The sequence below is a fragment of the Stegostoma tigrinum genome, chromosome X (genome assembly GCF_030684315.1).
Source record: "Stegostoma tigrinum isolate sSteTig4 chromosome X, sSteTig4.hap1, whole genome shotgun sequence".
Lineage (NCBI taxonomy): Eukaryota > Metazoa > Chordata > Chondrichthyes > Orectolobiformes > Stegostomatidae > Stegostoma > Stegostoma tigrinum.
Window position 1 is genome coordinate 9168003 of NC_081404.1, and position 482244 is coordinate 9650246.

At 42.5% G+C, this 482244-nt stretch overlaps 2 protein-coding genes across 9 annotated transcripts; one reads left to right on the forward strand and one right to left on the reverse strand.

The window, feature by feature from the left end:
• The first annotated feature begins 35176 nt into the window (after nucleotides 1-35176).
• LOC125448266 (electroneutral sodium bicarbonate exchanger 1-like) lies at nucleotides 35177-418433 on the forward strand. 8 transcript variants are annotated; one of them, XM_059643484.1, is made up of 27 exons: nucleotides 35177-35355; nucleotides 117279-117375; nucleotides 157102-157186; nucleotides 204917-205060; nucleotides 216083-216218; nucleotides 216803-216963; nucleotides 236642-236830; nucleotides 242092-242180; nucleotides 248064-248221; nucleotides 279609-279696; nucleotides 285789-285935; nucleotides 292768-292868; nucleotides 300638-300812; nucleotides 311826-311959; nucleotides 316288-316533; nucleotides 330801-330906; nucleotides 335469-335630; nucleotides 338798-338911; nucleotides 350084-350245; nucleotides 354098-354349; nucleotides 374247-374315; nucleotides 375053-375226; nucleotides 388403-388537; nucleotides 403416-403513; nucleotides 406427-406540; nucleotides 408202-408245; nucleotides 414957-418433. In XM_059643484.1, exons 4-26 carry the CDS (start codon nucleotides 204946-204948, stop codon nucleotides 408218-408220), a joined length of 3144 nt encoding a protein of 1047 aa, XP_059499467.1. In that variant the 5' UTR covers nucleotides 35177-35355; nucleotides 117279-117375; nucleotides 157102-157186; nucleotides 204917-204945; the 3' UTR covers nucleotides 408221-408245; nucleotides 414957-418433. The 8 variants fall into 8 exon arrangements, with proteins under 8 accessions (XP_059499467.1, XP_048379381.1, XP_048379383.1 ...); XM_048523424.2 differs by lacking the exon at nucleotides 117279-117375; XM_048523426.2 differs by lacking the exon at nucleotides 117279-117375 and having other exon boundaries at nucleotides 408205-408245.
• Nucleotides 418434-455389: 36956 nt separating this feature from the next.
• LOC132207534 (protein S100-B-like) lies at nucleotides 455390-476655 on the reverse strand. Its single transcript, XM_059643442.1, has 3 exons — nucleotides 476618-476655; nucleotides 466901-467050; nucleotides 455390-455884 (listed from the first exon to the last, which is right to left on the reverse strand). The coding sequence occupies exons 2-3, from the start codon at nucleotides 467030-467032 to the stop codon at nucleotides 455741-455743; spliced, it is 276 nt and encodes a 91-aa protein (XP_059499425.1). The 5' UTR covers nucleotides 467033-467050; nucleotides 476618-476655; the 3' UTR covers nucleotides 455390-455740.
• Nucleotides 476656-482244: the final 5589 nt, after the last annotated feature.

The following is a 482244-nucleotide window of genomic DNA, read 5'->3' on the forward strand; positions in this document are numbered from 1 at the left end:
TTCTAGATCGTAACCACTTATTGTTTTCAAAACTTTTCCTTATGTTGCCTTTGGTTCTTTTCCAATCGCATTAAGCATGTTTTTTCTTGTTAACAACCTTCCTGCCACTGGAAGCATAGATAAGGGAAAAAAAGCTACAAAATCTCTCCAATAATTTGAAATTTTATCTTAACCACCTCTGCACTAAGAAGAAAATCCACTCCGAACTGAGGTCTTTTATCCCTGTTAGCCTTTTATAAAGCTAATAATGCTGTATTCCTTTTTATTAGCTTTCCTGCCATCTTCAAAGACTTGTTACAACTACCTTGAAATCAAGCGTTTAATGTGACTATGTGACTCTTGTGACTTCCATTGCATGATATTGTGATATGTGCTCTCTCATAGTCATATAGTCAGTTTAACAGATTTTTATTTATTTGATGTCTAATTATTTGACTTGGTTCAGCATATAGAACTTTGCCTCCAACAGAATATCTTTCCTTGATGCACCAGGATTATTTTATCCCTCATAATATGAGGGCGGCACGGTGGCTCAGTGGTTAGCACTGCAGCCTCACAGCACCAGGGACCCGGGTTCAATTCCAGTCTCGGGTGACTGTCTGTGCGGAGCTTGCACGTTCTCCCCCTGTCTGTGTGGGTTTCCTCCGGGTGCTCCAGTTTCCTCCCACAGTCCAAAGATGTGCAGGCTAGGTGGATTGGCCATGCTAAATTGCCCGTAGTGTTCAGGGGTGTGTGGGTTATAGGGGGATGGGTCTGGGCGGGATGTTCCGATGGTCGGCGTGGACTTGCTGGGCTGAAGAACCTGTTTCTGCACTGTAGGGATTCTAATTCTAAATAATATAAGAAGCTAGGTACAGATGAGAAGGTACTGAAAGATCCAAAAGGCACTTATTACAGTTACTAGAGACAATTGTTCACTTCACAGTCAAAATAGTGCCTGGGCTAGTGTTAGGCTATTCAGTTATCACAGGGCAACATGCTTCCATGAACTTTTCATGCTTCAAGTGATCACAATTAAGATGGAGTCTAAGATCTTTATGCCATCAAGTTACATGCCATGAAACGGTAATGCTGTGAGATATAACATGCCCCTTTTGCTAAAGATAAAAAAATTATCCCAAACAGATATACATGGTTGTGCACAGACAGGTGTTGTCAATTGTATAATTATACAAGTGGTAAAATAGGGTTTAAAAAGCTATCATTTCAAACTTCAATCCAGCACTTTGGAGGTTTGATCATTTGTCCTGATCTGGTGATCAGTTCTTGGTTTTAAGACAGTCTGTATTCCCATTTTAGTCCCCAATTAAAAAAATAAAAAGATGCATTTTTTAAGCTATGTATTGTGAGGCAGTCTCTCATAGGCTGTGCCATGAAGTATCACTTGCTGAGTGTCTTTCAGAATATGCAGCAATAATATGTTGACACCAGCGCCCTTGTCAATTTTAGCTTTCAGAGTGTGTTATCCTGCCTTTTCGGGATAAATGATGTTAGTGGTGGATAAAACATCTAATTGTATTATGTTATCGACATGGTATATCAGGATATGAAAAGCTTGGTCATCTTCTGAAATTTGCCTTTCATTTGTCTCATTGATGTATTTGTGTTTGTGCATGATTTTTAGCACTTTCCTTGCCAGTGTTGTGGTGTTGTACCATCTTGTTAGTCACTTGTGTTTTGCTTTGGGATCTGGCTTGGCCTTTGAAACCAGATTTCTTGCATATCAACCCAATGTCCCTTGGTGTCACGTGCTTTATGGAGATCAAGAAAAACAGCTTTAAGTCGATGTAACAAACCACATTTGTTGCAGATTTTGTTCATTTAGTGTGCTCTGCTGACCATAACAATGGTGTTGGCTGCACTAATTATGATTACATGTGTAATTATTTTTAGCCTTACACTATGGCTTCATGCTTGTGTCCATCTTCACACAAAATATCAATGATATGGCTGTTTTTCTTTCCCAGAGGATGCTTCCTGAAGGCTTTAATTGGTGCAGAGGCAATGTCGAATTGAATGACCTTCTCTGACAGTTCTTTGGAGAGGACACTCATGCCCTCTGCTGCAGCTTCTTCTGACCAATTGGTCAATAGAGTCTCAGGATTGCTGTCTATGTGATATGAGTTAGAGTCTGTTAATCCTGAAGTTAATTCTTACCTTGAGCTGGTCTTTGAGAACTTTCCAGATCTTTCATACATCATGCTGATTGTTCACAGAAAGACCAGCTATGTCAATTCTGTGAAGCCGCACCTCACCAATGCCAGCAAAATTTTCAGATTTCTCTTCTCTGGCTAATTTATAGCTTGATCTGTAAAATGCATACTTTGTTTGAACAGTTGTAATTCAGAAAAGGTATAACTGAATGTCCAATTTATAAGTAAATATTTGCATTTCATTTCTTGCATTTACTTTCATTTCTTTTTGATTTTTTGTCAAGAGGTAGTGTTTGTTTATTTGCTTTATTAGTTTTATTTCTCCCATTTTAGTTTTTTTCCTTTAATGCCTCTATTTTCTGTGTTTTTATTGTTGCTTCTCCTTTATTGGCTTTGGCCCCTTTAAGGATGTTGGTTTGAGAACTGCAAGCTTGTAGTTTTTAAAGTTGCAGGCTACCCCTGTAGGCAGCTTTCGTGCCACCAAATGGAATGATGATATCATGCCAGCTTTTAATTTATTTTGGCACCATTCTGATGTTTATCAGAAATAAGTCAGCTCTGTCTTCTGGCTGGTCAATGTCCTATCTTCATATCTATACAGTGGACAGAGAAAGAAAATGGTAGAACCAATCAAGCTCTGTACAGAGGTAAGCCTTCTTAGCGTAGGAAACCCTTTTGAAGCATGTTTTTGTTTTGCTATATTTTCTTTTAGGAAAACCTCAAAGCTGTGCTATTAGAGCCCTTTAACCCCCTTTTTTTCAAAACCAAAACTGCAAGCTCCTGGGTTTATTTTTAATAGCGACTTGGAGATTGGTAGAATGTACATTGCCAACCTAGAGGTAACCTTCAGCATCACTTTTATTTGTAACTTCTGCACCTTTAGTTTTAAGTGAAACATGTTTAGCAGTTTCTTCTAGTTTGAAAAAGCTTAGATTTTAATCGGAAATAAATCAGCTCTGCCTTCTGGCTTGTCAACATCCTATCTGCATATCTATATGGCTATCTATAATCTTAGAAGGTGATGCTGGTGACTGTCTGAATTCTTTGGTGTCCAGGGCTGTTTTCCAGTTGTTCTTTAATAGGTTTTCCAATATATGCCACCAAGATCCTGGAGGCTTTGTTTCTCGCTAATCAAGCTGCTAACCATTATGTAGGGTTTGCCTCAAGCAGAGGTATCTTTCCCTGATGCAACAATGCTTATATTATCCCTTGTAACGTAAGAAACTAGAGATGATTAAAATGGTGTTGATAGACCCAACTTTAACCAAGCCTTTACCTCTAACTTTTAAAATGAGCCTTGCTTTAAATTACAAAGTCAAAATCTTTCCCATCCTGTAAGCCTTAAGTACAACTGTGTTGATTGCTTTGACAAGAAATGAAAGTTAGGGTATATTTCATATTAAAACTTCACTTGGTTCTTCCTCTACTTAATTTATTTTAGTAAGTATTAAAAAATGGTTTAGAATGACTGAAAATCTCATCGCTAAAACTAGAAGTTTAAAAAAAACATTCTCAGAATTGCTCTTTTCTGAACCTTGTGTGGTCAACAGCTTCTGGGAGAGACAAAATTTATTCCAACCTTCCCCTTCTTCCTTTCTATTCCAATACTCAAGGTTATAACATCTTACCATCTGTCACTTATACAAGAAGTGTTCTCACTGCATAGTTCAGTGTGCATTTTTGGGGGAACAAATACATTCTAGTTTAATTTTCACAGACTCAAATCCACACAGTACAGAAGGAAGGCTAGTCTGTTCATCATGTCTGCACTGGCACTCCACAGGAGTAATTTACCAAGTATCAGTCTTCCGTCTTCTCCCTATACCCCTGCACATTCTTCCTGTTCAAATAACAATCCAGTTTCATCTTGAAAGCTTCAATTGAACCTACCTCCACCACACACTCAAGAGTGCATTCCAGATCCTAATCACTTACTGCCTAAAAACATTTTTCCTCATGTTTCCATTAGTTTTTTTTAGTTAGCTACAAACAGAGTGCTCTTCTCTGTCTTTACACCAATGGGAATAAATTTTCCCCATCTAATCTGTCCAGAGCCCTCATGAATTTAAAATCAAATCTCATCTTAACCTTCTCTTCTCCAAGGAAAACAATCCAAATTTTAAACCACATGACCAAAATTTCTCATCCTTGGAATCATTCTCGTGAATGTCTGCTGGACTTCCCAAATTACCTGCAGAAATTCCTGCCATTGCTGCTCCACCATCCTCCCTGCTAGGCTTTCCTTCCAATCACCTTTGGCTAGCTCCTCCTTCATGTCTTTGTGGTTACCTTCCTCAATTGAAAAAATCTTATATCTGATTCCAGCTTCTCCCTCTCAGACTGCTGGGTGAATTCTATCATATTATAGTCACTTCACCTTAATCTCCGTAATCAAGTCTGCCTTATTACATGTCACCAAATCCAGAATTGCCTGTTCCCTAGTGGACTCTACCATAAGCTACTCTGAAAAACCATCTTGTAGACATTCTATAAACCTCATGTCTTGGGGTCTGCTACCAACCTGATTTACGCAGTCCACCTGCATATTGAAAACGCAGTGCTCCATTTGAGGCCAAACAGGTATTTAGTGCAGATCTGACATAACTATTTGTCTTTATACTCTCTACCTTTATTTATAATGCCGAGGCTATTATATTCTTTGTTAACTGCTCCCCTAACCTATCCCACCACCTTCAATGATTTATGCACATTTACATCCAGGTCCCTCTGTTCTTCCTCTTCAGTTGTGACTTTCAATTTGATTTAATTGTGTGTTATAATCAGAAAAAAAATTATCTGGTCATTACTTCATTTGCTGTTTGTGGGTGTTTGCTGTGCACAAACCATTAAAACAGTGACTACATTTCAAAAGCACTTCATTGATTGTAAAGCACTTTGAAGCATCTGGTAATTATGAAAAGTGTTGTAAAAATGCAAGTTTTTTTTAAAATGCAGTGTACAATTGCTTATTATCAATAGAATCTCTAACGCCTTTAACTTTATCCATTCCTTTCATTATCTCTCTCCCAATCCTGAAGATGTTGGGCCAGATTTTTGTCAAATTTTTCAAGCAGAAGTAAATGCTTGTGAAGATTGGATAAAGTCTGTGGAATTGTAGACCTTCTAAATTATTTAAATACTAAGTCCTTTAAATAAAGAAAAATCAAACTGCCTGCGTCAGTGAGAGATAAAAAAATCTCAAACTGTGGAGTTATTTCAATCTCCATCCCTTTAAAAAAATTAAAAAGTAGGCTGTCTTTCTCAATGAGGAGTCAAATAAAATGGTCTAGCAGTTGCAATTTTTAAAATTCATTCACAGGGCATGAGCCTTGCTGGTTATGTCAGTATTTACTACTGCGAAACAATTGTGCTGCTTTGTCGTGGAGCATCCTTATGCTAAGGGCTATTATTATATCAATATTTGTACTTAACTGCTTTCAACAACCTATAATTATTTCATGTGGGGTCTGAAGTTTAAAGTGTAATTGATAACTCAAAACAGTTATTAAAATAAAATGAACTACCTTCGTGCGGTTATGAACGCAAATCTGTTTATTTTTATAAAGAATTAATTACATGAGGAAAATTAGGAATTTTCAATGGGCTTTCATGAATGGAAATGTCTTGTTATAGGAAGGGCTGCTGTAGAAATTTATAGAATCCCTGCAGTGCAGAAGGAGGCCATTCAGGACATCAGGTCTGCATTGACCCTCTTAAGAGTATCCCACCCAAACCCAGTCCCCATCCTATCCCCGTAAACCCTCATTTACCATGGCTCATCCATCTAGCCTACCCAGCTCTGGACATTATGGGCACTTTAGTGTGGCCAATCCACCTAACCTGCACATTTTTGGACTGTGGAAGGAAACTGGAGCATCCTGAGGAAACGCGCACAGACACGGGGAAAATGTGCAAATGCCACACGATTACCCAAAGCTGGAATCAAACCCAGGTCCTTGTAAGGCGGCTGTGCTAACCACTGAGCCACCATGCTGCCCATTTATATCTTTGGTTTACTTAATTACACCATGGCTCTTTAGGTCTACGTGTCATAACTGCAGGTTGATTTGGAGTGGAATGTGTGAAGACAAGGGCAACTACGGGGCTTGGGTTTTCATGAGTGGTCATTAAGTTGACAATGATCTGTGAGGGACTTGGGATGGCTGGAGTGTCACGAATTGGAATGAGTTGACGTTAAGTTGGCATAGGGCCTAAAAGAGGCCACAGAAGTGGCTAGAACCACGAGTTGGCATGAGCTGACATGTAGGCATGAGACATGGGTGAGGGTGTGAAGGGATGCGTGGGGTGAAGGTTACAGTGCCTAAAAATCTAAGAAAGTAACTTGGATGAAGTCCCAGAGAATAGAGGTGGGCCTTTTAAATAAAGTGCCCTGGCTGTCTGATTTGCTTCTGGGTGCAATGGACCTAACTTCATCCACACTTGTCACCTGAGTGAAAGTTGGGTCTGATGGGGCACTTTCTACTGAGATATGTGTAAGTCAAAAGATTTCCCGACTCATAGCACTTGCCTAAGCATGAAATCCACCCCGTTGACTCCCTTACTGGGATGGCGGTTCCATTTAACATATTCCTGGTATCTTCCCAAATATACATTACTGACGGAAGCGCAGAAAGGGTATGGTGTTTTGGACTATTCCTGACCTCTCTTTGTAGTGATTGTAATGAGGTCAGCCAGGTGAACCTCAGAGCATGAGTTACTTGACTGGGGATGATAATCTGGTCCAGTCAGGGAGCCCTGGCTGACAGATATAAACAGGAATGTCAGAGGTTCTGTTCACTCTGAGAACTGGCTCTGAGGGAGATGGATCAGCGTCAAGTACTCTCCACATGTAAATAAAGGGTGACTTGGTGATGGCTTCTGTGGAGTTATTTCACTCTTCACCTGCTATCTTGCTCAAGTGGAGTTCTCTGGAAAGTGATCTACGCTGAGAGTTATTTTTCTCCCCTTTTCCCTGTTCCAATTCAGTAAACAATTGGAAATTGAACTGAAAACTTCCTTTTCCTGACTCAAATTATATGTCTCGAGTCATGGCATGTGTTGATGTCCTTTTGTACTTTTTAAAGGAAAGAAAATTAATGGAATTGATACAGCCTGTTGTTACTTTGTCAGCATTTTACATATAATGACTAGAAATACTGGGGTTGCTCTCCTCAGAGCAGAAGTCATTGAGAACTTCACAAACATAGTGCGTTTTGATCAAGTAACCACAGAGAAGCTGTTTACTTTGGCATTGAACTAACAAGAGGGTCTAGTTAAAGAATCTGAGGCAACATTAATTTTTTTATGCAGCAAGTTAATATGATGCGGAATCTACTCTTCAAAAGGCAGAAAGAAGCAGATTCAAAAGCTTTTATTTCAGACAAATACACTTACGAGGGAGGATCGATTGACTGGATGGCTGGTTTGTGAGGGAGATTGATGCCAATAGTGTGAATTCTCAACCTCTCCGTCACCTGACGTGTTGGTGACCTTCAGGTTTAACTGCCATCAGTCCCCCACTTCTCTCTGTCTCTCTAATGAGAGAACAGCCAAACTTGAAGAGGGGATGAAATATGCACAGCTGTGGGGATAAAAGGTAGGGTAACAATGACTGATTCAGACCTCTGAGGAGCTGACAGAGGAACAGTGGGCTGAAAGGGCTCCCATTTCTTTCTATAATTCCGAAAAAAGCAACCTTTTAAAGTATGGTCATTATGGCCATGCACCTGAAGGTTTACATGCACAAATTTTTGAAGGTGGCAGGGCAGATTGAAAAAACAGTTAAAATGGCACATGGGATCGTGGGTTTTATAAGTAGAGATATAGAGTAATAAGGAAATTATATAAGACATTGGTTTGGTCTCACCTGGAGTATTGCATCCTGTTCTGAGCCCCACACTTTAGGATAAATGTGAAGGCTTCAAAGAGGGTGCGGAAAAGATTCACAACGGCTTCAGGGCTGAGAAATTACAGTTATGTGGATGGATTGAAGCTGGGGTTGTTCTCCTTGGAGAAGAGAATGTTGAGAGGGAAATTGATCAGGGCTTTCTAAATCATAAGGAAGTCCAGACAAAATAGGTAGGGAACAATTGTTCCTATTATTTGAGGGTTCAAGAACCAGAGAGCACAGATTTATGGTGACTAACTGGCAAAAGAAGCAAAGGTGATATGAAGAAATAATTTTATCAGTGGTTATAATCTGGAATGCATTGCCAGAGAGTGTGGTGGAGGCAACTTAATCTTGGGTTTCAAAAATGAATTAGATAAGCACCTTAAATAGAAAGAATTGCAGGGCTACAGAGTAAGAGTGGGGGAATGGCAGGCAACCAACAAAGACTCCATGGTGCTATAACTATTCAATAATTCTATGATCAACAATAACCCATAGATTAAGCACTATGATATTTGTTACACTGTCCTAGTGGCTAATTCCAACTGAAATATTGGACATGTGAAGACTGTGCTGCAGTTACTTATTAGTTACAGCAGGGGGCACTGGAATTCTACTAAAGGTCATGAATGCAGACTGAATTTTGCCACGATTGCAGCCCATAATTTTTAGTATTCTTTAACATTTACAAATAGATTTTAAAATTCACATTAATTGAGAGTCAAATCTGCAATCATGATAAAAACAAAATATTGTGGATGCTGGAAATGTGACTTAAAAACTAAAAATGCTGGGGACAGAGTTAACATTTCAAATCTTAAATGATTTCTTCAGAACTGGAGAGAGCTGGAAAATGGTAGTTTTTCTGCATTGACAGAGACGGAGGAACAAGTGGAACAGATTGTGAAGGTGCCTAGAGCAAAAGCCAAAGGCAGTGCTCATGGTAGTAAAGGAGAAATAGAGGGACAAATAAAGGTATGAAACACAGAAAATGGGTCCAGTCTGCTGAGAACAAAGTCAACAAGGCACGATCAAGGACAGGGTGGGGGATGTAAGAAAAATGGAGAACAGAGTTCATGGTCTGAAGATGCAGAACTCAATATTGAGTCCTTTAGGCTGTGAAGTATCTAAGTAGAAAATGAGGTGTTGTTCTTCCAGTTTGAGTTGAACTTCATTGAAACATTGCAGCAAGGGCAGGACAGAGAGGTTGACATGAGAGCAAGCAGCTGGAAGGCTGTGGTCATTCCTAAGGACAGAGAGGTCACCCAGTCTACGTTTGATTTTGCCAATGTAGAGGAGACAGTATTGTGAGCAATGAATATAGTAGTTTAGATTTTAAAAGTACACTAATAGGACTGTCCTGACAGGCCCATCATTCCAGTCTGTTCCTGCCCACCTGAACTTATTTCTTACTATCTTGACCCTATTTTTTCTCCCCTTGTTCAGTCTTTTCCCACTTACAATCATGATTCTTCCAATGCTTTATGTCAATTACATAATTTCCCATTTTTTGGTCTTAGCTGCCTCCTTCTCACTGTGGACATGTCCTTCTGCACGTCTATCCTCCATCAGGATGGTCTGAAGGCGCTCTACTTCTTCCTTGAAAAGAGGCCTGGAGAGCCCACATCCACCATGTCCCTTCTTCACCTGGCTGAACTTCTGCTTTAAATCAAAAACAAAATCAGAAATTGCTGGAAAAACTCAGCAGGTCTGGCAGCATCTGTGGAGAGAAATCAGCGCTAACATTTTGAGTCCAGTGACCCTTCTTCAGAATTTCTTGATTTCTAAGACCATTCAATGTAGAATTATTAGCTGTAGCAGCTTAGAGGATGTTCTCAGGAATAGACAAGCGACCTAATGCTACTTTGTTCAGTCCTTCCTGAAAATAGCTAATCCATCTGTCTTTTGTCTAATTTTTGATTCTTCCAAGTCTCTCTGTTCTTCCCAGAAGTTGCAGACACTTATTTGGGTACAGTTCAAATATCATTGGCAATGAGATAGTGAGTACCATTAGGTTATTCAATTCTGGGGACTTCATACTTGAGCCTGATGCCATCCTCAATCAACTCACATGCTTTAATGCCGTGGTCTTATTGAATAGTGGGGCAGGTTTGAGGGGCCAGATAGCCTACGCCTATTTCTTATGTTCATTATATTATCCTAGAGGCTTTGTAGAAGATTCTTGTAGCTAAATGCAATTTAAATTCCATACCAAATTGTCTTTTTATATATTTCAGAGGAAATTAATTGCACTATCTCTTTGCTTTAGATCTGGGTTCACACTGGGCTGTTGTTTTACACCTGCCAATGGTCTTGCACTGTATGCCTTTTGTACCAGTCACTGATTCGATTTTTAAGTTGTGCTCCTCTTGTGCATGCTGTGCCTGTGAAACTGCTTCTTACAATTATGAAAATATTAAGATTATGGAACTCATAAACAATCCAAACAGCTAATCCTGATAGTTCAAGGAGTGGCTTGATTTGAAACAAAAATATCCACTTCTCATGTAATTTCCGTATAAGTGCACCTTCAATTCGAGTCCTCCCTGTTTCATTCTACTGTATGTTGCCTTTAAGTGAGGCAGTGGTAGATATGATAGTGAATGTAATGCAGTCCCTGCATATCATTACTTGGAAAACTATTAGACCTGGGTAAGTGGCGCTATACCACACAAGGAATGGCTATGTACCACACAAGGGATGGCTCTATACCACAGAAGGTGTGGCACTCTGCCACACAAGAAACAGCTCTGTACCACATAAGGGGAGGCTCTATACCACACAAGGAATGGCTATGTACCACACAAGGGACGGCACTTTACCACATGGCTCTATACCACACAAGAGTGTTTGATGTGTTTATAGAAACTTGTCTTTTCAAATTTGAAGTGTTCAAGGTGATTCAGTTCAGTAATGGGCTTCTGACATCTATCATAGAAGTTTGATTATAAAGGCTAATGTTTTAAATTTGCAAGTTCTGAATATTTAAATAGAAGTAATTGGCGTAACAGAACAGGTTTAATATTTAAGCTCTGCTGGTGTTGAGGCAGTTTAATTAATCTATGTTGCTGTGTTCTGTTCAAAGACCTGAAGTAGACAAAACAGTGTTCTCAGTGCTGTGAATAAGTGGTGCTGTTCTCCATCTGCTGGAGGGAAATTAAGAAATAATTTCAGTGGTGCCCTTCACATGCCCTTATTCTCATGCCATAAGCTATATCACCAGTAACAAGTGCTCTACTAGATGACACAAAGCTTCTAGCTCTCCTTTTTTGGTGTCAGAAATTTCTAAAAGGTGAACATTTCACTGTTGTCACTTCAACTGCAAATTGCAGTAATTTTGAAAGAAAGTCTTGTACTATTATAGTGTAATTTTGGATTTCAAAAGAATATAACAGAAATGATTTATGTTCATTCATGCCTAATTTGGGTGATCGTATTTACTGTTTCCAATCAACATCAACAGGTCAGAATTTGAAGCTCAATGTAGTCTGGTTAGATTTGTGGGTGATGCCAGGCTGAGTGCTAGATTGTTGAATCTGATTGTTTTTTTGCAGTCAATGAAAAACAACCCAACTAAGGCAAGCAGCAAGCAAGGATGCAAATAGAATGTAAAACTAAGTGTCCTAAACAGGAGAGGTGTCACATTATGCTCGGGTCATAGGCCTGTGCCAGGAGTACCATAAAGTCTGCATTTCTGTCACTGACCCAGTGCTATTGCTTGTGGAGAGGTATAGTGCCTTCGGGTGTGATGTGGCATAGCACCATTCTTTGTGGTCTGGTGTATGCCATTAATTATATGTTAAAGAGCCATTCCTTGTTCTACGGAATCTTGCCTTCTATTGTGTGGTACTGTGCAATTCCTTGTGTGGTATACAGCCATTTCTTATGTGGTATAGAGCTGTTCCTTGTGTGGTATAGAGCCATAGACAACAGACAATAGGTGCTGGAGTAGGCCATTCGGCCCTTCGAGCCAGCACCACCATTCATTATGATCATGGCTGATCATCCACAATCAGTATCCTGTTCCTGCCTTATCCCCATAACCCCTGATTCCACTATCTTTAAGAGCTCTATCCATCTCCTTCTTGAAAGTATCCAGAGAGTTGGCCTCCACTGCCTTCTGGGGCAGAGCATTCCATATATCCACCACTCTCGGGGTGAAGAAACTTTTCCTCAACTCTGTTCTAAATGACCTACCCCTTATTTTTAAACTGTGTCCTCTAAGCCATTGCTCGTCTGGTACAGATCTGGAAGAAAGGAGCAGTCAATGCTAAAGGTACTAACTGGATTCTAGCATATGCAGATATTTTTTGTCCCTTGACTGAGTAAGACTAATGATTGGTTGTCATACAATTGGCTCAGTGGTTAGCACTGCTGCCTCACAGTACCAGGGACCCAGGCTCAATTCCACCCTTGGGCAACCTACTATGTGGAGTTTGCACATTCTCCCCATGTCTGGTGGGTTTCCTCTGGGTGCTCCTGTTTCCTCCCACAGTCCAAAGATGTGCAGGGTTGGTGGATTGGCCATGCTAAATTGCCCGTAGTGTTCAAGGATGTGTAGGTTTGCGGGGGAGGGGGCGGGGTGTGGGGAGCTGGGTCTGGGTGGGATGGTCTGACAGTCGGTGTGGACTTGTTGGGCTGAAGGGCCTGTTTCCACGCTGTAGGGATTCTATGAATTTGTCTAAATTTACCCATTCCTTGTGTGGTATAGGGCCATCTCTCATGTGGCATTGTGTCATTCATTATGTTGTATAGAGCCATTCTTTGTATGTTGTAGAGCCATTCCTTGTGTGGTATAGAGCCATTTCCTGTGTGGTATAGTGCCACTGCTTGTGTGGTACAGACCACCCCTCCTTGTGTGGTCGACAACTATACCTTGTGTGATGTGGAGCCATTCATTGTGTGGTATAGAGTCGTTCCTTGTGTGGAATAGAGCCATTCCCTGTGTGGTATAGACCTGTCCGTTGTGTGGTATAGAGCGATTCCTTGTGTGGTATAGAGCCATTCCTTGTGTGGTATAGTGCCACCCCTTGTGTGGTATAGAGCTGTCCGTTGTGTTGTACAGAGTGATTCCTTGTGTTGGATGGTGCCATTCATTGTGTGGTATGAAGCTGTTTCTGGTGTGGTGTAATGCTGTTCCTTGTGTGGTACAGAGTCATTCCTTGTGTGGTATGGAGCTATCCCTTGTATGGTATAAAACCATCCCTTGTATGGCATAGAACTATTTCTCATATGCTATAGAGCCATTCTTTGTCTGGTATAGAGCCACTCCTTGTATGGTACAGTTCCAATGCTTGTGTGGCATAGGGTCGCGTCCTATGTGGCATAGTGCAATTCCTTGTGTGGTATAAAGCCATTCCATGCATGGTATAGAGCCGTCCCTTGTATGGTATAGAGCCATTCCTTGTGTCTTATAGTGCCATTTCTTGTGTGGGATAGAGCTATCCGTTGCGTGGTATAGAGCCATTTCTTGTAGTATAGTGCCATCCCTTGTTTGGTGCAGAGACATTCCTTGTGCGGTATAGAACTATCCCTTGTTTGGTTCTAGTGTTGTCCGTTGTGTAGTGTAGACCCATTCCTTGTGACGTCTTTGTGTGGTGTAATGCCATCCCTTGTATGGTATCGAGCCATTCCTTGTGTGTTACAGAGCCGTTTCTTGTGTAATATAGTGCCATTCATTGTGTGGTATGAAAAATTTTTTTGGTGTGGTGCAGTGCTGTTCCCTGTATGGTATAGAGCCATGTGATAATGCGAACTGCAGATGCTAGAGAATCCAAGATAATAAAGTGTGAAGCTGGATGAACACAGCAGGCCAAGCAGCATCTCAGGAGCACAAAAGCTGACGTTTCGGGCCTAGACCCTTCATCAGAGAGGGGTATGGGGTCAGGGTTCTGGAATAAATAGGGAGAGACGGGGAGGCGGACCGAAGATGGAGAGAAATGAAGATAGGTGGAGAGAGTATAGGTGGGGAGGTGGGGAGGGGATAGGTCAGTCCAGGGAAGACGGACAGGTCAAGGAGGTGGGATGAGGTTAGTAGGTAGGAAATGGAGGTGTGGCTTGGGGTGGGAGGAAGGGATGGGTGAGAGGAAGAACAGGTTAGGGAGGCAGAGACAGGTTGGGCTAGTTTTGGGATGCAGTGGGTGGAGGGGAAGAGCTGGGCTGGTTATGTGGTGCAGTGGGGGAAGGGGATGAACTGGGGTGGTTTTGGGATGCGGTAGGGGAAGGGGAGCTTTTGAAGCTGGTGAAGTCCACATTGATACCATTGGGCTGCAGGGTTCCCAAGCGGAATATGAGTTGCTGTTCCTGCAACCTTCGGATGGCATCATTGTGGCACAGCAGGAGGCCCATGATAGACTCTTTCAATTCCTCCCACTTCCTACAGACAAAGGGGGTGGCCATGGGCACCCGCATGGGCCCCAGCTATGCCTGCCTCTTTGTAGGTTACGTGGAACAGTCCCTCTTCCGCACCGACACAGGCCCCAAACCCCACCTCTTCCTCCGTTACATTGATGACTGTATCGGCGCCGCCTCTTGCTCCCTAGAGGAGCTCGAACAGTTCATCCACTTCACCAACACCTTCCACCCCAACCTTCAGTTCACCTGGGCCATCTCCAGCACATCCCACACCTTCCTGGACCTCTCAGTCTCCATCTCAGGCAACCAGCTTGTAACTGTCCATTTCAAGCCCACCGACTCCCACAGCTACCTAGAATACACCTCCTCCCACCCACCCTCCTGCAAAACTTCCATCCCCAATTCCCAATTCCTCTGCCTCCGCCGCATCTGCTCCCAGAATGAGGCATTCCACTCCAGCACATCCCAGATGTCCAAGTTCTTCAAGGACCGCAACTTTCCCCCCACAGTGGTCGAGAACGCCCTTGACCGCGTCTCCCACATTTCCCGCAACACATCCCTCACACCCCGCCCCCACCACAACCACCCAAAGAGGATCCCCCTCGTTCTCACACACCACCCCACCAACCTCCGGATACAACACATCATCCTCCGACACTTGCGCCATCTACAATCCGACCCCACCAGCCAAGACATTTTTCCATCCCCACCCTTGTCTGCTTTCTGGAGAGACCACTCTCTCCATGACTCCCTTGTTCGCTCCACACTGCCCTCCAACCCTACCACACCCGGCACCTTCCCTTGCAACCGCAGGAAATGCTATACTTGCCCCCAAACCTCCTCCCTCACCCCTATCCCAGGCTCCAAGATGACTTTCCACATTAAGCAGAGGTTCACCTGCGCATCTGCCGATGTGGTATACTGTATCCATTGTACCCGGTGTGGCTACCTCTACATTGGGGAAACCAAGCGGAGGCTTGGGGACCGCTTTGCAGAACACCTCTGCTTGGTTCACAATAAACAACTGCACCTCCCAGTCGCGAACCATTTCCACTCCCCCTCCCATTCTTTAGATGACATGTCCATCATGGGCCTCCTGCAGTGCCACAATGATGCCACCCAAAGGTTGCAGGAACAGCAACTCATATTCCGCTTGGGAACTCTGCAGCCCAATGGAATCAATGTGGACTTCACCAGCTTCAAAATCTCCCCTTCCCCCACCGCATCCCAAAACCAGCCCAGTTCGTCCCCTTCCCCCACTGCACCACACAACCAGCCCAGCTCTTCCCCTCCCCCCACTGCATCCCAAAACTAGTCCAGCCTGTCTCTGCCTCCCTAACCTGTTCTTCCTCTCACCCATCCCTTCCTCCCACCCCAAGCCACACCTCCATCTCCTACCTACTAACCTCATCCCACCTCCTTGACCTGTCTGTCTTCCCTGGACTGACCTACCCCCTCCCTACCTTCCCACCTATTCTCTCCTCTCCACCTACCTTCTTTTCTCTCCATCTTCGGTCCGCATCCCCTCTCTCCCTATTTATTCCAGAACCCTCGCCCCATCCCCCTCTCTGATGAAGGGTCTAGGCCTGAAACGTCAGCTTTTGTGCTCCTGAGATGCTGCTTGGCCTGTTGTGTTCATCCAGCTTCACACTTTGTTATCTTGGTATAGAGCGATTCCTTGTTTGGTATCGAACCATTCTTTGTATGTTATGGAGCCACTCCTTGTGTGGTACAATTCTATTGCTTGTGTGGTATCGGGTCATGTCTTATATGGCATAGTGCAATTGCTTGTGTGGTATAGAGCCATTCCTTGTGTGGAATAGAGCCATTCCTTGTATGGTATAGAGACATTCCTTGTGTGGTATACTGCTATTCCGTGTGTAGTATACTGCTATTCCTTGTGTGGTATACTGCTATTCCTTCTGTGGTATAGAGCCGTCCCTTGAATGGTATAGAACCAATCCTTGTCTGGTATTGAGCCATTCCTTGTATGTTATAGTGCCAGTCCTTGTGCGGTATAGAACCATTGCTTGTGTGGTATTGAGCCATTCCTTGTGTGTTATAGTGCCAAACCTTGTATGGTATAGAGACATTCCTTGTGTGGTATACTGCTATTCCTTCTGTCTCTAGCGATCCCTTGTATGGTATAGAGCCATTCCTTGTGTTGTATAGAGCTATCAGTTGTGTTGTATGGAGCGATTCCTTGTGTAGGATCGTGCCATTCCTTGTGTAGTGTAGAGCCATTCCTTGTGAAGTCTATGTGTGATGGAATGCCATCCATTGTATGGTATCGAACCATTCCTTGTGTGTTGTAGAGCCATTTCTTGTGTAATATAGTGCCATTCATTGTGTGGTATGGAGCCATTTCTGGTGTGGTGTAGCGACATTCCTCATGTGGTGTGGTGCCGTCACTAGTGTGATGTAGTGCTGTTCCTTGTGTGATATAGAGGCACTCCTGGCATGTTATGGAGCTGTCCCTTGTATGGTCTCGAGCCATTCCTTGTTTGGTATACAGCTGTCCATTGTATGGTATAGAGCCGCCCCTTTGTGGTAAAGTGCCATTCATTTCGTGGTATAGTGCCATTCCTTGTGTATAATGGAGCCACTCGTTGTTTGGTGTGGGGCCGTCTCTTATGTGGCATAGTGCCTTTCCTGGTCCCTTGTATGTTGTAGGGCCATTCCTTGTGTATTATAGAGCAATTTCTTGTGTGGCATGGTGCCACTCCTTGTGCAGTATAGTGCCGTCTCTAATGTGGCATAGTACCATTCTTGTTTGGTATAGAGCTATTCCTTGTGTGTTATATAGCCATTCCTTGCATGGTATCGAGCTATCCCTTGTGTGATACAGAGCCATTCCCTGTGTGATATTGTGCCATTCCTTGTGTGTTATCGAGTTATTCCTTCTGTGGTGTACAGCCGTTTCCTGTCTGGTAATATGCCACTGCTTGTGTAGTATAGACTCCCCTCTCCCTGCTTGTGTGGTAGAGAGTTATACCTTGTGTAACGTGGAGCCATTCTTGGTGTGATATAGGGCTGTTCCTTGTGTGATACAGTGCCATTCCTTTTGTGGCATACAGCCGTCCATTGTGTGGTATAGAGCCATTCCTTGTGTGGTATCATGCCATTCATTGAGTGGTATTGAGCCATTTCTTGTTTGGTACAGTGCCATTCATTGTGTGTTATGGAGTCGTCCCTTGTGTGGTTTCATGCCATTTCTAGTGTGGTAGAGAGCTATACCTTGTGTGGTGTGGAGCCATTCCTTGTGTGGTATCGTGTTGTTCCTTGTGTGGGATAGAGTGATTCATTGTGTGGAATAGTGCCACGCCTTGTGTTGTATAGAACCGTGCTTTTTGTGGAATAGTGTTGTTTCTTGTCTGGTACAGTATCACTCTTTGGTGTAGTGCCGTTCATTGTATGGTATTGCACCATCCTTGTGTGGTATAGAGCAGTTTCTTGTGGTGTACTGTGCCATTCCTTGTCTGGTATAGTGTTGCACCCACTGTGGTATAACTGTCATTCCTTGTGTGGTATAGAGCCATTCCTCATGCGGTATAGAGCCATTCCTCATGCGGTATAGAGCCATTTCTTGTGCGGTATAGAGCCATTCCTCATGCGGTATAGAGCCATTTCTTGTGCAGTATAGAGCCATTCCGCATGCGGTATAGAGCCATTCCTCATGCGGTATAGAGCCATTCCTTGTGTGGTATAGAGCCATTCCTCATGCGGTATAGAGTCATTCCTCATGCGGTACAGAGTCATTCCTTGTGTGGTATAGAGCCATTCCTTGTGTGGTATAGAGCCATTCCTCATGCGGTATAGAGCCATTCCTTGTGTGGTATAAGTCATTCCTCATGCAGTATAGAGTCATTCCTTGTGTGGTATAGAGCCATACCTTGTGCAGTATTGAGTCATTCCTTGTGTGGTATAGAGCCATTCCTCATGCGGTATAGAGCCATTTCTTGTGCGGTATAGAGCCATTCCTCATGCGGTATAGAGCCATTTCTTGTGCAGTATAGAGCCATTCCGCATGTGGTATAGAGCCATTCCTCATGCGGTATAGAGCCATTCCTTGTGTGGTATAGAGCCATTCCTCATGCGGTATAGAGTCATTCCTCTTGCGGTACAGAGTCATTCCTTGTGTGGTATAGAGCCATTCCTTGTGTGGTATAGAGCCATTCCTCATGCGGTATAGAGCCATTCCTCATGCGGTATAGAGTCAGTCCTCATGCGGTATAGAGTCATTCCTTGTGCGGTATAGAGCCATACCTTGTGCAGTATAGAGTCATTCCTTGTGTGGTATAGAGCCATTCCTTGTGCGGTATAGAGTCAGTCCTCATGCGGTATAGAGCCATTCCTTGTGTGGTATAGAGTCATTCCTTGTGCGGTATAGAGTCATTCCTCATGCGGTATAGAGCCATTCCTCATGCGGTATAGAGTCAGTCCTCATGCGGTATAGAGTCATTCCTTGTGCGGTATAGAGCCATACCTTGTGCAGTATAGAGTCATTCCTTGTGTGGTATAGAGCCATTCCTCATGCGGTATGGAGCCATTCTTTGTGCGGTATAGAGCCATTCCTTGTGCGGTACAGAGCCATTCCTTGTGTGGTATAGAGCCATTCCTTGTGTGGAATAGAGCCATTCCTTGTGCGGTATAGCGCCATTCCTTGTGTGGTATAGAGCCATTCCTTGTGCGGTATAGAGCCATTCCTTGTGCGGTATAGAGCCATTCTTTGTGCAGTATAGAGCCATTCCTCATGCGGTATGGAGCCATTCCTTGTGCGGCATAGAGCCATTCCTTGTGCGGTACAGAGCCATTCCTTGTGCGGTATAGAGCCATTCCTTGTGCGGTATAGAGCCATTCCTTGTGTGGTATAGAGTCATTCCTTGTGCGGTATAGAGCCATTCCTTGTGTGGTGTAGAACCATTCCTTGTGCGGTATAGAGCCATTTCTTGCGTGGTCTATAGCCACTCCTCATGTAGTATAGAGCTATCCCTTTTGTGGAATAGAGCCATTCTTTGTGTGGTATAGTGCTGTTCCTTGTGCGGTATAGGGCCATCCCTTGTCTGGCATAGAGCTACCCCTTGTGTGGTATAGAGCCATTCCTTGGGTGGTATAGAGACATTCCTTGTGGTAGCATGCAATTTCTTCTGCCTTGGTATGGTCCTATTAATTGAGCCATGTTTTATGTAATTTTGTTGACAAAATGTGTGCATAATATCTATGGTACCTTTTGATCTCCACCCTAACTGCCCTGAAACTGAGCGCTTGCCAGGTCATTTCAAAGACTGTTACACGTGAGTATCACTGTTATGGGCTTGGAGTTACCAGAGTAGCTAAGAAAAGCAGTTTTGTTCCCTAAAGGGCAGACATTCATTTGCTGGTGATTACACGGTTGCCATTAATTTTGTTTCTGGTGAATTAGAATTTCCCCAGTCAACATAATGGGATTACATGATGGGAGAACATTAGAGTCTGGGTTTCTAGATTACTAGTCCACTGACATTAACGCTATGCTAATGCCTGACCTGCGGTGTGGTGGCATTCCTGTGGTATATTGGTGCTCCTTGTGGTGTTTGTTGTAATAAGATATAGCAGACTTTACTTATGAGGATCTGAGCTATTTCTTGTGGTATGCTGCCCTTCCTATCCCTGTGGTGTAGTACTCTATCTTGAGTGACAGTACTTTTGGTATAGCGTGATTTCTTGTGGTATGGTACGGTGACATTCCTTGTGATATTGTACAGAGGCATTCCTTCTGAACCTCTTCACTTGTCTGGAGCCTAACTTAGGTGCAAATTATTGAGCCCTCCAATATTATCTACGATTACAACTAATATATTACAGCTTTGATGAGGGAATGCATCATCAATCGAACTCCATTGTTCCACCAACAGGAATAGTCAGCATGAATTTGTTGAGGGAAAGTCATGTTAAATAAATTTGATTGATCTTTTTGAGGAGGTAACCAGGATTATTGATGAGGGCAATGCATTTTATGTGGTGACTTCACCAAGGCTTTTGGTAAGGTCCAAGAAAGCCCATGGGATCCAAGGCAAACTGACACATTGTATCCAAAATTGGCTGAGAGGTAGGAAGTACAGGGTAATGGTTGAGGGATGTCTCTTTGACTGCAAATCTATTTCTGGTGAGATTCCATAGGGCTCAGGTGATGGGGCCTTTGTTGATTGTGGTGTATATTAATGATTTGGACATAAACGTTGGGGTTAAGATGGACAAATTCACAGATAGCATGTAAATTGATTGGGTGGCAAATAATAAGGAAATAGCTGCAATGAAGTGAGTGCACAAATCAGTTGGGCAGAGTGTTGGCAAATGGAATTCAACCCTGAGGTATCACATTTGGTGAGGGTTAATAAATCAAGGGATTACACGATGGATGGTAGGACCCTGGAGAGTACTAACGATCAGAGGGACCTTGGTGTGCATAGCCAGCAATCCCTGAAGGCAGCAGGGAAGATAGATAAGGTGGTTAAAAAGGCATGTGGGATACTTGCCTTTTGGAGATAGCCTAGACCCCAACTTTTATCTTACTTAAAGACAAGTGTAAAGACACTGTGTTTCAGATCTGATTTGATTGGTCTAATTATTAAGCTTTAAGCAAAATATGCATTATTCTTATACTGCTGTCAAAATACAAATGCAAAAGAAGAATTGGAATAACTTTAGCTCTGTCAGAATACTTAACAATAATACATTATTTATCCACCACTCATCAAGTGTTCCAATATTCCTGCATCCTTTAAACACACCCTTGGCAAGGCAAATTCAGCAAAACAGATTTCCATCACTTGTGATTTCCTCTAGTCTAGGAGAAGGAACACTAACAGAATGAATCTCGCAGCAGAGAGAGAACGCAAGCTTTTTGCATCAGTAGAGAGAGAGCTGTATCTAGCAGCTTCAACTCTGAAAATCCAAACTGCAACAACTGAAAGCAAAAATTAAAACTCTGGGTCTGTGTGAACCTGGCTGCACCCACCCATACTTCTTCTGTTTAATTTTAAAAAAACTAAAGCTATTTACTTTGCTTTCCATGGAGCCTGACAACTTTTCACCAGATTTACAACAACTCTCTTCAAGAGAAACAGGACAAAATAAATCCCTCTTAAAGGCACATATTGCCCCATCACACCTCCTAAAAAATTGTGGCTTCATTTTCAAAGACTAGTCTCATATTATTAGCATGACACACACACACACACACACACACACACACACACACACACACACACACACACACACACACGTTAAATTAATCTTAAGCATGCAAACATTCAATGCTACAGTCCATCTTAGCCGATTTCTTCCGCCACCAAAAACCTCTGCCTTCCTTCATCAAAGTCATGACAACACATTGTTAATTACGTTCTCTTGTCCTGCCATGTGTATAATTTTTAAATTGAATGGCTATAACAATAAACTTTAAGTAGCCTTATATTTTTATCCTTAATTTTTTCCAAAAACTTTAAGGTGTCATGATAAATGTATACAATTGTCTCAGATACATGACATACAACATAAAAGTTAAAATGTCGCAACACCAACACCAAACTCAAGATCTCTTTCTCACTGGTGGAATATTTCTTTTCATGAATATTCAACTTTTGGGAGAAATACCCAATAGGTCTTTCTATCCATTCATCATTTTCTTGTAAGAGTACAGCACTGACACCCACATCATTTGCATAGATAGACACCTTGAATGACTTTGTGTAATTAGGTATTGCTAACACTGGAGCAGTGGTTATCACAACTTTCAGGCTGTCAGATGCCTTCTGACACTCTTTCCTCCATGGAAATTTTCTGTACTTCTTCAACAGTTCAGTGAGTGGAACAACCACTCTGCTAAAAGTCAGTATGAAATTCTGATAAAAAACCACTTGATCCCAGGAATTGTAATACCTCCCTCTTCATTGATGGTATGGGAAACTCCCCAATAACCCCTGTTTTCACACCCGTGGGGCCATCTTTCCATGTGCAATGATAGGGCCTAGGACCATCACTCGGGCTTTTACAAACTCACTCTTAGTCAGATTTATCGCCTCCTGAAGTTGATCGAACAATTCCAATAGATGCTCCAAATGTTCCTTTCATGTGTGACTAGAAATCACCTGATCGTCCATGTGCACCACACAATTGGATAATCCCAAAATGACCATCTTGGTTTGTCTTTAAAATGTGATTGGTTCATTCTTCATGCCAAATGGCATGACTTTATATTGGTAAAGTCCATTCAGTGTCATGAATGCTTAAATTTCTTTCACTCTTAAGATAAAGGTACCCACCAGCATCCTCTGAGTAAGTCCAATTTAGAAATGTAAGTTGCTTATCCCATCTTCTCAATACAGTCTTCTAAATGTGGAATAGGATATGAATCAGATTTTTTAACTGCATTGACTTTGCGATAGTCCTCACATAACCATTGGGTGCCTTTTGGTTTTAGCATCACTAAAACCATTACTGTGGGTGAGCTTCATTCACTGCAACTCACTTCAATTATATTGTTTTTGAGCATGTTTTCAATCTCTTTTTAAACCTTTGTCAACTTCAGAGGGTTAAGCCTATACGGATATTGCTTAAATAGAGCAGCATTTCTTATATCAATATTGTACATAATCAGTTTACTGCTTCCCAACTTATTCCCACATATCTCTCCATGTGATTGTAATAACTCTTTCAGGTCATTTGATTTTCCTCTGGAAGGTAACTCAATAATTGATCCCAATTTTTGAGAACTCCCTTATTGTCCAATTTAACTGAGGAATATCAAATTCAGAATCATCTGGATTTGGTTCTTCACTCTGAGTTGTAACCAGTAAACACATTCTGCTTTTGCTTTCCTTCTCTATCAAAATACCATTTTAGCATATACACATGACACTCTGGTATTCTTATCAAATAATTCATTTCACTCAATTTCCTTTCAATTTGATAAGGCCCACTAAACCTTGCCTTTAAAGGTTCACCTACCACTGGTACTAATATTAACACTTTATTTCCACAAGAAAAATTGTAAGTTTTTGATCTCTTGCTTCCTGTTTTATCACATGCTATGCTACTTTTCAAATGCTGTCCAGTCAACTCACCTGCTCTATTTAATCTCTCCCTAAAATTTGACACATAGTCCAAATATGTAGTCGCTGAACTCTGACTCACCAATTTTTCCTCAATTTACATCAGTGGTCCTCGCACCTTATGTCTGAAAACTAATTCACTTGGACTGAATTTAGTTGATTCATTAAGTACATCCCAGATTGCAAAAAGTATGACTGGAATTCCTTTATCGTAATCCTCTTGGCTGTAGGCCCTCAACATGGTGTTCAAAGTTTGATGTCACTCTTCTAATGCTTTCTGCAATTCTAGATTGTACACAGTGGATTTGAATTGTTTTATTCCTAGGCTATCCGTAACTTCCTTGAATAATTTTGATGTAAAACTTGATCTGTCTATATTTCTGTGTGTAGTCTGTAATTTGAGTAAATCTTCTGCAATCCTTTTAGCCATGATACTGCATAATTAATGGCCTCTGGAAATCTAGTACACACATCCATTATCAATTAAGACTCATGTAAAAGGCTCCTCAAATTCTGGAATGGGTATTAAGGGTGCTGGTTTTATCATTGCCTGAGGTTTTGCTATTACTTACCATGTATGACATGTCCAACAAAATTCAACCACATCTGTATGCAGTCTAGGCCAATGAGCATGTTTTTGTATTTTGGTTTGAGTTTTCCTTACTCCCAAATGACCTCCTACTTGTAATTCATGCTCTACTCACAACACCTCCTTTCTCTAACCGTTGGTCATACAACTGGATGAACTTCTGCCCATTTCTCTTCTGCCTGAATGTGTGATGGTCTCCGTTTCCTCATCAAGACTTCATTTTTGAGACAGTAACATTCTGGGATACACTCAGATTCTTCTTCTATGTGTGCTTTTTCATACAATTGCTTTGGTTTTTAATCTTTCTGCTATAATTCGGCTAATTTCTCTGAACAAAAAAAGTCCACTTTTTGTGCTCCACCTATGCTTGCTTTTTTATTCTCAACCATTTGATCAAACATAGTCTGTGATAATTGAACTTCCCTCCCCGACTGCATCGCAAGGATCTAGGCCCGAAACGTCAGCTTTTGTGCTCTTCAAATGCTGCTTGGCCTGCTGTGTTCATCCAGCTCCGCACTTTGTTATCTCGGATTCTCCAGCATTTGCAGTTCCCATTATCTCTGACCCTAGCTCGTACCCACCTCCCTAATCTATCCTCCCAACTATCCACTCCTCCCACCTCAAGCTCCACCCCCATCTCCTACCTACTAGCCTCATCCCGCCCCCTTGACCTGTCCATCCTCCCTGGACTGAGCTATCCCCTCCCTAACTCCCCACCTATACTCACCTCTACTGTGTCCTACCCCACCTCCTTGACCTGTCTGTCTCCTCTCCACCTATCTTCTCCTCTATCCTTCTTCTATCTGCCTCCCCCCTCCTCCCTATTTATTTCAGAATTCCCATCCCCTCTCCTATTTCTGAACAAGGGTCTGGACCCAAAACATCAGCCTTCTTGCTCCTCTGATGCTGCTTGGCCTGCTGCGTTCATCTAGCTCTCTACTTTGTTATCTCAGATTCTCCAGCATCTGCAGTTCCTATTATCTCTGTTTCATTTCCTTTTCATATTGGCCAGGGAATTGAGTAGAACAGTCAGAATGTCATGTTGCAGCTTGAGAAGACTTTGGTTAGGCCACACATAGAGTATTGCATTGAATTCTGCTGCCCCACTACAGGATGAATGTGAAGCTTTGGAGAGGGTGCAGAAGAGGTTTACCAGGATGCTGCCTGGATTAGAGGGTATGAGCTATAAGGAGAGGCTAGAAAAACTCATGTTATTTTCTCTGGAGCAGTGGAGTCTGAGGGGAGCCTTGATAGAAGTCTATAAAATTGTGAGTTGCATAGCTAGGGTTGACGGTCAGAATCATTTTTCCAGAGTTGAAATGCCTGATAATAGTGGGCATGCCTTTAATGTAAGAGGGGAAGTTCGAAGGAGATATGAGGGGCATTTACACAAGGAGTAGTAGAAGTCTGGAATGCACTGCCAGGGGTGATGGTGAAGGCAGATACGACAGGAGCATTTAAGGAAATTTTATATAAAGACATGAATATGCAAAGAATTGGGGATATCGACCAATGGCAGATAGAAGGGATTAGTTTCATTTGGTATCATGTTCAGCACAACATCGTGAGGTGAAGGGTCCATTCCTGTTCTGTACAGTTCTATGTTCTATGGTCAATATTCATGCTGATTTTTTTGGAATTGAATTTTGGCCATTTTCAATTATTCTGATTATATTTCTGGCAACCGTAAGTGCTGAGCCATCGCTGCAATTACCTCCCTTTTCCTCAAAGGTAAAGGCAACTCCAGCCTGTCTGGCAATTCCAAAAGCATTGCTTTTCTCACCTGTTATAAACCACCTCAAGTGACTGCTTCCATACCTAGGAAATTCTTACCGTCTGAAAGAGCCATTATTACACAAGACACAGCATATGAAAACCAAGTGAATGCAACACCTGAAAGGAGAACACCAACACTCAGCACTCACTGCCTTTGAATAGTCCTAAACCCAAACTGGAATTAATGATTTTGATCTGGACAAGAGCCCCCAATTTGTTATGAACCGGACCAAGCCACCTCAAAACATATCAAGGAGATAGCCTAGACCCTAACTTTTATATTATTTAAAGGCAAGTGTTAGGAAGGATCTATGCCCAAAACGTCAGCTTTTGTGCTCATCCAGCTCCACATTTTGTTATCTCAGATTCTCCAGCATCTGCAGTTCCCATTATCTCGGACACTTGTTCCAGATCTGATTCGATTGGTCAAATTACTAGGCTTTAAGCAGAACACACATTATTCTTACACCACAGTCAAAATACAAACACAAAAGAACAATTAGTATAACTTTAACTCTATCAAAATATTTAACAAAGTAAAATATTATTTAACTGCTACTCATCAACTGATCCAATACTCCTGCATCCGATAAACACACCCTTGTTGAAGGCAAATTCAACAAAACAGATTTTCCTCACTTGCTATCTTCTTCCAATCCAAGAGAAGGAACACTGATAGAATGAATCTAGCAGCAGAGAGAGATTTTAAGCTTTTTTCAGCAGCAGAGAGAAAGAGCTGTATCTCTTGCCTTCAACGCCAAAACCCCAACTGCAGCAACTATAAATGGGGAGGAATGGCCTAGTGACATTATCACTGGACTGGTAATCCAGAGACTCAGATAATGTTCTGGGGACCTGGATTTGAATCTCACCATGGCAGATGGTGGAATTTGAATTCAATAAAATATCTGGAATTAGGAATCTAATGATGACAGTGAATCCATTGTTGATTGTCAGGGAAAAACCCATCTGTTAATTAATGCCCATTAGGGAAGAAATCTGCCACCCTTTCCTGGTCTGGTCTAGTCTGCATGTGACTTCAGACCCACAGCAATGTGTTTGACTCTTAACTGCCCTCTGGGGAATTAAGGATGGACAATAAATGCTTCCTAGCCAGCGACACCCTCATCCTGTGAATGAATAAAGGAAAAAAAGGGCAAAACTAAAACCCTGGATCTGTGTGTGCCCTACACCACCCAATCATGCTTCTTTTCTCAATTAAAAAAAACCAAAGCTATTTACTCTGATTTCCATGGAACAGGCACTTGGGAATGAGGTTTATAACACCTCTTATCAAGAGAAATAGGACAGAACAAATTCCTCTAACGGCACATTTCATCACAATAGAATACAACAGCAAGTATACTGCAGCTGTATAGAATGTTGGTTAGGCCACAACTGGAATACTGCTCCAAGATAATAAAATGTGAGGCTGGATGAACACAGCAGGCCCAGCAGCATCTCAGGAGCACAAAAGCTGATGTTTCGGGCCTAGACCCTTCATCAGAGAGCCCTCTCTGATGAAGGGTCTAGGCCCGAAACGTCAGCTTTTGTGCTCCTGAGATGCTGCTGGGCCTGCTGTGTTCATCCAGCCTCACATTTTATTATCTTGGATTCTCCAGCATCTGCAGTTCCCATTATCACTGGAATACTGTTCCAGTTCTGGTTACTACATTATAGGAAAGATGCCATTGCACTACAGAGGGGTCAGAAAATAAGACCACAAGAAAATATTCACCAGCATGCTGCCGAGGCTAGATGTTCTGAGCCGTGATAAATGTTTGGATTGAATCATACAATTGGTTAGACTTTGGATAGAATAATAGTAATAGAATCATAGAATTCATTGAATATCAGTATCCTGGTAAATATCCTCTGCACACTCAATAGTGCAATCACATCCTTCCTCTAATGTAGTAACCAGAACTGCATGCAGTGCTCCAGTTGTGTGACAACTGGGGTTATTTTCCATGGAGCAGTAAAGGCTGAGAGGAACCTGATGGAGGTGTATATGATTATGACAGGCATAGCTGTTGGGGTTAGGGAGTCACTTTTTCCATTAGTGGAGGGGTCAATAACCTGGAGCATAGATTTTAGGTAAGAGGTAGTAAGCCAAGAGGGGAGTTGAGGGCAATTTTTTCAACCAAAATGTGGTGGGAGTCTGAAATACACTGCCTGAATGGGTGCTTGAGTCAAAAACTCACAAAGCATTTGAGCAACATTTATACATTCACTTGCATTGCCTCCAGGGCTATGGAGTGAAAGCTGGAAAATGGCATTTTGAGTTAGATCTTTATTGACTGGTGTGGACATAATGGGCTAAATGGCCTCCTTCTGTGCTGTAGACTGAGTATATAGGTCAAAGTGAAAGCAAGCTAGATGCAAGTCTTTGGAAGGTAGTTACATTTCAGCTTTTCAGGATTTATCAGGTAGTGAGAAATACTGGTATTTGTAAACTTTACCAAGTTCTAAAAAACCTCTGCTGAGAGATGGAGAGAGACTTTCAGCTGTAGGGATTTCTTCCTTACAGCTGCCTAGTTCTGTGACAGCAATTTTCAGCAATTAAGGCCCATAAACCTTTTCCCTTATCCTCCTAAAAGCTTCACTTGTCTTTCCCCTTCAGTAGCATGACTTACTGTAAACGGCTCACGTTAAACTGTCAAATTAACTTCTAAGAAACCACACAATAAACGTTCTTCAATGCAGAAAGCTTCCAACATTTCTATACCTTGCAGATTTTCATATAACCCATAAGTATAACTATGTGTTCCCAACTCATGTTTAGTTTTGTTATTCTCCCTGATTCACCACTATTACACTTGGTCCATAATGTAAAGCCGAATTGCTGAGGAGACTTTAACTGGGAGAATTTGAATGCAGTTGGGCTATGTTTTAAATGTAATCTTTAGCAGAAATAATTCTAGAATATTTTTTGAGTATGTAAATGTGTAATATAAGTATTTTATGGCATGTGGTGGTGAGCTGGGAGACACAAATTAAGGATGGTAACATTTAGACAAGGAAATACAATAGTAAATCAGGCATTAGAACCTTGTCTGTTCAAGCGAATATAAGCAGATGTCACAAAATGTGACAAAAGCATGATACAGGAAAAAGAAGTGTGCTCAAGTGTGAGAATTTTAGTATTATAGGTAGTTTGCTAAATATTCATATCTTGCCATTTGTATTTTGGGCAAAGAGATTTTTAAATTATATAATTACATTTATTTCTTCTGGAAGGCTGTTAGCTTCATGAATTATTATTGCAGCACAACAGGAGACCACTCAGCCCAGTGAGTCCATGTGGGCCCTCTGTGGATCAATCCAGTCAGTCCTATTCTACTGTCTGTAGCCTTTCAAGTTTATTCCTCTCATGTGCTTGCCCAACTTCCTTTTGAGAATTGTTGGCAGACTTTTATTTTTGGGAAGGAAATGTGGGGAAGAAAAGCCAGAAGAATGTGCATGTTATTTTTGTAGCAAAATTTTGCATGAAAGGAATGAGACATGATTGGATCTCACTTTTACCATTGTCTGATCTTAAAAAAAAACTTTTAATAAAAATCATGTCCCTTTTGGATCTATTTAAAAATGTGTTTATTTTATCGATTAAATCTTGACATCATTTATATTCTCAAGTGAAATCTGTAGACTTCCACAAGACAAAAAACAGATGTTAATTTAATTTAATCTGGCTCAGCATTCAAAGTAATGAGCTTACCATTGAACTATTAAAATATATCTGATTACTCTGGTAATTTACTATATTTGCATGTCCAGCTGTTAGTTCTGGTTCAGAAATGAAAATGTTGACACCTCGTTCACCACTGTCTTGTCCTATTTGGAAATAGAATAAGAACTTCTGGGAGAATTGTGGCCTTAGAATCGTGTGCGGAATAATAGAGAGGTGAATAAAATGGAATACCTACTTCTCTGTGTCTCTGAGAATGCCGTTCTTCATAAGGTTACCAAATCTGGTTGGTCATATTCTTGGAGGTTTCAGCACATGACCTCCTGCTTCCAACTGTCCTGTCCACTTGAATAGCCAATTTCCCCAGCTGTAACATTTTTATGATTAGTAACAAAAATTTGCAAATTTAAACATTCCGCAGGATTTTTTTCCCCTGCTTGCATGCTCATATCACAACTGCATCCAGAAGTTTATTCTAACTGCTGGAGTCACCAGCACTATCCTGGAGGCTTGGCAACTTTAGTTGTCTTTAAAGATGATGGGAAGCCGAAGAGAGGTGGTCCTCAAATTCCTTTGTCTTCCAATTTTCTAAATTTCCACATGGAGGAGTCCTGTGCTTCTCAGTAGGCTCAACTGAGGTGTGCAGAACTGTAACAGGGATTTGCTTCCTGCTAAATGTTCATGATACTTAGCATTAAGGCTTTTCATATCTTCTGACAACATGAATGTTCACTGCAAAATGTAAACTGTACATGAGCTAAAAACTCTGCCAAAGAATGTATTAATTTGCATTATATCTATTTGTTGTTTTTTCCTGCATCTATCAAGATATTATAGGATAAAGACTGTTCATAAATATCTGTATATCTAAACAGGTCTTTTCAACAGTAATTGCAATATAACCCCTGTCAATTTATCTGATGTTTGAGAAGGTAGATCAGTGGAAATGTTATGTAACATCTATCAAATAAATGTAACAGAAGAGGTGGACTCCTGTTTCATTATTGGGATTGTCTGCCCCCTGCTGGTTGATTCTTTGAACAGCATAGGCCAGGGCCGCATTTGCAGCTGTCATCATTCTGCATTCTCCCAGCTGGAGTTGACATTTTGGCAGATGGAAAAGGCTTAAGCCAGATGATAGAGAGAAAGGTAAAAGTTCAAGGATAAAAGAAGCAATGAAGCATAATATAATCAAAACCTTTCAAAATTACTGTGTTTCCTTGGCTTGCTTTTATTTACCTAATGCTTGACCAGCTCTTTCCCATACACATCCACTTCCCAGGCATGTTCCAGGGAAGATATGATAGCAATTGAAAGGGTACAGTGGAGGTTCACTAGGGGTGAGGGATTACAGCTACTCAAAAAAATCGTAAGAGTTTAGGATTTTTTTTATTGGAGCTGAGAAGATTGGGTTGCACCTGCAGCGAGACTCAGTGATGAGTTGCAACGATCAATTCAGATAGAATAGGGCTGTTTTTCCAAGTAGCTCATCCTTTCACAAATCACCATTTCCACCAATATGGTATCTAATTGTTCTTCGGATATAATTTTTGCCACATTACCTTATCAGATATTCTCCAGATATTATTCTTTGCCTGAAGATCTTCCTAGCAACAGCCTTTACCAATTTGTGCACACCTCCCCTGTCCTGCAGTTAGAATAATGCCGAATTAAAGCTTGTTATGGTAGCCTAAAAGATAACTGTAGTCTTTCTTCCTTTCCGTGCTTGTCATTTGTCTTAGATTGTGAAAGCCTCCTAGACTTTCAACACAAACATTACATTTCTGTAATGTTCAAATTCCAAACCTCTGGAGTTGGGTTACGGTCTGCAGGAAAGATATATTCATAATTAAACATGTTATCTGTTCCAATATAATCAGCATATGTTAAAATACCTCTTTGCCATTTTAAGTTCTTACAAATGTAGGATTTACAATGCAGTGTATTATGATTTCTTAAAATTCTTGTATTTTTAATTTCTCCAAAGTATCTTGGAAATTATCTTTGTCACTTTGTAATTTTAGCAAAAAATTGCAAAATGGGTTGAAAAGTCAGGAACACCACTTTATTCTAGTGTCTACACTTTTGAGAAACTTAGTGAAGAATATAAACTCTTTTATTGTATGTCAATGAATATGAAGCAGAGACACATAGCTCAGCTTCTGTACGTGTTGAAGATAGCTATTGGAAGGGTAGCAGCAATGAAACTAATAAAACCTATATTTACATATTGCTTTATGCCTCTGAAATGGCTCACATTGCTTTACTGAATAAAAACATTTTTAAGTGACTACTGTCGGCAAACACAGCTGCCATTGTACACAAACATCACCCCCGAAACAGAATTGGATAAATGACCAGTTTAACTTGAGATGGTGTTGGTTGTAGGAGGGATGTTGACAAAGTCATCAGGACAACTCCCTGCCAGGCAGCATCTGGAGGAAAGGGGCAGCCAACATTTGGGATATTATCCTGAAGAAGGGAAATACCTGAAATGTTGACTGCTCCTTCCCTCCAGATGCTGCCTGGCTTGCTATGTTCTTCCAGCCTCCTGTTTGTTTCCAACATCTGCAGTTTCTTTGTTTCTAAAGGAGAACTTCCTGCATTAAGGTCGCTTAATGTGAAGATGTCAAAATGAAAACCTCTTTATCAGAATAGTCCAAACAAATTGCAAAATTCTGGCTATGATTGGAAGTTTCTGTCATCATTGGTTACCTTAAGTTGTTACCTCATTGGTACTATGTGGTTGCAAGGAACACATATTACGGGTTTTTTGAGGGTAAAGAAATAAAGAAAGCTAAAGTTTAAACATCTAAAGTGATCTGTTTTGTGCACATAAGGAATCAACTCTGTCAAAATAGTATCTCATGAGTGGATACATATAGCCACGGTATAATAGACTGGAAATGATTATAAAGCAGTGCACTCATTTGGGGATTGAGAATATGTTTTTAAAAACCTCTGAAGATCTTGATTACTATGTTCCGATAAGTTGTATACAGCAATGTCATTTCTACAAAAACAAAGGATGTTTCAGCACAGAAACAGGGCATTGAGCCCATTAATCCTGCTGTCCTATTGTCTTGTCATAACCTTTTATATTCCCATTTTAAGCAACTATTTAATTTACTTTTAATTAAGTTTGTTGACTTGACTTCAACAGAAGTTTCTAGCACAGAATTCCACATGCTAATCTTCCTCTGTGTAAAGATTTTTCTTTCAAACCTCTTTAACTCTTTTAGTGATGGCCTTCAATTTATGCCCTTTTTACTATCACACTAACCTGTGGAAACGATCAACCATTATTCATTTTACAATAGTCATGTACATTGAGGAATTTTGGGCATGTGTATGCTGAAGAACTGGATATTCTTTTCTAGCCTCAGGGCAAGTCTGATGGCTGATAGTGAGAGGTCTTCACATGATGTTTGAATAACAAAATGTACACTTTAAAGAATTAAGGACTGCTATGTGCTCAACAGTTTGAAACGAAAAGTCTATATGTAGTGCTATGTGTAATAGCCCATGTACAGCATCCCAATATTAGTGATGTCAACAATGCCAGTTAAGGAATGTTGGATCTGACATTATGCCATGCAATATTAGGGTATGAACGATTGTCTGAATTTCTGATCTAATTTATTTCTATCAAGTTAGTTTATTTGGTTTAAAGGAGACTTTGGTCAATTTATGTTTAAATCAGCTAAAACCTCTTAAGATAGGAAAGGAAGGAATTTTGTATTAATAATTTTAAATATTTATGTGCTAATATACTACATCGGCATTTCAGGCCTACTTTTCTTGTATAATGTGAAAACTAAACTAGATTTCGGAGCCAACTGGCCAAAGATACGGTGAGTGTTGTAACAGTTTGAAGAGTCATATTGGAAGTCAGCAAAATTATGTTCTGAAATCATTTGAGGCAAACAAAGCCAATCATTTCAACATGACTGATTGTAATGGGATGGTCTACATCTCACCAACCACTTGAGACAATAATGTAAAGTTGAAATTTATCTTTGGAAATAAACTAATGCAGGCCCAGGTAGCAAAATTCCTTACATGTTTCAGAATTGCTTACATGTTTCAACCTTCCCATCCTTCCAACTGCACATGATTTTTAAAATCCAAATTTAGTGCTGCTCAAGTGCTGATTTACATCTTGGCTCTTTCTTAATTTGCTATATGGAAAATGTAGCACTCTATTGTAGAATCAAGAGGTTTATTTAGTTTTAATGGACACTGTCTTCTGCCACAGCTTTCACTATTACATCTCCCTCCTCATTTCACAGAAAGTGTACTGTACTCGTATTAACATCCACTTTGGGCATACAGTGGGAGGTAATAGGTTGCTAAAGCATCTGATCTTCAGTGATGCAGTTAAAAGAAATAGATCATTCCTTCTCAGAGAACACTTCATGGCATACATGACAATGCTAAGACGATGATACAGTGTGCAAAGACTCAAAACCCCAAAGCAATGTGATGTTTACTTTATTTAGAGTTGAACATTTTCCTGAAGTTTAAGTGTAGTGAAGTGTTTTTTAAAATTTGATTTTGGGCCATTATGTTCCAATTTAATAAATATTTGACAAATTCTGTTTTTAGGGAAGAGGTATCGGTAGAATATTGTCTTGCATACAACTGATGTGGTGGTGAGGATCATACCATTATTAGTTTATATATTTATAAAGAGAACGAATTGTTAGACAGTCCAATCTACCTGCACTACATTCTACAATTGCATTTACTTGCATATTTCAGGAAGGAGAAATTCTGCATGGGCAGGAGGATTGCAAACCACAGGACACCAATATAACTTGAATGGCAAAAGAACTAAGGATGTGAGGATTTTTTGAATAACAGCTAGTGATTAGGATGTGAAATGAAAGTGTGATGAAGGTAGGTACAATTAAGGCCTTCAGAAGAGAATTGATAAACACCTACAATGTAAAATGAAATGGGATTATGGAAAAGACAGGGAAGTGAGATACTGAGTAGTTGTTGAAAAGACTTGGTGTGGACAGGATGGGTCGATTAGTCTCCTGTCAGTGATCTCTGTCTCTTTCTATGACATGATTCTGTTGAAAAAAAAATGCTTCAATCAGGTTGAAATGCCTGAAATATCTAGGGTATAAAACGATGAAACAAAACTAGAAGCTGCTGGAGTAACTCAGCAAGCCTGGCAGCATCTGTAGAAAGAGAAAGAGAATTAACGTTTCGAGTTCACTAACCCGAGGGAAGTTCTGAAGAAGGGTCACACTGGACTCAGAACGTTAACTCTGTTTCTCTCTCCGCAAATGCTGTCAGACCTGTTGAGTTTTCCCAGCACTTTCTGTCTTTGTTTAAGATTCCCAGCATCTACGGTTCTTTGTTTCACGAAATGATGACCTTGAAAATGAGATTAAATTTAGATTAGTTTATTAAAAAAAGACTGCAATTCGTTTTAAAAAAACACTTTGACCAAAGACGGATGGTCATTCAAATACACTTTGCTTTTCTTCATCACCCCTCCACTGTGCACACATTTAAGGATGAGCGTTGGTGATTGGCAGACTCCCCTAGCCGGTTAACCATTCAGGAAGATATAAGGCTGGTGCTGATGCTGCTCTCGCTGTGTCTGCAGCTTGTGGAGTGACGAGGGAAGGCACGCTGTGTAAGGGCTACACTGAGCACGCGCTCCGACACTCCCGGCCTCAATTGTCCATCTGACCGCTCGCGGCTTCAGTCAGCGGTGAAGATCGGCACCGTTTCTGTGAACAGCAGCCATGCCGGCTGGGAGCCAGGAATCTGAGTGTGCCCTCAGTTACCAGGTACCGTGCCTGACCTTTGGAGTCTCTGTCGTGCTTATGTTTCGTCATCTAACGTTAAATATTTTACTTAAAAATGTGCATATTCGGTAGGATGGTAGTTAATTAAATTTATTTCCGAAGTGTGGTGAACGCTGTTTAATATTTGATTGCTTCCGTTGGTTCTTATGTGCGTTATATGGAGTCATCGTGAAGGTAAAACTAATCCAGTCAATGCGGCAGTTACATTTTAATATTTCTGTCGTGTGTGTTGCGTGCATGTTCTGCGTTCCTGAGTGCCGGCGGCTGCCGTTCGGGCTACTCCGAATAGAAGGCACAGAACAGTAAATCGAGGGATAGGGAGATGAGGTGGACGATCACTAGAGCCTGCACAGTAACAGCTTAACCTTGAAGGCGGTGAGAATGAATCCTGGGCCAAGAACATGTCAGAGATGTCAGTTCGCCTGAAGAATTTTTATGGCTTCCAGTTTTGATTTTTGCTGCAATATGAATATTTTAATAAAATGTTATCACAGTGCCATCTAGTATCATAATTATGTTTCAAAATGCTCCAATTTTGTGACTTCCCCCTCGAAATTGCAATTTAATTAGATACCAAGCTTTTCCTATCCGTCTGCTTGTGGAAGTATACTACTTTTTTGTGTACATCTGACTGTATGTCCTAATATTTTGAGTGATGTAGGTCACTAAAATGCGCAATTTATTTGGACAGGAGAGCTTTGACCTTAGTATGACTGTGTGCATGCTCTAAAAGGTGCTGCATCGTCTGGGGTTTTTGATTTCATCCCATTGCTGACTGCTGTAAATGTCAACTGTCAACAACTGGAAAGGAAAGGTGATGCTGTTTTAAAGAGAAAGTGGCTTGCAAGCCCTTTTTCATGACTTGATGCATGACTCATTTCACGTTGGAATGTTGCAATGAAAAATTCTGTATAAAATGGTGCCTCTTTACTGCTAATGGGAGTGAGTCAATATGCAGTCAATGATGTGCAATTTACTCTGTTCCAGATCTCAATGAAACCTAGAACAAAACAGGATAATTTCTAATTGTCTTTTTGGTGCTTGTCACACTTAATCTCTGAAATTTCATGAAAAAAAAGCCTTCACATCTGATTCTTCAGGCTTCCTGGTCTGCACTGCAGACCAATCTGTTACTTGCATTGAGAGATAGCAAGAACTCCAGATGCTGGAGTCAGAGACAAGTGTGGAGCTGGAGGAACACAGCAGGCTGGACAGCGTCAGAGGAGCGGGAAAGTTGATGTTTTGGTTCGGAACCCTTCAGGGGGAAAAAAGGTCCTGACACAATGTCCACTTTCCTGCTTCTGTTATTTGCATTGGTGAGTATGTTGAAGTCTGACATGAAAGTAGAAATTCTTCCATCCCCCTCAATAGGTGTTTCAATTCACAAATTCAGATTTTTTTGTTGAAAACTGTAAACTTTGCCAGAATAAGATCTATGACGTGTCAGCAAAAACTGAAGAAAAAAATAGTCAGATGCAAAAACATCAAAATGTATGAATTCTACCAAAGTTTACCTTCTCCCACATTGTTTTATTCTTGGAACTCATCTTTCTGCTTTTTAACTGTGCTGCCAATATGTGACTGTGCAGCACACAATGACTAACTTGGTTTTCAGTTTTTAGTTAAGTTCAATTCTGATATCTATTTGAACTTTAGGATTTCTGCATTCATTATAGCAAAAGTTGTTCATCTCCTTGTCTAGCACTTGTTCTGATTTTATTGATCATTAGGTTGTTTTATAATTTTAAATGCACTATATGAATGCAAGATTTTGTGAATTGTTTCTGTAAAACTTGGGAGACATCATCTTTGGGACTTGTAGGTTCCAAGTTCTTCTGGTTAATTTGACTACATGATTTACAGATGCCACTTTCCCTATTTTTGCATTTGGGAACCTAAACAAGATTCATTTTAGGAGAAAATTACTGCAGGTGCTGGATTCTGAACTGAAAGCAAAATGCTGGAGATCAGAGGGCCAGGCAGTATCCATGGAGAGAAAACAAGCTAATGTTTGAAGTCTAGATTTTTCTTGCCAGAGCTGAAGTGAAGTGTGTAGGGGGCAGCATTTGTGCAGTAGTGTGAATGTGGGAGGTTGTGTGGGAGTGCTAGGGAGAAAGGGTGTTAGTTCAGATTAAGTGATCGGAATGTGAGAATGGCAGAACAATGGTGTCTAACTCCCAGTCTAGAAAGAACACAGTCCCACTTGGGGGAGGGGAAAGAGGGTGACAGAATGTGACAAACAAAGTGAAGGAATGGGTTCACAATTTGAAGGTGTTGAACTCCATATTGAGCCCAGAAAATTATAAACTGCCTACTTTGAGATGTTGCTCCTCCAGTTTGTGTGACTCACTGGAGCATTCCAGCATGCTGAGGACAGACAAGTGGGCATATGAGCTAGACACTATTAAAATGACCGGCTGCAGGAAGTTTGAGGTCATGCTTGCACATGGACTGGAGGTCCATGATGCAGTCACCCAGTCTGCATTTAGTTTCTACAATATGGTAAGCCACATTGGGTGCAGTAAATAAAGTAGACAAGGTTGGAGGTACAGTTGAAATGCTGCTTCATCTGGAAAGACTGTTTCCACCCTTGGATGATGGAGAATGATCTTTTGACTGCAGAGGCTGTTGGAGTGCAAATGAGAACAAGGGGTCCCGAGTGATGGGAAGGGGCAATGGTAAAAGCATGGGTGATACCTCTGTGGTGAGGGCCCTGCCAACCAGTGGGTGGGAAAACCATGGTAGTGCAAGAAGGAAGTTATGTTAGCAACACTGTTTTGGAAGGTGGTGTCATTGGAACAGATGTGATGTAGGTCAAGGATCTGGGAGAATGGGATGGAGTCCCTCCAGGAAGTGGGGTGTAAAGAGCTGTAGTGAAGGTAGCTATGGGAGTCAGTGGCTGTGTAGTGGATGGCAGTGGACAGTTTTGTCATCAAAATGGAGATGCAGTCAAGCAATGGAAGGGAAGTGTCGAATGGACAATGTCAAAGTTAGAGGGATGGAAATTGTTGGCAAAATGAACAAATTTTCAGGGTCCAGGCAGGACCACAAAGTGGCACTAAAACAGTCGATGTAATGAAGAGCTGAGAGGGGGCTGGTGTAGGACTGGAAAAAGGACTGTTCCACATACCACATAAAGAAGCAGACATAACTGGGACCTATGTGGGTGCCCCATGCCACTCCTTTCACTTGGCGGAAGTGAGATGAATTAAAGGAGACTTGTTCAGTGAGAGAACAAGTTCCTCCAAGCCGTGGAGTGGTGGTGGTTGGGGGTTGTTCAGCCCTCTGAGGAAGAAGCTGAGAGCTCTCTCCCATCCTGGTGGAGAATGGATGTAAAGAGACTGGACATCTGGTGAACAGGCCGTGAGGGCTTGGAAACTGGAAATTGTCAGTATGGAGGAGGGCATCGGGAATTGCAGATTCAGGTGGGCGGGGTCTGGACAAGTGGAGAGAAGGTGAAGTCAGGTTAGGAGGAAATAAACTTGGTGGGGCAGGAACAGGTGACGCAGTGGACCTAGCAGGGCAGTTTGGTTTGTGGATTTTGGGAAGTGGCTGTCTGGGGTTGAGAGACTGAGGTTGGAGGCAGTGGTGGGGGGGAACCTCCTGGAGGTATTGAGGTCATTAACAGTCTTGGCAACATTTTAGAATCTCTTCACTCTAACCATATGAATGACTATTTCTCTTTGGTCTTTAATGCATTTGTGAGTAATTTTATCCTGTTTCAGGAATATATTTTAAATCCCTTTAGCTTGTTATCTTTACAATGCCATCTCAAAAGAAAACAGCTAAGGAGAAGGCATTGGCAAAGTTAAATTTAGAAATTCTTAAAGTACAGTAAGATTAGCAGATGGCTGGAAACTAACTTTAAGGCAGTAAAGTGAAGAATTCAGGAAGTGCTCAATCTTGAGCAGTTAGAACAATCCCCTGAGATTAGATTACAGGCTTTAAATCTCCTTTCTCCCATCCCATTGAATTTGTGCCACCTCTTCTACACAGCCACCACCTAAAGGGGTGAGTTCATAATTGAGGTTCAGTCTCTGCTTTCGACATTTACTTAAACAACACTTTTTGCTATGTAAGCTCTGACAATGCAGGTTACTTTACAAAATTCAAGTCATTCAGTCTCTTAATGCTGAAATAGTTTTAAGCTCTTTAAGAACCAGTAGGAATCTCAACGATTCCAGGATTTTTGCCTCCTTATAGTCTAACTTTTTGATCCATTGACTTGTCTTTGTTTGCTGTCTGTCACCCCTGATATGTCTTCTAAGTTGTTCTTTGACTCTCCCTTGCTGGGCTGAAGTGTTCACCTGATCAAATATTTCTCACTGAGGGATTGGCATCAAAAATATATTCATTTTAGCTTAAACTTCAATTGTCCCAGCAATTGTAGCCTTTTTGGGGTGAGTTCCAGATTTCTAACTTCTCTTTCACCCTTAAGGCTGCTTGGAATATAATAGCACCACTCCAATGATTATTACAGTACATTCCTCTTGTAATCAATCAGGTCAGCACACTTTCTTACAAGAAAACAGGCATGCAACCTGCTCCTAAACTACTACTTAGTCATTATGAATGAGAAAGTACATCTAATAAAACCTAACAATAACTAGTGTAAATATTTACAAGGTCCTATTTTAAACTTTTGACTTTTTGATCTGTTAAATAGCTTCAAATATAGAATAATTGGTCATAAATTATGACCAAGTCCATGGATAGACTAAGACAGAATGTGGATTCTGATTAAAGTTCTCTGCATCAGAAGGTAGAACTAGCACTGTATATATTTGCTTCTAAATATGATTAAATCTAGCCAACTTAATGACATCCTACAATGCCTTGCTGCATAATCCTGAGGGTCCAGATCAATTTCCCATGGAAGGACAGTCAGCTGTGAATTATATAAGCATATGTGGCAACCATTTTGTTCACACACAATCTTTCAAATAGCTGTGAAATGTAATGTCTGGTTTATCTCTCCTTTTGGTAGTTGAGTGCAAAATGTTGACTAGGGAACTCCTAGTTCTTATTCATGTGATCTTTGTCTTTGTCTTTTAATTGCGTACACGTTGCTACACCAGTCTTTGAAAGTAATAATTTTAATTCTTAATACCCAGACAAAATAAAATCTCACATCTGCATTTTGGGGGCAAAAGTTTGTGTTCAGTCTGTTCTGTAAGTTGAACATGATTATTTGAATCTAGACTCTAGAAACCAGGTATTTCCTGCATGGACAGGAAGTGATAATGGGAACTGCAGATGCTGGAGAATCCAAGATAATAAAATGTGAGGCTGGATGAACACAGCAGGCCCAGCAGCATCTCAGGAGCACAAAAGCTGACGTTTTGGGCCTAGACCCTTCATCAGAGAGGGGGATGGGGTGAGGGTTCTGGAATAAATAGGGAGAGAGGGGGAGGCAGACCGAAGATGGAGAGAAAAGAAGATAGGTAGGGAGGGGATAGGTCAGTCTAAGGAAGATGGACAGGTCAAGGAGGTGGGATGAGGTTAGTAGGTAGGAGATGGAGGTGCGGATTGGGGTGGGAGGAAGGGATGGGTGAGAGGAAGAACAGGTTAGGGAGGCAGAGACAGGTTGGATTGGTTTTGGGATGCAGTGGGTGGAGGGGAAGAGCTGGGCTGGTTGTGTGGTGCAGTGGGGGGAGGAGACGAACTGGGCTGGCTTCGGGATGCGGTGGGGGAAGGGGAGATTTTGAAGCTGGTGAAGTCCACATAGATACCACTGGCCTGCAGGGTTCCCAAGCGGAATGAGTTGCTGTTCCTGCAACCTTTGGGTGGCATCATTGTGGCACTGCAGGAGGCCCATGATGGACATGTCATCTAAAGAATGGGAGGGGGAGTGGAAATGGTTCGCGACTGGGAGGTGCATTTGTTTATTGCAAACCGAGCGGAGGTGTTCTGCAAAGCGGTCCCCAAGCCTCCGCTTGGTTTCCCCAATGTAGAGGAAGCCACACTGGGTACAGTGGATGCAGTATACCACATTGGCAGATATGCAGGTGAACCTCTGCTTAATGTGGAAAGTCATCTTGGGGCCTGGGATAGGGGTGAGGGAGGAGGTGTGGGGGCAACTGTAGCATTTCCTGCGGTTGCAGGGGAAGGTGCCAGGTGTGGTGGGGTCAACCACCCAAAGAGGATCCCCCTCATTCTCTCACACCACCCCACCAACCTCTGGATACAACGCATCATCCTCCGACACTTCCACCATCTACAATCCGACCCCACTACCCAAGACATTTTTCCATCCCCACCCTGTCTGCTTTCCGGAGAGACCACTCTCTCTCCATGACTCCCTTGTTCGCTCCACGCTGCCCTCCAACCACACCACACCAGCACCTTCCCCTGCAACCACAGGAAATGCTACACTTGCCCCCACACCTCCTCCCTCACCCCTATCCCAGGCCACAAGATGACATTCCACATTAAGCAGAGGTTCACCTGCACATCTGCCAATGTGGTATACTGCGTCCACTGTACCCGGTGTGGCTTCCTCTACATTGGGGAAACCAAGCGGAGGCTTGGGGACCGCTTTGCAGAACACCTCCGCTCGGTTCGCAATAAACAACTGCACCTCCCAGTTGCAAACCATTTCCACTCCCTCCTCCCATTCTTTAGATGACATGTCCATCATGGGTCTCCTGCACTGCCACAATGATGCCACCGAAGGTTGCAGGAACAACAACTCATATTCCACTTGGGAACCCTGCAGCCCAATGGTATCAATGTGGACTTCACCAGCTTCAAAATCTCCCCTTCCCCCACTGCACCACACAACCAGCCCAGCTCTTCCCCTCCACCCACTGCATCCCAAAACCAGTCCAACCTGTATCTGCCTCCCTAACCTGTTCTTCCCCTCACCCATCCCTTCCTCCCACCCCAAGCCGCACCTCCATCTCCTACCTATTAACCTCATCCCAACTCCTTGACCTGTCTGTCTTCCCTGGACTGACCTATCCCCTCCCTACCTCCCCACCTATACTCTCTCCACCTATCATCATTTCTCTCCATCTTCGGTCCGCCTCCTCCCCTCTCCCTATTTATTCCAGAACCCTCACCCCATCCCCCTCTCTGAAGGGTCTCGGCCCGAAACATCAGCTTTCGTGCTCCTGAGATGCTGCTGGGCCTGCTGTGTTCATCCAGCCTCACATTTTATTATCTTGGACAGGAAGTGAATTTGCAGTGCGCTAACACCAATAGATATGCCTTGTGACAGGCAGGCACTAGCCAAAGGCTGCTTCTGAGCTGTATTCCATTTGAGGTGATTCATCGTGTGAGGCAGTGAACAAAGTACTCCAGATTTTTAAAAATAGTAATTACAGGATAATGTGTCACAGTTGAAGCAGACAGGCAATCAACATCTTTAAGTTCAAGTCAACGTCAAATGATTGGCCATCTGAATGCTTCTTCCTCATTTGGGTCAGATTAGATCCTAGTTTGTTGCTGTGAGGAAGTCTCATATTTTGCTTTTTCCTATTCAACGTGGGATATGAGTGGCTGGCTGGCCAGCATTTCTTGCCCATCCATAGTTGTCCTTTGAGAACGTAGCAGTGAGCTGCCTTCTTGAATTGCTGCAGTCCACCTGTTGTGGGTTGACCCATAATGCCATTAGGGAGGAAATTCCAGGATTTTGACTAAGTGACAGTGAAGGACCAGTGATTTATTTCCAAGTCAGGATGGTGAATGACATGGAGGGTACTTGAAGATAGTGTTTCCATATTCCTATTGTCTTTGTCCTTCCAGATAGAAGTGGTTTTGGGTTTGGAAGGTACTGAGGATCTTTGAATTTCTGCAGTGCATCTTGGTAGGCGGTACACACTGCTGCTACTGAGCGTCGGTGGTGGAGGGAGTGGATGCTTATGGATGTAGTGCCAACCAAGCGGGCTGCTTTAGCCTGGATGAGTGTTGGGGCTGCATTCATCCAGGCAAGTGTGGAGTATTTCATCATAATTTATTTCTCCTATAAACAAAAGTCTGTGTGGTCTCAAGAGACTTTGTTTTAGAAATTATATAAAACTGCACTACTGGTGAAATGGGCATCTTTTACCTCCCTGAAATAAATAGTAGGGAATTCTGTTTCATCCATCTACTCCCTATTAAATGTCCCCTCCTTGGTGCTTAATTCGACCAGAGAGGGAGGACCAACACTGAGCTCATAATGTTTGGCTCCCATATGCAATGAAATCCCAAATGTGTCTTGAATTCTATTTCTATGTAAAGGTACAGCTTTGAGTAATTTCTTAATTCAGAAGTTTTTAAAGATTGGTGCCTCAAATCAGAAAATAGAAACTTCTTTAAGATTCTCAAATTCCTGTGGTGAGATGACATTCAACTGTTGGAGCTTTCTGCCACATGTAATGGATAGTGGCTTAATTGAGTAGCACAGTGGCAGCCTCTTAATAGGCACCCCATGAAGATCACTGCAATGCAAACAATGGTTAGCAATGTTGTTACAAAGGAGGGAACATGAAGTCTGGCGTGTATTTAAAAGGCAGTAACATTGAGGGATTCAGATAATGCTGTAAGTACAAGAACAAAGCCTCAGCACACTAGTGATATTGCCTGACATGATGTTCTTTTCACACAGCATCCTATAATCTCAGATGCAGAATTGGGGACAATTTTTATTTAGCAAGATTCTGCATTTGTCTGTCTATAATTTACCAGAAAAGGTAAACACAAATGACCTCCACTTGAGTTGCTTCCACTAGACTAGACCTGGTTTTTTATCCTTTCTCTTCACTCCCACACTACCCTATTCAGTGTTGTGCTGTTTGAGAATTGAAAAACTTAAATAGTATTAAATAGAGATAACAAAGTGTGGAGCTGGATGAACACAGGCCAAGCAGCATCTTAGGAGCACAAAAGCTGATGTTTCGGGCCTAGACCCTTCATCAGAAAAGGGGAGGGGAGAGGGTTCTGAAATAATTAGGGAGAGAGGGGGAGGTGGACCGAAGATGGATAGAGGAGACAGACAAGCTAAAGGGGCAGGGATGGAGCCAGTAGAGTTGACTGTAGGTAGGGGATAGGTCAGTCTGGGGAGGATGGACAGGCCAAGAGGGTGGGATGAGGGTAGTAGGTAGGAAATGGGGGTGTGGCTTGAGGTGGAAGGAGGGGATAGGTGAGAGGAAGAACAGGTTAGGGAGGTGGGGACGAGCTGGGCTGGTTTTGGGATGCAGTGGGGGGAGGGGAGACTTTGAAGCTCTGTTTTCTGGAGGGACCACTCTCTCCGTGGCTCCCTTGTCCACTCTGCACTCTCCTCCAACCCCACCACACCCGGCACCTTCCCCTGCAACCACAGGAAATGCTACACTTGCCCCACACCACCTCCCTCACCCCTATCCCAGGCCCCAAGATGACATTCCATATCAAGCAGATGTTCACCTGCGCATATTGCTAATGTGGTACACTGCATCTGCTGTACCCAGTGTGGCTTCCTCTACATTGGGGAAACCAAGCGGAGGCTTGGGGACCGCTTTGCAGAACACCTATGCTCAGTTCGCAAGAAACAACTGCACCTCCCAGTCGCGAACTATTTCAACTCCCCCTCCCATTCCTCAATCAACATGTCCATCATGGGCCTCCTACAGTGCCACAATGATGCCACCCGAAGGTTGCAGGAACAGCAACCCCTATTCCGCTTGGGAACCCTGCAGCCCAATGGTATCAATGTGGATTCCACAAGCTTCAAACTCTCCCCCCACTGCATCCCAAAACCAGCCCAGCTCGTCCCTGCTTCCCTAACCTGTTCTTCCTCTCTCCTATTCCCCTCCTCCCACCCCAAGCTGCACCCCCATTTCCTACCTATTAACCTCATTCCTGCCCCCTTGACCTGTCTGTCCTCCCCAGACTGACCTATGCCCTCCCTACCTCCCCACCCATACACTCCTTTACTGGCTCCATCCCTGCCTCTAACTTGTCTGTATCTTGTCCACCTATTTTCTCCTCTATCCATCTTCGGTCCGCCTCCTCTCCCCTGCTCCCTATTTATTTCAAAACCCTCTCCCCCATCCCCCTCTCTGAACCATCTAGGCCCGAAACATCAGCTTTTGTTCTCCTGAGATGCTGCTTGGCCTGCTGTGTTCATCCAGCTTCACACTGTTACCTCAGATGCTCCAGCATCTGCAGTTCCCGTTATGTCTAGTATTAAATAGATTCAGTTTTTATGGTTTGAAAATCTCAAACAGCAATCCATTGCCATGCAGCATACTCTTCCATAATGGCACATTCCATCTGCCAAAACCATCTGTTCTTTGTTCTTTGGGGTGTGATCCCCTCCTAGTTCTTGACTAACCCACAATCTCCATTTTCTGTAAACTGTGTTCAGGTCAGATTCTAATGTTTGCTTTTTTAGAATGTAAAAACCTGAGGAACGCCAAAGTAGGCCTTTCAACCCTTGAGCCTGTTTTTGCCATTCTATTCAATCATGCTGAGCTGTAGTGTCACACCATCTCCCTGTCTTTGATACACTTAGAATAAAACTTTACTCATTTCAGTCTTAAAATTTGATTGAACCCTTGTATTCAAAGCCTTTAAGGGAGCATTTTAGATTTCCATGATCCTCCATACAAGCTTCCTACTTTCACTGCTTTGGCTTCATGCTTAAGATTGTGCCCCTTTTTTTTAGGCTATTGGTGGAGAGATTTTTCTCCACATTATCTGCATCTTTTCATCAAAAATGCCTGTTTTAGAACACTTATCAATCTTCTCTGCTCTGGATAGTGTAACACAAGTTTTATACCATTTGTTATTATGATCTAATACTTGAATTCTGGTATCATTCTGCTGAATCTGCACTGCACTGCCACCAAAGCAAATGTAGCTTTGATGGAGATTTAGTTCCCAAAACTGGGTGCAATGTTTGGAATGGAATCTGGCCATTGCTCATGATAACTAGGCTTAGCTGTGTTGGTTCAGTACACTTGAGATGTGATGTCCTCAAGCTCTGCTGGTGTCTATGAACCTCTGCTTCCCCCATTAGGGGAGAGGGAAAATATGCCTTGCAATTAAATGTCTTTGTACACTTAAACTGAATGTTAACTGCAACCTCTCCACAATTCTTAACTTTGATAAATAGCATCTCATGCCCATGAAGTGTTAAAGGGATAAGTTGCACCATGACACCTACTCCCATTGCTATGTAAAGAAAAGGGATGAATTTTTAGTTTTCAATACCGATCCAGTCACTTCTGCTGGCCTTTATGCAAGTTGAAGTAAAGCAACAATGACAATAGTACTAGCCTTTTAAATAGCAGGATGACAATTCAGCAGGCATATCAATTTAAGAAAGTGTGCTACCTAAGGGATAATGCCTTTTGACTGAGATCACATTGGTGATTCCTGGAGTAATTGGACCCCAGACTGAGTGCAGTTTTCCAGCCAAGCAGAAGAATTTCAGAATGAGGAATTCCTTTAAAACCTTTTTAAAGGAAAAATTAAGCAGAAATTAATGATTGTACACCATGAATCTGTTGACTGACATACAGTAAATTTTGCCATGGTCAATGTTTGAAAGTTGTGACATGCAGCTAAAGGCTTAATTATGCAAACTATGATCAAAGCCTCAGTGGCTTTTAAAGTTAATTGAAGCTTGAATATTGAATGTGTAGAACTGTTTGTGACAGAAATGCTGGGTCATCTTGTGCAGTGACATTTTTGACACCTGTGAATTTTAGCTAGCTTATTAAAATGAAACCACGCAGACATTTGTTTTCTCATGTTGGGAAGTTTTTCTCAATTTGGGAATTCCAATATGCTGCCACCTCTCTCCATTGTTTTTCCTCCCACTTCCTTTGTCAGTGTTCCTCCTAGTTCATCCTTTTAAGTTCCAAACCCAAGGTAATGAGGGTAATTCCTCTTGGGCAGTACACCTGGGCAATAGAAAGTTGGACATTTTGAAGTCAATTGAAAATAAAATCTGGTCAAGTGTAAAGCAGACTGCCCATCTGGTTTTTCCCTCTGTCAAATTTTCCAGCATTCCTGCCACAATCCAAGAAAATGAGTGGCAGGCAATCCAAAAAACAGAAGTTTGATTGTGTCCTTTAACATCCATATACATGTACTACCTTGCAAGATACCACTGAATAGCAATCTGGAACAGCTTTGCTGATTGAATTTTTTTTTCCTTCTCCTCCAACCAATCTTGATGCTTAGCACAAATGTAACACTGGGTTTCTTTCTCATTTTGACTTTATACTGCTGGATGACACATGCATCCACAAGTAGATATGAAAAGATCCCATGGCCCTCATTCAGAAAAGTACAGAATTCTTATTTTCTTGATCAATTGTTGTCCCTCAAACAATGTCCTTAAACTGCTTTTGGTTATGATTATATCGCTGTTCACAGAGCAGCATTATACATAAGTTGGCTGCTGCATTTCTACAACACTTCAAAAAGAAATTGTATTATGATCCCAGTCACATTGTACTAGGGACAAGTTTAGGTCTAGAACAAAACCTGTCAGTAAGCCATGTGTTTAATTTTTGCAGTTGGTTAGTTGTGGTGGTTAGTCATTGAAGGATATTTACATGAGTCTGCAGTTGTTAAATGTATGAGGCTTTTAATTATAAGAGGGAAAGAACAAGTGAGAAATATAGACAGTAGAAAGATTGTAACACTAACACAAACAGCAAAACCAAGTTTCATTTTTACCAAGATAACAATGTAGAGCTGGTTGAACACAGCAGGCCAAGCAGCATCTTAGGAGCTCCTCTGCTGCTTGGCCCGCTGTGTTCATCCAGCTCTAAACTTTGTTATCTCGGATTCTCCAGCATCTGCAGTTCCCATTATCTCTTCTTTACCAACATGATCTGTTAGAGACACTTGTCCAGACAAGTTATACGCCTGACTCTTGGGTTTATACTTAACTGACTCCAAGTTTGTTTCTTGTTGTGGTGATTTTTGACTCCTTTGAGTTTGGCATAAACCTTTCCCAATTCTGGCCTAAGATTTTTCAATTCAATGTCTATCTCAAATGCTTCTAGTTTGAATCCTCCAAACCACAAAAACATTGCTACTGCAGTGACTAGTTTCTGAACTGAACAAAATGTAGCTCACTTGTTTGGAGAGAAACTGTTCCCTTAAGGGAACATATTGTTCAGTTGAGTAATCGAAGCTAAACTAATGACTTTGTTTACATTGCCCATCATAACCCAATTTTCCATTAACACTACAGGGGTCTGCCAAGCACTTAACTACAGTCCAGTTTTCTTGGAACTGATGCACTTACGTCACTTGTAGTATGACTTCTCTTTGTTTTAAAAGAAAGTCAGACCTTCACAGCATTAACCCACATCCATCTCTTTGGTTTGAAACAAACCAAATTCTAAAAATGGAATACATTGCTTACCTTTCATCACAATAGGTTGTAAAACATTGTGGAGTAACTTCACATTGTGAAAAGCACTGCATAAATACAATAAATCCCCTTTTTAGGGGGAGAGTTTAGTCTGAAATACCCCCATACCCTGTGACACTGACCCTTGTTTTGGATCCACTGGCCAGGGGAGACATTGTCACTTATGATATCTTGACAAATGTTCCAACATTTGAGTGAAAGAAAAGATGAGGTTAATGTAGGAACATTGGACCAGCAATTCTGGGTTTAAAACCCTACTTCTAATCCTGATCAGATTTAAAAAGAACCTACTTACCTTTAGCCATCTTCTGTGTGCGAGATTCTTAAACACTGGTTTCCTGTTACAAATCTGTCCAGGAATCCTCAAATCCAGTAACGGATAAAATCTTCATAAACCATGCCCCTTTTTACAGCAGTGTGCTGTGTTCTAAAGCTTAAATGTCCAGCAACATAGCCAGACTCTCTCGACACTTGCTTTGAAAATAAAATTGGGTTATGGTGGCCGTTGGCTTGAGGGATTGCAGGAGTGCAGAGAAGAATGGAAGTGTTAAGGGTGCATGTGAATTTGGCAAGACCATAGATAACATTCCTCCAATTGTGGATGCCCCAATGTCTCGAAGCTGAGTTGCACAACTGTTGGAACTGAAATCAAACTTCTGACAAGAGTTGCCTAAATGTCTTAATTTTTTTAAAACCAGATTTGTAGTTTTGTGGATTTAGGGATGCAGTTTATAATCCATTTAAGGGGAAGAATGGTAAAACATATGGAAAAGCTTAATGCAATCAGTCAAGTGGTATTGTGAAAGGGAAATGTTTGATACATTTGCTAAAGCTCTTTGTGGATATAACGTGTATCTGTGATAATGGGAACTGCAGATGCTGGAGAATCCGAGATAACAAAGTGTGAAGCTGGATGAACACAGCAGGCCAAGAAGCATCTCAGGAGCACAAAAGCTGATGTTTCAGGCCTAGACCCTTCTCTCTGATGGGTCTAGGCCCGAAATGTCAGCTTTTGTGCTCCTGAGACGCTGCTTGGCCTGCTGTGTTCATCCAGCTTCACACTTTGTTATCTATTATTGAGGATATAACGACTAGATGTGATAAGAGGAAATCAGTAGATATTGTGCTTTTTGTAGTATTGTAGCAAATGCCTTTTGGAAAGAAAAATACACTAAGTAGGAGCTAACAGGACTGAGGGTAATGCATTGGCACAGATTGAGGATTGTTTAACATGCAGAAGAGTTAGGATTAATGAACCATTTCAGATTGGAATGACTTAATTAGTGGATTGCTGCTTATTTATTATCCATAGATGGCTTGAAGGGGCAGATTGTACGTATATACACTTGCTGACTACATGAAAATGGGTTGAAGGGAATATTGTGAGAACATCAGGAACTTGCAAGGGGATAAATAGGTTGGGTGGCAAAAACTTGACTTAAAATATAGGAAATTGAAGACTTTAGGAGAGAATCAAAAAGATGATGACTTAAAATGGGGAGATACTCCAGTGTAGCATGGGGGTCTCTCTCTTTTCTTGTATATGAAACAGAAAAGGTTGGTATGCAGTTGCAGCAAACAATTAAGAGGGCAAAGTGGACTAATTTAAAAATAAGTCTTGTCACAGAAATACAGGATGTTGTTGAGGCTGTACTTGGAGTACTGTGCGTACAGTATTATGCTCCACATTTAAGAGTAACTGACCTTAGGCAGTTCAAAAGCAATTCAGTAGGCTGGCTCTTGGGATGAAGGAGTTGACATCAAGAGCAGCTAATCGGGTCAGGCCAAATGGCTGCCTGCTCCTCCTATTTCTTAATCTTATGAGGGGCTCCTGTGGCAGTGGCAGTGACCCTACCTCTGAGCCAGGAGGCTTGCCACCTGCTCCAGAGGTGTATAATAACAGCTCTGAACAGATCTATTTTAGAAAATACCAAAGTCATTATTTGAGATGAGGTTGGGAATTGAACTTCAGCTATATGTTGCATCGTTTTTCTTCAAAAATTGCTTGTGCAATTGAGGCTTTTAATGCTCATTATTTTGAGTTTGCAGATATGCTCTTTTTTGGGAAAGAGATTTTCCAATAGGTTCAGAGCTTCAATAGTGATACTAAATAGAAACAGGACCTTTTCAAAAAAGCTCCCCATTGGAGAAAGTAGTGAACGGGATCTTTTGATCCATTTTGGTGAATGAAGAAAATACTTTTATTGACAATTTCCTAGCTCAGATCCATTGATCTTCTCTCTCCCCAGCTATCCCTGCACCTCCAGCATTCTTTTCCTTTAACTGTTGACTTTTTACATCCCAAATCTGTTTTAAAACTGCAGTGACGACATGGTTCATTTGAATACCTGTTTCTGTATGAGTCAGTAGCTTGTGGTAGTTCAAAACTCACTTCAAAGCTTAAGAACACGTCCAGTGCAAAGCTAAGTGTTTTATTGGCAGAGGTACTGTGTCCTGGATAAGACTTTGTACAGAGATCCTGTTGCCTGCTTAAATAAATAGGTTATTCTGCTTCTAGACATTGCTTTATTTTAGAAATATATGGGTATATTTCTAAAGTTAATTCTGTTATTTCCAGCTGAGTGAAGAAAAATTGCAGACAAGAGGTGGAGGAAAAAATAACTGATTTTCGTTCTGTGGTGTTTGCTGATGTGCAGATGCTAGATTTGTAAACAATTGAGGGATGTGGTTGCTAGTCTTTTCTGCTGGTTACTTGTTTCTCCTTGGTGGTTTTTTGTTGCTTTGTCAGCCACAATTCTTTTAGATAATAGGAGCTGCAGATGCTGGAGAGTCTGAGATAACAAGGTGTAGAGCTAGATGAACACAGCAGGCCATGCTGCATCTTAGGAGCTCCTCTGATGCTGCTTGGCCTGCTGTGTTCATCCAGCTCTACACTTTAGTTTCATCTTTACCAAGATAACAGATAATGGGAACTGCAGATGCTGGAGAATCCGAGATCCATCTTCAGTCTGCCTCCCCCTCGCTCCCTATTTATTTCAGAATACTCTCCCCATCCCCCTTTTCTGATGAAGGGTCTAGGCCTGAAACATCAGCTTTTGTGCTCCTGAGATGCTGCATGGCCTGCGTTCATCCAGCTCCACACTTTGTTATCTAAGATGAAACTAGACCCAGGTTTTTCTGAAGAATGGTCTAGGCCCAAATCATCAGCTTTCCTGCTTCTCTAATGCTGCTTGGCCTGCTGTTTTCTTCCAGCTCTACACCTTGTTATCTCAGCCACAATTCTCTTGCCCTTTTTTAAACATAAGTGGTGGGGGGTGTGATGGACTTTCATTAATTGTAAGACTTGGATGGTGATTACAGGCAAAATGTGAGTTAAGTGTCAACTAAAAATTTAGTATCTAAATTCTCCTGTTGCAAAGTACGAAGTATGTTGAGTGAATGTTACTGTGGTATGAATCATCACTTAATGATTTTGTTTTTAGTGCTCATGCCTTGCATTGATTCAATTAATTGGAATGAGGCTAGGGTTGTTCATTTTGGGCATGTAATGGAATGTCTTTGCAAAACAAACAATGAAAACTCCATGAGGTTAGATATGACTGAGATTAGAAATGGCATGACAGACATGATCTACATGTACATCACTGGGTAGAGTAACTTTTTGTATTCCTGTTTTATAATCATTTAGAAATTTAATTAGTGCACATGAAGCACTTTCTTGGAGCTGAAAGGGTATGGGGGATATGGTGGGGGAGGTTGGCAGAGTGGGAACTGGATACTAAGTTGGATGATCGTATTGAATAGTGGAGCAAGCTTGAAGGGTTGGATAGCCTACTCTTGCTCCCATTTTCTGTTTCACAATTTGCTTTGAACAAACTAAATTTAAGTGGCATTCATGTTACATTCAAAGTAAAAAGGTGCCTACATGTATTTCAATACAGCTTGTGGTAGAGGTCGGTGGGGGGGGAAACAAAACATCAATGAACTTGAGTGGCACGGGTTCATGTGTGTGGGTTATAGGGGGATGGGTCTGGGTGGGATTCTTCAACGGGTAGTGTGGACTTGTAGGGCCAAAGGGCCTGTTTCTGCACTGTAGGGAATCTAGTCTAAACTTGTATCAGATCAAAAATGTGCTGTAACTGGGTTGTTTATTCTTGAATAAGCTCTTTCCTGCAACTGCTGTTTGCACTTCTGTAAACATTTGAGGAAACCATTGTTGATTTCACGATAGTCTTATGGTATAAGACAAGAGTTTGATGCTGAAACAGTCAGGGAAGATTAGACTAATGTAGATGCCCTTAAGTCAATCTTCCAGGGTGATATTTCAGTTCACTGTCTCATTGTCTTCTCAGTTGTACTTTATTCTGAGTCACATTCCCTAGCAAATAGCTACTATCCTGCCTCACAGATACAGGCACTTGACAGACAACATCTTTTGATATTCAGTTAGCTGACTGCTCATTATAACTTTTTATACTTGACCTTAAATTACAAGTGTCGAACTATTTGCTGTCTCATTGAAGTGACTGGTATCTGATGCCTGTTTGGAAGTGATGATAACACAACATTGGCAATAATGCCTCACTGTCTTCTCCCTTGCTCATACAAAACTTTTAAATGTTAAATTTTTGGGGGTAAACATTGTTTAATTCTCTTGCCCATTTTTGTCTTCTACTTTTTGGATTTGTATTCTAGATAATTTTGCACTTAATGTAATCCAGCGTTCCTGTAGGTGAATTCCAAGCCCGTGATCTAGAATGCTTCTCTTGCTTAATATTTATCTAAACACTTGCAATATCCATTGATTTGAAAATGAATAACTACTTGCTACATTCATGGACTATTTGAATTTATCACATGCTATTGTGATTTTCATAAAGAGGACTACAAACTGGAAATAAATACTTGCGAAATCAACAGACTTTGAATCAAATAGTCAGTCATGTAGGATAGGTGAATGAACAGCACAGTTTAAGTGAGGATACATCCATTGAAAACAAAAGGCTACATCTAAACGTAACCTTTTAAAGAAAACCCTGTGTTACAGAATCCCATGACCAATCTGGTTCTAGCTGAAGTTATTCCACCTTACAGCTTGCAAAATCGCCTGAAGGAAAATCTAGTATATCAAGCTCCTGACTTTCTGTTGAAACTAATACTTTGTTACCATGGGAGTATGTGCAGTCGTTTTTCCTATAGAAATACACAAATTTTAAAGACTACTCAGCACAGAGAATCCTTCCCTTATAAGGGTTGTGAAAGAATGAGTCATCTAGGTGTTTTGTCAATTTTAGAAAAAACATTTGGCTAAGGTTCATGTGTGCTGTAACTGTTTAGGGAAGTGACTTTGTTACAAACTTGTATATTTTAGTGCAGCTTTCCAGAGGTTATGAAAGTGTTTTAAGTAAAAAATCAAACTTTGGGTGGCAACCTAATCATGGCATCTCAGTCTGGTACAAGTCACTTTGGCTTGGGAATGTTCTGGCCTTTCTTGCATGATCATGTATTTCTCTGCTCACAACAAAAACTTGAAGTTGTTGCATGAGCAGCTTGGTATCTTAAGGGCTGGCAGTTTCCTCCTCCCCTGGAACATTCTGGTGTTGGAGGTGTGAGTAGTATATTTTGAAAGACACCCAGACAGTCACACTGTCAGATGAGATTGCCTGCAAACCAGCACCAGATGAAATGTATACAGAAGTTTGTCAACCACCTCGTGCTGTCACTGCTACACTGGTTGCAGGACAGTGTGCTTGTTAATCACCTTAATGGGGAGGGCTCATGTCCTTACTTAGCTTTGCATGTTCATTATGTGCTCATACACCCTTTGGAATTACATTCATTTTTCTGTTTGCAGGACAAGAGGAATAGGAGGGAGCAGTACCAGAATGAGGGAAGCTGGCAATTTGAATTCTCTCCTCTTTTTGAAGAGGAGGCTGCAGAACTGGCAGGGGAGGACTATGATGCCTGTGCAGATGGGGACCTAGAAGACTCAGGAAGCCTCCAGTCTGCCACTGTCCAATGCATTGTGGAATATCATTTAGTTAAGGGAGTGTTCATTGCTAGAAGATTTTTACATCATCTCCACCCCAGGTCCTAGTGGACATCAGGAAAAAGAGGCAAGCCTGCTGCTTCCCCATCCCACTCCTGTAGCTCCAGCTCCACCATCTGAGAATGATGCCTCACTCATCAGAGGATGTGCTGGCTTGGGGTTCACTGACTGTACCTTCCACCAGCACAGACATTTGTCTTGGTGGGGCACCTTCCAGAATAGGCACAGGTGCATTCTGGTGAATTCATAATAACATGATCCACAGCTGGTGGAGGAAGCAATAGTTTAGGTTTCTGACAGGACTGCTAGAGACCAGGCTCCTGTTCAGCACCGAGATAACAAAGTGTGGAGCTGGATGAACACAGCAGGCCAAGCAGCATCTCAGGAGCACAAAAGCTAATGTTTCGGTCCTAGACCCTTCATCAAAGAGGCTCTCTGGGTCTAGGCCCGAAACGTTAGCTTTTGTGCCCCGAAGATGCTGCTTGGCCTGCTGTGTTCATCTGGCTCCACACTTTGTTATCTTGGATTCTCCAGCATCTGCAGTTCCCATTATCACTGATACAATTTTATTCCTGTTCAGCACTGTTTCAGTCATGTCCTTCCACTCAAACTCCCTTCTGCCAGTAACCTCCATCACCTCCAATGGATCAAGAGGGTACATTTTGCATCTCTGCAGGACACCCTTGATTTGTTGGAACTCACTAGCTCTTGAGACTTTAAATTGCCTGACAAAGTCCTCCATCAACAGTCAGCAGACTACCTTTACCTGAGCTATGGCTGTCACAGCTACAATAAAATGCATTGGTAGACAAGAGAATACAATTTTTGAAGGCATAGGAGTTCAAATAGTATGCTTGTGTAAATAGTCTTTCTTACAATGCACTTTAAATGTAACCTCTCAGACTCGGATATTTAAAACACAGAAGGAGGCCTTTCAGCTCATGGTGCTTATGCTGGTCAACAAAATTGTGATTCTGTTCTATTTCCAACCCTTGCTCCATAGCCCTGGAGACAATGGCAATACAAGTGACTATCCAATATTACTGAAACGTTTGAATAGTTTCTGACACTTCCAGAATTCCCCAAACCTCAGTGAAGAAAAAATCTCAACACTTCCTCTGCTGGCTGTCTATCTGTTACCTTAAATCCAAGGCCCCTGGTTATTGACCTCATCTAATGGAAGCAGTGCCTTCCCATCCACACTACCTTCCCTCAACAAATTCATGCTGACTATCCCAGATTAATCCATGCCTTTGTAGATATAGTCTGTCTTTAAGAATTTGTTTCCAAAAACTTAGAGGTTAGACTGACCTGTCACTTTGTCTGCTCACTCCCTTTTAATCATAATTGGACAATGTTCACAGTCCTCTGACACTGCACTTCAGTGACTAGAGTGGATTTGGAAATGACTGCAAAAGCCATTGATACCTTCTTTGCCACCCCCTACCTAGCCTGGGATACGTTTTCATCTAGACCTGCAGATTTCTCCTTATCCAGTTTGTTTCCTCTGCCTTCCAGATACTCACTCATTATTCCACTCATTGCTAATATGGCCATGTTATAATAAGACCCCAGGCAAGGTTCCAGATACAATACCTCAAATTGTTAAATTCCTGGGTGAGGAGAGAATTGATTTCTGTCATTCACCCAACCCCTTAGGTGGTTGCAATAAGGTTAAATTGAAAAGATGCCTTTTTCCCAGACAACACAAACTTGTGTTTTAAAAGGAACCAAATTAACAGTCTTTTTTACATGTGAGGAAAACTAATGCCAGCACTTGTGCATGTAGTGATTGTAATGAGGTCAGCCAGGTAGTCATTATTAGAATGAGCCTTCTGATGGGGGCTGTTAATCTGGTCTAATACAGGAGCCCTGGCTGACGAGTAGGAGTGTCAGAGGTTCTGTTCACTGAGTACCGGATTGGTGACAGACTTAGTAAATAAAGGATGATTTGGTGATGGGATACCAGCCTCTGGAGGTTTTTCCAGTAGTGATGAGAGAAAGCATGCATCTGAAGAAATTCACTTGCAACAGTCATCTTAAAGTTGAAGTAAGCATTTCTGGCATCATGTCGTTATTTCTGAAGCTTGACTTGTTCTTTCCACCTCCTGGGTCCAGTGGGCAAATGACATTGGGACAGATGAAACGTGTCAAGTAATTCTCCTGACAGCTTGTGGGCCCACAGCTTTTTAGTTTATTTGGACTTAGTATTTCCTCAGGCACCAGATACTAAAACTTTCCAAGAGGTGATGAATTTAGTTAAGGAATACTATGACCCTAAGCCTCATCTAATTCTGAGAAGCAATCCGGTTTACTTGGCAGTTTGAGAACCAGGGGAATCCTTTATTGGGATTTGTGACTATGTTGAGATAATTGGCAGGGCCATGGGACTTAAGGGTTAAACTAAAGATGCTGTAACCACATTTGGTATGTGGGATTAATGACACCTGTTGCAAAAATCCCTTTTGCTGAAGCCCAACTGGTCTTCAAACAGGCAGTACAACTAGCTTGCTTCTGCTTTGTCATTAGAAAATGCAGCAAGTAGAGCATGAGTTGCAGGGTATTCTTATTGGAAGTGGACACCCTTGCTAGGCCAACTGAAGGTGGAGAACACAGCCTCGAATAAAAGAAATAGCATATGAAGGCCATTGCATTGCCTCCCTCAGGACATATCCAAAACAGAGCCAAGCTTGGCCAAGCAGTTTAAATTTTCTTCAGGAGCTGGGCTGGCAAGCCTTTTTAGGTGCTGCTGTATGGACTTGAGACAGCAAACGAGTTTCACTGCTTTTATTCCCACACTGGAGTAAGAACCTGTAGGCCAATATCCAGGAGAATTCTCACACTGGATAGCCCACTACATCTAGCTTGGAACAGTTAAATTGTTTAGCAACGTCCAAATCAAAACCCATCAAAATTACCTGGTTAAATGGTCACCCAGTTCTAATAGAGGTTGATAGCAGAACCAGTCTTTACCAAAATTCATCAGAGATAATGGGAACTGCAGATGCTGGAGAATCCAGGATAACAAAGTGTGGAGCTGGATGAACACAGCAGGCCAAGCAGCATCTCAGGAGCACACAAGCTGACGTTTCGGGCCTAGACCCACAAAATTTACTCTGGTTTCTAACCGTTAAGTTTGTTCAAGACCTTGGCTAGCTTGGGAACCTATACTGGGGAACTTTTACAGATTAAGGGACTGGAACTGAAGTTTTACCCTTCTGGGAAGCAGCTAGTTCAGTTACCATAATAGTAAAAGGCTCAGGCCCAAACATGATGGGCAAAATTGATTGGAAAGATTCACCTACATTGGGTCAACACTTTTCAATTGGAAAATGGCTGCCTGAGTGAAGTCCTTGTTTGATACCTAGACATTTTCCCTGAAGGTCTAGGGACTATCAAAGGAACCAAGACCACCTTGCATGTTGACCAAGAAACTATTCTGATTCTGCAAGGCACACTTGCATACAAAATAAGAGGCTGGGCAGTGAAGGAATATCAAACCAGTCCAGTTTGTGAAATGGGCCGCACTGGTTATGCAAATTGTGAAACTCAAGGGGCAGGTTTGCCTTTGTGGGGATTTTAAGCAAATGATAAACCGCTTTTTACAGCTGAATGAATACCCAGTCCCTCACATAGTGGGTTGAACGCAAAACTGGTAGGGGGAGTTGTCCTTCATAAAGCTGGGCATGAGCAATGCATACCTACAATTACAGTTAGATGAGGATTCCTAGAAGTATGCTACAATTAATTCCCATTAGGGTTCCTACCAATGAGTCTGCCATTTGGGGTATCATCATCCTGTGCCATCTACCATCAGATGGAGAACATTTTACAGGTCTACCCCAGGTCACCACTCATCTGGATGATGTGTTAATAATAGGGAAGACCAATAAGGAACACCTGAGAAACTTGGATGTACTCGTTAGCTATTTCTCCCAGGTTGCCATGCACATTTTAAAGGGAAAAAATGCATGTTGCAGGCACTCCATGACCTGCTTGGCCTACAGAGTTGACCAGACTGGGTAACATTTCTTCAAAGATAAAGTGAAGGTGATCAAAGGTGCCCCAGCTCCTACACCTGTGCTAGAGTTCCTTCCTTGGATTGGTGAATTATGATGGAATGTTCATATGTAACGGCCTCTATTTTGGCACGCTTACATCTGTTTAGAAAGGGTTAGCCTTGGAAATGGTCTTGTAGCCAAGACAGCCTTTTAGGGAAGTGAACAAGTAACCATCCAAGGTGTTGGCCCACTATGATCCCAAGCAAGAGATGGTGCTGATATGCCATGTCTCCCTGTATGGTATTGGGGTAGTGTTGGCATAATAATGGCTCAGTGGAGAAGAACATTCAATAGTGTGTGCTTCCTGGACTTTCTCTGCAGAGTGCAAATATGCCTAGATAGAAAGAGAAGGTTTGGCAGTCATTTTCAGTGTGAGAAAGTGACACCAATACCGTTATGGATGTAAATTTATAATTGTAACAGACCACAAACCACTGCTAGGGCTACTTGGGACAAAGCTGTGCTGCCCCTATCTCTTACTGCCTGAAGTGGATGAATTTCTTCAGAGACACTCTGAACACAGGTGATGGGCAATGGTCCAGTACACAGTCTGTATCCAAGGTTGAGTTGGAGGAACCAGACCCAGTGCAAAAAATCTCCAGGAAAAGTACAAGAAATAAAGAATAGGCCTATGTTCCCGGACTTAGATGGGAAGGGTGTAGTGTTTGTAATGAGATCAGTCAATGAAATCCTCTCATCATTCCACACAATTAGATTGTCTCTCTGAAAAGGGAAATGCAAGCCATGTTTATGCAACCATCAGAAATCTAATTGACTGAGTCTTCTTGGGCTGTTAATCTGGTCCAGTCAGGGAGCCCTGGCTGAAAAACAGGAGTGTCAGAAGTTCTGAGATAACAAGGTGTAGAGCTGGATGAACACAGCAGGCCAAGCAGCATCAGGAGGAGCAGGAAAGCTGCCATTTCAGGCCTAGACCCTTCATCAGAAGGATCTAGGTCTGAAACATCAGCTTTCATGCTCCTCAGCATCTGCAGTTCCTATTATCTCTGTCAGAAGTTCTGCTCACTTGAGTGGCTGAGGAAGCCAGACTAGTGTCAAGTTCTATGCATGTTTAAATAAAGGATGACATGGTGACAAGGTACCAGCCTCTAGAGAGATTTCAACATGCAGATTAGAAATTTGGCAAGCCCAAAAGATAAGTTTTAAAAAGCTCTCTGAATTGTTCAAAGATCAGATAGTTGAGCATTGTGCCCATTAGAGTGGAAGTCTCTAGTAGTAATGTTAGTTCTAGTAAACAGTTCACCATCCTTAGTTTTGCAGATTGGTTGCAAGTCTCTTTTGGTGATTTTAACTCCAGCATTTAACATGAGATTTATTTTGCCATGTTTCCTCTTGGTTTGCTGTATGAGTGAGTACCTTCTGTTACTTGCAACATAGTTGACTACCTGACATTTAAAGTTGCCAAAGATTTTTTGAATTTTTGGTGTCTCGCCCAATTATACTCCCCACCTCTCTCCTTGCCTCCTATAGAACACAAATATGCTGTTCAAGGTGATGAAAGATCACAGACCCAGCAGAATATACCAGAGTATGCTCAATTTCTGATGGTTGTATAAACGTGGCTTGCATTTCCCTTTTCAGAGGTGATCTAATTGTGCTGAATGGTGAGTTGACTTCATTCTGTAAACAGGACTAATTATTGAATTTGTGAAGTCTGAACTGCACTGAGAATGAAGTTTGTCACAGTGAGGCTAAGCAAGATTTCCCACTGTATCTTGTCAAATTTGTCTCTCTATCTACCCAGCTCCAATGGAGTGTCTCCAGTCCAGTTCTGGCCCCATAGTGTCATGTGCTGTTCTTGGAAGAATTCTCCACTTAGTGGATATCATGGATTCACCAGGACTCTTGTGTCCATGCATCTTTTAAAAGCCGTTTGTATGCCTGGACAACTGTTCAGTCAGGAACTATCCTGTGCAACTGCTGATGTTTGCCCTGGACATGGCAGATGAGGAAGTTGGTATCTGCTTTTTTCCAGACAGGGTCCTAGAGGTCTTGTTACACAGGATTTACTGTGCCAGGAATCCTTGAGCAAAAGCTATCCCCTTTTTATCTTGATGTTTGCTGACAACCATGACAAGCTTCCTGGCTTTGTCACTGCAAGACAGCAGTAATTGTGCTCCTGGTATGAGGGTGTCAACTGCAATAAAGGAAGGCCTTGCAAGGAAAGGATGCTATGATGATCCAGGTAGGCTCTTTTCAGTGCTCAAAGCAAGCAAAGAGCCTAGTGATCCAGTCTGTGCTGGGGTACATGTCCCTGAACACATTGTAGCGTTGCAATGATGGTATCTGGCGCATCATACAAGTGCAGAAGCATACTGTAAGTGGATCAAAGTTGTGCAGTGAGGGTTCTTAGAGGCTGGCACATGTCAGATGTCTGTGCACACCGGTTAGGTCTGGCTAGTGACCATGCAATGTGCCTGCGTTTTTGTTGTTGCCCAGTGTCCAACATGTACGTTTGTTCAGACCAAGTGGTGAGCTGAATCCACTAGGTGCCCACTCTGGTTTCCTTTGTTTTCTTGATGAATGACTGTTCTGGTTTGTTTGAGTTTGGTGGATAGGAGGTTAATATTAATGAGGCAAGTTGGTCCCTAAAGGTATTTTCACAAGTATTAATTCCCCTTAATTCTCCCCTGTCAATCAAGAATTCCATCTTTTCATGTGGAAAGCATGATTTGCTTCTGACATTGAGACGGGCTTTTCTGCAATTGTCGCTCCATTCTGTCCTTCATCATACCACAGCCCATGTCACTCAGATGTCCTAGAAGTGTCTGCTGTTGGATGCTAGTCTTTCTGGTGGACTCCCAAACAAGGAGCATAAGCTGGTTTATTAATGGCCTTTATAGGGAAGAGATATCTACCATCCTTACCTGATCTGGTCTGTGTGACTCCAGATCCACAGCAATGGTGCTGATTCTTAACTGCCTTCTAAAATGGCCAAACAAGCCACTCAGTTGTATCAAACTGCTAAGTAAACACAAAAGGAATACACTTGGATGGACCACCCAGTATTGACCTAGGCACCAGAATTAACAACTGAACATCCAACCCCTTTGATCCTACAAAGTCCTACTTACATTTGAAGACTTGTGCCAAAATGGGAGTGCTGTCCTACAGAACAGTCAACCATAATCTGACAGTCATAATTGTTGAATGATACAGATAATATCCCTGATAATACCACCACTCAGGAAGAGGACAAACCCAACAGAGGTACTGGCACAGGTATATTTGCTGTGAGAGTCATTAACATTGATTCTGGACCCTATGATGTCTTGACCTCTGGTTAGAAATGGGCAAGGAACCCCACCCCTGATCTTTTTTACCACTCTTGACCTTCCCTTGGCTGAATCAGTTCTCTTCCATGTTTAACACCACTTGTAAGTACTAAAGGTGGCAAGGGCACAGAATATGCTCTGGGTGGGGAACTTCAATGTCATGATCAAGAATAGCTTGGTAAAACCTCTGCTGACTGAGCTGGTCAAGTGCTAAAAGACATAACTGTTAGTCTGGGTCTGTGGCAGGTGGTGCAGGAACCAACAAGAAGGAAAAACCTACTTGACCTTGTCATTTGCCAAAGACTGTCCTCCTGGAGATGAAGTAACCCCTTCTCATTAAGGGTACTGTCCATCTTGTATGACATTTTCTGCTGCTCAATCAGATCAGTTTTGAACATATGTAGCAACTCAAAACTGAGTACCCATGAGATGCTGTGGGCTATCAGCAACAGAAAAATTGTTTTGAATCATAATCTGTAACCACAGCTCAGCATATCCATCACTCTGCCATTATCGCCAAACCAAATTCAACCATGTTGTAGTGAAAAATGCAGGAGTGCATATCAGGAACAGCAGCAGGCATTTCTGACAAGCTAACAAAATGGTGAAGCTACAAAATAGAACTACTTGCATTCCAAACAACAGAAGCAGTATGTTATTCCAACAGATCAGATCTAAGATTTGCAGTCCAGCTATACCAGTTAAGAATGGTGGTGAACAATTAAACAACTTCCTGGAAGAAGTGGCTCCACTAATGTCCCCTTCCTCAATGACATGGAAAACTGGCACATCTGTGTGCAAAAGACCAGGTTGAAACATTTACAGTGATAATGGGAACTGCAGATGCTGGAGAATCCAAGATAATAAAATGAGGCTGGATGAACAGGTCTAGGCCCGAAACGTCAGCTTTTGTGCTCCTGAGATGCTGCTGGGCCTGCTGTGTTCATCCAGCCTCACATTTTATTATCGTGAAACATTTACAGCTATTTTCAACTAAGTGCAGAAGGGAAATTTTGAAGACTATGGCCCTGACATTGTAGCAGTGGTACAGGTGACTTGTGCTCCAGAACAATCAACCTGCTAGCCAATCGGTTCCAGTACAGCTTCAGAAGTCACATGTGCCTGACAGTGTGGCAAGTTTCCAGGTCTCACCCCTTAAGATTCTGTTCCAGACAATACAACCCTAATTATGGACATAGATATAAAATTTTGGCCAAGAGCCTGCTTCTTATCTTAAGCTGGAGAGCCTAAGTCCTTAATTGGATGGTGAGCCTTTTCTCCAGACCCATTGAGAGGATACCTGGGTGGGGGTGGAGGTAACACTAATTGACCTTTTCCCTCTGGTCAAGTTCAGGAGCTGAAATCTGTCCAATCTCTCCATCCTGGAGGGATTTGATATATCCTATAATTTTGAGTCAAACATGCACTCTCAAGGTCTCTTCAAAATGAACATTTATTAAAGTATATTATGTGGAAAGGCAAAGAATGCTTTATTTTCCAAAATCGTGGCTTTTATATATCAGCTTGCATATGCAATTAAAGATCAATCAAGGAATGTAGCAGTGGGAAATTTAACTACTGAAGCAGGGTCTCGACCCACAACGTCCGCTTTCCTGCTCCTCTGCTGCTTGGCCTGTGTTCATCCAGCTCTACACTTTGAGTTTCTCCAGCAACTTTGTTCCCGATTTATAGCATCTGCAGTTCTCTTGGTTTTTATGAGAAATTTAATACGTTTTCTTTATGGCTGAGTTTAAGAAATGTATGATGCCTTAAAAGCACTGTCAAATACTTTCCTGTAATCTGAATAATTACGCAAGCTGTTTCCTTGGTTTGGGGAGAAATAATTTTTTCAATGAAAAGGCAGAAAGCTCTTCTCTGACTTCTTTGGTGTACAAAGGAAGGAGGTTTGATTGTGTATCTGATCTTCTCAGTTGAGAATCAAGGAATTTTTCAGCTGCAGTAACATTAAATCAAAGGTGTAGATGCTGGAAGTCTGGGGGGAAAAAAGCGCAGGAGAAGCTCAGAAGGTGTGGCAGCATCTGTAGAAAGTGTGTACATGGAGTAAAATGACCCTTCAGGATTCAATGTTAACTCTATGATAGTAAATGAAGGGTATGCAGATTAGTTTTTGACCTTAGAGTAGGATAATAGGTCAGCAACACATAGTGGGCTGAAGGGCCTGTAATGTGTTTTTTTTCCCCTCAGCCGATGCTGCCAAATGTGCTGAGTGTCTCCAGTAATTTGTTTAATCTTTCAGCTCCTTGTCTGGGTTTGTATTGTTACATCTGGTGTTGATAGACAGCGTGCAGATGGAGTTAGCCTGTTGTCTGATTTTGTAATCAACCTGTCTGGTTATTTTTCACATTTATGTCTCCCTTTTCTAATGTAGTAAAAAGGTTATATTGAGGACTTAGTGTTACTTGTGTAGCAGTGTGCCAGAAACCCTGTGACATTCATCAAAATGATGACATGGGATTCTGTTTTGGGGGAGTGGGGACAGAAGCAGTACAAAGCCTTAATTGGTTCTGGGTGCAGAGGAATAAAATAAACCAAATCAGAATTTTTAGTCAAGGTTGAATTGAAAGTGGACAGACTAGACGTAGCTTGTTATCAGTTGCACTTGTTTTGTAACTGCACTAGTATGTATATAGAACTGAATATTACAAGGTGGCAGAGGTATGTTTTGCATGCATTATGACATTGGACATGGTTGGGTAAATGATACAGCATGGAAACCGACCTCTTTCGTCCAACTAAATCCCAAACTAAGCTGATCCTATCTGCTTGCACTTGCCCCATATCCCTCCAAACATATCTTATTCATGTACTTATCTAAATGCCTTTTAAACATTGTAACTGTATCTGCATCCACCACTTCCTCTGAAAGTTCATTTCATTTCGCATACAAAGCACTTTGTTTTTTTTCTTTAAAAATTGTCCCTGTCACTTTTAATCTTTCTCCTGCCCTCTGAAAAATATGCCCCCTAGTTTTCAAACCCCCCCACCCCCGGCCCCAGGGAAAAGACATCTGCCATTCACCTTATCTATACCTGTCATGGTTTTATAGATCTACAAGGTCATCACTCAACCTCCTATGCTCCAGTGGAAAAAATGTCCCAGCCTCTCCTTAAACTTAAACCCTCCATTCCCAGCAACATCCTGGTAAATCTCTTCTGAACCCTCTACAGCTTAATATCCTTCCTGTAACAGGGAGACCAGAACTGGAAACAGTACTTCAGAAGAGGCCTCACCAGCATCCTAGACAACATCAATGATGTCCCAATTTCCATTCTCCAAGGTCTGAGCAATGAAGGCAAGCGTGCTAAATGCTGCCTCAACCACCCTATCTGTGATGCAAACTTAAGAATTATGCACCTGAACCCCTAGGTTTTTCTGTTCTACAATTCTACTGATGGCCCTACTTATTGTACAAGTCCTGCCTTTGTTTGTTTTTACCAAAATGCAATACCTCACATTTATCCAAATTAAATTCCATCTGCCACTCTTCACCCCATTGACCTAATTGATCAAGATCTCTTTAATGTTAGACAACCATCTTCTTTGTCCACTATACTACTACCAATTTTGGTGCCATGTGCAAACTTGCTAACCATGCTTTCTATATTCTTATCCAAATCATTTATTTAAATGACAGCGAACCCAGCACCGATCCCTGTGGAACACCACTGGCCTCCATTCCAAAAAAACCCTCCTCACCACCCTGTATCTTCTACCATTAAGCCAATTATATACAATTGACAAGCTCACCCTGAATCCCATGCAATCTAACTTGACTAATTAGTATACTTTGCAGAACCTTGTCAAAAGCTTTATTCAAGTCCAAGTAGGCAATGTCTACTGCTGTGCCCTCATCACTAGTTAATGAGCTCATTACTCCGTCAGTAACGTTTATTCTTACATGGAATGTGGGTGCTGCTAGCAAGGCCAATATTCATACTTGCCCTCAAGCTGACTGGTTCTGCCTGCTACTTTAGAATACAGTTATGGATCAACGACATTGCTATGCACCTGGAGCCACAGGTAAATCCAACTAGGCAAAGATAGTGGATTTCCTTCCCTAAAAGTGTTCATGAGCCAGATCTTCTTTCTTTGACTGTCATCAATGGTTAAATGTTCACCGCTGACCAGGCTGTCTTAGTTATAGATTTTGAGTGAATTCTAATTTCACCATCTATTAGGGGATTCTAATTTCTTAAGGACTGCGGTCAGTCCGTACTGATACCGTCATAGATGGGTACATCTGTGACAGGCTGGTGATGACAAGGTCAAGTAGATTCTTCCCCACCCAACCTTTGGTTCCCTCAACCTGCTGTAGACACACCTAATAGCTACATCCTTTATACCTTGTGCCCTTACCACCCTTTTGTGCTTCCTGCAGGTGGTGTTCAACATAAGTAATACTGATTCATCAGTTGAGTGGATGGTAGATGGCCAGCAGCAAGAGGGTTCCTCCATGTTTGACCTATGCTATGGAGGTTTCATAGGCTCAATACACAATGCTGAGATTTCCCAGGGGAAATTCCCTCCTAACCAAATACTACTGTGCTGCCACATGTGCTGGGTCTGTCCCGTCAGTGGGACAGGACATGTCTAGTGATGGTGTCTGGGACATTTTCTGTAAAGTATGATGCTGAGTATGACTGTTGACTAATCTAAGAGCTCTCAACTTTTGCACTAGCCCCGGATGTTGGTGAAGAGGACTTTATAGGGTCAACCGTGTTGTATTTTCCAATGTACTCTTGCGCTTAAAATTGGTTAGCGAGTGAGTTAGACCATAGTTCTGTTCACAATCAGCAATATTTAATCTAGCCATCCTGGGTTCACATTTATGTAGCATGGTGCTTGGGGAAGCATTTACAGGAACCCAGTCCAGAAAGAAATTATCCCTTTAAGTCTGCTTCTGCAGTACGTCTATGATTTCTTCATGGCCTTGCATTTCGTGACATGATCATCTGTTGATCAAAGTATTTTTGTCTTTATCACATCCAAACTCTGCACCCCTTCTAGTCGGTACAAGAGCTTATATCTTTGCAAGATGAACCTCTGAAGTAATTGTCACTTAAATGAAATTTCAGTAAATTTCTTTTCATTGGATCAAAATCCAGGACCACCTTAACACTGTACCTACACCACTTGGACTGCAGAAGTTTCAGAGGTGGCTAGTCAGCACTTGCTGTAAAGCAATTTAGGAAGATGACATGATACATTTTCCATAACTTTCTGAAAGCCTTTTTACATAAAATATTAGAAAAAATCAATTGATGTATCTAGTTCTGTCTGAGGTGCTGGTTTTATTCTTGGACAATTAACTAGCAGCTAAAGAAATTGGGTTGGTTTTCAATGTTCCCTAAAAACTAAATTAATGCACTGTAAGGTGAGTCATGCAAGGTATCGGGCTCAATCCTTAGTCTGTACTTGGTCAGTCTATTGTGGCTGGGACAGCAATCAGGTGATAAAATTAATCTCTCTGCCCTTGGACAAGGCAAGAATCCTTCATACACACTGTTATGAATATGTGTATATTTGGTGAAGATCAGCTGTGATGCAATAAATTAACAGCAACCTTTCAAAGCACCCACTGTTAAGATCACATGAAAAATTGCCTCTTGAGTCAAGGTACTGGTGGCTGGTAGATATCATGATTGATGTATGGCAGATTTGTGGATGATTGCTCATCTACAATGTACTACTGAAAATGGATAGTTCATGCTGACCTATTCACTGTATTTCATTACTTTGCAACTCAGGGCACTAAATAGCCATGTTCATTTTGTATCTATTTTTGACCTATCTTGAAATCAAACTGTACCTTTTTTCTCCGCTTTATGAAATAGGTTATGATCGATTAGTCAACGGTTTTATAAACAAGCCCCTGTTTTGTAATTGTGGATCACTTTTTTTAGAGTTCTTATCAAACATAACATTTCATGTCATTTTGATAATATTAGAAATGATTTGGTCACCTGAAAGCTCAGAACTCTTTGTCTGCTAAAGGACAATGGTGTGTTCTGAATCTTGTCGTCATCTCTCTCTCGGTTTGCTCATGTCATGCAATCATTTTCCTTTCCCCTTGCACAAGACTTGTTCTTTCACCAAGAGCACTGTAGCATGAATTAGCTCATTTTAAGTAAATACATTGCATTGCAGACATGCTGTTTTGCAAGTACTTCCTGAGTCTCTAACTTTATATGACACTGGTGACCGCATTACAGTATTGCCTTTGTCTGTAGCTAAGTACTTCTGTTACAAAATAAGTCCTGTCATTCTCTGTGCAGTTGTTAGTATTCATTTGTCTAAAATATAAAGCACTGCTGCATTCTGCTTCCTGCAGCTGGATAGATTTTCAGTAGAAATCAAATGACAGAAGGATGTCTCAAGATTGCAGTTGATGACCTCAAAGCAGGCCTAGCCAGCAACGCCCACATCCCACAGTGATTTTAAAAACAATGAAACAATGTAGGGGCAATGCTTTAAAATCAAAAATCAGCTCAACAGCAATCCAAATTTATTTTTCAGATCAGTTTTTTAAGCACATGTACAGTAAGATTGGTGACAATCTTTTTAAATCAGAGCATATATCTCATCAGAAACACACATGTGCTTGTTTTTGTTTTAATATGATCCTCATCATAGTAACCCCTCACCTTTAGGAATAATTGCCATTACTGCTTTGTGCAAGTTTTCTTGAGTGTAAAAATGGTTGTTCAGAACACCCAAAACTGCGGATGTCCCCTTTTTAAAGTGATTAACTTTGGCTCCATTGTACCAGGTTTGAACCCCTAGCTTGGTAGGAATGTTTGACCTGAGGGATATGCCAGGTCATGGAGTTATAGATTGGGTGCTGGTGTAGAATTCTGCCTGATAGCCCACAGCATCTTGTGGGTTGCCTATTTTTGAGTTGCTAGGTCTGTTCAAAATCTGTGCTACTAAACATGGTGGTAATGTCATATAACCTGATGGATGGTATCTTCACTGTGTGAAGGTGATACTTCACCTCCACAAAGGCTGTGTAGTGGTTATTTCTACCATGCTGTCTTGACAGACTTGGTGAGGGCAATGTCAATTTTTTTTACTTGAGGGTTGGTACGATCACCACATGCCACAAGCCCAATTTAGCAGCAATGTCCCTTGAACCTTAGCCAGTTCAGTCAGCAGTGGTGCTACCAAACCACTCTTGGTAATGGGTATTTAAATCCTCCACAGAGAACATTCTGTGCCTTTGCCAAGCAGAGCTCAACATTGAGGATTGATGCACCAGGTCAATAAGACAGGGATGTGCAGTGTATGGTATTCTGCAGGAGGTTTCCCAGCCCATGGTTGACCTGAGTTACTCAAGACCTCATGAAGTCTCATGACATTGTTGAGGGCTGTCCTGGTGTATGCCATTGTTTCCTCCACTTATTGGTGGGGCAGGACATAATCCAGGGTGGTGATCATTGGCATCTCGGACATTGTCTGTAAGTTGTGATTCTCAGGCTGTGGCTTGACTGGTTTGTGTGCTTTCTATCTTTGGCAGATGTTATTTAGGAGGCTTTCTCAGGATTCTTGGGTTGATGTTTGGTCAGTTCACTTCATTTTTATTATTAGGCTTTGTAGCAGTTGGACGCAACTGGCTTATTAGACAGGTAAAAGTCAACTGTATTGTTATGGATCTGTAGACACATGTCAGTCCGTTTGGAAGGCAGATTTTCCTTCCCTGAAGGATGCTGATTAAACCAGATTGGTTTTTCAGACATGTAATAGTTTCTAGTGACTGGACAGAAAGTGGCTTGGTATCTGGAATTAGTTGGGAAACAGGAAGCCTGTGAGGAAGATCTCTGCTTTCTTCTGAATAGAAGCCTCGAGTTCAGTGTGCCTCTCCCCCTCTCCCCGAGAATGAATGAAGGCATTCGTTAATGTATTTCTTGAGCAGGCTGTGTCTGTTAAAACTCCAGAGACATGTGCATGATTAACGATTTGACCATATTCCCAAGCACGAGAGCAACGAATTTTGTTTTATCCTTTTTTGCTTTCATAATTATCTGTCATGTCCAGAAAGTGTCTTTTTGTTTTTAAATATGCACCTCTAAGGAGAAGATTTTTAAATTTCTTGAAGCCTGTGTGTTTTGGGGTATTTGGAAGGCCAAGGGAGGTAGGATGGTGCTCAAAATGAGGGAAAGGCTGCACAAATCCAGAGGTATAGTATGCCCATTGAGTTTTTATGATTTCTTGGAATGGACATTTTACAGGGAGGCAGCTGAACTTTAAAAATATCAGTAATTTTAAGGGAATTGTGTATTTCTGAAAAAGTCAGTTGCAAGTTATAAGGACTAACTTGAATACTGCATACCTTCCAACTCTGGGATGAGCCAAATAGACTGAAATGATCTGCTCAAGTTCCGTATAATAAACGAACAAATTGCTGGAGAAATTCAGCAGGTCTGGAAGCATCCATGGAGAAAAAGCAGAGTTGTTATTTGGAGTCTAGTGACCCTTCAGAACAATGTGTAATTATATGCTGCATGGTACCTTAACTTGAGGTTATTTCAAAAATTCTAATTGGCACACTTAGACTAAGGATATACCCTAAGGAATCCAGCTGTTTAAGAAAGTGGCTCACCACCACCTTTCCAGGGCAATTAGGAATCTGGATTTCCTTGAATGAATTTTAATGGTTTCTTCAAAAACAAAACAGGAAAGGGAAAAATAAGGGTGTGGTGATGGTTGCTAGGAGGAGTGGAGGGGGTGGGGGAATGTTCTATGATAGGATGGAGAGTAGGAGTTAAGTGGGGATGGGGTGGGATCAGTATCTCGAGTTTGGAGCTTTGCTCTGGTTTAGCTTCCGGATTTTCTGAGATTGTAAAAAGTGTGAATTAAATGAAATTTATTATTTTACCCCATCTGTTTCAAATCCACAAGTAAGTTTATCAACTTGGATGGATTTGTCGGTCTGGCTATTTTTTCTTTTATTGCACAAATGAAACTTCAATTTTATTGATCAAACTAAATCTCTAGCATTGCGTGCTTGTATTTCAGTAAAAAACCACCTTGTTAAAACTAAGGTATTTATCAAGTTACTGTCCATTGTGCATTCTTATGAAAGAGCTGAAAGCTGTCACTTTAATTTGGTTCTTAGGAGCACAAAAGCTGATGTTTCGGGCCTAGACCCTCCTTCAGAAATGGGGGCGGGGAAGGGGGTTCTGAAATAAATGGCGGGGGGTGGGGGGGGGGAGGAGTGTGAATAGAGAAGATAAGTGGAGAGAGGGGACAGACCGGTCAAAGAGGTGGGATGGAGCCAGTAAAGGGGAGTGCAGGTGGGGAGGTAGGGAGGGGTAGGTGTCCAGGGAGGATGGACAGGTCAAGGGGGCGGGATGAGATTAGTAAGTAGGAAATGGAGATGCAGCTTCAGGTGGGAGGAGGGGTTAGGGAGGCAGGGACGAGCTGGGCTGGTTTTGGGATGCAGTGGGGCGAGGGGAGATTTTGAAGCTGGTGAAATCCACATTGATACCATTGGGCTGCAGGGTTCCTAAGTGGAATGAATTGCTGTTCCTGCAACCTCCGGGTGGCACTGCAGGAGGCCCAGGATGGACATGTTGTCTAAGGAATGGGAGGGGGAGTGGAAATAGTTCGCGACTGGGAGGTGGAGTTGTTTATTGCAAACCGAGCATAGGTTTTCTGCAAAGCGGTACCCAAGCCTGTGTTTAGTTTCCCTGATATAGAGGAAGCCACACCGGGTACAATGGATGAAATATACCACATTAGCAGATGTGCAGGTGAACATCTGTTTGTGGAAAGTCTTCTTGGGGCCTGGGGCAGGGGTTGAGGGAAGAGGTGTGGGGGCAGATGTAGCACTTCCTGCAGTTGCAGGGGAAGGTGCTGGGTGTGGTGGGGATTGGGAGGGCAGTATGGAGTGGACAAGGGAGTCAGTAGTTCTCCCGGAAAGCAGACAAGGGTGGGGAGGGGAAAAATATCTTTGGTGTCGGGTTGCAGCTGTTGGAAGTATCTGGAGGATGATGCATTGGATCTGGAGGTTGGTGGGGTGATATGTGAGGACAAGGGGGATTCTAATTTGGTTGTTATCCCGGGGAGGGTGTGTGAGGGATGAGTTGCGGGAAATGCTGGAGACACAGTTGAGGGCGTTCTGGACGCAGTGGGGGGGGGGGGGGGGGGGGATGTTGCAGTCCTTGAAAAATGAGGACGTCTAAGATGTATGGGAGTGGAATGCCTCATCCTGGGACCACATGTGGTGGCACAGGTGAAGGAATTGGGAATAGGGGATGGCAATTTTGCAGGAAGGTGGGTGGGATGTGGTGTATTCTAGGTAGGTCCCAAGCAGAGGCTTGGGGACTGCTTTGCAGAACACCTATGCTCAGTTCACAAACAACTGCACCTCCCAGTCCCATTTCAACTTTCCCCTCCAATTCCTCAGACGACATGTCCATCCTGGGCCTCCTGCAGTGCCACAATGATGCCACCCGCAGGTTGCTAGAACAGCAACTCACATATTCTGCTTGGGAACCTTGCAGCCCAATGGTGTCAATGGATTTCACAAGCTTCAAAATTTCCTCGCCCCGCATCCCAAAACCAGCCCAGCTCGTCTCGCCTCCCTAACCTGTTCTTCCTCTCACCTATCCCCTCCTCCCACCTCAAGCCACACCCCCATCTCCTACCTACTAACCTCATCCTGCCCGTCCTCCCTGGACTGACCTATCCCCCTCCCTACCTCTCCACCTACACTCATCCTTTACTGGTTCCATCCCCACCTCTTTAATGTGTCTGTTTCCTCTCCGCCTATCTTCTCTATCCATCTTCGATCTGCCTCCCCCTCTCTCCCTATTTATTTCAGAACCCCCTTCCCCTCCCCATTTCTGAGAAGGGTCTAGGCCCGAAATGTCAGCCTTCCTGTTCCTCTGCTGCTGCTTGGCCTGCTGTGTTCATCCAGCTCTACACCTTGTTATATCGGATTCTCCAGCATTTGCAATTCCTATTAACTCTGACTTCAAATTGGTTCTTCTGTGTTTCACTCCTGAAGAGTACAAGATGAAAAGTTTTAACTTAGGGCATACTGCACCCAAGGAAATGGGAGTCTTTGCTCATCTGAACGAGTAGATGGAGTCATGGTTAATGAAAGATGGTGCCTCAATGCAGCATATGGCACAGCTGAATTGTCAGCTAAGTTTATGCACTCATAAATCTATGACTTTCTGACTTGTGATGAGTGTTCTGATCCTAGAATGCTAGCATGAAAAAGCCACAATGTAAACTTAATGTGCTGTACGTTGATTCTTGTTCAATTGTTGACCTGTTATTTGGGGAAGTACAAGTGCTGATATTTTGTAGGTACTGCATATTTCTATCCTGGTTTGTTTATCTAATCTATCTTGCTCCCAACCTCACCATCAAACCCGCAGACAAGGGTGGCGCAGTGGTAGTATGGCGCACTGACCTCTACATCGCCGAGGCCAGATGCCAACTCTCCGACACCACCTCCTACCGCCTCCTCGATCATGACCCCACACCCGAGCACCAAACCATCATCTCCAACACCATTCATGACCTCATCACCTCAGGGGACCTCCCACCCACAGCCTCCAACCTCAGTGTTCCCCAACCCCGCACGGCCCGTTTCTATCTCCTTCCCAAAATCCACAAACCTGCCTGCCCTGGTCGACCCATCGTCTCAGCCTGCTCCTGCCCCACCGAACTCATCTCCACCTATCTGGACTCCATTTTCTCCCCTTTGGTCCAGGAACTCCCCACCTATGTCCGTGACACCACCCACGCCCTCCACCTCCTCCAGGACTTCCAATTCCCTGGCCCCCAACACCTCATATTCACCATGGACGTCCAGTCCCTGTACACCTGCATTCCGCATGGAGATGGCCTCAAGGCCCTCCGCTTCTTCCTGTCCCGCAGGCCCGACCAGGCCCCCTCCACTGACACTCTCATCCGCCTAGCTGAACTCGTCCTCACACTCAACAACTTCTCTTTTGACTCCTCCCACTTCCTACAGACTAAGGGGGTGGCCATGGGCACCCGCATGGGCCCCAGCTATGCCTGCCTCTTTGTAGGTTACGTGGAACAGTCCCTCTTCCGCACCTACACAGGCCCCAAACCCCACCTCTTCCTCCGGTACATTGATGACTGTATCGGCGCCGCTTCTTGCTCCCCAGAGGAGCTCGAACAGTTCATCCACTTCACCAACACCTTCCACCCCAACCTTCAGTTCACCTGGGCCATCTCCAGCACATCCCTCACCTTCCTGGACCTCTCAGTCTCCATCTCAGGCAACCAGCTTGTAACTGATGTCCATTTCAAGCCCACCGACTCCCACAGCTACCTAGAATACACCTCCTCCCACCCACCCTCCTGCAAAAATTCCATCCCCTATTCCCAATTCCTCCGCCTCCGCCTCCGCCGCATCTGCTCCCACGATAAGACATTCCACTCCCGCACATCCCAGATGTCCAAGTTCTTTAAGGACCGCAACTTTCCCCCCACGGTGATCGAGAACGCCCTTGACCGCGTCTCCCGCATTTCCCGCGACACATCCCTCACACCCCGCCCCCGCCACAACCGCCCCAAGAGGATCCCCCTCGTTCTCACACACCACCCTACCAACCTCCGGATACAACGCATTATCCTCTGACACTTCCGCCATTTACAATCCGACCCCACCACCCAAGACATTTTTCCATCCCCTCCCCTGTCTGCTTTCCGGAGAGACCACTCTCTCCGTGACTCCCTTGTTCGCTCCACACTGCCCTCCAACCCCACCACACCCAGCACCTTCCCCTGCAACCACAGGAAATGCTACACTTGTCCCCACACCTCCTCCCTCACCCCCATCCCAGGCCCCAAGATGACATTCCACATTAAGCAGAGGTTCACCTGCACATCTGCCAATGTGGTATACTGCATCCACTGTACCCGGTGCGGCTTCCTCTACATTGGGGAAACCAAGCGGAGGCTTGGGGACCGCTTTGCAGAACACCTCCGCTCAGTTCGCAACAAACAACTGTACCTCCCAGTCGCAAACCATTTCCACTCCCCCTCCCATTCTCTTGATGACATGTCCATCATGGGCCTCCTGCACTGCCACAATGATGCCACCCGAAGGTTGCAGGAACAGCAACTCATATTCCGCCTGGGAACCCTGCAGCCATATGGTATCAATGTGGACTTCACCAGTTTCAAAATCTCCCCTTCCCCTACTGCATCCCTAAGCCAGCCCAGTTCATCCCCTCCCCCCACTGCACCACACAACCAGCCCAGCTCCTCCCCCCCACCCACTGCATCCCAAAACCAGTCCAACCTGTCTCTGCCTCCCTAACCGGTTCTTCCTCTCACCCATCCCTTCCTCCCACCCCAAGCCGCACCCCCAGCTACCTACTAACCTCATCCCACCTCCTTGACCTGTCCGTCTTCCCTGGACTGACCTATCCCCTCCCTACCTCCCCACCTACACCCTCTCCACCTATCTTCTTTACTCTCCATCTTCGGTCCGCCTCCCCCTCTCTCCCTATTTATTCCAGTTCCCTCCCCCCATCCCCCTCTCTGATGAAGGGTCTAGGCCCGAAACGTCAGCTTTTGTGCTCCTGAGATGCTGCTTGGCCTGCTGTGTTCATCCAGCCTCACATTTTGTTATCTTGGAATCTCCAGCATCTGCAGTTCCCATTATCTCTGTTTTAGTTCTCCTCTCTTTTCTTTAGATCATAAGACATAAGAGTAGAGCATTTTCCCCATCAAATCTGCTTCACTATTAAGTGAGAGCATTCCTGATGTAAATCCTCAAGTGTATATCCCTGCCTTATCCACAACACTCAATTTCCTTTATTGATTTTAAAAATCTGAGCCTTGAATATATTTTTAACAATCCTGTGGTAACAAATTCCACAGATTCACTCCCCATTGGAGAAGAAATGCCACTGAACCCTGTGGCACTCCATTTGTTCCAGGTTACCATCCTGCAAATGCTATTTAAGTAAGCCAATCCTCTATCCATGCTAATAAACTACCCTAGCACCATGTGCTATTATCTTAAGTTGCCTCCTCTGCAGTACCTTTTTCAATAACTTTTGAAAATATAAACAATACATCTACTGGTTCCCCCCTTATCTACTGTGCTTGTTACCTCGAAGAATTCTCATAAAATTCTAAGGCATGATTTTCTTCAACAGTGTTGACTCTACTTGATAGCATTTGGAAATACATAATACACTGCTTTACATCCTTTTGTAATAGACGCAAACATTTTCCCAATAAGTGTTAAGCTAACTGGCCTGTAATTACCTGTTTTGTTTTATTGCCTTCATTTTTTTGTTTCAGGCTATTTCCTGACTTTCCCATTATTATTTCCCCAGTCTCATTCTCTAAGGGGCCTGTCTTCACTTTGGCTTCTCTCCTTCCTTTTTATATGTTTAAAGAAGCTCTTGCTGCCTATCTTGACATCACTTGCTAGTTTGTCCACCAGTTTATTTTTCCCCCTAGTTTTTGTGTCACCATTTGGCTTTTGAATCTTTCCCAATCCTCTAGGTAACCCATTCTTCTTTACATTTTATTTTCTTTCAATTTGATTCTAGCTGTCAGTTTAAAACCTTCCTAGAATCCTTCTTGCTCACTGAAATTTTTCTTTGCTAGCCATGAATTATCATAAATGTCCACCATTGTTCCTCAGTTGTTTGTTTTCTGATATACTCCCTTCCCAATGCACTTCAGCCAGCTCCTTCTCATTCCTTTTTTTAATTCCCTTATCTAGGTTTAGCACAGTTGTTTCCAAACCAAGTTGCTCCTTCAAACTGTAAGCTAAATTCTGCTGTGTTCCCTAGGGGATCTTTTTACTCTGACATTGCCTATTAAACCTGCCACATTACACATCACCAGATCCAAAATAGCCAAGACCACAAGAGCACAGATCCAAAGAGCTAATGTTTTAGGCTATTGACCTTCCATCAGAACTTTGTGGGATGGTAACTTCACTGACAAGAATAGCATTTGCTTTGAGGAAGGTGGTGATAAGCTGTCTGAGTTGATGAGTCCATGTGGTGCAGGTGCACCCACACTGAAATTGAGAAGGGTCTCCAGGATTTTGATGCAGAGACATTGAAGGACCAGTGATCTAGTTCCAAGTCAGGATGATGTGCAGTTTGAAGGGGAAACCTGTGTATGTGGTGTTCCCAAGCATCTGTTGCCCTTTAAACATGATGGTTGAGGTCACAAGTTTGGAGGTTCGGCCAGAGATAGTTTGGCAAATTGTTGCAACGTGTAGATGGTACACATTGCAATCTCTGTGCTGTGGTTGAGGAAGCAAATGTTTGAGGTGTTGGGCAAGCAGGCCATTTTGCCCTGGATGGTGCCAAGCTCCTTGAGCATTGGAGTTGCACTCATCCAGGCAAGTGGGGAGTATTCCATCACACACCTGACTTTGCCTTGTAGATGGTGAACAGGCTTTGTGGGGCAGTCAGGAGATCAGTTACTCACTGCAGAGTTCCTGACCTTGTATTTATATGCTGGTCTTGTTCAGGTTTTATCTGGTCAAGGGTTCAAACAACCCAGGATGTTAGTGGGTGATTCAATGCTATTGAATATAAGGAGGTAGTTACTTCGATTCTCACTTGTGTGTCATTTGCCACTTGTCGGCCCAAACCTGTGCTCTCCAGGCCTTGATGCTCATGGGCATGGATTGCTTTAGTATGTGAGGAGTCCTGAATAATATCGATCACTGCAATCATCAGTGAACATCCCCCACCTCTGACATTTATAATGGAAGGAAGGTCACAGAATTGTTACGATGCAGAAGGAGGTCATTCAGCCCATAATACCTGCACCAGCTTGTTACCTCGTGCCAATCTTATGCCTTTTCCTCATCCATGCACACTACTTCTATCCAAATAATTATTCAGTACCCTCTTGAATGCCTCAATAGACCCTGCCTCCATCACATTTCCAGGCAGCACATTCTTTACCCTCAACTTGTCGTGTAAAAACATGTTTCTTTTCTCACATCACCCTTGTTGCTTTTGCACATCCTTGAAATCTATACACCTCATTCCAGCTTCATTTCAATGTCTTCTCCCTATCTACTGTATCTTGCCCATCAGGATTTTGGAAGCTGTGTCAAATCTCCTCTCCAAGGACAGAAGTCCCAACTTCTTCAATCTCTGCTCTTTGCATTGTTTCTCATTCCTGGGTCCATTTTTGTAAACCACTTATACAATCTCTCTCCAATATATTTAGTTTTTCTATAATATAGCATCTGCAACTAAACATAATTCCACAACTAAGGTCTAGCAAGTGAATTGTACAAATTCAACATCGTCTCCCTGCTATTGTACTTTATGCCTGTGTTCATAAAGCAGAGTGTTATGGTTTATTAACTGCTGTCTCCACCTGTCCTGCGAACTTTAATCTGTGCACATATATTCACAAGGTCTCTCTGCTCTTGCACCCCTTTAGAATTGTATCCCCTATTTTCTTTCAGTTTTCTTCTGACTGAAGTATAATACCTCTCTGCACTGAATTTGATTTGACACATTTGCCCTTTCCATCAACTTGTCAATGTCCTTTTGGAATCCCACATTATCTTGAGATGAAGGAGGGAGGGGGTTCAGGTTTTTGTGACATTGGGACCGGTTCTGTGGGAGGTGAGCCTATTACAAATTGGATGGTCCATACCTGGGCAGGACTGGAACCAATGTCCCAGGGGGTGCTTTTGTTAATGCTGTGGGAGAGGGTTTAAACTAATGTGGTAGGGGGATGGGAACCAAATGGGGAGGTTAGTGGACAGTAAGGAAGTAGTAACTAAAGCCTGTAAGGAGCTAGATAATGAAGTCAGTGTGGCTAACGGGGGTGGGGGGGAAATGCAGCGAACAGATGAACACAAAAAGGGTCGGGTGGTCTGAGGTGCATTTGTTTTAATACAAGAAGTTTAGTAGGTAAGGCAGATGAACTTAGGGCTTGGGTTAGTACTTGGGAGTATGATGTTATTGCTATTACTGAGACTTCCTTGAGGGAAGATCAAGATTGGCAACTAAAAATCCCAGGATATAGATGCTTCAGGCGGGATAGAGAGGGAGGTAAAAGGGGTGGAGGAGTTGCATTACTGGTCAATGATATCACAGCTGTGCTGAAGGAGGGCACTATGGAAGACTCAAGCAGTGAAGCAATATGGGCAGAGCTCAGAAATAGAAAGGATGCAGTAACAATGTTGGGACTGTACTACAGGCCTCCCAACAGTTAACATGAGATAGAGGTACAAATATGTAGACAGATTATGGAAAGATGTAGGAGCAACAGGGTGGTGGTGATGGGAGATTAATTTTCCAACATTGACTGGGATTTAGATGGAGCAGAATTTGAGGAGCATCCAAGAGGGTTTTATAGAGTAGTATGTAAATAGTCCAACTCAAGAAGGGGCCATACTGCACCTGGTGTTGGGGAATGAGCCTGGCCAGGTGGTTGAAGTTTCAGTAGGGGATTACTTAGGGAATTCTGATCACAATTCTGTAAGATTTACAATACACATGGACAGAGATGAGAATGGCCCTAAACGAAGAGTGCTAAATTGAGGGAAGGCCAACTACAGCAAAATTTGGCAGGATCTGGGGAAAGTGGATTGGGAGCAGCTTTTTGAGGGTAAATCCACATTTGTATGGGAGGCTTTGAGAGGTTGATTATAGTACAAGACAGACATGTCCCTGTGAAAATGAGGGATGGAAAGGGCAAGCCTAGTGGGGAAGACAGTAGACCAATAATGGCAGGAGTTTCTAGGTGTAATTGAGGACACAGTACAGAGGTTCATCCCAAAGAAAAAGATTATCGGGGGTGGGATTAGACAGCCATGGCTGACAAAGGAAGTCAGGAAATATATCAACGAAAAAGAGCCTATAAAGTGGCCAAGAGCACTGGGAAATCAGAAGATTAGGAAGGCTACAAAAACAGGATAACAAAGAGCAATAAGGATAGAGAGGATCAAATATGAAGGTAGGCTAGCTAGTAATATTAGAAATGATAGTAAAAGCTTCTTTCTATACATAAGAAACAAACGAGAGACAAAAGTAGATATTGGGCCGCTCCAAATTGATGCTGGAAGGCTAGTGATGGGAGATAAGGAAATAGCTGAAGAACTTAAGTACTTTGCGTCAGTCTTCACAGTGGAAGACATGAGTAGTATGCCAACAATTAGGGAGAGCCAGGGGGCAGAGTTGAGTACGGTAAGCATTACAAGAGAGTGCTAGAAAAGCTAAAAGGCCTAAAAATTGATAAATCTCCTGGCCCCGATGGGCTACATCCTAGAGTTCTGAGGGAGGTGGCTGAGGAAATAGCGGAGGCTTTGGTCATGATCTTTCTAAAGTCACGAGTCAGGGAAAGTTCCAGGTGATTGTAAAATTGCAGTTGTAACATCCTTGTTTAAGAAAGGATCAAGGCAAAAGATGGAAAATTATAGGCCGATTAGCCTAACCTCAGTAGTTGGTAAAATTCTAGAATCCCCTGTCAAGGATGAGATTCCTAAATTCCTGGAAGCGCGGGGTCAGATTAGAACAAGTCAGCATGGATTTAGCAAGGGGAGGTCGTGCCTGACAAACCTGTTAGAATTCTTTGAAGAGGTAACAAGTATGTTAGACCAGGGAAACCCAGTAGATGTTATCTATCTAGACTGCCAAAAGGCCTTTGAGAGAAAGTGCCTCATGGGAGGCTGCTGAGCAAGGTGATAGCCCATGGTGTTTGAGGTGAGCTACTGGCTTGGATTGAGGATTGGCTGTCTGACAGAAGGCAGAGTTGGGATAAAAGGCTCTTTATCGGAATGGCAACCGGTGACAAGAGGTGTCCCGCAGGGTTCAGTGTTGGGTCCGCAGCTGTTCACCTCATATTAATGATCTGGATGAAGGGAAGCTGCAGAAAGATTTACAGTTTAGGAGAGTGGCCCAGGAAATGGCTGATGAATTTCAATGTGAGGTTTTGCACTTTGGAAAAAATAATACAGGCATGGACTATTTTCTAAACGGTGAGAAAATTCGTAAAGCAGAAGTACAAAGGGATCTGGGAGTGTTGGTCCAGGATTCACTAAAGGCTAACTTGCAGGTAGAGTCCGTGATTAAGAAAGCAAATGTAATGCTGTCGTTTATCTCAAGAGGGTTGGAATATAAAAGCAGCGATGTGCTTCCGAGGCTTTATAAAGCTCTAGTTAGGCCCCATTTAGAATACTGTGTCCACTTTTGGGCCCCACACCTCAGGAAGGACATACTAGCCCTGGAGCGTGTCCAGCGGAGATTCTCACGGATGATCCCTGGAATGGTAGGTTTAACGTATGATGAACAGCTACAGATCCTGGGATTGTACTCGTTAGAGTTTAGAAGGTTGAGGGGAGATCTAATAGAAACCTGCAAGATAAGATAATGTATGGTTTAGAAGGGGTGGACGCTGGGAAGTTGTTTACGTTAAGTGGGGAGACTAGGACCCGTGGGCACAGCCTTAGAATTAGAGGGAGTAAATTTAAAACGGAAATGAGACAACATTTCTTCAGCCAGAGAGTAGTTGGCCTGTGGAATTCATTGCCAGAGTGTAGGTGAGACTGGGATGTTAGATGCCTTCAAGGCAGAGATCGACAAATTCTTGATCTCCAAAGGAGTCAAGGGCTATGGGGAGAGTGCAGGGAAGTGGTGTTGAAGTGCCCATCAGCCATGATTTAAATGGTGGAGTGGACTTGATGGGCCAAATGGCCTGCCTTCCACTTCTATGTCTAATGGTCTTATGGCCTAAGATTAGGCCACCATGATGACAGGTGAAATTGTGAGACTAGCAAAGAGGAAAAAGGAAGCATACGTAAGGTCTGGATGACTGAAAACAGACAAAGCTTCAGAAAAATATTGGGAAAGTAGGACCAATCTGAAACGAGGAATAAAGAGGGCTGAAAGGCATCATGAAATATCTTTAGCAACGGAAAATCCCAAAGCCTTTGTATTGTACATAAGGAATAAGAGGGTAACTAGAGAAAGGGTCGGCCCACTCAAGGACAAAGGAGGGAAGTTACGTGAGGAGTCAGAATGAGTGATTCTTAATGAGTACTTTTGTGTCGGTATTCACTGAGGAGAGGGACATGATAGATGTTTGATTACTCTACACTAGGTCAAATCAGCATAAGGAGGGTGGTAAGTATTGGGTATTCTGAGTCATTAAGGTGGATCTATCCCAGGTTACTGAAGGAAGCAAGAGAGGAAATAGCTGGGGTCTGGGTTGACACAGATTTCTGCAGCATCCTTGAGTACAGGTGAGGTCCTGGAGAACTGGAGAATTGCTAATGTTGTCCCCTTGTTTAAGAAGGGTAGCAAGGATAATCCAGGTAATTATCGACCGATGAGCCGGACATTAGTGGTGGGGAAGCTGCTGGAGAAGATTGAGGGATATGATCTATTTACATTTGGAAGAAAATAGGATTATTAGTGACAGGCTGCATGGTTTTGTGCAGGGAAGGCCATGTCTTACCAATTGGAGGAAGTGAAAAAGTTGATAGAGGGAAGGGCTGTGGATGTCATATACATGAACTCCACTAAGGCGTTTGATAAGGTTTCCCATGGTAGGCTGATGGAGAAAGTGAAGTTGCATGGGGTCCAGGGTGTACTAGCTAGATGGATAGAGAACTGTCTGGGCAACAGGAGACAGCTATTTCAGAGATAGGAGCTGCAGATGCTGGAGAATGAGATAAGGCGTAGAGCTGAATGAACACAGCAGGCCAAGCAGCATCAGAGGGCAGGAAAGCTTCAGTTCCTTCTATCCCGGGAGACAGATGTAGTTGAAGGGAGTTTCTCAAAATGGAGAATGGTGACCAGTGGTGTTCCACAGGGATCTGTGTTGGGACCACTGTTTGTGATATGTATAAATGATCTGGAGGAAGGTATAGATGGGCTGATAAGCAAGTTTGCAGATGACACGAAGAATGGAGTAGGGGACTGTTGGAAAATGCAGCAGAATATAGATAGATTGGAGAATTAGGCAGAGAAATGGCAGGTGGAGTTCACACCAGGCAAATGTGAGGTGATGCATTTTGGAAGATCCAATTCGAGAACAAACTATACAGTAGATGGAAAAGTCTTGGGGAAAATTGATGCACAGAGATCTGGGTGTTCAGGTCCATTGTACCCTGAAGGTGGCAATGCAGGTCAATAGTGGTCAAGAGGGCATACGGCATGCTTTCTTTCATCGGATAGAGTGTTGTGTACAAGAGATGGCAGGTCATGTTACAGTTGTATAGGACTTTGGCTCGACCACATTTGGAATACTGTGTACATTTCCAGTCACCACATTACCAAAAGCATATGGATGCTTTGGAGAGGTCGCAGAGGGGGTTCACCAGGATGTCGCCTGGTATGGAGGGTGCTAGCTATGAAGAGGTTGAGTAGATTAGGATTATTTTCATTAGAAAGACGGAGATTGAGGGGGGACCTGATTGAGGTCTACAAAATCATGAGGTATAGACAGGGTGGATAGCAAGAAGCTGTTTCCCAGAGTGGGGGACTCAATTACTAAGGGTCATGAGTTCAAAGTGAGAGGAGGAAAGATCAAGGGAGATGTGGAAAGCTCTTTACGCAGAGGGTGGTGTGTGCCTGGAATGTGTTGCAAGTGGAGGTGGTAGAGGTGGGCATGATAGCAGCACTTAAGATGTATGTAGATACATGAGTGGGCAGGGAGCAGAAGGATACAGATCCTTGGAAAATAGGCGACAGGTTGAGATAGAGGATCTGGATCAGCACAGGCTGTGCGCCAAAGGACCTGTTCCTGTGCTGTAAATTTTTTTGTTCTTTGTTCATTCTCATAGTACACTGTTCCTCCAGGTTTCATGTCCTTTGTGCCCTCTGCCCACCAATAATTAATAGATGTCAAAAAAGCAAGGTTCCTGATACTGACCCTTGGGAAACACTGCTACAAAGCTCCTTCCAGCCTAAAAAATTTCCATCAACCACTACGCTTTCTCCTGTTGCCCCTCCACTGCAGTGAACCGGCCTCTTCACTGCGTCTGCCCTATTTCCCTTTTCTGCTCTCATCCTTTCCTCCCCCACCAACCCAGAGCCATGATTGCGTTTTCCTTATACCCTACCAGCCTCTATATTCAACTGATGAATCTCTGCTGTTTCTACCACCTTCCCTCCATTTCCCCTTTTTCAGTGTTCCAAAGAGACCAAAGCATCTGTGATAAACTTGTCCACTCCTCAATCATATTCCTACCTTCTCACAGCACCTTTATCATATAATTGCAACACACATTTTATTTCCTCTTTCCTCACTGTGTCTTAGACTCCAGAAAGCTATCTCCATAAAGTTAGGTGGTCTTTGGCTTCCACATTTAGCACAGCCATGGGCCTAGATTCAGGGTCCTCCACCCCAATGCCTTCATCCCTGCTGCTAAACTAGTTCCACTGCTGCAACTGTGCATCACCATGCTTTTGCTGGAGCAAAGAGTCGCCACTCTCCAGTGCCATCTTGCCTCCGTCAACTCCACAGCCATGAGTTCATGCTGGGCCAACCTCGCCAATACAGCTGCTGCAGGGTTCTGCACTGGGATCAAACTTGTCGCCATCTCTGCTGTTAGGCATCTGGGCCTAGCCATGCACCTGGCGCCTTAGCTCAACCTGAGAGTCTAGGCTGGGTGATTAAGCCTGGGACCTGCTTGCTGGGATTCCTTGGGTTGGGGTGGATCTGCAATCTCTTTGTCTAGGCGTTGCTGTCGCTGCCCCTGGACACCACCACCTGTCATTTACTTGGCCTTGTTGCTCCTCAGGCCCACGCTGCCATCTTAGCCCACCATTCCACGCAGGGCCTGCTCTCGCTACTACCGCTGCAACCAAGACGAAAAGGTTTTATACAACAGACGGAAGTGGACGTGCCTGAGGCTAAGGGGACCGAACGCTGCCACTCCTCGCCCACAATCTTTGTGTGCTTTGAATTCATTATACAATATCTGCTGTTTATTTTACAGTTTGCTTTATATCGGAGAGACCAAATAAAATTGAAAGAACTGTGGATGTTGTAAATCAGGAACAAAACAAAGTTTCTGGAAAAGCTCAGCAGGTCTGGCAGCATCTGTGAAGGGAAAAAAACAGTTAATGTTTCAGGTCCAGTGACCCTTGGCCAAATAAATGTTGGGTAACTACTTTGTGGAACACATCTGTTTGGTCCAAAAGTGTGAACCCAAGCTCCTGTTTGCCAGTAATTTTAAATCTTCAGCTTGCCTGTTGACTTCTGAATGTTCTGTCTATTATGGCGCTCCACTAAGCTTGAACAGTACCTTCTCTTTTTGTTATGCACTCAGCAGCCTTCTGCGCAGAATAGTTTCAGTTTAGAACTTCTGTTCCCGTGTTGATTCCCTTTTCTTTGCAGGCTTTTGTTTCAGCTCTTTCTTTTTCTTCCTTACAGATGACAACTGTTTATCATTCTGCTATTCACATTTCCCCTCAATGCCACTTTATTTTGTTTGTTTATTTGTCCCATTGCTACTCTATTTGGGTTTACACCACTAATCCCTTTGTTTTTTTTTCTGTCCTCTAACCTATCTCCGACCTCCTAGATCTTCACCTTTGCACTGAAGCTTCTGTTGTTTAAAATCTATTCCATTTCTAACTTCTTCCAGTCTGATGAAAGCTCATTAATCTGAAACGTTTAAATGTAACTCTTAATTCTTTCTGGACAGCTGCTGCCTGACCTATAAAATATTCCCAGTTGTGTTTTATTAAACTTCAGGGCTGCATGTGGTACAATCATTATTGCATCATGATGAAAGTGATCACAGAATGAGAACATCTATAGCAATTGAGCACAGACACATTTCTGATTAACATTTTGTGGTTTTTGTATCTGTGTTTAATCTATTGTAAGCAGAATCTTTTGAATGGTATCATAAGTTAAAACAACACAACTGTGTACTCTGGCTGTTTCCTTCAATCTAGTTGTTGTGTTCTATGTGCCAATTTGTCCACTTATCTTCATTCAGCTTTAAGTAGCATGAAAGAGGAAAAACGAAATTACTTGCATCTTAAAGCGCTATTGAGAGCCTGTCAGTAACTGGAAGTCACGTCATTAACTGCTCCTCCGGTATTTGAGTGTCCTGAATAGCCTTCAGCCTTCACAACTCTTGAATGTGTGTTTTACAGTTCAAATGTGTACTGTGCAGGATGTTTTGTACGTACATTTCCGAAAGAGAGCTCAGAGCCAGGAGGAGACATAAGTTGTTGGCGGATAGGATCAGGGTAAACCCTAAGGCTTTCTATAGGTATTTAAGGAATAAAAGAATGACGAGAGTAAGATTAGGGCCAATCAAGGATAGTAGTGGGAGGTTGTGTGTGGAGTCAGAGGAGATAGGGGAAGCACTAAATGAATATTTTTTGACAGTATTCAGTCTAGAAAATGACAATGTTGTCGAGAAGAATACTGAGATACAGGCTACTAGACTAGGTGGGATTGAGGTGCACAAGGAAGAGGTATTGGAAATCCTTCAGAGGGTGAGGATAGATAAGTCCCCGGGGCCGGATGGGATTTATCCTCGGATCCTCTGGGAAACCAGGGAGGAGATTGCGGAACCTTTGGCATTGATCTTTAATTCGTCATTGTCTACAGGAATAGTGCCAGACGACTGGAGGATAGCAAATGTGGTTCCCCTGTTCAAGAAGGGGAGTAGAGACAACCCGGGTAATTATAGACCAGTGAGCCTTACCTCAGTTGTTGGTAAAGTGTTGGAAAAGGTTATAAGGGATAGGATTTATAGTCATCTGGAAAAGAATAAATTGATTAGGGATAGTCAGCACGGTTTTGTGAAGGGAAGGTCATGCCTCAAACCTCATTGAGTTCTTTGAGAAGGTGACCAAACAGGTAGATGAGTAAACCGGTTGGGGTGTATATGGATTTCAGCAAGGCGTTCAATAAGGTTCCCCACAATAGGCTATTGTACAAAATGCAGAGGAATGGGATTGTGGGAGATATAGCAGTTTGGATCGGAAATTGGCTTGCTGAAAGAAGAGAGGCTGGTAGTTGATGGGAAATGTTCATCCTGGAGACCAGTTACTAGTGGTGTACTGCAAGGGTCGGTGTTGGGTCCACTGCTGTTTGTCATTTTTATAAATGACCTGGATGAGGGCGTAGAAGGATGGGTTAATAAATTTGCAGATGATACTAAGGTCAGTGGAGATGTGGATAGTGACGAAGGATGCTATAGGTTGCAGAGAGACATAGATAAGCTGCAGAGCTGGGCTGAGAGGTGGCAAATGGAGTTTAATGTGGACAAGTGTGAGGTGATGCACTTTGGTAGGAGTAACCGGAAGGCAAAGTACAGGGCTAATGGTAAGATTCTTGGTAGTGTAGATGAGCAGAGAGATCTCCGTGTCTATGTACACAGATCCTTGAAAGTTGCCACCCAGGTTGACAGGGCTGTTAAGAAGGCATACAGTGTTTTAGCTTTTATTAAGAGGGATTGAGTTCAGGAACCAAGAGGTTATGGTGAAGCTGTACAAAACTCTGGTGCGGCCACACTTGGAGTATTGTGTACAGTTCTGGTCACTGCATTTATAAGAAGGATGTGGAAGCTTTGGAAAGGGTGCAAGGAGATTTACTAGGATGTTGCCTGGTATGGATGGAAGGTCTTACGAGGAAAGGCTGAGGGACTTGAGGCTGTTTTCATTAGAGAAGAAGGTTGAGAGGTGATTTAATTGAAACATATAAAATAATCAGAGGGTTAGATAGGGTGGATAAGGAGAGCCTTTTTCCTAGGATGGTGACGGCGAGCACAAGGGGGCATAGCTTTAAATTGATGGGTGCAAGATATAGGACAGATGTCAGAGGTAGTTTCTTTACTCAGAGGTAAGGGAATGGATCGCTTTGCCTGCAACGGTAGTAGATTCACCAACTTTAGGTACATTTAAGGCGTCATTGGATAAGCATATGGGCGTACATGGAATAGTGTAGGTTAGATGGGCTTGAGATCGGTATGACAGGTCGGCACAACATCGAGGGCCGAAGGGCCTGTACTGTGCTGTAATGTTCTGTTCTGTTCTATTTTGGTAATAGTGACATTTTAAGATCAGGATTTTAGTGTCAGTTGACTTTTATGAATCTTGAGTGTTTTTCGTACTTTCAATAGATGCCTGGGTTTCTTTAATTATGCAGCAGAATGTTGGAACATTACTGGATTTCAAAGAAAATCAATGCTAGTAATTGTGAAGTGTAATTAAATGTGTAACAACAGATTCCATTTGTACCTCACAGTATTCTTTTGAATAAATTTAGGAGCTAAAACTTGCTTGTATTTCAGTCAGTCATTGTTGCATGGGTTGTGGTGCTACTTTTGGTCGCTGTTTCTGTCAACTTCATTTTTGGGCTGCTTTGTTTCCTTCCTCCTCCACTGTTATATTCTGTTTGATAGTATGGTTCCACAGGAGATAATGGCCCTGAAGCCACCACCTCCAGAAGCCTTTTGATGGTAGGCTAGGAGAGGGAAAAAACCAAGGCTGACAGGCACCCAGCTTCTGTTCCCTAATTTAGTGTGAATCTCACCATGGGTCAGCTTAGTGAGCACCCCACCCTCCCCAAAAAAGATGTGAAAGCCAGGGGTACTTAAAGTCATGCCTAACTCCTTTAGCTGGTTCATGATTCGTCTGTCTCTCTTCCTGAATTAATTATTTACATTATTGATTTAAGTTTCTTTCTAAAGCTCATCTCCTCCTATTTACCATTTTGCCAAATCTTATTTTTCTGAAATTGGCTCCTCCCCTCCTGCTGAGGGAGAGAAGTTGAAATGTGACCTCTTTTTATGTGGGAGGGTTGGAGGAGCCTGGTCTAAGTTGATGCTTCATTGTAACACTGCAGGAGTGTTATGATCCCAAATGTTATTACTTAGCAAGTTCAATCAGAAACTGAAATCTGGCTCAATAGATCATTTTTTTCATTTTTAACGAGATGCTCTCACTGAGCTACAAGTGCACAATGCTGCAGATTTGGTCTTAACAATAAAACAGTTTATTCTGCAAAAGAAATGAAGATAAATAGAATGAACCAAACAATTTACATTTCACACCCACTTAAAGATTTCAAAACATTCCCATTAATCCCCAAACCACCTCTATGGTACTCACACCAGAAAGAATTCTCTCCTATTCACGTGTATAGGGCTTGATTCTTAGCTGTGCTTCATTATCCCTCTCTGACCCTCTTGTTGGAGCTTTCATGCAATTGAGCTCAGACTTCCTCAACTTAAATAACCCTTCGGGGTTTTAGCCAAACACACCTGGTCTGGGACTTTTAAATTGAACTCCTTACACTGTGTGGTAACATTTCTTTAACAGTCTTTGCCTCCATTTTTTTCAGGAGCAAATGTCTTGCACATCCAGTTTCAACCAAGACTTCTGCAAAATGTCCAACTGAAGCCCTTCTAAATTTGGGAGAAAACAGGTGTAATTTGTATAATTGCTCCTCATACCTGCACTTTAGAGGTTATCATTGTTGTAAATCCACATTGTATTATATCCTTCCTGAGGTATGGTGCCGAGATCATCTCTCAGTACTTCAAGTGGGGTTTAACCAGGGTTTTGTATAACTGCAGCATAATTTGTGCATCCTTGTACTCCAGTTCTCTAGATATCATAAAGGCCAGTATTCCATTAACTTCCTTGATCTTCTGCATCTGCTTGTGGCATTTTAACGATCTGTACCTGAATCCCCAAATCTTTTTGGTCTTCCACTGTATTTAACTTCATACCATTAAAGTACTCTGATCTATCCTTATTTTGGTCCAAAATGAATAACCTTAAACTTTTGAACTCCATCTGCCACAGTTTTGCCCATTCACCTTGAGTGTGAATATCACTTTATACTATCGTCAACAATGCTGTCTAACTTTGTCACCAGCGAATTTGGATATATGACTTTCTATACCATTATCCAAACTGTTAATAAATAATAGGAATAATTGAAGCCCTAACACAGATCTGTGTGGGATCCCATTAGTCCCATCCTGCCAGTTTTGAATACCTACCCATTCTTCCTTCCTTTGTCACCTGCCATTCAACCACATTTCCCAGCCATGTCAGTAATTTGTCCTCCAGCACATGGGCATCTACCTTAATTCACAGTCTCTAATGTGGGAATTTATCAAATGCTTTCTGAAAGTCCATAAACAACATTCATAGACATTCCCTTGTCTACCACTTTAGTCACTACTTCAAAAAATTCAATAGGCTCATCAGGTATGACCTACATGTCCTGAATCCATGCTGACTCACTCATTTGTGGAAATTTTCAAGATAGTCAGTTACTATGCCCTTGATTATAGACTTCAACAATTTCCCCACCACAGATGTAAACCTAATTGGTCTGTACTTCTGTAGTTTTCCTCTTTCAACCTTTTTAAAAAGGGGAGTGAGGTGCAATTTTCCAATCCAGAGGAATGACTCCAGTATCTAGGAAGCTCTGAAAGATTATAGTTAGGATGATTGTAATGTGCTTCCCAGTTTCCCTTAACGACATCGGATGGAGACAGTCAGGTCCTGGGGATTTGACAGTCTTCAAATCTCTCTATTGGAAGAGTAGGGCCATTTTCCCAGTTCTTGACCAACCTATTGCCCTCAGCCAGCACAACCAAAAATCGGTTATTAGGCATCCATTTGATGGAGCTTCCTGCAAATTGGGTGTAACTTTGGAAGGAAGTAATCTGAACCACACTGGGTCAACCCGGGGTTATGAAAGGTATTTTAGCAAGAGTAACTTTTAAAAATTGAAATATTGAAATCTTGCAAATGGCAAAACAGAATTAGGCTTAAAGATAACTCCCCATTGTCTGTACTGGGGCTGCACTCTCATTAGAGAAACGACTGGAGAGTTTAACCTGAGGGGCACCATTATCATTTCCCCTCAGCTCCAATGTTCCACCATCAGCATCAGCATGCTGATAGTAGCATTAACTTCTGGTTTCAGAAACTGCTGCTGCACAGTTCTCAGAGGCTCGCACAGCTGGTAAGAAAACTAGAGGTAATGCTGGTCACTATGCCACAAGCAAGAGTTGAGGCTGAGAAGGCGGGACCCTCTCAGTTGATACAGGAATTGAACCACTCTGCATCGCAAACCAGTAGTTTGACTAACTGAGCTTACCAACCCCCAGGCCAATGTTAGTTCTAATGGGCTTACATTTACATTATCTTTGCATGTAAAAAAAGTACGTGGTCTGGAGGGTGGGTCGGGAGTATGAACTAGCAAGGGGTAGAATGTGATGTCTACTTGTTGCTGTATTGTAATAGACATCTGATCCGTTAAAGAAATGTTAATAAAGCAAAGGCCACTATAATCCCCACATGAGATGTCAGTTTTATAAATAAATGTTGCCTTCTGCCCTTGGTAAGTTCATTACCACCTCTAGCCTGGGAGGAAGTTGATCATTCTCACTTACATAATTACAGATGCCATTTTGCAATTGGTGATGCTACCATATGCCTTGAATGAATTATGTGGATCATCAGAAAGCTTCATTGTAAATCAATCATATTTATGACTAGTGTAGATGTTGTTACCTCACATCAAGCAATACCTGTCTGACTAAATGCAAGACAGCTTTGTAAAACTCTTATCCTGCTCCAAACAGGTGAGAATAGCAAACTTTTTTTGTACAATTAATTAATCCAGAGATGCAAGTTTGAACAATACGTATTAGTTGAAGATGACCAAACATGACTTGGCATAGTTTCTCTAAAATTAGATGTTCACTGCAACTGTTCTGTGGAGCAGACCATTAAAATAATCAATAATTGGAAACCACTTGTAGTTCTTTGTGGTTGAGTAACTCCATTAAAGGAGATGGATATATGTACTGGAGGATGGGATATTTACACTTTATTGCAGTAGGTGTCAGTTGAGCAGTTTCTTGAAGGATGCTAAAGCACAATTTTCCTATTTGGAGCCAGCATTATGTCCAGCACAAGAAACAAGTACATTACATCTCTTAGCTTTCCAAAACTTGTTCACATTGGAGTTGGGAATTTGCTTCCAGGTGAGATCACTGATTTGAAACCTGCTTTCCATTGTTCATGTGCGTTTCTTTATTCTCATTTGCTTCAGATCTTGGTGCATTTTCTTAATTTCTCCAAATTACGTAAACTCCAGTTTTTGGTCACAAACCATGTCACTTTTTTCCCTCTTTCTAATGCTCTATGTCAACAATGACTACAAATCAAGAGTACTTGGCTGTAAAGCACTGAGATGTCTTCAGTGATGGAATGTGCAATTATAAATAGGTCCTCCTTTCATTACTGTTTCAAGTCTACTTGAAGATTCTACTTGCAAGTAGAAAGCTTACTGTCTTATCAGACAATACTTTTTTTGGATCACGGTGCATCCAAGCGGTTCTTTTTGTAGTTGAGAGAAGGCTTGACTATAGCATTTCGCTTAAATATGAACATTTATTGAGTAGTAATGTTCTCTTTTATGTAAAATGAATGAAAAAGAGAAATAATAAGCCTCACACCCTTCTGCCTATTGGGGACCCTATAATTGACAGTTGGTCTGGAGGCTGAGGTTGTCCCTGGCACAGTTTGCAACCCTGGTCTGAGGTGAAGTCTAGCAACTTGGAACGAAACTCTCATACAATATAACAGACAGCCAAGCACACAGACTACAAAAAACTCGTTGATTGTGCCAGTTTCAGGATGTTCAGGAATGTTCACAGGACTCATTCAAGGTCATGTAGCTTGTCAAATATCAAGTTTAGCCCTTCAGCTCATCCTATACAATTACTCTATTTTCCAACTATCTTTCCACATATTTAAATTGTTTTGAAATTCTCACTTTGGTCCTTTTAATGAAACAGGTTGAAATACTTTGGCAATAAACAATTTATCACAAAAATTTAATCCCTTTGGAGAGCTGGCTTTCCTGGGACCTTGATTTTAATTCAGCCTAATAGAAAATTTAGATGTCAGGGAAAATATGGTTATTAGCTTATCCTAGACATCTAGTAAGACGTCAGTGGAGTAGGGCCTCTGAGCCTGGGGCTAGTTTGCTCTGCCTGCTTTACTTCTGGTTTCTCTTTTTCTGTCCCTCCTTCTTTCCCCCCACTCTTATTTCACTTGCCTCTTGTTGAAAAGCTTGGTTGTGACAGCAACTTTGGTAGCAGTGAGTGAGCCTAGCACAGACTTGAATAAGCTCAGCGTGGACTCATGGCTGTGGTGTGAGAAACAAATTTGTGTTCCCAGCAGCTGCTGCATTGAAGAGGTGACTGTAGTACTGACTCATGGCTGCTGCGGTGAAAGTGAGTTTGGGTTCTTAGTGGCATCTGCATCCAGCACTGATTCATGGAGGCAACAGCTGAGGCGAGTTTTTGGGCCCAGTACGAGACCCAGTGGCATCAGCAGCTGCATTGTTGAGGTAGGCCCGAAGCAGACTCCTAGTGGTGGATTTGAGTTTGGGCCAGTAAGGTACCTGGTGGCATCCACATTGGTGAGGTCCCACAAGGGCTAATAGTGGTGAGGGCATCGGTGGAGGTGAGATAGCACTGAAGAGTAGCGATTTTCGTTCCAGCAGTGGCAGAGTGGCAAAGGGGACTCGTGCCTGACCAACAGGCCCCTAGCCCATCATGGAGCACAAGCAAGAAGGACTTGTAAAGTTGAACACTCGTTCTTTATTTTTCTGCCTTTTATAGTCTGTTTTTGGTTTATTTTTCTATATTTTAAGGTGCCAGAGAGTGACACTATACAACACTCTTCACTGTTGTGTAACAAGATAGACATGACAATAAACAAGTCCAATCAAATATTGGTTTTATTAGATTCCTAATCTTCTATCAATTAATGTTTCGTAGAATCATTGTCATTGAGCAGCAAAGTTATTCACTTAGACAAAGAGCTGAATAGTTTTAAAGATGTTTTAACAAACTACACAAGACAAAGTGGCTTTTAAGTTTGGCTGCTGGCAAATCAGCAGTCTTATTTAATTTAGGATTGATTTGTATATCTATCTGTCTTAGTTAAAACATTTACTGCTGTTCTAGCTCCAACTTCTGAAACAGGATGGATTATGAATAAAACTCGTGAATAATCATGGAAAGTTCATCCAATAATCTTTGGATGCTGTAAAACTGTGAAAATAATCAATTGCTGATGAAACATACTAGAAAACTAGCATTGTCTCAGAAGTGTGGTGGGGGGGGGAATTGAATTCAGTTAATTTTGCTGGTTAAATGGCATCTGTTCAAGATGGTCCAATTGAGCTATTTGGTATTCTTGGGCTATAAAACTGTGCCAGCTCAACTTGGGACCTCAATTTTTTTTTTCTGTGGTCTTAAAGCAGGATTTAACCATCAAAACTGTGTCTAGCACCAAACTTAAAACCTCTATCTTTTCAAAGCATCAACTTTCAGAACCATTACCCTGATTACAAGTTACAAAGGCAGAGGAAGCAATGGCCTAGTGGTATTATCATTGGACTGTTAATCCAGAGACTCAGGTAATGTCCTAGGGACCTGAGTTTGAATCCTGCCTTGGCAGATAGTGGAATGTGAAATCAATAAATATCTGGAATTAAGAGTCTAATAATGACCATGAATCCATTGCTGATTGTTGGGAGAAAAACCCTCTGGTTCACTAATGTCCTTTTTTAATGTGCTACCCTCACCTGGTCTAACCTAATGTATGACTCTGGACCCATGTTCTGTCAGGAATGACTCAGTTGAGGTTAAGGAACTCTTTGTAAAGCCTAGAAGACAGCAAAAGAGGAGCTTTCCTTTCTTCAAGGGGAATACAGAATCTTACTTTTTTAAAGATTCATTCATTGGACGAGATTGAGTATAACATGTTGTTTGGAATTGTCTGCTGGGGGATGTCAAAAGAAAGTGTTTGAAGGTTTCTACCAATGCAGTTGGAGATATATGCTGAAAGAAATCTTCACTGAAGAACTGAGCTTGAGTAAATTATTTTAGACATGACTTTGTTGTACCCTTTCAAAAAGCCAAAGTTGACATTTCAATATCAAGATTCTGAGGGGGCTTGACAGGGTAGATGTTGGGAAGGAGTCTCTATATGCACGGCAAAGTTACAGAATAAGAAGATACTCATTTAGAACTAAGATGTGAAGGTTTTTTTTTCCCCAGAGTGTATTGAATCCTCTGTCCCAGAGTTATCGAGCCTAGATCACTAAGTTTTAAGGAAGAGTAGTTTTGAAATATTAGGGAGTTGACAGCTATGCTGAGCTGGCGCAAAAGAGCTATGATGGACAGGTTAGCCATGGTCTTGTTGAATATCTGGGCAGGATTGAGGGGCCAAGTGGCTTTCTCCTGCTCCTATTTCTTGCGTTAAAATGTTAGTTAATCACTAATGCCCTTCTATCTGTACATTTAGGCAAATCCACTGCAAGCCCAAGATGCACTGGACTGGTTTAGTTTGGTTTTTGCATGTGCTCTCTTGATGTAAATTTGATTCATAATTCTGTTGAGATGCAATGGAGAAAAATCCCCTGAGCATAGTTTATCTTAAGTGCTGTTTGTAGCAGATTGAAAAAACACACATACAAAAAAGCAAAGAGTACTGGGAAACTAGTAGACTGGGAAATCTTTAAAGGCCAACAAAAAGCCTCAAAAAAAATTATAAGAAAAGTAAAGTTATGACAGTAAACTAGGTCAGAATATAAAAACAGGCAGCAAAAGTTTCTTTCAATATGTAAATTGTAAAAGAGAGGCAAAGATAAATTGATCCTTTAGAGGATGAGAAGGCCAACATAATAACTGGGAATGAGGAAATAGCTGAGACATTAAACAGTTATTTCATGTCGGTCTTCACAGTGGAAGACACAAATAACGTGCCGAAAACTAATAGCAAGAAGGTTATAGCAGGTGAGGACCTACAAGCTATCATTATCACTAAGGAGGCAGTGCTGGGCAAGCTAATGGGGCTAAAGGTAGACAAGCCTCCTGGCCCTGATGAAATGCATCCCAAGGTACTAAGAGGTGATGGAGGAAATAGCAAATGCATGAGTAATTATTTACCAAAATTCATTGGACTCTGGGGTGGTTCCTGCAGATTGGCGTCACATTGGCTGTTTTCCACTGTTTAAAAAAGGAAGTAGACAAAATTCAGGTAACTATAGGCCAGTTAGCTTAACTTCAGTAGTGGGGAAAATGCTTGAATCTATCATGAAGGAAGAAATAGCAAGACATCTGGATATAAATTGTCCCATTGGGAACACACAGCATGGGTTCATGAAGGGTAGGTCATGTTTAACTAATTTGGTGGAATTCTTTGTCCACCATGCAAGTAATGTCCTCAATGGGGAACCTGTAGATGTGGTGATCTGGATTTCCAGAAGGCATTTGACAAGGTGCCACACCAAAGGCTGCTACATAACATAAAGTTGCATAGTATTACAGGTAATGTATTGGCATGGATAGCAGATTAGTTGATCAATAGACAGCAAAGAGTAGGGGTAAATGGGTGTTTTTCTGGTTGGTGATCAGTGGCTAGTGGTGTGCCTCAGGGATCAGTGTTGGGACCGCAATTGTTTACAATTTACATAGATGATTTGGAATTGGGGACTAAGTGTGGTGTGTCAAAATTTGCAGATGACACTAAGGTGAGTGGTAGAGCAAAGTGTGCAGAAGACACAAAGTCTGCAGAGGGATATAGATAGTCTAAGTGAGTGGGCAAAGGTCTGGCAGATGGATTACAATGTTGATAAGTGTGAGGTCATCCATTTTGGTAGGAATAACAGCAAAATGGACTATGTTTTAAATGGTAAAATATTAAAAGTAGGATTGCAGATGCAGCAGGTAATTAAAAAGGCAAATGGAATTTTGTCAGCCATTGCTGGACGGATGGAGTTTAAAAACAGGGATACCATGCTGCAGCTGTACAGGGTCCTGGTGAGGCCACACCTGGAGTACTGCCGTTTTGGTCTCCTTACTTGAAGAGATATACTAGCACTGGAGGGGGTCCAGAGGAGATTCACTCAGTTGATTCCAGAGTTGAGAGGGTTGAATTATGAGGAGAGACTGAGTAGACTGGGATTATACTCATTGGAATTCAGAAGAATGAGGGAAGATCTTATAGAAACATAAGATTATGAATGGAATAGATAAGGTGGAGGCAGGGAGGTTGTTTCTGCTAGCAGGTGAAACTAGGACTAGAGGGCAGTGCCTCAAAATAAAGGGAAGCAGATGTAAGACTGAGGTCAGGAGGAACTTCTTCACCTAAAGGGTTGTGAATCTGTGGAATTCCCTGCCCAGTGAAGTGGCTGAAGCTACCTCGCTGAATGTTTAAGGCAAAGCTAGATAAATGTTTGAACAGTAAAGGAATTAAGGGTTATGGTGCATGGGTGGGTGACTGGAGCCGAGTCTCAAAGATCAGCCATGATCATATTAAATGGCGGGGCAGGCTTGAGGGGCTGAATGGCCTACTCCTGCTCCTAGTTCTTATGTTCTTATTCCACAAACCTAAATTCAGTGTGGGTTAGAGGGATATAAGTTTCCAAAGTAGAAAGGAGATGAAATGATCAAGTATACTGTATCCACTGTACCTGGTGTGGCTTCCTGTACATTGGGGAAACCAAGCAGAGGCTTGGGGGCCACTTTGCAGAATACCTTTGCTCAGTTTGCAACAAACAACTGCACCACCCAGTCGCGAACCATTTCAACTCCCCCTCCCATTCCTTAGATGACATGTCCATCCTGGGCCTCCTGCAGTGCCACAATGATGCCACCCAAAGGTTGCAGGAACAGCAACTCATATTCTGCTTGGGAACCCTGCAGCCCAATGATATCAATGTGGACTTCACAAGCTTCAAAATCTCCCCTCTCCCTACTGCATCCCAAAACCAGCCCAACTCGTCCCTGCCTCCCTAACCTGTTCTTCCTCTCACCTATCCCCTCCTCCCACCTCAAGCCGCACCTCCATTTCCTACCTACTAACTTCATCCCGCATCCTTGACCTGTCCGTCCTCCCTGGACTGACCTATCCCCTCCCCACCTATACTCTCCTCTCCACCTATCTTCTCTTCTATCCATCTTCAGTCCACCTCCCCCCCCCCCCCTCCCTATTTATTTCAGAACCCTGTCCCCATCCCCCTCTCTGAAGGGTCTAGGCCCGAAACGTCAGCTTTCCTGCTCCTAAGATGCTGCTTGGCCTGCTGTGTTCATCCAGCTTCACACTTTGTTATCTTGGATTCTCCAGCATCTGCAGGTCCCATTATCTCTGATTAAGTATCCAGGAAATGGACTGAAATGATGGGGAGCTGAATAACTGAAAATAGCCTTTTCCTGCACCTACTTTTATTACTGGCCAGCCTATTTATACATTTTGTAAAACTTGTTCTTTTTTTCCAAGGTCCAGAGATGTTGCAAATCACTTTGCATTGATAATTGATGCTTAGGGCTGAATCTTAACCAAAAAATCATGAGTGAGCTGTCTTGAGATTTTTGGAGGGATTCTTGTCACAAGACTCAGTGAGATTTCTTGCTGTATCTTACCAAACTCTCCTCAGTGTCCATTGCATCCTCTTCCATTGTCATTTTATCACATGCTGCTCCCAGAACAACTTTCCAGTCAGTGAATGTTTGGTGAGAGACCATCATCTCTTATATCCACACCATATTTGAAGGTCTGCTGTGTACCTGGGCAAGAGGTAGCAATCAACTTTTGCCACTCACCAGCAATGTAATGGCACAGCAGCCACGAAACCATCCTGCTCACAACATGTAGTTGGCATTGCTGATACTCGCTCACATGTACAACTCCAATCTCTCAATCCAGTTGCCATTTAATCACCAGGCCACACATTTTACCTCTCCTTAGATACATCCCACTTCTCTGCCCTCGCTGCGCAGTGGTCATCCACAATCTTGTCACTGCCCAGTATGTGGGCATTACACACAGGCAAGTATTTGGACAAGTCCAAAATGAGCTTTTATTGACAGCCAGCAAAGGAAACACAAATGAAATGAGTAGAGACTGCACTTCACAGCCACACTGCAAACCAAATGCTGGCAACTTGACCTTGGTAGTCCAGATGCTGCACCAGCTCTCATTGACTGGAGTTGAGTAGCAATCAGGCCCAGTCTGCCTTATAGCTTCTGATACTGCTGAGCTCTGTCCCCCACAGAGAGCTTTCTACAACTCAATGTCCTCATCCTTCACCTTCGACTGCTCCCATTCCTCCAGCTATTCAGCAGCTATCCCTTTGCCTCATTGCCTCCAATTTTGTTGAACACAGCATTGCAGGATATTTCAGCACAGTTTGTCTGGACTAAACAAAAAGGACCTCCTCAAACCGTTCTAAGCTGTGGTACTGCACCTTCACCAATCCTGTTGTCTGCTCCACCACAACCCTGGTCACATACTTATGCCTTCTGCACTCAAATGCCTTCCCATCCAGACCCAGCCCAACCATTCCACTTCCCATTGCCTTCATTAGAGCCCATTGTTGAATTTACTTGACATGTGATGCTGCAATGCTCCCCTTGTCCCACAGTGCCCTTGAAGGTTCCACAAGTGATAGGGCATTTTGCCCAGCTGTGTATCCCTTTAAGTTATTGCTGCTAACTGTTGTGTCACTGAGGTGACATTTGGGTTAGCTTACATCAGTGGCATGACACAACCCACCTTTGACCTCAACATTTGATGGATAAGCACATTCTCTACACATATATTGCATCTCTGAAGAAATGTTTGTAAACGAAATGTAGCTGCAGTTTGCAAACTCATGTTTTATGTGTCTGCCCCTTCAATTTCCTAAGATCCAGAAGATATGGATCCCATGCTTTCACCCATCAAAGTGATGCTGAGTTTATTCATTTTAGATATTATCCCAGCCATTTTCCATTTGTGGTTAGTACTCACTGAGTAGTAATTGATGGCAAAGAATGTAGTTCGTGGTAGACAGTGTCAGCACTGGGCCCCACCTGGTCACCAGGAAACCATGTCCCCTTTTAGCTCGCTCTAACCTGACAGCCCTTTTCTAACCATACCCCCAAAGTGGAGACACATTACGTTGAACTTTGCTTCCGACTTTCTTTCCGATCCTCTTTAAAACGTGAAATTATATCTTACTGATACCTGGCCTGGTCCTCTGTATTTCCCTCCTACAGATGCCATGGTAGTGGTCACTGCCAATAACTCCTCCATAAATTTCCATGCCCTCCATTGCTATTCCACGTATCCCCATACATGTGGAAGCCTCATTTTCCTCCGTGACTGTCCTCATTCCTACCTCCTTCCTTCTGGTACACTTCCCCCTCACCTCCAGTCATTGATTCACTGACCCAGCCTCAGTTCCTCTAGCCTTTTTTGGCAGTGACCCCACCCCAAATTCCTATTGACCCTGCTTGCATCCTCCTTTTACAATTGACGGACAGACCCCCAGGACCTCAGACCTTTGATTTTGAGCAGTCTGTAGACATGACTGTCAAAGAGACTGCTCAAAGTCAAGTTACCAGCATTTGGTTTGTATTGTGGGTGTGAAGTGCAGGCTCTACTCTGACTGCAATGTTTGCATCCCTTAACTGACGGTACAAGATTCCTGACTACTGCTGGCCCTATGGAACGGATTGTTGCCTAATTCTTAGACTGTAGTCAGACAGATTCCCTGACTGAGTGTCCCGAGTAGATGGCTGAATGTGGCCAAACCTCTCGACTGTGTGGAAACACTCTGTCCCCCTCAAGAACTAAACTCTGGACTAGCCTTCATCCTCTTTCTAATAACTGTTTAGTTCAATGTATGTTTTTGCAGTGTTTGCTGTGAAGACAGCTGGCACATACTGTTGGTGTTAAACTGGTGTGTCAATGTGGCGTTTAGCACAACATCATCTCCCCCCAAAACCAGGCCAGTTGTTACTGACAAACGGTCAGTCTGTCTGTGCTTAAAAAAAACCTCAATAACACAATACTGAGCACCAGCAGGGACATTGTGGGCATGCAGGTAGGCACTACATAAAGAGCAAATGAGCAACCTTGAGATGCAGCCTGGTCCTGCATAGCAACTGTCTCTGTTGCAGCCTTTCAATGTTAGTTGCTGGTGCACCATGCAATGCAAGTCTCCACTTCCTAAGCATCTTGCAAGTGATTTGGAGTGGTGCCATGCTGATTGTGAGAGGTTGGAAAATGTCAGATGCCAATATCAGTGGATGAGGGATGACTGTGTCCTATGGTGCTCATGGATTGTGTCCTGAGATGAATTTTACTGCTGAGCAAAATGGAAGCTTGTAGCCAATAGTGAGCTGAAGTCACTAGGTAACCACTCTGATTTCCATGTCAAGATTTCTCAATGTCTAGCTTGTTCAGAATCTTTGATAAGGTAATGGTGGAGTATTAATGAAATGAGTTGTGGTGTTTAATGATAAGTTATTTAACAATCCATCACCTATAACTGACAACACACTGCCTGATGAGAAATTCACCTCCCTGTTCAGCAAATGCATAAAAGATGCAACGATATGCTCCTAATATTGAGATATGCTTTCACAAACTTCTCATTTGAATTTTCCACAAATCTCACCAAAGCCTGTGTCACTCAGACCCCATAGATTCTGCTCATAGTGTGAGGGGTTTAAAATTTATGCAATTTGTATAACTTAAGGCCGAATGTTTATTATTTCTACCGGCTGGCATTCTCTCAAAAGCCTTGACTTCAAATTGGTTACACTTGAATGTTGCTATTAAGATCTGACTTGAGTTTCTATTCATTGTTGCTTTTTCATGATCATTAAATACATACAGTCAATATACCATGTTTGCTTACTCATCTCTCAACCCAGAGAAACTATTTATGATTCTAAATTCTTCTGGATCATCCAAGATCTTGAGCTCAGGCAAAATTGTGCCTTTGAGTTGCTTTACTGATAAACTGCTGGATTTTTAATTGATACTTTTTTCATGTTTACCACTTGAGATTCAAAATTGCATACTATTTCATGTGAATTCATGCTTAACTAATCATCTCATTTTAATTGACTTCACATTCAGAGGCAGTTATCGTGGAAAATGTTTCACTAAGTTAGAAGCTTCAGATTATGTATATGCAGAAAGAAAACCCAAACTCCAGGATTTGGGTTCCTGAATAATCAGAAAATAGGTATGACTGTAAAAGTGACATCTGCTTAAATGGACTTCATTTTTGTCATATTGTTCAAGGTATTATCTGAAGTTACTTGGAATGTGTTTAAAATTGTTTTTATGCTCAATGTGAAGAATGGGATGCGGCAAGTATTACTTAGACGTTTTATTGAAACTGAACTTCTACATATTGCCATTTTGCCTGGGGCCTCCCAGGTTTCCAAGAAATGATGAATATTATGTGGTGTGAAGGGAATGCAACACAGGATGCTCTAGGAAAGTATCACTTCCACATAGTCTGTAGGGGTCTTCCATTTAAGATACATAAGAGAAATTTCCTGAGGGGGGGTCTAGTCTGTGGAATCTCTCCCACAGAGAGCATATATAGACTATATTTAAAGCAGAGATAGACAGACAGTTGTTTGATCAGCAAGGGAGTAAAGGCTTGTGGGAGGAGCATAGAAAAGAAAAATTGAAACTGTGGTTAGATCAGCCCTAATCTTTATTGAATGGTGGAAACAGGTTTGAGGGGCCAAATGGCCTACCACTGCTCCTATTTGGTACGCTGTTAATCAGTCTAGGAAGTTTGTCTGCTCATTGAGGATCTTCTTTCCGGTATTGCAGATATTGTCTATTGAATGATCAAAAGTTCTTATTTTATGCTTGCAGCATCCCATTCTTCATTAATGGGCGTAAAAACAATTTTAAATTCCAAGTAACTTCAGATAAAACCTTTAAAAAGTGACAAAGAAGTCCATTTCAGCAAATGTCACTTTTAGAGTCATATCTATTTTCTTTCAGCACCTTTGTTTAATGGTGCAATCAAGGCTGTTAGAAATAAGGAATGTGGTTTGTGTATTTTGCTTGGTGGGCGATGCCTGATTTAGATGTTTGTGCCATTTTCGACTGGATTGAAGATGAGTTATAGAAGCCCACTTCTTCTTTTCAGTGGGATGAAATGCATGCCAAACTTCTCAAATGCTGTTTCACAGAATTGTTTGCCAATTTCAAGGTGATTTTTTTATTTGGAGAAAACAGATGAGCTTCCTTGGGTATGGTCAGGTGAGGTGCCAACTTTGCCTCTTTGGGATTTTGTCAGCTGAGTGACAAAACAAGTCTATATCAATTAAGAAAAGGGGAAAAACACACTTTCCCTCTGAAAAGCTCTTGTATTAAAACTATTGCAAGAGATCACATGAAAAATGTGTTAATTGTTGTACCACTTACCTGTTTCATATGATGCAATCTCTAGTTCCTCTGTCATTTGGAAATGAGAGGAAAGACAATTTAAAATGGGAAAGTCAAAGGTAGGAGTAGTGATGGAGACTGAAGAGCAGATTGCCATAGCCCAAGGCCTGGTGGGGATCTGTTAAACATGCCCAAGCGTTACCAAAGTTTGAGAAGGTCGTTGATGCTTTTTTATTTAATTTGAGAAAGTGGCTAAACAGATGAAATGGCTGGTGACCATATGGGTGTTGTCAGTCTAGACGAAGTTGGTAGGTAGGGCTAGTGAGGTATTTGCATCACTATCAGAAGTGGTATCTGGGAAGTATGAGGAGGTGAAAAATGCCACTTTAAGTGCATATGAGCTAGTGGTAAGAGAAGCAAGAGGAAAAACTTACTTAACCACCTCTCTCCAATTTATCTGTTGAGGATGTATCCATCTATCGTTAGGAGTGACCAGTCCATAGACCTTGTGGAGACTAAATCCTGTCTTCACAGTGGATATCATACATGTTGTGTGGAACTATCACCTGGTTGATATTTAACAGATGTACTAACTCAAACCTGGGCACATATGAACACTAGTCTAGTGAAAACGTAGCCGGGCATGTCAAGAGAAGCACCAGGCATATCTTAAAAGGCACACAGCCTTGTATGCTTGGGTGTTGCAAGTGCACATCCAAAATGTTGTGGGAGTTCCTGTCTCTACCACCTTCACAAGCAGACTGCTTCAGATTCTCACCACCCTCTGGTTGAAATATTTTTCTTCACATCCTCTCTAGCCCTTTGTCCCTCAACTTAAATCTATGACCCTGGTCATTGAAAAGTTCCTTCCTGTCTACCCTGTCGATGTGCCTCAATTTTGTACATCTCAATCATGCCATTCTGTTGCAAAGAAAACAACCCTAGTCTATCCAATCTCTCTTCATAATCAAAACACTCCAGCCCAGGAAAAGTCCTGGTCAATCTGCTCTGCACTGGAGAAGGTGTTGGCGCATTCCTCCGATAATGTTGACCCCAGAACTGCACACCGTATTCTAGCTGTGACCTAAGTGATGTTTTAAACAGCTCCAGCATCACCTCCCTGTTCATAAACTATCTGCCTTGGCTAATTAAAGCAAAGTTCCCATATGCTTCTTAATTAACACGGGACAAGATGGCAGGCCTTTGCAAGAAGAACCAAGAACATGTAGGATTACCTAGCTGAAGAAGGTTACAAAAGTCAGGAGGGGTTTGGCTACAGAGATTTTGAACTTGCTGTATTGAGGAATAGGCATGTTGGAAATTTGTAAAAAATGAGAATTATAGGCAGTTATTTGCTTTCATTCTTGATTTTGATTTGAGCTTTAGAAAAAGCAGATCACTTTACAGAAGCTGAGACCTTTAAATTCTGTAGCATTGAACTTCTTTCTGGATTTTTAACTTGTCGTCTTTCCTGGCATCTCTATTGTTTCTTCTGTAGAGGAGCATGATGACTAGTTTCTTGTAACTTCTCCCACATTTGTAGCCTGCTGTCCATTCGATATTTTAATCCCAGAATTTAGATGAGTGAGATGAAATGTTGTCGAATTGTTTGCAGTGATGTCCCAATCTGTGGCCTTTGGAGCTTCAAAGTTTTTAACTTTTGTTCTGTATTACTGGGTAGGCACAGGGTCTCACTAACTTTTCTACTTGCAAAGTGATCACGAAGAATGCATTGATACTGGTTTGTTTGGACAACAGTTTTATTTTTAAATGAAATCCACTGCTATTATTGAGAATTAATAATTAAATACATTTGGACAACTTGAAAAGCATCTTTTGACTCCCTGTAGGAGGAGGATCAGGGAAGAACAGTTTCTGTCACTGTGCACAATGAAATCAGAAGCTGAATTGTCTCCTTCTGTGTTTTATTATGCAATCAGATCTACGCTAAATCTTTAGAAGTTAGTCCCACTCCTCCGCTCTCTTCTCTTTATTCCCCTTTTTTTAAAAACCCTCCTTCTGGAAGGTGTCAAGTTTGCTGTTAAAGGCTGGTATTGAATCTATCTGCTATCACATCCATCCATTCAGCTCTATTTTTGTATTTCTGGGAGCCTTTGTTAAAAAAAGGTAACAAATGGTGGTTAGGACCAAGGCATCTCTACAAAACCCAACTTGTACAACATCCACAACTCCTTTCCTCAATCCACGAAAGACACAAACATCTTGCACACTGCATCAAGAAATCATGGGATTAAAAGTAAAACAGATCTAAAACAAGTATCCTGCCCTGAAAATAATCTGATTCACATGCAGAGGACACAATATAGAGCTTTGTTTTTGTTCCTGATTTGCTGCATCTGCCGTTCGTTTGGTTTTTATTGTGCATTACACAAAGTTGCTGGAAAAGCTCAGCAGGTCTGGCAGCATCTGTGGAGAAAACAGTTAATATTTTGGGTGCGGTGACCCTTCCTTAGAACTGTTCCTCCAGTCCTGAGGAAGGGTCACCGGACCTAAAACATTAACTGTTTTCTCGTCCACAGATGCTGCCAGGCCTGGGCTTTTCCAGCAACTTTATTTTTTGTTTGTGTAATGCACCTTGGCAAGATCGTTCAGTGTTTCAGTAAGTTAATCAGCCTGGCTTTTTTGTATTTGCAAATGCATTTGTACATGTACCAATGCTTTTATGGTAGTCTTGCCAAAGTTGGGTGCATCACATCCTGTTAATATCATGTAAATAATGAAATAATGCTTCAGATTGCAGCAATTTGGTGAAAACTAATTTAAAAGCTGCTCTAACAGTCATTTTCAACTATACACATTGTTCCTGTAGAGAGTAAATTATTCATTTACTGGATGTGGGTATTGCTGGTTTGGCCAGCATTTATTCTCCATCTCTAATTACCCTTGAAGATGGTGAGTTGCCTGTTGAACTACTGTAGTCTGCAGGGTAGGTACACTCAGTGCTGCTCCAAGGTTTTGGTGCAGCAAAGAACAGCGACGTTTCCAAGTCCGGATGGTCTGTGGCTTGGAGTGGAACTTGCAGATGGTGGAGTTGTCATATATCTGCTGTCCTTGTCCTTCTAGGTGCTACAATTGTCGGATTTGGAAGGGGCTGTCAAGGAGCCTTGGTGAGTAATTGCAGTGCATTGTGTAAATAGTACACACTACTACCTCCATGCATTTTTGGTGGTTGAGGTGCCAATCAAGTGGGCTGCTTTGTCTTGGACATTGTCAAGCTTCTTGAGTGTTGTTTGGAGCTGCACACATCTGCACAGTTGGGAGTATTCCATCACATTGCCTGTTTTATGCCTTGTAGATGATCGACCAGCTTTGGGGAGATGTGAGGTGAATTATTGTAAAATTCCTATTTTATGACCTATGTTTGTAACCACAGTATTTATATTGCTGGTCCAGTTCAATTTCTGGTTAATGCTATCCCCTAGGATATTGTTGGGGGAATTCAGCTTTTGTAATACCACTGACTGTTGGAGTGGTTGGATTTTGAACCAAAGCCCCCAGAACATTTAGCCCTAATCTCTGGATCACTGGTCTACTGACATTGCCACTGGTCCTCTGTCTCCCTGCAAATCAAATCTTTACTTGCTGGTAGTTCACCCCACCTCTGCTTCCCAAGCTAACTGAACATTTTCACTAAATTAATGCATCAGTTATTCTATGATGTATTGCTTAACTATTTAACTCATTTCTCTTACTATTTCGTACCTAAATTGTTTTTGTACCTAGATACCTTGGTACCTGAGATGGCAGTGTGTGGTGACATTGTACACTTTTTACTGAACTCCTGTTCTTCTGTACTTGAGTACACCTCACAATAAAATCAAACCTAAATCTAAAGTATATTGCCTTGGTATAAAGGAGTGTGCTGGGGAATGGGGAGCAGAAGAGATCTGGTGGATGAAAGGCTACAAAATAATTGTAGGAATTTGTGGTATGCAAATAAACTACCATGTTTCTTTGTAGTAGTGACCTCAATGAAAACAAAAATGGCTGGCTGCAAAATGGCTGAGATGTCCAATGAAGATAACAAGTGCTATATAAAAATGTCTTTCCTTCCTCCTCTTCCCCCCCCACCCTGTCCCCATTTACTGTGTTTTCAAAAGAGTTGATGATCATTTTGCAAGGAGCTTAGAGTGGGGTGGTGGGGGGGGGTGGACATGCATGTATAATGCTGGCTGAGGTTGTAAACCACTTGTGGTTTTATTCAATACATGTTCATAAGCAAAGGTCACAAAATGTACTTCTCTTTTTAGTAGCAGCATGCGCTTAAAAAAATACTTTTTTGGCAGTAAACCTGTTCTTCTTTTGAATGCCTTCATTATTATTACATGTAGACACTAATACTGCCTTACCCACCCCCCCACACCCACATACACATTCCTCATTATTAGTTAGTATAAGAAACTGTCTAAATTTAGATAAAATGATGCAGCAACACTTAGCAAATGATCATGTTTATGTTTGTCTCTACCTTAACCTCCTACTTGTCAACCCATTTCTCTTATTGCTGCATGTTCTCTATCCGTGTATGTTTTATTTTATCTCTACAACCAAAAATTAATCATTTTAAATAAACTTCTGTGGAATGGTGCATGTTACATGCAACTGACAGCTTAACCCTGATGTTGCAACCCACAATGGAAAACAAACTCAATGTTATGTGCTGAGTCTGTTGCTTTGTTTGTTTACTGACACTGGGTGCCTAAAGTGTTCTGTGCCTTCATGCTAATATCCCTCACATTGTTGCCAGATTAAAATGTTACTGTTGCACTAGTGAGATATTTTGTATTAAGACTGAGCATATCTGCTTGTCTGTGCCCTACAGGAAAGCCTACTGAATAGGGAAAATAATTTGTCTTCTATGGCTCCTCTTCCTGTTAGGTTGATCTGACATCCCTATGGAAGCATCTTGGGGTTGGGGTGGCGTCGGAGAAAAACTACAGCCTCCTCTTCTGTTTTGGAGCATAGGAGAGCAAACCTGTACTTTAAAAGGGACCCCAGGGACACAGGCCTGATTCAGAATGAAAACGGGCACTGAAGGAATCCCTACAGTGCAGAAAGAAGCCATTCAGCCCAAGTCTGCACAAACACTCAAAGCATCCAATCCAGACTCAGCCTCCATCCTATCCCTATATCTCTGCTTTATCATGGCTAATCTACCTAGCCTGTGTGAATAAGCAGACAGGGAGAATGTGCAAATTCCACAGTCACCCAAGGCTGAAATTGAACCTGCGTCCCTGGCGCAGAGGTACTAGTGCTAACCACTATGCTACTCGTTGGGGATGGGGAGAAAAGTTCATTAAACCTGCTCAACCCCTCAATCTTTTTAACATAGTATTATAGGCTGCTGTGTTTTAACTAATGAGGAAATCCATTTGAAGCAATTTAGATCATTGCATTGTGGTGGTAAATGACAGGAGGAAAGCTTTTTCATGAAGGATAGCTTTTCAGGAAAGTTTCAACTAATTTTCAGTCAGTTTGGCTATGGACATGGTTTCTACAGGGGAATGATGTGCTGATGTATCTTACTCAATGAAACTGAACCTGACAATTGATTTTAACCCATGGCATTTGAATCCTAAAAAGGTCATTGGTAACATTTGCCATTCTTAGAGTCAGACCCCTCTAGGTTGATTCCTTTTTCCAGTTTTTTGTCATGCATGACCTGTGACCAAGCGGCTGTGTTGTGGAATAGATGCTGGCCCGTCATGGGATTTGAGAGTAAACTGAATGTGACCATCTCCCTTACTTCCCACCCCTCTTTAGATCCCTTAGTCAGTACTTTCAAGCATGCTGACATCATCCTTCAATGATCACTTATTTTGACCTCTTACACAACAATAGGCTAAGCTGGAGAATGACTTCATTAGTTATAAAGCATTTTGGGATCTCTGGAGGCCATGTGAAGGATAATTATAAATGCAAGCTTTATTTTAATTTTTACCACTTGACTGTGAGATTCACCTCTTTATGGTGACAGAATGCTGTTTCTTAAAGGCACTGTGGTTTGAGTGAGATGTTAAGTCTGTTCAGGTGGACTCTGAAGATCTAATTTGAGTTTAGTGTTCCTACCTCTGAGCTGTGGAGGCTTGGGTTCAAGTTCCACCTGTAATAACAATGTCTCCGAATAAGCTGATTTTAAAAAAGCTAATTTGAAGGGGAACAGGGAATTTTTAAAGTCTGATCATTCTTCAATGATTAATTTTTGCAGTCAGTCATCTCCCAGTCCAGCAATATACCATATTTGCAATGTCTCATTGAAATATCTCATCACAACAATTCAGAATATATTCAACCCCTTGTTGGTAACATTGTTACGTCTTGAGTACATTGAAATCAAAGGCTTAAGAAATGGGTTAACATAGAACTAGCTAAAGAATTGTTTTGTGATTAGTAGAGCTAATGAGTTTAATATTAACTTGCAGAGTGCTTGGCTGTGAGAGCAGATGACTGTTAGATGCATGTAAATTGAGTGCATTATCCTACCTGCCAGATTCCACATTCAGATGCAGTGCATTTGATAGATGTGAGCTACAAACCCTCAAAGGGTTGCTAAATTCAATGTTATCAGCTCAACTGTAACAAAATTAAGAGATAACCAAGGTGTAGAGCTGGATGAACACAGCAGGCCAAGCAGGAAAGCTGACGTTTTGGGCCTAGACCCTCCTTCAGAAAATCTTTCTGAAGAAGAGTTGAGGCCCAAAACGTCAGCCTTCCTGCTCCTCTGATGCTGCTTGGCCAGCTGTGTTCATCCAGCTCTACACCGTGTTATCTCAGATTATCTAGTGGCAAAATTAACATGACTCTTGGAATTTTAAATTGATGCACAGGTTTTCCACACTTAGAATTTGCTGGTGTAAGCAAGGACAGAATACAACAGTAACTGAAGTGGCTAAAGACGTAACAGGGAAATGTGCCATTAGCTATTGACATCTCTCAGCTTTTCTTACCTGAAAGTTCACAGTATTTCTGCAGAGAGGTCAACTTCACAACTTGATTAGACATGGATCATAACACCAAAGGAATATTTTTATTAGATCAGCATCGGAGTCACTTCTGTGGTGCTATTTTTGGACTCTGAAAACCAACAAGAACACCAGCAAGTAACAGTAACATTCTGCATAAGAGGGTGAGCAGGGAGGAACAAACCGCAGAATCAGTATCTGGTGATGTTCAATCGGCAGCATGTTAGTTGTGATCAACACAACCAACACCCCGCACCTGCTCCCCCCCCCACCCACCACCCCAACCGTAGTATTCCATGTTCTCCATTGCATGATTGTCTTCTCCCCATCCCCTCATTATGTTGAATGTCTCCCCTTCACAATAATTGTTCCCTCCAATCCTCAAAATTAAACTCTTCCATTGCCTTACACAGTAGTAGCCAGTGATAACCCTTGCTTCTGGTGTGGACAAAGACAAGATTGCAGCAAGAATGAGTAAACTGATCAAAGCATTGTGGTATAGAGTGAAGACAGAATCCTGAAGGCTCAGTTCATTACCTGATACCAAGGTTTAGGTAATCGCTCCAACCCAGAAAAGACCTTTGGAATGGAAGGGAAAGGAACCAATTGTTGCGATCCATAAAGATAAGAATGACTAGGTAGGACTAGGAAAGAGTTTTGGGGTTAAAATTGAAAGCAGATCCACACATTTGATATTCTCTGGATTACAACCTGAGCTGCTTGCAAATTATTATAGGATAGATAAGATTAGAAGTAAATACATGGATCAGAGGTTGGTGTCTGAGAAATGGATTCTGATTTCTGGGGAATTGGCATTAGGGTTCGGGAAAGAGAACCATTGGGATGGATTTCATTTGAACTATGCTGGGGCTAGTGTCCTGCTGTGTTGAATATACACTCAAATCAGCCTGTTCAAAGCTGTTATTGTGTACCACTGGAGCAGGTGGGATTGAACCTGGGCCCCCTCATTTGGGTAATGACACTGCTGCACCACAAGAACCCTCCTTGGTCAATTATAAAACAAGGATTCTAAACTAATTTTTGGGGAAGAGAGGGTTCAACTGAAGGAAAATTGAAAAAAACAGAGGCAGAGGGCATTAAGAGGCAAATGATAATCCAGGTGTGTGGAAGTGGAATAATATTATCAGAGTGCAGCAGAAATTATAACTGGAATAAGTAGTAATCTTTTTAAAAAGACAAAGCTTAAGACTGTGTTTATCTGAATGTATGCAGTATTTCTATCAAGATGGATGAGTTGACAGCACAGAAATTTATGTTGGTTGGCGTTACGGAGTTGCCGTATGCTTGAAGACCTTTCAATCTGTGTTCCATCTTTAGATGGCTTGGTTTGTTTTATCTTCTGTTTATTACATAAACAGATGTTGCTTTGTTAAAGCCTGTAGCCTTGTATGTCCCTGTTTCAGTGAATGACCACCACATTAAATTTTTCAAGAGGTGGTCTATTAGGCCAGATTTTGGTTTGGGATTTAACTTGTTCAGTTGTAACATTAGCTGAAATCGTAAGGCTTTGAGGTCTCAAGAGGATGTCCTAGACGGCTGTTGAATGTAAGAGTTTCAGGAATATGTGTTAAGTAATAAGTGAAGAAATGTAGCAGGTTATTGAAGGGTTTTGGGAAAAGACATGAGCATTCACTTAGTGCTATCTTCTTCAGTTGATGCTTGCTGAAAGTAGCCATCTACAGCTGTGTCAACTGTGCAAAGAACTTAAAATGGAAATAGGGTGACCCTTTACTGAAGTTTGAGGATCTCATTATTAAAAGCAAAATACAGCAGATGCTGTAAATGCTGCCTTACTCAGTCACATGCTCCAATCACTGACTGTGGGCTAAATTTTGATGTAATTAATCTAAGGGGTGTGACTGTCTCTTGAGTCAGTGTCCACGGAATTTTCCCTCCCTGATGTGTCGCAGAGTTCGCAGCTCAGACTCCAGCTCATCAATTCTTAGCTGAAGTTTTGTGCAATCAATGCTGCTGCAGGTGTGGTCATTCTGCATTGAGCCAGCATCTGATTTGTTGAGGATCTAAACATTGTTAGTAAAAGCTTTCTTCCCAATATCTGTAATAGGACTGTTTTCAAATTATTCTTGTATAATTTGTTTTCCTTTTCTGTGCAATTTAAACTTTGTTCTTGTGTTAAAAGCACATTGACTGACTACCTTTTTGAGAAATGCATTTGCTGACTACCAAATGAATGATAATTCTTGTGGCTTTAAGTTGGCCTTAAGTTTTGTGAGTCCATCTTGAACCCACAAACTTGTGACACATTGGTGAGAGTTCTACCACTGAACTACAGCCAGTGCTTGTTAGATAACACAGGCAGTTAAGGGGATGATAAAGCTCAGGAATGCAACTTCTAAAGCAAACTAAATAAGACAAAGGGGGCATGGGTTTAAACTAACAAAGATAACTAGGAAATAAGCAAAACCTTCTACATACAGTGTGACTATATTCTTGAACTCTTGAGCAAAGGAGTGGAGGTGCGAATGCTGGAATAATTAGAGGAACAATTAGGTGCATAATGTACAGTTCAAATCTGGCCATCTGATACTCACTAATCTGTTATCCCCTTTCATGGTTTTCAGTATCTACTGTTTTTGTATTTTCTGTGCTATACTGTCAGCCCTACTTGTTGGGCTGTTACCACATTGCCTATTTATCAAAGCTTCCTGAACTCTTGAACAGCTGTTGTGGTGTGTCCCAATTCTGTCACAGCATACATTTTGCAATTGTAGGCTGTGTTGCTAGGGAAGCTACCTAGCACAATTATCCCAAGACAGTGTTTAATATATTCAGAGTTTTAAGTGTTGTCTTGTCTTGTTTCGGAAATGCAGTTTGCGCAGTTGATGTCAAGGTGCAACATGTATAGGCATGAAGTTTGCTTTGTAAAGTTCTGCATTCCTGAGATTGATATCCTTTGAAAATCTGAGGTTTTTTGAGATTGTTTAAGTGGGCTCCTAGCTCTTAGTGAGGAACATTACTGTAACTGGAGGGCCAAAGCAGCATTTAATGGGAATATTACAATCTGTCGCTTAGGTCAGAATAGTCTTGATGTCCAATTCTACCTGTTTAATAGAAAACAGCAGATAATCTGAGATGGAGGGTTTGCACATTGCTTTCCACATGCAATCTTCAACCAAAAGGCTAATGGTGCTGAACATGTATGAATGATGTGTGGCCTACGCTCACTAGTGCAGAACGAGAGTTTCTGCAATATTTAACTCCTTTTTTATTGTATCTCTCATGACATTTTTTTGCATCTGGAGGTGATAGGCTGTACTTTCACTTTGAGTAGCTTCTATGGATGCTTTGACAAAGCAGGTCTAAATGATCAACTGTAATTTTATTTATCCTTGAGCTGTTTTATTCCCAGGGGAAGAGCATCTGAATGAATTGAATTTAAATGATCTTGCGTGTAAACACAATACTGTCATTTGAGAGTTAGACAAATTCACATTTTCTTCAGGCATTTCCAAGAAAGTGCTTTCTTTTTAGGACCGTGTTGCAAATTTCAACATCTCTGCAGCAACTCACTTTTCAGCAGAGTATACATGTTGATATCTTAATTCATTTTACCCGATGGGATTCAATCTACTATTTCAAATAACCCCTTCATTTCATTGAAGTTTCTTGTTTTGTTGCCCAAATTGGTTATCTTTAACTGCTCAGTAGGTTGATACATTTAAGCAGAACAATGCAGATAACTTGGCATTATAGTATCATGTTTTTGGTTAGAAGTATGAAGCTTATCTTTTCATCTAAACATTAGTAAGTCTTGATTCTTTCCTAATGCCTAGCTGTTGCTTGGTGATATATTGCCATTTTGTATGGATCTCTGATCAGGCCTGTGGATTTGTATCATGCTTACATATGTCTGTGATTAAGATACCACAGGCCTGAAAGAGCATCAGTATAAAATATCCTGGCATAGAGTTTTCACTTTGTTCTAGTGGATATTTATCCATTATCTTACAGAATGTGATGCTGGCTAAGCCAGCATTTATTGCTCGGCCCTAATTGCCTTTTGAGAAGGTGGTATTCAGCTTCTTGAACCATTGCAGTCCTTGTCCATCCAAAAAGACTGACATTTTCAGCACAAGGAGTTTGTCTTTTGCACTAGTTTTAAGTTTTTTTTGCTTGAAGCTGGGTGCACCTCTTTGGTGATTCATTCAATGTAAGTTTCCATTTTTGCTGTTGTGAAGAGTCCAAGATTAGTCCCTTTTTGGGCACAATGGTATACTGAGCTATGCTTTAAAAGCTTTTGAACATAATTTTTTAAAATTAGAATAAGTAACTATGAACCAGCCCAATCAATGCTTCCACTAGGTTTTAAAAATCACTTTCTGTTAACTAAAATCCAGTTACTGCATTCCAATTTATAGTTGTAAATTAGGAGCTGAAAGGGAGAATAAATTGGTGAAATTGCAGCCACTATGCAAGTGGTACTGACCAAACTGATGGAGCTCCAGGCCGACAAGTCCCTGGGTCCTGATGGACTTGATCCAAGGGTCTGAAAGGAGGTAGCTAATTGAGTTGGTTGGATGCATTGGTGATTTTTCTAAAATTAGCTAGTTTGGAAAGGTTTCATTGGGTGGTAAAGTGGCAAACATAATCCCTCTCCTCAAGAAGGGAGAGAGGCAGAAAACCAGAAATTGCAGGTCAGTTAGCTTAAGGTGTGTCATTGGGTAGGTATTGGAATTGATTATTAAAGAAGTTTTTGCAGGGCACTTAAAGCTCCAAGATAAGCAGAGTGTCAGCCAGCTTCTGAGAGAGGGAAGTCACAGCTCTTTGCAGGGGTATGCTGTGTAAAAGTGTAAATGCACTGTACTTGGATGTCCAGAAGGCGTTTGACAAGATGCCATGTAAAAATGAAGGTCATTGCTTAAAGGAGGAGCTCATTGTGTAGAGGTTAACGTATTAGCCTAGATAGAAGTGTGGCTGGCTGGCAGTTAACAGAATATGTATAAATGAGTCTGGCTGTTTGGTAGGATATGACTAGTGGAATCTCACAGGGTTTTTATTTTTTCAGTCTATGGGTGTCACTGAGCCAGCATTCATTGCCCATCCCTAGTTGCCCTTGAAGGTGGTGATGAGTTGCCTCGAACCACTGCAGTCAATTTTGGTGTATGTACTGTGCTGTTTGGAAGGATTTCCAGGATTTTGTTAATGATGTAGAAGTATAACATTGCTTCAATGTCAAGATGGTGAGTGGCTTGGAGGGGAACCTGCAGTGCATCTTATAGGTAGATAGTACACTGCTGCTACTGGGTGTTGAAAGAGGGAAAGGATAGTTGTGGATGTGGAGCCAGTCAAACAGGCTGCTTTGTCCTTGGTGGTGTTGAGCTCCTCCAGGCAAGTGGGGAGTATACCATTACACAGGCTTTCTGGTATCGGTAGGTGTTACTTGCCACATGATTCTGAGCAACTGATCTGTTCTTGTGGCCAGAGTATTTATATGCTGAGTTTAGTTCAATTTCTGCACAATGGTAACCTTAATGTTATTAGGTGATTCAGCAGTAGAAATGCTATCGAATCCAAGGGTGATGGTTAATTACCTGTTAATTGAGATGATCATTAGTCTGGCACTTGTATGGCATGAATGTTACTTGCCTTTGTGAACTGAAGCCTGGAGGTTATCCAGGTCTTGCTGCATTTGAAGATGGATTGCTTCAGTATCTGGGTTGTAAAATGGTGCTGAAGATTTTGCAGTTATCCACACTTCTTTCTTTATGATGGAGAGAAGGTCATTGAAGCAACTGAAGATGGTTCAGCCAAGGACACTGCCCTGAGGCATGTCCTGGAGCTGAAATGACTGTCCTCCAACAGCCAAACTGTTTTCCTGTGTGCCAGGTATGATTCCAACCAGCAGAAAGTTTATCCCGATACCCATTGATTCCAGTTTTGCTAGGGTTCCTTGATGCCACACTTGATCAGATGTTGCCTTGATGTCAAGGGCTGGCACACTCTTCACCTCTGGAATTCAGCTATTTTGTCCATGTTTAAACCAAGGCTGTAATGAGGTCAGGAGCTGAGTGTCCCTAGCAGAACCCAAACTGGGCGTCACTGAGTAGATTTTGCTGAGTAACTTCTGCTTGATAGTGCTGTTGGTGACACCTTCCATCACTTTACTAATCATCAAGAGTAAAGTGGGATGATAATTGGCTAGGCTGGATTTGTCCTGCGTTTTGTGTACAAGTCACAGGCAGTTTTCCACATTGTCTGGTAGATGCCAGTGTTGTAACTGTACTGGAACAGCCTGGCTAAAGGTATGGCAAATTCTGGAGCACAAGTCTTTAGTGCTATTGCCAGAATGTTGTCAGGGCCCAAAGCCTTTGCAGTGTCCAATGTCTTCAGCCATTTCTTGATATCACTGAATCAAATTGGCTGAAGCCTGGCATCTATGATGCTAGGGACCTTTGGAGGAGGCAGAGATATATCATCCACTCAGCTCTTTTGACTAAAGATTGTTGCAAATGCTTCAGCCTTGTATTTTGGTATGTTTGGTTGGGCTGCCTCCATGAGGATGGTGATATTTGTGGAGCTGCCACCTCTAGTTGTTTAATTGTCCACCACCATTTTATGACTGGATGTGGCAGGACTGAAGAGCTTCACTCTGTTCTGTTGGTTTTAGAATTGCTTTTGTTTAGGTAGGCCTAGTTCTGCTCCTGGTATAACCTCCTGCTTGCATGTGTGCTGGGGTGCAAGCTTTTTACAATTGTGATTTACATACATTAATATCATTTTATTGCAGTGTTTGGATTTTAGACTAGTAGCATTTGGGCACATGCCTCTTTTATGGAGGCATTTAAAAAAAATTAGCTAGATTTCTGGAACCAAGATTTTAAACCAGTATGTGACTGCTTGTGTTAATGGAAGTTTAAACCATTGCTAAATGGAAACAAGAAGTTGAAGCTTTTCATTTTGCCCTCATCAGAACTAGGATGCAAAAGACTTTGATGTTATGGACCAGACCAAACCCTCTCCAAAATATATTCCGAAGATAGTCCAGCCCCTACCTTTTTCTTTCAAAGGTAAGTGTGAGGTGTTGCATTCCAGATGCAATTAGATTTGGTAAATTACTCGACATCAAACAAAATATGCTTTTTTAACTGTAGCATAAAAGTAGACCAAAAAACACAATTGGCTTAACTGTAACTCTATCAAAATACTTAACATATCATTATTTTGTTAACTACTACTAATTAACTGTTCCAACAAATGTGCTTTTGACAAAAGGCAAATACAGTAAAGATGTCTGTCAGGCAATTCTCCAGTCCAGGAGGAAAAAAACATCGAGACTAGTCTGAGTGAGAGTAGCAGAGAGGCACTGTAGCTTCGAAACCCAGCTTCAAGACCCCAGCAACAACTACTGAATAACAAACTAAAACTAAAACTCCTGGCTCTGGGGAAGTTTGCCCCATCCATTCTGTAGAGATAGCTAGAGAGATGGTGGAAGCATATGGTAATCTTTCAGGAATGACTGAAGTCAGGGAGGATCTCGTAGGACTGGAAAATTACTAATGTAACCCCCCCCCCGGGTGAAATTTCTGAATACTTGGAAGCATATAGTAAAATAGGGAAAAGTCAGCATTGTTTCATCCAGGGGAGGTCATCCCTGACAAATCTATTAGAATTCTTTTGAGGAGGTAACGAGCAGGGTAGACCAAGGGGAGTGAGTGGATGTTATCTAGCTGGACTTCCAGAAGGCCTTTGACAAGGTGCTGCACAAGAGTCTGCTGAGTAAGATAAGGGCCCTTATGCTGTTAGAGGCAAGGTGCTAGCATGGATAGAAGGCTGGCTGTCTGGCAGAAGGCAGAGTGTGGGCAAAGAAGTGGTGGATAGAATACGATGAGGGAAAGTGTGAGGATTTGCACTTCCTTTGGAAGAAAAGACATATACTGTTTTCTAAATGGGGAGAAAATTCAGAAATCTGAAGTACAAAGGGACTTGGGAGTCCCAGTCCAGGATTCTCTTAAGGTAAACTTATAGGTTGAGTTGGTAGTTGGGAAGGCAAATACAGTGGTCATTTATTTTGGGAGGACTAGAACATTAAAAGCAGGGATGTACTCCTGAAGCTTTATAAAGCTCCAGTCAGAGCACATTTAGAGTACTATGAGCAATTTTGGGCCCCATACCTCAAGAAGGATATACTGGCCCTGGCATGGGTCCAGAGGAGGTTCACAAGGATCACAGGAATGAAAGACTTAACATAAGAGGACTCTGGGATTTTGTACTCATTGGAATTTAGAAGGATGAAGGGGGATCTAATTGAAACCTAAAGAATACTGAACAGCCTGGACAGAGTGGACATTGGGAAAATATCTCCATTTGTAGGAGAGACTAGGACCCGAGGGCACAGCCTTATTTCAAAGGAGACCCTTTAGAACGGAGATAAGGAAAAACTACTTCAACCAGAAAGTGGTGAGTCTATGGAATTCACTGCCACAGAAGGCTGTGGAGACCAGGTTATTTCAGTCTTAAATATACTCAATATGCTCTTGTTTGTTGAAAGGATCAAGGGTTACAGGGAGAAAAGGAGAGAATGGGGTCGAGAAACTTATCAGCCATGATTGAATGGTGGAGTAGACTCACTGGGCCAAATGGCCTAATTTCTCTTCCTATGTCTTACGGTCATTCAGGCTGCTTCTATTATTCCAACTTTTAAAATAAACCCAAGGCCTCAAGCTGTTTAGTTCATGGACTTTCGTTAGACAGCTGTGTACCTCTGCCTTAGAACCTCTCTTCAAAAGAAAATAGGACAAAATAGGCTTCTCAAATCCATAGTATCATCACATCTTATCCCTTTTTAAAAAAAAATCAACATACAAAGACTGCTTCATTTTTAAAATCCCTAAGCCTTACAGCATGAGTGCATTACCATACATATGTTACATTGAGTGTAAGTATGCAAACATTCATGACTAGAGTCTATTACAGGTCACTTTTCTCCCCCTGTCACAAAACACCTCCATCTTTTTGCAGAGTTGTGACAATGTGTTAGTAATTATGGTTTTTTTGTCCTGCATGTATAATTTTCAATTTGAATGGCTGCACTAATAACCTCTATCTAAACAGTCTGGAATTTTTTATGAAAACCAAAACACTGTGTGGATGCTGTAAATCAGGAACAAAAACAAAGTTGCTGGAAACGCTCAGCAGGTCTGGCAGCATCTGTGAAGGAGGAAACAGTTAACATTTTTGGGTCTGGTTTCTGAGGAAGGGTCACTGGACCCGAAACGTTAACTGTTTTCTCCTTCATAGATGCTGCCAGACCTGCTGACCTCTTCCAGCAACTTTGTTTTCGTTGTTGTTGTGGAATTTTTATGATCAGTGTATATAATTGTCTCCAGCATATTGCTGGTGATTATAAATGTTGAAATGTTACAACGCCACATCAAACTCAAGGTTGTCTAAATTGTGGAATATTTCTGTTGATGATCATCCAGTTTTCTAGAAAAATATCCAATAAGTCTTTGTATCTTATGTTCTTGTAAGAATACAGCTCTGACACCCACACAACTTGCATTGGTGACTACCTTGAATGGCTTCGTGTAATTAGGTGTCGCTACCACTGGGGCAGTGGTTAACACAGGTTTCACCCTCTCAAATGCCTTCTGGCATTCCTCTGTCCTCTGAAATTTTCTGCATGTCTTCAAGTCAGTCAATGGAGCAACCACACTGCTAAAACTCACTATGAACTTCTGATAAAAATGCAGTCCCAGGAATCATAGGACTGCTGTATTTTTCAATGGTATAGAAACCTGCCGAATAATCTTTGTTTCCATATCCCATGAGGCCATTTGTCCACATTCAGTGACATGGCTAAGGGACATGACTCAGGCTTTTGTGAACTCACTCTTAGCCAGTTTGATCACCAAGCCTGCCTCCCAAAGTTGATTGAACAATTCTGATAGATGCTCCAAATGTTCCTTTCATGTATGACTAAAAATCATCAGTTTGTCGGTTATAACCACACAATTGGGTAATCTCAACATTTTACTTTATTGGTTAGTCTTTGAAATGCAGCTGGTGCATTTTTTCACATCAAATGACATGACTTTAATCTGGTATAGTCCATTCAGTGTCATGAAAACCAAAATTTCCTTCACTCTTTCAGATAAAGGCACCTACCAGTACCCTCTGAATAAGTCCAATTTGAAATATAAAAACAGTTAACATTTTGGGTCCAGTGACCCTTCCTCAGAACTCTCTCTCCCTTCACAGATGCTGCCAGACCTGCTGAGCTTTTCTAGCAACTTTGTTTTTGTTCCTGATTTACAGCATCTGCAGTTCTTTGGTTTTAATTGTAAATGCTACATGATTGCCACAATTATTTCTCCTTCCCTCCGACGTAGGCAGCTTGTTTGCCAATTCCAAAAGCTTTGTCTTGCTCACTTTCTGTAAAACTCCCAAAGTGATTTCTTCCACCACCAGGAATTTCTTAGTGGCCAAAAGAGCCATTATTACAGAAAGCACACCCTGTTTAAACCAACTGAATGCACTACCCAAAATAAAAGACACCAACACTTATCACTCACTGCTTTTTTGAGTCCAACAATCCTAAACCTAACTTGGAATTCGAGATTTTGATCCCAGTAAGAGCCCCTAGTTTGCTATGGATGAGACCAAACACCCTCAATATATTAAGATAGGGTCTAGACCCTAACATTTTCATCTTAATTGTAAGGTGTTGCATTCCAGATGCTACTCAAATTTAAACAAAACACGCTTGATTTTAACAGTGGTGTAAAAACACAGACTAAATGAAAAGAACAGAATTGTAAGTCTATTGAAATGCTTAACAAAATATTCAGTATATTACCTACTACTAATTAACTGTTCCAATATAAATCGCATCACAAACACCCTTAGCAAAAAGCAAAATTCGGTGAAATAGATTGTCTCTCAGGCAATTCGCCAGTCCAGGAGGAAACAAACATCAAGTGAAAAGTCTGAGTGAGTAGCAGAGAGATATACTGTATAGCTTCCAAACTTAGCTTCAAGACCCCAGCAACAGCAACTACTGAAAAACTAAAACTAAAACTCCTGGCTCGGATGTTCACCCCATTCAGGCTGCATCTATAGTTCCAACTTTACCAAGGAAAAACCAAGTCTCTCAAACTGTTTACTTTATGGGTTCTCAATCAACAGCTCTGTACCTCTGCCTTAAAGCCTCTTCAAAAGAAAACAACAGGACAAAATGTACCCCTTAAAGCATTGTCACGCTACAGAATGAGAATGATAGTCTCCATGACCCTTTTCTGACAAAGATTTAAAGTTTTAGCAAAGACCTATAGCTTGGGTTGTCGTTGAGGTTGTTGACTTGCTCACCGAGCTGGCTTGTTTTCAATCAGACGGTTTTGTTACCATCCTAGGTGACATCAGTGGAGCCTCCAATGAAGTGATGTTATTCTACTCTGCTTACAATTTATACTGTCTAGTTCATTATGGTGAGTAGTGTAATTTCTGGTTTTGATCTGTATGGGTTGTATATGAGGTCCAATTTTAAATGTTTGAACCATGCCTCTGGGAATTCCTGTACATGTCTGTTTGGCTTGGACTGCTATGGTTACATTGTCCTAGTTAAACTGATGGCCTTCATTGTTTGACTGTACTGATATTAAGGAAAGTTTGTGTTGTTTTTGCTGCTAGCTGATGTTCATGTATTCTGATGGCTAGTTTCATTCCTGTCTGTCCAATGTAATGTTTGTGGCAGTCATTGCATGGTATTTTGTAAACTACGTCGGTTCTGCATGTTGTGGGAATGAAGCCTTTAATCCTTGTGTTGTAGAGTGGCTGTAGACTTGTGTGCTGCCATGATTCCTAGCGATTTTAGGAGTCTTGTTGTGTCAGTTCTGATATGTTCTTGATGTAGGGCAGTGCAGCCAGTGTGTTAGGCATACTGTGTCGACAATAGACAACAAGAGGACATAGTATGCTCTAACATTACCCTGCATCAAGAACATATCAGAACTGACAACGAGACTCCTACTATCACTAGGAATCATGGTAGCACATAAACCTACTACAACATTATGACAAACATTCAGAAAAATTAAAGACCCCACTCCCACAACATGTAGAACCAACATGGTTTACATAATACTATGCAATGACTACCACAAACATTACATTGGACAAACAGGAAGGAAATTAGCCATCAGAATACATGGACATCAACTAGCAGCACAACGACACGATGAACTCTCCTTAATATCAGTACTCGGACAATGAAGGCCATCAGTTTAACTGGGACAAGGTAACCACAGTAGTCCAAGCCAAACATAGACATGCACAGGAATTCCTAGAGGCATGATTCTCAACTCATAATGCAATCAACAAACATAGTATTAGACCCTGTATACAACCCATACAGATCAAAACCAGAAGTGACATTACTCACCATAACGGACAGGACAGTATAAATTGTAAGCAGAGTAGAATAACATCACTTAATCGGAGGCTCCACTGATGATGTCACCTAGTTTGGTGATGAAACGTCTGAGTGAAAACAAGCCAGCTCGGCAAGCAAGTCGCAAACCTCACTGACAAAGGTACTGTGCATGTACGAATTTGTTTTGCCCACATAAACCAGGGTCTGGATTATTCAGAGAAAGCTTCTCCAGCATCTGCAGTTTCTACGGAGATAACAAGGTATAGAGCTGGATGAACACAGCAGGTCATGCAGCATCATAGGAGCAGGAAAGCTGACATTTCGGGCCTAGACCCCACTCCAGAAAAACTTTCCTGAAGAAGGGTCTAGGCCCGAAATGTCAGCTTTCCTGCTCCTATGATGCTGCTTGGCCTGCTGTGTTCATCTAGCTCTATACCTTGTTATCTCTGGATTATTTATGTAGCTTCTAGCATGTGCAAACGTGTTGGCCCACAAATTGGATCTGGTGAGGGCGGGGAAGAGTGGGTGGTGGTTCCAAAGCTAGGGCTGCTTTGGGGTGGTGGGGTGCTTTCGAGAACAGGGAAATGGAAAAGAGTTGGGGAAGAGTGGGTCTTGTGCAGGGGAAGTGAGGGAATAGGCTTGGTTTGAGAGACACTAGGAGCAGATCTCGAGTGGGACAAGTTTCAGGTGTCTGGAAGTTTTAAGCGGTCTGAGAAAATTGTATTTGGGTGTGTGTGAGGTACTTGTGGGATCAACAATCAGTGGTTAGACTATGTATTTGAAGAATCCAATGTTTCTTGAGTAATTATTTAGTTAAATTCATCAATTCCTCAATTCTGATTTAAATGGATACTTTGGAGGGTCCCATCCATAGAGGAATTGCTAGTTGTAAATTCAATTTCCTAGACAATTCCTCCAGAGTCTGCTCCAATGGGGCTTATGTTGGTTCCCCCTGCACTATTCCCACCTTTGCTGGAGTGAAAAATCTAGGCCTACACCCTAAATCTACTCCTGTGCAATATCTGGCATTCAATCAACCACCTTTCAGTGGATACAGGATGGAGGGAAATGTACAAAGAAACTTTTACTTTAATGTTAATGAAGTGAATCTGGAATTAGCCAGGAAGCTTACAAGTATTTGTCTGCCTCATCCTTTGTAACTAGTGGAGAGTCACAGAGATCCATTCTGAGTGCATATTATTTGCAATATATGTTAATACTTGGATGAGGTAAATGAACTGTAGCCAAATTTCTGTTTGACACAAACAGTTGAGATGCAAATGGTGTGGATGACCAAAGTCTATGGAGGATTATAGACAAGTTAAGCTAGTGAGCTAAAACTTAGCAGGTGGCATATAATGTGGGGAGATGTGAGGTTATGCAGTTTGGGGAAATAGAGGATTGAATATTTAAATGGAGAAAGATTGCAGAAAGCTTCAGAACAGAGACATCTGGGAGACCTTATCCATTAATTACGAAAAAGCATCTGAGTTCAAGTGGGTCTCAGGGAAGGCAAATGGAATGTTGGCCTTTATTCCAAAGCGAATGGACTATAAAGGAGGAAGGTTTTGCTAAAACTACACAAGGCATGAATTGGACCACAACTGGAATACAGTGAAGAATTTTAATCCCTTAGCTAAGGAAAGACTGGCATTGGAGGCTGTTCAGAGAATTCCATAGACACAAACGAGTTGCCAAAGTCTTACCAGACCATAGGGCTGCTCACTCATTAGAGAGAGATGCCAACTGGTGGTTTATCCTGAGGGTCATCACACCTTGGGCAAGGGGAGAGGTTGAGGAGAGTGTGGGGATTGAACCCATGTTATGGGAGGAAAAAATGGGGCAGCATGGTGGCTCAGTTACACCTGCTGCCTCTCAGCACCAGGGGCCTGGGTTTGATTCCACCCTCTGGCGACTGTCTGTCTGTGTGGAGTTTGTACATCGTCCCTGCATCCCGATGTGGATTTCCTCCAGGTGCTCAGGTTCTCTCTCAGCCTAACGATGTGCAGTTAGGTGGATTGGCCATGCTAAGTTGTCACTGTTCAGGGGGATGTGTAAGCTAAATGGATTAGGCATGGGAAATGCAAGGACACAGGATTTGGGTGGGATGCTTTTTGGAGGGCCAGTGTAGACTTGATGGTCTGAATGGCCTGCTTCCACACTGTAGAGCTTCTGTGATGAAAAGTTTTGAGAACAGTTTATAGCTCGGGTTGTGGATGAGGTTGTAGAGTTGCTAGCCAAACTGGTGTGCTTGATTGCAGATGTTTTGTCACCCTGCTAGGTAACACTGTCCGTGCATCTCTTCTGGTGAAGCATTGGTGTTCTCTCCCACTTGTTATTTATATGCCTCGGTTATACGGAGTTTTCAAAAGGAATAGATATCCAAAAAGCACAATCCTCCATTACCTCTGTGATAGACCACAACAAGAAGACACAATATGGCCAGACACTAGTCACCCTACTGTATATCAGATGACCAAGACTACTCAGAGCCCTAAGAATCAGGGTAACCCATAAACCAACAACCACCCTGTACAGCTACCTACAAATGTAAAGGATCTCGTACCCACAGCCAATAAAACTAATGTAATATACAAAATACCATGCAAGGACTGTGAAAAATATTACATAAGCCAAACTGGAAGAAAACTGATTATAAGGATACATGAATACCAACTAGCCACCAAGAGACTCAACCAATTCTCACTGGTCTCAATACACACGGACAGAGAAGGACACAGTTTGACTGGGACAATACACCCATAATAGCATGAACCAAACAGACGCGCCAGCGAATTCCTGGAGACCTGGCATCCCAACCGGACCGCCATCAACAGACACATTAAACTGAACCTGATATACAAACCACTGAAAAACAGAACTGGAAGTAATACCAACCACCCCAGCAAACCGAAGCATATAAATAACAAGCGGGACAGAACAGCAATGCTTCACTGGAGGCACACTGATGTTACAGAGTAGGGTGATGAACCATCTGCAACCAAATACGCAGGCTCAGATTCTACGATTCTAAGATTTATTTGGCTGATCCTGGGTATGGAGGGACTATTTTGAGGAAAGATTGAGTAGATTGGGTCCGTACTTAGTGGAATATAGAAGAAAGAGAGGTGACCTCATTGAAACATACAAGATTTTTTGGAGACTTGATAGAGGAGAAGCGGAGAAGTTTTTCCTCTCTGTGGGAGAGTTGAGGACCAGAGGGTATAATTTCAGAATAAGGGGTCACAAATTTAACACCAAGATGAGGAGGAATTTCTTCTGGGGGTAGTGAATCTGCAGAATCCTTTACCACAGAGGGCTGTTGAGGCTGGATCATTTTTATGTTAGAGGATGTGAAGACTGATTTTTATTTTAAACCAGTAAGGGGACCAAGGGTTGAGGGGAAAAGGCAAAGTGGAATTGAGGATTTTCGGACTAGACATAATCGCATAGAAGCAGAGCAGACTTGATGGACTGCATGTTCTATATCTGCTCCTATGTCTTCTGGTCTTAAGTCAGAAGTGTGGAATGCTATCCACTTGCCTGGATGAATGCAGCTCCAACAACATTCAAAAGACTTTACATCATCCAAGACAAAGCAACCTGATGGGCACCACATTCTCAACATTCTGTTCCTCCACTGCTGACTCTCAGTAGCAGCAGTGTCACCATCTATAAGATGCACTGCAGAAATTCAGCAAGGTTCTTTAAACAGCACCTTCCAAACCCATGATTGGCATAAGAAAAGCATGGGCAGCAGATATAAAGGAATTATATCGCCATTCCTTTGTTCCTAGTGAATACCCTGGAAATCACTCCTTAGTAGTCTTGAGTCTAACCTGCAGTACATGGATGGCAGCTGTTGAAGAAGGCAACTCGCCACCACCTTTTCAAGAAGCAATTAAGAAAATGCAATAAATGCTAGATCAACCAGTCATACCCATGAATAAACAAAGTAAATATGCCATGACATTCAGTTAGCTACCTAAACAATTGAAAACCCATTTTAGCACAAAATAGAAATCTATCTAGTCGGCAATAATGAAAAGAATGAAAGCGTTAACTATTTTCCAGCTGACTGGTACTATTAATTGGGAACTTTTGGATGTTCATTGGAAACATCTCCACTGTGGTTCTTGTCATCAATCTATCACAACATGGAGAAGATATTTCCTCCTGCCATTTAGAATGTGGTCCGAGGGCAGCTATTAGTTTAAAGTCCAAATGATCTGAAGCCTGGTTCACACTTCCTAACTGGATGTGGAAGACCAAGCTTTGCTGTTTTTTTTTGTTTTAAATGTTTCTGGCCATAAAGAAGAGATGGTTACCTCCTGGTAGTTTGCCAGAGTTGGATAGGTACAGAAGAATTTCACCAACTTGTGCATGGCCATGATGGTTAGAGAGGAGGGAGATAGGAAAATTGCTACTATAAGACATATTTTTAAAATGTCAAAGAAAATACAATTTTATTTTGGGTTTCAGATTATTTTAACCTTTTTTCTATTCTGATATGGTATTCTCAATCTGTATAAGTGAGCACTCAACAGTTTAATGTGGATGCTGCATTTATGTATGTGGGTGCAACATATTGTAATTTTCTTAGTAAGGACTGGTTGATTCACTAGCACAACAGATGACATTCCTTGGTTTGAGCCCTATGAAGATCAGTGAGCACATGGATTCTGGGCTGAGCAGATGTGACTCTGCTGCAGCTGCTAAGCTGATTAAAACATATAACTGGTGCATTAAGCTATGTTCTGAATAATGTTCCTCACTAATGGGTTGGTGAGATTTTTTAATGTATGTTATGCTGCACAATCAGGATCGCACTTGTGCAGTGCACAAGGATAGACTCCTTGGTAAGCTATAAATGGTTCACGTGCAGCAGTAATATGTTGTGCTTATGTGCATCTTATAATATTTATATGGATCGAATGGTGCATTGTGCATTGAGCAGGAAGCAAGGTATCTAAGCAGAAAGACTTCTGCTTTGCTATATTTTTAAAAATAAACCTTTTTTTTGTCATCACTTGGCACTGGATTCTACACAAGTAAACTTCAGTTTTGATGGATGTTGCACAGTTATGAAGAAGTCACAGCTAACTTTCATGTCCAGCATTGGTCATTACTGAAGGAGGTTGAAAGGCTTGGGACAGCAGTAGGGTTGTTCCCCCCCCCCCCCCCCCCCCCCAACACCTGCTCCCCCACCCCCCTCTCCCCCTCCCTAGGGATTATTTTATATTGCAATGTTGCATACAACTGGGGAGAAAAATCATAGTGGCATTAAAGTAGTGTTTTTACAAAAATCTATTTCACTCTTGAGATCTAGAAACGTCATCTCTGGGAAAACTGGCTGTTCGAAATTTTTTCAGTCAATTGGGTAATGAAGAGTCGGTTTGCTTTCTAATTGGCATAAAAAAAACTTGCCAAAATCCTGAAACTCCCTTCCTAAGAACTCTTAGGGTGTACCTACACAGTATAGACTGCAGTGGTTCATGAAGGGGGAATTAAGGTTGAACAATAAATCCTGGCTTACCCAGCAATGGTTCCATCTCATGAAAAAAGTAAGACGGTGCTGTTCCAGGAGGGTGAATATGGCAGATGATTCATGTCAACTAAGTGAAGATGGGATTGCAGGCTGAAAATCAGGAATAAGTCTTAACCAGAGTTGGGAACCCTAAGACAGCAGACGCTGCAAACCATGGGGTCCTGGATGTTTTATTTCTGATGGCCAACTTGTGAAGGAAGACTTTTATACTCTTTCTTTAGCAATAAATGCCAAAATTCTATTTGCTTTCCTTTGTTAGCGGCTGTACTTGCACACTATTCTTTGTGATTGTATTCTTGTGCATAACTGCTTTGCTTTGCTTTGAAGCATGTTTGAAATAAGTGCACCAAGGCCAGTATTCCATCACAAAGTTACCCTTTATTTACTTACGCACAATACACGAGGATGTGACCAGCCACCTTGGAATCAGTCCCCAAGACTGAGGAGATTCTAAATCTCGTGGTTATAGTCTTTTTTTCTGAGGAGATTCTAAATCTCGTGGTTATAGTCTTTTTTTCTGAGGAGATTCTAAATCTCGTGGTTGTAGTCTTTTTTTCCTGAGGAGATTCTCATCTGTTGGTTATATTTTATCATTTTTTTAAAAAATCTTTTCCTACCCTACTGTCATGCAGCAGTAGTGCTTATTTCCCCAGTGCCCATGTTTGTTGTGTAAGTGCAGGCCAATATGAAAACCACCAGTTACGTAGATAACTTTATTAATATTCTAATCTCCTGGTTATATTGGTCAGCCGGGGGACATGTACACGTGTGCACGCGGATGCACACATACACGCACGTACACACGTTTGCCCCCAGGTCCAGTGTCTCTGACACAGATGCGCGTACCTGACTGTAGGATGTCTCTTGCATTCGGATCATCTCAAGAGTTTCCTCCTCTTCGTCCAGCAAAAATGCTATTGGGGCTGCATCCATCTTGGTCTCTGATGTTTCCTTGATAGATGGAGGGGGAAGAACCTACGGTTTCTGACAGGCCAAGTATGTTTTGATCCACATGTTTGTTCAGGACTGTATCACCTACCAGACCTTTTGTAAGTCTTTGGACCTTACCTCAATGATAATGGGAACTGCAGATGCTGGAGAATCCAAGATAATAAAATGTGAGGCTGGATGAACACAGCAGGCCCAGCAGCATCTCAGGAGCACAAAAGCTGACGTTTCAGGCCTAGACCCTTCATCAGAGAGGGGAATGGGGTGAGGGTTCTGGAATAAATAGGGAGAGAGGGGGAGGCGGAAAGAAGATAGGTGGAGAGGAGAGTATAGGTAGGGAGGGGATAGGTCAGTCCAGGGAAGACTGACAGGTCAAGGAGGTGGGATGAGGTTAGTAGGTAAGAGATGGGGGTGCGGCTTGGGGTGGGAGGAAGGGATGGGTGAGGGGAAGAACAGGTTAGGGAGGCAGAGACAGGTTGGACTGGTTTTGGGATGCAGTGGGTGGAGGGGATGAACTGGGCTGGTTTTGGGATGCAGTAGGGGAAGGGGAGATTTTGATGCTGGTGAAGTCCACATTGATACCATTGGGCTGCAGGGTTCCCAAGCGGAATATGAGTTGCTGTTCCTGCAACCTTCGGGTGGCATCCTTGTGGCACTGCAGGAGGCACAGGATGGACATGTCGTCTAAAGAATGGGAGGGGGAGTGGAAATGGTTCGCGACTGGGAGGTGCAGTTGTTTGTTGTGAACTAAGCGGAGGTGTTCTGCAAAGCGATCCCCAAGCCTCCGCTTGGTTTCCCCAGTGTAGAGGAAGCCACACCGGGTACAGCGGATACAGTATACCACCTTGGTTTACCTCAAGTCCACTGCACACTGTACCCACACAGGGCCATTTCCATGGTTCCAACACCAAACTTCATCCCCAAACTAAATTGTCTCTTGCTTAGAGGAGGCATTTGGCTGTCACTGACGTTTCTGCTGCCGTATCACCCTCAACCCCCACCCTTGTCGCGTATACCACGTTGAACCTGGTGTGGAGCCTTCTCCCAATCAGCAACTCTGCTGGAGCTATCCCTGTTGTTGCACGAGGGGTGGTCCTGTAATCAAAAGGGAACTGAGAGAGTTTGGTATCGAGTGAGGCTGTAACCTGCTTCTTTAAGCCTGCCTTCAATGTTTGGATCTCTCTTTCACTAGAGCATTGGCTGATGGATAGTATGGAGCTGTTACGTGCTAAATGCCATTCAACTTCAGGAAATACTCAAATTCCTTGCTGGTAGATGATGTCTTATTGTCTGTGACCAATACCTACGCTGGCCCATGTATCACGAATGATGCCTGCAGCTTCTCCATTGTCATCCCTGAGCTTGCCGAAATGAGCTTTGTCCCTAGCCACTTTGAACAGGTATTCACAATGACAAAGAATGCAGAACCCACGAAAGGACTAGCACAGTCAACATGCAATTACATCCAGGGTTTACTTGGCCATTCCCTCAAATGTGAGGGCACTGCTGGTAGAAACTTTTCTTTGGCACTCCTGACACTGCCCCAAAGCAGCTGTGTTGACATTCAACCCCAGCCACCAGACATAGCTTCTTGATAAACATCTTGGAAACCCCCAGATGACCCTGGTGGAGCTCAGCCAGCATCTGGCAGTAACCTTTACTTGGGACAAATCACCCTTACTCCCCACAGTAATATGCTGAACTTTACGGTGATCTGGTCTCACCTGGTCCAGAAAGGTTTCAATTGTGGTCATGATGGCCCTTCATTTCCCCCACCACCACCAGCTGTTTTAGTTTTGCTAGGACTAGATCTTTTTGTGGCAACAGTCTAATATTGTCCGTGGTGATTGGAAGGGTATCCAGGAAGTTTAAAACCAAAACAGAATCTTCTAGGGGAGGCACTGCTGGTGGAGTATCTGCCAGTGGGATGCAGCTCAAGGCATGAGGCACTTGTTCTAACTAGTGCTTGCAGATGCTGGGAATAAGGGTTCCCAACGCTGAATTCGACCAGAAGCTATGACCAGCACCACCTTGTCTTCCTTCAGTAGGCCTAGCAGGGCTTTGTGATCTGTTACCATGACAAATTCCCATCTGTGAAAAGGTAATGGGTGGAACTTCTTCACACCAAAGATGACTGCCAAACCTTCCTAGATAATAAAATGTGAGGCTGGATGAACACAGCAGGCCAAGCAGCATCTCAGGAGCACAAAAGCTGACGTTTCGGGCCTAGACCCTTCATCAGAGAGGGGGATGGGGGGAGGGAACTGGAATAAATAGGGAGAGAGGGGGAGGCGGACCGAAGATGGAGAGTAAAGAAGATAGGTGGAGAGGGTGTAGGTAGGGAGGGGATAGGTCAGTCCAGGGAAGACGGACAGGTCAAGGAGGTGGGATGAGGTTAGTAGGTAGCTGGGGGTGCGGCTTGGGGTGGGAGGAAGGGATGGGTGAGAGGAAGAACCGGTTAGGGAGGCAGAGACAGGTTGGACTGGTTTTGGGATGCAGTGGGTGGGGGGGAAGATCTGGGCTGGTTGTGTGGTGCAGTGGGGGGAGGGGATGCACTGGGCTGGTTGAGGGATGCAGTAGGGGAAGGGGAGATTTTGAAACTGGTGAAGTCCACATTGATACCATATGGCTGCAGGGTTCCCAGGCGGAATATGAGTTGCTGTTCCTGCAACCTTCGGGTGGCATCATTGTGGCAGTGCAGGAGGCCCATGATGGACATGTCATCAAGAGAATGGGAGGGGGAGTGGAAATGGTTTGTGACTGGGAGGTGCAGTTGTTTGTTGCAAACCTTCCTTCTGTATCTGGGCATATTTGGGTTTGGCGTTAGCCAAAGTACAACAAGTATACACTAAATCAGGCATTCCTCTCCACTGGGCCACAGGTGAGCCGACACCACCCCGATACCATACGGGAGACATAGCATGTCAACACTACCTCTTGCTTTCGATCATAGTGGGTTAAAACCTTAGATGACGATAGCTACTTTTTCACTTCCTTAAAGTCTACTTCTTGGCTATGTGGCTATTTCCAAGGCTGACCCTCTTGCAATAGCAGGTGTAAGGGCACCAAGATGGAGTCCAGGTTATCTATGAATTTTCTGTAATAATTCACCAGCCCAAGGAAAGACGGAAGCTCTGGTACAGATGTGGAAGCCAGGGCTCCTTTGATCACAATCTTATCTTCCAATGGGTGTAACACAGTTTGGGTTGGCTGTAACCCACAGTAGGTCACTTGGGGTTCTTGGAACACACTTTTCTTTCTAAAAAGGTGTGCACCCACCCAGGAGAAATATCCAAGCACAATGTCCAACTTATCAGTGCCTTTTACTGGTCTTTTCTGTTATTAGCACAGTCAGAAAAATGGCAACCTGGGGCAGACCTTGTAAAGTGTTCTCCATGGTCCAATGGAAATGTGTGCAGACAGTCTTGTACATTGATATACACCCTTATGGGCATTAATTGAAGCATTCCTGGGATGACTCATTTAATCACAATTAGAGGTAGGTGTGGCTCATGTCCAGCCCCACTGCCAACTTTGTGTACAAGCCCTCTGTGCAAGGGATCAGGTATTTATCCAGCTGTGAGAAGCAGTTTACTGTTTGATTCAAATCCCCACAAAAGGTGAACTGAGTCATCAGGCTTCACAATCAGTACGACCCATGCTACCCATTCTGCAAACGTCACTGGTTTGATGATTCCTTCACTCTCCAGCTTCCTGATTGCCTTGCAGGCAGAAGTAGAGGTGGCAGATGGCACCAGGCAGACCTTGCAAAATCTCAGAATTGCTTCCTGGTCAACATGTAAAGTGCCTGCATACCTATGTGTAGGCAGATAAAGGACATTAATTTATACAAGTATAGAAATCAATGGGATGTTATCCTGATAACATCTCAATGAGACCCTGAATGTCCTGTCTATATCAGTCAGCCAGGGCTCCTTGATTAGCAGCCCCAGGTTAACAGCCCCAATCAAGGATTTCATTGGTCAATGAGATCCATCTGGCCCTCATTCCAATCACTACACTCTTCAATTTTTGTTCCCCACTAATAATTTCCCAGCCTCATCCTCACACGAACCAACAAATCATTTTCACTTCTCCTTTCCCATATTGTATACTTGCAGAAGCTATCGCTATTCATTTTGCACTAGTCTTCAATAATTTATCTTTGCTATTTTTGTGTTTTTTAGTAACACTTTGGGAAACTTCTAAAGGTCAACAACCTTCCAGCCTGTCACTCACCTTTTGAAATATGGTATGCCATAGTTTTTGTCTGTATAGTATCTTCTAACTTCCTTCATTAGTCATAGATATTTCCTCCTTCACAATCTTTTCTCCTTTCTGGAATATATTTTAGTTGGTCACACTTGAGTATCACCTTTTTGTTGCTGCTCATCAACTGTTCTACCTTCTTAGTTTCCTGCCGAGCCCACTCGAACCAGATCTGTCCTCATGCCCATGTAACTACCTTTTTGTTTAACTCCCAAATACTACTGTGAGACTGCAGTTTGTCACCCTCCAATTGAATCTGAAATTCTAGCATGCTATGATCACACTCTCCCCGAGAGGATCCTTTCCTATCAGACCATTATTTAATCCCCTCATAACACAATACCAAATCCAAAATAGCCTGCTGCTTGATTGGTTCCCCAACATTTTGCTCTAAGAAATCATTTCAAATCCATTCAATGACCTTTCCCTCAAGGCTATCCTTGCCAAGTTGATTGGGTATAGACTGGATTAGTGTTGAATGGAATAGGTTCCTTTTTGTTGCTAGGCTCTTTTGGGCTTCAGTGGAAAATGCTGCTTCCACTTAATTTCTACATTTCGGCAAGTATTTACTTTATAGAATTCTAGTTCATTTGGATGAATTTACTGTATGCTAGAAAAGAATGAGGTGTTTGTATCAATTTCAGGTCTGTATGATTTGGCTGACCTGAATCTGGATGATTGTAAAGACTGCTGTTGGATTGTAAAGACTGCTGTTGTAATCCCCTTGTTTTAAGAAAGGATCAAGGCAAAAAGTAGAAAATTCTAGGCCGATTAGCTTAACCTCAGTAGGTAAAATTCTAGAATCCATTGTCAAGGATGAGATTTCTAAATTCCTGGATGCGCGGGGTCAGATTGGAGCAAGTCAGCATGGATTTAGTAAGGGGAGGTCGTGCCTGACAAACCTGTTAGAATTCTTTGAAGAAGTAACAAGTATGTTAGACCGGGGAAACTCTGTGGATGTTATCTATCTAGACTTCCAAAAGGCCTTAGAGAAAGTGCCTCATGGGAGGCTGCTGAGTAAGGTGAGGGCCCATGGTGTTCAAGGTGAGCTACTGGCTTGGATTGAGGATTGGCTGTCTGACAGAAGGCAGAGAGTTGGGATAAAAGGCTCTTTTTTGGAATGGCAGGTGTCCTGCAAGGTTTAGTGTTGGGGCCGCAGCTGTTCACTTTATATATTAATGATCTGGATGAAGGGACTGGGGGCATTCTGGCGAAGTTTGCCGATGATATGAAGATAGGTGGACAGGCAGGTAGTACTGAGGAGGTGGGGAAGCTGCAGAAAGATTCAGACGGTTTAGGAGAGTGGTCCAGGAAATGGCTGAAATTCAATGTGAGTAAATGTGAGGTTTTGCACTTTGGGGGGAAAAAAGAATACATGCATGGACTATTTTCTAAACGGTGAGATAATTCATAAAGCCAAAGTACAAAGGGATCTGGAAGTGTTTGTCCAGGATTCTCTAAAGGCTAACTTGCAGGTCGAGTCCGTGATTAAGAAATTGAATGTAATGTTGTCGTTTATCTCGAGAGTTGGAATGTAAAAGCAGCGATGTGTGCTTCTGAGACTTTAAAGCTCTAGTTAGGCCCCATTTAGAATATTTGTCCAATTTTGGGCCCCTCACCTCAGGAAGGACATACTAGCCCTGGAGTGTGTTCAGCGGAGATTCTCACAGATGATCCCTGGAATGGTAGGTTTAACGTACGATGAATGGCTGAGGATCCTGGGATTGTACTCATTAGAGTTGAGGGTTGAGGGGAGATGTAATAGAAACATACAAGATAATGTATGGTTTAGAAAGGGTGGATGCTAGGAAGTTGTTTCCGTTAAGCGGGGAGACTAGGACCCGTGGGCACAGCCTTAGAATTAGAGGGGGTAAGTTTTTAAAACGGAAATGAGAAGTCATTTCTTCAGCCAGAGAGTGGTGGGCCTGTGGCTTTCATTGCCACGGAGTGCAGTGGAGCCTGGGACGTTAGATGCCTTCAAAGGAGAGATTGATAAATTCTTGATCTCACAAGGAATTAAGGGCTATGGGGAGAGTGCGGGTAAGTAGAGTTGAAATGCCCATCAGCCATGATCTAAATGGCGGAATGGACTTGATTGGCCGAATGGCCTGCCTTCCACTCCTATGTCTTATGGTCTTATGATCATCCTTACATCTCCACTTCTTGCTTCAAACAACCACCAAACCTTAGACTGTTGTTCACAGCAAACTACCCAACCTTCAGGGCAACATCAACCACAACACCATACAATCCTGCCATGGCAACCTCTGCAAGACATGTCAGATCATCGACATGGCCACTACCATCACACATGGGGACAGTATCCACCATGTACATTGCAGGTGCTTATGTAACTCAACCTATGTTGCCTATCTCATACACTGCAGGCAAGGATGCCCTGAGGTATGGTATATTGGTGAGATCATCCAGGCACTAGGATAATGGATGAATGGACACCGCACAACAATTGTCAGACTGGAATTTTCCCTCCCAGTAAGGGAACACTTCAGCGGTCAAGGACATTCAGCCTCCGATCTTCAGGTAAATGACCTCCAAGGCAGCTTTTGATATATGCAACAATGCAGAATTTCCAAATAGAAATAGATCGCCAAGTTCCATACCCGTGAGCAAAAACAGAAGTTGCTGGAAAAGCTCAGCAGGTCTGGAAGCATTTGTGAAGAAATAATCAGTTTATGTTTCGGGTCTGGTGACCCTTCTGCAGAACTAGTGGTGGCAAAGAAAATGAGGGTTGATATGCAGAAGATAGGGAGAGGAATGAATGCGGAGCAAATGATAGGATAAAGGAGAGAGCCCAAAGAAGAAAGTGGTTGGACAGACAGTGGTTGATAATTATCTGGCTAGGAGGGTAACTAGCTGTTCATGGGGACTGTTAGTGACTAACAGGTAGTGTGTAATCGCAGGCCACATGGTAGCATGGCCCGGTGTGTGGGGTCGGGGGCTAGGACATGGGACAGTTTAGGCCCTAGACTTATTGAACTCGATATTGAGTCCGGAGGGCTGCAGGGTCCCCAAGCGGAAAATGAGGTGTTGTTCTTCCAGCTTTTGCTGAGCTTGACCGGAACACTACAGCAAGCCAGAGACAGATTTTGGCCAGGGAACAGGGTGGTGTGTTAAAGTGGCTGGGAACAGGTAGCTCGGTCTTTTTTGTGAGCCAAATGTAGATGTTCTGCGAAGCAGTTGCCAAGTCACTTTCCCAATGTAGAGGGGACCAAATTGTGAGCAGTGAATGTAGTAGACTAGATTGTGGGAAGTGCAGGTGAAGGTATGTTTGGGCCCTTGGTTTCTGGGGAGGGAGGAGGTAAATGGGCAGGTGTTGCACCTTCGCTGGTTACAGGGGAAGGTGCCATAGAGCTGTGGGGAGATGTTGGGGGTGAATGAAGTGTGGACAAGGGTGTCCCAGAGGGAACGGGCCATGTGGAAGGCGGACAGGGGAGGGGAATATGCGTGTGATGGTGGCATCTCGCTGGAGGTGACAGAATTGCCATCTGATGATCTTCTGGATGTAGATGCTGGTGGGATGGTAAGTGAGGATAAGGAGCTGCTACGGGAGGGAAGAGAAGGGGTGAGGGTGGATGTATGGGAGATGGGTCAGACCTGGTTGAGGGCCCTGGTGACAATGGAGCTGGGGAATCCTCTGAGGAAGAAGGTGGACATTTTGGAGGCTCCTTTGTTGAAGTTGGCCTCATCTGAACACAGATGAAGTCTATGGATGGAGACGATGTTACCTGGCAGGGTGATGAAACGTTGGCAACCAAACACCAGCTCGGCGAGCACGTCTACAACCTCATCCACAACCTGACACACATCTTCTCAAACTTTTAAATTACAGCCTGTTTAGCTTTGTCTGTTATGTGTAAAGTATTAAAAGCTATTATTAAAGGCATTATCGGGCACTTGAATGAGTCCTGGTGATCGGACAGAGCCAACATGTTTTTGTCAAAAGGATATCATATTTAACCAATTTTTTTGGAGTTCTTTGAAGAAATAATGTGCTGTAGGTAAAGGGAAACCAGTGGATACATTGTGTTTAGATTTCCAGAAGGCATTTGATATGGTGCCACATCAAAGGTTATTGTGGAAAGTAAACGCTCATGGTGAGCGGACTAACATAAATAGGAAAATGTTTTTGTACAGAGGACATAAAGAGCCTCAAAGGTAGGTAATGTAGGAAAACTTGGCAGAAGGAGTGAAAAAAGAAGTGTACTATCAAATGGTGAGAGCTCAGATGTGGAGAGATCTGGATGTCGTACTGCATGACTTGCAGAAGGTTACGATGCAGATACAGCAAGTAATCAGGAAACATAATAAATTGATTTATTACAAGTGGAATTGAATACAGATCTAGGGAGGTTTTGCTTCACTTATACAATGCAACTGCATTTGGAGTAGTGTGTGCAGTAAGGGTCACTATACTTGTGTTAGTGCATTGGAACCAGTTCTGAGAAGGTTTGCTGAACTTAAGCCTGGAATTGCCACTTGCAATGGGACAGACATACCCAGGGATGGTGGTGGTTGTTTCTGGGACATAGTCATGCTCACGGAATTATACTTTGCAGACAATATCAGGATGTTGATTCACTAGTCTGTGAGACAGCTGTCTCCGTTTTGGCACTGGCACTGGATGTGAGCAAGGAGAACTTTGTAGAGCTGTTCTTGTTTGCTGTTGTTTCGAATATCTTAGTCAATAATGGATGGCATGTCTGATTTCCATCTGTAGACAAGTGAACCAGATGACTTTTTCATGACATCATCATTAGACATCTAATGCCAGATATTTGTTGAACTCAAATTCCACCATCTGCCATGGCAGGATTCAGATGTGGGTCCCCAGAACACCACTACCTGGATCTCTGGATTACTAGTTCAGTGACAATATCACAATACCATGTCTTGCCCTAGTAAGGGATACAGGAACTACAACATTTCCTCTAAGCTGTGCACCCAGAGCCACTCCTCCAGTCTGTGCATAGTGATTGGTGTGCTCACACTGTTTGCAGCATTGATTTTCAGTTTTGAAAGTCACTACCCCACACAGATCTCCAGACATCTGTGCAGGGGAAAAGAAAATTAGCAGGAACACTGGGAGCAACTCAGACCTTTTCTGCTAGAGAAGGATCTAAGTTTTTCTCCAGTGTGTGAAATGAAAACTAACGTACTAGTCAACAGTATAAGTGGAGAGTATATCCTACTTCCATTGTACAAAGTGCAACTAGAGTGTGACTTGTTAGCTGAACCAGTAATACCAGGAGTAGTTAAATTACCTGTGGATGGAGTGTACTTACTCCAGAGTAATGGTTTGCTTCACCTAAAATCATGAAGTCCTCATGAGGTGTGTAAAGATCACAGGTTGTGTCATTTTGTTTTTTTGGAGGGATTTCTCATGAGGCCTAGTGCATTTTCTTACCAAACTCACCTCATTAACTACCTACCCCAGCCCTATGGCATCCTTCTCTACTCTGCCAGCCTAAGTGCCACAGTTTTCTCTCTGATACCTGACACTCGTGCTCTCTGCTACTGTACCTACCTCCAACAAAGGCTAATGTTCTTCCACTCTCTCCAATGCCTGCAACATCTTTCTTCATTGACTGTCACCCACTCTAACACTAGCACTGCATGCCCTCAGTGCTGTCTAATCACTTGGTTGGGATATCACCCCAACCTATACCAAAAGTAACAGCTGTCATCCACTTTCATCTCCCTTTATATTTCCCCCACTATAATTCCAGGAGGAAAACCACTCCAAAAAGGGCAGAATGGGTCAAGACAGATGGTGGGCTGCCCAACATTCAGCTCTTCCTCCCTCAAGAGGAGATAGTCTGACTCTGACTACCCCAGGTGGCTGACCAGCTATTTCCAAGCCCCTGGACTGAATTGAGGGCTGCCCTTGACATACTGGTGTGAGAATCTCCCTGAGGACTGTTAAATGACCTTCCTTTGTGTCTGTGCTAAACAGCAAAACAAGCCCAAAATAGTATGAACCTGGAATCTCCAGCTGAGGGCAAAAAGCAAAATAGTAAGGCAGGGATGCTGTGAGTTTCCAGGTAGGCTGAGTGCATGTGCATACTGACAGTGAGCTAAGACCCTGGAGATGCAGCCTGGTCCAGCTCGTGATCTGGATGTGTGACCTGCAGAATAGTGTCCTTGCTGCAACATTACAATGATAGCTCTGGTTCAGCATTGAAGTGCAGAAACATCTTGTAAGTGGACTGGAGTTGTGCCATGAGGGTTTTTAAGAGGCTGGCGCATTGGATGCCAATGTCTGTGGATTTGCTGTGTATGTAGTTAGTGCCCAGGAAGCATACCCTGACATGTTGATGCCCAGTGTCCAACATGGAGGTACTTTGAAGCAAGCAGTGAGTTGCAATTTGCAACCTAGAATACACCACCTCCCACCCATCTTCCTGCAAAAACACCATCCCCTATTCCCAATTCCTTCGCCTCCATCGAATCTGCTCCCAGGATGAGGCATTCCACTCCCGCACATCCCAGATGTCCGCGTTCTTCAAGGTCCGCAACATCGCCCACGCAGTGGTCAAGAACGCCCTCGACCGTGTCTCCTGCATTTCCCGCAACTCATCCCTCACCCCGCCCCCGCAATAACCGCCCAAAGAGATTCCCCCTCGTCCTCACATACCACCCCAACAACATCTAGATACAACGCATCATCCTCCGACACTTCCGCCATCTACAATCCGACCCCACCACCCAAGACATTTTTCCTTCCCCACCTTTGTCTGCTGTCCGGAGAGACCACTCTCTCTCCGGGACTCCCTTATCTGCTCCATACTCCCCTCCAACCTTACCACACCTAGCACCATCCCCTGCAACCGCGGGAAGTGCTACACTTGCCACCACACCACCTCCCTCACCCTTATCCCAGGCCCCAAGATGACTTTCCCTATCAAGCAGATGTTCACCTGCACATCTGCCAATGTGGTATACTGTATCTGCTGTACCCGGTGTGGCTTCCTCTACACTGGGGAAACCAAGCGGAGGCTTGGGGATCGCTTTGCAGAACACCTCCGCTTGGTTCACAACAAACAACTGCACCTCCCAGTCGCAAACCATTTCCACTCCCCCTCCCATTCTTTAGATGACATGTCCATCCTGTGCCTCCTGCAGTGCCACAATGATGCCACCCGAAGGTTGCAGGAACAGCAACTCATATTCCGCTTAGGAACCCTGCAGCCCAATGGTATCAATGTGGACTTCACAAGCTTCAAAATCTCCCCTCTCCCTACTGCATCCCAAAATCAGCCCAGCTCATCCCTGCCTCCCTAACCTGTTCTTCCCCTCACCTATCCCCTCCTCCCACCTCAAGCCACACCTCCATTTCCCACCTACTAACCTCATCCCGCCTACTTGACCTGTCCGTCCTCCTCAGACTGACCTATTTCCTCCCTACCTCCCTGCCTATACTCTCCTCTCCACCTATCTTCTCCTCTATCCAACTTCGGTCTGCCTCCCCCTCTCTCCCTATTTATTTCAGTTCCCTCTCCCATCCCCATCTCTGAAGGGTCTAGGCCCGAAACATCAGCTTTTGTGCCCCTAAGATGCTGCTTGGCCTGCTGTGTTCATCCAGCTTCACACTTTGTTATCTTGCAATTTGCTATGTCCTTGCTCTGGTTTCCAAAAAAATTGGTTGTTTTGTCAAAGTCTAACATACTTTGGAGTTTGCTAAGATAGCTGAATATTAAATGAGTTGGGCTGTCACTAAGGCATTTATAAGCAATAATCCTGCTTAACTGGCTCCTCTTTACTGCAAGAAGCCAGCCTCATCACTTGTGAGGTGTATGAAAGATGCTTCAATCACCCTCACCAGACTTTTTGTCTGATTCTGCTGCAAATCTCACCATAGTCCCTGTTTTTCAGACTGTATAAGATTCTGCTCCTATACCCTTTCCGTTTTCTTTATTTTGGATTGTAGACCAAACATGGGAAAAGGACTAAACAAAATACTGTGGAAGAAGATGCTTCACTATTTGAACAAAGGCACTGGAACCCGTTCTAAGTTCTGTTTACGCTGAGATAACAAGGTGTAGAGCTGGATGAACACAGCAGGCCAAGCAACATGCTGCTGCTTGGCCTGCTGTGTTCATCCAGCTCTACACCTTGTTATCTCAGATTGTCTAGTATCTGCAGTTCCTGCTATCTCTGTTTACACTGTTGCTTTGCTCAAGCAGAGGCAGGATGCATGATACTCAACAACACCATGGGTATATTCAGAGCAAGCTTTGCCGAAAGACTTCTAATTGCTTTTTAGTTAGGAGCAGTTGTGGAGGCCAAGAGTCGTCAGCATGATGAAAACTCTGACCAGGACCTGGTCAAGTGGATGGAGTGTGTTTTGGCCCTGACCAAATCCGCTGAAAATGTAAGATAACAAAGTGTGGAGCTGAATGAACACAGCAGGCCAAGCAGCATCTCAGGAGCACAAAAGCTGACGTTTCGGGCCTAGATCCTTCATCTGGTCTAGGCCTGAAACGTCAGCTTTTGTGCTCCTAAGATGCTGCTTGGCCTGCTGTGTTCATCCAGCTCCACACTTTTATCTCGGATTCTGCAGCATCTGCAGTTTCCATTATCTCTGATTACCCCCGGAAATATATCAAGGAGATAGCCTAGACACTAACTTTTATTATTTTTATTTGAGCGGTGGGAGTGGTGAGAGCACTGGCCAGGAAGGTGAGGTTTTGCTTGTAAAAACTTACCTCGTGAGTCAGCAGCCTACTTAATTTGAGCTGCGGGAGTGGTGAGAGCACGAGCTGAGAAGTGAACTATTATATTCGGGTATTGGCTAAACCCGAAATATTACACATGCAGTATCTCCCACCGATCTACCTCCTCTAACCAAAAAAAAGACTGTGTGGAGGGTCAGTAAGGTAAGATTTTTAAAATTCTTCTGGCAATCTAGTGTTTAGAGAATTTTTTTTTCCTTTTTTGGGCGGGAAGCTGTCAGAGGGAGGAAAGTAATGAACCAAGTAGTGATGGCAGGTCAGGTGAAGTGTTGTAGCTGTATGATGTGGGAGCTGGCTGATCTCATTGTGAACTGCAATGACCACATTTGCAGCAAGTGTTGGTTGCTTGAGGAACTCCGGCTCAGAGTTGATGAGCTGGAATTGGAGCTTCAAGCACTGCGGCACATCTGGGAGGGGGAGAAGTACCCAGATGCTATGTTTCATGAGGCAGTCACACCTGGTAGATTAAGTACTTCAAATTTGGACAGTGGCCAGGGACAGCATCCACTGTACCCGGTGTGGCTCCCTCTACATTGGGGAAACCAAGCGGAGTCTTGGGGACCGCTTTGCGGAACACCTCCGCTCAGTTCGCAACAAACAACTGCACCTCCCAGTCGCAAACCATTTCCACTCCCCCTCCCATTCTTTAGATGACATGTCCATCATGGGCCTCCTGCAGTGCCACAATGATGCCACCCGAAGGTTGCAGGAACAGCAACTCATATTCCACCTGGGAACCCTGCAGCCTAATGGTATCAATGTGGACTTCACCAGTTTCAAAATCTCCCCTTCCCCCACCGCATCCCTAAACCAGCCCAGTTCGTCCCCCCCCCCTCCCCCCCCCCCACTGCACCACACAACCAGCCCAGCTCTTCCCCTCCACCCACTGCATCCCAAAACCAGTCCAACCTGTCTCTGCCTCCCTAACCTGTTCTTCCTCTCACCCATCCCTTCCTCCCACCCCAAGCCGCACCCCCATCTACCTACTAACCTCATCCCACCTCCTTGACCTGTCCGTCTTCCCTGGACTGACCTATCCCCTCCCTACCTATACCCTCTCCACCTATCTTCTTTTCTCTCCATCTTCGGTCCGCCTCCCCCTCTCTCCCTATTTATTCCAGAACCCTCACCCCATCCCCCTCTCTGAAGGGTCCAGGCCCGAAACGTCAGCTTTTGTGCTCCTGAGATGCTGCTTGGCCTGCTGTGTTCATCCAGCCTCACATTTTATTATCTTGGATTCTCCAGCATCTGCAGTTCCCACTATCTCTGACACAATTAAGACTGAGATAGGTTCTTGATTATCAAGGGTGGTATGGTGGCTCAGTGGTTAGCACTGCAGCCTCACAGCGCCAAGGACCCGGGTTCGATTCCAGCCTCAGGCAACTGTCTGTGCGGAGTTTGCACATTCTCCCTGTGTCTGTGTGGGTTTTTTTCCGGGTGCTCCGGTTTCCTCCCACAGTACAAAGATGTGCAGTTTAGGTGGATCAGTCATGCTAAATTGCCCGTAGTGTTCAGAGGTGTGTGGGTTATAGGGGGATGGGTCTGGGTGGGATGCTTCAAGGGGCAGTGTGGACTTGTTGGGCCGAAGGGCCTGTTTCCACACTGTAGGGAATCCTAATCTAATTGAGGGTTATGGGGAGAAAGCAGGAGAATGGGGTTGAGGAACTTATCAGCCACGATTGAATGGTGTATCAGACTTGATGGGCCAAATGGCCTAATTTTTGCTCCTGTGTCTTATGGTATTATGGTCTTATTTTATTTAAAGGCAAGTATAAGATCTGCATTCCAGATGTGATTCAATTCAATCGCTACTAGGCTTTAAGCAAACCACATTTTATTCTTACAGCACATTTAAAATATAAACAAAAAGAGAAACAGGAATTGGCATAACTTTCACTCTCTTGAAATACTTAATACAAAAAATTTAAACTACTAATCATCAACAGTTCCAATATAGCGGCATCCCATAAACATGACCTTAGCAAAGGCAAATTCAGCAAAACAGATTTTCATCATGTGCTACCTCACTTCTGGTCCAGGAGAAAGAAACACTGAATGACAATCCAGCAACAGAGAACTCAAACCTTTTGCTGCAACACAGAGCTGTATCAGCTTGAACAGCCAACTCCAAAACCCCAACTGAAAGCAAAACTAAAACTCCAGGCCTGTGAGCCTGACTCCACCCACTAATGTTGTTTCACTTAATGTAAAACACTCTGCTTGAAGCTGTTTATCCACTGCTTCTGAAGTACATATTCCAGCACAACTGTGACAACACCTGTCTGTAAGAGAAACAGCACAGAACAATTGCCTGTTAAGGGTATATTGCTGTTACAAGTATGTGAGCAATAGAGAAGTCAACGGTCTCTAGACTGCAAGAGCAGTTTTTTTGCACTGAGATGAAGTAACAAAACTCTGAAAAATAGATAGCTACACTCTCCTAGCTGTAAACTGTTGCGACTAACCAATGACTGAAAAACTGAGCAATTAAAGTATCTTCAGGAAAGCACTTCGATATGAAGATTGGAGATCAGAATGACTTGGAAGAAGCCAAGGGGATCCCTCATGAAATCCTGTAGACCAATCTACTGTTTCCCCACAATTTTTTCATTCTATCAATAACATCCATGTGTTTGTCTGCATGTGTGTAGAGGGGTTGAAGAAAGGGTTAGAGTTTCAGGTACTAAACTCTCTTTTAATCAAATTACTTAAAATTGTAACTTTTGTGACAATTCTGGGAGTAGTGGGGCTTGTATCTGTGCATGTTTCCAAGTGAGTCATGCCAAGAGATTGGGGATCATCTGGGATTATTTTGAAACTGACACAACAATGGATGTGTAATTAGTAAATGACTAAGGACTAAAGGAAATGATGGGTTCTGTGCTATGGCAATGAAACTGGTAGAGAATTCCTGCAGGTGGTAGAGTTATCCCAGATGAAGTTGAAAGAAATTTCAAAGCCAGGTTATCTGAAATGTAAATTTAAGTTTGCAGTGGAATTACCTGCTAAAGCTAGGAAAGCAGATATAATCGAAGGGCTAGCACAGCATTTAGGTTTTGTAAAAATACATGAGAAATCTTAGGGAGGCAGTTCCAGTAGTGAAACATTGGAATTGGTTCATATTGAGTTAGTCAGAGCATCTTGAGCATGAGGAAAAGTTAAAGTAACTCAAAATAAAAAAAGCACTGGAGATGGAATTCCAAAGAACAGAAAAAGGGCATTGGAAATAAAGGACAGAAATGGAATTGCAGAAGCTTGATCAATAGGTGTGAAAGAGACTGATTTTTAAAAAAAATAGGGTGGCTCAGTGGCTAGTGCTGCTGCCTGACACCGCCAGGGACCCGGGTCCAATTCCACCCTCAGGTAACTGTCTGTGTGGAGTTTGCACATTCTCCCTGTGTCTGTGTGGGTTTCCTCTGGGTGCTCTGGTTTCCTCCCACAGTCCAAAGATGTCCAGGCTAGGTGGCTTGGCCATGCTATATTGCCTGTCGTGTTCAGGTATGTGGAGCTTAGGTGGGTTATAGGGGGATGGGTGAATGTGGATTTGTTGGGCCGAAGGGCCTGTTTCCACACTCTGGATTCTATGATCTATAAGAGAGACTGAGAGAATGTGTTTGCTTAAAAAGATGCAGTTTTAGAAAAAGAACTCAAGCTGAGGAGGGCTCTAATGGGAGAATCTGAATCATGATCTAAGGTCACATAAGGAAATATTTAGCAAACATTTGAAAAAGTATGTGGAGGCATCCTGCATGTTCTTAGTGAAAATAGTGAGACAAATAATTTGATTGCATAGATATTGGACATTCTCTACGGAGAACTAAGTTAAGAGGTAAAGTACAGGAAATTTATGTTTCATTGCCAAAGAAGGTTTTGAGTGGTTAAGATGTTGTAACAAGTGATACATTGCATGCATAAGAATTACTTTCAGCAGCATATTAGCTAAGGTTTTGAAATTTAAGGATATATCATAGGCAAACCTACAATAAATTTAAACAGGTTAAGTAATTTTTATAGGTGGATATAGCATTTATACATTGAAACCACTTAAGTCCTTGGAGAGATCATTCTCTTAGAATTTAAAACCTGATTTATTTCTGTGGTAAGAACCAATGTTGAAGCTGAATGGGTAACAACTACTAGACAGCAGTAGTTGCTGATGATGATTTTATTCATTTGCATGTGGGATGTAACTGACTGGCAAGCATTTGTTGCCGTTGAGAAGGTGCTGGTGAGCTGCCTCCTTGACCCACTGCAATCCTTGTGCTGAAAGTTGACCCACAATGTCTTTAGGGAGGGAATTGCAGCATTTTGACCCAGCGACAGTGAAGAAACGGCAGTATGTTTCTAAGTCGGGATGGTGAGTGACTTGGAGGGAACTTGCAGATGGTGGTTTTCCGATGTATCTAGTGCCCTTGCCCTTCTAGAGGGAAATGGACATGGGTTGGAATTCAGCAGCCTCCAGTGTACCTTGTAGATGGTATACACTGCTACTCCTGGGTGTCAGTTTGTGGACGAATAGATGCTTGTGGCTGTGGTGCCAGTCAGGTGGGCTGCTTAGCCCTGGATGGTGCCAAGCTTCTTGAATGTCATTGGAGCTACATCCATCCAGGCAATTGATGAATATTCCATCACACTCCTGACTTGTGCCTTATAGATGGTGAATAGGCTTTGGGGTCAGGAGGTGAGATAACCTCTGACCTTGCTTTTGTACCCACTATTTTTGTGATGAGTCCAGTTGGGTTTTTGGCCACTGGTAACTCCAAGGATGATTTTAGTGGAGGATCCAGTGATGGTAACACCATTGAATTTCATGGGGGAGTGGCTTGTCTCTTATCGATGATAGTCATTGCTTGGTATTTGTGTGGTCTGAATGTAACTTGCCACTTGTCAACCCAAGCCTGGGTATTGACCAGATCTTGCTGCATTTGAATGTGGACTGCTTCATTATCTGAGGAATTGTGCATGGTGCTGATCATGGTGTAATCATCAGCAAAATCCCTACTACTGACCTTATGATGGAGGGAAGGTCATTGATGGAGCAGCTAAAGATAGTTGGGCCCTGAGGAACTTCTGCAAAAAATGCCCTGGAGCTGAGATGACTGACCTCCAATATGCCAGGTATGACTGCAACCAATGGAGAGTTTACCCCCAATACGCATTGATTCTGGTTTTGCTAGAGCTTCTTGATGCCACACCTGGTCGAATGCAGCCTTGATGTCAAGGGCAGTTGCACTCATCTCACATCTGGAATTCAGCTCTTTCGTCCATGTTTGAACCAAGGCTATATTGAGGTCAAGGTCTGAGTGGCCCTGGCAGAACCCAAACTAGGCATTTGTTTACTGCTGAGTAGGCACTGCTTGATAGTACTGATGACACCTTCCATTACCTTTTTTACTGATGATTGAGAGTAGACTGATGGGACGGTAATTGGCCAGGTTGGATTTGTCCTGCTTTTTATGTACAGGACATACCTGGGCAATTTTTGGGTAGATGATAATATTGTAGCTGTACTACAAGAGCTTGGCTAGGGGTGTCGCATGTTCTGGAGCACATCTTCTGTATTATTGCTGGAATGTTGTCAGGGCTTATAGCCTTTGCAATATCCAGTGCCTCCAACCATTTTTTGATATCATGTGGAGCAAATGGAATTGGGTGAAGACTGGTATGTGTGATGCTAAGGACCATTTGGAGGAAGCTAAAGTGCCTTTGAGAAGGTGGTGGTGAGTTGCTACTTTGGACTGCTGCGGTTCAACCTGTAGATTGACCCATAAAGTCGGCACAGAGGGAATTTCAGGACTTTGTCCCAGTGACACTGAAGGAACCATGATATGTTTCCAAGTCAGGATTGTGTGTGGCTTGGAGGTGAATTTGTAGGTGGTATATATCTGATGCCCTTGCCTTCTACATGTTAATTGTTGTGGGTTTGGATGGTGCTGTCGAAGGAGCCTTGAATTTCTGCAGTGCGTCTTGCAGAAGGTACACTGATTACTGAGTACCAGCGATGGAGGAAGTGGATGTTTGTGGATGTGATGCCAATCAAGTGGGCTGCTTTGTCCTGGATGGTGTTAAATTTCATGTGATGGAGCTGCAGCCATCCAGGCAAGTGGAGAGTATTCCATCACACTCCTGTCTTGTGCCTTGTAGATGGTGGATAGACTTTGGGAAGTCAGGAGGTGAGATACTCACTGCAGGATTCCCAAACCCCTGACCTGCTGTTGTGGCCAGTGTATTTATATGGTCAATCCACTTCAGTTCCTGGTCAATGGTAACCTACAATGTTGATAATGGATGATTCTGGTAATACCATTGAATGGCGATAGACAATGGTTAGATTCTCTCTCTCTTGCTGGAGACAGTCATTGCCTGGCATTTGTGTGGTGCGAGTGTTACTTGCTGCTTATCAGCCAATCCCATTATATTGTCCAGGCCTTGCTGCATTTGGACATGGACTGCTTCAGTATCAAGGAACTGAGAATAATGCTGGAATATTGTGCAATCATTAGCAAACCTGTCCATTTCTGATCTTTTCATGTGGAGTTAATTGATGAAGCAGCTAATTGGGCCTAGGATTATGAGCTGATTCATAAAACTAAGCCTTTTTGTTGCCTCACCTCCACTTACGAAAAGGGAAAGAAAGTAGGAAAGTGCAGATAAGGCAAGTAGCCAGGGTGAAGAATGTATAGCTGTGAATACCCCAAGACCACCTCACATCAGAAAGGAAAATGCTGAGGGTGGAAGTGAAAATTAAAGGCCAAGTATTTCTATTGTACCTAAAGTGGGATGCACTTGTTCAGAATGCTAGAAAGCCTGAGGAAGCCTATTGTGCTTTTGGGAGTTCGTTGGAATGTGTCCAGAAAAAACTCAAAAGGAAAATGCCATGGATTGAATTGTAGCTTAAACTACAACCAACAGCCTAGAGGTAAACAAGCTATGGAGGGTAATAAAATGAGGCTGGATGAACACAGCAGGCCCAGCAGCATCTCAGGAGCACAAAAGCTGACGTTTCGGGCCTAGACCCTTCATCAGAGAGGGGGATGGAGTGAGGGTTCTGGAATAAATAGGGAGAGAGGGGGAGGCGGACTGAAGATGGAGAGAAAAGAAGATAGGTGGGGAAGAGAGTATAGGTAGGGAGGGGATAGGTCAGTCCAGGGAAGATGTACAGGTCAAGGAGGTGGGATGAGGTTAGTAGGTAAGAGATGGAGGTGCGGCTTGGGGTGGGAGGAAGGGATGGGTGAGAGGAAGAACAGGTTAGGGAGGCAGAGACAGGTTGGACTGGCTTTGGGATGCAGTGGGTGGAGGGGAAGAGCTGGGCTGGTTGTGGGGGGAGGGGACGAACTGGCCTGGTTTTGGGATGCGGTGGGGGAAGGGGAGATTTTGAAGCTGGTGAAGTCCACATTGATACCATTGGGCTGCAGGGTTCCCAAGCGGAATGAGTTGCTGTTCCTGCAACCTTCGGGTGGCATCATTGTGGCACTGCAGGAGGCCGCTATGGAGGGTGTTTGTCTTGAGGGATGATAACCCCTTTTTCTTCAAATGCCGTTGCCAAGCCCATTACTATATTGAGGGATACAAGGCTACTCAAACTCTTTTTTTTGTTGAAGGATTTTGTTTCACCTCCCAGGGAGTTCACTGAAAGCCAAAGCATTAGTAATGGATTGAAGTGTGGTTTGTTGTCTGGATTAGTGGTGGTTGGGATGGTTAGGAAATTACCTATGGGTGAAGTTAACTTTACTCCTAGGTGATGATTTGGCTGGAGTGAAAGTTTTATAGCTTGGCCTATGATTGCAGAAATTTTAAATAAAGCTAAAAGTCTGAATCGGTGCAAGAAGAGGTTCTGAATATTTTTTCCCGTGTAGTGAGGACAGCAGTAGCTAAACAAAGTGCATCACTGGAGTTCAACATAGTACCACAAGTAGAGGTTAAGAGTGTCAGAATCTCCCCTTAAGAATTAGGACAAGCTGAAAGAAGTTTTTGGCATGCTTTTGATAATATAGGCTGTGAAAGTAGATCAAATTAAAGAAGTTAGCAGAGTCAGCTCACACTGAAATGGAGACTGAAAGAGTTCTGGCGTTCGAATGTATTAAATATTGAGCTCTATTGAGGAAGTGAAGCTATGCTCACAGACATAGCTGAAGAATGGGCGGTTGTTTTATCAGCTGATGGAAAACCCAGACATGGTAAGGAGATACGGTGAGCGACGCATGAAATTCGTATGGCAGGACATCCAGGAATATGGAAAACAATTGTTAAATTGGTATTTTACCTGGCTAAGACTTTGAGGATATTTTGCAATGCCAGGTAGTAGACAAGCCTCAACGTGTAACTAAATTAACATCTTTGATACCAATATCAGACTTCTAAGAACTATTCAGTCGAGTATTAGTGGATTTCATAGGATCATTACCAAAAATGAAAGAAGGTCACTAATATATCTAGATTAGATGAGATTCCCTACAGTGTGGAAACAGGCCCTTTTGGCCCAACAAGTCCACACCGCCCCTTGAAACATCCCACCCAGACCCATCCCCCTATGACCCAAGCACCCCTGAACACTACGGCCAATCCACCTAGCCTGCATATCTTTGGACTGTGGGAGGAAATCGGAGCACCCGGAGGAAACCCACGCAGCCTCACAACTGGATGTGGCAACCCCATTTCCAGAAGTTATCCCTTTAAAGACCATTACATCTAAGATAGCAGTGAAAAAGTTAACTTAGTTTTTTTGCTCATTCTGGCCTACTCATTGAAGTTCAGTCTGATCAAGGTTCTTGCTTTTGTCTAGTATTTTCCAGGGCATAAATGGAAATGTGTGTATAAAACAATTGAAGCATTTCATCTGCAAACGGTTTTTATTATTTGCTGTCAGAGATCCTCAGAATGACTCTTCAGAGTTTTTTTCCATTTGAATTAATGTATGGCCATGATATAACAGGTTCATTAAAATTGAAAATTAACAGTTTAAAAGTTTTTGAGACAATGACAAATCCTCAATGTTGGATTTCATGTCCTCATTTCTAGAAAGCTGCACAGAAGCATATAAGATAAAATGATTTTATTTATCATTGTCATATGTACTGCAGTACATTGAAAAGTATTGTCTTTTGTGCTAGCCAGACAAATCATACCTTACATAAGCACGTCAGGGTAATAGAACAGATTGTAGAATATAGTGTTACAGCTACAGAGAAGTCCCAGAGAAAGATTAGATTCCCTACAGTGTGGAAACAGGCCCTTTTGGCCCAACAAGTCCACACCGCCCCTTGGAGCATCCCACACAGACCCATCCCCCTGTAACCCTCACACCCCTGAACACTACGGGCAATTTAGCATGGCCAATCCACCTAGCCTGCACATCCTTTGGACTATGGGAGGAAACCGGAGCACCCGGAGGAAACCCACACAGACACAGGGAGAATGTACAAACTCAACACAGACAGTTACCCGAGGCTGGAATCGAACCAGGGTCCCTGGCGCTGTGAGGCTGCACTGCTAACCACTGAGCCACTATGCTGCCCTAAATCAGCTCTACAATATGAGAGATTATTATTTTGATAACAGTAGAGAAGAAGCTGTTCTCAAATCTGTTCGTACATGTTTTCAAACTTTTGTATCTTCTGCCTGATGAAATGCTATTTCAAAATGCATATCATCACAAGAAGTGTGACATCTAAAGTATTAGATGTACATTCATTGTACCTCATTCCCCATTTGTACAAAAGACTTTAAGTATTATCATCTCTTAAATCCTTATCTAATAATTTTACTTTTGGGACAAGGCATTCACCATCGCACCAACCTGACCAGCAATGTGCATAATCTTTACATTGAATAGTTGGATCAACAGACTCCATTTGAACAGTCTCACATTTCAGGTTTTAAACATTTCAATGCATACTAATGACTATATCAGTACAGCTATTTTGTTATCATGCCAGAAAGACTTCAAAGCATTGAAGAGCCAATAATCATCAAACAGCTTCCATTTCTACTGTAGAGTATTTCTGCTAATGTTGCTATAGTTTCTTGGAAAATTACTGTACTGGTGTCTCTACACCTGACCCATCATCTTGCAATACGACTGCACTCGAAGTCACCAGAATCAATTGCCTTTTAAAGGGTTTGAAAAAAAATAGGAGTGCCAACTCTGATTCATTTATTAGGACTGACTTCAGCTTCTCAAAGGCAGCTTGACATTCTGCCAATAATACAACTTTTGCTTGCTTTCATAACAAAGTTCTTAAGGTACAGATATGCTGAATTTACACACAACTTTCCAATAATGACATTTTTAATAAAGTGTGGCCATGATTTACTTTTTTGCTCTTGGAACGGGGAACATTCCCTCTCTGTGTTCTTGGCAAAACGTGTCCCTGTTCTACAATTTTTTTAATTCACTTGTAAGAGTCACTGGCTGGCCAGCATTTACTGCCATCCCTAATTGCCCTTGAAGATGGTGGTGAGCTGCCTTCTTGAACCGCTGCAGCACATGTGCTATAGGTAAACCCACAAAGTCATAGGACGAATTCCATTCCAGTGTTCGAGGTAAGTTACCCTTGCCTTAATGAATTCACTTTTGGTGAAATTCATTACTATGCCTGTTAACAGCAGTTGCAAAATTAGGTCTTCTAATTGCTTTACATGCTCTGAACATGTGCTATATTACAATGTTGTCTAAATAAACTACAGTTAGGTCTTTCAGTTACAACTTGATTCACAAGTGTTTGGAATGATGGGGTGTCGGGGTGGTGGTGGTGTTCAACACAAATGGCATGACTCGACATTTGTTACCCTAAATGGGTTATATCAAAGTGTTGGCAATGACACTTACATCGCCTCAATAGACCAATCTCAGAAAAAGAGGCACTGTCAACAGTATTGGTACTACCTTTTAATTGTGGAATTGAGTTCAAATCTGTTTTTGTGACTGCATTTCATTTTCTATAGAACCTATGTGATCCACCCAGTTTGGGAAACAATGCTACTAATGAATTCAAACTACTTTGGTTAGGTTTTATTAACTGTGTTTCAAATCTTTGCTTCTAAGCAAATATTAAGCAAAGGTATTAAGGGATATGGGCCAAAGGCAAGTATATGGAATTGAGCCACAGATCATCTATGATCTCATTGAATGGTGGAACAAACTGAAGGAGCTGAATGGTCTACTGCTATTCCTATGCTCTATCTGAGCTTGCTTTCCTGGGTGAAACCAATAGCAATTTTGTTTCATCAGTACTGACTCTCCCACATTCACCTCATGCCTAGCTAATGTGGTACTGGGCGTTTCTCTACGGGTGCATCCACGGTCTTACTAGATTTTCTCAAAGTTCTACCTCCAAATATGAGAACAAAGTATCAAACTGTCCCAGTATTTCTGTGTTGGCTTGTCGGATTGTTGGAAGTTAATTTTGAGAAGCGTCTGATTCTCCATTTACTTCACTCATCAACCTCACTGCTGTTACAGCTGACACACTTGTTGCTTCATATCCCTGTGATGACATTGTTCCAATGTGTTTGTGTCATAACCGATTCCACTTCTGACAATCAGAAGGAGCTATTAGATAAATCAGTGAAATGATGTTGCCTGCCCCAACGGTGTTGGGTGCACCTGTACCCAGTCACTGCCGCAAACATCAGATCAGACCACTATCGTACTGCTGCCAAAGAAATGCCTTAATGACCACTGCCTAGTGGCTCTGGTATCCATTGTTATGAAGTGCTTCAGGAGGTTAGAAATGGTACACATCAACTCCAGTCTCCCAGCTTGTCTTGACCCACTACAATTTGCCTACAGTCACAATCGATCCGCAGCAGGCGCCATCTCCCTGGCCCTACATTCTCCATTTGCTAATGCCACCACTGTAGTGGGTTGGATCTCCAAACAGCAATGAGACAGAGACAGACAGCTTAGTGACATGGTACAACGACAGTATCTCCCTCACTGTCAGCAAAATGAGGGAGCTGATCATTGACTTCAGGAAGTGGAGAAAATGACATGCCCCTGTCTGTATCAATGGTGCTGTGGTGGATGTGCTCAAGAGCTTCAAGATCCTAAGAGTAAATATCATCAACAATCTGTCCTGCTGTATCCACACTGACACTAAAGTCAAGAATGCACACCAATGCCTCTACTCCCTCAGAAGGCTAAAAAAATTCAACATGTCCGTGATCACTCTTGGCAATTTTTACAGGTGCACCAGAGAACGCATCCTATCCAGACGCATCACTGCTTGACATGACAACTGCTGTGCCCAAGACCACAAGAAATTAGAGTTGTGAACACAGCCCAATCCATCTCAAAAGCCAGCCTTCTTTCTATTGAATCTGAATCCTGCTGCCTCAGGAAAACAACCAACACAATCAGAGACCTCTCCCATCCTATTTGTACTGTCTTCCACCCTCTTCCATCAGGCAGAAGATACAAAAAGTTTGAGATGGGGAGGGGAGTGTCTTCCACCCTCTTCCATCAGGCAGAAGATACAAAAAGTTTGAGATGGGGAGGGGAGTGTCTTCCACCCTCTTCCATCAGGCAGAAGATACAAAAAGTTTGAGATGGGGAGGGGAGTGTCTTCCACCCTCTTCCATCAGGCAGAAGATACAAAAAGTTTGAGATGGGGAGGGGAGTGTCTTCCACCCTCTTCCATCAGGCAGAAGATACAAAAAGTTTGAGATGGGGAGGGGAGTGTCTTCCACCCTCTTCCATCAGGCAGAAGATACAAAAAGTTTGAGATGGGGAGGGGAGTGTCTTCCACCCTCTTCCATCAGGCAGAAGATACAAAAAGTTTGAGATGGGGAGGGGAGTGTCTTCCACCCTCTTCCATCAGGCAGAAGATACAAAAAGTTTGAAAACACATACCAACAGATTTCAGAACAGCCTCTTCCCGGCTGTTATCAGACTTGTGAATGGACCTCTTGCATACTAGAGTTGATCTTTTTCTGCATCTTGTCTGCAGCTGTAACACACTAGTCTGCATTCTGTTCTATTACCCTGATGTACTTATGTAAGGTGTGATTTATCTGGTTAGCATGCAAATCAATGCTTGTCACAGTATCTTGTGACAATAAAGTATCAAAAAATTGAAAAGTACCATTAAAGCCGTTTGAAACAAATTCTCCACATCTCCTGGGAGGACAGGCATACTAACATCATCTTTGAAGGAGCCAACAGCACCAGTATCAAGGCTGTGATTACCTAAAACCAAATTGGAATGCCTGAGATCAGACTGCCAAAACAAATCATCTTTACTCAGCTCAAAGAAGGGAATTGAACAAGAGGAAATCAAAAGAAGTGTTTCAAAGACTCACTACAGTGTGGAAACAGGTCACTTGGCCCAACAAGTCTGTACCACCTCTCTGAAGAGCATCCCACCTAGACTCGTGCCCTTACCCTGTATTTCCCATGGCTAATCCACATGTCCCTGGACACTATGGGAAACTTAGCATAGCCAATCTCCAGACAGTGGGAGGAAACAAGACTACCCAACAGAAACAGGGAGAATGTGCAAACTCCACACAGACGGTCACCGAAGGCTGGAATTGAACCCAGGTCCCTGGTACTGTGAGGCAGCAGTGCTAACCACTGAGCCATCATGACTCCTTGAAGGCTTCCCTCAAGAAATGCAAGATAGATGTCGATGTGTGGGAGACCTTCCTTCAGAAGAAACTGACTTGGAGGAACATCTTCTACGATGGGACACAATTATTTGAGAATACCAGTCAGCAAAGAATGGATAAGCAACTGGAAAAAGGAATGCCAGCAATCTTGAGGCCAACGACCAATTCTGACTCCTGGAAATACCTTGCCATTTGTTTCTGTAGGTGCGGATTTAGGATTGGGCTCATCAGCCACACAAGTACCCACAGAATCCGTGACCAGTGACACAGAATTTCTTAGGTGGACAATCTTAGCCATTAGTGAATGATTACTGACAATGACAATGACAACCATTAACAGAATGCCCCAGAAGGAACTCCACTCCCAGTTCTGTTCAGGTGCAGCCTACCTAAGGAAATTTAAGGCCCCCGTCATTGCAGCATCGTTCCACCCACACGTTTGTCTTATCCTGCTATTTCTGTATTCATTTGTGCATGGCTGTGGGTATACTCTGGCGATTTACTACTTTTTTTGAAGTTCTGTTTACTAATTTTCTTCCAAGGTCCCTAAATTCTGACTGCAGGTCCACACCTACCACTTCCTATCTGTTTTGTTAGTGCCAATGATCACGGTCTAGCGCACTCAATGGGTCAAAGGGCCATTTTCTGTGTTGTAGATCTTTCAACCTCTGGCTAATCACCATCCTTCAGAAGAATGCCCTACAGTTGCTAATCCAATGCAACATCTTGTCCACACTGTGGACCAATTTTTTTTTTTTTTGTTTTTAAAAAGCAGTCCTTAGGAGCAAGAATGTGATCAGCGATTCATGTACAAAAGGTTAGAGAGTGAATTGTTAAAGTCTAATGAATATTACAAAATGCAATGAAAGTGGAATTGTATAGAGTATTCTAAAATGTGCAATTTAAAACCAACTTCCATAACAGATTTGTTCCGAAAACCACAGTAAGTACATTGATATTTGTCAATTTTATACACACCTGCTGAACCAGATCTAATCACATGATCTGGAATATTGTGCAACTGACTTTCCTGATATCTAACAATTTTCTGGTCTCAATCTGCTTTTACTCAACAATGCCCAGCATTCATCCGAGCTTAACTGACAAAAGTGTTAAGGTGCACTTTGAGAGATTCAGACTGGAGGTTATGGTGGACTGTTGCATTAGTTAAGGAACATCAACATATGTTTAGCAGCAATATTGTGGTTTAATACTTTGTTTTCTATATCTCCAGCAGAGGCATGATGAGGAGGCTGTGGTAGATCAAGGTGGAACAAGTTCAATTCTCAACATTCACTATGAAAAAGAGGAGCTAGAAGGTAAGTGAGTGAATGTGATAGCTTACAAATTGGTGACACTCCTAACATCTTCAAAATGTTTTCTCATTCCCACACAACACCTGTCAATAAGCAGTGGACCATATGCTGTTGATCAGCGAGCATTCGTTTTCCACAGCACTTCATTATAAATTGTTACTGGAGAAATAATTTGGTGTACATAGTCAAAGAATCACGAAGGTGATTGACAAAAAAATGAGTTTTGATCATCCTTGGGTTCTGATAATTGCTATATAAATATTTAAGTTCTTTTGCCTACAACAGGGATAAATTTTTTTGGCAGAGTTTCAACTTCTTGATTACAAAATTCCATCCTTTGAAATGTTTTTCTGACCATTGCCTCCCCCTCTGTGTCGTCCTTCACTTCTCTTCATATGTACTGTACTTAATCCAGCAAGGTTCCTTTGTTAGTATGAATGTCATTCTGTATCACTTGAAATAAATAATTTATGCAGAAAATGCCAAGGTCATTTTGGTGATTTGATATAAATGAATTGGCCCATAGACTTTTCAGTAGTAGAAAGTAAACCAAGGAAAAATTAATATTTCTACCCACTTTTTAAGTCTAGTAATTTCCACTCATTTGAAGTAGCACACTGCTCCACCTCACTGGGATAGGAAGCTGGAAACTGAGCCCCATTCTTCCCGGAGTCATTACAAAACTTTAAAAAAGAAATACCCAAGTCCCCAATTTACCTGTCTGATTCGGGTTAACAGGAAACATGGACCAGGTTTCTGTACTTAACAAAACCAGTGTTAATTACAAATAAACAGATTCTAACCACAGATAAGCAGCTACGAACTGTTGAATTGTAACTCTTAGTTAAAACTCTAAGCCCCTTCTCAAACCTTTTCATACACATATGCAGACAGACCAAATATTGGTGCAATAGGTGGAAAGAAGAAAAAGTTCTGGGAAAACAGTTCAATAGCAGAAGGGTCTAGGCCTGAAATGTCAACTTTTGTGCTCCTGAGATGCTGCTGGGCCTGCTGTGTTCATCCAGCCTCACATTTATTATCTTGGATTCTCCAGCGTCTGCAGTTCCCATTATCACAGCACTAATGCACATCATTTGCTGAGATGATCTTTTTGTTTGCCAGGATCTTCTGTTCTTTTTGCTTCTTCACAGGAGGCACAGTTGGTATACCAACTTCAAAGTTTCTTAATTGCTGGTTAAAGAACCCAGCTTACAGCAACTAGTAAGAGAAAATAACTGGCTTTCTTCAGATGCCTGGAGGGAGAGACACGCCAAAGGTCTGGGAGCTTCTCACTGTATCAGTTACAACTGCAAGCACTTCAGCTATCTAGGAGCCAATCAGAGTTGTTATCAGGCTGATGACCTCTGACACCCACAAACAGTCACAATTCCTCAAACTAATTAGCAGTCTGTTGGGCTGTGAATCTCACTTTGTATACTGTGACATAAACTGTGGAGTTTGTATGTATAATTTTTAATGTTACTTGTTGTGAGTTTAGGTTTCTAACTTTTGAGTTAGTAACTGGCAGTCTAAAGTTGATGATTAATTTAAATATTTTATCACTAAGTGATTTTCTTTTAAAGGCAGCTTTTTGAAGAGTGACTTTAGAATTAATGGATTCTATACAGTACTAATGGACTTTAGGGATTATAGAATTATGCAGTATAGAAGCAGCCTTTCAGTCCATTGAGTCTGCACTATGCCAAATCGACACTAGTCCCACTTTGCAGTGCTTGTCCCGTAGCCTTGAATGTTATGACATTTGAAGTGCCCATTCAAACATATTTTAAAGGTTGGGGTTTCCAGTCTCTCTTTACCCTCCCAGGTGGTACATTCCAGACCTCTTCCACCCTCTGAGTGACAACATGTCCCTTCAAATCTCCTTGAAACCTCCTGCCTTCCATCTTAGAATTATGTCCCTTGTGCTTGCCCCTTCAACTGAGGGGAACAGCTGCTTTCTAATCCGTCCTGCCCATGTCCCTCATAGTCTTATACACCTCAATGAGGTATTCCCTCTCAAACTTCTCAGCTCCAAAGGAAACAACCTGATCTTACCCAGCCTCTCTTCATAGCTAAATTACTCCATTCCAGGCAACATCCTGGTGAATCTCCTCCGCACCCCTTCCAGTACAATCCTCCCGATAGTGCAGTAACGAGAACTGCACACAGTACGCCATCTGTGACCTAACCAAAAGTTTGGACAGCTCCAACATAACCTTTCTGCTGTTTATAAACTCTGCCACACTGATAAAGGCAATTGCCCTCTTTGCCACCTTAACCACACTATTAACCTGTCCTGCTGCCTTCAGCGACAAGCACCCCAAGATCCCTCTCCCTCTGAGCTTAGTAGTGCCTGCCATTCTTTCGAGTGCTGCAATGCCTTGTTACTACTTCCAAAGAGCACCACCTCTCAATTTTCAGGTTAAATTCCATCTGTGACTGATCTGCCCATCTGACTAACCCATCTGTATTCTCAAGTAACCTAAGATCACCACCTTCCTCACTGTGAACCACCCGGCCAAACTTCATGTCATCCGCAAACTTACTTATCCCCATCACATTTTCTTCTATATTGTTTGTATAAAATGAGTGATAAGGGACCCAGCACTGATCCCTGTGGTACACCATTGGACACCAACTTCCCGTCACTCAAAGTGATCACATCTCCTACCACTAACTCAATTTTGGATCCAACCTGCCAAGCTAGCCTGGATCCCAACCTTGTCAAAGGCTTTACTGAAATCCTTAAAATTCATCAACTGCACTACCCTCATCTACACGCCTGCTTACCACTTCTCAAAAGTCAATCAAATTTTTGAAGCATGATTTTCCTCTGACAAAGCCATGTTGATTATCCCTGAGCAATCCTTGCCTCTCTGGGTGGAGATTAATTTTCTCCTTCAGAATCCTCTCAAATATTTTCCCTACTGCTGATGTGAGCCCACTGGTCTGTAATTCCTTGGTTTATTTCTATGGCCCCTTTTTGAAAAGTGGAACTGCATTAGCTGTTCTCCTGCGATAGGGTTAGGGTTAGGGTTGGGGCACTTCCCTGAGGCCAGAGAGGAATTAAAGGTTTAGGTCAGAGCCCTTGTAATTTTCTCCCTCCTCTCCCACAGCAGCCCAGGATACAATTCATCCAAACCTGGGGTTTTGTCCACTTTTAAGCTGATCAAAACCTCCAATATCTCCTCGTGCCCTATGCCAACCTGCTGAAGAGCCTCTCGGTTCCTTTTCTGAAATTCTGTACCTCTACCCTCGTCCTGAGTGAGGACAGATAAGAAGTACTCATTTAACACCCCACCAATGTCCTCTGCCTCATATACAGGTTACCTTATTAGTCCCTTGGGGCCCTACTCATTGCCTGATTATCCCCTTCTCCTGAATATACTTGGAATTTCTTGGGATTCTGTCCAATTTTACCCATCAGTGTTTTTCCATGCTCCCCTCTTGGCACTTCCACTTGCTTTCTTATGTTCCCCCTGCACTTTATACACAGTGGACCTTCATTGGTTTGCTTTCTCTGTGTCTACTAAAAGTCTTTATTTTCTTTTTTCATCTAGTCTTGAATTGCCCTAAACATCCAGGGTTCTCTGGGCTTGTTGTTTCTACAGTTCACCCTAAAGGAACGTGTTGGGCCTGTGCTCTTGCCAGTTTTATTTTGAACTCCACTCCACCCCTCCCTCAACCACGTCTGTGATGGCAGCAACATTGCAGTTCTACATGTCAGTCCATGCCCTGAACGCACCTGTCTTGTCTATAATACTTCTAGCCTTCCAGTCTTGCCTTTCTCAGTTGAAACTTAACATGGTTGAAGTCTCTGTCTGCCTTGGTTATTGTCATAGTCATAGTGTCATACAGCACAGAAACAGACCCTCTGGTCCAACCAGTCCATGCTGACCACAACCCCAAACTAGACTAATCCCACCTGCCTGTGCTTGGCCCATATCCCTCCAAACACCACTACTTCATGTACTTATCTAAATGTCTGTTAAACTTTGCGACTGTCCCGCATCCATTACTTCCTTGGGAAGTTCATTCCACATGAACCACACTGTGTAAAAACATTGCCCTTTTTTAATCTTTTTTCCTTCATCTTAAAAGTTGCCCTGATCTTGAAATCCCCCGCCCTGCATAAGAGACCTGTCATTCACCTTATCTATACCCCTCATGATCTTAAGCCCAAAGGGTTACCCCTCAACCTCCTATACTCCAGTGGAAAAAGATACAGCCTCTCCTTATAACTCAAACCCTCCATTCCCAGCAACATCATGGTAAATCTCTTCTGAACCCTTCCCAGCTTAAAATATTATTCCTATCACAGGACAACCAGAACTGGACACAGTACTCCAAAAGAGGCCTCACCAACCTCCTGTACAATCTCAACATAATGTCCCACTCCTATATTCAAAGATCTGAGCAATGAAGGCAAGCATACAAAATGTCTTCTCAACCACTCTATCTATCTGGTTCCTTTACTAAAGTATGCTGTGTCCCTGTTTTATGAATACAGTGTTCCCTCTCCGTGCTGAACTAATTTAAATTCCTTACAATAGCTCTAGCACACCCATCCGCAATGTTGTTGATCCCATTAAGGTGCAGATCATCGCTCTTGTACAAACCCCGCCTTCACCAGAAACAGTCCAGTGATCCAGGAATGTAAAATCCTCTTTCTGCACCAACTCTTGAGCTAGGTGTTCATCTGTCATATTGTATTTCTGTACTTGCTGCCATGTGGCACCAGGAATAATCCAGAGACTATGATCTTTTAAGGCCACCCTCTTCAGTCTACAGCCTAGCTCCCTAAATTCTTGATGCAGTACCTCATCCCTCATTCTCCCTATATCATTGGTACCGATGTGCACCATGATCTCTGTCTTGTTACCCACCCCCTTCAGGATGTCCTGCAGATGCTCTGACATCCTTGACAACACACTATCCCAGAGTCACAATTGTGGCCATAGAAACAGCTGTCTGTGCCCTTAATTAATGAAGCCCCTATCACCATCATCCTGCTCCCCTCCTGTACAGTCAGGCTGTCTTGTGCCAGAAGCTTGGCTCTATCTACACTGCTTTGAGGAACCTGTGCCCTAATCAGTTTCCAGAATGAAAAACTGATTTTTGAGTGGTACTCCAGGGGGCTCCTGCATGACCTGCCTGCTTCTCTTTGCCTGCCTGGTGGTCACCTTTCGGTCCCCCAGTCCCTTCAGCTGCGGCATGACCACCTCTCTAAACATGCTATTCACATAGCTCTCAGCTTCACAGTTGTGCCAGTGTCTCCAGATGTCACTGAAGCTCCAAAACATGTAGCTTAAAATTCTGCAGTTGGGAAAATGTCCTGCAAACATTATCTAGGATGACAGTAGGGTCCATGATTTTCTACATATGATAGGTCACACATTCCACTTAATTTGACCTCATGTGGCATGATTTCCACTCGAACTTAGTCTTTCTTATAACTTTTCAAATCAAAGATATTCCCTTTTTACCTTAACTTTAGTCTTGTTCTCTTAGTCTCTGACTATTACTAATGCTTCCCAGTTAATTCCTTTAATCTCCCAGCTGTTCTGCCTTGGTCTATCCCTCCCCTACTTCACCTAATTCTCTCACTAGGCAACCTGCAAACTCCACTCTACAGGTTGGGCAGAAGTCTCTCTCTTTTTTTTAACATATCCTGTCTCAGCTGTTTCAGGAGTTGGTTTATGTATTGCTTATAGCCAAGTGAGCCAAATGGACCTCTAAAATATCAGTTTCCTGATTGGGGCTGTTAATTTGGTCGAATCAGGATGCTCTGAGATAGCAAGAACTGCAGATGCTGGAGTCAGAGACAACACAGTGTGGAGCTGGAGGAACACAGCAGGTCAGGCAGCATCAGGGGAGCAGGAAAGTTGACGTTTCAGGACCGGACCCCCCTCCAGAATCAGGATGCGCTATGTGATAGAGGGGTGCCAGACATTCTGGTACACTGAAAGCAGACTCTAAAGAGGCAGAACCAGAGACAAGGACTGTTCATGTGTAAACAAGGTGAGTTGGTGACAGGATACTGGCCACTCTGGAGTTATTTCAGTGGCGTTGAGCACAAAGCATGATCCCAAAGAAACTTGCTCGCAACCGTTGTCTTTGAGTTGGGGTAAGCATTTCTTACATCATGCCATTATAAAGCTTGACTCATTTGACCCTGCTGTTGAGGACTGGGCCCAGTTTGTGGAAAGAATGTTTGTTTTTCCAGGCAAATGACATTATGGCAGATGAAAAGCAACAAATAATTCTCCTGCCAACCTGTGAAGCTGCAGCTTTTCCTGTTATTAAGAGCTTAACTTTCCCCGACCATACTAAAACCTTCCCAGAATCAACAGACGTTGTTAAGGAATATGACAAATGCAAGCCTACTCTGATTCTGAGATGCTATTATTTTTTACTTGTCAATTTGAGAACCAGGGGAATCAGTATCTGGATTTTTTGATTAGGTTAAGATGACTCGCAGAAGCGTGTGACTTAGGTTTAACCCTTAAGGAGATGCTCAAAGACCTTTTGGTATGTGGAATTAATGGTGTTACTATGCAAAAAATGCCTACTAGCTGAAGCCCAACTGGACTTCAAACAGGCACTACAGCTGGTTTTATCATTGGAAAATGTGGCAGGTGGAGTATGAGTTGCAGGGTGCTCCGATTGGAAATGGACATCCTCACCGGTCTGACTGAGCTTGTGGACCACTTGAGTGAAGGCAATTACATAGCCTCATTCAGGACATATCCCGAACAGGGGGACTCTAAATCAACCCATAGCAAAACCCCAAAACAAAGCCAAGCCTCAGCCAAATGGTTAAAATTTTCTTCAGGATCCTGACTGGCAAGTCATTACAGTCGCTGCCAATATGCAGACTCAAGACAGTGAAAAGGTCCCTACTGTGGGGACCCGAGGTTCAAATCCTGCCATGGCAGATGGTGGAATTTGAATTCAACAAATATCTGGAATTAAGAATCTAACGATGACCACAAATCCATTGTTAATTGTTGGAAAAACCCATCTGGTTCACTAATGTCCTGTAGGGAAGGAAACTGTCATCCTTACCTGGTCTGGTGGACATGTGACTCCAGACCCACAGCAATGTGGTTGACTCTTAACAGCCCTCTGGGCAATTCGGGATGGGCAATAAATGCTGGCCTAGCTAGTGATGCCCTAATCCCGTAAATGAATTGAAAAAACTCATCAGACATCCAGGAGAGTTCATGCGCTGGAAAGTTCACCCACATCTGGTTTGGAGTAGTTAAATCGCTTGGCAACATCCAAATTGGAGCCAATCAAAGTAAGCGTCTGGTTAAATGGTCATCTAGTTCTAACGGAGATTGATACCTGCGCAGCCATATCAGTGATCAGTCTTTAACAAAATTCACTCTGGACTCCAACCCCTAAGTTTGCGCAAGACCTGGCTAGGCTAAGAACCTGTACTGGGGAACCTTTATAGATTAAGGGTACAACTTCGGTCTGGTCTTTTATGAGAAGCGGCTGGTTCAGGTACCAGAGATTGTAGTAAAATGTTCAGGCCCAGGTTTGATGGGCAAAATTGGTTGAGAAAGACTCACCTACGTTGGGTCAACATTTTTCAACTAGAAAATGGCTGCCTGAGAGTGACTTCATAATTATATACCCAGATGTCCTCCAGGAAGGTTGAGAGACTATCGGAAGAACCAAGGCCACCTTACATGTTGACCAGGAAGCAATTCCACGATTCTGTAAGGCCCACCCAGTGCCATTTGCCTTGTGTACAAAAGGAGAGACAGAAATCAGGGTGCTGACAAGCGAAGGAATCATCAAACCAGTCCAATGTATGGAATTGGCAGCACTGGATCTGGTTCCGATATGGACAGCATGTAACGCACGAGAACTTATCTCTTGCAGCAGGAGAGCCTCAATAGGATTTAAATATCATCATCTAGCAGCAAAGGTGTCAATGTGGCTACATCAGTCATGTCCATCGCTTATTCAAAGGACTCACCAATGCTTGACGGAGAGGACAATTCCATGGGTTTCAATAGCTCTTCTGACTGTTTTGAGGAGCCAGGCACGTTTTGTTCCCACGCTGTTTGCAAATTTGCTGCTCTCATATGGTTCACATCCTTGTTCAGGAGCATTGCACTGACCTGAACTTTATATGTCACTGATCCTGACCTCGTCTGACCATGCTGATGCCGTTTCAGTTTACACCAGCTTCACATTTTGACCTCGTAAAATATCCAAGCTGCAGCAGGCTCACCCACTCTCAGATTGTTTTGACTCTCCTCAGCCTTAAAAGAGACATAACTGTCTACCCTTGAGAATTAAACCCTACTAAGTATCGATGTCATCAAAGAACTAGCAGTAATTAGTATTATACTCTCAGGTAAGAGAGCAATTCTCAAACTGCTACAATGAACTCTGTAGGTTGCATTCTGTGTGTTTTTATTTTGTTCATTTTAGATGGTTTGCTTATTCGATTTTATCTTTATTTCTTTTGTTAATAAACATTGTTTTATCGTTAAAGCAAAATCGTCAGCATTGTGTGCTCATGTTTCAGCATCAGACCACTTTGTTAAACCCAAAACAAATAAAATATGATCTAGCAGACCAGATTTCTGTCTTTGATCTGACTTGTCCATTGGTATAATTAGCCGGAATCATAATATGCACTTATGCCTGGTCATCTTTTGCACCTCCACCACCACACCGCCCCCCCCCCCCCCCCCCCCCCCCCCCCCCCCCCCCCGCCAACCCCCCAAAACAGGCTGTAAAGCAACAGTATAAACACAACTTGAAATGAATTTCAGCAACTTGCTTTTTGAAAATACAGCAATTCCTTCCTCAGTCCTTTGTTGTGAAACAGTTACTTTCCCAATTCAGCCCACAGCAAAAGGTAAAATCAAAAATATGGCCTGTAGAATGAAGCATCTGCATTTGACAACAGATCATAAAAAGCACTACAAATTTCCAACTCTTAAAATTGCAATGACTTTACTGCTTTGTGCTACAATATGTAGATGATTCTTGTCACGAAATATATGTGGATATTTTTGTCTTCGCCTACTCTCATCCTTGTTAGAACTGTTAGTGTAATAGTTAATGATATCTCAAGTGCAGTCACAATATAATATGATGGTGTTAATGATATTCTTAAGACAGCCAATGTCCAATTGTTGATTCTATGCCTTAAACTATTGCTCACATCAAGCTAAAATGTACAAGGATTAAAATTTGTGACCGGAAACGTCAACTTTCCTACTCCTCTGATGCTGCCTGGCCTGCTGCGCTCCTCCAGTTCCACACTTATCTTTTAACTCAAGACTTCCACAATGTTTCCAAAATTTCTATAATTCTCAAATCTGGACTAAATTTTGTGGTTTTGGCTAAGTGTCAATTCATCAGGTCTTACAGAGGGTTTCATTCCACAGGGCTGAGTGAGATCCCTCACTGTAGAGTACCAAATTATCCATGTAATCCTCTCCTATGGAAACTCTGTCATCCAATTCTCTCCCCATTCCACTACTTGCTATTGTTGGAACAGTTTGCCACTGCCAGGATTTCTCGATTCACTGGCATCCCTGGTAGTGGTACCATCTTTAAAAGCCCATTATTTACCCAGACAAGCACTGTCAGTCTGGAGTTGCCTGGCATAGTTCCTGACATTTACGCTGGACATGACAGAAGGTGAATTTGGTGCCTTTCTTTGCAGACAGGCACCTGAAGCCCCTGCTGAACAGGGTGGCTCACAGGTGCAATGTCCTCTTCTACAGGACAGGCAAAAGAGGCCACCATTCCAGACTAAGCCAGCCTGGTCTGTGATTGCCACCTGGTTCAGTGCAGTCTCAACCATCTGGAGGAATGCTCAGCAGTGTAAGAAAGTGAATTATCTTATCATTTCCCTGCTACTTCACACTGACAGATGCTGCATCTCTCCCTGCATTGCTCCTCTTGGGGAGGTGATGGTCTAGTGGTATTATCACCAGACTATAAATCCAGAGTCCAGGTAATGATAGGGACCTAGGCTTGAATCTTACCATGGGAGAATTCCCATGGTTTCTTCATGCATTCACGAGATGAGGGCACCACTGGCTAGGCCAGCATTTATTGCCCATCCCGAATTGCCCAGAGGGCTGTTAAGAGTCAACCACATTGCTGTGGGTCTGGGGTCACATGTAGGCTAGACCAGGTAAGGATGGCAGTTCCTTCCTTAAAGGACATTAGTGACCCAGATGGGGTTTTTCCAAGAATTGACAATAAATTCACGATCATCATTGGACCCTTAATTCCAGATATTTATTAAATTCATTCCACCACCTGCCATGGCGGGATTTGAGCCTTGTGTTGCGAGAAGAATATCTGGGTCGCTGGTTAACAGTATAGTGATGATACCATGAAGTCATCACCTCCAGTCACTCTGCTGGTTAGGGTCATAACTGGCACATAGAGTGTGTGTGTGTGTGTGTGTGTGTGTGTGTCTGTCTGTCTACTGTACGGCTTGTACACCCATGACTCTGTAGAACACCATTTACGAGTTTGCTGATGGCACCACCATGGTAGGCTGGATATCAAACAACAATGAGTACAGGAAGGGGGTAGGGTGCTTGGTGTTGTGGTGCAGTGTAAACAATCTCTCTGGGCAATCAGGATGACATATTTTGGTTCTGCTTGGAAGCTTGTGTATCCATCTTCACCCAGTTAAATGAGGCGCCAGAAATTCAAAATGATCTTACTAACTATTGAGGGATGAGGATTTATAATACTGATTGAAGCAAATTTGAGGAATGGGGGATTTAATTGATACTAAACTAAATATTCATTTTTTAAATTGCTTAAACTAATGTAAATTTGGAAGACTTTAATCGTCAACGTGTTCAGAAGATGATCTGTTTTTGACAGCGGGCATTTATGGAATCAGGAAGTGAGAAGAGAACATTACAGCCATTAGGCCTAATTGATCCTTCTGTGACAGATGTATAACTAATACTGCTCACCTGAACTATTTAAACCCTACCTGCAGCATCTTGTTCCTGTCTAATTTGAACATATTGGACTGTGCTAAGCACTATCCATGTGCTTCTGTTAGAACCCTTGCTGATTTCTCTTTTTTTTTAGTTATGTTTGTTTTGGAACTGTAAGCTGAGAGCAGAGGACTTTCGAGAGTAGGGGACATATTTTTAAGTTGAGGCGACAGTTTTGAAGAAGATATGAGAGACAAATATCTTATACAGCGGGTGGTTTGCGTGCAGAATGAACTTCCTGATGAAGTGGATGTGGGTACAATTACAACATTGAAAAGACATTTGGATAGGTACATGAAGAGGAAAGGCTTGAATGGATATGGGCTGGGGGCAGACAGATGGGACTAGTTTAGTTTGGAATTATGGTTGGCATGGACTGGTTGGACCAACTGGTCTGTTTCTGTGCTGTATGATGATGATTCTGTGACTCTATGATCACGTTTGGACTGTGAGCAGCAGCTGTTTAAAAAAGAGAATGAATTGTTATTTACTTTTAAGAACAGGCCTGAAATTTAATTATAGGTTATGTCTTGTTTAAAAAAAATGCTGTATAGATGCTTCGACTCCAGGGGGCCTTATGCTCAAACAGATGGCAGATGTTGAATGTTAACTGTGACCTCAAATAGAGACAATCAAACTAAAAAGAGATCAGAGTTTGAATTGGTTTTTAACTGTATTTTTGGTCAGAAAAATTGTGCCTGCAAAATCTACAGCAGAGAATTTTGATTGCTCCTGGTTGTCTTCTCAGTATCAAATTGTTCAATTCTATTCTGGAGAATAAAATTTCAGTTATAAGAATTAAGTGAACATTTCTCAGCCTACTGGGAGAATACTGTCAAAGAAATCAAGCAAGATATGTTTCCTTCATGTTGCGGATTGTAGAGTCTGCTTAAGTCAACTGGCCAGTTACATTTCATTTATTTTTCCCTTTTGATTTATCCCTGAACTGTTTCAGTTTGTTTGACTTTGTGACAGAGTGGCATCTTGAGTCAGTGAAGTTTAGGTACACATTAATTAGATTACCTTGTAGTTTAATGTTGCTCTGCTAAAGCTACTATATAATTAATAAATTGTTAAATCTTTTGTTCACACTATAAACTTTTTTTCCCCTTTATTCATTCATGGGATGAGGGCATTGCTGGCTAGGCAGCATTTATTGCCTATCCCTAATTGCCAAGAGGACAGTTAAGAGTCAGCTACATTGCTGTGGGACTGGAGTCACGTGGGCCAGACCAGGTAAGGAGGGCAATTTCCTTTCCTAAAGGACATTAGTGAACCAGATGGGTTATTCCCCATAATTGACAATGGATTCATGGTCATCGTTCAACTCTTATTTCCAGATATTTAATGAATTCAAATTCTGCCATGGTGGATTTGAACCCAGGTCCCTCAAACATTATCTGGGTCTCTGGATTAATCGTCCAACGATAATACCACTAAGCCATCGCCTCACCTAAATTAGATGTGGTGTCTAGCATCAATTAATCACAAAGTCTGGTACTGGTTTTTGAAAAGGTCTGGTTAGGAACCATTGGGGTCAATTTTTAGGATTACTGAGTAATTTAGTTTTGCTGTTTTGCAACTACAAGGATGGGGAGGCTGATTTGATTTCATTGTCTCCATGTTGTAATACTTCACATAATACTAGATTTGAAATGAAAGACCTAGGAAAGCCATAATAATCCTTTTGTGATCATGATCAGTATGAATAAACATGAGTTTGAGAGGGGCTGATTTTGTTTTCTTTCATGAAAATTTACTTAAATTGTGAATGCATCTATCCAATGTTCTAATGATATTGGGCATTGTGTCTTTTGTTAGTCAGCAACTGTTTTGTATTAAAAGAACAAAACTAAATGAAATGCGTTTCCTTCATACTAGCCATTTGTAATTTGTGTTTAAACAACAGCAAGAAGACTTTGTGCAAAGGTAAAATAAAAGGTATTTATTCTATATTTATTCCCTGTTAAGTTAAATTTACACTAAGGGCAGCCTGCTGTAATGTATATTATGTATAAGGAGAATCACGAAAGAGCCATCTGAATTGGTATTGTCCTGTAGTTTGTTTTTCTCCCCCCCCCTCTCCCTATGGGGTACACCATTCCTCCATATCATAGTAAAGCTCAGAAAATGGATTTTAACCTGTTTTCTGTGTGCTGATGTCACTGTTTTTCATGAAATATCAAATGACATTCCCAGAAATTCAGCTAGTTATGAATAACGTACAATAGAGTTCTGTAGACTAAGTGGGTGTTGACTTCATTCCCATGTGTTAGCCTTGGCTACTGGAGGCACTCTGTCTTCTTCTTCAGTCAGAAGATTGCAGTTCAAGTCCACTGCAAAGACTCTGGTCAATGATAAACCCCAGGATATTGGTAGTGAGAGATTCAGTGATGGTAACACCCCTGAATATCAGGGATGGTGGTTAAGCTTGTCTCTTTAACATGGTCATTGCCTGGTGCTTGTGTGGTATGAATGCTACTTGCCACTTATGAGCCCAAGTTTGGATAAAGAACAAAGAAAATTACAGCACAGGAACAGGCCCTTGGGCCCTCCAAGCCTGCGCCTATCCAGATCCTCTATCTCAACCTGTCGTCTATTTTCCAAGGATCTGTATCCCTCTGCTCCCTGCCCATTCATGTATCTGTCTAGATACATCTTAAATGATGCTATCATGCCCGTCTCTACCACCTCTGCTGGCAACGTGTTCCAGGCACGCACCACCTTCTAAGTAAAGAACTTTCCACGCATATCTCCCTTAAACTTTTCCCCTCTCACCTTGAAATTGTGACCCCTAGTAATTGAGTCCCCCACTCTGGGGAGAAAGCTTCTTGCTATCCACCCTGTCTATACTCTATACCTATGCATATTGTCCAGGTTCAGCTGCATTTGGATATAGACTGCTTCAATGTGGTTGCATAGCCCAATAAGTAAGGTGTCTGACTTCAGTGTTTGTCAGGATACTAAAAGAAGGTTGCAGGCTCCAGTCCTGTGATAATCATTTAGGGCAGCACTGTGATTAGCACTGCAGCCGCATAGCACCAGGCACCCGATTAGATTCCACCTTCAAGTGACTGCCTGTGTGGAGTTTGCCCATTCTCCCCACATCTGTGTGGGTTTCTTTTTAGGTGTTCCGGTTTCCTCCCACAGTCAAAAAATGTGCAGGCTAATGGATTGACCATGCCACGGATGTGTACGGTAGGTGAATTAATGATGGAAAATGCAGAGAAAGGAAGGCGGTGAGAGTCTGGGTAGATCCTCTTTAGAGAGTCAGTGTAGACTTGATAGGCTGAATGGCCTCTATCTGCAATGTTGGGATTCTTTGAATGTTTGAGGAGTTGTGAATTGTGCTGAACATTATGCACTCATTGGTGCACGACCCCACTTCTGACCTTATGATGGAGCGAAGGTCATTGATAAAGCATTGATAATGAGGATGGTTGGGACACTAACCTGAGGAACTCCTGGAGAGATGTCTTGGAGTTGAGATGACTGACCTCCAACATCCACAACAACATCTTTTGTGCCAGGTATGACTCTAATCTGCAGAAGGTATCCCTGCTGAGGCCCAATGACTCAATTTTTGCTAAGGCTCTGTGATGCCACACTTGGGTTAGACATAGCCTTGATGTCAAGGGCAGTCAATCTCCATTCACCCTTGAAATTCAGCTCTTTTGTCTGAGGAGCCTTAGCAAAACAGGAGTCATTGGGACTTGGGGGTGGGGGAGAGATCCCTCAGCTGGTTGCAGTCATTTAAGGTTCATTGGTATGAAAGTGAGACTTCATCTCCACAAAGCCCATGTGCTAGTCACTCTTAGTGATACTGTTGTGGACAACTGCATCTGCAGTAGGCAGATTCATGTGTATGAGGTCAAATATGTTTTTCCCTCTTGTTGGTTCTCTTGCCACATGCCACAGATCCAGTCTGGCAGCAGTGACCTTTTGGAATTGATTCGTTCAATCAGTAGTGGTGCTTCCAAGCTACCCTTGGTGGTGGACATTAGAATTCCCACTGAGTACTTTCTGTGCCCTTGCCACTGTGCACCAACCCTCCTTCTGACCCCGGTTTTCCCTCCAAGTTTTATTCAGTGTGGTGGAGCACTGATTCACTAGTCGAGAGGAGGACAGTAGTTCTGCAAGAGTTTGGAATATACAGTTCCTATTGGACAAAGGAAAACAGTGTTTTACCTCAAGTACTTTTGTCCTTGCCGGAAATGCGCACACTATATCTGGAAGATGGGAGGAGAGATGGAGTTCCCCTGCCACATCACCTCAAATAGAACAAACAACAATGGAGATGGGGAGTCAAAGAGGAGGCAGTCATGCCCTGAAGAAATGGGGTGCACTTAGTAGAGTCATAGAGTAATACAGCATGGAAACAGGCCCTTTGGCCCAGACTGGTCCATGCTGACCATGGTGCCCACTCAGCTAGTTTCAATTGCCTACATGTGGCCCACATTCCTCTAAACTCTTCCCATCCATGTACCTATCCAAATGTTTTTTAAATGTTGCTTTTGTACCTGCCTCAACCACTTTCTCTGACAGCCCATTCCATATACACATCACTCTCTGTGTGAAGAAGTTGCACCTTCTTAAGTCTTTCCCCTCTCACCTTTAAACGTATGCCCTCTGTTTTTCAATTCCCCATCCCTGGGGGGGAGAAAAAGACTGTGTATACATCCTATCTATGCCCCTCATGATTTTATACACCTCAATAAGGTCACCCCTCATTCTCCTACATTCCAATGAATAAAGATCTATCCTGGCCAACCTCACCCTATAACTCAGACCTACTAGTCCTGACAACATCCTCGTAAATCTTCTTTGCACACTTTCCAGTTTAACCATGTCTTTCTATAATAGGATGACCAAGACTGTACACAATACCCCAAGCGTGGCCTTACTAACAACTTATACAACTGTAACATAAAGTCCCAACTCCCATACTCAGTGCCTTGACTGAAGAAGGCCAGCATGTTAAATGCCTTCTTCACTACACTGTCTACCTGTTACACTGCTTTCAACAAACTATGTACTTGTACTCCTTGGTCCCTCTGTTCCACAACACTCCTCAGGACCTTACCATTTACTGTATAAGTCCTACGTTGGTTTGACTTTCCAAAGTGCAACACCTCGCACTTGTGTATTGAACTGCATTTGTCAATCCTCAGCCCAGTTCCCCATCTGATCAAGATCCCTCTGTAATTTTTGATAACCTTCCTCTCTATCAACGATACCTCCTAATTTTGTATCATCTGCAAACTTACTAATCATGCCTTGTACATTCAAATTCAGATCACTTATGTAAATAAAAAATAACAAAGATCCCAGTACCCACCCCTGTGGCACTACTAGTCACATGCCTCCAGTCCTAGACCTAGCTATTACAACTGGCAAAGTGGATATTGAAGCATGGACAATGCACCCCACACAATAGCATGTCACACCTTGAGGAACATTGGGTGTTTTCAGTGGTTTCTACTCTTCTAGGCTAACTTTCATCATCTGCTGTGTCTCCCACTCGGCAAGATGTCCAACCCTTGGCACACTTTTTGTTTTTTCTTTTCTCACCCTCAATGGGTCAGAACAGCAAGGAGGAGATGATGAAGCACTGTAAACACCTTACAAGTGCAGTGATATCCAGCTCAGAAAATTTCATCTCATGTAGATGGGATGGTACAGGTTGATAATCACCTCAGAAGTGAACAGAAAGAGGTATCAGAGGTAGAGGGAAGCTGTTCTCAGTTCGCCTTGGAGGTGGGAGGACCAACAAAGCCCTGCTCAACTGGGATGAGCTCAGGGCCACAGAAATCACTGGAAGGGAGACTCTAGCTTGAGTAGCAGTAGGAGATGAGCCCCCCCGACCCTAATATCAGTTCCCCAAGGCAGTGTGGAGCCATGGATTGAGAATGGAGAAATTCATCCCACTCCACAATGGTTCAAAGATTTGAGCCAATGAACTCCTCCATAAAATGGCCAAGATCTTGGAGCACCATATGTGGACTCATTCAGCTGTGTGCAGGAACTGCATACGGATGTACACAGGATGCGTGATCTGCTGGGTCACATAGCAAAGGCTGAGAACATTTGAGTGTCCTACTCCTCATGAGGAGCCTTTATCCTCATCTTCCTAAGATGTAGGCACAGTTTGGGAGCTTGATAGAGGCTGATGCTACAGTGATGCATGTACAACAGTCTCTGAAGGTTCCCTCATTGTGTAAGTTGCAATTAAGGTGACCACCATGTGTATCTCAGCTACACACTGGGTGAACAGGCTGTCTCAACCTTCTGAGACCAGAAGACGAGCATAGTGCCAAGTGACTAAATGTGGAGCTATCTCATTGTGCAGTTGGAAAACATCTTTGTTCAACCTCTTCATCTCCACTTTCTCCTCCTCCTCTCTAATCTCCTGCACCAATTCTTCCCAAATGACATGGCTTCTTCTCTCCTCAGCCAAAGATACAGATGAATTTGTCTCCCAACTCAATATACCCTATTAGAAATTCAACAAGAGGAGTAGCTTATTCAGTGTATTTTGCCTGCTTCACCATTTTGTTAGCCATGACAAGTCATTTTAGTCTTAATTCCATTCCTGGAGCCATGTTTATACAGAATGCAATAAGCTCCTAAAATGACCAAGGTCCTTGCAGGAGGGTGTTGAAGGGCACCACCCAACTGCGCCAGGCACTGGAATTATATTTTCAGGAATTTGAAGGCATTCTCAATGGCTTTAATTGATTTTAATAGGGAGGTGGACATGAACACTGCCACCTTGCTTAACATAAGGAATGGCATCTCAAAACGTAACATGACGAAAATGCACACCAGTGACTTTGCTTCAAAAGTATTTCATCAGCTGTAAAGCATTTTGAGACCTCCTGAAGTTGTGAAAGGTGCTGAACAGTTGCAAATTGTTCATTCTTCCTTAGTTTCCGCTGCATTAGCGGATCTGAACTGCAGCAGTTGTAGGGGAGCTACAGTTGGATATGAGTTGAGGACAAGTTGAGGCTTGTGAATTGTGATTCATTGTTCAGGTTGTACATGGAGCATAATGACTGTGGAAAATGTAATAGAGGAAATCTAGAAGCCTGACCCCATTTGAGGAGAAGAAATTTCATCAGAGAAGGGAAATAAAAAAGCACACTTTGTCACCTCAGTAATTATGTTTACTTTTTGAGCCAATTCTGCATCATGTTTTCTTTTATTGGCTGCTGGAAGGTGCGGCACGGTTCCAAAGACACTCCTCTTGTAGGAACGTAAAGATACCTGGCTATAAGATCACAAACTATTCTTTGGGTGTGATCAATCCCACATTCCAGGCTTTAGTTGTCACCAGCTTTAATTTAAATTTAGCCTTGATGGCTGCCAACTATCAAGCTAACTGGACAATAATGTGTTATAACATTCTTGTTTCAGCAATTTCATGATTTGCTAAAATGTAGCATTTGCACTCTTGATGAAATCAGCGTTTTTATTAGTTGGTTGAGACATCATTTAAAAATGAAATAGTGCTGTTTCTTGACGTTAACTCTAAAATGTGGTTATTTGTAATGCTTAGATGTGTACCTTCTTTATGAACAGTTTTCAGGGCTTAGCTGGCAATTGAAAGCTCCACCTAGTTGCAATATGAAGAGTTCTTGGGAATGCTTCAGATTAGCGCTTGTGTGTGTGTGTGTTTTTCTGTGTCAAAGTTGGTTGATTTGCAGATGATGCTGGAGGATAGAAATTATTAAACATTGCATCATTTAATCAACAGGAAGGGACAAATCAATGAGTTCATTATTAGTGGTAGAAAAACTGCTGAAATTCCATTGAGCATAGAATGAGTGAGTAGTTGGAAAATTGGAATGCACTTAATTACCACTAAGCTAAAGATGCAGATGAGTTTGTTCCCCAACTCAACATACCCTATCAGAAATTCAACAATAGGAGTAGCTTTTTCGGTGTATTTTACATGCTTCGCCATTTTATTAGCCATAAGAAGTCATTTTAAACTTAATTCTGCTCCCATTCTTCATACTTCTGAAGTAACTGTCTCAATTTTAAATGCCGTAGATGTTGACTAGACGCAGTATACAGACGAGAGATAGGAGGAGAGCATAGAATTAATGTTTCCAAGCTGATGACAAGAGTTAGCTGTTTTTGAGTAGGTAGGAATGGAACCAACAGAGTATGTCCTATGGAGCTGGCAATGAAGAAGAAATGTTTTGAGGAGGGTGATGTAGTTGATCAGTCTTTTGAGAGGTCAAGGAGAGAGTATGCACCATTGTTACAGTCGCATAGATATATAGTTATGTGGGATGAAATTTGAGACTTTAATTAAGGCTGAAGGAGGTGAAAAACTGTGGTTTAGAGGTATTCAAAGAGGAAGCTGTAGTAATGGATGGTGTAGAGGTGGAAGATACTGTTTTGTTTCAAGGACCCTGGAGAAAAATGGTAGAATCACGGAATTGTTACGGTACAGAGCGAGGCTATTCAGCTCATTTTATCTGCAGTGACTCTCTGAGCATCATGAATTAGTGCCATTCTTCCACAGTTTCACTGTAACCCTGTCTATTCAAATGCTGCCTAGAATGCCTTGAATGAACCTGCCTCCGCCACACTTCCAGGCAATGTATCCAGATCTGAAGTTCTCACTATGTGAAAAATCTTTTCTTCCCACTGCATTTGTTTCTTTTGCAAATCACTTTTAAAGATGTGCCCTTTTGTTCTTGATCGTTTTACGAGCAGGAACAAGCTGCCTGCTTTGCACAAAACCCATGTAATTTTCGTATTGTTGAAAACTTCAATCTAGTCTTCTCTAAGCCTTCTCTCATTAAAGAAGAATCCCAACTTCTTAAATCTATCTTCAGAATTCAAGTTTCTCATCCCTGGAACCATTTCTGTAAACCTCTTCTGCACTTCCTTCTATACATTCCTGAACTGTGGCACCAAGAACTTTATATAATATGCCAGCTGACGTCCAACTAGTATCTTAGGGTTCAACAAATCCTCTCTGCGGTTGCACTCTATGCCTCTATTAATAAAGCCTAGGATACTGTTGCTTTATTAACCACCCTCTCCACCTGCCCTTCCACCTTTTGATGACTTATACACACATCATTACTGGGCTTATCCTTCCAACATTTTTTGAACAAGGGTGTAGTATTTGCAATTCTCTGTTCTGTCCTCTGGCACCTCCCGAGTCCAAGAAAGATCAAAAGATTATAGCCAATGTTAGCCGAATGGTAGTATTGCGAGATTATTGATCCAGAGACCCCCACCACCCCCAGGTAATGTTCTGAAATGGTGGAATTTGAAAACAATAAAAAATCTGTAATTAAGAGTCCAGCTGTTTGTCAATTGTCAGGAAAAAAAACCAGTTTCACTGGCGTCCTTTAGGGAAGGAAACCGCCATCCTTACCTGGTCTGGCCTACATGTGACTCCAGACCCACAGCAATGTGGTTGACTCTGAACTGCCCTCTGGGTTAATTAGGGATGGGCAATAAATGCTGCCGAGCCAGTGACACCTTCAAATTCCAATGAATAAAAGTATAAACCTCACTTTCTTCAAAACGTTGGATGCCACTTAACTGGTCCACGGTTCTTATCGGCTGTAATTCCCAAAAACGTTTCCGATACCACCACCTTCAAGTGACTGAGTTACCTCATCTGTCATCATGGCCTAGGTAACAACATCTTGTGTTTTTGGTAAAGACAGATACAAAATATTAATTTAATGCCTCCACTATGCACCTTGCCTCCACACATAAAACCCCATTTTGGTCCCCAATTCCCCCTCCACTCCTCTTCTTACCACCCTTTTACTATTGATGTGACTTTTCAAGACTTTGGGATTCCCTTTTATACTAGCTGACAGTCGTTTTTCATATTCCCCTTTTTGCATCTCTTATTTCCCTATTAATCTCCTTTCTGAACATGTTGCATTTAGTTTGGTTTTCTATTATATTTTCTACCTGACATCTGTCATAAGCACGCTTGTGGAGATCAGAGCCTAATCGTATTTGGGAGAAACACACGAGGTGGGAGGATGACAGTGTTGGTATTGGTAGGGAGATGAAAACATGGTTAATGCCAATGAACATGGACGTTAGGAAGAAAAAATAAAGGCAGGAATAACCAATTGGAGACTCACCAAGACCGACTGGACAGTATAAATTCCAAGTGGAGTAGAATAACATCACTTCATCGGAGGCTGCACTGATGATGTCACCATGCTAGGTGACATATGTCTGAACAAAAACAAGCCAGCTCAGCGAGCAAGTCAACAACCTAATTATTATAATTTTATGAAAACCACTGCAGAATGTTTTGATTTTGTTTATCATATTATGTGCACCCTTGCCTCAATCTTGCAGTATGATATAAGGCAGAGGACAGTAGCTGAATAAATTTTTTTCCTGCCATAAACAAAATTGATAAATTCTACTAATGTCAAACATTTTTGATGCTGCTTCCTAATTGCATATAATGATCCTCCTTTGATGGGTCTTTTTTTTTGTCAAGACACTGTCCTCTCCTCTCATCCTGGCAATATGGCAAGTGTGTGTTTGGCAAGTAACTTTTCAAGGTATGAGAGAAAGAGGGGAGGAGGTTATAGGAAAAGTGTAGTGGTATGAGTTTATGCACAATATGTTAGTTTTGCTCCATGTATTATAGACAAAACACGATTTATATGTTTTATGAGTAGTTGATGGCCACACACAAAATTGCCATTCTTCAATTATATAATGTTTTCATGCATTACAGACCAACCCACATGTAGATCAACACAGTACAATTAATATGGGACTACCACAGTTAAAATTGCTCCTTGAAGCTCTTCCAGGCATCTATTATGATCCATTGTGTGCACAGGTCCACTGTTCCCAAAAATGTATTGGGTACTGTTTGCCCATGACCAGCAATAAAAGTAATGTATCACAGATTGGAATGAGGCCTTACCTCTTCTCTCAAGCTTCATGGATGAGCATGTTTTTCACTATAACCAAATAATCTGGTTACCCAGCAGACAGTAAGCTGAAATATATTAACTTCAAATATTCTAGTGGAGACACTGTGGAATGCTCCACAAATGTCAGGAATTTCGGCAGGGGTCAGACATGCAATTTATAAAAACATTTAATTGATCAGCATGAAATGCTTTCTTTGCTGGTCCCTGTCAAAGTTCCTGACATTAGTGGAGCATTCCGCAGTGTCTCCGCCAGACATTGCTTTGATAGATCACTTCCCTTTCAAGACACTGCCCTGTAAAAATGATCCATCTCTGCCTCCTCTGCAAGTTCTCAGCATCACTACACCAGGCTTCACTTTACGCAATAACAAGAAACAGTTGGTAGAACTGCATACTGCAAAGGCAATGGGCTCTTGCAACATTCCGGCAAAAGTACGGAAGGCTTGTGGTCCAGAACTTGGCACTCCCTTAGCCAAGCTGTTCCAGTATAGCCACAACACTGGCATCTACTAACAATGTGGAAAATTGTCCAGGTATGTCCTGTATGCACAAAGCAGGAAAAATCCAACCTGGCCAATAACCACCCCATTGGTCTACTGTTGATTATCAGTACTGTGATGGAGTTGTCAGCAGTGCTAATAACCAACACTTGTTAGGAATAACCTGCTCACTGATGTTCAAGTGTGGATTCCACCAGGGCCGCTCAGCTCCTGACTTCTTCACAGCCTCAGTTCAAACATGGACAAAAGAGCTGAATTACAGAGGTGAGGAGAGAGTGACTGCCCTTGACATCAAGGTTGCATTTGACTGAGTGTGACATCAAGGAGCCCCAGCAAAACTAGAGTCAATGGGGCTCTGGAAACCCTATGCTGATTAGTCATTCATGGTGCAAAGGTTGTGGTTGCTGGAGATCAGTCACCCCAGCTCCAGGACATCTCTGTAAGAGCTCCTCAGGGTAGTGTCCTAGACTCAACCATCTCCAGCTGCTTCATCAATGACCTTCCATCCATCATAAGTTCAGATGTAGGGATTTTCACTGATGATTGCACAGTCATCAGCACCTTTTGCAACTCTTCAGATACTGAAGCAGTCAGTGTTCAAATGCCACAAGATCTGGTCAAATGCAGACTTGCCTTGACAAATGGCAAAAAAACATTTGTTATACAGTGTCAAGCAATGACCATCTTCAACAAAAGGGAATCTAGCTATCTACTCTTTGATTCTACCCTTTGATCCAGTGGCATGCTCATTACTGAATCCTGGGGATTACAGTTGACAAAAAGCTGAACTGGACTAGCCATATAAATACTGTGATTACAAGAGCAGGTCAGTGGCATGAATTCTTCAGTGAGTAACTCACCTCCTGACCTTTCAATGCCGTCGATCATGTCCAGGGCAAAAGTCAGGAGTGTGATAGAATACTTTCTACTTGGCTGGATGAGTGCAGCTCCAACAACACTAGAAACTTTCAACGATCCAGGAGAAAGCAGCCCACTTGATTGGCACTACATTCACTCCCTCCTCTACTGATGCTCAGTAGCAGCAGTACGTACCATCTGCAAGATGCATTGCAGAAATTCACCAAGGCTTCTTAAAATGCAACCTCCTGACCCGTGACTACCATCTAGAAAGACAAGGGTAACAAATACATGGGAACAGCATCAATTGTAAGTACCCCTCCAAGCCAGATACCATCTAGACTTGAAAATAAATCAACCTTTGCTTCAGTGTTGCTGGGTCAAAATCCTTGAACTTCCTTCCTAATGGCATCGTAGACATACTTACACCGAATGGACTGCAGCAATTCAAGAAGGCAGCTCACCACCACTCGAGATCAACTAGGGACAGAGCTGGCCGAGGTAGTGATGCCCACATCTCATGAGTAAAGAAAAAACGGAACAGAATCTTTTGTATATTAATATTCCAAGCATCCACCATTCTGATAATCCATCCAAGTTCTAAAAGCTATGTACAAGAAATTTCCCATTTTCTAGGTCCTCCTGTTCCATATGTGTAAGATGATATTCAAGATTAAAAGAATTTTGAGGGCTAGGGAATTGGCAACCAACAACTGCTGCTTTAAATTCTCTTTTTCTATTCACTCAGGACATGGGTGTTGCTGGCTGGTGTAACAGTGCTATCACTTTAAGAGGTTATTTTATCCTTTTCTTTTTTATTTTAAGGCACAGACGCAGAGCTGGCTAGTTATACCACTTGAGAAAACAGATGGGGAGGCCTTGAGATTTTCTTTAAAAAGCCTGAATGGGTGTGGCCAGATCTCTCAGGTTAGGATTTCTGGGTATTGGTGTTTCAGTAGTATCAATAGCTATTGGGATTTTAACAAAGTTAGAAGCTTCAGTGAATGTCTCCTGGCAGCTACTCTGTCTGAACTTTCTCTTGATTTTTTTCCCCCTCTCCTGGAAGGGAGAACTGCACGTGACAATCTGTGTCTGAATCTTCCTTTCTTTGCCGAGGGTTGTGTTTATGGGATGTTGCTATTTTGAAATGAACAGGTGATTAGTCATAGTTATTTTCATAGAATCCCTAGAGTGTGGAAACAGGTCATTCGGACCAAAAAGACCACACCAACCCTCAGAGCACCCACCCAAACCCATCCCTCTATAACCCACCTAATCTACACCTCCCTGAACACTACGTACAATTTAGCATGGCCAATCCACCCTAACCTGCACATCTTTGGACTGTGGGAGAAAACTGGAGCACCCGGAGGAAACCCGCACAGACATGGAGAATGTGCAGACTCCACACAGATGGTCACCGGAGGGTGGAATTGAACCTAGGTTCCTGGCGCTGTGAGGCAGCAGTGTTAACCACTGAGCCACCTTGTATTATTCTATTAAGTTTTCTAATAGAATTAAGTTATTCTAAATTTCTTTTTCTTTGGTTGTATTTTAACTAGTGTTTAAATAAATTGTGTTTTGTTTAATGTCAAGTAGTTTGACCAGTCACATTGCATCTGGAACAGGCACTTTACATTTGCCTTCAAAATAAGAAAAAAATATCATCTTAACAGCTTGAGGGGGTCTGGTCTTGTCTATAACACTGGCAAACATTTCTTGCTCATTCATCATTGCCCTTTAGAAGGTGGTGGTGAGCTACCTCCTTGAACTGCTGCAGTCCATTTGCTGTATGTTGACTCACAGTGCCCTTAGGGAGGGAATTCCCAGGATTTTGACCCAGCAACACTGAAGGAATAGCGATATATTTCCAAGTCAGGATGGTGAGTAGCTTGAAGGGAAACTTGCAGAGAATGGTGTTGCCATATATCTGCTGCCCTTGTCTTTCTAGGTGGAAGTGGTTGTGAGTTTGGAAGGTGCTGTCTGAGGATCTGTGTTAAATTTCTCAGTGCCTCTTGTAGATGGTACACTTGCTACTGAGTGTCAGTGGTGAAGGGAATAGATGAAAGAGTATAAATGCAAATAAGTTGTATAGTGAACCTTTATAAAATACTGGTTTGACCTCACTGGATTTTGGCACCTAATTTTGGGTACCAGCCTTTAGGAAAGAGGTAAGAACATTGGAGAGTGTTCATTGCTTTCAGTTCGGGCTTCCCTGCTCAAGGAAGAATGCTGTGAAACTTGGAAGGGTACAGGAAAGATTTGAGGATGTTTCCAGGGTTGGAGGGTTTGAGCTATAGGAAGAGACTGAATAGACTGGGGCAATTTTCCCCGGGGCATTGGAGGCTGAGGGGCTGACCTTATAAAACCATGAGGGGCATGGATAGGTGAATAGCCAACGTCTCTTCCCCATGGTAAGGAAGTCCAAGACTAGAGGGCATAGGTTTAAGGTGAGAGGGGAAAGATTTAAACGGACCTAAGGGGCAATTTTTTCACTCAGAGGGTGGTACGTATATGGAATGAGCTGCCCAAGGAAGTGGTGGAGCCTGCTGCAATTACAACATTTAAAAGGCATCTGGACAGGTACATGAATAGGAAGGGTTTAGAGGGAAATTGGCAAAACGCAGGGACTAATTAGGTTTGGGAAACCTGGTAAGCATGGACACGTTGGACAAAAACAAAGTTGCTGGAAAAGCTGAGCAGGTCTGGTAGCATCTATGAAGGAAAAAACAGAGTTAAAGTTTTGGGTCCGGTGACCTTTCCTTCGAACTATTGGACTGAAGATTCTGTTTCCATGCTGTATGACTCTAAGACTTTATGACTTCCCAGGGCCCTAATATTGTCTGTATAAGCCATGCTCTGGTTTGACCTACCAAAATGCAATACCTTGCACTTATCTAAATTAAACTTGATCTGCCATTCCTCAGCCCACTGGGTCAGTTGATCAAGATCTCACTGTATTCCCAGATGAACTTCTTCACTGTCCACTATACCAGATCTTGGTGTCACCTGCAAACTTACAAACTATACCTCCTAAATTCTCATCCAAATCATTTATATAAATGATGAATAACAGTAGACCCAGCACCAGTCCCTGTGGTACACCATTGGTCATAGGCCTCCAGAGGCCTATTGAAAAACAACCCTCTACCATCACACTGTCTTCTACCTTCAAACCCATTTTATATCTAACTGGCTAGCTCTTCTCTAGATCCATGAGATTTAACCTTACTCAATAACCCACCATGTGGTACTTTGTTAAAGACCTTGCTAAAGTCCATGTAGACAACATCTACCACATATTCTTCACCTACTTTCTTGGTCATCCCTTCGAAAAACTCAATCAAACTTGTGAGACACTATTTCCCTTGCACAAAGCAATGATGATGTACCTAAAAGAGTCCTTTCCCCTCCAAATGCCTGTTGGTCCAATCTCTCAGACTTGCATAAAACAATTTACCCATCACGGAAGTTATGCTCACAGGCATTTCCCTGCAGCCTTTCTTAAATAATGATGCAACATTAGCCACCCACGAATCTTATAATTAACCTCATTCAAACCCAATAAACCTTGCTGTTAAGGGTCACTTACCACTGGTAGTAACACTAACACATTATCTCCAGCAAAACTACGAATTTTTGATTTCTTGTAAGCTTCCTGATTCATCACATGCTGTGCTAATTTCAAATGATCTCTAGCCAACTCACCCACTCTATATAATCTTTCTCTAAACGTTGACACATCATTCAAAGATGTGGTCTTTGAATTCCAACTTCCTAATTTTTCCTTAATTAATTTCATTGGTTCTGTCACCTCATAGAACATAGAACAGTACAGCACAGAACAGGCCCTTCACCCACGATGTTGTGCCAACCATTGATCCTCATGTATGCACCCTCAAATTTCTGTGACCATATGCATGTCCAGCAGTCTCTCAAATGTCCCCAATGACCTTGCTTCTACAACTGCTGCTGGCAGCGCATTCCATGCTCTCTCAACTCTGTGTAAAGAACCCCCCTCTGACATCCCCTCTATACTTCCCTCCAACCAGCTTAAAACTATGACCCCTCGTGTTAGCCATTTCTGCCCTGGGAAATGGTCTCTGGCTATCAACTCTGTGAGTTTGCTCGCTGAGCTGGAAGGTTAGTTTTCAGACGTTTCGTCACCATTCTAGGTAACATCATCAGTGAGCCTCCGACGAAGCGCTGGTGTTATGTCCCGCTTTCTATTTATCTGGTTAGGTTTCCTTGGGTTGGTGATGCTCAGCGAGCAAACTCACATCCAGAATCTCAACCTGAGCTACAAATCTTCTCAAAACTCGCTATCAACTCTATCTATGCCGTTCTTTATCTTGTATACCTCAATTAGGTCCCCTCTCCTCCTCCTTTTCTCCAATGAAAAAAGTCCGAGCTCAGTCAATCTCTCTTCATAAGATAAGTCCAGGCAGCATCCTGGTAAACCTCCTCTGAACCCTCTCCAAAGCATCCACATCTTTCCTATAATAGGGCGACCAGAACTGGACGCTGTATTCCAAGTGCAGTCTAACCAAAGTTTTATAGAGCTGCAACAAGATCTCACGACTCTTAAACTCAATCCCCCTGCTAATAAAAGCCAAAACACCATATGCTTTCTTAACAACCCTGTCCACTTGGGTGGCCATTTTAAGGGATCTATGTAATTGCACACCAAGATCCCTCTGTTCCTCCACACTGCTAAGAATCCTATCCTTAATCCTGTACTCAGCTTTCAAATTCGACCTTCCAAAATGCATCACCTCGCATTTATCCAGGTTGAACTCCATCTGCCACCTCTCAGCCCATCTCTGAATCCTGTCAATGTCCCGCTGCAGCCTACAACAGCCCTGTAGACTGTCAACAACACCCCCAACCTTCGTGTCGTCTGCAAACTTGTTGACCCATCCTTCAATCCCCTCATCCAAGTCATTAATAAAAATTACAAACAGTAGAGGCCCAAGGACAGAGCCCTGTGGAACACCACTCACCACTGACTTCCAGGCAGAATATTTTCCTTCTACTACCACTCGCTGTCTTCAGTTGGCCATGTCTGAAAACTAATTCAAATGGTCTGAATTTAGTTGATTCATTGGGTTGATCCATAATTGCAAAAGATACAAATGGAATTCCTTTATCCCAATCTTCTGGATAGTCTTGACTATCAGCCCTCAACATGTCTGCTTGAAGTTTGATACCACCAATTTAATTCTCCTTGCAACTCTGGAGGGAACACTGTTTGATTTAAGTTGTTGTATTCCTAAGCTGTCCATAACTTCCTTGAATAATTTTTGTTATAATTTGATCCGACTGTATGTGCATTGCATATCTTGTGAAAAATCTGAAGTCAAAAGATATGCAATGCAGTCGGATCAAATTTTAGCCAAAATTATTCAAGGAAGTTATGGACAGCTGTGCTTGGGTTGGCTGTGCTAAATTGCCTGTAGTATCCAGGGATGTGCAGAACATGGTGTGTTAGCCATGGGAAATGCAGGATTACAGGGAATAGAGTAGAAGATGTGTTTGGGTGGGATGCTCTTTGGAGAGTCTGTGTAACCTTGATGGCCTGAATGGCCTGTTTCCACACTGTTTGGATTCTCAGCTCCTACTTTCTACCTTTGCCATTTTAAGTCAACTTTCCTGTTTCATTGCCAACTTCTGATTGTTCTTTTCCCCACTCTTCTGCTAAGGTGTTTTTTGTTTTTCTTTTTCCTTTGCTTTTAATCATAATGCAAACTGTTTCATTTGCTTTTTATATTCCAGCTGCTTCATTTGCAATTGAATTTTAGCAATTTCTGCTGATTCTGATTGCAATCCCGACAATTGTAAATGCAAAATTACTGCTGCAATCATCTCCCCTTTCCTCACGGACATAGGCAAGTCCAACTTCAATTTGTTTGCCAATTCTGAAAGCTTTGCCTTGCTCACTTTCTGTAAAACTCCTGACGTGGCTTCTTCCACTCCAACAAAACTCTTAGTGACTGAAAGAGCCATTATGACACAAGGCACACCTGTTTACCAACCAAATACAACATTCACCACTCCCTGTTTTTGAATCTAATAATTCTAAACAAACCTGGAATTTAATCCTGACAAGAGCCCCTACTTTTTCATGGGCCAGACCTAACCCCTTCAAATATATCAAGGACCCTAGATCTTTTATTTTTCTTGTTTAAAGGCAAGTGTAAGGTACTGTTCCAGATGGAATTCAATTTGTTACCCTACTTGACTTTAAGCAAAACACACTTTATTCTTACTCTACGGGTAAAGTACAAACAAGTGGAATAAGCATTGGTCTAACTTTAACTCCTTTGGAAAACCTAACAGAATAATAGATTATTTAACTGCTGAACAGTTACTGTTCCAATATACTGACATCCCATAAACACACTGTTGGCAAAAGCAAATTCAGTAAAACAGATTGCCTCACATGCCATCTGGCAGCAGGAAGAGAACCCCGGCTTTTATTTGTAAGAAAAGAGAAAGATGTAGCAGCTTCCACAACAGCATTCAAAATGCCAGCAACTGCTGAAAATTAAACTGAAATCCTTGTTCTGTGGGAGTCTGTCCCCACCCATTTGTGCTGCTGTTTTGTACCAACACTTAAAAGAAAAACCCAAGGCCTTACAAGCTGTTTACTTTATTGGCTTGGGACCGACTGCTCTGTACCTCTGTCTCAAACTCTCTTCTTAAAATAAACCATGATAAAATTCACCTTAAAGCCATAGTATCCTCGCAAGGTGCTTAGTTGCTTGACAGTTGAGTCACAGGTAGATGGGATGGTGGAGAAGGTGTTTGGCTTGCTTGCCTTCATTGATTAGTGCACTGAGTTAAGAAATTGGGACGTCATGTGGTGGCTGTACAGGCCATTGGTTAAGACACATTTAGAATACCACATTCAATTCTGGTCTCCCTGCTATGGGAAAAATGTTGTTAAACTTGAATAGATTCAGAAAAAAAATTACAAGAATGTTGCCAGGGTTGGAGGGTTTGAGCTATAGAGAGAGGCTGAATAGGCTCGGGTTATTTTCCCTGGAGCATCAGAAGCTGAGGGATGACCTTATGGAGGCTGATAAAATCATGAGGGACATGGATAGGGTAAATAGCCAAGGTCTTTATCCCAGGATAGGGGAGTCCAAAGCTAGAGGGCATAGGTTTAAGGTGAGATGGGAAAGATATTAAAGGGACCTGAGGGACAACCTTTTCATGGAAAGGATGGTACGTGAATGGAACGAGCTGCCAGAGGAGGTGATGGAGACCAGGTTCAATTATAACATGTAAAAGGAATCTGGATGTGTACATCATTAGGAAAGGATAGAAGGATATGGGCCAAACGCTGGCAAATGGGATTAGATCAGTTTAGGAAATCTGTTCAGATCACCTTGGGATATCCGTTCAGCATGGACAATTTGGACTGAAGGGTCTGTTTCCATACTGCATTACTCAATGACTTGCTGCCATGACGAAAAGACCTTTAATGCAATGACTAAACAGGATCTGGAATACATTGCTTGAGAGCCAATTGTGGCTTTCAAAAGAGAACTGAAATCTTAGCAGAAGGGAAAGTTGCAGGATTTAAGGGAGTGGAACATGTAGAGTTGTTCCCTGGTGGGCTGATGCAGACACGATGGATTGAATAACCTCCTGCGTTGTTACCATTCTGTGACTCTAGGGGGTACAATTTTCTTCTTCCTGTATGGAGAGAAGGGAAAATAATTGGGTGAGTCAGCTCAGATACTTGCCCCTTTCGTGCACCTCAGTAAGTAAACTACTGGGTGAGAAAGGATCAATAAATCTGGGGCCAATCAGGGCAAGGCTGGAGGCACAAGGGGGTTTTACTGAAAGCCAAGCCCCTACCCTTGCCTCTGAATCCTCAATCCCTATCCTCGCAAGATGTGAAAGAAAAATACTTACCTTCTCTCTGTTGGATCCCTAAAGGCTTTATCTTCAGTGATGATTTCTATAACCCAGAAGCTGCAAGACTCTGGCTACTGGCTCCTGCCATGGGACTTCAATACTAAGGCCTGTGATTCACCAAGACACTTGACACTCAGCTCTTAACTAGCAGAGAGGCAGTCGCTACTGAACACACTCCCCCGACACCCTATGCTGAGATTTTCCATTTTACAGCATATGTAACAGATGTATTGAAATGTGTCCAAAACTAGTTACACATAATGAACAATGTAGTAAGGTTTGTCTTGCTGTGGGGCTGGACTTGATTTGCAAGGTACTGTGGCCCTCGATTGCCTGGCTAACATGTGGGTGGCATGTCCTCAGCAATTTAAAACTGGAGACAGCATTAATTTGATTTGAGGTGAGACTTTCAGTGAGCAAGTCCCACTTTAAAGAGCTACCTGCCCATTGGATGGTTAGGCTAGCGGACCTCTGAGGGTGGGTGAGCCAGGTTTGAGTGGCTGGAAAGCAGTGGAGGCTGGGCCATTGAATATATTCAAGGTTGAGTTGAATAAGTGTTTTGGAATCCAGGGTGATGGGAGCAGGCAGGAAAGTGGAGTTCAGACTGCAACAAGATCACCATGATCTTAATAAATAGCAGAGCAGGCTTGAAAGGCTGCATGGTCTGATTCTCCTTAAGTCCTATATCCCAACAAAACTCACCGAAAGACTCCACTATGCCCAAAGGCAGGCAGATGCCCAAAGCCTTCACTGCCTACCCTTTGTAAAATTTGAGACCAATCAGATGCAGGCACTGAACAGGCCACGTGCTGCATGCTTTCAAAACTAATTGTGGGTTGCATAAAGTACAGCCCCAGACCCTGTGGCATTATAAATAGTCTTTCAAAACCTTGCAGTATAATGACTGTCAATCTACTGTCACACCATGCAACTCAGCCTGCTGTTTTCCTCACTGTGCTGTCAGTTTTCAATCACTGGTCAAATTTTCAGGATATTCTCCTTCACCATGTAAAAATAAATGGGTGACCATTCCTCTACAATTTTTGGAATATATTACAATCTTCAACTACTAATTGATTAACTTTTGTTTTCACAAATTGACAATATCTATCTCTCACAATTATGTTACATTCCGATTAATGTTCACTTCTGCGCCTGATACTAATGGATTCTCCTATGGCTTTTTTCTGAAGGGCCTAGGCCCGAAACGTCAGCTTTTGTGCTCCTGAGATGCTGCTTGGCCTGCTGTGTTCATCCAGCTCCACGCTTTGTTATCTCGGATTCTCCTATGGTGTTGCCTGCAGAAAGTCAGGATGAGGCAGATTTGTGGGTACAGTCTTGGGGATCTGGAATGTATGAATGTGCTTCTAGTGGTGCAACAGCAAGTTGGATATGCTTTATAATGTGGAAATTCCTATAATTCTCCATTTAGAAATGTGAAAGAATCATCATAAATGCCGATTAGTTGTAATATTACCTTTTAATATAATAAACTATTCTAACATGCCCAAATAAGGATTGCACAACGTGTCACAGATTTCATATTCTAGAAGCTGGGAATTCTCTTGTGCTTTCACGTAGCTCTCTGACTTTCATCTCTTTAGAGAACTAATGTACTTAGATGCAGTGAGGGTATTGTATTCCAGCTCTGGAGTTGTCATTGTTCATGAGAATCGAATCTATCTCTGCAGATCTTGTGATTGTAGGCCAGTTTCAAATTTGATAATAGCTGCTAATTTGTATTTCATATTAAATTTTTTTTTGAAGCACAAATGTGATGTAATGTTTTGTGAAGGTATTAAAGGATCATTGCAAGATACTGAAGTGTCTCCATTGTCCTGGGCATTTCAAGGACACGACATTTCTGCAAACAGTGATTCCTTTAAAAGTGCACAGTCTTCATTTTAAAATATATGTGCCAGTTGAAACAGTTCATATTTGTCTGCAAAAACATGTACATTCTAAATATGTAATTGTGCAGCTTGCAACTTGAAATTATTGGCGAAGGAATTATATGTTGCTCATGTAACTCCCTCCCCAAATGAAAAAATATTGGGCTGAATCTTTCCTCCTTTGGATAAGCCTGAGTTGTGTTGATTTTGAGGGTTTTTCGCCATAAGATCAAGTGAGTTTTCCTGCCTACCTTCTCAAATCCACGTTATTAATTGCCTACCTTGTCCTTACAGTGTCTCGCACATCCGATATTTGCCCCATCTTACCACACACCATTCCCACAACAATTTGCCACTCAGCACATATCTGCTGATTTGCCAGCATTACTGAGCCATGTCTAAAAGGATGCTGTGTACCTGGTTGAGTGCTGGATTCCAAAACTGCCATGCTTATTGATGGACAGAGTATAAACATGCTGGAGAGGTGGAAGAAGAGGGTCAACCTGTCTCTGATAAAAAGGCCCTTGGCATATCTGGCTCATCTAGTGACCCTGGGTCACCCCATCCAAAGCTCCAAGGCCAATGGGCTCAAGAGCTGAGCAGGTTCCTTCGACTCCAGAAGCTGAACCAGAGAGTACACAGCGATGCAGTGGGAGGGAGAGAAAGAAGAAAAGGTACTGAGAGTACTTTGGTGGTGCAAGTGTAAAAGCCTTGTCCAGCAGTCTGCTTATGCATAAATGTTCCTGATATTAACTTGCATGTGTCTATGAGTGTCCCAGTGTAGATGCTAAATGCATCTCCTTCCATCTGGCAGTACTATGTGGCTACAGACAAGTCTCGAGCAATAGGACCGTGTGTTGGGAGCTAAGTCACCATCTGGAAGTGGGAGAATATTGTACATACATGGCATTGGCCATAATGACACCTTTATCCCTCTCTGTTCAACATTCCTACTCCTTGCTCCCTCTGTGCACAAAGTTGTAACTGTTCAGGAGTCATCCATCAGTATCTGTGCCAGGGAGGTGTAACATACAGAGGATTAATGCTGTAGTTTGACAGGAGAATAGGTGGCTTGTGTTCCTGTATGCTATACATTGTATGGGCCTGGTCTTTCTCTTTAGACGTTCTACAATTGGTATTTGTGACAGCCTCCTTCCTCATAGGTTGAGTCACATTCCACACCTACTGAGTGTGTTCACAGTCATTAGTGTCCCCATTGTGCACTTTCAGTTTCCAACACAATGGAAGGTGGCAGTGAGTGCTCCTCTGTTAGTGAGCTCCAGCCTCAGGCTGAATATCCTGGTGAGCCCTCAAATATCCACATCCCTTTCTTAGCAGCCCATCCTGTTAACCCCACAGGCTTTGCACTTCCCTACGCTCCCAGCTACCAGCCTAATGTACCTACACTTGCCTACCTTTCCCACCAGCCATTGGCATATGAAGTGACTATTCCTGGTGTAGTCATTCACTACACTCCCCTACCTTAAATGTAGGATGCTTGTGCCTGTGAATGATGCCCCTTTTCTGCATTAAACCCTTCCCAGCCATGTGTTACCATATTCCCTCTTGGCCAATCCTGCTACCTTCTTGAGAGGTGAACTGCACTCTTGCTCAGAGCCTGCAGTCCCAAGCCACTGAGATTAATCTGCTGAGGCTCAGTCCTGCAGCAATGGCCACACTTTCCCACCCACTCACCCCATTCCCCTCCCCTTCCCACTAAATTTCTGTGGACGGACCTGATAAACAAGAGGCTGGAAGAATACAGCAATCCAGGCAGCATCCAGTGGAAAGGAGCAGTCAACATTTCAGGCATTACCCTTCTTCAGGACTGGATGTGGGGGTAGGGGAGCTGCTAATAAAGGGTGGGGGGGAGAAGTTGAGGTAGAATGGTGGTGATAGGTAGACACTGGTAGTAGGTATGACCTGGTTGGTCAATGGGAGAGATGTATCCAGTTGGTGGCTGGAAATGAGGGTCAGGAGGTGGGACTGGAAAGGGAGCCAGGCGATGGGTGGGAAGGCTATTTAAAATTGGGGAATTCAATGTTGAGACCTCTGGGCTGTAAGGTGCCCAGGTGGAAGATAAGGTATGTTCTTCTTCGAATTTGCTTTGAGTCACTATGACACTGGAGGAGCAGAGGATGGACATGTTGGAGGGGGAACATTCCAGCCCCACCTCCTCCCTTGCATTCCACCTTCTGACCCTCCCTTCCAGCCACCAACCAGATCCATCCCTCCCATTGACCAACCAGGTCGTACCTACTACCAGTGTCCACCGATCACCACCGTTCCACCTCCACCCATAAGACCATGAGACATAGGAGTGTAAGTAAGGCCGTTCGGCCCATCAAGCCCACTCCTCCGCCATTTAAATCATGGCTGATGGGCATTTCAACTCCACTTCCCTGCACTCTCCCCGTAGCCCTTGATTCCTTGTGAGATCAAGAATTTGTCGATCTCTGCCTTGAAGGCATCTAACATCCCGGTCTCCACTGCACTCTGTGGCAATGAATTCCACAGGCCAACCACTCTCTGGCTGAAGAAATGTCATCTAATTTCCGTTTTAAATTTACTCCCTCTAATTCTAAGGCTGTGCCCATGGGTCCTAGTCTCCCCGCCTAACGTAAACAGCTTCCCAGCGTCCACCCCTTCTAAGCCATATATTATCTTGTAAGTTTCTATTAGATCTCCCCTCAACCTTCTAAAGTCTAATGAGTACAATCCCAAGATCCTTAGCCATTCATCATACGTTAAACCTACCATTCCAGGGATCATCCATGTCAATCTCCGCTGGACATGCTCCAGGGCTAGTATGTCCTTCCTGAGGTGTGGGGCCCAAAATTGGACACAGTATTCTAAATGAGGCCTAACTAGAGCTTTATAAAGTCTCAGAAGCACATTGCTGCTTTTATATTCCAACCCTCTTGAGATAAACGACAACATTACATTCGTTTTCTTAATCACGGACTCTACCTGCAAGTTAACTTTTAGAGAATCCTGGACCAACACTCCCAGATCCCTTTGTACTTCTGCTTTATGAATTCTCTCACCGTTTAAAAAATAGTCCATGCCTGTATTCTTTTTTCCAAAGTGCAAGACCTCACATTTGCTCACATTGAATTTCATCAGCCATTTCCTTGACCACTCTCCTCAACTGTCTGAATCTTTCTGCAGCTTCCCCACCTTCTCAGTACTACCTGCCTGTCCACCTATCTTCGTATCATCGGCAAACTTTGCCGGAATGCCCCCAGTCCCTTCATCCAGATCATTAATATATAAGGTGAACAGCTGCGCCCCAACACTGAACCCTGCGGGACACCATTTGTCACCAGTTGCCATTCCGACAAAGAGCCTTTTATCCCAAATCTGCCTTCTGTCAGACAGCCAATCCTCAATCCAAGCCAGTAGCTCACCTCGAACACCATGGGCCCTCACTTTGCTCAGCAGCCTCCCATGAGGCACCCCTTCTTCCCCCCCCCCACCCACTTTATATGCAGCTTGAGGAAGGGTTATACCCAAAATGTTGACTAATCCTTTTCTCCAGATGCTGCCTGTGTTCTTCCAACCTCCTTTGTCTACCTTGGATTCCAGCATCTGCAGTTTTTATTTTGTCTCTAACCTGATACTGACCATGGCCCACTCCTCAAATGGCATGAGCAGACAACTCCAAGTAAGACTGGCCCAGATCCCTGACTGGTATCAGTGCGTCTACCTGATTACATTCGCTCTACCCTCTGGACATGGTGCAGTTGTAAGATTGACAAAAGCACATTGCCATATGGCAAGATGTGCACCCCCTGGACTGAAGACTGCTTAGCAGCAAGGCAAGCTGCCCATGCTAATGACATGTCAAGGCAAGGCAGCGATTCTGTGAGCGGGCAGGTAGGTGCTAAGGGAGCAAGTGAGCAGCCCTGGGTTACAGCCTGCTGCAGTCGTTGAGCTGGGTGCCTGTCTCTGTGTGCAGAGTGCCCTGCTGCAGCCTTTCAATGCTTGCTTTGAGTGTTGCACGATGCAAATCTGTGCTTCCAGAGCACATTGACAGTACATAGTGAAAGTGCCAGGATGATTGTGGTAGCTTGGCAGATTCCGAATGCCAACATCAATGAAGGAGATATGTGTGTACCTGGTGTCCATTGATTGTGCTTTGGGCTGTGGTTTGGTCAGAGGCAACGTGGAGGTTGTTGGAGTAAGTGGCAAGCTGAATCTGCCAGGTATCTATTCTGGTTTCCTTGCTGAAGCTGATCTTGTCATCACCTCACTATCCATTTGCACAAGCTTACAGTTGGGGGGGCTGGCTTGATATTTGTTAGCAACCAGATTGTTAGCCAATCACTCCCTCCCAAACTTGGTGTGTTGAGACTAGCTAACTATTAATTTGCAATCCAGTTTACATCAGCGAGCTCAGCACAGATCAGGAATTCCTCTGTTTGATACAGCTTTACTCACTGGGGGACGCAATCGTGCTTCTGCTGAGGAACAATTCATGCTTCATAGCAACAGATGAGCATGAATAATTGTTGACAGGCATATCTCTTCTACTATACCGAATCCAGTAAGATTTAGCATAATGTAATGTGTGTTTGTTAATAGTGTTAGAGACTGTTTTTGGAGTATTGCACGCAATTCTGGTCTCCCTCCCATAGGAAGGACTAGAAACCAGAAAAGGTACAGAAAAGATTTACAAGGATGTTGCCAGGGTTCGAGGGTTTGAGCTATAGGGAGAGGCTGAATAGGCTGGGGCTATTTTCCCTAGACCGTCAGAGGCTGAGGGATGAGTTTTGTAGAGGTTTATGAGATCATGAGCAGCATGGATAGAGTAAATAGACAAGGTCTTTTCCTTGGGGTGGGGGGAGTCCAAAACTAGAGGGGCATAGGTTTAAGGTGAGAGGAGAAAGATTTAAAAGGGACCTGAGCAGTCATTTTTTCACATGCAGAGGGTGGTGCGTGTATGGAATGAGCCTTCAGAGGAAGTGGTGGAGGCTGGTACAATTACAACATTTAAAAGGCATCTGGATGAGGATATGAATAGGGAGGGTTTAGCGTGACATGAGCCAAATGCTGGCAAATGGGACTAGATTAATTTAGGATATCTGGTCGGCATAGACGAGTTGGACTGAAAGGTCTGTTTCTGTTCTGCATAGCTCTATGACTCTATTAGCTTCTGGTAATAAGTGTGTGCTCTCAATTGGGAGAAGGAAAGGCTCTCTGCAGACTGATGGATTAATTCACATGGAACAATTCCCACTCCAGAGATATTAACTGTCATTCATCAGTGTTTGATGATCACTCGGTAGAAAGATACTGAAAATCCACCTGATTTATGGAGAAATTGTTATTAGGATCTAACTGTTTTAAGGGAATTGAGATATTTGCCAACTGCAGTCTTGTCTGCATTATTAAGCAATGCATCGAAATTATTGATTGTTGCTGTCCTAAATGAACATAATAACATGATAATTGTTTTTATTTCAGTTCAACAATTAATTGATATGGTACATCCAAATATGGTATTCCAAGTAAGTGAATGCTGTCAATTTTCTAATTTACTTGTTCATTAAAGCCAATTTGGATGAGATGTAAGCTACTGAATCTAAATGTTGAAAGGTCACCAAAAAATCTCACACCAAGTCCACATGAACTACGGGATGCTTTGAGGATCTAAAAGGTGTTACATAATACCAGATATTTCCTCTGTATTAATTTATGTCCTTTGTAATACATGTCAGGTTAGTTTAAACTGCCCATTAGTTTGGAGCAACATTCCTATACTGTTTATATCTTATACACCTTGATTGGTATCTATTTTTGAAAGCCTAAGTTGAAGACTTAACATTTAGTGATAGCTGATTTTCTGATTCCAAGCTGGGAATTAGTACTGTAAATTAATTTTGTTTCTAACAAACAAAATAAAAGCAAATGAGTAGTCCAGAATGTGGCCTGTGGAGTCTTTGTATATGGTTCACCAGACCTCATCCAAGACACTTGGAAGAACAAGGAAGTTGAATTAAAATTTGGTCTAGACCTGCAATTCTAACCACAAGCCACTTCTCTCCTGCATTTTCTGCTATTGAGTTCACTGTGATTGAAGGAGCAGCACACAATGAAGGTGCATGATTTCTGTTTAGTTTCTGCAGTGTCCAGTGGGTGTTAGTTAAATCAATAGCCTTACTTGGCCTCTGACTCCGCATAATTCCCTAATGATCAGAACTCTGGGCCTAGTCTCTCTCTGTCTCTAGTTTTGCTTCTCAAGTGAAAAAGTAAAAATGGCTTTATTTGTTAGCTCTGCTTCTTGCCACTTTATAGTGTTAATTAATTTTAATTACTTTTTGGATCATCAGTTTATTGTTTTTGCATTTTTAGGATTCATGTTTAATGTTGTGCTCATCTTTATCTTTCTGAAATCTGCTCATCAGCTTCTTGAGCAAGAAAAAAAACATTGAAATATGGCTCCACACATGCAAAGGTTGGACAATCCTGCTGTATAGACGGGCCTTTTAGGCATGAGCCAATGACAACAATAGAATGCAGCAGAGAGACACGAGTTACATGTATATCAGAACCAAAAGAACTGCAACTGCTGTAAATCGGCAACAAAAACAAAGTTGCTGGAAAAGCTCAGCAGGTCTGGCAGCATCTGTGGAGGAGAAAACAGAGTTAATGTTTCAGGTCCGGTGACCCTTCCTCAGAACTCAGAGCGTTCTGAGGAAAGGTCACTGGACCTGAAACGTTAATTCTGTTTTCTCTTCCACAGATGCTGTCAGACCTGCTGAGGTTTTCCAGCAACTTTGTTTTTGTTGCTGCATATATATCGTTGGCTATTGTAGGATCCTCACCGTGACTACTTCCATATTATATTCTTCAATCTGTCTCCTAAACTGTTTGGGTTTTTTGAACCAAGTAATATTTCAGTGGTTTGGATGAAAGGTTATTTACCTGAAACATTGGGCTATATTTTTTGGCCTTCAGATCACCAGAAACCAGATGTAAGATGAAAGATGCGCATTGGAATCTTGTCGAGGTCCTGACATATGGACCTACGTGGAAATTGCTTGGGAAGTGTAAGTTTCCATTTGGCATTACCTCTGCTCCCAGAAACCCTCTACAAATATCTCTGGATCAGAGTTGAAAACTTCAGAGAGTGCAGAAACTTAACCGAGACATTACCCAAGAGATATTGGATTAAACCTAGTCTTAACATCTGGGTAATGACAGAACTGCACCCCACCCTCCAACTGCACTCCTAACTAGACATAATTCAACTACCATCTGACTAGACCCAACTATACCATCTGTCTGACTACTGACCCCAACGACCTTCCTGACTGGACCTGAATGTTATACTCCCAAAGATAATTGAAATAATTTCACAGAGGCCAGTAGCCTGTTACCAAGTCACCCGTTATTTACACATGAAGAGTCCTTGATACTGATCCAACTTCCTCAGAGTGAGCAGAACCTCTAATACTCCTGTTTATATCTGTCAGCCAGGGCTCCCTAATTGGACCAGATTAACAGCCCCAATCAGGAAGCTCATATTCTATGAGGTCCATCTGGCTAATCTCTTTATAATCACTACATCTGTCCCACTCTGAGTCTGAAGACATAGGCTATTTCTTTATTTGTATCTCCTCCTGGGGCATTTCAACACCATGTCAGGTTCTTCCAACTCTGCCTCTGCCTCTGATATGGGCAGCATGTAATGCACAGCAGCTTGCCTCTTGTGGAGCAATTCAGAAGAAATCCTCTTCAGGCAGCAAGGGCATTGAGGCAGTGACATCTGCCGTATCCATCTCCGATTCCGAGGTGTCTTCCATTTTCTAATCAAATTGTTGAGCCAATCAAGGTGAATCTTTTTCAACCAATTCCACCCATCAGGCTTAGACCTGAGCCTTTTACTACAATCAGTGGGAACTGAACAAGCTGCTTCTCATACGAGACCAGAACCAAAGTTGTACCCTTAATCTGTAACAGTTCCCTGGTATAGGCTGTCAGTCTAGCTGAGGTCTTATGCAAACCTAAGGATTGGATGCCAAACCAAAATTTGGTTAAAGACTGGTTCTGCAATCACTAAAGCAGCCACACTGGTATCGACCTCCATCAGAACCAGGTGACCATTTAGCCTCATGTTTATTTTGATTCTGATTTGGATGTTGCTGAGCAATGTAACTGTTCCAAACCAGATATAGGTGGACTTTCCAGGGTGTTCACTCTCCTAGATACCGGCCCATGAGTTCTCTCGCTCAATTTATATCTAGTGGAACTTTCTTGCTGTCTCGAGTCTGCATACCAGCAGTAACTACAATGGCTTACCGGCCTGGATCCTGAAGAAAATTTTAACCGTCTGGCTGAGGCATGGCTTTGTTTTGGGGTTTTGCTGTAGGAGGACCTACAGTTCATGATATGTCCTGAGTGAGGCTATGCAATTGCCTACACTCAAGTGGTATTCCCTAAGCTCGGTCAGCCTTGCAAGCGTGTCCACTTCCATTGAAATACCCTGTAACACATAAGCTCCACTTGCTGCATTTTCCAATGATAAAGCCAGTTGTAGTGCCTGTTTGAAGTTCAGTTGGGCTTCAGCTGGTAGGTGCTTTTTCACAGTTACATCATTAATTTCATATACCAAATGGTGTCTCAGCATCTCATAAAGGATTAAACCAAAGTCACATGACTGCCAGTCGTCTTAACCTTGGCAAAAATACCAATATGGATACCTCTGGTTCTCGAACTGCCAAGTAAAACTGATCGAATTCTCAGAATTAGAGGTGGTTTGGGTCACAATATTCCATAACTAAATCTGTCAACTCTTGTAACGTTTTAGTATCTATTGCCTGAGGGAAAGTTAGGCTCTTAATAACTGAAAAAGCGGCGTGTCCACAAGCTGGCAGGAAAATTACTTTTTGCTTTTCATCTGGTTCAATGTCATTTGCCCAGAAAAAAATAACACATTCTTTCCATTTACTGGGCCTGTCTTCAACAACAGGGTAGAACAAGTCAAGCTTCCCAAATAATGGCATGATGCTAGAAATGCTTACACCAACTCGAAGATGACCATTGTGAATGACTCTCTTCAGGAGTGCGTTTTGCTCTCATCATCACTGAAATAACTCCACAGTATTCTGTTACCAAATTATGTTATTGTCCAGACCAAACTCCTTCAAAATATTAAGATAGCTGAAACCCTAACTTTTTCTTATTTTAAAGGAAAGTGCCAGATGTTGCGATCTGGGTGCAATTTGGTTGGTCAAACCTCTATTATTGAAGCAAAACACTGTCCATTCATACATTATAGTCAAAAGACTACAAAAGAAAGAAGAAATTGGAATAAACTCTGTTGGAAAACCTCATAGAATAATAGATTATTTAACAACGAAACAGTAACAGATGTTGCCTGGAATGGAGGGAAGGTCTTACGAGGAAAGGTTTAGAGCGCTAGGGCTTTTTTCTTCAGAACGACGATGGATGAGAGGTGACTTGATAGAGCTGTACAAAATGATCAGGGGTATAGATAGAGTAGACAGCCAGAGACTTTTTCCTAGGGCGGAGGTAGTTATTACGAGGGGGACATAGTTTTAAAGTGAATGGAGGTAGATGTAGGGGAGATGTCAGAGGTAGGCTCTTTACTCAGAGTGGTTGGGGCATAGAATGCATTGCTGGAGAGGGGAGTGGAGTCGGCCTTATTAGGGTCATTTAAGCGGCTATTAGATAGGCATTTGGATGATGGTATAAGGTAGGGATGGAGGTTAGATAGACCTTTTGGATTAGGGTAAAAGTTTGGCACAACATCGTGGGCCGAAGGGCCTATACTGTGCTGTGCTGTTCTATGTTCTATTTTCTAAAGATGCCTGAAAGCTGCCTCTAATGATGCCAGTTAAAAATGATTGGGTTTGCCTTTAACAGAAGGCATCATCCGAATTTTAACAGGACAGACCTTATTGAGAAGTACTAAATTTTTTGAAACTTCAGCTTTAATGAAAGTCTTCTGCCTTCATGCAATGCACTCAAGTAGTCTAAAAACATAGAGCTAATTGTAGCCCCTTACTAAGCTTGGGGATGATCAATTATTATTAGCGGAACTTTAGGATTCCTACCAAAAATTAACTGATCTCCCACCATCTTCAGCTTCATCAATGACTTTCCCTCCACCATCACCATCAGCATCAGAAGTTGAGATGTTTGCTATGGCTGCACAATATTTAGTATGATTCGCAATTACTTAGATATTGAAGTTAAGTTCATGCACAATTGCAACAAGATGTGGATAATATAAAGGCTGAGGCTTCCAGATGGCAGGTAACATCCACATCACAAAAATGCCAGGCAATGACCGTCTCTAGTAAGAGACAATCTAATCACTGCCTCTTGACATTGCTTTTCCTTCAATGGCTCATCACAGGAGTTTTATTACCTAACATGGTCTGAAGAAATGCCTGAGGCCTAATGGAATCTGAAAACAGGTGATGGATATATTAATTAAAGAATTAGATGAACACAGCAGGCCAAGCAGCATCATAGGAGCAGGAAGGCTGACGTTTTGGGCCTAGACCCTTCATCAGAAATTCTGATGAAGGGCCTAGGCCCGAAACGTCAGCTTTCCTGCTCCTGTGATGCTGCTTGACCTACTGTGTTCATCCAGCTCTACACCTTGTTATCTCGGATTCTCCAGCATCTGTAGTTCCTACTATCTCTTTAAAGAATTACTTGGGTTTCAATTGGTTGTATAGCATAAAGGAAAAATATTGAATATGGATTACCTCCACAACAATCCACTGGGAAAGAAAAGATTAGATTCAAAGATCTGAAGTGAGGTTGACTGCTTATATTAGAAAGGACTATGGAATTTAATTAGTTTAATAACAAGGATTCATTTTATTCCCATTTTGGTTGCATTAAGAAAGGCTTCTATGTCAAACTGCTCACAGGCACTACCCAGCTAAAATGTTGATGTGGCCAATACACTGACCCTGCAGCTAAGTACGTACATTGCTGGTCTTTATCAGCAGCTTGAGTGCCTAGTGACCTCAATGTTGATCTGAAATTCTTTACTGGACTGTAATGTCAATCCTTTAACTATATTATAACGATCCTACTTCTAACTTACTTTTTAGATAGTGTAAGTAATGCTACTACTTTTCCTTTTATTCCTCTTTGGTATCCAGGATTTGTCCCTAGATGCTTGTACCTAAGATGGCACCATTAGAGGCAGCCATTGTAAAATCTTTTCACTTTATTTGTGTACGTCTATACTGGAGCACACTTGGCAATAAAGGATATTCTTTTCTATACCACTCTGAGCTGCTCAGCAACATGATATTGTAGATAAAGCTAGCCTTATGAGGCTACAGGATTAGCACAATAATAAAACGCAGGTTCCAGAAGAAAGATTAGGGTAGGATCTGGGAGGTAGGGATGGTAGCTAAGACCAGGAGTAGCAGACACCCTGCCTCCTAGGAATCTGCAACAGACGTATTTTGCATAATGGAAACCTAAAACAGACCATGTTGGAATTCAAGTAATGCACTGCCTTGGTGTTTCGCAGTGTATATGTATCTGATGATTTCTTGGTTGGGCAGAGTCCTGCTTCAGAATCTTTCTGAGGTAGAGTTCTCCCAACATGTTGGCAAAATAAACAATTCTAACCTGTACCTGAGGTTTCTGAGATTATTTTGTACAATAATATACCTCGGCAAGAACGATGGGGAGCTAGTAAACAGCAGGGGTGAGTTTTTTTTATGGAGCATGATTAACTCAAATACAACTCTCACTAAGTGAGTGAACTTAAATTATGCTTAAATACTATTATCTTTTGGAATATAATATCATAGCAGTGAATGGTTGGGTCAAATTGTAAAGTTTTGGGGTATGATTACCCACTCTGTTTTCTGAAAGCCTTATGGTCATTTGAGGAATGAGGTTGCAGTGTGGACCTGGGTTAGTTCTTTTCTAAAGAGGAACCAAGGTATGAGCTTTGTGCTTTCATGACCACACAGAAGCAAAACAATTGTGAATGTGTAAGTACGTATCTTAATATTCCAGGGTTTATTGCAGCAGAACATCAGCAAGATCTGTCATTGTCCTGCATAGGTTCTGAGTTTCCACATAAAGTTCTTCAAATAGTTGTTATTGCACAAAATTATACTAATTTTTACTCCATTATGGAGACTGCTTAAAGAACATGGAAACAAAAGCAGCTTCATTTTGACTCAATTTTTTAATGTTTTGTAGTCGGCGTTTAGCCCTAAGATTTGATAGAAAGTCTGGTCTTGTGTAATGTTTGAAGAGTTTTCAGAGCCTCATGAAAATGGCAGAGAATTTTTGACTGGATAAATCACCAGGGTTTGTATGTTGAGTATGCAAAATAATTTCCTTCTCATAATTAGATTCTTAATCCAGTGGCAGGATGCAGTTGAGTTGTCAAATGTAACAAGAAATTTGGCATATTCTTAACTTGTTCCTATGATAATTATGATGAAGACAGTTTAGCCTATTTAATTCATCACTTCATAGAGATCTAATCTTCTTTTCCAGTTGCTTCTGAAAGTATTCCAAGGTTTATTGCATCCAACATTATCTGGAAGATTATTCCTGGCCTTGATCTCACCTTTCCTGATTTCAGCTCTAAAGTTGTCTTCTCTCAGTTTCCTTTTATAGTTTGTAAAGACTAAGTTTCTGAAGTGTTTTCTTTGTAACTCAGTTTATCCTAGTGTCAAGTATCTATCTCCAATGTTTGAGTGTTTACCCAATTTCTGGTTAAAATCAGCTGAATAGTTTGGATGTGAACACAGGAGGTATGGTTAGTAAAAACCAAAAGAACTGCGGATGCTGTAAATCAGGAACAAAAAGTTGCTGGAAAAGCTCAGCAGGTCTGGCAGCATCTGTGAAGGAAAAAAACAGTTAATGTTTAAGGTCCGGTGACCCTTCCTCAGAAGCTGCATTTTGGAAAGGTGAATCAGGGAAGGACTTATACACTTAATGGTCAGGTCCTGGGAAGTGTTGCTGAACGAAGAGTCTTTGGAGTGCAGGTTTATAGTTCCTTGAAAGTGGAGTCACAGGTAGGTAGGATAGTGAAGAAGGCATTTGGTATGCTTGCCTTTATTGGACAGTGCATTGAGTATAGTAGTTGGGAGGTCATTTTGCAGCTGTACAGGATAATGGTTAGGCCACTTTTGGAATACTACATTCAGTTCTGGTCTCCTTGCTAAGGAATTACGTTGTGAAACTTGAACAGGTTCAGGAAAGATTTACAAGGATGTTCCCAGGGTTGAACGGTTTGAGCTATAGGGAGAAACTGAATAGACTGGGGCTGTTTTTCCTGGAGCGTCGGAGGCTGAGGGGTGATCTTATGGAGGTAATGTACTATCCAAATCATGAGGGCATGGACAAGGTGAATAGCCAATGTCTCTTCCCCATGGTAGGGGAGTCCAAGACTAGAGCACAGAGGTTTGAAGTGAGAGGGAAAAGATTTAAAAGGGACTTGAGGGGCATCTTTTTCACAGAGGGCGGAGCATGTATGGAATGAGCAGCCAGAGGAAGTGGTGTAGGCTGATACAATTACAGCATTTAAAAGGCATCTGGATGGGCATATGAATAGGAAGGGTTTAGAGGGATATGGGCTGAATGCTGTCAAGTGGGACTAGATTAATATAGGATATCTGGCTGGCATGGACGAGATGAACCAAAAGGCCTGTTTCTGTGCTGTACATCTCGATGACTGTGACTCTAGATGTCATTTCTGGTCTAACTAGAGTGACTCAAATTTTGATTATTACTTCCTCTCACTTGTGTTCTGTTTTTCCTATATATTTCAACTTCTTATTGGTTTTGATTGCTGTTCTTCATTGGTTAAACATTGGTTAAATGCTGTTCTGCATTAGTTAAAACTTCTAAATTGCTTTCAGCATCACTGTTTCTGCAACATTTGCTCAACACATAATGTCTACTTTCCTCCTTTCAAGTATGTTTTTAATGAACCTGCCCTGTTGTGGCACATCTCTTTGGTAGGTGGCACTTGAACCCATTTTGGACATTTGGACATTTGGACCAGTGGTAGAGTCACTACCCCTGTGCTACATAAGCTCCCCACTTTTTTCAAGTGCTTGACTGCTGTTTCCCTATCATCCAATTGTTGATTGGTTCCTATACTTTGCATTTCTATGCTGAGTTCATTTTTGTCATCATGATTCTGGAAGGAGGACTACAGGAGATTTCCATTTTGATTTTTCATAATGATGATTGCTGTAAAACATCTAATGGATAGTGGAAACTAAAGTGTGGATAATAGTTGCACTTGTTAGTTGATAGTCATTCGTTGGCGCATGTTAGTGGATAGTCAAGCCTGAGCAACATGAGGACCAATGTTAAGAGAGATAGTCAAAAGCTGTGACACAGATTTTTAAAGAAATGGGGAGAGATATAGAAGGATGAAGTATGTGCGAAGAGAATTGAATTTTGCAATTTAGTGAGAATCTGTGGGTGGCACATCACAGCCTGCCAATACAGTTCAACTGCATCCTAATTCACGTTGTGATCATTGTATTTAGAATCGATCGTGCTTTTATGTATGATTTTTATATATTTCCCCTTGTGATTATAGGACACAGGACCTTGTATGTTGGTGTGCGTATGCCTCTGGGTAGACAAAGCCACCGACACCACAGGACTCATGGATCAAAGCACAAGAAGCGAGAGAAAGTGAAAGGTACCGGCCAGGAAGAAGGAAAGGACAATCTCACTTATGGTGAGATACATTTCAGCTTTTACTTTCACTGTAAAAGTTTGAGTTGAATACTCACTTTCTGACATCAAAATTTCATATCAATGAATATTGCACACAAATAGCAAAATGTATCGTAGATATGATCCTTTTCTGGATTACATGTGGAGAGAGATTTTATTTGGTGATTCATTGTAATTCTAGAAACACAAAATAATCCAATTGTTTTCTTCTGTTTCTACTTCAGTACAGTTAAACCCTGTTATTTGGAAATGTTGAAGTAGAAATTTGAACTGCAGGGTAACCAGTGATGAAGCCTGCAGGCTTCAGTGTCTGTTTTTCATACTGGTACACAGAAACACAGTATTTTACATAATTACTCTGACATACCAGCTCAAAATTGAGAATGCAGGCCCCTTTACAAAATGAGGCTGGGGAAAGAATGGGGAACCAGGAAATAGCAGACAGGTTGAATAAATACTTTTGCATCTGTCTTCACAGTAGAAAATATTAATAGCATCCCAAATTTACTCAATATGCAAGGGGTAAAATGATAGGAAATAAATATAATAACTATCACTAGAGAAAAGGTGCCAGGGAAATTAATGGTGCCAAAGATTGATAAATACCCTGGACCTGTTGGGTTGTACCCTTGGATATTAAGGGATATAGTGGATGCACTGGAAATAATCTTTCAGGTTTCCTGGAATTTGGAAAAGTCTCAGGAGATTGGAAAACAGTCAATGTAATACGCTTATTTAAAATGGGAAGGAGACATAAAAGCGGGTAACTATAGGTCAGTTAACTTAACATATGTTTTATGGGGATATGTTTGAGTCTGTTGTAAAGGACATAATACCACAGCATTTTGAAGTGCATAGTATGATCAAGCAGAGTCGGCATGGCTCAGTGAAGGGGAAAATCATGCCTGACAAATTTACTAGAATTCTTTGAGGCAGTGTCAAGCAGGATAGATTAAGGGGAAGCAGTGGATATAATACGTGTGGATTTTCAGAAGGCATTTGATAAGGTACCAGATATCAGGCTGCTTAACAAGAGCACATGGTGTTGAAGGTAGTGTATTAACAATGGAGAGATGATTTAGCTAACTAGTAGAGACAGAAACAAAAACAGAAATTGCTGAAAAAATGCAGCAGGTGTGGCAGCATCACTGGACCCAAAATGTTAACTCTGCTTTCTCCTCACTGATGCTACCAGACTTGCTGAGCTTTTCCAATAACTACTGTTTTTGTTTCTGATTTCCAGATCCACAGTTCTTTAGTTTTTCTGTTTATGAGAAGACAGAGTTGGGATAAGGGAAGCATTTTCAGACTGGTAACCTGTAACCAGCCTGTAACCTTAACGGTATACCACAAATCACTGCTGGGTCCACAATTATTTACAACATATATTAATGATTTGGATGACGAAAGTGAAAATGCTGCAGCCAAGTTCACGGATGACACAATAATAGGTGGGAAAGCAAGTGGTGAGAATGACAGAGTCTGCAGAGGGCTCTTGGCAGGTTAAGTGAATGACTAAACACTTGGCAGATGTAATGAAGTGAAGAGCTGAATATTACTTTAACAGAGGACTGTAGAAAGCCACAGAAGAGAGGGATTTGGGAGTCCTTATCCACAAATCTCAAAATTGCTCAGATCCAAGTTTAGCAGGTAATAACAGGCAAATAGAATGTTGACTTTTATTTCAAAGGGAATGGAGTGTAAAAGTAGGGAGGTATTGCTACAACTACACAAGACACCAGTCAAACCACAACTGGAATGCAGTGATAATGGGAACTGCAGATGCTGGAGAATCCAAGATAACAAAGTGTGAAGCTGGATGAACACAGCAGGCCAAGTAGCATCAGAGGAACACAAAAGCTGACGTTTTGGGCCTAGACCCTTCATCAGAGAGGGGGATGGGGAGAGGGTTCTGGAATAAATGGGGAGAGGGGGAGGCGGACCGAAGATGGATAGAGGAGAAGATAGGTGGAGAGGAGAGTATAGGTGAGGAGGTAGGGAGGGGATAGGCCAGTCCAGGGAAGACGGACAGGTCAAGGAGGCGGGGATGAGGTAGTAGGTAGGAAATGGAGGTGCGGCTTGGGGTGGGAGGAAGGGATGGGTGAGAGGAAGAACAGGTTAGGGAAGCGGAGACAGGCTGGGCTGGTTTTGGGATGCAGTGGGTGGAGGGGACGAGCTGGGCTGGAATGCAGTGAACTGTTTTGGGCCACTTAGCTAAGGAAAGATAGACTGTCATTGGAGGCAGTCCAGAGTAGGTACGCTAGGCTGATCCTGGGTATCGATGGACTGTCTTATGAGGAGATTCTGAGTTGATTGGGCTTCTACTTGTTGGAACATAGAAGAATAAGAGGTAACCTTATTGAAATATACATGATTATTTGGGGATTTCACAGGGTAGATGCAGAAAGTTTGTTTCACCTTGTGGGAGCCATAAGCCCTTGTTATGCTGGGAAGCTCTGGAGGAGGCTGAGATGGATCATTACTAGGCTCTTCTGGCTGAGGATTGTTACAAAAATTTCAGCCTTGACTTTTGCAAATTGCATATTAGCAGGATAATAAGAGATGCAGCAGTAATCTTTGGGGACTTGCTGCTTCACTGAGTGCTTAAAAAGGAAGCCAACATACTCTAAGCCAGACATTCCAACACCTTGTTGACAAAGAGCTAGAGGATATTTTATAAATGACAGTACGTTTTGAAGTACAATTAAATATCACTGCCTATTCTATAATGAACTAAAATATGTCTTGTTTATATAAGCTTTCAGGCTGGTAAATCAGAATGGAAGACATCCTTAAAACTGAAAGTACTTTGTTGTGAGTTAGCTAGAACATAGGGAATGGGCCAGGATAGTGGCCTACCGATAGCGATCAACAGTAGGGGCACTATTTCAATATTGGGAAATAGCCTTGCGTATGAAACTAGGGAATGAGAAAAGACCATTTGACCCATCAAGCCCATTCCCTCAAGTACCACACACATTTATGCTATCACAGCAGCTGCCCATCCTGATCCAGCAGTTCCTGAAAGATGGTTTGGATCAGTTGAAACTACCCTACTCTTCAAAACAAAGTAAACGCAATCTCCTCAAACGTCCTGACATGCCTGAATAGTATACACCTGAATATTTCTGTAGTTTAATCACCTCAGCCTAAATCAGTTCCTGGTCCTTCAATTCCTCTTCTTACCAGGGAAACATGATGTGGAGGTGCCAGTGTTGGACTGGGGTGGATAAAAATTATAGTCCAACACGTTTATTTGAAATCACAAGCTTTCAGAGCACAACAAAAATATAAGTTGCTGGAAAACTTAGCAAGTCTGGCAGCGTCTGTGAAGCAAAATCAGATTAACATTTTGAGCCCAATGACCCTTCCTCTGAACACGGACACAGTCACTGAGGAATGGGATATGGCTATGGAAACGGGTTTTGGCAAATACCTGGTTAAACACCAGGACTGACAATTGAATTAATGTCAGTGGACAAGAAAAAAGATTGGAACAGAAAGCCAGTCGGAGTGAGGAGCAGAACTTCAAGGTGGGCATGCCTAGAAGAGATGTGGCAGTGAGTTAAATATTAAATTAAAAACTGAAAGAACTGCTGATGCTGTAAATCAGGAACAAAAACAGAAATTGCTTAAATGGCTCAGCGGGTCAGGCAGTATCTGTGAAGAAAAATCTGAGTTAATTTTTCAGGTCCAGTTCTGAGGAAGGGTCACCAGATGCTGCCAGACCTGCTCAGTTTTTTCAGCAACTTCTGTTTTTGTTTCTGATTTACAGCATCAGCCATTCTTTCAGGTTTTATTTAGCTTTCAGAGCATGCTCCTTCATCAGGTGAAATCAGTTAAACAACTAACCTTGTTAAAGTAGCTTCATTAATTAATGCAGATTATCTTTGGCTGTCCAAAGATTCAACACTTAATCACTCTGAAGGAAACAAATTGTTTGCTACTATGCCCCATAGAAATTAATGTGAGGAGAAAAGGTTTTGCCCTGTTTTCTGGTCCTGACCCAAAAAATTAAGGATCCAGAAATTTGATTGCATCTGAAAATCTGTGTTCTCCATGGACACTTCCATGTGGTTGCAGAAATCATGCTGAATTGGTGCTTGCAGCTCATTATTTTGAACCACATGGCAGCCAGCACAACCAGTACTACTAATTGGAGACAGCTGGGGCAAGGGGGATAGTGGTGCAGGAAATTAGCTTCACTGAGACCTCTTAAAGACAGCCATTACTCTCACAGTAAGAAGCACACTGTGAAATACTTGTGAGAGAGAAACAGCTGCAGGAAGTCCAGCAAGGGCACGTAAGCTTTCTGATGCTGTACTAACATCTGACCAGAAGGAGTTGGATCTTGTTTACCACTAATTGGAGGGGTTGGTGGTAGAAAGTCTTTGAGGCAACATCTATCACCAGGAGATGACTGCCGTCTTGAAAGAAACTTAATAACCTCCAACAGGATTCCCTTGATAATATTCTTAAAGTTCACCTCAATAACAGCCTAGTCACACCTGTGCCAGACATAGTCTCTCTACTCAATTCACTCCTCCCCTGCTTCCCTTCAGTTTCCTACAATCACTGCACCGTGCTTCACTCTATTGCCCTCATCTCCCACTCATTGCTATTGTCACTATGATTATAACTATGTTTCACACCTCACACCACACATAAACTAATCAATTATGATAGGTACACACACAAAACACTTCATGATACCAATAACATATCCATTTCTTGCAGAAGAAAGTCATATGCAACTTGAAAGGAAGCTATAACTGGAGGAGACTGGGTCCATTAGCACATTCTGTCCCTGATGAAAGAAAATATGCTGGCCACTGTGGGTGGGTAGACAGCCATGGTAGAGAAGACATCATGCTTCCAAATTAACCTACATACTCTGCATGACATGCTGACAACTACTACTAGCAATCATTTCTCTCTCTGCTGTCCCTCAAACTAAGAACTAACCCCATTCCCTGTCTTCCATTTCAGGTGCTGGATGTGTGATTATCACTATTCTGTGTGACCTGATCTAACTTGCTCAAGACTGATACCATGCATACTTGACACTCACCATGATGCTGATAGCTGGTGCTGATAGCTTGATCAGCCACTGTTGAAAATCTTGTCCCTGTCACAGAAGCTCAGATGACTTTCATATGGGCCCTGGGCACTAGTATTGACCAGGCCTTTTAGAATATCATGTCATTCATATGCACTGTGTTCTCAAACAGAGTTGTAGGAATGCTGAGATGCGATCCCAGAAGAGTGGCTTAGATTCCTGAGAGAAGCACTTGCTGCCCTGTCTTAGGAATATACATGCCTACTCCTTTGCCAGCCACTTAAATTCTCCAGTGTAACACAACCACCTGGGTTAGACTGTCCGAACCCAGGCCGAAATTCTTCAGTTGAGCTCTTATGGCCCAGAGCTGCTGGCTTGCCCACCACCGCCATGTGAAGCATCCTAAATGGAAGTCCAAGAATATTTCACCTCTCTGGCTGTAATGTTATGTTTCACTCAGGAGCACTATAAGTTAACAAGTACATACAGTAGACAATAAGGGGTTGAATAAAGGTGATTATTATTTACTTATTTTGTGTATTTAGTGTGCACGTTCTACCCCACACTTTTAAATATGAACTCAGTTTTTAAAAATATTCATTCAGGGATGTGGGCTTTGCTGGCTGGACCAGCATTTCTTGACGTGAAGAGGGTGATAGCGAACCATTTACTTGAACCATGGCAATCCTTTTGATGTCAATGCACCTACTACGTTGTCAGGGAGGGAGTTCCAGGATTTTGACCCAGCAACACTGAAGGCACAGCGATAAATTTCCAAGCAAGGATGATGAATGGGCTGCTGAGGAACTTGAAAGTTAAGATATTTCCATGTATCTGTTGCCCTTGTCCTTTTACATGGTAGTGATTGTGGGTTTAGAAGGTGCTGTCCATGGAGACTTAGTGAATTTCTTCAATGCATCTGGTAGGTGGTACAAACTACTGTGACTGGGCATCAGTAGTGGAGAGAATGAATTTGGTGGATGTGTGATGTCAACCCAAGTGTGCTGCTTTGAGTTGAATGGTGTCAAGCTTCTTGAGTATTGTTAGAGATGTACTCATCCAGGCAAGTGGTGAGTATTCCATCACACTTCTGACTTGTGGACAGGCTTTGGGGAGTCGGGAGAGGAGTTACTTGCTGCAATATTCCTAGTCTCAGACTTGCTGTTGTAGCCACTGTATTTATATGGCTAGTCCAGTTAAGTTTCTGGAGAACGATAATCCCCATGATGTTGACAGTGAGGAATCCAGTGATGGTAATGCAATTAAATGTTCGGTATTAATGGTTAGATTCTCTCTTGTTTGAGTCAGTCATTGTCTGGCATTTGTATGGCATGATTATTTGTAACTTGTTCAGCCCAAGATTGGATATCATACAGGTCTTGCTGCATTTGGACTTCATATCTTCAGTATGTTTCAAGTATCTAATCTATCTGACTGCTTTGCTATCTGCATCCAAAGGATTGTAATCCACCATTTCCGTTACCTCTAGCAGGATGCAGAGGCTGGTGGGTGGGTGGTAGGTGGTGAGTGGTGGTGGACAATTAAACAACTCACTGGAGGAGGAGACTCCACAAATGTCCCCAACCTTAAGGGAAGAACCCAACGCATCAGTGGAAAAGATAAGACTGAGGAATTTGCAACAATATTCAGTTAGAAGTGCCAAGTGGATGACTCATCTCAACCTCTTCTGGAGGATCCCAACATCACAGATGCCAGTGTTCAGCCAATTTAATTCAGACACATATTCCCCTCCCCTCCCTTGTGAGCATTCCATAGGGACCATTCCCTCTGGGATCCACTGATCCACTCCTCCTTCACTCCCAACAACACCTCACTCCCCAGTGGCACCTACCCATGCAATTGCACAAGGTGTAACACCTGCCATTTACCTCCTCCCTCCTCACCAACCAAAGCCTCAGGACATACCTTCCAGATGAAGCAGTGATTTACCTGTACTTCATTCAATCTAGTCTATTGTATTTGCTGTTCACAGTGTGGTCTCCTCTACATTAGGGAGCTTTGCAGAGCATCTACATTCTGTCTGTGAAAATTACCCTGAGCTTTCAGTTGTCTGCTACTTCAACACACCAGTGTTCCCAGGCCAACATTTCTGTTGCAGGTTTGCTGCAGTGTTCCAATGAGCCTCAATGTGTGCTCCAAGAATAACATCTCATTTTCCACTTGGGCACCCTGCAGCCCCTAGTACTCAGCATCAAGTTCAATAACTTTAGAACCTGATTCCATTCTTCCACTTTTTTCTTAACCACCCCCATACCTGGTCCTATTATGACATGGGTTGCTTGTAGCACATTCATCCATTCTCACCTTCTCATCAGCCTATTATAACATTATATGGGTTGTTTTCAGTACAGAACTGAGGAATGGTCTCTGGACCTGAAATGGTAACTCTGTTTTCTCCTCCACAGATACTGCCAGACCTGCTGAGCTTTTCCAGCAACTTTGTTTTTGTTCCTGATTTACAGCATCCACAGTTCTTTCGGTTTTTATTTTGCTTTCAGTACAATTCACCCATTCTGTACTACTCTTAGCTCTTTTTATCACTTTTATTCAGCTTTTCTTCTGTACTGGGCTACTATCCGTAATCTATACCCCATTCAGAGCTCTATCTCCCTCTCTGTCTGTCTCTGTCTGTCTCTGTCTGTCTCTGTCTGTCTCTGTCTGTCTCTGTCTGTCTGTCTGTCTCTGTCTGTCTGTCTCTCTCTCTCTGTCTGTCTGTCTCTCTCCACCCTGTCTTTTTTGTCTCTCACTTTGGACTCCATCCCACATATCCGCTCACCTCTCCCCTTTCTCCACCCAACATTAAGTCCGCTTTCTTCCCATAAATGTTGCCAGACCTGCTGAGTTTCAATAGCTATTTCTGTTTTTGTTTCTGTCTGTCACTTGCTGCGTATGTTGTTTGGCATATAAGTGTTCCTGTGGTGTATCATCTTCAAATTAACCCTACATACTAGGAATGCCTAGTGCTGCTCCTAGCATGCTCTCCCACACTCTTCTTTGAACCAGGGTTGATCTCCTGGCTTGATGGTAATGGTTGAGTGGGGGACTATGAGGTTACAGATTGTGCTGGAGTACGATTCTGCTGCTGTTGATGGCCCACAGTGCTTTATGGATGCCCAGTCTTGAGTTGCTAGATCTGTGTGAAGTCTGTCGCATTTAGCACAGTGATAGTGCCACACAACACGATGGAGGTTATTCTCACTGTGAAGGTGGGATGTCGTCTCCACAAGGACTGTGCAGGGGTCAGTCTTCCAGATACTGTCATAGACAGATGCCTCTGTGGCAGGCAGATTGATGAAAATGGGATCCAGTATGTTTTGTCCTCTTGTTGTTCCTTCACCACCTGCTGCAGCTATGTGCTTTAGTATCAGGCAGCTTAATCAGTGGGTAAGTATGGAATCTTCTAGAATTGACTTTTATTTGAATAACGTACACTAAACAATTGTCAATACCCATATTCTGAGACCAAGTAATTTCCCAACCTGAATGTGTGCTTTTTTCAGAAACAAAGACAGTGTTTGTCTCAGACCCCAAGAGCAAATATTGGCACACAAAGACCTATGCTGTGGATTATGAACTAAGCCCAATATGATATTTGGAAATGTGACCTGGTAGGGTAGCCATGTTCATCTCTCTTTTAAACAGACTTTAAGTGCTGTCTGAAAGATATATAGAAGAACAACTGTAGAGACAGCAACAGCAGAAAGAGCAACAATATCTGTGCCTTTAGGATCGAGCTGGAGACTGCAACATTGACAGGCCTGTTCCTTATCAAGTACACCAGTGCATAAAACTGACTTTCTGATAATAAAGTTACAAGTAATTAAGTTTGTGACCTGCTCAAAGTCCATTTATTTGAGAGTAACTTGCAACAAATTTGGTATGACTTTATTTACCCTCAGGAGTGAAAACTCTTTCTTCACCAGGCCTGCAGTCTATCTTTGTTTTAACATGAGCTAATCACATGAATTATAAGCTAATCTTTTGTTTATAACTTGTAAAAGTACACTATTAATTATATTTTCCCCAGGTATGGATGTGTGAGTGTCTGAATGAGTACTTTACACTGTTGGGGTGAATGTGTAAATAAATAATCCTCTTTACTTAAACTCACAAAAAGCTGCCTGCTGCTGATTAAGTTGTCCATATGCTGGCTGAGAAGCACACAGATGATCTTTTTGCAAAGAAACCAGTAAATATCGGTGGTAAAGAAAGGGTCCAGGAGTTTGCGTAGTTCTTGCTCATCCCTGTCGGTAACACCATTATTCACAACAGCTGTTCTTGCTGCAGCTCAGCAGCAGAAGCACTACTTGAATGCACAGACTCTCTGCTTTAAAGTTTCTGACAGAAGTATGGCTGTCACATTAGGCTACTTGTGCCTGAAGTCCTGACCTCTAAATCAGGTCTTATGAGAATAGCCCATGAAGCTGAATAACCAACCTGTGACTGCCTGTTAGGCAGCATAGAAGACTGGATTGCATTATCAAGTCATGACTGCTCCTGGGACACCAGTCAGACCAGATCAGTGTGGTGCTAATGCTTGCAATACAGTTGGGATATTCAGGAAGTAGAATGGTTTTCTGTTCAGAAAGGTGTCAGAATGGTAATGAGGAGATTGCATGACTTTTTAGAGTCTGTGGCACTTTTCACCCTAAGGTAGCTTGCTTTATGAGCTCTCTCTTCTGCCTATTGGGACAGAGATGTAGGTGTTCTTCCTGATATAGAATTTCTCAGTAGCCTTCCTGATAAAACAATTAACAGAAATCCATGAAATGTTGCTGTCACTTGCCGCAGCCTGGAGGTTGCTCATTGTCAGAGGGGCAATGACCTTGACAACCACGGGAAATGCTGCCTGTGCCATGTTTGAGGTCTGACTTGTGGTTGCAGCAGGTGACGGGTTCTTTGACAGCCTCCTTTAGTGGAACAAAGGTACCTGACTCATTGCTTCTTCTAATAAATTAATGTCAGAAAAATGGTCCCTAAAAGCCCATTATGGATGTGCCCCTTCCTCCTCCTGCCTCTTCTTCACCTGTTCAATCCTGCTATCTCCTATCTTCCTGGCTGCTCTTTTTCATCTTCCAGCCCCAAAGGCAGATCTACCAGAACACCAATGGCGGTAAATGAAGGTTTCTTTGAAATAACCAAAAAGGAGCAGCAAAATCTTTCTGTAGGTCACAAATCCATTAAAGAAGTGAGAAAATAAGCTAAGAGTTCTTCTAAGTGTGAAGCAATAGTGGATGAGCCCTTTAAACATTGCTGCAAGATTTTGTTGTCTGTTCATGCCATGAATTGTTGTGTGAGTTTCTTACATTGTAAATCAGGTGCTGGCAAATCAATTTACTAAAGTGTTAGAGCTTTATTTTAATCAATGTTCTAAATACTTACCATACACATTACTTACAATCCTGAATTTCTATGATGGAGTCTTACACAATACGATAGGTGAAGCACTTCTGGTATCAAATGAACACGTGCCATATTGCTCATGATGACCTTCATCTATTCTCTGTGAACACTAAGCAAAGGGTAACAAAGTGTGTAGCTGGATGAACACAGCAGGCCAAGCAGTATCTCAGGAGCACAAAAGCTGACGTTTTGGGTCTAGACCCTTCATCAGAGAGGTAGTTATTTCCTCCCTTTAGGGAGAAAGGAATTCTTATTTCTGTGATTTGCCAACAATATAATGCCATAGTGAGAAATTAAGGAAGTCACTGCTGACCTTCGAAGGTGAATCCACAGCCCAGAAGTTTGTGGTACCTCTGCTGATGGAGGCTGGAGAGTTAAATAATTTCAATGGCGAGAAATAGAACTATGTTGACTGGATGCGCATAGTGTATCTGCGGGTATAACGTCTGTTTGTATATGTATGTGTGTGTGTATATGTACTTAAATAACAAAGTAAGGTCTGATCCCATTAGTTACCACCTCTTGTATGTCTGCTTTTAGACACCCCTTCCCAGCGAGTACAGTTCATTTTGGGAACTGAGGATGATGACGAGCATGTTCCACATGAGCTTTTCACCGAACTTGATGAAATCTGTGTACGTGGGGGTGAAGATGCCGAATGGAAGGAGACTGCCAGGTGTGTGAATTGTTTGCAAGTTTGTCAACATGAAGAAATACTAGAAATTGGCATAATGGGGCTTTAGGTGGGGTGTAAATTCCGGGAACAATCACTAACAAGTTTACCATACAGAAACTCCACTCAGCTGTCTCAAATCAGCTGACCAGAACAGCTTTCACAGATTTACTGTAGTTCATGATTTTGTACATTACCTCAAGTTATAAACTCTTATAACTCAATAGACTTGAAATCACTTCATTAATCTGCCAATGTAACTATGATTATGCAACGACCACATGGGGTATACTGTCCACGTCTGTTAATAGAATCAGTAACAATTAGAAGATCAAGCGCAGAAGAAAATCTGTCCCCAAAACAAAGATCAGTTACATATGTCGAGAAAGAACATGGGAATTATAACAAGGCAATAGTGATATCTTTGGGTTCAGTTGACTCTCATCTGTTCAAACTTCTTTTAGCCTCTCAGTCTGCAGTGTCCACCTAGTCTTCAGCACGAACTTTCTGGTGACTAACAGATTGGAAAAATGTTTCTGTGATAACTTAAAATAATAAGCTTATTTTTTAAATTAAATGTTTGGCAGGTGGCTGAAGTTTGAGGAAGATGTTGAGGATGGTGGAGACCGTTGGAGTAAACCATATGTTGCGACACTGTCTTTACATAGCCTTTTTGAGCTACGAAGTTGTATCATTAATGGTACTGTCTTATTGGACATGCGTGCAAACAGCATACAGGAGATTGCAGGTATGTCTAATGCATGCTTTATAATGCATACTACTGCCTTCAGTGAAAGCTATTTTCTTAAATTACTTTGCTATTTCGAACTACTCTTTAATAACGTAAATCATCAAATTGCATTTTGTCATGACTTTGTAACTTGCCCATCATCCTCAAACAAAAACAGAGTTGCCAGTTGCTCATGAAGATGCTTTCCTTTTAAGATGTCTAATTCACAGTTCTGAATCCTGAACAATATGTATGTCTGAGATAATGGGAACTGCAGATGCTGGAGATTCCAAGATAATAAAATGTGGGGCTGGATGAACACAGCAGGCCAAGCAGCATCTCAGGAGCACAAAAGCTGACGTTTCGGGCCTAGACCCTTCATCAGAGAGGGGGATGGGGGGAGGGAACTGGAATAAATAGGGAGAGAGGGGGAGGCGGACCGAAGATGGAGAGTAAAGAAGATAGGTGGAGAGGGTGTAGGTGGGGAGGTAGGGAGGGGATAGGTCAGTCCAGGGAAGACGGACAGGTCAAGGAGGTGGGATGAGGTTAGTAGGTAGCTGGGGGTGCGGCTTGGGGTGGGAGGAAGGGATGGGTGAGAGGAAGAACCGGTTAGGGAGGCAGAGACAGGTTGGACTGGTTTTGGGATGCAGTGGGTGGGGGGGAAGAGCTGGGCTGGTTGTGTGGTGCAGTCGGGGGAGGGGATGAACTGGGCTGGTTTAGGGATGCAGTGGGGGAAGGGGAGATTTTGAAACTGGTGAAGTCCACATTGATACCATATGGCTGCAGGGTTCCCAGGCGGAATATAAGTTGCTGTTCCTGCAACCTTCGGGTGGCATCAGCCCAGCTCTTCCCCCCCACCCACTGCATCCCAAAACCAGTCCAACCTGTCTCTGCCTCCCTAACCGGTTCTTCCTCTCACCCATCCCTTCCTCCCACCCCAAGCCGCACCCCCAGCTACCTACTAACCTCATCCCACCTCCTTGACCTGTCCGTCTTCCCTGGACTGACCTATCCCCTCCCTACCTCCCCACCTACACCCTCTCCACCTATCTTCTTTACTCTCCATCTTCGGTCCGCCTCCCCCTCTCTCCCTATTTATTCCAGTTCCCTCTCCCCATCCCCCTCTCTGATGAAGGGTCTAGGCCCGAAACGTCAGCTTTTGTGCTCCTGAGATGCTGCTTGGCCTGCTGTGTTCATCCAGCCTCACATTGTATTATCTTGGATTCTCCAGCATCTGCAGTTCCCATTATCTCTGACAGACAGTTAACTGTCGGGTTTTATTTAAGTTTTAAGAAGAAGGCCTTCAGAAGCTAGCTGCATCAATTTTTTTCTCCTCCCTTTCTCTGTAAAATTTTCTCTCCCCTTTCTCTTTAATTTTCTGTTGGAAGAGGAGAATAATTGTGTTTGGAGATGCTGAGAAAACAATTCTAAAACTCAGCCAGAAAGACCTTAGGTCCAGCTAATAAACCAGTGAACTACAGACTGATCATCACTGTGTAGATAATCATTGAAGAATTGAAACTAATCTCTCTAGTTTTGTGATTTGGACTAGCAATATGGAACTGTGCCCTCCTGACTCTTTTTTTATTCTCCTCCACTCATGATATTTGTGTCTGTTTTCTGTTTCTCTCCTGTGTTTGTGTGTGTGGGAATTTTAAAAGGTGTAAAGTTTAATATGCATAAATTAGAAATCCTGTTCTTTTACTGTTCTTGCTAAAAGTTAAGTGTTGTAATAAACAGTTTTTTTGTTATTGAACTAACCTCATGTGGTTAATATTTATCCTGGGTACAAGTAAGTCTTAGGTAAATCTTCACATTTGTGATGACTCTGGGAATAGTGGGGCTTGATTTTCAGCGCACCACTCCAGTGAGTCATGACAACTCTGACCTGTCAAATGTCTTATCACCTAATTTGTTGAGATGATACAGGCACAGTGCATTTATATGTTCTTACTGTCTGCAACAAACAAGGCCTAGTGTATCAATATATGTAACTTCCAATACAAACAAGTGCACCACACTGCCAGCCCAACTGGCGATTGTAATTGGTTTTCAGTGTAGCTTGTTGCACATTCAGAACAAATGACATAGATCAACAAGTAGCAATTAAATGACACCAAACTTAGTTTTAAAAATCTGGAAATCATAGAAAAAATGGAAGACTGAGGAATTCCAGAGTCTGAGAAAGGGGTAAGTTAAAGTAGCTAACTGATGAGTCTTGGCCTTGAAGAGAAAAAAGAACATTTAATTTTTCATGTAGTCATCTTTCAAATAAAATGTCTATTCATTGTGAATGAGAAAACAATTTAAGCGTGATATGACGCCTGAATTACAAAGCAGAAAATAACCAAAGAGAAAAATAGATTTAAACCAGTTAAAAATAAGAAAATTGATTGTATCAAATTGGATATTTACTAGCTCTCAGTGCTGTCCATGTCCCAACCATAAATTAGGCAAATCTCAAGTTTATCCTTATATAACGCAGAGGCGGTCAAACTAATTTCTACTTTCTAATCGGTTACATTTTTAAATATTTGTCTTTTTTGTGTTCTGTAATTAATTGGCTTTTTTGAAAAGTTTGTTACTGACTATTCATGTTTCATAAATTTTTTTTACCCCATATTTCAGTTTCCCTGCTTATATTCTGAATGGTCACCTTCCAGCAAAAATATTTATTTTCTTAGTTCTTTGGGTCCCTCCCTATAACAATTTATAGCTTCATGGTCTCCACTATTGAGACGAGGGCTTGGATCTTCCACTTTTTCTTATGAGTGTGTTGGCCGGTATAACAGTGGGTAGGATGCTCCCACATAAATGGGGAAGCCCACCAGATCTTGTTGGTTCACCTGGAGGCCTTTACGTCAGATGACTTCCTAGGTCTGCAACATCTCATTGCCTGATGACCAGTTTGAGTAATTGATGGTCTTCATGCCCAGAACTTAATGTTTGTGTCATGAAAAGGCAGAGGGATCATGAAATAAGAACCTGCCCAATTAGCCTCCCCTTCTGCCACTGCCTTTTGGGAGGGAAGATTCCACATTAGTTTTTAGTTCAAGATTTAGAAACGGAACCTAAATTCCACCAGCTGGTTGTTATATACTATAAGATAACTGTTTTTGAACAGTTAGCAACACTGAAAGTCCACACTTTTAGTGAGTTTTATTTCAGTTAACCACACTCTACAAAACTCCCCCTTCTGATTACTAGCTCCCCATATTTATACAACTAATTCAAACCCTTTTTTTAACTCTTTATTAATATGTCCATGACCTGTTCCTTCATTCTGTTAGGTCTTGAGCATTTCTTCAGACCATATTAGATAATAACATTGTTCTGATAAGATTTGAACCCATGTCCTCCAAGCATTAGCCTGGGCCTCTGGATTAACTAGTCGAGTGATGTTATCACGATACATCTGCCCCTCTGTCATCTGTCAAATGCAGCCATCATGCCAGTTCTTCAACTATCTCTGCTATGTGCAATATTTATTACGTTATCCATTAGCTAATTGTTTTAACAATTCTTCTTGGTTTACTCATCCAGAATTAACCATGATGCCACTATCTCCCTGTATCTTGGATTAAAATAGAACAAGGCAAATTGGGAGGAGTTTTGCAGTGAGGCTGTCTGAGGGTGAGAAGGTCCATGAAGGAAACATTTTTTTTCAAATTTTATGCAGTGACCTTGCTAGGAACCCAATACATTTGCTTGGCAGGCCAGTTCTTTAGGCATCCCACCCCACTGAAAAGCATGCTAAATGTGTGTCCTGAGCCCTTGATTTACATTTACAACAAAAACAGTTTATATTTATATAACATTTTTAATGTAATGAAATGCCCCAAGGTTCTTAACATGAGCAGGAGTAGAACATTTAGCCCCTTGGGCCTGCACTGTCATTCAGTAAGATCATGACTGATCTGATTATAACATCAAACCCATAGCCTACCCTATCCCTGATCACCTTTCACTGCCTTGCTTTTTAATAATTTATGGAATGTGGGCATAGCTGACTGTGTCAGCATTTATCAACCATTGTGGATGCCCTTAGGAAGGTGGTGGTGAAAGCCTTCTTCAACTGCTGCTATTCATGTGGTGTTGGTAGACCCACAGTGCTGTTAGAGGGGGTTCTAGGATTTTGATTCAATGGCGGCGAAGAAACAATGATGAATTTCCAAGTCTGGATGGCGAGTGGCTTGGAGGGTAGCTGGCAGTAGGTAATGTTCATATGTGTCTGCTGCCCTTATCCTTCTACATAGTAGTGGTCATGGGTTTGGAAGGTGCTGTCTAAGGAATTTCTTGGTGAGTTTCTGCAATGCATCTTTATAGGTAGTAAGCACTGCTGCTATTGAACTTAGTGGTGGAAAGTCCACCAATAGCTGGTTTGGAACAGTTAAATTGCTTAGCAACATTCGAATCAAAACAAACTTCTGGTTAAATTGTCATTCAGTTCTAATGGAGGCTGATACCAGTGCAGCTGTATCAGTGATTACGGAATCAATCTTTTTCAAAATTTGCTCTGGAATCCAACCCTTAGGTTTGTTTAAGACCTCAGTCAGCCTGAGAACCTATACTAGGGAACCTTTACTAATTAAGGGTATAACTTGGGTTTGGTCTGTTATGAGAAGCAGCCGTTTAAGTTACCACTGATTGTTGTAAAAGTCTCAGGCCCCAACTTGATGGGGCGAAATTGGTTAAGAAAGATTCACTGAGATTGGCTGAACATTTTTCACTCAGGCAGCCATTTTCTAATTGAAGTCCTAATTAAATATCTGGAAGTTTTTCAGAAAGGTCCAGGGACTATCAAAGAAGACAACACCACCTTGCATGCTGACCAGGAAGCAATCCCACGATGCTGCAAGGCCCACTCGGTGCCATTTGCCTTCCGGGCAAAAATGGAGGCAGAAATCAGGAGGCTGGGAAGCGAAGGAAACGTCAAACAATTACAGCTTTTGGAATGGGCAGCACCAGTTGCACTGATAATGAAACCTGATGGATCAGCTTGTCTTTGTGGGGATTTCAAACAAACAGTAAACTGCTTTTCACAGCTGGATAAATACCCAATCCCTTGCATTGAGGACATACACACAAAGCTGGCATGGGGCTGTCCTTCACAAAGCTGGACATGAGCCAAATGCAGTTAGATGGGGACTCCTAGAAATATGCTATAATCAAAACCCATGAGGGTTTGTACAAAAACGCAAGACTGCCATTTGGGGTATCATCAGCCTGTGCCATTTTCCAGCAGATGATAGAGAACATTTTATAAGGTCTACCCCAGGTCGCCATTTATCTAGATGATGTGCTAATAACTAAGAAGACCAATGAAGAGCATTTAGAGAACTTGGTCATAGGCCTTAGATGTTTCTCCAAGGTGGGGTACACCTTAGGATGGAAAAATGTGTGGTCTAGGCACTCCAAGTGATTATTACAGAAAGTTCATACATACCCTGGCCCCCTTACACCTACTATTGCAAAAGGGGGCAGCCTTGGAAATGGTTACATAGCCAAGACGTAGCCTTTAGGGAAGTGAAGAAGCAGCTATCATCATCTAAGTTTGTTTCCAAATACAACTTAAGTGAGATGTGATGTTCACATGCAATGCCTCCCATGTACTTTTTGGGTAGTGTTGGTTCACTAGTAGCTCAGCAGAAAGGAACGTCCGATAGTGTGTGATTCGTGGACTTTGGCTGATGCTGAATGAAGATATACCCAGATAGAGAAGGAAGGTCTTGCAGTCATCTTTGGTGTGAGAAAGTTCTACCAATATCTTTACAGATGTCAATTTGTAATAGGAATGAACCATAAACCCATGTTATGGCTGCTTGAAGAGGATGGGGTCATGCTGCCCATAGATTCAGGTCAGATTCAGTAGTGTGCTCTTATTCTGAATGCATACAATTACAAGTTGGAACATTGTCTAGGAGGTCCACTGGCAAACGTAGATGCCTTGAGCTGCCTACTGCTGGCAGAAATGACACCAGTGGTGCTGCCACTAGAAGTGTCTCTTCTGGTTTTTAACTTTCTGGTCACCCTTCCTGTCACAGCTGACAGTATCAGACTGTCGTCTCAAAAATATCTGATACTGGCAAAACTGAAACAGTTGGTGATGGAGGAAACAAAAGGACCATCACTACCACAGCTGAAACCTTTCTGGACCCGGCATGACCTGGCTACCGTAAAGGACAACATATTATTGAGGGGAGCAAAAGTAACTGTCTTTAGCAAAAGTAGCTGCCAGATACTGGCTAAACTCCACCAGGGTTATACGGGAGTTCCCCAAACAAAGAAGTTTGCAAGAAGTTATGTCTGGTGGCCAGGATTGGATGCTGAGAGGGTGCTACACATTGGTAGGGCAGTGCCCAGAATGCCAACATGGACAAAAATTACCACCAGGAGGTGTCCCACATTCATGGGAATAGCTGGGTAAACCCTGGACTCGGTTACACGTCGACTGTACTGATCCTTTCATGGCCTGTATGTTGTTATTGTGGATGCCCATTGAAAGTGGTTGGATTTGCAGAAAGTTATTTCATCAAACACAATTGAAAAGTTGTGAGCATCTTTTGCAATATACAGACTCCCAGAGATGTCACATAAGAATATAAATAAGAAATAGGAACAGGTGTAGGCCATCTGGCCCCTCAAGCCTGCTCTGCCAGTCAATAAGCTGATCTTTTCCTCAGCTCCAATTACCCGCACTCTCACCATAACCCTTAATTCCTTTACTGTTCAAAAATCTATCTATCTTTGCCTTAAAAACATTCAACAAGGCAGCCTCAGCTGCTTCGCAGGGCAGGGAATTGCACAGATTCACAATCCTTTTGGAGAAGAAGTTTCTCCTCAGCTCAGTCTTAAGCCTGCTTCCCCCTTATTTTAAGGCTATGCCCCCAGTTCTGGTTTTACCCAACAGTGGAAACAACCTTCCTGCTTCTATCTGATCAATCCCCTTCATAATTTGATATGTTTCTCTAAGATCCCCCCTCTCATTCTTATAAATTCCAATGAGCATAGTCCCTGGCTACTCAATCTCTCCTCATAAACCAACCCTGTCAACTCTGGAATCAACCTAATGAACCTTCTCTGCACCCCCTCCAGTACTAGTATATCCATTTTCAAGTAAGGAGACCAAAACTGTACACAGTACTCCAGGTGTGGCCTCACCAGCATCCTATACAGCTGCAGCATAACCTCCCTGTTTTTAAACTCCATCCCTCCAGCAATGAAGGACAATATTCCATTTACTTTCTTAATTACCTGCTATACCCGCAGATTGACATTTTGTGATTCAGGTCCCTCTGCACAGCAGCATGCTTCAAGTTTTCACCATTTAAATTACAGTCCATTTTGCTGTTAAACTGAGCTAAATGGGTGACCTCACATTTACTGACACTGTGTTCCAACTGTCTGACCCTTGCCACTCACTTAACCTATCTGTGTCCCTCTACAGACTTCCAGTATTCTCTGTGCATTTTTTCTATCACTCATCTTAATATTATCTGCCAAATTTGACACACAACATTTCGTCCCTATCTCCAAATCATCTGTGTAAGTTGTAAACAATTGCGATCCCAACACTGATCTCTGAGGCATCTCATTTAGCCACTGATTTCCAACCAGCAAAATGCCCATTTATCCCCACATTTTGCTTCGGCATTGTTCACAGACAATAGGCCATCATTTACCAGCAGGAATTTAAGTATTTCCTAAAGTTGAATGGCATTCAACATGTAAGAACAGTTCCATACCATTCATTGTCCAATGGTCTAGTGGAAGGAGCAGTCCAAGCTTTGAAGACAGGCTTAAAGAAACCGCCTACAGCTTCTGAGGAAGGGTCACTGGACCCGAAATGTTAACTCTGATTTTTTTCTTCACGGATGCTGCCAGTCCTGCTGAGCTTTTCCAGCAACTTCTGTTTTTGTTCATGTTTTCAGCCTATAGGTTTGCTTGATACCATAATGTCCAGGTTCCTGATTGATTATAAGACCACCCTTCAAATGACCAGAGTTGCTAATGGGGAGAAGACTCCACACCAGGTTAAATCTAATCTTCCCAGACCCCTGGGAAAGAGGGTGAAATGGCATTCGGAATGCCAATGCCAGACACAAGACTCCTCTAAGCTAGAAAGCAGTTTACTTCGTAGGACAAAGTTTTGTCATAATGGTGGACATGAGGCTAAGCCCCATGACAGAGTTCAGGTAGGAGAGGCAGACCATGTACAAGCTGCAACCTCACAAACAGGGCAGCAGCAAAATGTACCCAACCCCTCAAAATAGCCTGAAAGGCTGTCGGAATCCATGAGTTCTCCCTGTCTGCCCAGCATCAAAGAATCCTCTGAAAATCAGATGGACACAACAGATGTCACAGCTTCAATACCATTGCTGCCTGAGGAAGATGATGAATTTTAGCTGAGACATCTGAGCTCAGGAGGCGGGCTATGGTCCAGTGCATGCCACCAGTATCCAAGCAGTATTGGAGGAACTAGATCGGGTGTGAAAACACTCCAAGAGACAGGAAAAAGATTGGACCTACGCCCAGGTCTCTGAGGGCGAAGGATACAGTGATTGTAATGAGGTCAGCCAGGTGGACCTCATGGAATATGAATTCCCTGATGAGGGCTGTTAGCCTGTTCCAATCAGGGACCCCTGGCTGACAGATATAAACAGGAGTATCAGGGGTTCTGTTCACAGTAGGAGCCAGCTCTGTGCTAGGTGGGTCTTGCCAACGTGAAAGTAACTCGTTTATACTTACTCTCTTTTTCCTGTTAGTTATGCACTGCTGACATGTTACCAATTACAGCATGAGTTCTTATTTTGCATAGTAACGTTTGATGTGTCATGTACTATGCACGTGTAAATAAAGAATGACTTGCTGACAGGATACTGGCCTTCATTGAGTTATTTCAAAGTCCACCTGAGAGAAATTTGTTCTATCCATCTAGCTGAAATGAGAACTGTTTTGTTTTTAAACTGTGCCCCAGGTTCTAGTCTCTTCCATAAAATATTCTTTTTGTATCCATTCTGTGAAGGCCATTGAAGATTTTACATGTTTAAGAAAGGTTGCCCCTCGTTCTTCTAAACTCCAGTGGTTACAGGCCCAGTCTGTACAACCTTCCTTTATAAGGTAATTCCTGAGTGCAAGGTATCATTCAAGTGAACCTCATCTGAACTGTTCTGAACACATTTGTATTCTTCCTTAAATAAGGAGACCAAAAACTGTGCACAATATTCCAGATGTGGTCCCACCAATGCCATACAACTGTAACAAGACATTCATACCTTTTTATATTCCTTTCTCCTCACAACAAAAGCCAAATTCCATTTGCCACCTTAAACACTTGCTGTATTTGTATAGCATTTTTTTGTGGTTCACAAACAAGGATGTCTGGATCTCTCTCTACCTTGGATCTCTGCATTCTGTCTATTTAATGTGTTGCTTTTTTGATTTTCTTGCCAAAGTGGACAAGTTCCCATTTACCTATCTTGTACTCCATCTGGTAACTTCTTTTTTCACTCAATGTACGTGTATTCCTATACACACTTTTTATGTCTTCTTCACAGGTTACCTTCTGACATATCTTCGTGTCATCAGGATATTTAGCTACCATCCTTTTAGTCACTTCATCTAAGTTATTGAAGTATATTGTAAATAGTTGAGATCCCAGTACTGATCCCTGTGGCATTCTACTCATCACATCTTGCCAACCTGCAAGTAACTCGTTTATACTTACTCTCTTTTTCCTGTTAGTTATGCACTGCTGACATGTTACCAATTACAGCATGAGTTCTTATTTTGCATAGTAACGTTTGATGTGGCATGTTGTCAGATGTTTTCTGGAGATCTAAGTATACCATCCAAAGGCTCCATTTTCATCCACATTGTTTGTTATGGAGAAGTGCTCCACTATAACCTCCTTAATAGATTTTGGAATTTTCCCAATGACAGATAGTAAGTTAATTGTCCTACAGCTTCCCACTTTCTGTCTCCGTCTTTTCTTGAGCAGTGGAATCACATTTGCTATTTTCCAAATGTGACCCATATGGTTCACTAATGTCCTTGAGGGAAGTAAACCACCATCTTTACCTGGCCTGGACTACATATGACTCCAGACCCACAATAGTGTGGTTGACTCTTAACTGTCCTCTGGGTGATTAGGGATGAGCAATAAATGCTGCCTAGTCATCAACGCCATCATCCTGTGAATGAATTTTTAAAAATAAGATGGAGTATTTTCAGAATCTCAAGTACTTCAGAACATTAGAACGAATGCATCGACTGTCTGAGCAGCCACTTCTTTGAAAACGCTAGGATGTTATCCATCAGGATCTGGGAACTTGTTCGCTATTATTCCTAATAAACCTTTCTGCACCCATTCGCTGGTGATTTTAATTTTTTTAAATCTTTCCCTAACTTGACACTCTTCTTTCATAATTATCTCTGAAATATTATTTGTGCCCTCCATAATGAAGGTAGACACACAATATTTCTTCAATTCTTCCATCATTTTCCTTATTTTCTATTATTAATTCCCAAACACTCCCTCGAGGATCAATACACACTTTCCTCACTTTTTCCCTTTTCAAATATCAATAGAAACTCTTGCTCTCAGTTTTTATATGTTTAGTTAGCCTTCTCTCGTATTCTAATTTCTTACTCCTTATTAACCTTTTAGTCATTCTTTGCTGTTCTTTGTAGCCTGTCCAGTCTTCTGACCTGCTGGTTATCATTTTGGAATTATATGCTTTTTCTTTCAATTTGATGCAGTCTCTAATTTCCAAAATGGTACAACTTTCCCTTAGAACCTTTCTTACTCACCGAATTGTATCTTTTCTCTGTATTCTGAAAGATTTCCTTAAATGTCAGCCTCTAAACTTCTATTGACCTATTGTTGAGAAGTTTGACAGAGTACTTGTGGATTGAGAGGCAGGACATTAGAATTTAGTGTTCATAAAATGCTAGGGGAGAAAACATTACATGGTCCTTTTAAAAATGATGTCCTTTTTCTATGCTTAGAAATTAAAAAAATGTCTGTGAGCAACAGCGTGAAAGTTTGCAAGTACACAGAGCACCTAAATTGAAACATTTGTATCAAAAGGTCATGCAGTTAGTAGGCCAATCAGCAGTTTTACCAAGACAACAAGTTTTGAGTTTAGCCAATCAATTTTGACCAGGCACTTAGATGCCAAAAACCAATTAAATTTAAATCTGATGGCTTTGACAACATTGGATCAATCTTATTCTAAGAAAATGATATGTCATCAAGGGTATAAAAGAAGAGGCAGTTGGGACAAGACAGGAGAGCTAACTGCAAAGTGGCAGAGTTAACAGTCCTCAGCTCTCAAGAGAGAATCACTGGCTTTCACAGACTCCCCTAAAACTTAGGGAAAGTACCATCTGAAGAACAAAGTTACCCATAGCACAACTCATGAATATTCCTGACAGAAGAATCAATGGAGAAGGCACAGAGCATTCTGGAAGATGTAACCTGGCTGTAATTTTGAGACACAAATATTTTTTAATATATAAGTGGGACTTGTATTTATTGAAACAGCATACCGTTAGATTCTTGCTCTATTCGGGAATAGTTCATAGTTAGAAGGAATTTATTTGTTTGGTTAATAGTTTAGTTAATTTTTTCACTGTTAGAGTTAGGTAAATAAATGGTTACTTGTTGATTGTAAAGTGAGTGTCAGGGGTGTATTTATTTAATCACTAGAAGTTGCTGAAAGGCAGGTTACACCACTTTTCACACTCCTTTTACAGATTAAAGGGCAAGGCACTCCTTTAGGTGGTTCAGTTTTTAGTTCTCCGGGCAGGGGGGAATTGTCAACTTCTGCTTTATAACGCTATCCCTTAATTTAGTTTCCTTATTCGCTTGTGCCAGCTCTATATTTGCTCCCTCATAATTGCCCTTATTTAAGTTTAGCCTTAGATCCAATCTTCTCTCCATGAAACGGAATGTAATATTCAATCCTATTATGATCACTGTTACCTGGGGGTGCTTTCACTATGAAGTTATTATGTAATCCTGCCTGATTGCATATTCCCACATCTAGTATAAACTGCTTCAGAGATAATAGAAACTGTACATGCTGGAGAATCTGAGATAAACAAGGTGTAGAACTGGATGCACACAGCAGGCCAAGCCGCAGCCTTCCTGCTCCTCTGATGCTGCTTGGCCTGCTGTGTTCATCCAGCTCTACACCTTTTTATCTAGTATAAACTGCTGTCTGGATGGCTCTAGGACCTGGCTCCTTTGAAGATACTGTCCTAAAAATATTCCATGAATTCATTATTCAGCCAGCTTTCTCAATTTGAGTCATTCAATGTACTTGTAGATTAAAATGACCCATGATTGCTGACATACCTTTCTCAAAACTCCCATTGTGTCCTCATGTATACCCCATCCTACAGTGTGCTTACTGTTAGGAGGTCTATAAACTTCTTGCACAAGTGACTTCTTTCTTTTACTGTTTCTCATCTCTACGCATACTGATCCAATATTTTGATATTCAAAACTAAGTTCATCTCTATTATTCTAATGTCATCCTTAATTAACAAAGCTACCCCTCAACCTTTACTAGGCTACCTGTCCCTCCTAAATGTTATATACATTTGAAAATTCAAGTCTCTGACTTTGACATCTCCTGGCTAGGTTTCTGTAGTGGCTGTTCAGATCACATATTTATTTCTACTTATGCTGTCAGTTCTTTGAGCAGTTATGAATGACAATTGTGTTCAGTTACAGAGCCTTTAGTTCTGTTTGTTTTACTATTTTTGTAACTTCCAGCAATATCTGCTGGCGGACACTTATTTTTCATCACTCTGTCCCTTCCTGTTACACGATGATCATCATTTCCGTTATTGCTACCTTGCTGTCTTACCTTATCTTTTCTAGTTAATTTATCATGTCTTCTAAAACTTGATTTGTATGCATAATCATGGGTCAAAATCATCTGTTCTGAGGTATGTTTACCATTCCCCTATTCTATAACTAACAATAAAGAAAATTACAGCACAGGAACAGGCTCTTCGGCCCTCCAATCCTGTACCAGCATGCTGCCCATCACAACTAAAACCTCCTAACATTCTGGAAACTGTATCCCTCTAGTCCCATCCTATTCATGTACTTGTCAAGATGCCCTTTGGAATTCAGTATAGTATCTACTTCCACTACCTCACCCGGCAGCAAGTTCTGGGCACCCACCACCCTCTGTGTAAAAAAAATAAAACCTGCCTCTTAAATCACCTTTAAACCTCGTCCCGTAAACTTTAAACCTGCACCCGCTAGTAACTGACACTTCTGCCCTGGGAAAAAGCTTCTGGCTATCCACTTTGTCCATGCCTGTCACAATCTTGTAGACCTCTATCAGGTCACGCTTCAAACTCCGTCATTCCAGAGAGAACAACCCAAGTTTCTTCAATCTCTCCTCCATAGCTTAATACCCTCCATCCCAGGCAACATCCTGGTAAATCTTTTCCGTACTAGTAGTCCTGCAAGATTTATGATGGCACTGATGAAAAAAGAGCACAGGAAATCTTACAATAATCCACAGTTAAATAAAAATCTCCACTGGTTTAATGTAAAGTTCATGAGGATGGCTCCAGGGATGAAAGGTTTTCGTTGTGTGGATAGAACTGGAAAACTGAAGTTGTTCCCTTTAGAGAATCATGAAGGTCATGAGTATATTTGACAGAGGTGCAAAACTATTGGAAATCTATAAAGATTGGATGGGGAGGGGAAACAGTTCCCATTGGCAGATGAGGAGGTAGTGGTAATTTCTCAGCTGATGAATCTGCTTTCCTTCATAGTGAACACTGACTGGAGGATGTGCTGAGGGTGGCAAGGGCACAGGATGTACTCTGGGTGATGAGCCTCAATGTACATCATCAAGAGTGGCTTGGTAGCACCATGGCTGCCCATGCTGGTTGAGTGCTATAACATGATACCAGGCTGAGTCTGTAGAAGATAGTGAAGAAACCAACAAGAGGGAAACAGCTGCTTGAACTTGTACTTGCTGGTCTGTCTGTCCCAGATATGCCTGTCCATGACAGTATTGGTAGAAGTAACCACTGTGCATTCCTTGTGGAGACAAAGTCCCATCTTCACATTGAGGAACCCTCCATCATATTGTGTGGAACTACCAAGTGCCAAATCTACCAACTCAAGACTAGGCAATCATCAGCAGCAGCAGAATTGTATTCAACCACAGTCTGTAACCTCATGACCTGGTATGTGTCCCACTCTACCATGACCATCAAGCCAGGTGATTAACCCTCATCAATGGCAAATACAGGAGAGCACCAAGCATACCTAAAAACTAAGTGTCAATCTGATGAAGTCCCAATACCAGACTACTTGCGTGACAAACAGTGGATGCAGCGCTTATTAGATAGGGCTAAGTGATTTCACAAGCAACAGATCAGATCCAAGCTCTGCAGTCCTGTCACATTCAGTCATGAATGACAGTGGAAAATTAAACAAGTAAGAAAGGGTGGAAGCTTCATAAATATCTCAATACATAAGGATGGATGAGTGCAGCACATCAGTGCACAGAATAAGGCTGAAGTATTTGGATCCATCTACAGCCAGAAATGCAAAATGAATGATCTGTTTCATCCTCCTTCTGAGGTCTTCAGTGTCTCTGGTGTCAGTCTTGACCAATTTGATTCACTCCACATGATATCAAAAAATGGCTGAAAATGCAAATACTATCCAAACTATTACACTACGGCTATGATACTGGCATCTATCCCACAATGTGGAATATTGCCCAGGTATGTCCTGTCCACAAAAAGCTGGACAAATCCAATCTACCATCACCTTAGCCTACACTCAATCATCAGCAAAATCGGATATAACATTGTTGACTGTGCTATTAAGCAGAACTCAGAAAGGAATAACCTGATCACTGATGCTCAGTTTGTGTTCTGTCTGGGAACTGATAACAGCCCATGTTTGAATCAAGGCTGTAATCATCTAATAATATTGACTGAATGGATGCCTGGGACCTAATGGAACAAATGACAGATATATATATTGATTGGGTGTGGATTGGTTATATAAATATGGGGAGCATGTAACCTGTGGGGGGGGGGGGGGGGGTGTAGGGTAGGGGGAGTTCCATGGAGTATGGTTAACTGAAATAAATCTGTCACAAACTGTGGGATTAAGTACGGCTATCTTCTGCTATATATAGTGTTATCAAAGGAGCTCAATGCAATAGGTGAGAGGACAGTGTCAGTCCTTGAAATAACTTCCTCATTTGACCAATTGTGGTATTGGGGAGCTCCAGAAAGATGGGAATTAATGGAAATTGGGGGTGGGCAGGGGTGGATCGCTGCTAGTTGGATTCATACCTAGCACAAAGAAAGATTGCTGTGGTTGTTGGAGGTCAGAACGTCACAGTGGGAGTTTCTTAGAACAGTGTCCTTGGCTCAAACATCTTCAGTTGCTTAATCAATGAACTTCCCTCTATCATAAGGTCAGAAGTGGGGATATTCGCTAATGACTGCACAATGTTCAGCACCCTTTGTGACTTCTCAGACACTGAAGATGTCCTTCTCGAAACGGAGGCCTGGACAACATCCTGGCTTCGACTATAAGTGTAAAATAACATCGGTGCTACAAATGCCAGCCAGTAACTATCTCCAATAAGAGAGAAACTAACTGTGGCTCCATGACACTCAATGGTGTTATCATCACCGAATTCCCCACTATCAACATCTCAACTAATTAGTGTAGCTGCTTTCTGGAACAGAAAGGACTTGTAAGGTTTTGGAGTAGATTTGTAGCTCGGGTTGTGGGTGTTGTGGTTGTTTGGCTCGCTGAGCTGGTTCATTGTTCCGCCGACATTTCATTACCCTGCTGAGTAATATCATCAGTGCAGCCTCCCACCTGGTATTTAAACTCTGGGGTCTGTTGAGCTGGATTACCTCACTTCCGGTTTTCCTTCACACTGGAATGTATATGGGGTCTAGCTCTGTGTTTGTTGATGGCTTCCTTCGTGGAGAACCAGCCTTCTAGGAATTCCTGTGCTTGTCTCTGCTCTCAGAGACTCTGAGAATTCTCTGCTTTCTTGTGAACGAAAACCAGAAGTGAGATAATCCAGCTCAACTGACCCCAGAGTTTAAATAACAGGCAGGAAAACACAATGGCGCTTCATCGGAGGCTGCACTGATGATGTTACCCAGCAAAATAATGAAATGTTTGTGGAACAACAAACCAGCTCTGCGAGCTAACCAACCACAACCAGAAAGGGCTGTGTTGCAGCAGGAGATGATTGCTCAGAAACTACCGAAAGACTCCTGTCAAAATTACCACTTTACAGCAATTCATTAAACAACAACGAAAGCGCAAGTATCCATGATGTCACATTGGCAACATGCATGAAACGCCAATGAATTTCAAAATGTCAAGCAACTGAATGTGCCATGTAAAGGTTTGAAAAATGTTCTAGTGAAATCTAAAAGACAAGAGAAGATGAGATTCACTGTGGTACTAAAGGTTACTGTAATTTTCAAATATAAATCCATGCTGAAAATCAAGTTCCTTGCAGGAGGTTTTGTGCATCTCCAAGACAGTGAGGATGTCTTGTGGTGCAATGGATGGTATCCCTACCAGAAACTCCAGATTTGAATTCCACTTGGGATATGATGATCATGGAAGGTGCATTTACAACATGGCCAAACAAGTTGAGTATCAGGCTATAAATTCTTCTAATAAGCTTGATAACAGGCAATAAGAGGGGAAAGTTTCATTGTGAACCATCCTACAGAAAGCAATGGAAAACCACTTACTCATAAGCATGGACCAAACCAACGGAAGTCCATGGCCCATCTCTCAAATGAGGATGGGAAAAAAACCATGAGAGTGATTGAATGGGTGAGGATGGAGTTCAACTGTGGATCCAAAATGTGTAGAAAAGGCTTCCCAAAGGCCTGTGCAAAGAAACAAGCTCATTGGTGTTTGAAATGTTCATATCCCAAATAACTGATGAGATCAAGAATTACTTGCGAAGAAATAACACTTTCCTCTTATAACTGCAACTTGGCCGCGACTTCTACAATTCAAAAGTTGGTTGTGTGCTTCGCAAAATGGTTCAAGAATCATAAGACCAAAAGAACTACGGGTGCTGGAAATCAGAAATAAAAGCAAATTGATGGAAAAACTCAGCAGATTTGGCAGCATCTGTGGAGAGAAATCAGTTAATGTTTAGGTCCAATGATGTCTCTTCAGAACCAAAACAGAAATTGCTGGAAAAAATTAGCAAATCTAGCAGCATTTGTGGAGAGAAATCAGAATCTGTTCTGAAGAAGAGTTACTGGACCTGAACCATTAACTCTGATTTCTCTCCACTGATGCTGCCAGACCTGCTGAGATTTTCCAGCAATTTCTGCTTTTGATTCAAGAATCACATTTATGCCAAATGGAAAAGGTGGATGGTTAATGGAGAAATAAACCTTCTCAAAGAGTGTAAATATACGTGCTGTATGCTTGATGTTTTGTATGGTTTCATTGTCCAATTGTGTGATGCTGCTAATGTACAAAATGTCATCAGATCATTCGAAAAATTTGGAATATCCAAGTCAATGGATAAAGGATAGATGATTTGTTGTGAATGAATGATTCTGAAACCAAAAGTGCCAAATATAATCCAAAGTGGGATTTTTACAATGCTATCGCTAAAGTGACTCCATGAATCTGATTAATTACTTGTGTCAGATACCGAAGATGATGAATTTGATGCTCATAAATCATTTTGATTGGGATTCAAATTATCCTTGTAGAATTAATTCATTCAATAAAACTTGTCTTATTAACTGAATTTGAATTATTTCTGTGATGTTGTTTCTCACATTTGAAAATGCCTATTGGTTACACCAACACCTGTGGTTCATATTTTATTTCCTCTTTTTATTTTTCTGGAAAAGTTTTTTTTGAGGCTTTAAACATGAACATTTAAGGCTGGGATCTATGGTAATTCATGCTGCTTGACTGCTGTCTTTTCTCATTAGTGCCTTTTGAAAAGTAACAGCCAAAGTCAACATTTGTTGTCATGCTGTTGAAGTTAGTGTTGAATGCTAGGCAGAACTTTTGTGTAAGAAAACAAAAATTAAAGCAATAATAACACACACACAAACACACACACATGCACACACCCCCACACACGCATCCACATACACCCCTGCCTACACATGCACATGCACATGCACCCCCACACAACCTCCACCGGCCACACACACACACACACACACACACACTAGCAATTCACAAGTATTAGTTTTATTAGAGATAATGGGAACTGCAGATGCTGGAGAATCCAAGATAATAGTGTGGAGCTGGATGAACACAGCAGGCCAAGCAGCATCTTAGGAGCACAAAAGCTGACGTTTCGGGCCTAGACCCCCCTTCAGAAAAGGGGGAATGGGGAGACGATTCTGAAATTAATAGGGAGAGAGGGGGAGGCGGACCAAAGATGGATCGAGGAGAAGATGGGTGGGGAGGAGAATATGGGTGGGGAGGTAGGGAGGGGATAGGTCAGTCTGAGGAGGATGGACAGGTCAAGGGGGTGGGACGAGGTTAGTAGGTAGGAAATGGAGGTGCAACTTGAGGTGGGAGGAGGGGATAGGTGAGAGGAAGAACAGGTTAGGGAGGCGGAGATGAGCTGGGCTGGTTTTGGGATGCAGTGGGGGGGAGGGGAGAGTTTGAAGCTGGTGAAATCCACATTGATACCATTGGGCTGCAGGGTTCCCAAGCGGAATATGAGTTGCTGTTCCTGCAACCTACGGGTGGCATCATTATGGCACTGCAGGAGGTCCAGGATGGTCATGTCATCTAAGGAACGGGAGGGGGAGTTAAAATGTTCGCGACTGGGAGGTGCAGGTGTTTATTGTGAACTGAGCTTAGATGTTCTGCAATGCGGTCCCCAAGCCTCCACTTGGTTTCCCCAATGTAGAGGAAGCCACACCGGGTACAGCAGATGCAATGTACCACATTGGCAGATGTGCAGGTGAACATCTGCTTGATGTGGGAAGTCATCTTGGGGCCTGGGATGAGGATGAGGGAGGAGGTGTGGGGGCAGGTGTAGCACTTCCTGCGGTTGCAGGGGAAACTGCCGGGTGTGGTGGGGTTGGAGCGGAGTGTGGAGTGGAGAAGGGAGTCACGGAGGCAGTGGTCTCTCCAGAAGGCAGACAAGGGTGGAGTTGGAAAAAGGAACTTTCCTGTAGCAGGAAGTGCTACACCTGCCCCCACATCTCCTCCCTCACCCCCATCCCAGGCCCCAAGATGACTTTCCAAATTAAGCAGAGGTTCACCTGCACATCTGCTAATGTGGTAAACTGCATCCATTGTACCCAGTGTGGCCTCCTCTACATTGGGGAAAACAAGCGGAGGCTTGGGGAGTGTTTTGCAGAACACCTACCAATGCCAAATCTGGTATTTACAGTTTTATATATTGTGTATATAATGGTAATAATGCATTACAAATACAATACTATTTCACATTTTACCAACAACGAGTTAGAGATTTTTTTTGCCTGTCAACAGAATCAGAATCACTGTACAGTACAGAATCACTGATGTAAGGTTTAAAAGAACAGATAAAACTAAAGAATGATTTGAACAGCCATAACTGCTATGAAGGCTTTACTCCTGTGATAATGGTTCTTGTGATTTTCGTTCATTGCTGTGTTTTAGATATGATTCTTGATCATCAGGAATCATCCATGGAACTGGATGAAAACATACGTGTGAAAGTGCGTGAAGCTCTTCTGAAAAGACATCACCATCAGATTGAGAGAAAAAGGAACAATCTCATTCCAATTGTTAGGTCCTTTGCTGAGGTTGGGAAAAAACAATCTGAACCTCATTCCATGGACAAGGCAGGTAAGAACACAAACTCTGACTCAAAATCATAAACAAAAATACTCTCTTAGTATTTTGCTGTTACTTGGTTTGGAGACAACTGGACAATCATATTTTGAAATGGTATGGCTGAGTGCCATAACTTTGAGGTTGGGTATAGTGGTCAGATATCCTTTATCCACATGTCCAAAAACTAAAAAGACCTGAAAATGGAAGATCTTTTCGACAACAGACTTGAACAGATCTATACACATGCTGAGTTTGGATCCTTTGGAAAAAGTTTTCACTTGGCCCAATGGACCTAAAAGCAAGGAAAACATAGTGTGGAGCTGGATGAGCACAGCAGGCCAGGCAGCATCAAAGGAGCAGGAAAGTTGACGTTTTGGGTCAATGTTTCGGAAGAAGATGGGTCCTGACCCGAAACATCAACTTTCTCGCTCCTCTGATGCTGCCTGGCCTGCTGTGTTCCTCCAGCTCCACACTGTGTTATCTCTGAGTCCAGCATCCGCAGTTCTTATTATCTCTGAGGGACCTAAAAGCAAAGTTTTTTTTTCCCTAAAGGTCCCTAATGGACCATAGACATGCCACGTTCAGGCCCTTTGTAAAAAAATTTTGCTTTTATGTTCTTTCAGACCTCAGTGGTAAGTGTAGCAAAAAATGGAGACAAAAAGTAATTAGTGCAGAGATAATTTAAAAAACGTTTAGAAGTTACAACGGATACTGAAAACACTGGCATCCTGTAGCAAACACTTAGCTTGGCTGGGCCTCTGAATTATATCTGTGGTGAGATTAGTCTTGCTGATAATTAAGCTTGTGTCTGGAAGGGAAATGAGTGATTCAAAAAAGCATCCCTTATGCTGGGTATCTCTCCCCTCCTGGAGACCAGTTGACAACAGCATAACTTGAGACAGGCTCTCTAATATGACAGGTGAATACTTTTCAAAGTTGATTCTCTTTCAAGTAGGTAAGAAGCACAAATGTATAGGTGACAAGTGTAAATCACTTTCCTGCTTTTCCTCCAAAGCTGTATCACTAATTTTTGTCATTTTCATATTTTACCTGTCGTGTGAAGCTATGGCTCAACCTGGACTGCAAAATAAGGGCCTGGATCTTACGGTCCTAATAGCTGTGAACACTGAGATTTGCTGCTACTGAAGGCTACAACAGCACTACAGCATTCAGGAAGCCCACTTACATTTGAACCCCAAAGTTGCTGTGTGTCTGAATGAACTCTGGGAAACCCAGGCTAATGGGCTGCCAGAAACTGTCAGTGTGAAAACTTGATTGTCCTGTATTTATTCCCCAGCATTTGATTTGTTTGGGGCTGCTAGGAGTGTGAAATCTGGTAGCTCTTCTGTACCTTGGCTCCTGGCTCCTCATTGCTGCTTATGTTGGAGAAGAGCTGGGATACGTTGAGGGTGTGTTTACCAAAAGTCTGTAAATGGTCTGTTATTGAAACCTGTTATTGAGCTCAAACAGACCTCAAGGAGTGTTTTTTCGGGTCTTGATTTCAGAGGGGTATTGTTTCACTTGGGATGAAGACACCACTTAGTCTTCCCAGTCACGTCTCCAATGGATTCACTCTGTAGATAGGAGAGCAAGTTCCCGCCTCAGCCTACAACCTGGGCAGGGCAGAAGTTTTTCATGTGGTTATTGGCATTTGCCTCTGCTTTGCCACTGACTGCAAAATCCAGGCTTGCTTACTGTATGTATTGAATTTCACATCAAAGCCAGTGTTTTTCTTCCTGAAAGCAAATTGAATTGTTATCAAGATCAACTAAGTAACTTGATAAAATCATTTTTGTTAGTGCTCATTTTAAATACTGAATGTTAAGAACAGATGCTCAGGTGTCCTGATATCTGATTAAAAGTTGAAACTGAGCATGTTAGTACATTATATTACAAATTTCCCTGGAGCAAGTGAAGTATCAAATATAAAATAGCAGTTTACTTTGTTATGGTGTTAAAGTATTTAAAGATTGATTTTGATTAGGAAATGTTGCTTAGTTGATTTCTTCCGGTACTGATGCTGCCTTTGCCTGCTGAAACAGCACAGCTATCACTGCCCAGTTCTGGGGATGTAGGAGAAATGTTACAGAAGATACAGCTGGCAAGTCAGTGGCACAGTATATTAATTTAATGCACAATGCTAAAACAGAGCATGTAGGTTAATTTGCTCCATGATTCCTCAGCTGGTACTTGAATCTCAACATGCCGTATAAATGATTGGCATTTGAATCTGAGGAACAATTATTTGTGATGACAAGTAAATATGGTATGGTTTGGGAAACTTGCTTGGAGAGGTTTTAGAGAAGCTCCGGCAGAGCGTAAGTGTAAAAAACCTCATATACTTATAATAGTCCACATAATAAACTAACTTTTGAAAAAGATACTAGGGGCAAAATCTTACAAGGATCTAAAGCATATGGGCTATGGTGAGCTGAATGCTGGAATCCTTCTCAACGTCAAGATCCTCAATGTCCCGATTGTCCGTGTGTTGCTTGAGTGATGTGGTCAGATCATTGCCGGGAGACAGTTTCAAAATTGACACCATTGTTAATTGGTAAATGCCTCATCACTAGTTCAACTCACCATGTGTTATCATCTTACTGAACTTGCCAAACAAACTAGCCTTTGGCAAGAGATAGTAGGAAGTGCCGATGCTGGAGTCTGAGATAACAAGGTGTGGACCTGGATGAACAGGCCGCATCAGAGGAGCAGGAAAGTTGATGTTTCGGGTCTGGACCCTTCTTCAGAAATGGCGGAGGGGAAGGGGGCTCAAATAAATAGAGGAGTGGGTGGAGATATAAGCGAGTAAAGGTGAATGTGGATAGGAAGTTGGGATAGGGGTTGGTCAGTGAGGAGGAAGGGGCGGATAGGTGGGAGGGAAGATGGATAGATCAAGGAGGCGGGGATGAAGCTAGTAGAGGTAAGTGTATCTAGGAAGTGGGGCTGGGGGTTGGTCAGTGAGGTGGGAGGAGCGGATAGGTGGGAGCAAAGATGGACAGGTCAAGGAGGCGGGGATGAAGCGAGTAGAGATGAGTGTAGGTAGGAAATGGGTGTGGGGGTTGGTCAGTGAGGTGGGAGGAGCATGTAGGTAGGGGGCGAAAGGTGTTGAAGTGGATGAACTGTTCCGCCATCTGCAATCCGACCCCACCACCAAAGACATTTTTCCCTCCCCACCCTCATCTGCTTTCCAGAGGGATCACTCTCTGACTGCCTTGTCCGCTCCACACTCCCCTCCAGCCCCACCACACCCAGCACTTTTCCCTGCAACTGCAGGAAGTTCTACACCTGCCCCCACACCTCTTTCCTCACCCCCATCCCAGGCCCCAAGAAGACTTTCCATATCAAGCAGATGTTCACCTGCATATCTGCTAATGTGGTATACTGCATCCACTGTACCCGTTGTGGCTACCTCTACAATGGGGAAACCAAGCGGAGGCTTGGGGACCGCTTTGCAGAACACCTCTGCTTGGTTCACAATAAACAACTGCACCTCCCAGTCGCAAACCATTTCAACTCCCCCTCCCATTCCTCAGACGACATGTCCATCCTGGGCCTCCTGCAGCGCCACAATGATGCCACCCGGATGTTGCAGGAACGGCAACTCACATTCTGCTTGGGAACCCTGCAGCCCAATGGTATCAATGTGGATTTCACAAGCTTCAAAATCTCCCCTCCCCTCCACCGTATCCCAGAACCAGCCCAGCTTGTCCCGGCCTCCCTAATGTCCTTCTTTCCACCTATCCCCTCCTCCCTCCTCAAGCCCCACCCCATCTCCTACCTACTATCCTCATCCTGCCCGCTTGAACTGTCCGTCCTCCCTGGACTGATCTATCTCCTCCCTAACTCCCCACCTACACTCACCTTTACTGCCTCCACCCCCGCCTGTTTGACCTGTCTGTGTCCTCACCACATATCTTCTTCTCTATCCATCTCTTATCCCCCCGCCCCTCCCTATTTATTTTGGAAACCCCTTTCCCTCCCCCATTTCTGAAGAAAGGTCTAGGCCCAAAACGTCAGCTTTCCTGCTTCTCTGATACTGCTTGGCCTGCTGTGTTCATCCAGCTCTACCCCTTGTTATCTCAGATTCTCCAGCATCTGCGGTTCCTACTACCTCTCTACTTTCTATTTTTGATGTTTTGCCATGCTGCTTAACGCAGACACAAAGCCAGGAAGTTTGCCACAATTGACAGCAAGCCTAGGTCCACTCAGGTGGGAATACTTTTGCTTAGGGAATCCCAGCACAGTAAATCAAGCACAGCCTCCTATACCAGTCCAGCCCTATTCAGGACAGTCAGAGTTGGATCCTCTCTTCAAAAGAGGTGAGGAGCCAAATGACGGGCAACACACCACCAATTTTCACTCTTTATGTCTTATTGTGTCGTGCTTTGCTGATGGAATGAGAGAGAGGTCGGCATTACAGAGGATAAAATTGGGTAGCACAGCTGTTACTGTTGGTGCAAGCGGGAAGGCCTCCTGGACAAATGTGCACACAGTGTTGGTAGTGTCACAGTTTGGTGTGGGTGAGAGTAAGTGTGGAGAATGTTGTAGGCAATAGTGAGAATGGTTGAGCTTGGTGTGAGGTGGGTGCAGTAGCAGAGGTAGAATGAGTGTGAGGTATCGGAGTGAAAATGGTAGCACATACACTGACAGATTGGAGAAACACATTGACTTCTTTTCCACAATAATGGGCATTCCTTCAAATGCTGAGACTTTTAATTAGGCTGACATCCTCAGATCAGCTGGGATCGTCTGGTATCATGGCATCACTGGTGGTCCTGGGGAAGTGGGCATCTTGTGACTGCACGATCCCACTCAGCAGGAGCACCAGGATCATGCCCACAAAACAAGACATTACCTTTTCCCTTGTCTACCACATTCAGGGCGAACATCAGGAATTATGCAGGACAGTGCTTGTCTCGTGTACAAAGACCTTTTAAAGGTGACGTCGACATCAGGGATGCTTATCAATTCCAGGCTGTCTGATGAGTAGTGATTTGGTCTGGGAATGGTGCATGGTAAGGTGGGGAATAAATCAGACACGTTTTTTCCTGTGAGGGCTCAAACGGCAATTAACATGATGAGTTTGGTAAGATATGGTGAAGAAACTTGCTTGACCTCATGGCAAGAATCATTCTATCAAAAGAAAAGGAAAGGATTCTGCCATAAGTTTGAGTTGGGATTTTTGAAAAATAGAAATTCATTCCAATTCTATTTCTCTTGCCGTCCAAATATTCTTTTCTCTCCAAGTTGCTCATTTTTGTTGTCCTCCTCAGGTCAAATGCTGTCCCCACAATCTCTTCCGACTCATCTTGAAGCTAAAAATGGAGTCAACCAAGACAACGTAAATTTTGAGTCAGGCAAGGTAAAATGATCACTTTGGTTTATCATGTTATATGATGCCTGCAGTTCAGAAATATCCTTTTGTGCATTATCATCAAGCCACACAAAGATCTAACTCTAAAGTTATGATTTTTATTTCCTAAGTAAGTCCAATAGTATACCACAGAGCAGTTGAGTATGGGGTCCTTTGCAACTTTGTAATATTGGCTGGGCTGTTGGGAATAGTGTTGAATTTCCTAGAATTTTGAAAAAGCCTTGGAATTGGAAGGAAGCAAACATAACTTAGCTATTCAAGAAAGAAGAAAGTAAGCTGGAAAGTGTAGACCAGCTAGAATGTCATCAGAATTAGGGACACAGCTCGAATGTAACATGTAAGCGCTTTAACTTATAATTTTATTGACAGACTTGACTCTCATTTCACAGAATCACCGAAGCGATATGGCGCAGATGGGGACCATTTGGCATATCACATCTGCAGCAGCACTCCAAATGAGTATTATGACTTCATGCCATTCTCCTGCCTTTTCCAATACCTTTTCACATTGATTCTATTCAAATAATAATTTATTGCCCTCTTGAATGCCTCAGATGAACCTGCCTCCACCATACTACAGGCAGTGCTTTCCAAATCTGAACCACTCATCTGCACAAGTATTTTCTCCCATGTCACATTTGCTAATTTTGTAAATCACTTTAAATCTGTGCCTTCTCGTACCCAGTTGTTTTAAACAGAGACAGTTTCTCCCTGTCTACTCTATTCAGCCTTTGTGATTTTTAAAACTTCTATCAGACCTTATGTTATCCTTTTTCTTTCCAAGGAGAACAATCCCAACCTCTCCAATCCATCATCGTAACTGAAGTTCCTCATTCCTAGAACCTTGTAAACCACTCCTGCACATTCTGCAATGTGTTCACATTCTTTCTAAAGTGTGATAGTTAGAACTGCACACAAAGTGAAGTCTAATTCGTGCTTGCATAGTTTCAGGATAACCTCTTTGCTCTTATTCTGTATGAATAAATACCTTATTTTATTTACTGCTATATGTTTTCTCTGCCTATCCTGCCATCATCAATCATCTGTGCACGTTCACACCTAGATTCTTCTGCTTCTGCACCACCTTAAGAATAGTACCTCTCATTTTATATTGTCTGTCAATGTTCTCTGTACCAAAGTGCATCACTTCACACTTCTCTGCATTAAACTTCATCTGCTACCTATCTGCTCACTTTACCAACATGCCAATGTCCTTTTTGAAGCTCGGCACCTTGCTCCCCTCAGTTTACAATTCTTAAAAGTTTCATACCATCCACAAACTTAATTGCCTCCTGCGCGCCATGACTCTGATCATGACTATATATCAGGGAAAGCAAGGGTCCCAATGCTGACCCGTGGGGAATTCCACTCAAAAACTTTCTCCAGCACAAAATATATCCATTGACTACTGCTCTGTTTCTCACTAGTCAGCCAATTTTGTATCCACATTGCCATTGTCCTTTTTATCCCGTGACCTACACTTTCAACACATGACTGTTGTTGCACTGCATCAAATATCTTCTGAAATCAATGTATACCACTTCAACAGCATTTCCCTAATTGACCCTTTCTGTTACCTCTTCAAAAAATTCCAGTAAATTAGTTAACACAACTTCTCCTTTATCTATGTTGGCTCTTCCTAATCAATCCACATTTTTCCATATGACTATTAATTCTATCCCAGATATTTGTTTCTAGAAACTTCCCTGACACTGGTTTTAAACTGACCTGGAATTGCTAGACGTATCCTTACACTCTGCTTTTGAACATGGGCATATTGTCTGCAATTCTCCAGTCTTATAGCAACTTGGGGAAGATTGAAGGATTAAAAACCAAAAGAACTGCAGATGCTGTAAATCAGGAACAAAAACATATTTGCTGGAAAAGCTCAGCATGTCTGGCAGCATCTGTGAAGGAGAAAATAGTTAACGTTTCGGGTCCGGTGACACTTCCTCAGAAGATTGAAAGATTATTGTCAGTGCCCTTGAAATTTACACTCTCACTACTTTCAATACCCTCGGATTCATCTCATCTGGTCCTGCTATTTTGTCAACTTTATGTACTGACGGGTTATACAACATTCCTTCTTAACAAATTTGATCCCTTTGTTTAGCTACCATAGCCTAGTATCCACCACTTGGTAAAGACAGGTGCAAAGTATTCATTTAAAACATTTGCAATGTCCTATGCCTCCATGTGTAAATTCCCTTTGTTTGTCTCTTATCAGTCATTTTACCACCCATTTACTGTTAATGTGCATATAGAAGACTTTGGGACTGCCTTTTATTTTGACCACCAATCTTTTCTCATAATCCTTCTTCACCCTTTAATATGTTTTATCACCTCCCTTCTGGGATTTCTGTATTCAGCTTGGTTCTCAATTTTATTTTCTGCCTGAAACTTGTCATTAAGCACACATTTATTTCTTTAATTTGTATCTCATTTGTCATCCAGGGACCTCCAGAGTTGTTTGCCCTCTCTTTTGAGGGAACATGCCTTAACCACACTTGAAACATCCTCTCTTTGAAGGTAGCCCATTATTCAGATACAGTTTTGCTATCAAATTTTTGTTTCAGTCTATCCAGCCCAGCTCTGTTCTTGCCCCACTGAAATCACTGTCCCCAGCTCTTGGTCTGGATTGCTCATTGCCCTCTTCTATCATCATCATAAACATTGAGATCAATTATCATAGTCTCCTAAGTGTTCCCCTACTGACACTTGATATTTATGAAAAGGAAATAATGAACCTATTGAAACTCAATTGAAGCTGTAATAAGTAGAGTAGATGAGAAGGAAACAGTGAACATAGTGATTTTAATTTTCAAAAGGCATTGAATAAAATGCTGCATAATAAGAAGTTATTACACAAAATTAGGACTCATGGAGGGATTCATTAACAGAAACGTCATTTTCACAATCACAGCTATATTTAATGCAGTGTTGCAATGATTAGTGCTGAGGTTTAAGGTAATTACAATTAATATCAATAACTTAGATGAGAGGCTGCTTGTGATATGTCAAAGCTTCCTGCTGATATGAAGATAGAGGGAAAGTAAGCTGTGAGGAGGCTGCAAAGAAAACACAAGAGAATAGATAGTTTAAGTGGGCAAGAGTGCAGCTGATGGAAAATAATGTAGAGAAATGTGAAGTTATAAACATTGTTAAGAAAAATAGAAGAACAGAATATTTTGTAAAAGATAAAAGGCTAAGAAATATTGGTATTTAAAGGGATCTGGTTGTTGTACATGATTCACACAAAGTTAATACGTAGGTACATCAAGTAGTTAGGCAAACAGTGAAATATTAGCCTTTACTACAAAAAAACTTGATTTTCTGCAATTGTAAAAGTCTTAGTGAGACTATAACTGGAATATTATAACAAAAATAAAGTGACTGAGGGTCTGACAGTGTCTGTGAAGAGAGAAACAGAGTTCATTTCTCGAGTCCAGATTTTCTGGCAACAGTGGTCACCAATTCATCTAAACTGCTTTTGGTTGGTATTTTAATGTGATGACCTAGCTAAAACAAGCAGGTGAATGACTGTATCAAAGAGAACCTTTTCACAGGAATGGGTTAATAAGTTCACTAACACAGTAAATGAAACTCAAACTGCCTCACTGTCGATACTGGAGTCTGTTTATGAAGTAAAAACTGAAATTGCTGAAGAATCACAGTCGGTCTGGCAGCATCTGTGGACGGGAAGCAGAGTTAACGCTTTGGGTCCAGAGATGATTCTTCAGAAATGTTAACTCTGCTTTTCTCTCCACAGATGCTGCCAGGCCTACTGAGTTTCGTCAGCAACTTCACTTTTGTTTCAGATTCCAGCATCTGCAGTCTTTGTTTTATTTCTGGTTACGAAGTACTGTTTTCTAATCTAATATTTTAAACATTAAGAAATTAAACTTAAACATGAAATATCAGCATTAAAGTTCTGTAAACTTGGAAACTTGGCTGGTGTCTTTAGAGTCTGGCACATGACATCCTATGTTGAGTATAATGCAAGCTTGATGACAAGTACAACTTCCTATGCCTTACTGTGTCTCTGATGCCAGAAAGAAAAGCCCCCATAACATTCGTGGCATTTCAATTTCTTCTCAGCAGTGTTCTGTAGGAGTTTTGAGTGACACACCTAATTTATACCAAATAATGGTAATTTCTAGGCATTTCATGCTGTAAATCTGAAAGCACTAAGAACTAGATTAGGGCTCCTCAAGTCAGTACACAAGATACTTACTTTCTGGTAAAAGAACAGTACTAACTAGCATTTCTGAAGAAGGGTCCCAACCCGAAACGTCAAGCTTTCCTGCTCCTCTGCTGCTTGGCCTGCTGTGTTCATCCAGCCTCACACTGTGTTATCTCACTAACTAGCATTAACCTGATTTTTGCACAAAGAGAAACGTTTCCACATAATTCTGTGTTAGACCATGACAAAGATTACCCTTTCTATGGCCAATGTCCACCTCCTTAATTGGCTCAAACTGGTGGGTAAGGAAGTGCTTTATTGTCCAGTATTCCTTTTTGCACTGTGAAAGAAAATACCTCAATTCGAATTTGTATCCTTTTCCACTTTTTTGGCTGGGATCAGGGTTACATTTGGTGGAAAATTATAAATCTATACCATATTGTCCTTATGACCCATTTAATCACATTTTTTCTTTGCTAAACAGGTTGGAAGTCCAACCTCTCTCTTAATCCTTCTTTTTAATACAGGAAAGTCCAAACTGATGTATCTTCTCACTAAATTTCAGCTCTGGAGCACAATTTCCAGGTTAGCAGCTAAATGGCATTGTTATTGTTCAAGTACTTCTCTGGGAAAGTAATCTAACAAAGCATGTTCTGGCGTTCTTGTGGCACAGTAGTAGTGTCTCTGTCCAGGAGCCAGGTAACCCAAGTTCAAGTCCTACCTGCTCCAGGGGTCTGTAATAACATCCCTGAACAGGAAGTCAAGTAGAAAATGCATTCAAAAAAAAAGCAAAACCAATTTGGGAATTCTGTAGTTTGCCAATTGCTTGGCTCTGTTAATGGAGAGAGAGCAGATTATCTCAAATCGAGGAAATTCCAAAGACTGTAATTGGTGCTTATTCTGAAGCCTGATAAATATGTCTCAACCTGAATCTGGAATATAATGAAACTGCATTTATGATTTTTTTCAGAAAAATATTCAATGAAATAATTGCAATATACATTCTTAGATGTTGGCAAGTCTAATGAACCTTCCATGTTTGTTTTCCATATATATCCTTTACAAGTGGAAGCATGAGTTATCTTGTATCCAGAGAAAGAATAATTTCTGTAACTCCAAGTGATCCAGACCTGTGTTAGAGGAGTGAAATAGTGATTGTTTTTGTTTCCATTGGCAAGAATTTTGAAATGTGTTGAGGGGGGTGACACGTTAGCAAATTGAGGAATTCTAATGAATCTGACTTGTAAGATGAAGGGACCTTACTTTATATTATGAATTTGACAAAATACGAAAGCCTATCTGAAACCGATCACAGAACAGATTGACCTTGGATTTACATGTTTAATAAGCAGTCTTCTATAAATATCCTTTACAAATGGAAGTATGAGTTAGTTAGAGTTCCGACTCCTATGTGCAGTTCCCAACACTTTTTACTGGATATTTGGAGCCTTGACAGATTTATTTTGTTTTGAGGAGGCCAACTGTATCTTGCCTCAATATACCACTACTTGTTAAATAATGAATGTAGCATTTAGGCCCTGAGCCATTAGAGCTGACCATTCTTGCAAAGAAGTTTAGTTCAGGTTGGGTCTCTATCCTTTTACTTCTGGAATTCAGTTTCAAATTCAGATGGAAGTTTCCAGCTCTTGCTGAGAAACATTTCTGAATAACCACATTTTTTTTGGCAGGTTGACCTCCACTTCATGAAGAAGATACCTACCGGAGCTGAAGCCTCTAATGTCTTGGTTGGCGAGTTAGACTTCCTAAAAAGACCAATTGTAGCTTTTGTGCGTCTTTCTCCAGCTATTCTTCTCACAGGACTTACTGAGGTTCCAATTCCTACCAGGCTAGTTGATGATTCACTTTTCTGTTGCTTTTCGTGGAATGTTGTAGTGAATGACTTCTGTTAGAGCATTTTACCTTTTATATCTTAAATATTTGCATAGTTAATGATTTTACAAAATCTAGTGACTGTTATGGAGCAGCATCCCCCTCAACCCAAACAGCCATATACTGAATTACTGGTTAACCCAATTGTAAGTGGTATTGATTAAGTTAAGAATATTATCCAACAAAAACCAACTGAAGTGGTGTTGGGGTTCTTTTAACATTCTTCTGAACCACTGGAACAAGCAGTATCTATGCGCATTTTGAAGCAAATGGACTTATTAGGAATAGACAACATGGTTTTGTGCGGGGGAGGTTGTGCCTCACTAACTTGACTGAGTTTTTTTGAGGACATGACAAAGATGATTGATGAGCGAAAAGTGGTTGATGTTGTCTACATGGACTTCAGTAAAGCCTTTGACAAGGTCCCTCATGGCAGACTGGTACAACAGATGAAGTCACATTGTACCGGGGGTGAGCTGGCAAGATGGATACAGAACTGGCTTAGTCATAGAAGACAGAGGGTAGTGATGGAAAGGTGCTTTTCGAAATGGAGGGCTGTGACTAGTGGTGCTCCACAGGGATCAGTGCTGGGACCTCTGCTGTTCATAATCTACATAACTGATTTAGAGGAAAACATAGCTGGTCTAATTAGTAGGTTTACAGATGATACGAAGATTGGTGGAGTTGCAGGTAATGAGGAGGATTGTCAGAGGATACAGCAGAATATAGATCAGTTTGAGGCATGGGCAGAAAAATGGCAGATGGAGGTTAATCTAGACATGTGCAGTGATGCATTTTGGAAGGTCAAGTACAGGTGGAAATTATACAGTGAATTGCAGAACCCTTAGGAATATTGATATGCAGAGGGACCTGGGTGTGTGGATCCACAGATCACTGAAGGTGGCAGCACAAATAGATAAGGTAGTAAAAAGGGCCTGTGGCATGCTTGCCTTTATTGGAAGGGACATTGAGTATAAGGATAGGCAAGTTACGTGGCAGCTTTATAGAACTTTAGTTAGACCACACTTGGAATATTAGGTACGGGTCTGGTCACCGCACTACCAGAAGGATGTGGATGCTTTGGAGACAGTACAGAAAAGGCTTGCCAGGATGTTTCCTGGTATGGGTTATTTTAGCTATGAAGGAAGTTTGGATAGACTGGGCTTATTTTCACTGTAACACAGGAGATTGAGGGGCAACCTAATAGAAGTTTATAAGATTGTGAATGCCATTGGTAGAGTGGATAGTGTGAGGCTTTTCCAAAGGGTGGAGGGGTCAATTATTAGGGGACAAAGGTTTAAGGTGCGAAGGGGGGCATGTTTAAAAGAGATGTGCAAGGCAGGTTTTTCATTAAAAGGGTAACGAGTGCCTGGAACGCACTGCCAGAGGAGATGGTGGAAGTAGACATAATAGTAGCATTCAGGAAGCACCTGGATGAATACATGAACAGGAAGGGAATAGAGGGATACAGATCCTGTAAGTGAAGGCAGCTTTAGTATGGAAGGGCAAAATGTGTCAGTGCAGGTTAGAGGCCAAAAGGCCTGTTCCTGTGCTGTATTGTTGTTTGTTCTATCTGAAAGACAATACAGCACTGGGGTATCAGCCTTAATATGGACTGAAGTCAAATGTATGGGTCCCTGTGTGTGCCTGCATACTTGTGTGTATATTCATGTATATGTGAGGACCCTTTAATTTGACAATGTCAGGTGTGTATTTGGTTACATTTCTCACAATGTGGAAGGATAACATTTATAGCTTGTTCTTTTCCCCCCAAAAACCAATGAAACACTCCTAATTTAATCCAGAGGCAGAGGCCAATGCTCTGGGGAGATCGATTGAAGTCCTACCACAGCAGCTGGTGGAGTTTAAATTCCATTGTGAAATTGAAATTGAAAGGTAGACCCAGTTAACGCCCAAAATTCATGGGTGGAATCCATTACCGGAATCTCCAGATTACTCAAAAACATTCACTCACGGGGGATCAAATCAGGGAAAAGTAGTCCCTATGAATAGAATGGATGGCATTGGTAAGGAGCTGTGGAGTGATTGTAACGAGGTCAGCCAAGTGGATCTCTGATCTCATGGGCCTGTTAATCTGGTCTAATCAGGGAGCCCTGGCTGACAGATATAAATTGGAGTGTCAGAGGTTCTGCTCACTCTGAGAGCTGGCTCAGTATCAAGGACTCTCCATGTGTAAATAAAGGGTGACAGGATACCAGCTTCTGTGGAGTTACTTCAAGCTGCTTCTCCATTTACAGTTATACGTTTCCTTCTGACAACACAGGAGAGAACCAGTCTGTAATTGGAGGAGTCGGTTGAGTGACGGCTGTCAGTGGGGATGGATGGGGGAGGGGGAGGCAAAACTTCACAGTTGGGTGATGCTGTGGAGTGGATAGAAGAGCATGAGTAGGGTTAAGGAGGGACTGCAATGGTTGGAAAAAGTCTGAAAGGAGAGGGATGGGTAACAGAGAGGGGAAAACAGTTTAAAATTTTTCAACAATGGGATGCTAACTTAAAAAGGAAAAATGAGGTAATGCATTCTTTGCAAATTAACGTGAAATCTCTCAATTAAAGCTGCAGCAGTTCAGCAAGTGCTACATGGGGAGATATAATGGATGTGATTGTAATCGATGCTGTTGGTTGTATAGTTTGAACAGTTTTATTTTGTAAATATTTTCATTTTTGTGTTATATCTCAAGGCATCTTGCACACTGAATTGTTTGAGGTGTAACGGCTGAGTTACTGACAATGTATTCTTGATTTCTGTTTTGTTGATTGAGAACTGAAATGGAAAAGGGACTGTTTTACAGCAGAGGATTGTGGAAGGAATTGCTGTGCTTGGGGGGAAGAAAATGTGATTTACTGAAACTTATTGTGAATTATGTTCACACCGCTGCTTTGTTCAAGCAGTGGAAGATGAACTGCAGGCAGAAGCCTTTGGATTATTCCTAAACTCTGACCTGCTCTTGTAGCCACTGTATTTGTATGGGAAATAACTAAGACACTATTGGGTATGTGCAGAATTGTGTTCAATCATAATCTGTAGTTTTGTGACCCAGCAGATCTTTCACTCTACCATTATCATAAAGTCAGAGAATCAACCCTGCTGAAATGAAGAATGTAAGAAACTTCCAAGATAACAAAATGTGAGGCTGGCTGAACACAGCAGGCCAAGCAGCATCTCAGGAGCACAAAAGCTGACGTTTCGGGCCTAGACCCTTCATCAGAGAGGCCCGAAACATCAGCTTTTGTGCTCCTGAGATGCTGCTTGGCCTGCTGTGTTCATCCAGCCTCACATTTTGTTATCTTGGAATTCTCCAGCATCTGCAGTTCACATTATCAATGTAAGAAACTTGTCGTCCAAGGTGTGATATTGGCCATCAGCAGAATTGTGTTCAAGCACAGCCTGTAACCTCATGACCTAATGTATCCTTCATTCTACTATTACCATCATTATGAACATGATCTATTATTAATACTTTGTTTGAGGGTTTATATTTAAAATATTGTAGACTCTGGTTTGTTTGAAAAGACTGGGGAGATACCTGTACTGTATTTTTTTTTGGAGGTGTCACTAGGAGGACTCATTGGAACTTCTGTTTTAAAGAGAACTTTCTTGGAAGTCATATGGCTTAAGCTAATCACTTGGACTTATTTAATGTAAATCACATGCCTGTAGTTGAGTAGTCTGCTGAGAGCAGCTGCCCACTTCATCCTCTGCCTTTCTGAGACAATCCTTTTACAGATCAAATGTAACCACTAAAAGACTAATCTAGCTGTTCTCTTGAAAAGCTTCTGAAAGAGTTCTTAATATTTCTTGAATGAAACATGTCTACAAAGATCCCAGTGACAACTGCCTCTGTTTTGTTACACCTACCTACATATTCTAGGATGCTGGCTGAAAGCCATCTTGAACAGTTCAGACCTTTCATCTTTTTCTCCCTCAAGAATTACCAGTAGTTATTGTAACAAGGTCAGCCAGGTGGACCTTTGAGAAAATGAGTTCCTTGAAAGGGGCTGTTAATCTGATTCTAACCAGGGAGCCCTGGCTGACAGATAAAAAGGGTAAGAGTCAGAGATAGTGACACTCTGGTGCCTTTATGTATAAAGAAAGAGTGATTTGGTGACAGGATAGGGGCCTCTGTGGACTTATTTCAGTAGCAACAAGAGTAAAGCATGATCCTGAAGAAACTTGCTTGCAACAGTCATCTTTGAGTTGGGGTAAGCATTTCTCACATTGTACCTTTTTTTGGAAAGCCTGACTTGTTCACGTGCTATCAAGCACCTGCCAGTGTGTGTGTTTTTTTTCCAGGCAATTAACATTGTGGCAGATGAAAAATGAGTGATTCTGGCAGCCTGTAGAGCAGCAGCTTTTCTTTTGTCATTAGGGGCCTAGCTTACCCTGAGGCACCAGATACTAAAACCTTTCAAGAATTGACAGACATAATTAAGGAATATTATGACCCCAAACCTCCTCTAAATCTGAGACGCCATTGCCTTTACTTAGCAATTCAAGATCTAGAGGAGTCCATACTGGTGTTTTTTCATTAGGTAAGATGACTGGCAGAAGCCTATGAATTTGGTTTAATCCTTATTGAGATGCTGAAAGATCATCTGGTATGCAAGATTAATGATACAGCCATGCAGAAACACCTGTTAGCTGAAGCCCAACTGGATCTCAGACAGTCCCTTCAACTGGTTTAATCACTTGAAAATGTGGCAAATGGAGCATGCGTTACAGGGTATTCCGATGGAAATGGACACCCTTACCAGGCTGACAGAGCTTGGGGAGCACCACTTGAATGCAGACAATTGCATAGCCTCACTCAGGACATATCCTGATTAGAGGGACCATAGGTCAAACCCACAGCGATGCATCAAAACAATGCCAAGTGTTGGCTAAACAGTTAAAATTTTCTAGGCCATCAAGCCATTGTAATTGCTGCCGGTATGTGAACTTGAGAATACAAGAGAGACCTACTAGACCTAAGTAGAATAAGAACACTCAAAGGGCAGTATCCAGGAGAGTTCATGCCCTGGAAAGTCAACGTACATGATTTGGGACAGTTAAATTGCTTAGCATCAATAAAATCAGAACCAATCAAGATCATACCTTGATAACAGAAAACTAATAAAGAACATTTAGAGAATTTGGATATGTGCCTAAGGCATTTTTCCAAGGCAGACGTTCGCCTAAGAAGGGGAAAAAATGTGTTCGAAGCACCCCAAGTGACCTACTTGGGCTACAGAATTGACACAACTGGTTACACCTGTTGGAAAATAAAATGGAGACAATCAAAGGCACCTGGCTCCCACGTCTGTCCAGGAGATTAGATCATTTCTTGGGCTGGTAAATTATTTTGGAAAGTTCATACATAACCTGACATCCATCCTTTCCTTCTCCTCACATGCTGTCTGACCTGTGTTTTTCCAGCCTCATATCTATTCATCCATCCTGGCACCTTTGCATCAACTCCGAAAAAAGAGTCTGCCTTGGAAATGGTTGCATAGACAATGAAGTAGATTACAATGAAGTAAAGAAATATCTATCATCCTCTAAGTTTCTGGCACACTATGATCCCAAGAAAGATCTGGTATTGACATGAAATACCTCCCTATATGTCACTGGGGTAGTTTTAGCTCATAGGTGGCCAATGGAGAGGAATGCCCAATAGCATATGTACCATAGACCTTGGCTAAAGTAGAGCAGAAATATGGTCAGATAGAAAAAGAAAGTTTGGTAGACATATTTGGAGCCAGGAAGTTGCACCAATATGTTTATGAACATAAATTTATGATCATCATGGAGCACAAACTCCTACCTAGTCTGTTCAAAGAAACAAGGCAGTGCTGTCCATTGCTTCAGGCCAAATTCAGCAGTGGGCTATAATACTAATTGCTTATAATTAGAAGTTAGTGCGCTGTCCAGGAGGCTGAGTCGTGAATCTGGATGCATTGCACCACCTCCTGCTGGCAGATACATCACCAGTGATATCCCCAATGGAACAGCCTGTAAAAATATTAAATTTTCTGGCCACACTCCCAGCCTACATTATCAGACTTTGGACACAGAAAGATTCAGTCCTTTCCAAACTGAAACAACTGGTGTTGATTGGGAACCAAAGGGTCGTCACAACTAGAATCAAAACATTTTTGGACACAGAGAGACCAGTTCACAGTACAAGATGGTATATTATTGTGGGGAGCAAGAGTGGTTGCCCTGAGTGGAGGTTGCTGTCAAATTCCAAGGGTCACCACTTCCATCTAGAAGGACAAGAGCAGCAGATACATGGGAACATCACCACCTTTATGTTCACCTACAAGCCACTCACCATTCTGACTTGGAAATACATCACTGTTCCTTCACTGTCCTGGGTCAAAATCCTGGATTTCCTTCCATAATAGCATTGTGGGTCAACCCATAGCACATGGACTGCAATGAGTCAAGAAGGCAGTTCAGCACCACTTCCTCAAGGCCGGCTAGGGATGGGCAATAAATGCTGGCCCAGCCAGCAATGCCCACATCCCACAAAATGAATTTTAAAAATTACAAGATAACAAAGTGTGGAGCTGGATGAACACAGCAGGCCAAGCAGCATCTCAGGAGCACAAAAGCTAATGTTTCGGTCCTAGACCCTTCATCAAAGAGGCTCTCTGGGTCTAGGCCCGAAACGTTAGCTTTTGTGCCCCGAAGATGCTGCTTGGCCTGCTGTGTTCATCCAGCTCCACACTTTGTTATCTTGGATTCTCCAGCATCTGCAGTCCCCATTATCACTTAAAAAATTACATACTGGCTGAACTCCAAAGGCCATCCAGGGGTTTCCAAAATGAAGATTAAATCTTTAAAAAGCTTACCTCGAGCATCGGAGCCTTCCATTTCTGGTTGCAGCAGCAGCAGCACCTCGGAGCAGAGGTTTCTGGGAAGGGAGGGACCTTTTTTCATCCCTCAGCTATATAAGTGTTCGTTGTCTAAACCGGAGACCCTACCCTTGTAGGGCCTCCCACCCATCCACCTCCTCTAACCTTATACACCAGGGACAAATCAGGTAAGCCTCTCTTTTTTTTTACTTTTTGTTTAGGGGACTAGCAGGGATGGCAGTACAGGTAGAGGAATGTTCCTCCTGCATGATGTATGAGGTGAGGGACGCCATTTGTGTCCCATCCAATTACGTCTGCAGGAAGTGCACCCAACTCTTGCTCCTCGAAGACCGCGTTAGGGAACTGGAACGGGAGCTGGATGAACTTCGGATCATTCGGGAGGCAGAGTCTGTGATAGACAAGAGTTACAGGTAAGTAGTTACTCTTAAGCGTGAAGAAAGCTGGGTAACTGTTAGAAGGGGGAAAAAGCAATCAGTTCAGGGATCCCCTGTGGTCGTTCCCCTGAAAAACAAGTATACCATTTTGGATACAGTTGGGGGGGAACGACTTACCAGGAGCATGCGCTAGGGTGCAGGTCTCTGGCACAGAGTCTGCCCCTCTTGCACAGAAGGGAAGGGGGGATAGGAAGAGAGTGATAGTCATGGGGGACTCAACAGTTAGAGGGACTGCTAGGTGGTTTGCCGGGAACGAAAGAGACTCACGGTTGGTGTGTTGCCTCCCAGGTGCCAGGGTCCATGATGTCTCGGATCATGTCTTTGGGGTCCTGAACGGAGAGGGTGACCAGCCCCAAGTCGTGGTCCACATAGGCACCAACAACATAGGTAGAAAGAGGGATAGGGATGTCAGGCAGGATTTCAGGGAGCTAGGGTGGAAGCTGAGAGCTAGAACAAACAGAGTGGCTATCTCTGGTTTGTTACCCGTGCCACGTGATAGCGAGGCAAAGAACAGGGCGAGATTTCAGCTGAAAACATGGCTGCAGGAATGGTGCAGGAGGGAGGGCTTCAGGAACATGGACAATTGGGGCTCATTCTGGGGAAGGTGGGACCTCTACAAACAGGATGGTCTCCACTTGAACCAGAGGGGCACTGATATCCTGGGTGGGAAACTGAGGTGTAGTTCTAGTACACAGGACGATGAGCATAGGGAGGATATGGACAGGACCTCACTGTCACAGGTGTGTGCTGGCAGACAGCAAGCTTGATTGAAGTGTGTCTACTTTAACGCCAGGAGTATCCGGAATAAGGTAGGTGAGCTTGCAGCTTGGATAGGTACCTGGGACGTCGATGTTGTGACCATTTTGAAGACATACATAGAGCAGGGTCAGGAATGGATGTTGCAGGTTCCAGGGTTTAGATCTTTCATTAAGGTCAGGGAAGGTGGTAAAAGAGGGGGAGGTGCGGCTTTGTTAGTCAAGGACAGTATAACGGTGGCAGAAAGAACTTTTGATGAGGACTCGTCTACTGAGGTGGTATGGGCTGAGGTCGGAAACAGGAGAGGAGAGGTAACACTGCTGGGAGTTTTTTATAGGCCCCGCAAAGTTCCAGGGATGTGAACGAGAGGATTGGCAAAACTATTCTGGGCAGGCGTGCAAGGAACAGGGTGGTCATTATGGGAGACTTTAACTTCCCTAACATTGACTGGAAATGCTATAACTCTAGTATGTCAGATGGATTAGTTTTTGTCCAGTGTGTGCAGGAGGGTTTCCTGACACAGTGTGTCGAAGGGCCAACAAGAGGGGAGACCACACTGGATCTGGTACTTGGTAATGAACCAGGCCAGGTGTTTGATTTAGTGGTAGGTGAGCACTTTGGAGAGTGTGCCCATAATTCGGTTATGTTTACTTTAGCAACGGAAAGGGATAGGAACATACCACAGGGCAAGAGTTATAGATGGGAGAAGGGCAATTATAATGCGATTAGGCAAGCCTTAGGAGGCATAGAATGGGGTCGCAAAATGCAGGGGATGGGGACAATTGAAATGTGGAGCTGGTTTAAGGAACAGATATTGCGTGTCCTTGATAGGTATGTCCCTGTCAGGCAGGGAGGAAGCGATAAGGGAACCGTGGTTTACTAAAGAAATTGTATCTCTTGTTAAGTGGAAGAGGGAGGCTTATGTGACGATGAGACGAGATGGTTCAGATGAGGCAATGGAGAGTTACAGATTAGCTAGGAAGGATTTTAGCTATGCATGGAAAGTTCTTTACACAGAGGGTGGTGGGTGCCTGGAACGCGTTGCCAGCGGAGGTGGTAGACTCAGACACGTTAGCGTCTTTTAAGATATATTTGGACAGGTACATGGATGGGCAGGGAGCAAATGGACACAGACCGTTAGAAAATAGATGACAGGTTAAACAGAGGATCTTGATCAGCGCAGGCTTGGAGGGCCGAAGGGCCTGTTCCTGTGCTGTAGGTTTCTTTGATTTAATGAGAGAGTTAAGAAGAGCAAGGAGGGGACATGGGCAGACATTGGCAGGTAGAATAAAGGAGAACCCTAAAGCTTTCTATAGGTATGTGAGAAATAAGAGGATGACTAGGGTAGGAATAGCGCCAGTCAAAGACAGAAGTGGGAAGTTGTGTGTGGACCCTTTGGAGATTGGAGAGGTCCTAAATGATGATTTCTCATCTGTTTTCACTGTGGAACAGGAGAATATTGTAGAGGAGATGACTGAGTTATGGGCTACTAGAATTAAAAGGATTAAGGTTAGTAAGGAGGAAGTGTTATCAATTCTAGAACGTGTGAAGGTAGATAAATCCCCTGGGCCTGAAGGGATTTTTCCGAGGATTATCTGGGAAGCTAGGGAGGAGTTGGCAGAGCCTTTGGCATTGATCTTTGAGTCCTCATTGTCTACAGGTTTAGTACCAGAGGACTGGAGGATTGCAAATGTTGTGCCCTTGTTCAAGAAGGGCAGTAGGGATGGCCCAGGTAATTATAGACCTGTGAGCCTTACGTCTGTTGTAGGAAAAGTTTTGGAAAGGATTATAAGAGATAGGATTTATAATTATCGAGCAAGCAACAGTTTGATTGGAGATAGTCAGCATGGATTCATTAAGGGCAGGTCGTGTCTCACAAACCTCTGAGTTTTTGAGAAGGTGACCAAGCATGTGGACGAGGGAAGGGCAGTTGACGTGGTGTACATGGACTTAGTAAAGCCTTTGATAAGGTTCCACGTGGTAGGCTATTGGAGAAAATACAGAGGCACGGGATTGAGGGAGATTTAGCAGTTTGGATTAGAAACTGGCTTTCTGTAAGAAGGCAACGAGTGGTGGTTGATGGAAAATATTCAGCCTGGAGTCAGGTCACTAGTGGTCTGCCTCAAGGATCTGTTTTGGGACCACTGCTGTTTGTCATTTTTATAAATAACTTGGACGCAGGCATTGGTGGATGGGTTAGTAAGTTTGCAGATGACACTAAAGTCGGTGGAGTGGTGGACAGTGTGGAAGAATGTTGCAGGTTGCAGGGAGACTTGGATAAACTGCAGAATTGGGCTAAAAGGTGACAAGTGGAGTTTAGTATGGATAAATGTGAGGTGATGCACTTTGGGAGGCATAATAGGAAGGCAGAATACCGGGTCAATGGAAAGATTCTTGGTAGTGTGGATGTGCAGAGGGGTCTTGGTGTAAATATACATAGATCCCTGAAAGTTGCCACCCAGGTTGATAGTGCTGTTAAGAAGGCTTACGGTGTGTTAGGTTTTATTGGTAGAGGGATTGAGTTCCGAAGCCGTGATGTCACGCTGCAACTGTACAAAACGCTAGTGCGGCCTCATTTGGAATATTGCGTGCAGTTCTGGCTGCCCCATTACAGGAAGGATGTGGAATCATTGGAAAAGGTGCAGAGGAGATTTACCAGGATGTTGCCTGGTCTGGAGCGCAGGCTCTATGAAGAAAGGCCGAGGGACTTGGGTCTGTTCTCATTAGAGAGAAGGAGGCTAAGAGGGGATTTAATAGAGACATACAAGATGATCAGAGGATTAGATAGGGTGGACAGTGAGAGTCTTTTTCCTAGGACGGTGACTTCAGCTTGTACAAGGGGGCATAGCTACAAATTGAGGGGTGATAGATTTAAGACAGATGTCAGAGGCAGGTTCTTCACTCAGAGAGTAGTAAGGGCGTGGAATGCCCTGCCTGCCAATGTAGTTAACTCAGTGACATTAGGGGCATTTGAACAGTCCTTGGATAAGCATATGGATAATGATGGGATGGTGTAGGGGAAGGGCTTAGATTAGTTCACAGGTCGGCGCAACATCGAGGGCCGAAAGGCCTGTTCTGTGCTGTATTGTTCTATGTTCTAAGATGTTGGCAAGAAGTTATGTTCGGTGGGTAGGATAGGATGCTGACATAGCTGTGCTGGTAGGGCAGTGTCAAGTGCCAACAAGGAAAAAGATTTACTGCTAGCAGATGCCCCACATTTGTGGGAATGGCCGGGTAGATCTTGGTTGCATATTGACTATGCAGGTCCTTTCAACAGGTTCAATGTTCTTAGTCATTGATGATGCCCACTTAAAGTGGTTGGATGTACATAGGATCCATTTGTCAAATACTGAGACAATGATTGAAAAATTGCATGAATCTATTGAAACGCACAAAGTCCAGTAAGTGTTGGTCACAAATAACAGGCCATCATTTACCAGCAGGGAATTTGATTATTTCCGAAAGTAGATTAGGATTTGACATATAAGCACACCTCTGTACCACTCAACATCTAATGTTCTGGCAGAAGGAGTAGTCTTGCCTTTGAAGGCTGGATTGAAGAAACAGCCTGCAACCTCACTAGATACTAAGCTGTCATGGTTCCTGTCTGATAATAGGACCACCCCCCATGGAATTATAGGGATAGCACTGGCAGCGTTGTTAATGGGCGAAGACTCTGCACCAGGCTAAGTCTGATCTTCTCGGACCTGGGGCCAAGAGTTAAATCACATCAGGAACTCCAATGCTGGACCCAAGACTCCATCAAGTGAGAGAGATGGCTTAATACAAGGGACAATGTTTACTGTAAAAATCACAGAAATGGCCTCACTGGGGTCAGAGGTAAGGTCAACATGGGATCTGGACCAGTGACATGTAAAATTTGGCTACGTGCGACAGTCCTGAATAAGCATAGAACATAGAAAAGTACAGCACAGTACAGGCCCTTCGGCCCACGATGTTGTGCCATGGAATAATCCTAATCCAAAAATAAAATAACCTAACCTACATTCCCCTCAATTCACTGCTGTCCATGTGCATGTCCAGCATATGGACTACATGAAAGCCTCATTCTCAAACAATGCAGGAGTAAAATGTGCCTTACCCCTCAGAACAGTTGGAAAGGCTGCCGGATCCTGCGGGTTCACCCTTTCAGTGAAGCGTTGTCAAGTCCTCAGAATCAGAAATGGACATAAGTTCATAAGCTAACAAGATATAGGAGCAGAATTAGGCCATTCAGCCCATCGAAGTCTGCTCCACCATATGATCATGCTGATATGCTCCTCACCCTCAATTTCCTGCCTTTTCCCCATAACCCTTCAACTCATTACCAATTAAAAATCTAACTCCTCCTTAAATTTACTCACAGCCCCAACATCCACCTCACTTTGAGGTAGCAAATTTCACAGATTCACAGCCCATTAGGAGAAGTAATTTCTCCTCAACTGTTTTAAATTTGCTGCCCCTTATCCTAAGACTATGACCCCTCATCCTAGAATGCCTCACAAGAGGTAGCATCTGCTCCACGTCTATTTATCTAAACCTTTTGTCATCTTGAGTACCTCAGTATGATCTTCCCTCATTCTTCTAAATTCCAGAGAGTATAGGCCTAAACTGTTTAATCTCTCTTCATATGACAAACCCCTCATCTCTGGGATCAATCTAGTCAACCTCCTCTGAACTGCCTCCAATGCCACTACATCTTTCCTCAAATAAGGGGACCAGAACTGTGCACATACTCCAGGAGTGGCCTCACCAATGCTGATGAAGGGTCTAGGCCCGAAACGTCAGCTTTTGTGCTCCTGAGATGCTGCTTGGCCTGCTGTGTTCATCCAGCCTCACATTTTATTATCTTGGAATTCTCCAGCATCTGCAGTTCCCATTATCTCTCACCAATGCTGTGTTTGGTTGCAACAATACTCCCTTACCTTTTCTGTTCCTTTAGCTATAAAGGCCAACATTCCATTCACTTCCTTTATTACCTTCTGTACCTGTGTGCTAGCTTTCTGTGACTCATGAACAAGGACACTCAGATCCCTCTGTACTGGCACACCCTGAAGTCTCTCCCCATTTAGATAATAGTTCATGTTCCCATTTTTCTGATCAAAATGCATGGCCAGACACTTATTCATGTTAAACTCCATCTGCCACATTTTGGGCCAACCCTCCTAACCTATCCATATCCTTTTGTAAGATTCTTATTTCCTCATTGCAATTTGCCATCCCAACTATTTCTGTGTCATCCACTAATTTGGCTGTAGAGCCTTTCAACCCGTATGTAAGTTATTAATGTAGATTGTAAATAGCTGGGTCCAAAGACCGAACCCCATGGCACCACCACTAGTTCCTTCTTGTCATCCAGAATAAATCCCATTTATCCTGACTCTCTGTCTTCTGTCCATCAGCCAGTCATCTATTCAAGCTAATAAATGACCCCTAATCCCATATGATCCAACCTTGTGAATTAACCTTTTAAGCCGCACCTTATCATACACCTGCCTGAAGTCCTGATATATTACATCTACAGGATCCCCATTGTCCACTTTGCTTGTTACATCTTTGAAGAACTCTAGAAAATTAGTCAAACATAATTTGACCTTCATAAAACCATGCTGACTCTGATGGATAGCGTTTTGACTTTCCAAATGCCCTGATATAGCTTCCTTGACAGTTGATTCTAACACTTTAACACCTGTTATTGGCAAACTATTTGGTCTATAATTTCCACATTTTGTCTGCCTCCCTTTTTTGAATAAGGGCATTATACAAGCAGTTTTCCATGACCAGGGAATTTCGGAACATTGTAACCAATGGATCTACTATCTCTGATACCACTTCCTTTCATACCTGAGGATGTGGGCCATCGGGCCCGGAGGACTTGTCTGCCCTCAATCCTAATGGTTTGCTGAGTACTTTTTCCACTTCAATGGTGATTGTTCTAAGTTCTACCCTTTCTATTGCCTCTGACTTGCCCCTTCCAATAGATACTATTGTCCTCCAGTGTGATAAGTGAGGCAAAGTATTTATGTAGCATCTCTGCCATTTCATTGTTCCACATTATTAACTCTCCAGTTTCATCTTCCAAGGGGCCAACATTCACCTGAATGATTCTCTTCCCTTTTATATACCGATAGAAGCTTTTGCTATCCTTTTTGATATTTTCTGCTAGCTTTCTTTCATAATTTTTTCTTTCACAATTGCAGCACTGATCCCTTCACCAGCAAAGCTATACCACCTCCTTTTCCTTTCAGTCTATCCCTCCGAAATGCCGAGTACCCTTGAATATTCAATTCCCAGACCTGGTCTCCTTGTAACCATGTCTCAGTCATCACTACCAAATTGTACGCTTTTGTTTCTATTTGCGCCATTAACTCATTAATTTTGTTTTGATGCTTCATGCCTTTAGATACAAAGCTTTTAAATTTGTTCTACTGATAAATTTTCCTACGCTTTTATGAATCCTTGTTACATAAAGACAATCACGTCTTTCTGTCCCTCGCCTTTATTGTCTGGTAACCATCTGCTAGATTGCTAACCTGCACTCTTTACCTCCTCCTTTCATTTTGGGTTTTCTAATTTCCCCTACAACTGAACCCTCCATGTCCAATTTAGCCCAGTCTACAGCCCTAGTTATACGATTCGCTAGGACTCTGGTCCCAGCATGATTCAGATGAAGACTGTCCCATTGAAACAGGTCTCTTCTTCCCCAAATACTGGTGCCAATGTCCTGAGAATTCAAACCACTTTCTCCCATGCCAAACTTTAAGCCATGCATTTACCCGCTTAATCTTATTGACCTGAAGCCAATTAGCTCATGACTCAGTTAGTAATCTAGAGATTATTACCTTTTTGGTTCTGCTTTTTAATTTAGCTCCTTGCTGTTCATTATCCCTTGGCAGATGCTCTGTCCTAGTTTTATCTATGTTGTTGGTACCTACATAGACCATGACAATTGGATCTCTACTCTGCCACTCCACGTTCCTCTGCAGCCCAGATGAGATATTCCAAACCCAAGCACCAGGTAGGCAACACTCTGCTCACAGAGAACAGTGTCAATGCCCCTAACTATATCATCCCTAATTACAATTACATTTCTCTTCTCTCTCTCCCCCCTGGAATGGCTCCCTGCACCATGGTGCTGCAGTCAGTCGGGTCATCCTCCCTGCAGTCCCCATTCCCATCCACACAGGGACCAAGACTCTTGAACCTGTTGAACAAGGGCAAGGACTGAGGTTCCTGCAACTCTACCTCCTGGATCCCTTTACCTGCCTCACTCACAGCCACACCCTCCTGTCCCTGACCACTGGTCAAATTCAAGTTAGTGTAGTTCATATGTACGCTGTTTATCTATAAATAAAGGGTGACTTAGTGATGGGATTCCAGGCTTAGTGGAATTGAACAATTGCTGGACCAAAGTTATTTGTTGTTTTCAAAATTATTCCCAGCAGAGAGGGTTGTTTTTCTTTAGTTGGGGTGTTTATATGTATGTCGAGGAGGGAATGATTATTTGGAAGTGTTTCATAGATCAAACTACCTTGATGCCTTTGCTACTGGAAGGAGAGAGAAATTCTACTGAAGCACTCCTGGCACAAGAGGCAATCTCCTGTGCGTTACATGCCACCCATATCAGGCATTGACTTGGAGGAACCTGACCCACTGCTAAAATACCCCTGGAGGCTCTCCATGAAAAAGGACCGACCTATGTTTTTGGACTCACGGTGGGAGGGATGTAGTGATTGTAACAAAGTTAGCCAGGTGGACCTCATAGAATATGAGTTCCCTGATTGGTGCTGTTAACCTGGTCCAATCAGGGAGCCCTGGCTAACAGATATAAACAGGACTGTCAGAGGTTCTATTCACTGAGAGCTGGCTCTAAAGAGGCAGTCCTAAAGTCAAGGTCTTCATGTGTAAATAAAGGGTGAATTTGTGATGGGATACCAGTCTCTGTGGACTTAAACTATTGCTGGGTGTGATTTTTTTCAAAATTATTCCCTGCAGAGAATGTTTTTTATTTTTTCTTTAATTGGTGTGTGTGTGTGTGTGTGTGTGTGTCTGTGTGTATATATAGGAGGAAACAATTATTTAGTGTTCCATAGGTCAAACTGTTAACCTGATTTACATTTTTGTTGATTTAAGGCTTGTTTTATAATGAATCTCTAATTTTGTTATTTATTCTAAATCTACTCTAGACAAAAATCTCATTGGTAACTGGATAAAGTTTTTAAATCTATATCATGCCCAGTGACATAGTGAAACTAGAAAGACACAGTTAACACATACAGCCTCCATTGTAATATCATCAAGTCAAGGGATCAACCTGGTTAAATGTAGAGTCCACTTTTCATTTGTATTTGATATTTGTTAAAAATTAGTTGATGGAAAACATTTCATGGCACAACCACTGAAGAAAGATCTTCCTTTCAGAAACAAAAGGCCTAATCACATCCCAAAACAAACTCAAGTCCTTTGGACACTCATGTTTGTTTTGCATCCACATTCTCAAACCCTTAACTGTAATCTTTATAATTAATATCACAAAATTCAGTAATTTATTGATGCCAAAGAAGTGTCCTTGAGAGTCAGGGGACCTTTTGCACCCTTTCAAAGATTTGAATCATTCAAATAAACTTTGAATCCTCATACTTTAAAAACTGTGTGTAACCTATGTACCTCTCAACCACCTTGCTCTCTTGCTAGAAATGCAAAATAAAACTCTTTGCATTTTTTAAATTGGTTAAAGGCAGTGGTGAAGTTTACGGATTCACGAAATGTAGATTATGAATTGACAGTGAATTGTGGCCATTTTGGAAGTGTGAGAGTCAACACCAAGTAGCTACAAGTCATTAATGGACTGTGGGTTATTAAAAGGAATGGAAATATTGAGATATAAAAATTACAAAACCAATTCTGAGAAATGGCTGGGAATGGTGAGAAGAGCAAGTGGCTTAATTGAGCTTGATTTATGGCTAGATTAAACACAAAGAAATCAGTAACTTTGTAACTCCAGAATCCTAATGGCTACGCTAAGTGGAAACCTTTTCAATATTTCAGATGGCAGTCGAAGAATGCACTCATTTTACAGTCATATTTCCAAAGACCTAAATGACTGAATTTCATTTGGAGGATTTAATTAACATTGGCAAAGGTGTTTCTAACTAGCTGTTGTGTTGCTTTTTTGAACATCTGTATGATGCATTTCAAATGAATCATGTGGATGTACAAATAAAAGCATTAGTTTTCTGATGTGAGAATGAATTCAAGTGTCAGGTATTGGTAAACTTCATTTGAAGTGATGGAATTTGATGCTTTTCCCCTTCCCTTTCTCTTTTGTAGCTCCCAAGCCAGATTCATGCCCATGAAAGTGTCCTGGGAGAATATATTCCAGGAGTGCAGAAAAAGCTGGCCTTCACTTGTGAAGCAGTGTCTGCCCTCCCAGATCTGAAACATTGAGTGCCTGAAAAGGGTACAAATCCATTTCTCAATACTGACAAGCATATAATTTCCATAAAATTAAAATAATGACTTGTTGCCCTCTTGTTTAAATTGATGTTAAACTTAGCAGTAGTGATTGTATTTAGCAGTAATTATCTCACAGCTTTAGTATATCTAAACCAAAACTATTAAAAACAAGTGTGAGCTTTGCACAGTTGCCATTATCTAGCATTTGGGAAGCTGATGGCTGAGTGGTATCATCACTAAACTATTACTCCTGACACCTAGGTAATGCCTTGGGGACTTGTGTTCAAATCCTGCCGTGCAGATGGTGACAATGAGGACTGGAGACAAGTGGTGGCCTAGCCAGCAACTTGCTCATCCTTTTGAATGAATGTAAAAATGCAATTCATTTGTTTTCAAGTGTATTCATTTTTTTTATGAGAAAATGTCAGCAAGGTTTGCAAGTGAGGTAAATATGGTTTTAGATGCTGATCAAGGGAGAAATTTTGGCCAAGACCCAGAAGAACTCTATTCCTACTTGAATGAGATATTTTACATGGATAAAGTGGTTAAGAAGGCACTTGCCTTTATTAGTAGAGGCATAGAGTTTAAGGGCAGGGGAGTTATGCTGGAACTACATAAGGTACTGGTTAGGCCATGGATTATTGTGTGCAGTTCTGGAATCCACATTCTAGGAGTGATATGCTTGAGAGGGTGGAGAGATTTACCAGCATGATGCCTGGGTTGGAGACTTTGTTATGAAGAGAGATTTGACAGAAGGGTTGTTTTCATTAAGCTTAAGAGATTCAGAGAGGACATGATTGAGATGCATAAAATTATGATGGGCATAGGCAAGAAGAAACTTCATCCCTCGATGGGATGGTGTTATGTACATAGTTGGGTGTGTGTTGTCCCCTTGAGAGTGGATCAGGTGATCCAGCGCAGGAGCTAGGTGAGAGAGTGTGAAACCAACTGTGGAGCTGAGGGCATGCACAATGAAGTATATCCTATTCAGGTTTACCCTCGGTTTATCTTGTGTTCTGGTTATGGTTCTAGTGAACCACAAACATAATAGATGGATTAATGACCAAGGGACATTGATTTACAATAAGATGCAGAAGGCTTAGAGAAGATGCGAGGAAAAGCTTTTTCATCCAGAGGGTGGTGGGAATCTGAAACTTGCTGCCTGTAAGGGTGGTAGAGGTAGAAACCCCTCATAACATTTAGCAAATATTCAGATGTGCACTTGCAATTCCAAGGTGGACAAAGCCATGGACCAAGTGCTGGAAAATGCGAGTAGAGTAGTTAGGTAGCCATTTTTGACTGATGCAGAGGTGTTGGGCTAAAAGGCCTTTTTATTAATACTGTAGACAGCTATGATTCTATCAACTTAGCAAGCCAATTGGGACCCCAGTTCAATGGACTTCCTGCCATTCATGCCGTCGTCATCGTAACTTAAACTCAGCTGGATCTGAGTTCAAATACTCCAATCCAGGAATAACTCTTCATAGTTCCATTGTAGGAGGATCTCAAAGATAAATGGCTGATGGAGGAGGATTGGTACCCTGCTTTAATGACAGAGATCTGTAGGTCTTGGTAAACAGGAAGATCTTTTTCTTTCCTCAGGACAATTAGCCTGTTTCCACACTGTAGAGATTCTGTGATGATGATTCTATTCAGCTTCTTCGTATAGCTCAAAGCACCCAGTCCCAGCAACATCCTTGTACATCTTTTCTGTGCCTTCCCAAGTTTCATGACATATTTCCTATGGAAAGGCGACCAGAATTGTGTGCAGTATTCTAAAAGTGACCTCACCAATGTCCTGTATAGCCACAACATGGCCTCCCAATTCCTGTACTCAATGCACTGACCAATAAAGGCAAGCACACCAAACACCACCTTCACTATCCTATCTACCTACGACTCTACTTTCAAAGAACAACGCACCCTGCACCCCTAGGTCTCTTTGTTTGGCAACACTTTCAGGCCCTATCATCACCTGTAGTAGCCCTGCCTTGGTTTGCTTTACCAAAATGCAACACCTTTTATTTATCTAAATTGAACTCCATCTGCCATACCTTGGCTCACTGGCCCATCTGATCAAGGTCCTGTTGTACCTTGAGATAACCTTCTTCACTGTCCAATGCAACACCTATTTTTGTGCTGGCCAGCAATAAATTGAAAGGTGCATATAAACAAAAAGATGCAGCAGGAAGGTTTATCAGAGACACTCAATAAACGTTGGATCAGTCCACCAAAGCTATCTGTATCATGCTGGCTCTGATAGGTGTGCATCTTGCTATCTCCATGGACAGATTGCTAGCTGCCATGAAGAGTCAGGTCTAGCAAAATGCTTATTGGCTGCCAGTGATGTACGTAGAGTTACACTGCATTGCTTTAACCATTGGCAATCAACAGAGGGGAACAAACAATTTTTACCTAATCCAGGTGCCCCTTCCCTACAAGGACACTGGGTAGTGCAAGCTGACACCCACATAGAGGAGGAACTACACAGAGGTATCCTACTGAAATCTGCTCTCAGGATGCTCCAGAGGTGCCAGATCCCTCCACCTCCTGCTTGTGTCCCTGTAGAAGTTCAAGTCAAGGAAGGTGAGCCTGCATCTGGCCAGGGGACATTTAGCATATCTAGAAACTCCAAGAACTATTCCCCCGGGTTATCCACCCAAAGCTCCAAGGGCAACAGGCCCCATTAGAGGGTAAGCTCCCTCCAGCCCAGCTGCAGACCCTGGGACTGCCCTAGACATAGAATGTTTCCATTTCTCCCTTCCCTTCCACAAAGAACATTCAGGTTGTACAAGTGACTTTAATCCAGATAAAATCTCACATTTGTAAATGTATTTTCACTTTACATCATCACCTGTCTGTTCGGCTGTCACTCTAGCTACAGCTATAAGACTGAATCTAAAGAGGCTACCTTTCCTTAGCGTCAACCAACGTTAGAACCGTGCATGAAGTTGTGCTGTTAAAACATCAGATTTTGTGACATAGATCATAACTTGAATTTTTATTACATAATCGGAAAGAACAAACCAAAAAAGTGTATTTGCATTTGTGAATAAATAAGGCTGCTTGCCTTTCCAAAATCAAAACATTAACTGTCAATGATTGAGTTCATTCAACTCTTTTGTTGGAAGGGATTGCCAATAAAATCTGTGGATTGTTGCACCTAACACTTCTGTGCTTATATCATGACGAAGGTGATGTTCCTCCAGAGTCATGTCCTCAGTCTGCTCCTCCGAAGAATTCTGCTGCTCCAACTGCTCATCGTCCATTACTTTTTGCCTTCTCCAGTTGCCCATTCACACTGCAAGGAAACCCCAAAGAGTCATAGAGTTGTACAGCATGAAAACAGACCCTTTGGTCCAACTCATTCATGCCGACCAGATATCCTAAATTAATCTAATCCCATTTGCCAGCATTTGACCTGTATCCTTCTAAATCCTTCCTATTCATATACCCATTCAGGTACCTTTTAAATATTGTAATTGTACCAGCCTCCTCCATTTCGTCTGGCAGCTCATTCCATACATGCACCACCCTCTGTGTGAAAACATTGCCTTTCGGGTCTGTTTTAAATCTTCCCCTCTCACCTTAACCCTATGCCCTCTAGTTTTGGACTCCCCCCCCCCCCCCCCCCCCCCCCACAGGGAAGAGACCTTGGTTATTCACCCCTTTCCATGCCCCTCATGCTTTTATAAACTGCTACAAGATCGAAGAACAAAACAGCACAGGAATAGGCCATCAGCCCTCCAAGCCTGCACCGACACATTTTGCCCCTCCACACTAAAACTATTTTCACTTACAGGATGCTATTGTGTCTGCTTCCACCACCTCCTTTGGCAGCGTGTTCCAGGCACTCACCATCCTTTGTGTGAAAAACTTGACTCGCACATCTTTCTGTCTGGATTAAACTCCATTTTTCTGCCTACAAAACCATGCTGTCGCCCCTCAGCCTCTGCTGCTCCAGGGAAGATAGCCACAGCTGATTCAGTCTCTCCCTTTGCTCAAACCTTTCAATTCTGGCAACATTCTTATAAATCTTTTCTGAACCCACTCAAGTTTAACAACATCTTTCCGATAGCAGGGAGACCAGAACTGAACTGCCACCAGCTATTCTTGTTAGGTATGCACCCTTGTAAAGAAGCAAGTACCTGAGGGTTATAGTGCTCTGGGCATCATGGAATTTTCCAAGGTATCTGTGGCAAACTTCCAAGATGTGATTGCCATGATAAAAGATGAATTGGACATTGACTTAATGGAACCCTTTCGTAATATGATGTCAGCCATGGTGCGATCACTACTACCTGTATACAGGCGATAACAACCTACACCTGGAGTGCTCCAGCAGATAACACGGGTCTGTTATGGTGTCCTGGGACATCTTAATTCGTGGCAGAGTTGCACCTTGCCCACTTGGAGGATATTCCAAGGCTTCCAGATACATATGTTTCCTATCAATTTCTGGGGACAGTTGTAGTCCTGTGGCCACAAAGACGAGAACAACTGCTGTAGCTTGGTCCATTGGTGATGGTTCCGATGAACCTACGTGGGGAATCAAGTCAAGTCGCCATGGTTTTACCAGATCATAGGGCTGCTGTCTTATTGGAGAGAGACGACTGGCGGTGATTTATTCTGAGGACCACTACACCTCAGACAAAGGGAGAGGTTAAGAAGGAGAGTCCTCCATGGTAACCTCAGCCAGTGTGGAAATTGAACCCACGCTGTCAACAGCACACTGCTTCACAAACTAACCATCCAGCTAAACCAACCCCCACATGGGGAATAAAACAGAAACAAAGCAGGTCCCTAGTGATGTCATCAGTCTCAGCACACAGTATACCACAGTCCTCCAATATGGTGGAGAATGGATGTCTCTACAGGAACCTTTCACATAGACCTTAGTCCTATTGTATGCTGCACAAGCCGTGTCATGCACCTGCAGTACGAGATAGTAAGTGTGGTAGGAACAATCCATCTTCTACCATCCCCAACCCACACCACACTGCCGCATGTCCTAAAAAAGGCAGCATTGTATACAAGAGTTTGATATGAAATACTTGCAGTTCAATGCACGGGGAAAGTAACTCCAAACCTGTACACAAGCTGAGAGACCTTGGAATGCATTTGTAAATTGTAGAGCACAAGTGACAATTTATAGATTTCCTATAATTACTTCTGCCAAACAGAGATTACTGGGATTAAGTTATAATGATCAATATTATGATCAAGATTGCTTGGGCTCAGGATTTTTCATCAATATAATTGGTTACTGCACGAGCTAAATACGTGAAATTTTGTGATTATAGATGTCTTAAACCTGAAGAAGGGTCACTGAACCTGAAATATTAATTCTGCTTTGTTTCCACAGATGCTGCCTGACCTGCTGAGTTTTTCCAGCAATTTCTGGGTTTGTTTCTGATTTCCAGCACCTGCAGTTCTTTGCTTTTTTTTCAGCTTCCATTGTGATTAGGCCAACAATTTTCTTACAATCAATGCAAGAACAGAAGTGGCAATTCTGATGAAGAGTCATCAGACTCTAAACATTAGCTTTGCTTTCTCTCCACAGATGCTGCCAGACCTGATGAGTCTCACCAGCAATTTCTGTGTATGTATGTAACATTTCTGACCTTGTTAATGTCACAAACAGGGCAGGTGTGTTTGATTTTGTATTCACTCTTGCTGGCTGGGTCAGCATTTATTGCCCATCCCTAGTTGTCTTTGCAAGGGTGGTGGTGAACTGTCTTCTTGAACCACCGCAGTCAATCTTTTGTAAGTAAATCCACAATGCTATTAGGGAGGGCATTCCAGGATTTTGATCCAGCAACACTGAAGGAATGATGATATATTTCCAAGTCAGGATGGAGAATGGGTTTGGGGGGGATCTTGCAGGTGGTGGTATTCCTGTGAATTGGCTGCCCTTATCCTTCTAAATGGAAGTGGTTATGGGTTTAGAAGTGCTCTCAAAAGGAGCCTTGGTGAATTTCTGCAGTGCATTTTGTAGGTGGTACGCTTTCCTGCCACTGAGTGTGACTGGGGAATGGAATGAATGTTTGTGAATGTGGTACCAATCAAGCGGGCTGCTATGTCCTAGAGTGTTGTGGAGCTGTACCCATCCAGACAAGTGGGAGTATTCCATCAGACTCCTGACTTGTTTCTTGTAGTTGGTGAACAGACTCTAGAGAGGAGGAGGTGAGTTATTTGCTATACTATTCCCAGCCTTGACCTGATCTTGTAGCCACAGTAATTATGTCTACTCCAGTTCCGTTTCTGGTCAATGGTAACCCCCAGGATGTTGATAGTGAGAGATGCAGTGGTGATAGCTCCATTGCATGTCAAGGAGCGATAGTTAGATTCTTCTACTGGAGATGGTCATTGCCTGGCATTTGCGTGGCACGAATGTTACTTGTCAGCCCAAGGCTAGATATTGTCCAAGTCTTATTGCATTTAGACACAGACTGCTTCAGTATCTAAGGAATCGTATATCATGCTGAACATTATGCAATCAGCGAATATCCCCTCTTCTGAACCTTGTGATGGAGGGAATCTCATTGATGAAGCAGCTGAACATAGTTGGGCCTTGGACACTACCCTAAGGAACTCTTCCTGGCATTGAGATGACTGACTTCCAACAACCACTACAGTCTTCCTCTGTTCCAAGTATGACTGCAACCACTGAAGAGTTTCCCCTGATTCCCATTGACTTCAGCTTTGCAAGGGCTTTTTGATGTCACTCTCGGGCAAATACGGCCTTGATGTCAAGGACTGTCACTCTTATCTTGCCTCTGTAATTCAACTGTTTTGTCCATGTTTGAACCAAGGTTCTGATGAGGTCAGGAGCTGAATGCCCCCGCCAGAACCCAAACTGGGTGTCACTGAGCAGGTTATTGCTGACTAGGTGCTGCTTGATAGCATTATCGATGACACCTTGATCACTTTACTGATGATCAAGAATACACTGATAGGGCAGTAATTGGCTGGGTTGGATTTTTCCTTTTTTTTTGTATACAGGACATACCTGGAGAATTATCCACGTTGTCTGTTAAAGGCCAGTGTTATAGCTGTACTGTAACAGCTGGGCTAAGGGCATGCCAAATTCTACAGTAAAAGTCTTCAGTACAATTGCTGGAATGTTGTCAGGGTCCATTGTATTTACAGTATCCAGCCTTGCAATATCCATTGCTTCCAACCATTTCTTGATTGTAATGTGGAGCGAATCGAATTGGTTGAAGACCGATATCTGTAATGATGGGGTCTATTGGAGGAGGCCGAGATGGATCATCCATTCAGCACTTCTGGCTGAAGGTTGTGGTGAATGTTTCAGCCTTAACTTTTGCAGTGATGTATTCGGCTCTCTCATCTCATCCAGCAAGTTTTTGATCTGTTCACAACCATTCATGACTGGAAGTATAAGGACCTCAGAGCTTAGATCTGATCCATTGGTTGTGGGATTGTTTAGCTCTGTCTATCACTTGCTGCTTATGCTGTTTGATATGCAAGTAGTCCTGTTTGGTAGCTTCACCAGGTTCACACCTTTTTAGGTAAACCGAGTATTGTCCTGGCATGCCCTCCTGCACTCTTTATTGAACCAGGGTTGATCCCCAGGCTTGATGGCAATAGTAGAATGGGGAGATATCCCATGCCACAAAGTTGCAGATTGTGCTGGAGTACAATTCTCCTGCTGTTAGTGGTCCACAGCGCCTCATCAATTCCCAGTCTTGAGTTGCTACATTTGTTTGAAGTCTGTCCCATTTAGTACAGTGATAGTGCCACATAAGTGATGGTGAGCATGTTGTAAAAGAAGCTTCAGAATGATTTGGACAGGTTGAGTGAGTGGGAAAATACATAGTGGATGTGGTATAATGTGGATAAATGTAAAATTGTTCATTTTGACAGGAAAAAACCGGTATAGTAGAGTATTACTTGAATGGTGATAGATTGGAAAATGTTGATGCACAAAGGGACCTTGCTGTCCTTGTACACCAGTTATTGAAAGCAAGTATGCAGGCCCAGCAAGTTCAGAATGCAAATGGTATCTTGGCCTTCTCTTCATGAGGATTTAAATACAGAAGCAAGGAAGTTTTAGAGCAGTGGTAGAAGACCTTAGTGAGACCATACCTGGAGTATTGTGTGGGTTTGGAGTCCTTGCTTAAGAAGAGATATGCTTTCCATAGAAGGAGGGCAGTGAAGGTTCACCAGACTAATTCCTGAGACGGCAGGTTTGTTGTGTGAGGAGAGATTGGCTTGACTGGGCCTGTATTCACTGGAGTTGAGAAGAATGAGAGGAGATCTCATTGAAACATAAAATTCTGACAGGGCTGGATGTAGGAATTATGTTGCCCTGGTTGAAAGATTGAGAAAGGTGTCACAGTCTCAGGGTACTCAGCATGCCAATTCAGACTAAGAAGAGGAAAATATTCTTCATTTAAGGGGGGGTGAACCTATGGAATTCTCTACCACACAAGGCTATGGAGGCTATGTTACTCAATATACTTAAGAAAGCAGGCCAGGTAGCAGCAGAGAAGCAGGAAAGCTGACCTTTTAGGTCTGGACACTTCTTAAGAAATGGAGGAGGGGAAGGGGGCGCTGAAATAAATAGGGGGGGGGGTCGCAGATAGAAGGTGAATAGAGGAGCAGACAGGTGGAGAGAAGGCACAGCAAGCAGGTGGGGAATGGAGCCAGTAAAAGTGAGTGTAGGTAGGGAGTTAGGATGGAGGTTGGTCAATGAGGAGGGAGGGGCGGGTAGGTGGGAGGAAAGATGGACAGGTCAAGGAAGGAGGGGTTGAGGCTGGTAGGTAGGAAGTGGGGGTGGGCGTTGGTTAGTGAGGTGGGAGAAATGGATAGGTGGGAGAGAAGATGGACAGGTTAAGGAGGCGGGGATGAGAGGGCATGGTCTTGGGATGAGGTTGGGGGTAGGGAGATTTTGAAGCTTGTAAAGTCCACATTGAGACCATTGGGCTGCAGGGTTCCCAGGTGGAATATGAGGTGCTGTTCCTGTAACCTTCGGGTGGCATCGTTGTGGCACTGGAGGCAGCCCAGGATGGACATGTCGTCCAAGGAGTGGGAGGGGGAGTTGAAATGGTTCGTGACTGGGAGGTGTTGTCGTTTGTCACGAACTGAGCATAGGTGCTCCACAAAGCGGTCCCCAAGCCTCCACTTGGTTTCCCCCATGTAGAGGAGGCCACATCGGGTACAGCGGATACAGTATACGACGTTAGCAGATGTGCAGGTGAACATCTGCTTGATGTGGAAGGTTTTCTTGGAGCCTGCGGTGGGGGTGAGGGGGGAGGTGTAGGGGCAGGTGCAGCACTTCCTGTGGTTGCAGGGAAAAGTGCCAGGTGTGGTGGGGCTGGTGGGGAGGTGTGGAGTGAACAGGGGAGTCACAGAGAGAATGGTCCTTCAGAAGACAGATAAGATTGTGAAGGGAAATATATCCTTGGTAGTGGGGTCAGATTGCAGGTGGTGTAATTGGTAGAGAATGATGCATTGAAACCGGATGTTGGTGAGGTGGTATGTGAGGACGAGGGGGATTCTGTTTTGGTTGATGTTGTGGGGAGGGGTGTGAGGGATGAGTTGCAGGCAAAGCGATTGACAGGTCGAGGGTGTATTCGACCACTGTGGAGGAGAAATTGCGGTCCTTGAAAAACGAGGACATCTGGCATTTCCAGGAATGGAAAGCCTCAACGTGGGATCAAATGCAGTGGAGGCAAAGGAATTGGGAATAGGGGATGGAATTTTTTCAGGAAGGTGTTTGGGAGGAGGTGTATTCTAGGTAGCTGTGGGAGTCAGTGGGCTTGAAATGGATATCGGTTGCCTGAGATGGAAACAGAGTTCCAGGAAGGTGAGGGATGTGTTGGAGATGGCCCAGGTGAACTTAAGGTTGGGGTGGAAGATGTTGGTGAAGTGGATGAACTGTTCGAGCTCCTCATGGGAGCATGAGGCAGCGCCGATACAGTCATCAATGTAACGGAGGAAGAGGTGGGGTTTAGGGCCAGTGTAGGTGTGGAAGACGGATTGTTCCACGTAACCTACAAAGAGACAGGCATAGCTTGGGCCCGTGTGGGTGCCCAAGGCCACCCCATTTGTCCATAGGAAGTAGGAGGAATTGAAGATGTTGTTAAGGGTGAGGACAAGTTCAGTTAGGCGGATAAGGGCGTCAATGGAGGGGGACCGGTCGGGCCTGCAGGAAAGGAAGAAGCGGAGGGTCTTTAGGCCGTCTGCATGGGGAATGCAGGTATATGGAACCTGATGTCCATGGTAAAGATAATGTATTGAGGGCCAGGGAATCAGAAGTTTTGGAGGAGCTGGAGGGCATGGATGGTGTCACTGACGTAGGTGGGGAGTTCCTGGACGAAGGGGGAGAAAATAGGTGATTAGGGTCATATTGAATGGTTAGCCATGATCATATTAAATGGCAGAGTAAGCTCAAAGGGCTGAACGCCTTGCATCTGCTCCTATTTTATGTGGTTCTCTGTTTTCAGGTTGGCTCTGCGGCAACTCCCCCACACAATGCTGGTTGAATTTTAGCAGTTGTGGAATGAGAGCCTTCAATGGGTGCTAATTACCCACCTGGAGCTCTCAACATGGGTGAAGGTTATCACAAGCTGTAGGGTGCTGTCCAAAGGATCTTTGTTGTTTCAGAACAAGTGCCATCCCTTGGGTGAGTTTGGTGGTCAGAGACATCTAATCAAGTATGAGGATAGTGGATGGGATCATCGCCGACTTTCTGCCTCTGCCCTGATTAGATCCAGGGCAGAAAGGCTCAGAGGCAGCCTTCCTGCCCTACTGCTAATTGAGACATTTAAGTGGATGATAAATCTTTCAATCTGATTCTGCTGGTATTTAGGCCAGTGGCAGATGGGTTCTGGAAAGGCAAACCCTGCTGAAACCTGTTTGTAAGACCTAGTATCAGGAAGGGTGGGATTGGGAGGGTCCAGTTGCAACCTTATCACACCCCCGTTATCACTCACCTCTGGCTAAGTATAATTCTGGATCTTGGGTCAGTACATGGCTGGCAGTAGCTACTGCCTCACAATGCTGCTGAACAATGCTGTGCTGCTGGCCTCTGAACAGCAGCTCTTTTGTGCGGAATTTCTGCCCTCAGAGTCCTTTACCCTGGGAAAGGCTTGTCGCTGCCCAGTTACCTGCTTGATCACACGTAATGTGGCAGCATTCCCGAAAGTAAGCAACGTCTAGTTCTCTAGGGTCTCCAGTTGACTGGCTAGATCCTTGTCGCCGACGTTAAATGCTGCTCATTATCTCTTGACTTAACCCATGCATGCACAAATATGGGTCAGAATGCAAATGTCAGCCAATAAAAAAAGACAAATTCTGTCTGCAAACAATGTCAAGGCCATTAACCAAGGTATCAAAGATAATGAATAATAATGATGAAAGGAGAGACATTTTGCTGAAGCTTTTCATCTTGCACTCATCAGGTTAAATGCATTCATCACCCAAATTCTTGTGAGGTGCCTTCTCTCAGTTCCTGAGGAAATCTTTATTGAAAGCTAGTGTGGCTTCCAACCAAACCATTGAACTATGGGCATGATTTTCACTGCTCAGCAAATCCAAGAGAAGTCCCAGGAACAACACCAACCTCTCTACATGCCCTTCATTGATCTGACCAAGGCTTTTAGACTTAATCAGGAAGTGCTATAGAAGGCCTATGAAAAGTCACCTGTCCAGTGAAATTTATCAACATTCTCCATCCCCTACACAAGATGTTGGCAATAGCCCTACCAGTGGTTTATATGACAGAATCCTGAGGTAAACAGAGAGGTCAAGCACAAATGTATCATTACTCCCACCCTTTTCTCCATCTTCATTACCACCATTCTGCATCTTGTCAAGAACAAGCTTCCCAGCAGTGTGGACATTGTCTGCAAGAACGATGGAAAACTTTTCAACCTCAACCAGTTGCAACCAAGAAGAAAATGACCCTAACTTCACTAGTGGAACTTCAGCATGTAGACGAAAATGTCATCTCTGCTGTTTCGGAAGAGAGTCTTCAAGCCTCACGTAACACCTGCACGGAAGCATACTGAAGAAATAGCCTTAGCCTCAACCTCAAAATGACTCAAATCCTTTGTCAACCCATCTCATCCCAAGTTCCAGACCATTCCTCCAAGAAATTAATGGCAAGTTCTTCCCAAATGTGAAACATTTCCCTTACCTGGCTACCTGTCATCTAAGGCTGACATCAATGTGGAGATTCAACATTGCACCCAATCTGTGAGTACTGCCTTCAGATGCCTAAGGATAAGAGTCTTCGATGACTGATGTCAGTACTGATACCAAGATTTTTATGTATAAGGCAATCATCCTTCTGACTCTTCTATATGAGCCCAAAAATTGAGCTGTGTATAGATGCTATGTCAAGACCCCTGAGAAGTACCGTTAACACATCAACGCTGTTTGAGAAGGTTTCTCCACATCCGCTGGGAGGACAGGGATACTAACATCAGTGGACCTTGCAGCAGCCAATAGTACCAGTATCGAAACCATGATCATCTGAAACCAAAACTGCTGGGCCGCCATGTGCGTAGAATGCCTGACCTCTGATTACCCAAGCAAATCTCCTTCACCCATCTCAAGGAAAACACTTTAACGAGAGGAGTACAAAGGAAGCATTTCAAAGATTCCCTGAGGGCATCTATCCAGAACTGCAACCTAAATGTCGACGCATGGGAGACCCTTGTTGAGAAGAAACCAACTTGAAGGAAGCTCCTTGTATGAAAAGACACAATTCTTCAAGAGCACCTGTTGGCAAGAGGAAGTATAGGAAAGGGAGCGGAGAAAGGAATGCCAGTGATTTTAAGGCCAAAGACCAATTCCACTGCCTGGAAACACCTGCCAAATGTATGGTGGGAAATATGGCTCTAGGAGTGGGCTCATCAGCTCATGAGGACCCACAGAACCCATGGCCAGTGACAGAATTTCCGAGGTGAACAATCTTACTGGTTAGCGAGAGATTGCTGATGACAAAATGCAAGAATGCCAAATTTGAAATGGTCACAACAATTTATACTAAAGAAGAACAGGGTATTGATTTGCATGGCAAGTCACTTCTGGATGAGGGGTTGCCATCAACAAAACAGTGACGAAATATAGGATCCTCACGCTTCCAGATAAGTAAAAAGAGGTGCAAGGTCTGAACGCATTACTTTAGCAGGGAGCAGGTCCTTGCATATGTCACTTCTTGTGTAAATGATGTCACTTCTTGTGTAAATGAGCCACATTCCAAACTCAATTGATTATGTTAAGTTGGTTATTACTGCAACCTTTAGTATACTCTTTAGTACGCTTTCTCAATATGTCTCACTTTACAGCAATATTCAACTTCTGCACAACTAAGTGATAATAGACAATTCAGTTGAACACAGAGTGTAAAAGATTTTCTGTATTGAACAATTGTCCTAAATAAGTTGTTGACTATGCTATCTCGTAGTCTGTCATTTTTGTAAACTTTTATTCTCTATGTTCACTTGCTCTTACATAGAAAGCACAGTAAATATTTCATGAGAATGTCAGAAAATGAAGCAGAAGTTGAGCATACAACCCATTATGCCTTGTCCACAATTAAATATGGTCAAGGCTATTTAATATGATCAAGGCTATTATTGTATTCCAAATACACTTGACTGTCTACTCCCCATATTTGTCAATTCTCTGAAAGACCAAAAACTTCACATTGAAATGATCTACAACTTGTGACTGATACATTGGTGATTACAGTTTGTGATTACTTTATTTTTTGTGCTCAGTAGGTTACCAGGAAATCCTAAACTCTACAATTAATAATGAAATCTTTCTTTCTTGCAGATTTCTTTTCATTTTGCTGGGACCGGTTGGCAAAGCTCAACAGTACCATGAGATTGGCAGGTCTATGGCCACTATAATGACTGATGAAGTAAGTTCTTGCTCAGAGCCCTCCTCCCCTCTCTCCACTCTTCCCCCACCACACCAGACCTCCCCTTCAATCCCTGCCCCATACATACCTCCATCCTGGCTCCAGGACTGATTTGCAGGGCACTGCTCATGAGGGCACTGCTGAAACTACGGAGCAGTTGGCCAGTCAGATTGGCTGATAGCTGTCTGAAGCAGAACTTCCTTCAGGGTGACAGATAGAAACCTCACCTAATAACTACTTCACTGAGTATTAGTCCACCAACCAGGATTAATATGACACCATTCAATTGCACATATTTTGAATATGTCAATATATCTCAACTTATTAAAAACAAATACTGCAGGTGCTGGAGATCTGAAACAAAGGCAGAAGATGCTAGAGAAACTCACCAGGCCTGGTAGCATCTGTGGAGGGAGAAACAGAGTTAACATTTTGAGTCTGAAATGACTCTTCAGAGTGTTATGGATCAGACCAGACCTGCCCAAAATATTTTAAGTGGCCTAGACTCTAACTTTTTCTTACTTTAACGGTAGATGTGAAGAACGTGTTCCAGATGTGAAGCGACTGGTCAAGCTACTCGACATTAAGCAAAACACAATTAATCTAAACACAATAGTTAAAATACAAGTAAAATTACAAATTTAGAATATTTTAACTATTGGAAAACTTAATTGAATAAAATATGCAGTGCCGATTACAAATTACCAGTTTCAAGAAAACAATGTAGTGATTGGAACCAGCTGGATCTTGTTGACCATGAGATCCTTGAATGGGCCAATCAAGGAGCCCTGGCTGACCAATATAACCAGGAGATTAGAATCTCCTCAATCCAGGGAACTGACTCCGAGCTGGCTGGCCATAGCCAGTGTGCTAGGTACAATTAAATAAAGGGTGGCTTGGTGACAGGATATTGACCTCTATGCAGTTATGTCAAGGGCAACGGGAGACAGGATGTGCCTGAAGAACATTTGCTTGCAACAGATTCATCTTGGAATCGGGTAAACATTTCTGGCATCATGCTTTTATGTGGGAAGCTTGACTCGTTTGATCCTGCTATCGAAGAAAAGATGTGATAATGACAAATGACATTGGACAGATGAAAAGGAATGAGTAATCCTTTTGACTGCTTGCAGACTTGCAGCAATTCTGGATATTAGGGGCCTAGCTTTCCCAGAGGCACCAGACCCTAAAGCCTTCCAAGAGGTGACGGAGTTGGTTAAGGAATATTGTGACCCCAAAGCATCTCTAATTGTGAGACACTGTTGCTTTTATTCAGCTGTTAGAGAGTTGCCGGAATCTCTATCGGGATTTTTGACGAGGCTATGACGACTGGCAGAGGCATGTGATTTTGTGTTAACCCTGAATGAGATGCTGAGAGACTGTTTGTTTGCTATGTGGGATTAATGATGTAACTATGAAGATACACCTACTAGCTGAAGCCCAACTGGATTTTAAATTTGCTCTACGGCTGGTATTGTCATCAGAAAAAGCAGCAAGTGGAACATGAGAGCTACAGGGCATCCCAATGGAAGTGGACTCCCTCAGCTGTCCAACTGAACTTGGGGATCACCACACGAGTATAGGCAATTGCAGAGACTCTCACAGGGCACAGCCTGAGCTGAGAGACCACGGCGAACCACACAACAAAGCCAGACCTCGGCCATGTGGCTAAAACATTCTTCAGGATTTGGGCCAACAAGCCATTGTAGTTGCTGCTGGTATGCAGACTCTAGACAGCAAAAGAGTCTTACAAGACCTGTCTTGAGTAAGAAGTCTCTTAGGCAAGTACTCCAGGAGAATGCAGACTCTGGAAAGCCCCACTGCATGTGGCTTGGAACGATTACATTGCTTAGCAACATCCAAATAAGAAGCAATTCTAAAATTAATGTTTGGTTAAATGGTCACCCAGTTCCCATGGAGGTCGATACTGGTGAACTGTGATACTGGTTGCAGAATCTGTCTTTAACAAGATTACTCAGAACACCAGCCTTTAAGTTTGCACAAGACCTTAGTGAGACTGAGAACATACGCTGGGAAACAGTTGCAGATTAAGGGTACAACTTTGGTTCCGGTCCCCTATGAGAAACAGTTGGTGCAGTTACCACTGGTAGTAGCAAAAGGCTCAGGCCCAAGCCTATTGGGGTGGAATTGGTTGAGAAAGATTCACCTTGATTGGCTCAACAGTTTTTTGATTAGAAAATGGCTGCCTCAGTGAAGTCCTAGTGAAGTTCCCAGGGGTATTTCAGGAAGGGTTTGGAAGTATTAAAAGGGGACAGGTCACTTTACCTGTTGACCAGAAAGCAATTCCGAGATTTCTGCCTTGTGCCATCTGCCTTGCAGGCAAAAGTAGAGGTGGCACTCAGGAAGCTGGAGAGTGAAGGAATCATCAAACCAGTACAGTTTGCAGAATGGGTAGCATGGGTCATACTGATTGTGAAGCCTGATGGCTCAGTTCACCTTTTGTGGGGATTTGAATCAAACAGTAAACTGCTTATCACAGCTGGATAAATACCTGATCCCTTGCACAGAGGGCTTGTACACAAAGTTGGCAGTGGGGCTGTCCTTTATGAAGCTGGACATGAGCCATGCCTACCTGCAATTGTGACTGGATGAGGAATCCCAGAAGTACACTACAATTTAATGCCCATAAGGATGTATATCAATATACAAGACTGTCATGTAGGGTATCATCCATTCCAGTCTGGTACACACCAGCCGTGTCAGAGTCCAAGCCAGAGGACTGGACCTGGGGCAAAGATGTTGCAAAAAAAGCTACAAGAGAAAGACCAGGCCTATATCCCTGGACTTGGTGTGGTGGGGATGCAATGATTGGAACCAGCTGCATGTAGTTGATCACGAGATCCTTGATTGGCCCAGGACACCAACCCCAAACAGGAAAGCTCTGGCTGACCAATATAAACAAGTTATTTGAATCTCCTCAGTCCTGGGGACTGACTCTGAGCTGGCTGGAACCAGTGAATTGTGCACAAGTAAATAAGGGGTGACTTGGTGATGGGATACTGGCTTCTGTGCAGTTATTTCAAGTAACATCCCAGAACCACACCCTTTGGCAAAAAGTCAAATTCAGAAACGGATTCTTACATGCAATTGGCCAATCCAGGAGGGTAAACCAATGAGAGATTTCAGAGAAAGTAGCAGCTAGGAATTATTTACTGAACATTCCAACTCTTTTGAGACCCCCAAACAGCTTCTGATGCTGAAGCTTTAAAAAAAAGACTAGAAAGCCTGGTCTTTGTCAGCTGGCTGCACCCATTCGGGCTGTTTCCATTGTTGCAACTTGTTTTTAAATAAGAAGACCGAAAGACCTCAGTATTGTTTACTCTCGTAGTTCTGGTAGAATGTTGCGTGCCTCTGCCTTACAAACCCTCTTCATAAAAAGCCAAGATGAAATAACCTTTTAAAGTCACATCTCCCTCCTTCAAAAAAATGAACCATTGATTATACAAAGATGGCTTCAGTTTAAAACCCTTAGTCTTATCCTCCAATACACACCCTTTTATGCTACTTCTTTTGTTCCAACTTTAAAAAAATCCCCAAGGTCTCAAAAGCGGTTTACTTTATTAGCTTCAAGTTTCAAGCTTCAAGCTTCTCTATACCTCCTCCCACCCACCTTCCTGCAAAAATTCCATCCCCTATTCCTTCGCATCTGCCCCCAGGATGAGGCATTCCACTCCCGCACATCCCAGATGTCGTCATTCTTCAAGGGCCGCACCATCTCTCCGTCTCCACCCACCCCACCCCCAGCAGTGGTCGAGGACACCCTTGACCATGTCTCCTGCATTTCCCACACCTCATCCCTCACACCCCGCCCTCGCAATAACCGCCAAAAGAGAATTCCCCTCATCCTCACATACCACCCCACCAACCTCCGGATACAACGCATCATCCTCTGACACTTCCGCCACCTGCAATCCGACCCCACCACCAAAGACATTTTTCCATCCCCACCCTTGTCTGCCTTCCGGAGGGACCACTCTCTCCGTGACTCCCTTGTCCGCTCCACACTCCCCTCCAACCCCACCACACCCGGCACTTTCCCCTGTAACCACAGGAAGTGTTACACTTGCCCCCACACCATCTCCCTCACCCCCATCCCAGGCCCCAAGATGACTTCCCACATCAAGCAGATGTTCACCTGCACATCCGCCAGTGTGGTATACTGCATCCGCTGTACCTGGTGTGGCTTCCTGCAGTGCCATAATGATGCCACCCCTAGGTTTCAGGAGCAGCAACTCGTATTCCGCTTGGGAACCCTGCAGCCCAATGGTATCAATGTGGATTTCACCAGCTTCAAAATCTCCCCTTCCCCCACCGCATCCCAAAACTAGCCCAGCTCGTCCCTGCCTGCCTAACCTGTTCTTCCTCTCACCTACCCCTCCTCCCACCTCAAGCTGCACCTCCATTTCCTACCTACTAACCTCACCCCACCCCCTTGACCTGTCTATCCTCCCCAGACTGACCTATCCCCTCCCTACCTCCCCACCTATCTTCTCCTCTATCCATCTTCAATCCACCTCCCCCCCCTCTCCCTATTTATTCCAGAATCCTCTCCCCATCCCCCTCTCTGATGAAGGGTCTAGGCCCGGAACGTCAGCTTTTGTGCTCCTGAGATGCTGCTTGGCCTGCTGTGTTCATCCAGCTTCACACTTTGTTATCTTGGATTCTCCAGCATCTGCAGTTCCCATAATCTCTCTAAACCTCTGTCTGAATCTTTCTTCATTTTAAAAAAAACTAGAACAAAATACACCTCTTGAAGCCATAGTCTTGTCACACTGTGATTTTTTTTTCTTTTGATACTGGGGTCAAATGAAAAGCATCAAGCATAACTACTGGTAATCCAGAAAATGATGGCTTTTATTTACCTGTACAACAGCAATCATTTCCTTTCTATGGCTCAGTAATTCTAAAATTTCCTTCACACTCCCTGTTCTCATATGGCAGGTCATGTTGCAGTTGTATAGGACTTTGGTTCGGCCACATTTAGAGTACTGTGTACAGTTCTGGTCGCCACATTACCAAAAGGATGTGGATGCTTTGGAGAGGGTGCAGAGGAGGTTCACCAGGATGTTGCCTGGTATGGAGGGTGCTAGCAATGAAGAGAGGTTGAATAGATTAGGATTATTTTCATTGAAAAGACGGAGATTCAGGGGGGACCTGATTGAGGTCTACAAAATCATGAGGGGTATAGACAGGGGGGATAGCAAAAAGCTTTTTCCCAGAGTGGGGGACTCAATTACTAGGGGTCATGAGTTCAAAGTGAGAGGAGGAAAGTTTAAGGGAGATATGCGTGGAAAGTTCTTTACACAGGGTGGTGGGTGCCTGGAACGCGTTGCCAGCGGAGGTGGTAGACGCAGACACGTTAGCGTCTTTTAAGATACATTTGGACAGGTACATGGATGGGCAGGGAGCAAATGGACACAGACCGTTAGAAAATAGATGACAGGTTAGACAGAGGATCTTGATCGGCACAGGCTTGGAGGGCCAAAGGGCCTGTTCCTGTGCTGTAGGTTTCTTTGTTTCTTTGTTATTCACCTGGGAGAATAGAACATTTTAGAGATTTTATTGAGTCACTTGAAATCATGAAGGGTCAGAGTTGATGTTTTCTAATCAACCTGTTCAGAGATGTTAGTACATACCTCTTGAGCAGGTGGGACTTGAACTGAGGCCCCTTGATCTAGAGGTAAGGACATTATCATTGAGTCACAGGAGCCCTAAAGAAACACTACAATGGAAACATCCTGTGTATTCTGTCAACCCGGGACCTTTGGATCTTCAGTCTAACAATCACTGTTATGGAACGATTGAGAGCCAGAAAGAACAGAGTTAAATTAGTGAAAGAAGCAATGGAAACAAGGAAAATCTGTTACACATTGAGTCGTTAGGCTCTGGAATGCCCAGCCTTAGTGTGTACTGAAGGCAGATTAAGTTGTGATTTTCAAAAGAGAATTGGATTATTATCGGAATAGAAACCATTTGCAGGGCTGTGGAGAAAATACAGATTGGCACAAATTATATTGCTTCCTCAGAGAGCCAAGCTAATTGGAAAAATCATTGTTTTTCCTCCATTTCAGATCTTTCATGATGTTGCCTACAAAGCTAAGGATCGGAGCGACCTTCTTGCTGGGATTGATGAATTTCTTGATCAGGTGACTGTTTTGCCCCCAGGTGAATGGGACCCTTCCATCCGAATCGAGCCACCAAAAAATGTTCCATCTCAGGTATGCTTTTTCCCTTGCTATCACTGAAATCCTTTAAGAAGCTACTCATAGGTATTGCCAGCAGAACCAATATGTGACACTGGCAAATTACGCTGATAACCACAGTGCTATAACAACAGTGGGATACAGTGAGCAGAATTTACCCATTAAAGAGGGAGTGAGAAAACACTCAGCCTTGAATTAATTTAAAAATTGAAGATTACTTTTTACATGATTTATTCTGTCTTGGAATGATGTCATTGGCAAGACCAGCACTTCTTGCCCATTCCCACTTGCCCTTGGACTGAGTGGTTTGCTGAACCATTTCAGAGGGCAGTTAATAGTCAACCACATTGCAGTAGACCTGGAGTCACATGTTAGCCAGACCAGGTAAGGAAGATAGATTTCCTTCCCTGAAGGACATTACTGAATAGATGGGTTTTTATGACACCTGATACTATTCTCACCATCAACATTACTGATCCTCAGAATAGGATTTTCTCTTGACAAAAAGTGGTGGAGAAAGTAGCAGGGAGGGCACTTAATTGGGCAGGATGACACCAGAGAGATACCTACATCCTTCTTGCCACATCAGAAATTGAGAAAGCAGAGAAAGGGAATGTGACAGGGAGAGAGTGGAGAAAGAGAATGTGAGAAGGGGAGAAGATGGGGAATAGGAGAAAGAGAGAAGAAATGAAAGTGAACAAGATAGAGGAGAAGACAAAAAGAAAGGAGAGAAAGGGAACTAACCTGGAACAAGAGAGGGAAAAGGGAGAAAAAGAATCCGAAGGGTAAGGGAATGACATAGAGAAACTTAGGATACTGTGTTAATGTACCTACCAACAGCAGGTGAACCCTTGCAGGCCTGGCTCAATGGCCTGTATACAGTAGCCGAGAAGCTTGGGTAAATGTGAATTATCTGTGTGAATGTAATGTGTGAAAATAACCCTAGATAATGGAAAAATATCAAAGGTACTTGTCAATGTGATAAAACAATACCACCACCGAGAAGGGGACAAGCAGGTAGTCATCTGTCCCATTGCCATCAAATCTAGAGAGTGAGGGTAGTAGCAAGGATGAATTAAAGGGAGGTGTGGGTCCACACTTAGCTCTCTACTTTTTGATTTACTAATACAAAAATACGAGCAAACGTAAGAGTCTTTATTTGCTCACCCACATGCAGAGCTGTGAGCAGACCTACCTTGGCTGAATAGAGAGACAAGCCAGACTGCACCGTCCTAGCTCCACATGATGTGGATGTGGGAAAGGTCTCTTCCATAAGCTAACATCCCTGTAGGTTAGGCCCAGAAAAGCTGGCCCAGTTTTAAGAGGAGATTAACAACATACTAGAGCACCAACTAATGGAGCCCAGTTGCAGTAGCTGGAGCTCCTCAGCTGTACTTGTGCCCAAGCTGGATGGCTCTGCATTGACTACTGAAAAGTTAATGCAGTAATCAGAGTCAACTCATACCCAATACGCTGGCTGGAATGTTGCATAGACAGGATAGGTAAAACAGCCTATATTACCAAGATATATTTTTTCAAGGGGTACCAACAAGTTCCCTTGACTATCCACACAAAGAATATTTGTGCCTTCGTTCCTCCAGGTAGTTTCTGCAAGTGTTTGGTTTTGCCATTTGGACTGCAAAATACCCGGCCACCTTTTCAAAGGCTAATGACCCAAACAGTGGCAGGTTTATCTGATTTTGTAGTGTACCCAGATGACTTGGTGTACAATGACACCCAAGAAATGCACTTTGATCAACTGGAATCCCTCTTCTGGAAAATACAGTCAGTTAGCCTAATAGTCAATCTCACAAGGTCTGAGTGAACTTGGTCCTATGTGACCTATCAAGGACATGTATTGAGTTGAAGACAAGTACAGCTCAGGGCCACAAAACTAGAATAGCAGCACAATTCCTCATTCCCACAACAAACGGGAAATCATGAGATTCTTAAGAACATGTTTGTCCAAAAGGTTGGAGCAACTTGTGGTTGAGCCCACTAGGGAACAGGCAATTCTGGAATTGGTGATATGTAATGAGGCAGACTTGTTTAGGGAGCCTAAGGTGAAAAACTCGTACAGACAGTAAACATAATATAATGGAATTCATCCTGCAGTTTGAGGGGGACAAACTGGAATGAGACGTCAGTGTTATAATTGAGTAAAGGTAACTGCAGAGACATGAGAGAGGAGCTGACCAGAGTTGATTGGAAGGGGAGCCAAGCAGGGAAGATGGTGGAGCAGCAGTGGCAGGAGTTTCTGGGGGTAATTCAGGAGGCACAGCAGAAATTCATCAAGGAAAAAGAAACATACTAAGGGGAGGATGAGTCAACCATGATTGATAAGGGAAGGCAGAGACAATATAAAAGCAAAAGAATTCAATGTGGTGAAAATTAGTGACAATAGACAATAGATGATAGGTGCAGGAGTAGGCCATTCGATCCTTCGAGCCAGCACCACCATTCCTTATGATCATGGCTGATCATCCACAATCAGTATCCTGTCCCTGCCTTATCCCCATAACCCTCGATTCCACTATCTTTAAGAGCTCTATCCATCTCTTTCTTGTACGTGGGAAGCTAAAGGATTGGGAAATCTTCAAAAATCAACAGAGGATAACTTAAAAAAAGCAAAAGGGGGGAGAAGATGTAATATGAGGGTAAGCTAGCTAGTCATATAAAACAAGATTGCAATAGATTTTTAAACAAATGAAAGGTAAAATTGGACACTGGACTGCTGGAAAATGAAGTTGGAGAAGTAATATTAGGGAACAAAGAAATGGCAGAGGAACTCAATAGGTACTTTGTATCAGTTCTCATAGTGGAAGACACCAGTAGCATAATAGAACTTCAAGAGTAAAGGAGCAGAGCTAAGTACCATGGCCAATACTAAAGAGAAGGTGCTGGGGATGCTGAAAGGTCTGAAGATGGATGAATCACCCGGACCAGATGGAGTACACCCCAGCATTCTGAAGGAAATAGCTGAAGAGATTGTGGAGGCATTGGTGATGATCTTTCAGGAATCACTGGAGTCGTGGACAGTACCAAACGACTGGAAAATGGTTAATGTAACACCCTGTTTAAGAAGGGATACAGAAGATGGGAATTATAAGCCAGTTAGCCTTACCTCAGTTTTAAGATTTTAGAGTCCATTATCAAGGATGAGATTGTACTTGGAAGTACATGATATAATAGGCTTGAGTCAGCATGGCTTTGTCAAGGGGAGGTGGGAGTCATGCCTGAAAAATCATCTAGAATTCTTTGAGGTCTTAACTGGCAATTCAGACAAAGGAGAACCTGTGAATGCACCTATTTGGATTTCCAAAAGGCCTTTGAAAAAGTGCTACACAGAGGCTGCTAAATAAGATAAGAGCCCATGGTGTAAGGGGCAAGGTACTGGCATGGATAGAGGATTGGCTGACTGGCAGAAGGCAGAGAGAGTGGGGTTAAAGGGGTATTTTTCAGAATGGCAGCCAGAGAACTAGTGGAGTTTGGGAGGGGTCAGAGTTAGGACCACAATTATTCACATTTTATATTAATGATCTGGATGAAAGAAGTAAAGGCATTGTTGCTAAGTTTGCAGGTGACACAAAGATATTTGGAGGGACAGATAGACTTGAGGAGGCAGGGAGGCTGCAGAAGGAGTTGGGCTCCCTATGAGAATGGGCAAAGAAGTAGCAGTTGGAATACAATGTGGGCAAGTGTGAGGCTGTGCACTCTGGTGTTAAGAACAAAGGTGTGGACTATTTTCTTAATGCGGAAAGGCTTCAAAAATCTAACGCACAGCAGGCCTTGAGTCCTAGTTCAGGATTGTCTTAAGGTTAACGTGCAGGTTTAGTTGGCAGTTAGGAAGGCAAATGCAATGTAATTCATTTCAGGAGGGCTAGAATACAAGATCAGAGATGTACTGCTGGGGCTGTATAAGACTCTGAACAGACTACATTTGGAATGTCATGAAAAGTTTTGGGCCCCATATCTAGAGAAGATTGTGTTGGCCTTGGATAGGGTCTAAAGGAAGTTTACAAGAAAGATCCCAGGGATTGAAGGGATTGTCATATGAGGAGCGGTTGAGGACTCTGGGTCTGTACTCAACTGAGTATAGAAGGATGAGGGAAGAATTTCACTGAAACATACAGAATACTGAAAAAGCGTGGATAGAGTGGACATGAAGCTGTTTCCGCTAGTAGGAGAAATTAGGACTAAAGGGCACATCTTCAGAGTAAAGGGATGACCCTTTAGAACTGAGGTGAAAAGGGGTTTCTTCAGCCAGAGGGTGGTGAATTTGTGGAACTCATTACTGCAGAAGGTTGTGGAAACCAAGTCATGAAATAAATTTAAATCCAAGATGGATAGGTTTTTGATTGGTATGGGGATCAAGGGTTATGGGGAGCAGGCAGGAGAATGGGGTTGAGAAACATATCAACTATGATCGAATGGCAGAGCAGGTTCAATGAGAGCCGAAATGGTTTTATTCTGCTCCTGTATTGTATGTTCTTTTGGTAGTCATGCTGGTGACAGATCTACTACAAAAATAGCAAAATGATATGAACTGAGAAATGCCAAGCTGCTTTTAAAAATCTGAAGGCCATTTCAACAAGTGAGCCTGTGCTTGCAGCTCCAAACTTCAAACAAGCAATTAAAGTAGCCATTGATACAAGTGACAAAAGGATAGAGGGTATTCTTCAGGAAGATGAATCTGGAAAAGAGGGACTTATCAAGTATGTCTCCAAAAAACTACCAGTATAGAGATTATATTCCACAGTGGAGAAGGAGACCCTAGGTTTATCACCGACTAATCATACTTTGAGATTTATGCCCAAAATGGACCCGGAGAGATCTGTCTATATTGACCACAAGTCATTAACTTTTTAAAAATGTTTAAAATCCAAAACACCAAATTATTCTGCTTGGAGGTTGTTCCTCCTACTGTACCATCTTTAAAAATTATCCACCTTATCAGGAAATCAAATGACATTTGATGTCAGACACCCTGACTAGAACCTGAAGAGACCCGGTTAGAACTGAGAAAACAATATTGATCAAGGCTGAGAGAATTAATATTTGTGATAATATATTTGTTTAATTTTAACCATATTCTTCCTTTTGTAATGAAATAAAACTTATTCACATTTCATTCATCATGTGGCAGGAAGCGTCACAAAAATAAGTCAGAACCCAAATTACGTAGGATATGTTGAAATTTTAAATGCATCATGTTTTTTTTTAAAGCAAGACATACAAACCAAAAAATGGCAGAGAATGTAAGTTCGGTGTTTGTCTAAAATCCTTTTGTGGATCACACTGAGTCATGAGAGGAAACATGAAATGTTGCACCTAAAGGGTGTCAAGGGAATGCCAGACAACAACATTTCAAAGGAAGAGATACCATTGAAAAAAAACTGAAGTGTGGTCACCCAAGGGTAATGTCCCAGACTATGGGCATGATGTGAATTGAAAGAAAGGGAATTCTGGGCAAAAGACATGTTTATATTTTACTCTTCCAGGGATACACAAGAAGGAGGGTTAAGAACCTGGCCTTCATGTGCAAGAGAGCTTGTATGCTATTGTGCTACCCTGTCATACAGGTTTTGCTGTCCTGAAGTTATATATAGAGGGGCACAGTTCAGCACTTCCACTAGACACTCCTGCAAGGGCAGGTGAAGTAAATAATGTCTGTCTATCTGATTGTTGAGAGCAAGGCAGTATAGGCAATACAAAATGAATAAAAACAGAAAATGCTTGAGAAACTTGGCAGGTCTGGCAAGATCTGGAGAGAGAAACAGAGTGAACATTTCAAGCTTAATATGACTTCTTCATTGTTCAAGGAAGTTGGGAAAAACTCCTTTCAGTTAGCTTCATAACCAGGAACATCCAAACAACTGTTCAGCTGCCAAAGTCAGCAGTACTGGAAACAGCCATCTTAACATCTGCAACATTTCACAACTAATTCATCGTAAAGTGAAAAATTGTTTTGTATAATCCCTTTTAACCTTCCAGTTTCGTATCTCGTTTCTAATCTGTGTGTATGTGTCATGTATTGTTAACTTCTCTTGTATTTTAATAACTAATAAGCTTGCTCTTTCTTTAAATTGGTTAAATTGCCTCTTTTTAAAACGTAACTACATTTGGGCTGTGAAAATGTATCCATGAGGGAAGAGATCCTTTTTAAATTATTCTTGTGTGATCAACTAAGGGAGGGTTTGAATAAAGAAGGGGAGCCAGTGGAGGGCTTGAATAAAGAAGGGGAGCCAGTGGAGGGTTTGAATAAAGAAGGGGAGCCAGTTCATTGCTCCTCAGTAGGGATCATAACGAATTGGGAACTCTCACCCAGGAATCAGACAAAACACAGCAGTAAGCACCCTGCCCTCCCTGAAGTGACATTGCTGTTCACAGTGGCTGCTGGTACCTTGTAGTAGCTGGGACATTGCTGTCCCAAGAAGTAGTGCACTGAGAGGCCTCCAAGGTGACCAGGTGCTTGACAGACATTTGATTTGGTAGACTTTATTGTTGGTGAAAGTAGCATCACTCACAATCACTAACTCAAAATTGGGAAATCTCAATCTATGTTTCAATTTCAGACTTTAATAATTGAATTTAAATTCCACCAGCTGCCCTGGTAGGATTTGAAACCAGATCCCTAGAATATAAGTTTGAGCCTTTGGTTTGCTGGTGCTACCTGATCACTCAGTGTTACCACAACACCACCCTTGGCTATTCAAGATTGTGTTTAATCATGTTGAAGCTGTATAGAGTTCCTGCATTGATTATCCAGACATGTAGTCACAAGACATGAAGTAGAAGTGAGTCACTGTGCTATCAGTCTAACTCCTACTTCTATCATGTACAATAGGAGAAACGGAAGCAGCCTGGCATCCCAAATGGTAATGCTTGCCATGTTGAGCCTGAGCCACAAGTGGGGCACAGTGGTCCTGAACTGCAGCGCACAGGAAGGTCTGTTATAGTTTAATGAGTATGTGTAAGTGATTGGATATCTTATTTGTAATGTAACCTGTCATTCTCTATTTGCATTCAATACACCCACTCTGACTCTTTCCCTTTCCTTTTTAATTTTTGAATTTTTTTTTAAGATTTCAGCCAAATGGCATAGCTACAGTGAATGTACAGATGTGATATTTGCTGGAGGCGTTCAGTTTTGTGGCTGAGACACAATCGCATCTGCTGAGGTTTAAATTTCAGCTCTCATGCATGCAAACATTCTACCACCCAGATGTTCAGCCATTCAAAATCCTTTCTTCCCTTGCCCTCACACAAACAAAAGCTTCACAGGAACTGAATGTATCATTTAAAATACAAAACCTATATATCCGTAACAATTTTGATACTTAACAATGTGAAGTTGCATCAGAAATATTTTTTCATATATGTAAACAATAGAATACAGAATTTTTGATAATATTAATTGTAATGCCAATACTTTGTGCCCATCACCAGATGTAGCCACCGAACTTGATCCACCTCTACAAGACCTACAGCTTCAGTTTTTACGTTATATTCAACCTCTTAATTCACTTCAGAGTATGTTGCAATAATCAAGAACATACTCAGTTATTTCTAGCTATACCCAGGGACATCACAATCTAGTTATTTGTTTAAATCATAAGATAAATGAGAAAATTTTCTCATTGATTTTTACAAAGTCGTTTAAAGCCTTCTATTGGATTGAAAATTTTGTGCACGTTTTTAAAGCTGTGTAAATACTAATCCACTTCCATATCTTAATCACATCATTTCTGAAAACTACCTTAGAGTTGTTTCCCCTCTGAAATAACTGCAGAGAGGCCCAGTATCATGTCACCAAGTCATCTTTTATTTACAGTACATTGGCTGCAGCCAACCAGCTCCGAGTCAATCCCCCTGAACTGAGGAGAGTCTAACTATTCTATTTATATTGGTCAACAGGGCTGTCCTGATTTGGCCTGGGTTAACAACCCTAAATCAAGGATCTTGTAGTCAACAAGGCCCACCTGCTTCCAATCATTACATCCCTGCCCCTCCCAAGTCCAGGGAAGTAGGCCTGATCTTTCTCTTGTAGCTTTCTTTGTGACGTTTTCGCTCCACGTTCAATTCCTCCAATTCAGACTCTGACACCGGCGGCATGTACTGGACCGTAGCTCATCTCTGGCTTCTGGCGGCAGCAGTATTGAGGCTTCATCCATCTTGGACTGCATAGTTTCTTCAGTACTGAAGAGGGGGGAAAACCTACAGTTTCCGAGAGGCTGTCTGGCTAGTCTGATGGGCCAGGTATGTTTTGCTCCTAACCTGTTTACGAGGAAACCGCTTTCAGGTGATCCAAATGTTTGTTCAGGACTGTATCACCTACCAGACCTTTGTAAGTCATTGGACCTTACCTCAAGTCCACTGCACACTGTACCCTCACAGGGCCATTTCCATGGTTCCAACACCAAACTTCATCCCCGAACTAAATTGTCTCTTGCTTAGAGGAGGCATTTGGTTGTCACTGGCGTTTCTGCTGCCGTATCACCCTCAACCCCCACCCTTGTCTGGGTATATCAAGCCTAACCTGGTGTGGAGTCTTCTCCCAATCAGCAACTTTGCTGGAGCTATCCCTGTTGTTGCACGGGGGGTGGTCTTGTAATCGAATGGGAACCGGGAGAGTTTGGTATCGAGCGAGGCTGTAACCTGCTTCTTTAAGCCTGCCTTCAATGTTTGGATCTCTCTTTCACTAGAGCATTGGCTGATGGATAGTATGGAGCTGTTACGTGCCAAATGCCATTCAACTTCAGGAAATACTCAAATTCCTTGCTGGTAAATGATGTCTTATTGTCTGTGACCAATACTTACGTTGGCCCATGTATCACGAATGATGCCTGCAACTTCTCAATTGTCATCCCTGAGCTTACCAAATGAGCTTTGTGTGCCTAGCCACTTTGAACAGGCATCCACACTGACTAGGAACATTTGGGGCTGTGAAAGGACCATTGACCAGAGGTGAAGGTGAAGACAGAAGGGGGCCGGCACAGGGGCAGCAAGTCCAGGTGAGTCCTGAGGGCAAGCCCCAGGCCAAGCCAGCGTGAGGGTGATAAGTCCAGGCAAATCCCAGAGGTGATCAGAGTGGAAGCCAACGCTGGGGCGGCTGTGTGTCTATTGGGGACGGGAAGTGACACCTCCAGGATTGATGCCCGGCATTTCCTACATGCTTACCCCAGTGATCTGAAAGCTGGCACAGACTAGGTTAAAAGACTACAGTACTTTCTAAAAGAAAGCTTCTTAATCCTCCATTCTTATGCTGAACTTTTTAGTTATGATTGTTTCATGTCTGTAACACATACTTAAGTATCCTGTATCTTGGTACCCTGTACCGAGAGGCAACATTACAAACTTTTCATTGCACTCATTGAAGTGGATGTGATAAATAAGGAGGGTGCCTGGAACACATCGCCAGCGGAGGTGATGGACGCAGACACGATAGTGTCTTTTAAGATGTATCTGGACAGGTACATGGATGGGCAGGGAGCAAAGGGATACAGACCCTTAGAAAATAGATGACAGGTTTAGACAGAGGCTCTCACTTGGCGCAGGCTTGGGGGGCCTGTTCCTGTGCTGTAATTTTTTTTGTTCTTTGTAGCTGGGCCCAGGGTTTACTCAGCCTTTCCCAAGAACGGGGGGGCCACCACTGGTGTCAGTTTTTGTCCTTGTTAGCACCCTGGACACTGCTGCACCATTGCAGCTATATCGGCATTCGACGCCTGCTACCAGACATAGCATCTCACCAGCATCTTCATCTTGGAAGCACCTGGATGATCCTAGTGGAATTTGGCCAGTATCTGGCAGCAACCTTTAACTCTGGACAAGCACTCACTCTTGCTCCTTGTAGAATTATGCTGCTCTGTGATGATCTCATCTCGCCGGGTCCAAAAAGGTTTCAGCCCTAGTTGTAATCACCCTTCTGCCTGTCCCCCCCCTCCCCTCGACTACCACCTGCAAGAAGCTATTTACCATTTGCTTAAAATCCCCACAAGGGCAAACTGACCCATCTGGCTTCACAATCAGTATATCTGGTGCTGCCCATTCTGCAAACTGCACTGTTTTGATGATTCCTTCACTCTCCAGCCTCCTGACTTTTGTCTCTACTTATGCATAGAAAGCAAATGGCAATGGGCAGGCCATGCAAAATTGCAGAATTGCTTCCTGGTCTATGCATAAAGTGACTTTGGCCCTTTTGATAGTCCTAAGTCCTTCCTGGAGACCCTTCTGGTCGCCACTGACAATGTCCCACTCTCAGTACCACTGAAATAACTGCACAGAGGCTGGTATCCCATCACCAAATTACTCTATTTACTTGAGCACAGTACACCAGCTGTGGCCAGCCAGCTGGGAGTCACTCCCCAGGACTGAGGAGATTCTAAATCCCCTGTTTATATTGGTCAGCCAGGGCTTCCTGATTTGGCCCAGGTTAAGAACCCCAATCAAGACTCTCATAGTCAAAGTCCACCTTGGTTCCAATCACTACACCCTCCTACCATATGTCACCCGCTGCCTTTTTCTTATTCTGTACCAAATCCCACCCTCTGAAAACGTGCATTTAATTTCAGTCCCCCGGTGCATTCCATTTTTGATTGTCATCCTTGTGTTCGAATCTTTGTCCAGCCTTACATTTCCTAATCTCTTACAGCCGTACAATTGCTCCAAAACTTTCAACCCTCTTGATTCTGGCCTTCACTACACAATTTGCCGTCATACCTTCAGCAGGTCAAAAAAGTCACAAGTCATGTGACACCAGGTTATAATCCAGTTTCAGAGTCTCACTCCTTCAGGTGTCAGAGAGAGAGGTGGCATCAGACTCAGAATTTATAAGCAAGAGATCAAAGAGTCATATAACTGATGTGAATGTATTGAACAAACCCATGCATTCTGTTTTGTTCAAAAAGCACAATTTGTAGACAAAATTTGAGGGAGGTTGTGGCCTAGTGGTGTTATCACTAGACTATTAATCCAGAGACTAAGCTAACTTTCTGGGGGCCTGCGTTTGAATTACACCACGGCAATTGGTGGAATTTGAATTCAATTTTTTTAAAAATCTGAAATTGAGAGTTTAAAGATGACTGTAGAACCATTGCCGGTTTTTGGAAAACCATCTGATTCACAAATGTCCTCTAGGGAAGGAAATCAGCCATCCTCACATGGTCTGGCCTACATGTGACTCCAGACCCATAGCAATGTGATTGACTCTTAATTGCCCTCTGAAATGGCCGAGTAAGCTACTCAGTTGCGTCAATCACTACAAAGTCTCAGAAATAAAACTTGCTGGGCTACATGGCATTAACCTAGGCACCAGAAAAGGCAATGGCAGAGACAGCCCTGTCAACCCTGCAAAGTCCTCCTCACTAACATCTGGGGGTTAGTGCCAAAATTGGGAGACCAGTCTTACAGACTACTCATATCTTGCAATGTCTCAGACGCCACCATCACCGGATATGTCCTTACCACTGGCAGTGCAGACTCAGCAGAGGTGGCAACATAGTGGACTACAGTTGGGAGGGAGTTGCCCTGGACATCCTCAACATTGACTCTGGACCTCATGGAGTCTCATGGCTTCAGGTTAAACATGGGTATGGAAACATCCTGCTGAATACCACGCACCATCCTCCTTCAGCCAATGAATGGCTAGTCCTCCATGTTGAGCAACACTTGAAGGAAGCACTGAAGGTGGCAATGGTGCAAAATGTACTCTGGGTGGGGGATTTCAGTGATCACCACCAAGAGTGGCTCGGCAGCGTTACTACAGATCAAGCTGGTAGGGTCCTAAAGTCCTAAACTGCTGGACTAGGTCTGCGGGAGGTGGTGAGGGGTCTAACAAGAGGGAAAAACACAGTTGACCTCATCCTTACCAATCTACTAGCTGCAGATGCATCTTTCCATGTCAGTATCAGTAATAGTGACCACTGCACGATCCTTGTGGAGACGACATCCCACCTTCATATTAAGAATAACCTCCATCGTGTTGTGTGGCACTATCACTGTGCTAAATGCGACAGACTTCACACAGATCTAGCAACTCGAGACTGGGCATCCATGAGGGACTGTGGGCCATCAACAGCAGCAGAATCGTACTCCAGCACAATCTGTAACCTCATAGACCCCCACTCAACCATTACCATCAAGCCAGGGGATCAACCCTGGTTCAAAGAAGAGTGTAGGAGGGCATGCCAGAAGCAGCACCAGGCACACCTAGAAATGAGGCATCAACCTGGTAAAGCTACCAAACAGGACTACTTGCATACCAAACAGTATAAAACAGCAAGTGATTGACAGATCCAAGCAATCCCACAACCAACGGATCAGATCCAAGCCCTGCAGTCCTGCCACATCCAGTGGTGAACAATTAAACAACTCACTGGAGGAAGAGGCTCCACAAATATCCCCATCCTCAATGATGGAAGAGCCCAGCACATCAGTGCAAAAGATAAGGCTGAAGCTTTTGCAGCAATCTTCAGCCAGAAGTGCCGATCCATCTTGGCCTCCTCCAGGGGTCCCCCACATTACAGAGACCAGTCTTCAGCCAATTTGATTCACTCCACGTGATATCAAGAAATGGTTGGAGGCAATAGGTGCTGCAAAGGCTATGAGCCCTGACAGCATGCTAAAGACGAGCTCCAGAACTTGCTGCACCCCTAACCAAGCTGTTTCAGTACAGTTACAATGCTATCATCTAGCCAACAATGTGGAAAATTACTTTGGTATGTACTATGTGTAAAAAGGCCAAATCCAACCCAGCTAATTACAACCCTATCAATCTACTCTTGACCATTAGTAAAGCCAGGGGAGGCAGTGGCTTAGTGGTATTATTATTGGACTGTTAATCCTGAGACCCAGAAACCATTTTGGGGACCCAGGTTCAAATCCCACCATAGCAGATGGTGGAATTTGAATTCAACAAATCTGAAATTAAGAATCTAATGGTGACCATGAATCCATTGTCAATTGTCGTAAAAACCCATCTGGTTCACTCGTGCCTTTTAGGGAAGGAATGAATTTTTTTAAAAAAGTGATAAAGGGTGTCATCAACAGCGCTGTAAAACACCTGCTCAGCAATAACCTGCTCAGTGATGCCCTGTTTGGGTTCTGCCAGGACCACTCAGTTCCTCATTACAGCCTTAGTTCAAACATGGACAAAAGAGCTGAATTCTAGAGGTGAAGTGAGAATGACAGCCCTTGACATCAAGGCTGCACTCGACCAAATGTGGCATCAAGGAGCCTGATCAAAACTGGAATCTATGGGTATCATGGGCAAACTCTCTGCTGGTTGGAGCCATACCTAACATAGGTTGTGTTCCTTGGAGGTCAGTCATCTCAGCTCCAGTACATCTCTGCAGGAGTTCTTCAGGGCAGTGTCCAAGGCCCAACCATCTTCAGCTGCTTCAGCACCATTTGTGATTCCTCAGATACTGAAGCAGTCTGTGTTCAAATGCAACAAGATCTGGACAATATCCAGGCTTGGGTTAACAAGTAGCAAGTAACATTTGTACCACACAAATGCCAGACAATGACCATCTCCAACAAGAAACAGCTTACCACCATCCTTTGACATTCAATGATGTTACCATCACTGAATCCCCCGCTGTCAGTATGCTTTGGGTTACCATTGACTGGAGACTCAACTGGACTCGCCACATAAACAGTGACTACAATAGCAAGTTAGAGGTTTGGAATACTGCAGCGGGTAACTCACCTCCTGACTCCCAAAGCCTGTCCATTATCTACAAAGCACAAGTCAAGAGTGTGATGGAATACTCCCCACTTGCCTGGATGGCTACAGCTCCAACACCACTCAACAAACTTGACATCATCCAGGACAAAGCAGCTCGCTAGATTGCCACCACATCCACAACCATCCACTCCCTCCACCACCGACACCCAGTTGCAGCAGTGTGTATTATCTATGAGATAAACTGCAGAAACTTACCAAGAATCCTTAGACAGCACCTTCCAAGCTGACAACCATTTCCCTTTAGAGGGACAAAGGCAGCCAATATGTAGGAATACCACCACCTGCAATTTCCCCTCTGAGCCACTCATCATTCTGACTTGGAAATATATCACCGTTCCTTCACTGTCATTGTAACTCAAACTCCTGCAAATTCCTATTTAACGGCATTGTGGGTCAACCCACAGTAGGTGCATTGCAGCAATTCAAGAAGGTAGTTCACCACCACCTTCTCGTCGGGCAACTAGGGATGGGCATTAAATGCTGTCCAGCCAGTGATACCCATGTCCCACAAATGAATAAAAAAAATACAAAGAATGGTTTTCAAACACTGCCTTTTGAAAACTGGAAGACAAGGTAATGGTTTAACATATTATTAGTAGTAATAGTTGGAGCCGTTCATGACTTACTTGCTGCAGATATCCAGCATTATTTTCAACATTTCTGCTCACTTTAGCAACATTAATCTATTTTCAAATTTCTACAAGTGTTCAATTTTTTGACGTTGAAGTTCCCCATGAAGTTTGTAGCATTGGGAGCCATTGAAGTTGGTTATATTAAATTTCCGATGTTGAGTATTATCAGGCTGTAGATATTAAGTTGGATTTGAAACAAACATTGTTTTTAATTATATCTGTTGGGTTTGTTATAAATTACTTATAGTACAAAATAAATAAATACTAAATAGGCAGTGGTTACATATAACTTTGTGGAAATTTTTTTTTTAAAAAGTGAATTATTTCTTTTCTACCAGGCTGTTTGGAGGTTTGATTCTTGATGTCAAACGGAAGATGCCCTGTTTCTGGAGTGATTTTAGGGATGCCTTCAGTTTACAATGTGTGGCATCCTTCCTGTTCCTGTACTGTGCCTGCATGTCTCCAGTAATCACATTTGGTGGTCTCTTGGGCGAAGCAACAGAAGGACGCATAGTAAGATCATTGAGGATGTTGGTGTATTTAGATTGCTCATATTTTACAGAATAATAATAATGCCTCAGGCAACATACACAGGAGGACTTCTTTCATTTTTAAAAATCTAAGTATGGAAATTCAACTTTTGAAAAATTGTGATGTTTAAATAATTGGAGAACTTTCAACAGTGATTGCTTAAATAAAAGCAACATTTATACAAGTTTGGAGCTGGAGGAACACAGCAGGCCAAACAGCATCAGAGGAGCAGGAAAGTTGATGTTTCGGGTCAGGATCCATCTTCAGAAAGAAGGGTCCCAACCCGAAACGTCAACTTTCCTGTTCCTCTGATGCTGCCTCACCTGCTGTGTTCCTCCAGCTTCACACTGTTTTATCTCTGACTCAAACATCTGCAGTTCTTGCTAATTCTATAGCAGTGTTTAGTGCAATTTTTAAAAAAAATCCTGATTATATGCTTATCTTGTCACTAGATCATTAAAATGTGTCTTTTGCAATAACGTAGATTTATTTCTTTATGGCCTGGATATAATGCATTGTCTGGGCAGAGCACAGAAAGGGAAATCAGGCAAGAAAAATTTTACGTTGACAATTGAGCCTGTTTGGATTTTTTTCTATTCAAATTAAATTGATAGAAAAGTTGAACAGAGTCTGTTATAGACATGCAATCTATCCAGCAGTTTAAAATAAAAACCTAGAGACATGTCGTAAATTGGTTTCTCTCTTATTTCCTGTTTTCAGTTCTGATTAGCATTTATAGATGGCTTTTATGAATCGCTGCTTTGCTCTCAACTGAGCTATCATGCCCTGTTATGATCAGGACATTTTTTTGGAGAATTTGAAAGCTGTAGAGAGGGTACAGAAAAGATGTGTGAGAATCAGTTTTTTTTAATTCATTAACAGGATTAGGACATCACTGGCTAGACCAGCATTAAATGCCCATCCCTAACTTTACAGAGAGCGGTTAAGAGTCAACCACATTGCTGTGGGTTGGAAGCATTTTCCTTCCCTAAAAAGGGAGTAGTGAACCGGAGCAATGCAATAAAATGTGAGGCTGGATGAACACAGCAGGCCCAGCAGCATCTCAGGAGCACAAAAGCTGACGTTTCAGGCCGAGACCCTTCATCAGAGATCAGTGAACCAGATAGGTTTTTCCAACAAAAAGTTCACAGTCATCATTAGACTCTTAATTCCAGATTTTTTTAATTGAATTTAAATTCCACTATTTGCTGTGGCAGGATTCAAACCAGAGATTCCAGAACGATCTCTGGATTAATAGTCCAGTGATAATACTACTAGGCTAACGCGTCCCCAGTTTGAGCTATGTGAATAGATTGGAGAAGTTGGGGTAGTTTAGAAGATGGTTAAAGGAGATTTGGTAGGGGTTTTCAAAATTGTTGGGGGTCTGGACAGACTAGATACAGAAAAACTGTTCCCATTGGTGGAAGAGCCAAGAGCCAGAGGATACCAATTTAAGGAGATTGTCTAAAGAAACAGTTGTGACATGTGGAAAAAGAGGGGTTGGGACACTTTTCATTGGAGCGTAGGAGGTGGAGGAGTGAGCTTATAGCAGTTTATAAAGTCATAAGGGGTATAGATAAGGTGAATAACAAGGGTCTTTTCCCTAGGGTGGGGGGAGTTCCAAACTAGGGGCCATATTTTTAAAGTGAGAGGAGAAAGTTTTAAAAAGGAAATGAGGGCTGCTTTTTTAGGCAGAGAGTGGTTAGTGTGGGAATGAGCTGCCAGAGGAAGTGGTGGATGTGGGTACAGTTACAATATTTAAAAGACATTTGGACAGGGACATGAATATGAAAGGATTGAAGGGATATGGGCCAAATGCAGGCAGGTGGGACTAGTTTAGTTTCGGAACATGATTGGTATGGACTATTTGGGCAAAGGGTTTGTTTCCATGCTGCATGAATCTATAACTCTACAAGTGTCCAGAATCTGAAATGCACTACTGCCTGCAAGTGTGGTGGAGGCAGATTTAGTTGAAACTTTGAAAAGGAGAATTGGATATGTACCTGAAGAGAGTAAATCTTGTAGGGCTATGGGTAAAAGGATGGGGTGTAGGATTGGCAAACAATGGTGGGAATAACTATGTCCTTCCTTGCAAAGATCTGGCAGATACTTGGACTGAATAGCCTCCTGTGCAGTAGCTTTATCATTCTGTGCACGTGAATGCTAAATGCATATTACTGCGTATAACAGTGATTATGAGATTTGAAATAATTCAAAGCAATGGTGTGCATGAACAATACTATTTATTATTTAACCAGTGATCGTATTCTTGAAATATGATATTCTTAAAATTCTTAAACTCTAAATAACTTGTCAAATTGAGACAATGCACATCATCACAAGAAATCTTAAAAAGGTTAAGGTCGCTAGCTTATTGCTTCCACAGAAAAATCAATAGAATAACAAATACGAGTTTTGAGGCCCTGCTAAAATCTTAATTAACAATGGAGTTTGACTTATTCACTTACAATAACAAATGAGAAACAAAAACAGAAATTGCCGGAAAAGCTCAGCAGGTGAAGAGAAATCAGAGTTAAAGTTTCGGATCCGGTGACACTCCCTCAGAACTGATGGTAGCTTAGAAAATTAGTTTGTATGCAGAAGATCAGGTGGAGGGGGGGGGGTAAGGAACAAGGGATAGTTGTGGATATAGCCCAAAGAGAGAGAGAGAGAAGAACTGTTGGATAGACAGGAGTTGATAACAATTTGCCTAGGAGGGTGAATAGCTGTTACTGGGGACAGTTAGTAACAAAACTTAAAGTTACCATTGAGTCCAGAAGGCTGCAGGGTTACCAAGCGGAGAATGAGGTGCTGCTCTTCTAGCTTGTGCTCAGCTTCACTGGAACACTGCAGCAAGCCTGATACTGGCAAGAAAACAGGGTGGTGTGTTAAAGTGGCTGGCAACTGGAAGCTCAGGGTCATTTCTGAGGCAGACCGTAGATGTTCTGCGAAGCAGTCACCAAGTCTACGTTTTGTTTCCCCAATGTGGAGGAGACCACGTTGTGAGCAGCAAGTGCAGTAGACTAGATTGAGTGAAGTACAGGTAAATTGCTGCTTCACCTGGAAGGTATGTTTGGGCCCTTGGATACTGAGAAGGGAGGAGGGAGGAGATAAATGGGCAAGTGTTACACTTTCGGCAATTGCAGGGGAAGGTGCCATAGGGCTGTGGAAGTGTGTTGCAAGTGAAGAAAGAGTGGACCAGGGTGTCCTGGAGGGAATGGTCCTAGCCGAAGGCAACAAGGGAGGGGAGGGGAATCTTTGAATCTTTAAAAGGCTTACCTCGTGAATAGGCGGAGCGTATGCTGAGCAGGAGCCGGCACGGGACTGGTGAGTGAGGGAGGTAATATATTTGTGTGCCTGATTGGTAAGGTAACAAGTTTATTTTTTATTCTTTATTTTTTAAGTCTTGGGAATTTAGAATAATGGGAACAAAGGTCAGGGCAGTTGAATGTTCCTCCTGCAGAATGTGGGAGGTAAGGGTCACCACTAGTGTCTCTGCTGACTATGTCTGCGGGAAGTGCACTCAACTCCAGCTCCTTGAAAACCACATTAGGGAACTGGGAGCTGGAGCAGGATGAACTTCGGATCGTTTGGGCGGCAGGGGGAGTTATTGAGAGGAGTTACAGGGAGGTAGTCACTCCTCAAGTACAGGAAAAAGGCAGATGGGTTACGGTCAGGGGACGGAAAGGGAACCGGCAGGCAGTGCAGGGATCCCCTGTGGCCATTCCCCTCAACAAATAAGTATACCGTTTTGGATACTGTTGGGTGGGGGGTCGACTTACCAGGGGAAAGCAGTGGGGCACAGGTCTCTGGCACAGTGTCTGTCCCTGCTGCTTAGAAGGGAAGGGGGAAAGAGGAGCAGAGCATTAGTCATTGGGGACTCCATAGTTAGGGGGACAGATAGGTTCTGTGGGGACGAGAGAGACTCCCAGTTGGTGTGTTGCCTCCCAGGTGCCAGGGTGCATGATATCTGTGACCGTGTTTTTGGGATCCTTAAGGGGGAGGGAGAGCAACCCCAAGTTGTGGTCCACATTGGCACCAACGACATAGGTAGGAAGAGAGATGGGGATTTAAGGCAGAAATTCAGGAGCTAGGATGGAAGCTGAGAGCTAGGACGAACAGAGTTGTTGTCTCTGGTTTGTTGCCCGTGCCACGTACTAGTGAGGCGAGGAATAGGGAGAGAGGAATTGAACACGTGGCTACGGGGATGGTGCAGGAGGGAGGGTTTTGGATTCTTGGATAATTGGGGCTGTTTCTGGGGTAGGTGGGACCTCTACAAGCAAGATGGTCTTCACCTGAACCAGAAGGGTACTGATATCTTGGCGGGGGGGGGAGAATTTGCTAAGGCTATTCAGGTGGGTTTAAACTAATTCAGCAGGGGGATGGGCACCAAAATTGTAGTTTGACTATAGAAAAAGGTTGAGAGTAGGGTGGTCCGAAATAAAGTTTCAGGGAAGCAAGATGGCACCGGCAAGCAAGAAGTTGGTGTGAAGTGTGTCTACTTCAATGCCAGGAGCGTCCGGAATAAGGTAGGTGAACTTGCAGCATGGGTTAGTACCTGGGACTTTGATGTTGTGGCCATTTTGGAGACATGGATAGAGCAGGGACAGGAATGGTTGTTGCAGGTTCCGGGATTTAGATGTTTCAGTAAGAACAGAGAAGATGGTAAAAGGGGTGGAGGTGTGGCATTGTTGGTCAAGGACAGTATTACAGTTGCAGAAAGGATGTTTGGGGACTCGTCAACTGAGGTAGTATGGGCTGAGGTTAGAAACAGGAAAGGAGAGGTCACCCTGTTGGGAGTTTTCTATAGGCCTCCGAATAGTTCCAGAGATGTAGACGAAAGGATAGCAAAAATGATTCTCGATAGGAGTGAGAGAGACAGGGTAGGTGTCATGGGGGACTTCAACTTTCCAAATATTGACTGGGAACACTATAGTTAGAGTACTATAGATGGGTCAGTTTTTGTCCAGTGTGCAGGAGGGCTTCCTGACACAGTATGTAGATAGGCCGACAAGGGGCAAAGCCACATTAGATTTGGTACTGGGTAATGAGTCTGGCCAGGTGTTAGGTTTGGAAGTAGGTGAGCACTTTGGTGATAGCGATTGCAATTCTGTTATGTTTACTTTAGTGATGGAAAGGGATAGGTGTATACCACTGGGCAAGTGTTATAGCTGGGGGAAAGGCAATTACGATGAGATTAGGCAAGATTTAGGGAGCATAGGTTGGGGAAGGAAACTGCAGGGGATGGGCACAGTAGAAATGTGGAGCTTATTCAAGGAAAAGCTCCTGTGTGTCCTAGATAAGTATGTACCTGTCAGGCAGGGAGGAAGCTGTAGAGTGCAGGAGCTGTGGTTTACGAAGGAGGTGGAATCTCTGGTCAAGAGGAAGAAGGCGGCTTATGTTAGGATGAGATGTGAAGGCTCAGTTAGGGCACTTGAGGGCTACGAGGTAGCCAGGAAAGACCTAAAGAGAGCTCAGAAAAGCCAGGAGGAGACATGAGAAGTTGTTGGTGGATAGGATCAGGGTAAACCCTAAGACTTTCTATAGGTATTTAAGGAATAAAAGAATGACAAAAGTGTGCCACAGGGGTCAGTGCTGGGACCTTTGTTATTTACATAAGTGATTTGGATGTGAATGTATAAGGCATTATTAATAAGTTTGCAGATGATGCAAAATTAGGAGGCACTGTTGATAGCAAGGAAGGTTGTCAAATATTACACAGGGATCTTGATCAGATGGGGAAATGGCTGAGGATTAGCAAACGCAGTTCAATACAGATAAGTGAGAGATGTTGCACGTTAGAAAGTCAAACCAAGGTAAGACTTATACAGTAAATGGTAAGGTCCTGAAGTACATAGAACATTACAGCACAGTACAGGCCCTTTGGCCCTCGATGTTGCGCCGACCTGTGAAACCAATCTGAAGCCCATCTAACCTACACTATTCCATTGTCGTCCATATGTTTATCCAATGACCATTTAAATGCCCTTAAAGTTGGCGAGTCTACTACTATTGCAGGCAGGGCATTCCACGCCCTTACTACTGAGTTTAGAACCTACCTCTGACAGCTGTCCTATAACTATCACCCCTCAATTTAAAGCTATGTCCCCTCATGATAGCCCTCACCATCCGAGGAAAAAGGCTCTCACTGTCCACCCTATCTAATCCTCTAATCATCTTGTATGTCTCTATTAAGTCACCTCTTAACCTTCTCTCTAACGAAAACGGCCTCAAGTCCCTCAGCCTTTCCTCGTAAGACCTTCCCTCCATACCAGGCAACATCCTAGTAAATCTCCTCTGCACCCTTTCCAAAGCTTCCACATCCTTCTTATAATGCAGCGACCAGAACTGTACGCAATACTCCAAGTAGAGGGACCCAGGCTTACAAGTACACAGTTCGTTGAAAGCAGTGTAACAGGTAGACAATGTAGCATAGGAGTTGGGACATTATGTTACAGTTGTATAAGTCATTGGTGAGGCTGCACTTGGAGTATTGTGTACAGCGTTCGTCACTCTGTTATAGGAAAGACATAATTTAACTGGAAACTGTGCAAAGATGATTTACGGGGATGTTGTCAGGACTAGTAGATTTGAGTTATAGGGAAAGGTTGGCCAGGATAGGACTTTATTCCTTGGAATGTAGGAGAATGAGGGGTGACCTTATTGACATATAAAATCATGGGGGGCATAGATAGGATGTATACACAGTCTTTTCCCCAGGGTTGGGGAAAGATAACTAGAGGGCATACATTTAAGGTGAGAGGGGAAAGATTTAAGAAGGACTGGAGGGTCGACTTCTTCATGCAGAGGGTGGTGTGTGTATGGAATGGGCTGCTGGAGAAAGTGGTTGAGGCAGGTACAATAGCAACATTAAAAAAATATTTAGATAGGTACATGGACTGGAAGGGTTCAGAGGGATATGGACCAAATGCAGGCAGTTTGAACTAGCTGAGTGAGCACCTTGGTCAGCATGGACCAGTTTGGGGTGAAGGACTTGTTTCCATGCTGTATTAGTCTATGAGTTTATAAGCAGCACCAATTATATCATTGAGATATTGGAGAAAAAGTTGTGGGTGGGGGCTGGAATAGGACTGGAACAAGGAATGTTCCACGTACCCCATGAAGAGGCAGGCATAAGTGAGGCCCATGTGGGTACCCATGGCCATCCCATTGAGCTGAAGAAATGAGAGGAGTTGAAAGAGAAGTTGTTGAGGGGGAGGACGAGGACGAGCTCAGCCAAATTGAGGAGGTTGGTAGTCGGTGGGGATGGTTCAGGTCTTTGCTCCAGGAAGAAGCGGAGAGCCCTAAGACCCTCCTGGTGGAGAATGGATGTGTAACGGGATTGCACATCCATGGTAAGGATGTGGTGGCTGGAACCTGCAAACTAGAAGTTTTGAAACCAGCGTAAGGTGTCAGAGGAATCACGGACGTACACGGGTAGGGATTGGAACGGGGAGAAAAGTCCAAATCAAGGTAGGAAGAGAGGAGTTCTGTGGGGCAGGAGCAGAAAGAAACAATGGATCTCCCCAGGCAGTCTGTTTGTGGATCTTCAGAAGGAGGTAGAAGCGAGATGTGCCAGGTTGGGATACTATCAGCTCAGAGGCAGTGGGAGGGGACAACACCAGATGAAATGAGGTTAGTAACTGTAGTTGATCTAACTCCTGCTGTTCTATGGTGGGATCATGGTCTGGGGGAGAAAAGAGGAGATATTTGAGAGCTGGCACTCAGCCTTTGAAATGTAGAGGTCAGTGCGCTAGGCTACAACAGCACCATCTTCGTTGGCAGGCTTAATAATAAAGTCAGGGTTGGATCTGAGCGTACAGAGTGCAGTCAGTTTGGTGGGGGAGTTAGGTTGGATGGTTGAAGGGGCAGAGAAATTGACGTGACCAATATTGCATCAACAGTTCTCAATGAACAGGTCAAGTGCAGGTGGAGGGCCAGAGGGAGGGGTCCAGGTGGAGGGAGAGTGTTGGAGATGGGCAACGGGGAGAGGACCCTTGTCCAAAGAAATGGGCACGGAGGTGAAGATTGTCGGGGGAGGGGATAGAGTCTGAGGGGAGGGGAGGAGAGGAGAGGAGAGGAGAGGAAGGCTCCAGAGGGCCATGGGTATCTCCGAGTTGTTGCATCTAGTGTGCCCTGATGCCTGAAAGGAAAATAAACCTTTGTTAGCATGAGGAATGAGCTGGAGAGTGAAGTGGTGCAAATTCGACAAGGGAGCCTCCGAAATGTCCACATTCTTCTTCAGCCGAGGATTCCCCAGAACCATTGTTGACAGGGGCCTCAACCGACTCCAGCCCATCTCCCGCAATTCTGCTCTCACCCCTTCTGTGCTCTCCCACAACAGAGTTGGGGTTCCCCTTGTACTTACCTACCATCCCACTGGCATCCACATTCAGAAGATCATCAGACACCATTTCCGCTACCTCCAGCGAGATGTCACTACAAGATACATATTCCCCTCACCTCCTTTGTCCACCTTCTGAAGGGACCATTCCCTCCAGGACACCCTGGTCCACTCTTCACTCCCAACAACACTGCCCATCACCCGCTCCACCCCCACAGCCCTATGGCACCTTCCCCTGTAACCAGCGAAAGTGTAACACTTGCCCATTTGCTTCCTCCCTCCCCACTATCCAAAGGCCCAAAACGTACCTTCCAGGTCAAGCAGTGCTTTACCTACACTTAACCTAGTCTACTGCATTCACTGCTCACAATATGGTCTCTTCTATAGAAGTAGAGACTGGATGACTGCTTTTCTGCCTGCAAAAGTGACTCTAAACTTCCAGTTCAACACACCATCCTGTTCTCTGGCCAGTATCGCTGTCTCTGGCTTGCTGCAATGCTCCAGCAATGGTCAGCGTAAACTGGAATAACACCTCACTTTCTGTTTGGGGACCCTGCAGCCTTCTAAATTCAATATAGAGTTCAATAACTTTAGGGCTTGAACTCTCCCATGTCCCAGCCCCCAAGCCCAAACACCAGGCCTCTTGTTATCACATGGTCTGCCATTACACAACCCATTGTTAGCCACTAATAGTCCCCATTAACAGTTATCCTCCCTCCTACCACGTGGTTATCCACTGTTTTGTCTGTCCAACTGTTCTTCTCCCTCTTTGGGCGATATCCCCACCTATCATTTAATCCCTACCCCACCCCCCACCCTATATTCTGCATATAAACCAACATTTTCCTAGCTCCCAAAAGTTCTGAGGAAGGGTCACCAGATCTGAAACATTAACTCTGATTTTTCTTCAGATGCTGCCAGACCTGCTGAGCTTTTCCAGCAACTTCTGTTTTTGTTTCCAATCAACAGCATCCACAGTTCTTTTGGTTTTTATACAGTAACAAGTGGGCCTGGAGAAGTGCATTCAGTGATCCCTTAGAAAATATGGGCAATGAACTCAAATTGAAGCATCCTTTACCTTATCAAAGGCCATTTGTGTGTGTTTGTTTTGCGACTGGACTACAGGAAGATTAGGAATTATACTTAACGAAATCAGGAAAGCGAAAAAGATTTTTATCTTCAGTAACCTCACTGCACAGTAGCTTTGCTGCTTAACTTAGTAAATCTAAGGGAAATGCTGAGTAAATTAGGCCCATCATCTCTGGAGTTTAGAAGAATGAAAGGTGATCTAACTGAAAGGTAGAAGATTCTGTCGAGATGGTAGATAATGCAAGGTTTTTTCCCCCCCACTGGTTGGGGAATCTGGAATAAGGGGACACAGTCATAGAATATAAGGGTACCATCTAGGACTGATAGGAGGAGACATTTCTTCTGTCAAAAAGTGTTGTGAATCTTTGGAATTCTGCGTCTAGAGGATTATGCATGTTCCACCATCATATATATTACATTCAAGGCTGTGATAGATGGATCTCTTAGGAAATTAAAGAATATGGAGAGCACATAGAAAAGTGGAGTTTAAGTCCTAAATCGCCTGATTGTATTCAATGGCAAAGCAGGCTCGACAGGTCATTTGATCTACTTCTGCTTCTGCCTCTTGTGATCTTGTGCAGCAACTAGTTGACTGTCATGTATTATGTTTTAATGGCTGCTTGGTTATATCCTACTTGTACAACAAACTATTTATAAACAGGCATCAAATCTTACCAACTAGAAAGATGTCATTCACCCCATCAAGTCTACACAGGCTTTTTGAAAGAGATGTCTAATTAGTTTATCACGCTATCTCGATTCATAGCCTTGCAAATTTCGAAGTACAATGGAAGTCAGTTATAATGTGGTTCAATATTCCATAATTCACTTATTGCATGGGTGCCTCATGGTTCCCAAAAAGGTCTATCTTTAGTTAATTGTCATTTTGCTAGTTAAAAATAGGAAAGAATAGACATTCTCTTAAGATGATTCACCGATAAGATTACTTCACTTTTGAACCCCAACATGTACTTCCACTGTGCATATTCAATCCCCTTTAGAAAGTTACGATTAAATCCACTTGCACTACCTTTCAAGTCATGCATTGCAGGTCAAAACATTTTTAAAATATATTTTCTTCAGGATCTCCCTGTTTTTTTTATTACCTCTTGTTTGTTGCCTTTATTCCATTTTCTTTGGTTACTAACCCTTCTGATAATGGAAAGAGTTTTTCCTTTTTATACTATCAAACCCCACCCTCAGAATTTTGAATGCCTCTATTAAATCTCCCTTCAACCTCACTGCTCCCACCTACTTTAATTCTCCACATAACTGAGTTACCAAATATAGAGTACCATTCTAATAAATATCCTTTACATGGTCTCCAAGGTTTTGACAACTTCGTGAGGTACACTGCCCAAAACTGGATGCAATACTGTAACTGGGGCAAGCTAATGAAAATATTGTACAATTTACTTGATGTGGTCTTTGCATCCAGGTATTTATAAAGCCCAGGATGTCAGTTGGTCTTGCAGTATTTTTGACTCATCCTATTTCCTTCATTGGAACAACTGAATTTATCTGTTTCAGTCATGGTTACACATATTTTTCATCTTTTTCAGAGTGCGATTGAATCTCTGTTTGGGGCTTCCATGACAGGAATAGCATATTCTCTGTTTGCTGGACAACCTCTTACTATTCTGGGCAGTACAGGTCCTGTGCTGGTGTTTGAAAAGATTTTATTCAAATTCTGCAAGTAAGTCCCTGTTGGGAGGCATTTACACGGCTGTAAAGCACAGCAGGATGTTTGTTACTTCAACCAGTATTCTTCTGAATGAAAGAGCTTATGTAATCATTGACAAGCTCCAAGAGACCCTTTCAAATATTAATACATCCACATGTACCAACTTCTGGAAGACCACACCAGCTACCCAAATCAAAATTGTGTTATCATTGTTGAACATATTTTTGTTTAGAAACATTCAATAAAATAACATGCCAGTCAGCCAACTCTCATAATATGGAATAGAACAGAAATTGAATTGTCATACAAACCTCAAAATTCCAGAGCCTGAAACTTAATTTCAGAAAGCTTTGGCTCAAAGAAACAAATCCTGCCATTGGTAATTTGTTTAAATTAACCAAACAATTTGAGCACTACATTTTTCTTCTGTACAGTTCAGGTTGTTTTATAAAGTTTGTTGTAACTTTTAGTGTTGGTAGGAGAAATTGCTAAGTCAACTAGGTGCAGGAGCAGAAATATCAGTAGACAGAACTCTGCTTCAGCTTTTGCCATTTTACCCGTGCATATTTGGTTTCATTATATTGTCACACTGTGCCTTTCCCATCCGTTCCCCTTATTGTACTTGTCAGGCCTGAATTTTTATTATGATGAAGAAGAGCCTTCCTGTCAGTCAGTCATTGTGACAATGGCTGTCAAAGCTCCTCCTTTCAAAATGGCAGCTAACAGAGCCATTGGAATGTGGACAGATTCCAAATTGTATAATCTGAGGTTCATGGAAGTAACAACCAACATAAAACAGCAGCTGCCCCCAGTCATGTATGCTTTTCATTAGCTAGGAATGGGAAACGTGACATGCAGATTTGGCCTGGTCTAACCTATGCAGAATTGCTTGGATTGATAGCATAGCCTTTTGGAGAAGCAAGAGAGAAGATAGATACCTTTTGCATATGGTTGCAGGACACTTTTGAGGGATATCAGGTGCCCTTTGGGATTGTGAAAAGTTGAAATAGATATATGTAAAACAGTGCATAAACACGTTTGAACTGTAACCAGGAACAGTTACCAGAACTGTTAGGCTTTCAATGCATTGAAAGCTCCTGCCATTTTTAAATATTTTAATGAGAGAGGGCTACCATTACAGGATTAACACTGCATGACTTAGTTTTCAGCCTCCCATTATCACAGCAGGGGTCTCTTCTGTACAGTTGACTGACAGCTCCAAGTGATTACAGACTGTTTGAAGTAGGACAATGAATTCAAATGTTTGAAGTTAGAGACAAAAGGAAGATAAATGTAGTGAATGGCTGTTTATCAATGAGTAGTTTTTTAAATAGTGAATTCTCAACACATTCTTAATTTTTATTTTATCTCATCTCAGCATGTATCTTGAAGTGTGCCCATTTTGAATACAGGGTGAGTTTGCAATGATAAGTGTAATGGCAAATGGTGGTAGACTGGAGATGATGCATGAATTGGCACTATTGACACAGGGTATATAAAGACCTATGTGGGCAAAGGGAACAGGTTGGCAGAGGGGCTATGAAAGGTTTGGAACTAGACCATTGGTTGGCATAAGTGTTATCAAGGGCAACTTTCCCTCTAAGCTGTGCCACTCCAAGGTTCCATGTATGGTGATAAGTGTCCACATGCTGATCACAGCAGTGACTTAAAGTTCCAGAAGTTGCTGCCACACACAGATCTTGGATCCCCACACATTGGAAAGAAAATTAGAAGGGATGCTAATCAAGGGCCATGGAGTGGTGGGTGCAAAAACAGATGAGCAAAGACCCATGGTTGCAGGGTAGAGGGCAAAGGGGCTTTAGAGTGCTACAGCAGCATGGGTTGGCATGGAGATTATGTGGGGGTTGTGATTTTCATATACAATTTGGGGATGTTGCTGACCAGATCAGAATTTGTTGCTCGTCCCTAAATGCCTTTGAAACTGAGTGATTTGATCAGCCATTTCAGTGTCGACCATATTTGGATTTGGAATCATGTTGGCAGATTTCTTTCACAATAGGGACATTAATGAAGCAGATGAGCTTTTATAACAATTGATAATAATTTCATGAGAAGTATTACTGACATTAGTTTCAATTCTAGATTTATTACTTAGCAAATTCCACCAGCTGCCGCACTAGATTTTAAATCTATGTCCTGAGAGCATTAGGCTGGTTCTCTGGAATACTATTTTATGATTTTACCATCACACCACCACCTGTGAATGGTGAGAGCTGGAGGAATGCTTTATTTTATATTTTTAAAAAGTCTTTGACAAAATGCTGGTGCAGGCTTTCAACCCAACCTGCCTCAGCACCTAGCAGTCTCCGCACTATTGCCTGGGTCACCCACCACAGCAACTAGACACCCAAAGACCCAGAAGTGAAAGCCCAGAGTTCTAGCACATTTTCACCTGATAATGTCATTAAGAGGACTTCTTGCCTCGCCGTCAATGAAGCTAGATATGTCTCACGTACTTCATATTGGTAATAAAATTGCTATTTATGATACAGAAGCTTTTGCAAATTTACTAGTTAGATCAGACTGATAATGATGGGGACCAACCTTCAGTTCAAACCCTACAGCATAGTGAGCAGCATGTGATCTGAAGGTTTTGCCTTTGAGATGCCATTTACAACATACCAATGTTGGAGCCAACTTAAAATAGGTTCTATCATTTCTCTCTCTCTCTTCCCCCCCCCCCCCCCCCCCCCAAGAAGATCTAACAATAGATCTGAAGAGAGAAGTGCAGAAAGCACAAAATGTTTACCTACCAGAAGGTCCTGATACTAGATTTCAGCCAGTGAGCTGAAAGTTAAGGATTAATTAGAAAATATACACAGGCTTAATAATAAAAGAAAACAATTAGAAAGTGATGCAGAATACTCACCCAAGATTTAAATCCCAGAGGCAGGAGGCAGAGCCAGGACAGCGAGACGTATGCTTATAAGAATGGTATTCTAAATTGGGATAAGTGTTTAAAATACCACTGGAAGCGTAGAGAAAAAGATGGTTGATCTTTCAGAAGTTAAGTATAGCTTTTAAAGGTGATTGAAGAATTTCAGTGCAAAGTAAGTCCACCGTAAAAAATAATTCCACTACTGAAAAAATTTAAAGAAAACATACAGCTAAGGAAGATTTAAACAAAACAATAGACCAAATTTGACATAAGATGGGGAATTATGGAGAAGAAAAATTCTAAAGATGTGGGGTTCCTTCAAGATTAGACAACAAATCTGAAGTACAAGTTAACATTTTTATTCTGTTGGAGATAGAAATAGATATGGGAGAAGTGTGGAGTAGATGGGTAGTGTTCAAATATGATTACAAAAATAAATATCAGTAAAATAGTTGGGACAAAGAGGTAGGAGGTGTAGTATGAAAAGATTTGAAAAGTTTAGAATGTGAGTTACCTCACCTAAAATGGTAGCAGAGATCTTATGGTCAGGACTTCTTGCTTAGCCTTCGATGGAGATGTCGGTGTTTTAAATACCTTGTGTATATAATTAGCAGTCTGTAATAATTATTGTTTAAAGTGCAGTAGCCTCAGCATCTTTACCAGTTAAACCCGACAAATTATAATGGGCACCAACCTTAGGTCCAAACCTTCTAAGGCCACCTGGATTCAAACTCACCTTACACCAAGAAGATGACAATCTCCGTGTAGACTAGAAAAATCTCACCTTAGATCAGTTCTGGTTCACAGTTCTCAACATGGAATGAGGAAAATCAGTAGGAGAATCCTAAGGATGACTGGTACAGTAACAGCCTACTTTGAGAGTTTTGAATGCAAATTTCATACTTGACCCAGAAGTACTTGATGCTTAATTTGGGTTACAAAGAAGAGATCATATAAAGTGCTCTACTCCTCAATACTGATACTTCACCTCCAATACAAAATATCCCAAAACATTCAATCCTAAAACAGGGAAACTGGTTAAAAATACTCATTTCTGCAACTTGGAGTGTATATCAACATCCATCATATTCCAGCAAAACCTGCTGAGCCCCACTCTGACTTGACAGATTTGCTACCTTAACATAAATTTTTAAAATCACGGATCTAAACTTTGTAAACACTTGTACTATGTCATCTGCCCAATATAAATGCACCTTCTCTCACCCCTATTCTCGCAAAGCTGTCATGTTTGCTTTGTATCAGAGATAATGGGAACTGCAGATGCTGGAGATTCCATGCACTTCTACAGCTGGAGAGATTAGCACAGCTGAAGTTAGTAAACTGACATTGATGTTTAGATGACCATTAGAATTCAGAATGTTCCTCTTATTTGATCTAATTTTACATTCTTTTAATTTGATTATCTCTTTCCTTTTTGTAGGGACTACAATTTATCCTATCTGTCCTTGAGAGCGAATATTGGACTTTGGACATCATTCCTGTGTATCCTGCTTGTTGCCACTGATGCAAGCTCTCTTGTTTGTTATATAACTCGTTTCACTGAGGAAGCATTTGCTTCTCTCATCTGCATAATCTTCATCTATGAAGCCCTGGAAAAGCTGATCCATTTGGGAGAAATTTATTCTTTCAACATGCACACAAATTTGGACCAACTTACTCAATATTTGTAAGCATCATAGTTTGTATTTCTTGCCAACATTCTTCCCTCCTGCAGCATTAACATTGCAACTCACTTGGCCCTACATCCAGCTCTCCCTTCAACCCACCTATCCACCCGAAACATTCAATCATTCATCAGCTCAGTTATGCACCATTATGTTCACTCAACATCTAAACTAGCCTTATGGCAAGCAGCTAATGCCATACAATGGGGTAGTGCCAGCTGCATTGATTCTTTTTGTTGCTCTATATGATTCCTCCAACCAGAGAGTTCTTCTGAATGTTGCTTCAGAAGTTGAAGTTTAAGTATCCAGTTAAATGCAGTTTTCTGCTTGGTCAATGTCAGAGGCAGCAGTTCCAATACTGACTGGAGGTTTTGGGCCAGTAAAGATTTGGAGTTGTTCCACTGTGTATGGGTCTAAAGCCACCACTTTTAGTGCTGAAAAGTGCAAGTATATCATTGATTATTCTGGAAGAGTAAGGTATCTCATATGTCTGAGAAACATGTGAAGCTAGTTGTTTCACAATGCGTGTTCATTCACCACAAACAGGATGCTACCATGAAGCTAAAAAGACATTCCACTTCCCACATAAAATGAGTAATTTTTTTTGCAGTGGATGGAACATTGTCATGCCCAGTCCTATTCTGAATTTCAGACTAATTTTACATTTCAAAACTCGACAGACAGGCTGGGAAGGATGGCTGCTCAAGATCACCTAACTTTTTTTGTTGATTGGAAACCCTTCCCCATCTTGAGGAAACAGAGGGAAGTATTCAGACTGATGTGAACCAATGCTTTCCCTGAAACCAATCAAAAAGCTGTCAATTGAATGTGTCATTCAGACACAAGGACACTGACCGCCTCAAATCCCATAATGTGGGATCTGTAATTAACACAAACGCTACTATCTCTTTTTAGAAAATGACTTTGAAATTTTAACAAGTCACATGAGTGAGTCATGATGTTGCCTGCTTTTAAAATTAGCTAAAAGATGTTTGCAGACAGTTCTATCAGAAAGCCAATATAGCTGCAAGTGTTTTCCAGCAGCCATAGTTATTAGTGGCAATATCCAGAAAGCGGGCAATGCAGATAGAATTGAGGACTACGCTAACTTGTTTCAGTTAAAGTTACTCTGAGAATCAATTCTAAAAAACCTCAAACTGCTTCACAAGACCTTCAGAGATAATGGGAACTGCAGATGCTGGAGAATTCCAAGATAATAAAATGTGAGGCTGGATGAACACAGCAGGCCAAGCAGCATCTCAGGAGCACAAAAGCTGACGTTTCGGGCCTAGACCCTTCAGAGAGGGGGATGGGGAGAGGGAACTGGAATAAATAGGGAGAGAGGGGGAGGCGGACCGAAGATGGAGAGTAAAGAAGATAGGTGGAGAGAGTATAGGTGGGGAGGTAGGGAGGGGATAGGTCAGTCCAGGGAAGACGGACAGGTCAAGGAGATGGGATGAGGTTAGTAGGTAGCTGGGGGTGCGGCTTGGGGTGGGAGGAAGGGATGGGTGAGAGGAAGAACAGGTTAGGGAGGCAGAAACAGGTTTAGACTGGTTTTGGGATGCAGTGGGGGGAGGGGACGAACTGGGCTGGTTTAGGGATGCAGTAGGGGAAGGGGAGATTTTGAAACTGGTGAAGTCCACATTGATACCATATGGCTGCAGGGTTCCCAGGCGGAATAGGAGTTGCTGTTCCTGCAACCTTCGGGTGGCATCATTGTGGCAGTGCAGGAGGCCCATGATGGACATGTCCTCTAGAGAATGGGAGGGGGAGTGGAAATGGTTTGCGACTGGGAGGTGCAGTTGTTTGTTGCGAACTGAGCGGAGGTGTTCTGCAAAGCAGTCCCCAAGCCTCCGCTTGGTTTCCCCAATGTAGAGGAAGCCGCACCGGGTACAGTGGATGCAGTATACCACATTGGCAGATGTGCAGGTGAACCTCTGCTTAATGTGGAATGTCATCTTGGGGCCTGGGATAGGGGTGAGGGAGGAGGTGTGGGGACAAGTGTAGCATTTCCTGCTGTTGCAGGGGAAGGTGCCGGGTGTGGTGGGGTTGGAGGGCAGTGTGGAGCGAACAAGGGAGTCACGGAGAGAGTGGTCTCTCCGGAGAGCAGACAGGGGAGGGGATGGGATGGAAAAATGTCTTGGGTGGTGGGGTCGGATTGTAAATGGCGGAAGTGTCGGAGGATGATGCGTTGTATCCGGAGGTTGGTAGGGTGGTGTGTGAGAACGAGGGGGATCCTCTTAGGGCGGTTGTGGCGGGGGCAGGGTGTGAGGGATGTGTTGCGGGAAATACGGGAGACGCGGTCAAGAGCGTTCTCGATCACTGTGGGGGGAAAGTTGCGGTCCTTAAAGAACTTGGACATCTGGGATGTGCGGGAGTGGAATGTCTTATCGTGGGAGCAGATGCGGCGGAGGCAGAGGAATTGGGAATAGGGGATGGAATTTTTGCAGGAGGGTGGGTGGGTGGGAGGAGGTGTATTCTAAGTAGCTGTGGGAGTCAGTGGGCTTGAAATGGACATCAGTTACAAGCTGGTTGCCTGAGATGGAGACTGAGAGGTCCAGGAAGGTGAGGGATGTGCTGGAGATGGCCCAGGTGAACTGAAGGTTGGGGTGGAAGGTGTTGGTGAAGTGGATGAACTGTTCGAGCTCCTCTGGGGAGCAAGAGGCGGCGCCGATACAGTCATCAATGTACCAGAGGAAAAGGTGGGGTTTGGGGCCTGTGTAGGTGCAGAAGAGGGACTGTTCCAATACTGTCACAAGACCTTCATTTTGATTTCAGACCATTAAAAACTATTCAAGAAGCTATCGTCCTCCCACACAGGAAGTTAGTATTTGTAAACCTAAAACTGAGTTAATGATTAAGTTGTGAAAGTATTGCATTTACCTGTAACCAATCTTTGTCTATGTGTATAAAAACTAGTGTGAGACAGTGCAATTTAAATCCAGAAGTAGTGTGAGAATAAGTACCCCATTCATATCTAAACTCATAAAAGCTTACTATTGAAATTATTTAAGAGGATACATGCACCTCTTTATTCACAAAACATACTGATCATAGGCAGTAAGAGAGCTCAAATTCAGTCCATGACAGAATTGTGCACTGCAATCTGGAATAAATTTATTGCAAATAATAAAATTTGACTTTGAGAAAATTGAAGAAGCAGGGAATATGACATAGCCAAAAGTTTGAATCAAAAACAAAAAAAAGATTACAACAGTAATCTTTTTACTATTAAGCAAAGAGAATACAATAGCTGACTTCAATGTAAAAGCATTTATGCAACTTGAACAATTAATTCACCAAAATTAGCATTGCATTAACATAGAACAGCTGAGGGCTACAGCTAAGCAAGTAGAACTAAATACATGCAATAAAGCACAGAAACCTCTCAAGATACTAAGGAAGCTGGCTGAGCATCTTGGCCTCGTCATGAATTTGAATAGGTAGAGCATACAGAATCTGAAGCAGACAAAGTAACCCTACTCAAAATTTGCTTGGAAACTTGGAGTCTAGAGTTTCAGGCAAAAGAACAAGAGAGGAAAGGAAAAATCCAAGAGAAAGAGAGATTTCCAGAAGAGAAAGGGAATGGATGAATATGCTTTCCAGCGGGAAAAGCGAGACAAAAATTCAGGCAGAGAAGGGAACTGAGACAGATTGAGACAACAAAGTGTAGACCTGGATGAACACAGCAGGCCAAGCAGCATCAGAGGAGCAGGAAGGCTGACATTTCGGGTCTAGACCCTTCTGCAGAAATAGGGGATGGGAAGGGGGAAGGCGGTTAGAAGATGGATAAAAGGAGAAGATAGGTCAAAGAGGCAGGGTTGGGGCCAGTAAAAGGTGAGCATAGGTGGGGAGTTAGGAAGGGGATAGGTCAGTCCAGGGAGGACGGACAGGTCAAGGGGGCGGGATGAGGCTAGTAGGTAGGAGATGCGGGTGGGGCTTGAGGTAAGAGGAGTGGATAGGTGGGAGGAAGGACAGGTTAGGGAGGCAGGTACAAGCTGGGTTAGTTTTGGAATGCGGTGGGGAGAGGGGAAATTTTGAAGCTTGTGAAGTCCACATTGATACCATTGGGCTGCAGGGTTCCCAAGCAAAATAAGGCACACTGATCTCTACAATCACCAAAGCCAGGTGCCAACTCTGACACCTCCTCCTACCACCTACTTGATCAAAGTCCCACCCCCAACCACCATCTCCCAAACCATCCACAACCTCATCGCCTCAGGTGACCTGCCACCCACAGCTTCCAACCTCATCGTTCCCCAATCCCTCACTGCCCGTTTCTATCTCCTTCCCAAAATCCACAAACCTGACTGCCCTGGTCAACCCATTGTCTCCACCTGCTCCTGCCCCAATGAACTCATCTCCACCTATTTCAACTCCGTTTTCTCCATGAACCAGGAACTCCCTACCTACGTCTGTGACACCATCCACGCCCTCCACCTCCTCCAAAACTTCCAATTTCCCAGTCCCCAACATTTCATCTTTACCATGGATACACCTGCATTCCCCATGCAGAAGGCCCAAAGGCCCTCCGCTTCCTCCTGTCCTGCAGGCCCGACCAGTCCCCCTCCACTGATACCCTCATCCGCTTAGCCAAACTCTTCCTCACCCTCGACAACTTCTCTTTCAATTCCTCCCACTTCCTACAAACAAAGGGGGTGGCCATGGGTACACACACGGGCCCAAGCTATGCCTGCCACTTTGTAGGCTACGTGAAACAATCCCTCTTCCGTACTTACACTGGCCCTAAACCCCACCTCTTCCTCCACTACATTGATGACTGTATCGGTGCCGCCTCTTGCTCCCATGAGGAGCTCAAACAGTTCATCCACTTCAACACCTTCCACCCCAACCTCAAGTTCACCTGGACTATCTCCAATACCTCTCCCCCATTCCTGGACCTCTCTGCCTCCATCTCTGGCAACCATCTGGAAACTGATATCTATTTCAATCCCACTGACTCCCACAGCTACCTGGAATATACCTCCTCCCACTCACCTTCCCGCAAAGTTGCCAACACCTATTCCCAATTCCTTTGCCTTCGCCGCATCTGTTCCTGAGATGAGGCACTCCACCCTGGATGTCCCAGATGTCCTCGTTCTTCAAGGACCACAACTTCCCCTCCGCAGTGGAGGAAAACACCCGACCGTGTCTATTGCATTTCCCACAACTCATCCCTCACACCCCTTCCCTGCAATAATAACCAAAATAGAATCCCCTCGTCCTCATGTACCATGCCACCAACCTCCAGATCCAACGCATCATCCTCCGATGCTTCCATCATCTGCAATCTGACCCCACCAAAGACATTTTTCCGTCCCCACCCTTATCTGCTTTCCGGAGGGACCACTCTGTCCATGACTCCCTAATCCGCTCTACACTCCCCGCCAGCCCCACCACCCCCGGCACTTTGCCCTGCAACCGCAGGAAGTGCTACACCTGCTCCTACACCTCCCCCCCACCCCCATCCCAGCCCTAAGAAGACCTTCCACATCAAACTGATGTTCACCTGCACATCCGTTAATGTGCTATACTATATCCGATGTTCCTGTTGTGGCCTCCTCTGTCGGGGAAGTGAAGCAGAGGCTTGGGGACCAGTTTGTGGAACACCAATGCTTGGTTTGCACCAAACAACTACACGTCCCAGTTGCGAACCATTTCAATTCCCCCTCCCACTCCTTGGACGACATGTCCATCCTGGGCCTTCTGCAGTGCCACACCGATGCCACCCAAAGGTTGCAGGAACAGCAAATCATATTTCACTTGAAAACCCTACAGCCCAACAGTATCAATGTGGACTTCACAAGCTTCAAAATCTCCCTTCTGTCCTGTCTGTCTCCTCTCTTCTATACGCCTCCCCCTTTCTCCCTATTTATTTCAGAATCCAGTCCCCCTCCCCCATTACTGAAGAAGGGTCTAGACCTGAAAAGTCAGATTTCCTGCTCCTGTATGCTGCTTGGCCTGCTGTGTTCATCCAGCTCTACACCTTGTTGTCTCAGATTCTCCAGCATTGGCAGTTCCGACTGAGCCAGATTGAGGCAACTAAGAACTTGACGTTTGAAGAAGATGTGGAAACTTCCTTCACAGCCTTTGAGAAACTAGCTAGTAAGTTAAAACGGCCAGCAGAACCTTGGACACTTAAGATGCAAGTTCAACAAGTAGGAAATGCCTGTGAGATTTATTCTATGTTACCTGCTGACAGTTCTGCTAGTTAGGAACAGGTGAAGGCTGCAGTCTTAAGTGCCTTTGAACTTGTATTGCCACCCATTCTGAAACTCATCCTATTCAGACAGTCCTCAATTTCAAGAGAACTAAACAGTGAACATTTGACTGGTGAGTGCATCCCCTAAAAATGACTGCATCATGAATGAAGGGTTAACAGCAATAGTAGCATACACATAGATAAACAAAGTTTCAAAAGTCGGAGATGCAACCGTCATGAATGGCCAAGAATTAACCCGTAGAACCAAGAAAAATTAGGATCTAGTAGCTCCTACTAAAAAGGGAAAACCAAGGAGATAGATGTAACTAAAACAGACTCTTGTGGAGAGGAGAGAAACTAGGGCAGATTAATTCCCAACTTTAATATGAAAGAACATGGAAGGTAAACTTACTCAAATCCACCCTACATGCTTCCAGTGCATAAAGCCTGGACACAAAGAAAATTGCTGCTTTTCAAAAATGGTCAGCAGGGAAAGCTGTGGTCATAACATGCCCATAGACTTGAAGGTCTTAAGCTCACACTCAGATGAAACAGGGATGAAAAAGAATACTTGCCAAGGTTTCTTACATAAAAGGGTCAATTAATTATTTTGTTCTGCATCTGCTTGAAAGAGAAATAATCTAAAAAGGCACAAGATGTTTTCAAACACTGCTTGTGTTGAAAGTTACTGAGCTGCCACCTGAAAGCTAAAACAAACACCGGAGTGCTGGTAAAAAGGCTCAATGGCACGTGTTTCTTAAAATTCATTCATGGAATGTCGGCTTTGGACAGGCGTTTGTTGCCCATCTCGAATTTACATTTCGAAGGTGGTGGTGTTAATGGTCTACATTGCCCTTAATGGATTTTACATGGAAACTAATCCATTAGAAAACATGGGTGATTTACTGGTGTCAGAGATGATGGGAACTGCAGATGCTGGAGATTCCAAGATAATAAAATGTGAGGCTGGATGAACACAGCAGGCCAAGCAGCATCTCAGGAGCACAAAAGCTGACGTTTCGGGCCTAGACCCTTCATCAGAGAGGGGGATGGGGGGAGGGAACTGGAATAAATAGGGAGAGAGGGGGAGGCGGACCGAAGATGGAGAGTAAAGAAGATAGGTGGGTCTCTCCACCTATCTTCGTTACTCTCCATCTTCGGTCCGCCTCCCCCTCTCTCCCTATTTATTCCAGTTCCCTCCCCCCATCCCCCTCTCTGATGAAGGGTCTAGGCCCGAAACGTCAGCTTTTGTGCTCCTGAGATGCTGCTTGGCCTGCTGTGTTCATCCAGCCTCACATTTTATTATCTTGGTGATTTACTGGTGGTGGTTAATAGTTGAGAAAATATCACAGCTGATTTGGTGATGGGGTAAAAGAAGTGTTCAGTTGTATTTAAGAGCACTACTTGATACAAAAAAAGTTAGAAGTATTGAAGTTGATGGTGAGCTGCCTTCTTAAGCTGTACAGTCCCTTGTGTCTATGTTGACCCACAACACCATTAGGGAGGAAATTCCAGGATTTTGACCCATTGATAGTAAAGGAACAGGGATGTATTTCCTTGACAGGATGATGAGTGGCTTGGAGGGGAGCATGAAGGCATGGTGTTCTGATTCCACTCTAGATGGACGTGATTGTGTGTTTAGAAAGTATTGTCGGAGGACCTTTGGTGAGTTGCAGCAGAGCATTTTGTAAGTAGTACGCACTGCTGCTACTGAGCATTGGGAGTGGAGGGAGTGGATGTTTGTAAATGCAGTGCCAATCAAGTGACTGCTTTGCCCTGGATAGTGTCAAGCTTCTGGAATGTTGTTTGAGCTGCACTCATCCAGGCAAATGGGGAGTATTCTGTCACACTCCTGACTTGTGCCTTGTAGATGGTGGACAGGCTTTGGGAGTTAGGAGGTAAATTACTCACTGCAAGATTCCCAGATTCTGACCTGCTGTTGTGGCCACTGTGTTAATGTGGTGAGTCCATTTTAGTTTCTGGTCAGTGGTAACCCCCAGGTTGCTGATAGTGGGACATTCAGTGGTGGTAACACCATTGAATGTCAAGGGCCGGTGATTAGATTGTCTCTTATTTGGGATGGCCAGAGCCTGGCATTTTTGTGCCATAAATGTTACATGCCCCTTTTCAACCCAAACTGAATATTTGTCCAGCTCTTGCTGCATTTGGAAGTGGACAGCTTCAGTATCTGAGGAGTCGAAAATGGTACTGAACATTGATGATTGCACAATGAACATCTCCGCTTTGGACCTTATGGAGGGAAGGTTTAAATGTTCCCTGAATAAAAATTCACTTGTAAAATAAGTTGGTCATTGGTGTAGTGATGGTCAGGATTGTTCTGACCTTACCCATTGAACAAGTAGACCTATTATAGCTAAATGATTTGGCACCAATTTTTTTTTGGTACCAAGTACTGTGGGGTACCAGAGGGTTTAATGCAGCAAGACTGAAAAAACAGAAGGAAACAATCAAAATTCTGCTCAGCTGCAGGGAGCTGAGAAAGTTTAACATCTTACAGAGCATTAGAGAGATTCGAGATGAGAGGGAAAAAAAGCCAGAGGACTTTACAATAGTCAAAATAGCCTACAGAAGTAAAAAACAGAACCTGTAAAAGCTAAAGAGGTCTAATGAGGCCAATAGAATTTAAAGAGGCCAGGCCAAGCCAAGACATTTTGAATTTAAGAGGAATAAAGAGCTGAATCAGAAACCTGATTAATAGACACCTACTGCATTCAGGATTCAAAAGTGCTCAAACCAGCAGGCAAACAGTGAGAGAGGTGTCCCACCCAGTTGAGTGCCACAAAGCAGTGTAGCAGAAGCTGACTACCCACCTTAGGCAGTCGTGTGCCAAAAGGCATGGGATGGATTAGAGACAAACTCATCCCAAAGATAACAGGTTGAAGATGGTGTAATAGTTCTATACTGTCAGGTCCTGGTAATTATACCTGACCAAATGTAATTGCACTTGTTACTATTAACTGAACAACACTTATGAAAGCCACAAGAAACATAAGTGTTGCTCGTGTAGAATTGTCCACTTCATTGGAAAATATGATCTGATTCAAACCTTAAATCTACGTAAACCCAAGTCCACTGAGGAAAGATGCAGGTGGACAACTCAGACAACTAATAGGGAAAAACAATACATCCCAACCATCAGAAATAATGGGCACTGCAGATGCTGGAGAATCCAAGATAACAAAGTGTGGAGCTGGATGAACACAGCAGGCCAAGCAGCATCTCAGGAGCACAAAAGCTGACGTTTCGGGTCTAGACCCTTCAGAGAGCATCTCTGATGGAGGGTCTAGGCCTGAAACGTCAGCTTTTGTGCTCCTGAGATGCTGCTTGGCCTCCTGTGTTCATCCAGCTTCACATCCCAACCATCAGCCTAGATATGGATCATCAATTGACCAGAACCTAAAATATCAGACTTATGCATTCTGAAAGAAAGCAAAAAAGAAGTGTTAGGAGCCTGGCAGATAACCTAACAAAACAATCACAGTAATTTACATTTTGTAAGCTTCTAAGCAAGCAAGAGGCCTCTCAGTAATCAGCAAGGAATTTGAACTCTTTCTCTGCTGCCACGCCAAATGCTAACTGTATTGAAAATCATTTACCTGCTAATGTTAAAGACCCCAAAACCTTGCATTTCTATATGAATGAATATTCACCATGTTACATGCGACTAGAGATAATTTTAAAATGCAGATGTGACATACAGAGGAAACTGTAGGAATACCAGTTTCCTTTCTGAATGTCAGAATGCATGACCAGTACATGTTTATATTTCTTCACAAAGGGGCTCATTTAAAAAAGTCAAAAATTAAACTTCTCCCATGCAAAGGTATGTCATGCCTAGTGTCAGCATGTCCTATTCTAGACTTCAAACTAATACTTCAAATCTGGACAGATAGACTGGAATATATGGCTGTCTGAGGTCACCTGACTTTTTTGGTTAGTTGAGCTTCTCCCCAGCCTCAAGGGAACAAAGGAAGAATCCAGACTTGCGTGAATCCACTTTCCTAATACCAATCAATCTGTTGTCTTCTGATTGAATAGGCTATTCCAAAACAAAGATTTTGACTGTTTTGAATTTCGAGAAGTGTTGATCCAGAGATAGTAGGAACTGCAGATGCAGGAGAATCTGAGGTAACAAGGTGTAGAACTGGATGAACACAGCAGGCCAAGCAGCAGAGGAGCAGGAAGGCTGACATTTTGGGTCTAGACCCTTCATCAGAAATGGGGGAGGGAAGGGGATTCTGAAATAAATAGAGAGAGAGGGAGAGGCGGATAGAAGATGGATAAAAAGGAGAAGATAGGTGGAGAGGAGTCAGACAGGTCAAGGAGACGGGGTTGGAGCCAGTAAAGGTGAGTGTAGGTGGGGAGTTAGGGAGGGAATAGGTCAGTCCAGGGAGGACGGACAGGTCAAGGGGGTGGAATGAGGTTAGTAGGTAGGAGAGAATAGGTGGAGAAGAAGGACAGGTTAGGGAGACGAGGTCAAGCAAGGTTGGTTTTGGGATGCGGTGGTGGGGGTGGGGTGGGGGGGGGTGGGGAGGAGAGATTTTGAAGCTTGTGAAGCCTTTGAAGCTTGGGCTGCAGGGTTCCCAAGTAGAATTGAGTTGCTGTTCCTGCAACCTTCGGGTGGCATCCTTGTGGCACTGCAGGAGGCCCAGGATGGACATGTCATCTAAGGAATGGGAGGGGGAGTTGAAATGGTTCGTGACCAGGAGGTGCAGTTGTTTATTGCAAACCGACCAAAGGTGCTCTGCAAAGCGATCCCCAAGCCTCTGCATGGTTTCCCCATGTAGAGGAAGCCACAATGGGTACAGTGGATACAGTATACTACATTGGCAGATGAGCATCTGCTTGATATGGAAAGTCTTATTGTGGCCTGGGATGGGGATGAGGGAGGTGGTGTGGGGGCAAGTGTAGCACTTCCTGCAGTTGCAGGGAAAGGTGCCAGGGCTGGTGGGGGAGTGTGGAGTGGAAAGGGAGTCATGCAGAGAGTGTGGTCCCTCCGGAAAGCAGATAAGGGTGGGGATGGAAAAATGTCTTTGGTGTTGGGGTTGGATTGCAGATGGCAGAAGTGTCGGAAGATGATATGTTAGATCCGGAGGTTGGTGTGATGGTACGTGAGGACAAGGGGGATTCTGTTTTGGTTGTTGTTGCGGGGAGGGGGTTGTAAGAAATGGAATGAGTTGCAGGAAATGCGGGAGACATGATAGAGGGCATTCTCGACCACTGAGGCGGGGTGGTGTGGGGGGGAGGTGTTGCAGTCCTTGAAAAACAAGGACATCTGAAATGTATGGTCATGGAATGCCTCGTCCTGGGAGCAGAAGCGGCAGTGATGACGGAATTGGGAATAGGGAACGACATTTTTGCAGGAAGGTGGGTGGGAGCAGGTGTATTCTAGGTAGCTGTGGGAGTGGGTGGGCTTGAAATGGATATCGGTTTCTATGTGGTTGCCAGAAATGGAGACAGAGGTCCAGGAAGGTGAGAGAGGTATTAGAGATGGTTCAGGTGAACTTAAGGTTGGGGTGGAAGATGTTGGCGAAACGGATGAACTGTTTGAGTTCCTCGTGGGAGCACGAGGCGGCACCAATACAGTCATCAATGTAATGGAGGAAGAGGTGGGGTTTAGCACCAGTGTAGGTATGGAAGAGGGATTGTTCCATGTAACCTACAAAGAGGCAGGCATAGCTTGGGCCCATGCGGGTACCCATGGCCACCCCCTTTGTTTGTAGGAAGTGGGAGGAATTGAAAGAGAAGTTGTTGAGGGTGAGGACGAGTTCGGCTAGGCGGATAAGGGTGTTGGTGGAGGGGGACTGGTCGGGCCTGCGGGACAGGGAGAAGCAGAGGGCCTTTAGGCCATCTGTATGGGGAACGCAGGTATATAGGGACTGGACGTCCATGGTAAAATCGAGGTGTTTGGGATGGGGAAATTGGAAGTTCTGGAGGAGGTGGAGGGCATGGGTGGTGTCACAGACATAGGTAGGGAGTTCCTGGTTCAAGGGGGAGAAAATGGAATCCAGATAGGTGGAGACAATGGGTCGACCAGGGCAGACAGGTTTGTGGATTTTGGGAAAGATAGCAGCGGGTAGTGTGGGGTTGGGGAACGATGAGTTTGGAAGCTGTGGGTCGGAGGTCACCTGAGGTGATGAGGTTGTGGATGGTTTGGGAGATGATGGTTTGGTGGTCGGGGGTGGGGTCATGATCAAGGGGACGGTAGGAGAAAGTGCCAGAGAGCCTGGCCTTGGTGACGTAGAGGTCAGTTTTCCATACTACAACTGCACCTCCCTTGTCCCCAGGTTTTATGGTGAGGTTGGGATTGGAGCAGAGGGCTGCACATTCTGTGTGGGAGAGGTTAAGTGGATGAGAGGGGAGGAGACGTTGAGACGATTGAGGTCACGCTGGCAGTTAGAGATGAAGAGGTTGAGCGAGGGTGGATGCCTTGGGGTGGTCTCCAGGAGGATGGGGTGTGTTGGAGGCGGGAGAAGGGGTCAGTAGAGGGAGGGTTAGGCTCACAGTTGAAGTAGTAAGCGCAGAGGCGGAGGTGGCAGAAAAATTGTTCAACATCCAAGCGTGACCGGTATTCGTTAAAGGTGTTGGTGGAGGGTAAGAAAGGTGAGGCCCTTACTGAGGACAGTACTTTATTTTACTTTACTGAGTGTTGACCCACAAGACAGGATATGTAATCAACATACACATCACTCCCTTATTCAGAAAATGACTTTGAAATTGCAAGGAGGCAAAGAATGAGGGAGATTTGTTGTCTACTTTTAAAATTAGCTCGAAGCTAGTTGCAGACAGATCACCAGACATCTATTGAAGTAACTAGAAGACATTGAAGTGAGTGAAGTAATTAACAGCAAGAACTTGTAAGTGTTGAGAAGGACTCTCACCCTGAACCTGCTCCAATCAAATTTCAGAGATAGTAGGAACTGCCAATGCTGGAGTCTGTGATAACAAGGTGTGGAGCTGGATGAACACAGCAGACCAGGCAGCATCAGAGGAGCAGGAAAGCTGATGTTTTGGGTCTGGACCCTTCAGAAATGGGGGAGGGGAAGGGTCCTCTGAAATAAAGAGAGGTGATAGAAGGTGGATAGTGGAGCAGATCAGTGGGAGAGAAGATGGACAGGTCAAGGAGGCGGGGGTGAAGCTAGTAAAGGTAAGCGTAGGTAGGAAGTTGGGGTGGGGGTTGGTCAGTGAGGTGGGAGGAGCGAATAGGTGGGAGAGAAGACGGACAGGTCAAGGAGGTGGGGATGAGAGAGGGGGCTGGTCTTGGGATGAGGTCAGGGATGGGGAGATTTTGAAACTGGTAAAGTACACATTGAGACCATTGGGTGGTAGGGTTCCAAGGCGGAATATGAGGTGCTGTTCCTCCAGTTTCCGGGTGGCATCGTTGTGATCCAGTGTCACACCTCCTGAGAAATTCAACTGCAAGAAACCTCATGGCCTGCAGAGAATCCTTTGCTTTACAAGACCCTCGCTACAACTTCAAAGCACCGAAACCACAAGTTGACAGGAGAGACTGGAGATTGTAAACTTGAGACTGAGTAAAACATGAGTTGTAAAAGTGTACTATCTTCAGCTGTGATCAATCTTTATGTGTAGGAGAACAAATGTGCAAGACGTTACATTATAAATTTGGGTGTGAGGGAATAGATAACTTTATTTTAAACTCTGAAAAGCTTACTCCAGGAATTATTACTCGCAGATGGTCAGAAAACATGCATCTATTTCAGAACAAAACACACTGATTGTGGTGGTAAGGTAGTACAGAGATTCTATCTGAAAATGTTCTTTTTGCCATCCTGTCTGAGCAGTTTGTGCAAAAATGAGGAGGCAGCGCACAGTCAAAGGGACATAATTAAGACAAATAATTCAAGATTATTCGAAGCATGTGGATCAACTATCTTTGCTTAAATAGAAAACTTACATCTGGTGAGGTACATTTTAGTTCCTTTTGTGCTAATACATTAGAAAAAAATTGGTTCAAAGTGAAAACGTGCATGCTCATCCAATTTCAATATATATTAAGCTTAATTTTCTGTTTGTTCACCTTAGCTGTATATGTGCAGAGCCTCGTAATCCTGACAACAGAACTCTAGAGTACTGGGAGAAGCACAATATTACAAGATCATCAGTTCCTTGGGCAAATCTAACTGTCAGTGTAAGTTTTTCAAAAAATTATTTTTCAATTAGTTATTTATTTGGGAAATGAATCTGGCTCAGGATTATGGATAGAGGGTTGTGATCAGTCTGTTAATTAAGCCTACGACTGTGGAAAAAGCAATAAAATTTATCATAAGAAACACAAGTGTTCAGAGTCACAATCAAATGTTTTCATGCTGGGCATTGCTGTAATATTGTTAACAGGCTATTAATTACAGAAGAAAAACTGCATTTCACTTGTTTTTCATTTGTGTTGGTAATAAAGTCAACGGAGGATTATGTTTATAAGCTACGTATTCTGACATCTGTGCAAGAATCAACAAGAAGGGAGTGTATTCTTTTGAAGTATTTTAATGAATACTGAGTAGTAGCTATTTTGGATAAGGTAAAAACATTTGTAAGAACTAAATAACAAACTAAAATAAGTAAACTGTAAAGAATACTGCTATGAATAATTGTGCAAAATGTTTTGTTCAGTTGAATTTGTAAATGAAATCAGAAAATGTAACTTTGATTCTTCATTTGGTAATAATTTTGGGGAGGTTATGAGCAGAATAAGCCTCAAGATCTCTGCAACCATTTGTTTTTCTTCTTTTGCATTGTGTGTCCTAAGTTTGGAACAAAGTCTACTGCCTTTCTATATATTTTCTCATCAGCCTGTTCAGAGGTGTGATAACACGCCTCTGAAGCAGACGGACCTTGAACCCAGGCCTCCTGGCTCAGAGGTCAGGACATCAGTACCACAACAGTACCCTTGCAGCCTTTCTATAGAAGGCAGGTCAAATATTAACTAATCCAACCTGACGAGGTAATTGTTCTTTCTTATCAGGTTTCCCAGGAGACTAAAGTGTTGAACAGATTGGCGTTGGACAAGAACCCTTCAGAAAATATACTAGGCTGTCCTTTTCAGGGCAAACTTACAAAAGAAAGAAAAGAAAGAAAAAAAGTGTTGTTTTTTTAAGATTGTATGATAATTACCTGAGTTAGCTTGGCCTTGCTATTCTTGAAATGGTTATTAGGTTGACCGCGTCTTTGAGTCCTCCTGCTCGCGACAAAACCCTCAATTATATATTTTCAGGTTTCTATTTTTTCTTCTCACCTTTCCTTCAGGATTCTGTTAGGTCCTGGCATTTTGTTATCCTTCAGCTCAATTCATTTATTTTTTGATTTCCTTTTATATTATCTCATCTCACTTTAACCAATTCAGGATTTCTCTTTTGAAATATCTATCGCTTTTGTAAATAATGAAGCAAAATGTATTTTGTGTATCCTCACCAATTTTAATTTTTGTTTGATTCTCATTATTCTCTTTATTCATGGTTTCCGCCTGCTGGTATTTCATGCAAGTTATACTGACATTTACAGCTTAATTTAGACATTTACAAATTCATGTACCAATTATTCAAACCTTTTAAAGATTTAATTTCTTTCCCTCGCTGAAAAACATTTATTTAATAATCATTTTGTCTTATAGTTGGAATACTCTAATGTTGATTAATCATTTTATTTGCCATTCTGACATGCTATACCTCAGGATTTGCATGTGAATTTTACCTGAAGGCCCTTTCTGGTTTGGTTTGGTTTAAGATACTTCTCGCCCAATATTTTATGTCCCAGCATTCAAGTAAAACTAACATCTGTGTAACATAAATAGAAGTTGCTGGAAAATTTCAGTGGGCCCGGCAGCATTTGTGGAAAGTTAATGTTTTGGGTCCAGTGACTTTTCTTCAGAACAGATGGTAGCTAGGAAAAGGGCTTTTATACAGAAGGTGGGGGTGGGGGTAGGGAAATGATCCTTGAAGATCAAACCCAGAGAGAGAAAACTATTGGACAGACAAAGGAGCAATTAAAGGTGAGTCTGGGGGTTTAATAGGTGCTAATGGGGACCATTAGTACCTGACAATGGATATTGTGTGGTAGCAGCCCATGTGATGACAAGGCCTGGTATGTGGGGGTGAGGGAAAGCAGGAGAAAAGGTGCTCAAACCCTAAAGTTGTTAAACTCAACATTAAGTCCAAAAGGCTGCAGGTTCCCAAGCGAAAATGAGGTACTGTTCTCCCAACTTGCACTAAGCTTCAGTGGAGCCCTGCAGCAAGCCCAAGACAGAGATGTTGGCCAGGGAACAAGGTGGTATGTTGAAGTGGCAGGCAGCTGGAAGCTCAGTGTCATTTTTGTAGACAGAATGTAGGTGTCTGCAATCGTTTCCCAATGTGGAGGAGACCACTTGTGAAAAGTGAATACACTAAACTGGATTGAGTGAAAGTACAGGGAAAACACTGCTTCACCTGGAAGGTGTGTTTGGGCCTTGGATAGTGAGGAGGGAGGAAACAAGTGGGCAGGTGTTACACCTTCTGCGGGTGCAGGGAAAGGTGCTGCACGGGGGTGGTGTTGGGAGTGAAGGAAGGATGGACCAGGATGTCCCAGAGGGAACAGTCCCTGCAGAAGGTGGACAAGGGAGGGGAGGGCAATATGTGTCTGATGGTGGCATCTTGCTGGAAGTAGCAGAAATGGCAGCTAATGATCTTTTGGACGTGGATGCTGGTGGGTTTGTAGGTGAGGTAAAGGGGTCCCTAGTGGTATTGTGGGAGGGAAGAGGGGGTTTGAGGGCCAAAAGTGCACGAGATGGGCTAGACCTGGCTGAAGGACCTGTCAATTACACTGCTGGGGAATCCTCAATTGAGGAAGAAGGTGGACATTTCAAAAGGTCCCCTATCAAAGTGTTGCATCATCAGAAAAGATGCGACAGAGACAGAGAAACTGAAAGAATGAAATAGAGAATTTACAGGAAGCAGGGTGTGAGGATGTATCGTCAAGATAACTGTGGGTTTATAGTGGATATTGGTGGCCAGCCTATCCCCAGAAATAGAAACAGATGTCGAGGAAGGGAAGAGTCAGAGATCATGGCTGCTTGCTAAGCTCTGAGTTATCATGTCTCGAGTTGAATGGCTTGGGCAGGCTCAATCCTCCGCTTGGTTTCCCTGACGTAGAGGAAGCGACAGTGGGTACAGCAGATGCAGTATACAACACATCATCCGACACTTCTGCCATCTACAATCTGACCCCACCAAAGACATTTTTACATCTCCACCCTTGTCTGCTTTGTGGAGGCACCACTCTCTCCGGGACTCCCTTGTCCGCTCCACAGTCCCCTCCAACCCCACCACACCCGGCACCTTCCCCTGCAACCACAGTAAGTGCTACACCTGCCCCCACACCACCTCCCTCACTACCCCTCCCTCACCCCCATCCCAGGCCCCAAAAAAGACCTTCCACATCAAGCAGATATTCACCTGCACGTCTGCCAATGTGGTGTACTGCGTCCGCTGCGGCTTCCTCTACATCGGGGAAGCCAAGCGGCGGCTTGGGGGAAAAAAATCGCTTTGCAGAACACCTACACTCTGTTCACAATAAACAACTGCACCTCCCAGTCGCGAACCATGTTAACTCCCACTCCCATTCCTTAGACGACATGTCCATCCTGGGCCTCCTGCAGTGCCACAACGATGCCACCCAAAGGTTGCAGGAACAGAAACTCATTCTGCTTGGGAACCCTGCAGCCCAATGGATCAAAGCGGATTTCACAAGCTTCAAAGTCTTCCCTCCCCCTTCTGCATCCCAAAACCAGCCCAGCTTGTCCCCACCTTCCTAACCTGTTCTTCCTCCTCCAACCTCAAGCCGCACCTCCATTTCTTACCTACTAACCTCATCCCGCCCCCTTGACTTGTCCGTCCTCCCTGGACTGACTTATCCCCTCCCTACCTCACCACCTACACTTACCTCTACAGGCTCCATCCCCACCCCTTTAACTTGTCTGTCTCTTCTCCACCTATCTTCTCCTCTATCCATCTTCGATCTGCCTCCCCCCTTCCCTATTTATTTCAGAACCATCTCCCCCTCCCCCTTTTCTGATGAAGGGTCTAGGCCCGAAACATCAGCTTTTATGCTCCCGAGATGCTGCTTGGCCTGCTGTGTTCATCCAGCTCCACATTTTGTTATCTCAGATTCTCCAGCATCTGCAGTTCCCATTATCTCTGAAGGAATCAAGGGTTATGGGATAAAAGCAGGAAAATGGAGTTGAGATCATCAGATCAGCCGTGATCTTGTTGAATGGCAGAACAGTCTTGATGGGTTGAATAGTCTACTTCTGATCCCACATCTTATGATCATATTTATAGAACACTAATATTTTTTGTATTTTTAAATGCGTTAACCTCAATGTACACAAACTGTAAACTGAACTTGTGAATGTGGCCGTGTGCCAAACTCTGATTTAAATCCTAGTATTAGGAAAAATTGTAGGTCAGTGTTAAGTCTGGCTGGTTGTTCAGTGAGGTGGGTAAGAATTATGTAGGCGTACCTCTGGCAGTGGCCTCAGCATGTGACAAAATGTCTTAAAGGAAGGTTGGCCAATTTGATCCTTTTCCTGTTGCATGATAAAGATTGATCCAATGGTGTACAGAGGATACTATGCACTGAAGAAGCCTATTACCATGGCTGCCTAGAAAGCTAGTACAATGCGATGTTTTTAAATATGATCTGTTTGCTGCTTTTCACATCCAGGACTGTAAGACATTTCATGGTGAATTTGTTGGCCCTTCGTGTGGACACCATGGACCATACACCCCAGATGTCCTCTTCTGGTCTGTTATACTATTCTTTTCTACATTTGCCCTGTCCGGGTTCCTCAAACAATTTAAAACAAGTCACTATTTTCCAACAAAGGTACGTGCAATCTGTTTCTCCACCTTTGATTTTTGAAAACATAATTTTCCTAATATTTTGCAGGTTTGCATTTATAGCACAGTCCGGCTTTAAACTTTGATGTTTAGCTGTTTTCCACCTTTGATGCTTAGCTGTATGAGGATATGTAGCAATCTGCTCCTGCTGCTGCTGACATGCATCAGAAGGTTTCGTTCAATGCAGACAATCTTTGTGGGGAGTTGTAATGGCAGAGGGGTACACCTGTCTTGGCTACAGAGCTGGTGTACAGCTGAACACATTGTTACATAGCTGGTGGAGGAAGGAGGGCCTCAGCTATGTCGATCATTGGGATAAATTCTGGGAAAGGTGGGACCTGTACAGAAGGCGGGGTTGCATCTGAACTGGAGGGGCACCAGTATCCTGAGTAGGAGGTTTGCTAGAGCTCTTTGGGAGGTTTTAAACCAGTGTGGCAGGGGGATGGGAACCAGAGCTACAGATCAGATGGGGTAGCCGGTGTACAGGTAGATACAGCATGCAGAGAGTCTGTGAAGAAGGACAGACAGTTGATAGGGCAAAGTTGCAGTCAGTGTGACGGGTTGAAGTGTCTGCTTCAATGTAAGAAGTGTCAGGAATAAGGGTGACAAACTTCGAGCGTGGATCAGTACTTGGAACTATGATGTTGTGGCCTTTATGCAGGGGTTTTCTCTGGCTGCTCCAGTTTCCTCCCAAAGTCCAAAAGATGTGCTGGCTAGGTGGATTGGTCATGCTAAATTGCATGTGTAAATTGCAGAAATGTGTAGATTAGTTGGGTTATGGGGGAATGGGTCTGGGTGGGATGCTCTCAGGGTCAGTGTGTTTTGTTGGGCTGAAGGTCCTGTTTCCATGCTGTCGGGATTCTATGAATTGCGGAGCATAAATTGGGATCAGGTATTCTCAGAAATGCATGGACAGAAATGTGAAGGTTGTTTAGGGAGCACTTACTATGAGTGCTGGATAGGTTAGTCCCATTTGTCCCACTGAGGCAAGGAAAGGATAGTAAGGTGAAGGAACTTTGGATGGCAAGACATGTGGAACATCAAGTCAAGAGGAAGAAAGAATCAGACAGGGCTCTAGAGGTCTACAAGGTAGTCAGAAGGAACTAAAGAATGGACTTAGGAGAGCTAGAAGGGGGTATGATTAAGGAAAACTCCAAGGCATTCTATACTTATAGGAGGAACAAGAGGATGGCCAGAGTGAGGATGGAGCCAATCAGGGATAGTGGAGGGAACTTGTGCGCACAGTCAAAGGTAGGAGTAGTCCTTAAGGAATACTTTGCTTCAGTATTCACCAGTGAGAGGGACCATGACATCTGTAAGGACAGCGTGAAACAGGCTGATATGCTCAAACAGATTGATATTAAGAAGGATGATGTGTTGAAATTTTGAAAAAACATGAGGATAGATAAGTTCCCTGAGCCAGATGGGATACACACAAGGTTGGAATGGGACGCGACAGAAGAGATTGCACCTTTTGGCGATGATCTTTGTGACCTCACTGCCCACTGAGTAGTAACAGATGATTGGAGGGTGGTAAATGTTATTCCCGTGTTCAAGGAAAGAAATAGGGATAATCCTGGGAATTACAGACTAGTCAGTCTGTTTTCTGTAAGCAAGTTATTGGATAGGATTCTGAGAGATAGTATTTATGATTATTTGGAAAGGCACAGTTTGATTGGAAATAGCATGGCTTTGAGGGGGCCAGGTCACACCTCACAACCCTTATTGAATTCTTTGAGGCTGTGAGAAAACACTGATGAAGGTTGAGTAGTGGATGTGGTGTATATCGATTTTAGCAAGGCATTTGATATGGTTCCCCATGGTAGGCTCATTCAGAAAGTGAGGAGGCATCGGATTGAGGGAAATTTGGTTTTCAGGATACAAATCTGGCTCTCCAATAGAAGACAGGGGGTGATAGTAGATGGAAAGTATTTAGCCTGGAGCTCGTTGGCCAGTGGTATTCCACAGGGATCTGTTCGGGGGCCTCTGCTCTTTGTGATCTTTATAAGTGACTTGGATGAGGAAGTGGGAGGGTGGGTTAGTAAGTTTGTCCACAATTCCACCAAACTGTGTCATTGGCAGTGTGGAGGGCTGCTGTAGGTTGCAATGGGACATTGACAGGATGCAGAGCTGGGAAAATAAGTGGCAGGTGAAATTCAACCCAGAAAAGTGTGAAGTGATTCATTTTGGAAGGTCAAATTTGAGTGCGGAATACAGGGTTAATGACAAGATTCTTGGCAGTGTGAAGGAACAGAGATCTTGGGGTCCATGTCCATAGATCCCCCAAACTTGCTACCCAAGTTGATAGGGTTGTAAAGAAGGCGTATGGTGTGTTGGCTTTCATTGGCAGGGGAATTGAGTTTGAAGAGCCATGAGATTATGCTTTCACTCAATAAAACCCTGGCTAGACCACGCTTGGAATATTGTGTTCAGTTCTGGTCACCTAATTATAGAAAAGATGTGGAGGCTTTAGAGAAGGTGCAGCGGAGTTTACCGGGCTGCTGCCTGGACTGGAGGGCAGGTCTTATGAGGAAAGGTTGAGGAGCTAGGGCTTTTTTTCATTGGAGTGAAGAAGGATGAGAGGTGACTTGATAGAGGTTTACAAGATGATGATAGGCATAGATAAAGTAGATAGCCAAAGACTTTTTCCCCCAGAGTGGAAGTGACTATTACAAGAGGGCATAATTTTAAGGTAATTGGAAGTAGGTGTAGGGGAGATATCAGAAGTAGGTTCTTTGCACAGAGCGTGGTGGGTGTGTAGAGCACACTGCCAGTAGTGCTAGTGGAGTCAGATACTTTAGGGACATTCAAGTGACTCTTGGATAGGCACATGGAGAACAGTAAAATGTAGGGTATGCAGAGTAGTTTGATCTTCAACTAGGATAATAGGCCAGCACAACATTGTGGGCCGAAGGGTGCTGTACTGTTGTACGATCTATTAGGATAAAATATTAGTTCTTTCGGATCCAGTTTCATTTTGGCAAAGCTATTCTGTAGCCTACATTAATTCCCCACACTGCCTTTGTACACTATTTCACACAAAGCTAGGAATGACAGTTGGCATTCTCAGTAAATGAACACATTACACTTTTGCGTTTATTGTTCTGACAGAGGTATTACCCTGTTCCACTAATTTTCAATATTTGCTGGCAGGTACGATCAATGATAAGTGATTTTGCAGTTTTCCTGACTATCTTGTCCATGGTTCTTATTGACTATGCCCTGGGAATACCATCACCTAAGCTTCAAGTACCTAGTGTCTTTAAGGTAAGATCATATTTGGATTTTTTGTATTGTTATATTGTGGTAGAGGTGTTAAAGATTAACGATTGTATAAGGCTCTTGTGAAGATGTCCCAACAAAATCATCCACAGGTACCTGCTAGGTATACAACACCAAGGGGGAACAGTATGCCCCAATACACTGGCCACACTGCCCTATATCAAGAATATATCAGAACTGCCAACGAGACTCCTGCAACCACTAGGAATCATGGTAGCACACAATCCACAGTCACTCTACAACAAGCATTCACAAGGACCAAAGATCCCATACCCATGATATTCAGGACCAACGTAGTTTACAAAATACCTTGCAATGACTGCAACAAACATTACATTGGCCAGACTAGAAGGAAACTAGCCATCAGGATACACAAACACCAGCTAGCAGCAAAATGACACAACAAACTTTCCCTCATCTCAGTGCACTCGGACAGTGTGTCCATCTTAGCTGAAGCCAACCACAGACATGCACAGGAATTCCTGGAGGCCTGGTTTTCAACCCATAATAAAATCAACACGTGGAATTAGACCCCACGTACAAACCCATGCGGAACAGAACTGGGATTGACAACCCAACCTAACAGACAGGATCATATAAATTCCAATTGGAGTAGAACAACATTGCTTCATTGGAGGCTGCACTGATGGTGTTACCTAGCATGGTAATGAACCATCTGTATGATAACCAGCCAGCTCAGTGAGCAAGGCAACAACCTCATTAAAGACAGTAAATTGAACCTATTTGAAGTAGATCACACTGTATGACAATGAGGCATGAACTGATGCTCAGAGAGGAGAACAGACAGTTCAGGTTATGCTTCTTCTCTCAGTGGCAATTAGTTGATTGCCTAAAAAGTAAGTTAGGGAGGTAACTGGATAGGTGTAGGTTTTTGGCATTGAAAGCTAAGTGGTGTAAGCATGTGTAATGTATAGTATTTTCTGAACTTTGGAACCAGTCAGCTGAACTGGAATGATATATCTTAGTCTGGAAAATGCCTCTCACTTAACCCTTGTTTGTCATAAACATTGTGATTCCCAGCTAAGTTGCTTGTTCTTTAGCTGACATTAGGAACCTTACAGCTGGCAAAGAAATACTTAGGGTAGAATCTTGCAGGTCATAGAGGTGGTGTGGGGAATGATAGGCAGGTGAACTTAATTGAGTAAGTTTCAAACATTTAGATTCTCACTGGTGGGATCAAGTTATGCAGTTAAATACTTCGACCTCAAATGGATGGTTGACTGTGCAGGTGTCAAGAAGCTTATTTGCATGCATTTTATTAAAAGTACAACTCACTGGACTTAAGTAGCCCTTCTCAATTAACTTCTACCCTGTTTAAAAAGCCATTCCTTCAAATACAATAGGTCACCTTTCACTTCTTCCTCGACTACAGGGTAAGTAGTTGCTGCTTCATCCTTGTATGGCTTCAAATGATGGCTATGTTGGGTTAAGGTGCAAGGTCTCCAAGTACAGTCACAGCATCAAAAGGAAAGGAGACTAGTTGCGTCTATGCCAGAGTAAGCCCAAACAATGAAGGGGAGGAAGCTGTCTTTGGCTGAGGGTCGTATCAAATCTCAAATTGCAAAGGAGATGGTGGATTGATGGCTGTTGTTGGATGGGGAGCTGTCTTTCCAGGGGTAGAAGAGTGGACCTAATCACAGTTTCTGACCCGTCCTAGGGTATTTGGGCCCTTGGCTAGAAAGGGACAGTCTTAGGGAGGTGATTGTACAGGGCATAGTCCCTGGTGGGAGGGGTTGGGGACAGGGGTAGTGCAGGGGGATGTGCCTGGCAGTATTGGGTAGCAGATGGCACATTCACAGTTACGTGGGAAGTTGGGTCTGGCCCGGTGGACATTAATAGGTCAATGTTGGGGAAAGTATGGTCTTAAGAGGAGCTGGGGCAGTCGTGGATTTTGATGGTACAGATGGCCTTAAATGATGGAAGGATAAAGGGCCAGTGGGGGCATTAGAACCTGGATTGTTATGACTTTAGGTAAATTGATAAATTGATGAGATTGACAGTATCAGGCCAAGGTTCCAGGATGACGGGCAGCAAGAATTATAAGGCAGTCAAAGAGATAAAGAATGAGAATACCTTGGTGGGTGACAAGAGAAGAGTGGAACATATTAATTCTAATGGCAAAAACAAATCTCAGTAATTTGAAGTACTTGTCTAAAATCACTGATTTCAAAAGGTTACACCTACAAATGTAGGAGAAGGATTTTTTGGGGTAGAGTTAAAGGTTAGGTTTTGTAGCCAACCGAATGGACATCAAATGAATCTTGAGCCTAGTGGATGAAGAATCTTGTTCAGCCGAGTTCAATTCATAAATATGCAACATATCCTCAGAACCCTTGGGTCCATGTTAAAAGAGATCCCATGAAATCATGGAGCCACTGTACATTGTTGGTATTTTCTAGTCAACCTGTTTAGAGATGTTATTAAAACCCTTGGAGCAGGTGGGACTTGAACCTTGGACTCCTGGCCCAGGCATAGGGAGACTACCACTGCACCACAATAGCCCTCACAACATATTGTAAGCTGATTGCCATCTCATGATTTTGGTGGCATGGATGCAGCAGTAAGTCTGTAAGATGTCCCATTGGTACAGGCCAACTGTCACAAGGAACATAGCCATGACAGGGAGAAGGATGGAGAAAGAGAAGGATGGGGCCAATAGGGTTTGCTGGCAGCTCTATCATGCCAAGGCAAGATCAGAATTGTTCTACTGCAACCTCTGAATGGGGAGGTGGACTGACATGCTTTAAGGATCCCAGCCAATGCGCACTGTCTCTGTGCCTGAGCATTTGATCACAAGGAGTCCTCTGGGGCCACACAATGGATCTTCTTATGTTGTACAAGCTGGTTAGGGAGGAGGTCAGGTGGGGAACATTGTTAACTGAAGGACTTACTATGGGCATCATGGAGCAGGCTTGCAGGGCAAACCTGAGAATGATGACTGTGTGCTTCAATTAACTTTTCACAGATAAGACCATAACACATAGGAGTGGAAGTAGGCCATTCAGCCCATTGAGACTGCTGTCATTCAAGGAAACCATGGCTGATCTGATCATTCTAAAATCCAATTTCCTGCCATTTGCCTATAACCCTTGATTCCCTTACTGATTAAGAATCTGCCAATATCAGCCTTGAATATACTTAGTGTCTCAGCTTTGACAGTCTTCTGTGGTAACGAATTCCATAGACTCACTCCCCTCAGAGTAGAAATTCCTCCTCATCTGTCTTAAACGGGTGAAAATCCTTTCATACCTGGAAGTAACCTAGTGAACCTTCTCTGGACTGCCTTCAGTGTTAGTCTACTTTTCCGTAGATAATGGGACCAAAACTGTTCACAGTATTCCAACTGTGGTCTGATTAATGCCTTGTCTAGTGTGAGCAAAACCTTCTGACTTTTATACTACATTCCCTTGGAAATAAAGATCAACATTTAATTGCCCTTCCCTGTTACATGCTGTGTTTGGATGTAAGATTTTTATGGTTCTGCACAAAGGCCTCTGAATGCCTCTGTGCTCCAGCCTTTTGCAGTCATTTTCTATTTAAATCATTCAGCTCTTCTATTCTTCCTGGCAAAGCGCATAACCTCACATTTTCACCAATTATATGCAACCTGCCAAGATTTTGCCTACTCTCAACCTACCTATATCGTTTTGTAGACTTTTTGTGCCATCCTCACCAGCTGACCTCCCATTTTTGTATCAGCCTCAAGCTGGGCAATCATATATTCACTTCCTTAACACAAGTCATCAATATATATTTATAAATAATTGTGGAGGCAGCACTGATCCATGTGGCAACCCCACTAATTACAGGTTGCCATTCTGAAAATGGGCCCCTTATCCCAGTTCTGTCTTCTATTAGTTAACTACTCCTCTACTGTGCCAATATACCACCCACAATGCCATGAGCTCTTATCTTAGCAAGTAGCCTTCGGTGGAGTACTAATTGAACACCTTTTGGAAATCCAAATATATTACATCTACTGGAAGTCCTTTATCTATCCTTCTTGTTACATCCTCAAAAAATGCTTCTATCAGCCATGAATTCCCTTCATGGGTCATGACTGTGACTCTGCATTATTATGTTATGTTGTTCTAAGTGCTCTGCTATTATTATCCTTCATAATAGATTCTAACAATTTCCCAAGACAGATGTTAACTGACTGGCTTATAGTTACCTGTTTTTTGACTCATATTTTGAATAAGGGTGTTACAATGATGGTTTTTTTCAGCCCTTTGAGAGTTGTAAGTTTGCTACCAGTGCATCCACTATCTCTGTAGCTACTTCCTTTAGGATCCTAGGATACAACCAATCAGGTCCAGTGGATTTATTGGCCTTTAGCCCCATTAGTTTCTCTAGTACATTTTTTTCTTTCGCATTAAGTTTTTGTCCTCCATCCTTGTCCCTTGATTATATAGCATTTATGAAATGTTATTATTGTCTTCTCTTTTGAAGACCAATGCCAATTTATTCAACTCCATTGCCATTTCCAGGTTCCCCATTATTTCCCAGCCTCGTTCTCAAAAGGGGCCTATGTTCCCTTTGGGGTATCTCTTCTTTTTTAGATATTTAAAAGAACTCTTGTTGACTGTTTTTAATATTGCTTGCTAGCTTACTCAAGTTTATTTTCCCTGTCTTTATTATATTTTTTGGCATCTTTTCTGGCTGTTTAAAAACTTTCCCAATCCTCTGGCTCACCATAATCCTCTGCACATTGTATGATTTGTTTTTTCAGTTTGGTCCTCTCCTGAACTACCCTAGTTAACCACAGTTGGTTTATCTCCTTTCCTAGAATCTTCCTTCATACTTGAGAAGTATTTTTATTGTGAGTCATGAAGTATTTTCTGTATTCTAGGGGATATTTTACTCCTGCTCCAGGATAGCCGACTTTAAAAAAAATCCATTGGATACAGCTATGATCTTACTGAATGGCAAAGCAGCCTCCAAGGAGTGAATGGACTAACCCTGCTCCATCCTAAGTTTTCTGTTCTGATGTTTCTATAGATATTTTCTATTCAACCTTCTCAGACATATTATTACACATCTTTGGATCAGGTGGACTTGAACCCAGGCTATTTGACCCAAAGGTAGGGTCAATATCACTGCACCAGAAGACCCCCTCCAACTCTGGCACTGCAGTTATCAGTTATATTAATCAAACTATTCAAATATGTTATTACACACCTTCAGAGTAGTTGTACTTGAACCAGGACCTTCTGGCTCAGGAGGTAAGGACATTGCCACTGTGGCACAAAAGCCCTAACTCCAGCATACGTTTTTCTTTTTATTTCTCCAGATGTGCTCTTACACACAACTAAACATTTCACCCATCATCAAATCACCAGTGGTACTTTTTTCACCTGTTAGCCACTATCTGTAAATCACTCATGTTCTCCAATTGATTAACTTATATGCAAAGCCCATTAAGGGCATTGCAGACCATCAAACGTGAGGGAGAGGTAAGGAGTGGGAGATGGGGCTAAATCAAGATCGGGTTCAAAGGGGAACTCCAGCACTCTCGAAGAGACACATTGGGTAATTCTTTATGCTCCTGTTACATAAGGTCACTTGAGTGACCTAATGAGGATCCAATTTCAGCTGATTCTTAGTTAAGCTGCTCTGTCACTGAAACCCTTTTAAAAATCCTGATCGCTTGAAACAAACAGTCAATGGCACAGATTAATCTTGCAGCTGTGGTGATGTGAGTGCTGTGGTCCAGTTTCCAGAGCTGTAACAGAGTTTGTGGTGCAGAGGTAATGTCCCTACCTCTGAGCTAGCAGATGTTAGTTCAAGTCCCACCTGCTCCAGAGGTGGGTCATAAGATCTCTGAATGTTGCACCTCTGGAGTTATTTTTAACCAACTTGTTCAAAGCAACAGCAATTATGTTGACAATGAGCATTGTTCAGGAACTGCATTGCTGTAACTATCTTTAACTGACAGATACACAATGCAGAAGGCATCTCACGTGACTGAAGCTCTTAATGCTCCTGTGCCACATAGATGGCTAGTTGCTAGGAGACAAAGGATACACCCTCAATACCTGGCTGAGGACACCAGTAAGGAATCCTCAGACAAATGTCAAGGTAGAGGTACAATGATGCACATACATCCACAAAATGATTACTGAGCAACAATAGGACTGCTGTAAGTGAGATTCCAATGCTTGAACCACTCAGGCAGTGCACTCAAATATACACCAGAGAGAGTGTCCTGCATCATTGTCGTTTTCTGCGTCATTGTGATGTGCTGCACCCTTAAAATCCTCATTGAAGACTTTGAAGAGCAGTGTCTTGGGATGGGTAGAGATGCAGGAACGAGGGGTCCCTTCTACTTAAGGGCAAAGTAACGATCCTGAAATGGGCAGGATTTATTCAGGCAGGAAGCAGCTAAGGCTGTGGTCTAACATGCCAGATAGGCTTATTGACCCCCTTCGACCAAACCAATTTTAAAGGTAATTGAGCTGCCTATTAATGTTTTCTTCCATGGGTTGTTTGTTAGGAAACCAGCTGGCTGGAGAACACTATGTTCTTTTGGACGTGCCTCATTGAATGAGAGCCATTTCACTTGGTGCTAAAATTTTAAATAAATACTTTATTAATTTTAATGTGTAGTTACTGTGCTCTATTGGTATTAAAAAGTGTACACAAACCTAACCTTTGTGCTAATATCACATTACTGTAGCTGCACACTACTACATACTCCCACAATCTTGGGCTCCTGGAAGAAGGCATGATTATGAGCCTTGCCTCAAGCAAAGAAGAGCCAGATGACCATGCTGCCCATTTCTTCTGCATCCTGCCTAATGTCACACTTGCCTTATTCCCTGAAGGTTCTTGCAGTACTGGAGAACATTAAGCTCTCTGACTGTACCATTGCAATTGCTGAGCATCCTCAGTGACTATGTTTTTACTACTACGGGCTTGACAAGCACAAACATTTCCTTTACCACTCCTCTACCTAAAACCAGAGAATGAAGTCCTCCATATTTCAGTCATGCATTGCCCACCGTTTCATTCTCTATATTCTTTGCATGGCTAAGGAGACCCCAGCCAGGACAAAGATCTTTCCTTCCTGCACTCTGCAGGAAGTCATCTTTCACATATGTCTCATAAATTGTCTTTGTGGTATCTACACTGTGGCAATCCCCAGCCCAGTGCCCTTGCTGTCATCTCATTGGACAAGATCATTGTCCCCGAAATCAATCTTGTGAGCTTTGCCTGCAATCCACAAATGCCAACTCTCTGCTTTGTTGGGTCATGAGAACAACTTTGCCTCTCATCGTCAGTAATATGTATGTCTGGTCAAAGCTATCTCAATGGAACATGTCAGCACAAGCAGAGTAAAGCAACTAAAGCAAATATCAAAACAGTTCAAACGAATATGGAGTTATAAAAGTGCAGGCTAGCTACATGTAATTGAACACCCATGTGCCCTCAAAAAGTTGTCATTTTTCTTTGCCTGCCATTATGTCTAAATGCTGTCCCCACATAGCAAACTTTTAAACACTGGTGACTGTGCCTTTGCTCAGAGGCCCTAGTCTGCTGAGAGTTTCTTACACAGGTGCACCCTCCACGACCTGACCTATTGGAGGCAATGGGATTACTCAGACGGCAGTCAAGAGCAAGGAACCTGTAGAGATAGTGGTAATCTTTTAGGAGTCCTTAGGTTCTGGAAAACATCCAGAGGACTGGAAAACTGCCAATGTGGCACCTATATTTAAAAAAGGGAAGAAGACAAGAAAAGTACTTATAGGCCCATTATCTTAACATCTGCCATGGGAAAATATTTGAGCCTAATATGAAGAACGTAATAGCAAAGCACTTAGGAATGCATAATTTAATCAAGCAGAATGAACATGACTTAAATGAAGGGAAAATTGTGCCTGACAAATTTACTAGAATTCTACAATAGAGGTATCAAACAGGATAGATAAAGGGGAAGAGTTGGATATAATAAATTTAGATTTTCATAAGGCATTTGAGAAGGTGTCACACATTAAGCCTGGTGGAGTCCATAAGTTTTGTACAGAGGATTGGCTAACTAATAGAAGACACAGAACTGGGATAAAAGGGACCATTTTCAGGGTGACAACTGTTTACTAGTAGTGAGTCCACAATTATTTACAATATAAATGATTTGGATGAGGATGCTGAATGTACTATCACCAATATTGCAACAACACAAAAATAAGTGGGAAAGCAAATGCTGAGGATGGTGCAAAGAGTCTGCAAAGGGACGTGGAGAGGTTATGCAAGCAGGCAAAGCTTCGCAAATGTGATATGACGAGGGGATATACAATGTTATGTACTTGGGCATGAAGAATATAGGAGCTGAATATTATTTAGATTGAGAGAGAGGCGCTGCAGAACACTGGAATACAGGGACTTGTCCCTGAATTGCAAAAGGCTAGAATCCAAGTTCAGCAAGTCATAGGGAAGGCACGTGGAATGTTGGTCTTTATTTCAGACCACAGTTGTGAACAATTTGGGTCCCCTTATCTAAGGAACGATATCCTGGCATTGGAAGCAGTCCTGAGAAGTTTCACTAGGCTGATCTTGGATATGAGGAGAGGCTGAATAGATTGGGCCTGTACATGTTGGAATATAGGAGAATGAGATGTGACCTTATTGAAACACAAAATTATGAGCGTACTTGACAGGGTGTATTCAGAAAGGTTGATTCCCCTTGTGGGAGAATCAAGATCTAGAATACTAATCTTTGAGTAAGGGGTCACATGCATTCAAGACAGTTGAAAGGGAATTTTGTCTCAGTTGTAAATCTGTGGAATTCTTTACCAGAGGGCTGTTGAAGCTTTGTCATTTAAGTATATTCAAAGCGATGATAAACAAAAAAAGTTTAATTAGTAAGAGAATCAAGGGGTATGTGGAAAAGGCAGGAAGGTGAAGTTGAGAATTTTCAGATCAGCAATGATCTCAGTGAATGACTGAGTAGACTCATTGGGCTGAATGGCCTACTTCTATCCCTACATCTTATGGTCTCGAGTGTACTGCGATGAAGCTCCCAAGGTGCCTGGCTGACACTCCCCCTCCCTGTGCATGCCTACTAACACCTATCTCTTAAGACGAAGGACGTACCTGGAATAAGTTTGAGCTGCCTCATCCCCCTGCTAACTCATCACTGATGCTGTGCACTCACAGCTACAATGATTGGTTATGTAACTGGCAGCTTCAGACTGTCCTTCTGGGTCTGGGTTTGAAAAATAGCCACCATCATTTCATTGGATGCAACTAATTGAACGTCTGGCAGAGCCATAGTCAGCAGAACTTGGATGGCTCCTCAATCTTTCACTCTAGCTGTGGTGTGGTTGTTGGCAGTCAATCATCTTAGCTCAGCAGAAGTTCCTCAGTATAGTGTTGTAGGCCCAACCATCTTTAACTGCTTCATCATTGACCTCCCCTCCATCATAAGGTTAGAAGTGAGAATGTTAATTGATGATTGCACAATGTTTGGCACCATTCATGACTCCTCAGATACTGAAACAGTCCATGTTCAAATGCAGTAAGACCTGCACAACACCTAGGCTGGAGTTGGAAAGCGACAACTAATATTTGCATCACACAAAAGCCAGTCAATAACCATCTTAAACAAGATTAGTGTAATCATTGTCTCTTGGCATTCAATGGCATTACCACTGCTGACCCGCCACTATCAACAACCCTGTGAGTTAGCATTGACCATAAACTAAACTGGACCAGCCATTTAGTCACTGACTGCCACAACAGGTTATTGGCTTGGAACTCTGCTTTGAGTAACACACCACCTGTGTCCCCAGTGTCTGACTACCACCTCCAAGCACAAGACAGGAATGCTTTGGAACAACGTCCACTTGCTTAGATGGGCGTAGCTCCAAGACAACTAAGAAGCTTGACACTATACAAGGCAAAGCAGCCTATTTGATCAGTACCCAGTTTGCTCCCCTGGCCACTGACGCATTGTGGCAGCAACGTGTACCATCTACAAAATACACTGCAGCAAATCACCAAGGTCACTTCCATAGCAACTTCCAAACCTGTAGCCTTAACCATATAGAGGGACAAAGGCAGTAAATGTATAAACTTGATGACTCTCAGGTTGCCCTCCACTCTCACACCAACCTGATTTGGAATGATATCACTGTCATTGGGTCAAAATCCTGGAATTCTCTCCTGATGGACGTTTCCACACCCTAAGGACTGTAGCAGCTCATCAACATAGTCTGTAGAACAATTAGAGCAGGATAGTAAATGCCTGCCGAGCCAACAGACCCCATTTCTCTGTGAATGAATAACAAAAACTAGTCAAGTCTATTGAGGACCTTTGTCATTACTACCTGATGTTATAGAAGCATGGGAACTTGTTATTTCTGACTAAGTAAGGAGGCATGACACCTGCAATGGGCTCAACATGTGTGTGGTCTCCAGTAGTCCCTCTGTATCAGAAATCTTGGGCATTGCTTTCTCCTTCAGCTGTAGGCCCACGTCTGTGATGTGTTCACTAGATTACGATCCTGAGCCGACTCAAATTAGTGTGCTAACCAAGGTGAATGTCTGTGTGGTAGTGGAAGCTGCGGGTGAACACTGTACCAGCATCTGAGGCTTCAGACACGTCATTCTCTGAAATTATTGTGCTGCTGCTGTGGGGAGGTTGCGGTGTCTTGTGCTTCATCCTCTTCTCATCACTTGTAACGATGAAGGTGCACAGTCCCTTAAGACGACAAATGTCTGATATGGTTTGCAGATAGAAAATGGGAGTAGGAGTAGGTCATTCAGCCCTTTGAGTTTGCTTTGCTATTTGATATGATCATAAAGATCACCATTGAAGATATTTTGAATTTTGATATTATTGTAAATAATGTAAAAGCAAAAACAAATTAAAGATTACAATGAAAGCCATTAAGTTCAATAGAACAATAATCGCAATTTGGTCACATTTGAGATTGTAAATAATTCTGATTTGGGTATCAATGATGTGACGATCAACTACAGCATTTAGCTCAATGAGATGTGCAAAAGTAACCAGATCATTAATGTCTGATGTCCTTGGAGTATATTGCTAATGAGAGGGCACAGGATTGCACTGACATCAGTCATCTGAGGAATTGGTTTAAAATTACTTGTGCTGTATGTGCTTATTTGCAGCCAACAAGAGACGATCGTGGGTGGTTAATTAACCCCATAGGTCCAAATCCCTGGTGGACAGTCATTGCTGCCATTATCCCAGCTCTGCTATGCACTATTCTTATTTTCATGGACCAACAGATTACTGCTGTTATTATAAACAGGAAGGAACATAAGCTGAAGGTATGAATTCCTGTTGATTTTTAAAAATCACAGAATTTTTGTTGAAAATGGATATTGAGTGTAACATGGAACAGAATTTTATGACATGTGCCAACATATTTGAACATAGAGGACAGTCTTCTAAAATGAAACAGGTGGCCAGCCCATTGCCTTCCCACTTACCCTTGACGCGTTACCCATGTTGTGGTGAAGAGTAAGGCATCAAGTTGCCCACCCACCTGTCAGCTAGTTGAGGCCGCTAATTGACAGATTAACTGCCACTTAAAATTGGCAGGGAGCCAGGGGATGGGTGGAAGGTTATTTGCAAATACAGAACTCAATATTAAGTCCTCCAGGCTGTAAGGTGCCCAGGCAGAAGATAAGGTGTTGTTCTTGAAATTTGTGTTCTGATATCACTGCATTACTGGAGGACGCCAAAGGGGAATGGATGTGGATATAGGGTGGGGTGAGGGAGAGCTGAGGTGGGGGGATGTGAAGGAGTTGAAATAGGTGGTGACTGGGATGTTAGATTGGCTGTTGTGGATCAGGCGAAGATGCTTGGTCAAACTAGTCTACGTTTGGTCGCACTGACGTAGAGAAGACCACATCGGGAGCACCAGATGCAATAGACGAGGTTGGAGGAGATGCAAGTGAAGATCTGTCTTACTGTAGGACTGTTTAGGGCCCTTGATTGAGGTGAGGGAAGTGGTCTGTGGGCAGGTGTTGCATCTTTTACAGTTACGGGGGAAGGTGCTGGGTGAGTGGAGCGGTTGGTGGGGAGTGCAATGCAAATGAAGGAGTGGCAAAGGGAATGGTCCTTGCAGAAGGCCGAGTGGGGAGGAGTGGAAGATGTTCTGGGTGGTAGGGTCTAATTGGAGTCATGCCTACCATGATGGAGAACTCTTCTTCCACTGCCTCCACCTCCATGCCGCCTTCTTCGATAAAGACTCCCAACTACCCTCCTGCCTCCAACCTTCCTCCTCCTCTTGGACACCCCCTCATATCCTCTTACCCACCCTGGATGTCCATATTGCTAACTACCAACGTGACATCAACTGCCTTAATTTTTCCACCCCCCTCACCTACTCCAACCTCACCCTTCTAAACGTGTGACATGTGACTGTCTCTGCACCAATCTGCTATCACTATCAAACCTGCAGACAAAGGCAGAGTGGTGGTAGCCTGGAGGATGGACCTCGATGTCACAGAGGCCAAACACCAACTCTCCAACACCACGTTCTACCTCCCCCTTGATCACAACCCCAACCATGGTCCATCAAGCCATCATCTCCCACACTGTCCGTGACCTCATTGCCTCCGGTGATCTCCCCTCCGCCGCCTCCAGCCTTATAGTCCCGCAACCCCATACTGCCCGGTTCTATCTGCTCCCAAAGATGTAAAAGCCCAACTATTCCAGCTGACCATCGTCTCTGCATGCTCCTGCTCCACCAATCCTATCTCTTCCTACCTCAACTCCATTCTCTCTCCTTTGGTCCAGGCACTTCCCACCTACATCCTGGACACAAACCACACCCTCCACCTCTTTGGTAACTTGCAGTTCCCAGGCCCCCAGCTCTTCATTTCAACTATGGACGTGCAATTCCCAAACCCCACAAGGACAATCTGCAGGACCTCAGATTTTTCCTCTCCAACAGACCCATCTAGACCCCCTCCTCTGCCTCACTGAATTAGTCCTCACCCTCAATAACTTTTCCTTCAATTCTTTCCACTTTCTCCAAATCCAGGGCGTTGCCATGGACACTCACATGGGCCCCAGCTGTGCCTGCCTGTTTGTTGGTCATGTCAAACAATCCCTTCAGTATGTACACTGGTACTGTTCCCCAACTCTTCCCCCGTTACATCGATGACTGCATCGGTGCTGCATACTATACCCGGGCTGAACTGGAGCAGTTTATCGACTTCACTAACAACTTCCACACCACCCTCAAATTCACTTGGTTTCTCTCAGGCAACTCCCTCTCTTTTCTTGACCTCTGTTTCCATTTCCGGTGACAGTTTATGGACCAACATTTACTATAAATGCACAGACCCCCCCAATAGCTATCTGGACTACATCTCCTCCCACCCTGTATCCTGCAAAAACTCCATCCCATTTTCCAAATTCCTCCATCTCCGTCGCATCTGTTCTGACCAGGAGACATTGCACTCCCAAGCAGCCCAGACGTCCACCTTTATCAAACAACATTCTTTTTCTCCCTGTCATCAGGCAGACCTCCATTGTGCCTCCTCCATTCCCCACCCCACATCTCTAAACCCTCCCAAAACATAAAGATAGGGTCTCTGTTGTCCTCTCTTTCTACCCAACAAGCCTCTGCAGCCAACGTATCATCCACAAACACTTCTGCCAGCTCCAATTAGATCCCACCACTCACAACATCTTCCACTCCCCACCTCCTCTCTGCCTTCTGCGAGGACCACTCCCTTTGCCACTCCTTAGTTTGCACCACACTTGCCCCCCCACCCCACCCCCAACCACTCCACTCACCTGGTACCTTCCCCTGTTAACTTTAAATGATACAACACCTGCCCACATACTACTTCCCTCATCTCAATCGACGGCTCTAAACAGTCCTTCCAGGAGAGACAGAGCTTCACCTTCATCTCCTCCAACGTAGTCTATTGCACCCGGTGCTCCCAATGTGGCCTTCTCTACATCAGTGAGACCAAATGTATACTGGGTGACCTTTTCACCAAGCACCTTTGTCTGCCCGAAATGATCAGCCTAACCTCCCAGTCACCGTCCATCTCAACTCACACCCAACCCCCGCCATTCCTCTCTGATATGTCCATCCTCGGCCTCCTCCACTGTCAGAGTGAACCAGATCACAAATTTGTAGAACATCTTATCTTCCGCCTGGGCACCCTACAGCCCAAAGGATTTAATATTGACCTCTCTAATTTCAAATAACCTTCTCACCCATCCCCTGTCCCCCTTCCTCCCTTCCATTCCATCTACTGACCCTCCCTTCTAGCCACCAACCAGATTCACCTCTCCCATTAACCAACCAGGTTGTACCTACCACCAGTGTCCACCTATCACCACCATTCCACCTCCACCCCTTCCCCCCACCCTTTATTAACAGCTCTCCTACCCCCACATCCAGTCCTGAAGAAGGGTAATATCTGAAACATTTACTGCTCCTCCTCCGGATGCTGCCTAGCTTGCTATGTTTTTCCAGCCTCCTGTGTGTCTACTAACTATGCAGATTGGCTGGTAGCTATCTAGAGTGGGACTTCCTGACTGGGGGGGGTGAGGGCAGATGTTCCGTTCTGATCCTATTAAGGCCACTACGCAGCGTAATTTTGCCACGAAATAGCTGGAATTCTGGTTGGTGACATGCCAACTGACTTTAAGGTGATGGGTGGGTCAGGTAATTTCCCCCCCCTTAGTAAAATCTGCACCATTATGTTAAACACAGTTACACAGTAGTCTGTAATAACACTGTGGAGCTGGAGAAACAGCAGGCCAGGCAACATCAGAGGAGCAGGAAAGCTGACATTTCAGGTCGGGATCCTTCAGAAAACCCGAAGCATCAGCTTTCCTGCTCTTATGGTGCTGCCTGGCCTACTGCGTTCCTCCAACTCCACACTTATCTCTGACTCCAGCATCGGCAGTTCTTACTATCTACACAGTAGTCTGTAGTTACTTTAACCAGAATTAACTTGTACCTTGCGTCATATCTTACATCAGACTCCAAATCAATCCAATGCATAAATTGCATCATGGTCTGTGTATGATTGAGTTGACTGTTTTGGTTTGTAGTCTTGTGCTAAAGTTTGAATTGGAATTAAGTGTTAAGTTAACCAGGCAGAACTTGGAGATTTCAAGTAATTAGTTCTTTCTTCTCACAGAAAGGATGTGGCTATCACCTTGACCTCCTGATGGTGGCTGTAATGTTGGGTGTATGTTCGGTTATGGGACTCCCCTGGTTTGTAGCTGCAACTGTTCTCTCTATCTCTCATGTGAACAGTTTGAAGCTGGAGTCAGAATGTTCAGCTCCTGGTGAACAGCCAAAGTTCCTTGGCATTAGAGAACAACGCGTCACTGGTCTCATGATCTTTGTCCTTATGGGGTGCTCTGTCTTTATGACAGGTTTCTTAAAGGTAAGCCAACAGTGGAATATTTTAGAAATTCTTGCAATTGTAAGTGCCAACAGAGAATAGTAACTTTAAGGATTAATTTGGTATTAGATTGTGGAATGCAAAACAAATTATTAATTAGATCATAAACTAAATTCTGATTTTCTTAAAGTTTATGAAAAAGCTATCTATTACAAAATGAATGAGGTATCTCTCAGATTTAGGATTTGGTTGAATTGTAATTAATTTTTGAAATCTGATATTGCAACATTTGTAACCACCTTCTGCCCTTAACAGTGCAGACTGTAAGGAGATATCTATCATGTTCTCATTGTGGAGGCAGTGTTGAGAGATACATTGCTGGGTTAGGTGCATTTTGCATGTCCCAGTTGATTAAGTTCCCAGCCATGATTGAGGTTAGGTAATGAGCGAGGCAGAGTGTGGGAAAACCTGAGGATGATTCACTTGTTGGTCATGTTTGAGCCCATCTGAAAACACATTTAAACAGCCATGGTATTGGCCTTAGAACAGGCCAGAAGACCTTGCTCTTCCTGCAGCTAAAGTGGGAAACCATTTATCCCAGCATAACATTGAGATATTTGTTTCCTCAGTGTACTGAATTAATATTAAATAGAATTAATTCACAATTAAATTCCCAAAGAGGTATTTCCAAATTTTTCATAACTTACATTCCCTGCAATGCTGCCAACTCTTGTGCTAGAATACTGCACATTCCAACTATGAACTTGAAGAAATCTTATTCTAATCTTCAATTTCACTGAAATTTGCTAATTTTTGCATGCCTTTTGTTTTAAGCTTGTGGCCAGAGTTTTAAGCCTAACCTCCTGAAGCCTGTATTATCCTCAAATTTCACCAGTTAGAAAATATAAAAACCTCATTCTTGTGTTGCAGATTTGTGTTTACTATGAATTAAGAAAGGTACACTGTCCAGCTGAATGTGCATAACATTTTATTGTAATACCCTTTCCTCAGGCAAACAAGTCAGTAGAAAATTGTAGCAAGATAGAATATGCTTTTCAGCATTATAATATTATTTATGGGAGGAAACAAGTACATATTGATTTATTATAGAACATAATGCCATGTTCTCTAACAAATGTAGCTTCAAAATACAATCAGGGAACTCATTGAGATCCATCGAGCTAACCTCATTACAATCATGACATCCTATACTTAGAGGACAGACTTTCATTACGAACAGGGTTTAGTTGATACAAAGGCAAAAATGGAGATTCTGTTCTTTTGACCATGATTTTTTCATTGAAGAGTTTGCAATGATGAGGCCAGTATATTTCCAGACCAGGTAAGATTTAAATGTCTCAAATGGTCAAGAGAATTGTTAACTACACTAATAGTTTTCAATTGTTTATTTTGTTCTGACTAATGCTTAAAACAAGGGAATATGACAAATTAGCTATAATGGGAATAAAAAATTGACATCCTTTGAATTTCAAATGTGAACCTAATGTTGTACTCAATAACTCTATCACCAAGTGCTTAGTTGCTCAATATGTGATTCTTCCAGAGTATTGCCTCTGAAATTGTTTTCTATTAAGTGAACCATAAGAATCAATGATCTGGTATCTGCTTTAGGTGGAACAGTTGAGTAACTTTTATAAATGCTGTTCTGTCCTCTCGATAGAGAGCAGGTACTGAGCTGATATAATCTCAAGCTGTCAGTCCGACTGAAAATTGGTAATAAGCAAAAAAAGCATTGGTTTCTACCTAGTGCCATCTGATAGTAATGCAACTGAGATGGGGAACTTGAGATCCTTGGAGTGCGGTAAGCACCATGACTGTGGTACCACAGATGGCCCAGCTGAACAGGAGGGAAAGAAGAGCAAAAGGGCAGTACATGTGGACAGATTCTTTAGTTAAGTGAACAGACAGGCATTTCTGCAGCTGTTGACTCTAGTAAGTTGTGTTGTCACCCTGTTGCTCAGTCAAAAATATCACAGAACAGTTACAAGACATTTTTCTGGAGTGGGGATGAATAGCCAGGGGTCACAGTCCATATTGGTACTAATGGCTTAGATAGGAAGGAGTTGTGGTCCTGTGATCAGAATTTGGGGAGTTAGGTAGAAACCTAGCAAGCAGAACATCAAAAATAGTAATTTTCAGATTACTTCCAGTGCCATGTGCACAGAAATGAGAAAATAAGACAGAGGTATGTGTGATTAGAAAGGTGACACAGACTGAAATAATTCCACAGAGGCTGGTATCCCATCACCAAGTTACCCTTTACTTACACATAGCAAGTCCATAACAGATCCAGCTGTCGGAGTGAGAAGAACCGCTAACACTCCTGCTTATATCTGTCAGCCAGGGCTCCCTGATTGGACCAAATTAACAGGCCCAATCAGGGAACTCAGGTTCAATGAGGTCCACCTGGCTGACCTTGTTACAGTCCCTACATCACTCCCCTGTGAGTCTGAGGACATAGGCCAGTTCATTTTCTTGTAGCTCCTCCTGGGGTGTTTTATGACTGGGCCAGGTTCCTCCAACTCCACCTTGGAAATGGGTGGTGTGTAGCACAGTAGCTCGCCTCTTGCTCTCAGAGCATCTCAGAAGAAATTTATTCTCTTCTTCAGGCAGCAAAGGCATCAAGGTGGAGTATTCCATTATAACCATCTCAGATTCCGTGGACTCTTTAATGCTTGACGGCGAGAGAGAACCCATGAGTTCCGACAGACTTTTTGACTGTTAGGAGCAGCCGGGCATGTTTTGCTCCCCCCATTTGCGAGTTTGCAGCTTTCATATGGTCCATGTACTTGTTCAGGACTAATGCACTTACCCAAACCTTATGTGTCTCTGGACCTGACCTCATGTTGACCATGCCTCTTACCCATGCAGGGCCATTCCCATGGTTCCTACACCAAATTTGTCCCTGGTAGTAAACTGTCTCTCTCGTTTCGAGGAGTCTTGTGTCCAGTACTGGCATTCCTGATGCCGTTTCATTCTCCCGCCCAGACCTGAAGGTCAGATTTAACCTGATGTAGCAACACTGCTTGAGCTATCCCTGTGGTTGCATGAGTCCTGTAATCAAACGGAAACCGTGACAGTTTGGTACCAAGGCTGTTTCTTCAATCCTGTCTTCAAAGTTTGAACTGCTCTTTCTGCCAGACCATTGGATGATGGATAGTATGGAGCTGTCCTTAGGTGCTGAATACCATTTGACTTTCATAAATACTGAAATTCCCTGCTGGTTGATGGCATTCCATTGTCCATGACTAGTACTTCTGGGAGTCCGTGTAACACAAACGGTGCTCACAGCTTTTCAATCATCATCCCTGAATTTTCAGAATGAACTCTCTGCATGTACAACCACCTTGAGCGGTGTCCACAATGACCAGGAACATTGATCCCTTGAAAGGACCGACATAGTCAACATGCAACTGAGCCTAGGGTTTACCTGGCCATTTCCACAAATGGGGAGCTGCAGGTGGTACTTTTTGCCCCTATTGGCACTCTGGGCACTGCCCCACTAGCGTGGTTATGTCAGCATTCAACCCCAGCCACCAGACGTAGCTTCTTGCCAACATCTTAATTTTGGAAACCCCTGGATGACCCTGATGGAGTTCAGCCAGTATCTGACAACAACCTTTACTCAGGAAAGTCACTGTTGTTCCCCACAGTAATATGCTGAACTCTACGGTATTCTAGCCTCACTGGGTCTGGAAATGTTTCAATTCTGGTTGTGACGGCCCTTTTGTTTCCACTATCACTGCCAGCTGTTTGTTTTGCCAAGACAGGCTCTTCTTGTGTCCAAAGTCTGATTTGTTACTGGTGACCAGAAGGGTGTGCAGAAAGTTTAAAACCAGAATGCACTCTTTCAGGGAGGCGCCACCGGTGGTGTATCTGCTGGTGGGAGGACAGTCAAGGCATCCACATTAGCCACATGGCCTCCTGGACAGTGTTCCAACTAGTAATTGGACACACTGCGAATAAGGGCCCAACACTGAATATGAACAGAACCTATGACCAGCACGGCCTTGTCTTTTTTAAGTAGCCCTAGCAGTGGTTTGTGGTCCATTAAAAGACAAATCCCTGTCTGTAAGGGTATTGTGGAACTTCCTCACACCAAAGATGACTGCCAAACCTTCCTTCTCTATCTGAGCATACTTGCGTTAGACAACAGCCAAGGTCCAGGAGGCAAATGCTATCGGGCTGTTCTCTCCGTTGGGCCACCTATAAGCCAATACTGCCCCGATGCTGGACAGGGAGGCATTGCATATCAACACTACCTCTCGCTTCAGATCATAGTGGGCCAAAACCTTAGATGATGATAGCTGCTTCATTACTTCCCTAAAGTCTACTTCTTGGCTACGTGACCATTTCCAAGGCTGACCCCATTTCAATAGCAGATGTAAGGGCACCAAGATGGAGTCCAGGTTATCTATGAACTTTCTGTAATAATTCACCAGCCCAAGAAAAGACGGAAGCTCTGGTACAGATGCGGAAGCTGGGGTTCGTTTGATCGCCCTTCTCTTCCAACGGGATTAACCCAGTCTTGTGAACTGTGTAGCCCATGTAGGTTACTTAGTGGGGGCATGGAGCACACACTGTTCGCTTCCAAGGCACATGTCCACCTGAGCGAAATATTTAAACACTTTGTCCAAGTTCTCCAAGTGCTTTTTATGGCCTGCCCTGTTATTAGCTCATCATCCAGGAAAAGCAACCTGGGGTTGACCTTGGAAAATGTTCTCCCTCGTCCCCTAGAAAAGGCTTCTGGGACCTTTTATGTAACTGCAATTGCAGATACAAATGGCTCATGTCCAGTTTCATGAAGGACAGGCTCCCTACCAGTTTTGCATACAAGTCCTCTATGTGAGGAATTGGGTATTTATCCAGCTGTGAGAAGCGGTTTACCGTTTGTTTAGAATCCCTACAAAGGTGAACTGAACCATCAGGCTTCACAATCAGTATGACTGGGTGCTGCCCATTCTGAAAACCGTCCAGGTTTGATGATTCATTTGCTTCCCAGCCTCCTGATTTCTGCCGCTACTGTTGTCCTGAGGTCAATAGCACTGGGTGAGCCTTGCAGAATCATGGGATTGCTTTCTGGTCAATGTGCAAGGTGGCCTTGATAGTCCCTAGACCTTCCTGAAAAACTTCTGCGTATTTAAATCGGACTTCACTCAGGCAGCCATTTTCTAATCGAAAGATGTTGAGCCAATTAGGGTGAATCTTTCTTAACCATTTCTGCTCCATCTGGTTTGGTCCCGAGCCTTTTACTGCAATCAGTGGGAACTGAACCAGCTGCTTCTCATAAGAGATTGGAACTGAAGTTGTACCTTTAATCCATAAAGGTTCCGAAGTGTATGTTCTCAGTCTGGCTTAGGTCTTACATAAACTTAAGGGTTAGAATCCAGAGCAAATCTTGTTAAAGTCTGGTTCTGCAACCACAGATACAGCTGTGCCAGCGTCGACTTCCATAAGAATCAGGTGACCACTCAACCAGACATGTATTTTTATTAGTTCTGATTTAGACGTTGCTAAGCAATTTCTAAACCCCAGATAGGTGGACTTTCCAGAGTGAGCACTCTCCTGGTTACCAGCCTATGAGTTCTCTTACTCAATTCAGGCCTTATAGGACTCTTTTTCTGTCTTTAGTTTGCATACTTGCAGCAACTGCAATGGCTTGCTGGAGAACCTGAAGAACATTTTAGCCACTTGGCTAAGGCTTGCCCTTGTTTTGGGGTTTTGCCGTGGGATGGCCTAGGATCCCTCTGCTCAGGATATGCGCTGCGTGATGCTCCACGATTGCTGATACTTGATTGTTGTTCCCCAAACTCAGTTGGATAGTTGAGGGTGTCCACTTCTATTGGGATGCTTAGTACCAAACGATCTGTCAGCATTTCATTCAGGATTAACCCAAAATCACATGCCTCTGCCAGGTATTTTAACCTCGTCAAAATCCTGATACACACTACCCTTATTCTTAAACTATGAATAAAACCAATGACTTCTCAGGATTAGTGGAGGCTTGAGGTCATAATATTCCTTCGCTAAATCTGTTAACTCTTGAAAGATTTTACCATCTGGTGCCTTGGGGAAAGTTAGGCTCCTAATAACTGAAAATGATGTGGGTCTGCAAGCATTCAGAAGGATTACTTGTTATTTTCCCCAGTGTCATTTGCCCAGAGGAAATAATGCATTCTTTCCACAAATGAGTCAAGCTTCCTGAATAAAGGCATGATGCCGGAAATGCTTACCCCAACTCAAAGACACCCATTGCAAGCAAATTGTCTTTAGAGCGCACTGCTTTCTCTAACTCCGCAGGGGTGGTATACCAACACCAAGTAACCCTTTATATACATGCACACTATATGTAGGCTCTGACTAGCCAGCTCAGAGCCAGACCTTCGAGTAAAGAGATCTCTGAATGTCCTGCTTATTTGTTTTTTTTTTCTTTTTTTGAAAATACCATTCAATATTCTACCAGCAGATAAAATACCCATGTGGCCAGGAAATCACTAACAAGCAAAGCACAGTAGGGGCAACACATGGGTGAAAAATGTGAAGGGGGAGGGTAGGGATTCAAATCAAAACAGAATTGTTGGGGGTCTAAAGCAATCCACCTCCTGCAGTGCTCACCTCTCCCAAAAGGCATTGAGAGCATTGGTGGACGCAGTGTGCTCCCTCTCCAAGGACACTTGGGCTCGGACATTGCCGCGAAGTTGGGGCAGGCAGTTGGCCGAAATGACCCCCTCCATGGCCCTGTTGCCTAGACCTGTTTATAGCCAGCCCAGCCAGGCCCAGGAGCAGATCCATGAGGAGATCCTCTGACCTGCCCACACCCCGCTGCATGTGATGCCCAAAGATCAAGACCGTGGGGCTGAAGTGCAAACAAAGCAGAGAAGTTCCTTTAAAACAACAGCAAAGGAAGAGCAAGTGCCCACACTCGATATATACATGGTCTACAGACTCCACAGTGCTGCAAAACAGACAGTTGAGCTGGGAGTCCATGAACCACCACAATCTACAGTTTACATGGGACTGCTGCATGCAATAGCCTCCAGTCCAGATCTCCAAGGGAAGGAGGGAGGACTCCCGTGTAGAGTGCTCTTCACTGGGGGTCCCCACTGCCCAGTGGTAAATGGGCATGCCAAGGCACGCCTGGGCGGTGGATGAAGGGGAAGAGATGGATGGTATGCAGCAGCAGCAGTCTGTACAGTGCTCATCTCTTTAAAAGACACAAATGTGAAATTCTGGAGGTGGCTCAGGCTGTGGGGCACAGGTTCAGTGGGGACGTACGGGATCCTGGGGCCAATGTGAAATTTTGTCTGAGCAGGAGTACATGCAGATTGAATTCCACTGCACACCTGAGCATCCTCCAACTGGTGCATAATATCAGGTCCCAGCACCACTGTTTTGAGGCATTAGATGGCAGTGTCCACAAGCTGGACATCTGCCGTGGCTCTGCATGCCAATTCCTGTGGCAGCATCCAGCCCAGGAGCCTGCCACCCAAAACATCCCTGATCCTGGTCACCTCCACAGCCATGGCCCTTCCCTCTGACAGCCACTTGAACCCGTGATTGTAGAGGTGTGGATTCCTGAGCAATGGTTGTCTGATAATAGCCGCTGATCCTGACAGAGGGTAGGCCCAGCGTGAATTGACCATGACCTAGACAACAATCAGATCCTGGTAAAAGACCAGCAACATCCTGAGGGTGACCTGCAAGCTCTTGTGGTCAATGAAACAGGAGCTGCATGTCATAGTTGAGGTTATTCACCTGGTGGAAAAAATATGTCACCAGAGCACACCACCATGGAGGAGGGTCAATGTAAAGCTATCACTGCAAAGTCTGAAGGTGGAAAGTTGCCACCTGTGTGCAGACGTGACTGATCGCCCTACTTAATAGGGAGATTCAGAACCTGTGCCATGACCTAGTGCATCTTTTTGTCCCCGAAGAAGTGAAGCAATGCTCTCTGGATGTCAGTGACAAAACCAGGAGGAGGGACCAAAAGGAGCAGCTGCTCCCACAACATGGAGACCACCAGCTGGTTTACGACCAGCACTCAACTCCTGTAAGACAGTACTTGGTGCAGTCCTGTCCAGCAGTCCAGGCAGGCCGAGATTTTGGCCTCCAGCTCCTACCAGTTTGCCCCTGGCCAGGATTCCTCAACTGGGCTAAGATAGACCCCAATATAGAGGAGATGGGTGGTGCTCCAGATAAACCCTTGTGTATGAGCGAAACTCTTGACCCAGGACAAAGAGTCAGGAGGCAGGCAGAATTCAGGCATGTGGAGTCTTTATTCAAGCAGTCACCAGATCATGCAGGGAGAGGGCCAAAGACTCCCTCCGCATCTGGCCTCGATATGAGGATGCAGTTATCCCCTTAATCTTCAGCTCAGATCAGAAGAGAGGTCAATGATGCTCTGCTTTTTACAGTGAGATACAATATTTTTATACATTTTGTGTTACAATAATCGCATATAACGTGCTCACTGTGCCACTCCCCTTATTCTATACGTTCAATCCTGTGAAACACCTAATCAATGATGGACACTCCTCCAGATAGCCCGAGGTTCCCATGATCTCATGGTGTTTAACAGACATTATAATGACCAGACCTTGGGATCTTTCCATGTATCTTATTAATTCGCATTCCAAAGTTACTAGCTATAATCCTTCAGACATGTCCTAGTCTTGCTTATCTCTAAGGGCTGCTTGAATTCTGTTTCCCCTTGTATTCCTTTGCTATCTCTATCAAATTCTGTTGCTCCTCTTCTATTTTCCCACTGTCCTAATTATACATAAAAAAAGGCAGTTGGTTCTAACTAACTGCTATAAGATTTGTAATATTAATTTCTATTTTGAAGTTAGTTATAGTGAAGTTTTATAGCTACTTCTACTATTAGCACTGTTTAGATCATGAGTTGTGAGAAATTTGTTTCTTACAATGTGCAATAGGCATTCCTTTAATGACAAAGGAAAGCTTCCTGAGACTAAAAGAAGGGTCTAGGCCCGAAACGACAGCTTTCCTGCTCCTGTGATGCTGCTTGGCCTGCTGTGTTTATCCAGCCCCACACCTTGTTATCTCATCTTTCTCATCTATGTTTGAATCTTATCCCCTGATGCTTTTCAGTGATCATCATATTTTGTTGTGTACGTGCATCTATAATCATGTTGAAATCTAACTCTGTAATTATCTGAAGAATCTTTCGCTAAAACATATCTCTTAATATTGTGAATAACTTCAAAGAAACAAATAATTACTGCAAACTACCTTTATCTGCTGTTTTCGCTGCATGAGCTAGGCTGACTGTTTTCTGGGTTGATTTACACCCCTTGTCTGAACTAACTTTGTTCAGGCATGTACCCTCAGCTTCACATCCAAACTTAGACTAGTCCATTTGTTCATTCATGTTGTCTCATTTATGACATTTTGTTTCGGTGAAGCCTATTTTTAAATTCACTTTTAGGAAAATATATCCGCATCTATGTAGCAGATATATTTTCACGACTGAAAATTGTCCAAAGCATTTTATGATGAATGAAAACAAAATACCACACTGGAAATCTGAAATAAAAACAGAAGGTGCTGGAGAAACTCAGCAGGTCTGTCAACATCTGCAGAGAGAGAAACAGAGAGTTAATGTTTCAGGTCCAATATGCCTCTTCTGATGAAGAAGAGTTTGAACAACAATATTTTTATTGCAACTAATGCAGTATTTATAAAGATTAGCCACAATGTTATGTAGGAAATGCAATTGTAATTTTATTTTTTATTTGTTCATGGAATGTGGACATCACTGGCTACGATAACATACATTGCCTGTTCCTAATTGCCCTATGACTGAGTGGTTTGCAGTGTTGTTTCAGAGGACGGTTTTTAGAGTCTATCAGATTGCTGTGGGTCTGGAGTCACATGTAGGCCAGACCAAGTATGGATAACAGATTTCCTTCCCACAAGGACATGAGTAAACCAGATTGGTTTTGTGACAGTCAGTGTGGTTACATAGTCACCATTAGGCTAGCCTTCAATTCCAGATTTTTATTGAATTCAGATTTCACAATCTGTTTTATGGGATTTGAACTGACCTGGAGTTCTGGATTACAAGACCAAGACTGCTACACCACTGCCTCCCCTTGAGTGCTGCAAGGCTGCAAAACCAACAAATAAGATAATGACCAGATAATCTATTTTAATGATGCTAATTAAATTATTAATATTGGCCAGGGAAACCAGGGAGAACTCCTCTACTCTTTTAAATTTTGCATTAGGATCTATTGTATCCTCATCAGAGGGCAAACAAGGACTTTGATTTGCTATCATATTGGTGAGATAAATGCTTCTGACAAATAAATAGAAAGCGGGACATAACACCAGCGCTTCACCAGAGGCTCACTGATGATGTTACCTAGAATGGTGACGAAATGTCTGAAAACGAACCTTCCAGCTCAGTGAGCAAACTCACATCCACAACTTGCTTTCTTAGTCACGCGATGAAGTGTCAACCTAAACTTTTGACCTCCTCTCTGAAGTTGGACTTGAACCCATTATCTTCTGACAGAAGTGAGAGCATTACCGCTGAGTCATAGCTGAAATGTAAAATACAATTATTTATGATCATTTTGAAAGCTTTATATGGCCATCTTTAGTGATTTCACAGCAGTTGCCGGAGACAGGTCTTACCCCCTTATAGTTAGGAACTTTACCTTTTTCAATAACATGCTCTTGTGTGTTAATCAAAGCATAAATATTTATCAAATCTTTACTATAAATATGCTGAATTAAATGTAGTACTACCTTCCAATTGTAAACTGATTGAATTGATGAATATTACACATGGATCAAAAGTTTTGATCAGTGCTGGGGCCACAATTATTTACAGAATATATTAGTGACTTGGATGACAGCAGTGAATGAACTATTGCCTAGTTTAAAGATGATATGATAAAAAGTGGAAAGGTAATTGAAGAGGATGACACAAAGAGTCTATAGGGGGTCATAGACAGGTTAAGTGAGTGGGCAAAAACTTGGCAGATGGAATATAATGTGGGAAAATGTGAGGTCATGCACTTCATCAGAAAGAATAGAAGAGCTAAATATTACTTAAATGGAGAGAGACCACAGAAAGCTGTGTCACTAAGGGATTTGAGGATCCTTATACATGAATCACAAATAGGTAGCATGCAAGTTTAGTGGGAGAGGGTCTTGTGATGCACTGTAGTGTCACTACCTCTGGGCCAGAAGGTTGAGATTCAAGTCCCAGTGGCCCAAACAAGTGTCATAACATACCCAAACAGGTTGATTAAAAATATATAAAAGTTCAGTAGATAATAGAGAATGCAAATGGATTGTTGGCCTTTATTTCAAAAGAGAATGGAACATGAAAGCAGGAAAGTTTTTCTAAAAATATACAAGACACTAGTCAGACCACACCTAGAATACTGTGAACTATTTCGGACCCTTATTTGAGGATGGATATAATGGCATTGGAGACAGTCAAGAGATGGTTCACTAGATTGATTGCAGGTATGGAGTGATTGTCTTATGGGGAGACATTGAGTATGTTGGGTCTGTAATCATTGGAGCTTAGAAGATTGAGAGGTGAGCTTATTAAGACATATAAGACTCTTGGGGAACTTGACAGAGGTTGTTTTCCCCTTATAGGAGCATCTAGGACCAAAGGGTATCATCTAATAATAAAGGGTGACTTATTTAAAACGCAGATGATAAGGAATTTCTGCTCTGAGGGTACTAAATCTGCAGAATTATTTACCTCAGAGGACTGTTGAGGGCTGTGTCATTAAGTATACTCAAGGTTTGGATTGACAGACTTTTAATCATAATGGTAATTGAGGGTTATGAGGAAAAGGCAGGATGATCAAATCAGTCATGATTTCAGAGAATGCCAGAACAGACTCAACAGGTCAAATTATTTTACTCTATTCCTACATTTTATGATCTTATGGCTTTTTTAAAGGCTTAAGTATTTCAAGATATTAACAATTGAATGGAAGTATGAAACAAAAATCAGTAGATGCTACCGATTTAAAAATTATAATACAAAACTATAAATCCAGTGTTGAATTAATATCTTCTGCCCCAACTGGGGAGAAGACCCTACTTCCAAGACCTGTCAACAAAATAGCCAGTTCTCTGGTCCAAGGAGCACTAACAAGAGCATTTGCCATTGGGATTGTGGAAGTTACCGAGACAAGCGAGCTACATGGATCCCAGACATAGGCAAGTCTGATTTCTAAATAATTTCTCATAAAAAATTCTGTTTGAATCATAAAATTCCTTATTATTTTCATAGTAAGTTAAATGTGTTTTATCTTTTTCTACTGGGTTTGGTATCCGTGTCTTGACAGGGATTGAAATTTGATCTGTGTTGTAGAAGCTTTATGTTAGTATATGACGGTCTTTGATCTGACAGAATCCTAAAGCTTAATGAATTAAAATATTATGGTGAGTTTCAATTACCTATTTTAATTTCTTTTAAGTTTGGTTAAGCTGATTCAACCAAAATTGAAAATAGTATGATAAACATGAATGTCAGTATAAATAGTTTAATGTGCGTGGAACATATTTTACGGCATAAAACACATTTCTGTTGGGTGTACAGCCAAATTGATTTCTGTTGCAATAAATCAATCTAAAATGTGAAACGTTTATGTTTGTAATGGTAAATAGATCACCTATTCAACCATGACAAACACAAACGTTTCATATTATTATTTTATAACAACCTATTTTTCTAATCAAGCTGATCAGAGACGTTATTATGTATATCTGGAGCAGTTGGAACTTAACACAGGCCTCTTGGTCCATGGGTGGGAACACTACCACTGTGCCACAAGAGGATCCAAATCTTTTATGTTGGCTTAGTATGCAAATACAGATAACTTTTTACTTGTTTGAATTAATAAATATCAATCGAAAGGCTCATTAGTTGACCACACGAAAATCATTACATGTTTCTTACAATACAATCCATTTATTTCAGCATGATTTCTACTCATATAAAAAAATACTAGTCATTAATGAATATTTCTCATCTACTGCTATGATCTACAGGAATTATTCAATCTGCTAAAATCAACATATTATAGGTATTTGGTGTACAATTCAACACAAGTCTTTGCTCTAGAAATAAGGTGCTAATGAGTCGTCTTAAACTTGCCCAAACCATGCCAATTTTTATTTTAAAAATCCTTTGTTTATTATAAATGTATCTAGAACAAAGGTTCCATTAACGCAAGAATGCATACCCAGGCTGATGAAATCAGCATTTATGATTTTACAAAGATGAAAATAATAATAAGCTGGTGTCGTTATTCCCTTGTACATTCCTTTCAGGCAATAGAAACATAAAAGCCAGCTCTGCCTTTGTACTGTCATAATTCCCCTGCAACCTAGGGATACCTAGCTATGAGATAATTAATTAATCCCATCGCATTATACAACAAGAAGCTATCTCAGAAACATTCTGTGATCTCATCTAAATAAACTTTGCTGATCTGTCTTTTCCAATTGATATATAGATTTAAAACTTCTGTGATTATTGCTTCCTGACAAGCTGTCATTCTTTGTGCCCTTAATATTTCAACCTGTGTGGTTACAGTTTGAGGCCTTTCTTAATGACAACTTGCCTTCATAATTTCTCATCTTTACCCACAGTGTTTCCACGTCTTGCTTTCCCGGATACCATAATTAAATAATAGAACCAACCCTCTGCCTTTTCTTAGTTTCCTGTCATTCCTAAATGTCATGTAATCTTCATGATTCAGACCCCAATCCATGTCATCTTGTAGCCATGTCTCTGTAATGGCCAATAGATTGTAGTTATTTATTTTTATTTGAGCTGTCAATTCATCTATTTTGTTTTGAATGCTGTGTGCATCAGATAATGCAGAGCTTTCAGTTTTATCCATTTACTCATTTGTTAAATTCTGTTCTTCTATATTGATTATTAAATTCATACTTTCTATCCCTTCCTGTCGCAGTCTGTTTGATATCTTATAATAATACCATTCTTGGTTTCGTCACTAATCTTTGAATTACCACTTCTCCTCAAATTTTTTTCTTTGTAGTGATTGTGACAAGGTCATCCAGGTGGACCTCATTGAGATAATAGGAACTGCAGATGCTGGAGAATCAGAGATGACAAGGTGTAGAGCTGGACGAACACAGCAGGCCAAGCAGCATCAGAGGAGCAGGAAAGCTGACGTTTCAGGCCTGGACCCTTCTTCAGAAATGATTTCTGAAGAACGGTCCAGGCCTGAAACGTCAGCTTTCCTGCTCCTCTGATGCTGTTTGGCCTACTGTGTTCATCCAGCTCTACACATTGGACCTCAGAGTATACATTCCCTGATTGGAGCTGGTAATCTGGCCCAGTCAGGGAGCCCTGGCTGACAGATATAAACAGAAGTGTCAGAGGTCCTATTTACTCTGAGAGCTGGCTCTGAGGAAGCTGGATCAGTGTCAAGGACTTTCCATGTGTAAATAAAGGGTGAGACTTGGTGATGGGATACCAGCCCATGTGGAGTTATTTCAGCGGTGACAAGAGAAAAGCAAGCTCCTGAAGAAATTCACTCAGAATAATCACCTTTAAATTGGGGAAAGAATTTCTGGCATCATGCTGTAATTTTGGGAAGCTTGACCTGTTCGATCCTGCTGTTGAAGACTGGGCACAGTACGTGAAAAGAATGCTAGGCAAATGACATTGGGCAGATGAAAAGCAACAATTAATTCTCCTGACAGCTTGTGGACCCATAGCTTTTTCAGTTATTAGGAGCCTGCCTTTTCCTGAGGCACCAGATTGTAAAACATTGAGAGTTGATCGATATAGTTAAGGAATATTATAGAACATAGAACATAGAAAAGTATAGCACAGTACAGGCCCTTCAGCCCACGATGTTGTGCCGTGGAATAATCCTAATCCAAAAATAAAACAACCTAACCTACATTCCCCTCAATTCACTGCTGTCCATGTGCATGTCCAGCAGTCGCTTAAATGTCACTAATGACTCCGCTTTCACGACTACCACTGGCAAACTATTCCATGCGCTCACAAAATTATGACCCCAAGCTTCTTGTAAGTGTGCGATACTATGGGTTTTTTGGCAATGTGCAAACCAAGGGAATCCATATTGGGATTTTTAACTAAATTAAGACAAAAGGCAGAGGCATGTGACTTTGGTTTGATGCTTAGTGAGATGCTGACAGACTGTTTGGTGTGTGGGATTAATGATGTGACCATGTAAAAGCACCTACTAGCTGAAGCCCAGCTGGACTTCAAATAGGCACGACAACTGGCTTTATCAATGGAAAACGAGGCAAGCGGAGCATATGAGTTACAGGGTATTCTGATGGAAATGGACATCCTCACCCGTGTGACTGAGCTCAGGAAACACAGCTTCGAGTGAAGGCAATTGCAAAGCCTCACTCAGGACATATCCTGAACAGAGGGACTCTAGGTCAGCCCACAGCAAAACCCCAAAACAAAGCCAAACCTCAGCCAGATAGTTAAAATTTTCTTCAGGATACAGACAGCAAACCATTGCTGCTGGTGTGCAGACTTAAGACAGCGAAAGAGTCCCACTATACCTAGATTGAGCAAGGCAACTCATAGGCATCTAGAAGAGTACTCACCCTGGAAAGTCCACCTACTTTAGGTTTGGAACAGTTACATTGCTCAGCAACATCCAAGTCAGAACCAATCAAAAAAAACTGATTAAATAGTCATCTGGTTCTCGTGGAGGTCAGTACCGGTATGCCCTTTTCAGTGATTAATAAAATTTGCTCTGGACTCCAACCCTTGGGTTTGTGCTAGTCCTTGCCTAGACTGAGAGCCTATACTACGGAACCTTTGCAGATTGAGGATATAAGTTCGGTTCCAGTCTCATATGAGAAGCAGCTGGTTCAGTTCCTGCTGATTGTAGTAAAAGGCTCAGGCCCAACCTGATAGGTTCGAATTGGTTGAGAAAGATTCACCTTGATTGGCTCAATGTTTTTCAATTAGAAAATGGCTGCCTGAGTGAAGTCTTAATTAAATACCTAGAAGTTTTTCAGGAAGGTCTAGGAATTATCAAAGGGCCCAAAGCCACCTTACATATAGACCAGAGATATCACAGTGTGGAGCTGGAGGAGCACAGTAGGCCAGGAAAGCTGGCGTTTCAGGTCTGGACCCTCCTTCAGAATTGGGGGAGGGGGAAGGGAGCTCCGAAATAAATAGAGAGAGGAGGGTTGGGGCTGGAGAAGGTAGTGGGATGGTGATAGTTGGATGCAGGTAGGCAGCGATGGAGATTGATCAGTGAGGTGGGAAAGGCAGATAGGTGGGAGAGAAGAGGGACAGATTGTGTCAGGTCAAGAAGCGGGGATGAGAGGGAGGGTTGATCATGGGATGAGGCCGGGGATGGGGACTTTTTGAAACTAGTAAAGTCCACATCGAGACCATTGGGCTGTAGACTCCTGAGGTGGAATATGAGGTGCTGCTCCTCCAGTTTCTGGGTGGCATCATTTTGACACTAGAGGAGGCCCAGGATGAACGTGTCATTCAGGGAGCGGGAGGGGGAGTTAAAATTGTTCGCGACTGGGTGGTGTTGTCATTTGTCGTGAACAGAGCGCAGGTGCTCTACAAAGCAGTTTCCGAGCCTTCGCTTGGTCTCAGCAACGTAGAGGAGGCCAATCACCATCCCACCTACCTTCCCCAGTCCAATCCCTCCTCTCTCTATTTATTTCAGAGCCCTTTCCCCCTCCCCCATTTCTGAAGAAGAGTCCAGACCTGAAATGTCAGCTTGTTTGCTCCTCTAATGCTGCCCTGCCTGCCATGCTCATCCAGCTCCAAACTGTGTTATCTCTGACTCCTGCATTGGCAATTCTTACTATCTGAGTTACATATTGACCAGGAAGCAATTCCACAATTCTGCAAGATCCACCTGGTGCCATTTGCCTTATGGGCAAAAATAGAGACAGAAATCAGAAGATTGGAAAGCAAAGCAATCATCAAACCAGTCCAGTTTGTGGAATGTATAGCACCAGTCTACACTTCATATTCTCAATGTAGAGGAGACCACATTGTGAGCAGTGAATGCAGTAGACCAGATTGTGTAAAGTGCAGATAAAGCACTGCTTCACCTGGAAGGTATGCTTGGGCCCTTTGATACTGAGGAGGGAAGAAGTAAATAGGCAAGTGTTACACCTTCGGCAATTGCAGGGGAAGGCAGCATGGTACTTGGGGGGTGTTGAGAGTGAAAGAAGGGTGGACCAGGGTGTCCAGGAGGGAACAGTCCCTGTGGAAGGTGGACTGGGGAGGAGAGGGGAATACGTTTGTAGCATCTCATTGGAGGTGGTGGAAACAGGAGCTAATGGTATTCTGGATGTGGATGCTGGTGGGATGGTAAATGAGGACGAGTTCCTCTCCAACCCTGAATAGATGTCGTAATCCCTGAGCCCAGAGAAGCAACACAGCCATCTGGACTCCTGTTTCTTGCTGCAGAAGATGGTGTCAATCTCCCTTGCTATACCATCCCCTACTACCACAACATTCCTCCTTACTCACTCCTGTTGATTGGCTTCTTGTACCACTGTGGCATGCTCAGTTTGCTCATCTATCCTGCAGCCTTCACTCTCACCCAGACAAACTGAAAATTCCTCAAACCTGTTAGACCGTTACAAAGGTCGAGGCTTCTGTGATCCTGCCCTTTACCTGACTTACCTGTCGTCGTACTCTCCCAAAACACTGATCAAATTAGCCAATCCAATTCTAAGAGGTGAGATTGCCTCCTTGTACAAAGAGTGTATCTCTTTATCTTGCAGTATTTTTCATTGTGGACTGAAATAGGAAAAGGAGTATTTTAAAACCAAGGATTATGGAAGGAATTGCTGCACTTCTAAATACCGAGTTACTCAAACTCATTGTAAGTCATGTTTACACTGCTGCTTTGTTGCAGGTGCAGGGGAGGCTGTTTGTAGATGGGGCAGCAGATGAGGCACTTCACCTGATTGAGTCTACATTCAACATTCATCTTAGCTACTCTGTTCCTTTTCATATACTTACAGAAACTTTTGCTATCCGTTTTTATATTTTGCATTAGTTTTCGTGTAATTAATCATCATTCTTTTTATTACATTTTTAGTAAGCCTTTGTTGGTCTTTAAAAGATCCCTAATCCTCAATCCTCCAGCCTCCAGCCTGACCTTTGCAATATGGTATGCCTTAGTTTTTGCCTTTATGGTATCTTTAATTTCCTTGTTTAGACATGGATGCTTTCTCCCCCATTACAATCTTTCTTCCCGCTGGAATATATTTTAGTTGGGAGCAACTGAACATCAATGTCTGCCACTGTTCATCAACTGTTCCACCTTTTAGTCTTTCTCCCCAGTCCATTGGGCCCAAATCTGTCTTCATGCCTATATTTAACAACAGAACACTGGTGTGGGATCAAATTAATCGCCATTTCCAGTATGCTGTGAACACTGTTCCCTAAAGGATCCTTTACTCAGTTCATGAATTAATCCCATCTCATTATACAACAGTAGGTCTCTTCCTCCTTACTTGCTCCTGTTGAATGGCTTCTCCCTAGTTGGTTCCCCAATATTTTGCTCCAAGAACCAATCTGAGTTTTCCATCGAGACGACACTTGTCAATTTCATTAAGCCAGTCTATATGCATAATAAAATCAGCCATAAAAGCAGAAGTTGCTGAACACTGGACCTGAAATGTTAATTCTGATTTCTCTTCACTGATATTGCCAGACCTGCTGAGTTTTTCCGGCAGTTTCTGTTTTTGTTTATGATTTACAAAATCTACATTTCTTTTGGTTTTTAAAATCAACTACAATTTTTTTCTGTAACTTTCGTACAAATCTCCATTATTTTCTGGTTTAGACTGTGTCCGACTGTGGAACTACTGAGGGGACCTATAGATTACTCCTACCAGGGACTTGTTTCCCTTGCTATTTCTTATTTCTATCTAGACTGATTCTACATCTTGATCTCCAGTGCCAAAATTATTTTTCACTACAGCACTGATCCAACCTTTACTAACAAAGCTACACTGCCTCCTTTTCCTTTCTCTTTATCCTTCTGAAACACTGAACAACCTATTGATGATAGTTTCAATTTTCAATTTTCAATTCCAGACTTATGATTTGAATTTAAATTCTGCCAGCTGCAGCAGTGACATTTGTATCATACTCCTGGAACATCAGCCTGGGCCTCTGGATTACAAGTCCAGTGACATTACTATTGCTATACCATTATCTTTCCCTTGAATGTACTATCAGGAAAGGTGCTGAGTGAAAGGGAAGATGTTTTGCTGGAAGAGAGATGGAAGAATCAGTTTAGATTTATTGTATACTAATAGGAGTGACATGGCGGCTCAGTGGTTAACAATGCTGCCGCAGACCACCACAGGCCTGGTTTCAATTCCAGCTTCAGGGGACTGTCTGTGTGGAGATTTCACATTCTCCCTGTGTTTGTGTGCCGAGTGCTCCAGTTTCCTTCTACAGTCCAAAGATGTGCCGGTTAGGGTGGATTGGTCATGCTAAATTGCCCATAGTATCCAGGGATGTACAGGCTAGGTGGATTATCCATGGAAAATGCAGGGTTACTGGGATATGTGGGGGGGTAAATCTTGGTAGGATGCTCTTCAAAGGGTCAGTGTGGATGAGATGGGCTGAATGGCCTGCTTCCACATTGCAGGATTTCTATAAATAGCAGTCACATATGCTGCCATGTGCAGTGAGCCATGTGTTCCTTCCAAGCTGTAAACTACTATTGTTACAAATTAGTCTTGGCATAGAATTACCAATAACCTATCCTCTTTTGTCAAATCATTTTGTATAGTAGGGGGGAAGGAGTCACATCAGGAGAAAAATGTGGACCAGCAATATGTGCCAGTTTCATTTGTGACACTTGCAATCACTTTATATTCACAGTTTATTCCGATGCCAGTGCTTTACGGAGTCTTTCTTTACATGGGGGTTTCATCACTGAAAGGAATTCAGGTGAGAAGTACATTCAGGAAACAGACTTTCCACTGCAACATGTGTAGTTATTATGCATACCATAAGAAATTTATAATACAGTAGTATTTAATATTATGAAGAAAATATTCTGCTATTAGTAAGTTTCTCTGGAACCCAAAATATTTTAACTGCTTTATCAAACAAATCAACAATTTTGTGCTATTTAATGTTGAGTTTCATAATTGTAGAATTTGAATTGTTAATGTTCTTTGTGTAATTTAACAATTTTACAGATATCACTTCAAATAGGAAATTAAACAAAATCTCATTTTCTTCATACATTATATTCAGCATTGTTAGAAATGGCATTGTGAATTTACTTCTGCCTTGTAAAAGAATAAATTACTGGTTGGTTTCATGTAGAAGGAGAAAGACAAACAGGCAAACTGGATTTTTTTTTCAAGTATCAAATGTCTTTCAGTGTAATGTATTCCCAAAATTGAGCAGCACGTATTCTAGTACCTATTTATATTAAGACTCTTTCTCCTCCCCTCAGCCAACAATTTGGGAAAGATGAAAACTACATTACACCTGAAGATGTATAGTAGCTTTTTTGTTATCCCTCAATCAAAAATCTTTTCTCTGGCTGATATTTCAGACTATTAATAAAGGTTTTACAAATTTAACACAATATACTTTTGTAATGAGTACTATGGATGAGCCTGATCTTTTGAAAATTACCAACTCTTTTAATTATTAAATCTTGCTTTTTCCAGTTCTTTGATCGTCTGCAACTATTTGCGATGCCAGCCAAGCACCAACCAGATTTTATCTACCTGCGTCATGTGCCTCTGCGCAAAGTTCACCTTTTTACACTCATACAGCTCACCTGTCTGGTCCTGCTATGGGTCATCAAAGCCTCACCTGCAGCAATTGTCTTTCCTATGATGGTAAAATTTTGGTTTCTTTTGCACTGTTTACCTGGCTTTTAAAGTTATTTTCCTCTTCCTACCTTCTTTTAGGTCTTTGAGATACATATTATCTTCTGCCCAACAGTGGGCAACGGTCCTGATGTTTGGGTCCGACCAAAGTTGTCCTTTAACCTCCTGTCAGAAAATACATTAAAATGGCCTTGTGAGATGCTCTGTAAATGTTCCCCTTCTTCACTATGACTTTTACAAATGGCTCAAGGAGATTGGGAACTCTGAACAAAAACCTACATATTGTTGCTCCATGATGTACATTTAGGTTGATATTTTCTGTTTGTAAACTTATTACCCAAATAAAACAAGCATCAACCAAGCATTTTTGATTGGTTTTTAATGCTCTTTCAGAAGCTCCCATGAAGCTGTTGTTATATTTTATGAAAGTTGCCAACATATTGCTGTTTTTAGCTTTTTTAGAGCTATAAAGGAATATGCAAGTTAAAGAGATAACAAGGTGTAGAGCTGGATGAACACAGCAGGCCAAGCAGCATCAGAGGAGCAGGAAGGCTGACATTTCGGGCCGAGACCCTTCATCAGAAATGGGGGCATGGAAGCGTTCTGAAATAAATAGGGAGAGAGGGGCGAGTCTGAATCAACATGGATAGAGGAGAAGATAAGTGGAGAGGAGACAGACAGGTCAAAGAGGCAGGGATGGAGCCAGTAATGGTGAGTGTAGTGGGGAGTTAGGGAGGAGATAGATCAGTCCGGGGAGGACGGACAGGTCAAGAAGGCAGGATGAGGTTGGTGGGTAGGAGATGGGGGTGGGACTTGAGGTGGGAGGAGGGTATAGGTGGGAGGAAGGACAGGTTGGCGGGGGGGGGGGGGGGGGGGGGGGGGGGGGGGAGCGGAGTCGAGCCAGGCTGGTTTTGGGATGCAGTATGGGAGGGGAGATTTTGAAGCTTGTGAAGTCCACATTGATACCCTTGGGCTGCCGGGTTCCCGAGCGGAATATGAGTGGTCCTAAACCCCACTTCCTCTGATACATTGATGATTGTATCGGCGCCGCCTCGTGCTCCCACAAGGAGCTCTAACAGTTCATCCACTTCACCAACACCTTCCACCCCAACCTTAAGTTCACCTGGACCATCTCCAACACATCCCTAACCTTCCTGGGCCCCTCTGTCTCCATCTCTGGCAACCACATAGAAACCGATATCCATTTCAAGCCCACCAACTCCCACAGCTACCTAGAATACACCTCCTCCCACCCATCTTCCTGCAAAAATGCCATCCCCTATTCCCAAATCTTTTGCCTCCGCCGCATCTGCTCCCAGGATGAGGCACTCCACGTTCACACACCTCAGATGTTCTCGTTTTTCGAGGACCGCAACATCCCCCCCTGGCCTCAGTGGTCGAGAATGCCCTCAATCATGTCTCCCACATTTGCCGCAACTCAATCCTCACACCCCCCTCCCTGCAACAACAACTAAAACAGAATCCCCCTCATCCTCACGTACCACCCCACCAACCTCCGGATCCAACACGTCATCTTCTGACACTTCCGCCATCTACAATCCAACCCCACCACCCAAGACATTTTTCCCTCCCCACACTTATCTGCGTTCTGGAGAGACCACTCTCTCCGCTACTCCCTTGTCTGCTCCACATTCCCCTCCAGCCCCACCACACCCAGCACCTTCCCCTGCAACCACAGGAAGTGCTACACTTGCCCCCACACCTCCTCCCTCACCATCATCCCAGGCCCCAAGATGACATTCCACATCAAGCAGATATTCACCTGCACATCTGCTAATGTAGTATACTGTATCCGCTGTTCCCAGTGTGGCCTCCTGTACGGCGGGGAAACCAAGTGAAGGCTTGGGGACCACTTTGCAGAACACCTATGCTCGGTTCGCACTAAACAACTGCACCTCCCAATCACAAACCATTTCAACTCCCCCTCCCATTCGTTGGACGACATGTCCATCCTGGGCCTCCTGCAGTGCCACAATGATGCTACCCGGAGGTTGCAGGAACAGCAACTCATATTCCGCTTGGGAACCCTGCAGCCCAATGGTATCAATGTGGACTTCACAAGCTTCAAAATCTCTCCTGCCCCTACCACATCCCAAAATCAGCCCAGCTCGTTCCGGCCTCTCTGGCCTGTCCTTCCTCCCACCTATCCCCTCTTCCCACCTCAAGCCCCACCCCCATCTCCTACCTATTAACCTCATCCCACCCCCTTGACCTGTCCGTCCTCCCTGGACTGACCTATCCCCACCCCACCTACACTCACCTTTACTGGCTCCATCCTCGCCTCTTTGACTTGTCTGTCTCCTCTCCACCTATCTTCTCCTCTATCCATCTTCTATCTGCCTCCCCCTCTCTCCCTATTTATTTCAGAACCCCCTTTCGCCCCCCCCCCCCCCCCAATTAATGAAAAAGGGTCTAGGCCCGAAACATCAGCCTTCCTGCTCCTCTGATGCTGCTTGGCCAGCTGTGTTCATCCAGCTCTACACCTTGTTATCTCAGATACTCCAGCATGTGCAGTTCTTACTATCTCTGATGCAAGTTAACGCCTTCACTTTCAACTTCCCACTTATCACATACAATGTAAAGTTTATGAGCATTAAAATTGAACTGAACCTCCAGTGCAATGCTAAGGGACTGCTGCTCTGTTAGAAGTAGTGTTTTTCAGATGACACATTAAACAGAGATCTTGTCTGCTCTCTGATGGAGAACTGGGCATTATTGCTGGTCCCTAGGAAATAATTATCCTTCAATCAACAATACTTTTATATTTAATAAGATCAGATGATCTAGTCATGATTAAATTGCTGTTTGTGAGAACTTGCTGTGCGCAAATTTGTTGCTGTGATTCCTACATTTCTGCTTCAAAAGCAATTTATTCTTTGTAAAATGCTTTGGGATATTCTGACATCATGAGTGGCATAATACAAGTACCAGTTATTTATTTGGATCTACAAAGCAAGGAATTGGACAATGGAAACAGAGGACAGCAATCTCAGTAGAGAACGAAGATTTTCTTTGAAATGTTTGACCACATGGGTGAAGAACAAGTTATCATATAGGTAAACAAATAGAGGGAACAATGGGCAGAAGAGAATACCACTGCCAATGTCCCAAATAGTAGATAAACTGCGACCATAAGCTACTTGAATCTCAGTGGATGAAAGCCTGTGCAAACCATGGCTCAGTGAAAGATTGTCAGTAAGATGTGCCATCTTCAAAGAATAGACTGTAGACACAGTCCAACATCTGTACTATGCTACTGGCCACAGTGGAACTTTACATCACCCTCAACTTGTGTCTTGCTGAGCCTTTCATTTATTTACACCAAATACCCAAGTATTAACTAATTTAATGTGCACTACTGAATAATAACAAGTGATAAATGCTCCATTTTGCCATACTAATACCAATAAACCTTGACAGTGAGCAGCAACAGACAATTACGTTTCAACTTTCCGAGGAGATGTGGGATCATAAACAGTACATGTGGACCCTTGTGCACTTGTACATAATTTCGCAATTTAATTGAGAGGAAGTATTGTTACTCTACAAACGTGCAATCACTGGCTGAAAATTGTTCAGTTGATCTTTTCTAGGGAGCATTTGACTTCTACATTTTCAACCAGTCCTGGTGCAACCATGGTTCATTACACCTGTATGCTTTCCTTGATACAGCAGAACTATAATGAAGTAAAATTCAGAGGAGCAATGTATCAGACATTTTGACCAATTATGGGTGCCTTTGCAACTGAGAAGATTTCCAGTCTGTTTTGTGTGTGAAATATAGCACACATCTCACCAAGGATAAAAGTTTCATCAACAATATCTGAGCAGCAATTATAAGCCATAGGACACGAGATGCAGCAATCATTATTACAAAAGTAGCCATGCAAGAAGACAGACTGCTATGTCATAAGGCATGATGATTTATTCTGAGGGAGAAGCTGCAAAAATTGTTTAGCAGACCAGGTCAGATTTGTTCATGAGAATCTCCTGCTTTTTGTAATTTTCTTCTTTAACCCTGTCATGTTTGTATTGTCTTGGCATATTTAATGTTTTTTTTGGATTTCTAGTGTAAAGATTAAAAGATTTATTTCAAGGTTTGTGTGACTTTTTAATTTGTCTAATAGTATAATATGATCCATGTGTTCCATTTCTCCTCATGTCTTATAAATTAGAGTAACTTGAACTAGCTCATATACCATTCCTTTTGTCATAGACAACATTTGTGCTGCTTACTACCTTTAATAAGTATGTTTTATATGGCTAGTAGTGTGCCTTTTCTTACCTTTGCAGTGTGTATTGCAAATAAATAATCCAGCAGCAACTGATTGTAAATTTAAAGCTAAAGATTATTTATTCTCTTGCAATTGCTGCAAATTAATGCAATGTCGCATTCTGTGTCATGCATTCCCATGTGCACAGACATACACTCACACATATTTACAGATTGCCATTACTCAGTCTGTGATATTTGATTTCCGATCTACCATTTGGCAGACTTGCGATTTCTTGAATGAATTTGATGCTTTAAAGTTGAAGAGAGGTTCTTGTAAAATGAAAGGTTACACCAGGTCATGAGGTTTCTTGTAGTTGATGAAGTAGGAGTTTGGTTCCTAGGTTAACTTTGAAATTGTACCGGGCTAAGTACTCTAGCAGCTCATTTCAAAGTCTAGTTCTCGGATTGACCAACAACTGATGGATCACTGGATCTGCCTGCAAATAGCAATTTGCCATTTCTTTTCATCTGAAAGATCAGGCATCTTATCATTTTGTGTTTTACAAGTTCAAGTTGAATCCACATCCCCTGTTGTGTATTAGCACTTCTGAGGACTACGCAGTCTGGTTTGGATGGGGAGGCCATTGTGATGCAATGGGAAGTTGACAGCGACCAATCATAATGGCCTTCCCATCCAAACTAAACTGGGTAGGCCTCAGAAGTTTCAATCTTCCCTTTTGTTCAGTATGAAACAAGGAGTCTGTAAACTTCATAGTCTGTGTTTTGACCCATGCTTAAACAATTAAATGTGAGAACTCCACAGGTACCCTTACTATGTCTATATTTAATTAGGCATTTGCCAGTGACTTGATACTATCTGGTCCAAATGCCAAATGGTGCATGATTTGTGGCAGCCATTTTAACAGCTTGTATCCAGTTGTCAAAAGCATTGACTGAAATTTCATAATATGAAATGCGTATACTATGCATGACATTAGGCAAATATCTGATTTAAGGATTAGCTGGTAATTGACAACCCTTACAAGTTTCCAGATTTTTCAATGGCCTTTAACTCCATTTACTTATCTGGAGGAATCCTTATCTGCACCAGGAATGACCTGTTCTGGATTCATATTTTGTATCTGTTAAACACATCATCTGTCCCTGTGATGCACACTGGGACTGAAATGGCAGGCCTGCTGTCTCTGCGCACTTGCATCCATGTCTTGACTGCAGGTTACATCCTCTTTCTGAGGCTGCTGATCTGTTCAGCACAGATCATTGTACTGCAATAGGTTCTCTGCTATTTCATTGATATTTGTCTCAATTTTGGTTCCAAGTGCATTGAAGTCAACATCATTTTTAGAAAGGACGAACAAGGAAAGGAAAGGATGGTGGGTAGCATTTTTGAATGAGACGTAATTAGTACAATAGCAAGAAATGCTCTTGCATCAGAAGACATAGAATCCATATCAGTGAAGATAAGAAATAATGTGGGGAATTGGGCATTGGTGTGTGTAGTCTATAGGCCCTCTAATGATAGGATGCTTTCAGGCAGAAAATAAATCACGTGATAATGAGGGCATGTGAAAAAGGCAGTACATTCATGTTGGGTGACTTTAATACAGTCATAGAGTCATACAGCATGGAAACAGACCCTTTGGTCCAGCTCATCCATGCTGACCAAGTTTCCCAAACTGAACTAACCCTGTTTGCCTGCGTTTGGCCCATATCCCTCCAAACCTTTCCTGTTCACATACCTGTCCAAATGTCCTTTAAATATTGTAACTGTACCTTCATCTATCACTTCCTCCAGTAGTCCATTCCATATATAATCCACTTTCTGTGTGAAAAGGTTGTCACTTTGGTCCCTTTTGAATCTTTCTTCTCTCATCTTCAAAATATGTTCCCTAGTTTTGAACTCCCCCACTTTAGGGAAAAAAAATCTTTGCTTTTCACCTTATCTTTGCCCCTCATGATTTTATAAACCTCTGTAGAAGGTGAACACTCAGCCTCCTATGCTCCAGTGAAGGGGTAAGATAAAGGAACCTTGGATGACGAGAGCGGTGGAGCTTCTCGTCAAAAGGAAGAAGGTAGCTTACATAAGGTGGAGGAAGCTAGGGTCAAGCTCAGCTCTAGAGGATTACAGGCAGGCGAGGAAAGAGCTCAAAAATGGTCTGAGGAGAGCCAGGAGGGGGCACGAGAAAGGCTTGGCAGAACGGATTAGGGAGAACACAAAGGCGTTTTACACTTATGTGAGGAATAAGAGAATGGTCAAAGAAAGAGTAGGGCCGATCAGGGATAGCATAGGGAACTTGTGTGTGGAGTCTGAGGAGGTAGGGGAAGCCCTAAATGAGTTTTTTGCTTTTGACTTTATGAAAGAACTGAACTTTGTAGTGAATGAAAACTTTGAAGAGCAGGTGTGCATGCTGGAATGGATAGAGATAGAGGAAGCCGATGTGCTGAAAATTTTGTCAAACATTAAGATTGACAAGTCGCCAGGCCCGGACCAGATTTGTCCTCGGCTGCTTTGGGAAACGAGAAATGCAATTGCTTCGCCACTTGCGAAGATCTTTGCATCCTCGCTCTCCACTGGAGTCGTACCTGAGGACTGGAGAGAGGCAAATGTAATTCCTCTCTTCAAGAAAGGAAATAGGGAAATCCCTGGCAATTACAGACCAGTAAGTCTCACGTCTGTCATCTGCAAGGTGTTAGAAAGGATTCTGAGGGATAGGATTTATGACCATCTGGAAGAGCATGGCTTGATTAAATGCAGTCAACACGGCTTTGTGAGGGGCAGGTCATGCCTCACAAACCTTATCGAGTTCTTTGAGGATGTGACTAGAAAAGTTGATGAGGGTCGAGCTGTGGATGTGGTGTATATGGACTTCAGCAAGGCATTTGATAATGTTCCCCATGGTAGGCTCATTCAGAAGGTCAGGAGGAATGGGATACAGGGGAACTTAGCTGTCTGGATACAGAATTGGCTGGCCAACAGAAGACAGCGAGTGGTAGTAGAAGGAAAATATTTTGCCTGGAAGTCAGTGGTGAGTGGTGTTCCACAGGGCTCTGACCTTGGGCCTGTACTGTTTGTAATTTTTATTAATGACTTGGATGAGGGGATTGAAGGATGGGTCAGCAAGTTTGCAGATGACACGAAGGTTGGAGGTGTCGTTGACAGTCTACAGGGCTGTTGTAGGCTGCAGCGGGACATTGACAGGATTCAGAGATGGGCTGAGAGGTGGCAGATGGAGTTCAACCTGGATAAATGCGAGATGATGCATTTTGGAAGGTCGAATTTGAAAGCTGAGTACAGGATTAAGGATAGGATTCTTAGCAGTGTGGAGGAACAGAGGGATCTTGGCGTGCAGATACATAGATCCCTTAAAATGGCCACCCAAGTGGACAGGGTTGTTAAGAAAGCATATGGTGTTTTGGCTTTCACTAACGGGGGATTGAGTTTAAGAGTCATGAGATCTTGTTGCAGCTCTATAAAACTTTGGTTAGACCGCACTTGGAATACTGCGTCCAGTTCTGGGCACCCTATTGTAGGAAAGATGTGGATGCTTCGGAGAGGGTTCAGAGGAGGTTTACCAGGATGCTGCCTGGACTGGAGGGCTTATCTTATGAAGAGAGGTTGACTGAGCTCGGACTCTTTTCATTGGAGAAAAGGAGGAGGAGAGGGGACCTAATTGAGGTACACAAGATAAAGAGAGGCATAGATAGAGTTGATAGCCGGAAACTATTTCCCAGGGCAGAAATGGCTAACACGAGGGGTCATAGTTTTAAGCTGGTTGGAGGAAAGGATAGAGGGGATGTCAGAGGCGGGTTCTTTAGACAGAGAGTTGTGAGAGCATGGAATGCATTGTCAGCAGCAGTTGTGGAAGCAAGGTCATTGGGGACATTCAAGAGACTGCTGGACATGCATATGGTCACAGAAATTTGAGGGTGCATACATGAGGATCAATGGTCGGCACAACATTGTGGGCTGAAGGGCCTGTTCTGTGCTGTACTGTTCTATGTTCTATGTTCTAACTCAAACCCTCCAGCCCCAGCAACATTCTGGTAAATCTTTTCGAAACCCTGTCCAATTTAATAATATCCTCCTATAGCAGGGCAACTAGAACTGTATGTCAATTCACGTAGATTGGCAAAGTCAAATTTACAAAGATAGCCATGAGCAAGAATTCAGAGAGTGTATTCAAGACAGTTTTCAAGAACAATATGATGTGGATCCAACCAGGGGTCAGGCTATTTTGGATTTGGTAATGTGTAATTAAAAAGTTTTAATAAGTGATCTCAGTAAAAAGATTCCCCAAGAAAACAATGGCCATAACATAATACATTTTAGCAACCAGTTTCAGAGTGAAAAGCTTTGCATGAAAACAACCATGCCAAACTTAAAAAAGGATAATTATAAAGGAATGAGGACACAGACCATCTGGATTGGATTGGAAAAATGAATTTATCAACAATGATAGATGTCTAAGAAAATAGCTCATGACTCACAACAAAAATATGTTCCAGGGATAAAGGATTCTAAGAAAGGGATAAACCTACAATGAATAACCAAGAAAGTTAAAGATAAATTGAAAGAAAAATATACAATGTAGTAAAGATTAATTGTGAGCCAGGGGATTGGTAAAATCTTAAATACCAACAAAAGGTAACAACAAAAAAGGAAGATAAACTTTGAGAGTAAACTGGCAAGTGGTATATAAACAAACTGCAAGAGCTTCTTTAAATATATAAAAAGGGAAGGGAGGGGCAAAATTGAACAGAGGCCCCTTAGAGAACGAAACTGGGAAAATAATAATGGGAAACCAGAAAATGGCAGAGGAGTTGAATAATGATTTTGCATTAGTCTTCATGGTAGAAGACACTAATAGCATTCCAAAAAAACTATAAATAATCAAGGGGTTCAAGGGGAAAAGAAAATAAACAGAAGATCTATCATCAGACAAAAAGCATTAGAGAAACAAATGGGGCTAAAGGTCAATAGTGTCTGGATCTGATGGGTTGCATCCTCAGAAGTAGCTACAGAGATAGTAGATGCCTCGGCAGTAATCTTCCAAGTATCCCTAGATTCAGGAAAAGCCCTAGATAACTGGAAAATGCGAATGTGACACCTTTATTCAAAAAGAAAGAGCCAAAAATGTCACTTAGCTTAAAATCTGTCATTGGAAAAATATTAGTCTACTTTAAACGATGTAAAAGCAGAACATTTAGGAAGACATAATACTATCAAGTAGAGTCAGCATAGCTTCCTGAAGGGAAAGTTGTGCCTGACCAATTTAACCAAAATTCTTTAAGGCAGTAACAAGCAGGATAAATGAAGGGGAACCAACAGATATAGTATATTTGTATTTCCAAAAGGCTATATACAAAATAAAAGCCCAAGGTGTTATGGGTCGTTTATTAGCATGGATGGAAGACTAGCTAACTAATACAAAGCAGAAAGTTGGGATAAGACAGGAATGGGGGGCAATTTCTGAATTGTTGGAGTGCCACAGGGATCAATGAAACCATAATTATTTATAACATATTAATGACTCGGATCAGAAAAGTGAAATATATTATAGCAAAGTTTGTAGCTGACATAAAAATAAGCGAGGAGCGTAGTGAGGATGACAATATCCACAGAAGGATGTTGAAAGATTAACTAAGTGGGCAAAATCTTGACAGATGGAGTGTAATTTGGGGAAGTGTAGATTATGTGCTTTGGCAGGAAGAATACAGAAGCTAAATATTATTTAAATGGAGAAAGACTGCAGAAAGCTGCAACATGGAGAGATTTGGGAATCCTTGTGCATAAATCACAAAAAGATAGGATACAAGTTTAGCAGGTGATGGGGAAGGCCTTTATTTCAAAGGGAATGGGATATGAAAATAGGGAAATTGTGCTAAAAATATACAAAGCACTACTTAGCTTTCACCTTGAATACTGTGAACAGTTTTAGCCCCCTTAATGAAGGAAACATGTACTAGGATTGGAGGCAGTCCAGAGAAGGTTCACTAGCTGATCTTGGGTATAGAGAAAGTTTTTGGGAGGGGAGCTTGAATAGGTTGAGCCTGCATTCATTGGAGTTTAGAAGAATGACAGCAGACTTTGTTGAAACATGGAAGATTCTGAGGGGTCTTGACAGGGTTGAAGAAGGGAGGTTTCTTTCACCTTGTGGAAGAGTCTGAAAGAAGATTGTCCTTCCTAAAGTGTAGTACCCAGATATAATCTCAAAATGAAGAGTTGTTTATTTAAGATAGAAATGAGGAAGAATTTTTTCTCTCAGAAGGTAGTGAATCTGTGAAATTCTTTATGGCAAGGGCTGTCGAGGCTGGGTCATTAATTATGTTCAAGGCTGAAGTAGACAGTGTTTAAACAGTATATGAAAAGGCAGGAAAGTGGATTTAAGGATTATCAAATGATTGTCAAATTAGCCATAATTTCTTTGAATGGCACAGCAGAATTAATGGACTGAATGATCTACCTCTGTTATTACATCTCACGGTCTCTTGGTTTTAACATGAGTGCCAGTGATCTCCTTTGAAGTTCCCCAAGTAGCCACTGGTTGTGTCACACTTTCTTCTGTCATAGCACTCATTTTATTATCAGAATCTAACTTAACATTTTCATACTTTATCCAGACTGAGCAAGGATTACAGTGAATGATGCACACATTAATACCAATAAACCACCCTTCATTTGAAAGATAGTATCCTCAGTTGTGAATCGTAAATAAAAGTAGCAGTTTCTTTCAACATGCTGGACCTTCAGCTTATATCAGGCTTGCCTTCTTTAGCCATTAACGTACCCTTTGCTCACCTATGCTCTAAGATCCACCCTGTGTCTGTTCCTCAAGATCACTGATAATTTTCTCTCCCATTTGTATCTTTGGATCACTTATTGTAGATATCCAATTTATGCAGGGTTGACAACAACCATTATAATGAATTTGTAGAGTTTAATCAGAGAATAAGAGTAGATCTAGAACACATTAGTCATGCAGCAATATCATACGATCATTCAGTAACAAGTACCAATCAAACAGAATGGCTGCATATTCTTTCTTGTTGCCTTGTTTCTTATTAAAGTGTCCTCAAACTACCTCAGGGAGCATGGATCCACCCTTGGGAGTTTCTCTCCACTACCTATTTCAACTGGAGCCCTTCCAAACTTAATCTTTCTAGAACCTTCTTCAGGGGTGGATGATAATGATTCCATTTTAACACAAGATGTCCATTATTATACTGAATTCTTTGTCCAACCAAGAAGCCCATCCTTTTCACGTCTTTACAGAATGCTAAGGATTCTGTGAACACTACAGAAAATAATTTTTAAAAACTAAAGGAATGCTTGCCTTTTGAGCTAGAAGCCTAGAATACACTTAGGCAGTAAAAGTATGTTGTGCCCTAGCAAATCTCTGGGAAGACCATATCTAAAATCTTATGAGCAGTTCTGGGTACCACGCATTAGGGAGGATATACAGTGTCATACAGCTTGGAAACATAACTTTTGGTTCAACTAGTCCGTGCTGACCCTCGGAAGAGAGTGCAGTGTGGAATTACTAGAATGATATCTGGATTCCCAGAGATTACACAAACTACAGCTGTTTTGTCTGGAATTTAAAGGATAAAGGGGTCAATTGAATGAGGATTTTATGACTGAACAGGGTGAATAAGGGAGTCCAGAACTATGTGGCACAGTTTAAAAATTAGAGTCTGATCCTTCAGGAGTGAAATTAATAAACACCTTAGTAAATACCCCAACACAGAAATGGTAGTAGAAGTTTGGAACTCTCTTCCACAAACAACAAATGATTCTTGATCAATTGTAAGTTTTATATCTGAGATTGAGAGTGTTTTATCATCCAAAGGAATTAAGGAAAATGGGGCAAAGGCAGGTATGTGGAATTAGGTCATAGATCAGTCATGATCTAATTGAATGGTAGAACAAGCTCAGGGCTTACCTCTGTTTCTATGTTCAGTCCTCTGAATGTTGCTGATCTTGTATATATTTCTTCATAACTGCAACTTTGTTTCGAATTTCATGTTAAAAATAATTGCTTACCTTTCACTCAAGGCTTCACAGCTTCACTTCAATCCAAGTATGAGGGATGCACAACACCTCATTTCTGCAATACCTTTCTGCTCCTAATGTACTTTTACTTTTTCCCCAACTCCAAACAGGCTAATTTGGCACTCCTACATGCAATTTAAGAGTTTGTAAGACAGGCTTAGCATTTTAGTTTTCTACTGTATATTCTAAACAACTTTGTTTCACTGCTAGATTTGTGAAAACTGCATTCTTTTTTGCATGTTAAGTGCCTCTTGCAAACTAATTTGTGCCACACAAGCAGTATGGTTGATAGTTGCATATTGCATTGAACAAACACCCATAAATAGTTTCAGAATTTGTATTTCGGTACATTTGTTCTAAAAATGCAAGGGAATTACAAGAAAAACGTGTTTCAGTTAAAAATGAAGAATTTCTAGGCCCTTATGTCATTAGGTCTTCCAACTTCAAATATTTCTGGTATATGCTAATGTTGAATTTTAATACTATTTATTGTTACTAGTATTTATGAATTTTATTGATGAAAAATACTAATGTAAATATTAACATTAGTCTTCTGTGGTAACTAGATTTTGTGCACGCTGGAATGTCTGATTTGGTTGAACAACAGATAATGTAACAAGGATTGTGATACCCATTATATATGTCTCCTATATGTAGCATTATGTCACAGAGCGGTAAACTGCATTCCTCCTTTTCACAACTGAGGAAAAATTGCAAAAGCAAAAGGCTGTAGTGTGCGAAAGAAATTTGTAAATCCCTGAGTGCTTTTGTTTTAGTATGCATATTAAATTTAATCGTTAACAATGAACCTTTTTCAACTGCTATGTGCATGCCCTCAATATTTCTTAATCTGATCTCTGATGCTATATTGCAGGTATTAGCTCTAGTTTTTGTTAGAAAATTGATGGACCTTTGCTTTCTGAAGCGTGAGCTAAGCTGGCTTGATGATCTAATGCCTGAAAGTAAGAAGAAAAAACTGGACGATGCCAAAAAGGTCAAAGAGGATGGGGTAAGATTTGATTATCATAATGGACTACAATAGGGAATGAATATGCGGAACTAGATGGCTATTAAAGAGAGAAAGTCAGTATTTCACATCCTGCAATGTGGTCCCCATCTCAGAATAAATAATCTAATACGTATACACGAGAAATTTATTTTGATGTTTTAATAAAAGCTTTTAACTCGAGATTTTGCTTGGGGACAAATGTTTTCAAGCCATGAAGAACATTTCCAGCATGTATACTGGTATGTAAATTGCATAAGTATCCCTTAGACTGCCTTTCCCTTCACTTAGTTGGCTGTTGATGTTCAATTAATGTAAAAAAAAGTTTCATTTTTTGATAACCTTTTCGACTGTACAGTTACATTGCAAAAAATATGCATTTGTATAATAGTACACTGAATTAGTAATTTACCAAATCTATTATAGGTAACTTGATACAAATCATCATTATGCTATTTTTGTCAAATTTATTCTTATTTCCAGAATTAAACTTGATTGCTTTTTCCATCTAATGGGTAGCCTTTGGCAGAATCTTAGCCCACATCACTCAGATGTTTGAATGATGAGATTTGTGGCAAAATCAAATGAGAAGTCTGGCGAGGCCTGTATCCATTTTGGGAGCATCTTACTCCAACTTTCATGCTTCTGCCAAGCAGTGAGGCATGTTTCCCACTAGGAAGTGGCAAGTTGCTAATTGAGAGAGAATACAGCTTGTTAAATGCCTTATTAAAACTACAACTTGCCTCTTTAATATTCAGCTTCCTATCTTAGGAAACACACCAAACGAGCTTGGTGACTTCAGCTTGCCACTGGCAACGAATTGTCTCCATGTTGTTTGGGACCAAATAGCACCTCAGGGCATGATCCATGGGTACCAGCTGCATGCACCCTTCATTCATGAATCTGACATCTGCCAACCCCTTGTGGCCATTATGGCACTTCTCCAATCCACTTCCAAGCTACTTAAGGAACATGGACTTGCATTGTAGGGTGCATCAGCAACTGGCATTAAAAGGCTGCTGAAAGGATAAACTACAGTCTCCAACAGAAACGCAGCTCATGGATTGAGCTCAACTGCTTGCAAGTTCTCTTAGCACTCATTCAGTGCCTACCTGCTTCTTGCGCCATCCATGCCTTGCCTTGTTATGCCAATTAGTGCAGTCACACAACCAGACAGCATACCTTGCTGGTCAGCAGTCTTCAGTTGAGGGGACAGACATCTTGCTACTCAATTTCATAGCTGAAACATGGGCCAGCAGCTTGTATGGCAAACACGCTGCGTGTATAGCAAGCAAGTAACCATGTCTCAAGTCTCAGGGGATGAATATTCACCAAGGCCATGGAGACATCAGTCAGGGGCTTCAGGCACAGTGAGTCAAGGACAGCCTCTGATACCAGTCCAGGGAATTGTCAGGCATCCAGTTAGGGTGCTCTCAGAGGGTTCATACTTCTGCAGTGCAGGTATATGCTCATATCAGTCTTGTGCCTCCATAGCGACCAATTCAGGGATTTAGGGCAAACATGGTCAGGGAGAAGTGCAGGCACCAGTCAGAGGTCTGGGCAGTTCTTGTCTGAGGCTGTCTGGCAAGGCTGCTTAACCAGCTTAAGGTCTGGTAAGGGTAAGGGGTGGGCTACAGTCAGTTCATGGGCCCATCCATAAAAACTAAGGAAGGGGAGAGTGGAGCTGGGGGAAGCGTGAGGTGGGATGCTGTCCCAAGTGGAAGATTCGGCAACGTATTCTTGGCGGCTGCGGGCTGGGGGCAAGGTAGATGACAGTTGTGAAGGGGGAAATAGTATCTGCAAAGGAGGTGTTTTGGTATAGCTGGATGAGAATGGAGTCATGCAGGAGGAGGATTCATCCATGGTCAGGAGCACCCTGGCTTCAAGTCGGGCAAAGTGTATGATGTTTCCTGGCATGGTCACTTCGTACTCCAGGGACTGGAGAGTAAAGGTGGGCAGGTGCAGGTTCATATAGATGGATTGGGCACTGACCTGGAGGGAGTGAATCCGATGGGCTAAGGAGAAGATCTAAATGTTTGGGGGGTGGGGTGCTCACAGATGTGTAAAGGCAGAGGCTGGAAGCTACTGGTGCTCACTGTCACCTTCCACCATGCTGGAATTCAAATGTATGCAGTGGGGAAGAAAATGGCTGTGACCACATCCAGAATGGGTGCGGTAAGTGTCTCAAGCTGTGAGGGAGTGGGCTGCAAGACTACCAATGATGGGGCTTTTAAAGGGCAAAAGCAGTACACTGAACTATGTACTACCCAGAACACAGACCTGTAGGGTCATTAATCGTTGGTGAGACTAATGCATTGGCTCCCTGTTTGCTGTGCAGTTCCATGCCCAAAACATCACTGACTAATTCGTTCACACCAGCATTTTTGGATACAGGGGCCAGGGAAAGAGCTGAGATGTTTTAAGATATGGGGTAGTGGCACCAGGAGGACCTATTGCCCTGTATTCACCCAGGTCATTTTGTTTCCAGGATGTTCAACACAGACAAGATCCATGGTCAATCTTGTGTGGCCATGAAGTTATGCATCATGTTGACACTGTTACATTTGAGACTTCACAGGGGACTCAAGTATGGATGGTGGAGGCAGTGAATGTTTCCAGATGTGGTGCCAATCAAGAGTGCTGTTTTGTCCTGGATGGTATCATGGTTTTTAAAATGGTGTTGAAGCTGCATCCACCTAGGCAAGTGAGAAGTATTCCATCACACTCCTGACTTGTGCCTTTTCAATGGTGGACAGGCCTTGGGGAGTCAGGAGATGAGTTACTTGCTGCAGGATTCCTAGCCTCTGTCCTGCTCTTGTAGTCATAGTATATATATGGCTAGTCCATTCAGTTTCTGGTCAATGATAATCTTATTTATATGTGTTCAGATAATCAATACCCACCGCCTGTTTCTCTTTTCCGTAAATAAGTATGTTAACAAACTTAACAATTTGATTGCTCCAATATTAAAAGATATTATCTCTTTCAATTAAACTTTTGATAACAGTCTTTCCAAAACCAAAGAAATAAAAGTGTGCTTTTTGCTCTATGTCACACAATATAATACAAATGACCGTGACAAGATCCCAGATTACCCTGATCTTTAACATTTTCTTCACATACAGAAATAAAGACAGAATTTGTTGTCCAAACTCTTATAAATTAGTTTTCCATGTTCTCATAATACAAGATATCCTTCTTCAAAGCCATTTAACTTCTCACAGCAGTAATTTCTGTTTGTAAAACAGCCTAACAGTTAGTGACCTTCATCGACCCATTTTATTTTAGAAATCTCTTTTCTTACTTATATTTTCTTCACACTAGCAAGGTTAATCGATCCTTAACATTTTTTCTGCAACTACTCTTTTTAACATGTCAGCTTCCCAGTCCAGTGGGCAAAAGTTTTTCTTCTATCCTACCAAAAATATAATGAATCCTGTGGTAGTAGAGTATCTGGAAGTTTGTATGTGAAACATAACTAAAAATGACTTACTTCATATCTTCTGGATCACCTAAGGCTGGAAACATTATTAATTTCTTTATTATTTTATTTATTCTCAGAATCTCAACTATAGCATGTTTTAGCTTGGTACTCATTCCCAAACTGGCACTTGTCTGAATATGAAGCCAGTTTAACTGACCAATAAGATATTTTAATTGGTCTGTTTTGTTTCTACCTTGGATGCAGGATTCTCTTTTTGAGAGGATCTGGCTAAGTCAGTTTATTGGGTTGCAACTGGCAAATTTCAAATAAGATTGTTGATCCAAACCAAGAACATGCCTGAATTACTCTGCCTGATATTGCTATTGATCACATTTTTTTTGGACTGTGGCCTGAAAACAAGGTACACTCACTTAAAAAACAAAGAAAGTACAAAAGGTTGTTTGCAGCTTGAGAAAACATTTGGGTCTAACTGATGCAGATGCACCAACGTTACTTTTTGGGAACATCATGGGCTGAAGGGCCTGTTCTATGTTCTATGTTCTATGTTCTATTGTGCTCAGACAAAGCAGTGCCACTGCATAAGGACAACTCTGCCTAGTGGCAATCTTATGATTGGCTTTCCAGTTGGCACCAATTGTTACAGTTTCAGGAGAACTCAGCTTAGTTTCAGCCTTCTGATTGAACTGACTTAACCTAGATCCTGTGATGAAGAACGAAAATAAAAGACGACAAGTTCCAGAGGCTTCCAGGATCAACACTCCTCTCTCTTTCTGTTCCCTTACTCTGAAAAATTGCCTTCTCCAACTCTTCATTAAAAGAGCAGGAATAAACTAGAGTTGCTGAAAAAAATCATTCTAAAACCCAAAGACGTTAAGAAAGACCCCAGGTCTCACCAAGCAATCAATGAATTAAAGACTGATCATTGCTGAGCAAACAACAAGGCATTATTGAAGAAAGGAGAAGGGTTATGCAACCAATTCATCAGTTTCTATGATTTTGGACTCGTGATAAAGAGCTGTGTTTCTCCGACGTTTTACCCCTAATATTGGTGTTTGCTTTTCTTTGTGCATCTGTTTGTGGAAATTTTAAAGGGGCAAAGTTTGAGTTACATAAATTAGAAATCCTATTCTTGTTAAAGTTAAAAGTGTTACAATAAATAAGTTCTCTTTTACTTTCATTTGAAGGAAGCAGGTATGGTTTGCTTTTATCCTGAGTAGCGGTATGTCCAAGGTCAGTTGTGATTTGTGATAGCATTATTAAATCCTAACATTTGTCACAGCTCTGGTAATATTGGTACTGCTTTTGCCAACACACTACCTCAAGTGGTCAATGACAATATTTAGTCCTATATTTTTAAAGTTCCCCGAAGACTGACTACTAATCTTAAACTTTTTTTTCATTTTATCTATAACACATTGGTCAAATTCTGCTGAACCTCCCCAAAATTCTTTGTAGAGTGAACCAGGTTACCTTAACGTTAGTCCAGACCAGAAATATTGGAATAAAATCCTAAAGAGTTACTTAAAGATGAACACATTTAAGCAGGTGTATGATAGCTACAGGAAGAAGCTATTTGTAGTTCAAAGTCTAAAAGTTGAAGTGACACGTGACTTAAACCTACTGAGGTGTTTGATATGGAGACATTGGTGTGAGTATTGTACAAGTGGTGTTTTGGATAGTAAACAAATGCTGTTTTGTCTCTTTTCCATTTATAAAAGGAGTATTTGGAGATTAATGAGATTATACTTTTCACGTGTTTAAACATCTTTGAAATTGTATTATAAATTGATAGTTTGGATTATTTTAGTTTTATTTCTTCACAGCTTCACTTCCATTTTATTGATATCAAAGATTTGCAGCATGTATTCTTATGTTTCAGTGACAGACCATATTGTTGAACCCAAAACAAGTCGAAATATCATCTATTGAGCCAGGTTCTTGTGTGGAATCTGACATGCCTAGTGATAACATCATCATATGCTGAGTCATGAGGGTACAGATTGTGGCTCAATACAATTCTACTGCTGCTGATGGTCCACTGTCCTTCACGGATTCCAAGTTCTGAGTTGCTAGATTTGTTTGAAGTCTGTCCCAATGAATATGATATGCCACGCAACATGATGAAGGGTATCGTCAATGTGACAACAGGACTTCATCTCCACAAGAACTGTGCAGTGACCACACCTACTGATACTATCATGAACAAATTCATCTGTGACAGATAGATTAGTGAGATTGAATTCAAGTAGATTTTTCCCTCTGGTTGATCCCCTCATTACATGCCACAGACTTAGACTAGCAACTATATCCTTTAAGATTCACCTAGCTCAATCAGTAACAGTGCTACCGAGCTATTCTTGGTGCTGGACATTGAAATATCTCATCTGGAGTACATTCTATGCCCTTGGGACCTTCTGTGCTTCTGGACTAGTTCTTGTTCTCAACCAAGTCGAGATGGCAGCAGAGATAGGATGCTTTAGCAAGAGTTCATCCATCTGTTTCGTTCCTTTTTCTTGTTTTCTTTCTCCTCTCTTGTTTCTTGTTTCTTCTCTGCCTTGAACTCCCTGCCTCAGCATGGGCTCCAACCCTCAGCCAGGGACACTTGGCCTCAAACTCTTGGACTTCCTCAGTGCAGACCTGATCTGGTGTTCCCAGTGTCCTGACTTCCCAGCCCAGCGTAGCGATCTATCAGTGGCCCATCATGGAGGTCTTTCAGCAGTATGTGGTAGTCTCTTGGCAGGCATGGTGGTCCTTCAGTGGCCCATGGCAGTCTTTCAGCTAACATTGACTTCCAGTCGCAAGGTGATTCCAGGATGGTCCCCCAGCCTCAAGAACCTCGAGGTGAAGCCCGGCACAGACTGGAAGCTAGGTACCAGTGTGGATTGGGTTGGAAAGACTGTTGTTCTGAACTTCTTATTTCTCTTTTTTCTAATTTTTTTTTCCCCTAAGAACGTGGACTGAAGAATCTGTACCTAAGTACTTTTGACCCTAAGATGGCACCATAAGTGGCGACTTTTAAATTTTTCACTGTACTCATCTGAGCATGTGTGACAATAAAGCTAATTCAATTCAATTGTTACTAAAGTATGTGCTTCTTCTGCTGACAACTTATCGTCTTTCACTGCTTAATACGAGTTATCTTCATAGGCTAGTATTATAAAGGTTGGTGACAACATATCTACCCAAAGAAGATCCTAGCAGAAAAAGGTGCCTGCTACTCTTATGTCGTGTGACCTGCTTTGAGACTGAAGAAATTATCAGCAGTGTAAGAATCCAAAGCCATGCAAAGCTCAAAGAATTTAAAAAAATTCAACTGAAAAAGTGAGTGCTGCTTTAAAATGTACACAGCTTTCTAAAAAGGAGCACAGATCCAGTCAGCTCCTGCAACAGTAGTCCATCACAGCTGGATAAACCTCCTGTACAAGTTTAAGTCAGCTAGAATTAGGAATAAAATGTGTTTCAAAGCTTATGAAGACCAGGAGGAGGCTTACTAAAACTGAACAGAGAAATTCGAATCACGACCCAAGAAAAATGCGCACCATATTGGACTCCAGAAGTAAATCTTAGAGGAAAAACAAAAATGCTTACTTCTTTGGCAAAATTCTGAAAAGCTGGAAGAAGGCATAAATCATTTTATTTAATCCAACAACCATCTTTTTCATTATTAAAAATTGTTTCAAGTTCAGGGCAATTCTTGTAAAATGAGGTTATTCTTCAATAAATTCTTTAAACAAACAGTACAATTGTTCTTATTAGAATATAAAAGTCAAAGGCAGAAGATGATTTTATTGAAAATAATAATTTTGAAACTTAAACAAATTTTTATTTACATCTGAAAATTCTAAAATCAATCCTAAGATAACAACCAATTACAATTTAAAGCTTTGTTGGAAGATTTTATCCTGTTTTATCAGTAATTAAAATTTAATTGTCATTTTTTAAAAGTCATTTATACTAGCTTTATACTAATTGAATTGAATCCACAGTTCAAACTTGAAGAAAAAAAGCTGAAGATACAGTGGAAATTAAATAAATTCTTAATGGATTTTAAAATTAAAGTCAGCAGTTTAATTTAAACAAAGAAATAACAAATGTAATATTACCTGACAGAGAATTGGTCAGCATTGAAGAAACAATTCATGAGACACAGAATTGCTTCAGGTCCACACACCAAAGCACAAGCAGAACAAATTAACATATGACTTCATTCTGTGGAACCATTAGCAGACAGACATTGTTGTTATTAACGGACAAAAAGTTGAAGAAGATACTTATACATTTGACTTTAAAGTATTTGTCAATTCTTTTACTTTAAGATACATATTATGGAGAGCAAGATTCAATGAAAGAATACAGTTTCTAGGCGAACCTGTTGACAATTCAATGATATGTATAAATTGTATGAATCTTTTGAAAATGGAGCATTACGACCGGAACTAATTAGAGACAAAATTGTCATCAGAAATTCTAATTAATCTCTTTCAGGTCTTTTATAATTGAGAGAAGATCTCACATTGGAAAAGGCTTTTCACTATTGAAAGGCATTCAATAGTGTTACCTCAGAATTCCCCACTATCAACATCCTGGGACTTACCATTAACCAGAAACTCCACTGGACTCACCATATAAATATAACTGCTACAAGAGCAGATCAGAGGCTAGGAATACTGTGGCAAGTAACTCTCCAGCTCACTCCACAAAGTCTGTCCACCATCTACAAGACCCAAGTCAGGAGTATGACGGAATAATCCCCACTTTCCTGATGGGTGCAGCTCCAACAACATTCAAAAAGTTGAATACCATTCAGGGCAAAGCAGCCCAATGGATTAGCACCACATCCGCAAGCATCCAATGCCTCCACCACTGACGCACAGTAGCAGCAGTGTGTTCTACCTACAAGATGCACTGCCGAAATTCACCAAAGATCTTCAGACAGCACCTTCCAAACCTGCAGCTATTTCCATCTAGAAGGTTAAGGGCAGCAGAAACATGGGAACACCACAAGTTCCCCTCCAAACCACTCACCATTCTGACTTGGAAATATATCGCCGTTCCTTCACTGTCGCTGGGTCAAAATCCTTGAATTCCCCCCTACAGCATCATGGATCAACCTAAAGCACATGTACTGTGGGGATTTAAGGAGGCAGTTCACCACCACCTTCTCAAGGGCAACTAAGGATGGGCAATAAATTCTGGCCAGCCAGCAAGACTCATGTCCCATGAGTGAATAAAAAATTTCAGGACACACAGACAAAAATCAACATAAGGACAGATCAACAAAAGAGGGAAAGCTGTTGAGGAGTTTCCTACTCCACAATCAGTACATAATTTACAAAGATTTAGACATGGAAAATGATCTGCCAAATATCTTGCCTCATTTGACAATCAGAGTTGAACCCTTGAGACTAAAAATGTTGTGAGTCAAGTTGATGCTTTCAAAGAATCAAAGACATGCTGACTTCTATGGACCCCCTAGCCCGGTATAATCCATTGTTCCCAACTATTATTACTGCGATACTTTTCGCCACAGATCTAATGCAGTACTTTCAGGAACTACCTAAAGGACTGGAAACCAGAACATTGTGCATTCAGAGCATTGTCTAATACTGAAATATAATATGCAGTTATTGAGCAAGAGGCTCTCAGTCACCTGGCCATGTGAGAAATTCTCAGATTACATACTAGGCCTCAATGTTGCCATAGCAACTGACCATAACCCACTGGTCTCCCTCTTGGATGGGTAAGAGTTGCAAAGATGCCTTCTCAACACAAAGATTTCATCTTTACCTTATGAAGTTAGCTTGCGAGACCGATTACATACATCGAAAGCTGCAAGTCAGATGATACTCTCTCACAGCTACTGTGGACAACTTTGCAAGGCAAATGAAGATTTTGTCAGTGAACTTAATTCATACAAAGCCACAATAGTGCAATGACAGGCAACACAACACAGACTAAATCACACCAAACAGGTCAAAAAAACTAACCCAGAATGCATCACCATTCATCAATTATGGTGTTGAAGGTTGGCCGAAGAACATGGCTTGACTTGTTTCAAACAACACTTCACTGCTATAAATGACTTGTTGGATTTGATGACAGACTGACTGTTCCACCTTCATTCAGAGCTAATAAAAAGTACATCAGGGATATTTAGGTATTACCAAATAGAGTCCAGAGCTCAGACTGCAAAAGAAATAGAAGATCTTAAAGCCGATTGTAGGTGCCCTACACACACCTGCACATAGAGAGTCATTAATTTCTAATTAATGTCCCCACTAGACCATGGGAACAAATGGGAACTGACCCAGTATTGTTTGATACATTTATGGTGCGCATGTCTCATTGCTGTTAATTATTATTCTTATTAGATTGGAATTTTAAAAATGCATTCCACGAATAATACAATTATCAGAGTACTATGTGAATTATTTGCTGGTCACAAGATCCCTGATTTGGTCATATCAGATAACAGACCATGGATGCCATGTAGGAGTCACTGATTTACAAACGTCCAACTTACATAAGCTCATATTTATAAGCACAATCCCATACAGGGCTGTAATTTTAAAGATACGACATGCAAACATTTCCTGTACTTACAAATGGCTACGTTGAATTGTTCTGCGTTGTGCTCCCACCTGTGTACAAATTAACTTGCAACAGACTCAAGAACAGAATCCATTCACAACCCAGGAACAGCCTGTATACAGCTTTGCTGAACTCCCAATTCAGGCCATCTAATGTGGAAGCAGGTTGAAAACATTTTTCCCATACTTACAAAAGATTTGTCTCCGACGAGTCCCAAAGACTGTAAGAATGCTTACTGTAAATGACAGCATTATTTACAGCAAGCTACTAACTATAACAAATACTACTGTACTGAACAGTTGCCACATTTGGACCCAGAGCAACGAGTGTGGAAAAGAGATCACAATAGAAATGATTGTGTTACCAGAATTGGCAAATTAACAACATTCATATCTTGTCAACACATTGGAGGGAACTGTGCACAGAGATTGCAGAAGCCTCATCACAGCACCACCAAAGCCCTTTATTGCTGCAGTGGGATGAACCTAATGACAAACATCATGAGAACTTCATTCACAATTCACTCCAATAATGATCAAAATTCAAATCAACCGCCCTCAAAACTCACACCAGTCCCTTGAGTCCAACACGTGCACTCTCTGGCAGAATTGTCAACCTTGAGATAATTGAAGCAGTTGTACAATAGATTTAATAAGGGAAAATATCTTTAGGGGAGGTGTTGCAGGCGGTTGGCCTGAAAGGTTTAACTTTGAAACCTTTGATCAGCTCTGCCTTGCAAGAAATGTGATTGTGTCTAGGAGGAGCTAGTCATTGGACCTGAAAAGATCTGCAGATTTCTCTCTGCAGATGCTACCAGATCTGCTAATTTTTTCCAGTAATTTCTGTTTTTGTTCTTGATTTCCAGCATCTGCAGTTCTTTCAGTTTTTAGGTATCAGTTGTTGTTGTTCCCATCTGTTCACCACATCTCTTACTGTTAAGAGCCATATAACTTGGGTTAGCTAAGTATCTTTTAGGAGATGCCAATGGTGTCTTGCTAAGCATAATATAGTTAACCAGTCTTTTTTTCTATTCATTTGTGGGATGTGGGCATTGCTGGGTGGCCAGCACTTCTTGCTCGTCCCTAGTTGCCCTTGAGAAGGTTGTGGTGAGGGGATTAAGCTAAATGTAGCCTGTCATCTTAGATAGCATGTAATAAACTATTTGTTCTTACTCAACATTGTATCTCTTCTGCTGAGAACTTATGAATAGTTCATCCTTGACCAATTGATATCAATAAGTCCCTTTGGCCAATATTACAAAAAGGATCAGTGGCAGTGTATACGCCCAAAGGGAGATCCTAGCAGAGCCAGGTATCTGCTGTGGACATTTTTTTGCAAGACTCATTATTTCAAAGAACGTACATAAAATTTTAAACAATCCACTCCATGCACTTGGAGTGCATCCCTAAACTACACAATGAAATTGAATGCATCTGTGGCTACAACAATCCTTACTGGGCTAAAGCCTCTTGTGACTAGCACAAATTCTTCAGCATGATAAAAATCACTCTTCTCTCCTAATGAACCATCTGTGTCATATAGCATTTTGAAAACCTTCTTATTCCATTTGGAATAATTCATCAGTGTGTGGCATCCGTCAGTCTCGAGAGACCATGGCTCTGCACCTGGAGAGTTGTGATTCAGCTGCTGATGATAGCGTAGTCTCTGTTGTGGCTGTACAGGCCCACACAGGAATGACAGTCTCGGTTGCAGCGACTGCATTTGAAGACACTCTCCTCCAGTGTTGCCGTGTTGCTTTCTTTCCATCGAGCGCGCTTTTCCTCAGTGGCAACCCTCAGTTTCTTCTCTCCTCGCTCCAGCCCTCTGCATAGTTCCCGTCTCCAGCGTGAACGATCGTTTGTGGCGTCTTCCCATCTCTTGATGTCCAGGTCCATTGACTTCATGTCCCTTTTGCAGACGTCTTTGAAACGAAGATGAAGTCATCCTTGTGCTGTCTTGCCAATGGCCAATTCCCCGTACAGCACATCTTTTGGGATCTTCCCGTCCGGCATACGATGTACGTGACCCAACCAGTGGAGGCGGCGTTGTTGAAGTACGGTGAAGAGGCTGGGTACCTGGGCACGGGTGGTGACTCGGTCGGCCCACTTGATGTCCAGAATGCGTCTCGGGGTGCGAAGGTGGAAAGCGTTGAGACGCCGCACTTGTCTGGAGTAGAGGCTCCAGGTCTTGCTGCTGTAAAGCAGTGTGCTGAGGACGCACACCCTGTAGACTGCAATCTTGGTGTTCATAGTCAGCTTTTTGTTCTCCCAGACTCTCTCGGTCAGCCTGGCAAATGTGGAGGCTGCTTGTCTGATCCTCCTGTTGATCTCAGGGCCCAGCGAGAGGCTGTCTGTGATGGTGGAGCCGAGGTATGTGAATTCGTGGACTCCCTCCAGCTCATAGTTGTTGATGGTGATGACAGGGGGGTGCTCAAAGCCTTGACCCAGCACGCTGGTCTTCTTCAGGCTGCTGGTCAGGCTGAATTCCTGGCAGGCTCTTGAGAGGTTGTCCATAAGGCGCTGCAGTTGCTCTTCAGAGTGTGCAGCCAACACTGCGTCATCTGCAAACAACATGTCTCTAATGAGTACTTCACGAACCTTGGATTTTGCCCTCAGCCGGGACAGACTCAACAGCCTTCCGTCTGATCTGGTGTGGAGATTGACACCATCAGTTGATGTTGTAAATGTGTGTTTCAGCATGACTGCGAAGAAGATGCCAAACAGGGTGGGGGCAAGCACACAGCCCTGCTTAACACCGCTGCAGATGTTGAAAGCCTCCAAAGAAGAGCCGTCAAATTGAACGATGCCTTTCATGTTCTGAGGAGTCTCAGAGGACGACCAATCCTGGCGAGGATTTTGAACAAGCCGTTTGAACAAGGTCGAATGCCTTCGTGAGGTCAATGAAAGTGACACAGAGTGATTGTCTTTGCTCTCGGCATTTCTCTTGTAGCTGTCGGAGGAAGAAGATCGTGTCGACTGTGGAGCGTTCTGACCTGAAACCGCACTGGGATTCGGTGTATACCCTTTCAGCGATTTTCTGTAGTCTGTTCAGGACCACGCGGACGAAGTCCTTCCCAACAATGCTCAGCAGCGAGATTCCTCTGTAGTTGTTACAGTCGCTTCTGTCCCCTTTGTTCTTATAGAGGGTGACAGTGTGCAGTCTGCCATGTCTTGCGGCACCGTTCCCCCCTCCAAGCACTGGCACAGTAGTTCCAGCAGGTGGCTAAGCAGAACTCCCTTTGCACACTTCATGACCTCTGGTGGGATGCCATCCAACCCTGGTGCCTTCCCAGTGGGTAAGCTGTTGATGGCTCTGCTCAGCTCGTCAGCAGTCAGCAATGCGTCCAGCTCCTCCATGACCAGTAGGCATTCCACGGTGTCTAACGCATTGTCCGAGATGCCGTTTTCCCCAGAATAGAGTTCGGAGTAATGCTCCACCCATCTCTCCATTCGCTTGCTTTTGCCTTTGATGATCTCGCCTGTCCTGCATTTTAGTGGAGCTGTCTTGCTCTGGGTTGGGCCAATGGCTTTCTTGATCCTCTCATACATTCCACGTATGTTGCCTGTGTCAAATGATAACTGGATGCTTTTGCATAGTTGTAACCAGTAGTCATTTGCTTCATTCATCACATATTGATATTTACAGTCACATCAGAAACACTTGTTGGGCATGTTGGTGCATTCTTCTTTAAGGCTTCTGACATCTGTTTCATGCTTCTTTATGAAAATTTAACCCAGTTAATACTAAGAGTCTATCCATGTTTGACACACCAGCACAATTCGACAATTTAAAAGGCACTGAATTAACAATTTCCAAGTAGAATTTTTGTAATCTTGCACAGTCTGTTCAATTTCATAGTTACAATGTATACAAGTGTACAATCTGGCTTTCTAAATTTAGGATGAGAGTTTATTCAACCAGTGCAAACACAAAATGGGCTAAATGGCTTCTTTCTGTGCTGTAACTTTTCAATGGTTCGATTGAAAAATTCACCAAAATGTAATTAACCAAATATTAATTTGTGAGCTGAATTAGATTGATGTGTCTTTTGGACACTGCAAATCACATTTCTCAGGTTACATACATAGCTTGGAGATGCTCCTTAAGATTTTTGCATACGCCCTCAGGCACTTTTCCATTTCTTTTCATTGGACAAACTGATAAACTGAGTGAGACCAGGCCTGACTCAAATCATTAAGTTGCTTTATTTTACAAACAACAAATGAAAATATGAATAATAATTGTAAACAAACCTCAATTTCTCTACACAATTTTTTGTATCTCCTTGAAAAATAAGGAAATTATATTAAGCCATGCATCATGAATTTTGTACGTTGATTTACTTTTTTGGCATTACTTGCAGTTAATTCACAAATTCTTCATACGAACGAAACAATTAGAAAGTCTGAAATATGATGAAGAAATTTATAAATAATCCTAGTCTGTGTTTACTAGGATTAAAGAAGTAATTCATTTTTGTATGATTTAGAAAATTCTGAATAAAGCTGGCACAGTACATTTGTGATTTTTTTAAAAAGCAAGAACAATTTGGCATATACAAGTGTCTGAGGCTACGTACAGTAATAGACTGCTGAAACAGTGTGGAATTCAGTCATGAGGTTCTCAGAGCCAGCTCCCTCATACAGAAAAAACACACTTCTCAGTTGTGTTTTCTGTGTAATTAATCATTTGGCAGTATAGTATAATACTATCCTTGGATCGGTATTAATCATCATTTTTATAAAATTGTGGATTTGGTTTAGCAGAACAACAAACCATTACTGGTAGTGGTGTGTTTTTTTTCCAATATATAATAGTGTTTGTATCTCTTTCTCTCTGATCTAGGAAGCAGACAAAATGCTGGAACCAGGGGACACTGGTGTGCACCTACCCATGGAAAGTAGAAAACTGCTCCAAAGCCCAGTAAAGAGTAATATTTATAGGTAATCTAGTCAAGTGTTTCTAATACTTCACGGTTACTTAGAATTTCAATAGCTGCCATAGAGATGTTTTTCATTTTTTTTTAAATTGAACATTTCCAGCCATTTCTTACCCAGATGATATCAAATATGAAAGTTAAATATATATTGCATTAATGAAGTAATAAGTAATGGTTTTAAATCCTAAAAATACCAAGGTAGATAGATCAGGTTAGATATTCTCTATAACTATACAGAGTATACTAGTAAACATATTGCCAGTTTCTGAGTGTTTCCTATTTGGAGTTCACTTGTCTACCAAGTGAACGATATTTTCAAAAACCATAAGATTTTCAGACGCTGTAAATCAGGAACAAAAGCAAGTCGCTGGAAAATCTCAGCAGATCTGGCAGCATCTGTGAAGAAAAAATCAGAGTTAGCCTGAGGAAGGGTCGCTGGACCCAAAACGTTAACTCTGATTTTTCTTCACAAATGCTGCCCGACCTGCTGAGCTTTTCCAGCAACTTCTGTGAAAATGATATTTGTCATTGCCATTAATCTTGGTACATTGTAATGCCAAACTACCAAAGTGGCAGGATTGGTTAATCATAGGTGTACCAGAAAAGTGAATGGCCTGTTGTTCAAAGATTTCAATGAGGAGTTCACAACGTTGGACAATTATGTTGGGTCATGACTCCAACCAATATATTCAAAAATATTTCATATCTTGCAGCTTAATACTCTGGTGGCTAATTCTATAATTATGGTAAAACAATGCAAGGACATATTGAATGCACTGTCACAATCAGCAATATTTCAAAAAATGCAATGCGTGCCATCAACAGCATCCTATTACTGCGCAAGAAAAGTGTCACCCAGGCCATCATTGCCTCAATTCTTTGCCTATGTATTACAATTAGTAGTTAATTCAAATCTTTCTCCTTAACTTGCCCGTCACTTTTTTTTGAGGTGCCTTTCAAGCTGCATATTTCCAGTTGTCCCTCTCTAATAGAGAGAGATACGTATGGTCCTTTTGTGCAATAAGGCTAATTATCTGTGGCAGTGATATTCCAGACATGTACGTTAAAGATTATATAAAAAACAAATCACTTAAAATGTCAGTGACTTGCAGATTTGCGCTATTTTCTTGAATGGAACTTCTGCAAATTAAAATGCATTGCAATGAGCGCACAATTCATATCATACTTGCAATATAGTGAATGCACCAGTTGTTCATCTGTTAACCAGGTATTTAGTGAACTGAAAGCTGCAAAACATTGCTAATATTGCTGTGTAGCATGTGGAATCTATGCTTCTTTCTTTTGGTTGAGAAGCTGAGTGTATGGGAAATTCTAAAAGACTGTTTATTTCCTGAGTTCCTGCCTTTTAGTGAATAAAATATTGATGTCCATGGTTAAAACTGCAACAGTACTTGTTGCATATTTAATAACATTTATTACCAGGTCCAAAATGTATATCCAACTAGTCCTGGAGAAGGTTAGTACAGTTTTAAAACAGTGACCAGCAAATCACATTTCCAATACAGAATTCTTCATGGAGGTATGTAGAAGAAGATTTTACACTTTGCACAGGGAAGGTATAATTTAATTGTGCTTCTGAAATTAGAATTTTAGTGAAATGCTTCAGTACAGATTTCATTATGTTTTGAAAACATGTTGGCCAAGCAGCTTAAATAAGCATGGAAGAATCACTGTACTTGCATGAAACTTCCAGTGTCATGGATTAGTTACATTTTTCTATGTTTAAAAACCTTATGTAGCAGAATCACAATAAAGCACATCACAGAATAAAATAAATTTCATCGTCCGTAATCTAACACTGAATTCTGCATGACAAGTCATTGTGCTATGTTTCAGTTTAGTTGGGATGATCTGGGCCTCAATAATGAGAGCTTGCCTCTTATCATGAGAAAGTGGTCATATGCTCCTCCTCTACTGCTGCTGCTCTAGTGAAATACCAGGAATTTCTCCGTGATGATGAAGCAACAGTCATTATGTCAAGTCAGAATGTTGTACCTTGAGTGGGAAATTGGAGATGTTCCTATTCCCAAGACACTGCTGCTCTTGGCCTTCTTGGTGCTAAAGGTCACAGGGTTAAATGATGTTGCTGCATTAAGCTTGATGAGTTGCTGCAATTTATGTAAAGATAGTACACACAGCAGCACTGTGTGCTAGTGGTAAAAAGGGTAAACATTAGGTCCAGTGGCAATAACACTAATCATACATACAGCACCTGGCCACAGAACCTCCCTAATACTGCAAATTGCAAGAAGCAATTTTGAAGTAAGCGCAAAAAAATGGCAAATACTGAACTAGTGCATGCAATATAAGTTTCTCCACATAACTGATTTTTGCTTATTAAATAATTAAATAAATGAACGGAATTCCAGATGTGAATTACTAACACAATGTTTGAGAAGCTTCATCCTGCTGAGATGTAAAGTGATTGGTATCCTACTGAAGTGATAGTCATGGTTTTATTATGTGAAAAAGTATACTTCAGTTATGCAGGTATGCTGATTCCTGGGTTAAACCTTAAGAAGTGTAATTAAAAACATTTATTTTTGTTTTATAAAAATTCAACAATTTAATATAAACAGTAGTGTTCGGGTTTGGGTGTATACCCCACAGCTTAAGTGTCTTGTAAATTGAAGTTGGGAGGGGAGATTATCCCCACTAGTGAAAATCAAACTCAGGGTAAATGCCACTATTCAGGAGTTGTAACAGCAGTGGCACTAAACAAATCTTCTGTTCACTTGCCTGTTCTGAGCTGAAAGAAATTCTCTGCAAATTGCCTTTATTATGTGACTGAAATTGGAAATGACGCAGTTGAGTTGATTATGTATTAATCTGTTAGATTTTGCTTAAAATCTTGATAATGTCTTTCTTGATTATGGCACCTGAACTTTGGTTATAGGTGTGATCCATCTGAAATTAATATCTCCGATGAAATGTCCAAATCTACAGTTTGGAAGGCACTTAGTATGAATACAGAGAACAACAAAACCAAGGATAACACAACTTCAAAAAGGTAGAACTAATATTCATTTAATGTAATTTTAACAATGTTTGACCAGAATGACAGTCATCCTACCCTACTGGATCAAAAAGTAAGGAGTAAGCAGCTGTGCAATTTGCAATTACTGTAGTTGATGCACTATTCTGGAAGAAGGAAAAGGTTCCCATTCAGTTAGTTTGTTTTTCTTTCCTTCAACAACACACGTGTGCCTGTTGCAAGTGTTTGAGACAGCGATTGAAGTACCCACCTCAAGGCACACTCAGTTATTAACAGTATTATACAATCGAAATATACAGCCGGGAAGTCTGGCCTGACCCTGGCCTGTGCATAGTTGATTGTTCTCTGGGTGCCAACATTGGTCAAAAGATGGACCTTCAATTGACATCAGCCCTGGTTACAGATGGGATCAACAGCAGAAGTTCTCACTGCTGCCTGCCGTCCAGTAACTCCTGCTGAAAAGGGAACATGTGGACATCCTGAGAGAAAGACTCAAGCTTGACTCTGGTTCTTCCCACAGTCAAACAGCTTGGCAATCTTTGCTGTTTATACTCACACTTAAATGGTAATTCAGGGCAGTTGGTATCTACAGGACTGCACCTCATTAAACGTCTCCTTGACAATAGGGTTAATTTTGTCAGATGTAGTTTCTTGTTACCTGTCTTGCATTCTTTTCTTACATAATTTATTACACAATTTTATGATTAGCCTCAATAAATGACAATACCAGTTAGCTGGTGTTATTAATGAACGCAGAGATTCAAGATCACAAAAGGACTTGACCGTGAGTGGTGAGAGGGGGAGTCACATGAGTAGGGGTGAGAGTTTGGCAATAGGGGCCATTTAAAGGAGGTTATTTGGCAGTGGGATGGGAAGGCCAACTGAGACCTTCTCCATTACAGATTTAACTTGGAAAAAAATGAGGTGGAAAGGTACAAAATATAAATGGCTGGAAAAGCTCAGCAAGTCTGGTAGCATCTGTGGAGATAAAGCAAAGGTAATGTTTTGGGTCGCATGACCCTGCCTCAGAAGTGGGAATGTGATGGTCCCCCTTTTACAACTCTGCTTGATTAAATGCCTCCATGCCACCAAACTGACCATGGTAAACTTCAAAACCTACCACCCACTGGCAACCAGATCCCTGCCCGACTTGATTCTTGAGTGAAATTTTCATGAAGTACCCAGTTTCCTGCCTGAAATTCAGGCAGCACGTTTATTAAAATATTTGAATCAGCTAAACTCGCATGCACGTTCTGTCCAATGGTACTCTGCTTTGAAACACCTAACCAGTAATCCTTAAAGGAATTGCTGTAAGCTGATCAAAAAATACCCCCAAAATATCTGAGAGATTAATTTTTTGTGGTTCCTTAGGGCCCATAAAATCTAATTGATGGTAACATGTATGCCCTTTTATTCCCAAACACTTGATCATTTAGAGGGGCAGCTGGGTCTTTGGATAATTGACAAATTATCAACTAGTTCTTGCTTAGCACTGGCAGTTTTCCAGTCTTAGTCAATAAGGCCTGAGCATGGAAATGGTTCTGACATTCATTGGGAGGACAGTGTGATTGCTCTGCTTAATGTACATCTTATATGAAAATTAGTTCATAAATATTGAAAAGAACACCTTTAACATCTTCCTTCATTATACTTAGTAATATGAATTTCTTTTACAGCAGTTCCATTCAAAAATAAACTTATCTTGATACTCGTGAAGCAGGTGAGTCATACTTCAGGTTCATTTGTTTGGAAAAACAGTGAAGTCATGCTCATTAGTATGAATAACGTCAATCGAGTAGGTCAGATACAGTTAAAGTTTGCTTTCTCAATGAATGTGAATCCTAGTCTCAGAAAAGAAAACTAAGTTGCACCAGCCTTAAGCTGCTATTTCACACACCATCTCTAGGCTGTCCACAGTCACAATTTGACCTGTTTCTCATGGTCCACGTGGAGAAAATAGCTCTACCTTCCTTGGCCTGTCCTCAAATAACTGAGCGTTGTCCACATTTTCCATGGAAAGTGGAAACCTGTGACTTCACCACTCTGGCCACCCATTAATTTGTGATGCATGATGTTTGCAGTCACCCAGGTCACCATCAAGATGATACCCTTTGACCAAACACTGCAAGGATTGCCATTTCAGCCTTCTACCTGAACAACTCAAAGGTCAGGAAGAATATTATGTTCAGTTCTGTGACTGACCACTAATCCACTTCCCAGTGCCAAATTACCTTGACATTGCCCTTAACCACATAGTGACTTTCTGGCAGCACCACCAGAACACTGGAGTGAAGGTCATGATGAGCGGATCTCATACGGAAACTTGCAAGAACTCCCTGGGACAGCAGAACCATCGCAGTACATACTTTTTCCACTTATAACAAAGTGTAGAGCTGGATGAACACAGCAGGCCAAGCAGCATCAGAGGAGCAGGAAGGCTGACGTTTCGGGCCTAGACACTAGGCCCAAAAAGTCTGCCTTCCTGTTCCGCTGATGCTGCTTGGCCTGCTGTGTCCATCCAGCTTACACCTTGTTATCTCAGCATCTGCAGTTCCTACTCTCGCCAAATACTTTTTCACTTGCCTGGTTTACACTGCAACAGAATAATACTGTTCAACTTGGATCAGGAGTTGTCACATAAACATGTTTATCCACCTCCAGGATGTTATGGCAATTGTTTGAGACACCGAGACTAATACAGCTTGAGTGGCTTCCTGTGCTTGTACATATTGAGACTCTTGATGTCTGTAAGGAAAACATTCTGTTCAAAGAATATCACCAGCTGACAGCTAATGAAGTATTCCCATTACAGAACCTCAAACATCCACAAAGTTGTCTGAAATATTTGAGTTATGTTGAATCCAAACCCTGTCCACTCTATCAAATGCCACTATTTTGAAGAGGTGCAGGATGGCTTTCCAAGACATTCTGGCCACTATATCCCTTGACCAAAATTCACTGAAAAACAACAACAACAACAACAACAACCTGGTCATTCTCCAGTTGCTGTTAATAGGACCTTGCTTGTGTAATTTGGTTGTTGCGTTTCCAACAGCGCAAGTGTCTTGAGATCGGGAAAGGTACTATTTCTTTATTTCTGCTGTGAGTAAGAATTTTCACAAACAAAGGCAATTATACCCACAAGCCTTTCTTTTTGATCCAGTCCCACATCTTTCAATCTTTTTTTCTCTCTAGAAACACATTTCATTGACTCTTAATCATTTATATTGTTCACTTATGATATTCTGTGGTGACTTAATTTACAAGTTTATAACTAATGGAAAATCTCTACTTGAAACCCTTCTCACTCCAACTTGTTCATTTTCATTCTGCCTTCTGCTTTTTAACTCAACATAATGAACTAAACTTCTCTAGTTTCCTTCACGTAACCTTGAAAATTCCAAGAATAAACTCAACTTCAACCTTCCTCAAAACTTAAGTTCTTGATATCCAGAATCATTATCGAGAGTGATATGCTTCAGTCTTCTCTTTTATCATCTTTGGCTTGGGGCTGAAATTTCACCTGTTTATGATTTGTACTCAGGACTGTTTTGCTTCCAGAACATTCCCCACTTAGCTTATTACTTACCATCAGCCACACAAAGTCTTTATTCAGCTGTCACCTGGATAAAGAGTTACTTAAATATGCAATCTTCATCAGTTTGCACAAAATTTGAACTGCTCTTGAAATCTATGACTGAAATCTTTCCTTATCTTCACTCATCTCCCAAAAGAATCATTAAGGTCCTAGTTTTCAATGGCCTCATGTCACCCGATTGGGAAAATCCCCATTATCTATGTGTGTCAACCTGCACCCTAAATTCAACTAACTTGATACTATAAAATATCCCTCATCCCCTCCACCTCACAAGCGCAGGCCCACCTTAGAAATATTATGCCCCTGTAGTCTGCATCTTTTTTCCAAAAAGACTGCTTGGCTCCTGAAGACAGGGAGAGGGAGAATTTTTTTAAAAAATCCTTACAATCACAGCTTCCCTTCTGAAATAACTTCAGAGGCCAGTATCTGGTCACCAAGTCACCCTTTATTTACACGTACATAGACCTTAACACTGTCCGACTTCCTCAGAGCCAGCTTTCAGAGTGAACAGAGCTTCCAACACTCTGGTGTGTATCTGTCAGCCAGGGCTCCCTGATTGGGGCTGTTAATCTGGTCCATTCAGGGAACTCACATTCTATAAGGTCCACCTGGCTGACCTCATTACAATCACTACATCCCTCCCCCTCTGAATCCAAGGACATAGGCCAATATTTTTTGTAGCTCTTCCTTGGATGTTTTAGCTCAGGTCAAGTTCCTCCAATTGTGCCTCTGCAACTGGCAGCATGTAACACAGTAGTTCACCTCTTGCATTCGGAGAGTCTTGGAAAAAATTCATTCTCCTCCTAAGACTGTAAAGGTAGTGAGGCAGCAACATCTGCCATGTCCGTCTCAGATTCTGAGTTAGTTTCAATGCTAAACAGAAAGGGAAAACCCAAATGTTCCAGAACCTGTGGAAATGGTGTTGAGGAGCTGGGCACATTTTCCTCACAGCGTTTGAGAGTTTGCAGCTTTCATATGGTCCACGTGCTTGCTCAGGGCCATTGCACCTACCCAAACTTCATTCGTCACTAGACTTGACCTCATGTCAATCATGCCTCTTACCCATGCAGGGCCATTCTCATGGTTCCTACACCAAACTTAGTCCCCGCAAGTGAACTTTCTATCACTAAGCAAAGTCTTGTTTCTGGCATTGGGTTTCCTGATACCATTTCATTACCACCCCTCACTGTCTGGGAAGTTCAGATGTAACCTGGAGTGGAGCCTTCTCCCCATTAGCAACTCTGGTGAAGCTATCCCTGTAGTTGCATGAGGGGTAGTCCTATAATCAAATAGGAACTGGGACAGTTTGGTATCTAGTGAAGCTGCAGTATCTAGCCTGCCTTCAAAGTTTGGACTGGTCTTTCTGCCAGACCATTGGATGATCGATGGTATGGATTTATTCTTATGACTTTAGGAAACACACAAATTCCTTGCTTGAAAATGATGGTCCATTGTCTGTGACCAACACTTCAAGGAGTCCGTGTATTGCAAAAATGCTCACTTTTTTTAAAAATCATCCCCCTTTTGATGAATGAACCCTACACACATCCAGCCACTTTGACTAGGCGTCCACAATGACTAAGAACTTTGAGCCCATGAAAGGACCTGCATAGTCGATGTGTAACAATTCCAAGGTTTACTGGGCCATTCCCACAAATATGGGGGCGCAGCTGGCGGTAATTTGTCTTTGTTGGCACTCTAGATGCTGTGCCACCAATGGAACTATGTCAGCATCCAATCCTGGCCACCAGGCATAATGTCTCACCAACATTTTTAATTTGGAAACCCCTGGATGACCATGGCAGAGTTAAGCCAGTACCTGACAGCGACCTTTGCTCAGGACAATCATTGTTCCTCCCCATAATAACACGCCACCCTCTATTGTGATCTGGTCTCTCTGGGTCCAAAAAAGCTTCAATTCTGGTTGTGATGGCCCTTTAGTTTCCTCCATCACCACCAGCTGTTTCAGTTTTACCAGGATCTCGAAGGGTGTCTAGAAAATTTAAAACCATTACGGACTCTTCCAGTGGTGGTCCCACCAATGGTGTATCTACCAGCACTTGGTCTCCTGGACAGTGTTCCACTCTTAACTATGCAGACTTAGTATTAGAGCCCACTGCTGAATTTGGCCTGAAGCTATGGGTGGCACTATCTTGTCTTCTAAGTAGACCTCACAGGGGTTTGTGTTCTATTATTATAAATTTAGATTCGTAAAAAGGTGTTGTTAGAACTTCCTGACTCTGAATATGACCGCCAAACCTTCCTTCTCTATCTAGAGATATTTACACTCTGCCTTAGCCAAAATCCATGATGCATACACTATTGAGCATTCTTCTCCACTGGGCCACCTATGAGCTAATACTACCCCAATGCCACATAAGGAGGTATCACATGTCAATACCAGATCTCCCTTGGGATCATAGCATGCCAACACCTTAGAGGATGATGCGGTTTCTTCACTTCCACTAAAGCTGTGGCTTGACTACATGACCATTTCCAAGGATAGCCATTTTTTAAAGAGTTGATGCAAAGATGCCAGGGTATGTATGAACTTTCTGTAATAATTCAACCAGCCCAAGGAAAGACCTAAGCTCTGGTACAGATGTCGGAGCCAGAGTACCTTTGATGGCCCTCACTTTATCTTCCAATGGGTGTAACCCAGTCTTGTTGATTCTGTAGCCCAAGTAGGTCGGTTGGGATGCCTGGAACACACATTTTTCCCTTAAGGCATGCACCTACCTGGGAGAAATTTCTAAGGACCATGTCCAAGATCTTTAAGTGCTCCTATTGGTCCTTGTTGTTAGCATGTCATCTAGATAAATGGCAATCTGGGGAAGACTTTGTAAAATGTTCTCCTTCGTCCACTGAAAAATTGCACAGGCTGACGATACCCCAAATGGCAGTTTCACATACTGGTACAAACCGTTATGGGTATTAATTGTAGCATAGTCTGGGACTCCTCATCAAACCACAATTGCAAATACACTTGGCTCATGTCCAGCTTCGTGAAGGACAGCATTCCACAAACTAGACCGGTTTAATGACTCCTTCACTTTCCAGCCTCCTGATTTCTGCCTCTACTTTTGCCCGTAAGGCAAATGGCACTGGGTGGGCCTTGCAGAATCATGGGATTGTTTCCTGGTCAGCATGCAAGCTTGGCTTCTTTGATAGTCCCTAGACTTCCTGAAAAACATCTGAGTATTTAATTAGAGCTTCGCTCAGACAGCCATTTTCAATTGAAAAGTTGAGCCAATCAAGCTGACTCTCAACCAAATTCATCCCATCAGGCTTGGGCTTGAACCTTTTCGTACCATCAGTGGGAACTGAACGAGGTGCTTCTCATAGATGACCTGAACCAAAGTTGTACCCTTAATCTGTAGAGGTTCCCAGTCTAGACAATGTCTTGTGCAAGCCTAAGGGTTGGAGTCCAGAGCGACTTTTGTTATAGACTGGTTTTGCAATCACTGAAACAACCATGCCAGTATCAACATCCACTAGCACTAGGTGACCATGTAACCTGAAGTTTATTTTGATTTGTTCTGATTTGGATGTTGCTAAGCAATGTAACTGTTTCAGACAAGATGTAGTGGACTTTCCAGGGTGTGCAGTCTCCTGGATACTGGCCTATGAGTTCTTACTCAGTATAGGTCTAATAGGACTCTTGCTATCTCCAGACCATAAGTCAGCAGCAACTACAGTGTCTTGCCAGCCCAAATCCTGAAGAAAATTTTAACCATTTGGCCAATACTTGGCATTGTTTTGGGGTTTTGCTGTAGGAGGACCTAGATTCCCTCTGTTCAGGATATGTCCTGAGTGAGGCTATGCAATTGCCTTCACTTAAGTGGTGTTCCCAAAACTCAGTCAGACTGGCGAGGATGTCAACTTCCATCAGAATACCCTGTAACTCATAAGCTCCACTTGCCACATTTTCCATTAATAGAGTTAGTTGTAGTGCCTGTTTGAAGGCCAGTTAGGCTTCAGCTAAGTAGGTGCATTTGCACAGTTACATCATTAATCCCACATATCAGACAGTCTCTCAGCATCTCATTTGGGGTAAACCAAAGTCACATGCCTCTGCCATTTATCTTAACCAAGTTAAAAATCCCAATATGGATTCCTCTAGTTCTTGAATTGCTGAGTAAAACTAACAGCATCTCAGAATTAGATGATGTTTGGGGTCACAATATTCTTTCACTAAATTCATCAATTCTCAGAAGGTTTTCATATCTGGTGCCTCAGGAAACCAGAGGCTCCTAATAACCATAAAAGCTGCAGGTCCACAAGCTGTCAGGAGAATTACTTTTTTTTATCTCCCCCAATGCACTTTGCCCTTAAATAATAATGTGTTCTTTCCACATCCTGCACCCATTCTTCAACACCAGGATTGAATGAGTCAAAGTTCTCAAATAACAGCATGATGCCAGAAATACTTACCTCAACTCAAAGACAATTGCTACAAGCAGATTTCTTCTGTAGCATGCTTTTCTGTCATCACCCCTGAAATAATTTCATAGACACCAATATCTCATTACAGAGTCACCCTTTATTTACACATGGCAAGACCTTGACACTGATCCAGCTCTTAAGATGAAGAGAACCTCTGACACTGCTGTTTTTATCTATCTGCCTGGGGTCCCTGATTGGACCAGGTTAACAGCCCCAATTAGGAAACTCATAGTCTGAAGTCCACCTGGCTGACCTGGTTACAAATACTACACCTTCACTCCTTGCAAATTCCTCTCCAACCACCTCATACCTTCCTCCTGAAATAGTGATCTGAGGCATTATTTTCTGAAAGCATGATCTAAATTCACATCTTTTGTTTACTCTTAGATTTTAATCCCAACATTGACAGAAAAGGATGAAGCTGGAATTGACTCAGGGAAGAGCCAAAGTAGAGAGGTTTTCAATCAAACACCAACACTGCGTCCTGGAACATCCTTGAAAAATAAAACAAATTGAAGGCAACAAATTGTCCTTTTAAGAACCCCAGTAAAACCTTTCAAAGAGAAGTCAAAGTATAATTTTAATTTTGATTTTGTTTTTGCAAGTGTTCAGATTGACCGGAGTAAACGTTTGAACTCTTGAAAGAAATGTAATTTTATGCATTTTTAAAATATTTCAGTTTTGTGATACAATGCCTGACTGACAAAAAAAAGACCTTTTGAAAGGTCTTAATCTCTAACCAGCATATAATTTGAAATAATTGATGTATAGATGGTAAGAATAATTAGATTTGTTATTTGTACTGCATCACAAGTATTGTGTGATCACCAGTGCTGTTGCATATTATTTCTGTACTTCAAGGTATGTTTCATGATCCTGCATGAAAGATCTATTGTCTGTCAACATTGTTTACATATACCTTGATGACTAAATGTTATCTTTCTAATGAATAAAGCAACTTGCAGTGCAATATACTGTACAAATTAAAATCACTACGAAACATACTACATGGCTAGTAAAAAAAATCTGAAAATGTTTTCTAAAAATCCCTTGCCAATAGACTTTGAGAGGTTCTTGTCACCTGAAACCCTCATCAGCCTGCTTGCAGTAATATCCCTGTTGTGAGCTTTGAGGGGCACAAAACCAATGATGAACAATTGTATGGTATTGATATGATAAACAAAATTTAGTTAATATTTGTTTTCATGCCGAAGTGAAAAATACTTTGAGGTAGGAAAGGATTAGCTTAGAATGTTGTGATAATATGAAACTTCAGAACTAATTAGAAAAATACAAATATAAAAAGACAAAAACATACCCTGTGAAGTTCAGTTCCAAGTATGCAAAATGTATCCTAACTTGCAAGTTGATTTTTAAGTTGCTCCCACCAGAAGCATCTGCTGCCAGATTTTTCAAAGGACATTCTGAAGTCACATTAAAATGTAGTCACATTTTAAATTACCTATATATTAACAGATAATTTCACTTCTAGATAATCATAAGGTAAGTTAATTAACTGTTTCTTAAATCAGTATTTTTAACAAGATGGGAAGCTTAAAGTGCAATATCATAGCAATACACAGTTATTATTGTTTATTCTTTAGTGTCAGAGAAGAAATGTCAGAAAATCATTAGATGGGAAAGGATTAAAAATGTAAATTTAAACCTAGAATCAATTTCAAAACTGCTACAAATATAAGTGCCATGTAAGTAATGCTGGTTAATCAAAAAGAATAAGCTGTTGAGGGCGAGTGGTGAGCAGGTCTAGGCCTACTTCGAAATAAGAACATCCACAATCAGCAGAGATTGTCAATATACTTGAAGATCACCACATACCTCTGAACCCTAATGTCAAAAAGGTTTCAGCTGAAAGGGGGAGAAAGGTCATGTCTGGACAGGAATAAGGTAGTGTTTTGAGGAAGAACTTTAGCAGACTTCTCGCTAATTCATAACATATCATAGAGTTAGAGACACCCACGTTATGGACTGAAATGCCACTACAGTTCTCAAAGGGTTATATATTATGTTACAACCGAGACTGGTGGAGTGCACTGACACTCTATTGTCACTACTGCACGGGTCACAACATAATATGATATTGATATGGCAGATTAAAAACCTTTTCAATATCAGGTTTTAAACAAAAGGTCTATCATCCAGTGTTATTTCAGGAAAATAGAAAATTTGATTTCTCTCTGCAGTTGTTACTGAAACAATGAAAAACACTATGGCCATTAGGGCTATTCTTTAAGGCAAAATTGTCAAGGTATAGAATGTTCTGATATTCTGATTATTGCAGTCAAATCACTAATCATGCATCATTGTCTCTGGAGTCTAAGCAGATGCAATTTGTTCAGGAAATACAATATTGAGAAGTTCTTGCAATCATTCTTCCAAAAGAGCCAATAGATTTTACCCTGAAATCAAACAGGGTATTTTTCAGAAATAGGAGTGACTGGTGGGCAGCCCTTCCCCACAGGCTTCTTGGTTCCTAACTAATTCCAGATATAAAAGCACCGGCCATCCAGGTACTGTTCAAACAACCCCAGTAGGGGTCCACAGCACTACAAGAAGTTATCAATAGTCATGTGATTTCAAAGTGAGCTTTCAGTTGCCTCTTTTAAAGAAACCACTCCAGGCATTTCCACAAAATTCCAAATAAAGCTGTTTTTCCACAATCTTTCAATATTAGATATAAAATGTCTTCATAACAATTAAGACCACATAGAAACTGTGCTGGTTGCAGGCTGTTGAGAGTACCTGGCAATAATGAAAAAAACTCTCCATTCTGCTGGTAAAACTCATTTCTTCAGATACTTTAATTCAGATCTTTATAATCTCATACCATTATGTCACATCTTTAGAGCATTTTTTTGGTCTGATTTCCTGGAGAAACACAGCTTTTGAACAAGTAATTTCCATTTTATGATTTTGAATGTAATACATACCAAAATAAAATAAAAATATGAAAATATATCCTAGTGAATTTAAAAGAAGTGCAGGCACAAATTTTTAATATAGCTTCTTTCTAGTGGACATGTAGAAATAGAGACGCGTTATTTTATTTTAAAAGAGACTTATAGAAATATATTAATAGATTATTTTGTTGCAGAAAACTTATACTCTTATGACAGTTATAATGTAAATAAAAGTACAAGCAGAAATCAAATCCACTTGGTCCACCAAACAGAAGCTTGTTGGCCTGAATGTGAAGGATGGACTAATAGTTAGCATGCACAAGATGACAACAGACCCCCTTGAACTAACAAATAGAAACATATAGTGAAAGGAAAAATGGCTTATATTTTAGTGATGCTATTTTTGTTTCTGTTTATTAGTCCCAGATATTTCGATGTGAAGACCCAGGTATATAATTGTTTGTTTACAGTATTGTTTAAATGGAGTAATGTGATTGCAGTTTCAGTTCAAGGTGGATGTATAAGTTATTTATGATATAGTGGAGGAATTGTTTGTAAAAGTGATGTAAAGTCAGGTAATGCTGTTGTTCAATCTTGTTTTATTTTGTTGCAAATTTGTTATAGTGAAAATAGAAATGCAGTAAAATAAGTGTACACCTAAACTGTAACAGATGAAGAAAAGTATTGTTTTAAAGAGACAATATTCCTCTTATTTAAATAGGCCTGCATTTTGCAAACATTAGAATGGATCTTCATTTCTTTCTTGGCCTGTCAGAACATCAGTAAAGACGACAGAAACATTTTGTTTTATTTCTGTTCTAAATGTTAATATGAATTCTTACCAAATGTTAAATGAAGTCTTACTAACAATGTGCATACATCATAAAATGCAGCCTTTTTAGAACAAGAGCAGAAATTCTGTCAACTTAAGTAATTAAAATGTGAATGGAACAATTATAATTTATTTCTATAAGGAAATAAAAATGATTAAAATACAATGATTTGATTATTTCTTAGATAAAATATCTGATTTTAAAGTACTGTGTGCAATCTTTATGATGTGACGATGCATCAACATGCAATCTTAGAGTGGTGGGATACGCATATGTGCTTGTGACTCCCAATGTTATGTTTCTAATCTAGGATGCATCATTTGAAGATAGTTATTTCCTCACAAGAAACCAGGAAAAATGTGCTGAATCTTCAAGTCTTATTGCTACCTGTCTTGGAGCAGCAGTGGAAGAGCTTTTGGAACAGGTCCTATTTATTGCTTGATACGGAAAAGCTTAAAAAGAGCGAAAGTATCTTAGAAGTGAGGACTGAAACAATCTTCAAATTACATTAATTAGTTTGTACAATACTTGAATCTTTCAAAACCTTATATATCACAACATTTTAAATTGCTATGCAGAATGAAATAATTTGAATAGAAAAATATTGAGCAGTATACTTGTAGATGATTCAAAGACCATGTCTGAATTATTTCAACTACCACAATAGAAACGTAGACACATTTTAATTAATAACAATTAATTTATTATCACTTTCAACAATACATTTTGAATCAATTATTTATTTGAAATCATAATTATAAAAGATATGGTGCAAGAACATAAGTAGATGGCACTTGAAAGGGAAAATTCAATGTGACAACAAAATATCTCATAATAGACAATTCACAAATGAGTGTTTAAAAAAATACGGGAGGTCATTTTCATCTCAGGATGTGAAATGGATCAGAAATCCGTTCTACCACATTCATAGATAGTAGGAACTGCTGATGCTGGAGAATCTGAGACAACAAGGTGTGACGCTGGATGAACACAGCAAGCCAAGCAGCATCAGAGGAGCAGAAAAGCTGATGTTTTGGGTCTGGACCCTTCTTTAATCCAGATCTACACCTTGTTATCTCTACCACGCTCATGTTGGCTTTGGGAACCGTTATACTTTCCTGTTGGCCCTGGAATAGGGGATTTTAAATCTCTCATCCAAAAATTGTGTGTCATATTGCCCTGAGGATTATTGGCTTCTGGGTTACTATCTGGAATCCTTAAACTGATATTATCAAAGGAGAAACCAGACGCTGGTGACTTGCCCTCCTGGCTGTGCATACGCTGTCACATCCAAAGAGTTAATGGGCAGAATCTTCCAACCCTTAAATGAAATGGGCATTGGTGAGAAAGGTGGGGGTATCATGTAAGATCTGCAGCGAGAAACATCCTTCCATTGAGAGCAAAAAAATCCCATTTTTCAACTGAGTGTTGAACGGTGAGATGAGATTCTCGTTAGTGAGCGACAAGAAGCTAATTTACATGGATTAACATACATTAACATCTTATTATGACATCACCTAACCAAATTGATATGCAGCTCCTATTCTCCCACCCTCAGGATAGAAACAAGACAGAGACAATTCTCGATATGAAAGTCAGAGAAGTAATCTGGCAACTCCAGCTTGCTGCTTGTTTATACAGACTTCCAGCAGTCACTAAAATCTTAGGGCATGCTCCACTGGTAGCAAGTGCATGCTGAGTCAAAATCCTGGATGGCATTGTTGGCCTAGGGCACCTAGAGCCAGGCAATAAATGCTGGCCAGCCAGTGACGCTCACATCCCACAAATTAATATATTTAAAAAACACACCCCACTCTTTCAATAAGCAAATCTTCTAGATTCCTGTCAGCAAAGTGCCAATTAACCTCTTGTCGAATACGTTACAGGGAAAATAATATGAATGCTGCAGGCAGTTGTGAGTTGCCAGTGCTTAACCGTTGTGCATGACTGAGTGCCAATGATGGTGCCATGTGTCGCAGCAGATTCCACATGTCCTTCTGCCTGTGGCAAAGCAGAGAATATGACAAGCATGGCACCATAGGGACATGTTGCACAGTTAATGAGGCAAGTTGGGGAAGATGGTGCAAAGTTAGAGATAATGGGAACTGCAGATGCTGGAGAATTCCAAGATAATAAAATGTGAGGCTGGATGAACACAGCAGGCCAAGCAGCATCTCAGGAGCACAAAAGCTTTTGTGCTCCTGAGATGCTGCTTGGCCTGCTGTGTTCATCCAGCCTCACATTTTATTATCGTGGTGCAAAGTTAACCTGCTTTGACTCACGGGGAATCTGGCCAAAAATCACAATTAGCCAATTTCTGGTAAGATTCAGCCAAGTATTTCGTTTTGGCAGATGTTGTTGGAGGCTTGTTTTCTGAAGATGGCTGTGCTGTCCAGCAACATCACCATGAAATGTGAATTCTGGAAGATTTTCCAAAAATGTCCCAATCACTGGTACTATACAAAGATGTTCCAGACAAATCATGAATCCATGTCTGTCTGGCAGAGCACACACCTGAAGACAAAATTTATTAAATCAATTGATACAGGCAATAATTATTCAACTGAAACCAAATTGGGTGATTTCCTTTCCCTTCTTACATTATACACTTAAACTCATTGATCATAACTTTATGTAATCATGTGTTGTATAAATGCAAGCTCTGATTGTTATTGCAAAACATGTTACAAATATAAAACTTAACCTTGTGGTTACACACATTTTCCACTTTGGCACTAAATGTTCGGATTAACTACTGATGAAAAATGGGACCAAAAATACGATCTGGAGGTGTAAACTCAATTAAATACATAACCTCAGAACCAATTCCCGAATCTAGGAGACCTGCTTTCCGTTTTCAGGTTATTAAATTTAATTATTTCGCCAATATTCCCATTAGTTATTTCGATGCCCACTTCATTCTTTATGAATTGTTTTTACTTTATTTCCATCTGGAAATCGATGTAATTAATATTATCAAATGGCTACTTTTCTTCCTTGATGTAATCCTGCCCGCCCGCACTACTTCCAGTCTGTTCACTTCGCAATACTCAGAGCAACGGAGTCTCTTTTGCTTCGAGGAGATGGGCATGCGCTGGCGCGTATTGTTTTCCGCGCGGGCGGCAGAGGCATAACGAAGTGTTGTTATGTTCTCGTGTTGCTGCCAAGAGGTCATCATTCTCTGAACATAAAACAATACTGCAAAAACGTAAGGAAGGAAAATTAGCCACCTTTTAATATTTTAAAATCCAATTTTTAATCCGAAATGAACAGTCTTGATAACAAAACGTCATTTAATTGCTTAAATTTATTTGCTATACACATTTGACAACGTTGGGTGCCCCAATGAAGCTTCACGATTACGATCATGTGTTTGTGGTCTTTCCCAATTTATGGGTTTGCCTTCTAAAGAACACTCATATAGATTAGAGATAATGGGAACTGCCGATGCTGGAGAATCCGTGATAAAGTATGGAGCTGGATGAACACAGCAGGCCAAGCAGTGTCTTAGGAGCACAAAAGCTGACATTTCGGGCCTAGACCCTTCAGTCCTCAGGTGGCTGGAAAGGTTCCTTTCTAAGTTTGGCCACATGATCTCTTTGAATTATATTGTTATTTTGATATTGTGATCATGTATATATACCAAGTAAATGCAACCTACTTTCTTGGTGGCAATTGCAGGACATTTTCATGTGCCTATACCAACTAAATTGTTAAGTTTATCTGGTACTCACATGGATATTGACAACATCTTGATTTACAATGATACAGTGTTCTAATGGCGGAAAATGGCAGCCAGACATCAGACATCAAAGTAATGATCCCTTGGAAAGATTGAGACAGTCAATTCATTTGATCATTGCTATCTGTACTTAATTTACACTTTGCTCACTACTTCATTGATGGTTTTACTTTGCTGTGTGAAACTGTGAGATTTATCAAAACACCCGTGCTCACAATCACAGAACTATGGAGACAAAGTCGTGAAAATAAGTTATTTTATTGCGAGTCTGCAGAGTCGGGTGCCCCCAGAGAACCGGAGAGACCCTGATACAGAGTTTGCAGTCTTCTTTTGTACATCCCATTCATTATGTATTCAGGCGCCAATGTTTGTATGCCCTCGGGCCTCCCTAAGTGGGCGTCCCCATCTGTAGTTCAGCTCTGGCTTTTACTATTCTCTACTACGCATGTGCCATAGCTGCCTGTGGCCACATACTCCTCACCTTTCACCTAGTTAGCCCCGTGTTTCCCGGATCCAGTTTTAGCTGGTTCTTAATCGCTCCTTATTGTTATCTTCTGCTCACTCAAGCTGATCCCCCATACTGTGCACTGCTGCCTCACCACTTCTCCTTATTGCTATCACATCCGTGACTAAATTCCTGTCCAAGTGTTAATTGTTGTGCCTAAGTTCATGTACTAGTGTTAACTGTAGTTTAACCACTGTCCTGTAGCACTCCATTTCTCTCAAAACTAAGTATAAACTTTGTGGATTTATATGAAGTAAGAAATAGACCATTCAGCCCTAACAAATGTATTTCTTTCTTTAATAAGATCATGGCTGATCTGTTTATGTTCCGTAGTTCATCTTCCCAACCACACTCAACCTTTAATTCCCTTGCCTAGCAAGAATCTATCTACTGCCACCTTGAAAATATTTATAAATGCTTTGTAGTAAAGAACTTAAATGTTGCTAAAAGGAAACTAGAAGTTGAAACTTTTCATCTTGCACTTACTGGAACTAGAACATGAAAAATGATTTTGGGGGAAAAAATGAGACAGTGCTGATTGGTTGGGTCATAATTGGAGGTACAGCCAGAACTGTAAAATCTCAATCTTTAGTCTCATACCAGGCAGGTAGATTCTGATTGGTCCAGGCATTACAAACTGTGGTACAAGCTCATGGCAATGTCCTTAACCAAACAGAATCTACCTGCCTGTTCTGAGAATATTTGATAACCCCACCTCAACCACTTGCTGTGGTAGAGTATTCCAAAATTGCACAACTCTGACAACTGTCCCTGTTCTGGATTCACCCACAAGAAACATCACCTTCTCCACATCCACCTTATCAAGTCCATTTGGGATCTTGTATATGTCAGACTTCTAAGCTCTGTTCAAAACAAGCTCAGCCTGTTCAAACTTTCCTCATAAGATAACTTGCTGTTTGTAGGTATCAAATATAGTGAACCACCTCCAATGCATTTGTATCCTTCCTTAAGTAAGAAAACCAAAACTGCAATCAGTATTTGGAATGCAGTCTTACAAATGCCCTGCATACCTAAGGCATAATATTCTTACTTTCATTTTCGCTTCCTCTTGTAATAAATTATAGCCATCTATTAGCCTTCTTAATTACTTGCTGTATTCTGTAACAGCATACCAACTTTTAGTGATTCATACTGGAACATATTGATCTCTCTGTGTTTCAGAATTCTGTGTCATTCTCCATTTAAGTAACATTTTGCTTTCTTGCTCTTCTTGCCAAAGTTAACAATTTCGTATGTTCCCACATTATACTCCATCTGCCAAATTGTTGTCCTCTCTCTCAACCTGTCTGTATATGGTTGCATCCTCCTAATGTTCTCTATCTGCAAACGTAGCTCCCATGCCTTCAGGTCCCTTATCTGAATAATTATTAGAAAGTGTAAAAAGCTGGGTCCCAAGCAAAAACCCCTGCAGAACTCCTGTCATCACATTCTAGCAATCAAAGACCAATGTGTGCGTGCTCTGTTTTCTGCCAGCCAGCTATTATTCTATTCATGATATCATGGTACCACCTCCACAATAAGCTCCTACTTTAAATATTAATTTTTAATGTGGCACCTTGTTAAATGCCTTCTGGAAGTCCATTTACAATAGGTCTGCACATTCCCAACTAGCGTCATTACATGTTACCCCTTTTAAAAAGTTTCAATAAAATGGCATAATGTGATTTCTCTTTCACAAAGCCATGCTGATTCAGCCCAATTACCTTGAGTTTTTTTTTAAACATACCCCAGCCAAAACATCCTCAATGATGAATTCTGATTTCCCCAAGACAGACATCAAGTTAACTGGCCTATAATTTTCCCTGTTTTCTGCCTCCCTTCTTGAATAGGGGGATTGTCATTGATCATCATCATTGAATCCCTGTGGTGTGGAAACAGGCCCTTTGGCCCAACAAGTTCACACCGACCCTTGGAGTATCCCACCCAGACCCATCCCACCCAGACCCATCCCACCCAGACCCATCCCCCTATAACCCACCTAAGCTACTCATCCCTGAACACTGTGAGCAATGTAGCATGCCCAATCCAGCTGACCTGCACGTCTTTGGACTGTGGGAGGAAACCGGAGTACCGGAAGGAAATACACATAGACATGGAGAGAACGTGCAAACTCCACACAGACAGTCACTGGAGGGTGGAATTGAACCCAGGTTCCTGGCGCTGCAAGGCAGCAGTGCTAACCACTGAGCCAGCACATCACCCTACTGTATGGTTCTGAATAGACTGCTCACTACCTCTCTCTCAACCTTTCTTTGTTTAAAAAAAAACCAGGACAAAATACACCTCTTAAAGCCATAGTATCATCACAAGTCTAATGGAACTTTTCCAGAATCTAGTGAATGCATTTACTACCTCATTACCACTTTAAGACCCTAGGATGAAGTCCATCGGGATCTGGAGACCCGTCAGCCTACAGTTTCATCAGTTTCTCAGTATAGCTTCCCAGGTGAGAATTTCACCAAGTACCTCTCTCTCTTTTCTCTGGTTTACAGCCAACAGGCTGTTTTTTCATATCCTCTACAGTAAGACATTAAGCAAGGTTTCCCAAGTTATTATGATACAAGGCAGATGCCCTAAATGATTTAAGTCCTCAGGTTAGGAGGGATGAATTGGCTTTACTTCTTTATTCATCTGCCCCCTCAGTTGGTCACAACAAGGTTACTTTAAAAAGGATCACTCCGTTGTGGACACCTTTCTCACAGATCAAATAAATTTACATTCTAAAAACAACCAAATTAACTAGGCTTTCTTGAGTTAACAGAAGAGTTAGTTTCTGAGTTACGAAACAGGAAAGGAAAGAATGTGACACACGTACATGCAGATTAGGAACAAGAAATGAGTCCAAAATAAATTCTTCAAAAGAAATTTTAAAGATATGAGTCAATCCCTCTGGATGTTTGTGAAAAATAGTGGAACATTGATAGTTAAATCGTTGATTTCAGGCTTCTTTTCCAGGTTAATTTTAGTCTTTTTGTCCTGTTTCTATTGACATTGCTTGACTGACAGCACCGAGCAAGTGAGTGCTTCTTGCCCTGCTTCCTTCTGACTGGCCTGCTAGTTATTTGGCTTCCAGCACTCAGTGAGAGACTCCTATTACCAGTAACACAGAAGGGATTAATCTTTAGTTCTTTAAAAGTGACCTTTGCAGCACAGTCATATTTGAACCTAGGCTAGTACACATGTATGCTTCCAGTCATTAGCACACCTTCCACTAGTATATGTAGACCTTACGCAGTATTAAATTGAGATAACAAGGTGTAGAGCTGGATGAACACAGCAGGCCAAGCAGCATCAGAGGAGCAGGAAAGCTGACGTTTCAGGCCTAGACCCAACTTCAGAAAAGGTAGTAAACACCTTTTTTATACATTTGACAAAGACAAAATACAAAAAAAAGGTTTGCAAGAGGTGACGAGGCTATGGGGTTGGGAATGGAAAGATTATTCAACCCCCTTGTTATCTCTTGCTCTTATGATTCTGTTTGTTTGAAGTTACTTGGACATTTGATAGGTATGACATTTCATAGTCCTACACAGGACTTTGGCAGACAATCTGGAATTTACATTTGCAGTCTTTCTTTGACTGTAGTAGCCCTCTTTTTTAAAAAACACGTTTTGGAATTGAAAGTTTAAAAATGCCCAAGGTACTTGATATTTTTGTGTCTAAAGCTCCAAAAATGGTGAGCAGAGTGTATTATACAGACGTAAATTTGCCCCGTTGGAACTTTTGAGATGCTTCTTAATAACCATTGTATTATCTCTGTATATGAGCACAGTTTAACAGTGCTGACTCAAAAATACCAATCATTTTGCAGTATGTACAATAGAAGCTTACATACTATGGCAAAGCAGCATTCCATCATGCACTTCTGACTAGTCAGAAAGTAGTGGAATTTGCTATTGCCTCAAGCTCACAGAACAAACTGCCAGTTTTGAAGAAGACCGAAATTAGATGAGTGCAAATGTCTTTACAATCTAAACGAATGTATTTTTTCCCCCGTTGAACTAAATTCTGGAGTCCTCATTTAGTATATTACAAACATGGGGCAACACAGTGGCTCAGTGGTTAGCACTGCTGCCTCACGGCGCTAGGGACCCAGGCTCAATTCCACCCTCAGATGGCTGTGTGGAGTTTGCACATTCTCGCTGTGTCTATGTGGGTTTCCTCCCACAGTCTAGGTGGATTGGCCATGATAAATTGCCCATAGTGTCTAGGGATGTTTAGGTTAGGTGGGTTAGACATGGGGTAATGCAGGGATAGGGAATGGGCCAGGGTGGCATGTTCTTTGGATAGTCAGTGTGGCCTTGTTGGGCCACATGGCCTGTTTTCAAACTGTAGAGATTCTATGATACTTCAGGGTTCTGATCTGTGGTCTTGACAATGTTGAAGACATAAATGAAATATTTGTTCATTTAATCCATTGTATCTTTATTATCTACTAACTCCCCATCTTTTACTCCAGAGCACCGACATTTTAAACCTATTTTTCTGATCAACCTGCTCAGAGATGTTAGTGCACACCTCTACAGCAGGTGGGACTTAAAATTGGATGTCTCAGTCCAGGGTACGGACACTACCACTGAGCCATAAGAGGGCCCTCTTTTATGCTTATTCACTGTTCTCACATTTTTAGCACCTGTAGAAACTCTTTTTATCACTGTCCCCTTGAAGCACAGCCACTGGGAGGTTTCATGCGTGCCAATTGATATGCTGACATATTGGAAACTGCTGCCATGCACGTCCATACAGCTGAAGAAATAATTACAAGGAACATTGCTTGTTAGCCGTTTTTATATTTCTATCTAGCTTTGTCTACTACTCTGATTCCTTCCAATCAACTTTTTAGTCATTCTATACTGTTCTTTATATTCTGTCCTATCATGTGACCTGCTGCTCATCTTTGCATAGTTATGTCCTTTTTTCTTAAATTTGATTCCTCTTACCTTTCTTTAGTTAACCACAGATGGTGGGCCCTCCTCTTAGAATTCTCCTTTATAGAAGGAATATACTTGAGCATTCTGAAATATCCCCTTAAATGTCTGTACTTTGTTTCTATTGATCTGTGCCTTAGTCTGATATCCCAGATCACTTCAGCTAGCTCAGCTTTCATGCCCACATAGTTGGCCTTTATTTAAGTTTAAAATAGTTGTCTTAGACTCACTTTTCTCCCTTCTGAACTGAATGTAAAATTCAATCATTTTGTGATCACTGCCACATAGGGGTGCTTTACTCAGGTTTGTCATGTTACACAGTACCAAATCTACTACAAACTGAAAGAACTGCGGATGCTGTAAATCAGGAACAAAAACAGAAATTGCTGGAAAAGCTCACCCGGTCTGGCAGCACCCGTGAAGGAAAAAAACAGTTAACTTTTCGGGTCACCGGGCACAAAATATTAACCAAAATCTAGTACAACTTGTTCTCTGCTTTGTTCCAAAATGTGCCACTGCGAAACTATTTCAAAAGCATGCTGTGAATTCTTCAATCAGGCTGCCATCGCCAATCTGATTTTACCAGTTTATATTTAGATGAACATTATCCATGACTATTACCACCCTTTATTACAGTATTTCTTTTTGTATAATTTGTCATAGATTGCAGTTACTGTTAGGGGGCTTGTAGTCCACTCCTTTTAGAGTGTTCTTTCCCATACTATCCCTCATCTCGGCTCAGTTTGATCCTATATCCTGATCTCCTGAACCAAGGTAATCTCTAATTGCACCAATGCCATCCTTGATTAACAGTGCCACTTCTCTACGTTTGCCTATTCTTCTTGAATGTCACATAGACCTCAACATTCAGGATCAAATCCTTGTCATCAGGCAGCCACATCTCTGCAATGGCTTTCAGATCATAATTATTTGCTTCAGCGTGTGCTATCAATGCATTTACTTTGTTGTGAATATTATGCACATTCAGATAGAGAACGTTTTTGTCTTTTTGTTATCTTCCTAATATCTAGTCCTGACTATTGGTGTATTTAGGTTTATTCTCTCCATCTCTTCCTGCTGTTCTCTGACTTTCGTTTCTCGGGTTACTGTTTTGCTCTCCTGCCTTGATTCTATACCTTGGTTTTCTATGCCTACCTGAGTTTGATCCTTCACCTGCGTCGTTTAGTTTAAAGCCCTCTTTCTTCTCTAGTTATGCAGACTGTAGAACATTGGTTCCAGCATGGTTTAGTATGGCTCATACTTTCCCCAGGACTGATGCAGTGCCCCACATCTAAAATCCACTTCTCCCACACCAGTCTTTGAGTTACTTATTAATTTCATTAATCTTAAGCGCCCTCTGCCAATTGCACGTTGTTCAGCTAATAATCCAGTACTTATTGTACTGGATTAGAGAGAAACATTACTTGCATGGTGGACAATGGGGAACCTGTGGATGTGGTGTATTTGGATTTCCAGAAGGCATTTGACAAGGTGCCACACCAAAGGCTGCTGCAGAAGATAAAGCTGCACAGTATTACATGTAATGTATTGGCATGGATAGAGGATTGGTTGACCAGTAGAAAGCAAAGAGTAGGGGTAAATGGGTTTTTTTTTCTTGTTGGCGGTCAGTAGCGAGTGGTGTGCCTCAGGGATCAGTGTTGGGACCGCAATTGTTTACAATTTACATAGATGATTTGGAGTTGGGAACTAAGTGTGGTGTGTCAAAATTTGCAGATGACACTAAGGTGAGTGGTAGGGCAGAATGTGCAGAAGACATTGAAAGTCTGCAGAGGGATATAGATAGTCTAAGTGAGTGGGCAAAGGTCTGGCAGCTGGAGTACAATGTTGATAAGTATGAGGGTATCCATTTTGGTAGGGATAACAGCAAAATGGACTATGTTTTAAATGGTAAAAAATTGCAGCATGCTGCTGTGCAGAGGTGTCCTTGTGCATGAATCGCTAAAAGTAGGATTGCAGGAGCAGCAGGTAATTAAAAAGGCAAATGGAATTTTGTCTGCCATTGCTGGAGGGATGGAGTTTAAAAACAGGGATACCATGCTGCAGCTGTATAGGGCCCTGGTGAGGCCACACCTGGAGTACTGCCGTTTTGGTCTCCTAACTTGAGAAGAGATATACTAGCACTGGAGAGGCTACTCAGTTGATTCCAGAGTTGAGAGGGTTGGATTATGAGGAGAGACTGAGTAGACTGGGATTATACACATTGTAATTCAGAAGAATGAGGGGAGATCTTATAGAAACATATAAGATTATGAAGGGAGTAGATAAGGTGGATGCAGGGAGATTGTTTCCGCTAGCAGGTGAAACTAGGACTAGAGGGCATTGCCTCAAAATAAAGGGAAGTAGATGTAGGACTGAGGTCAGGAGGAACTTTTTCACCCAAAGGGTTGTGAATCTGTGGAATTCCCTGCTCAGCGAAGCAGTTGAAGCTACCTCGCTGAATGTTTTTAAGGCAAAGCTAGATACATTTTTGAACAGTAAAGGAATTAAGGGTTATGGTGAATGTGCGGGTAAGTGGAGCCGAGTCTCAAAAAGACCAGATTATTAAATGGCAGGCTCGAGGGGCCGGATGGTCTACTCCTGCTCCTAGTTCTTACGTCCTTATGTTATTATTACCTACAATACAAGCAGAACCTCTTGTCATGTCTTGTTATTGGTGCCTACGTTGACCATGGCAACTAGATCATCCCCTCTCAATTCCAAATTCCTCTGTAGCCCTGAGCAAATATCCTGAACCCTGGCACCAAGTAGGCAAGATAGCTGTCTAGACTTTCATTCTTGGTGCACAGAACAGTGTCAGTCTCCCCCAGTCTACTACATTCTAGTACCACTATGCTCCATCCTACTATCACTATATTCCTTTTTACTCCTGCCATGTGAATGTCACACTGTAGTCTTCACCCTCGCCCAAGCCTCAAACCTGTTGGACAATTGCAGAGGCTGAGGTTCCTGTCTTCTGGATCCCCTTACCTGCCGTACTTGTACTCACACCCTTTCCCTAACCAGATCAGAAGACACAATCTTAAGGGGTGTGACTGCCTCCTGGTGTAACATTACCCAGGGAACTTTCCCTTCCTGATAGATCACATATGTTTGTAGTTTGGCCTCCAGCTCATAAACACTGGGCTGAAGTTGCTTGAGCTGTAAATATTTACTGCAAATCTGTTTGCCCTGGATCACATTGGCATCCAGGAGCTCCTGCATACTGCATCAGTGACATATTGTTGTGCTATCCTTAATGTGTGTTTTAACTTAACTATCTAAATAATTTATTCAATTATTTTTCCCTTTTTTACATATTTTATTAACCCTACCATCACTTCTTGTTCTGTTTTAAACTTTAGAAATAAGACATAGGAGCAGAAATAAGCCAATGCACCCATTGTGTCTGCTGTCATCCAATGTGATCATGGCTGACTTGATAATTCGCAATTCCGCTTTCCTGCCCTTTCCCCATAATCCTCGATTCCCTTACCGATTCTGTCAATCTCAGCCTTCCATATTCTTAATGACCCAGCCTTGACAGCCCTCTGCAGTAAGTAATTCCACGGATTCACTACCCTCCGAGAGAAGAAATTTCTCCTTATCTCTGCCCTAAGTGGACAACCCTTACTCTGAGATTTATACCCTCCTAGATGCTCTCACAAGGGAAAGTAACCTGTTTGCATCCACCCTGTCAAGGCCCCTAACAGTCTTTTATGTTTTGATAAGGTCTTGTCTCATTCTCAAAAGCCCCATGGGTACAGATCCAGCCTACTCAAGCTCTTATCATAAGAAAATTCCTCCATATCTGGGAGCAACCTGGTGAACTTCGTCTGGACTCCTTCCAATACCAGTATATTTTGCTTGTACAGGAGCACCAAAACTATTCACAGTATTCTAGGTGTGGTCTGACTAGTGTCTTATATATTTTTAGGAAGACTTCCCTACTTTTATACCCCATTCCCTTTGAAATAAAGGCCAGCGTTCCATTTGCCTTCCCTATTAACAACTGAACCTATATGCTAGCTATTTGCAATTAATGCACAAGATACCCAAATCCCTCTGTGCTGTAGCTTTCTGTAGTTCTCCATTTGAATAATATTTAGCTCTTCTGTTATTCTTGCCAAATTGCATCACCACATATTTTCCCACCTTACATTCCATCTGCAAAGTTCTTGCCCACTTGCTTAACCTGTCAATATCCCTCTGCAGACTTGTTATGTCATTCTCATCACTTGCCTTCCCACCTACTTGGGTCATCCTCAAACTTGGATGTCATATATTCATTTTCCTCATTCAAGTCATTAATATATATTCTAAATAATTGTGATTCGCAGCACTAATCCCTGTGGCATCCTGCGAGTTACAGGTTCCTGTTCTAAAGATTCCTCCTTTATGCTAACTCTCTCTTTCGTTAGATAGTTAAGTGTTGGTTAGTCTGTAAACGGTCACAGATTAGTCAATCCATGCCGGTATACGACCTCCAACACCATGTGACCTCAGTTTATTAAGTAGCCAGGTGTAGTACATCATTAAATGCCTTTGCATCCTTCATAATGGACTCTCAACATTTTCCTAACAACACGTTAAACTAAATGACGTATGGTTATCCGTTACATGTTTGTTTGTCTCCCTGTTTGGAAATTCTTGCCAGATACTCACCAGAAAGCCAACTTCTTCCCCTGAAATAGAATAAGAACCAATTCATACATTCAGCCTCTGGGTTCTCCTTTCATTTGCTCTTCTTACTGATGCTGACTGCCTCTGGGTCCTCCTTTAGCTCACTATCCTATTGATGCTGACTGCCTCTGGGTCCTCCTTTAGCTCACTGTCCTATTGATGCTGACTGCCTCTGGATCCTCCTTTAGCTCACTGTCCTGCTGATACTGACTGCCTCTGGATCCTCCTTTCACTCACTGTCCTGCTGATACTGACTGCCTCTGGATCCTCCTTTCACTCACTATCCTATTGATGCTGACTGCCTCTGGATCCTCCTTTCACTCACTATCCTGCTGATACTGACTGCCTCTGGATCCTCCTTTAGCTCACTATCCTATTGATGCTGACTGCCTCTGGATCCTCCTTTCACTCACTGTCCTATTGATGCTGACTGCCTCTGGATCCTCCTTTAGCTCACTATCCTACTGATACTGACTGCCTCTGGATCCTCCTTTCACTCACTATCCTACTGATACTGACTGCCTCTGGATCCTCCTTTAGCTCACTATCCTATTGATGCTGACTGCCTCTGGATCCTCCTTTCACTCACTATCCTATTGATGCTGACTGCCTCTGGATCCTCCTTTCACTCACTATCCTGCTGATACTGACTGCCTCTGGATCCTCCTTTAGCTCACTATCCTATTGATGCTGACTGCCTCTGGATCCTCCTTTCACTCACTGTCCTGCTGATACTGACTGCCTCTGGATCCTCCTTTCGCTCACTATCCTATTGATACTGACTGCCTCTGGATTCACCTTTCACTCACTATCCTACTGATACTGACTGCCTCTGGATCCTCCTTTCACTCACTATCCTGCTGATGCTGACTGCCTCTGGATCCTCCTTTCACTCACTATCCTATTGATGCTGACTGCCTCTGGATCCTCCTTTAGCTCACTATCCTATTGATGCTGACTGCCTCTGGATCCTCCTTTCACTCACTATCCTACTGATGCTGACTGTCTCTGGATCCTCCTTTCACTCACTGTCCTACTGATACTGACTGTCTCTGGATCCTCCTTTAGCTCACTATCTTACTGATACTGACTGCCTCTGGATCCTCCTTTCACTCACTGTCCTACTGATACTGACTGTCTCTGGATCCTCCTTTAGCTCACTATCCTACTGATACTGACTGCCTCTGGATCCTCCTTTAGCTCACTATCCTACTGATGCTGACTGCCTCTGGATCCTCCTTTCGCTCACTGTCCTATTGATACTGACTGCCTCTGGATCCTCCTTTCGCTCACTGTCCTATTGATACTGACTGCCTCTGGATCCTCCTTTCACTCACTATCCTACTGATGCTGACTGTCTCTGGATCCTCCTTTCGCTCACTGTCCTATTGATACTGACTGCCTCTGGATCCTCCTTTACCTCATCATCTTACTGATGCTGACTGCCTCTCGGTCCTCCTTTCACTCACTATCCTACTGATGCTGACTGCCTCTGGATTCTCCTTTCACTCACTATCCTACTGATGCTGACTGCCTCTGGATTCTCCTTTCACTCACTATCCTACTGATGCTGACTGCCTCTGGATTCTCCTTTCACTCACTATCCTACTGATGCTGACTGCCTCTGGATTCTCCTTTCACTCACTGTCCTACTGATACTGACTGTCTCTGGATCCTCCTTTAGCTCACTATCCTACTGATACTGACTGCCTCTGGATCCTCCTTTCGCTCACTATCCTATTGATGCTGACTGCCTCTGGATCCTCCTTTCGCTCACTGTCCTATTGATACTGACTGTCTCTGGATCCTCCTTTAGCTCACTATCCTACTGATACTGACTGCCTCTGGATCCTCCTTTCACTCACTATCCTACTGATGCTGACTGCCTCTGGATCCTCCTTTCGCTCACTATCCTATTGATACTGACTGCCTCTGGATCCTCCTTTAGCTCACTGTCCTATTGATACTGACTGCCTCTGGATCCTCCTTTCACTCACTATCCTATTGATACTGACTGCCTCTGGATCCTCCTTTAGCTCACTATCTTACTGATACTGACTGCCTCTGGATCCTCCTTTCACTCACTATCTTACTGATACTGACTGCCTCTGGGTCCTCCTTTAGCTCACTATCCTATTGATACTGACTGCCTCTGGATCCTCCTTTCACTCACTATCCTACTGATACTGACTGCCTCTGGATCCTCCTTTCACTCACTATCTTACTGATACTGACTGTCTCTGGGTCCTCCTTTAGCTCACTATCCTATTGATACTGACTGCCTCTGGATCCTCCTTTCACTCACTATCCTATTGATACTGACTGCCTCTGGATCCTCCTTTCACTCACTATCCTACTGATACTGACTGCCTCTGGATCCTCCTTTAGCTCACTGTCCTGCTGATACTGACTGCCTCTGGATCCTCCTTTCACTCACTATCTTACTGATACTGACTGTCTCTGGGTCCTCCTTTAGCTCACTGTCCTGCTGATACTGACTGCCTCTGGATCCTCCTTTCACTCACTATCTTACTGATACTGACTGTCTCTGGGTCCTCCTTTGGCTCACTATCCTATTGATACTGACTGCCTCTGGATCCTCCTTTCACTCACTATCCTATTGATACTGACTGCCTCTGGATCCTCCTTTCACTCACTATCTTACTGATACTGACTGTCTCTGGGTCCTCCTTTAGCTCACTATCCTATTGATACTGACTGCCTCTGGATCCTCCTTTCACTCACTATCCTACTGATACTGACTGTCTCTGGATCCTCCTTTCACTCACTGTCCTGCTGATACTGACTGCCTCTGGGTCCTCCTTTACCTCATCATCTTATTGATGCTGACTGCCTCTGGGTCCTCCTTTCGCTCAGTGTCCTACAGATGCTGACTGGCTCTGAGTCCTCCTTTAGCTCACTATCCTACTGATGCCTCAACAAAAACAGAATTTGCTGGAAATGTTCAGCAGGTCTAGCAGCATCTGTGAAGAAAAAAATCAGAGTTAGCGTTTCGGGTCTGGTGACCCTTCCTCAGAAGTGATGGTAGCTGGGAAAACATCAGTTTGTATTCAGAAAATAAGGAGATATGTGGGGTAGGGAGTAATTGGTAGGATTGAGTCATAAGAGAGAGATGAACAGTTGGATAGACCAAGGAGTTGGTAACGATCAGGCTTGGAAGGTGAACAGTTGTTAATGGGGGCTGTTAGTGACTAACATTAGGTGGCGTGTATTCGCAGGCTAAGTGATAACAAGGTCTGGTGGGAGGGCAGGGGGCTGAGACATGGGAGAGTTTAGGCCCTAAAATTATGGAACTCGAAATTGAGTCCGGAGGGCTGCAGGGCCCCCAAGCGGAAAATGAGGTGCTGTTCTTCCAGCTTTTGCTGAGCTTCGCTGGAACACTGGAGCAAGCCAGAGACAGAGATGTTGGTCAGGGAACGGGTGGTGCGTTAAAGTGGCAGGCAACAGGTAGCTTAGTGTCTTTCTTGCAAACAAAACATAGATATTCTCCGCTGCATTGGGGAAACAAAGCATAGACTGGGTGATGGCTTCGCAGAACATCTACGTTCAGAATGTGTTCTTCTGGATCTGAATCATATCGTTGTCTACCAGTCATTGAGAATGAGGGGATGTCACCCTGATTGGAGAACATAGTGGTTTTCAGTTGCCTGCAACTAATTCACCTTACCTCGATAACTAGTGAAGCAAAGGTATGACACTAACTTAGGTTCCACACCTCTAGATTCACTCTTAGATGAGATCCACCCATCTCTTTCTGCTAAAGTGCTCCATGCTGCCACTTACTCCTTCCAGGAGCACAGGAGCATGGCACATTCAAATAGCAGGACCAGGCTTTTTAAGTCCCCTCTTCAGTGCACACAGAAATGCCCATTATATCAGCAAGAACGCTGCCTTATTAAGGATTTCCTCAACCAGTCTAATTTTCTGCCAGCTCAAGACCTCCTGTAGACAGCTGAAGCTTGTAAGGGGGCTGTTATCTTGGACAGTGATGATAATAGCATTATGCCTCAGCACACACATGTCCTCAGTTCCCCAGACTCCTTCTGAGGAATGATGACTTCTTTGATCCAGCATTCCAAGGCTACAGTGGAAACACTGGACCTTTCAAGTCTCATGTTAACGTGGGCCCTGTCCAACCTCTGCAAACAAAGGGCTGCCTCCCCCAGTATGCTAGAGACAAACCTGTTGACATGCAATAAAAATTTGATGGTCTTGGAGTCGTTGTTTGGTCTGAAGATGCGCAGTACCTTAACCCATAACTTGTTGTAAAGAAGTCAGATGGGATTTTCGATTTATCACACCATTTCCTGATGTTGGAACCTACAGTAAGCCACAACCTTCACTCATACCAGATGCTGACTCAACCTTACTCAAGATTGCCAAATAGAAGCATATCCTTGGAACAGATCTGTCCAATGTCTTGTGTCCAATTCGATTAGCACAATTTTTCTTAGACTGATTGCATCCTCCACATTTGATTCACGAAGGCCGTGCCTGGAACTGGAATTGAGCTTAAGGAATTAACATTCTGTGTCCCAGGTAATCTTATAGTGGAGGGCACTGCCATCAAAGTCTGTGTTGGTGACATTCCTGAAGAAGGTCTTCACTACTTGCAACATGGAATACATGCTGTGTCACAATATGACCTGTGAAACACTGCCTCTGAAACTGTAATCTGTCCTAGGATAACAACTATTCTGGGATACACTTGGTCACAGCAAACTTTACAAGCTAGCCACTGCATGGCAAACCTCTCTTACCTGCTCTCCACAGGCACTTTCTGACATGAAATCTTTCATCACAACCTACAAGATGCTCTCGGGGGTCCTTCCTTAATGTACTTCTACCACCATCTATTTCGACTCTGTTACAGCTAGTTGTTTGTCCAGCAAAAGGCTTAAATGGACAGATAATCTCTGCAGAAGCTCTGCTGTCCTTGAATTCTCTTGCTATGAAGACTAACATACCATTCGCCTTCTTTGCTGACTGCTGCACTTGCAGACTTCTGTATCTGTTGATATAATTGAGTCAGGCATCTTTCACCAGCAGGCCTGTCTGACTACGTTAGCCAAAGGCTGCAGAAAGATAGGTACCAGTTTCCGACTAACTTTCCAGCCTGAATGTTCCCTCATCCATCACATGCATGCTCATCTGTTGCAAGATGCCACCCTGTGAAGAAACTCAACCAAGATCTGTGATGTCAAACACTACTTTTAGATGCTACCATTGCACGGGGATTGTTTACTCATCGTTCAGCACAATAAGCACCTAGCCCCTTCAGAGAACACACTATCATGCTGATAATTTCCTGGAAGGCCTTATCACCATTCCCACCTGTGTCTTGTCACCCAGTGTATCATCAGCTCAAATTACCCACAAATATTTCTGTGTGCTCAACATTGCTGCCTCTACTGAATGTGTCACAGCCAGCTGCCATAGTTGATATAAATGCCTCCATTGAGTGGTCATAGCTATCTGCCATAAGTGACTTGGTTACCATACTTCACGTACGTACCTTCACTTGAATGGGTCACAGCTCGCTCGCACGTAGACGCATCTACATCAATTGAATGGATTGCAGCGAGTTACCATACCTGATGTGAATGCTGCACTGAATGGATTACAGCTAGCTTCTATACTTGATGTGAATGCCCCACTCAATAGATTACAGCTAGCTACTATTGCTGACGAAAATGTTGGCACAGCTAGCTGCTACTGAATGGGTCACAACTCACTGCTGTATTTGCACTGCTCACCTCACACACTGTAATTCCCCCAGTCTACAAGTGACCCTGCAGAAGTCATTGATATTTCATTTGCTGATGCTGTTACTAAGCATAAGTGACAACACATTTTGACTGTAAAAGATCAGGTCACTTCTTACGTTGCCACTTACGTTGATACTAATGTACCACACAACGCCTCGAGTGCTGCTGTCCTCCAGATGTGTATTGAGCTTCATACGGACTGATCTTGCACCTGGTTTGTCAGCCCTGTTCAGTGGCAAACTGCTTCAGGAAAACCACATTGCCACTAAACTCAGGAGATTGAAGAAACCCAAAGGAATCCTGTAGTAGAGAAGGTAGTGCAGGAACGTATCTTCCATTTCCTATGCCACAAACCACATAGAGGCCCGTATTGTATCTTTGAACCTATGGATCACCAATGCACAACTCAAACCATTCCTTTTGTGCCTAAGGCCTTTCTGTAAAACAATTACAGACATTTATACCAATGCAAAAATTCCCATTCACCAACAGGGTTATTGTGACTCTGTCAGGTCAACCAACTGTGTAGTCTGAAATCCAAGCACCTCCCCACCCCGACAGCAACCAACACTCACCTCAGTTGATATTGGCAATGTGGCCTACTTTAATGGTGTTGTGATGTGTCATAGGCCTGCCAATGTTACTTAGTTACCTCTGCTGATTACAGCTGGTGTGATATTCACAAGTTCATTAGTTCCCAGCCATATAGCACAGCATATTGAATCAAGAGATATGAATGTTTCAAGGTCCCTTCCTTCTGCACTGGCTCTGCAATAGCTCTTAAAAATTGGCTGTGTTATGTATCACTTATCTTCTCTATCCATCTACTGTCCACCTCCCCCTCTCTCCCTATTTATTTCAGAATCCTCTCCCCATCCCCCTTTTCTGATGAAGGGTCTAGGCCTGAAACGTCAGCTTTTGTGCTCCTAAGATGCTGCTTGGCCTGCTGTGTTCAACCAGCCCCACACTTTGTTGTCTTGAGTTATGTATCACTTTGTCCTCAGCCCTGGTGTCAGACGTGTAAGCTATTAGATCAGTCACATGTACTTCTGTGATGAATCCCATAGTCCTGTCTCAATCCCCATGTTTGGGACAAATCCCTGATTTGCATGCCTCCTCCCCATGTGTGGAGATGATATCTCATTCAAGACCACAGTCTTCATCTCTTATTCCAATCTTGCTGATCCAGATCGTTCTTTTGATCCAGTAGTACTTGTCAATCAACTATGTGTATCACTAGCCCCATTCCCTTGATACTGGTTCGAAATGTTCCACTCTTCAGAGAGGTCCCTCAAACCTCAGAATGTCTAAAATTCTGAAGAAGGGTCACTGGATCCAAAATATTAACTCTGCTTTCCACAGATGCTGCCAGAGCTGCTGAGTGTTTCCAGCAATTTTTATTTTTGTTTCAGATTTGTAGCATCTACAGTTCTACTTTTATCCTATGGATTGGAGAGTAGCTAAAGGAATCCCTGCATTTAAGAAGGGAGGCAGGGAGAAAACAGTGAATTATAGACGAGTTACCTTGACATTAGTAATGGGAAAAATGCTACTGTCTACTATAAAATACGCAAAAGCAGAGCACTTGAAGATAGTGACAAGATTGGACAAAGTCAGCACAGGTTTACAAAGGTGATGTTGTGCTTTACAAATTTGATGGAACAGTTTGAAGATGTAACTAGTAAAATTCATAAAGGGTCCCAGTGGATGTGGTTTCGTTTGATTTTTGGAAGGCTGTTAATAAGGTCCTATATGAGAGATTAACATGCAAAATTAAAGTGCTTGGGATTGGGGGTGGTGTACCAAAAGCTGGTTGGCACACAGGAAACAAAGTAGGAAAAAATGGGTCTTCTTCAGAGTGACAGTGATTAGTGGGGTGCAGCAAGATTCAGTGTTTAGACCCCAGCTATTTAAAATATATAAGAATGATTTAGATGAGGGAACTAAATGTAATATCTCCAAGTTTGCAGATGACACAAAGCTGGGTGAGAGGGTATGCTGTGAAGCAGATGCAGAGAGGTTTCGGTGTGATTTGGACAAATAAGTGGCATGGAAGATGCATTGTACAGGCAGTCCACGGTTTGTGAATGAGTTCCATTCTGGAGATTTTGCAAGCCAAGTTGTACACAATTCAGAGCACAATGCAGGACAGTGGAAAGCAGCCATTTGCAAGTACAGGAAATATTTGTGTCAGGTCTTTAAGTCTGAGCATTTGTAAGTTGGATGCTCATAAGCTGGGGACATTCTGTAATGTGTGTAAATGTGAGGTTTTCCACTTCGGTCGCAAAAACAGGCAGACAGATTATTGTCTGAATAGTGATAGATTGGGAAAGGGAGAGGTGCATACAGACCTGTGTAGTCTTGTAGGCCAGTCACTGAAAGTAAGCACGCAGGTGCAGCAGGCAGTGAAGAAGGCAAATGGTAAGTTGATTTTCAAAAACAAAGTTGCTGGACAAGCTCAGCGCGTCTGGCAGCATCTGTAAAGGAACAAACAGAGTTAATGTTTCAGATCTGGTGACCCTTCCTCAGAAAGGTCTGAAATGTTCCTGATTTACGGCATCCGCAGTTCTTTCGGTTTTTATGTAAGTTGACTTTCATTGTGAGACGATTTCACTATATGAACAGGGATATCTTTATGCAACTGTATGGAGCACAAAACTACAGTTTTAGTCACTTTATCTGAGGAAGGATGTTCTTGCTATTGAGAGAGTGCAAAGAAGGTTCACAAGACTGATTACTGGGATAGTGGGACTGATGTACAGGGAGAGATTGGATCAGTTAGAACCATATTCACTAGATTTCAGAAGATGTAGGGCATCTCTTAGAAGCCTATAAAATTCTACCAGGATGAAGACAGGGTAGATACAGAAAGGATATTCTCGATAACCAGGGAGTCCAAAACCAGGAGTCCCAGATAAAGGGACTTTTTGGGACTGAGATGAGTGGTAGTTTCTTTACCTAGAAAGTGGTGAGCCTGTGTAATTCTTTGCCACAGAAAGTGGTTGAGGCTAAATGATTGAATGTTTTCAAGATGGAATTAGATATAGTTCTTCAGACGAAAGAGATCACAGGATATGGTGAAAAAGCAAGAACAGGCAATTGAGTTAGATGATCAGCCATGATCATATTGAATGACAGAACAGGCTTGAAAGGCTAAAAAGCCTACAAATGCTCCTATATTCTATTCTTGTATGTTGTGTAAGTAGATTCAAAAGAGGAATGGATAATGGATAAATACTTGAAAGGGAAACATTTCCAGAGTTCTGGGAAAAGTGCAAAGGAGTGGAACTAGTTGGGCAGTTTTAAAGAACAGGCACAATGGCCCATGTAAGTCTCCTGTATGATCTATGATAAAAGAATAGACACCAAACCATCTAGCCCTGTATTCTAATTGTTAATATCATTAATGTACACAGTAAACCGAAGCAGTCTTTGAGCAGTACATATTTCCAGTCATGCATAAGAAGCAGCACTTAATACATCCTGTCTGCTTTCTCCTTTCTATCCACGTATTAACCCAATTTGCTGCCTTAGTTTCCCTTAATTTCATTCCCCTAATTTCTCCCAGTCACTTTCTATGCTTTCAACAAAGCTACATGCCCAGTGAAAATCCTGGCAGTAGGACTGAAGATTTGTGTTCCTTAGCCAAGCTGTTCCGTTTCACAAAAAACAGGATAAATCAAGTATGGCAAATTACCAATTCTGTTATCTACTCTTGACATTGCCATTCCTTCGCTGTCATTGGCTCAAAATCCTGGAACTCTGTCTCCAACAGCACAGAATGTACCTACTTGAGATTGATTGCAGTGATTTAAGAAAGCAGCTCACTACTATCTTTTCAAGGTTGTAGATGTGCTCGCTGAGCTGGTGTGTTTGGTTGCAGACATTTCGTCACTCTCCTAGTTAACATCGTCAGAGCGCCTCTGGTGAAGTGTTAGTGTTCTGTCCCGCTTGTTATTTATCTGCCTCAGTCTGCTAGGGTGGTTGGTATTACTTCCGGTTCTGTTTTTCAGTGGTTTGTGTATCGGGTCCAGTTCAATGTGTTTGTTAATGGAGTTCCTGTTGGAATGCCAGGCCTTCCAGGAATTCCCTGACATGTCCCTGTTTGGCTTGTGCTATTGTGGGTGTGTTGTCCTAGTTGAATTTTCGCCATTCTTTGTCCGTGTGTATATCATGACCAGTGAGAATTGGTCTTGTCTCTTGGTGGCTAGATGGTGTTTGTGTATCCTTATTGTCAGTTTTCTTCCAGTTTGGCCGATGTAATATTTCTCACAGTCCTTGCATGGCATTTTATATATTACATTAGTTTCGTTGGTTTAGGTATGGGGTCCTTCACATTTGTCAGTAGCTGTACAGGGTGGTTGTTGGTTTGTGGGCTGCCCTGATACCTAGGGGTCTGAGTAGTCTTGTGGTCATCTCTGATATGCCTCTGATGTATGGTAGGGTGACTAATGTGCCTGGCTGTGGTCTGTCACAGAGGTAGTGGCAGATTGTGTTTTTTGGGTATCCATTCCTTTTTAAAAACTTTGTTTAAGTGCTCCTGTTCTGCTTTGCATGATTCCGGATTGCTGCAGTATGTTGTGACCTGTTTGAATAATGTCCTGATGCAGCTCCTTTATGGGTGTTGGGGTGGCTGCTGGAGCAATTAAGTATCTGGTCCACATACAGAGGTGCACAGAAGATGTTACCGAGCAGGGTGATGAAATGTCTGCAACCAAATACACTGGCTCGGCGAGCAAGTCTACAACCTCATCCACAACCCAAGCTACAAATCTTCTCAAAAACTTTAAACTACCTTTTCAAAGTTGATTAGGAACGTGCAACAAAGGCTGCCTTGCTCACGATGCTCACATCTAATGAAAGAAATCTCATGAGAAGTTCCTAGGAAATTGGTAACATTTCCACATTTGTAACAGTATTTCTGATTACCTTGTAAAACCTGGACTGTGACTAGTACCTGAAGACTCAGATCCAGATTGCTTGCAGTTATAACTGAAATGTTACCCATCAGTCTGTGTTTGTCAGTAATTCAGTTTTGCCCACAGGAAACCCAGCAGATTGTGAGCAGCAGTGATAATGGGAACTGCAGATGCTGGAGAATCCAAGATAATAAAGTGTGAAGCTGGATGAACACAGCAGGCCAAGCAGCGTCTCAGGAGCACAAAAGCTGACATTTCGGGCCTAGACCCTTCATCAGAGAGGGGGATGGGGTGAGGGTTCTGGAATAAATAGGGAGAGAGGGGGAGGCGGACCTAAGATGGAGAGAAAAGAAGATAGGTGGAGAGGAGAGTATAGGTGGGGAGGTAGGGAGGGGATAGGTCAGTCCAGGGAAGACGGACAGGTCAAGGAGGTGGGATGAGGTTAGTAGGTAGGAAATGGAGGTGCGGCTTGGGGTGGGAGGAAGGGATGGGTGAGAGGAAGAACAGGTTAGGGAGGCAGAGACAGGCTAGGCTGGTTTTGGGATGCAGTGGGTGGAGGGGAAGAGCTGGGCTGGTTGTGTGGTGCAGTCGGGGGAGAGGACGAACTGGGCTGGTTTTGGGATGCGGTGGGGGAAGGGGAGATTTTGAAGCTGGTGAAGTCCATATTGATACCATTGGGCTGCAGGGTTCCCAAGCGGAATATGAGTTGCTGTTCCTGCAACCTTTGGGTGGCATCATTGTGGCACTGCAGGAGGCCCATGATGGACATGTCATCTAAAGAATGGGAGGGGGAGTTGAAATGGTTCGCGACTGGGAGGTGCAGTTGTTTATTGCGAACCGAGCGAAGGTGTACTGCAAAGCGGTCCCCAAGCCTCCGCTTGGTTTCCCCAATGTAGAGGAAGCCACACTGGGTACAATGGATACAGTATACCACATTGGCAGATGTGCAGGTGAACCTCTGCTTAATATGGAAAGTCATCTTGGGGCCTGGGATAGGGGTGAGGGAGGAGGTGTGGGGGCAAGTGTAGCATTTCCTGCGGTTACAGGGGAAGGTGCTGTGTGTGGTGGGGTTGGAGGGCAGTGTGGAGCGAACAAGGGAGTCATGGAGAGAGTGGTCTCTCCGGAAAGCAGACAAGGGTGGGGATGGAAAAATGTCTTGGGTGGTGGGGTCGGATTGTAGATGGTGCAAGTGTCGGAGGATGATGCGTTGTATCCGGAGGTTGGTGGGGTGGTGTGTGAGAACGAGGGGGATCCTCTTTGGGTGGTTGTGGTGGGGGCGGGGTGTGAGGGATGTGTTGCGGGAAATGCGGGAGACGCAGTCAAGGGCGTTCTTGACCACTGTGGGGGGAAGGTTGCGATCTTTGAAGAACTTGGACATCTGGCGTGTGCGGGAGTGGAATGCCACATCATGGGAGCAGATGCGGCGGAGGCGGAGGAATTGGGAATAGGGGATGGAATTTTTGCAGGTGGGTGGGTGGGAGGAGGTGTATTCTAGGTAGCTGTGGGAGTCGGTGGGCTTGAAATGGACATCAGTTACAAGCTGGTTGCCTGAGATGGAGACTGAGAGGTCGAGGAAGGTGAGGGATGTGCTGGAGATGGCCCAGGTGAACTGAAGGTTGGGGTGGAAGGTGTTGGTGAAGTGGATGGACTGTTCGAGCTCCTCTGGGGAGCATGAGGCGGTGCCGATACAGTCATCAATGTAACGGAGGAAGAGGTGGGGTTTGAGGCCTGTGTAGGTGCGGAAGAGGGACTGTTCCATGTAACCTACAAAGATGCAGGCATAGCTGGGGCCCATGCGGGTGCCCATGGCCACCCCCTTTGTCTGTAGGAAGTGGGAGGAATCGAAAGAGAAGTTGTTGAGGGTGAGGACGAGTTCGGCTAGGCGGATGAGGGTGTCGGTGGAGGGGGACTGGTCGGGCCTGCGGGACAGGATGAAGCGGAGGGCCTTGAGGCCATCTGCATGCGGAATACAGGTGTATAGGGACTGGACGTCCATGGTGAAAATGAGGTGGTGGGGGCCAGGGAATTGGAAGTTCTGGAGGAGGTGGAGGGCGTGGGTGGTGTCACGGACTTAGGTAGGGAGTTCGTGGACCAAAGGGGAGAAAATGGAGTCCAGATAGGTGGAGATGAGTTCGGTGGGGCAGGAACAGGCTGAGACAATGGGTCGACCAGGGCAGGCAGGTTTGTGGATTTTGGGAAGGAGATGGAAATGGGCCGTGCGGGGTTGGGGAATAATAAGGTTGGAGGCTGTGGGTGGGAGGTCCCCTGAGGTGATGAGGTCATGAATGGTGTTGGAGATGATGGTTTGGTGCGTGGGGTTGGGGTCATGATCAAGGGGGCGGTAGGAGGAAGTGTCATCCCCCTCTCTGATAAAGGGTCTTGGCCCGAAACGTCAGCTTTTGTGCTCCTGAGATGCTGCTTGGCCTGCTGTGTTCATCCAGCTTCACACTTTATTAGATTGTGAGCAGCAATTCTGTTCTTTCCTTTCTTTATAGACCCTTGGCCAATAAAGGTCATTCTCTCTATTTGCTGTAAATATCTCTGCAGAGAATAGTGTTTTGGTTTTATGAGTGTGTGTGTGTGTGTGTGTGTGTGTGTGTGTGTGTGTGTGTGTGTGTGTGTGTGTGTCTGTTTGAAATTGACGAGTTATAGTTCTGATTTCAGATCATTGATTAGATGTTCACATGTTTACTACTTATTTTTAAGAATAAGGTTTATGTTTATAGTTAACGTTATTTTAACTGCATTAAAAAGACCTGGTGAACAAATCTTGATGGAATTGTTTATGGGCTACCAAACAGCCTTAGACCATAAGACATAGGAGTGGAAGTAAGGCCATTCGGCCCATCAAGTCCACTCCGCCATTTAAGTCATGGCTGATGGGCATTTCACCTCCACTTCTCTGCAGTTTCCCCATAGCCCTTGATTCCTTGTGAGATCAAGAATTTATCGATCTCTGCCTTGAAGGCAACCAACGTCCTGGCCTCCACTGCACTCCGTGGCAATGGTGATTTCAAGTGTGGTACAAACCCAGAAATTACAGATGCATGCAGCAAAGGGAGTGTGAAAATAATGGGTGACCAATGTACATAAAAGCTGTAAATCTAATGAGCACCAACACTATGGAGGTGTAATTCCTGGAATTTAACTATGCTGAGGAACCAACGAGGGACAGGCTACTTTATATCTAGTATTACACAAGATTAATTTTTCTAGTATTACACAACGAAAGGTTGTGTAATACTAGAAAAATTAATCTTTTTACAAAAGAACCTTTAGGGAAGAGTGGTCATGATATAAAATTCTTTTATATCAAGTTTGAAAATGATGTATTTCAATCTGGAACTAGTGTCCTAAATCTAAACAAAGGAAACTGTAAGTATGAGCAACAAGTTGACTGTGATTGAATTGCGAATGTACATTGAAGAAAAACAGTGGCAGGCAGGCAGAAAATGGTTAGCATTTAATGAATTTAAAGATGGTTTACAACAAACATGCATCCCTATAAAGCAAAACTAAAACCTAGAAAAGTAATTCAACTATCAACTAAAAAAGGAAATTAAAGATTCAATTAGATCAAAAGAGGAAACTTAAAAGGTTGCCAAGAAAATTATAGACCTGAAGATTTGGAGCCTTTGAAAATCTAATAAAAGAGAACCAAGAAACCAATGAAGAGAGAATAGAATAGAAACAAAGAGAATAGAAACAAACAGGAAACCTGGACATGGATTTTAAAAGTTTCTTTATGCAAAACGAAAGGAAAGACAGATATGGCTCCATTTCAGTAAGGACAGGAGAATAAACAGTGGGAAACACGGAAATGACAGAGAAGCTAAATAATTACTTCTGTGTCTGTCTTCATCATGAAACTTGCAACAAGTCTGATAGAAATATAAAGGATCCCAAGGACAAGTGAGGATGAGAAACTGAAAGGAATTAATAACACAGTGTGGAGCTCGAGGGGCCAAGCAAGCCAGGCAGGATCAAAGGAGCAGGAAAGCTGACGATTCAGGTCAGGACATTTCAGAAGTGTCCTGACCAAAACGTCAGCTTTCTTGATCCTCTGATGCTGCTTGTCCTGCTGTGTTCCTCCAGCTCCACACCTTGTTATCTCTGACTCCAGCATCGGCAGTTCTTACTATCTCTAAAAGAAATTAATGTTTGTTTAAAAAAAATCAAGGAATTGAAAGTTGATAATACCAAGGGACTCTGCTGATCTACGTCCTGGAATGTTGAAAGAGGTAGTTGTTGATATTTTGGATGCATTGGCAATCTGAGGATCGACGACCTGCACCAGATAAGTGCAAACAGTGTAATGGGTAATATATTTGCAAGGATAAAAAGGATTGGTTAGCTAATAACTCGGGGTAGGGATAAATGAGTCTTTCTTGGGTTGGCAAGTTGCCACAAATGGAGTGCCTCACGAATTAGTGCCAGGTTCTCGATTATTTAAATTAATATCAATGATTGGAACATGTAAGATCATGAGGGGAGGCTCTATCTTTGTGTAGAGGAGATTAAAACTAATTTAAGCATAAGAGATTGACCTTCTAAAGCAGATTGTTTTAGAATTCTCTTTCTAAGAAGGTAGTGGAGGCTAAATTTATTCAAGGTCGTGTAGATTTTTGATAGACAAGGGAGTTATTGGTTTTGTGGTGTAGTCAGTAAAGTGCAGGTAAGACCACAAACAGATCAACCATGATTTTATGGAATAATAGAGGAGTCTGGAGGGGCCAAATGGCTTAATCCTGCTCTTGAGCCTTATGTTCTTGTGTTTATCTTTTAAAAATCTGTATATTTTGGAACAATGCATGCAGATTGCAAGGTTGCAAATGTAACCCCACTATTTTAAAAGTGAGGGAGAGAGAATATGGGGAACTACCACATTTTAGACTGATGTCAGTAGTAGGGAAAATAGTGGAACTGATGAAAGGATGTGATAACTGGACAGTTAGAAAATCTGATTGGGCATCATCAATATTATTTGTGAAAGGGAAATCATGTTTGACAAAGGGGGAAAACAGTGGATGTGGTGCACTTGGATATTCAGAAAGCTTTTCATATAGTCCTACATAAGTTAGTTAAACAAATAAGATCTTACACGATAGGGAAATGTAACAGAGACGATGGTATGGTGGTCACTGGAGTATTAATACAGAAATCCTGGTAATGTTCTGGTGACCCTGGTATGAATCCCACCACAGATGGTAAAATTTTAATTCAATAAAATTTGGAATTAGAAGTCTAATGATGACTATGTAAACCATTATCAATTGTCATAAAAACCCATCTGGTTCACTAATGTCCTTTTAGGGAAGGAAATCTGCCAGCCTTACCTCATCTGACTTACAAATGAATCCAGATCCCAGCAAAATGGCTTATTCTTTAATGCCTTCTGGACAATTTGAGGTGGATCAACAGCCAGCAATATCAACATTCCATAAATGAAAAATAGAAAGATGTCCTGGCATGTGTTGAGAATTTATAGATTAAAACAGAGAGTTGAAATAACTGTGCCATTCTAAGATTGACAGCTGTCATTAGTGGAGTAAAGCAAGACTCTGTGCTTGGAGCTGCAACTTTTCACAATTTGTGTTAATGATTTGACTGTGGAGACCAAGGACTCTTGTGGTACCTCTGAGCCAGCAGGCCTGTGTTCAAGTGCCACCTGCTCCAGAAGTGTGTAATAAAATCTCTGAACAGATTGCTAGTTTCCTATCTGGATGTGGGGGCGCTAAGACATAGGCACAAAAGTAGGCCATTCAACTCAAGTCTGCACTGCCATTCATTGAGATCATCATTGATCATCTCAACTTCACTTGTCTGCCTTTCCCATAATCCATGATTCCCTTACTGATTAAAAATCTGCATTGATTATACTTAACGATCCAACCTCTGCAGCCATCTACAAAAAAGAATTGCACAAGTTCACTGACATCTAAAAGAAGAAGTTCCTCCTTATCTCTGTCATAAATATGCAGTGTTATTCTGAGATTATGCCTTCCACTCCTTGACCCTTACACAAAGGAAACAACCTCTCTGAATCTACTATGTCAAGTTCCCTAAGAAATTTGTATGTTTCAATAAGATTGCCTCTTAAGAAGATAAAGTGCAATAGTTCCAAGTTTGAGGATGGAATAAAATTAGGTGCAAAGAGAAAAAAGACTTCAAGGGGATTTAGACAGATTGAGTTTGTAGGCAGGAACATTACGGATGGGTTATATGCGGATGAGTGTGAAGTTAGCTACTTTGATAAGAGAAATAAAGTTGCAGGGTTGGGAGGGGGGAATGCTCTAGAACCAGAAGATAGACTCAGAATAAGGGTAAGCCAGTTTGGACTCAGATGAGGAGTACTTTATTCACTCAGAAGGTGGTGAATCTTTGCAATTCTGTACCCCAGAAGATAGTGTAGATTCAGGCATTGAACTTTTTTGAAGACACATGGATGAATTTTGAGATACTAATGATATAAAGGAATATGGAAATAGCATAAGAAAATGGTGCAGAGGCAGATGATCTTAAATGATTTAGATTGAGCAAGCTCCAGGGGCTGAATGGCTTACTCCTGTCTCTATAGGCAAATGGTTTTGTCTTTTTACTTTTCCAGTGTTTGAAATGGAGCACACAGCACCTCATCAAACAACTTCTAGTTATTACTCTCCATACAGTCGTCGGCTTGCACTTCTGTTACCAGAATCACCCTTACATCTGGTGCCTGATGTTGAAAGATCTGGCCTTGAGTGGTTTGATGTCCGAGTTTCTGAAGTAGTAGAACCAGGTAATTTCAAATAAAGCTCCAAATCATTACATGTGACAAAACTGATCTCAAATAAAGCAGATATGGCTTTCATTCTTTAGTTGGCAACGGGGACCAAGATGTGCCATCCTCGCCTTTCAATGACACTGTTGAGAAAATGCTGAATTCCCAGGATACAGGTAAATTTTCACTTTTTTCCTCACAAATTAATTTGTTTTTCAGCTAATATGCTCTACTTAACCATATAGCATGTTGAGGATCATGAAACTCAGACACTCTCTGAAATGTTAATATAGATCTAGCAATATATAATTACTGCCTCACCATTTACTTTTCTCAAATGATAGTACCTGTCCTCCCCTCATGTTTTACCAAATACTTGGTACAGCATTATCATATTGTATGTTAACACAGCTATTAAAATTACAATACTGCAGATGCTGGAAATCTGAAATTAAAACTAAAAATATACTCAGCAGGTCAGACAGCACTTACGTAGAGCAAAACAGAGTAAACATTTTAGGTCTTTGACCTTGCTTAAATGATCAATCCGTCCTGATAAAAGCTCAGTGACCTGAAACATGAATTCTGTTTCTCTCTCTCTAGGTGCCACCCGTCCTGCTGAGTATTTGGCGCATTTTCTGTTTTTATTTAACAATGCTGTGTTTATTAATATGCATACATAATTGCAGCCACTGCAGTTCGAAAGTAAGCAATTGCATGAATTGTGAAATGTTTTAATGCAAGACTTCGTAGAGGAGAATTTGTGGCAGGAGTTCTTTGATCGTCCATTGTAACATTCATAGATGATCAGTGAAAATCCTTCAGATATTGTTAAAATGGCATCTGCCCTTTTCTCTTATGTTTCTGCTGATTTTACAATGAAATGTCTGCGGGAGTTTTGAACATCTGTTGTGGAAGTTCCTAGTGTGTAAATTTAATTGATATACATTTAAGTCACAGAACTAGATCATGAATATGTTTTGTTTTCTATATTGGATACTTGTATTAGATTGATTGAGGACCTTCACTTAAGTAAGATACGTAGGTATGTTGAATAACAGAGACTTCGAGCTGGACGTTGTTAATTTTCAGATTTTGCAGTACCTTCAACCCCAGTTGATCCTAAACTGGAAGAACTGATTTCTGCTGATCCTCATCAAACTTGTGTTCAGAAGCCATCCCCTCAGGGTAAGAGGCAAGAAATTCTACGTTATTTTATTACATTTTCTTTTTTCCAATGGAAAAATATTGACTTGTAACAACAAATAAAAAGACCATGAATTCACTAGATAACAAAGTGTGAAGCTGGTTGAATACAGCATGCCAAGCAGCATCTCAGGAGCACAAAAACTGACGTTTCGGGCCTAGACCCTTCATCAACCCTAACCCCTAACCCTAACCCTTCATCTGATGAAGGGTCTAGGCCCGAAATGTCAGCTTTTGTGCTCCTGAGATGCTGCTTGGCCTGCTGTGTTCATCCAGCTTCACACTTTGTTATCTTGGATTCTCCAGCATCTGCAGTTCCCATTATCACTGATGAATTCATTAGAGTTTGTATTGCTTTTCCTCAAAGGAATGTTCAAGTTGAAACATTTTGGAATAAAGTTCACTATAATATTTGTTTAACTTTATACTGGTGTCAAAACTAGGGAAAATGCGTAAAATGAATTTCGATAATTTTGTGGGGAGTGAGGCACTCTTACCCAAAAAAAAGCACTGTAGCTGCTCACCAAACTCAATTAAACAGAATCTCTCAGCTCTCAACCACAGCCACTGAAGACAAGAGCAGAAGTATATCAGAAGCAGCATCACCCCAAGTCAGAGGTAACAGGAACTGCAGATGCTGGAGAATCTGAGATAACGAGGTGTAGAGCTGGCTGAACACAGCAGGCCAAGCAGCATCAATGGAGCAGGAAAGCTGATGTTTCAGGCAGAGACCCAAACGTCAGCCTTCCTGCTCCTAAGATGCTGCTTGGCCTGCTGTGTTCATCCAGCTCCATAACTTGTTACCCCAGGTCACTTTCCTTTCTTGTTGTTGGGCTGCAAATGAATTTCCCAGCTAACTTTGTAGTGGAAGCACTATCATAAGTTCTGCAATAAGGCAAGAAGACTTGCCTAATAGCTGCACAGAGCAACTTGGAACGTATAATACATGCAGCCTTGCCAAAATTGTCCACATGTTGTCAAAATGTTTCAAAATACTTGCCTCCTGCTTCCTGCTCTTTGTACCCCCATTTTGGAATGGAGAGCAGTGGTCAACTTGATATGATCTAAATCTGAATCTAAAAGCTAATGTTTCCATACAACTAAAAACCCAAAGTGTACAGATTGGTATGTTTATATCAAATCACTAGACAATTAAATTTGCCATCAATCCTCATTCTCCTTCTTATTCCATTCTTTCTTTTGTCTCTGACCTGTCTCCTCTTCTCCCTTCTCTTCAACCAAATCCATTTCCTTTTACACACTCAGTCTCCCCATCTTTACTTCCTGTAATACTCCTTCCTGTCCTCTCTGCCTTCCTCATTTACCCCACTCACACATTCCTTTTCCTCTTTCATTCCTTCCATTCCACTTCTACTCCCTTCCTTCATCCCTTCCTCCTGTCCCTCTCCCCAAGCTCACTGTTTCGCTTCCACTTTCTGTCTTTCCTGTCACTCCTCATCTCCCCTCTCATTTCTTCCACACAGCTACTCCTAAATCTTGCTCCACCTACAATGCCTCATCCCTTCTTTCTTCTTTCCTGCCACTTCAGTTATCTTCCTATCAAGTCTCTAATCCTCCTTGATCTGAAAAGTGCTCTTAACAGTTGATCCTTGAGCCTTACCACAGGAGATCAGCTAATATTCTTTTAAAACCATTGAATTGGGCAGTGCTGATGTTATGCCCAGTTATTGGCATAGACTTTAGTACAGCTAATCATATGCTGTGCCACTCCTTGCCTTACCTACAATTTCTTTTGCGTCGTATGTAAGCCTGTAGGCTGTTTCAAATATGTACAATGTAGCACTGAGCTCTGATTACAGTGGAGTGACCAAGAATAGATATGAGAACATTAAAAATCTCCTGCTTGCTTTCCATTTTGTAAGGTATGGTATTAATCTTATCCAGTATGAACAGCTTTCACACTTTGTTAATTCCTTGAATCCAAATGTGCACATCTCCCATAGCCAGTTCTAATGCTAGCAGCAGCTAGATTTGACAAGACTAGAGACTGAGTAGTTTTGCTCATTGGCGTTAGCAAATCTGGCAAGCTTACTTTGGAGCTGGCACTGTACAGAAGCTGTGTTTTGGGTGGTGACACTTAAACAATACAAAAATGCTCTAGAAAGACTGAGTGAATCTTACTCCGTTTCAAATCTGAACTTTTGGCCTCAAGTCTGTCCACTTAACTAATTGATATACATGCTGTTGTAACAAAGTTATTTATACAGTCTATATTTCTTATGTAAGTAATGTGAGCATGTGTATTCAGGGTCTATATTGCTGTCTTTGTAATTTTTATGTCTATGTTTTTGTTCAGTGATTCAAATTGTGCCCTTGTTAGAGAGGAAGTCTTCGAAGATTCGCACAGGCCAGCAACAGGACGTGGTACGCAAACAGAATATTGGGAAGGAATAAAATTCCTGAAATAGTTTACACTTAAAGCAAAAATAGATTGGAGTTCAAATATTTCCTACGGCATTGTTAGCTGTTTGATATAATTCTGTAAGATAACCTACGGGATGAAACTATTCGTTACAAAATAGTCTTTTAGGATTGCATTTATTGTAAAATCTGTTGCATGGGTAATGCTTGCATGAATATATTGATGTCATCTAGAAATGAACACAGTTGTATCACAAAACATTCTATCCATCAATAATAACTTTATGTCCTCTTGTTACCAAATATGAGTCAGTAAAAATATCTTTCACTATTTACAGTCTCAAAATCTTTGATAATTTTGAAAACCTCCATTTAGATGCCTCTGTTCGTGTTTTAATGAAAAGGGTCCCTTTTTTTAAAACGGAGATAGTAGGAACTGCAGATGCTGGAGAATCTGAGACAACAAGGTGTAGAGCTGGATGCACACAGCAGGCCCAGCAGCATCAGAGGAGCAGAAAGGATGATGTTTTGGGTTTAGACCCTTCTTCAGAAATAGGGGAGGGGAAGGGGATTCTGAAATAAATAGGAAGAGAGGGAGAGGCGGGTAGAAGATGGATAAAGTAGAAATTAGATGAAGAGGAGACAGACAGGTCAAGGAGGCGGGGTTGGAGCCATTAAAGGCAAGTATAGGTGGGGAGTTAGGGGATAGGTCGGTCCAGGACAGACAGGTCAAGGAGGTGGGATGAGGCTAGTAGGTAGGAGATGGGGGTGGGCTTTGAGGTGGGAAGAGTGGATAGGTGGGAGGACAGGTTAGGGAGGCGAGTACGAGCTGGGCTGATTTTTGGGATGCGGTCGGGGGAGGGGAGATTTTGAAGCTGGTGAAATCCACATTGATACTATTGGGCTGCAGGGTTCCCAAGCGAAATGTGAAATGTTGTTCCTGCAACCTTCGGGTGGCATCATTGTAGCATTTTTTTCGGTTAACATTCTACTGAATCTTTGCTAGATTATTTCCATTAATCTAATTTTCTTTCTATAATTGGATGTGCAGACTTACAAACAACAGTGGTCTGACTGACATCATACACAAATTCGAATTCATTTTTGTTTTTGTACTTAATGCTTCGATGTATAAAATCCCATCTCATTTGCTTTAAATGAAATTTTCTGTCAGTGTCTCCACTTTTTAAGGTTAGAATTGGGGTTTCTGTTTGAGATAGTAACTTAGGTTACCCTTCGTAAGAATTTTGGAAAGTTGCACCAGCAATTTTGTAGACTTTAAGGAACCTAACTGAAAATGACAACTGTTTAGATACTAGTTTTGTGAAGTTGGAATTTTTATTCATCACTAAATCTAAGCAAGGTTAGTGAATTTTGCTGCCACATTAAGTATACCAGTATTGGTTTCGTTTGACCACTATTGCCATTAAATATAACATATGAATGATAACATAGAATCCCTAGAACTTTGAAACATTTTGAATCTTTCAAGACAATTTGATGTGCAACAATATAGTGATAAATTGTGATGATACTGAAAACTGTTATGGTATGTTGTAGAAATGGGTGCAGCATTGCAGAGGCAGTGCATATTTTTAATAGCTCAATGAATGTATATTTTAAAATAAAATTTCATTAGTTCTTAATATTTTAACTAACTTGATTTTAGTTTGCTGTGGATGTCAAACTGCTCAGAACCTAAAACCTGATGAATTATTTCAGGAAAGCTACTAGAACAAATGGTAACAGGACTCACTAGTATGTGAGGTATAACTGTTTCCTTCATGTTTTGATAAATTCTCTTTGTTTTACCCTTCATGGCTAAAGTGCATTCAAACTATAATGTAGTAATTGGATGAAGCCTGCTGTAATCTATGAAGTCAAGAAGATTGGGTACCTCATGCTAAGCAATGGGTTTTCCACTAATATTTAGAGAATAAAGCATTCTGTTTTCATACTGATGCTCTGAAGAATATTACAAGTTAGTCTTTCAGAATACTACCTGCTGCCAGGGGAGCTCTGACATATCACAGTCAGGGCTGTTTATTTCACAGATGTCTTTATTCAATCAATACAACTTCCGTTTGAGTAACTTCTTTTGTGACTTCAAATTTTCCAAACAATCATTAACACTGGTGCAATTATTTTAAAGCAGACAATAACATTTAAAGACAGCTATGTGGACATTTCTGAAGCATTGCTTTTATAGCTGCCATCCGATTTAGAATACTCTTATATGTAAAACATATATGCATATTCAGTGGGATATTTCAGGGTTATAGAGTCATAGAATCATACAGCATGGAAACAGACAGAATGCAAGTAAAGGATTAGAATCTTCTTAGCCCCTCAAACCAACTTTATAGTATTTATTTTGAGCTGATAGTTATGCTTCTATTATCCTTGAAAAGTTGTTCTCTTTATCTAGTTGAGGTTTTTCAACTCGTTTCAGGAAGCAATGTACACATCCTGCTCTTGGTTGCAAAGTTCACTCTCGAAGTGCAAAGAAGCTGTGACATGCTGAAGTAATCATCGCAACAAAAGTGACAAATTCTTGAAAATCAATTTCCATATCACCATTTTCATCCAAGTCCAGCATGAGTGTATCCAAGGTCGCTTGGTCTTTTATGTTCTTTGCAAAATAGGTAGAAAGACAAATAAATGTTATTTAAATACATAAGCATAAACACATAATTGGAATGATCGATTACAATATCTCATTCTCATATTTGATCGCCTTTAGTCTCAGTAAAACACAAAAGGAGTAGTTCACATATTCTCGGCTGGGCTGCTAAATAGAGTGACTCTGGGATCACTTTTGATGTGGGCCTGTTTTTGTGTCCAGACACAGAATCTACCTGAAGAAAAAAGTCCCAAGAGTTGATGGAAATTGATTGCTGGGCATTAGTGGCATATTTGACACAAGCTGTTGGTCACACATCTGCAGGAAGCTCACCTGAGCAAACACATCACACCACCTGCCTGACTGGCTGTGGTCCTTGGGTAAGTTCTGGGAAGGGTGATTATGATTGTTGTTGAGTCAGAGCAATCACGCTCCTCTTGGCTCCATGATTTTTTAAAAATCCAACTTTAACTCTGACTCAAATGCTTTAAGAAGGAATTATGCAGTGAGTAATGCACCGTGCCAGGGTGGCTCAGTGGTTAGCACTACTGATTCACAGCACCAGGGACCTGGGTTCAATTCCACCCTCAGGCAACTGTCTGTGTGGAGTTTGCATGTTCTCCCTGTGTCTGTGTGGGTTTCCTCTGAGTGCTCTGGTTTTTTTCCCACAGTCCAAAGACATGCAGTTTAGGCGAATTGGCCACGCTAAATTGCCCGTAGTGTTAAGGGATGTGGGTTATAGGAGAATAGGTCTGGGTGGGATGCTCCAGGGGTCAGTGTGGATTTGTTGGGCCGAAGGGGCTGTTTCCACACTGTAGGGACTCTGTGATCTATGATCCTGACTTCCTAAAGTCTGTCCACCATCTACGAGGCACAAGTCAGGAGTGTGATAGAAAACTCCCCACATGCCTTGGTTAGAGTAGGTCCAACAACACTCCAGAAGCTTGACACCATCCAGTACAAAGCAGCCCATATGATTAGCACCACATCCATAAGCATCCACTGCTCCCACCACTGATGTTTATTTGCAGCAGTGTGTACTATCTACAAGATGCACTGCAGAACTTCACCAAAGATTCTCAGGCAGTACCTTCCAAACTATTTACATTGAGAAGGACAAAGAGCATCAGATAGGTAGGAATTCCACCACCACCATCAATTTTCTCTCCAAGCCACTAACCATCATGACTTGGAAATATATTGCCATGTCTTCAGTGTTGTTGGGACAATATCCTGGAATTCCCTTCCTAACAGCGTTGTGATGTACCTTTTGTTGCATGGACTACAGCGCTTTGAGAAGGTAGTTGACCACCAGCTTCTCAAGAGCAACTTGGAATGGGTAATAAATGATAGCCAAAGCAATGTCCATGTGTCATAAGTGAATAAGAAGTCCCTCAGTGTAGCATGAGCACTTTGTATCTGCGACATACATCTGTATAAGGTGATGTAGCTCAGAATATTGAGGCATGACATTGGCCCTGTAAAGCCTCCAAAGCACGCTGTCAGGTGGAGTGATTGTAACTAGGTCAGCCAGGAGTTCCCTGATTGGGGCTGTTAACCTGGTCCAATCAGCGAGTCCTGGCTGACCAATAAAAACAGGAGCAAGATTAGCACTAATGCTGGATGGCAGTAGTGTATGGTTTGGAAAGAAAAAGAAAAAAAATATATAACCAGGAGATTAGCATCTCTGAAAAAAATAAAAACAGGAACATCAGACATCCTGTTCGCTCTGAGAGCTTGCTCTGAAGGAGCTGGATCAATGTCAAGGACTTTCCACATGTAAATAAAGGGTGACTTTTAGATGCGATACTGGCCTCTGTGGAGTTATTTCAGTGGTGACCAGACCAAAGCATGATCCTGAAGAAATTCACTCATAACAGTTGTTTTTGAGTTGAGGTAAGCATTTCTGGTATCATGCTGTTATTTGGGAACCTTGACTCATTCAGTCCTGCCAAAGACTGGACCCAGTATGTAGAAAGAATGCATTATTTTTTTCCTGGAAAATCAATGAGTAATTCTCCTGACAGCTTGTGGACTCGCAGCTTTCTCAGTTATTAGGAGCCAGACGTTCCCTGAGGAACCAGATACTGAAACCTTTCAATTGATGGATTTAGTTAAGGAATATTACAACATAAAGCCTCCTCTAATTCTGAGACACTATCATTTTTACTCAGCAATTCAAGGACCAGGGCAATCCATATCAGGATTTTTGACCAGGTTAAGATGACTGGCAGAGGCATGTGACTTTGGTTTAACTCTTAATGAGATGCCAAGGAATGATTTGGAATATGGAATTAATGATGTGACCATGTAAAAGCACCTACTAGCTGAAGCCCAGCTGGACTTCAAACTGGCACTGCAACTGGCTTTATCAATGGAAAATGAGGCAAGTGGAGCATATGAGTTGCAGAGTATTCCGATGGAAGTGGACATCCTCACCCATGTGACTGAGCTTGGGAAACACAGCTTTGAGTGAAGGCAACTGTATAGCCTCACTCTGGACATATTCTGAACAGTGGGACTCTAGGTCCTCCTCCAGCAAAACCCCAAAACATTGCCAAGTATTGGCCAAATGGTTAAAATTTTCTTCGGGATCCAGGCTGGTAAGCCATTGTAGTTGCTGCTGGTATGCAGACTCGAGGCACCAAAGGAGTCTTATTAGACCTAAACTGAGTAGGAGAACTCATGGGCCGGTATCCAGGAGAGTGCCCACCCTGGAAAGTCCACCTACAGCTGATTTCGAACAGTTACTTTGCTTAGCAATATTCAAATCAGAACCAATCAAAATAAATGTGTGACTAAATGGAGCTCGGTTATTAGTGCGGCTGTATTACTGATAGCAGAATCAGTCTTTAACAAAATTCACTCTGGATGCCAACCGTTAAGTTTGTGTAAGACCTCGGCAATGGTGAGAGCCTATACCACGGAACCTTTTTACAGATTTAGAATATAACTTCAGTTCTGGTTTCCTATGAGAAGCAGCTGGTTTAGTTCCTACTGACTGTAGTAAAAGGCTCAGGCCCAGCCTGATGGGTTGGAAATAATTGACAATGATTCACCTTGATTGGCTCAATGTTTTTTCCCTAAGAAAATGGCTGCCTGAGTGAAGTCCTAATTAAATACCTGGAAGTTTTTCAAAAGAGCCAAGACTACCTTGCCTGTTAACCAGGAAGCAATTTTGCAAGGGCTGCCCAGTGCCATTTGCCTTGTGGATAAAAGTCGAGGCAGAAATCAGAAGGCTGGAAAGCGAAGGAATCATCAAATCGGTCCAGTTTGCATAATGGGCAGCACCAGTTGTACTGATTGTGAAGGCTACTGGGTCGGTTCACTTTCATGGGAATTTTCAACAAATGGTAAACTGCTTTTCGCAGCTGGATAAATAAGCAACCCCTCGTACACAAGGATTTATACACAAAGCTGGCAGAGGGGCTATCCTTCATGAAGCTGGACATGAGCCATGCGTACTTGCAGTTGCAGTTAGATGAGGTTTGTACCAATATACAAGGCTGTCATTTGGAGTATCATCAGCCTGTGCAATATTTCAGCAGACAGTAGTGAACATTTTACAAGGTCTACCCCAGGTCTCCATTTATCTAGATGATGTGCTAATGACAGAGAAGACCAGTAAGGAGCATTTAGAAAACTTGGACATAGGCTTTAGACATTTCTCACAGGCCGGCGTATGCCTTGGAAACATTGTGTGTTCCAGGCACCCGAAGTGAACTACTTGAGCTACAGTCAAAAAAGACCGGGTTACACCCATTGGAAGTCAAAGTGAGGGCAGTCAAAGGTGCCCTGGCTCCTACGTCTGAACTACAGCGTAGGTCTTTCCTTGGGCTGGTGAATTATTGTGGAAAGTTCATACATAACCTGGCCTCCATCCTGGCACCTTTGCATCAACTCTTATAAGGTCAGCCTTGGAAATGGTCACGTAGCCAAGCCAAAGTTTTCAGGGAAGTGAAGAAACAGCTGTTGTCCTCTAAGGTGTTGGCACACTTTGATCCCAAGTGAGTTCTGGTATGGACATGTGATACCTTCCTGAACAGCATTGGAGTAATATTAGGTGATAGGTGGCCTGAAGGAGAGGAGTGCCCAATATTATATGCATCGAGGACTTTGGCGAATGCAGAGCATAAGCAATGCCAGATAAAGAAGGAAGGCTTGGTGGTCATGTTTGGAGTCAGGGAATTTTAATATTAGTGGACCACAAACCCCTGCTAGATCTACTTAAAGAGGACAATGCAGTGCTGCCCATTACTTCAGGCTGAATTCAGCAGTGGGCCCCACTACTACGTATGTATAATTATAAGTTGGAACACAGCCTGAGAGGCCAAGTAGCAAATGCAGATGCATTGAGCCATCTCCTGTTGGCTGTTATTCCACCGGTGCCACTGCCTGTGGAAGAGTCCACAATGGTTTAAAATTTTATGGATACTTCCAGTCATAGCTGACAATATCAGACTTTGGACACAGAAGGAGCTGGTCCTGCCCAAAATGAAATAGCTGATGGTGATGGGGATACTAAAGGACCGTCACAACCAGCATTGAAACTTTTCTGGGCCCAGAGAGACCAGATCACCATAGAGGATGGCATATTATTATGGGAAGCCAGAGTGATTCTCCTGAGCAAACGTTGCCACCAGATACTGGCTGAACTGCAGCAGGATCATCCAGGGGTTTTCAAAATGAAGATGTTGGCGAGAACTTGTATATGGTGGCCAGGATTGGATGCAGTCACAGCTGCATTAGTGGGGTAGTGCCCAAGTGCCAGTAAGAACAAATATTCCTGCCAGCACGGCCCCATGTTCATGGGAACAGCCGATTACTTGTTGTCTATGCCTGCCCTTTCATAGGCTCACTGTTCTTAATAATTGTGGATGCCTGTTCAAAGCAGTTGGATGTGTATAGAGTTCATTCGTCAAACACTGGGACGACAATAGAAAAACAGCATAATTTGCAATACGTGGACTTCCAGAAGTGTTGGTCAGAGATAATGGGCCATCGTTTACCAGCAGGGAATTTGAGTATTTACTAAACTCAAATCAAATTCATCATATAAGGACTGCTCTATACCATGTAGAGCTGGATGAACGCAGCAGGCCCAGCAGCATCAGAGGAGCAGGGTCTAGGCCCAAAACGTCAGCCTTCCTGCTCCTCTGATGCTGCTTGGCCTGCTGTGTTCATCCAACTCGACACCTTGTTATCTCTTAAAGAAACAGCTTACAGTTTCACGAGAGACCAAACTGTCCCAATTCCTATTTGATTATCGGACCATTCCTCATGTAACTACAGAGATTGCTCGAGCAGAGTTGCTAATGGGGTGAAAACTCTGCACCAGGTTAAAACTGATCTTCCCAGACCTGGGACAGAGGATGAAACGGCATCAGGAACACCAGTGCTGGACACAAAATTCTGCCAAGCAAGAGGACCATTTACTGCAGGGGGTGAAGTTTGGTGTAGGAGCCATCTGCATGGATAAGGGGCATGGTGATCAGGTCTAGTGATGTATAAACGTGACAAATCTGAACGTACATGTGGGCCACATGAAAGCTGCAAGTTCAAAAATGGGGCAGGAGCAAAACATGCCCAGCTCCTTGAAACAGTTAGAAAGGTTATTGGAACCCATGGGTTCTCCCTCCATGTCAAGCATTGAAGAGATCTCGGAATCAGAGATGGACACAGCGCATGTTCCAGCCTCAACACATCTGCTCCCTGAAGAGACAGATGAATTTCTTCCTAAATGCTCCAGGTGCAAGAAGCAAGCTACTTTGTGTTATATGCTACCCATTTCCGAAGCAAAGTCAGAGGAACCCGGCCCAGTGTTCAGGTGCCCCGATAGATGATACTAAAGATAGAACTGGCCTATGTCATCGGACTCTAAGGATGAAGGATGTAGTGATTATAATGAAGTCAGCCAGCTGGAGTTCACTGATTGGACCAGATTAACAGCCCTGATCAGGGACCCCTGTCTGACAGATTAAAACAAGACTGTCAGACATGCTGGCACGCAGAGAGCTGGCTCTGAGGGAGCTGGATTAGTGTTAAGGACTCTCCACATGTAAATAAAGAGTGACTTGGTGATGGCATGTCGGCCCCTGTGGAATTATTCCATCAGGACTTCGCACATTGTTTCAAGGGTACCATTAATGATATGCTGCAGTTCAGACAGTTGTCATTTTTTTATCTGCTCATGTACCTGAGATAGATTCTGTGGTTGGAGGAGTCTTTCTTGACAGTGAAGAGCACAATTACAACAACAGCAGCCTCCAGCAGTTGCTGTACAGCCTCCAGAGGGAAAAGCAGATTATCCAAGGAGACAGAACAATGAACCAGACCCCTGAATCTACTGCTCTCACTGTCATCGTCATCTACATTTCTGAGGAATCAAGCAAGATGGGGACTAAGAAATAACCCAGGCCATCATCACTGAGCTGGATCATCAAATTTTGCTGGAACAGACTTTCCTCTCAGAAGAAGTGAATGATCATCCCAACCTGGTGCCCATCAAGATTACATCTGCCCTGAAGGGTTATGCCAGCAGCTTGTCCTAAGCATCAACTGGAGACATCTGGGGCAACCCCAAAATGGATCTGGGCTGTCAGTGTTGCAGTTTTTCCAGATGATACCAGGTTGTATCCTTCCTATACAATCAGGTGAGTGAAACAACTCCGGCACTGGGACTGTCCAATATTGATATATTCCTCCAACACCCAAGCACTGCAGACTGCAGATTTTGAGACCTCAGACCTATCACCATCCTATAGCACACATCAACGGAAAAGCCTTCCACTCCAACAATGTCCAGCTTAAGTCAGACCAACCATGCAAAATTTCACCGCTGTCCACCAGGTATCCTGGAGGGTGCCTTGATGTGTACATACTGGAAAACTCTCAGGTTCCTGTATCATGAAGATGAGATCTTGATGCCAAGACCACTCCAGTGGGCCATGCATTATAACCCAGGAAAGAGTGGCCACATCATTAATGTTCACAATTGGAGCAGATGAAAGTGGGGTGGGGTTGCTGGATGCAGAATAAATGGGGCATTAAGAGCAATCTTCTAATGAGGAAAATAAGGGAGACATCTAGGAGACTATGATAGAGCAATGCACCTCGTGTGCAAGGTCAGATACAGCCTATTGAAACCCCTTATTGCATGAATGAGATGTTCTTTTTGGCATGCAATCCCTATCGCCAACAGTACATGGAAACCTGGTTATTTCTGTACTGCTTGAACTTTGTTGAATGATTCCTTACCCATATGTTTGATTGTATGCACGGTATCTTTGGGTTGATCCCACCCTAAAGTATCTGATCTTTGTCACTGTTTGCAAGAAAAGATCAATCAGTGAAACAGGGCAATAGGTCACATGGCACTGAGACTATATAGCTTTTTAAGCTTCAGTGAGGGTGCGAGTGTTGTGGAATGCATTCCCTCATGAGAGGTATCAGGTTGGTAGCAATCCTGAGGCACTACCTTTTCATACTTTCATCATCACTTTACTTTCAACATTTCAAAATTTAAGTAGCCTGTTAAAATAGCCCAAAAGAATTTGAGCATCCTACAGGACAGTGTTTGACCTGAGAGAGGCAGTGTGTTGTCCAGCTTCTCCCAGCAGCCCAGTGAACTATAAGGGAGAGTGGAGATGTGTACTTCTATTGCCATTAAAGAGTGGAAGTGTATAATGTGCTCCCTTGAAAAGTTGAAAGGCAGAATTAAACATTGCTTGCAGAGATGTGTGGAAATATCACTGATTCTGCATTCTCAGTCTATTTTGGGTGCAATTGTGGATGGAGCGAGCAGGCTGAGCCCTACAAATACCCTTATATATTACTTTTAGCCTCAGTGTTGTCTGTGTTAAAGTGCAATCCGTTGGTTGCAGTCAAAAGTGTGGTCCAAAGATTCTTCATGTCTGCTGAAATCTGTAGTTAAGGAGTCAGTTGCTTGTGAGAGAGGAGCGATGCTTGGTCATTACAACTTGGCAAAGTCTGAAGAGACTGCTCATACATCAAACAAGAATAACTTCACCAACTCCAACGGCTACAAAGGGATGAGAGCAGATATTTTAAGAGTGCAAGTGAACATATATGAACAAAACTGCAAGGTTATTGACAATGAAGTATTTATTACCTGTATGACCTCAGGAGGCATTTAGCTTCCTTTCCCTTAGACTCTGTCAAAGTGCAGTCCTGACCTCTGTAGCTGTGGTAGAGAGAGACCCTACTATGTAGTTAACAGTGTTGTTCTGGAAGTCTTGGTTGTTCAATGTCGAGGGTGTTTGGGTTTAGAGGGCCCAGGCCTGATGAAATGCAGGCTCACCTTTCCAGGCTTAGACTTCTGCAGGATTCAGTGGCACAGGCAGTGGGAAGGTTGTGGGGCTGGACATTCGAGAATGTCCTGAGAGGAAGTTTCTGAGGGTCTTGTATTTGATTCCTCCTCCGAGGACTACCTATTGTCACCACCTTGTTTCCTGAGAGGAAGGAGCACCTGGAAGGGTGTTAAGGTTCCTCATCTTGCCATTAACACTAAACACCTGTGGCTATAGCGACAGAGTACAGCTCTGTGCGTATATCCAGCAGACACTGAGTGTGCTGGACCTGGCTCTCCAGGGCAAGAGGCAGCCTATGAATGGAAGCAGACAGACACACATGTTGGAGCCATCATGGTCCGATAACTTTGGACTCTTCTATCCTATGTTCCAGGTTACCAATTGTCGTGGATAAACTAGTCTGAGCCTTTCTGTCTTGGACATTAATGATGATTTCATCAAAATGCACAATCTTCTGCCTAAAGTGGTAGTCTTTGGTAGTCCTCTGAGTGCTGGAAACCTGGGCCATTTCTTCCTTGCCCACCTGGGGCGATGGGTCAGCGATATGTTCATCAGATTGTGCTCCCAGATCTATTCGGAAAAGAGAAATCACCAAAGAGACAACATCTGACCTGGTGGGGGATACAGGTGAAAGCCTTGCTGATGCATCCTCAGGGGTTCTGTGGCTTCTTCCTCAGAGGCTGAGATAGATGTGAGAGCTGGTGGTGCTGGCCTCTATCCTGTAGTGATTCACTGGATCCCACGAGTGCTTGCATAAGAGAAGAGGGAAATAGATGTGAAAAATGGGCAAAGGCCTGTTCAGGATAAGAATGAGTTAGCATTGGCGTTCACAGGAGGGCAGTGCAGGACAGCCCAATGACGCTTCCTCTGTTGGTTGCTCATGAAGGTCCTGGTGCACCCCCTCCTTCTCCAGCCAACTGCAGCATTTTTCCCTCACATGGGATGAGAAACGTAACATTCATCACTGCTTTCTGCCCTCTCCATCCAGTTAAGAGACATTTCTTTTCTCTACAAGATACGTAAAGAGAGGAGGAGGATGATGGAACTGGATGGGAAGGTATTAGTGTTGATGCAGGGACAGGAGAGTTGGTGAGGTCTGTCTAGTGACTGTGTAGAAATCAAAGAGCATAGGAGGCTTTGAAATTTTGGATGATGAGTTAGGTGAGAGCTGAGCGCAATGGAAAAGTTAAAGTGAGTAGTTGTGACCCTGAGAGTGTGACGTAGCAGAGAGAAAATGCTGGCACTTAGCAGGTAATTAACTTTCTTTCAGCTGGACTAGCTATTAAGTGGAGTGACACCCTTAGGCAGTGTGAGGGGAGAAAGCATTGCCCGTCTTTGGCCACCCTGTCCACCTGCATGTCCAAGTCTCTGTCTGCAAAACAGAGTGCCAACTTCCCATTCTGGGCCATTTGCAGGATTACAGTCGTGCACTATTATAGGAGAATACGTAGTTCCTGAAATGCCGTGAAGCTGGAGTGTAGCATGGCACCAGGAGTGTGACTGTCGCAAGGTGCCAGCAGTGGCCAGCACTTCCATCTGTCTGGCCACATGATTCTGGAGTTGGGTGCCATAGTGGCTGGTTGCATAATTAATGAGCTGAAGAGCAAAATGTTGTTCGAGAAAAGTTGGTATGGGCCGTGGTGGACTGCTCATTGAATCTCACTGAAAAAAATCACTGCCAAAAAAAATGGAAGAATTCAGCACGCAGGCAGATTAAGCGAGTTGATGTCAAGGTGGCAGATGGAGTATGAAGTGGAAAATTGTGCCTTTATTCACTTTGGTAATACGAATAGAACAGTAGTATATGTTTGAAAGATGCGGAACTGTTAAATGTTCAGAGAGAGTTGGGGTGCTCTTGTATAAAGAACAAAAAAAGGTGTGAATTTGCAGCCTGCAATTAGGAAGGCAGATGGCATGTTTCCTTTACAGAAAGAATTTTGGAGTACAGGAAGAAGGAAATCTTAATACAGAGTTTTGGTGAGATTACAGTTTGTGCACTGTGTGTAGCTTTGTCTCCATATTGAAGCAAGGATATCCTTGCCTTGCAGGCAAAGTAGTGGAAGTGTACTTGATTCCTGAAATGAGAGCAGGTCTGACCGCTTCCGAATGGAGTTTGGGATAATGAGACGTGCTGATATTGAAATGTAAGATTCGGAAGGTGCTTGACAAAGTTAACACACAGGTTACTTCCTCTGGCTGGGGAATCTAGGACTGGCGGTAAGCACAGCCTCAGGTTAAGGAATTGATCATTTACAGTTGAGGTGAGAATAAACTTATTCACTTAGGGCTGTGAATGCTCAAAACCCTACCCTAGAGAATTCCACCATGGCTGGAATGTGGGATTAACGCAGATCTTATGATCTTATTGAATGGCAGATCAGACTTGAGGGGCCATACAGTCAACTCCTGCTCCTATTGTTTATTTACTTTTGTAAAGTCTGTGTGGTACCTCGTGACAACTGAAGTACTATTTGGAACAATTTTCCAGTATCTCCAGCTCTGGCATTAATATACAAAAGACCTAAGTCTGTTAAAATTTATCAATGCAATAAAAAGATGAGATGCAAAACAACTGAAGTGCTTATTTGGAGCAACATATCAGATGTACATTGCATGAGCATTCATCACAGGACTGTGTCACAACATAACAGAAATATTATAATATATTGAGTCATTGCTTCGAATTTTTTTCTACCTCAATAAACTGGCTTAACTCATTGTTGACAAGAGCCTTTAGCTGTGTTTTCTTAAGTTTATCCCTCTTGCATTCTGTGTACTTGTGAAAGACTTTTATGATACCAATCATTGCATTCTCCAGGTCAGACATTCTGCCCAGTCAGTTTTCCTGTTAAGAAAGAGAGAATATGGGGCAACAATGAGTATATACTTTATGATACCAGGGCTAGAGAAGTAATCCTTTGTCTTGCTCTTCATGTCTAGCATCTGAATCAAATATTCAAAAGGTTGAAATTAGTTCAAATCAAGATTAAAGTCTGTATTAGCATCCCCCAGCAGTTTTTTAAAAAAAACAGATGTCACTATGCTATGTCCATTTCCAACATTAGCCACCTTAACAGTTTTCTGAGAGAAATTTGGAATTAGAGAACCAATTATGGGCTATTTTATACTGTTTTAATGTCTCTGCCATTTCCTTTTTCCCTACGGTTACTTCCCCTGTCTCAGCCTCAAAGAGACACTTGTTACTCCGTTCTTTTGTTTATAGTTTTAGAATACTTTAACAATCAGTTTCTCTACTACTTCCTAGTTTACTCTCATTCTTTTTACTTTCTCTGATCAATTTTTGGACATCTTTTTCTACTTTCCTCCCCAACCTTGTTGTGTTACTCTTGGTAGTATTATAAGCTTCTTTTAGTCTAATACTTAATCTCTTTAATTAACCACAGATGAGGATCACTGCACTTTTTAATTTATCAAAGGAATCTGTATTTGTTGAGAATTATGAAGTATTTCTTTGAATGTTTGTCATTGCTTGTCTGTTGACATAATTGAAATCTAATTTCCCAATCTACTTAGCAAATTTGCCCCTCATGCCTATGTTGTTAGTTCACTGTAATATTCTAGATACAGACCTAAGTCTGTTACTCTTGGATTCAGTGTGAAATTCAGTTTAATTTCCGTGATGGCGAAGCTCTCAAAACAATTATTTGGGATAGAATTAGTAATCCCATGGAAGATGGATTGATTAGGAAGAGTCAGCATGGATTTCTAACAAGGAAATCATGTTTACCTAACTTGTTGCGAGTTTTTGAGGAGGTAACCAAAAGGTTCGATGAAGGTAATGCTGTTGATATGGTGCACATGGATTTCCAGAAGGTGTTCGATACAGTGTCGCACAACAGTGAGGAAAGTTCTAGGTCATGGTACAAAAGGGGCAAAAGCAACATGGATTCAAAATTGGCAGAGTGATAGGACACAGAGTAATGATCAATAGATTTTTTTGGGCTGGTGGAATGTTTGTAGTGGAGTTAGAAAACAGAAATTATATAGCACAAGAGTGTATCTTGTCAGTGCCAACCCAGACACATCCAGATGCCCATTTTAATCCATCTCCTGCACACAGCCCATAGCCCTGCAGCTTACAGCACTTAAGATGTAGACCAGGTACTTTTTGAAAGAGTTTAGGGCCTCTGCCTCCACCACCAACTCAGGCAGTACAAATTCCAGATAACAACCACACTCTGCCTAAAAAACTTATTTCTCATGTCCCTTATAATCCTTCTGCCACTTAGCTTGAAACTATAACTCCTGGTTTTTGAACCCTCTTTCCAGGACAACACATTCCTCTTGTCTATTCTATCTGTACCCTTCATAATTTTGTATACCGCAATCATGTAGCTGCCCCCCCAACCTTCTCTGTTCCAAAGAAAACAGCCCCAACCTATCCGATCTCTCCTCTTAGCTACAGATCCCCAGCCCATGCAATATTCTAGTAAATCTTCTCTGCACTGTTTCCATAGCTAGTACGTCCTTCCTGTAATGTGGTGACCAGAACTGAAGAGAGCACTCCAGTTGTGGCCTCACCACTGTTTTATACAGTTTCATCATTATATCCCTGCTTTTATATTCTATACCTCGAACAATGAAGTAGAGCATTCCATATGCCCGCTTTACAACCTTATCTCCCTGTACTGCAATCTCTGGGACCTGTGCAATTGCAAGCCAAGATCTCTCATTTCATCTACCCTTCTCAGCACATTCCCATTTATTGTGTATTCCCTTTTACTGTTTGACATCCCTAAAATGCATTACCTCACACTTATCAGATTTGAAATGCACCTGCCACTGTCCTGCCCACTCCACCAACCCAACTATATCATTTTGAAGATTACAGCTTTCTCTATACTCTCCACTACACGGCCAATTTTTGTGTCATTTGCAAATTTCCCAATTATGCCCCCCCACCACGTTCAAGTCTAAATTATTAATGTATAAAAACAAGCAGTAGGGGTCCCAATACCACGCCCTGCGGAACACTACTTGAAACAGCTTTTCATTCACAAGGACAGCCATTGACCATTACCCTTTCATTAAGCCAACTTTGGATCCAGTTTGACACATTACTCTGTATCCTATGGGCTTTTACACTTTTTACTGTTCACTCATGTGGGACCTTGTCAAATGCCTTACTAAAATCCACATAGACAACATTCACTGCACTACCCTCATTGAATTCTTTGAGGAAGTGACAAGAAGAATCAGATTTGTAAGATATGACCTTCCCTTATCAAAGCAATGCTGACTATCCCTGACTAGTCCGTGCCTTTCTCGGTGCTAGTTTATCCAATCGCTCAGTATTCATTGTAACAATTTACCCACCACCAAAGTAAGACCAACTGGCCTCTGATTGTTTGCCATTTCCTTTGTACCCTTTTTAAACAACAGAACCACATTTGTATTTCTCCGGTCTTCCAACACCTCGTGTGTCTCATAAGGATTGGAAAATAATCCTCCATGTATCTGCTATTTCCTCCCTGACCTCTTTAAACATCCGAGGGAACAATCCATCTGGCCCTGTCAACTTATCCACTTTCAAGGATTCCAACTCCTCTAACACTTCCTCTCCTGTTATTATTTTGTCTAGTATTTGCTCCTCTTTGATTACTATATACACTCATCTCTTTCCTTTGTGAAAATGAATTTATTTAAAATTCTTTCTGTATCCTCTGCCTCTTCACACAGGTTTCCCTCTTCATCTCTGATAGGTCCCACTTTTTTCTGAACTATCCTTTTGCTGTTTACGTAGTGATAAAACATCTTTGAGTTTTCCTTTATCTTGCTTTCTAATATTTTTCATTTCCTCTCTTTTGATTTCCTCATTTCTCTTTTAACTTGATCCCTATACTTTCTATACTCCTCTCAGTTAAGTGCAGTGTTGAGTGTTTTTGATAATCATAAACCTTATTTTGCTGTTTAATCTTCCCCTGTATTTTTCCAAGCAACATTGGGGATCTAAATTTGGCTGTACCATTCATATTTTTGGTGGGGACGTGTCTGCTTTCTCACTTTTAGTGCCTCCCACTGATTTATCCTTTAGCAGTTCTGTCCAGTCCGCCTCAGCCAAGTCACTTCTCAATTTTGTCAAACTTGCCTTCCCCCAGTTAAAAACTTTTACTCCTGATTTATCTCTTTCCATAATAGTACTAAATCTATGGGAATTGTGGCCATTATCCCCGACATGGTCACCCACTGCCACTTCACCTAATTGCTTATCTTCATTTCTTAAAACTAAATCCAGACTTCTGTCTCCTCTTGATGGGCTTGTTGTGTATTGTTTAAAAAAGAAATCCTGGATACAGTACCTGAATTTTTCACCCTCACTACCCCTTATATTGCTTGAAGCCAAGTTGATAGTGGGATAGTTAATGTCTCCTCTTTTGTTGCCCTCCTATTTCCTACAGGCGGAAGTTTAGCTACATACATGTTCTTTTATCTGCGTTTTCACTATTTGGGAGTCTGTAGTATATTCTTAGCTGTGTGACTGCCCCTTGTTTTATTCAACCCATAAAGCCTCATTTGTTAACCCGTTCAGTCTAGCATCCCTTCTCACAATTGTAGTTCATGCTTTAAGCAATACTGCTATTTTCCCTTCTTTATTGTCACACACTATCCTGCCTGAAAACTCTATATCCCAGGATATTGACACCACCCCCCCCACCTTCGCTTCAGCCAGGTTTCTGTTGAAACAACAACATTGCGCTACCATGTGTCTACCCATGCCCTTAGTTCACCTGCCTTGTTTGTAATACTCCTTGCATAAACAGCTCAACCCCAATTTCCTTTGCTAGATGCTTTTTAATCCTAGTTTCTTTTATCTTTCCAGGTTGCTGACTACATCACTAACCTCATGTTTCCTGATCTGAATCTTACCCCTCTAAGCCTGCTCTTTTGTTCCCATCCCTCTACAATACTAGTTTAAAACTCACCAACAGAATTTGTAAAAGCCCCATGAGGATATTTATCTCAGCCCTGTCCATGTGCAACCAGTCAGGCTCATACAGGTCCCACCTTTCCCAGATATGGTTCCAATGCCTCAAGAATCTAAGCCCCTTCCTGTGACACCATTTCTCCAATGATGGATTAATCTGATCTATCCTCTTATACCTCCTCTTGCTAGTACGTGACACTGGGAGTAATCCTAAGATTATTACATTTGAGGTCCTGCATTTTAATTTACTTCACATTTCTTGTGTTTAGCTTTTAGATCCGGATCCCTGTGTTTACTTGTATGTATTCCAATCACTGGTTATTCATCCTCTTGCTCCAGAATATCCTGCAGTGGCTTCATGATATCTCTGACACTGGCACCAGGGCGACAATATCCCATCCTAATTCACCAATGTGGCCACAGAAGCACCTGTCTGTTGCCCTTACTGTTGAATCCCCTATCACCATAGTCCTGCTGAACATTTTCCTCTCCATTTGTGCAATGGAGCCACCTGTTGTACCATGAACTTGGCTGATGCTGCTTTCCCGAGAGGCCATTCCCCTCCCTCCCCAATTGCAGCTACTGCGCTCAGTCTTTTAGTTTTAGCTTCACCTTCTCCCTGTCTCACCTAATTCACTGTTTTCATGCACAGCATGCTTGTTTAGCCAAGCAGAACTCAGTGCAGAGTTCCCCAGGGATCAGAACTAGGACCCTTGCTTTTCCTGGTATGCATTAATGATCTGGACCTTGGTGTGCAAGGGACAACTTGAAAGTTTGCAGATGGCATGAAACTTGAAAGAATTGTAAACTGTGAGAAATGTGAATACTGAAAGGACATTGAGAAGTTTGGTGCAGTGGCAGATGAGGTTCAATGCAGAGAAGTGTGATGTGATGCACTTTAATAGGAAAAGCATTGAAAGAAAATATAAAAGGAGTACAATTCTGTAGGTGGTGGAGAAGTAGAGGAACCTAGGTGCATATATGCACTGATCAGTGAAGACAGCAAACAGTAAGGCACACAGTGTCCTTGGATTAATTAATAGGGGCATGGAGTACAAGAGCAATGAGGTGATTTGAAGTTGTATAAAACATTTGTTAGACCTCAACTTTACTATTTTGCACGGTTGTCAGTGTGATGTTAGCAGAAAGATGTGAACACATTTGAGAGAGTGGAGAAGTGATTTACAAAAATGGTTCCTGGAATAAGAAATCTCAGTGATGAGGATAGATTGAATAAATTGGGACTGTTCTCCTGGGAGACAAGAAAGCTCAGAGCAAAGTTACAAGAGTTTTTCAAAATCATGAGTGGCCTGGAGAGAGTAGATAGGAGAAGCTGTACCCATTCATGAAAGGAACAGAACAGGAGGGGCACAGATTTCCAGTAATTGCAAAAGAAGCAAGGGTAATGTGAGAAAAATGTATTTTCATAGTGAGTAGTTAGGGTATTAATGCACTGCCTGGAAGTGTGATGGAGGCATCCAAGAGAGTTCTTTGGAGATAGAAATAGTGTGCAAATGTACGAGGAAAATGCAGGAGATTGGCACTAGATAATGATGCTGATTTGAAGAGCCAGTGCAAGCATGATGAGCTGAACGGCTTCCTCCTGTATTGTAACATTTCCGTGAAATTAATCATTTTAAAGCATCTCTAACTTCAATATGACAATTTAACCCTGTTTCAAGGCACAAGAAAACATCTAAAATAGCCTCTTTTTCTGGATGGCTCCATGAATATATTGCTGTAGCAAACTGGCTCAAATGCATTCCCATTGAACTACTTTTGCCAATTTTAATTTGTCTATTCCATGACATTAAACTCCCCATGATAAATGGAATGACTTTGTTATAAACTCCTCCTATTTCTTCATTAATATTTTTGTCTAACAGTATAAACTGTTACAGGGGCTCATTAATCTACTCCCACCAGCGTTTTCTCATCCCGTTATTCCTACCTCTACCTACCCTGATTCAACTTCTTACTCCTTGGAGCCAAGATTCTTATTACTTATGTTGTTCTCAGTGATCAGGGCAAATTCCTGCTTTTCCATTTGATAGTCTTTTCAAAACATCAAGTCATAAATTCCTTACAGTGCAGAAAGAGGCCATTCGGCCCATCAAGCCTGCACCAACATTCCCCCCCTTCAAGAGTGTCCCATCCTGACGCACCCTATCCCTGTAACCCCACATGAGGTTTTTAACCATGACTAACCTACACATCTCTGGACACCAGGGGCAATTTTTAGCATGGCCAATCTGCCTAACCTGCATATCTTAAGACTGCGGGAGGAAACTGGAGCACTCAGAGGGGGCCCATGTAGACAGAGGGAAAATGTGCAAACTCCACTGGCTGTAATCAGTAGGTGGTATGGTGGCTCAGTGGTTAGCACTGCTGCCTCATGGTGCCAGGGGCTGGGTTCGATTCCACCCTTGGGCAACTTGTCTGTTTGGGGTTTGCGCATTCTCCCCGTGTCTTGCATGGGTTTCCTCTGCGTGCTCTGGTTTCCTCCCACAGTCCAAAGATGTGCAGGCTAGGTGGTTTGGCCATGCTAAATTGCCCGTAGTGTTCAGGCATGTGTAGATTAGGTCAGTTATAGAGGGATAGGTCTGGGTGGGATGCTCTGAGGGGCGGTGTGAACTTGTTGGGCTGAAGGGCCTTTTTCCACACGGTAGGGATTCTATGGAACCAGGTCCTTGGCACTGTGAGACAGGAGTGATAGCCATTGTTCTACCATATCCTGCAATATTTAATTCCCAATATTGATTGCATAGTTTCCATCTCTCCATAATGGATTTTAGATCAATTCAGTTTATCTTTGTTGGTGCCATTAATTCATCTAATTTACCAATACCTTGCACATTCAAACTTTGTGCCTTTAACTTTAACTTTCTACCATTTTCTGTGACTTGAACTTCAACCTCTGATGCAGTATTACTCGAACTCTTTGACCTTTCCTGTCTCAACTTGTCTTTTCCTAACTCACTATTTTGCTCCATGACCTTGATCTTTCTCATTATAGAATTATGAATCTCCCCTCATCTGCAACCCAGTTAATTGATTTGCAAAGATACTGGTTCCATACTGGTTTAACCAGCACCTGTCCCAATGGAACCGATTCTTTTCCTGGCAATAAGATAACAAGGTGTAGAGCTGGATGAACACAGCAGGCCAAGCAGCATCAGAGTAGCAGCAAGGCTGACGTTTCAGGCCTAGACCCTTCTTCCCGGCACTGTTATAATCACCCTGTGAACTGGGAAAACCTGTCTCTCACATCATTATTTGATTCATGTACTAATCTCTCTAGTTAGTTTAATCCTATGTGAATTTGCAGTAAATTGCACACTGTCAGAAAGGAGAGATCGCATCCAGAGCATGACAGCCCAAGTGAGGTTATAATTCAGGGAAATTGGACAGCGTGGCAATAAAGCTGGTAAATCTTTTCTCTCTCCATTGAAAAAGGTTAATAGGGTAGCTGGCTCAGCTGACTGAGGGACAGTTATCAGTCAATCACCTAAAGCTTGAGGAGGGCCTGAATAGGTATTGATTCCTATTGAAGCTTACCTTAAAGCATGCAACATAATTACAGTACATGCCAGTTATTAGTGGTGTACCACAAGGGTTGGTGTTGGGTCCATTGCTATTCGTCTTATTGTATAAACGACCTGGATGACGGCGTAGAAGGATGGGTTAGTAAATTTGCAGACGACACTAAGGTCGGTGGAGTTGTGGATAGTGATGAAGGATGTTGTAGGTTACAGAGAGACACAGATAAATTGCAGAGCTGGCAAATGGAGTTTAATGCAGACAAGTGTGAGGCAATGCACTTTGGTAGGAGTAACCGGAATGCAAAGTACTGGGCTTATGGTAAGATTCTTGGTAGTGTAGATGAGCAGAGAGATCTCAGTGTCCACGTACATAGATCCTTGAAAGTTGCCACCCAGGTTGACAGGGCTGTTAAGAAGGCATACAGTGTTTTAGCTTTTATTAATAGAGGGATCGAGTTCCAGAACCATGAGGTTATGCTGCAGCTGTACAAAACTCTGGTTCGGCCGCACTTGGAGTATTGTGTACAGTTTGGCTCACACTTTATAAGAAGGATGTGGAAGCTTTGAAAAGGGTGCAGAGGAGATTTACTAGGATGTTGCTTGGTATGGAGGGAAGGTCTTACGAGGAAAGGCTGAGGGACTTGAGGCTGTTTTCATTAGAGAGAAGAAGGTTGAGAGGTGACTTAATTGAGACATATAAGATAATCAGAGGGTTAGATAGGGTGGATAGGGAGAGCCTTTTTCCTAGGATGCTGAGGGCGAGCACGACGGGGCATAGCTTTAAATTGAGGGGTGAAAGATATAGGACAGATGTCAGAGGTAGTTTCTTTACTCAGAGAGTAGTAAGGGTATGGAATGCTTTGCCTGCAACGGTAGTAGATTCGCCAACTTTAAGTACATTTAAGTCGTCATTGGACAAGCATATGGACGTACATGGAATAGTGTAGGTTAGATGGGCTTCAGGTTTGTATGGCAGGTCGGCACAACATCGAGAGCCGAAAGGCCTGTACTGTGCTGTAATGTTCTGTGTTCTATGTTCTAATTTCAACAAAATGTGAATAAACTATTCTCTAGCCAATTATATATTTGGCTCAGTGTCTAAGAGTACATGTTAATACATAAGATTTGAATTAATTTACAGCTTCACTTAAACTACTTAATCAGTCCTTGATGGTATATATCCCTCTGCTGTACGTATGAAAACACGCAGTAAAGCTTTGCATCGTTCATGTAATCTGCTCTGCCAGTCATATTAATGCAGTAATACTTCCTTATGAATTTAATTCATACCCTCTGTTTGTACATTTGGAAACAGTTTCTGCTATATTTGTATTTGGGAACTGGATTAATATTCATTTTTTGTTATAAATCATCAACATGATGCAAACACAGCCGATAAAACTTTTGAGGGGATCATCTTCACACTCGCCCTGCCCCTGAGAGATTAATAGGAGACCTCCTGCTCATTGTGGTTCCATGTGCAAACAGACACATCTTAAAAAGTTCTCTTTTGGTTGAAGTTTGCAGCAATTGCTTTAAGCACCTGTTAAGGTTGCATGTAAACTTTTTTTTTCTGGCTGGCGTATTAGTTAGGCCCCTTATTTGTTTTGAAAAGCATTAATCAGTTTCAGGTCCGGGCACGATACACCCTCTTGTAGCATCTACCAAAACGACAGATAGCACAGTTCTAGCTTGTAATGGCATATGCTGCCTGGCGTATTGCAGGCCTTTTAGCTCTCTGAAAAACACGTACTGCATAACCAAATTTCTATCCTATTATTTTTGTAACAGTCTCGATATGACAAATTTATTTCTAACAAGGATGAGCTAAGCAAGATACTGAAAGGTTAATTCTGAACTTTGTTTCCTGATTAGCGGTTTTCTAATTTCAAATCAATATTTTTGTGCAAAGAACTGTACTCACCTTGTATTTTACTTCTGGATTGATCTCTGCTTGATGCTTGAATGCAATGAGTTGAACTGGACAGTTTTGGTCCCTTTTAGTTCTCTTCGCTCTAAGCATGCCCAGTCTGAAACAGCCTACATTATTCATTGGTTCACTGTAAGTTTATGAGCCAATGGATTTTACTGCTAATTGCTTATGATTTGGTTTTAATATGATGCTTTTAGTGATTTAATGGATCACTTAGTGTAAAAGTGCATTAGGTACAGGTTCTGCAAAGCTAGTTTCCAAAGCAAATTTAAAAGGTTATACATTTCATCAATACATTTGAAGAGAAACTAGATTAGTACAGGATGGGCAGAGGAATAGAACTACATTAATATGTTGAGATTATGTAAAATGGAGGTTTGGGCTGAACATAAACACTCTCTTAGACCTGTTGGGCCAAATAGCCTCTTTCTGGGCCATAAAATTCTTTGCCTAGCTGTATTTACCCCTGTGTTATTCAAAAATAGTTCTGAACCTATCCACCGATTATCAAGAACAAGAAATGGACACAATATTTGATGTAGAATGAATGGAATCATTATATTTAAGTGGTGTTCGATGCATATTGATTAAAATACTACTACTTACCCTCATCGATTCAACCCAGACTGATGCAATAACAGAGATAACAAGGTGTGGAGCTGGATGAACACAGCAGGCCAAGCAGCATCAGAGGAGCAGGCAAGCTGATGTTTCAGATCTAGACCCTTCTTCAGAAAGCAAGATGCAATAACAGCCCCTTTTCTTGGCTAATTGTAATGAAATTAATTTCAGCATTGTGCCAACAATTTTCTGTGGTGTACAGCCTGCAAGCACTACTTTGGGGTTAACTTGACATGAGGAATGCTGTCTCTGAAATTCCATATTCTGACATGTAGCGTAAATTTACCTTTATTTTGGCACAACTGAGTGACAACTTGGAACTTCCAATCGCAGAAGCCATACACTTTATAATAATGGAAAAAATGAAACTGCATTAAAGGATGTTTTTCTGACACTGCAGTGAAAGTACCTTCAGAACAGGAATAAGCCATTTAAGCCCCTCAAGCGTATTCTGACATTTAATTAGATCAGGGCTGTTGTCAACCTCAACATGATACAATTGCTTTGGTTCCATAGAATCCCTACAGTGTGGAAACAGGCCCTTTGGCCCAACAAGTCCACACCGACCCTCAGAGCATCCCACCCAGATCCATTCCTGAACAGTATGGGCAATTTAGCATGGCCAATCCACCTAGCCTGCACATCCTTGCACTGTGGGAGGAAGCCAGAGCACCTGGAGGAAACCCACGCAGACATGAAGAGAATGTGCAAACTCCACACAGTTCGCCTGAGGGTGGAATCGAACCAGGGTCCCTAGTGCTGAGACAGCAATGCTAACCACTGAGATCTTAATACCTTATCCCACAAAATTCTATTGATCCAACATCTGTAGTACTGCGGGGAGTGAGTTTTAGATTTCAGTCTAATATCTTAGCATTAACTCGAAGATTATATCCTTTTGTTCTGCATTCCCTGAATAGAAAATTACTCTGTTGTTAGAAAGGAATGAGATAATCTGTTTTAATTAAGTTGGTTGAGAAATAACAAACTTGCCTGCTGTTCTTCGAATGCAACCGTGAAGTCTTTACCTCAACAAATAGTTCTCAAAACGTTGTTTTTGAGTATTGCAGGAAGAAAAAGCCATTTTTTTTGGTCTTTATCTCATCAGGCCAGAATTGTAAAGGTGTGACCTTCATGGTAACCTCAGCCAGTGTGCGAATTGAACTCATGCTATAAGTGACCCCCAATTACCAAATTTCAAAGGAACAACAGTTTTGACTGTATGAGAAGAACGTGCAGATTGGTTCAGGTGCTGTTACGAAGAATGCCCGAAGGAACAGTTAACTGCCAAGATTTTTGTTTAAATTCAATCTGGCAGATTAATCTAAGATATGCTCATGAGTATCTCAGGACATTGTACAAAACTAGGGGAAGAAATCACAGGGCCCCTGGTAGCTATATTTGTATCATCGACAGCCACGGGTAAGGTGGCAGAAGACCAAAAGATGGCTAATTTTGTGCCATTATTTAAGAAAGGCTGCAAGAAAAAGACAGGGAACTACAGACCAGTGAGCCTGATATCGGTGGTGGGTAAGTTGTTGGAGGAGAGTCTGAGAGAAAGGATCTAAATGCATTTGGAAAGACAAGGACTGATTAGGGATGATCAGCATGGCTTTGTGCATGGGAAATTATGTCTCACGAATTTGATTGAGTTTTTTTTTGAAGAGGTGACCAAGAAAATAGATGAAGGCACAGCATTGTCTATGTGGACTTCGGCAAGGCCTTCAACAAGACAGAAGCCTGCAATTTTCTTGGATTTCTCCCATTCTACCATCGAAACTTTTATTAGAGTTGCAGTAGAGATCTTATTCCTTCAACCTCTGGCTTTCAATATTTACAAATAAATTAGATAGTTTAAGGAAAGATGGATCAAATATATTTAAGTTGGCGTGTTCAAATCACTTGTTTGTCGTTTTTAATGTTACAATACATAATAGAACATAGAACAATACGGCATGGAACAGGCCCTTCGGCCCACAATGTTGTGCTGACCTATTATCCTACTAAAATTAAACTACTCTGCATACCCTCCATTTTACTATCCTCCATGTGCCTATCCAAGAGTCACTTAAATGTCTCTGATGTATCTGACTCCACTAGCACTACTGGCAGTGTATTCCACACTTGCACAACTGTGTGTGAAGATCCTACCTCTGACATCTCCCCTGTACCTTCCTCCAATCACCTTAAAATTATGCCCCCTCCTAATAGTCATTTCCACTCTGGGAAAAAGTCTCTGACTATCCACTCTATCTATGCCTCATCATCTTGTACACCTCTATCAAGACACCGCTCATCCTTCTTGCCAATGAAAAAAGCTCTAGCTCCCTTAGCCTTTCCTCATAAGACCTACCCTCCAGTCCAGGCAGCATCCTGGTAAATCTCTGCACCCTCTCTAAAGCTTGCACATCCTTCCTATAGTGAGGTGACCAAAACTGAACACAATATTCCAAATGTGGTCTAATCAGGGTTTTATAGAACTATAGCATAACCTCGCGGCTCTTAAACTCAATTCCCTTGCCAACAAAAGCCAGTGTACCATATGCCCTCTTAACAACCCTATCAACATAGGCAGCAACTTAGAGGGATCTGTTGATGTGGATCCCAAGATCCCTGTTCCTCTGCACTGCCAAGAATTCTGCCATTAACCCTATATTCTGCATTCAAATTCGACCTTCCAAAATGAATTACTTCACTTTTCTGCGTTAAATTCTATCTGCCACTTCTTTGCCCAGCTCTGCATCCTATCAATGTCCCATTGCAACCTACAGCAGCCCTCCACACTGTCCACAACTCCACCAACCTTCATGTCATCAGCAATCTTACTAACCCACCCTCCGACTTCCTCATCCAAGTCACTTATAAAGATCACAGAGCAGAGATCCCCACATAGATCTGTGCGGAACACCACTGGTCACCGAACTCCAGGCCGAATACTTTCCATCTATTACCACCCTCTATTGGGCAGCCAGTTTTGTATCCAGACAGCCAAATTTCACCATGCCACCTCACTTTCTGAATGAGCCTACCATGGGGAACCTTATTAAATGCCTAACTAAAATCGATATACGCCACATCCACTGCTCAATTTTCAGTGTGTTTTGTCACATCCTCAAGAATTCAGTGAGTCTAGTGAGGCATGACCTGCCCCCCTCAAAGCCACATTGACTATTTCTAATCAAACTGTGCTTTTCCAAATAATCAAAATGCTATCTCTCAGAATCCTCTCCAGTGAAATTTGCCCACCACGGAAGACACCCAGGATTATCCCTATTCCCTTTCTTGAACACGGGAATAACATTTACCACCCTCCAATCATCTGGTACTAATCCAGCGAGCAGGGAGGTCACAAAGATCATCGCCAAAAGGTGCAATCTCTTCTGTCACATCCCATAGTAACCTTAGATATATCTCATCTGGCCCAGGGTACTTATCTATCCTCATGTTTTTCAAAATTTCTAGCACATCCTTTCGAACATCAACCTGTTTGAGCATGTCTGCCTGTTTCATGCTGTCCTCAAGTGTCAAGCCGAGTACTCTCACTGGTGAGTACAGAAGTATTCGTTAAGGACCTCCCCCACCTCCTCTCAAGTTCCCTCCACTATCCCAGATTGGCCCCACCCTCACTCTGGCCATCCTCTTGTTCCTCACATTAGCTTAGAACACCTTGGGGTTTTCTTTGATCCAGCCTGACCAGATTTTCTTATTTCCCCCCCCCCCCCCCCCCCCCCCCCGTCTTGCTGTCCTGCATCTATTTTTCGGTTCCTTCCTGGCTACCTTGTAGACTTCTAGAGCCCTGTCCAATCCTTACTTCCTCAACTTGAAGTAAGCTTCCTTCTTCCTCTTGACTAGGTGTCCCACATATCTTGTCATCCAAGGTTCTTTCACCTTATCATCCTTTCCTTGCCTCCGTGGGACAGACTTATCCAGCACTTGTCACAACCGCTCCATAAACTACCTCCACATTTCTGTCGTGCATTTCCCAGAGAACATCTGATCCCAATTCATGCTCTGCAGTTCTTGCCTAATAGCATTGTAATTCCCCCTTGCCCCAATTAAATACTGTCTCCTCCTGTCCCTCTCCATGACTATAGTAAAGGTCAGGGAGTTGTGATCACAAATCACCAAAATGCTCTCACATGGAGATCTGAGACCTGGCCTGGTTCTTTGCCAAGCACCAAATCCAATATTGCCTCCCCTCTAGTCAGCCTTGAGTCAGAAATCCTTCCTGGACACACCTGACGAAATCTGCTCTGTGCAAATAGTTTGCACTAAGGAAGCTCCAGTCTATATTAGGGGAGTTGAAGTCACCAGTGACAACAACCCTATTACTTCCATACCTTTCCACAGTCTGTCTCCCAATCTGTTCCTCAGTGTCTCTGTTGCTATGGGGGGGGGGGGGGGGGGGGGGCACAGTCGATAGAAAACTTCTAATAAATTGACTGCTCCTTTCCTGTTTCTGACTTCTACCCATACTGACTCAGTAGACACACCTTCCTCAAATGACCTCTCTTTCTGCAGCTGTTACCATCCCTGATTAGCAATGCCACTCCCCCACCCTATTTCTGTTGAAACATCTATACTCCAGAGCATCTAATAACTATTCCTGCCCCTGGATTATCCAAATCTGCATAAAAGGCCACAACATCCCCAGGGCAGGATTGACTGCCACGAGGGGTCATAGTTTTAAAGGTGTTGGGAGGAAGGTGTAGAGGAGACGTCAGGGGGAGGTTCTTCACCCAGAGAGTTGTGAGCGCATGGAATAGTTTACCAGTGGTAGTTGTGGAAGCAGAGTCATTAGTGCCATTTAAGCGACTGCTGGACATGCACATGGACAGCAGTGAATTGAGGGGAATGTAGGTTAGGTTATTTTATCTTTGGATTTGGATTATTCCACGGCACAACATTGTGGGCCGAAGGGCCTGTACTATGCTGTACTTTTCTATGATCTATGATCTAACATCATAGCTCCAAGTACTGATCCATGCTTGAAGTTC

Excerpts from the sequence above, each read along its gene's own strand:
- LOC125448266 (XM_048523424.2), top strand. The coding sequence starts at position 35,311 with ATGCCGGCTGGGAGCCAGGAATCTGAGTGTGCCCTCAGTTACCAG. Across the intron at positions 236,831-242,091 it reads TCATTCCATGGACAAGGCAG|GTCAAATGCTGTCCCCACAA; the intron begins GTAAGAACACAA and ends TGTCCTCCTCAG. Across the intron at positions 316,534-330,800 it reads GACCAACTTACTCAATATTT|CTGTATATGTGCAGAGCCTC; the intron begins GTAAGCATCATA and ends TGTTCACCTTAG.
- LOC132207534 (XM_059643442.1), bottom strand. The coding sequence starts at position 467,032 with ATGTCTGACCTGGAGAATGCAATGATTGGTATCATAAAAGTCTTTCAC. Across the intron at positions 455,885-466,900 it reads AGTTAAGCCAGTTTATTGAG|AACATAAAAGACCAAGCGAC; the intron begins GTAGAAAAAAAT and ends TATTTTGCAAAG.